General features: G+C 37.0%; 5 protein-coding genes and 1 long non-coding RNA gene across 14 annotated transcripts; 1 reads left to right on the top strand and 5 right to left on the bottom strand.

The window, feature by feature from the left end:
* Positions 1-6914: 6914 nt before the first annotated feature.
* Positions 6915-32058, bottom strand: LOC144295041 (tripartite motif-containing protein 43-like). Its single transcript, XM_077867387.1, has 7 exons — positions 31778-32058; positions 14009-14414; positions 13188-13283; positions 10029-10259; positions 9584-9606; positions 8611-8708; positions 6915-7604 (listed from the first exon to the last, which is right to left on the bottom strand). The coding sequence occupies exons 2-7, from the start codon at positions 14408-14410 to the stop codon at positions 7111-7113; spliced, it is 1344 nt and encodes a 447-aa protein (XP_077723513.1). The 5' UTR covers positions 14411-14414; positions 31778-32058; the 3' UTR covers positions 6915-7110.
* A 9194-nt stretch (positions 32059-41252) lies between these two features.
* On the bottom strand, positions 41253-49771 carry LOC144295495 (tripartite motif-containing protein 64-like). Its single transcript, XM_077867875.1, has 7 exons — positions 49418-49771; positions 47391-47805; positions 46533-46628; positions 45632-45862; positions 44803-44825; positions 43358-43455; positions 41253-41965 (listed from the first exon to the last, which is right to left on the bottom strand). Exons 2-7 carry the CDS (start codon positions 47799-47801, stop codon positions 41472-41474), a joined length of 1353 nt encoding a protein of 450 aa, XP_077724001.1. The 5' UTR covers positions 47802-47805; positions 49418-49771; the 3' UTR covers positions 41253-41471.
* A 10378-nt stretch (positions 49772-60149) lies between these two features.
* FOLH1 (folate hydrolase 1) lies at positions 60150-125783 on the bottom strand. Of its 3 annotated transcripts, XM_077867385.1 has the most exons (19): positions 125553-125782; positions 122919-123027; positions 117580-117766; positions 110204-110305; positions 102312-102437; positions 101312-101498; positions 97711-97804; positions 91014-91112; positions 90637-90722; positions 88979-89098; positions 86705-86787; positions 81125-81188; positions 77012-77079; positions 74450-74541; positions 72782-72872; positions 67724-67988; positions 67362-67443; positions 62791-62883; positions 60150-61051 (listed from the first exon to the last, which is right to left on the bottom strand). In XM_077867385.1, the coding sequence occupies exons 1-19, from the start codon at positions 125668-125670 to the stop codon at positions 60862-60864; spliced, it is 2256 nt and encodes a 751-aa protein (XP_077723511.1). In that variant the 5' UTR covers positions 125671-125782; the 3' UTR covers positions 60150-60861. The 3 variants fall into 3 exon arrangements, 2 of the variants coding, with proteins under 2 accessions (XP_077723511.1, XP_077723512.1); XR_013362384.1 differs by lacking the exon at positions 67362-67443 and having other exon boundaries at positions 60912-61051; positions 125553-125783; XM_077867386.1 differs by lacking the exons at positions 117580-117766; positions 125553-125782 and having other exon boundaries at positions 122919-123019.
* Positions 125784-264203: 138420 nt separating this feature from the next.
* Positions 264204-273117, bottom strand: LOC144295039 (uncharacterized). 2 transcript variants are annotated; one of them, XR_013362383.1, is made up of 3 exons: positions 272068-273117; positions 266937-267021; positions 264204-264426 (listed from the first exon to the last, which is right to left on the bottom strand). It is a non-coding gene; the product is annotated as an uncharacterized LOC144295039 (long non-coding RNA). The 2 variants fall into 2 exon arrangements; XR_013362382.1 differs by lacking the exon at positions 272068-273117 and adding an exon at positions 271093-271302.
* Positions 264271-452333, top strand: NOX4 (NADPH oxidase 4). Of its 6 annotated transcripts, none has more exons than XM_077867378.1 (18): positions 276680-276834; positions 277517-277612; positions 302602-302712; positions 304335-304419; positions 308378-308475; positions 312007-312034; positions 319238-319310; positions 323498-323578; positions 341941-342157; positions 344367-344531; positions 344845-344907; positions 370350-370410; positions 397518-397599; positions 421958-422077; positions 424024-424132; positions 432500-432568; positions 433994-434094; positions 444524-452333. In XM_077867378.1, exons 1-18 carry the CDS (start codon positions 276778-276780, stop codon positions 444642-444644), a joined length of 1737 nt encoding a protein of 578 aa, XP_077723504.1. In that variant the 5' UTR covers positions 276680-276777; the 3' UTR covers positions 444645-452333. The 6 variants fall into 6 exon arrangements, with proteins under 6 accessions (XP_077723509.1, XP_077723504.1, XP_077723507.1 ...); XM_077867382.1 differs by having other exon boundaries at positions 276791-276834; positions 302606-302712; XM_077867383.1 differs by lacking the exons at positions 276680-276834; positions 277517-277612 and adding an exon at positions 264271-264458.
* Positions 452334-468960: 16627 nt separating this feature from the next.
* Positions 468961-563278, bottom strand: TYR (tyrosinase). Its single transcript, XM_077867874.1, has 5 exons — positions 562460-563278; positions 552538-552754; positions 520341-520488; positions 478050-478231; positions 468961-469466 (listed from the first exon to the last, which is right to left on the bottom strand). The coding sequence occupies exons 1-5, from the start codon at positions 563276-563278 to the stop codon at positions 469240-469242; spliced, it is 1593 nt and encodes a 530-aa protein (XP_077724000.1). The 3' UTR covers positions 468961-469239.
* Between the last annotated feature and the right edge of the window lie 9284 nt (positions 563279-572562).

The following is a 572562-nucleotide window of genomic DNA, read 5'->3' as shown; positions in this document are numbered from 1 at the left end:
ACCTAGACAGTGTAGGCAGAGATCCAGAGCATCAGCTCCGGGTGGTGGGGGCAGACAGGAACAAACCCGGGCAGTTCCTTGAGGAGAAGCACCAACTGGAAGGTGAGCAGAGGGAGGTGTGTAAAACAAGATTACCTTGCTTCTGGTTCCTGCTTGTTTTGCTTTCCTTGGCATTTTCCTGCAGGCTTTAGTCAAAGCTCCGGTCTCGTCTCTGTCCCCGCTTTGGAGGTGGGACCAGCTTCACTAAGCAGATCCATTGGAACACGCACAGGCTGCCCCGTGGTCACCTCGGTGGGGACAGTGGTTGTCCAGAAAGCCTTCAAAGAAGTGGAACTGGAGAACCACCTTCTGCGCCTGGAGACGTGCCTCCAGAGCCCCCTGGCAGGTTCTGACTTTCCTTTGTGTCACTGAAAGAGGCTTCCTGCTGCTCGTGCAGAGGTCTGTGAATACCGGCTGCACAGCAGTCCACCTCTGCTCTCCTGACAGCTGCACACATGTGTGTCTGTTACTTGTAAGATGCAACAGAATGAAAGAAGTACCTGAAATCACTGTAGCCCTTAATACAGACATAGTTTTTCTTAGTAATCTTGTCTATATCTGTTAATATTTTTGGTTACTTTTTTTCACTTTTGTGATCCATGGAAAGGAAATGTTCTTCATGAAATTAGTCAAAATATTGGGTTTGACTGGTAAGTTAGTTTTTATACATATAGGGAGAGGGATTGAGGTGAACAGAGGGGGTTGAGAGGAAGGTCCCCATGCTGTGAAATGAGTTGCACTTTGATATCCTTCTTGGCAAAATGCAGGATTAGCAAAACTTCTTGAGAATAGCTAATATTTTGAAATCCTGTTCTCTAATACCTAATCACGGCAATGTCTGTATCCTTTGAAGTCTGAGTGTGTGTGATTGTACATGCACATATGAGAAGGGGAGAGAAGAAAGGCAGATATTTCCATCCCTCCCTCCCAAAAGCTTTGTAATTTTGAGGAGCTCTGTGTGTGGAGAAAAATATCAAGAAGAAAAGATCTGCTTTTTCCAGCCTGAATGAGATCTAGGATTGATCCTTCCTTCCTTCCTTCCTTCCTTCCTTCCTTCCTTCCTTCCTTCCTTCCTTTTCTGTCCTTCGTTATTATGAAAAGCTAATTTGAAGTAAGGCCTGGGCTAAACAGAGGTGAATGTTGAAGAAAGGTTTCACTTAGTGGCTTTGGGATGAAAAGTATAGGTGGTTATTTCAACTGTTATCTTTCATGGTTTTGATTTATATCAATCAGTTGCTATGAAGGAGGCACTTCATCCCATTTTTTTTTTTTCTGTTCCTTCTGCATTCTGAGAGACTATTATTTCTGTCTGAGGAACAGTGGAGAAACACGCCCGACCTAGAACCTCTGACCCCAAATGGTACTTAAAAGCCTGTTTTCAGGAAAACTAGGGTGGTGCCTGGGGGTATGTGATTAGTGCCCCACCTCCCCACAAAATTAGGAATATTGTACTCATACTGCAGAAGCCCCATCTCCCAGAGAATGAGGAATGTTGGAAAGCTATGAGGAGCTCTGTCCTCTGTGTCACTTGGGGTGCTTGCTCTCAATCCTAGAATGGAGACTAGTCTGGATTTATACCTCCCTCATCTAAGGGAGCTGTATTTGAGGACACCTGATAGGCTTTGGCACCATTAAATACATGGAAAGTTGATTTCCAGATGTGTGCTTTGCTGGGTGTATGGTGAAAAAGAGGTCTCCAGGACTCATGAACTTACTTCTCATGCTTTACCATGCCTATAGAGTCCTCGGACAGCATCATTTATTCTCCCATCCTTTTGTGACTCCACTATGATTCTGAAGGGGTTCCTGATCTTTTGACTAAAGGCAGCTGAGACCCTCTGTGGCTTTGAGAAACTGTTACTAAAAGTTATAGAAAGGCTCAAGAGCATGAGGGACCAATCTATGGATTCATTCTGGGGATTGTGGAAGCCCACAGGTAGCATCATGCTCCACCCTACAAATTGAGAGCTAAAGGAAAGAAGATCAAACTGTGTAAAGCTCAACTTTCGATCGTGAATTCCTTAGTTGAAAACTTTGACCATTCTCTGCTGTGACTTTTAGCTGGGTTGGGGAGCTACAGGAAGTGATACTTGAGATCTGTTCTGTTTGAGACATGACCATGGGGGGCGGTGGTGTCTTTGCACCCTGATTGTGAGAAACAGATGAGATCTCTATCCTGAGTTATATCTAATGTGTCTATTTTCCTACATAATTCATTTCTTACCAATTTTAAGGGTTTTAAAAATTTTTTTAAGATTATATTTATTTATTCATGACAGAGAGAGAGAGAGAGAGAGGCAGAGACACAGGCAGAGGGAGAAGCAGGCTCCATGCAGGGAGTCTGACATGGGACTTGATCCTGGGTCTCCAGGATCCCACCCCGGGCTGAAGGTGGCACTAAACCATGAGCCACTAGGACTGCCCAATTTTAAGGTTTTAAAAACCTTTTGATGCTTTCCTTGTCTCTTTCACTTATTACTATTGGTTTTTTCTTTGTTGTCATTTTGTTCATATACTTAACAACAGTAATAGTGAACACTTGTGCAAGGCCCCCTATCCAGTTTCCCTGGTGAGGTGTGTAGTACCTACATATATTATTGAAATATTCTATAAGGAAGATTTGGCCTCTTCTCTCATATATATTTGCATATGTGCATGTATTCAATGACTTAATTTCTATCAGTATGAACTCATGTGTATTTATCTCATACTTTGGATTATAATCCTGTATTATATTATATATTTTCTTGCCAAAATTATTCCAGCCTTGGCCACTGGGGACTTTACAGGTTGTTGGCTCCTTTATGCTTTTGGAATGCTTTCCACTTTTGTTTTTTCTTTGAGACATACCTTACCTGCTGGCACTATGAGGAGTTGAAGCTTCCTTACATATTTTCCTTCATTGAGCCTTAGAATCAGCCATTTCTCCAAATTGCTCTGGTCTCTTTTATTGGAGAATGATATTTAACCCAACCAAGATCTGGGTCATATGTGTGTGTTGTTATTGGTATGTTACTGCTTCAAGCCTCTCGGCAAATAGAACTAGGAAGTATATGTCTATATATGAATCCATTTATATCTAGATGTATGTATAATATAATAATTTATCCATTTGCATATTTATTAAACTAAACATGAAATCATAGTATATTACAGAGTCTTACTGAAAAACCATGGTGGCTACTCCAGCCTTCTACCATCCTTTATTTGTTATTTATTCCCTGATGTGGAAGCTGGGCTTTTATTATCTAACTTTTGTTTATTTATGTGTTTAATCCTGACACAGTTATAAAGTTCCTTCAAACATGGGCTAAATGGGTGATGGGTTTTAAGGAGGGCACGTTTTGGAATCAACACTGGATGTTATATGTGATGAATCACTAAATTCTATTCCTGAAACTAATATTACATGGTATATTAACTAACTAGAATTTTAAATAAAAACATCAACAACAAAAAGAAATGTTAAATGTAGCCTTATGAGAAACAAATTTACAAACTAGAGTCAAGTGTTTACGTACAATTATTTTTTGTCTTCAGTTTACAATTCCCAATCAAAATATTGTTTTCCAAAATTACTTAGATTTACTTTCCCCCACTCCCTCAAAGAGGTTATGCCATTCATTTGTAATACAGTGATATCATTTGTGACACTTGGCACTACATCCTGGGTTCCTCATATATCCTATTTGGTTTTGTTAATTTGTATATAACAGAGATCACTCTTGGTGATGTAGCATTCTATGACTTTGGAGAAATGCAGAAAAGCATGAATCCATTGCCCAGTCTTATCCAAAAGAGCAGAACAGTTCCATTGTTTTAAGATTTCCCCTGTGTGTTCCCCTTGCTGTCAACCAGTCCCTGCTTCTGTAACCCCAAGACACCAATATTCTATTTCTCATCCCTACAGTTTAGCTTTTTTGAGAATTTCATCTGAGTGGCATCATAAAATATGAATCCCTTTGGTTCTGGTTCCTTTCACTCAGCAAAATGCATTTAATATTCAGACATGATGTTATGTACATGAGTAGCTCATTCCTTGTTATGACTTAATAGCATTTTGTTTTATGATATACCACATATTGTTTATCCATTTACCTGCTGAAGGACATTTTATTTCCTTCCAGGCTTTTTGGTTGTGAGTAAATCTTTGTAAACATCCACAAACTGGTTTTGTGTGTAAACATAAGTTTTTGGTTCCTTTGGGTAAATACCTATGAGTGAAATTGAGCTATATGGTAAGTCTATGTTTAAGTTTATTTTTAAAAAGGAAAAGGAGGGGATCCCTGGGTGGCTCAGCGGTTTGGCGCCTGCCTTTGGCCCAGGGCACGATCCTGGAGTCCCGGGATCGAGTCCCACGTCAGGCTTCTGGCATGGAGCCTGCTTCTCCCTCCTCCTGTGTCTCTGACTTTCTCTCTCTCTCTCTCTCTCTATCATAAATAAATAAATAAATAAATAAATAAATAAATAAATAAATAAATCTATCTTTAAAAAAAAAATAAAAATAAAAAGGAAAAGGAAAAGAAAACAAAAAGCTGCCAAATTGTCTTCCCAGATAAATTGGGTACTGTTCATTCCCAGCAACACTAAATGAGAATTTCTGCTGTTCTGCATCCTCAGCTCTTTAAAGAATTTCAAATACAAATTTTGAAGTTTTAAAGGTGAGATTTTTTATAAATTTCAAATACAAGTTTTTCATTGCAAATATGTAGGAATCAATATGACTTTTTAAAAAATATTTTATTTAAATTCCATTTGCCAACATATAGTATAACACCCAGTGCTGATCCCCATCAAGTACCCTCCTTAGTGCCCATTACCCAGTTACCCCATCCCCCCACCTACCTCCCCATCAGCGACCCTTTGCTTGTTTCTCAGAGTTAGGAGTCTCTCATGGTCTGTCTTCCTTTCTAATTTTTCCCCACTCAATTTCCCTGCTTTCCCTTACAGTCCCTTTCACTATTTCAAGATGACTTTAATATATATATATTGACCTTTCAATATTGACCTTTTCCCCTGGGACCTTGCTAAACTCACTTAATAGTTCCAGGATATTTTTAGTAAAGTCTTTGGAATTTTCTACACTCACAATCATGTCACCTGTGGAAACATACATTTTTACCTCTTCCCTCCCAATGTTTGTCTCTTTTTTCCCCCTCCCACAAGATTTATTGAACATAACAAAACTCTATACAAAGTTATCTGGACCTGCTATTTCAAAACATGATCCTTTTCTATTTCTTTTTAGTGAGAGGGATGGGGAAGGGAAAAGGGAGAGGAAAATCTTAAGCAGGGTCCATACCCAGCATGAGCCCAACATGGGCTGAGATCATGATCTGATCCGAAATTAAGAATTTTGAATGACAACTCAGGCACCTCGTTTTCTCTTTCTATTCTGCTTATAATTATTCTGAGGGCTGAAAGAGGTAATTTAATTCTTGTCAGTTATTGCCTACACTTGGCATGCTTTCTATGATTTTAGCTGTTTTTATGATGTAATGTCATTAATTTTTTCATGAGTTATTGCTAAATATTAAGAATTACTGTCTATCCTTTTTCGAGGTGCTGTCATAAAGTAATTTATACTTGAGAACACATTCTAAGTAAGATCTTGATTATTCTCCCAGTGAAAGGAAATGAAACACAAATGATTTAAACATCAATTTAGCTGATTACTTATCCTTCTCTAATATATTTGTATTGTATTTGTTCATCTTAATCTTTTTATTGTAATATACAATTAAGCAAAATAAAAAAAAAGGTGATGAACAGGATGATGCTAATAAAAAAATAGTACTGCAGAATTGTAAGTTCATGTTACTTTTGCCAAAATACCTATCATACAATTCATCTTTCATAAGACCCCTGGGTGAGAATTATCCCACAGGCAGGTTCAGCCATTCTCAGACTTTTCCTAGATATCTTCCACTAACAAAGACATTACCACACTTTTAAATAAATGCTGATTCAAAGATATGAAACTCTGGTTGTATTTATAGTATGCCATACCTTCCAGTAGGTGAATTAAATACGACAATATTCAGCATTATGTATATGATTCTGGATAAAAAAATAAATGTAATAAACATGTGTTTTTGTTGTAACAGTTTAATATACCATTCCATTCAAACTTTTAAGATTTGATTGACTTTAGAACCAATTTAAATGCAGATCGTCTTTTTTCTATAGCAAAAACTTTCACTGTCCAGCCTGGTAGATTAAGCTGTTACTATAGGTTATATGCATTAAAATTACTGAAAATTCCCAGACACAGTATGATTATCTATATTGATGTCGTTCTGTTTAGATAAGTATCTCCTTTGTGTCTCTGTTATAATTTGCTGAGCTTATATATTTTAAAGGCAGGCTAATTCACATTTTCATTAAACAATACTCCTCCTAGTATTCCCATTTAATTTTGGTTACATATAGTACACTTTTTGACAGTGGTAGAGCACGGCCTTATTTGTTATCTTGTAACACCTATGCATTTACTCAAACAACCAAATGCTATTATATCCTAACCTGGAAGCTACCTACTTGAAATAAATCTATGCATAAGGCTGACATATACCTTCCTCTCCTGTAATAGATAAACCTGAAGAAAAGGACAATATTAGCTTGTGGACTTCACAAACACTATAACGCCTTCTGAGTCCACACAATCAGGAGACCTCAACTTATCCAAAAGCTTTAAAAATCGTTCAACAAAGACGAGAAATTTTAAAACCGAGTCCTGGTGGAGAAACATTCCTGAGCAGATGGAGAGCAGAGGGAAGAGAATTCCACGTCTGTCAGTGAGAAGAAAACTGTCCTCTTGCTTTAGCCCATGCAGCTGAGTAAACTCACTCAGATATTCTTCACTTCCACCATCTTAGAAATCAAGTGAAAGGACAAGACACAGAATACAGATCATTGTTTCTAAGAGATTGTTTTTATTTAAAGAAAATGGAAACAAATGTAGACACAATTATCAAGTCTTTGAAAGAAGTCAATGTATTTGATAAATCCCCAAGCTACCTTGGGTAAGACGTTCCTGACACTTGCAGTCAGGTTCAAACATAACCCTCATTACGAGGAAGCAGAGCATAGAAAAGGTCGGAGAGGACAAGAGAAGGAACAGGAGAGGAAACTGCAAATGAGAGAGCTACTAGCCACATGCACAAAGCTCACTACACCACGCTCATAATCCAGGAACACCCCTACTTGACCCAGAGGCCTTTGCACATATTGAGGGGACGGTGGGGAGGAGGTAAAGAGACTGCACTGATTGTCCTCTTTGATACAAAAGAGTAGAAAAATTCCTTCTGAGTCAAGCACCATGTCATTCGTCATTGTCCAAGAATCATCACAAAATCCAAGGACCCAGTTTTGACAGTTCCCCACATCCACTTCCCAGTAATGTTGACCACAAGTAAATGTCTGGGCTCCCCATGCCAGAAAATAGTTAGATCTTTTTGTATTAGTGACAACATCAGGATGATTGGGACTGACGTGCAAATGTCTCAGATCTTCAAAGAGTGGGACATGACGGGTGGTTACTTCATTTTCAAAAAAAATGGGCACTGCAGGAGGAAAGAAACACTCACGTTAGCATATGATGTTGATTCGTGATGGACATGGCCTTTATATAGTGTCTGGGTTTCTAGCTTATCCCTGGAAATGAGGGCCAGGGCAGTGAGGAAGATCTAGAAATCTACTGTAGGTCAATGTCTACTGGACTGTCTTTAAAACAAGCAAATCTCTAAGCAGAAAAAAATGGAAGAAATATATGAACTTTCTTAATATATATCAAAAAGACAGATATGCTAAGCTGTTTTTTTTTCTCTGAAATATTTGCAGTTGAGAGATCTTTAGTAATACAATATAGCCAGGCCATCTTCTCATAAAATAATAATAGCTCCTAATAACAATAACTCCTACGGAGTGATCACTTTGTCTCCTATTTAACTATTTTTCACCAAAATACGACAAGGCAAGATAAACTGAAAGAAAAATTCCTATTTTTTCATAAATAGAAGGTTTGTGAGCTAGTGCAACTTTTGAAAGAAAAGAGATAAATCTAGTGAAATAAGTGGTCAGCTGACTGTGGTGTTGTAAGTATTCACTTTATGTGTTTAATACTATTGATTCTATACAAAGTACTTTTGGATTATGTGAATAAAGATTGTGCCATGTAAAGTGATTTGTTATGAAACATTTTTGAAAACAAAAGGAGAGGAAAACTCATCATCTAACTACCAGAATAAACCACAAACCTAAACTTGGAATATACTGAGGGTGCATGAAGATTTATGTTTCATACAACAGTTAACATGGTATCCCGGCACACTGCAGCCTCTCTAGTATCTTTCCTATTGTCTACTTCCAGGTAGCTTGTTACAATCTATTCTATTGGGCTTTTCTTCAGATATTAATTGTTTTGCCACATGCATCATCTTTGTATCAAGGCAAAATAGGCTATTACCTTCCCAGATATGAAATCATAAACTCTGCTTTGGGGAAACATTACCCGCTAGGACACTAGCTGAGGAGACTGTATAACTATACCACCAAAGGATGGTCTCTTACCAAGAAATTGGCTGAGCCTCTCTATCAGCCCAGTGATGGGCCATGAGCTGAGCTGTGCGTCCACGGGTTGAGGCAGGTGCTGCTGTACTGCTTCACTCCTGCAAACAAGAGCAGTTCATTATTGTTTCTGAGCTCAACGTTTTCATGACAGTGATGGCATGTAATCGACATCCTAGGGAAGATGCTTCATTAAAATCCTCATGTCTGGGATCAGAGGTGATGAATGTAACTGCACAAATGAAGGAATGTAGCAAATATCCATTCATTTTCTAAAGAGCAAATGAAACCCAATTCTACTTCCTGACACTTCAACCCTAGCATATAATTTCAGGATCTGGTTCTATCAGCCAAGCATGGGATGATGCAAAATGGCCTGAAACTGAGGACATGGAGAGGACACTTTGATTTTTAATCCACACTAGTCACCTCCGAGATGCTCCGTGTTCACATATCACAGCAAGGGGGTGAGGAGCTCAGGTTGGGCAGAGATTCTGCTTCGGAGGACCCAGCTTCAGGAAGTGCCACATCCAGCCCTTCCTGGTGAAGTTGGGAGTCTGCCGCCTGCTAACTGTGGGAGCCCCAAGCCCTAGATGGTCCTCCCCCATGCCTCTTCTCTTTCTCCCCCACTTTAGGCTTCTTGAAAATACCTATTTCTCCCACAGAAGACTAGCGTGGCTTCGGGCCATATCCTTAATGTATTCTTACACTTACTGGCAAGAATTAAAATCAGGACTAGCAGTTGTCTTCATGCCACTGGTGCACAGAACCCTGGCAACTGCATGGGCTTCCACAGACCCCTGTCCAACCCCACCTTACACAAAACAGCAAACGCTTTTCTTCTTTGTGAGATTGGGAAAAATAAATGTATTATGAAACAGGTTTTGTTATCATAATAAATTATGCTCCTATTTCAGCATCAACGTCTGATCACTAATAAATAATTCTTAAATCTTTTATGTAGAGGCAAACTCACCTTTTTAATGCACTTTCAAAATGCTGTAAAGAGAAGAGGGAGAAAAGAAAGAGTCTTAGTATTCATGACAAGATTCACAGTAGAGATTTCATTAACCTAATCCAAGGGTGAGTAAGCCCGTATTCATGGAAACAGAAAGGGAAAATGAACTTTATAGATGCCCAAATTTCTCAGTTTGGCCAAGTGTTCAGACAAATCCATATGTCTTCAGCTAGCTTCTTGGTTGCTGTGGTCAGTAATTGAATGTATATTACAACTTGAGGAGTGTTTGTAGTTTGCTTTTCCACAGAATTTCACAGACTTTAGCCTGGTCACCAGAAACACTGTCACAGGGAAAACCCTTACCACAGTTTCAGAAAGTACCATTGCACAGTTGTGAGAGAGGGCAAAGAGGTTATGGATGTTATCTAGGCAGCACGGTGACTCTTCTTTCCTCAGTCCTTACCTGGAGCAGCTCCGTGTCTGGTTTTTGGCACATTTTCTTGAGGTCCTCATACATTCCTCTTAGCAGTTTCCCTTTTAGGTCCATGCTGTCCTCACTTTCTTTGAGTTGTTGAAAAATGTCTTTGCTTTCCCGTTCTATTCCCTCTAAATAACGTCTCTCTTCCTCATAAAGCAAGTGGCACACCTTCTGATACTCAGCACGGATCATCTCCCTCCGCAGACTCACATAACCCTGAAGGGAGAGGCTTAGTTAGATCATAGAGTGGGGCTGATTCTATCTCTGTCATACCATCTACTATTTGTCTCTGGCATTTAGCCAACTTGGTACATCCCTTGAAAACAGAAACTGGGACATCTTTCTGCCCCCACCCTTTTTCTACTCATTTGTACTTTTATTGCACAAGAGGTCAAAACCTTGACTTTGAACTTCTTCCCCAAATTCCTACATTTTCCTAATAATAAGCACTTGTGATATAATAATTGGCTTGAATAATATACTAAGAACCTTCATTACTAAATCCATTTAGTCTCTTCTATGCCCAGATGCTTTAGCTGTAGACTCACTCTTTGCTTTAAGAAAATAATAGCAAATATTACTTCCTAGAACAAGAGAAGACCTTCCTAAATGTTTCCTTCCACATCCACAAACTGCATGCATGCAGACCAGAACCTGGTGTGTATGAGTGCAGCTCAACTCTTCCTGGCCAAGACGGTACACTCCCTTTCTTAGCTGACTCTCACACTATCCTCAGAGACAATAGTCAACGTACAAAAACCTTTTCCCATTAATTCCCCCTTTTCACTTTTTTAAACTTTATCTTTCCCTATTTTCCTCCCAACTGGTTAACATGCTTTATTCACCCACATGGTTTTGGCATTAAAACGAAACATACTCGGTTGACCTGATATCTTGGCTTTTGTGCTGTCATTTTTACCACCAACAAAATATATTTCTTGATCATAGGTAAACTGTCACTAGATTCGTTTATGTAATTCTCAGGCTTTCATCAAGTGAGCGAATTTTAACCAAGGAGCTTCTTTACTGAATCCACATGACTTTTTATACCTTAGTTTCTAAGTTTTCTCAGGGTAATTCCCAGGAACTTAAAGGGCCACATTTATCAGACTAACATTACCTTACCCCAAACCATCTATACCACCACCATTTCTAACCTAGATGACGTTCCAATGCCAATCAACAACTGTCTCTTTCTTTTTAATCCCTTTAACATGCCACACTCACACAAATCACATTTTCTGACATTTCAGAAATGGAATCTTTCCACTTATCATTACTTATTGTCAGTTTGTTCCGGACCTTTCCTCTTAGGGCTCCTCAACTCTCTCCTACTTGCTTCCTTGAATTTCATTTTGAAGCCTTCCAGTCAGTATTCTCTCTAAACTGCAATCTGAATGAACTTACCAAAAGAGAAATATGATAATATCTCTTCCTTGCTTAAACAACTTCAGAAGATTTTAGTTATATTCAATTTGGTTCAACTTAGTATATATCAGATGAAGCTTCAGTAAAAGGACACTTAATTATCTTTGAGCCTTTGTGCTCCACTTAAATCCTTCTTATTACACTGGTCATATTAAATGTCAGTATTTTCAACAAGTTTTTGGTTCACCTTACATGATGTCCACCACTTAGCATGCTTACTTCAACTGTACTTCTTTTTTTTTTAATTTTTATTTATTTATGATAGTCACAGAGAGAGAGAGAGAGGCAGAGACTCAGGCAGAGGGAGAAGCAGGCTCCATGCACCGGGAGCCCGAAGTGGGATTCGATCCCGGGTCTCCAGGATCGCGCCCTGGGCCAAAGGCAGGCGCCAAACCGCTGCGCCACCCAGGGATCCCTTCAACTGTACTTCTAATACATAGTTCACACTCGATTTTTAGATCTGACTTCAAATGTCTGTACTTTCATTCATTTACCTTTATTGACTTCACAATGGAAAAACAAAGGCAGGTGTGGGAGAAATAATCAGTTTAGTTTGAGATGTGCTTAACTATTCTTCCTAAAATGTTATTTTCCCAAACAGCCTTGTGCCTTAATTTCTGACCTCCTACAGGTGTCTGTCCAAAATGTGCTCTTCCATAGAGTAAGTTTTTCTGATCACCATACTGAATGCTCAATTTTGTCAAATTACTTTCCTTATTTGCTTTCATATTGTATTTTTCTCAACAGCACTTATCATGATGATTGATACTCTAAATTTTATATTTTGACTGGTTAAGTACCCTTCCAAGTACCCCTTTTGCTCCTTGAGTCGGAGGTAATCTATTGCCTTTGTCTATTTTATATTGGCTTAGAACAGTTACTGAGACAAAATAGGCACTGGATATTTCAAGGAAAATATATTGTAAGTTATCTACTTCAGGATATTACCTTTAAATAACAAAAACAATTTTGTTATATCACCTTGTCATTCCCACAGCCCCATTTGGATTCCTTTATTAGTGGTGACAAGATTCTTTGATACTGTTTGTTTGTATGTTTCCATCAGGAAATCTTGACTTCTTCTAAAATATTACTAAATTTTTGTTTCACCTCTCATTAGTGGTGTTCAATCCATATTTTTGAATCCACCAATGATATATCCACATTTTCAGTCATTCTATTTAGGTCACATTTTAAGCCAGTGCTACATTACTAGTCATGTCTCTCAACATTTCATCTCTTATAATACACATGTGAACCAATATGAACTTTATAGGATCTCTACTTCAGGATTGCCCTACTTACTAGGCTTCAACTCTCACGTATTTGCCTGGTTGAAATCCTCATGAGTTTGCAATTTCAAATTGTCTAATCACTAAAATAATCAGATAATATCCTCTGCACATTTAAAGATTTCTTCATTCTAAGAAACTCTATGTTTATCTAATCTATTAGCTATTGTTTACCTTGATTACAGTGAATTTTCTATACCTATTGGATTGGTATGATCTTATCCAGGAATAACTTCCATGAGCTTGTTGTTTTGATTTTAGGAAGAAATCCTAACAAATTTACATACTTCCCTGATATACTTCCCTAATTAGAACTGATTTGCTATTGGTTACTCATAGAAGACTATGAACATTATGATTTAGCTGAAGTATAATCAGTGAGTATTGGAAGCTGGTGCTGAAGAAAACAGAATCCCTTGCTTACCTCCCATGTTCTGACTTTGCTGGTCTCTCTTTTTTGATTTCTCCGATTTTCTTTTGTCTGTTCCCACAGAGATCTCATTTGTTTCAGGAGATTTTGCTACAAAAGAATCATGAATATGAACATTAGAAAAAGTGTTATTGAAAATGTCATAACTTTAGAGATGAAGAGGGCAGGGAATGCAAGATAAATGCATTTGCCATCTCTAGTAATCTAGATACTAGACAGGGCAAAGTGCCAGGGCATGTCATTGTTAAGCCCAATGTCAAATTGGAGGACTTTTATAACCACAAAGTAAACCTACAGTTGGAAAGGGTGTCTCACTATGTAGGCAACTGGCCCTCAAACTTTATGTCACCAAACCAATTTTCACTAAATGGAAGCTGTCTAACTTTTTGTTGTCTTGTGGTCAGTTTTTGTCTCCTAGTAACCTATTATTTTAACCAAGAGCCAGCGTTTCTAAGTAGACTCCATTAGATTAGGCTTTTTGCAACTGTGGGTATAATGGACAACAACCATGCCTGAAACTAACAGATTAGTCCATCTTGGTGTTGCAAGGAATTGTTGCAGTTCCTACTGTAATCAACATCATCACCACCACCAACTTGAGTTGTAAGACTATAACCATGAAAATGTAAGTGCTGTGGGGGGGAGGGGGGCGGACAACATCTTTTTACAATAGCTTACCCAAGTTTCTAGCACATAATGCCAATTATTATCTGCTCTGTATGACGCATAGATAAATAGAAATTATCTTCACTTTCTTTTCTAATCTTTCACATATCAGATCTCCCAGATTGAAACTTCTCTCAGCCATTGCTTACCCGGTATCCCTCAGCAGTCCAACCAATGGAACAATGTTTATGGGCCACATGCTCCTTAGACTTACAACAGAGCAAACAGAGCAGGTCCTTTATAACCTCACAGAAGAAATTCTTTGTTTTCATGTGTATCTCACACATCTGTTCTGCAGAGCTCGGTAAGCGGTAAGGTCTTGCCCGTCTGGCAAGGAACAGTCGTGTCTTCAAAACAATGTTGGTTTTAAACTTCATTTGATGAGATGTTTCCCTGCACACAGGGCAGTAAGGAGGATAAGGGGCTTCCTCCCAGAAGATACAAAGACAAGGCCTACAAAAGCTGTCCCCACAGCCTATTGTGACTGGGTCTATGAAATAATTCACACATATGGAGCAAAATAATTCATCCTGGTTGATGTTGGAATCCATGACTCTGAGGAAAGAAAAATGTAGAGAAAATTAGTTTGTCAATGGTCTTGAAAAAAGTACATATTCAAAATCATTAAAAATACTGAGAGGTGTGAGCATCATTTTCTTCCTGTGTGTATGAATATCCTAGTATACACAGCAAGACATGCTATGTGTTTTCGTATAACAGAAAGACATTGCTGAAGAACAGAGCACTCAAGTTCTTCAGCAAGCATAGTGATTTGTTGAACATGGCCTTTCTATTACAGTTCCAGCTCCTTTTTTACAATTCCAATTTTTTTTTACATTGTCTCTTCTAAATGGACCTGAGAATGTAGTACAGATCCAATTGCCAGTCATGGAGTGTGGGTCATATTTCACCAAATGCAATCATCCTTACCCCTTTGCCAGTAATTGATTATAGGCTACTTGACCTTATCTAGCCAATGAGATTTGAAAGAAATACTATTAAAATGATTTTGTGAAATGTTTAGTGGATCCTGAAAAGAAACATTGGGAAGAGTCAGCTGCTTAATACTCCTCTGGAATATTTGAGGAACATGTGTTGAATGTGATACATGGGACTTTCATTTTGTTGCCACAATGTGCACTTGTCTAGAGACCAAAAAATAGACCCTGAGGATGACAGAGAAATGGAAGAGCTGGGTGTTTAACAATGTCACCATGGCATTAAATTAAGCAACTCTGGTACTGACCATCAATACACATAAGAGAAATTGAGAAAATATACAAATCCTTTTACAATTATCATAATTAAATATATTTTCTGGCAAGAATCATCAATGAATATGAAAGTCATTGCTAATACAGACTCTTTGTTAATAAGCTCCTCACTTTATTACCAATTAATATATTAAATTATACTTAAATTTTTAAAGAATACATTATTTTAGTTACTATGAGTTGTGACTACATGTTTTATTTAATTAAATGGTTGCTGTTATCTCTCCCATCTTTGAGAACTTGAATGGGAGAGGCTGCTTGTTTGAAATGCATAAAGTTTATCTTGGATCCAAAGCAGACATGAAGTAAACAATTGCCTTCTGAACAGTTATAAAATCAGCATTAAGATAACTCTTTGAAAATTGGGTAACAATGAGGTGATGATGCCTACAGATATTTTATGAATAACAGTTTGTGAGAGGGGATTTATGTAGGTCTGTTTAATGAACACACCATTTTCAGTGACATGGAACATAAGGTCTTCTACTCAAAACTTCCCATCATGAGGAGATCCTTTAAGGGACAGGGGTAAAGATTAGATTATCCCTGTGTAGGGATGCCCGGGTGGCTCAGTGGTTGAGCATCTTCTTTCAGCTCAGGGTGTGATCCCGGAGTCTCGGGATCAAGTCCTGCATTAGGCTCCCTGTATGGAGCCTGCTTCTCCCTCTGTGTATCTCTCTGCCTCTTTCTCTCTCTCTGTCTCTCGTGAATAAATAAATAAATAAATCTCTAAAAATATATGTATTAGCCCTGTGTAGAATGGGCCAGAAACTAGCCAAGAACTTACTTTGAATATAATAATTTTTAGATTGAAAACATTAATGAAAATCATAATATGTAAATGATAATAGTAGGGATGCCTGGGTGGCTCAGTCACTTAAGCAACTGCCTTTAGCTCAGGTCATGATCTCAGGGTCCTGGGACGGAGCCCTACATCGAGACCCTAGGGGCTCAGTGGGGAGTCTGATTCTCCTTCTCTCTCTGCTGCCCCCCTCCACTTGGGCTCTCTCACTCTTTCTCTCTGTCAAAAAAATAAATAAAATATCTTTTTAAAAATGATAGTAGAGGAAGCTATACTATTTTCTAATTCTAAGTATGAACAGACTCCTCTTATCTATATTTCCTGTTTTAGTCTCATCAACAATGGTAGTGATATATGTTCTATTTTTACCAACACTTTATAATGAGGAAACTTAACATAGCGTGAATGAAATAAGTTACTTGTCTAAAAGTCACACGTTGAATAAATGACTGATCCTGTGTACAAATACAGATCTTACTAACAAAAAAAAAATAATGAAAGGAAAGAAAACAAAACAAAACCACAAAACTAAAATTACTGTCCATGATTAACATTAAATCAAGCAACATGTACTGATCTCTGAACTGCACTGACACTAATCTATTATAAGATATCATGGTATAAAAAAGACCATATTCTGGTACTCAGTAGATCAGAGTTTGAAGGATGATATAAAATGAGGTGTTTTTCAAAGGTAATTGTTGTCATGAGAAATATATAAAATGCCATGAAAATGGCAAGTGAGAATCATCTGAAAATTAGTATATCATTTTAAAATTTCAAGGCAATTCAATTTATCTCCTCTCAGCCCTGAAACATTCAAAATTTAATGATTTAAAAGAGACTAGTAATATACTCATCATTCAAACAGACTCATTTCTAGAATTCCAGTTCTCTATGAAATGATATATACTTCAAGTCAAAACGGTTGTCAACAATAAAAGACAACTTGTTTTAATATATGTATTTTTCTTGACTTACAATGGGGTTACATCTGAATAAATCCATTGTAGTTTGAAAATATCATAGGTTGAAATCACATTCAATACTACCAACCTACTGAACATCATAGCTTAGCCTAGCCTACCTTAAAATTGCTCAGAACACTTAACTCCTACAATATGGCAAACTCCTCTAACCCAAAGTTCATTGTATAACAAAGTGTTGAATATCTCATGTAATGTATTGAGAACACTGTAATGAAGGTGAGAAACAAAATGGTTGCATGGGTAGAGATGGTTGTAAGTGCATCAGTGGTAGACTGTCATGGTCAGTGACTGACTGGGAAGTGAGGCTGCTTCTCCTGCTGCCCAGCATCACCAGAGTGTCTTAGGACATATTTCTGGCCCAGGAAAAACCAAAACACACAACTGAAGTTCAGTTCCTACTGAATGTGAATCCTTTCCTCATCACTATAAAGTCAAAAATCAATACGTCCCACCATCTTAAAGTGGGGACTATCCACAAATTGATTTCACTGCACTAAAAAGGCCCTTATATTCATGTTCCCTGGATGCAGAGAGCCTTCTCCTATCTAAACTTCCTCATATGGAAAAGTATCAGTTTTCCATATCTTTCTAGCTCCTAAACACTTGACACTCTACCTCTGAAAACTGAAATCCAGGTCTGAAACGGAAAACTGAAGAGACATTTTAAATAGTCAACCTAACAAAGAGTTTCTGGAATAGTTGAGCATATTGAACAGAACTAGCATTCTATATAGACCCGTTATACAAACATGTACTTAAATATGTACATACAGTTGGCACAACATGAATAGAGTGGTAGGCATGGATAGATGAATTACTATCTATGGAAAACTAATACAACTAGCATATGTTTGTTGCATTGCCCACAGCACTTCATGCTATCTCGTGGCAAATGCTTTCTGCACCTCACGATTCTATATGAACATCAAAGTACACAAAAATGACAGAGGAAAAAGAGACAATCCTAATAACTCATTTAATAAATGCAAAGAGAAGAGATTGCATCTACCTATGGGGGTAAAATTTAAATTTAGAACTAATGAAATCATTCCCACTCAAATTCTTTGGGAGCAACCTAAACAGACAGACATATGGATTACATTTCCTATTTTCAAGAGAAAATAGCAGGAGTTACTTTCATGAGTATGGAGTACTCATCTGTGGAAACTGTTAATGGAGTTTCCCGTTCTTTATCAGTAAGTGATTCTGTTGAAGTCAGTTGAAGGAGTAGGTACTCACCTTTCAACAGCAGCAAATTTCTAAAGTCTTCCCAGCCCAGCCAACTCCAAACACAAGGATTCTGGAGAGGAATGAACTTGGCTCTTTGCCTGATGCTTTATAGTCCCTGAAGACCACATCCATTTTCCCAAAGTGATTAAGTTATCAATCCTTGGGAAAGGTGTTGGGCACATGATTGGATTTTTGCAGAGTGGAAGACACACCCTATTGTGGATGACTCATTGGAAGCCATTTTAAACCTACTTAATCAACCTGCCACATCCGGGCACTACTGAGAAGCCATGTCTTGAGTTAACCTATGTGATCCATGGATCTGTTGTTTTTGAAATAAATATAAAATGTAAACTTCTTATATGTTTTTAAAAAATCATATTATAATCCTAATTGCATCAACCAATTACTATGCACTATATTTGGTTATCTGTCTGAATCTGCATACATTCCTTTCTCTAGGTCAACATGCCTAATTTAATTTTTTAAAATTTTTTTCATGCCTTTCTAGATATTTCTTCAGGCTGAAAGCTCTCCACAGTTCATTTATCAGCCCAGTGTAGCCAAGCCCCTGCCTGATAATACCGCCTCCTGCTCTGGCAGAAGTATCCTACTGTTTCTATGGATCTTGTCCACCTCAACTGAACTAAAATTCTCTGAAATTTTATATTTTTCAGTGAGTCCTCCACACAATTCTTCCCCTTTAGTTTTTCTGTTCTTTTCTTTTTGAAAACATACAACACTTTTCTCCTTTGGTCTAAAGCTTAACACACAATAGCTTTTGCTGGTCTTTCTTTAAGACTCTGTTCCTTTTCTCATTATCCCGTATCCCCTCTCATACCCTCTCCTTTTATTCTTCAATACATACACATAATCGAAAGATTTGTGATATTTTGTGGATTTAGTGATCACACGGTTGATGTATACTGCATGGATAACTCCTAGAAAGCATTATAAACATTTTTGTAAAAGAAATATCATATTTTCTGTTAAGTTTAAGGCAACTAACTCTTAAAGTATTCCTCATCGTGGTGAGGCTAGCATTCTGCTCCATCTCTTCAAAAACATTTTCAAATTTAGTCAACAATGGATCATGGTGCTTCACCCAAGGAAGTATCCTAGAGAGGAAAACTTAAAACACTCTGTTTCCAGTACGTCAAATGATTGCTCCCCATAACTCTGCTATTCCAATGTAAAACCATGGCTAAAAAACTGAACTACATTCCTCATATTCCAAAATTTTAATCTTTAATATTATCTTCTCTTGGAAATTTTAGATGGGAAAAAAACTCCAACTAGTTTACCCACGACACTGCTCCTTTCTCTTGTCTATTGCACATATAGCAATATAGTGAATGGTTTTTACTTAGATGTAAGTTATTTGAGAAAAATACATTAACTGTACAATCTTTGCAGCAGTATTAGCCAACATATCACCAGGTCCACAGGGAGACGTCAAACTCTTTTTATTGCCACAGCTCCACGGCCTGTGAATGTGGAGGGAGGTTAACTTGGGAGAAATCCTGCTTTCAAGGTTTGCCTTTAAACAACATAACGTAGGGGACACTGGGATTCACAGAGGGTTAAGCTTCTGACACTTAGTTTCAACTCAGGTCATGATCTCAGGGTGTGAGATGCAGCCTCACATCAGGCCCTGCACTGAGCAGCATATGTCTCTCTCCATCTCCCTCTTCCCCTCCCCCCTGCACTCCGGTTCTCTCTTTCTCTCTCTCTTATTTTTTTATTTTATTTTATTTTTTTTGGTTCTCTCTTAAATAAGTAAATCTTTAAAATTAAAAAAACAAAAAATAGTGTAAAGAGGGACCAGAGAAGTTTTAAATCTGGCCAGGATTCCCTCTCTACTCCCCATCAGAACAATACCCTTCTGACTACTCTATCCCATAGTTTGTTTATTGTAAGGATCTTCCACTGTGGCTGAGCAGATCATCAACTACTCCCAGCCCTGTGTGAGTTGCACAGATTGTTTCATGGGTTTTGTAGACCTTTTCTTGATCAGGATTTTCCTCATATGCCTTCATGCTCTCTCCTCAACTACAGCCTCTAGCTGTGACACCCTCTACAGATGTGTCCTCTTTATCTCCCTCTCACTCTCTCTTTCTCTCTGTTTGTGTAGCTCTACCCTCCACCAATACTCAGTGCTGGAACTCTGACACCCTTGAACTCCCTGACTCACAACTCTACTCAGGATTTCCTGTCCCAGTGTTGTAGCCTAGCAATCTTTAGGCAGTAGCTGGTGCTACATTTGTTTCTTTTCTCTCAGCATTTACTATCTGGTGCTGCCTATTGTCTAAGGTCTGAAAGCTATAGCTTTTTATATCTATACCATTCTAATATCTTTTATTGGTTCTTAATTGGTATAGAATAAGTAGGCAAGGCCCCCACTACTTTCATTTGCTCAAAAATAAGTCTGTAGGAAGGCTTATATACTAAAATTTCCATTTCATTAATGGATATTAAAGATTTATTTTTATGAAAAATTATGAAAATGTATCAAATTTTATCTTTAGTAATCTCTGCATTATGTCTCTTTCAATAGATTGATCCATTTCACTTAATCTCTTGAATTAGTTAGCACAAATGTGCTTCTAAAATTATCTTCTTTTTATTAAAATATCTGTTGCTGTCTTCCTCTTTTGATATAGCTATTTAGTGTCCTCCCTCTCTCCTTTCCCTCTCTCTTTCTCTCCCTCCATGTGTGCATTACTGTGTGTGTGTGTGCTCAGAGCAGTGAGTTTGAGAAAAAATAACTCCCTTTGATTTTTATTGTGTATTTATTTTCCTGAGTGAATTATGTAAGCCAGACTTTGGCAGTCAGTGGTGGTGGAGTGGGGCTACGGTTTTGGCTGTGTTACTGGAGACCAGCTTCTAGGCACATGTAGTGTTGTGAGCAGTTGGTCCCACTACAAGGTGTGTGTGTGTGTGTGTGTGTGTGTGTGTGTGTGTGTGATCAGTACGTTCGATATATCCTTTCATTAGGAAGTACTTGGTGGAAAGAGAAGCCCCTTATGGGTCATCATTGAACACCAGATCCTACACAGGGGAGGAAGAAGCATAGAGTTGTGGCCTTTTTAGAGTAAAAGGGTCAAATGTCAGGCCTTTCAAGAAGAGGTCAGGAAGCTCCAAGATCATCACACAAAGGTCCATCACTATCTTGTCTCATCTAGTATCCTCACGTGTGAGATCCTCCAACGCAGGGACTGCTGAACCCTTGTGCAAAGTCAGCCTCCCTTTCCCTTGTCCAGGGCATGAGGAGCTTCCAAATCAGACCCGTCAAGAGGTACTGCCCAGTACCTTTGGGTAAGAGGTCTCTGATTTCTTTGAGTGCTGTCCAATCCTAAGGATTCCTGGGTGCTGTCCAATGTGGGGGAATCCTGCTCTGTACCCCAAGTGCCTGGACCAGATCCCCTAATGTGAGTTCATTTTGGAAACAAGTGCAACCTATGCTTTCAAAACTGTCAAAGGGCTAGCCATCTTGTGTCTCCACTGTCACTGCCAGACACGTGGCAGGGTAGGGACACTGGATTTGACACAGAACCAAGCACAGCGCTTGGCTAAAATGGATGGCCTGGGCTTCAGAAACGGAGCTTACATGGTCTCGTGTGATTAGAGGATGCAGAATTTAGAGCTGCTGAGGACAGAACAGGAGGAAAAATGCACTTTTAAAATATGCAATAGCAAGATATGGTGGAAACTGCAAGAGACTCCTAGTCTTCCTGCTGTAGCTTCCAGAATTGTCGGAGAGCCACAGTTGAGTTGCCAAGAGCTCTGCACCTGTCCTGCACATCTGCAGTGCCTTTGATGCCCTGGGGGGGGGGTGGCTCCCTATAACGCAAGCACTGGCACAACAGGCATCCCTGGTCTACAGGCTCTGGCACTGTCACCCTCTGGTCTCCTACTCACCCCGTTACCTTCAGGTGACCTTGTGGGAAGATTGGACCCAGCATACCCAAACCTGCCTAGATACACCTCCAGACCCCCCTCCTGCCCCAACAGTCTCCCATAACATTCCCCCCTCCTCCTGCCAGTTTCTCTTTGCTCAGCCAGGAGAGTTGCCCTGTCTCATTACTGTAATTTAATATATTAGTATTTTCAATGCTCATCCGATGCCAGTGATTGTCATTTTAATTTTCTGTCTCTATGAGTGAGGTTGAGAATATCTTCCCATTTATTACCTTCTTCTCTTTCTGTGAAGTAACAGTTTCAGATGATTTTCATAGTGGGAAGGCCATCTCTAGTTTTCTTCCAGGTGGAAGCCTTCTTTCACATCTTAGATACTCATCCTTTACTAGTTTTATCCCTCACTTCCATTAGGGTGTCTTTTGAGAACAATACCCTTAAATTTTTTGCAGTTCAATTGATCAGTAGTTAACCTTATTTAAAATGTGTTTTTTCTTTCTTCACCAGGAAATCCATCTCTAACATAGAATCAAAGAGGTATTTTCCTATATTCACTTCTTTTAAAATGATGAATTTGCTTTTTCATCTTGAACATACCTGGAATTAATTTTTGTGAACTCTCACAGCATATTCCCTGGAAAGTTTCTCTTTGGTAATCCAATGGCAATGCCTGCCCATTCAGTCAACAATCAGGTAATCCGTATATCAAGTGAGTCTTAAGCTGTCTGGTTCCTGTGGATATTTTGTCCTTCCCTGTACCAATGTCCCACCTCTTATTTGTTAGGGTCATGAGACCATAACCTCTGACACTGATACTTTAGAATGCCTATTGATGTCTTGATCCGAAAAAGAACACTGCTCTAATATTGCCAATATCCAAATTTGATATAAAATTCATATGTATGTAAAATTTATATGCATAAATATCCACCACATATTTGCATGTAATACATTGCAATCTTCTCATCACATACTTCCAGAATTTGAAGTACACCTAAAAACATCATACCTGGGACACCTGGGTGGCTCAGCAGTTGAGCATCTGCTTTTGGCTCAGGGAATGATCCCGGAGTCCTGGGATTGAGTCCTGCATCAGGCTTCCTGCATGGAGCCTGCTTCTCCCTCTGCCTATTTCTCTTCCTCCCTCTCTCTCTCTCTCTCTCTCTGTGTCTCTCATGAACAAATAAATAAAATATTTAAAAAATACCTAAAAATTTGATTGCAATATCTTTTCTGAAATATCTTCAAAAAAGTAAATTAAATTCGCTACTTTTTCAACTACCTACATTAGGGTTTTTTTTTGGTTTTTACTATTACATGGTCTGAATTTTCTGAGAAAAAAGAGGGTTTTTTTTCTCTGAGTAATCAAGAATTCAAGAAAAATGACTATCCAAATTTTATTTTTGAAGTTCTCAACACTGTCTCTAAGATCTCAATTCCCACTCTTACACTTTCTTTCATTAAAGACTATTTAATAAATACTACTGAATCAAATTGTGCCTATGACACTCTAGCTCTCAGGTGAAGGACAGTTATGTAGACTTTGTATCTGTAAACCAACTTCATTCAGCATTTCTCAAAGCTGAACATTCATCTGAATGGCATGGGATAATTGACAAACCATGGATTTCAACTCCAACCCCCATGCAATATTTTTGTTTCTACAGGTCATGGGTTTGGGCTAAGAACTGGACTTGAAATAAGGAACTGGATTTGAAATAAGGCTCAGGTGATTATGATGCTGGAGGAGCTGAATGAAACTTTGAGAATAATGTGCATATTCTTCATTCCGTATGATCCTCAACATTTTCTCTCCCCATTGCTTTATCTGTGCCATTTTCAATAGCTGATAGAATTTCTGCTACTTGCTATTCTCAATTATTAATGAGGAATATGTGGAACCATATATACTTTAAAACTATCTTCCTTTCAGAAATGGAATTTGGGAAAGAGCGTAGATAATTTATTAAACTATAGCAAAGATTCTTGGGTGGCATACTGTAATCAAACCCTATTGCCAATAAGACAATCATCTCACCTTTTATTAATTGATTCATGCATCAATTATTTGTTCAGGGCACATTCTCTCCTAGACACTCTGTTATCTGCTGGTGATATGTCAGTGAACATTTTATCTCTTGCAATTTACACTATTGTAAAAGAAATGACCACATATTTGGAGTTCATGTAACGATAGGCCTAGCTTGGTCCTGAGGTCAGTGGAGATTTCCCTGAAAAACAGGATATGTAGGATACCCTAAATGAAAAGGTGGGAGAAGAAAGTTTCAGATTGACATGGGCATTGTAGATAATGAAGTCTGTCTGTCTGTGATGGGCAAACTCTGTGTTCCTACACTAGACCATTAAGTTTAAATCACACACTTGTGTATTTCTGTAACTCCAGCATACTCCAACCAGGCGAGCAACCACAGCACGTATTCTAGATAAATGGGCCATAAGAGATAATTTAATTTTAGAAGATGGAACAAAAGAAGATGGAACATACTGACTGACCCAGAGATTTCTTTACAGACAAACACTGAGAAAGTGGATAAGGGATCGTAACAGTCACCCTCCTCGACACTCAGAAGAAACATATCCTTAGATTCCATCAGTGGGCCATTCTTCCTTATTTAAGAATCTTTACTCCTAAAGATCACTCCCAAGAGTTACCCACATTGACTCCCAATACTGTTTCCTAGAGGTGAAGTCATCTTCACCTCGAGATCAACCAGTCATGTGTTTTGATCTTCCTCACACAGCAAAATAATCTTTCTGAATTCAAAGATGCATCTAGACAGTCATGTCTACATCTCAAACTTCTTACACTGTCAGTTTGATACTGTGATTGGTTATTTCTTTATTGAAGGAATTCTCCACTGTGGAAAGAAAAAGAATATTCCAGTCAAAACCAGTTTTAAAATTCCTGGACAATTTCTGAGTTGACCTAGTATCTGAAATGAAACAAACTGTGACTTAAAAATTGAAAAAAGAAGGGATGCATGGGTAGCTCGGCGGTTGAGCATCTGCCTTTGGCTCAGGGCATGATCCCAGGTCCGGGGATCGAGTCCTGTATTGGGCTTTCTGTGGGGAGTCTGCTTCTCCCTCTATCTCTCTGTATACCTCTCTCTCTGTGTGTCTCTCATGATTAAATAAATAAATAAAAATATTTTTTTAAAAAATGACAAAATTGAAAAAAGGAAATATTCAAGGCTTTGTTCTTCTGAAATATTTCTTCTGTTAGCACAAAATATTAGTTTCTAAGTGCTTTTGCTTCCAAGAATGCCCAGACTCAAAGACTCCACTTTATAGCTAGAAGACAAATTCTAAGAGCAATTCTTGAAGGAGTCAGAGGAAAATACTAAGCAATTTCCTGTGTTTGTCAAAGGTATAAATATGTGTCTATTACTAAAATGCACCCCCGTGAATTTAAACAAAGACATTTTTCCCTTTGCATGTTCTTCTACAAATAAATCTAAATGATTGACAACAGAAGATTGTTAATCTTGCTTGATGGTGAAGTTATAAGTTATTTTGATGTATAAAGTGCATCATGTTTTGGAATCGAGTAAACTGGGTCTGTTACTACTGAGATAGGTCTCAATTATTTTAAGATTTAATTATTTATCTTAGGGAGAGTGCTGGGGGAGTAGAGGTAGAAGAGGAGAGGAAGAGTCTCAAGCAGAATCTGAACTGAGCACGGAGCCCCACACAGGGATGAGTCTCACAACCCTGTGATCACTATCTGAGCAGAAGGCAAGAGTCAGATACTTTTATTATTTTTATTTTTTATTTTTTTTAAAGAGTCAGATACTTAACCAATTTCACCACTCATGTGGCCCAAGATAGGTCTTGATTTTGATTACCTGTATCCCTAACTTTAACATTCCCAAATTTTACTTGTAAATTTACATTTTTTACGCTGTAAAGGTGCTAATAAGTGCATCAACTCTAATGAAGTTGGTGTCAGTTTTGTTTAAAACCAGTTGATATTTGGGAGAGATGGGTGGCTCAATCCATTAAGAATCTGCCTTTGGCTCAGGTCATGATCCTAGATCTTGTGATCAAGTCCCACTTGGGGTTCCCTGCTCAGTGGAGAGCCTGCTTCTCCCTCTCCTCTCTGCTCATGCTCTTCTCACTATCTCTGGTGCTATCTCTGTCTCTTTCCCTCAAATAGTAAAAATCATTGAAAAATAAAAAATAAATAAAATAAGTTGTTATTAAAAAGAATAAAATGGATAAAGAGGACTAAGATATAGGACCAAAAATATAAGCTGCTATAGATGGCAGGCATGAATGTATATTTACATACACATTTAAGTTTTTTGTGCATGTTTTGGTCTTAATGTTTGGAGACTATTTATGTCCCTTCATAAACAGTAGATCTTTGAGATAAGGCAGGAATATTTTAAAAGAACGTATTCATTTCCCAAGAAGGAGTGAGTTTTTGCCATGTAGATCAGCAATTCATTCCAAAATCCTGTTCAAGAAAGATTTCTGCAATGTGCAAACTAGACATCTACATAAAAAGAGACTATCTCCTCTACTTTGAAAGTTAGTCCAGTAACAAGATGCCTCAGCCACAGAGGCAGAGACTATAAGAATTCCATAATCTTAAGCATGTTGATAAAAATATTTTATTTTAATATGATTAAAGTTTTTGCAGGCAAGTTTGAAAGCAATTCTCATAACCAAATATATATCAGGCAACTAAAACCTAACCACCACAGTGGCTGGTCATACATATGATCCAATAGTGATCACCACATTAATTACCTTCTAGTTAAATCCATGCTCGCTTGGGATATGCATAGGTTCCAGTTGCTAAATATATTTCATTTTTTCTTTTTTGCATTTTACTTACAAAAGTAAGTAAAAATTTCTATAAGATAACTTTGTTGGTTGCCTAGCCAACAGGCATACGCCTTTCTGACCCACTTCTTGTACAAAACAACCTTAATTTTTTTGGGGTGTTAATTTCCTCCAAAAAGCTTGGACTTCAGGAGTTTGATTCAGTGTGTGGCTGCATAGGTAAGTCATGATTGGTCTGAAGAATCAATTAGTAATGTGACTAGCCAGTGATTGCTTTAACAAAGGGCAGTTCACTAAGCATCTCTACTTTTATTATTTAAGTGTCAAAACCATCCCATTATGATTTCTTGTCCAAAATCACTCTGGTACTAAATGCTGGAGGCAGAACTCCCACCTCTGACTCAATTAAAATCAGCAAGCTATTACTCTCCAAGATACTACAAGAGGGAAAAAAAATAACCTTTTGACTTCTAGGCAACTATCATAATTCAATCAACAAGCATTTTCTGGTAAGTTCACAGTTGCAGGAAGAATTTGTCCCCTTGGGGATATAATGGTTATAAAACAACATTCTGGGGAGCCTGGGTGGCTCAGTGGTTTAGCGCTGCCTTCAGCCCAAGGTGTGATCCTGCTGACATGGGATCAAGTCCCATGTCACGCTCCCTGCATGGAGCCTGCTTCTCCCTCTGCCTGTGTCTCTGCCTCTCTCTCTCTCTCTTTCTCTCAAATAAATAAATAAACTCTTTTTTAAAAAGATAATTTTTTATAAAAATTGTTAAAATGAAGACATTAATACCGTGCTACAGATCTGTGCCTGTCCCTCATCCATGATCCTGAAAAATGCCTTTATTGTAATATGTTGATTAAAATGCACAAAATGTGCACACATAAGCCATAGTCATGAAACTAAAATTACTCCTTTGATGTTCTGTATTTCAAACAGAATTCATCACTGAAATTAATTTCTGAATATATGAGAGTTAATGGGATTAAATTTATGTAAAATTGGACCAGATTTCAACAAGAATCCTCTCACGTGACTATACTAAGCTTTTTAATTTGCCCTTCTATCTTTATTACAGACACACCTACATTTAAAAATAATCATTAAGGAAAGGAGAGTAGCAGTATGTTCTCAGCCCTTGGAAACTATTATCATCATTCTTCTCCGTGGTGAAAAGATTTAACGATCATGGAATAACAATCAGCACCAGAAAACATATGTTTTTGGAATTTTGTTTTATGAGAAACAACTCACTTCTAGACTAATGAAAGCACTGTCCATCTAATTTCTGCCTTTTCTGCATGGTTAACAGTGTCATTTTCTGCAAACCCATTTACTATTGTTATCTCTGACTTTTTGTCAGGAAACTGAGGTTTCTGACATCATTCACCAATAATCAAATACAAGGACTTTTCCAAATCATTCAATGCATAACCTACTTAGAAAAAGTGAAATATTTCTTTTTGCATACTCACATCATGCCACTTGTAGAATAGAATGTAGTATATTCATACAAAAAATAAGATACTCCTAACCAATTTTTACACAAAGTAAAAATTGTGACACACCTGGAAACTACTTTCTGAGTCCCTTTAGTCTATTAGAAACAGCCAAGAATGTGAAAAAACAACAGACACAACTTCATCATCAAATTATTCCAAAAATATAGAGTAAACCAGATAACAAAGTAGCTTAAATCATGAAAAGGTGGAAGTAGGGGAGTTATCTTTAATTTTGGCAAATGAAATGATTTCATAGAAATAACCTTGGTTTGCTGATATATAAATTTATGCCACTCTGTTTCCATTTGGAAAAGTAGCAGGAATTTCTCTAATGTAAACAGTGTGTTCACCAAAGATTTCAGAGCTATGATGTCACTAGTGCTTGCTGTAGAAGTAATAAGAAAGTCATAAGTACAATCTTGGCTGTGTCAATGTATACACATAAGTTAAATGATCCAAAGCTAATCATATTTTACATATTGTATTATAGATCTAAATGCTGAAGTAATTCATTAATTTAGGGTTTGTTAATAGTAACCCATTGTTGGATATATCAGATAGTAAATTACTCATTGGAAAATTACTTAGAAATAAGAGTTTTAAGTAGAAGTGGAGAGCAGATTCAAAAAAATTTCTGAGAAGCCTGATATTGTCAAAAATGTAGTCATCATTGCAATCATGCTATCCTGGTAGCTGGTTTGACTTTGATCCAATTGCTTTCACCGAATCATCTGGGTTGTTTGCTTGTTTGTTTGTTTTATAGATCCCATCTCCCTTACAGAATTGTATAGAATCATTCAGGGTTTCTTAAAGATTTTATTTGCTTGACAGGGAGAGAGAGAGCAGGCAAGAGCACAAGCAGGGAAGAGGAGAGGGAGAGGAAGAAGCAGACTCCCAATGAGCAGAGAGCCCATCTTGGGCTAGATCCCAGAACCCTGAGATCATTACCTGAGCCTAAGGCAGAAGCTTAGTGACTGGGACACCCAGGCACCCCAATCATTTACATTTTGATCTCAAATGTCACCCTAAACTCTGAAGACTAAGGAGAAATTGAGCGGAATTGAATGGATATAGATGGCCATGCTGAAGATGAGAAAATATCAATGGTGCAGCACAGAAAAGCACTGAAATTAACACCAAAGGGAAGGACCTACATTCAAACGCCATATTGAAATATAGTCAGATGTGCAAGCGGGAATGGGAAAAGAATATGGGGACCCAGAAACCCAGACAAAAATTTTCCATATGCATGTTGTTTAAAAATAATGCCAAGGATGAAGGAAAAGATGATTTCATTAGATTGTGTCTGGAGAATGAGAAAGGGGTTATTCTAATCAAAGACAGAAAGGTACATCCTCCCCTGGTCCTGCCTACTCCAGACCTAATCTGGGTGGAGCTTCAGGATCCAGTGTAAAGGCTTTGCAAAGGCAAAATAAGTTTGTTTAGCGGAGGCTTTTGAATTGGCTGGACTGTGGGAACTCAGAAAGCCTCAGCTGCCTTCTAGTACAGAGAGTCCAGAGCACACAGAACTGACCCAACTGGTTGGGTTTTCCTATAGGCATTGAGGAGACCAATTACACATTCACCAGGTGAGCATACACTTTTAAGTAAATAATTCTGACTTTTTTCTTGGCAAAATTAATTAACTGTCAGCAGGCTTAAGACTTTCCCAAGCAAATGTATTATACCAAGGTACCAAAAATCCTGTAAGTTCCTCCAGTTTACTCTATTGAATTTTCATCTGTCCTTGTTTTGACATTTATAAATTTATATATTTGTGTCCTTTATATTATGTTCCTTGTGTATGAAAATTGGGATATCTAGAGGGAATGTAGATGTCATGTAGTTTTAGATTTGGTTTGGTCCTAAAACTGAAGGAAAGCCTCGTGTGGTTTTGGTCAAAGGCACTGAGGCTTCAAGATGAGGATCAGTTACCCAGAGGAAATCATAAATGTCCTCATATTCTCACTTGATCTTTGACATTTGAAGAGAGAAGTAGTTTAGTTCATCAGAAGGCATTCGTCCCATTGCACTGGGTCCCAGTGAATGCAAACAAATCAGGAACTTACCACAGGCTCGGGTCTCACTCATAAACAGACCACAGTGTGGCATAGACCTGGAGAAGCTCCCAGGCTTGTCTCACTATTTCCACCCTCAGCCGTGGACCTCTGACCTGCACTTGGAAGGTAGCCACAAGCAAGGCACCAGAGAGCAATGGGCCTTTCCCTTCCATTCATTTTGAATTTATTTTCTTTTTCCATTCTCCTGCCCTAGAACTTCTTCTTTTTTTTTTTAAGATTTTATTTTATTATTTGACAGAGACAGAGAGAGAGAGCACAAGCAGGGCAGTGGTGGGCAAAGGAAAAGGGAGAAACAGGCTTCCCGCTGAGCCAGTAATCTGACTCAGGGCTAGATCCCAGGAACCAGGGATCATGACCTGAGCCAAAGGCACACACAGACTCAACTGAGCCAAGCACGCCCCCCACCTAGGACTTATATCTTAACTTGAGCCTCTTGAAACAGTGGCCACTTGTTGGTCTTGCTCAGTGCCAGGCTCTGGTGAGAAGGCAGGCTCGGGTTAGGAAGACAATTTTGAAAAACGCGAAGGGAGTATATGAAACGTAGACATGGGGGGATGCCTGGGTGGCTCAGTCAGTTCGGCGTCCCCACTCTTCGTTTTAGCCCAGGTCATGATCTCAGGATCTCAGGATCCTGAGCCCTATCTCAGTCTCCTCACTCAGCAGGGAGCCTGCTTGAAAGATTCTCTACCTCTGCCCCTCCCCCCCCTCTCTCTCTCTCTCTCCTCTCAAGTAAATAAATAAGTCTTTAAAAATGTAAACATAAATTTCAACTCAGAAGTAGCCAATTTTCTATCTGCATTAAGGGCGGTTAAATTATTCAAGTGGGTTGTGATTTTCTCATTCATTTCTTTTTTCTCCTCAGAAAGCAGAGCTCTGCACAACTTCCCAAAACAACTCACGTGCGGAGTCTGAAGAGTGACGAAGTCTGACTCCTGCTGAGGTGTCTCAACTGCTAGAACTGTAAGGGGCCAAAGGCCTAGAAATCCTAGAAATGCCATCGCCTGGAGGCCAGATCACTGGTGCAAAGCAGATATTGTGAAGTTGCTGGAACGCGTGGAGACCAACCTTCCGTCCAACCACAGCCACACATTCAAAGCAACCCAGTCACAGGTGGACTGGGGAAAAGTGGCTTTTGAAGATTATTCTGGAGAAACGTGCAAACTCAAATGGTTACACATTTCTTAGCACATGAGAAAATTTCGCACATTGACCGAGTTAGTGCCGGAAGCTGGGAAGGTGCTGAAAGACCTGCAGAAGCACAAGCCACAAGAAACCCCCAGACTTGCCCAGACGCCCTGGGGCTCACCTTGGCTTCCTCAGGGAGGCGCGGCCCAGGAGCCCCAACAGTATCCAAGCTGAGGAACCAGGAGCTGACCAGGCGCCTGTCTGAGCAATACAGGGAGCTCCCGGAGCAGATAAGGCTCAAATAAGTGCAAGATTTTCCGAAGGAGAAAGGGCAGTTTGAGGAGAACCTGGCTCGGCTCCAGGCAGAGCACCCGCCCTCTTCCGGGCTCTAAGCAATTGGACGTAACCGGGAGGAGCCCACACAAAGCGGGAAGGAAGTTTCAGAGGCGTGTGCAGGACGTGAAGTCTCCCCCGGAAAACTCTTCTTCCCGGAGGGTGGGATTCCACGGGGGGCCCAAGAGGCCCCCATGAAGGGATATGAGAAGCCCCCGGGACTCGCGGGGGGCGGGGAGAGCAGGTGCGGCCTGCGGAGCGCTCGGGGGAGCCCGGCGGCCGCAGCCGGTCCCCAGCCCCGGGAGGAGCTGCACGAGCAGCGCCGGGAGCTGCAGCCCCAGGGCACGCCGGATCCGGGTCCTGCTCAAGAGGCCGGCGGGCTCCTGAAGAACGTGCTGCCCACAGAGACCTGCCCTGTGCTAGGCGGAAACACGGGCATGAAGGGGGGCCCACCCCCAAGATCAGACCCACAGACCTGCAGTCCCTGTCCGCAGGGAGTCTGCAAGGGGGCTTGGACGGGAGTCCAGGCTCCAGGCTCCAGGCTCCAGGCTCCAGAGACAGAATCCTCAGCGGCCACTGGGGGCAATTCTCATGCCTCAGGGGCATCAGGAGAAAATGAAGCAGCCAAGGAAGGCAGGAGGTCCTCGGACCCCAGCAGTGGGGATGCTGATGACTATTGTCGGTCTGAGCACAGTGGCCCCAGCTCATCTTCCTCAGGCGACTCCTCTGATTCAGACTCAGACTCCAGCTGACTTTGGTGGGACAGACCCATTCCCAGCAAGAGTCCAGGGCATCCACGCCAAAGGCAAGGGCTCTTCTCCCTCACCCTGTCCATTTCCTTCCGTTTTGTGCATATTGAACTCTTAGATCTCCGTGAGTCTTACTCCTATCAAAAAATGACAAGAGGGATCTCTGGGTGGCGCAGTGGTTTAGCGCCTGCCTTTGGCCCAGGGCGCGATCCTGGAAACCCGGGATCGAATCCCACATCGGGCTCCCGGTGCATGGAGCCTGCTTCTCCCTCTGCCTGTGTCTCTGCCTCTCTCTCTCTCTCTCTGTGACTATCATAAATAAATAAAAATTAAAAAAAAATTTAAAAAAAAAATGACAAGAGTGAAGTGAAGATAGAAACATTCCTTGAAATAATTGTTTTTAGTAAGGGGAGCATGTTGCTGGCTGTGATGGATATGGACACTCTGTTTCCAGAGTATGGCAAAGAGCCCAAAACCCTTAATATCATCAATGCTTGTGACTTTTTTTTTTTTATTTTAGCGACTAATATAACTTCATGATTTTGCTGCTCTAATTTTGCTCTTAAAACTTCGTTGACTAAGTGGAAAAATGTATTTTCTAAGAGTAGCCATGAGTTGATCATTGTCATTATATGACCAGTTTTCATTTTTCTATTTTTTCTACTTTTGTAAATGGTTCCTTTTTTCTGTGAATAAAATATTGAAAACAGAAAAGAACAATTTTTGTTTAAGTTTTGAAATGCCGCCATAGAATCAAGAGATGATGATTTGGAGCGCTGCTGCTCCTGGTGGTGTCTGCATTTATTCCTGGCAGAAGCCTGAACCCCTTTCTGCTGCTCCGGGTACAAGTGAGTCTCGGCTTTGACTTCCAGGATAGATGGATAAATGGTTGAATGGATGGATACGTAGATAGCTAGAAGGTTGATAGATGATAGATTAGACAGACAGCTAGATAGATGATATACATATATATATATATACACATAGCTATATAGAAAGACACGGGCATAGAGGCGTACACTATTCTCTTCAGTTGGCCTTTCTGTGAATTCTTGTTTCAGTATCACATTGTTTTCATTATTTATTTTATTGGATGTTTGAAAATGTATTTAAGGCTAGTGTCTTCTGATTATACTCTTTTTTTCCTTGTGGATTCTTGGCTATTTCCATATTGTATTCTCATGAATATTTACATCATAGAAGTAGTTACATAGTTTTTATATGAAAACAATTAAATTTTTAGATAACTAGATCTACCTTAGTGAATTATTATGAAGAGTTTTTTAGGTACATAATGTTTCAAAAATAAAGGCAATATTTTTCATTTTTACACCTTTAATTCCTTTCTCTTTCTGAATGTGTTGGGAATATCCAGAACAATGTTAAGCCATAGAGATATGTGCCTGTCTTGTTTCTATCATTCAAGCTAATAGGATTTGCAATGATTACAATTATGCTGACTATATACATTTGAAATAAACTATAACCTAATCAGATAATGCCTATTTACTTTTATTATTGTTCTTTCTAATCCATAATGTCTGGCGCTGTTTAAAAAAAAATCACTTTTCTTCTGTATCAGGGTAATTTTTCTTTGGCTATATTAACACTGGTAACTGGGTTACCGAGTTAATGAATATTAAGCCCACATCATATTCTGGAAAGAAACCCACTTTTTAAAAAATACTTTATTTAAATTCAATTTAGTTAACATATACTGTATTATTAGTTAGCAGCGTTGAATTTAGTGATTCATGTGTTGCATATAACACCCAGTGCTCATCACTCAAGCGCCCTCCTTAATGCCCATTATTTCAATATCCTATCACCCCCCCACCTCCCTCCTAGCAACCCTGGGTTTGTTCCTAGAGTTCAGTGTCTCTTAACAGTTTGCTCCTTCTCTATTTTCATTTTATTTTAAAGAAACCCACTTTTTTGTTTTTAAGATTTTGTTTTATTTACTCATGAGAGATAAAGAGCGAGAGAGAGAGAGGCAGAGACATAGCAGAGGGAGAAGCAGGCTCCATGTGGGGAACCTGACGTGGGACTCGACCCCGGGGATCCAGGATCACGCTGTGGGCTGCAGGGGGCGCTAAACCGCTGCGCCACCAGGGCTGCCCAACCCACTTCATGATACTGTATAAAAGATGACCCCAAAAAACAAAAACTAATAAACAAAAGGTGTCTAAAGTTTAGGCATACTTTCAGCCTTTTTTTTTCTTTTTTAAGATTTTATTTATTCACGAGAGACACTGAGAGAGAGAGAGAGGCAGAGACACAGGCAGAGGGAGAAGCAGGCTCCATGCAGGGAGCCTGATGTGGGACGCGATCCCGTGTCTCCAGGATGATGCCCTGGGCTGAAGGCGGCGCTAAACCCCTGAGCCACCTGGGCTGCCCTCTTTCAGCCTTTCTTATGAGATCTACACAAGCTTCTGGATATTTATTAACCTCGTTAACTCTTTTTCATGATTTAGAATGAATTCACTGTTTTTCTAGAGTAGTAATATCTGAGTGATGCCAGCAGGGTGAAGAAACAGCACTATTTTTTTAAATTTGAATTCAATTAATCAACATATAATGTATTATTAGTTTCAGAAGTAGAGGTCAGTGCTCAATACATCATGTGCCCTCCTTAATGCCCATCATCCAGGTACCCCATCCCCTCATCACCCTCCCCTCCAGCAACCTTCAGTTTGTTTCATATTATTAAGAGTCTCTTATGGTTTGTGTCCCTCTCTGATTTCATCTTGTTTTATTTTTCCGTTCCTTCCTCTATGCTTCTCTGTTTTGTTTCTTAAATTCCTTCCTCTATGCTTCTCTGTTTTGTTTCTTAAATTCCACATATGAGTAAATCATATGAAATTGTCTTTCTCTGACTTATTTTGCTTAGTATGATAACTTCTAGTCCCATCCATGTCATTGCAAAATGTAAGATTTCATTTTTTGATAGCTGAGTAATTTTCCAGAAAATTGAGTAAGCAGGAAGTGCTACAGTAGGTGATATTTTGTGTTTAAGAAGAGGATATATTTCATAGGTTATTAAAAAATAACACATATTTTGATGCATCTATTCTCCAAGACCTTACAACCTAGCAGAGTAAATAGAACATATGGCAAGCAGTAAGTGAACAATATGAACATCAATGCTAAGAATTAGTAAAACACACAAGAAATAGAGTTTAAAATGTGATTTAAAAAAAAAAGATTTTGTTTATTTATTAGAGAGAGAGCATGAGCAGGGGAGGAGGGAAGGACAGGACTAGAGGGAGAGATAGAGCATAGGGGAGAGGGAGAAGCAGACCCCTGATGAGCAGGGAGCCTGATGTGGGGCTCAGTCCCAGGACCCTGGAACCATGACCTGAGCCGAAAGCAGACATTTCACTAACTGAGCCACCCAGGTGTCCCTAAAATACAATCTTAATAAAACCAGGGATATACAGTAAACTAATACCTTTAAGAATTGCAGCAGATATTGATGCTCACTGACAGAAATGTTTAAAGTAGCGGCATGTAGTGATCTTTTTAATTGAAATTTGGTACTCCTCAGATGAGTTCTGAAAACAAGACTTGCTTTAGAAGACCACTGTTGACGCTAAGGCCATGTCTCTCAGAACTTGGCCAGTACTTTCTGAACTATAATAGCTTACTGTGCTTCACACTGATCTCCTGAAAAAATCTTCAAAGGATAATAAAAAAAGAAAAAAATGTAGTCTAAGAATGATCTATTTATATACTTTCCAATGACTAAAGTCTTTTTTTCCCTAAAGTTACTACTCACTTTTCTTCAGAAAGCATTAAAACTATTCATTGGTTTTGATTCCATGAGAAGTCTGCTCCCATCGATTAGATTGAAGAAGCATCAAGCAATTCTTGAAAATATCACTAAACACCTTCTGAATTAATACTACTTTTGAATGTTTGTACAATGCATGCTTAAAGCAGTGTTGTTCAAATTGTGGTTCCTAGCCTAGCAACATCAGCACCAAATAGGGATATAATAGAAAGGCTAAATTCTGGAGCTTCATTTCAAAATTCCTGAATCAGAACCCTTAGAATGAGACCCATGAATATCTGTTTAACAATTCCTTTAGAACAGATATTCTGACACTTGCTGCAGTTTGAGGATCATTAACCTAAAGCTTGGCTTCTCCTTAGATTACACACACACACACACACACGGTCTTAATATACACACATACATTTATATAATGTCCCATCCAAAGGCCTCTGCTTTTCTCTGTTAATAATACTGAGAAAATAATCTCCTCTCAAACATGAGGATTTTATCATCTTGGAAATACTTTCTGGCTGAGTCATTCTGATGGAAATTCTTTGGTGGAAAGTCTGTCTTATATTTCTTAGAAATATATTTTCCTTCTGTCACTACCTCTACTTCTTGGGGAAAAATATCTCTTCCTTTGTGCATTGGTCTTTTCCTTGTAGACTAAAGGTCCATTGTTAGCTACGAAGACCACAGAGGCAAAATGCCTGACTCATCACATCAAGCCAAGTATTTATGCGGCATCAGTAGTGATACTGAATTTGATTGCTTAGTTAAGGTACTCTTTGCCAGATTTCTTCCTGTTGTTACTAATTCTCCCCTTCCCTAATTTGTTCTTTACAATTAAGTTACTAAATCCAGACCAGACTTTCATAGGATTTCCAATAACTGAAATTATTAAAAAATGCTTTAGTGAATATCACGTGCTTCCTTGTGCTCTTTAGTGTTTAATAAAAGTAGTTGAAAAGGAATGGAGAGTTACTTCACAGGATAGATACTAAATTGTCTACTAAAATAGCATACCAGTTTGTGGAAATTCTCTTTATTTTATAATGTAGTTAACCCTAAATATTATCAGCATTTTTATTATTTAAATTTAATACCTAAACATTTTATTTATCAAACTAATGGGAAAATGGAAATACCATAAGTGCCTAATAACGCATTCTCCTCCCATTACTTGTGTGGTATGGATTCACTTGGGATTCTTCATTTATGAATTCTCATCATATTTGCCTATTTTTTCTAATAGGTAATTAGTCTTTATCTATTGATTTGCATTATGTTATTTTCTATGTACTTTTATTTGCCCACTGTTTTGCAAATATTTTTCTTTGACTATGAAGGCTTGTATATTACAAAACATACAGAAAATTGAAAATTGTTGACATACTCATAAAAATAATTCCTGACAAGGAAGGAATTTCGGTAAAAGGGTTATGAGATGGAGCCCCATGTCGAACTCTGCACTCAGAGGGGAGTCTGCTTGAAGATTCTTTCCCTCTGCCCCTCCTCCTTCTCTCTCTCTCTTTCAAATAAATAAATCTTTTAAAAAAAATTTCTTAGAGTCTGCTTGTAATTGTCTCTCTCTTTTCTAGAATTATAGGAATAAGACAACAAGCTCTGCCTGATATAGCAGGTCTGGGCATGAGTAGCAGCACCAACTCATCTGTTAATTGTGAAGATACAATTACAGTTATAAAGAAAAAAGGCTAACTTCCAGTTATGGAATGAATAAGTCATGGAGATAAAAAGTACAGCACAGGGAATACAGCCAGTGATACCGTACAAAGGTCATATAGGTACTGATGGTACCTATATGGTACCAAGCTACCCTTGTGGTAAGCACAGCCTAATGCAGGGAGTTTTTGAATCACTATGTTGCACATCTGAAACTAATATAACGTATGTGTTAACTACATTAAAAAAGAGAGAAAAGGCTTCATCTCACTTTTTTTTTTTTAAGATTTTATTTATTTATTCATGAGAGGCACAGGGAGCGAGAGAGAGGCAGAGACATAGGCAGAGGGAGAAGCAGGCTCCATGCAGGGAGCCCGATGCGGGACTCCATCCCAGGTCTCCAGGATCAGGCTCTGGGCCAAAGGCGGCACTAAACCACTGGGCCACCGGGGCTGCTCTACATCTCACTTTTTAAGAAAGCCTCCCAAATAAGATGTTTTGTTAGGATTCTCTTAAATCAGCAAAAACAATCTGATCTCTGTCCCAATCCTCGCTGGTTTTTGTCTAGAATGCAAGAACAAAATTACCTTTCTACAGGTCTCCTAAATCCAGCACAGAAATAAAGAAAGTGGTAGTCAAGGCTATGTGTCTCAACTTCATAAGATCATTTTCTTTCCACATTCTCTTCCATGTCAATTTTTACTTTTTGTTTTATGAAATAATAAAAATTCTAGCTATATAAAAATGTGGCCACGTAAAGAAATAAATATCTTATTTTTGCAGATGAGAAACCAAGGAAGTCCCAGATTTTAAGTATAATAATTGCAATGTTTTGTAGTGGCTTCACCTTGATTTCATTTCAATTATAAGTTCTAGGTTATATTGATTCTAATATAAGTATTCAAACCTGAAAGGTGGAGGGAGTGAATGTGATAAATATGTCAGGAGTACCAAGTATAAGATACTTGTGATGTGGTGGCTGAGAAAATTTCCAAATAGAAACACAAACTCTCCCTGTCTTCAAAAATGATACGCAAATGCTGAATGTCTTTAAAGTAGCCAATTCTCAGCCTGGGTGGCTCAGCGGTTTAGTGCCGCCTTCAGCGCAGGGCCTGATCCTGGAGACCTGGGATCGAGTCTCACATCAGGCTCCCTGCTTCTCCCTCTGCCTCTGCCTCGCTCTCTCTCTCTCATGAATAAATAAATACAATATTTTTAAAAAATAAAAGTAAAGTAGCCAATTCTGCCTGTATGTACAAGGAAATCTAAGGTAAGTAAGAAGAATGCTAAGTTTCTTTGAAAAGGAAGAAAAATTAAGATTACCAAACTTAGGATACATTTGCTGTTACTCAGTAAAACTTTAGCATTTGATTAAAAAAACTCAGGAACCACAGGGAAGAATAGAAGAGGAGGCTAGACTCAAGCTCCAGCAGGTAACATTATACAATTTGAGATCACTTGGAAAGAGGCATCGAGTCAGAAAGCAGCTAGCAATAACGGTTCTCTCTACTCATCAATGCAGTGCTACATGAAATACAGAAGAGAGAAAGCTAACTTAGAGAATCAGTGTGCTAGACTGAAAGAACAATGGAACATTTCTGATAACTATTTTCAAAATTTGGAGAATCACTTCTGTCTTAGTCATCCATTTAGGGGTGTAAAGATAAGTAAGATGCTCCGGCTACATAGCTCTCAGTTAGCCAGGCTTAGAATAGATAAACGCTTGGCACTTTGACAATGGTGAAAAGCAGAGTATTCCTCTTGAACACTGAGACCTGGTCTAACCTTGAACAACACCCTCTTTTGTTGAGGCTCCTTGTTTCTTTTTTCTTTTTTTTTTTATTAAAAATTTCTATTTATTTATGATAGTCACACACAGAGAGAGAGAGAGAGAGAGAGAGGCAGAGACGCAGGCAGAGGGAGAAGCAGGCTCCATGCACCGGGAGCCCGACGTGGGACTCGATCCTGGGTCTCCAGGATCGCGCCCTGGGCCAAAGGCAGGCGCCAAACCGCTGTGCCACCCAGGGATCCCGAGGCTCCCTGTTTCTCACTGATCACAACCTCTTGGGATTTCTTCTACTGTGCCAGTCATTTCATTTTTCTCTTTTGAAACAATGAAAATAAATCTCCTTTGTGCTCTGTATTCAGAATTCTCGGATATTTTTTGTAGCTTAATGTGCTATATGGCTAATTGTGAATCAATAGGAAGGGAACAGAAGTGCTGTGGAAAACACCAGCTCATTTCCTTAAAGTCAGATCACTTTGCCCCAGATATTTTTTGCAGCTTTCCTGCTGGATGGGACATGGCAGCAAATTGGAATTTTACAGACACATAGATAATAGATAGTTGTTGAATGAGTATGTCAGTTTTCCTCTTGACCTCCTCTCATATTTGGGCAGCCATGCAAGAGGAACACATCTGTGAACTCATTGAAATTTGAAGGTTCTTGTTAGATCAGATTACCCCATCCCCTAACTGGTCCTAAGTGAGGCTTTCACTTGCACTCCTGGTCTGTGGAGTCAGAAGGACTTCCTTAAAAAGCTCTTGTTTCAGCCCAGATGTGATGAGTGACTAGGGGTTAGAGAAATGATAATTGCAGATACTTGAATCTATTCAACTAGGTCAGACTTAAAGAGAAAACTAATAAGCACCACTTCTTTTGCTTACTAAACTGAGATGCATACCACTGCATTTCTTCTACTCCAATCTGGTTCAAATATACAAATAAAACACATTGCTCACAATGCAGAGGAGCCTTGGAAACACTATGCTAAGTGAGAGAAACCAAATACAAAGAGTCACACATTCTGTGATTCAATTTGCATGAAGTATATATAATAGACAAAAATCCATAAAAACTCTAAAGAGAGTTGAGGGTTGAGGAAGAATGAGGGAGTGTGATCAGGGAGTAAGTATTAATGGGTTCTTGTTTCTTTTGGAAGTGATGGAAATGTCCTGGGAGTAAAATAGTTATGATAGTTGCACAATTCTTTAGACATTACCAAAAACCACTAAATTATGTACTTTAAAGGAATGACTTTAATGGTATGCAGATTTCATCTCACTAAAACTGTTAATAAAGAAGAAAAGGCATTGACTCTATTCCAGAAAATGCTCCAAAAAATATAAACAACTTTATTAAAAGAAAATTTAATAAACAAATGTATACATTCAACATGGTTATGCCATTTTACAAACATATAACAGTTCTGTCTCTTAAGTCACAGCATGCTCCAAGATGGTATTCTCTTGTTACCCCCTGTGAAAAAGTTTCAGGACAGGAAGTCCCTCAGACATGGGAATTCATCAAATGCTCATGAAACTTGATTTTTCAGGGGGCACCAAAGCAAAGGAAAGGCTTCAGAGGGAAAGAGAAGGGGGAAGGAGGGAAACTATATATGAGGGAACCTTTGGAAACATCATAGAAGCTCACAGTTCCATTGTCGTAATCCAGAAACACTCCAATCCGACCCAGAGGCCTTTTCACAAACTGGATTAGGGTTGGGGAGTTGGTGGAAAGACTATAACGATTGTTTATCTTCAGAGAAAACAGAAGAAATGCTTCTTCAGGGTGAAAAACAGCATCAGCATCGCTGGTAGAGGAATCTTTACAGACTCCCAGGATCCAGCTTGGTGAGTATGTGAGGTCCACCTCCCAGTAATGCCTACCACAGGTGAAGACCTGAGGTCCTGGGGCTGCACAGCTCTCAGTACCCTGGGGCTCTCCAGATATGTCTCGTTGGGTGACTCCAGGCAATGTACTTCCAGGCTCCTTAGAAAAGCGCATGTACTGATTGGTGGCTTCCTGAATCAGAACATTATCCACTGCGGAGAGGCAAAACTGAGGTCAGCAAATGGGATTTCCATGTCCTGAGGGCCAGGGGCTCCCTACCCACCAGCTACACCCTTCATTACCCCTCCTCCAGGGAAACACAAAACAGAGTAAAGAGAGTTCAGACTCTGAACTGTCTATGAAGAACAAGAGTTGTTACTACCTCTCTATCTCTAGCACACAGAAACCCTTCAATCATACAGAAAAAGGAAAGCATCCAGACATATTGTGAACTGGGAAGCAGTCAATGACTGTCAATCTGGATAATTTATTTCAGGACACACCTAGGTTTCTTTCTTTTACTTTACTTTTTTCTTTATTTTAGAAAAACTCTTCTTGTGTTTTTTGTCTTTAATACTATTTAATAAATAGCACTTAGCTATTATGTGGGTCTTCCCTGGGATATAACTAGTACCTGTTACATTTTTCAAATGTCAAAAATTTGATAGAAATCCACATATGCAAAATTTAGAACTTCTGAAAAGAATGTTCTGGTTTTACATTATCTGTTCACACCCCAGATTCAGTGGAATCCCAGTATCAGTTCTCTGCTGTCTAGACTTGCTCTCTACTGTAGGCCTACTATGGTTGAGCCCTGTTCACATATCCCTTGCCTTTTCAGTGGTTTTGAGATTGATCTAATAACATTAAAATTATTCTGCCAATGGCAATTTTGGTCTTTCTCCATCAAAACTTTCTGAGTTTATAAGTAATAACTGTTCTTTGAACAATGCATGATAAATGCACTCAAATATGAAACAATTTAACAACCACCAATGCCACACCCAAAACTTTCAAGAGTAGAATAAACCAAATAAATATACAAATATTGTTTGCTACTCTGAGAACTAAATATTCTATCTCTTCCTAACCACATGACCAACCTGATTGCTTTTCTCTTGCCCTATTTCTGTCAGGTGTAACTAAAAATATATGTCATGCTTTGCATTTTTGGCAAAGTATAAGTTGGAAAATTTAGTCTTGGTCATTGTTTTTTTTTTTAAGATTTTATTTACTTATATATGACTGACACAGAAAGAGAGAGAGGCAGAGACAAAGGCAGAGGGAGAAGCAGGCTCCATGCAGGGAGCCTGACTTGGGACTTGATCCTGGGACTCCAGGATCACACCCTGGGCTGAAGGTGGCGCTAAACTGCTGGGCCACTGGGGCTGCCCTAGTCTTGGTCATTGTAATATGACTATTTTTTTTTATATTGTAATATGACTATTAAGAGAAAAGAGATAATAATTTTGGAAAGTCATATATTACCTTCATATCAGGAAAAAATAATTTATTTTTAGGAAAAAATAAAATTAAAAGGGAAGTAGGCTCATTTCCAAGAACCAAGGATATGGAGGCCTGATTGCCAAAGCGCTGTCTCTTACCTCTGAAGTTGTTCAGTATATCTAGGATTCCCGTGATGCTCTGTGGAGTGAGCTCTGGGTTCACTGGCTGAGGCTTTTGTACCTCCACCAATTCAGTCCTGTATAGAATGACATCAGTTATATTTCCGAGCCAAAGGTCAATCACACAACCATTAAAAAAATTCAGTTTTTATTCAAGGAGTTTTCTTTTTTATTATTATTATTTTAATTTTTATTTATTTATGATAGTCACAGAGAGAGAGAGAGAGGCAGAGACATAGGCAGAGGGAGAAGCAGGCTCCATGCACCGGGAGCCCGACGTGGGATTCGACCCCGGGTCTCCAGGATCCCGCCCTGGGCCAAAGGCAGGCGCTAAACCACTGCGCCACCCAGGGATCCCTATTCAAGGAGTTTTCATCAGAATTCTCTCATTTTAGTTAATTGGGTATACATTATATTCTACACCCTTGGGGATATAAGAAATGTGACTGTTTTTCTAAATTTCAATTCTATTGAATTCTTCCAACTTCCCCCTTCTTCTCAGATATTATTCCATTTCTAAAATCACTGAGAATCATCCCTTCCCTTCCCTTTGCTCCAACCTCAGGTAAAGCAAAGATCCTTGGGGTCTTACAGAGAGCAGCATGTTCAGCTCAAGCCTTTGGGATTGCAGTGTGCAAGTAGTCGCCAATGATATATTCAGGAAAGCCCACTGAATCATGCAGCTTTACTCTTTTCTATCCAGCAAGAGATTCTAATTCCAGCCTGACAGCCTGGTCCTGAGGGCCTGAACCCCCAGTGAGCACCAGGAAGCCATCCCCTCTGAGGCCTTGCCTATCTCATAGATGTCCTGTTTCTACTGCTGGGAACAAAATCATGACCCTTTCCCTATTCTTAGGGAATCTCCCTCTTTCCTGTCTTTTTCACATCCAAGTCTCTAGGGTAGGGACCTCTTCTGTGACATCTTAGAAAGATTCCTTCAGCAAGATTTCTTGTGATGAGGCTGGAGAGGATGGGGGAAAGGGGAGTGGATGGAACAAACCCCAGAATATCATGTGGTTTTTAAGTATATTTGAATCCAGCCACGTAAGAAGAAAACTTCTGAGACCAAGGTCTTCGGGCTTCTTTTAAAACACATAGAAAGTAGGAGTGCCTGGGGTAGCATAGTTGGTTAAGTGTCTGACTCCTGATTTCCACTCAGGTCATGATCTCAGGGTCCCAGTTTCCAGCCCCAAGGCAGGCTCCATGCTCAGCAGGAAGTCTACTTAAGATTCTCTCTCCTTCTGCCCCATCCCCTGCTCTCTCTCTCTCTCTCTCTCTCTCTAAAATAAATAAATCTTTCTAAAAAACTACAACAACAAACAGAAAGTAGCCACAAAGAATGATGTTAAGAGGTCAAAACATGTACATCCACTTTATCAACAAAAGACTTCATCAGCAATCAGAATTTATTAGGGCAAACTCACCTTTGCAATACATTTCCCAAGTCCTGCAAGGAAAAAAAAAAAAAGTAACATTAATCATGAGGGTTTTATTCTTTTGTATCTTCTCTAGTATTCTTGTTCGTTTAAATAATGTATATTTCCCTTATTCTCCTCTAAAGAACAATCAGAAACTACCTTCATAATAGAACCTACACTAGAGCATGACAGGCTTCCTCAGGATGTATTAAGGAAGGAGGGAGGTTAGGAAGGTAGGTTTGGAGGTTAGGGATGTGTAGTGATGCATTATGATTTAGGTTTTCACTTCACTCATTGCCCATCGTATTCCTAAGAAGAAATCTGACATTTATGATAACAATGAAAGCAAAACAGAGAACTTAGATATAAAAAAAAATTGTAGAGTACATTGAAATTGATTACCAAATTCTACAATTCTTGCTTAAGCAAAAGATAAAATCTCAGTATCTTCGGCAAGTTACTTCTGGGGCGGAGGGCGGGGGTAGAACAGAGAGTGACACTGGATTAGGAAACATAAATGGAGGATTACTGCAACAAAGCTGACCTTCCTTTGCTTACAGGTTTTTTTTCTGATTTTGGATAGTTTATCTGCGTGGTTAGTACTCCTGATTACACAGCGATAATTTTATCCTAGGCGTTACTAAAAGATGAGCAAAAAATCTCCCGAAGATTACCAGGATATGAGGAAATAAATGGTTGGAGAAACAATGATGCAAGTCAATGAGCATTATCACTTAGCTGAGAGTAACGGTATATGTGGGCAACATTTTCAATGTCAAGGCAACATTGCCCAAAAAAGCATTCCTGCCTCTGAGGATGGACTCTCCCTTCTCACCTGGAGTAGCTCCATGTCAGGCTTGTGGCACATGTCAGTCAGCTCTCTGTACATCTCTTTCAGGCTCTCTTTCTGTTGGGTCATTCTGAATTCACTTTCCTTGAGTTGTCGGAAAATCTCCTTTGCTTCTTTCGCCACTGTCTCCAGATGGAGTTGTTCTTCCTCATGGAGAAATAGATGAATCTTCTGATATTCTGCTTTGATCATCACCTTCCTTAAGGCCACATAGTCCTGAAGAGATAGTAGATGTAAAGGGTTACATATCCTCACTCTCAACAGAGAGTACTATTTCCTTAGTGTCATCAAGAAAGTGCTTGACAAACTTTGTGCCTCACATCTCCAAGTGTCTTGGATATTTGCTGGTCCTTTCTGACCACCCTGTCTCTATGTTCTTAGACTCCTTTCCTGTTTGAATCAAGCCCTCTAAGGAGTCCCAGTATCTGTCTCTCTGTGATGCTCTGTTAATTATTTCCTTTCTTCCTGGAACCTCTTTTTTTCTTTTGTTCTTTTGCCTGATTTTTCTAAAAATTTAAAAATATTTTTGTATATACCATATTTTATAGATTTTTAAATGATTCTCTACCTTTCCTCTAGGTACTATCCTATTGCTCTCCTCTGTTTCACATCAAATGTATGATGATGTTTTCTTAAACTCAGTGTCTGAAAAGGTCCATCCAAACTTTCAAGGTTGGACCTATCATAGCCTAGTTAACTCATATGCTAGCATTCTTGGCACCAGCTTTTATTGGCCTGTATATTTGTGATTACTGATATATCATTTGAAACTACTACTTTTTCCTGGAAAAAAAAACATTATCTTTATTTTGTAACTTAAATTAAGCTAAAAGTCTCAACTAGCATTATATCAATCTGCATAAGAACAGAACATTTTCATTCTTACCTCAAATGACTCTATTTTGCTAACTTCTTGATTCAGATTGTTTTGCATTTCCTGAGTCATATTCCATAAAGAGCCCATTCTCTTCAGAAGTTTCTCCTGCAAGATAACCGTGAGCTTTAACAACACAGAAAATGATATTATAGATCTCATTTCCTTACCTATGGGAAAAGGTAGTGGCTGAGAAAACTGTAATCTTGAGTTACCATGGAGTGGTCAGATTTCTTTCCATTAATCTAATTTGATTCCAACATTTGGGAAATCAGAGATGACAAACATAGTAGAGATTTGCGGGCACTCTGTAGATAATATAATCCATTTCCTGATAAATTAGTGCTCAGAATTTTATATAACCTGACTATGAAGGAATCAAGCTTGCATCAGAAGCCACTGTTCCTGGTACTGGCCACCTGCTCCACAATGGCATCATCTGCACATATTTGGACAATGTTTCTAAGGACATGCTTGAGGCTACTTGCTAGAGGCTCAACATAGCTATGATTATAACATCAAAATTGGTCAACAGCAGGGTGTCTGGGTGGCTCAGTCTGTTAAGCTTCTGCCTTCAGCTCAGGTTGTGATTCCAGGAACTTGAGATCGAGCCCCATGTTGGGCTTTCTGCTCAGGGGGAGCCTGCTTTTCCCTTTCCTCCTCACTTATACTCTTTCTCAAATAAATAAATAAAATATTTTAAAAATTGGTCAACAGCATTGAAAGGACGCATGTACATCTTGGTGTTTCTATTGAAAAATCACCTTCTCTGCCATTACCACTCACATCAACTTCCTCATCACTTTCTTCATCTTTCTCTCAGATTTAGAAGCCTAGAAGATTCCAAATTGCTTTAGAGGCTTCACTTACCCTGTGTTCCTCAGCAGCCCACTGTACTGAACAGTGGCTATGAGCCACGTGTTCTGGTGATTCAGAGCAGGACACGCAGAGCAGGCGCTTGTCAGCCTCACAGAAGAGCCCCTTTGATTCTTTGTGCACCACACAGATCTGCTCCACGAAGCTGTTGACATGGTAAGCTCTGGCATGTCTGGCAAGGGAAGCCAGCTTCTTGAGTGTAATATTCGTTTTGAAATCTGACTTCTGTGAAATTCCCCTGCATTCAGGGCAATACATTGGGGTTTGGGCTTCCTCCCAGCAGAGGCGCAGGCAGGGACTGCAAAAGCTGTGCCCACAGTCAATGGTGACAGGATCCAAGTAGTAGTTCATACAGATGGAGCAGATGAGTTCATTCTGAAAGGCTTGCAAGGTGTCCAAATCCATGTTTCTGTAAATTAAAAAAAAAAAAACAGAAGAAAAAGAGAAAGTCATTCTTCTGCCCCAATAAGGAAAAGAAAAAAGCCTATTTAGACTAAAGCTTGTCTGCTTGAACTCTATCTAATTACCTACCAATTTAACCCCAATACAAATGAGGCATGGTAAGTATAGAAGCTTAGGCTGATGCTGTGAAACAAATGAGAAAATGGGACAAGAGCATCTTCACCATCCTTTTTGTTTCAAATAGACCATGTTCTCAATCAGATTTAAACTACATGGACAAACTTAAAGATTGGGGAGAGAGTCAAAGTTAGGATGATTTCAGAATTACATTTCTTAGCTGATCAGTCCAGAAGCACATATAAAATCTCAAGCTCTCCCTCTAGCTCCATAAGGCCACAACTTCAACACACACACACACACACACACACACACACACACACACACACGGACTTTATCTTTATGTTAATAGCCTCTATGCATCCTGTCTCCAAACTGACAAGTGCTCTCTTCTAAAGATAAATAAAATTTATTAATTTAAATTTGTTTAACTTGATCAGTGTTAACTTCACCTTTGACTTCTGAAACTATAGTCAGTTGAATTTATGCTTCTAACTTTAATAACAAAACTCTTCCTTTCAGGAAATAAAGTATAAAAATTGTCTTTTGTCTCTAGTTCGGGAAATAATTTTTCCTAGAGTCAATTCAGATCCTCGGAGCATCTTCATATCTTGAACTGGTGAATGTTCAAGCTACAGTGCTAATTAGCAACAACTAATCTTTTTTTTTTTTTTTCAAACAAAAAAGAGAATAAGCACTGGGATTTCCTTACTGCACTGAATACAGAGATGCAGTTAAATGGAGCATGATCAATTCATCTTTTTCATATTTCCCTGTGGTGACCAACGCCACTTCTTGGGAGTCCTTACCGGTTTGTTGGCTCTATTTTGAACACTTTTCAAATAGTTTGCAAACTGAAGGGGGAGGGATAGTAAATAGACTTTTACAACAAGTTTTCTAATTCATTCAGCACACTAAACTTAGGTTGATGGGTGTAGAGACTATTACATGCATACATTATGTTGAATATTTCAGGCACTTTATGGGTTTCATAACTGCATAAAAACTGCAGAAATCTCATGGTGCCAAGGTGGCTCAGTCAGTTAAGCCTCCACAACTATTGATTTTGGCTCAAGTCATGGTCTCAGAATCTTAGGATCAAGCCCCCATCAAGCTACACACTCAGCATGGGGTTTGCTCATCCATCTCACTCTGCTTCTCCTCCTGCTTTCTCTCATTCTTTCTCTCTTTCAAATAACTAACTAACTAAATAAATAAATAAATAAAATCTTTTTTAAAAATCTGCAGAAATGTCTAGGACCTAAAAAAATTTTTTAGCAACACAAAAGGTAATAGAATAAAAAACAATCAACTCAATATAACAAATATTAGTATATTAAAAATGCTCTAATTACAGATATTTTAAATATTGACGCCATTTTAAATAACTAGGAAAACTATTTCTTTGCTGGGGCAAGACCCAAGCAAGACACAGCTAAATTGAAAGTATTTGTATAAGAGAAAGTAGGTATGAAGATATTCACTGTAAATTCCATACTCACTGGCCTGTGTGGAAGGTTTGGAAGGTTTGGAAGGTCTGTCGATCTCAGGGGTCAGTAGGGACTCTGCTCTCCAAAGCCTGGCAGCTGCAAGTTCAGTCTATCCCAGGGAAGAAGTCCTCCCTGGATGAATGCGCTTTTTATATGATGAGGCTTCCCTAAGGTCACACCTACTTCTTGAGATTGGCTGTTGTCTTCAAAAAGAAGCGGAAGTGGCTGATTAGGTTAAGTGGGAAGGTATTAAAATGGCTACTTAGAGTTTATAGAGAACAACACGTGAGCGCTAATGCCCTCACGATCTGGACTTGCTTTGGGAGATGATGGAAGAAGTTGACTTCACACAGGTCATTCAAAAAGACACTTTAACTGAAGCAATTGCTTCATTAAGTGATTTTTTACTCAACAAGCTTTAAACTCACAATTTTTAAAATTTGTTTTCTTACTCTTTATTTATATTTTAAAATATTTTATTTATCTAAGAGAGAGAGAGAGAGCAAGAGTCGAGGGAGGGGGAGGGGGGGAGGGAGAAGCAGACTCCCTACTGAGCAGGGACCCCCCCCTCCCCCATTTATGAAGTGGGGCTTGATTCCAGGACCCAGGATCATGGCCTGAGCCTCAGGCAGACATTTAACCGATTGAACCACCCAGGTTCCCTGTTACTCTCCTTTTTAAATTTATAATTGCTAGTTAAGCTCTAACTATTGTTTATCTGAGTATGTCAAGACAATAAACATTAAATAGAAAAACCCACATATCTATATTGTGCGACTTTCTCATAAAAAATAAAAAGCTCAGTTGGTTAAGTGTCTGACTCTCATATCAGCTCAGGTCATGATCTCAGGGTCATAGGATCAAGCCCTGCAGGACTCTACACTAAGTACCGAGTTGGCTTGGGATTCCTTCTCTCTCTCTCTTCCTCTTCCCCCACTCATGCATGCACCCTTGTCTCTCTAAAATAAATAAAATCTTTAAAAAAGTAAAATAAGAGATAAGAATGAAAAAGTGCATCTAGGCACTTAATTGGGTTTTAAATAATTGTATATATAACTCTGCTAGTTTTATATAGTTGTATATATACATTAGCTAGTTTTTCTTACCGTCAATATTTGATGACTATTTTGAAATGACTGGTTCATGTAAAAATAAAATCTATTGGGGATCCTGGGTGGCTCAGCGGTATTGCGCCTGCCTCCTGCCCAGGGTGTGATTCTGGAGTCCTGGGATTGGGTCCCACATCGGGCTTCCCGCATGGAGCCTGTTTCTCCCTCTGCCTCTCTCTCTCTCCCTCTCTTTCTCTCTCTCTCTCTCTCTCTGTGTGTGTCTCATGAATAAATAAATAAAATCTTAAAAAATAAAATAAAATCTATTTTGCAGATTCTTGTATCTTGGCAAATAATTTTAAACCAGATTCTTTATATATATGAGATATATGTCCATGTATGTGCTTGTATTATATTATATGTGATAATACTTATCTACACAAAAATTATGTGCACAATTATCTTTAATGAAATGCGCACAGAAAATTATTTTTAATCAAAGTATAATTGACATATAACATTATATTAGTTCCAAGTGTTACCATATGATTTGATGTTTATATATATTACAAAATGAATAGTTAACATCCAGCAACATACATAGTTACAAAATTTTTTCTCATAGTGAGAACTTTTTTTGTTTCAAATTTTTATTTAAATTCTAATTGGTTAACATATAGTGTAATACTGACTTCAGAAGAATTTAGTGATTCATCACCTACATATAATGACCAGTGCTCATCACACATGACTTCCTTAATCCCCATCACCATAACCTATCCCCTCCCCTATCTCCCTCCAGCAACCCTCAATTTGTTGTTCACAGTTAAGAATCTCTGGTGGTTTGCTTCCCTGTATCTCTTTTTTTTTCCTTCCCATATGTTCATCTGTTTTGTTTCTTAAATTCCACATGAGTGAGATCATATGATATTTGTCTTTCTCTGACAGACCTATTTTGCTTAACATAATACATTCTAGCTCCATCCACATTGTTGCAAATGGCAAGATTTCATTCTCTTTGATGACAGAGTAATATCCCATATATATTTATACAATATCTTCTTTATCCATTTCATGGTGAGAACTTTTTAAAAAAGATTTATTTATTTTTTTATTCATGGACAATACAGAAAAAGAGGCAGAGACATTGGCAGAGGGATAGGCAGCCTCCCTTTGGGGAGCCCACCCAGGACTCGATCCCAGGACCCTGGGATCACCACCTGAGCCAAAGACAGATGCTCAACCACTGAGCCATCCAGGTGCCCCTCATGACAAGAACTTTTAAGATCTCTTTTATCAACTTTCAAATTTGCAACACAGTATTATTAACTATAGTCACCATGCTGTGCATGCTGTAGAAAATTATTTTTAACAGAACTGCCATACTACCTATATTTTGATACCTATCACAGTTCAACAAGTCATCACTGCTTATGTACCAAAGTTGTCTCACTAAATGACCTAATGCTTAGGGATTTAGGGTCTATTTTTATAAACATTTGAAAATAATCTAACCTTACTAGAAATTTAAAAAGTGAAAATTTAGATAAAAATCACCTTTTAAAAGTTATCAAGTTGAAAAATTAAAGATAAAAGCCATAAAAGCTAGATATCCTAGGAAGCGGTAAAATATTTGGCCTCTTCCTGAATGCATTGGTTTATAAATTAATAAAAGTTTCAGAAGCATCATTTGACCAGCAATTATGCTTCAAAATGTATTTTAAGGAAATTAAGTATTACTTAGTATATACTATTATATACCATTAGGGTATATGTTAGTAACATATATATATAGATATATATATAGATATGTATATGAGGACTTTTCCAGAAATTTTAATTCTGGGTAAATTGCCTCAAACATTTCTTAACAGGTTGCATGTCATCTACATAAGTATAGAGAGGAAGGAGATTCTAGTATTCTCATTTTTTCAGTAAAAATTAAATAGTTATGTGTACAGGATACCCTCTATAATGCTGTTAAATGGTGCTCTTCTATATAGGGATTTGTCAACCATTTGCTTGCACCATCATTTCCAGAATTTGAGATTTCTTTATATAAAAGTTCTCTAAACTAGGCTCTGTGATCTCATCCCTATCTCAAGTAATAAATATAGTAATTAAACAGTTGCTATTCTTCGTAAGTTTTACTGAGCACCATAGCAACTTCTCAATTCCCTTTCCGCAAATCTAATTTTCAAAAGTAAATTAGGCAAAACCCCTAGAATCTGGAGACTCTAAGTTAGTAGAAAGGTGAAGGCATGTATATAGAGAGAAATAAAGAAAGTCCTAGCATCTCGAGTACAAGGGAAATCTGCTGTGCACAACTGGGGAAGAAAACAAAGAGCAGCTGACTGAACCTGACATCCCTCACCTTTCTGTGGGAAGAGCCCCCTGAAAAACATTGATTAAGAAAGCTTGAGTTCCCTGCTGTAGCCAACACTGAGCCTGCCAAAAAGTAGAATATATCTCCTACTTGCCATGAACTAATTTTTGAACATTTGCCAGATGTGGATTCACCAAGCTTTATGGGTTTAGCTTGATAAAAACCCAATAGGAATATAAGTCTAAAAATAGATTGTTGAGAGCCAGTATCTTTTGTTATGCTAAGGAAATGCTAATATCACAAATATCAGGCCCTTTGGAAATAAAAAACAGACCAAATAATAATTTCAAAAGAACATTAATAATTTATTATGTTTAGAGATTCCCACAAAGAATAGTTTGCACTGGGAAGGTTAAAAAGGACATTCAGCTCATTCACGTCACATGGCAGGGCCAGGATAGGGGGTGGATACTGTGAGAAGCCAAGGCCCAGGCAATAACACATCCATCTGGACTGTAACATGGATTGTAACATGACTGGTGTCAGGTTCACCAGATTCTGGCACCTGAAAATCATGGGTGGTACAGCCCAACTTTGCTACTAACAAACACTAATAAATTCCAATGTTGACATCGGTGTGGTTGGTGGGAAGAGTTGGTGAGTCTTTTCACCAGAAGGTGATCAAGAAGTTATAAAACTGTGGTCAGTATTACATGGGCAATTAGAAATAGATGTGAACATTTATATGGGAAAAACAGCCTAAATTAGGCCAACTTGGTCATCTGCTTTTCAACCAATAGGGACAACTTTTGGCCGGAATATTTAGGATCAACTCAGCCTGTAAAGCCAGGTATCAGCTTGCCGTTAACAGTAATGCTGTATAGCAAGAACCCAAATGCAGCAGCTACAAGCATTGTTAGAACTGGATCTCAAATGAACGTTTGAAAGTATTTTATAGCATAGGTCCCTTCAGAACATAGTGTATTATAGTACATTTTCTGATATATCTGGGATGCAAGTACTGCTAACTAGGACTGCTAACTGATTTAAAAATAAATCAGGTTGGTTTGGAGGTTGGTTAGGTTGGTTGAGCAGCCAACTCTTGGTTGCAGCTCAGGTCATGATCTCAGGGTCTTGAGATTGAGCCCCGAGTCGGACTCCATGCGGAGTTTGGAGCCTGCTTGAGATTCTCTCCCTCGAGCCCTCCCCACGTCCCACGTGTTACACTTTTACTAGAAGATTAGGTTATTGTAGCTGTAAACACAAGTTCAGGCTATTCTGGTTGGATTTACATAATCACCTAATCTCTTAGGGAAACATCAACAAATCTACCTGATGGTGGTAGATAATTAGATCAGTGTGTTTGATGTCATTTGATTTTACATTTTCAAGCCCACATAGGATGACTTCACATATGCTTTTCAGAGACGATTCTAAAGTCAAAATACGTTAACTACAACAGGACTCTTGCATGAATTTTTTTTAAAAAGAAACTAGTTTTTAGAGCAATTTTAGGTTCACAGCAAAACTAAGGGGACAGTGTGGAGATTTTCCATGTACTCTTTGCCCCTACACATGCACTATCGCTCCCATTATCAACATCTCTCAGCAGAATGGTGCATTTGTTACAATTGATGAACCTACATATGACATATCGTTGTCACCCAGAGTCCACAGTCCAACCCTTACCTATGGGTTCACTCAGTACTGTACATTCTGTGTGTTTGGGTCATTTATAATAAAATGACTCATCATTATAGCATCACACAGAGTAGTCTCCTTGCCCTAAACATCCTCTGTGCTCTACCAAAATTCTCTATGCTGATCATGAATTTTTTTTTTAGGTGGAGGATATTTTTCTGAAAAGGCAATTAAAAATAAATATTTTCTGATATAAATTAAAAGCTGTGAGTTCTATTAGAAATCTGTCCTTTCGGGATCCCTGGGTGGCGCAGCGGTTTGGCGCCTGCCTTTGGCCGAGGGCGCGATCCTGGAGACCTGGGATCGAGTCCCACATCGGGCTCCCGGTGCATGGAGCCTGCTTCTCCCTCTGCCTGTGTCTCTGCCTCTCTCTCTCTCTCTCTGTGACTATCATAAATTTAAAAAAAAAAAAAAAAAAACTTAAAAGAAATCTGTCCTTTCGGGGTGCCTGGATGGCTCAGCCAGTTAAGCATCTGCCTTCTGTTCAGATCATGATCCAGCATTGGATCAAGCCCTGTCAGCAGGCTCCCTGCTCAGTGAGGAGCTTGCTTTTCCCTCTCCTTCTGCTCCACCCCCTACTTATGCTCTCTCCACACTCTCTCTCTGCCAAATAAATAAATAAAATCTTAAAAAAAAAAAAAAAAAAAAGAAATGTGTCCTTTAGCCTGAGGAAGTTTATAAGCATTTGGTATATATGTTTTCTTATAAAGAACTACTTTTTGTTTGTGAGCTTTTTTAAAGTTAAAAGTTTTACAAACCAAAGAACAGTTTGAATGACTTTTAAGATAAATTTACCACTCAAGAGCAGAACTATCTATGGGGACTGAGTTATATAGGTATGAAGCTGTAAAAAAAGGCTATAAATCACTGGGTCAGTATTCCAAAGTATAAATTAGTTGTAGCGACTTAGATAAATTCCCAAATCACTGAGCAAAATGAATTTATAGATCAAAAGTTGGTAGTAGGCTAATGAACTTCTCTGGAGCATTATCTACAACTCGCATTACTATGAAAAACGAGAAAGACTCGAAGCATTCTTGAAGAAATAGGTCCATTGAGAAGTATGTCTACTGGTTTAGGGGCTCTTTCAACTCTGGTGCAATACATTATACAGATTAACTTTTTCTGTACCTCCTCGTCACGTTCTCTTAATTTATTCTTCTTGAGTAATCCTCTTGGCACTGCATTTCAGCTTGCCATTTTGTCGCCCAGTTCACTTCTCCTGAGCAACAGATTTATGTTTATCTTAAGGTCGTGGCTGACCTTCAAAAGAGGTAGAGGTGAAGACCCCTGCTGTTTAGGTATGCATACTCATACTACTTTGTGCCTTGGTTTTATGTTCTAATCCTTATTCTTTTATTTTCTTTCTCCTAACCTGAGTATGCACATACACACAGCCCTCAGGGAGAAAAGTGGAGATTAGTTATTAATAATGAAATTATTGATTTCAAAGAGCCTATAAGTTAAGTATGGTAACATTTTGTTATAGTCATTGCAGATATTTTTCCAATATGGTGTTTCCATTTTGTTTACAGATCATTTGATTCCATCCCCCCCACTTTTTAAGTATAGTTGATCCTATCCATTTAGACATTAAAACATACTCTCATTTCATTCTGATTTTATGGTTGTATTCCCCATATTTAATTGCTTATTTCATCTGATTTTATTTTGGCATTTGAATATATTCTGGGATGAATATAAGTTGAACTGAATTTAAATTCTTTGATTAAAATATAAATTTGTTTTGATTGAATACAAAGTGAATTTAAATTATTTGAAAATTTCACTATTTGGCATTGAATTTGATTTTTTTATTAAAATCCCCAACTTATGTATTGAAATATTTGATTTACTCAAGTAAATGTAGTGGAGAGTGTATGAATTGAAATATGAGAAATCATAATAATAAGCCCTAATAATCAGATGAAATTCCATCTCTATTGGACTTTATAATCTTTTCAGTTTCCCAAAGCAATGTATGTTTTATAAATTTTCCTATCAGATGAACATATAAGTCATTAAATCTGTGGATCAATGTAGCCCATAGAGTAAGACAGAAATATAGAGTACTATCCCTGAGACTAGAAAAGTACCTTTAGGGGTGCCTGGGTGGCTCAGTTGGTTAAGTGTCTGCCTTCAGCTTGGGTCATGGTCCCAGGGTCCTGGTATACAGCCCTGGATCAAGCCCTGCCAATGAGCTCCTTCCTCAGTGGGGAGTTTACTTCTCCTTCTCCCTCTGTCCCCCACCTTGTTCATACTGTCTCTCTTACTCTCTCTTCCTCTCAAATAAATAAAATCTTTTTTTAAAAAGTAACTTTAGTATACATATTGACTTATTTTTCTATTTATTATTCTAATTTGATATTCTTTTTTGAGCTATAAAACCACTTACCCATACATCTTTCTCATCTAACTACAAAGCAGACAGCCTGTAGCCATCCTTCCTGCCTTTGGTTGATATGGAACCCATTATGGTTCTGAAGTTGTCCCAAGAGATTAATAAGAAACAAAGATTTGAGGAAGTCCATGGAACTCAGTTCATCTTTAAAGTTCATGCATTGTCTTTCCAATTTCATAAAACAGCTAAATTTGGCCTTAGTATAATTATGAAATTGCTGTCCAAAATATAAACAGCATCTTTATCATTTTCATGCCATTACAGCTATGTAAATGATTTTACTTAATCGTTATTAAATATCTAGATGGATGTAAAATTTATTTGGTGTATTTCCTGTGCACAAAACTAGTTAATTCACCTCATTTTTAAACTACAGCCAACAACAAATATGTAACTGCAATCTGGAGAGACACATCTTACAACCTTCTAGATAGAAAAAAAAAAAGCAAATGAAAATATGCATATAAAAGAACAAACAATAATTTAAAATTTTAGGTCTGGGGATCCCTGGGTGGCGCAGCGGTTTGGCGCCTGCCTTTGGCCCAGGACGCGATCCAGGAGACCCTGGATCGAATCCCACGTCGGGCTCCCGGTGCATGGAGCCTGCTTCTCCCTCTGCCTGTGTCTCTGCCTCTCTCTCTCTCCCTGTGTGACTATCATAAATAAAAATTTAAAAAAAATTAAAAAATAAATAAAATAAAATAAAATTTTAGGTCTGGAAGCTATAATAGGTATCTAATTCAACTATATCATCATGCAGAAAAGAAAAAAAAATGATACTCGTTACCATATTAAGAAATGCCCTATCACTCAAATGACAATATTAAACATGTATTGATTAGTAATTATATGCTGGACACTCTTCTAAGTGCTTTGTGTGTATTAGCTCTTTTAGGACTTACAGAAACCTTATCAAATACTGTTTAATATCCATTCTATAGATTAAGAAGCTAAAGAGAGCCTTAATAATTTGCCCATAGTCATCCAAGTGAAAGGAGCAGGGTTTGAACCTGGCAGTCTGTCTCCCATAGCTGTGTTTCAGACTATCACTGCATGACCTCTTGCACACACTTTTTTTTAAAAAGATTTTATTTATTTGAAGAGAGAGAGTGATAGAGCATGAGTGGGGGAGGGGCAGAGGGAGAGGAAGCAGCAGACTCCCTGCTGAGCAGGGAGCCTGATGTGTGGCTCCATCCCAGGACTCTGGGATCATGACCTGAGCCTAAGGCAGATGCTTAACCCTCTAAGCCACCCAGGTGTCCCGTTACTGTATGATCTCTTGTGAATGACAATTACATCAAATGTATTGCCAAAATATGTTATTAAGTCATGCAATTAAACAAAATGTTTTTGGGGGAATGCTTAATGCGTATTTATAATTAGACTGAAAGTTCACAAAACTTTCCAGTATGGAGTGGGGTTTTATCCACTTTTTTAAATGAGAATGTTCGCCTTGTCCCAAGTCCCATGAATCACCTACAGTGTTGTCCAACTATCTCTGTCATCAGTTAAAGCCTGTTAGTATGCTCGATCAAGTCCCATTACAAGGCATTGCTGAAATACTAGTGCTGAGCACATCACTGCCCAGACATTCCACTTGCCAAACACATCATCTCCCAGACACAGTTCCATACGCATGCTACTGGCTCTTCACAAATGAGTGGTTGCTGCAGACTCCGGATCCTAGGAGAGAGACGCTGGAGCCACAATAATGATCAAGACTTTTCACAAGTATTGGTAGAGGTTAAGATAAGGGAATGGGCAAACATCCCAGAAAGACTTTGCAGAAGCAACGAAATGTGAAAGATAAGAGGAAAGTCTTGTCATTTCTGAGGGTAAAGGCCTGCATGACACAGGTGTTATGAGAAAAAATTCAGGTTGCGATTTCTTGTCGGGTTAATACCCTTCCGATCATCTATGCCTAGGCCAGACTGCTTCCATAAAATGTAAATCTTACCATATGTCTAAGCTGCTTGACTTTACTACATGGCTTTTTATACAGGAAGAGTCACACTCCTTAGTGTCATCTTCCCAAACCTTACATGATCTGATGCTAAACATATAGATTGTCCTCCCACACATTCCTTGGATTCTGGCAACACTAAATTCTTTGCATTTCTCTAATCTGCCAATTTTCTTCTTATCCCTGTTCTTTTGTATAACATGATTTCTTTGCATTGGGAATATAAGTGAATAAAACCACTTTGTAACAGTTTTGCTCAGGAAAATTGAAGATGTACACACTTTACAACCCAGACATTTCATTTTTAGGAAGATGCCACCAGAAAAGAGAATAACCTGAATATTTGCAGTGAGAGAGACATGTTGATAGGAGCAAAAGACAGAAAACACGCCAAACTCCCACCAGCAGAAAAAAGGAATAAATGCATTGTGTTGTGCCAGCTGTCCAATTCATTGCTTTTCTGCTCCAAATTTACTCTTCGTTGCTGTGCTTTGTATATATATCTGGACTGTTTGAAAATTTCTTTGCCAAGAGGCATGATGTTAAACTTTGTGAGTAGAAGGCATTGCAGACACATTGCAAGAAGGGGTTATCCTTCCTGGTTCATGCAGTGCTCCCATCCCGCAGTGCTCTCATCCTGCAGGGCTCTAATGCTGCAGTGTCCCCATCCTGTAGTGCTCTCATCCCGCAGTGCCCCCATACCGGAGTGCTCCCCTCCTGCAGTGCAGGCTACTGTTGGAGCAGTTGGCTTCTTGCAGTTCATGGTAGTCAGAAGTCCGTAACCGAGAGATTCTTTGAACATGGCCCTTGGTTGGTGGGATGACAGAGTGCCTCTGGCAAGGCAGTTTCCCCTAATCAGCTTCCCACAGTGGCCTAGAGTACAGGGCTCTGGGGAGTTTTGCAAGTTCTGCTAGCGCAGCACTGCAGTGCCTTCTCTGTTGTTCTGTAAGTCCCATAGTGTGGGGGAGATTCTTCACTGGCTGCTGAAATTCTTCTCAGCCCTACCTATAGTGACTGCTCCTTGTATCTGCTATACTTCCATACTTACATGCTCTAGAGTTCTCTTTACCTTTTACTAGGCAGTATCTCATTATTGCAATGCTATTATATCTAATCATTCTTTATATTAACTTTCCCTGTTTATGCTGCTGTGTGGTTTCCCTGTCTTAACTGGACCCTGACCAATAAATGTTATATTCATGCAAGTGAATTGCTCAAAATCAGTGAACTCTAGTGAACCACAGCCATAATGACACATGGATGCACCTTCAAAGGTGAGTGAAAAAAAATCAATTCTTAGAAAATATATACAGTGTGATTTTATTTATAAATAGTTAAAAAACACACAAAGCCAAAAACACGTAAGAAATATAGCCATGTGTAGAACAACTATAAGAGAAAAGATTCACAAGAGATTCAAAAAAGTACCTCTGGCTGAAGGTGGAGGCACACTGGTCAGTGGTACATGGGGGATTTAAAGATACCGGTAATGTTCCTTTTCTTAATCTGGTTATTTGTGGGGGGCAGTTCTACAAATGTTCATTTCTTTATTCTTTTTTACTGTACATATGTTACATATACCTTTGATATAAATAGGGTATTTGCTAATTTAATAAAAGTAAAAATCCTTTATGGTACAGAGTGACTATGTTTACCAGCAGGGTGATTAGACCAGAGTAGCTCAACTAGTACACTAAGATAGTGATCTCTTAGCCCTGGGTGGCCAGGAGGGCTGACATGAGTGCTGAGTTAGACTTGATTCCCTATAATGTCACATAGGATTTTTAATATAGTAGATGTTTGTCTTACTTTTAACTTAGTTCAAATTCAGAATAACCTTCTATAATTATAGAATAAAAAATTGTCCATCTTTCTTTTTTGATTCATAGGGAGAAGACAGAATGTGAAGATGTGTGTATATTAGCTTTATTTTTTAGTTTATTTTTTAGAATACAGCTTTCATGATTCTGAGTGACAGACCATCCCTATTTAATATGAGTTCTCAGAAGAACCACCTTAGGCTACTTCCCTCAGAGTCCCGGCTGCAGCCTGCACAGTAAAGGCTGCAATTGAGATCTGTCTCTTCACTTCTCCCCAGGCCTTGGAAGGATCCACTTTGCTTTCAATATCAAACAGAGCATCGTAAATTCCTGGGAATGACTCCCCTGCATACTTGTTGTGGCTGCTTGGAGCATAGATGATGTGCCTGTTGATAAAAACAGTTCACTGTCCATGGGTTGTCCACATGATACATACAAGAGAAAAACAGGAGCACTCTGCATATCCTGGAGTGCATAATTCTATTTTTATGATTTGAATAAGCCACTTGTCAGCTAAACTTTCAAGTTTAATCACCTCCAAAGACCAATCTATGAAGTATACATTAATCAATTATGTTTTGACTTAAGTGGTTCAGTGCAACAAGAATAACAATGGGAGCCCCAATCACTTGTATCTACTATGGATCATGCTTACAATTAAATGATTTGCCTAGAATTTTTCTAATTCTTAAAAATGAACTCTACAGGGGAGCTTAGATGGCTGAGCCGGTTAAGCCTCTGACTCGACTCTTAGCTTCAGCTCAGGTCATGATCTCAGGGTCTTGGGATCCAGTCTTGGTTCCATGCTCAGTGAGGAGTTTGCTTCTATTGCCTCTCTCTCCCTATCCTTCTGCCCCTCCTCCCACTTGCCCGTGCTTGCCCACTCTCTCTCTCTAAAATAAATAAATATTAAAAAACCCCAACTCTACAAAGTTGATACTAGCATTTCAAAAAGGAAGAAATTGAGATCTATGAGATTAAGTGATCAGTCCTAAGCTACATTGCAAATAAGTACTGTCTTTTCACTATTCCTGAAATGTAGCACAGTTGTGATTATTAAAGTCCCATTTCTGATCTGCCAACCTACTATTATGATTTTCTCTTTAAAAAAGAAGACACAGGGAACCCTGGGTGGCGCAGCGGTTTAGCGCCTGCCTTTGGCCCAGGGCGGGATCCTGGAGACCCTGGATCGAGTCCCACGTCGGGCTCCTGGTGCATGGAGCCTGCTTCTCCCTCTGCCTATGTCTCTGCCTCTGTGTGTGTGTGGGTGTGACTATCATAAATCAATAAAAATTAAAAAAAATAAATAAAAATAAAAAATAAAAAAGAAGACACTCTAGCATGTTAGAATGCCTAGCATAAAGCATGAATAATCATTAAAAGCAACTTTGAAAGTGTAACATGGCCTAGGTGGTGATGTTTTATTGAAAGACCTAAGTCAATTCATGTCATAGCCCATAAAGGGAAGGATATGCTCCCAAGCAAAGAGATAAAGAAGGAAGGAAGCACAATCATGCTGCCATTGGGAAACCAGTCACCATGTTTGAATGATGTCCTTACTCCTAATTCTGATCCTTTGATAATCCATAGACAGAAAGACGGGGCCATTTCTTGCTAGTCACTGATCTAATTCGTCCTGCAATTCTTAGTAAGATCAATCTAATGTTCATCACTGATATTTATCAAAAATATTTACAGTTGTCAAAAATTAGAAAAAATGTGAATATTGAGTACATAAATACATATTTCATACATTTTAAATACATGTATTATGTCTTACGTGTATATATATAAACACAGACATATTTAAAATGAGGGAGGAGCTAAAATTATATGAACCAAATATAAGCATGATTTTATAATTAACTGAGGGAATCGGGTAATTTTTATTTTCTACTTGTGACTTTGGATCTTCTAAATTTCCTACAATGAACATATATTGTTTTATAATCAGGAGTAAAAAAAGACATTAAAAAGAAAATATGTAAAAATAATATATCATTTGCTACATATATTGAAATTTCCATTTGCTTATAAGAAATCAGCTATTTTTTCCACAGTGTTAAAAAAATAAGAAAAAAAAAAAGATATAATCAAGAGTCAAGAGTCATATTTGTATCCTTACCTATAGAAAGGCCGGTCTGGTAATCCTAAAGGATCAATAAATGCTCGTTCCAAAAACATCAGTTGATCATTCATAATTCTTAATAATATTGGGCTAAACAAGAAAACAAATACCGCTGTCACTACATGAGACTATGTGCAGTATACAGCAAACTAAAAATTCACAACAAAGCTAAAGATAACTAATATATCTTAAATCCCTCTGATATGCAAATTAAGAATAGTGTACATGGCTATTTTTTAAATCCTATAAAATACTCTTCTGCTGAGGCTTATAAAACCACATAAACTTTTATGTGCCAGTTGAAAAAGACAGCAGTAATTTTTATTTACTTTGAAATAATAATAATTGACAAACCCAGGTATTTAAATACAGGCAAGATGTTTTCCATCTTAGGTATCCTAACAATCTACTCAAAGAAGTCATTTCAACATTGAATGGGATAGTCTATTAATGGTTAGTAGGATTCCTGGAAAATTATACATATTTACCAAATGATAGCCAATGTTTTATTATTATTAAAGATAAACTATCATGAATACAAGAAATGGTGTTTACTTTATCCTTTTTTTAAATTTATTTTTTATTGGTGTTCAATTTACTAACATACAGAATAACCCCCAGTGCCCGTCACCCATTCATTCCCACCCCCCGCCCTCCTCCCCTTCCACCACCCCTAGTTCGTTTCCCAGAGTTAGCAGTCTTTACGTTCTGTCTCCCTTTCTGATATTTATCCTTTTAATAAGATTTGAATGCCTGCTTTTATCAATTATCAGATACCTCCTGCTTTCACAAAGTTCACATTCCAAAGGGGGGGAATATATTATTGTAATAAGAATGATTTTATATCATTGAACATTTATCATCTTGAATAATTCAACAATGAGTTATTTTTTTAACAATGAGTTATTAAATTCAACATATTGATTCTGTTATAACTTAACTAATGAGAACTGTTAAACAATAAGGAACAACAAATCGCTATATTTAATAATTCAATTATCTCTTAATTTTGTTATATTTTAGTCTATATTTAGCAACTGATTGACTGCTAGTTGCCAATTATTATACTGAGGATTATATAATTTTTAAAAAGATTTTATTTATTTATTTATTTATTTATTTATTTATTTATTTATTTATTTATAGGTAGCATATGCACTGGAGTCAGGGTAGAGGCAGACAGAGAGGAAGAGAGAGAATCTTAAGCAGACTCTGTGCAGAGCCCAACTCACTTGAGATCATGCCCTGAGCCAGAAATCAAATCAGACACTCAAGTGACTGAGCCACCCAGACACTCCAAATGGTTATGTAACATTTTCTCTAATCTTCAGAGCAATCCTGCAAGTTGGGCAGGACAAGAACCCCACTCCATAGGTAAGATAGCTAAGACTCAGCAGTTAAACAACTTGCCCAGGTTCACAGCTGGAAACTTTTAGAATGAAATAGAAGCTCAATACTATTCTTTCAACTACACTATGTTGACAAAAGGAAAAAAAAATAACTAAAAGCCCTATAATTTGAATTTAAGCTATCTTCAACATTCATTTATTCAATATCAAGAACTCAAGTTTTGTGGGACAACTGGGTGGCTCAGCGGCTGAGAACCTGCCTTCCGCTCAGGGAGTGATCCCGCAGTCCTGGGATCAAGTCCCATATCAGACTCCCTGTGTGGAGCCTGATTCTTTCTCTGCCTTGTCTCTGCCTCTTTCTCTCTGTGTCTTTCATGAATAAATAAATAAAATCTTTAAAAAAAAAAAAAGAACTCAGGTTTTGTGATGAGTAGCAAGGTAAATAAACTCCATGTAGATTTTACCTGTGAGCAGTTCATATAAACTGACAGAAGAGACAGTTGCATAAAACATAATTTCAGTAATTTCTGAACCAAATTCATGACATATTACATCAACAAAATTCATGTGGACATACACATACACATCTCTCCATCTGTGGATTTCTGCTTTTGTGGTTACTAATAAAAAACATAATGTTTCTTGTAGAAAGCACAGCTTAATTTGAAGTAGCCCTGGGAGGTAAATGCTCAGAACATCAGAGTTAAGGGGATCTTTTTATTCCAGAAGCCTCCCTAGAGCGAGTGAAAGACATTGAAGTCTTCATGTATTCAAATACTTGAAGGTACCAAGGAGACAACACTTTTTACCCTTTGAAAGATCTAGAGATTGATTCAACAGAGTAGAAGCACAGAAATGTCTCTTCTTCAGATTTATTTTTTTTAAGATTTTTTTATTTATTCATGATAGACATAGAGAGAGAGAGGCAGAGACACAGGCAGAGGGAGAAGCAGGCTCCATGCAGGGAGCCCGATGTGGGACTGGATCCCAGGTCTCCAGGATCACACCCTGGGCCAAAGGCAGGCGCTAAACCTCTGAGCCACCCAGGGATCCCCTCTTCCTCAGATTTAAAAGTTTGAGTTGAGACATGCAGTTTACAATTAAACATCCAGTTTAATTTACTTAATTTACTTTAGCCAGCATTTACTATTATCATTATCACTATTTACTATTATCATATGCAATGCATTGCTGCAGGTGTTTCAGAGTTTATAAATGGTGTAGAGACACAAACTATACTTCAACTATTATTTAGAGAGGATAAGACAAATACAGAAATACTCAAGGAAGGAAAGGGAGAGAGAGAGTTTTAAGCAGGCTTCATGGAGTCTGATGTGGGGCTCAATCTCACAACACTGAGATCATGACCTGATCCAAAATCAAGAGTCAAATGTTTAACCAACTGTGTCCCCAAGAGCCCCTTGAATTGTTTGGTATTATAATTTGTATCTTTCTATGAGAAGCTCTTTTTTTCTTTCCAAACTTGAAACTCTTTCCTGAAGAAAAAGTTCAAGAAATGTAAATACTATGGCAAAGCCTAAGAACTCTGTAAATTACTCTTGAAACTTTACCAGTATGTATTTATACTTCTCAAAAGGGGTTTTATTTTTTATTTTTATTTACTTAATATTTTCAAAAAGGTTTTTACAACAATACACAATGCTATCAGAAAAGTGTGAGAGCATCTGCTCCACTGCACCATCTGGCAGAATGTGTACAACCAAGTTTTACCAGTTTTTTTTAATTTCTATTTATTTATGATAGTCACACAGAGAGAGAGAGAGAGAGAGAGAGAGAAAGAGAGAGGCAGAGTCACAGGCAGAGGGAGAAGCAGGCTCCATGCACCAGGAGCCCGACATGGAATTTGATCCCGGGTCTCCAGGATCGCGCCCTGGGCCAAAGGCAGGTGCTAAACCGCTGCGCCACACAGGGATTCCCCCCCAAGTTTTAAATCATTACTAAGTTGATATGAAAATAGTATAATGTTATTTTTAAATTAGTGAATTTGAATATTTTTCATACTTATTTCTGTACAGATAGAGTCTTCTTTTTGAATTGTCTTGCCTATTGCCAACATTTTCAGCTTTGCTCTTCTGGATTTTCTTACCAATTTTCAAATATTATTTTTATGATGTTTATGTTACTCCTTTTCCATATTTGCTGGAAAAGAGGTTTCCTAGACTTCTATCTTTGCTTTTGATGATCAACAATCATATTAGTAATCATTTCTGTGTTCTCAAACTTGCCTGCTTTCTCATTTCCCTGTTGCTTCCAAACTGGGAATTTCACTTCTAAGAAATTTCAACTTTTAGTAATGAATTCTATACCCATTGCTTACATTGCATGCAATTTGATGTGAGGTTCTAAACTCACTTTCTTATCAGTTGCTACAAGAGCTTATACAACATTATTGTTGAATATGTCTTTCTTCCCCCATTTATTATTATTATTTTAATTTATTTTTATATACCCTTCATTACAAATACACTTTTTTACACAAAAACATTCTTATATGACACTCATCTATTTTTGGACTGTCTGCTCTTATCTTTCTATGTATTTTTGCACCAGTCCCCATAAATTTGATATTTGTAATATAATAATAGTCTTAATATAGAGTAGATGTTCACTCTTAAACTTCTATTTTTAAAAAAGTCCTTAATATCCTCACATTATTTTTCTCCCATCTTAAAATTTTATTCCAATTATGTTCACTTCTGTGATTTCACATAGAATTAATCCTAAGTGCTTAATATTTGAAGAAAAATGGCTTCTCAATACTTGTTCTGGAGAAAGAATTTTACCAGGTGGAAGTGGAAATGAACTCTGGAGGTAATGACATTAGAAGAGGAAGAAAAGAAGGTGTGTTCTGGAAGTAGGAGAATTTGGTTGAGGTTGATGGAGAGACACTGAAAGAATACGAGACAAGGCTAGAAAAAGCTGGGGTCACTCAGCAGAGGACTTTCAATGCTAAGGTGGGAATTTTGTAACTAGGCAGCTGTAGTAAAGGAGGCGCTGGCATTTCTCAGCACACAGCTGCCACTCAGAATATAAGAGGTGGTCTGGGAGAAATATGATGGCCCTGAACAGGATGCCTGACGGTGGGGAGACAGAAAGGAGCAAAAGACTTTCCAAAGATATTTCAGCAATAAAGAAGTCAAGTAGTATCTCTTTTTCATTGTATCTGGGATAAGCATAACTTAAAAATATGGAACATACTTCTTTTTGTCCAAGTCTTCAAGTCTCTCATTGAACTTAGAAGCAATTTCCGTAAAATTCTTCACAGCAGAGAAAAGTGAATCTGAAATAGAAATCGGGGCCTAATGACGCTGTCCCATGGCTTATGCAAAGGGAACAATATAGGAAGTTGTTTGTTCTCTTCTGCATTTTACAAGGCATTTGTATTTTATATATTATAAGATGAGCATCAGTGAAATGAAAAATACATTTATAGATGTAAACCAAGTATCTGATCACAGGGACTGGCAATAAATAATAAGTGGATAAATGTAAGTCATTACATATTAGAGGTTGACTGAAACACACAGATAATCAATTTTGAAAGAGGAAGTGTAGCATACCAAATGACACGCTGTATGTTTTCATTTCTTGTGGATGTTTCATTGAAATATTGTAGATTTTGTCAGCATACTTTCTTAAAACTACGGCATAATCTCGACAGTCAAATGGGAGCACAATGGAATTGGCTAGTTCAAATACCATCCCTCCTCGGACTTGGGCCACGGTGAGGTGATACTTAAAAGTTGGATCATAAAACTTTTCCACCAATTCATATGTTTCATAGACACTGTGATACAATGGATAACTCCTGAATTTGCTTGTTTCCTACAAAAAAAAACACAGAAAAAACATACACACAAACATATATCTCTTGTAAGACAGCTTATAATAAAATGCATCATACCATATTCACCGTAAATATTAGTAATAACTGTTTTGGTCAGTGATGAAATGAAGGGAAGTATTTAAGTACCTCAATAAGCCACTTACTAAGGGGTTAATATTATAATATTAAAACACACCCCTGGTGTGTAATTTAAAAATATGTGTATGTAACATAAATTATAGTGAAAAATTATCTGGAAAGACCTAACAGTCCTGCCTTCAAGGATACAGGAGATGTGAAAACGTTTCTGAAACAAAGACAAGATGATGTTGCATTTCAGTACAAATAATTTAAGAAGACAGAGAATTGTTAGGGGCCATGGTAAATGAGCATTACACAATATTATATAGGGTAATGCTGCAAATTGTCAGTGATCACCCATGAATGGATGATTCTCTGACAAGCAGTGTGCAGAAGCATGAAGAATCTGCTTGAGGTGAGGGGTTTAGTAGTGGATTCAAAATCTTACCAAAGAGAAAGAATGCTCAGACTTAAAGAAGACACAAAGAAACTACACAAATGACAAGAGGTGAGGACTTTTCAAACCTTGAGTTGCTGATTTATGCCTTCTGCCTGCTTCATTGAGTTGTTTATTTTTTTATTGACATAAAAGAACACTTTATATACCAGTGTGTTAAAGAGGCTGAGATTCTAAAATGAGACACCTAAGTTTGAATCCGGGCTTTAGAACTTGTTACCAAATAACTTTGAGTGGTTATTAACCTATAGAGTATTAGCTTTTTTTTTTTTCTATAGTATTCTCATGACTAAAACATAGATAATATTAACTTCTACCCTCACTCCACCCTCATCTAATCCTGACTAACTTCCAACCCCAATGGTAGATTAAAGATTTTCTGTGTAGGGAGAATAACTAGAGATTTTAGATCTAAAGACCTACAGATTTTCAGTTGCTGCCTCCACATGGAACAACTAGAAGAGGCATTCTAGATCACTCTTCTCTGAGGCTTCCCATTGGACAAATGCCATCCTTGCATACAAGGCTTCGGTCAGCTATTTATGGACTCACTCCTAAATAAGACAGGTTGCCAAAGATGATCAGGTATTTGATAACAGCCTTTGACTTGAAAGATACAGACCAAACACACAAACTAAAATAAAATCAACTCAAGAGTAAGGAGGTGGGATGCTTTGGTGGTTCAGTCAGCTAAGCATCTGCCTTTGGCTTGGGTCATCATCCCAGGGTCCTGGGATCCAGCTCTGCATTGAGCTCCCTGCTCAGTGTAAAACCTGCTTCTCACTCTCCCTCTGCTGCTCCCACTGCTTGAGCTCTCTGTCAAATAAATAAATAAAATCTTAAAAAAAAAGAGTAAGGAGATACTGCATGGAATGGAGGGAAACTTAACAATAATAACTCAATAAAAAATGAATGACAGAGTTGAGAGAAATATTCCTGATAGAAAAAAAAACACAGAAACAAAAGATAAAAAAAAAATACATCAGAAAATAAACCCAGATGTTAAACTACTAATTGTTCAAAAAAGATGAAAGAGGGAAGAAGTGATCAAAGGAAAAAGCATTCTCTCCAACTGTAAGACATGGGTTTCCAGACCAAAGGGCTCACTCTGTGCCCAGCCCACTGGAAGGAAAAATGGTTGTAACCAAGGCACACGTATACACCAAGGACCACATGGAAGATACTAAAACCTTCCTTCAAAAAAAATCATGGTACTACTGGTGTGAAAACAGACATGTAGATCACTGAATGAAACAGAAAACAAATCCATACATACATGGTCATTTAATCTATGACAAAGGTAGCAAGAATGACATAGTGGAGAAAAGACAGTCTATTCAATAAACAGTGCTGGGAAAACTGGACAGCTATATGCAAAAGAATGAAAGTGGACCACTTTCTTACCCCATACACAAAAAATAAATTAAAAATGGAAGAAAGACTTGAACTGAAGACCTGAAACATTAAGTCTTAGAAGAAAACATGGGCAGTAAGTTCTTTGACATGGTCTTAGTAATAGTTTTTTGGACCAGTTTCCTCTACAAAGGCAGCAAAAGCTAAAATATACACACGGCACTACATCAAAATAAAATCTTCTAAGCAGCAAAGAAAACAATCAACAAAAGGAAAAGGCAACCTACTGATCACAATATGTTTTCAAATTATCCTTTAAGGGTTTACTACCCAAAATATCTAAATAACTTGCACAACTCAGCAGCAAAAACACAAACAACTTGATTAAAAGCTGGGCAGAGAAAAAAAGTTGGGCAGAGGACCTGAATAAACATTTTTACAAAGAAGACATAGATAGCAAACAGTTACATAAAAAAATGTTCAACATCACTCATCATCAGAGAAAGCAAATGAAAATCACAATGAGATATTACCTCACACTTGTCAGATTGGCTATTTTCCAAAAGGCAAAATATAACAAGTGTTGGTGATGTTGTGGAGAATAGGAACCCTCATGCATTGTTGGTGGAAATGCAAAATAGTGCAGCCACTGTGGAAAACAGTAAGGAGATTCCTCAAAAATTTAAAAATATAAATACCATACAATCCAACAGTTCCACTGCTAGGTATTTATCTGAAAACAACGAAAATATCAATTTAAAGAGATACATGCACCCCTATGTTCACTGCATCATTATTTACAATAGTCAAGATATGGAAGAATCCTAACTGTCCATCAATAGATGAATACATGCACACACACACACACACACATGCATACAAACACACACACACAGAGCGCACAGAGGAATATTACTCAGCCATAAAAAAGAATGAAGTCTTCCATTTGCAACATGGATGGACCTAGAAGGTATTATGCTAAGTGAAATAAGTCAGAAAAAGATGAATACCACTGATTCCTTATATGTGGACTCTAAAAAACAAAACAAATGAACACATAAAACATAAAACAGGAACAGACAGATATATAAAATAAACTGCTGCTAGTTATCAGAGAGGGGAGGGATTAGAGGGCAGGCAAAATAGGTGAAGGGGATTAAGAGTACAAACTTTCAGTTATAAAATGACTAAGTCATAGAGATGTAATGTACAGCACAGAGAATATAGTCAATGATATTGTAATAACTTTGTGTCTTGATAGATGGTAACTAGAAATTGTAGAGATCAGTTTGTGATTTATAAAAATCCCGAGTCACTATGTATGATGCATACCTGAAATCAACAAGATACTGAATATCAATTATACTTAAAAAAAAAATCAGAGCCAAGGGAATCCTAAAGGCTGGAAGACACTGAATGATAAGTTCAAAATTGTGAGGATACAAGACTCTCAACCAAAAGTTTTGTGCCCAGGCAAACAATCAAAGAATTGTGTGTTGTACAAATATATCTCAGACAAGCAAAGGCTTTCCCTTTTGTATGGCCTTTCCAAGAAGCTCCTGAAGGATGTGCTCCAAAAACAGTAAAGTAAACAAGAAAGGGGAGGATACAAAATCCAGGGAAGACAAGATGCAAAACAGGTAAGAAATAAAGGTACTCTCAGACTTCTCAGTGCAAGAAAATTTCACAGCCAAGAGCTGTGCCACAGGAAAAGAGAACCACCAGAGGATCCGGATGAGCAGGAGAAGAGTCCAAGGGGGAAAGAAATCTGCCATATCACCTGATATGTTTGTTTGCTTTGTTTTTGAAGATTTTATTTACTTATTTGACTGAAAGAGAAAGAGAGCACAGGCAGGGGGAGCAGCAGGCAGAGAGAGAAGCAGACTCCCCACTGAGCAGGGAGCCCAATGCAAGGTTCAATTCCAGGACCCTGAGATCATGACCTAAATGGAAGGCAGATACTTAGCCGACTGAGCCGCCCAGGCTCCCTATGTTTGAATATTACTAAAAATTTGTGGTGAACTAGTTATGAATACATGCAGGGGGAAAAAAAGATATTCTAATCAATAAGTATAGTACAACTACATACTGAGAAAAAGCAACGAGGGAACATATTCAGGAGTTGGGAGAAAAAGTAATATAAAAGAGCTAAATGCCTATATTCCCTAATGACAAGTAAGTGGATAATACATCAAACTGAAAAACAAATAAATAGCAGCATGAACATATTATGCATAAGCATGCAGTGCAATATCAGAAGAAACCAATGAAAAAGCTGAAAACATTTTAATCTGTTGAACAGAATCAGAGGTGACAGGAGCATGCACGAGGAATAAGGGACCACTGTTTTTCATTATACACCTTTACAGAACTGCATGACATTTTATGAACTATTTTCCTATGTTACTTTGGTAAAAATAAAAACTATAAAATTGTCATTATCATCAGGAGTCATGAGAGTAGGGAAAAAATCATGACTTATATACGTGTTCATTCATCCTTGTGCCACATATCGTAACTTCCCTGTTTAATGAGTGGAGACAGAATGAGATAAAAATCCAAATATTTGCTGGTCTGGACACTAATTAATTTGGAATGATAACAAGTAGGGAGGAGTCAAAGACAATTTCTACATTTCTAGTGTAAGTAAGTGGGTGAAAGCAATGCCACCTAACGAAACAGAAGATATATTTAAGGGAGCACGTGAAAGTTCAAGTCATAAGGCTCAGGATACCAGATGCAGGCACCAGCCCAAGTAGTAGTACCACCACCTCAACCACTTTTGCTTTAAATTCCTCAACTTCTTTAGTGCTTAAGTCACCTTTTTTTTTAAATCCAGAATTATTTGTATAGCTAAAATATATTCATAAGTAATCTTGAAAAACTTACTGACAGACTTACCCAATTTTTAGTGTATCGTGCTCTGCCTGAAGAAATGCCAAGTCTTTGGAAGAACACCTCAAAATCGTTACCAGATCCCAACTTACTAATTCTTTTAGGGATAAAATACAAGAATATTTTAGTAGCTTCTTCAGTTAGTACAAATTAAATATTAATTAAACTCCACTCTTGCTCTTATAGATAAATTTTAGTTTATAAAAATCACCTTAGACTAGCAACAATAACTAGAAATAATGGAGAGGTCTATCAATTCTGAACACAGAGTATCTACTTCCATAAGACTTGTGGGTAGTAGTAACCATTGTTCTTTTCAGTTCCTAGACCCAATTCTAACATGTGGAAGGGGATGTGTGGTGTTTCCACATACCAGGGACAAGCAATTCTCTGGGACACCAGCTGGGTGTCCTCCAATTCAACTCAATTCTGAACCTGAAGACAGTAGCAGATTCACAGGTGAAGGAAGGGCTTGGTGCCACAAGACTGTCCCTCCACGGATTTCAGAAGCCAATCACAAACCCAGGTTGTTATCTGTGGTTTTGACAAACAGGCTACAGATTGGAGATTCCCAAGTTCCTTTCCTTGGGTTTGATTAATTTGCTAGATCTGTTCCCAGAACCCAGAGAAACATTTTACTTACTAGATTATAAAAGGATATAACTCATACATAACAGCCAGATGAAGGAGGTACAGATAGCAAGGTGTGAGGAAAGGCTGCAGAGTTTTCCACGCCCCACTCAGGTGTGCCACTCTGCTCTAAGTGCCGCATATCCACCAACATGGAAGCTCTCTGCACCCTGTCTTTCTAGGTTGGTATGGAGGCTTCATTACAAAGGCATGATTGATTAAATCATTGGCCACTTCAGACTAATTCAACCTCTGCATATGTCCTACCCTTCTAGTTATATGATTGGTTCTCTGGGCCCTCAGCCCCCATCCTGAGGTGGGGTCCAAAGGTACCTGTTAATATAACAAGAGACATCCATGTCTCTTTCATCACTTAGGAAACTCTAAAGATTTTAGGAGGTTTCTGTGCCACAAAAGGGGCCAAAGATTGAATATATACTTCTTATTATAAATCATGATATCATACTTGCATAAGTTACTTTTTATAAAAAGAGTCATTAAGTTGGAAAATATTTCCCCTCATTAATTTAATCATCTGTATTTGTTGTTCATGATAAAGTTAAAAGAAGCAGATATTTTTAGATAATTCAGATGTAAATCATACCTTAAGAATTTTTAATTATTCATACTCTTAATAGCCATAATCTCATCTATAATCTATCTGTATCTCTGAGATATTTATTCCTTGAACCTCGCTTATGAAGGACATGACCAATACTGAAATGAGTCTATATTTTTCTTAGAGTAACCAAAATATTTTTTAACTGTATGATATTCAGAAAAAAGAAAATGTATCAAGTAACTAGTGGACAGAAATGTGAGGGGAACTACTTGTCACCTATAACTTTTGACTTATGAACCACATGTATATATAATGCCCACTCAAAAAAGAACCATTTTTTGATGGCCTACAAATTTAACTTCCAAACACATAGCAATACTTTGGAACCAAAGCATTGCCTTCCCTCTACCATTGAAAGAAAATACACTTTTATTTTCAACCCAATCCCATAGTATATCTAGTAGAGAGTCTTGTTTGTTTACCTGGGCATGCCACTGAACTCTGGTGAAGGACTTTTTTCATTCCAACTCTCATAAAGAGATTTGCCTTCAAAGCCTTCATCGGGGCTTTGGAGCTGCACAAATTAAAAGGGGAAAAAAAGAGAATACTTATAAATCAGATATTTTAAAATTTAAATGTCCATTAACCAGGGAAAGAATAGCTAAACTATATTCAGCAAAACAAGTGATACAATTCACACATTAGCAGTCACTAAGAATTACAGTAATGAGTTTCTGATAATAAAGGAAAATGCTCATACAATTATATATAAGGGTGACTATTATAAAAAATACATTAAGTGTATGGAAAAGAAGGCCATAATATTACCAAGCTGCCATATTCAAATGAATGGTCATATTGTGAGATGTCTTTTTTCTATTTTTTTCTGAATTGATGCCAGCTTCTTTCAAAGAGACATATTTCCCGCCTCTTATAAAAAGGAAAATGAGAGGAAGCAAGATCATTAAGTGTGGTATTTCTTTTAATATTGCTTCTTGCCAGTAAGATTGCTAAAGTCATTAAATATTACATAATAAAGACAAATGCATTAATATTTTATTTAATTGAGTATTTATTGTAATTGTGTTAATACTAGGATTTAAATACATTTCTGGTTTTATAGATGAGAAAAGTAAGGGGAAAAGATATGACCTATTATTGAGTTCTAGACCTATTCTTGAAATCTAGCTCATTAGATGTTATGCTTAAAACATTTAGCAAACTAAAGTTTAATTAATGTTCATCACTATTCACAAGTTATTTATTATACATTATATGGTATCCAATGTTTTTATTTTAAATTTAATGAAAGTCCTATGTTCTATTTTTCAACAAATTTTTGAATTTTTATAGAAATTAAAAAAAATTATAGAGTATTTATGCAGTTTAAAACTTTTTGTAAATGCCAGGGATACAACAAGACACATTACAAACTCTGCTAAGGCAAACTCCAAGTAAAAATGTGGAATTCAATGTACTGGGGGCTGTACTACAGGTATATGCAAAGGTCTATGGGAATACAAATAAATTTGCATAAGCATGAGGAAAGAATCAGAAATTATGTTCATAGAAATTACATTATTAACATCCTAATTTGCAAAATATGAATAAATAAGCAACAAAATAATTTCAGTCAAGCTTATAGGTTTATACAAAATTTTGATATAAGGGACAGTACTGCTTGCTCCATTTATCCTAAGAAATGCAAATTTAGAATAGTGTAGAAATATATCACTAAATTCTCAGTTTTTCACTAAAATGTAAAATGCTACGAATCATTCTCCCCAAACAAACAAGACAGAATAAAGCAAACCCCCAAAACTGTCAAGCATCACATAATTTCAAAACTGACCTAGAGCGCTGTGTTTTTGCAATTGCCCCTGGGTGCCACCAAACCATCCAGTAAACAAATAAAACTGCCAAGCTTCTTTAGCCTTTACCTTAAATTACATGAATGGTGAAAACTCTCTTAAATTCCCTGTTTCAGATAACTTAAATTTTTAGACATTTCATGGAAATTGTTAAGACTGCAGGCAAATGATGCAGCTCTTCAGTAAGGACATGAATAGATTTTTTTCAAATTAATTTTTTTCTATTCCTAGAGAAGAAACTAAATTATAAGATTACATTCCATGCTTTTGAAACCAAAGGTTAGTGACAACTGATCTTACTGAAAATCCCTATCTGAAGGTAAATAATTGTATTTTTCTTGGTAATTATACTTCAATTGGTAATTCTGTCAAATAGGCAAGTCTTTTTTTTTTTCCCCCTTTCCAGTTCAAATAAGGTAATTAGCAGTAACAACAAAAATCTGCCATGCAACTTCTTCATTATGATGAACATTAGGCCCAGGGGGCAGGACAAGAGAAGTAATGAGTTGCCTGTCAGTCCTGAAGGAATTCAGACACTCTCTCTCCAGAAGGTTCAAGATTTTGTGCTGTTGTCAGAATTATTAAGAGACTTCAGTGGTCAGCCCATTTTAGTGGGGCTCAGTGGATTACAGCTCAAGGCCGGAAGTCAGGAAGGGGGGTACATGGTCTCACCTAGTCTCTGCCCCAAATCAGTTTGACCCTGGAGTCAGCAGTTGGTGGTGTTACACAAACTCCTCAATCACTTAGAAACGAACTCTTCCTGCATCCTGGGCTAACCGGTATCATTATATGAAGGAGGATAAACCAGTTTTAAAATTAAGGAGTTAAACCACAGGACCAAGTCCTGGTTTGGCTACCGCACGAGTTGTGTGATTCAGGTGGCTAATGCTTTTTGATCTCAGTTTTCTTGATTTCCAGTGGGGATAGTAAATACAATGTTATCCCAAGGCTGCTCCAGTATAGTTGGGAGAAATGAGGTCATATGTGTAAACAGTTTATTAGATGTAATGGTCTCTGGCATCTATTAGATGGAATAATTGCCATATGATAAAAGGACAAGTTATAGAACAATGCATGCTTAACATGATAAAGGTACCTCAATAATGGTACGTCAGTGGTACTACATCATTTGTAGAACTCAAATTTTCTAAAATTATATGTGATTATTTTTACCTCCTTTGTTAGGTTGTATACCAAGCTGTACATCAGTGGGGTGCAATCGACTCTCAAAGTATAGTTTCCTAAAAGATAAAGAGGGAACGGCTTTTTATTTTATTTACTTTACTCTTTCATTAAAGATGAATGCTAATTCTTTATCCAGAAGGATCCCTTTAAATTTCAAGTTCAGTCAAAGCTCTCCAACTCATTACTCAATAAAAGGTATATGCTCACCATGGTCCCCAGTTCCATGAAAGAAACAACCCATCACCACTCCAAATCTTCACCTCTCACTCTGCCCAAGCAGACTCCTCCTGCTCAGAAAAGTTTTCTGTTTTCTGCTCAGAGGCTTTGCACCTACAGTTCCCTCATCCTGGAACAGTAGTTCTGCATTATATCTGCATGACTTAAAACTCTTCTAGTCAAATGTCATGTATTCTGAGAGGTTTCCCCGAACACCCTACCTAGAAGAGCACCCAATCTTCACTTTATCCTAGCCACTCTCTTTTGTCATTGGTTATCTACCAAACATGTTAAATATTTGCTTTGTTTTCCATCCTCCTACCAGACTAGAAGTTCCATGGGAACAGATGTTCTCTTTTATTTGCTGCCCTATCTCCAGGGCTTAACACAGTCCTGACCGTTAGCATTTACCCAATAAATATTTGTTGTAAAAATGCATTTGTGGGAGCAACTGGGTGGCTCAGTCAGTTAAGTCTCTGACTCTTGATTTTGGCTCAGTTCATGATCTCAGGGTCCTAGAATCAAGCCCCACACTGGGCTCCATGTTCAGTTTGGAGTTGGCATGAGATGCTCTCTTTCTCTCTCCCCCACTGCCCCTCTCCCTGCCTGTGTGCAAGCTCTCTCTCACATAAAATAAAATCTTTTTAAAAATGCATTTACAAGGCAGATGCTGTCCAGCTAGTCTGAATAGAGAGCAGAGATGGTATTCCCATTCGTCAGGAATTCTGTCTAATGAGTTTGAGAGTCATGCGGCATGAGCCAGGAGAGCTGCCCTCAGGAAGTTGTAGGAGCACAGGGAGAAGGGGCTGCAACACGATAGGGACCTGGGGAAGGGGAAGTCAAGACAACTTCATCAAGGAATAGCTTGTACAAATGCCCAGAAATATGAAAGTACATTATGTACCCAAAGAATTGCCAGCAACTCTTATCTCAAAGTTTAAGATCCATGTCTGAGAACAGAAAAGTTGAGGCTTTAAAAATAAGTAAAACACCCCAGCAGAACTGTTCATGGAATTTGACAGGCTGGTTCTAAAATTCAACTGGAAGAATAAATATGCACAAATTTAGCCACTGCAGTTTTTAAAACAGATAAAGAGCTAGGAGTACAAACCAGAGAGTCAGAGGGGTAGTCTGGCTGCATGTATTACGGGGTAATGCACATGTACCATGACCAAACAATGGTATTGTAGGTCTCCACTTGTATAGAAAAGGCAAGGCAGGCAACACAAAAGATACTTACTGCAACAAATTGAAGCAATATGACGATCAGCTGGAAATTTGAGACCTAAATTGCTCTGCTGAACACTGTAAAAGTTTTATTTTCAAGTGAAATAGATCTATATATATACTGACATGGAAAGTTTTCTGTAATACGCTGTTGAATGGAAAAGGGGAGATGCAGAACCACATAGCATGTAATATGTAATGAAAACTCGTATAAGGTAGTGAGAGGCAACAGAATACTGTGGTTAGAAGGATAAAGGATAAAACTAGATTTGAGTCTCAGCTCAATCCTTTGCTAGCTGTGTGACCTCGGGAAAGTTACTTAATCTCTCTGAGTTGGCAGTTTCCTCTTCTACACAAGGGAGATGATAAAGTACCTCCTTCACAGGATTACTGTATTAAATAAATTTTTACACGTGAAGCATTTAAGATAGTGCCTTCAACACCATTGATTGTCTGTGTGAGCTAAATTCTTTATATAAATGTCAGTGTGATGGAGACATTCCAAACCGAGGGCAGTAGTGCCTTTTTAGAGAAAGCGGAGTTTGAGAGTTACATTAGTGAAGGTTTTTGCTTGTTTTATAAATTTTGCCTTTAGCATGAGAAAGGCAATATACAACTTATTGTGTTATTTTGAAGATGAATATTTAACAAAATTTTAAATATAAAACAAAGTAAGGTAAGGGGTGTCCTAGCTATCGAATAACATAGGGTCAGGTGCTCTTGATCCTGAAAATGATGAAGAAACAAAGCAGCATTTTAAGGCAGGGAGTGACATAATCAGCAAATTCCAATGATTTAAAAACATATATTAAAAGTCAAATCTTACAAACAACACTAGCTATAAAGACAACATTATTCTACTTTTGAAAAATACATGGTTAAGTATTTACTCTGTGTAGCAAAGGTGTTTCATCCTTTTATGTGTTTCTAAGTAAGGGTAATAGTTCAAAGCTAGTAGTTTTGAACTTTTACTCTGTGCAAGACACAAGTTTGGGAGTTTTGCAAATATTAACTTCTTTTGCCCAAAAAGAGGTTTAGAGATACATGTGCTCTTGGTAACTCTACATAGAGGCGAGAAAACTGAGACACAGGAGGGAAGTAAGTGACAACCTGAGGTCACACAACTAGGAAGCGGCAATGCCATGAGGAAGGACAGGCCCTTCATCATGAATGTAAGAAGAGGACGTAGGGCAGGAAGGTTGAAACACACTGTGTGAGCTACCTTCAGGGACAATGTAACTGAGACGTGTGGTCGAAGAAGAAATGTACACACCAACATGCCTCCATCAAAATGCAAGGCCTCAATTATTGCTGATACAGAAAGTTTATGAATATGCTAACAGGAAGATTCTAAAGGTCCACCCTGTGTTCATGGACTCATTCATTTGCTGCATTTGTGCAACCCCTGTTTCTTTAACAAGCCATTAGGAAGCCACCAGTTATGAAGATCCTGCTCCCGGCTGAAGAATACAGCCTAGTAACAGACATAGTGTGTGAAGCAAATAGTTGTTTAGTCGTGGTGGTGAGGGGTGCTACAGACAGGGCTTCCCAAGAATAGTAACATTTCAGGGAAGGCTGTCAGGATAAGAATTAAACAGGTAGCATGTGTGTTGAACACCCATCTGAAGACCGAGAACAGCAGCTGCCCTGGCAGGGAATTGCACACGATTGAGAACAGAAAGACAAGTGGGTGCAGACAGTAGGACAATGGACTGCTTGATCTTGCAAACATGATGTCCTTTTGTTCAAATCTCTGCTTATCAAAAGCAAATCCATTGTTAAAGGCCAGTCTCAAGTGTCTATAACATTTCTCAAGTCTTTCCCAAACTTCCTACTATTCTCTCCTTTGAACTCCCAGACCAGTCTGATTATAGCCTTTCACAGTCCTCGCATATTATTAGAATCCTACGCTGATTTATCACTGGGACTGAGCCACAAACTCCTGAGTGCAAGACCCTAACCTCTAATTCCTTTGTTTTTTTTTGTTTTTTTTTTAATATTTTATTTATTTATTTGACAGAGAGAGAGAGAACACATGTGGGAGAGGGAGGTTGAGGGAGAAGTAGGCTCCCTGCTAGCAGGGACCCTGGGATCATGACCTGAACTGAAGGCAAATGCTTAATCGACTGAGCCACTCAGATGCCCCCATCCTGATTCCTTTGAAATACTGGAAAGTACGCTGCATAGAGAAGTGTTCAGTAACTATTCATTGAATTTGGGAAAAAGACTTAAGGAAAAGAAACACATGGACATCAGTATTTTTTCCAAAATCAATATGCATATGATATGCATGGTGTGATGAAACCAGGATTATATTTAAACTATACTTTTTTGCTACCCTATTCTAAAACCATAGAAATCTTTAGTTCTGTGATTCACTTATTCATTTAACTAGACATCTTTAGTTCTAGGATTTCCTTATCCATTTAACAGGTATTTATGATCCCTAGCACAGACAAGGTAATCTGCCAGACAAAGTAAATCCAAGACAGCTACTTTCCCAAATTTGCACTCAGGCTCACAGCCACTGGAAGGCAAGGGCAGCAGCCAGACCCACAGTAGCTGAGGATTTGCCTCCCTTGCTAGTGCATTCTTTATGAATTAAGGGGCTGCTACTAACATGATCACATATTTTCCCATGAGACCGATATTATTTACCTTCTATAGAAGAATCAGCATTAATATAGGCCACACCACGCTCTTGAAGGACTCTGGAATTCTCCTATAATAAAAAAAGAAAGAAAATCATAAACATATACCATAACCTTCCCCTAAAACAATGTACATTTGCTGTGTGCAGATTTCTGAATTAAGCTGACCACAAAATCGATATATAAGATTCTCAGAACAGAGCTTGTTTGAAAGAATTTCAATAAATATTATTCTATGAAATAATAATAATATTTTAAGACTAAAATTTAAGATGACTCTGCCCATATTCTTAATATGGTAAATAGAAAAGGAATTGATTCCTTAGCCATGCCATGGTTTATCCTTTAAGAAATTCTCTTAGCAAACATGAATGACCTAAGAAAGAAACCCTTTTAGTGGAAATCTTCCTATGAATATCTCTCTCTTAAGTAGGCTCCAAGCCCAATGAAGCCCAACATGGGGCTTGAACTCATGAACTCATGCTAAAGACCTGAAGCTGAGCTCAAGAGTGGTACATTTAACCAACTGAGCTACCCAGGTGCTCCCCCCACCCATGAGCATCTCTTTATTTAAGCAGAGAATCTTGCCTGATTCTCAGGGAATGAACAATTTCAAATTTATGGGTTAAAAATATGTGAAGCATGAAGTTCTTCTATAGGATGGCACCACCTACTGGTCATGGCTGATCATTGCACAATTTTAAAATACAAAAAGTGTAGCCAGTTTTTTTTGAGCTATCAAGTGGATTTTGAATCTCCAAAACATGTAATTTCCTAAGTGTCCTGACAGTAAGAAAGAAAGTGGAAAAAACCTGCAACTCTCAGTGGTTAAAATAATTTGAAAGAGACAAATCTCAAAATATTTAGGCTCTTTCTGATGCCACCATAAATCTTTCCTATCTTCAGGAACATTACCTTACCGACCCACCCCACCACCACCCACCACCCACCAAAGAAAATTGAAGTTTACACAGCTTCTTATACTTCCTGGAGTATGCAATAGAAGCCAAATAAGTTTTACAGCATGATTGGAAGTTAATGAGATAAACATTAACTTTGCATACATTTATAGCTAATGCTTCTGTTCCACAAAGCCAATATATGCAAGTTTAAATATATGCACTATAAATTTTAAATCCAGTATAGCTAACAGAGTGTTATATTAGTTTCAGGTGTATAATATAGTGATTCAACAATTCTATACATTACCTAAATACTCATCATGATAAGCGTACTCTTAATCCTCTTCACCTATTTCACTCATCCCCCACCCACCTGCCCTCTAGTGACCATTGTTTGTTCTCTATAGTTAACAGCCTATTTCTTGGTTTGCCTCTTTCTTCCCCCTTTGGTTGTTTCTTAAATTCTACACACAAGTGAAATTATATGGGTATTTGTCATTCTCTGACCGACTTATTTCGCTTAGCATTATACTCTCTAGATCTATCCACGTTGTTGCAAATGGCAAGATTATGGTTGAAATATATATATATATATATATATATATATATATATATCACATAGTCACATCTTTTTTATCCATTCATCTACTGATGGACACTCAGGCTGCTTCCATAATTTGGCTATTGTAAATAATGCTGCTATAAACATAGAGGAGAATATATCTTTTGGAATTAATATTTTTCATATTTTTTCAGTAACTGCCCAGTAGTGCAATGACTGGATCATGTAGTAATTCTATTTTTAATTTTTTGAGGTATTTTCATACTGTCTTCCACAGTGGCTGCAGCAGTTTGCATTCCCACCAATAGCAGAAAGGTTCCTTTTTTCCACATATCGCCAACACTCTTGTTTTTTATTTTAGCCATTCTGACAGGTGTGAGGTGATACCTCATTGTGGTTCTGATTTCCATTTCCCTGATGATGGGTGATGTTGAGCATTTTTTCATGTGTCCATTGGTCATCCATATACCTTCTTGGGGAAATGTCTGTTCATGTCTTCTGGTCATTTTTTAAACAGATTATTTTTTGTGTTGAGTTGTATCAATTCTTTATATATTTTGGATACTAACCCTTCATCAGATAAGTCATTTGCAAATATCTTCTCCCACTCAGTACGCTTTCAGTACTGTTCTTTGTTTCCTTTGTTGTTCAGAAGGTTTTTATTTTGATGTAATCTCAATATTTTTGCTTCTGTTTCCCTTGCCTCAGAAGGTATATCTAGAGAAATGCTGCTATGGCAAAGTCAGAGAAAGTACTGCCTATGCTCTCTTTTAGGATTTTTATGATTTCAGGTCTCACATTTAGGCCCTGATACCTCCAGCTTTGTTTTTCTTTTTAATTGTTTTGGCTATCTGGGGCCTTTTGAGGTCCCACACAAATTTTAGGATTGTTTGTTTTAGTTCTATGAAAAATGCTGTTGATATTTGGGTAGGATTTGCATTAACTCTATAGATTGCTTTGGGTAGTATGGACATTTTAACAATATTTTCTCTCTGAATCCATGAGCATAGAATGTCTTTCCATTTGTTTGCATCATCTTCAATTTTTTTAATCAATATTTTAAAGTTTCCAGAATACAAGTCTTTCATCTCTATGGTTAAGTTGATTCCTAGAATTTTGTTATCTGTGGAAAAATTGTAAATGGGATTGTTTTGTTCATTTCTCTTTCTGCTCCTTCACTATTAGTGTACAGAAATGCAACAGATTTCTGCATACTGATTTTGTATCCCACAACCTTACTGATTGTGTATCCCGCAACTTATAAGTTCTAGTAGTTTTTGGTGGAATTTAGGGTTTCCTATATATATAGTATCATGCCATCTGCAAATAGGGAAAGCTTTGCTTCTTCCTTACCGATTTGGATGCCTTTTATTCCTTTCTTTTGGCTGATTGCTGTGGCTAGGACTTCCAGTACTATGTTGAATAAAAGTGGTGAAAGTGGACATCCCTGTCTTGTCCTGACCTTAAGGGGAAAAGCTCTCAGATTTTCTCTATAGCATATGATGTCAGCTGTGGGTTTTCATATATGGCCTTTATTATGTGGAGGTATGTTCCCTCTAAAGCTACGTTGTTGAAGGTTTTCATCATGAATGGACATAGTACTTTGTCAAAAGCTTTTTCTGCATCTATTGAAAAGATTATATGGTTTTTATGCTTTCTCTTGCTGATGTGATGTATCATATCGATTGATTTGCAAATATTGAACCACGCAAGGATTAAATCACACTTAATTGTAGTGAATGATTCTTTAAGGTATGTTGGATTCAGTTGAGGATTTTTGCATCTATGTTCATCAGAGATATTGGCTTGTAGTCCTCTTTTTGTGTCGTGTCTTTATCTGATCTTGGTATCAGGGTACTGTTGGTATCATGGGATGAATTTGGAAGCTTTCTTTCCTCCTCTATTTTTTTTTCCTCTTCTGTTTTTTTTTTTAATTAGTTTGAAAAGAATACGTATTAATTCTTTAACTTTTTTATAGAACTCACCTGTGAAACCATCCAGTCCTGGACTTTTGTTTGTCAGGAATTTTTTTGATTACTGGTTCAATTTCATTGCTGGTAATTGGTCTATTCAAATTTCCTGTTTCTTCCTGATTCAGTTTTGGTAAATTACATGTTTCTAAGAATGTATCCATTTCTTCTAGGTTGTCCAGTTTGTTGGCACATACAACTTTTCATTATAATCCTTTGTGTTTCTGTGGTGGTGTTATTTTTCTTTCATTTCTGATTTTATGTAAGTCCTTTTTTTTATGAGTTTAGCTAAACTTTTATCAGCTTTATAAACTTTTTAGCTTTATAAAGCTAAAACTTTATCGATTTTGTTATCTTTTCAAAGAAGCAGCTCCTGGTTTCATTGATCTGTTGTATTATTTTTCTATTTTGTATTTTGTTTATTTATGCTCTAATCTTTATTATTCCCTTCCTTCTACTAACTTGGGGTTTTGTTTGTTCTTTTTTCTTGCTTCTTTAGATGTAAAGTTAAGTTGTTTATTTGAAATTTTTCTTGTTTCTTGAGATAGGCCTGTATTGCTATAGTCTTCCCTCTTAGGACTACTTTTGCTGCATCTCAAAGATTTTGGACCATATTGTTTTCATTTTCATTTGTCTCCATGTATTTTTCAATTTCTTCTTTCATTTCTTGATTGACCCATTTACTGTTTAGTAGTTTAGTATTATGTTATTTAATCTGTGTATCTGTGGTCTTTCCATTTGTTTTTGTTTTTGTTTTTTATGGTTGACTTTTAGTTTCCTAGTGTTGTGGTCAGTAAAGAAGCATGGTATGACTTCAATCTTTTTTAATTTGTTGAGGCTTATTTTGTGGCCTCATATATGATCTTTTCTGGAGAATGTTCCATGTACCCTTGAAAAGAATGTGTATTCTACTGTTTTAGGATGGAATGTTCTGAATATATCTATTAGATCCATCTAGTCCAAAGTGTCATTCAAAGGCACTATTTCCTTTTCGATCTTCTGTTTGGATAATATAGCCATTGACATAAATGGGGTGTCAAAGTCTCCTACTAGTTATTGTATTTCTATCAGTTCCTTTATATTTGTTATTAACTGCTTTATATATCTGGGTGCTCCCATGTTGGTTTCATATATTTAGAATCATTATATCTTCTTGTTGGATTATTTCTTTTATGATTATGCAGTGTCCTTCTTTGCCTCTTGTTACAGTCTTTGTTTTAAAGTTTGCTTTGTCCAATATAAGTATTGCTACACCAGGTTTCTTTTCATATTCATTTGCATAAGTGCTTCTTCATACCCTCACTTTCAGTCTGCATGGGTCTCTAAGTCTAAAATGAGTCTCCTGTAGGCAGCATGTAGATGGGTCTTGTTTTTTTGTCCACTCCATCACTCTTTGTCTTTTGATTGGAAGACTTAGTCCACTTACATTCCAAGTGATTATTAACAAATGTGTACTTATTGCCATTTTGTCACTTGTCTCGTGGTTGTTTTTGTTGTTCCTCTGTTCTTTTCTTCCTTGGCTCTCTTCTTTCATGGTTAGTTGGCTTTCTCTAGTGACATACTTAGATTCCTTTCTCTTTATTTTTTGCATGTCTACTACTGGTTTCTGATTTGTGGTTACCATTTGATTTGTGTATCATGTCTTCTGTGTAGAGGTAAAATTACTTTTAAAGGGGCCTATCAAATATTATGCAGTGAGACTTTCTTCCTCATTTTTACCACGATCTAATTTAGAGTCAATCATAGAGGAAACATAAATGTGAAAGGTATACCTTACTATAAAGGCTCAAGGGGGTATTTTAATGTGTTTAGCTTTGGAGCTAATTTGGAAAGGGCAATAGAAACGTGTTATTTAATTTTGATGTTCGGTTTCTAGTGAAATTACTTATTTACTATCACACTCCCAGAAAGTGAAGATAAATTATTTTGACAATTGACATTAGACATTAAGTGGCTTCAAAGGTTCGAACAAAACAGTTCTCTAATACAAAGAGATTGTCATTTTTGAACAACGGGTGTTGTTTCAGATTTTGGAAAAAAAAAGTCTGAATATGTTCTCTCTGAAATCACTTGTTATTTTTACATCCTTGAGAATTAAGTCCTAACTGCCTTGTTATTATGAAAATTTATATTGTAGCAAATTATCAACTAACCTCTGCCCACTCAGTAGAACCAAGAAGCCCAAATTCTTCTGCATCCCAGCTTGCAAACAAAATTGTTCTTCTAGGTCTCCATCCTAAAATATATGTGTATACACATAAATGCTGGAAAAATGTATAATATATCTAAGACATTGTAAAACTCAACAGAAAAACAACACTAAAACTTCACTGGTTGTTTAGGAAAGGTGAACTGTGGTGAGCATTTTTACTTATATAATTTCCTTTCATGAGATTTTAAAGCTGATCGGTCAATACAAAGGAGCACATTTGCACTGAAAAGGGGGAAAATGTAGACATTGCAAAAATTCTGTGAGGTCATAATATTCTAATTGGTGTATAATGATTGGATACACACAGGCACCCATCTGGGCTCAGCAGCTGTCCGGAGTGAAAGAAGAAAGTGCTAGATGTGTTCTGTGTTCTGAGAGCAGATAGGACTGAGAGAAAATTCCTTACAGCTCTTCCACGTTCTGGCATTGCACAAACAATTGTTCAATGTCAGCTGGTTGTGTGATTTCACTCCATTCTCTGACAGAATTCATCAACAGAAGCTCAGTTAGCAGTACCAATATCTGTGGCTGCTACAATAATTCAGCATCATTCAACAAGGAGATGATATGGCTGTGAGTTATAAACACTGATCTTGGAGTTAAAGAAAGATCAAATTGAAATTCCCAGTTCTTTCACTTACTAGCAGTATGACCAAGAGGAAGTGATCTTTCCTTCATCTGTATGCCAGGAGTAGCAAAGTAAAGATGAAAATACTACTGATTTTTGGGAAGATTGCATGGAGTCATGTTTACAAATGCAGCACTTCGTATGTGCTCCAAAAACTTGTCATTATTTCAGTAAATAGCTCATTTGTGCTCAGTAAAAATGTTTATCCCTACAGCTGAGTCCAGTATTTTATTTTTGCCAAGTTTGTTCATGGTATTATTCAAACTTCCTATAAGCTGTTATTCCTTATCACTGCATTCTTTTGGCATGCTATCATTGTCACTGTGATGTTTTGTACCCATCAGAGGGAGTCTTATTACAAAATCGTGACAGTTTTTGGACTAATATTAAACACTAGCGAATTCATGAGCTATGTAGACTCAAGTCTTCATAATTCTGTGTTCTTAAAATATAAGAGAGCTGTGGGGAAAAAAGAATAGAGTCCCTTTACATTTTGCTTTAAAGAGAGACACGGTTTCATGGACTGGTAGCCAGAAATTTGAGTTTAAAACCTGGTTCTCTGACTCTGCCACACCCTAGCTACACGACACACTAGCTACACAACACACTAGCTACACAACATATTAGCTACACAACTGGATTCTATAAACCTTGATTAGTTTATTTGTGAAATGAGAACAGAAATAGCTAAGTAAAGTTCTCCCTAGTTGCTAGGAGTTCAAAATAGATAACATATGAAAACACTGGTTCTCTGAGAAAACAACTACCATGTCAAACTTAACATATTTTTGCCACTGTTTTTATTGTTGCTAAAAAAACATGGATCACATTTCCAGCCCCAAACCCTCATTTGCAGGTCAGTAAACAGAGTGGCTTTTCCTCTTTCAATGTGTATTTATGTTTAAAAAGCAGCCATTTGAACTAAATTTTATCTTTGTTTTCATAGGAAGATTCTAAAATGATTGGAGCAATGGTGCTAGGAGTATAAACCTAAATCTTGGTAGAGCAAACCATGGCTGAGGGTGTGGGAATGCAAATGTCAAGCTTTTGAGAATCCTGCTAGCCAGCGAGACCAGTACTCTTCTGAGAAACCGTCCATCTCCTCACTTACGTGGTACACTTGACCTTATGTGTGAGGCAAGAAGGGCCCAGGGAACCTCTACTCACAGTTCCCTGATCAGGACACTTTAGCCTATGACATAATTTTGGCTTGTCCTCTCCTGTGAAGAAACCCATCCCCACCTTCTTTGTTGTTAAGAGTGACCCCTAACAACAGAATTCCTTTATTTCAGATTATGATTTTATGAATATCAATAATGTAAACATTACTCTATGAATAATCAAAAATAAAGAAACAGTATAGTTAACTAACCCACTTGAGTAAGATAGCCACTAGTTATTGAAAGCTGTTCTATGCTAGTATGTGTTACTAAGTAATTGATGCTACGCAGATGGTATACTTTGCACATACCCTCTCAGGTGACCCTGCACACAATCTTGTGAGAAGGTGGTAATTCTACACACTTTACAGAGGACTATAGCCTGAGATTCAGAGAAGTTGATATTTTTACTTTCTCTTTATATTACCTTCTTTTTTCAGTGTTCCAAAACTCCTCACAATTTCATGAACAACAGCTGCTCCGCTCTGAGGGTCAATGCCACCAAACACCCATGAGTCACGGTGACCTCCAAGAATGACATATCTGTCTAGAAAGCATCATTGCAAAATTACTTGTCATTCCAGGTCAATAACAGAGCAAACTGCAAATGACTCAAGAGTATCTAAACACAGAGCACTCACGACTCAAAGAAAGATACCAAGGCTCCTGAAGATTTGTGTAAATATACTATTTTGTTCTGATACTGATGTATGAAGAAAACATGAATGTGATAAGCAAGGGTATACTTCAGTTTATGATAGTAATCGTAAGTATGTAAGTAACGATAAGTATAGAAGGACAGAAATTATTCTACCACCTCTTTATAATTCTCTGTTACTCCTCTCTTACCTACATATCACTTTGCTTCCAGTATTTTCAGAGTGGGAGAGCATAGTAGTCACAGAGTAAGTTCTCCACTTCTACTCCTTCTAGTCAATTTTCAAGGTACTGCTCAACAGTTTCCCCGCTCTGTAACTCTTTAGTAGCTTCTATCGGGGACAGAATTGCTTCAAATATCCAGCTCTCAGAGCAATACTATTATATCTTGCAAAGCAGTTACCACACTTGAACATATGGCTTTTTGTCCATATCTCTATGTCTTCATTTTATCCCTCTATCCCTCATGACTAATACAGAGCCAGCAAAAAAAGGTACTTGGAAAGATTCAATGAATTGCCTTTTATATGTTATTTCGTACTCACTGAAAGTATACCAATATTCTTTGTTCCTGAAAGAAAGCAATGACTGCTTCTAAGAAAACTATGTGATTTAACCATATGCCTGTTGGTAACATTTATAACCATAATTTCTAAGGGATCAAAACATAATGAAGTAAGGCTATTTATAAAATGTATGAACCTGTAGGTCATCTGAAATTCTGTGGAAATCATGTGTCTATATATCTCATTAACTTCAATGTAAAAGAAAATTCTGCAAAGGATCCATTAATTCAAGGTTAACTTAATTTTCTTTTTTTTTCTTCTTTTTTCTTTTTTTCTTTTTTTTAGTTTTTTAGAGAATGAGCACACATGAGTGGGGTTTGGAGGGCAGGGGCAGAGGGAGAGAGAAAGTCTTAAGTTGGCCCTGGAGCCCAATTTGGGGCTTGATCTCATGACCCTGAGATCAAGACGTGAGCCGAAATAAGAGTGGGATGCTTAACTGACTGAGCCACCCAGGAACCCCAAGTTTACCTTAATTTTCTGAGTGTTATCTTTTATATAGATGCTTGTAGCTATCATGAAGATATTTCCTCAAGCAAAATATGTGGTAAACAAATCCAGAAAGCTCAGAGAAAATACCTAAGAATGATCTCTCCCTGACCTTCCTCCCCCTTGATCCTTTCATTGAAGCATGCACAGCTCAACATTAACTAATCCTGGGCATCTAACCAACCCAGCCCTACATTTACTTTTCTTACATTTATCACAATACAAAATCACCTCATATTCATGTATCTTGTGTTTATGTAAATTCCATCAAGGAAGAATTGCTGTGCTTCATTACCCTACATTCTCAGAGCTCAGAGCAGTACCTGGCTCAGAAGAACTGCTCAATCAATATTTGCTGAACAAATGATTAATTTACCTGGTTCTACTGCTCCTCGGAGAGTTCCAATCACATTGTATATTCTTGTCACTTTGTTGTTAGAATGGATGTGCATCTTGACTTTTCTAATTCAGAAATAGAGGACACATTCTGAAAACACTGGTTAACACTGCCGCTCACAATTTTGTTTAACCTTAAGTTTCTAAATGTACACAATGCAAGAATTCCATTGTCCAGCAGCTGTGCAATACTAATGACGTAACTGTATTCCCTTCTAAAACCTATGGTTTTGTTTCCTGCTGGTACTAGATATATAGTACTTTTCCAGTTATCGCCTATAATTGTTTTTTCTTTTCTTTTTTTTGAGAAAGCTTTTCTCCCCTGAAAGGAAGTTGCAATAAAAATAGTCTCTTAACTGTGTAGAAGAGTTTCCAGTGAAGCCAGGTCCGACATTGTAGGGCACTTGGAGACCTCCTCTCCAGCTGCTATCTGGTGGTGCTGCCCCGCCCATTTTCCTATTGAACACAAAGGATTATTAGCTGGAGGAAAACTCTGGAGCTAACAGTTAAAATGTCAAAGAGCTCGCTTTCTTGAGTGCCAGCTCATAACAGCTTCCATGAGTCAGGGAAATGCCATTTACCCCTTACTGCGACTCTTATGAGGTGGGAGCTACTATTACTCTCACTTCAAAGATACGAGGCATGAGGCTTAGAGAGATAGGTAACAGGCCTTAAGTTGTGCTGCTGGTATGTGGTATAGCTGAGGGTCAAATATTTACTAAGAATCCAGACTCTGCGTTCCCAGCTTCTAACAGAAAGCCAGTTTAAAAGTTCTTTCCAGGGCACTCTCTGAGGAAGAGCTCTGATGTCAAAGCCTGGGATTTTCTATTTTGTCATTTCCCCACTGATCAATATATCCCCATATTGTCATCTATTACAAAGTGCTTTCACAGGTATCTATTAGGGAGCAAAGAAGAGCAAAGGAAAGGATTTCACTTCAATCAACAGGTCCTAAAAGTTTCATATTTTTTTCTTTTGTAATTTAAAAAGGTAAAAGGATTCAGGCAGACCATCCAGTCTATGCCACTAACCCCAGTTACTTCTCAGCAGGTGACTGGGGAATATAATATGATAATGTTTATGGAACAAAGGGGTTCTTGTGGTATACTACAACGTATCTGCCTTTACTCTGTTAAGAGCACTGATGGACTTTTTCGTGATTTGGGCACGGAAACCAAATGTACCCTTGCAAAATTGCAGCAAATAAAGGTATGTGGTTCAAGGGGAAATTAAGAGTATGGGAAGATCAATCTATCTTTTATGACCTTATCTGTCATCATAAAGATAAGATGACGCACCCTAGGCTTTACAGTGGAGCACGCTCTGCACCTCCTCCTTTGTTCTGTGCCTACACACAACTACTGCTCCCTGCCTGCCTATTTGAGGAAATGTGATTAGTTCTACTTGACCTAGAATCTACTGCACACATAATGTTAAAACAATCGATTAGGTTATCTTCTCATAGAAAACTAATTATAAGTAATATTCTGTTTTAAAATGCTCTATCAGAGAGTAAATGCTTACTTTTTTCCCTCTCTCACTAAGGAGCTTGGCTAACAATATTTTCAAGTAACATACTATATAAAATTTGTTTTAATAAAATTTCACATAAACTTATAATAAATTTATAATAAAATTTCACATAAAGAGCATCAAGTAACACCAAGAGGCATTTTACACTGGTAGAAAACATAATCAGTCAAAACAGCAAACTATTAAATATGCAAAAATATTGCAGAACACAAGTGAAGAAAAATATACCTATCCTTGACTATACATAAAATATTACTATAATGGTATATTGTAGGTTAACAATGCTAACGGCTTTTGGTGTGAATGGGTAAATACAAAAACCTTTTACTGTATACTCTTCTGAATTTTGAACGTGTAAATGTATTTTCTTTTCAAAATAAAAATATGAAAAACAAAAGAAGGTAAATTCATCATGAATTAAAGTCAATTGTGTATTATAACATAAGGAAGGTAATAGTCCAGAGTCCCACAAAATAATAAAATAAAGAGATGAAATTATAGTGCCCCACAAGGAGAAGTAAGCAGATGACTAGAACAGAATATAATAGCTGTATGTAAGAATCTAATGTATCAATTTAAGAAATATCACACATCTATGGAGAATAGACGTATTAGTCAAAAGATGTTGTGGAGATAATAGAGATACAAACTTCTTTAGATACTTACTCGCTCTATAAATAAAACATAGATTTTAAGAAAATTAAAAAGTTGAATATTAAACTTTCAAATCACAAAAATTTCAGGAAATATAAGTAAATTTTGAAAATGTCAAAAAAAAAAAGAAAATGTCTCTGAAAAGATTTGATAGTAGATGCTCAATAAATATGTATAAACATTATTGCATTTAAAATCTATATCTTGGGGATCCTTGGGTGGCTCAGCAGTTTAGTGCCTGCCTTCAGCCCAAGGTGTGATCCTGGGGTCCCAGGATCGAGTCCCACATCAGGCTCCCTGCATGGAGCCTGCTTCTCCCTCTGCCTGTGTCTCTGCCTCTCTTTCGCTCTCTCTCTCTGTGTCTCTCATGAATAAATAAATAAAAATCTTTAAAAATAAATAAAATAAAATCTATATCTTTATAGCAAATTTATTTTTATTGTTCCATTTGCAAAGATTTATTGTCTACAATGCTCAAGATAATGTGTTATACCCACTAAGGAACACAAATATGTATGTGACATGGTGGTTCTACCAAGAAGTTTAGTCAGAAGTTAATCAGAAGATACATATAAAACCAACTATGATATAAAACGAAGCAAGACAAATGATAGAGATAGTTCTAAGGAATATAGAAAAAAGAAGCTAGATTTAGCTTGTGGGATCATAAACAACTTTCTAGAAGTTTTATTTGTTTGAATTTTAAAGGATGTGCTAAGATCTGGGCATGGAAGATGATGTGACAAGCATTCCAGATATAAAGTATGATTTAAAGAGGTACAGATGCAGAAAAGTATAGAGCAAGTGTCAGGCATGGTGATTGTTTTGGCTGAGGTATAATATGATTAGGGTACCATGACAGGAGCTTGAGAAGGAAAAGACTGCTTCTGGAAAGATGGATATATGCTTTACCCTATTCTTCCTGCTAAGTACAACTAAATTCTCTGGACCATATGGACATAGAAGACAAACATTAGGTTCTGAAGGGTGGAGAGAATAGAACAAAACTAGCTTGAGACCTCAGGATACAAAAAAAGACAGTGGTGGGTTCCCTCAGTTTCCTTTTTGGCTTATCTACCCCAGATTTGGAGCTAAAGAAGCTGGCAAGCCAGAAATGTCATGTGGTACATATGGAACACTCTGTCAATAACTGAATACATGTTTTTCTCAAATGCACATGGAACATTCTGTCAGAATAGACTATATATTAAGCTGTGAAATGAGTAAATAAATTTTTTTTTATGAGTAAATAAATTTAAATGGCTGAGATCATGTAACCTTTTTATTAATTATATAATCTGTTTATTAATCCAGCCCCAAAATAATTGGCAATCAGTAACAAATGGAATTGTGGAAATATGCAAATATATGTAAATCAAACAGCTGTCTCTTAAATACCCAACAGGTGAAAGAAAAAAATCACAAGACTAATTAGAAAATACTTGGTGATGAATGAAAATGAAGACATAACATATCAAAACTTAGGGGATGCAGCTAAAGCAGTGCTTAGAGAGAAATGTATAGCTGTAAACATCCGTATTTAAGAAGTAGAAAGACATTAAATCAATAAACAAGTCTTCTACCTTAAAAAACTGGACAATAAAGGCAGACCAAACTTGTATCCAGCATAAGAAAGAAAATAATAAAGACTGTAACAAAAATAATTAAATACAGAATAGAGGAACAAATAGAGAAAATCCATGACACCAAAAGTTGATTCTTTGACCAGATTAACAAAATTGAAAAATAATAGTCTGACAGATGCTATTATTATTGTCATTATTGTTGGTGTTGCTATCATAATCCTAGTAGTTACCTAGGGAGGCAAATAAAAACCATATAATCACATTCCCTTCTATATAGATAGGAATCCCTCTCCCCCCAAGTAAATGTGGTTTTACTTTACTAAAACTCACATCTCATCAACTTTTTATTGAAATTCTCAGCATTCTTGGGCCATTATATGACTTACATCTCTCTTCATCTTCTCACGCATTTATTAAGAAACTTCCATTTTGGGATGCCTGAGTGGCTCAGTGGTTCAGCATCTGCCTTCGGCTCAGGGCCTGATCTCGAGTCCAGAGATCAAGTCCCACATCAGGCTTCCTGCGAGAAGCCTGCTTCTCCCTCTGCCTATGTCTCTGCCTCTTTCTGTGTATCTCTCATGAATAAATAAATAAAATCTTAAAAAAAAAAAAAGAAACTTCCATTTTATGATGTATCCAACTTGTAGAACACCATCTTTTCTAATTAATACCTACTGCGAAATGGCTAATCATTTGTCGGCATCTGGGAATTGACTGTCAAGGACAAGGAGCATGCTCCTCACTTAAGTGCGTAAATGTGTAAAGGAAGTAAATCTGCACAGTGAAATTCATAAACAAATTATATGTTCTTTGAAAAAAAATTTATAAGACTAAATTCCAGTCGTATAGAATATTTCACAATATCTTAGAAAGTATGGAAGATGAAATAGAAGGGGCTCCCAGCTGGCTCAGTTGGTGGAGCATGCAACTCTCCACCTCCATCTCCATAAACTCTCCATGAGTTTGAGCCCCATGGTGGGTATAGAAATTACATAAAAATAAAAAAAATTTTTTTAAAAAGAAATAGAAGTTGTTTTCCTGCTTTTAACATATAAAGATCATCTCCTACTTCCAAGTAAATTGTGCTTCTAAAGTTCATTTTTAATTATGGTGTTTTCAATGCACAATACACTTTTCCATAGAAGTTATGTTACTAATAGTGATTACATTTACAAGACAGCTTAAAGAAGCTGACTTAAATACATTAGAGGTAAACTGCATTTGTGATTTTTTTCCAATCAAGTAATTCTAGCACACATTTAGGACATAGCCGACACTGACCTAGTTAATCAGAGCAGTCAAATGGTAGACATAATTAAATATACCTCAAGTCGATTCCATATGATCTTTCCTTCTCTCCCTCCATGCATTCTTTTTCTAATTACAAAGATATTACAGGTTCGTTTTTAAAGAAAACTTTTGCATAATTGAGATTACTCTCTAAAAACTTAATATCTATCTTTAGACATATCTGTATGTATCTAGATATATAGATAAATCTGCCATTTTCACTTAGTAGCATAAATGTGTTTCCACATCTCTAAACATTCTCATACAACATATATTTTAATGGCTCCATGCACTATCACAGCCAGTGATGTATTTGGCTACTTACCAATTATTGAAGATTTGTGTTATTTATAGTTTTTCACTACTATAAATAATGTTACAATCACTTTATCTTTTAAATATCATGAATATTTAGACTTTATTTATAAAGATGCTTAGACATACACGTAGTCCATGACACCCTCAAATATTGTGCCTGGATCCTGAATTCTAACCCATGTGGTAATGCTAAGAGCCCAAAAATAAGAGACCAAGGTGCTATTCCTTAATCTGCCATTAAATGGGACAGATCCCTCCACTCTCTGAATGTCAGCCTCCTAAACTGTAAAAGGAGGGCATTGAATTAGCTCATAAAAAGTCTTAAAAAATAAAAATAAAATATAAAAAGTCTTCTTATGGAGGGGGCACCTGGGTGGCTCAGTGGTTGAGCGTCTGCCTTCCGCTCAGGTCATGATTCCACGTCCTGGGATCAAGTCCCACATTGGACTCCCCATGGGGAGCCCGCTTCTCATTCTGCCTTTGTCTCTGCCTCTCACTCGCTGTCTCTCATGAATAAATAAAGAAAATCTTTATAAATTTTTTTTTAATTTTATTTATTTATGATAGTCACAGAGAGAGAGAGAGAGAGAGAGGCAGAGACACAGGCAGAGGGAGAAGCAGGCTCCATGCACTGGGAGCCTGACGTGGGATTCGATCCCGGGTCTCCAGGATCGCGCCCTGGGCCAAAGGCAGGCGCCAAACCGCTGCGCCACCCAGGGATCCCTAAATAAAGAAAATCTTAAAAAAAAAAAAAAAAGGCTTCTTATGGAGCCTGGAATAAAATTATTAAGAATATTTTAAACTCAAATAAGAAAAGTTACTAACAAGCCAGACGCTTCTCTCACAATTCTACTGACAGAGAAGAAGACATCCTCTCTCCTTCCCAAAGGAGACTGGACAAGAAGGGACATGCAGATGGGAGAACGCAGGGCAGGAGAGGGGGAGGGTTCAAATGTCAGGAAATCAGAGGGGGGAGAGGAATAGAGGTGGAAATAAAATGGGATAGCTTTCACAGTGTATTATCTGAGGTTACCCAAGTCGTAGCCAACATGAGGATTAGATGAGTAAGAGATTTCTTAGGGGAAAAGCCTGTGAGAGAAATAGCGAGGGTTTAGGGGGAGTGAGGAGGCAAGGCTGATAAAGCTAACAGACTGCAATACAGGTCTCATATAGGGTAAAGGAGAAAGGGAAGGAAGAAAAGGGTGGTGGGTGGTGGCATCGAGCTGGGCAAGCCTGCTGTGGAATCCTGAGCCAAAGTCTCCCATGAGAGGAGCCCTGTGCCTTCCAGTAATGGGCCTGTTTTAACGTTCCCGCTGCAACCAGTCATTGACTGGGAACACCTTTGGGAAGCATGGCCTTTACACAAACAGGGTGGTGGATTTCAAAGCAGAGTAGCTCGAGCCACAGATCACTCATGCCCTGGGCAATTGGAGAAGTGAAAGTCTCATTTTCATGACACACACTGGATACCACTAGGTAATACAAATTCCAGAACAGAACCACTATTCTTTAAAATGGTGATAAAATTATAGGTTCTACCATCTAAGGGAATTTCAGCATTTCTGAATATACTGACAAAATATTCAGATGTTGAATATTGCCAATAGTTGAAGACTGCCAGTAAAGGAAAATACTCAAACAGCCAGCCATCTGTTTGCTTCTTACAAACTTACTCCAGGAGTTTCTGTGCATCATTGTATCCAATCGGATGAACAGGAATACTCGGAAGACCAACAGCCTCTGTGACTTCACGTCTATAAGCATACTCTGAAAAAGAGGTGAATGTATGTTAGTAAAAATTTAGTCCCTTTCAAAAGTTTTTCTGTACATCACCTTAAACACATCCTTATATCTCACTTTTATTTTTAAAATAAAAAGTTTCAAATGTTAGTGAGTATGTGGGGCAACTGAAACTCTCCTACATTCCTTGCAAAAGTATAAAACTATTCAGTCACTTTGGATAATTCTTTCAAAAACTAAGGTTAAACAGAATTGTGCACTCAGACACAGCAAGTACTTCCCTAGGTATTTCCCCAAGGAAGAGAAAAATATATGTCCACAAAAAGACGTGTACAAGTTGTTCATAGCAGCTGAATTTGGGCAGCCAAACACAGGACATAGTGCAAATGTCTGCCAACAAGAGCAGGAATAAACAATCTGGTGCAGCACATATACTAAATTTGGAACAATACGGAGATTAGCCTGGACGTTGTGCAAAGATAACACACAAATTAATGCAGCATTCCATTTAAAAACAAACCAACAATCTGTAGTATATGCACAGAGTAGAATTCTACTTAGCAATAAAGAGAAACAAACTACTAGTACACACAATAATACAGATAAATCTCAAACCATTATACTGAATAAAAGCAGCAAAGTACAAAAGTATATACACTAGGGGTACCTGGGTTGCTCAGTTAAGTATCTGCCTTAGGCTCAGGTCATGATCTCAGGGTCCTGGGATGGAGCCCTGCACGGGCTGGCTCTGTGCTCCACAGAGTCTGCTTCTCCCCCTCTCTCTGCCCCCACCCTGCTCATGCTCTAATAAATAAAAACTTAAAGAAAAAAAAAAGAATACACATTGATTCTATGTATATGAAGTTCAAAAGCAAAATTAATGGTGAGAGATATCAGAATGGTTCATCAGAAAAAGGAGCAAAGGGAACTTTCTGGAGTCATGAAAATGTCCAGTATTATTTTGAGTGATACAGATATATGCAATTTAAAATTTTATTGAACTGAATTCTTAAGATCTGTGCACTTTATTATATGTAAACTATTTCAAAATAAAAACATATTGTCATTTCTTCAGATTTAAAAAATATGAGTGATTTTTCCTTTTTTTCTCCAAATTTTAAATTATTTAATAAGAACTTTAGGTGATTGCAAAAGTATATTTTTTATGAGTAAAAAATCCCATATAATGATATGTGATGTGGAATTTATTTAAAAATTTTCCTAAGTGACAACAAAAAACGGAAGAAAAGAGATGAAACAAGATTGATAAAATGTTGGTAATTGTCTATTTTTTGTATGTCAGAACTATTCCATAATAAAAAGTAAAGCTAAAAGAAAAAGGAAAGGAAAAAAAGAATAGGACACAAAAGAGAATTCAATAAACGTAAGCCTCCTAGGGATACCATTTCCCCCCCCCCAAAATACTATGGTTTAAATTTAAGGATAATCAACAGAAATATCCCAGTTAAGTTCATTTTACATTCATAATTTTAGCTTTGTAAAACTGAGATTAAGACAAGTTGTATTTTTTTTTTTTAACTTGGGAATAAAGAAGTAAGTGAAGTTCAGGTATATTTATGTGATTTTATTATAGGATAATATGAATTGTTTAAAAAATCTATGACAGTATACTATAGAGAGTGTACAAAAAGATTTATAAAGCCAAAATACATAAGCTTTAAAGGAGTCTACAACTTGACAGAAAAACCAGATGAGAATAAATAGGAATCTGCCACAGATACTTTGACGGCCTATTTTATACTAGTTCTACACCTTAACTAGTTTTAAACCACAAAAACTCAGGAGTGCCTGTGTGGCTCAGTTGGTTAAGCATCTGCCTTTGGCTCAGGGTCCTGGGATTGAGCCCCATATCAGGCTCCTCGCCCCTGTCCCTGCTCGTGCTATTTCTCGCTATCTCTCTTTCAAATAAATAGATTAAAATCCTTAAAACACACACACACACACACACACACATACACACAACTCAACGATTACAGATTTTTGTACATATTATCAAGTAGCTGAAAACATTCAAAATAAATGGGTTCCCTTTGTTAGTGATCAAACTATAGTTCTACAGGGGAGCATTCGGCCTTACACAAGCATGTGCTTTGGGAGCCAGGCTGCCTAAAGTGGAATTCTAAGCCCTCATCTAGTGGTGTGGCGATCTGGGCAGATCATCTTCTTGTCTCCCTTGCCTCCTTTGTCAAGCAGAGGGGCAGTAATACTACAAAGCCAGTAGCTCTTAATACATGTAAGAGCAGTCATTCAGGAAACACCCTTAGAAAGCTATCACTATTGGGTTTATACAGCAAAGATGCAATAAGCATTTTTTGGACTCGGTATTTTATTTCTTTATTTTTCTCAAAAGATTTTATTTGTTTACGGTGGGGGGCAGGGAGAGGGGCAAAGGGAGATGGAGACAGAGAATCTCAGTCAGACTCCGTGCTGAGTGCACAGCCAGATATAGGGCGTGATCTCACAGTCATGAGATCACGATATGAGCTGAAATCAAGAGTCAGACACATAACTGACTGAGCCACCCAGGCACCCCTGGACTCTATATTTTAAGTGTGCCATTTCAGGGGTTTATAAACTTCTTTCATGCTATCCCTTATTGCTATTTTCAACTAGGAAATCCAAAACCTATAAAAACCATAGATTTGGAGGGAATTTACTTGGCATCAAAACCTGATCTAGGAATGCCTGATCTGATGCGGTTGAGCATCTGCATTCGACTCAGGGTGTGGTCCTGGAGTCCCGGGATTGAGTCCCACATCCGGCTTCCTGCATGGAACCTGCTTCTCCCTCTGTCTGTGTCTCTGCCTCTCTCTCTCTCAGTCTGTGTCTCTCATGAATAAATAAATAAAATCTTTAAAAACAAAAACAAAAACAAAAACCTGATATAATGCAAACTCATTAGACAGCAAAATCTAACTTGAGCAGATATGTGGTTATTCATACTGTTTATCATTTATTACTTACCTCCATTAGTAAGATTATTCATAAATTTTATAGCAAAAATATTTATATACCTTCTTCCTGTATTATATCCCAGCCTCCAGGGTGTTAGGCAATATATGGTATATGCACCATGTTACTTTTTTTAATATTAATTTTTTAAAGGGATTTTATTTATTTGACAGAGAAGGAGAGAGAGAACAAGCAGGGGGAGCGGCAGACAGAGGGAGAAGAAAAAGTAGCCACCCCACCGAGCAGGAAGCCCAAAGTGGGGCTTGATCCCAGGACCCTGGGATCATGACCTGAGCGGAAAGCAGACACTTAACTGACTGAGCCACCAGCTGCCAGCACCATGTTACTTTTAAATATCTGAATTCTAAAACCTATCAGGCACAAGGGTCCCAAATAAGAGATAAGGGACCTAATCCAATAATTTTCAGGGTTTGAAACTCTAACTTACTTCTTAGAGGCAAAGAGAATTTTAAAAAGATATACTTCATTTGGAAATCCCTTAATAAAATCACTTCAAAATGTTTTTAAGTTTCTTGTGATGATTAAGGCCTGACCATTTACCATTTGCTGGGTATCCAGGTGTGAGAGGGTCCCCTGCACCATTAAGATTTAAGATATTCCCACGCTGGACTCCGCCACCAGGAAGATTCCAACCATCTGGATAGGACTTCACCCCAGGAGCAAAGTAATCAGCAGGATCTGAATACAGAATGACTCCTTTGGCCCCTGCCAGCTGGGCGTTTTTAACCTGGAAGCACAATGTGTTTATTTCAGATTGGTTGTTCCAGATTTGATAATATCAATTTTTTTTGAAATTACACTTAAATGAATAGCCAAACTTTATTCCAATCTTTAATCATTAGACCTACAACAAAGGATATCTCACAGAGAACTGGCTTTGCTTTTTCCTACTTCAAATTCTAAAAATGGGTTTCTAGAAAAAAAAAATTAATGAAAAGAAAAGAAAAGAAAAGAGTTTCTGGGGATGGATCATCCCTCAGAGCATGAGATTTGGAAAATGTCCATAATACTGATAGCAAGTACTTGCTGTTTCTTCCACTAGTCTCGAAGCACAAGAAGCAAGTAAACTCCACAGGCCAGACTGAAATTTAACTTCTCACAAAAGAGAAAAAAATTAACAGATCAAGTGAGAGTAATTTTTAAAAACTGCTATGTATAATTTGGTTTATCTGATTACCTATAATAACAATTCACATTAAAATTTAATTTAGTACATATTTTTAAAGACAATATTGAAAACAAAGATACTGATAGCAACAACAAATCAAATGAATGCTTCTATGTAGACTACACACATGATTTGTAGGTGTGGAGAAATCTGTTCTGTTCTTCCTGAATTTCTACATTCATCCAAACACCACTGACCCAATTTAAAACCCCTGTCTATACACTAGTAAATGTGTCCTTCCCATAACGTGGGCATGTCAAGAATAAGAGAGGATCATGGTTCTCAGAAAGTTTTATGGGTGTGTTTCTACACATGTAAAGATATCAAATGATTTTTTATATTTAGAAAAATGGAAAAAGAAATGATTTTTACCTTATTTCCTCTAAAAATCTTCCCATATCTCGCAATCACAATCTTCCCAGAGCAATTGATCTTCAGGTCCCTCTCTAGTTTAAAGAAGTCTTCAGTCTGTGCATAGTTAACATACACTAGATCACCCTGTTGAGATCAGGAATGATTTAGTATAAGTAAGATGTAATACAAGGAGGTTTCTCTGCTGGAGGATTGTTTCACATCTTTGAATGAGGGAAGAGGCAAGAAGGTGCAAGAGGGTCAGAAAAACATGAGCTTCACAGAATAGATTCAAGGGAGAAATGAACTTGAATTCAGGCAATGGCCTGAGTTAGAGATGTTATGAATTTAATAGTAAGCTTTGTTTATATGCCTCTACTAGAGTGGCTCTAATGCCATGGAAGTGTTTCCCCCCCAAATTTATATGTATATACAGTGCGGCATGCAGTTTGAAGGGGTCCAGGCACTCTAGGTTAAGAAACCCTTGACAAGAACTTTATTCTCTTAGAAGTATTCACAAATGGGTCTCCATAACTACCAGGTAAGGAAGAAAGGTCAGGTAATATAATGGCTTTACGGGTCTGGTTTCATATTATTATTAGTATGACCATGTGCAAGTCTCATAACATCTCTGAGTCTCAATACTCTCATTTGCAAATGACCTGATGGATTAGACCAGTGTTCTCCAGTTTTTTCTTACCTACTTCCTTAAATTAATTTTGAAAAGCAACATCCTCCTTCATATACTTACTTAATATCTAAAATTGCTTATCATACCCTTAAGTTGCTACAACAAATGCAATTGCCAGCATATTATAAGTACAGATATTTTGAAAACAATTGTACATTACGTTTGTATGTATCCAAAGGAATACACACTCTATACTGATTTATTCTTCAACATCATCCATTTAAAAAATACAGGAAGACACTCTTCAGTCAGAATTGTATCATCCTTTTTCTCTTTGAGCTTCTATTTTGTCCACCTTTCCCCCAGAGAATTGTACTCTACAGTAAAATATATTTATCCTGGACATTGGGATGTGCTGCCCAGATTCGCCTTGAGTGAAGACATTCTCACTCCCGCTGCAAGGAAGGCTCTCTGCAGACAGCCTTCAGTTCCCAAGCCTCTTCAGGAATTGCTTCAGCTACGGACAACCACCCTGCTCAAAGTCATGCCTCTTTCTAGGATGACACACAGTCCATGATTGATGTATGTGGGAGTATAAAGCCTTCGACATTTTAGTCCAGCCCAAGGCAGTTCTGAAGGGCTCTACTGACTCCAGAGCTGCCCTTCAGGTCAGCTGAGGCGGTCTCTAAACTGGCAGTGAGAGTCAACTGTTCCCTCTGCTCAATCCAGCTGCCCTTCCCTCCTCTGACACAAACTACTGATCCCAAGAGAACATTTCTTAATTAACTTCTAGCATGCTACATTTCATTTCAATTTCTGTCACCTAGAAACTGGGAATGTTTGGAAGTCTTTTCTTGATCACTGCCAAACTTCCCTTGATTAAGAATATATATAAATTCACACACATACACACTCACACACATATATGTGTGTGTATATATGTGTATGTGTATATGTATGTGTGTAAATATTTGTGTGTGTATATATATACGTGTGTATATATTTGTGCGTGTGTGTATATATATACACATTTATAATTTTGAATGTTCTGCGATGTCTTGTGACCGGATGTATGCACTAAGAAAATGCTTTAGGAGTAAGCTAATTATTAGTAGTATCAAACTGAGTCTGACAATGTTACAAATGTGTGTAAATAATACCAAAGCATAAAATTTTACTTGAACTATATCTCTTAATGTTATCAGATATTAAAACATTAGGTCATTGCATGAATAAATTATAGCTAGAATGAGACACGACTCCACATTAGTTCTATTCACATTTCTTGCTTTTAGACATAATTTCTGAGAAACTGAGATGGGAACCAAAGAAGTTTTGTTATGGAATTTTCACTAAATAACTTAATCTCCTTCCAAGTTACAACACCCAAATCACACACTGATCTATTATCCAAGTTAATTCTAATGATGTCAGCTAGACACTCAATTAGGCTCATCTGATTTTGTCTAATTGCAAACCATCTGACTTGCCAAATCACTTGTTGCCCAGCTGTTAGAATCTTTCACTATTGTCTCTTTTTCCAGAACTTCAGAGATTTTTATGACTCAGAGATATGCTTTCTATTGTTTTAGGATGGATGAGAGATGTCTTTCATTTGAGGATAATGATTATAAATAAGGAAGTGGGGACAAAGTACCAGCAGGACCTGACCATGGGCTAGTTCTCAATCCAATGTAACTGTAAACTGAGAAACTGGCGGAGGAAACTGATTTCTTTAAAATGATCTCATGTCTCCCTTTGGAAACTCTTCACCCCTCCTAGTTTGAAGTCCCTATGCTGGACAACTTTTTGTATCCTATAATTTTATTTTATTTTTATTGTTTCCCTATGTGGCTAATTTCTCATAGCATGTTCACAACAAATTTATGACAGATACCAAAATAAAGTTGTTTCTAAGCTACTTCTGGGATTCTTTTGACAAACTTGTTGAAAATGTATCCTTATGGACTCCACAGTCCACAGTGTTCTACAAACTAGGGATTCAGCAAATCCCCGTCCTTGGAGGAACTTACATTCATGTGAAATGCAGAAAGATAAGATAATAATAAAAGTAATAACTAAGTAAATTATACAGTATATTAAAAAGCGATAAGTACTGTAGAAAATTTTTTCAAGGTTGAAGAGGCAAAGAGTAAATTAGTACATGGGTGCATGCAATTTTAAATGAAAAGAGGAAAAGTCTCCTGAGAAGGTGGCATTTGAATCTTTGCTTCAGTAAAGGGATTACTTTTTGCTCTTATATTCTTCCTCAAGCAATGCAATATTTAGTTCTTCTATTTCTTCCTCAAGGAATCCAATATTAATGCAATATTAATGACAGCACTGTATGTCCAATTTATAATTGTCAGGCCTCTCTGGGGCTCACTATCATTCTGTGACTAGAGAGTTATTAACCAATCTGATTTCAGCAAATTTCGTTTTAGTATCAAATTTCAAATTTCAAATTTTAGTATCGAAATTTCAAATTTCGCTTGAAATTTATCCCTAATTCAATATCACTAACTTTGGGGTGACCACATCCTTAAATACACGTAAATTGTGGCTATATGTTGATTAAGCTGCAATCCTCACAAAACAAATTATGATGGAGAAGGGATTGGAGAAGACATTAGTTGAAACATGACAGTATACTTTGAAAATGAAAACAAGCGTGACTGATACTCCTCTGGGCACTTCACAAACACAAGTTGTCACTGTCACTTAGAAAAAAGCTTTGTGGGCAGCCCGGGTGGCTCAGTGGTTTAGCGCCACCTTCGGCCCAGGGCGTGGTCCTGGAGACCTGGGACGGAGTCCCATGTCGGGTTCCCTGCATGGAGCCTGCTTCTCCCTCTGCCTGTGTCTCTGCACCCCCCCTCCCCCCTCTGTGTGTGTGTGTCTCTCATGAATAAATAAATAAAATCTTAAAAAAAAAGAAAAAAAGAAAAAAGCTTTGTTCTCAGACAATGACCTTCTTGTAAAGTTTACACTGTACCATTGTTCTATGACTGGGAATAAATACAATCTTGCACTGCCAGCTTAGAATTTTCCATTTCTTGCAAGCTTCCATCTTCCTGCTCTTGTTAATTGAAACCAAACTGGGAGGCCAGGCCAGTGGCTCCCAAAGTATGGTTCTTAAAACCTCAGAATCCGTGTCATCTAGGGTCTTGTTAGACTTGAACTATCAAGACCTACCAAAACTCAAGGGAGTGGGAACTAGAACTGGTGTTTACATGTCTTATGGGTAATTGTGGTACACAATGAAATTTGAGAACCACTAGATTAGAATAGATTTTTATAAGACCTTGTCAAATTGTTCATTTCAAATAGCCTAAAGCAGAGTCCAGTATTTCACACTCCAGAAAATTCAGATGTAGATCCAAAGCTTATTTACAGTGAATTATCTTAAGCATACAGACAGACATACATAACTTTAAAAAGAATTAATGTTGCACTGGCTGAGTAACAGGTGATCCAGGGAAGAACATCCACCAACAAACTCATCCAATATTCGACACAAACAATAATCTTATGCAGAATCACAGGCTCTATTTTCCCATTAATCTAGAAGAGTTTAAGTGTACTTGAAAGAAATGAGTTAATAATCTCTATGATTCTTATGAGTAGAATAATTCTGTTAAGGTCCACAAATTATTTGGGGATTTCAATTGATTATATATTAAAGCCACAAACTAATGTGGGTAAAATTTTCTCCTTATAGCATTGTGTCTTCTCATCTAGAAATGTAATCTGTTTCTTTATACATAACATTTTCGCTGCTCAATAAATTTCACAGTGTTCTTCAACAACTTCACATTCATTGAAGACGTCTAAAGCATACTTTAAATTTTATGACTATTTTTTTAAAGATTTTATTTATTTATTTATTCATGAGAGACACCAAGAGAGGCAGAACACAAGCAGAGGGAGAAGTAGGCTCCCTGCGGGGAGCCTGATGTGGGACTCGATCCCAGAACCCCAGGTTCATGCCCTGAGGCAGACGCTTGACCACTAAGCCACCTAGATGTCCCTTTTAGAACTATTATAAATTATATTGTTTTGTTATATATCATGTTATTATACACTATTTGCCCATATATACTTAAATCCAATCTGATAATATTAATGCTATTTTTAAATAATGAAGTATTAATATTTTTTGTATGTTTTGGTTTTTCAGATATATCACCATAAATAACAAAAAGGATTAATAAAGAAGACCCAAAATACAAAAGCATAAGGAGAATAATTGGGCAATATTAAAATTAAAGATATCTTTTTAATAAAGGGGAGCTTGGAGCACCTGGGTGGCTCAGTCAGTTAACCATCTGCTTTAGGCTCAGGTTGTGACACCAGGGTCCTGGGATCAAGTCCCACATCGGCCTTCCTGTCCTCTTCCTTTCCCTCTGCCTCTCCCCCTGTTTGTGTTCTAAATAAATAAATAAACAAATAAATAAAGAGAAGCTTAGATAACATGAACAAATGGGTGAAAATTAGAAGAAGGTATTTGTAATATTTAAACAATATGAAATAAATAAGTAAAACATTTAAGAAACCCTTAAATTTAATAAGAAAAGGGCTAAAAATTCAACAGGAAAATTAGAAGATTATACTTAGACATTGCACAGAATAAACCCCAGAATGGCTAATAAATAAATTTGTTTAGAGATGAGCAACCTCACTTGTAATCAGAGAAATGTGAATTAAAATAAAATAAGGGCAAAAATTCATAGTTACATAACTTCAAGAGTTGACGAAAATATGAGGAAAAAGGATCCTCATTTAGTGTCAGTGGAAGCAATAAACTGCTAGAGTTTGGACATTGTGAAATTAAATCCCACACCTGAAACAGAATCCCACACCTGATTTACTGTAAACAGAGAAACCCCTACAAGCCCAGATGGGGATGTGTATGAGGATGTTCGCTGCAACACTGTGGTGATGAGGATTTAGGAGTAAAGCAGCGTACACCACTAAGGCAATGGGCAAGTTACATGTGGTGTGCACATAACCTGGAATGAGAGGCAACAATAAAAAGTAAACTACCCTGACATAAAGCAACATGGGTGGATTTTTTTAAACACCATTAATTGAAAAGAGTAAGAGACCAATTAGGACCTAAAGCCTAATGCTATTTACATAAATTTAAAACACGTCAAACACAAAATAAAGCCATGTGTTTTCAAGAATATATACGTTGTTGGGGGCACCTGGGTGGCTCAGTTGGTTAAGTGTCCAACTCTTGATTTCAGCTCAAGTCATGACCTCACGGTTGTGAGATCGAGCCCCGCTGGGTATGGCGCCTGCCTCCCTCTTCCTCTACCCCTCCCCTGCTCTTTCATTCTCTCTAAAAAAAGAAAACAACAAAAAGGAATATATGCATTGCTAGGGACATAAATATGTTGGGCAGGGAGAGAGGAATGAGATTGAGAATAAGGATGAGAGATGAAAGGAAGAGAAAATAAAGTAAGGATCATACATGGGCCCATGAAGGTAAGGAACCTTAATCTGCAAAATAAGTCTAAGTGACCACAGTATGCCTGAGATCTAAAATATACTATCTCAGGGCACTTGGGTGGCTCAGTCAGTTGAGTGTCTGCTTTCAGCTCAGGTCATGAACCCAGGGTCCTGGGATCGAGCCCTGTGTTGGGCTTCCCAGTCAGTGGGAAGTCTGCTTCTCCCGCTCCCTCTGCCTGCTGCTCCTTCTGCTTATGCGCTCTCTCTCTCTCACTCACTCTCTCTCGCTGTCAAATAAATACATAAAATCTTTAAAAAAATAAAATAAACTATCTCATTTCCATTTTTATATGTCTCATTCCTATCCCATGTTATAATTATGAGATAGTTATGATTGCAAGCATTCTATTCATGTGCTAAATTTCAGAAAGAATTTTTCTAATATATCATTAAGATGTAAAACCATTCATTTGAAGTAAATATCATACAACTAACAGAAGATACTCCTTCATTCTAAGTTTGTGAGTTTTTAAATTATAAATAAGTTAATAAATCCAATACATTTGAAAATAAAAATGGTATTTTTTCTCTTATTTATTAGAGATATGGCACTGCCTGATATTAAATCATCCTTATGTTGTTGCAATAAATCCTAATTGGTGAAGACAGATTTTAAGATACTCATTCTAAAAACACATTTTTTACTTTGAATGTTTCCAATAAGAGTCTTCTATTGAGGGGACAACTGGGTGGCTCAGCGGTTGGGCATCTGCCTTTAGCTCAGGGCGTGATCCCAGGATCCAGGATCGAGTCCTATATCGGGCTCCTTGCAGGGGCCCTGCTTCTCCCTGTGCCTGTGTCTCTGCCCCTCTCTTTCTCTCTCTCTCTCTCTCTCTCTGTGTGTGTGTCTCTCATGAATATATAAAGAGACTTCTATTGAGTGATGCTTCAATATACCTGTGGATTAACAATTTCTTTTAAATATATCCCAGGCACTTCAACCCAATACATCCAAAATTGAATTTACTTAACAACTTTTAAAAAGATACTAATACATTATATCCAACTCTTTCAAATGTAGCTTTCTTACAAAAAAACAAAGTACTGGGCAAAAATCTGGGGACTAACCACAGAATTTCAGATGATAATTATGCTTTATGATAACACTGCTTTATAGACTAGACCACACAAGATTTTCTAGAATGGATATTCATACTCTTCATTTGAAAATGGTGACAATACTCTGATGCAAATTCTTTGAAAACTAATCAGTGCTATGCAACAGTAATAATGCAGCATTCTCATACAATGGAAATTATTTCTTTGGCAATAAAAAAGCAAAATAAAAGTTAAAACGTGAATCTCACAGATTCTATGCTTAGTGAAAGAAACTAGACACAAATGATTACATGCTGTACAATTCTATCAATATGAATTTTTTTAATAGGCAAAACTAATCAATGGTGAAAAAAAAAACTAAAAGGATTGCCCAGCAGGGGGCAGGAGGTGTGGTACCGACTGAGAAAGGGCATAAAGGTACTTTCTGAAGTGATAATATTCTGTGTGTTAAGAGATTTGGATCACACGGGTATATACATCTATCAGAAGTCAATAAATGTACATTTTGGATTTCTGCATGTTATTGTAGTAAATTTTATCTTTAAAAACTGTTGATAAAACTAATAAATAGTCTTTTCCTCATTAAGAACTGTGTAAAACTGTGTAAATTTGGATTATATCAAAAATTTCATTATAACTGATTAATTATTGCCTGACTGTATGAGGGGGTTCTGTTTGTGATTTTTATTTTATTGTATTGCACTTTTACCTCTGGCATTCCTTGTGGAGAGAAGGCATTAAAAGGTGGCACAACATCTGAAACATTTTCATATCCTGGAGGAGGTGGTTCAAATAACGATGAGTTGAAAATCTAGAAAAACAAAATATTATAGTTAAAACTAAGTCAGGTAAAGTTTAATTACTACCATCAAACAAGGAAAAATGTGCATTATCATTTTTGTCAGTAGAAGGTTTTGTGTTTTGTATTTTGAAAGTACATATCAAATACTCAGCACTGTGCTAGAAGCTTGTGATGATTTCATGAGAAGACTAAGCCACAGACCCAGAGAGGATCTACAAAGCAGCAGGTTTTGATGTAGGATGAAAAAAAAATCTTTTTTGTAGGACGAAAATTTTAACACCCAAATAAAAAGTAGTATTGTATTGTAATCTTAGTCTTTTTTAATACTGTTAATTATTTAGCAACAAATTAAACACTAAATTCACTTCCATAAAAAAAATTACATTTTGGAGTGATCCATACCAAATAGTATCTAGACACACAGAACAACATTCACCCTGAAAAGAACTAAAAATGCTGAACTAAATATAATTTTTTAAAAATGTATCGTCAAATGGGGGGGGGGGGAGTAAGGAATACTCAAAAGCCAAAAGAATGACATGAAAACAGGAAGACTGAGAAAACTGAGAGACTGCTCTAAAGTCTGCCTTTGCCTTAGTTGGACCCATTAGAGCCAAAGGAGAGGCACAGAAGTTTAAAGACTAGACTGACCAGTCCAAATAATGGAGTCTAATAAGACACCCTTGCATAAAGCTGGGTCTCTGAAGAACAACTCCTTCAGGGTTAAGAATACTCTAGAGACAAACCCATTGGATGTCTATGTGAGGACCTGTAAAAGGAGAGAACAGAGGGGCGCCTGGGTAGTTGAGTGGACATCTGACTCTTGGTTTTAGCTCAGGTCCTGGCCTTGGGGTTGTGGGATTGGGCCCCACGTCAGGCTCCACCCTCAGCATGGAGTCTGCTTGAGACTCTCCCTCTCTCTCTCTGCCCTCTCCTCCCTCACATGCAGGCATATGCACTCTCTCTTTCAAAAAGAAAAAAAGAAAGAAAAGAAAGAAAAGAAAAAAGAAAAGAAAAGAAAAGAAAAGAAAAGAAAAGAAAAGAAAAGAAAAGAAAAAAGAAAAGAAAAGAAAAGAAAAGGAAAAGAAAAGAAAAGAAAAATGAACAACACATTTTCTACCTAAAATCACCAGTTTGGAGCCAACAGATATTCACTTAAAACAAAGAATATCTCTAAAGGATATCATTCAACAAAACAAAGCCTCTAAAGGAAGCTCTAAGCTGATTCAAGGGCTGGTAAGCAAGGTATCATGTGGAAAAAACAAATATACTGTAAAAAGCAAGTATTATTCAAATTGAAAAGAACAAGATTGAATTAGATTTATGGGCATAAATTGGTGGGGTATGACCAAAGTGAAAGTATTCTAAGATGTTTTTATTGCAGAAATCTTGATTGAATTATGACATTGTTAAGTAGGGATCAGATTTTTTAGATTCTGAACTACTAAAAAATAAAACTAATAAGGCTAACCACTCCCTTCACCCCGCCTCCCAAAAAAGGGAAGGGGGAGAAAGAGTGAGAAATCATCATGACAAAGAACATTCTGGAAAGTTACAGACTTTATCTTATTTTTTTCATGTGCAAGTCTGCATGATTTTAATCTTATGGGAACTAGGGAGGTTTCTTTCTTTTTCTTATCCTTATGTTTGGAAAGCTTCTCTTTGTTTTTAGGCTGTTTTTTATTTTTATTTTTTAATGAAGTAGAGGTAAAATATGTGCTGGGGGCAGAAATAGAGCCCATACTTTAAAGTTTTGCCAAGTCATTTTGATCTTGGTAAATGTTCAAGTATAGCTTCTCTGCGAGCCCAGGAGTAGGGACACGAAAAGTTGAAAACTTCCTTTATTTTACTACAACCAGGAGTTGCTTTTGTAGCTAATTACCTCTATTTCTTAAAAAAAAAAAAAAATGCTGTGTTTCAGATTCAGGAGTTATCTATCAACATTGCAACAATTCAACTGTTTTCATCCCTCTGTCCCACCTGCAAATGTACTATCACCCTTTGTACTATCACCATCTCCCAGTGTACTTTAATTATCATGACTATTCAGAGCTGAGCTCTGTGGTGAACTGTAAACTTTTACTCTCCAGCACAACATACACAAGTTCCTTCTTCCACAGTCAATTAATACCACTAGTGGTCTGTGGATTCTACCAGAAATATTTTAAATACATACAGACACAGTATCTTTGTTTATATAGAGATAACATGATATAGATTGAACTCTATACTGCCTTTTTTTTATGTCACAAAAGGTAAAAATAGAAATAAAAACTTGTTAACCAAAGTTATTGTAGTTATACTCTGAATACATAATTTGAGGTTATTTTGGTGAATTTTGGAAAGTTGAGCAATGCTCTCTGGTATATAGTCTACCTTTGATAAAGTCACCCAAAAAAGTTGTTTCCTTGATCTTATAAATTTCTCCCACTTATTAAAATAACTCATAAACTTGCTCTAAAATCCACTTGTCCAGAGGCTGTAAAATTGCAAATTGGTAATTGGGGCAAATTGAGACCAACTTGAATGCTCCCTTGGCTGAAAGACTTGCTGATGCAGTGACTTTGTTTCTATATGGATTTCTATTGTACTTTACTACCGTTTCTTTTATAAACTTTCTCAATGATTCAGACAAGTTTTGCACCCTCTGTGGATCACAGAAAAATTATGGGCCATATGGACTATGTGGGGAATTTTGGAAGGTGGTGGTTGACATGGTTTCATTTTAGGTTCTGTCTGCCTCAGAAAAGGAAAATATTTGATGCTCTAGTTAATATAATGTCAGCTGAGGGTTACTCCTGGTCTCCCATCACTCTTTGTACCACTGCACTGGCCAGGACCATGTAAAATGTTGAAAAGTAGGGATATCCAAACTTGAAGGAAATGTTTTTAATGTTTCCCCATTAATTTTGATACTTGCAGGATGCCTGGAGTGGCTCAGCGGTTGAGCATCTGCCTTTGTCTCAGGGCATGATCCTGGGGACCTGGGAATGGAGTCCCACACTGGGTTCCCCACAGGGAGCCTGCTTCTTCTTCTGCCTGTCTCTGCCTCACTCTCTCTGTCTCTCATGAATAAATAAATAAAATCTTTAAAAAAAATTTTTTTTTGATACTTGCTGTGACCTTTATTAGGTGATGTTAATTAACTTCCTTTAAAAAAAAAAAAAAAAAAAACTTCCTTTCCAAGTTTACTAAGAGTTCTTGTCACGAAATTTACGTTTCATTTGTTCAACTTTTTTTTTGGGGCGGGGGTGGATATTTTTTGAGATAAATATGTAATTTTTCCTTTTCCTAATGATAATGATATTATCCATATATATTCACTACACATTTCACCTGTTTTTTTGCAATTTGCTTGTTGAGTTATAATTTCTAGATCATATCTTGCCTTAAAAAATGAGTTGAACTTTCAATATTCTCTGAAATAGGTTGTATTATATTTAAATGATCTTTACACTTTAATCTTTGAAACTTAAAGGAAAACCAGTTAGTCTTGGTGCTCTGTGTTGTGGGAGTCCTTGAAGTATCGATTTAATTTCTTTAATGTTATAGAACTCTTTGAGTTTTTAAAAATGCATTCTTATGTCAATTTTCATGTTTTTTCCATCTTTTGATTTCATCCCAGCTATGAATTATTGGCATACCTCTTCCTAGTATTTTCCTATCTTTTTTGAATCTGTGCATCTATAGATACGCCTCTTTTTTTCACTCCTTATATTATTTATTTATGCTTTTCCTGTATTTTTCCTTATTGATCTTTGTCCTTTACAGGACAGAAGGGGTCATGTGGGTGGATTACCTCATCAGTGCTGACCAGGTCATTCCAGACTGACTAGTTAAGGGTTACATTCTTGCGAGAGGCTGAAACTGCATAAGGTTAGGTATTAAGTCTTGGTTGCTGAAGTGGGGCTCAGTATAAGTAAATCCATTTTGGGCCTGTTGTATCTTTTCCTTTAACAGATAAAAACAAATTTAGAGTTGTTGGTAAATTCAAACAGTTAGATAGTGACCTTCTTTATCTTTTAATAAGGTTTTTGACTTTGCCCTAAAATTTACTTTATAAGATAAAATCATTTTTAAGTCAATATTTGCTTAGTATTTCTTTTTCAGTTTTGCTACTTTGAGCTAGTTGTGATGTTATGTTCAAGTCAATCTTTATAAAATAGTACATAGCTAATTTTACTCAGTCTGACATACTATGTTTTTAATCGGACCGTTTTTTCCATTAATTTTTTTCTAATTACTGATACACAGCATTTAAGTCACTTCCACTTTCCTATTACATGATTCTTTTCTCTTCCTTTACCCCCCCTAATGCTCCTTTTTCTTTTGTGAAGATTGTGTATCCTGGGCAGCTGTCTTAACTTGGGCTCAAATAAAACTTTTTTCTTTTTCCTTGAAAAATTTGTAAAAGGTTTGTTCATTTTGTGTCAACACTTGAATAGTGCTTGCTTCAGGAAAGGCAGAAATAGGGAGGAAACAAGGACTTTGGAGAAGTATGAAGCTCTAATGGTGTACTTCAGATGAAAACGAGAAGGAAAATGAACTAATACAGCTTTTAAAAAATGAGGAAGCTTTAGGCAGCGTGATACTGTGATTTACAGTAAACCTCTATTTATTTGACCTTTATTCCATTTCTGGCACTGAGCTTCTAAAACCCTCTAAAAGGAATTTCCTGATGAGAGCAACAAAGATGTCTATTGTTATGCTAACGAGGTAACTTTTTGACTCCACTTAAGGATAGGAGCTTGGAGAACCAACTTTGTGATTAGAGGCCTGGAACCAGCCTCTGGTTTCACAGCCAGCCTCCCACCCAGGAGGAAAGAAAGGCTGGAAGTTGAATCAACCACCAACAGCCAAGATTTAATCATCACAGCAACGTAATGAAGCTTCCATAAAAACCCGAAGGACAGGGTTTGGAGAGCTTCTGGGTTGGTGAACACATGGAGATGTGGGGAGACTGGCGCTCCTAGAGAGGCCATGGAAGCTCTCTGCTCTTTCCCACATCGCTTGCCTCATGCATCTCTTCATCTGGCTATTGCTTCCTATCATCTATCATCCTTTGTAATAAATCAGTAATCTAGGATGTAAAATGTTTTTTGTAAATGTTAATTAGCTCTAGCAAATTAATCAAACCTGAGGAGGGGATCATAGGAACCTTGGACTTCTGCCAGTCTGTCAGAAGTAGAATTAACAACCTGTCTCCTGAGTTGAAGGGGGTCATTGGAACCTCCAGTCTACAGCTGGTAGGTCAGAAACACAGGTTAACAACCTGGTCTTACAACTGGCATCTGAATGGGTTGGGGGGAGGACAGTCTTATGATACTTAACTCTTACCTATGGAATCTGCCAGTATCTCCAGGTAGGTCGTGTCAGAATTGATCTGAATTGTAGGACACCCAACTGGTGTCTGAGAATTACTTGTTGGATGTGTGGGGGAAACATTCCCCATCTCAATAAAAATTGGTCTAGGAACCCAAAAGAGAGCTAACACCTTTCCAGAAAATCTCCAAAATGACATTTCTACATGATACCTTTTATTATGTGACAGGCCTGAAGAATTTAATAAATGCTTATAATGGCAAAACAAACAATGAAAGGGAATAATAAAAGCGAACTCACAGTCAAAACTGGGAGATGAAAGAATAAGGAAAAAAGAAGTGCATGAATGCTATTTTCCTCATTTGTATATAGATCATCCCCAAATTTGACAAACCAAGACAGAGGTTTAAGTACATGTACATATTCTTTAACATAATCAATATTTTATTTCATCATTAAATAATTTTCCAAAACATTCTTTTATAGACTGTTTAGTACTTAATTATATAGGCATGTCCCCATTTATTTAACAAATGTTATGGGACCATATATTGTATATAGATATTCCACATACCTTTTTTAAAAATAATTTTTAAATTTTGAGATAGTTTAATATTTTGATAAACTATTAACTACTATAATTTAAAATAGTGTGGGAAGTTTCAAATCATATTAGGAAATTTAGCAAGGGATTACAACACTGACAGCAAAACATAACAGCATATTAGCCATTAAAAGACTGATACATTAGTCGACAGAAGGTTATCAACATATTAGAAAAAATTTTTAAATGTAAATATATTTAAATCACACATTTTCAGTTCACAGTATTTGAAGCTTATACACAATTGAGAAGGCCCAACTAACAAGAGGACTGAAGGAAAATACCCAGATTGAAAGGAGCTATTTTAGGTAAGATACAACTCTAAAACTAAGGTATGCGAAATAGGGTTAAACGTATAAGTTTTATTTTACCAGCTTTCCTATTGATTATATATAATGATAAGAAATATCTCAATGGGGTAATTGGGTGATGGGCATTAAGGAGGGCATGTGATGATGAGCTCTGGGTGTTACATACAACTGATGAACTACTGAAAACTACGTCAGAAACTAAGTATGTACTATATGTGGGCTAATGGAATTTAAATTTTAAAAAATACCTCAATTACTTGTATTATCTTTTCTTCCTCAAGTACGTACCCTAACTTGCAAACAAGATTGTAAATTCTTTCGATATCATCTATAGACATTCTCTCCAAACTCTCTTCCCTTTCAAATGCCCACAGTCAAATTCTGGGTACAGAGCTCAACACATGATCACCTGAGTCATATCAATAAGTACCAATAAAAACCTGCTGACTGGGCAGCCGGGATGGCTCAGCAGTTTAGCGCCACCTTCAGCCCCCAGATACTGGAGTCCTGGGATCGAGTGTCCTATCGGGCTCCCTGAATGGAGCCTGCTTCTCCCTCTGCCTGTGTCTCTGCCTCTCTCTCTCTCTGTCTCTCATGAATGAATAAATAAAATCTTAAAAAAAAAAAAAAAAAAAAAAAAAACCCTGCTGACTCATACTGCATAGAGTGGGGTCTTGAGTTTCCTCACAGCCCCAAACTTATACAGTATCTTTTATAGTCTGAACCTATCAAAAATGTGTCTATTTTACTTGCTTCAAAGTACTAATATATTGTATTTTATTGCATGAAGTACTATAAAACAGAAAATAGAAATGTCATCAAGCATTAATTTCTCAGACTTTTTCCAACATCACACTAAATTCAAACATCATAAGAAAGGAGTAATAACACTGGTAATGAGATGTTAAAGATATCACTCACAAGTTTCAATGATACTGATTTCTATCAATAATTAGAGATGGTATAGGGCATTCTTTCATAAAAGGTATTTGAAAAGAATAGAGATGTAAGTAGTTTTTTTTATCTTTTATCTTTTTTTTTTTTACCTCATTTCCGTCTTCATCAATTATTGAGATGTAGTTGGGATGAGTCTTATTTGGATAGGACAACAGGACATCATAATGGGCTAACTCTACAGAATCCAAGCCAAATTCCTTCCACTGGGATTGAATTTGCTTTGCAAGCTGGAAGTTTCGTTCTGTTCCTGCTAAATGTGGCAGCCGTGTAAAATTACTGGTGAACAAAAATTGAAAGTGGTTAGAAATTAATGTTTAGTCAGCTTTTATCCCAAGTGAACAAACAAGTATGGCACATTGACATTTAAAAGTGCTTTGAAATGTGATACGATAAAAAAGCAAAGTGGCACTATTATTGCATGAAATAGATTTTTCAAAGCATATTTTAAAGTTTTCATGCTCTAATTTGTACTTATTCAAGAGAAAAATTGGAAGAACTGATCTTTGTAGAGAATTGTTATGTGATCCTATGGTTGTGTCCCCATATAGATGAGGAAAATATCATATTCTTTCCTTAAGACTCATGCATCTTAGAACTTTCATAGAATTACTTGTTTATTTCACTGTGTAAAATATAATTAGAAGGTAAAAAATGTTTTCATACAAAATATCAGGCTGTAACATGCCAAGAATAAAGGATAATTAAATTTATTTTTAAATACTTAGAGTTACGGCCAAGTGAGAAACCTTTTGATTAGCAACCTTATAAACTATCTTCATTAAGGAATAATCTAAACATATTTACAGAAGCTCAGACCGAAGCTCTTGTACTCCATTCATCATGCACAGTAATACACTTAAAAATCAATGATGATAATTAGCCTGACCAGAAATATCTCTAACAAATAAGCTGTGAGGGCAAAATTTTAGCTACCAAAAACATTTTCGCGAGTTTACTACCTTCTCATTTAATATGGCTGGATGTCTGTGCTTTTGTTTGTTTAAATTTATCTCTCTCCTGGAAATGTGTTGTTTCTCTGAAGTTTGGGCTTATTGATATTTTCATCTTAAACCACTTAAAGAAAAAAAATCCACATGCATCATGTATCATAAAAAGACATTTATTTCTAGATCATGAACTTTGAGCTTCACAACTTCTGGTTCTGAATATGTAGGTTTTTCTAAAATCAACACATGTCTATCCTTATAGGGATTTTTTAAAAATCTATGACTATGATTCCACTTTCAAATGTTTGATTTTACTGTGTATCTTAATTTTTTTTTAAGATTTTATTTATTCAAGAGAGAGAGCATGAGCAGAGGGAGCCTGATGTGGGACTCCATCCCAGGGCTCCAAGATCATGACCCAAGCGGAAGGCAGAGGCTTAACTAACTAAGCCACTCAGGCACCCTGTGTATCTTAATTTTTGACTAAGAAGGTTAACTGCTAAGAAAATAACTCTCGATTTTTTAAAACTGGAGTTCTCATGATTTTTTTTGTAGTTCTATTAAAATAATTTAAATTGTGTGTATAAAGATAGTATCAAAATCCTTATTCAAAAAATGCTAAAGGACTTAACACTTCGAGGGTCCAAAAGTAGACTGCCCCAAGATGGGCCATTTTGGCAAGAACATTATTCTGAGATCAATGCAATCAAAGCCCTATGGGCTCAAAAGAAACTTGCAGCTTCCTTTACAACACAGAAGAATCTAAATTGGGGGTCTTTCTCAAAATAAGGGTTATTAGCAGAGATCAATTTTATCTGAGTGGTTCATCTGTATGGCAGGTGATTATCTCATTACTAAACATCTGCTCTTCTTATCACCTGTGAAATGCATTCCTTTCTTCTGAAGTCCCAAACCCCTGACCACTTCTACTTATTTCAGGATGACATATACCTCATTTTGCCTATCTTTGGAATTCCCACGTCCATATGGATTCCCCACACATACACTATTAAGTCTGATTTTCTCCTGTGAATCTCTCTTGGGTCAATTTAATTCTTAGGCCTGCTAGAAGAACCTTGAAAGGGATATAGGACATTCTTGTTCCCTTACAACGACTCACACAAAATTTCTAACGTATTTGCAAAATGTAGTAACAAAAATAACACAATTTTAAGAGGCAGCTGTCTTTTATCTCTTCAATGTATACCGGCACAGAAAACAGAAAAAGAGCCAACATGTTGGGTTTTTTTTTCCTATAGTACACAGATCACAAACTGTAACATAACTAAGGTGGATGCAGATTATGCATATTTCCTTTAAGTCCGTGATAACTCTGTCCCTACATGTGAGAAACAGGGCACCTGGCTGGCTCAGTTGGTAGAGCACAAGTCTCCTGATCTTGGGATCAGGAGTTGGAGTCCCGTGTTAGGGGGTAGAGTTTCTTAAAGGAAAAAAATAATTTAAAAAAAGAAAAAGGAAAAGAACAGTTGTCAATAAGGAGTCCTGAACCTGCTCTCCTCACCACCAAAAATGAAAGGAAAGAGAGGAGGGAAGGAGAGATAGAAGGAAGGATGGGAGGGAGTGAGGAAGAGATGGCAGGAGGGATTGATTATTATCAGACCTGGCTATTAGAAGTCAAATTCCTTGTAACAGTGTTGTCATTACTAACTAGGATACAAAATGTGCTACAATCAGGGCTGGAATCCACTCCTTTGGAGCAAAGCTGAGCCTAATAAGAGGATAAAAAAATCCATTTCCAATAATAAATAAATAAACTGGCATAAAATCTTCTATTTGCCTCTAATCTGTGTGATCCTGGAGCTTTAGTTTCTCATCTGTATATGGGGAGAATATTGCTAACTCACTACTTCTCAAAGATCTGTGGCTCAATTGGGTAACTGATTAAACTGCAGCTCTTACTTTTTCTTGTTTTAATCAAGTTAGAAGTGTGTTGCAAGTAATTCGTTGGTCCTACTAAAATCTCAAGTTTTCTTTAAAAATAATAATTTACAAATCATCCCAAATAGCCAACAACTTGTACTTAAAATCCTCCATCTGGTTAAGAAGTTCCACGTATCATTTCATTATCTCATTTAATAAAAAGAGCTGTTAGCATTCCTGTTTTAATACACTATCCAGGTTACAAATGCTAGAACACTGCTCCCAGGAGCTAGATGCCTCGAAGGCAACTAGTAAAAGGCAGAAGTGATGCTCAGAGGCTTATCAGTGAAATTCTGAACCCAAAGGTCTAAAAAGAGTTTTCTAAAATAATCTTGTCTTTCAGAACCTGGAAGAGAAGGAATGTTTCTCTAAAGAGATGCAAAATGGTCAACAGAGCTAAGAATTCAACTAGGTGTTTACAAAACAGAAGGGAAACAGGACAACCCAGCATCCCAAGGGAAGCTGAATGAACAGCTTTGATCCTCTCAGCCACTATGGAGAGGCAGACAGCTTGGAAGTAGGGAGGATCTTTAGCAGCCAAGCAAAGGGGGATAAAATGGAAGACTGGAGGCGTTACCGACCCCTGGTTTAAGGGTGTAATTAGATTGAAAACTCTCTGATGGCCAAATGGCAAATAGGAAATCTGGAGAGTCCAGGAGGTTTCGAGTAATTTCATGGTCGTTGGAGGGATGAGCTGGGGTTCTTTTACTCTCTATCTTTTGTGCTAACAGTGAAAATCCTTGAGTTCTGAACAGTCAGAAAAGCTTGGTCGGGGTCATGGAGAATAAGCAAGAAACTGCCAGCTTCTATTTTATTCAGGGTCCAGAAAGAGAAATGAGGGCATTCACTTCTCTTCTTTGCTGCTCAGTCCATGTTACAGGCTAGGAAAGGAAGAAGGAAGCAGGGACAGCAGCTCTGTCTAGGAGTGAATACTCTATCTTGCCAGACTTCCACTTTTATTGTACCTATTATATATAATTATAGTGAAATAAATCCAAGAGGTAGAGGAGGCATTTCCAAAAAATTTAAGCCACGCTCAGGGCGTGATCCCAGAGTCCAGGATCGAGTCCCACATCCGGCTCCCTGCATGGAGCCTGCGTCTCCGTCTGCCTGTGTCTCTGCCTCTCTCTCTCTCTCTCTCTGTGTGTGTGTCTCTCATGAGTAAATAAAAAATAAATAAAAAATAAATAAAAATTTAAGCTTCAGGTTCTCTCACCTTAAATGGCCCTTCCAAATATTTGGAAGGTGCCCTAACACATTTTTATTTGTAGTTTTAATTCTATTGTAATTAAAATAGACATATGTGTTTTTATGATTAGATGTGTGCACATCTATACATATATGTGTGCTTGTATACGTGTGTGTGTAAATATATAAATATACACACATAAAACTATCTTTTATATAAACGTATAGCTTGTATTCACTAAGGAATCCTGCAGTCACTATCAGAAACATCAAGTATTTTGCTTTGAAAAACAAAGTATTCTAATCAGTTACATATAATCATTCTACCCAAGTGTTTTATTTTTAGTTGCTATGCAAATACTCTTTAAATTTACTCATTTACATCTTTTGCTCTACACTAGAGACAGCTATTTCAGGAAACTGGGAATAAGTTTTCAAACCATGACTTATAAACGCTCTCTAATTCATCTTGGTCACAGCAACAATATCATGGTCCCCATTTTATAGATGTGGAAATGAGAGCTCAGGAAGGTTAAGTACTCACTCTGAGTGATTTTACTCTCAATGGGTAAAGATGGAAGTTAAACTCAAGTATGTCTGACTCCAAAGTCCAAGTTTATTCTTTTTTGACTAAAATATAATGTTGTCCTCTAAAATAGGAGTCAGTAAACTCTGTTCCACTGACCAGATCCAGCTCACTTCCTTGTTTTTGTACAGTCCACAAGCTGAAAATTTAATAATTTAAAATTATTACATTTTAAATAGATAAAAAAAAGGAAGAGTATTTTGTGACATATATGACATACAAATTTCAGTGCCCATAAATAAAGTTCTATTGAAACTGCCACTCTTATATGTTTATGTTTTTTTTTTAAGATTTAATTTATTTATTCAAGAGAGACACACACAGAGAGGCAGAGACACAAGGCAGAGGGAGAAGCAGGCTCCATGCAGGGAGCCCAATGTGGGACTCGATCCCAGGACCCTGGTATCAGGCCCTGAGCCAAAGGCAGATGCTCAACTGCTAAGCCACCCAGGCGTCCCTGTTTATGTATTTTCTATGGCATCTTCTGTGCTACAATAGCAGGGCTGAGTAGTTGTGACACAAATCAGCTGGTCTACGAGGGGCTGGTCCTTTACAGACAAGGTTTGCTGACTCCTGCTCAAAACTGTCTCTAAATGATACAATTTAATTTAAAGAAGTATAATCCTGTCCAGATGAAATATGATACAAGGTCTTCAACAAATAAAACTAAAAAGCCAGTTCCTGTACGTAAAATATTGAATCAAAACTTTCTAAACTTATTAACTTCCAACAAATTACTCATATAAACCATCAAGTATGTGCTTACTATAAGAACCTCTTGATGTTCTCAGCTTTCAATTCATCCAAAAATGCCTTCTTCATATCATGCTGTGGAACAATGTTAGTAGGTTCACTGGGGGATTTTATAAACCATCCTGTAAAAATATAAAATATAAAAATGAGACATGAGTTTATAGACAGGACCTATTTTTCCTATCTATCATACGTGAAATGGGAATTATCAATGGCCTCTCGTATTAACTGAGATTTTCTTAAATTTAATTTCTCTTGCCCACTTCCACTGGAAAAAAAAAACAATGTAATACTTTTCAAATATGGATCAGTCACAACATAGTTTTTTAATTCAATTTCAATGACAGGTGTTGCTGCTATTCTAAAAAAAAATGTTTTTAAGAAAATGACCACTAAAATTAAATTAAATTAAATTTCAACAAATGGCGATAAACAAGATTTTTTAAAGTTTAAGGCAAAAAGCTCTACCGATTTTCTCCTGAAAATTTCTATCCCCAGTGACTGCTCTTCTGCTGACTCAGAATGAGCATTTAGTAAATGTTTATAATGAATTAATGATGAATCTATTTCAAGTACATAAATTACTTCAGAGTTGAAGAAAACTCAGACTTGTAATTTGTTCTATTTCAGAAAACTAAAACAAATGTGTTGAACTTTAGAAAGCTACAAGGAAACTACAATTTACCCAATGGCTCTGTAGGATGTCCACTGCACACAGAGGCCACAGGGAATGGGTGGCCAAACCACGTAGAGCAATTAGCCCTTGTAGGTCTGCGTTTCAACCTGGGGCAAATGAGTCATCTTTACAGGGCTTATTTAGAGAAATGGTATGATCTGGGCATAAAATGATTACTGAGATCACCCATCTAGCTTTCACAGAACTTTCCAAGTATTAATCATATACATGCACATTTACATGCATATTGAAATAAATGGTTGGCAGCACATGGAAATCTATTTCTACCACTACATAGGACAGAAGGACTTGGATCAGCCTGGAAGGAGGGAAAGACACACTGAGGATGAAATGCTTGAATTGAGAGCTGAAAAATGAACAAAATGAAGTGGGAAAACCACGGGAGAGAGGAAAGTAGAGAATCCCAGGAGAAAAGTAACCTCATAAATCCTAATAAAGATCTTATCCGGTGTCATCCACTGGGCAGTGAATACAAGGATGAGGCTGAGGGCAAGAATAAGAATGCTTTCTGAGAAGCAGATTTTAATCCCTGCACCAGCCTTGCCAAGTCTAGTTCCCATTTTTACAACTGAGACAATTGAAACTCAATTTGAACCGTGTCCTTAATGAGCACTCACCTCCCCTCAACCCCACAGCCACCCTCGGTGATTACTAACATCCACGTGTTAGTTACAAGCAGAGAGAAGCTCAAAAGTCCATTAGTGACCCCAAAGATCGCACAGCTAGCCAAAGAGCGCTAACTTAAGTCAGCATAGCTGGCCTCTGCCCTGGTCTTCTTAATCCCAGAAGAGGAATCCAGAATTCAGAGCAGAGGTGAACTATCTTACACTAGCCGCGTGCACCAAAGTCCAATTGAAAGCATCTCCTCCTCCTCAAGCAGAAATAAAGAAAAGTGCCAACACCCCAGTACTGCGCTAGGAGCTCTAGGCGCTATTTCACTGCCCATTCCGAATAAATTACGGCTATTCTCCTCCTCATAAAGATTGAGAAACTGAAGCCAGGGGAGACTCGATAAATTGTTCAAAGCCACAGAGGCGTAGCAGAGTCAAGATTGAAATCTGAGAGTCAGAGCTTGTCCCTGCAGCCCCTGGGTCTTAGGAAGTTGGGTTAAGTCTGCGAATCCGGACACGGAGGACGCCAACGACCCGGCGGCAGAGACGCGTGCAGGGCGGGACAGTAACAGCCGGTGTCCGAGTGTTCCTCTAACTGTGCGAGCCTCAAGGACCAAAGAAGGAGGAGCGGGAAGAGCCTCGGCGCCCCGGGGCCCGACGTCTACCGACCCTACACGGGAAGCGGCCCAGGCCGCGACCCAAGACCCCAACAGGCCAGGGTCCTTCCGGGACGGTCCGGTCCCCCTGCCCCGCGCCCTAACGCGGCAGCTTCTCCACGGGCCGGAGCGGGCGGCACCTGCTGACGGCCAGTCTCGGGGTCCCCGCGTCCCGCTGCAGCCCCGGGGCACCGTCCCACGGCAGCCGGGACCCCGACTGCGCCCCCGCGGCCCCCACTCCCGCAACCCAAACCCCAGCCCCCGGGGAGCAGGCGTCCAGAGAGTCCCGGCGACGCCCCACGGCTGCGGGGGTGGGGGGGCTGCGGGGGGGCTGCGGGGGGGGCTGCGGGGGAGCTGCGGGGGGGCCGGCGGGGGGGCGGCGTGGGGGGGCTGCGGGGGGGCTGCGGGGGGGGCTGCGGGGGAGCTGCGGGGGGGCCTGCGGGGGGGCGGCGTGGGGGGGCTGCGGGGGGGCTGCGGGGGGGGCTGCGGGGGAGCTGCGGGGGGGCCTGCGGGGGGGCGGCGTGGGGGGGCTGCGGGGGGGCTGCGGGGGCCTGCGGGGGGGAGCTGCGGGGGGAGCTGCGGGGGGCTGCGGGGGGGGCTGCGGGGGCTTGCGGGGGAGCTGCGGGGGAGCTGCGGGGGGCTGCGGGAGGGGGCTGCGGGGGGGCTGCGGGGAGCGCCCCTACCTAAGAGGAAGCCGAGGACGAGGAGGCCGGCGGCCAGCACCGACGCCCCAAAGCACAGCCAGCGCGGGCGGCGCCAGGCGGCGAAGGTCGAGTCGCCCTCGCGAAGGGGGTTCCACATCTCTGCGCGGCCGGCGGGCTCCCCGGGGCCTGCGCCTGGGCTGTGACCCCGCGGCAACGGGGCAGCGGGACCGAGGGACCGAGGCTCCCTCCCGCCGCGCCGGGCCAGTCAGCTCCCGCCGCCCGCCCGCCCCCTCCGCCCGCCCCCTCCGCCCGCTCCGCCCTAAAGCAGTTGGAGCGCCCTGGGGACCAATCAGCCTCGGGAGCTCTTACAAAGTGCGGGCGCCCGGAGCTCGCCTCCTGAGACTGGCCGACTGTGACTTGTGTGCTTACCTGTATGTCAGTAGTCGAAATCTTTTTTTCCCTTTCTTTAAGGTTTTATTCATTTATTCATGAGACATAGGGAGGAGAGACACAGGCAGAGGGAGCAGCAGGCTCCCTGCGGGGAGCTCCGTGAGGGACTTGATCCCAGGACCCCAGGATCGCCCTCTGGGCCGAAGGCAGATGCTCAACCTCTGAGCCACCCAGGTGCCCTAAAATCTTGAAAGAAAGAGAAAGAAAGAAAGAAAGAAAGAAAGAAAGAAAGAAAGAAAGGGAGGGAGGGAAGAGAAAGAGAAAGGGAAAGAAAGGAAGGAGGGAAGGAAGGAAGGAAGGAAGGAAGGAAGGAAGGAAGGAAGGAAGGAAGGGAAAGAAAGAAAGAAAGAAAGAAAGAAAGAAAGAAAGAAAGAAAGCAATAGCATGCTCTCATTTTCTATTTCTCATTTTGCCTGTGTGCATAGAAAAATGTCCCAGTAGTGTTAGTAGCAAAATGTTTACAGTACTTACCCCTGGAGGGTGATATGGTAAGGGAAAGGAAAGAAGGGTGTAAAAGATCTCCTTGAGCATCTTACTTCCCGTCCACTTCTTAGTAAGCAACTTTTATTGAGTAATAAAAATTAACAGAAAAGGCTGCATTTTACTAAAGATTACAAATGTGGTTTTTCTTAAAAAGTAAGAAGCTATTTTCCACTGAGTATTCGGCTTTTCTAAGTTTTTTTCATACATATACATACCTATAATTTTTAAAATTTGTTTTACTCAATAATGAAATTTTTCATATCAATACATAAATGATCTCCTTTATTTTTTTATAGTAGCTTTATAATATAATTTTTCTTTTTCTATAGAGAGAGACAGAACAAGAGCAGGAGGGGCAGAGGGAGAATCCTGAGCAGGCTCCACAGCAGGAGCCCTACATAGGGCTAGAGCTAATGACCCTGAGATCATGACCTGAACAGAAATCAAAAGTCCTCATCTCAACCAGCAGAGCCACCCAAGTGCCCCACATTATAATATTTTAAAGAACAATTTTTTTCTAAGCATACCAAAAATTACTATGTGTATCTGATTCATATAAGAATTTAATATATTGAATTAAAGCTGAAATCTGTTCTGAAAAGTAGCACCACAAATATCATCATGAATAAACATTTTAAAAAAGAAGTGGCCTTAAACAACTTGAAAAAGAAGAGGGCATTCTCCAGACAGATGAAGTAGAAAAGGCTTTTTTTTATTCCATACACAGCAGAATAATCAGAGAACGTTAATGATTTTCGTTTGGTAAGAAGCAAGCTGAGGGGGATTTGTACAGAGCAAAGTGAAAACTTAATTGAGATTTGTTTGAAATATAAAAGTAAGAACTCCCAGAAGCTGATTGGGAATAAATATTGGCAAAGGTCACAGATACTCTTTTTTTTAAGATTTATTTATTTATTCTAGAGTAAGAGAATGTGTGAGCAAGGCAGAGGGGTGGGGGCAGAGACAGAGGGAGAGAGAGAATTCTCGAGCAGACTCCCAACTGAGCACAGAGCCTGACCAGGGGCTTGATCTCATGACCCTCGAGATCATTACCTGAGCCAAAATAAGAGTCAGACAAAATCAACTGAGTCCCCCCTAGAGTCCCTAAAGGTCACAGTTGTGTGTGTGTGTGTGTGTGTGTTTTAAGATTTTAATTATTTATTCATGACAGACACAGAGAGAGAGAGGCAGAGACGCAGGCAGAGGGAGAAGCAGGCTCCATGCAGGGACCTCGACGTGAGACTTGATTCCGGGTCTCCAGGATCATACCCAGGGCCAAAGGCGGCGCCAAACCGCTGAGCCATCGGGGCTGCCCTAAAGGTCACAGCTTTGAAGGTCTATAATGGGAATTCTGAAAAAAAAAATATATTAAGACATAAACTGAAGGGAATCGAGTTAGCATATGGCTAAAGAAAGATCTTTGTCAAAGCTCTTGACAGAATAAGGGGAGAGGAAACTGAAGATTCAATTAAAATGCAATTTTATTCAGAAATGGGAGGAATATGGAATAGAGGGATAACTACATTGTTTATATCAAACTAGAAACTAAAAGCCAGAATCTCTGGGTTTTGTTGTTGTTATTGTTGTTGTTTTGTTTTGTTTTCATTAGAATTCTTGGAATTGTGCACAATTGGAGGGAATGTAAAATGGTGCAGCCACTATGAAAAACAGTATGGAGTCTCCTCAAAAAGTTAAAAATAGAACTACCATATAATCCAGCAGTCCCATGTCTAGGTATTTATCCAGAAGAATTTAAAGCAGGATCTCAAAGAGATATTAGCACTGCCATGTTTATTACAGCTCTATTCACAATAGCTGGGATGTGAAAACAACCTAAATGCCCACCAATCAATGAATGGGTTAAAAAAAATGTGATGTATGCATACAAGTTGGTATTATTCAGCCTCGAAAAAGAAGAGACCCCTGCGGTGTGCAACAACATCAATGACCTTGAGGACATTCTGCTAAGTGAAATAGCCTGTCACAGAAGGGAAAATACTGCATGCTTCTGGGGATCCCTGGGTGGCTCAGAGGTTTAGCGCCTGCCTTCAGCCTAGGGTGTGATCCTGGAGTCCCAGGATCGAGTCCCACATCAGGCGCGCTGCATAGAGCCTGCTTCTCCCTCTGCCTGTATCTCTCTGCCTCTCTCTCTTTCTGTGTCTCTCATGAATAAATAAAATCTTTTTTAAAAAAAGAAGAAATTACTGCATGCTTCCACTTATATATCTAAAATAGTCAAACTCAATGAAGCAAGGAATAGAATAGTGGTTGCCAGGGAGTTGCTAATCAAGGGCTATAAAATTTCAGTTGTGCAAGATGAAAAAGATCTGGAGATATGGTGCATAACATTGTATCTATAGACAACATTGTACAGAATAAATAACAATACCATTTTTCAGAAAACACCTAGAAATCTGATAGAAGAGGGCCAAGATATGGGAGCAACCCAAGTGTTCATCGATAGATGACCGGATAAAGAATAGGCAAGGACAGCCCCGGTGGCCCAGTGCTTTAGCGCCGCCTTCAGCCCTGGGTGTGATCCTGGAGACCAGGGATTGAGTCCCACGTGGGGCTCCCTGCATGAAGCCTGCTTCTCCCTCTGCCTGTGTCTCTGCCTCTCTCTCTCTCTTTCTCTCTCTGTCATGAATAAATAAATAAAATCTTGAAAAAAAGAAGAAGAAGAAGAGGCGGTATATGTATACAATGGAATACTACTCAACCATAAAAAGAATGAAATCTGCAATTTGCAACAACATGGATGGATCTACAGGGTATAATGCTAAGTTAAATGAGTCAGAGAAAAACAAATACTGTACAATCACACTCATATAAGGAATTTAAGGAACAAAACAAATGAACACAGAAACAAATTTTAAAAACCCAGACTCTTAACTATAGAGAACAAACTGGTGGTTACCAGAGGGGAGATGGGTAGGAGGAATGGTTGAAGTAGGTGAAGGAGATTAAGTGTACTGGGTGATGTATGGAAGTGCTGAATCAGATATTGTACACCTGAAACTAATATAACTCTGTATGTTAATTACATTGGAATTTAAAAAAATAAAAAATAGGAACAAAAAGCAAAATACATAAATAATCTGTTAAAAGAGTAGATATTATGTTAAATGTTCTCACCACCATTTTAAAAACAAACTACATGGCAATACTAAAAACTAAAGGAGGTTGAAAGGCCCAAATTATAACCAAAACAACAAATTAATAAAGATCCAGCTTCCCAAATGCTGAATCTTGGATTCATTAAGTGTATTCACCTAAAAAAAAAAATACACAACAACAATAAATATTATTGAAAAGACACAAATATCCCCATATACAAATATGCCAAGTACATCTTCTCAAAATCATGGCTTTAAAATCATACATACTTGATTTGATTTTTTTAAGATTATTTATTTATTTAAGAGAGAGAGAGAGAGACAGAGAGAGAACACAAACAGGGTTAGGGCAGAGGGAGAAGTGGACTTCCCTCTGAGCAGGGAGCCTGATGTGGGGCTTGATCCTAGGACCCCTAGATCATGACCCGAGCTGAAGGCAGATGCTTAACCAACTGAGCTACCCAGGCACCCCCATACACACTTGATTTTAAATCTATCTCAATTACTCACATACACAATTATAGGTAAGTTGTTCAGTTCTCAAAATTACCAAGACTGTAGTCAATTCTCTCTCTGTCCACCCTGCCTCAGTCTCTCTCTTCCTCCCTCTCTCCCCATTCCCACCCCACCTCTCTCTGCCATTGGGACGTCTAAACCTTGAGGCTGTATAGCTATGAGAGTAATCTAGACCAACAAAAGCATCTGTTCCAACCAAATAGAAAAAACATGACTAACATACAGGTTTCTATCAAGATCACAGGTATTTAGATTTACAGAAGAAGGCATTTTAAATAACATAAGAATCAAGGAAAATTAGTTCCAGTGATATAATCACCGTATGGGGCTGTAGAGTCTTACGAAAAAGAATTAGATTAAATCCAGATCCAAGCATGTAATTTTGAAATCCATGTGACCATTTAGTGGGTTGATATAGGGACTACAATAGGGTATACAAGCACAGATGTGAGTATCCCTGGTCAGTATCTCAGATAATTGTGCAAATCCCAAATATCTGAGAGAGTATCCTTGAAGACCCTTTGTGATAACACCAGTGTTTCCTTTTGGAAAAAGCATGTTTTTACCTCCAGAATATTTAGATTTGTTTTTTTTTTTTTTAAAGATTTAATTTATTTATTCATGAGAGACACACACACACACACACACACAGAGAGAGAGGCAGAGATACAGACAGAGGGAGAAACAGGCTCCATGCAGGGAGCCTGACATGGGACTTGATCCCGTGTCTCCAGGATCAGGCCCTGGGCGGAAGGCAGCGCTAAACCACTGAGCCACCCGGGCTGCCCCAGAATATTTAGATTTAAACATAGAAATGTATGAGTAATTGGACTCATTAACTATAAGAAATTTAGGCATATTTAGGATTTCAAAAATGTAATATGTGATATTTGAGAGAATTTGGACTATTCAATTAGATTTTATTCTAAATTTAAGCTGTATAATCAAGTAATTGAGTTCACCTTTTGGATTTTAAATTGAAATTACTTAGTATATTTATATGCAGTTTTACTAGAATATGTAGAAGAGATTAAGATTCTCCATAATTATAAATTAAATTTATTAGACTTATAAGAATTACTTTCAAGTACTTGAAAATTTTTGTTAAGTGATTGAAGTGCCTAAAAATTAATAGAATCCATTAAATGCTATTTAAAATGTTAACAGTGTAACATAAGACTAAAATGAAAAAATGTCCCATAGTTATTGTTAAAATTTATTAGATTTATAAATAGAATGAGATACATACACTGAAATTAAAGCCAATAAGGAAGAACAAGGCTTTTTAAAATTTCTAACTCGAATCAACCAAATACTAATTATAAAAATCAAAGTCAAACTCTGAATATTTTTTCCATATAAAACCTGCCCTCAAGAACATTTTTAAAAAAAGTGTCACAGTGTCTATCTAGCAAAGTTAATTACTAGTTCCCCAATTAATATTTTCTCTTTTAGATTAGATGACACTCTCAAACTTACTGACATTCCTTAGTTTCCTTTGCCAGGTCCTCCTTTGCCAGTCCTTTAAATGTTTGAGTGTCTCACATGTCTGCCTTTGGCCCTGTGTTCTCATCTTTCTATGGTATCCCTTGAGGTGATTTCACACTCTAAGTACCATTTATACTCTAGCAGAAACTGGCTAGAGGTTCACCAAACATTGGCCTGTTTCCTAGGCACACAGCTAGACTACACGTTTTAGTATCTCTTAAAATTAGGTAGTCCACTTTACTGCATAAGGTCTACTAAAATACAGGAGAAAGTACTGTCTGTCACTGCCAAGCCTGGCCCATAAAAGCCTCAATACAATCTTCCACTCTCCCTCTTCACATCAATCTTTTGGCTGAATGCACACAATCTTAAGAGAGGAATCAAGGCCCTTGGGGATGGTATAACCTCAAGATGGAAAGAACATTGATTTCTAAATAATTTCTTAGAAGAGTGACCAGTAGTCAAGACTGTCCAATTAGACTTCAAAGAATTGAAAAATAAACTTCTATATTTTTTAAGCCAATGGATTTCTTTGTTGCAATAACTGGTCACTGAATATTATTGATCTTGATGAAATCTGCCATTTTTTTCATGTTTATTGCTAGCCTAGACTTCACCCTTGAGATACAGAATTAAATATCTAATTGCTTACTTGAGATCTCTACCTAGAAGTCGATTAGGCCATTCAAACTTCACATGATCAAGAAGTTGGTCTATTACCCAGCTGTATTTAGCCAAGGTTCAACAGAGAAACAGAACCAACAGGATACATGTGAGTATATATAAGAGAAGTTTATTTATAGGAATTGGCTCAGATGGCTATGGAGGCTGAAAAGTCCCTCAATCTACTGTCTACAAGCTGGAGAACCAGGAAAGCCAGTGGTATAATTCAGTCAAGTCCAAAGTCCTGAGAAGGGGTGTTGGGTGGGGAGGGATATCTCTGATTAAAGTCCCTAAGTCTGAATTCAGAGGGCAGGAAAAGATGTAAGCCTCAGTTTAAGAAGAAGGAAAAAGTATTTACATTTTTCAAATCTTTTTGTTTTATTAGGCCCCCAATCACATTGGTGAGGAAAGATCTCAGCCTACTGAATCAAACGCTAATCTCTTCAAGAGACACCCTCGCAGACACACTCAGAAATAGTGTTTACCAGCTAATTGGGTGTCCCTTAGCCTAGTCATGTTGAGGTAAAATCCATAACACCACATTCCAACACCACTCCCACCTCCTGCTAGCTTCCCTGTCTGCACTCTCTGAATAAATGACGCCACTCTCCATTGCTGCGGAAGATGAAATCTCAAGTCATTTTTTACCTATTCACTTATGAAATATTTATTTAGTGTCTCCTATGTTCCAGGAACTACGCCAGGTACAACAGACAATAATAAATGAAGTAGACTTGATTCCTGTTATCTCTTTTACTCATACCCAACTACCTACCATCAATGTCTCCTAAAAAATAAATACAATCATCTCAACCTTTTGTTTGAAAATCTTTGCCTTTACTTGTTTTCCCTCCTAAAAATAAAGTTTAAATTCTTCATCAAGATCTGTGTATTTTTCCAAAACTTTACTCAAATCCATTCTTGTAGTGGACATTGACCTTGAAAACCCCATGCCCCTAGACACAGTTAATTGAATGAAGAATAGACACTTGATTCAGCTTAGAGAAAAGTCTTTTTTGGTAAGGTGTTGAATTCAAGTTTGCCCAAGTGGCTAGAAGTGTTACATAGGTGGCCAGTCAGCTTCTGCCTACCACACAGATATGATAACAGAGAAAGTAGGACTAATTAGAAAGTAGAAGGAACCATGTATTCAGTAAGGAGCAGACATAGCGTCAGAAATGGAGTTTTCCCTGATTCCTGACCTTCAAGATCTTGGTTTCAGTGTTTCTGGAGAGCCAGTGCCATTCCTGCTCTTGGGTTCTGTGAGACAATCTCATGGCTTTATAATAAACCCCTGCTCCCTTAGTTTCCTTTTTGCATAACCTAACTAGAGTTGGTTTCTCCTCCTTATAATCCTGAATAATTAACCTCTTTCATCTCATTTCTCATTCAGCTCTAGTTCTGAATTCTCAGCTCTCATCACTTCCAGAGGCAGCTAGAGAGCAGTGCTCAAGAGACTCAACAGGTACCTTTGCCTGTTTGCTCATAGCTCCTGGAGGCCATTGGGCAGTGGGGGAAAGGTCTCCTTTGTTTCCCTCTTATCACAACTGAACTATTAAACAATAAACTGAGGCATGCTAACATTTTAAGAGTATTTTTAAAAAATCTATTCAAATTGGACTGCATCAAACTGGAAGTGGTTAAGAATGTTCCACTGACAGGAGCTTGCTGAGAGGCTTTTTACAGAGAAAGGGCAAAAGGGAAGTAAGGAAATTACTGATTGACTATAGCTTAAAGTTCAATTGGCTGATTCTGAATGATTGTCCTTAGCATTTTTAAAAAAGATTTTATTTATTTATTTGAAAGAGAGAGAGAGAGTTCACGAGTGCACACAGGACTGTGGGGGGGAGGGGCAGAGGGAGAAGCAGACTCCCCATTGAGCAGGAAGCCTGACTTGGGGCGTGCCTGTCATGATCTCAGGACCCCTGGATCATGATCTGAGCAGAAGACAGACACTTAACAGACTGAGCCACCCAGGTGCCCCTGTCCTTAGGATTTTGATTTCTTAACCTTGAGGCTTAGATTTGAGTTTGCTTACAAAGGCTTCCCTAGCATTGGAACCACGTCATTCTAATGGCCTCCTAGTTTAGTTAACTTAGCACGGCTCATTTATCAGTTTGGGATTTTGGATTCATCCGGGTCCAGGGGTTATATAGAAAAGGTCACTTGCCAAAGATATTCACTAATGCAAGTTGTTTACTTAGGTTTATAAGGACTTTTTGTTTTTGGAGTAGGAGTTTGTTAACCAACCATTTGAGGGCCTAGAATAGGTTGTGAGCTATTCCACACTTCCTGTGTTGGGGTACTTGATGCCCTTTTACACTACAATATTTTGTTGTTTTCTTCAGAAATGTATTTTCTATAATTGTGTACATTTCTAATATGTTCTCTACTTCAGTTAAGAAACCCCTAATGAATGTCCACCTTTTCTTCTGCCAAGAGTTGTGAACTTAAATAAGATATTTTTTGAGCTACTGGCTAATAATATGCAAATAAGCTCTTTGTGTGGTATAAGGTTACTGGCTAGAACATTTTTGTGGGAGAAAGACCTCTTTACACTTCAGAAGTGGCAGGAAATATATACTGATCTTCAAGATTGGCTTCTCGGCTTGTGATTCTGACGTGATCATATGATGATATACAATAATGAATGCTTGATGATTCATTTCATTGTCTCTTGCCCTTTCTGGTGAGGAATTTGATCTGTTCTTCTGTTCCAGATCTTCCCCTTCATAGCAGGAAAGTAAAAGGAGAGCAGAAAATTATGGGATAAAGGTGAAAGAGACCTGAGAGTGAGGGTTTCAAGGTGATATTTTCCAGAAAGACTGAAAAATTAGGTCCACCAGGCAAAACACATTTGGATTAGAATTTCTTCCTCTATGTCTTTTTGTTCTAGTTTTAAAAAATTTACTTTAAAAAAATTTTTTTGGTACAAATTAGAAAGAAAAACTCTAGCTTTGTCGTAGCTGAACTGACAGGACAAGGAATGTTTCCAGATCTCAGATCTAAATACATAAAGAAACAGCCTATTCCTAAGGAGGCAAATCAATGGGGGAGGATCCTTTCTGGAAAGCCCAGCAATAGGAAACTTGATATGAAGTAGGAAACAGGAGTTTCCCTGCAAAATAAACATTTACCCCCTGGACAAGGACAAAGAGAGAGTTGTAAAGTAGTTTCAGATGCCAGAAGAAAAGGCATTTCTGCCCTGAATAGTCAAGATATCCTTTTGTAGCTTAGCTTCTGCTTACAATGCTCATTCTCATCTCTCCTACATACTCCTCTTCCTGTTTCTTCGGAAGGCTGCTCAATTCCATCTGTGTTTCTACCTGGATATATGGAATTGTTTTCTTGTCATTAGCTTATAGTACTCATTTATTATTCTCTTTTTTTTTTTAAGTTTTATTTATTTATTCATGAGAGACAGAAAGAGGCAGAGAAAGAAGCAGGCTCCATGCAGGGAGCCTGATGTGGGACTTGATCCTGGGACTCTAGGATCACACCTTGAGCCAAAGGCAGATGCTTTAACTGCTGAGCCACCCAGACATTCCTTTAAGTCTCTCTCTCTTTTTTTTTTTTTTTTTTACCCCTTTGGAGAATTGAGGTCATAAACATTCCTTTCCTCTCCCCATTTTCACTACTGACTTTACCTAAAGACAGAGTAAGTTATTGACAGAAAGACTCCTTTTCAGACTTCATCATCCCAGATAAATTCTATTATTCAATTAAAACTCTGAACACAGGAGGAGTGTCTGGGTGGCTCAGTCGGTTGAGCATCTGACTCTTGGTTTCAGTTTAAGTCATGATCTCAGGGTCACCAGGTGGAGCCCTGCATCAAGCCTCACTTTGGACTCTGCATTCAGCGGGGAATCTGCTTTAAGATTCTCTCCCTCTGCCCCTCTCCTCACTTTTGTGCTCACATGCACGTTCTCTCTCTCTCTTTCTAAAATAAACAAACAAACAAACAAACAAACAAACTTACTTACTTTTATTTATTTATTTTTTTCAAACTTACTTTTAAAAAATATCTGCACATAGGAAAATAATTTTGATTAATAAGCAAATCGGGTAACTATTTATGCTACCTCAATGGGTATTATGCTATTTCAATAGGCAGGACACCTTTATTATTACTATTATCATTATTATTATAGCTTACTGTGGGTTTTTACATTCTGGGAGTGGAATTTGTCAGCAAGAGTAAGATGAAGTTATCACAGCCCAAAATATGGAGGAGTTGTGTAACTCAAGACTTCAAAACACAGTGACGCCTGGGTGGTTCAGCGGTTGGGCGTTTGCCTTCAGCTCACAGCATGATCATGGAGCAGGATCGAGTCCTGCATCAGGCTCTCTCCAGTGAGCCTGCTTCCCCCTCTGCCTGTGTCTCTGCCTCTCATTCTCTGTGTCTCTCATGAATAAATAAATAAAATCTTAAAAAAAAAGACTTCAAAAAGGAAAGATTTTTGAAAAGGCTAATTAAAAAAATTCCTTTCTTCTAAATAAAAGAATAAAAACTATGTACTTTTTTGCACTATTAATTTAAATTTCATTATGGGCTATATAACACCAATGATAAATGACGGGGTTCTATCAGAGCCAGGCATTGCACAGCTCTCATGGGGGTACTAATGGTACTCAATGTGGATTGTGCACCCTGAGGCACTGGTCAGTTATAAATATTTAATTCCAATTTAATAATCCCTTAACTTATACTGGCTATGACAGTCATCTTTATTCTAGTTTGGGGAATTCTTTGTTGCTTGACATAAATTTTGCAAATTTCTTTCTAAATGTCTTCACATTCTGTACTTGTACCATAACCTTCTGTGTTCAGATATTTCTTTGTCCTGAAATTAACCACATATATGTACATCCATAATTTTCAGAATTCACTGTAAATACTCAGAGGTATATGTGCAATGTACTTTTATTTTTTCTTTTCGTCTCTGTTCCTCCTAGTGTGGGTTGATCACTGATCTGCCTTTGGCATTAAAAATGTAGTTTTCTTCACAGGAAGAATATACTTATGGAGATCTCATGAAAAACTTCCTCTCGTTGGACAGAAATGCAGATGACCTGGCACCTTATATATAATAGCTTTTATTTTATCTTCCTTTGATTGAAATAGTTTAGAATTATTGGTTAGCCATTTTATATCCCACAAGATGTTAGGGAAGCATGCTAAATTAACACATCTTCCCTATATCCTTGTTTATTTTTTATTCTACTACACTTTATAAATCTTTTGTAAGCAACCTCAGATCTTACGAACTATGTCTAGAAATGAGTTACTTCTGTGCTCCAGTCAAATGTAGATGTGCCTATTATATCTTGAATGTTTCCCCTCAAATTTATATATATTGAAGTCCTTACCCCTAGTACCTCAGAATATGATCTTATTTGGAGACAAGACTTTTACAGAGGAAGTCAAGTTAAAATGAGGCCACTAAAGGAGGCCCTAATGCAATATGCCACATGACCAGTGTCCTTATGAAAAAGAAAAATTTAGACATAGACATTCATAGAGGGAGAATGCCTTGTGAAAACAAGACAGAGATTAGGGTGATGTTTTACATGCCAAGGAACACCAATGATTGCCAGCAAACAGTGGAAGTTAGAGTAGAAACATGAAACAGATCCTTCTCTCATTGTCCTTGGAAGGAAACAACCCTACCAACACCTTGATCTTGGACTTCTAGCCTCCAGAACTGTGAGATAATAAATTCCTCTTATTTAAGCCACTCGGTTGTGGCATTTTGTTGTAGCAGCCCTGGGGAATTAGTGTGATGCCTCTATTTATCTTATTAACTGCAGATTTTTTTCTTTGGCATTTTTTTCCACACTAGAGTGTGTGTTCATCAAGGGAAGTAACCTTGCCTGTCACATGCTTAACTCTGTGGTAGTTTTGTAATGGATATAAAATGTAGGATGTGATTCCTGCCTTAAGATCCAAAATTCATTCATCACATATTTATTGAGTGCTGGTGTAATTATGTAACTAGCACTCAGTCAGCTCAAGGGTCATATAGTGGTAAACACAAGAAATAATGATCCCTACTTTCATGAGGAAGTCTGGAAGACAATGCTGGGGTGGAACATTAAGAATACACACAAAGGGGGCACCTGGGTGGCTCAGTCAGTTGAGCTTGTGACTCTTGATTTCGGCTCAGGTTGTAATCTCCAGGTCCTGAGATTGAGCACCCCACTAAGCCCCACATCAGGCTCTGAGCTCAATGGAGAGTCTGCTTGAAGCTTCTCTCTTTCTCTCCCGCCTCTCCCCCTGCTCAGATGTATGCACTCTGTTAAATAAATAAATGAATCTTAAAGAAAAAAGAGTATACACTAAGATATATATATATATATATATATATATATATATATACACACACACACACACAGAGAGAGAGAGAGAGAAAACAATTGCGTGTTATGTAAATAGTTTGAAGGAAAAGAAGGCAAACCATGTCTTTATAACAACAATTTTAGTGCACACAAATATGTGATAATTGTCAAGGAGGGAAGAAATATCTGTGTATAAAGAACAGGGAACAGTGATCACCCTTGGCCACGGGAAGGTCTGGGAAGGCCTCTAAGGGAAGTCTTTTGAACTCAGTTTACAAAGAGCAGTTGATTTTGATAGAGGGTGGTGAAAGAGCCCATTTATACTTGTCAAGATGAGAATGAGCAAGAACCTTTGGGTAATTAGCAGTTCATTTGTCTGGAGCATAGCGAAGTAGAATAAGTAAAATGACATAGCAATGATAGTTATTATTACTTTTTTAAGGCTTACTAAGTGCCAGGAACTGGAATCAAGATTTACATTTTCTTAATTATCTTCACATTTTCTGAGGTAGCCTATAGCTGTCTCACTTTACAGATCAGGATTTTGAAGTCTGCTTTGAACTCATGTTACCACAGCATACCACACATCGCCCAGATTTACTCACTTATTCACCTGGACTTGTCAACTGTGGTTTGGAATGAAGATTCTATCTCCTCAAACTGTTTATTGCATGAAAAAGCCTGTCCTCCAAAACACAGAGTCAGAAGATAGATTGTGGGCAGATTTTAGAACACTTTGTATTCTTAAAAATCTGTGAATTTCACTTTCAAGTAAAACAAAAGGAGAAACAGAACTTCTGTGAAATAGTGACATGACCAGAAAACACTGAAGCAGGAGGAAATTGGGGAAGCAGGATCCCTTCAGGACGCATAAAGGGAAGATCCACATCAGAATTACAGGTATGTTATTAGGATCACTCCGTGTTCGCAAGAAGCATCTGAGGTGCTTGTTAATAATTCCCACTTCCAGGATCCCTGGGTGTCGCAGCGGTTTGGTGCCTGCCTTTGGCCCAGGGCGCGATCCTGGAGACCCTGGATCGAATCCCATGTCGGGCTCCTGGTGCATGGAGCCTGCTTCTCCCTCTGCCTGTGTCTCTGCCTCTCTCTCTCTCTCTCTCTCTCTCTCCTCTCTCTCTGTGTGTGTGACTATCATAAATAAATAAAAATTAAAAAAAAATAATAATTCCCACATCCAGGCACTACCCTAGGGGATTGCTAATGTGAGGAGGCGTAAAACAATAATCGTTCTCTCCTGGCCAAAGGATTAGGGAGGCAGCGGGAACCAAACTTCCTTCTTTGCCGCAGGCTCATGGCCCACAGGGACCAGAATTCATTCATCTTTTCATTCCCTTTCCCCTAGGAACTGAGATCTTGTTCATTATAAGCATGTGGATGAATTGAACTATCAGAGTGAAAGACTCTTGTCAAAGAAGAATCATTATGATTGTGTGAATTGAAAAAGAGAACAAATTTAAGAAAACACAATTTATAAGCCTGGGAGCAAGAACACATGGGGTATAGGGATGTGACATGTGACCAGCAAAAAAGGTTAAAATGAAACTTCTAGCCAATTATATTTGAGTGATCTCCTGCTTAGGGTACATGATTAAGTTCCTAGCAGCTCTGATATTTGTTGGGTACTTTTCCTCTGCAGACTCTGAAAGCACTTTGAAGAGACTGTGTCACCATCAGTCGACAGTATAAAACACCACTTGATTAGAGTCTCCCACTCTGGAAACATGCAGGCACTGTTCTCTCTGCTGAACTCCACAGAGAGGAAGCAGAGAATAGATTTTTCAATTGAAATAGCAGGAAGATACGTAGGAAAGCACAATATGGTTTTCTGAGTTGGAAATTGGCTGGAACACAAGGATACGAATGTCCATCTTCTTCTAAAAGATGCTGGATACGAATCTTTTAGATAGATACGAATGAAACCTATGAAAATGGCAGAATCAGATAATGCTGGAGTCTTTATATAAGAAGTTCTCATTCATGGGGCGCCTGGATGGCTCAGTCAGTTAAGCATCCAACTCTTCATTTTGGGTCAGGTCATGATCTCAGGGGTGTGAGATCAAGCCCCACCTGCAGTGCAGAGTCTGCTTGAAATTATCTCTCCCTCTCTCTCTGCCCCTCTCCCCGCTTGTGTGTTCACAAGTGCATGCTGTAAGATGAATAAATATGTAAATAAAATATATTTTTTAAAAGTCCTCATTTATTGACCTGAATATAGTTGGCATTCTAATAAATATCTGTTGAAAGAATAATAACAAGAACAAACTTAGAGAATATATACTCTCAAGGGTTTGCTGGTTTGTTTCTCAGACCTCTTGTCACTGGACCTAGATGTAGAGAGGTCCTTTCTCCTAGTTGACGCTTTCGGATTATTTTTTTCTCTGTCCTCCTTAAAAATCCCCCAGCACAATGCTCATATCATGAGATTATATAACTTATTCCTCCTTATTGCCGCAAGATTTTATCATGTGTGTATTAATGTCAGTCTTCATAACATGTCTGTTCTAAATCTTGGTAAATGTCCATGGATTAAAATTCCAAAATCCTGACCACTTTTTCAGAGAACTTCCACTCTTCTTCAGCCATCCAGATCCTTGGTTGTGCCCTAGAACAATCAGTAGTTAATTCTGTGCTGTCCCTCCCACACAGACTAATCGGTCCCATATGTCTGTGTATATTCTATCTTCCTCTGTATTACTATGGGTGAGCTGGCCATGATTCTATCTGGCAACATTTATGCACTTAGTCTCATTCTCTCTTACTTAAGCAATTAGACTCTCTTCCTTAAGTAATATTTTTTTTTTCAGCTCAACCAGATCATTCCCATAAACACGCAAGCATGCTGTAATATCTTTTTAAAAATAACCTTCTTTAACATAACCTCCATCAGCTGACTTCTTTACTTCCTTATACATCAAAATTCCTTGAAAGAGATTTCTTGTATTCATTCTTGTGTCCCCTTTCTTCCCGTTCTCACTTGAATCTACTCTCAAAGCAGCTCGTCTCAAGATTACTCATGACTTCTGTAGCTGTTAAATGCAATAGTAAACTCTGTCTTTGCCCTAACTAAACTCTCAGCAACAGTGATGCCATGGATGAATCTCTCCTAGAAATATTTTCTTCTCTTGGCTCCTGGGAGCTACTCTCTCAGTTCTCCTAATCCCTTTTGCTGTTTCTTGCAGCTCCCTTTACTGATTCTTCTCATCTCTCCCCTGGGGTTCCCTGGGATTCAGTCCTTACTTCCCTCCTCTTCTAAATCAACACTAATTCTCAAGGCTATATCACTCAATATTATGGTTTTAATTATTACCTGTATTTTGATGGTGCTCAAATGTTCTTCCTCTGAACTTGGAATTCTATTAAACTACTACTGAACGCCCTCACTTCTGCAGTTAATAGACATTTCCTGGATATCCAGCTCCTCCAAACCAGATCTTCCTGCACATTTAATGTCAACATCTCCTTCCATTTGCTTAAGCAACCTGGAGTCACCCCTCAGTGGATGTTTCTCTTTTTCTCATCATATTTGCTCCATCAATCAATTCTGCTAATTTTATCTTCAAAATGTATAAACAATCTAGTTATTCATCTCCTACTGCTAACTCTTCTCCAGGTGGCTATCATCTGTCTCCTAGATAAATACAGTACTCTACTTTTGATCTCTCTAATTCAGCAGGTACCTCCCTCCTATGGTCTCTTCTGAACATGGCAGCTGGATCGGACTGAGTAAGGTCACCCCTGTAACCTAGACTCTACAATGGTTTTTCGACATCCTCTTTACAATGTCCAACAGGCCCTGTGTAATTTGCCCCATTTTTTTTCAGATATAATTTCTTCTACTTTTTCTAGGCCTTCATTCATGAGTTTCACTGTCCTCCTTGGTATTCTTCACACTCTACACATGTACCCAACACAGAGTTTTTACTCTTACATTTCCCCCTCTCAGAGCTCTCTTCTGAAATGTTTACACTTCCCCTTCCACTGCTTCCTTCACATCTTTGCTAAAATGTCAATTTCTCGATGACGCTTTCCCTGACCACAATCTTTAAAATTACCCCCCCCCCCGTACTATCTATTCCCCATCTTTAATCAAATTTTTCTACTAATACTTATAACTATTTCACTACTATGTTTTTTTAATTAAAATTTTTTAAAGATTTATTTATTCATGAGAGACAGAGAGAGAGAGAGGCAGAAGGAGAAGCAGGCTCCACACAGGGAGCCTGACATGGGACTCCATCTCGGGTCTCTTGGATCAGGCCCTGGGCTGAAGGTGGTACTAAACCACTGAGCCACCCAGGCTGCCCTAAAAAGAATTTTTTAAAAGACTTTATTTATTTGAGAGAGAGAGAGAGAGCATGAAGGATTGAGAGGGCAGAGGGAGAGGGAGAAGCAGACTCCCCACCAAGGAGTTAGCCCAACATGGGGCTCAATCCTAGGACCCTGGGATCATGACCTGGGCCAAAGGCAGATAGATGCTTAATCGACTGACCCACCCAGGTGCTTCTTGACTACTGTGTTTTACTTATTTATTTTTGACTGTCTTCCCCTCTAGAATATAAGTACAATGAGGGTCTGGATTTTATTCACTGTCTTGTCTCCAACACCATGAAGAATATCCGACTCATTGTAGTCACTCAATAAGTAGCACAGGAATGCTTCAAAGTCAGACAACTCTGGGTTCTGTCCTCCAACTTCTTTACTCATCAGATACAGAAATAAAAATAGTGAAGATATTAGAAACATCTCTGTATTCTTGACCAGAAGTAATAGCATAGTCTTCTTCTCTACAAGGACCGAGTTGGTCAATACTGAAGAAATATAGAGTGACAGTCATACTCATGGAATGAAATTTAATTAAAAGTACATTTAAATATCAGATTCTTTGTTTTATATTTGAGAGAATGAATTGGGACCTTTTGCTTTCTAAGTCAGATGGACTCCCAAACCCTTTTAAAATTAAGTTAAGAAGGTTTCATTTTCTCTGAAGATTTCATGATTTCCCAGTCACTCCTTCCTCAGCATATTTTATACATATCTTCATTTTAGCCTTTCTCACATTGTATTATAGTTCCCTGTAATGACTATTTCCCCATCTAGGCAGTGAGGCTCCTAAAGAAAGGGATGATAAATATCTATCTTTGCATTCCCAATCACTAGAGCTGTTTCTGTCACATAGCAGGTTCTCATAAATCTTTGTTGAATAGATTAGGCAATTTAGACTTAGATGGCACAAGACTGGCAATAATTCACTTATTACAAATAAGAAAATTACTAGGAAACAAAGCCTTGTTTGTAGACATATTAATGAGGAAAGGAACCGTGAAAGATCATCTTCAAAAATTAGAACATATCTTCCAAATTTTAGATTTAATTACCCTAGGGAATGTTAACAAACAAAAGTACAAAGGTGCTTTATTTTTATTATTCCTATATTTTGTATTACCCTGATTCAGTCACCAGATGTCACTAGGAGACTGTGGTCCATGTCTCTCTTTCTGTAAGCAAGAAGGAAACAAAGACTTGACATTGAAATATGGAATAAATCTATTTCCTTATAAAAAGTCTTCTGAATGGTAAGCCTAGTAGCTATAGTATTTTATTTTTGGCCTGATTTTAATATAGCTCTAGTGTAGAAGGAAGAATACTGGACTGGGAATCAGAAATCTTGGGATTTACACCAAACTTTGACATTTTTTTAGTTCTTTGACTAGCTGGTACGTTTCTTACATTTCTGGGCTCTGAAAGGTTTTCTCATCTGAAAATAAGGCTAGCAAAAGATGATTCCCATAAACCTCCCAGCTCCAGCTTCCAATGATTCTATTCTATCCTCTTCCCAACTCTTTAAGAGGGTAGCAAGGGACTCTTCACCTATAGTGGGGACCAGAAAAAGCAGCTCACATGAGAATTCTGGGTACCCCTATTACTCGCTCAGTTGTTTATTCTAAACACAGCCCCCCCCCCCACCGTGGATTGTGACCTTTTGTGAAGCTGGAAAACCTTTATGTTATCTCTCACTTTCATACAATCAAACTCCAGATGTTGGTTGACTTGTGCGAAATCCCTTTTCCATTGGGAGAATGATCCATTTATTTTAAAAACATTACACAAAATTTGTTTAAGATGTCATGTAAATATGATATAATTTTAGCAACAGTCATGTTTAGGGTTCACTTTTACTGGGCAATGAATTCTTTACTTTAGATATTTCTGAATAGTCTCCCTCTTTGTTACTAGTTCTCTGTACTGCCCACTCATCCACCTACCTAAAACACATAAGGCTTAATCTTTTATTCATGATGTTCCACGGCCTGCAATTATCAACCACTTCTAGAAGACTCAGACACTGTTGTATGAATGCCTCATTCATCTATTTCATGCACATTTATGCATCAGTAAGATAGTTATGTTGCGTATAGTTCATTTCATGGTGAGGGTTCTCACATTCTTAAACCATGTCTTTTTAATTCTTTTACTCAGAATTAAGCTATAAAGTTTTTTTGAGAATAGTCTGAGTTAGATGGAGTCCTTAACACTTAGAGCCACCATTCTTGTACCCAAATTATATAGAACAAGTTCACAAATGATTTTAGAAAATGTATTAATTCCTGGAACATATATATTGGTTATTTTCTAAGCATTCCACGCTGCTGGCATTCTAGAATTGACACAACAAAAAACACGCAGCATGGTGTGGAGACAATGTGAATAGGTATCCTCACAGCACAGTGATGACAGCTACTGTGGGGTCTCATGCAACATGCAGTGGGGCTCAAGGACAGCAAGCCTAGCCTGTCTGTGGGAACCAGGGAAAGCTTCACAAAGGATTTACAGACTTACCCTTGAGCTGACTTTCACAGAAAGTCTGGAGGTTTGGATAAGAGGTTGGAAGACTATTCCAGACACAGGGGGCAGCAGAGACAAAGAAACAGAGATACAAGACTGCGTATTAAACCGGAAAACTGCACACACATAGTGTGTTGTTTTGTTAGCAGGCGAGGGGGTGATTTACTGTAAGAAGAGATTGAATTAATAGTATCCACTGTTTTCTCGTTGAAATTTATAAAATGTTCTCTTGCCTCTCCCTTCCTCTTTAGGCATTTTGGTACTATTCAAGGGTTATTTCTAGCATTTTATAGGGAACTGTTTTTCATGATCTTTGTTAACTTACAGAGAATCTACATTGTGTGTAGTCTGTGACACCTTGTTACTCTTTATATATAGTGTAGTTGTTCAATACATATATGGGCTAGGGCGGGGGGTGGGGGTGAATGGGTGACGGGCACTGAGGGGGGCACTTGACGGGATGAGCACTGGGTGTTATTCTGTATGTTGGCAAATTGAACACCAATAAAAAATAAATTTATTATTTAAAAAATACATATATGGGCTAGACCATGAGTTCCTCCGGGGTCATACTTGTACTTAATAGTCACTTTGAATTACTATTATTTGGAGGATGGAAGGAAGGAAAGAAGAAAAGAATGGGGAGAGGAAAGAAAGTAGGAAGGAAGGAAAAAGCAAGGAGGGACAGGATGAATGTTGGCAGTGGGAAGTGGAATTAATATTTTTCAAGAGTATGTTAGATTCTGGAAATACATACATATAAGTCATTAGTAAAATAGCTGAGCAATTGGGATTGCATGGAGGCTTTAGAATATTTACCATTGTCCAGGACATGCTCTTCTGAGCATGTGAAACAAGAGGAAGTCCCAGGGTAGACACACATATAACCATTTGCATGCATATTGACTATGTTTTAGGAGGTAGAAATTGGACGGAAGGAAACAGCCTTATAGAGAGCTCTACTTCAAAATGCTGGGCAGAGAATGAAACTCAGCATGCATGGATTACATAAAATAATATCACATTCTAGTATTAGATACTAAAAGAGACCCCTAAAATGCCAATAGTGTGGGTTCTTTCATCACCCTGCTTATTATTTTTAAGTCAAACTGCTTTTTGGTTCAAGGCAAACTCCTGTAATGGTAACAGCCAGAGGCACTAAAACTGCCTAGGGGAAGGGGAGGACAGGCTGAAGTCAGGCAGAAATGGGTGTGGGTGCTGGTTCCACCATTTGGTAGCTCAGTGACCTTGAACACGGTGTTCCTACTTCTCCCACAAGCTTTAGTTTCCTTGCCTATGAAATGCAGAAAATAATGCTTCCTTCTCTCTGGAGTTTTGGATTGATTAAACGAAATGGAATATTTAAAGAACTCAGCACAGTGCTTGACAGATAGTAAGTGCTTGGTAAATAATAGTTGTAATTATTATTGACAAGTGCAGAACTGTGAAAGCACGAAAGACTGGACTGTGGGTTAGAGAATATGAAGTATAGTTCTAGCTTCATTATTCACTTGTTTTGTGATCTGAGTCACATATATTTTTTGTTCCTCATCCATGGGTGTTCCTCATCTATACATCTCTACAGTTCTTCTACTTATGGTACCTCATCATCGTGCGAGACAGTGTATATAAATCACTGTACCACTTAAGGAATCATTCTTGTTACAGCCCTGGTTTTAAAAATACAGTGTTCCTGGCCTCCAAGATTGAGCACCTGTGCCTTGTTCTGCCTGACAGCCTAGGACTGATCTACTTGCAGAATTTTAGTGCTCTGGTTGCTAAAAACAGCATCACATGGCACTGTGCAAAGTACAGTGCCCATTTCATGGGTTGATGAAGGCACACATGCCAAAGTTGAGAGTCTAATTGGAAGCTTAATAGTCCTGTCTGGTGTCTTTACATTTCGAAAGAAAATCCTCTTAGGTTAGTGATACGGAGTTTGGTTATCATGATTATCATCAACTTTTAAGTCACACCTGCAATTATTTACTCAATTATTTTACACACTATTCTTTGTATCCAGTATGATTTAGAGATACTGTTCTCTTTGGCTCTTAAATCTGCAATTAAGCAAGATGTACTAGCAATATTTTCCTTTATTAATGCCAAGTCTCACTTGCAAATGTCAGCTTTCTTCTGAATCTTTTCCTTAAATCATACTTTAAAACTCTGGAGCTGTTTCCTCAGCTGTCAAGAATGGATATTGATTTGGGGACCTCCATATTTTCCTGGAGCCCTAGCGATTTACGCAAGCTCCCATGGTGTTAGTAGGAGAAAGTTAAGTCTTCTAGTTTATATGTCTTCTCAGATAGATCATTTTATCCTGGAAATATAGTCATTAAAAAATGTGGTTTATTTCTCATTTGCATAAAATATGAAGCTAATGCAGTATATATCACTTGTTTACTTATATTGTCATACTTTGTTTTGTTTTATCTATAATAATTCATTAAGGTATTATAAATGTAAATGCTTTATAAGATAATTCCACATTAATCATTTTATTGTATCTTATCCATACTCATTTGAAGAACATAAGGTAGACATAACTCTACTATTCCTTTCATATCCCAAATGATCACACATAGACTGTGTGATCTTGTTCCACATCACATCAGTAGCAAAAAGAGGTGGCCGAAGACACAGGTCTTCTGACTCCAAGCTTACTCCAACCCACAAGAAGTGGATTGTTTACTCCACAAAAAGTGTTGTTTAAATCAAAATGTTAGTTGCTCAGAGAAAGTAAACTTAAAGAAATAAGCTAGTCAATTTTAAGTGATTGCTTAGAAGTAGGGGCGATTATTCCCATTCTCTTCAAAGCACTGGTTGCATGGTGAAACTGGACACCCTGGGTTTCCTGAATGGGAATTTCATTATTTAATTTGAAGGATTGTTAATTTTTTTTTAAGATTTTTATTTATTTATTCACAAGAGACACAGAGAGAGAGAGAGGCAGAGACACAGGCAGAGGGAGAAGCAGCTCCATGCAGGGAGCCCGATGTGGGACTCAATCCCAGGACTCCAGGATCACGTCCTGGGCTGAAGGCAGGATCTAAACCGCTGAGCCACCCAGGGATCCCCGGATTGTTAATTCTTAAGGCATTAGACACAGTCATGTTTATGCATAATTTTGTAAGCTTACTTTAGAGTTAGACATAACATAATTGTGTGTAGATTCTCTACTAATGCTTACAGAGCTGATAAATGAGGTGTCTTTCTCTGTATATCATACATGCGGACTTCCTCACATTATCAACAGGCCGTGGAACTTGGCTTCCTTGCTTTGACAATCTCTTAGTTTTTTCATAATACTGCAGTATTAGAACTCCAGAGGAAATGTAATTTTGATCATTTTGTGTTTTTATGAAGAAATAATGGTTAATTATTGAATATTGATTCCATTTATGTTGAGTTACTATTAAAATGCTACAGAATGATTTTTAAAATACATGTCACTTCCTTTTAAAAATACTTAGAGAATTACATATGCGGATTAATAAAATATAAGTACATATGAAAAATTAATAGTAGTTGAAGAATGATGTATGATGCTTGGAAAAAAGAAAGAAGTTTTCCCCAAAGTTAGGCAGTATTCATTCTTTTACAATCATGTAATCCTAGACCAAGAGGATTCTTAGAGTTTATATTATTGAATAGCTTTGGTTTTAATGGCTGAAGAAACTACAGACATAAGTGTTTTGCTAAAAATCGCACAGTTAATTGGTAGCAGCAACAAAAACAGAACATAAGTTATTTTTCAGCTATGTACCCGAATCCCCTCTAACATCTGACTTCCTTAATAATGTATTACTTAATAATTAAGTAGCATCTAGTGGTTTGCTCATCCCATGTGCATTGTAGATAACTACCATAAATATTGTAAAGATTTGCAATAGAACTGATAAAAATTTCTTTTTCCTCATTCCAAACGAGGACATAAGTGGGGGAGCATCCTTGTTACTCCATGGCCGGATTGTTGGCTCTTACAGCTCTCCGCCCTTCTCTCCACTACCAATCGCTCCCAGACTCCATATTCTATGCTTCTCTAATCCAGTGGGCAAAACCATCTTTCTAAAGTCTTGTGAATTCTCAGAACAAAATCTTCAATAACTCATTTTAAAAAATGTTAAATCTAAACTTCTCTAACAAGGTTGTACAAAATCTAACCCTATCTACTAGTGTTATGATGGATAGGGAATGCACACATGGAACAATTTTTAAATTATAAACTGAAGAGAGGTAAGGGCCGCTTGTAGGTTGTGAATGAGGGTGTCCAAACCTAATATTGAAGGAAAGCATAATTCATAAGGACAAAGGAGAATGAGGAGCAATGGAAGCAAGATACAGTCTTTTCCTTAGAGAAGAAGCTTAAGCTGTCAAAACACTTTTCTTTTTTAAATTTAAATTTAATTTAATTTGATTTTTTTTTTTTTTTTGAGAGAGAGAGAGAGAGAGAGAAAGAGCACGTGCACAGGAAGGAAGGGGCAGAGGGAGAGGAAGAGAGAGAATCATGAGCAGAGTCCATGCCCAGCACAGAGCAGGATGCAGGGCTCGATCTCATGACCCTGAGGTCATGACCTGAACTGAAACCAAAAGTCAGACATGTAACCAATTGAGCCACTCATATGCTCCCAAAACATTCTTTTCAAGGAAAAAGGCACAGGTAAAGTTTCCTAAGGTCTCTTCTCCATGTGGGGAGGGCTGCGCCGTTCCTGGGGATTGGGACCCAGGCGCTTCAGTTAGATGACGTTGTCCCACGTAAAATTCACACTTTACCTTCCTTCTTAATCTCCAGCCTTTTCCTAAACAAGGGCCACTGAATTCTTGATCATAAGCAGCTTGGGCTGTTTGAAATTCTTTTGATCTGCATACTTTTTAGTGCATGATTCATCAGAAGGCACCCAGATCAATCTTTACCATGAGCCCAAACATACCCTCTTTAGGTACATGATGGAATAGTTTTTTGAACAAGTCAGAAAAGGAGGATGATAGCTGAGGCTATGAACACAGGGTACATGTTATCAAGCACCACGTATGCAAGCACCATGGCCTTCTGAGCTGAACAGAAGACCTCTGTTCCAAAGGCACTTTAGGAAATATGCAAGACAATCAATTGTGATGTAAGAGGAATATATGAACACTTCTGTTAATCATCATTTTAAATCTAAAGATTAAAAATTAAGATACAATTTAGGTTTATTAATATTTAATATAATGTACATATCTTAATATCATTTATATATGTTAATGTATGCTTCCAGTATATGAACAATGAATATATGTACATATATCAATATTCTTATATATACACACATATTCATTATTCTTACATATACATACATTCATTATTCATATATGTACATATATTCATTATTCATATATATTCATTGTTCACATATTAGAAGTACATTCTCCAAACTTTTCACTGATGGGTTGAGGCATCAAAAAAATTTGGAAACTACTGCTGTAGACCTTCTCCTCATTTGCTTATGAACCCTGTGGAGCTATTCACATCAGAATTTTGGAATGACACAAGTCAAATAGAGATGAATTTGTTAGCCTCTTCAATAGCTAGGAAATGTGGTTGTGAAGACAATGTGGGTTTGCCAAAACTAGTGAAACTGAGGGGGCAAAGAGAGGATACTAAAATGCTTTCCTTTTCTTCTAGAATGCAGACATTCAATAGATAACACACACACACATGAGAAACTCTAAGGGCCATAGTGGTTTATTATAGTGCTAAAGCAACGGACTTAATTATAAGCAAAGCAAAACTTTCAGGCCTATTTACCATCAAATTCTGCATCTTGCTACCAGAACTTGCTACACTTGTTCTCTTGCTTATATTACTCTCATGACATGATAGCCTTTTTTCCTATCCTTCCCTATATTCTAATTATTTCTATCCTACAAGACTTGGCGTCTTCTCTACATGAAGCCTTTACTGATGACTTCAGGGCTTCTTTGTCTCTTTTTTCGAACTTCTGGTGTGAGCTTCACTTATTGAGGGTTTACTCTATATATATAACCTGAGGGTTTACTCAGGTATCCAGGCACTTAGCATAATCTCACACAACATTGTGAGTTTTGATAGACACAACCTATGGATATGTTACATGACAAATGGAATTTTGCAAATTAAGGTGATGAACCATAAAATAGAGGGATTATTCTGGATTATTTGGATAGGCCCAGTCCAATCATGTGAGTCCTTAAAAGTACAGGAGGATGAGAGTTATGTCCCTCTGAGATATATCAGAAGATACAGGAAAGCTGCCAAGCATGAGAGAGACTTGATCCACTATTATTGGCATTGAAGTGTGAGCCACAAGCGAAGGAATATTCATGGCCTCGAGAAACTGGGGATGGTCCTGAACTGATGGCAAAGAAATGAAGACCCCAGTTCTGCAACAGCAAGAAACCGAATTCTGCCAATATCCTATATGAGCCATAAGATGGATTCTCCCTTAGAGCCTCCAAAAAGGGACACAATTCTGTTGACATTTTGATTTCCACCTTGTGGGATCCACAGAAGATGAAACTGGCTAAGCCCACTTGGGACTTTTGTCCTACAGAACAGTAAAATAATAAATCTCTGTTGTTTTATATTGCTAAGTTTGTAGTAATTTGTTACAGCAGCTATAAATAATCAATACAATTGCTGTCTATAATTTCCAAATAAAAATTTGAGTCATACACTAGTTAAGCTCATACTACTTGTAAGGGTCAGAACTGACTCTTTCAAATATGCTCTACCTCCTCTTGGTGCAGCCTCCATGGTCTCCTTTCCTTAAAGTAGAGCACCATACCTTAAATATTTTGTCTCTCTTCTCCATATAATCTCTGGTGTAGTCTTGACCACACAGGCATCCCAGGGGGTGGACATTTGCTGTGCTCTCTGAATCCCCCATCAGTGAAGAGCTCAGTGTTCTGGCAGTTATAACTTCAACCATCAGCCCCTTTAGAGACCATCCCAGTTACATAGCTACCCTCCCCAAACACACATTTTTCCCAGAGTGGCCCGCATAAAATGACTAATCCATATCAAGATATAAAGGTATGTTGATCCAAGTTGGGAGAAAGCTGAAGTTTCCTTGTAGCTACAGAGCACTCCATGGGGTCAGCTGAGACTATGGAGTTTCCCTTGCAGATCCACTGCTCCCTACTCTATCTTGTTCTATCTCTTTCCATCCATAGGCATACAGGGGTGGATCTCAGGGGCACTTCTTATCTTCTTAATTAAGGAAGCTAATCTGTTTTTCAGAATCTGCTCCCCAGGAACCCAACCTGTAACATCTTGTCCATACTTTTGGTTGGTTACCATATTTAGACATTGGATGAAGTTTATTTTACTATTCATATAGGTAAAATGTTAGCTTCTTGTCCAAAGTGTTCAAGGAGACTATTTGAATAGGGCTTGTAATTTGTATCTCTTATTTTATGAATTCGGTGGCCACAGATGGCAAATTTTATAAATAATCTCCACTTTGGTTAGCATTTTAATGGTGCGTGTGCAATAAATAAAATAAAGTGTAATATAATGAAGTAGGCTGTATTCTTACATGATACATCTATCAGGTACCACAGGAATAGATGTACACCAGCAGGCTCAAACAAAATCCACACATTTTATGATTAACTGAAAGGGTTACATAGAAAGTTGACTAATGCCTTCTCCCTACTTTCTTCCCTGCCTCCTCATTCTTTCTGCCATGTTCCTGACCTGCGAGTGAGCTAACTTACCTAGGGGCGCTAGGTCTAAGGGAGGTTCTTCTGCAGGTGTCTTTTTTTTTCTAATTCATGTTAAAATCACTGAAGCCAGCTTCTTGGTACCCATGATGAGCTCTCTCTACCCTTCTTCCTTCATGGTTCGTGTTCTGTGATCTCTGTACCCCCTGCTTGCCTTCCAGGAATTCATTGGCCACTGGATAGCCTTCTGCTATTTTCAATTACCTTACACACTCTCAAAACTTGTAGTGTAAAAGCAAAACTGTCTCAAATGTCACAGCTTGGGGGAAACATCTTTTATTCCATTGCTATAGTCTCCTTTCCTTTCTCCTTCTATCATTTTTGTTGTTGTTAATGAAGAGTCTCCTTCAATTCCCCTTGGAACATCTTCTCACAAATTCTTCAACAGCCCCTCTTTCCTAGAATACAACTTTATTAGATATTTCTATAGATATTTCTAAGTTTCTCCCAGATAATTGCAGTTAAGCATCAGGTTTTAATAACGTTCAGTTTCCCCTTGGCATTTGTGTTATCTACTTTTACCACTGTTTTATGCCACACAAAAAAGAAATATTTAGCACAGTAATACTTTTAACTTTCTGAACTCCAAACTGGCATCAGAATAGGCTTAGGGTCAGTGAAGAATAACTTTAAGAATATACACGCCTTCGATGCAATGGTGAGTACCTGTGCCTTTGAACAATCAAGAGGTAGAGCCCTCAGACATCAAGTCAAAGTCCACATTTAAATCCTCAACATTCAGTTTCCTACGATGCATGCAGACATCCTTGCCCTTTGAACACAGTACATCCCATAATAGTTGTTTTGCAGTGAATGCACATTTCCTGGGGAATTGAGGTTGCTTGTTCACCTACTGATATCCTGTGCTATACTTCTACAGCAAGTATGTCACCTTTGTGTTTCCAGTATCCGAGTACAGACAAGATCGTAAGTCATCAGGACAGTATCATAAAAGTACCTCTATTTCTTCCTATGACACTATATCTCACTAGACTAAATTTTGTCCATTATTTCATTTTATCTTTGGCAAGTCCATTCTGCAAAAGATATATCTCAACAGCAGCCAAACATAAGCAATCAAAGGCAGACTTATATTCTTATTCCCATTTCACCCTTCAATACTGTCATTTTAGCCAGATGTATGCTGTGTTTGAATGCTTAATTGTGTTCTATTTTTGTTTCTTTCTGTTATCTAGTTATCTACAATTTTAAGATTCTTCAGATTATCTTTTGCTCATCTCTCCTCCTCATCTGTATGAAGTCTATGTTTCATTCTCTCTTTCCTGCTCTTAGCTCATCTCTTAATGACATCCTTCTTCTACTTCAAAATGGCACAGATAAAATTGTGCCTCATTGCTTCTGTCAAATTTTCCCCCACCTCCACTCTTTATGCTCTAACTTCCTTTCCATGGATACATTGGATGCAATGGGCATTCTTTACTGAGTATAGGTGCTGCTGTAGGCTGGAGTCCTGGAGGCACCAATTTGGTGCTCACCATGATCTTCAAAGTCAATGACCATAAGTTGGGCTTCATTTCTTCATGGAGCAGTGAGGAGAGCAGATCTCCCCCAATTTTAGTATGGCTTTGTTCTACATGAATAAAAAATGTATTTGTATCTCAATAATTTACAAAGTTTGTAGTGAAACAGCTCTTTTAGTTTTTTATTCGCACAGCCCATTTTCTCTACCACTTCTTAGCAAAAATATGAGTCTATAGGACATTGTAAAGGGAGCCAATCTAGGAGTAAAATGAACCCAAGTATAGATACTAACACATAAAATATTTCTTGATGGGGGCAAATTCTGGATGATATCAAGTAACACCTATTTGTTTAGGTCTCTCCTTTATGGTAAGTCTCAGTCTAGCCCACTCCTGGGGGAAACTAGATGAAATTCATGAACTGAGATGTATAGGTAGAGCAGGGAGGAAATTTGGGTGGAAAGTGGCCTTGGAGGAAGTTACAGGGCTCTGATAAGAAGAACCAGTAGAGGGGTACTATGCAGGGAGTGGAGTGGAATTATCCTCAAGAGGTTGCTAAGTATCAGTTACTGGTGCTAGGAAACTGTGTGGATGCCAGACCCAGGCTTGTCACTTGTCTACAGACAGCACTACCAGAGAAGAGGGCACACGTTCTTTCCAGAAGGAGGTCTGGATGGTTCATATCTGTGTCCATAATGCCTATGCTAACATTGTCTTATAGGAGAGGCAATCAAGGTAGAGATTATACATTGACTCTGGCATTAAATTTAAAAACCTAGCTCTACTACTTACTGGGCAAGTTACTTAATTTTTCCATCTTTCTCTCTTATCTGGAAAATGGAGATGATAAAATCTATCTTATAGGCTGTTATGATAATAAATGAATATTTATTACCATACCTACACTTAACCTATTCAATAAATGTTAACTATATCAACATTATGCAGTTTTGCAAACCAAAATATTTCTAATAGTCTGTCCTATTTTCAAGCCACCTAAGAATACCCATCCCCAGGGGTGCCTGGGTAGCTCAGTTGGTTAAGTGTCTGCCTTCAGCTCAGGTTGTGATTTCTGCATCCTGGGATGGAGCCCCAAAGTGGGCTCTTTGCTCAGTGGGGAGCTTGCTTCTTTCTCTTCTTCTGCCACTCCCCCTGCTTCTGCTTTCTCTCTCTCTCTCTCTCTCTCTCAAATAAATGAATAAAATCTTTAAAAATATATATACTCATCCTGAGGATTGGGATGTACAGGCTTTCAGTTATGGAATGAGTAAGTCATGAGGATGAAAGGTACAGCCTAGGGAACATAGTCAATGGTATTGCAATAGCATCGTAGAATGACAGATGGTAGTTACACTTGTGGTCAGTATAACATAATGTATACAATTGTCAAATCACCTTGATGTATACTTGAAACTCATGTAACATTGTGTGTCAACTGTATTTCAATGAAAAAAAAATAGTAATCCCAATTTTCATAGAAAATGAAAGGCTACCATAATTTATCTATATTTACCTTATTATGTTTTATAATAGCCCACTTACTTTCTTACAATCATTTGGAAGCTCAACACCTCTTCCTTGGACAAAAATCTAATAGCTAGGGTACCTCATATGTACCCTTCAGCATGACATGTAAAATGTGAAAGCCCCACACTAAGCCAATATTTTGCATATTTTCCTATTGTACTTCCAAGAGACTTCCTAATTTCTTATCTGCAATATTTCATGTATATGTCATTAACTCAGGGATGGAGGAGGCTATGCATATTCAGCATTTCTCTTGAAATCCAGTCTTTTAGTTACTCAGCCATTGATTTTCTTGAATGTGTGTTATTCAGATGTCCACAAAAAACACTAGACCATCTCTCTGTTTTTCAGGAGACTTCAGATGTAGGCATGCCTTAACAAATTAACAGTTGTAGATCAACTTTTTCAGGAGCTAGGATGAGACAATAAGATCATGGTTTGGACTTTGTTTCAAAAAAGAAACTCTTTTTATTCATTTATTATGTCCAGGGAAGTTTCCTCTAGATTCATATCTTCAGATACTCTGAAGAGATAAAATCAATTAAGCAATTTTAATAAAGTAGAATCTGAGAAACATTGGAAGGAGACTAAGGAGACATATTCACTAAATATTGCATGACATTCTAGATAAGATCTTAGGATGGAAAATGAACAGTGGGTGAAATCTAAGGAAATCTGAGTAAAGCATGGTTTAGTTAATAATAATATAATTTTGGTAATAACTAATAAGTTGTGACAATTGTACCATATGAATATGGGATATTAACCACAGGGAAAACTGGATGTGGGTGTACAGGAACTCTGTGTACCACCTTTATAACTTTTCTGTAAATCTAAAACTATCATATGATAGAAAGTTTAATAAAAAATAAGTTGAAGTTCCCCAAGTATTTGTTGACAAGAGCACTCTCACATCTGTGTTTTTGTTCTTACTACTTCTTACAATCCCCTTGCCCATGCTCCTTGCTTATGGTAGGCGGGTACATTTCCTTCTCGTTGACTCTGGCCTTAGCCACATGACTTACCTTGGCAAATTGAATTTGAGCAGAACATGCAAGCATGATGTGGCTCAGAGCCTCTAGCTCTACCCCTTTACCATGAAAACATTACATCCCAGATAATGGTTACTCTTTTTCCTGAGAAATGAGAAAACAGGTAGAGCTGAACTGAGCTGAGCTCTCACATAATTTGAGTAAGATAAATGTTTGCTGTTGCAAATCACTAAGGTAATGGGAACCTTTGCTGTTACAAGAATAGTTAAATTAACACTGTTGTTGATATCTTTCAAACTAGATTCAGTTCTTGTACTGTCTCCTTCATGAAGCCTTCTCTAGGTATCTCCATGACTCATTTATGCTTTCAGATTTAACAAATAAAAATAGAAGACAATGCATTTTAAAAATCTGTATGGCCTAATTTGATTATAAGCTCTTTAAGGCAGGTCCCATTGTTATTCAAACACTCAGCAGAATATGTTGTGTCCTATTGTTCCTGGCACTTAATTAAACTTTGTAAATACAATGGAATATGAAGACAAACAGGAGCCCTGCACTCCTCAAGGTTTTAAATTACTGGAGAGGACAGATAAAATAAATAATGATAATAATAAATGTAAAACAATAGTTCTAATGTTCCAATGCTATTTAGAGATACCAGTGCATGGTCCTCTGAGGATATTTATATGGGACATTTGACCAAGTCTTAACTTTTTTTTTTTTAAAGATTTATTTATTTATTCATGAGAGACACAGACTGAGAGAGAGAGAGAGAGAGGCAGAGACACAGACAGAGGGAGAAGCAGGCTTCTCACAGGGAACCCAATGTGAGACTCAATCCTGGGACCAGGATCATGCCCCAAGCCAAAGGCAGACGCTCAACCACTGAGCCACCCAGGCGTCCCGACCCAGTCTTAACTTTAAGGCAAAGAAAGGATTCCCTGAATCCTTTGCCTTTTGCCAAGAGGCAAAAAGATTGGGAAAGCTAGTCCAGCCTCTGCACAACCCATGGATAGAAGTAGCCAATGTAGCTGGAGAAGACACAGAGAAGTTACTGTGAGATAAGATTGGAGAGGCAGATGGAAGACAAATATAGCATCTTTACCTCTAACACTGAACTTGGTGTCACACACTTAGTATGTGCTCAACAAATAGTGATGACAATATATGGCTTGACTCAGGTTAGCTAAACTTTCTAACAAACATGCTAGATGCCTGCAGCTGGGTGACGGAAGCACAGAAGCCCTTATCCTCAGGGAGCTTGTATACAAGAGGCTATAACAATCCATCAGCCATAGTTGAATACTATGCGACCAACACCCCCCCTTCCCAAAAATAATCACAAAAACACCCCTCTAACTTTGTAGGGGGAAAAATAAAAGGAAAATTGCTTTGTTGACTTATGGAATCTAAACACACGTTTAACCACCAAGTCACAGGGAGGAGATTATATAACTGGTCTTTGGAGAAATCTGGAGCTAGAGACTCCAATGCTGCCAGGATTCTTTCTGTGTTTTGTATATGTTCTTCCATTTTAGACTATCTTTCTTCACATAAGGATATATTGCTGTCTTCAGTTTGTGAGTTCTACATTTCTTGGCTTCAAGCATTAGGCAGATGATACTGAAACTCTTTTTATTGGACTGGCCCAATGACCCATCCTTGGAGCAGTTAATCAGGATTTGGGCCACAAAGTCAAGTCAAGGCCATTAGACCACATGAAAAGAAAGAATCCTAACACACACATAGCAACACAGAGGAGTCTCAGAAAAGATTATGGCAAGTGAAAGAAGTTAGGTGCACACACACAGAAACTATATATTATGTGATTTCCTTTAGATGAAATTTTGAAAAAGAAAAAACTATAGTGAGAAAAGGAGGACAAAGGGTTGCCAGAGATAGGAGGAAGAGACTGAATGTAAAGGAGTCTGAGAGAACTCTTTGGGGGTAATGGAAATGTTCAATATTATTATTTTGGTGGTGGTTACACAATGTTATAGATTTGTCAAAATCCTTTAAATCATTCTCTTAAAATTAGTAAATTTTACTGTATGTAAATTATATCCTAATGAAGCCAACTTTTTAAAAAGCAATAAAACCATGTGAATGGATGACAAACAGTTCTAATAGAAGATCCTGGACAGACTATACCAAGTATCCACCACAGATACAGTTTGGTAAGTGGTACACTCAAGAGAGTGTCCTGAAGTGAGGGGAAATGGGGGCATTGAGAGATGGTTGTGATTTACACATAAGTGAGGAAGTGTCAAATGTTTATCTGTGATTGAGAACAAAGTTCAAAAGGAGTTGTTCCCATGAAGATTCCTAGATATTTGTAAAATTCAGCAAAACAGGCATTTCAAAGAATGTAACTAGTTAAAAAAAAATGTGTATATGGAACATGTTGGAGAATTGGAAATGGGCTGAGAGAGCCAGAGGGGAAGAATGAACTGAATGAGAGATATTTCTATCCTGTGACTGAGCATTCTTAGGCAAAAAGGAACAAAGAATCCTGTTTCTTTCTATTAAAGAAGACCAGAAAATGGGAAGGCAGAGTTATAGTTTTTCTAGTTTATAGTAATTTTTTAGAGAAAAGGAAAGTTATGTCCTTCTAACTCTAACCAACCATACCCCTTCAACTTTATAACAATCAGCATACAACAGTTACTGTTGGATTCGACCTCATTCCCTTTGTTGTTAGGGGATTTATATGAGACACTCATGATCATCAAGAGTGTAGTAGGGCCATTGCAATCCAGGAACTGAATTCTATAGCAGGCTGAAATTGCTGAATTTTCCTACTTCTGGACTGCCTGTGGTAGTGCATTTATATTGACAGTTGTGTTTTCTAATTCTTTTACATTTCTCTGCACTTTGGTAAAATTGAATGATGTGATTTAATGAGTTCTGGTGGAGGAATAAAAAACCTGGCTTCTCATGACTATAGCCATGCTGATTTCTTGATAAGTATAGATGGAGCCCTTCCTATGTGCTAGGCACTGCTCACATGGAGCTTATGGTCTAACAACCAGATAGCCAAGGAATTATAAGCATATAGTATAAGAGCTATGTTTGTGCAGATAAAGGGAACTGCAAGAGCTAATGTTACTAGCAGCTAACAGTGTTAGAAGAAAGGCCTAGAAGACATCTTCTTGAAGTCAAAATCAAGAGATGAAAAGGAGTGCACCAAGGGGAAGAAGGTAGGAAGCCTGGAGATGAGAGAAATCATAGAGTCTTAAAAACTTGGAAAATGTTCATGTTAAGAGGTTGTATCTAAGAGAGTAAAGTATGTAACTTGGAGAGTTACATACATCTGGAGTTAAAAATCTGAAGAAATTTATAATTCAATTAAGATTATATTTTATGCTAAGGGTAGTCAGTCATTTGTCATTAGTACATTGTGCATTGGAGGTAGTATTGAACATACATTATCTGTTTACTCAGTATTTATTCCCTTGGAAAACCAATCCCTCCCCACCCAGCAGTGATGTTAATACCACCACACCAGTGCCACCCCCCCACCCCCGCTCCAGGCATACGCCCATGACAATCAGAATGCCTCACCTCTTTGTCTCTAGTGATTTGTTCAGAGATGAGGACTTGACCCTAGCAAGCCACCCAGAGACTTAACCATGAAATTTGGTATGTACATGTCAGAGAAAAGGGATTCTCTATGGTTTAATGGGAAGCTATAACATGGAAAAGGGCTACTGATGTGACAATCCATCTTATTACTCAATAGAGAGTGAATGTGAAGACAAAATGCAAAAGAAAGCACTGTAGAAGGGAAGGAGAGTTGTAGCTCTCTAAGTCCCTGGATCCAGCCATGGCTAAAGCAGCTATCACCTTTCAACTTTCTAGTTATATGAACCAATTATCTCCCTCTTTTTCTTAAAGTAGTTTGAATTGTATTTCTTGAAATTAAAATATTCTTCATTAACACAGCAGTGATTCTGACTGCCCACAGGGCTATTAATGAGGATCAACTTTTAAAACATATCTATAAGAATGAATAGTAAACTCTAAAGAGTACCTGAGTCATTATGAGACTTTTTTAACCCAAGTTCATTTGGCCATGGAGAAAAAAGTTTTTTAAACAATTATTCATACCAAATAGTGGTAGCTTATTCTGCTCATTAAGTAAACTACTGGAGTACATCTTTGCATATGCTATGATTTGGAATTGTAACTGATTTCAATCACCTCTGTGTTGGGCTAAGCTCTAAATGCTGTTCTTTGTTTTTATTAGTGTATGAAACCAGCAAGTATTGTTTGTTCAAATGTTATGGCCAAGTGTACTTAATTACTTAGACAAAAATTTTGTTTCTACCCAAACAATATTACTTTAATAGATTTGGGCATGATTTTTCTTTAATATGATTGGGATAATAAAACTTATTTCCACAGCACTGTTTCCTTGGAGATATTTATTTGTTAGAGAATTAAGGGATTCCCTGGTATTGCAGTGCATTTGCTATATCTATTTGCTATCTTATCTCCTCTCTCCAATATTTCAAGCTCTCCTTGCCAGTGCATCAGGACAAAAAAAAAAAATGTTTATTTTGCTATTCAAATGGTATATCATTGGTTCTGTCACATTCTGGGATGCTCACAATACCTTCCTCGGATTCAAAGACAAATGTGCCAGCATTTCCAGTCATTCTGACAACATTGTTAGGAAATGGGCTGATAAACTCTGTCTGGATCATTCACAATGCCAGATGTTCCTGGCAATATTTTGTACTGAACATCTAACTGATATATTCTAGAAATGGAAATTACCCTCAGGTTTGCAGTGTCTGATGTATTTTTTTCAAGTATTTCTTTAGTAAGCCACCTGGGTAGAATGAGTGCAGTAATAACGGCATTGGCTTTTCACTCAAAAGTTTGAAATCTTTTCTTCAAACACTATATTTTTTCCCTCATTCTTCCTTGTTAGAAGTCCACCTCTGTAGTGAGGCTGAACATCTCTTTTAAGAGCTTTTCACATACATTCTGAGAAGTAAAAATAGAAATGACAATTTACAAAACAAACTACAGTATGACTGGCATAACAGACTATACTAAGTTATGGCATGAAACACACACTACTGAAGCCCAAATTGCTTTAACATCATCCCATTTAGACTCATGTGTTCCAAAATAAGACCACAGATGAATTGGTCTATCCTAAGTCTGAACTCATGTTTTTCGAAGAAAAGACCAAAACTGTCTCATTGATTTGTGTTGTTTATAAATTCTGACCAACTTCTGCCCAGACCATGCTCCCTAACTTCACTCTAAAATCACTGTGCCTATTATCCTCCATCCTCAATTCCATAAGTACTTTTCCCTAAATTTTCCCTCTTGAGAACTGCGGATACCCTTGTTAGTTTTGTGCTGTCACTTGCTCAGCAAGCTTAATAAACTAGGCTTTGTGTGATCAACAGGTATCCCTGGGGATATTTACATGGGGGCTTGGACCAATCATGCACAGTGGCATTGCTTTCCTCATCATCCATCGTGGTAGCCACACTGTGATCTTTGCTCCTAGAATTGAAATCTTTGTACCTAGGGATATAATATATAGTCTACTAGTTAATGAAAAGGCATCTGAGAAGAGATGAAGACTAGGGACTAATTCTTGTTCATACACTGTTTTGTTTTGTTGTTTTGTTTTGTTTTGTTTTGTTTTTGTTTTTTACTGAAGTGAACCAAAACCCAGTAGTTGTCAATTCTTTTACTTTTGAGCAATGGCCCTGGGTCTAAAGAAACTGTATATCACAACCATGTAAGACAATGAAGTACTCACATGTTAACAATCAAGCACAAGGTCCTGGTTTGCTTTCTTACCCTATGGCTGCCAAGTTTGGAACCAAGGACAAATGTGCAGAGGCTACGTAAAACGAATCTGAATAGCTCTGCGAGCAACTGGCACCCCCCAACCAGAACATAGAATATTCCTGCTGTGAATAACTATTTTTTTCAATATAAATAACATGTCTCCTTCATCATGACCTGTATGGTTAGACTGCATGATTATTATCCTTTGCAAACTCAAATCTATTTGAGGTCATAAAAATTGTGAAGTAGGCAAACTTTGACTTTACTAGTTATTCAGCCCATCTTTCCTCCACTCTCCTCACACTGGTTTTGTTTTTGCTATTTACTCATGTTCATTGCTGTTTTTTAGTGCCTTCTTATTGTCTTCATTTGCCCAGAATCCTTATTTTCGGCCTGTCTCCAAGAGCTAAGCAACATTCTCATTCATGTGATTTTATTTCCTGTGCTGGACTAAAATAATCAGACAAGTTTTCAGTAGCTGAATGTTCCAAGTCCAGGGGATATTTGATTTTATTGGAATATTCCTGAAAGAAAATAAATGGACCAAAAAAATCGATGTTGGTATTTCATGTATCAACCATATATTAGTTACCCATTTTTCATATGCATCATATCAGCCTTAGACAACAGTATTCTCTAATTTACTTTATGAGCACATCAAGGACTCAGTCAAACATCATGGCTTTTCATCCAATGTCTAAGCATATTCAAAAACTGCACATAAAAATTAAATGGCTTATATTGAACATAATTATGTGCTAAACTATGCATTTTATGTGTTTATCTCATTAACCTGGAGAGAATGGATTTATAACCCCCATTTTCCAGGTTTTAAGAGATTGAGTAACTTGCTTGTTATCACCCCTTTGGGAAGTGTTAGACTTTGCTCTCAAGAAGCTTTCAATCTGGCTGAATAAATAAGGATATTCAGAGAACAGTTATGTAATAACACAAAAACAAAAGACATATTTCCAGACAGTACCTTATTCATTGTCCCACTCAATTTGTGGAATCTAAATTTTCTGAATTCAAAGAAAGAAGAGATTATGATGAAACAGACTCTATTTCATAAGCTTCCTAAAGTAGATGGGTGATTACACTGGATTTCAAAATATATACAATGGTAGACTGTTTTGTGAGAAGAGTAAGCAGAGGGACAACACGTTCTCGAAAGAAGAAACTGTCCAGAGCAATAATTTAGATTATCAAATTACCAAGGGCATTTTCAATCACCAGTGAATTCCTGAATGGGGCATGGAGGATGGAGGAAAATAAGGAAGCTGTGTTGAGGAAGATGAAAAAGTGTCATTTGCAGCCTCACTATCCCTTCTTCCCCAGAGCCATGTCATATTAGAACTAAAGACTGGCAACTTAGTTTATTCTTGTGGGATGTATTTGCACTAGGAGTTGCCACAATTTGAAAAAGAACTTGGAAGGACAGCCCAGGCAACTTCCAAAAACCAAGCAGAATCATTTGCTTATTAGCTTGGCTGTCAGTGTGTTTTTGATGTTTGCCTTTTTTCGATACTTTGAGCAGTAACAAGACAGGAATATCCACAGCTGAGAGTTAGCAAAGGAAAAATCAGTAAATATATGGCTGTAATATGGATGTGGAAAATGAGAAGAAGACTGATATTTATAAGTGCTTATGGCTGGATCATGGATCATGGATAATAAACAGAGATAAGATTTTGGGGGGGGCACATCATTTTACTTAATTGTTACAAGTATTAAGAAGTAATTGTTATTTACCCTCTTTTTTTGCAGAAAGGAAAGCTGAGGTTTAGGGAAATTTAATACCTGGCCCCAAATCATGCAATTACAGTAAGGAGTAAAGTCTTTATTTAAATCAGATCTCATTGATTTCTAAGTCCATGCTTTCTCAAATTTTAGCAAGCAAACATCTATAAGAATCTAATAAACAAGCTATGCAGATAATAATTCAGTTAGTGTTTCAGTTATGTATTGCTATGTTGCCCACTACCCAACACTTAGTAGCCTAAAATGACTTTTACTTGCTTTTCTTTATTCTGTGTTAGCTGGCCTTAGCTGTATGGTCCCCTGCCACATTAGACCAGATGTTGGCTGGTTCTGCAGTCATCAGGAGGTTCTGCTGAACTAGAATTTCCAGGACAGTTCACTCAAATGGCTGCAGTTGGTGCTACTGTTATCTCAGATCTCATGTGGAGATGGAAGCTGCTGACCAATGTCATAATTTCCTTCCACATAACCTCTCCACATGGTCTGGGCTTTTCATAGCATGGTAACTGGGTTCTAATAGGGAGTATCCAAGTGGTCAAAAGTGTAAGGTGCAGATCTCATAAGATTCAGTCTAAATTTTCACACTGAATTTCCATTGCCATATTCAGTTGGTCAAAACAAGTCATTGGACCAGCCCAAACTAAACAGGTAGAGAAAGAAATTCCACCTCTCAAAGAAAGTGTGGCAAAGGATTTGGGGCCATTTTAAATCAACTACAACTTACTTGTCCATGGTGAAAATGAAGGTGGAGGACACGAGGGAGGGAGAGGTGAGTATCAAAAACAAAGCTCTCCACAGAGACAGAATGCAGAAAGTATGGACTTGGATTTCAAGACTGAGACTCCAAATGGACATAGAAGCAGGAAATTTCCTAACAATTGGAAACAAAGCAGATTTGACATTTACACGTGGTTTCTCGTGGTTCCCACACTCAGGCTGCAGGAATAAATCTAGTTTAACATATTATCTGTTAATTACACGTATTTCTTAGCAATGTATCAGATGATTAGATATTACTAGAAGGTTGAGAGATGATGATATTCCTTTTTTTTGTTTGTTTTTGATGATATTCCTAATATTACTGGTTTGGGACCCCTCTGCAATGAAATGTTTTTAGTCAATTTCATGTGCATATATTCTGCCGTTGATATTATAATTCTTATTCCCCATGGGTAGGAATCCTGTCCCTGTTTCACAGCACTGTTTATTCTTTATGCTCAATAAATGTTGTGACTTGCCCACAGGTTCAATTTGTTCAGATTGTTGTAAAAATAAATGTGACTCCAGAGAGGTCTCCCTGTCACCCTCAGATAACCTCCTAAGCAAAAGGAGACAGAATAAAATCAGCCAACCATTTTATTTCACAAAGATCACTGTCTAGTCATTTCAAACAACAACCTTGTAGTTAGTATCCTCAGTGCAGAAACCTGCAGTCTCCACTGGGGTGAAAAGTTTTATTTTACATTGACCTTTTGAGGATGGGAAAACACTTGCTGAAGAAGCAAGTTCTCATTATTAATTAGTAATTCATTATTGCATGGTTGCAAAGAAACCTTATGACCTGTTGAGACTTAAAATGGGCACAATCATCAATGTTTATATCATTTCAGAATAAGAAACAATTTCAGTCCAAAGTGCATGATTTCTGGAACATATTTCTAGATGTTTCCGGGTTTTTTTACACCTTTTTTGAAAGCCAAGTTAAAAAAAATTAAAATTTTAGTTTGCTTTAGCCTAAAATGATTACTTTTCTCTAATATTAACAATTAAGTAGCATTTACTACTAGTTAACATTTCATTTTTTTTCTAAGAACATACATTTAATCAGAAAAGTCAAGGAACAAAGTTTAAACTCAGTTCTTTGGATTTTAACAAGACTTTTAAAGTGGGATATTTTTTGTTAAATGTGAAATATGTTTGGCAGAGTAAAGAAAGAGCAAATGAGTATTTAATCACTACTGAGAAAATAACTAATTATAAATCGTGTGAAATCATATGATAGGAATAGGAAGCATGAGAACAGATACAATAATAAGGAAAGCATTTGTTATGTTTTTTTCATAAACCAGGGGACAAGTGTTGCAATGAGAAAAATAAAGCTATTGATGATTGTGTTTTATTTATTTTATTACTTTTTATTGTTAGTACCAAAAATCATTGTTAGGGCTTATTGAAAATGTAGTTATCTATTTTTCAGGGTCTTCAAGTCTAAAAATAGTGCACACCCCCAAAAAATCCAAAAGGAGAGTCACTTACTTGTATTGATATATATGTATATATATACACATAGAGAGAGAGAGTGCTTTTGATACCAGTCAATATAAAAGTAATATTTGATGAATAAGTTGGAGACATAAAAAATAGTTTTAACTATTCAACTAAATTATTAAGGGATTTCTGTTTCTGAAATTCCAGTAAGGTCCAATTGCTCTGTTGACAAAAAAGAAAAAACCTTTTTTTCTCACCCTTTTAAAATGTTCTTCTCCCTTGACTTTGAGGACACCTCTGTGATCTGGTTGTTCCCCTCATCTGATCTTTACCTTTATGGTCTCATTTGCTAGATCCTTTCTCTCCCCAACTCATGTTCCAGTTGCCTGTCTTCCAAATTGCGTAGAAGTCATTCGGATTCTTGAGTGAGGATCTATTCCTACCTTGTCAATAGTTCCATCTCCTAGCACTCCCAACCCATTCACCTTTGTTCTCTTTGTGGAAGATCACACAAGCTGAGGTGCATCTCCATACCTTTGAATGTGGTCCTTCTCTTTTCTGGAATATTCTTTATATCTTTTTTACACCTAGTCAATTTTATATTGTGGTTCAAGATCCAGCTGAAGTGTTGCTTCATCTGCAAGGATTCCTTTTTAAAATTTAATCATCTTCTCCCATTTGCTACCATTTTACCTCACATGCTCCTTTCTTATCGCAATACATTGCAATGTATTTATTTGATTGGCTGCAGAGTTCCACCACTAAACTTCAGATACTTGAGGAAAAAAATCCAGTTCTTATTAATCATTGTATTCCCCGGGGCAAAAGCAAGGCCTGGTGCATAGTAAGTTCCAAATGAACTTACCAAGATATAGGCATAAATGAGTGTAGAGGAAATGAATTATAAGTAAAGATAATCAGAATTAAGAGAAACAAGGAATTAAATGTTGCAATACTAAAGTGTTATCTTTGGAAATTTGGACATTAAATGGCTGCCAGGGAAATTCTAGACACTAGAAAGGCCTTGAGTTAGGAGGAATAGTGAGAATTGCCAGATTCTTCAGAATAGGTTGGGGAGTGACCAAGAAATTGGTAGACAATAGTGATAAGACTGTGTTAAGGATGATTGACATGGAAGGGGAGAGCAACACAGTGGAAAACTAGAATATTCCTGACTCGATTGCTTGTTTTTGTGAAGCAAGGGGCGTGACAGTGGGACATCTAGGTGGCTCAGTGGTTGAGCGTCTGCCTTCGGCTCAGGTCATGATCCCAGAATCCAGGATCAATTCCCACATCGGGCTCCCTGTGAGAAGCTTGCTTCTCCCTCTGCCTATGTCTCTGCCTCTCTTTCTCTCTCTCTCTCCCTGTCTCTCTCATGAATCAATAAATGAATCTTAAAAAAGCGGGGCATGACAGAATGAGCACCCTCGGCACTAGAGCAGGGATTGGCATATGATACCCCCAAAATCTGGCCTGCTGCCTATTTTTGTAAATGAGGCTTCATCGAAACACAGTTACACTAATTCACATTTGAATTGTCTATGGCTGTCTTTGTTACAGTGGCAGAGTTAAGTACTTACAACAAAAACTGTATGGGTCACCAAATCTAAAATATTTAGTGTATGGCCCTTTACAAAAGAATTCTGTTGTTTTCTGCTCTAGAAAGATTCAGGCAAAGCAGTATCTTCTAATCTGTGTTAAGATTCAATTTATCTCAAGAATTAGAGAACTGTTGGGTGTGTAGTTGAGAATATGGACTGAAGAATGCTTACTGCAGATAGTGGGTTTCAGAAGACATGATGACTATTTTGACAGGGAAGTAGAGAAGCAGGAGAGATGGGGTGGGTCAGAGAATGAGCTCTGAACAATATGGGAATGAAGATCCACCAGAAGGTGGTCTAACTGAGAGGCTTATTTTTGGGAAAATTATCCAGGATTTCTGAGCATGGCTACGGAGACCTAATGGGATTTTATTGCCTCAAGTTTCCAAAAGGGATTCTTGGTTTCAGTTTCTATCAGAAGACAGTATAGGCTGAAGCCTCAGGTCAAGCATACTGGGAACATGACAGTAAAATTCCACTGGTCAATACAGTGAAGGTCTGGTTGAGATCACAAGCCTGGGGATGTGAGAAGATAGATAGAGGCAATTCTACCAAAAAGAACTTAATCCTTAGGTCACAAAGCCTTGCCTGTCCCATGGATTTCTAGACCACAAACCAAAAAAACCTCATTGGATATGAATAAGCTCCCAGTTTATCATGGTATAGTATTCTAGAGATAGACAAGAGAATCGTATATCTCTATACATACAACATCTGTGTATCTATGTATATATCCGTGTATCTATCTTTAGTCATGTATTTTTAGGTAGAGAAATTTGTTTTGGACATTTCAGCTGATGAATCTGTTGAGCTACACGTTAGTTCAAATGACACGGCAAACAAATGAAATAAGAGTATACTATCTAAAATATAAAATACCCATGACTTCCCTGTAAGTTGCCATTTCAGTGAGCTTGGGACTGTCCGTTATTAATTGACATTCAAACCACTGGACCTTGTGTGAATTAAATTATCAAAACTCAGCAGTGTATTCATTACCTGTGCTATACACTTGTAAGTATATTTATTGACCACAGGTCTCAGACTTCTTTTACTACATTGTAGTACTATTTGTTCATATTGGTAGAGTGAAAAGTAACAGAAGTCATTTAGAAGATTACCTATGGTGTGAAACTGATGATAAAAAAAAATGTATTATACATCAAATATATCTAGGAGCATGGACAAGGCATCAAAGGCAGAGGGGCACCTTTGGCTCAGGTCATGATCTCGGATTATGAGCTCGAGCCCCATATCAGTCTCCATGCTTAATGGGGAGTCTGCTGGAGACTCTCTCTCTCTCTCTCTCTCTCTCTCCCCCTCTGCTCCTCCCTCACTCCTCCATTCTCTCTTTCTCTCTCTCTCTAATAAATGAATAAATGCTTAAAAAAAGTGTCAAAGGCAGAAAATTGAATGCAAAGTTATAAAAGCACAGTGAATAACCTTGGAATGATGCAAAAAGATTTATATTTAATTTTCATGTAGGTTTTAGATAATGCTAAAGGAGGAAGTGACAATACAATGTGATAAGTCATAACAGGAATAGGAATAAAATGTTGCCTGGGGGAGTGACAAAAAAAAGGTTTCAAAAAACTGTTACATTTTTGTCCTAAGAAGAATGAGTAGGAATTCACTACCCATGAAGAGAGGCAGTGCTTGGCTCATATTACTTCTACCACAGAAATACCAGAAGGAAAGAAAGAATATGAAAGTCAGGTTATTTTTCAAACAGTTTGAAACATTTCTCAATTTCAGATGCACATTGAGTGTGTGTTAATACAAATCATTGTTTATTCATCTTTTCTTCACTCTTTTATCCAATTTTTAAAAAACATTTTTATTGGGATGCCGATGTATGCTAATCACAGTAGTAGATTCTGGGTAAACAAAGAAGCAACACTCAGAATGCTTACTCATTTGGGGAGACAGACAATAGGAGACCAAGCAATTTCTGGGGTAATGCCACAGCAGAGATGGGGACATAGATAGTAGTGGTTTAGATGATGCTGTCAGCATGTCTCAGGAGAAAGTCTCCACTACAAAGAAAAGAACTTACTATAACAAATTCATTACAATATTATTTTTTATTGGGAAATACTTGATGTTCTTTTTAGGATAAAGCTTTGGTAGGAAAAAGGCTACCAGAAAATTATTCCAAGAAAAACTTTCTGCTTGCTGCAACAGGAATAGAAATAGTAAAAGTTTTCAAATACATTGCATGGTATCTCAATGAGAAGGAATTAGTTTAGCTAATCAGTTTTATTTTTTAAAGGTTATGGAGTTTCTGCACTAATCCCCATTCAAAAAGGAAATTACTGCTGACCTCTAAAGTCTCTTCTAACACTGACATTCTGCTAGTTAATAACCATTGGGAATGTTAAAAATAAACAATATTAAGTTTCACCTGAGTTTATGCAGTGCTGAGGATAGCTGAGGATAACTTTTCTCTGATATCAGAATGTGTCATCTTAGAAATATTTCGAATTTCTTTAAGATCTCTTATCATATTTTAAAAAGTCACTAGCATCAAGTACACATTTGCTGAACATTTGCAAACAAATTGACTAGCAATTTAAAAAGATAAAACATATTGCAATGCTAGTTTGATAAAAACAAATAAAAGAGAAATAGTGTTATTTTGCCAGAGTATTTTTAAACTTAAAAATATAGATTATTTTAATTTATATTTAGTCATGTTTTGGGAGCTGCTTATGTATGGCTCAGCTATTTATAACAATCTGGGACCAGACATGGGACAAAATCTTCCTATATAGGAGGTACAGTTCCTGAGGATAGAAACTGAGTGACAGGTGCTGAAGGGAAGGGCAGTTCAGAGCCCAGCAAGCAGTTTGAGTGCCCTCTGATAATGGGGGTGGGGAGAGCACAGGGATGAAATCTTTAACTAGCAATTTTTAGATGTCCGAGAGAACCACCTGAGGAAAGCCTACAGCAGGTTTGCTTGCCGGATTCCAGACACTGGCCTGAGTTTTAAGGTTGAATTCTAATTTTCAGCAGGGACTCTGGAAGAGTAAGACAGGCCATCTTCTCAGAGGAACTAGGGTCTAAGAATGTGACAAAGACTTTTCAGGTCCAAGGAATGATTCAAGTGTCAGGGTTACTGGGTACAGAACATTGGAAGGATTCTGAGTTCAATGAGAAGCAAGCAGTTAAGTTATTAGGGGATTGGTCTCTCATTGAACCATAACCTTTTCATCCCTTCTACTGTCCCTTCCATATCAACTCAGGCTATTGATATGGAAAGGACAAATCAATAGTTATAAAGATCAATTCAGATTTGAGTATTTTAAACCAATACTTCTAGGGTTCTTAAAATTATTTTTAAACTGTCTAAGAAAAAGTACTTCAATTGCTCATTAGAAAGCATTTATATCTGATATGTCATTTGCAAAACTAAAAGACAACCAACAGAATGGGAGAAGATATTTGCAAATGGCATATCAGATAAAGGGCTAGTATCCAAGATCTATAAAGAACTTATTAAACTCAACACCAAAGAAACAAACAATCCAATCATGAAAGACATGAACAGAAATCTCACAGAGGAAGACATAGACAAGGCCAACAAGCGCATGAGAAAATGCTCCGCATCACTTGCCATCAGGGAAATACAAATCAAAACCACAATGAGATACCACCTACACCAGTGAGAATGAAGAAAATTAACAAGACAGGAAACAGCAAGTGTTGGAGAGGATGTGGAGAAAGGGGAACCCTCTTGCACTGTTGGTGGGAATCCAAACTGGTGCAGCCTCTCTGGAAAAACAGTGTGGAGGTTCCTCAAAGAGTAAAAAATAGAGCTACCCTATGACCCAGCAATTGCACTGCTGGGGATTTACCCCAAAGATACAGATGCAGTGAAATGCCAGGACACCTGCACCCCAATGTTCATAGCAGCAATGTCCACAATAGCCAAACTGTGGAAGGAGCCTCAATGTCCTTCAACAGATGAGTGGATAAAGAAGATGTGGTCTATGTATACAATGGAATAGTACTCAGCCATTAGAAAGGATGAATACCACCATTTGCTTCAACGTGGATGGAACTGGAGGATATTATGTTGAGTGAAGTAAGTCAATCAGAGAAGGACAATCATTATATGGTTCACTCATACACATATAAGAAATAGTGAAAGGGATTAAGGGGGAAAGGAGAGAAAATGAGTGGGAAAAATCAGAGAGGGTAACAAAACATGAGAGATTCCTAACTCTGGGAAATGAACAAGGGGTAGTAGAAGGGGAGGTGGGCAGGGGGATGGGGTGACTGGGTGACAGGCACTGAGGCGGGGCACTTGATGGGATGAGCACGGGTGTTATATTATATGTTGGCAAATCAAACACCAATAAAAAAATATACCAAAAAAAGAAAGCATTTATAGAGTTTACACTGTGTACCAGTTATGTATTAAGTGCTAAAAATAACAAGATGAATAAGATATTACATTTGCCCTTGAGGATCTCATGGTCTAGAAGGCAAATAGACATGAAGCGGTATGATGCAAGAAGATAGATTCCATTATCACAAAACAGATGAATTGCATTAATTTTGCTAGAATATAATATTTTGCTCAGAAATTCTCAATATCTTCAATATCTCCCCCATTAGTTTCTAACTGAATGAAGAGCTACTTTTATTCATCTTGCTTTGTCAGTGTACCACATGATTAACTCTTATCTGCCATCTCCGTAAAAATCCTCCTCTTCTGACACCTGGGTGGCTCAGTGGTTGAGTGTCTACCTTTGGCTCAGGTCGTGATCCCCGGCTCCGGGGTCAATTCCTGTATCAGGCTCCCTAAAAGGGAACCTGCTTCTCCCTCTGCCCGTGTCTCTGTGTCTTTCTCTGTGTCTCTCATTAATAAATAAATAAAATCTTTTTAAAAAATCCTCCTCTTCACTCTGTATTCAGATTCTTGTGATCTAACCAAATTGAATCAACCGTCAACCCTGAGACATGATTTTTCTGTACCTTCATCTGTGTGGAAATTCTTTCCATCTGAATTTTCCCCTTTTTTCTTCTCCATCTATTGAATCCATTCAAGCGCATTAAAAATACTGTCTTCTCCATAAAGACTTTTCTGAATTCTCCAGACAGACGCAATTTGTCCTTCATTTAGACTAGCATAATAAATTCCATGTTTCACACTTGCTGCTTATAAACATTGAACACTGACTAGATATTACTTTAATTATCTCCATTCAACCCTTATCATTGGACCGTATTTAGAGATTCAAAGCAGAAACCATATCTTGGTGTCTTGACTATTTTGTATATAACTTACAGCGCCTAATCCACAGCCCAATGTAAGGTAAGCAAAAATAGCATACATTTCTGAATATAATGTAGTCTTCCAAACTGAATAAACCTTCAAATTCCCAAAGAAAATTTTACAACTTAAGTTATTTTGCCCAAGAAGAATCTACATGTACTTGTCAGTTAAATGTATCTGGGGTAGTTTAATAACTAGATGTTTTGCTTGATTTATTAAATTAGTTATACTTCAATATTTAAACCATATATTTTAAACAAATAATGAAGAAATTATGCATTTCTCCCTCTCATATTGCATGCAAAAATTTACTCAAACTCTTACATGAAACCCCCAAAATGGAAATTTTTAACACTTAATAATTATCATTTTCACTGCAATCTAAGAACTTTATTTAATGTGTGATTCTTATAGTGTCTGGGAATTTTATTTCAAAGAGCAGAATCCATTTGTGTAACTTCCAAACAGTCTTTTTTAAAATTCCATTTGTTCTGTGGGTGTAAATTCATAATTTCCACAACATAAGCAGCTTCTGTATTTTAAAAAGTTAATAGACTATTTTTTAGTAATCTTAGTTTTATAGAAAAGTTGAGTGGAAAGTACAGAATTCCTCACTCCCTCTAGTTTGCCCTGTTATTGACATCTGGCACATTTGTTAAATATGAGTATATCATTATTAGCTGAAATCCATAGTTTACATTTGGGTTCACTCTTGTGTTGTGCATTCTATACATTTTTGACAAATGTGTAATGAGGTGTATCCATAATTACAGAATCATTCAGAAATATTTCACTGCCCTAAAAATTCTCTGTTAGTGTCACTAAATCTGTAGGTACAACATTGACTGAAATGGTTTGAAACTGCAGTCTTCACCTTATAATCAGCTTTGGACTTGTTAGTTAATTGTAACATTTACAAGCTTTATGAACTCATGTAAGATAACCTTTCTGTATGTTAATTTAGTATATATAACATGACAATAACTGTTCCTGTATTTCAGGGTTGATGAGAGTATTAGTGTAGTGAATGGTAAATATATTTATTAACAATAATTTAAGTAATAACTTAGCATATAAGGCACATATGAAAATTTCTAGTATATTTTTCAAAAAAGGCAGACGTAGGACTTTCAACTCTGATAATCAATGGGGGGCCACAAAAACTCATCTTCCAGGGCTCCAAGAAACCCTATGGCATTGTGTAATTAGGACATCCAAACCTCACTAAGCAAATTCCCACAAAATTGACAGATGTGCATTAACATATAATTTCAAACTAGTTTCCATCAGAAATTTATAATTTACAGATTATAAAATCATAGCCTTCAGAATATTGTATAATCCTTGGGAAAGTATATTTTCCTGGATTCACTTTTTAAATATATTAATATATTAATTTAATTCATATATATGTTTATATATTAATTATTTTGTTTCTATGTTTCCAGGAAGATTATAAACTAATTGCAGAAGAGAGGGCATACATTGACATCCTGAGAGGTAGTTCTGTGCTGCAAAATAGAAAAAGTTGGGGCTCTGTAGTCATAATAAAACAAGCTGAATCCCAGCTCAGTGATTTACAAGCTGTATAAATTTGGCAATTGATTTAATCTTTCCGAATTTCAATTTCCTTCTGAGTAAAACTGAGGTGATAATTCTTATCTTTATCTTTATGAGTTATTTCATGAATTGTAAGTAATATTTGTAAAATTCATAATAATAAATGATTTTCAAACAGTAACTCTGGCTTAGATCCCTTTATTTAAATCCTTCATCTGAGCCCTTTCCAGAATTCTATTTTTCAGCAAGATATGTAAGTGGCTTAAGAAAATTGGCTCATACAGTAGATTTTTTAAAAATCAATTTATCTGCATACCCTGTGACTTAATCTCCTAAATCTAAGTATATCTTATATAGCATCACTGAGAACGAGGTAAATAAGAATAAATGGTTAAAAACTACAGAACTGTTTTTATACTATTTAAATGTAAATTAGTTAAATTTCTCTTTCTCTGCAGTCAAACTTTCTTCCTTTGGCTGCAAAGCTGATTACAAGTAGTTGCTAAGCTTTACTCCTTACAATTTGACCCCTGGGAAAAGTTACTAACTGCTCTAAGTCTGGTTCTAAGCCCACACATTTCAGAGTAGGGAATCACTTATTCAGCTTGGGTCATGTGCCCAGAACTAGACCAACAATTGTGGTGAGAGAGATAGAGTAGTATAGGAACAGGGAGAGATCATAGAGAAGTCATAGACTTACTTGTCCATTGGAAATACAAGACATATTAGTTATTATCTTTCTAATAACTTTATTTTATAAATTAGACAACTGTGACTCTGAATGTTCAGAGACTTGCCCAAGTGGCAAAACCAGAGTGGAATAAGGATCCAGTGGCTTTATGATAGATGTTAAAGAAAAACAAAAATAGATGAAGAGGAAGGAAAGAGGAAAGAAGGAGGACAGGAGAGGGGGAGGAGGAAGAGGTGAGAAGGAAGGAAGGAAAGGAGAAAGACTGAAAAGGGAAAAGGAAGGGAAAGAGCAGCTGTCATTGTAATCATATTAGTGGAATGAGTAGAAGAGGTTACAAGTGGCTAGGTGTTGGGAAGAAAGAACATATTTGCTCTTTATACCCACTCTCATCTGTAGACATGGATAATGCCTTATGTGGTGTGTATAGTAAGAAAAAATAAATATTTCCATTTGATTTAAATTGTCATTTTTAAGTCAACTTTTCTCAATATTGTAATAGATATGCTTATCCATTTTAACTTTCACTGATTTTTCACTCATCTTCCTTTATTTCTTAGTACAATTCTGCAGGCTGCTGCACACAAAACTGGTTCTCAGGTGGACTGACTCTTGGTACTACCACAAAAAGGAAAAAAATTATTTAGTTCTGCCTAATTCAGAATGTCAGTGTAAAATTTAAAACTTAGGACAATGTACCTCAATTCCTTAACAGGAACTACTTCATCAGAAATGTAAATTTTGGAGGCACCTGGGTGGCTCAGTCAGTTAAGTGTATGCCCTTGGCTCATGTCATGGTCCTGAGATTAGGCCCCTTGTTGGGCTCTCTACTCAGTGGGGAGCCTGCTTCTCCCTCTCTTTCAACCTACTGCTCTGCCTGCTTGTGCCCTCTCTCTCTGTCAAATAAATAAATAAATAAATAAATAAATAAATAAATAAATAAAATCTTAAAAAAAAAACAAAATGTAAATTTCAACTCTTACTGATAATATCTTCAGTGACTACATATTGGTATACCAGATAATCACTTGAAACTATTATACATTGTACTTGTGTCATAGATCTAAGGCAGTACCTATGGACAATTTTATAGCTTGAGTGAATATTTTAGAAAACAGAAAAGATTGATAAATCAATAAGCTAATCATTCCTCCTCGGTAAGTTAAAAAAAAAAAAAAAGGAACTAAAAAGAGGTGCTTAGATGGTGTAGTTTGTTAAGTATCTGACTCTTGGTTTCAGCTCAGATGGTGATTTCAGGCTCCTGAGATCAGGCCTGCAATGGGCTTGGTGCTCAGTGTGGAGTCTGCTTGAGATTCTCTTCCCATCTCTGTCTGCACCACACCCCCTGGCTTGTGCTCATGTTCTCTCTCTTTGTCAGATGAATAAATAAATCTTTAAAAAGGAACTAAAAAATAAAAAATAAAAGAGTAGATAATAATAAAGAGTAGAAATTAATGACATGAAAGAAAAATTTATAATTGAGAAAATAAAACTAAATGAGAGTTCTTTACAAAGACTAATTAAATTGATAAACCCTAAGAAAAACTAATGAAAGAAAAAAGTAAAAGCACAAATAACCCAAATCAGGAATGAGAAGTGGACATTAATATTATTCTACAGACCTAAAAAAATAAGGGAAGGTTTTTGAACAACTTCATGCCAATACATTTCAAAATGTAGATGAAATGGACACAATCTTTTAAAAGATAATGCATTCTAAATTGACACAAGAAAAAAAGAGAGAAAATCCTCATGGTTTTATATTTATTAAATCAATCCAATCCAAAATTAAATAACCTACCCACATTTTAGTGCAAGGACAAACTGAAAATGGAACAGAAGAGACAGCCCATAAATATAACATCACCTGATTTTTGAAAAAAGCAACACTGCATTGTAGTGGAAAAAGACAATCTTTGAAATAAATGGTGCTGGATCAATTGCATAGCCATTTAGATAAAATATATTTATTTTGGGCCTATCTCACACCATAAACACAAATTATTACCAGGTAGATCAAAGCTCTAAATGTGAAGGTAAATCATATATAATTTAAGGAAAACAGAAGAACATATTTTTGACTTCAGAGTAGGCAGACATTTTTAGGTGTTAATCACAAGAGAAAAAATAAATTGAACTATATTAAAACTTAGAACTTCTTTTTATTAGAAATATATCCGGGGTGTGAAAAGCAGCCCATAAAGTGGGAGAATATATAGCTACTTGAATCAAGAATATATAAGGAACTCCTACAAGAAAAAGACAGTCACAGAAAAATAGACAAAAGACTGAAATAATCATTTTACAAAAAGGGAGATCACTGGGGTCTGCGTGTTTATATCCTCACCAAATTCGTGTTGGGGTGATTTGCTCTGTATCCCACCATTCCTTATGGATCTATGAATAAAGGAAGTCTCATCTAGAATGATTTCAGGAGGCCATAAGGGGGAATTCTCACACCCTACCCTCATTGCAGACCTTTTGAGACCCAACAGGAGGATAACTATACTTCACTACCTCAGCGGGAGAAAGGATGATTTTCTCCTTGTCCGGCAACAGCCCAGCCAATAAGAGACTGTCACAGTCAGCCAATGAAAAACCACTACACTCCAACATCAGTTTACTCCGATGGAGTTCATGTTTATAACAGCCCTTCTCAATTTCCCTCTTTCCCTTCTGTCCTCTGGATTTGTTGATGGCTTTTGCTATAGCTTATCCGTCCCTAACTGCAATTCCTCTGTTATTGCCAGCAAATCCATTGTGGTGGTAACAAATTGGCTGCTTTGTTTTAAGCTTGACAGATACAAGAAGAATTGTTGACTTTTCAGTCCTTTCAGCTTTCTTACCTGGCAGGATGGAGTGGTGATTTCTAAGCTCCTTACTGAGTATACATGTATTTTTTAACGTGTGTATCTTCACACAGAGAAAGCAACAAATTCAGATGCTTTCACTGATTAATTTTACCAAATATTCAAGTAAGAAATAAAACTTATGTAAAATTTTCTAGGGAATAGAAAAGTTGGAAATACCTTCCTATTTTTTTTTTTGAGGCCAGCATAAACTTAATGCAAAAACCAAACAAGAACATTAGGTGGAAGGAAAGTAATAGACAACTTTATTCATACACAGAAAACCATCTTAAGTTATTAATACATGAATCCAGCATATAACATATAAGAGGCACAGTATATATCACAACCATATTGGGTCTATCCTAGGAATGGAGGCTTAACAATAGAAAACAATTAATGTAATTTTCTTCCTCATCAGAATAAAGTAGGAAAATCATATACAGTGAAAGCCACTGATAAAATTCAGCAATCACTTATGATAAAGTACTCTTTGTTAAATAGGAAGAGTTGAAACATTTCTTACCCTAATAGACATTTTTAGCAAAAAGCTTATAGCAAATGTTGTTATGAAATGTTGAAATATTTTTCTTTTTTTCCCTAAAGATTTTATTTATTTATTCATCAGAGACACACAGAGACAGAGAGAGACAGAGAGACACAGAGAGAGAGAGAGAGGGAGCCAGAGACACAGGGAGAGGGAGAAGCAGGCTCCATGCAGGGAGCCTGCCTGATGTGGGACTCCATTCCGGATCTCCAAGATCACATCCTGGGCTGAAGGCAGTGCTAAACCGCTGAGCCACCCAGGCTGCCCTGTTGAAATATTTTTCATTGAGATAAGAAACATATATCAAATGCCTATTATTATTTATTTCTCTTCCAAGTTGCACTATGCATCTAGCAAAACAGTAAGGCAAGGAGAAAAATGTTTTAAGAATTGAAAAAGAAGAAATAAAATCCTCAGTTGTGGACATTATGAGTACATGTGTAGAATATCCAATGAACCTATAGATTATCAGGATTATGAAAGATATTGGTACAAGGTAGCACAGCAAAATTGGCTTTATTTCTATAAATCAGCAATCACAATTAAGGATTTGAAAAAATACAATTCATAATAACACTGATATGTCATACACCAAAAAAAGTCTCACAATACCGTTTAAGAATCTCAGTGTAAAAAAACTATAAAACATCGTTGAGATGTATTCTATATGAGATTATAAAAAACAAATTGCAGGTATTTTCATAAATAGGAAGATTCAATATCAATCTATATGTTCTCTGGATAAATCCCACTGAAACTCCCAGCATGCATGTGTCTCTCTCTGTGTGTGTGTGTGTGTGCATGCACAAATGCAAACTGATAAACTGATTCTTAAATTATACTGCTTTTGGTCTAAAAATGGTCAAGAAATATGGGTATGAAAATATTCTCATTATCTGCAAGTGAGACTGTTGCTGGTTGTCCTCATGACTAGACCTACCATAGTTCCCTTATTCCTTAAGATAGTAATACTGACCTGTACTAGGAAGGGGCTCTGGATGGATGTGATACTGTGATTTATAATAACATACATTTGGTTTGTATCCTCATTCCTGGCCCAGAGCTCCTGAAACCTTTGGAATGGCCTAAGTGAAGAGAGTGACAAAGATGTCTTTTATTACTTTAACAAGATGACTTTTGGACCCCAGTTCAGGATGGGGACTGGTTGCCAGGAGAACCGACCTTATAATTAGAGGGTTGGGACTTTCAGTTTCATCCCACAAGCCCTTCCTCTTCTCCAGAGGTTGAATCAACTGGCAGCGGCCAAAGATTTAATCAATCATGCCTTGGAGAAAAAACCAAAAGGAAGGAGTTTGAACAGCTTCCAGGCTGGCAAACCATGGAGAAGTGGTGGAGTGGAGAAAGTGGCCACCTGGAGAGGGGATGCAAGCTCTGGGCCTTTTCCCCTTTCCTTGTCCAAGGCATCTCTTCCACCTGGCTCTTCCTGAATTACATCTTTCATAATAAACTGGTGATCTGGTAAATAAAAATGTTTCTGAGTCCTGTGAACTGTTTGCAAATTAATTGAACGCAAGGAAGGGGTGGTGGGAACCTCTGATCTATAGCCAGTCAGTCAGAAGTACACATAACAGTCTGTGGGTGAGACAGGCATCTGATTTGGGGGATGGGGATGGAAGTATTAGGGCCTGAACCCTTAATGTGTGGAATCTGATGCTGTCTCTGGGTATCAGAATTGAGTTGAATTCTCCAACACTCTGCTGGTGTCCAAGAATTGCTTGTTGGTGTGGAAACCCTCTCCCTGCTCCCACCAGTGGACTTGATGACCAGAATCTTTTAGTTGGTGTCATTGAAGTGGGATTACTAAAATAGCCCTGGCTCACAGAAAATGTGGTTTGGGGGGAACCTTGGATTCCTGGGTGGCCTCATGGTCATCCATGGCAGCAGCTGTGCTGAAAGCAGCCAAAGTTATCAATGAAATTTAGAGATGTATACAATTCCTGGGCAGCTAGTTCACTTGATGCATAAGGAAATGCAGACTAATAGGAAAAAGGCAAAACAGTCTATCCCTTGGTTATTGGTTATGGTTACTTGTAATAGCTGAACTAAAAGAGGATGCTGCTTCAGACCTTGATGCTGGACCCAACTCAGATTTAAGTGATGCTGAGTTTAGGCCACTAGTCTCAAAGTTGCCCCCAAGGGAAAAATTATGCAGGGACAACAGAAAATACCTCTAAGATCTCCTGTCACCAAGAAGTTAGTGAACGTAGGGGAAGGGCAAAACCACAAAACTATGAAAGAAAAGGGTATGGTGTGATGGAGTTGTTTCATTTTGTGGATCAGTATCATCAGCTTCCTGAGGAACCTTTACTGAAATGGATTATGAGAGTAACAAATTTGGGGACTGTTTTCTTTGGTTTTGAATGTTACAGAGTGAAAGGTCATGTTTGGCTTAATGTAAGACCCAGAGTTCAATGAGGAAAAATCACAGATGACTGTATGTGATCTCGATGCACAGGACGTTATTCCTGAAGGAATAGCCAGTCTAGTGAACTACATAAAAGCCACTTATGGTCAGTTTACCCTGAGAAAGGGGACTATCTCCCCAGAAGAATGCCAGGTGGAGCACCCTAGATGAAGCAGCTTTGTATGCAACCACAAGGGGCTGGCATTATGATGACCATGATTGTCTGTTCCCCTATTGAACAGACCAGTAACTCAGGTCATGGTGACTAAAAGGGCCCTTTATTATTGCAAAACCAAAACAGAGTTCTGGAAGCCTTGTCAAATTTGCTGTGTCAGCTTCCCCTCTTGAGTCTTACAGATGCTAATAAAAACATTCAGTTAAACAAGAGAATGAGGAGAAGTGGAACAGAGAGTCAAGAAAATCTTCCCAACAATGTAGAAATTTTTAAACAGTTATTAAGATACAAGGCGAAAAGGTAAATTTTGACAGATATTAAATGAAGAGGAAACAGAAAGGGCTAAGTCATGAACTTTGTCCCCACAGGGTGCAAATCTCTAGGTGGTTATTAAGAAAACAGATGAATAAAATGGACATCGATGGGGTTAAAACAAATTGTCATAATATAGCACTACCAAAGCTTTGGGGAGGCCACAGGAACCCCCCTGTAGGTCCCTCAATTTTGAAAGGATCCAAACAGATCTGCTCTATTTATGCCAGTTTGGAGAAACTTGAAAAGCCAAGAGGCAGAGATCACGATGAGAAACCTGACAGACAATCACTTGGGGCAACAATTAGGCCAATTAATCAAGGTAAAGAGTCGCCAAAGGGCCAGGGTCCCCTGGCTCAACCCTTGCTGAAGATCCAGAGACTTCTGCAAAGAGTAGGTAAAATCATCAAGGGGTAGAAAAGAAAAGTTTCTAGAACTTTGATATAGAAGCCCCATAAACTGTGGTCCCAAAATCTACTGGTGAAGCTGTTGGATGAGATCATTGAGAGGATGTGATCATGGACTGACACATGAGCTGGCACCAGGCAATTGAGGCTCCTCGCCCCCATCATAGTCTTTGTAATATTCGTTCCACCCACCGTTCCCACGGCTGGAGCTGTTTTCTAGGACACAGCCTTGAGAGAGCAATGTGTCGTTGAGACCATCTGGAAAGTCCCTGTGACTCAACCCTGTTAATGCCTCAATATAAACTTGTAAGATTCTGGCCAGCAGGTATGGAGATCCACTCATCTCGCAACCACCCAAACTAGCCTTGTGAGCAACTGCCATCCACCAATCTGGAGTATCCTGTCTCTTTCTTTTGTCTCTCATTGCCCTCCTTTTATGGGGGCCAGTGTGCAAACCAACGAAAGTCCTGACTGGGGTTACAACTAAAGTTTCTTAAGATGTTAAGAAACCAAATTTAACTGAGTAAATTTGAAGATCCAATTGGCTTTATTAAATGACTCATGAGTCAGGTAGCACCCATCCAGTGAGTAGAGGGGGTCTCTGAAGAGCTGTACAAAATGGAGGATTTTTAGAGGAAGGAGGGTGAGGCAAAAGCTGTTACGAGTGGAAGACAAGGATTATTCTGGCAAGGTCACTTTCCCTTAGGGGAGAGCAAGGAGGCTTATGCAGATTATCTCATCTCCCTTTAGGGGATGGAGGAGGCCCTTGTGACAGATCACTTCATTGGCACATATCACAGAATTCCTGAAGGACCGGTGAAGACATTTTTCTTGGGGAAATTGAAATTGCAGTTATATTAGTTATGAAGGCCCGGTTTGGGACTTGGCTCAAGTGATGTCATTTCGAGCCTCTGGTGTTCTTTTTAACAGAAAACTTCAAAGTGTAAGGGTTGATGAACATAGGAATTTTTGCACAGGCTTTATGAAAAGAATTTGTGTCTCCTCTACCCACATATTTTATGAGAATGGATATTATGTCTGGCTAGGGACTATCTCCCCTACCTTGTTTTATAAAACTGTTAATGAAGTCCTAATAGCGGCTAGAGGTAGGAATGTAAGTGTTGGAATTAAAGTAAACATTCTTAACTCCCTCCAATTTTGATCTCAGTCTGTACTGTTGTGTCTTTGACTGTATGGGGGTCCCCAAATGTCCTGCAGTGGGTAGGAGAGCAAAGCAGAGACCATCTGCAAAGAGGCTATGGGTGGGGGCTTATATTTAAAGGGGGAAAGTGAGGAGGTAAGACCATGTATAGAATTTCCCCTTTTTCATTATGCTATGTTGAGCTCAAAGAAAGATGCTCACTGAATGGCTCTCTGAAATTTTTCTCCTCCTGTTCAGTTGCCCCCAAACAAGGGGTTTTGGTTTGGCTCTCTCAAGTTGCCTAGGAAGCCATTTGGTTCACTTGGGGAAGCCCCCAACTTTTGGGGAGGAAAAATTGTTAATAGGCATTCTGGATTTCATTTAGTTATAGTTTCATTTCTTCTGTGTTCTTTATGAACTTAGTCTAGAAATATGGAGAATACTTCTGGTCCCAAAGAAAGTCCATTAAGGACCTATTTTGAATGAATGGAGCAGAGGGCTGAAAATCAACCAGAAGAAAAGCCTGTTTTGCAGGCAAGAAAGACAGGGGGTGGAGATAAAGGAATGTTTGTCCAAACTCTAAATCTGCCTCCAGCCTTACCTGTGGCACCCCTTGCACCTCTGCTTACCTCCCCCTTCTTCTCTTCCCATACCACCACTACTGCAGCTCATATAGCGACTTCTAGACTCTCCTTGGTGCCTCCAAAAGCATCAGCTCCTATTCCCCTCATAATTGAGGAGCCAAATCACCCCAAACTGTTGGGTCACCTCCTTATGAGGTTCAAACTGAAGCACCTCCAAAATCAACATGAAGAAGCCCAGGGGCTTCCTGGACTTAAACTACCTTCTTCAGGTTTTCTTATAGGAGTCCCAGGTAAAATTGTCATTGGGGAGGAAATGGACGTTTTTACTGGAGAGAGGTGCAACATATTAGGTATTAAAGCTAATTCAGGGTTATTGGCTTAATTAAAATAGACATGTCTTTTGGAGTTATCCATATATTATATCCAATATAATACAGATAATCAACTTTTATTCTGCCTGAATTCATTCGTTTAATTTGTGTTTTATCTATTGCAATTTGGCAGCAAAAAGATGACTTAAAATGATGGTTCATTTTGTCTGTCTCATAAAGTTTTCCTGGGTAATTACTAAGAGCAAGTAAGTATAGGGTACCTGGGATGCTTAACCAGTTGGTTAAGCATCCAACTCTTGTTTTCAGCTCATGTCATGATCTCAGGGTTGCCAGATGGAGCCCTGCATTGGGCTCCACATCAAGCTCTGATGTCCACACGGTGTGGAGTTTGCTTAAGATTCTCTCCCTCCTTTTTTTTCTGTCCCTGACCCCCATCTCTCTAAAGAGAGAGAGAGAGAGAGAGAGAGAGAGAGAGAGAGAGAGAACAAGAAGGTTAAATAAAAAAGTTAATAGCATCCCAAATCTTTGGTAACCTAAAACTTTGTAGTTTTGCTAAACTAAATGATAAATTGGGTTGAATTTATTGGATATCTAAATCTCTTTCAAATAAGACAAAATATCAAAACATTACTCGCTAAACATAGGTTTATCCACTTTTTTCTTATTTCAGAGAAACTGAAGATACTTGGATCTGTTAGCAAACATGTTTCATACTTTATTGAAAGTTGTACTATGGAAAAACACATTTTTAGAAATGATGAAGTATATTTATAAATTTGCCAATCTAAAGAATTCTGTTATAACATAACAGGCAATTAACAATTGATTACTGCTTAGTTTTCACTAGAGACTAAGGTTTCTAAAAGTTAAAATTCTGATCAGTGTAATTAAGACTGCTGGAAAATGGGGCACCTGGGTGGCTCAGTCAGTTAAGCATCTGACTTCATTTCAGGTCATGATCTTAGTGTCCTGGGATCAAGTCCCATGTTAAGCCCCATGTTGAGCCCAACATCAGGCTCTGTACTCACAGGAAGTCTGCTTCTCCCTCTCCCTCAACCCCTTCCTTGCTCATGCTTTCTCTCTTTCAAATGAATAAATAGAATGTTTTCCAAAAAAGACTGCTGTAAAATGATAAGGAAAGCAAATCTATGTAGGCAAAGTAAGATGTGTGTTTGGTAAGATGGGTATAAGGAATGGGAATACATTTTTGTTAAGTTTTACCTGAATTAGGGAATAATTTTGTCCTAAAATGAGACTGGTTATTTAGAGAAAGAATATTTAGAATAAAATCTGTGTGTGGAAAGAAAGTTGCAGCAAGTTTGTGAGAGGGGATTCTTTGTAAAAGAATATTATGCATCATCAGGGCTAAGATTGGAATGAATGAATTTTAAAAGTACACCTATATAAGATTGGAATTTAGGGGTTTTTTTCCTTTCTGTTGAAAAGACAAAGTTTTCTTAGATTATTGGTCTTCTTTTGATAAGAAATGGTAAACAAAACTTTGGTTTTTTTAAAAATATGCCCAGAAATCCAAAGTCTCTAAGTTTTGTCTTTATCAGGTCTTTGATTACTTAAGAAAGTTAAAACTTCTCAATATTAAAGGAGCTAAATTTTGTTAACAACTATATAACTTTCTGTAGAATCACCTATTACCATCTTTGTTAAATGCTTAATTAAATATTAAATTTTATAGTGGCCTATAGTCCTATTTTTTGGCATGTGCTTTAAAATCTTCAGAAAGTTTTAACAAAACTTCCCCCAAATTCAAATTCTAAATAAAGTTATTTTCACCAATTAGGCTTATTTATTTGGTATGTCAGATTACACATGAAGCATTGTCAAATAAGTGATGGCAAAACTTTTTAGGTTATATCATATGGATAAATGCTATAAATGTTCTAGAAATTATATGAAGTCCCTAAAAGTTTTAATACATCTTGTTATAAGGTCAATACTTGACATCCTAATTATTGAAATGTGTGTGTCACAAAAATAACTGGATTTCCTTGTCAACTGCATTATAGTGAATTCCCATCAGATCTTTAACCATGCCCATTTTTTAGTCTTTTGTCATTTATAGTTACTGTTCTGATGCTCTTGCAAAATGTGTTTCATTCATGAAAAGGGCTTCTGACAAATATAGGATTCTAATATCTTTAAGATCATGAAACTAAACTGAATAAGAATTTTCAGAACCAATGGAAAAGCTACATTCAAATAGAACAAGAATTAGTAACCTGAGACTGGATGAATTGAGGAAGATAATCTTTAGGTTTAAGACTTTTGTTTGAACATTGCTGGATCACTAATATTTATTCTTCTAGATTAAGAGAATTTTCTTTCTTAAGGTATCTATGAATTGCAGAAATATGAGAAAATATTCCTTTGTAAACAAATTGAAACATTTATCTTTACTTCCTACTTGAATCTACCAGAACTCAGGAACTCCCCGTGAGTATTCTTTCTCTCATGGCTATTATAATTATTTGTGTTATTTCAATAAGAATCTGTTCTCATAAAAGATCACTATTGAAAACATTGGTCATTTATCAAGGTTTTATTAAAGGGTCATATTTTGAGAAAGACACACACACTCAGATATGACCAGCCTTATGAAACTCAGGTTGACATTATGGAACCAATAGAGCCCCCTAGAAATGTTGGCCTGATACTTTCTGAACAGAGTTCCCTGCAGCTGTACCAGGTGAGTAAAGAAATGTCACTTCTAGGGCATCTGGGTGGCTCAGTCGGTTAAGCATCTGACCCTTGATTTTGGCTCAGGTCATGGTCTCATGGGTTGTGAGATCAAACCCCACGTTGTGCTTCACACTCATTGGGGAGGCTGCTTGAGATTCTCTTCATCTCCCTTTGCCCCCCACCCTGTTTGTACATGCTCACTCGCTTTCTCTATATAAATAAATAAATCTTAAAAAAAAAAAAAGAAATGTCACTTTCTGGCAGGTGCAGGAACATCAAAATATTTTGGGGACATCACGACAAGGAATTCACTCAAGTCTACAAGTATTGCAGACAAATCTGACAGTGAGTATTTGGCCTGGCTTCTGGCCTTGAGAGGCTGTTAAAAGTTAAATCTGAAGTTTCTTTTTTTCAAAGGTTTTATTTATTTATTTGAGACAGAGAGAAAGAATGTGTGAGAGAGAGCAACAGACTCCCCGCTGAGCAGGGAGCCCAATGTGGGGGCTCCATCCCAGTACCCTGGGATCATGACCTGAGCTGAAGGCAGACACTTAACTGACTGAGCCATCCAAGTGTCCCAAATCTTAAATTTCCAATAAGAGATTCCAGCAAAGCAGATTTTAGAAGACCTATATGATCAATCAGTATTCTTGCCATGCTTATGTAAATAATTAAGCCAAATTTGTTAAAACTGAACTTATTTTACAAACAGATTAATCTTAATTTGGCTACCTTTGCTGGAAATGAGGGTAATTTTAGAGAGATAAATTACATTTTAATAACACATTTTTATGGATGATAGATTCCAGGTTAATTGTCTGATTAATTGTCTTTTGAATGCTTATTGCTGACCTATGCTAGACAACTGGAGGTTAACTTTAGAGAAATTGCCAAAAGAGCTCATATATAGACAGTCTTCATGTCTGTTACTCTGCAGGGATAAAAGAAGAATCCCATGAGCATATGATTATTTGAACAGCTGGACAAATGTGGGGCATTTGCTTGTTAGACTTTCTTATGACTTCCTCTCAGTCCATACTAAGTCTGAAGGGTCCATTGGACTAGATCTCTTATTCAACTGGGTCATGTGGGAACCCCCCTGAGGAAATACCAGATAGAGTGAATTATTTCTTTGAGTATACTCTGCTCTCCTGATGGGAAATTGCAGCTTATCAATATGGGTTTGCCTTAGTAAAAGAACAAAACCCACCTCAGACATTGGATATGCAGTACACTGTGGGTGGCTAACTGCCAAAAGAGTCCAAGTGAATGAAGTGTCCCCCATTAAAAAAAGATTTTATTTATTTATTCACGAGAGACACACAGAGAGGTAGAGACATAGGCAGAGGGAGAAGCAAACTCCATCCAGGAAGCCTAATGCAGGATTCAACCCCAGGACTCCACCCCAGGACTCCAGGATCATTCCCTGAGCCAAAGACAGACAGTTAACCACTGAGCATCCAGGCATCCCTATATGAAAAATTTAAATAGTATTCAGGAATCCTCCCAGGCAATGGAATGGACTTCCCAAAAATTGAGTGACTCAACTATTACCCTGACTGATTCTATGTGACTGAGATGACAAAATTGCTCCTTAAAAGGCAGAGCATACCCCACTCCACAGAGTTAGCTATGGACTTATGGAAATAATGGATGACCTTGTAACTGGATTAGATGGTGCACTTGGGAATGTCCCTATCTCCTGGGAAGAGTCATCTCCAACTTGCCAATAATTTGTCCTAATTGAGATACCATAAAAGCCAGGTGCTGAATAAAGAGAGTTTCCTGTGATTCTATAGCTATATTTGTCACAGAAGCTACGTCTACTGGCATAGAACTACCAGTAGAGGCCCTGGCCAAACATACAGCAGCCACCTTTAACCAAACCTGGCATGCAGTCACTCTCCTAAATGACAAAGCCACATAAGTATGAAAAGCAGTCCTCCCAAACCAATGGCCCTTGATATCTAGACTGCAGTTCAAGGTTGTATATGTATCCTTAATTACTCAAAAAATGTGTCTGAAGCTGTGAAACATTTAAATAAACACATCACTGCTATAGATGCCTTAGCTTTGGACACTTTCAAGCAATTGGCTAAATCCAATACTTTTCAAATAGAAATATGCCCTGCTAAGCATTGCTAGACTTCTTGTCCATTTTCTTTTCAGTTGTTGTTTGGCTTTTTATATTTATCAAATTGGAGCCTGTACTATTTGCACTAGCTTAGAGAGAGCCTTGCTGTTTTCTTCAGCAGGAATGCAAGACCTCAAATTTTTCCACCCTGTCAAAGTCTTCCATTCCAAAATTCCCATGTTGCCCCCAGCCGGCAGGAAGTACTTGCAGAAGAAATGAACATCACCCCTTTTCCCTTCTACAGAAATGGAAAGGCGATTTGACAGTGGGGATTTGAAAGAAGACCCCCTTGCCTTAACTACCTCCAATTTTGACCTCAGTCTGTGTTTACCAACTGATTAAGTTCTACTATCCAGCTACTCTTTTAACTTAGGTGAAAGACCCAGCAGCAAAGCATCCCATGACGGGAAGTGAAACTACCCCTCGAGCAGTAACCACTTCCCTGATGCCAGCAAGACCCTGTCGAATAACCCTGGGACAATACTCTACTTGATCTTTATTGCCCAGCTGCACATACCCACTGACTTTTGTCCGGCATTTTCTTTATATAAACCTAGAAGTATTTTTAGCACTTGGGAGACCATGTTTGAGACATTAATTCACTCACTGTCTTCCTGGTTTTGACATCACTAAAATAAATTCCTTTCTTGTTTCACCACCACTTGTCTCTCTGCCTTTGGATTTTATCACCTGATTTGTTTGGAACCCCTGGGCCAGGTGCTCTGGCACCATGAATGTTAGAGAAGGTTTATGTGACACGGTTGCATCTCTTTTACACATTTGTATTATGGGGATGAATATCTTATCTGACTGGGAAATGTTTCCCCCTCCTACTAATAGAAAACAGAAGGCATATAAATCTGTCTTTCAAGCAATATTAATTGGGCACACTAAGTGGGAACCAGGAAGACTGCCTGAACCCAGACCGTGTGGAACAGAGGCTGGACTGCCAGAGGGACAAATTCTCTGTGTGATGGCCCTATGTGGGACATAGATTGGGTCTATGGCAAGAGCCTGTCAGCACCACCCAATGATGACTACTGGTCCTTTGGACTAGAGGATTGCCATTTGAGGGCATTTACTACCTTGCTATATGACATTATCCATTGAAGCTACAGGATCATGCTGCCTGGGGATTGCAAAAAGGACATGCGAGCAAGAATCCTCTTTTCCCCTAGGACTGACTCTAGAACTGTGTGAGGAACTGCTCATTTGGAGGAAGTAAACACAAATCAGCTTGGCTGACTGAACTGCTTGCTGTTTTCCTAGCAGTGATGGAAGCATTGAAGAATGTGAAAAGCCCCTGTGTTTGGCTTTTTACTGTCTCACAGGCAATGGCCAGTGGTCTGCCCATACAGTCAGGCAGGAAGGCAATGGAAAGCAGGCCTATAAATGGGATGCCTATGCAGAGCATAGCATATGGAAACTTGAGGGATGCATTAAAACAGAACATGTAGATCCCCATCAAGAGAAATCCCTTCCAGGTTCAGAGAGTGACTGGAATCGACAAATGGATATCCCCCATGTGTCCCTTTGAGACGGCCACCTGGCTCTGTGATGTGGGGAGGGGGGGGATGCTACAACAGTGCAGCCTCCAAGGCATGAAATGCCAATAAGAACTGTTCTGTCTGGAGCGCCTAGGTGGCTCAGTTGGTTAAGCATCTGCCTTTGGCTCAGGTCATGATCTCAGGATCCAGGATCCTGATGCCCATGTTGGCTCTCTGCTCAACGGGGAGCCTGCTTCTCCCTCTCCCTCTGCTACTATTATGTCTGCTGTGCTCTCTCTCTCTCTTTCAAATAAATAAAAAAAAAATCTAAAAAACAAACAAACAAACAAACAAAGCAAACAAAAACAACTGTTCCATCTTCCAGCTAAGGACAGAGACTGCAGATGGCCATGTGGTGGGTTCCTTGGTAGGAAAGCTTCACAGCTGGCAAGTGAGACTCATGCTGCTAGCCCTGGGGCAGAGAGAATGGAGGGCTAAAAATGGGACCTAGGCAGAATAGGCACTGACTCTGAACTGGGCTTTACTTATCTGGTGGTACATAAAAAGGCTTAGAGTTCCATGAAAGAACCAGAACAGAAGATATTGCACCAATTTGGAAAGCCAACTCTCATTTCTTCAGACAAGGAACACAATTTACAGTCCATTGTGTCCAACATTGGGATGAGAAATATCTTTCTTAGAGGACTAGTCTGATGGAGAATTGAAATGGGCAACTAAAACATTGGTTGTTTAAAAAGGGGAGAAATGAAAACATGAAGAGTTGGCTTACATGCCTTCACCAGTATGCGCTCATACTCAACATGAACATGAGTGGGGCTTTGTCCCCACTGAATAGATTCTCTATTTTTCTGGTGAATCTGGGGAAGAAGGGTGTGGAAGGTGCTGGTATTCTTTCTTCCTCACATCATCTCAACTTCTTTTGTTTGTTTCCTGCTTGATGGAGAGATCACAGCACTAAGGTTGCAACTACAAGGGCCAGAAACAGGATGAATCCTAAACAGGAAACCATACCTATGTTTTAACCTTTATGTCAGAATTCCTCAGGGTCTAATGGGGCAGAGTGTGCCTTCACTCCATCTGGCAAATTTGGGGCTTACAGTGAATGCAGCTATATCACCTGGTGGTCAAGATAGTCTGCTTGTTCTCCACATGTGTAACCTGAATAGAAGTGGACAGAAGGGAGAACTTGATGAAATCTACCCACAATCTAGACCAGCAAAGTGGCTGAACCTAATGTACCTTCCAAAGGTGGGAAGAGTTTGGGTACAAATGGAGAGAAGAAAAACAGTATTTATGGCTAGAACCTGACAAGATTGAATGAAAATCTGCAAACTTGAGTGAAGTGCCCTAGGAAATATTTTCATGTGATGTGATGATGGACTAGATAGTTATTAATGACTGGATGGAATTCTAGTAATGTGCCAGCATCTTCTGACCTTCATAGTTGTTTTGCTGTAAGAGATTGTGTTTGAAGATCAAGGGGTGGACTGTGATATTGTGATTTATAATGTAAAAATGTATATTCGATCATCATCCCTGTTTCTGGCATTAGATTTTTAAAACTCATGGAATTTCTTAAGTGAGAAGAGGTGCAAAGTTTTCTTTTGTTATGTTAACGAGGTGACCATTAGACTGAAACCAAGGGTAGGGGCCACTTGCTGGGACAACCAATCATATGGGTAGAGGGTGGGAAATTTCCCTCCAGGAAGAGGGCCTTGAGGTTGAATCAATCAGCAATGGCCATTTAATCAATCATGCCTATTTAATGAAGCCTCCATAAAAATCCAAAGGAGAGGTTCTGGGTTGGTGGACATATATGGAGATATGGGGAGAGTGGCACATCTGAAGAGGGCATAGAAAATCTGTGCTCCTTCCCCACACCTGGCCTTGTGCATCTCTTCTGTCTTGCTGTCCCTGAGCTATAGCTGGAATCATTCAGTAAATAATCTTTTCAGATTTCTGCTTTGATTTAGTAATATATATTTAAGTTTCCTTTGTGTCTTTTCATGCCTTGATAGCTCATTTGTTTTTTGGCACTAAATAACATTCTATTGTCTGGCTGTACCATATAAATTAATGATAATTCCTTTGCTTTATAACACTTGGGCTTACAAAAGGTTTTATAGGAATGTTTTCCTTTAGGATGGCAGGGAAATATGTAATATTCCCAAAGCCACATAGTGTTCAATCTAAGATTGGCCAGCATTCTTTCCATTAAAATAAACTTTCATTTTTCAATTGGGTTTACTCAGAAATGAGTTAAATACAGGTTTCCTATACTTTTTTTTTCATGGAAGGCAATGGACTGGAAGGCATTATTCTGATGTGTAAATCTGTGTTGAGGGGATCCCTGGGTGGCTCAGCAGTTTGGCGCCTGCCTTTGGCCCAGGGCACGATCCTGGAGTCCTGGGATCAAGTCCCATGTCGGGCTTCCGGTATGGAGCCTGCTTCTCTCTCCTCCTGTGTCTCTGCCCCTCTCTCTCTCTCTCTCTCTCATAAATAAATAAAAATAAATAAATATTTAAAAAAAATCCGTGCTGATTATTAGAGGGTGTAGATGAGAAGCCCAGCATAGGAGCATTGTCAGCTTCTGTCCAGACAAACACACTGGCTTCTAGCTTAGAAGTTATCCCTGTGACAATGTTTACGGCCACATGAATGTGAACTAAAGTGTGTAAACCCGGGAACTACTATGCTGAGGTCTCTGTCAGACATGCACAACCTCCTGCATTCATAAGTATGTTACAGGTAAAGACAGATATAATGAGACAGTAGCCAAAAGGTCAGTTTGTTTACCAGTTCTTTTAAATCAGATCAAAGGAATGAATAACCAACTCACTACAACACTTTTGCCACCAGTAAGATCATTGTCTTTTCAGGAGTTAATTTCTCTTTAGGGTTACCTTTTTGGGTCAGGAGTTTCAGCTCCTGTGTTCAAGGATGTGCTAATATCTGCTGAATTTATCTCATGTCTCTAACTTACAGAATGGAAATGTAGCACATAGGCGCACCACACTAAATTTAAAATTATCTTTTTTTGTTTCTTCACAACGATCTCTATTACAAACCAGCTCCTACTTATCTTTCTATTATAATTATTCTTCAGTCTCTGGCTCTTTCACTTCATTTCAATTTAATATATTTCACTTCATTTCTTCTCTACTTCTAAGATTATCCTTCTGTTGGTTCTTCTCAAAGTTACTGCCAGTGATGTATTCATTACTCATTTCCTTGACTAGGATTCATTAGTGCCTTCCCACCTGTACTTGACTGATTCAAGACCACCACTTTTCCTTGAGGTCTTACTTATATTGCTCTGAACTAATTACTTTATTCACTGATTTGTTTAAAAAGTATGTATTAAGGTTCAATATTATCCCAGGAACCACGCTAGTTGACAATGGAGTATTGAAAAACAGAAATGAAAACATGGGAACTCTTCTGAGAAGACAATGATCTCATGGTAGGATTGCAAATAAATAAAATATAGGTGATAAATTTCATAATATTACCAATGTCATAAGATTATATTTTAAGGAGTGGTCCATTTTACAGGAGATACCAGGAAGGGCTTCATAAATGAATTCGTCTTTGCACTGGGCCTTGGCAGATGACAACCAAACAAGTGGTTAGCTCCTAGACCTCATAAGGGTAAAAAACAGGATAAAAAATTGATACCAAGTTTTGATGAATCTTATTAGCTATATTAAATATGTTAGATTGGAAGTAATGGGAATAAATGAACAGGTTTTTTAAACAGGGGAAAGAAATATAGGCAGATTATTCATTGGCATTGATGGATGGGATGAATTACAGGAGACCCAGACTATAGTTAAGGAGATTGGTTAGCTGTAAAGGAAAGCAGTTCAGAATCTCTGCAGTTCAGAACTAGACAGAAAATCAGCTTTGGCTCAGATTCCTTGAGAATCATCCACTTGGAGCTGTCTTACTTGAGTTACTGCTGCTACCACCACCACACTGGCTTTTCTGTTCTTAACTTTTTGGCCCAGATAAAAATCCTTTCCTTTAATTTCCTTCACAACAGCTGAGATAATCTGGAACTTTCAAAAAGTCTTTACCAAATAGTAAGAAATAGTCTACCAAAGCCAGCATACTGTTCTATTTTACTTGCTGTCTTGAGATATCTTTATTAGCCCCAAAGGATTAAAACAAAATGAAGATTTCTTACATGAAATTTTTTTTTTCTTACCTACTCTTTTCTAGGTAATGGAATTCACTGAGAAATGGCACATGCAAGCAGATACGGAGCATGTCTGTGGAAGAGAAAGAACCAATACTCATCTCATTGAGGGGTTTCTTTAACCAAAATGCCGCTACCATTGTCTCTTGACACCTATGATACAGAAGCTCCAGGAGCTCCATGCTTCCCTAGAAGAACACTGCCCTCCACCACAGCTCTTGTCAAGAGACTAAATATCCTGCATTCTACCACTTTACATTACTCATTTCTACAAATGATGAAGTCCGAGGACAGTGTAGATAGTGTGGAATCAGGAAGAGAGGTTGGAGAGAGGGAAACTATTTTCTTTCTTTTTTTTTTTTTCTAAAGAGTACAAGCTGGGTTTTCTAAAGATTTTATTTATTTATTTATTTATTTATTTATTTATTTATTTGAGAGAGAGCGAGAAGACAAGCAATGGGAAGGAGCAGAGAGAGAGAGAGGCAGAAGCAGACTCTCCACTGAGCAGGGAGCCAGATCATGAGATCATGACCTGAGCCACCCAGGTGCTTCAAGAGGGAAATGATTAATGAAGCTATTTTAATGATTTAGGTATGAGGTCAGTAAAGTCAAAAGCTCCTGAACTTGACTAGTGATAATGAAAAAAGAAGAGGGAAGGGGATGGGAAGGAAGGCAAAAAAGGACAGATGAGTGAATATAAGCATTTCATGAGGATGTATTGGTTGATATTGGTGAGTACTTGAGTGAGTAGAGAAAAACACTGGGGAAGAGGAGTAGACTACCCCCAACAGCTTTTCATTGTTCCAGGATCTTTTCTGTACTGTTCTTTGGGATAACTTCCCAAGTTCTCTGCCTCACCCAATGGAATTTTGCATCCTACTTCCTACATAAGAGCTTCTGTGAAATTTAGGCATGAGAAAGTTCTTCCTTGAGTTCCATTATACTCCCCTTTGACTATTTCTCACTTCCCTCAAGCCACATATCTGTTTTCTTATTTTCAGTTATTTGTCTCAAATGCACTCACATGTGCATTGCTCCTATTTTCAATACTTTATAAAGAAGAATATTTGTAATTAGTCAAACAGTGAGCATCAAGTTAATATGGGTGCTTATCATGCCTTGGATAAGGGTTTCCTAATGCCTGGAGATTTTTGGAAGTAACTCTTACCTGAAACCACACTCACCATGGTAATCTTTCTCTAACAAAACAGGTGTTGTCTCAGTTTAGAGCATCTGTATGTTTCCCCTCTGCCTGGAATGTTCTTCCCTCAAACATCTATATTGCTCATTCCCTCAAGTCTTTCCTATTGGAATGTAAGCTCCACAAGGACAGGGATTTTTTATTGTTCACTATTATATGTCTCTAGCATCAAAGCATCAAAGATGGTGTCTGGTATAGTGGAAATAGATATTCACTGAGTGAATGAGTAAAGAATAGTCCTACAAAGTATAGAAGAAAAAAGTTCCATTTGAAGAAACTGAAGCCCAGGGAAGTTCATTAACTCAATGAATACAACATAACTAACGTTAGCAATTGTTATTTTATTGTCACTATCATTCTTTTAGTTCCATTTTTAAGAACCTATGTTTTGATATCTACATCAGCTCCAATCATCACACAAAGCTACAAGATGGATACCCTGGAAAGTTATTTAGTTTGCTTAAGGTCAACTATCTAATGGGTGGAAGAATAGCTTTCTGGCAAAATAGTGATTTGTTATATTTGGACAGAATCTATGCTTCTGAGCTACTTACCTGCTGGTTTGCATTCTGCCTACATGTATCCCTTTGCTTTCATCCACCTTATGCTTGCATACTGAGCAAGTGCAAAATATCATTATTAAATCTTTGCCTATCATTTTTAAAACTATTTATTTAGAGTGTGAGTGGGGGAAGGGCAAAGGGAGAAGGAGAAAGAATCTCAAGCAGCCTCCACACTGAGCACAGAGCCCATCACAGGGCTCCATCTCATGACCCTGAGATAATGACCTGAGCTGAAAGCAAGAGTTGGTCGCTTAACTGACTGAGCCACCTTCTTGCCCCATATACCTTTGCCCTCCATTTAAATGTACTTTAATCCTTTATGAAATGGTCATAGGTGTTAAAGTGTAGGCTTGGACAAACTTTGAGATATAAGCAGTTGATTAGTTTCTTAGGGTGACTATAACAAAGTGCCACAAACTGGGTAGCTTTAAAAAACAGAAATGTATTGCTTCTCAGTTCTGGAGGATACAAATCAAATGTGTCAAGATCAAAGATATTGGGACGGCCATACTCCTTCCAAAACTATAGAAGAGAATCCTCCATTTTTCTTTCTAGCTATGATATTGGCCATCTGTCCTTGGGGTTCCCTAGCTTATAGAGTTGCATCATCCCAATCTTTCAATTTATCTGCTCTGCCACATTGCATTATCCTGGTGCATTTTTGTCTTCATGTGGCCATCATCTCCAGGTGTGACTGTATCCAAGTTTCCCTTATCTTACAAAGCCAGCATTTATATCGAATCAGGGGCCCACTCTGACCTTTTCTTAATTTGATTATATGCAAAGACCTTCTTACCAAATAATGTTATATTTACAGATATGGGAGATTGGGACTTCAACATACCTCTGGAAGGGACACAATTTGATCTATAACAGGTGGGGAGCATCAGCATGGCAGGATTGCTTTTTCTGGGTTTAATACATTTAGCTCTTACTCAATTCAGAGACTTCCCATGGGTTTTTTCCTTTGCACTACTTTTGTGCCCACTGTGGGCTTATGTTCCAGTGATATACTGGATGGCTCTCACCCCAGCTAATGAGAGCCACTTGTTAAATTTTCAGAAGCCAGTTCCCTAAAACAGCAATTATTAAAAATTAAATCATAAGTGTACAATTAAACTTAAAACAGAGGTAATACATTCTCAAAGTGGTGATTGCCTCTTTTGCTACATTTGACAATTATCTATGTCCTTTAAGTCATTTACTTCTATTATATCTACCTAGATATGACATTGTTCATATCTCTTCCTATGTCTACATTCGGTGACATCAACCTGGTAGCTTGAAACCAGTTACAGAGGGTGTACTTATAACATAAAAAGGCGTTAACACTACAAATCAGGGCTTGTTACTCCATGGATAACTAGCTGGTAAACATTCACCAACTATCCCTGGTTAAATCCTATACTTCTTCTGGGCCTCATCTTCCTTTCCTCAAACTGGCCCTCCACAGCACTCACTTAAACTCTTTCTTTGAATTATTCTCTCTTAGTTTTTGTTCTATTCCTCACAGGACTGACACTTTGCAATTGTGTGTATGATACACACCTAGTGAGAAGTTCCTAGAATGTAGTAAATAAATTCTAATGATAGAATCTGGAAACCTAATAAAGGAATGAAAACTTGCCTATGACATCAAAACCTCCTTGCCACATGTCCCACAGGGTTCGTGGGTGACCTCAGGAACTGCATCAGATGAAGATGGGCTGACCATAGACATTAGAACAGTAAATGCTGCCTCTGAAAAGATAGATCAACAGAGCTGAACTGCTCTGGAGTACTTGAACCTAGCGATGACCTAGGCACAGTAGGGGAGGCAAGCGTTATCACTCACCACCAGACTGCAACTATGTACCAATAGGTTGACAGTAACATCTTTAGTTAGGGAGAAATTCATTCCAGCACCAGGATTACTTAACAAACGGCCAGACTTAGAAAGCTTGGCAAAATGGAAAGAGAAGGGGCTTCTGGGTGGCTCAGTTGTTTAAGTGTCTGACTCGGTTTCAATTCAGGTCGTGATCTCAGAGTCATGGGATTGAGTCCCATGTCAGGCTCCACGTTCAGCACAGAGTCTGCTTGTCCCTCTCCTTCTGCTCCTCTCCTTCCTCTCTAAAAAATAAATAAATAAAATCTTTAAAACAAAAAGAATGGAAAGAGAAGCGCTAAGGTATTAAAATCAACTCTCCATTTACTAAGTGGTCTTCAGCAATCTACTTAACCTCTCTGCACTTCGATTTCCTTATTCCCTAAAGGGGGTAACAAGAAAAACTTCATGGGGTGCCAGAGCTACTGCTAACCTTTAAGGAGGTTTTGTGTGAATTAGTAAAGGGCACCTGCTCTGAGCTGATGCAGTTCCTCTAGCTAGTGGTTTGGCAAAGAAGTGGCACTTCTGTGTAAAAAAAAAAAAAAAAAAAGGTTTCTCTTCCCTGTAGTGGTCCTAGTCAGTTACAAGACTACTTGTTCTCAAGTACAGGAAGCAAACTGCACATCCATTTATTTCAGTCCAGGTGTTGAGGTCAAGGTTGAATGAACTCATAGATTAAAATCCAAGCTCTGAAACAGAAAGCTGTCATGAATATCAGTTCCCACCTCTGAAAGTCTTTCCCCTCTTTCGTCCCTCTTTGACTTTTCCTAGGCCATTATTAAGTAGGATGTCCTCACCTTTAAAGACAGAAAGAAGGACCCATTTGGCCTCTCCAAGAGTCTCTGTTTCAGAACCAGAGCTGGGCAACTAAGAGTCATATATCCTACTCTCATGTAGGAATGCGCCCACCCACCCCACCCTGTGCAATTACTCCTGAAGTGTTCTTTCCTTTTAGGGGTATTCTGGGTAGATACTGAAGGAGACTAAGTTCGAGGAGCATGAAATACAGCTACCTTTGTGCATGTGCCGATGAACCTGGTCAGTCCTAGCTGTAAAAAACAAACGAGTAAAACCTGTTTTCTCTTGTTCCTTAAATTATGTCAGTACCTGGCAGTTGTTTATGTTTAAAGATCAACAGAAGGCAGGCAAGGGACCAAGGAACATGATAAGTGTTTAAGGGATGTGATTTACTACTCAGCGATGTGCCAGTGATGTGGCATGAATTAAAAACAAGTTTTCCAGGAGAAAAGATCTCTTTAGAGATGTAATTAATTGACCTGGCTTGAGTCTCTACTTTCCAAGAGAAGTAGTTGTCAGTGAAGTGCTTTCAACGCTGCCCTGGCTGTAATTGTTATTCAAGTTCATGCTGCAAAGTCATCTTCGCTTAGAATTCTAGTGTTCACCAGGAAAAATTCATAGGTTAGGCTTTCGTATTGCTACATACCTTGGGATTTATCCTCAGAATTAGAAAGCAAATGTAGCCAGCAATTAGTTTAAACATTTGTTTTCAGAAATGAATTTTTCCCCTATCTGTCAGATTTGGCTCAGGGTTCCTTTTCAATTTAATCTTTGTTAGCAGCATGAAAAACTGTTAAATGTTCAGGCATAAGCGAGTCATTACTCTATATCTGAACTCTAGAGAGCTGCTGGTTGTCATGGTAATGTGACTGCACGTGTGAAGTTAGCATTGGCAACCTCACATTTTCATTAAAATATCATGCATATTTGCATGAACTCCTGCCCAGAGCATTGTTAGTGGGTTTCATTCTCCCCCATTCCCATTGTCCCATAATAGTGCCAAGGGATTTCATATTTCAGAGCCAAGCTTGCTAGAGTTCATTGCATTTATTATTGATCTGTCTCAGATGGAAGTTGAGCTGTATTCAAAGCTCAACATGTATGAATGGAGGTATCTCTTACTCTTCCTCATAATCCCATTTTCTCTACTGAATGATTTTAATTAGTTTCTTTGTTTTGCCTCCCCCCATACTAGAATGTTTTCCTTCAAATATCGCCCTCTGGACTTGTAACATTTCCATTACTCTTGAAGATATAGGTTTCTGTTCTGTTTATCATCCCGCCTTCCCCTCCCTTCTTTCTGGGACCTCCATTAGGTTGGCTTAGGGCCGTCTATAATCATATTAATTCATCTTGGCCATCTATAATCATATTAATTCATCCATTTGATTTACTCAAGCGATAAATGTTTATTTCATGTTTATTGTATGATAGGCTAGGTACTGGATCCCAGATACACAAGGGCAGTAATTCATTAATAAGAGAAATAGCTATCCTTTGTGCTTGATTAAATGGTTTGTATATTTTAGGAATGGCAACCACTTTCCATCAAAAGTTCCATCAAACCCACCTGCAAAGGTTCGCAGCACACAAACTATTTGTTGTGTCCCACAGATTATCAAACAGTATGAGTTTATTTTTTGTTCCCATGACATTATTTAAACATTTTTTGGTTGAGCTAAAGGCTTGAATAAATACACTAGGAAGTGCCAGAGCAATGGCAGTGGATAATATGCAGATTATAATGGCTGTTGAATATGATAGAATACATATCAACACCCCCTCTCCACCTACACACGCACACAGACACAGACAGCCTCACTCATAAACTCACACACATCAGAGCCAAGAAACAAGAGTTCTGATCAATAATTGAAGAGCTGCATTTTTGAGAATTTCGTAGAAGCTCCATATGATGCTTCACTGTACTTCCATACATGCTTCTGCTCATCTTGATCCTTATACTACTTGGGATGTCTTTCCCATTCCAAATTTCCACTGGACACCTTTCAAAATTCTATGCAAATATCACTTCTTATTTGAAGTGTTTCATAACAATAACTGGGAATAAAGGATAAGAAATAATAGTGGAAGCATTTTGTTTGTTTGTTTGTTTGTTTTTAGAATTCTGGCGGTAAATTCCAGCACACAAGTGTGTGTGCATGTGAGTGTATATAGAACAGATGTATTGAATGCAAAGTTCATTTATTTTCATGGATTGTGTTATAAACAAACTTGAAAATGTGGCATTATATAATACCTGTAAAGCATTTCACATGATATTAACACAAAGGAAGATAAAAGGTTTTGCCACAAAAGTCAAGATAGGAGAGTTTCAAAGATGCGCTGATTAATGGTGTGCAATTACAGCAGGGAACAAAGAATGAAATCTGGGAGTAGATTTTTCCATGTTGGAAATAATTAACTTGTAGAAAATCAAAGGCGGCTTGATCGCTAAACATGATTTAGTCTGCAAATATTTATTTTTAACAGCATGTACAGTAACATTGCTTTATAATGCTAAATAATAGTAAAGTATATAAAGGAAAGGTATACACGGAAAGAAATAAACAAGATGATATTTACACAGAAAATATAATAATTAATGCATTGTAATATAGACACAGATATATAGTTTTCTTGTTATCGAAAAATCTCCAGTTAAAAAAACAGGTTTGGGATTTGGGACACCAGAAAACGTTATGAGACTCTTTTTTTCCTGTCTGATAGGGCATGATACTTGGTTGTATTCCCAGTCTGGAGTAGGTGAGTCTGGAGTTAAGCTTTATGGTTTGTCCAGATAGGTCTGCGGACTACAAATACAGCTTCCAGTTCATGGTGTAAAAGAAAGAAGCACTCTTCTCTGGTGCAGATAGCCTTTCACTCACTTTCTCATAAAAATACTAGATTTGGGCTAAGGAACCTTAGGCAAATAATTCTCCCCAAGCATCTGGAAGGTGTGGCATGGAGGGAAAAAGCAGGAGAATTGGAGTAGGTGGGCAGAGAGGAAGTCCAATACCTCACTCCTTTTTCTGTCCTTAGGGGGAAGGCATCACTGTCTATGCCTCACTGGGAAGGTCCCAGTGCACTGCTCTCACACTCCAAGTTCCCTGGTCTCTTCTCCCCACCCTCTAGACTTTAGCTCCTTTTTTCTACCAAATTCCACTTTTTTCCATTTTTTTCTAGAATCAGTCACCCTTTCCTACAAAAATTGTATATACTTAGTCTCCCTCTCTCTTCGAGTGTCTTGTAAAATTATCAAGTTCAGAGGTTACATTTACAAGGTTTTTTTTTTTTCTGTTCAGTTGCTTTGTAGAAGTATATCCACCTCTCTTTGTCCATCACCTCCTTGAAGAAAGGCTCATAGGTTCTTGGTCCCACACATAAAGGGGTGCAGAGAAATACTGGGGGTCTTTTGCTGCCTCCTGCAGTTGTACTCTCCCAGCTGTGATTCTCAACCATGTCTGTATCTGGAATTACTTGGCAACCTTTAAACAAGGCTCATACCTACACCCATCTTAAACCAGTTAAGCTAGAGCCCCTATGCATGGTTCTGGAATATCACTTGTTTGTCTGTTTATTTTGTTTTCAAGCTGCTCAGGTAATTCCAACACATGCCTAATTTTAATGGCCTCTGCCTAGACAGTACTTCTCAATCTCCAAATGCATGTAAATCATCTATAGATTCTGTGAAAATGCAGATCCTGATTCAGTAGGTCTGGAGTGGAACTTGAGACTGTGTGTTTATAACAAGCACCAAAAAGATATGAATGCTGATGGTTCTACAGCACTACACTTTGAATAGCAAGGTTCTAGAATATTTAAAGTTAATCATATCTCACCATTTAATTGTCTTCTGAAGTGTCTCTTCCTACTCAAGCTCCAAGTAGGGGAAGTTATTATCCCATGAGCAAGCCCTGGTTTTAGATACTGAAAAATAACTGCCGGAAAATAAAGAGCATCTTGCCATGTAAGAAAATTTACCTCATCTCACCACCCCTGCTTATTACAGTTCACCCAAATCGTTAAGGCCAGTTAACTAAATTAGCAGTATTTATTGTTCTCTGTGGCTCTGTGGAAACATATAGGGCAGTGGGAACTCTTTGTGTGTCCTACAGAGACAGGGACAGATCTAGTACAGTCACAGACTAAGACTTTGGAAACTGGATTCTAGCCTCAGCTCTACTGAGCTATCCTAATGAGGTATTTGGTCTTTCTAAGCTTTTAATATTTTCTTCATTTCTCATGACAACATCTCTGACAGCACAGAGTAGGATCAAATTCACCCATGTAGGTCAAAGAAGCCCCTTAAAGGAGATGATTCCTTAAAGGGAATGAATCCATAAAAATGAGTAAGAGTTAGTCACTCTTCTAGAGAAGCCAGAGGGCAGAATGTAAGAACATACACAAAAGTAAGAGGAGAAGACAGAGGAGACATTGCAAATTCTACAAGTAGTTTGGTATGGCCAGACTGGAGGGAGCATTTAGGGAAAGGATGAGACAGACATGAGACTGAAGAGAGGACCATTTCATTAAATGATGATAATGTTGAACATCTGTTACACATCTACTCTGTCAAACAGTTTGCTATATGTTTTATATACATTACTTCATTTAATTCTCACACAAACTCCTCAAGAGGCGGGCACTGAAAAAATCTGTGAAATGGCTTAGAAACCATAAGAAACTGAAAAGATTATGTAACTTGACTTCGATCCTGTAGCTAATGCATGGTAGAGCCAAGCCTTCATCTCTCTTGAGTCTATGCTCAAATCCATGCTACCAACTTGAATGGGGAGTCAAAGCAAGTTTTAGACACAGGAAGAAGAAAAATAATTTTTTCATTTCAGAGATATTGTCCCATCCACATGAAGGACTGATTGGACAGGGCAAAATGGAGCCCTGGAGACAATTAGGATTCCTCCTCTGAGTTACTATAACCTCATGGGTTTATCAATATCATTTGAGAACTGAGAATGTCACTTATTTTTATTTTGTTTACCAGAACCTAACACAGTTTTGGGAATATAGTAGATACTTATTGAAATAATAAATATTGCTATTATAATTATATAAAAGAGAAATTATGAATGCCTAAACTAAGACAGTGATAGTGGGGTTTAGAGATGGAATGGATTAGATAGAATGGAATGGATTAGAACACTAGATGAATAAATTTCTTCCAGGCAAATAAATCAGTTCTTTTTAATAGCCAAACTTTGAAATTCAGAGGACTTCCTAATATTGGTAATTCAAAGGATTCACTCTAATAGTGGATAAAATACATACCATTGGAAGACAGAAAAAGGAAGTAATGAGCCATGGGTGCTCTTAAAATTATTCCATAACAAGTAGCCTCATCCTGCAGGTGGGATTCCTGCAGATTAAAGAATGTGACATAAAGCTCTGATTTCAAGTCAAAATATTGTTTTTAGGTGGCTCCTAGGTGGCTCGGTTAAGCTTCTAGCTCTTGATTTCAGCTCAAGTCATGATCTCAGGGTCCTAGGATAGAGCCCAGCATCAGGCTCCAGCACTCAGAAGCATAGAGTCAAGGAGTCTGCTTGAGATTCTCTCTCTCCCTCTCTGTCTGCCCCTCCTCCCACATCTCCCTCTTTCTCTCAAATAAGTAAATCTTTTTAAAAATATTGTTTTCAGGACTCTCTTTTACAAGAGTAGGTATAAAACATTGGTTAAATCAGAGCCTCTGATTTTTCATAATGACAACAGAGTAAATGGTGCAGGGAAGAAACGAAATGATCATGAGAATAGCCCTTTTAAAACAGTATTTTTGCTCTCCAAATTTTGGAATTGACTAGATTATTTTTAGTGCAAGCCTACAATGCCTCAACCATATTTATAATTGAGTTATAATATGTAAATCTGGTGACTTATCATAATCTGTAAATTTCCCTATTATGACAATATTAATACTGATATTGGATATTAACACTTAATGTTATATTATATTATGAAATATATAATATTAGAAAAGCCATTGGAAGATTATTTACACATTTGTATATTTTAAATTTTCTGTAATGAATATATATAGTTTTTATAATCTGCAAAGGGCTGAAATTGTTATTTTTCAAGACTCAGAAATTATATTTGCTGATGATTTTTATTTAGGAGTTATGACAGAGAAGAGGTTCATAAATTTAGAATGAGAAAAGTAATTTTTAGTGCTTTAATAGATTGCCAAATTTAGACTCTGAACACAATTTTTCAAAGGTTTCTACTGGACAGAAGCGGCCTCACTTCTGCAAAAGTAGTCCAAGCAAGAAGATATATACAGAACTAAATATCCAGCACCTGATATGGATGACCTTTTTCTGAACAATTATTTGGAACAGCATTTGTTCTGCAATAACTGTCCTGTATGGACAAAAACAAGACAAAATGAAAATTGCTTTAGATTTCTTCTATTCAACTTGAAGACTACAATAGCAAGAGCACAGATTATAGCTAATCTAAATGCATAATAAGTTCATGAGACTGCTAGATAAATATCTTGTTTGTTACTCAGAATACACCAAGCATTTGGACAGGGTGATGCTATTATCAAGTCCAGGTATTTCAGGAAATTCAGTAATTGGGTGGGATCACAGGATGTGCATATATATATATATATATATATATATATATATATATGCAGATTTCAGAGCATCATAATATGCTATGAGCTAAGAAAGAGTTTGAGGATAACGTGGCTTTGAAAAAAAGTAGGTATGAATTCAAAATCAAGTTCTACCTCTTTCTAGCCGTTTGACTGAAGGAAAGTTACAGAACCACTCTCAGCCCTGTTGCCTTTACTGCAAAATTGGGGTAGTTTTACATAGCTAACAGCATTGTGGTAAGGATTATGACTGTGTAAGTAGAGAATCATCTCTCCCTAAACATCTCAGGTGTTCAATAATATACATTTCTTCAATGCAGGAATCCTAGACAGATGGCTGACTAGGCTCTGATTATGGTGAGTATAGTACTTTGCAAAACTACCTATTCCACTGTTGAACACTTCTTTACTTTTGACTTCTCTTTGGTCATTTTGCCGGAGTGCTCTGACACTCTGACCCACCTATCAGTTTTTAGTTCTGCATTTGCCTGATTTTGCATTTAAGAAACTGCTTTATTTTCACAGTGGATGAGGAAAATACTAAAAAGTGTTAGTCCTTGCCCTCACAGTTTATAGTCTAGGTGACAGGCCAGCCAATAAATAAATATATAAAATGGGAACAGAGACCAGGAAGATGTAAACTAAGCTAGTGACAAATATTTGTTGCAATGCTTTGAGATAAATTCAATCAAATAATTGCCTATGACTGGGCCTGAAATTCTAGGAACATAGTCCTTAATATTATGTGAGGCTTCAGTGTTAACAAAATGGCCCTTTTTAGATTTTAAGATTTTATTTATTTATTCTTTTTATTTATTTATTTTTTATTTATTTATTTTTTATTGGAGTTCAATTTGCCAACATATAGCATAACACCCAGTGCTCATCCCACCAAGTGCCCATCACCCAGTCACCCCAACCCCCTGCCCACTTCCCCTTCCACTACCCCTTGTTCATTTGCCAGAGTTAGGTGTCTCTCGTGTTTTGTCACCCTCACTGATATTTTCACTCATTTTCTCTCCTTTCCCTTTATTCCCTTTCACTAATTTTTATATTCCCCAAATGAATGAGACCATATAATATTTGTCCTTTTCCAATTGACTTATTTCACTCAGCACAATACCCTCCAGGTCCCTCCATGTTGAAGCAAGTAGTGTGTATTTGTCGTTTCTAATGGCTGAGTAATATTCCATTGTATACATAAACCACATCTTCTTTATCCATTCATCTTTCGATGGACACCGAGGCTCCTTCCACAGTTTGGCTATTGTGGACATTGCTGTTATAACATTGGGGTGCAGGTGTCCTGGTGTTTCACTGCATCTGTATCTTTGGGGTAAATCCCCAGCAGTGCAATTGCTGGGTCGTAGGGCAGGTCTATTTTTAACTCTTTGAGGAACCTCCACACAGTTTTCCAGAGTGGCTGCACCAGTTCACATTCCCACCAACAGTGCAGGGGGAGGGGGATGCCCCATTCTCCACATCCTCTCCAACATTTGCTTTTTCCTGTCTTGTTAATTTTCACCATTCTCACTGGTGCGAGGTGGTTTTGATTTGTATTTCCCTGATGGCCAGTGATGTGGAGCATTTTCTCATGTGCTTGTTGGCCATGTCTATGTCTTCCTCTGTAAAATTTCTGTTCATGTCTTTTTCCCATTTCATGATTGGATTGTTTGTTTCTTTGCTGTTGAGTTTCATAAGTTCTTTATAGATCTTGAATTATTTATTTATTCTTGATTTATTCTTGAGAGACACAGAGAGAGAGGCAGAGACACAGGCAGAGGGAGAAGCAGGCTCCATGCAGGGAGCCCGAAGTGGGACTCCATCCCGGGTCTCCTGGATAACACACCTAGGCCGCAGGCGGCGCTAAACCGCGGAGCCCAGGGGCTGCCCCCTTTTTAGATTTCTATTTTATTTTCAAAACAATACATTTATATATTTAGAAAATGAGAGCACAGAATTACAAAGTGAAAAGGAATAGGTTCCCCTTCTTTCCTCTCCAGCCTCACTCTTTGAAGGCAATTACTTTGTTGTTTTGTTTTAGTTTTTAAAATTTGAATTCAATTAATTAACATATAATGTATTATTAATTTTAGAAGTAGAGGTCAATGATTCATGAGTCTTATATAATACCCAGTGCTCATTAAATCATGTTCCCTCCTTAAAGCACATCACCTAGTTACCCCATCCTCCCATCCCCCTCTTCTAGCAACCCTCAGTTTTTATTTTTTCCTCTCTTCCCCAATGATCTTCTGTTTCCTTTCTTAAATTCCACGTATTAGTGGGATCATATGATAATTGTCTTTCTATGATTGACTTATTTTGCTTAGCATAATACCCTCTAATTCCATCCACGTCCTTGCAAATGGCAAGATTTCATTTTTTGATGGCTGAGTAGCATTCCATTACATATATATATATACATAATATACCACATCTTTACCCATTCACCTGTCAATGGACATCTAGGCTCTTTCCATAGTTTGGCTATTGTGGGCATTACTGCTATAAACATTGGGGTGCACATGCCTCTTTGGATCACTACATTTGTACCTTTGGGGTAAATCCCTAGTAGTGCAATTAATGGGACAAAGGGTAGTTCTACTTTCAACTTTTTAAGGAACTTCCATCCTGTTTTCCAGAGTAGCTGCTGCACCAGCTTGCTTTCCCACCAACAATGTAACAGGGCTCCCCTTTCTTTGTTTCCTCACCAATGTCTGACTTGTTAATTTTAGCCATTTTAATTGGTGTGAGGTGGTATCTCATTGTGGTTTTGATTTGTATTTCCCTGATGCCAAATGATGCCGAGCATTTTTTTATGTGTCTATTGGCCATTTGTATGTCTTCCCACCACTTCGTGATTGGATTATTTGTTCTTAGGGTGTTGAGTTTGATAAGTTCTTTATAGATGTTGGATACTAGTCCTTTATCTGATTTGCAAATATCTTCTTCCATTCTGTCAGTTGTCTTTTGGTTTTATGGACTGTTCCTTTTGCTATGCAAAAGCTTTTTTATCTTGATGAAGTCCCTATAGTCCATATTTGCCTTTGTTTCCCTTGCCTTTGGAGATGTGTCTAGCAAGAATTTGCTGTACCCGAGGTCATAGAGGTTGCTGTCTGTGTTCTTCTCTAGGATTCTGATGGATTCCTATCTCACATTTAGATCTTTCATTCATTTTGAGTATTTTTGCATATGGTGTAATGAAATGGTCCAGTTTCATTCTTCTGCATGTGGCTCTCAGATTTTCCCAACACCATTTGTTGAAGAGACTGTCTTTCTTCCATTGGATATTCTTTCCTGCTTTGTTGAAGATTAGTTGACCATAGAGTTGAGGGTTCTACATTTCTGGGTTCTCTATTCTGTTCCATTGATTTATGTGTCTGTTTTTGTGCCAGTACCACACTGTCTTGATGACCACAGCTTTGTAATAGGCTTCATTTGCTCTTCTTTCTCCAGCTCCTTTAGGTATAAGGTTAGGCTGTGTATTTGATACCTTTCTTGTTTTTTGAGAAAGGCTTGTATTGTTATATACTTTCCTCTTAGTACTGCCCTTGCTGCATGCCAAAGGCTTTGAACAATTGTGTTTTCATTTTCATTTTTTTCCATGAATTTTTAAAATTCTTCTTTAATTCCCTGGTTGACCCATTCGTTCTTTAGTAGGATGATTTTTAGCCTCTATGTATTTGAGTTCTTTCCAAATTTCCTCATGATTGAGTCCCAGTTTCAAAGCATTGTGGTCTGAAAATATGCAGGGAATGATCTCAATCTTTTGGTTCAGGTTGAGCCCTGATTTGTGACACAGTATGTGACCTATTCTGGAGAATGTTCCATGTGCACTTGAGAAGAATGTATATTCTGTTGCTTTAGGTTAGAATGCTCTGAATTTATCTGTAAAGTCCATCTGGTTCAGTGTGTCATTCAAAGTCCTTGTTTCCTTGTTGATCTTCTGCTTAGATTATCTGTCCATTCCAGTTAGTGGGGTGTTAAAGTTCCTACTATTACTGTATTTTTATCAATGTGTTTCTTTAATTTTGTTATTAATTGGTTTATATAATTGGCTGCTCCCATGTTAGGAGCATAGATATTTCCAATTGTTAGATCTTCTTGTTGGATAAGCCCTTCAATTATGAGATAGTGTTCTTCCTCATCTCTTCTTACAGTCTTAGGTTTAAAATCTAATTTGTCTAATATAAGGATCACCACTTCAGCTTTCTTTTGATGTCCATTAGCATGATCAATAGTTTTCCACTCCCTCACTTTAAACCTGGGGGTGTCTTTGGGTCTAGAATAAGTCTCTTGCAGACAGCATATGGATGAGTCTTGCTTTTTTATCCAATCTGATACCCTGTGTCTTTTGTTTGGGGTATTTAACCCATTTACATTCAGAGTAATTATTGAAAGATATGAAGTTAGTGCCATTGTATTACTTGTAAAGTCACTGTTTCTGTATATTGTCTCTGTCCCTTTCTGGTCTTTGTTACTTTTGGGCTCTCTCTTCATTATGAGTCCCTTTTAATATCTCTTTCAGGACTGGTTTAGTGATCACAAATTCTTTTAGTTTCTATTTGTCTTGGAAGCTTTTTATTTCTCCTTCTATTTTGAATAATACCCTAGCTAGATAAAGTATTCTTGGCTGCATATTTTTCTCACTTAGCACCCTGAATATATCATGCCTGCTCTTTCTGGCCTTCCAGGTCTCTGTAGATAGGTCTGCAGCCAGTCTAATATCTCTACACTTGTAGGTTATGGACCACTTGTCCCATGCTGCTTTCAGCATTTTCTTTTTGTCTCTGAGATTTTCAAGTTTCACTATTATATGTCAGGGTGTTGATTATTTTTATTGATTTTGAGGAGGGTTCTCTATGCCTCCTGGATTTCAATGCCTGCTTCTTTCCCCAGATTAGGGACATTTTCCACTATAATTTGTTCCAATATACCTTTTGCCCCTCTCTTTCTTTCCTCTTCTTCTGGAATCCCAATTTATTCTAATATTGTTTGACTTTATGGTATCACTTATCTCTTGAATTCTCCCTTCATGATCCAGTAGTTGTTTATCTTTCTTTTTCTTAGCTTCTTTATTCTCCATCATTTTGTCTTGCATATCACTAATTCTCTCTTCTGCCTCATTTATCCTAGCAATTAGAGCCTGCATTTGTGATCGCATCTTATTAATAGTTTTTTTTATTTTGACTTGATTAAATTTTAGTTCTTTTATTTCTTCAGAAAGAGATTCTCTAATGTCTTCTATGTTTTTTCAAGCCTAGCTAGTATCTTTATAATTGTTATTCTGAACTCTAGTTCTGACATCTTACTTATATACATACCGATTTGGTCCCTAACTGTCAATACTGCCTCTTTTTCTCTTTTTCCGTGTTGTCATTCTATCCAGAAAGGAATAGATGAACAAGACAACAAAATACTAACATGGCAATAATGACCCCAGGGAAATATACACTAAACAAATCAGAAGAGAGCCAAAACAAACAAACAAAAAATTAAATAAAAAAAAGAGAATATAATCAGACAAGTGAACAGAAAAGAGTCATATACTGGATTCTGTATGTATTTTGGTCTGTTAGAAAACTAGATCCCAAAATTGTAAAGAAAAAAAATTATATATGTATATAAATAAAATTAAATACAATGAAAGGATAGAATGTAACTATAAATGAAAATTAAAAGATAAAAAAAGGAATATAAATAGACAAGTGAACAGAACAGAGAAATACACCATATGCTGAGTGTATTTTGGTCAGTTTGTTAGAAGAAATTACATCTCAAAATTGTAAAGAAAGAAAATATTGTGTATGTACAAAAATGAAATTAAATACATCAAAAAGAACATAACTGTAAAGATAAAAATTTAAAAAGACTTTAACAAAGAAAGAGAGAAAATATGATCAGACAGGAGAAGAGGACAGAGCCATACACTAGATCCCAAGTATATTTTGCCTGTTTGTTACGGAGGCAATTACTTTGAATCCTTTCTACTTTTATTTCTCCTGGAAGCCACCTCCATTATTATTAGCAAAATATTTATAATTTATTCTTTGATCAATTAAGTTCAGATAATACCTATTCATTTAGCAAAATGAAGAATTAGGTATTAACTGATTTACTATTTACTACCCTACATTTGCCAGTTTTCTATTACTACATATGATTTCTGAAATCCTTATATACATTTATAAAATGTACTAAATTCTACCTTTCTTTTCAGTTTTTTCCCGACTTCATTGAGGTAAGATTGACAAACTAAAATTGTACATATTTAAGATGAATAGTTTAATGTTTTGATATATACATACAAAGTGAAGTAATCACTATAATCAAGTTAATTAACATATCCATCACCTCACATCTCTATCATTTTCTTATCTTTTCGTCTGTTTTTTTTTTTTTTTCTTTTTGTGGTAGGAACACTTAAGATTTGCCCTCTTAACAAATTTCAAATATGCAATACAGCTGAAGGAGTGCTAACAACGCTGACTCCATCTTTGGCTGTCCATCTTGTTCATGTATGCACGACGACCTCCCTCAGGGCTGCATGTTCTAGGTTCTATTGAAATTAATGTATGCTCTGACAGGAATGTGGAAAGGCTTGCTCTGGTCTTCCCTACAGTGGCACACAGAAGGCTCCACTTTAGGTAACTAGTAGAGATCCTCTGGTACACAGATGGTGCCACTTTAGATAACTTCCCTGTGGCCTCACCACCTTGTTCCTCAGTCTGGAAGAGCTGAGGATTAAGGTCAGAACTGAGTGGAGAATGGAGGCGAAGAAAGGTTGCAGGGAATGGCCGCTTACAGCCTGGATCACCACTCTGCCCACCTGATCCTTCCTGTTGGTAAGTTACTCTGAATAAAATTCTGTATAAATGGAGTGGCTTGCTTTGTTTTTTGGTCTTAAAGTATCTTCTCAGTTTGGAGGATACATTACTGACCCTCCTGCAACCTCTAAGCAGTATTGTTAAGTGTAGTCACATTGCTGTGTATTAGGTCTTTAATCTCTAGATCACTTTGGGCAACATGAACATTTTAATGATATCAATTCTTCCAATTCATGAATAGAGAATGTCTTTTTAATTACCTATGTCTTCTTTAATTTGCTTTATCAGTGTTTTATAATTTTCAAATTATACAAATATACAAGTCTTTCACCTTTGGTTTATTCCTAAGTATTCTTTTTGTTGCCACTGTGAATGAGATTGTTTTGTTAACTTCTTTTTTTTAGGTAGTTTGTGCTTAGAAACACCACAGATTTTGCAGCTTAACTGAATTTGTTTCTATTTCTAAGGGTTTTTTGTTGAGGGATTTTTTTTTTTTTTTTTTTGCTTAAGTTTTATAATTTTTTACTTCATACTGATCTGGTTTCCTTTTCTTTCTTTCTTTCTTTCTTTCTTTCTTTCTTTCTTTCTTTCTTTCTTTCTTCTTTCTTTCTTTCTTTCTCTTTCTTTCTTTCTTTCCTTTCTTTCTTCTTCTTTTTTTTTTTTTTCTAATTGCTCTGGTTAGGACTTCCAGAACTGAGTATCTTTGCCTTACACCAGATCTTAGAAGGAAAGCTTTCAATTTTTCACTGTCGAGTATGATGTTAGCTTTGAGCTTTTCATATATGGCCTGTATTGTGGTGAGGTAATTTCCTTCTATGGCTACCTCGTTAAGAGTTTTTATACTGAAAAGATGTTAAATTTTGTCAAATGTTTTTCATGCACTTATAATCATGTGGGGTATTTTTCTTCCATTGTGTTAATGTGGTGTATCAATGTGATTTACACATAAACATGTGATTTACACATGTAAAATGCATATGTGATTTATGTATGTTGAACCATTCTTGCTTCCCAGGGATAAAGTATACTTGGTCATTGTTGTGGTTAACATTATGTGTCAAATTAACTGGTCTCAAAGATGTCCAGATAGTTGGTAAAACATTATTTTTGGATTTATCTATGAGGGCATTCCTGGAATAGATTAGCATTTAAATTGGTATGCTGAATAAAGATCTCCCTCACCAATGTGTATGGGCATCATTTAATCTATTTAGGGCCTTAGTAGAACAAAAAAGGTGGAGAAAGGGTGAATTCACTTACTTGAGCTAGGACACCCATTTTTATCCTGCTATTGGACTTTGGCCCTCCTAGTTTGGGGGCCTTTGGACTTGATCTACGACTTGTACTATCAGCTTTCCTGGTTCTCAGGCCTTTGGACTTGGACTGAATTACATAACCACCTTTCCTGATTCTCCAGATTGCAAATGGCAGATTGTGGGTCCTCTTGGTCTCTATAATTACATGTGCCAATTCCTAAAATTTCCTCTCATACAAATATATTCCCTTTTGGCTTCTTTTTCTGAAGAATTCTGATTAAGGGGTGCCTGGGTGGCTCAGTTGATTAAGAATCTGCCTTTGTCTCAGGTCATGATCCTGGGATCCTGGGACTGAGCCCCACATTGGGCTCGCAGTTCAGGGGTGAGCCTGCTTCTCCCTCTCCTTCTCCCCCTCCCCCACTGCTTGTGTGTGCTTTCTCTCTTTCTCTCTCTCATGCTCTCTAATAAGTAAATAAAATCTTTTTTTTTAAAGAACTCTGATTAATAGTCACAGTATATGATCATTTTAATGTGCTGTTGAATTTGGTTAATGTATATTAAATCTTCTTCTCCTACCAATTTTAGACAGTATTTCTCAACTTCCTATTGCATAAGATGAAGACGTTAGCATGTTTATAATTCTGTCATTTTTTTGTTCTCCCTTCCTTCTCAAAGCTTCTGTTAGAAACACACATTGCTGGAGTATCTGGGTGGCTCAGCCAGTTAAGCATCTGCCTTTGGCTCAGGTCATGATCCCAGGTCTGGGCATCAGCCCCACATTGGGAGGCTTAGCAAGGAGCCTACTTCTACTTCTCTCTCTTCCTTTGCCACAGCCACTGCTTGTATTCACTTTCTCTCTCTCTCTCCCAAATAAATAAAGTTCTTTAAAAAAAAAAAGAAAGAGAAATACATATCGCTTTTCCATTTTTGGGGGGAGTGTTAAAATATCCATAAAGTAGTTGGTCCAAGGAAGCTCCATAGGATGAAGACTGAATAGAGATTTGGGTCAGAGCTAAGGATGAAAATCATACATGCAACTGGCCTCTTCTATGTCACATGTGCTTGGGTACAAACTCAGCTTCCAGGATAAAAATTGATCTTAGAATGTAAGAATCATTTTGTGTGGCAGATTTTTTAAATTTCAATTTTGATAGTAAATGTAGACATCTATAAGTAACATTACTGAGTCTAAAAATGGGAAGTTTGGTCTCCAGGGGACTCTGCTTACAATTCAAAGTTAAACTTGCTTATGATAAACTGGAAGAAAAAACAGGAAATATACATGTTTTTAATACAATTCCTTATATAGAATATAAGAGTGTTTATAAGCATTGTACAATAATAATTAAGGTAGTATTTTTCCCTGCAAATATGAGTATGCTTTTTAAATTAAACATCTTATTATACATTTTAATGCCCTATATGAAAAAATCAAATAATATATTCAGTAGGTCATAATGTTTGCATAACGTCTTTAGAACATTATGAAAATAAGGCAATTCCCAGTTTTGACTAAGGACATTGGCTGACATTTTACTTCCAACATGTTACATTCTGTTTTTATATTTTTAAACAATGGCAAAAATTCAGAATAGGAGAAGCCAAGCTGCTCTTGTTGGCTGTGGATATGCCTTGCTTTCTTGAGTTTCAGTCAAATATTTGACACCAGTTCAACTTAATTTTTGATTGTTAATTTCAGAAATGGGCATCATCCCACTTATGTTGTTCAGATGTATTTCTCTAAGTTCTCCAAGAACTATGTCATTGTTTTCAAAATGAAGATTCAATAATTGCATTCAATAATGCTATCTTCTCATTGGAAAGGATTATGGTATGAAAGAGGAAGCAAGGTCATAAGTCAGACAGTCTAGATTTGAGTTCTGGCTTCATAACTTTTAAATCTTAGGCAATTAACTTGAACTCTCCCAGTCTTCCTTCCTTGAGTGAAAAACTGGATGGCAGTATTCATCCTATATTAACCATAGGGTATAGCAAACACAGTCATAACCATAATTGGCCATAATCATAATTAGGAGGAGGAGGAAAAGCAGTGGCAGTTGTGGAAGGAGTGGTAATAGTAGTAATAGTGCTGATAGAAGCTAGAAATAATGTGAATAGTGTTTATAGTAACATTTATTGAATTGCTTTTGATGTACCAGCTAGTATTTGAAGTATTAGAATGTCTAAATTGATTTAATCCTTGCAGTAACCTTATAGCCCTAGATCTTTAGATCTGAGTAGAGTAGACAAAGAAGGCAAGAGAGAGAGATTATTATTATGAAATAGACCAGGTAGAAAACAGCCAGATCAAGAAAGACTGCTGAGAACTTTGGATGTTAGTGAATGAGGTGACAGGGTTCTATCAAAGGTGCTCAAATAGGAGAGTTAAGATGCCTAGAAAGAGCCCCAGGAGCAGCTTAAAGGCAGGATTTGGTAGTTTTTTAGAAGAGAAAGTTCAGGTCTGACCTGAGAGACTGTGGTCTTGTCTTTGGAAATTTTTGTCTTCCTCCATTGCTGGAATAAATATGATTCTTTTTTATATTGATTTTTTAATGATGTCTTTAGAAAAAAATTCATTTGTAATATATTATGATATAGTATCGTCATGATTAAATTTCTATGGTTGTCATCTAGTTTCTCAAACATTTTCTTTAAAAATTTTTAGTTTAGATTCTCTTTAAATATAATGCTATTTAGTTAAAACTTTTAAGTTCTATCTTATTCACTTCTGTGTCCTCAGATATTGGCACAGTGCCTACTGCTGGAAGAGGAGAGAAAAAAAAGAGAAAGGAAAGGAGGAAAGGGTGACCATGACAATGAATTCCATTAAGCATCTGATGAAGGTTTGTGTGATAGCATCTGGTGGTTTGTTGTTTTTCAGGTCCTTTTTGAGAGAGAAAGAAATATTACCTCTCACATCTTTGGTGATAAACTGATGGTATTTATTGGACAATTACTTGTTCTTGGATGCTACTGAAATCAGCAAGAAAAGTTACTCAGAAAAGTCACTTATGTATTTCTTGACTCAAACATTTAAGCAGAAGGCAGTTGAAGAGCAAATAGTCAAATAATTAAAACCCCAATGGGATAGGATAATTAGTTACTAACTAATTTAAGAAAAATACTATGATCATAATTCTGTTTGTAACATCTGTATTCATAAAAAAATGGCTGGAAAAAGAAAACAGTAGGAAAATGCTAATATTTCTTGCAGAGTGCTGAGATTGAATATTTTTTCATTTGCTTCTTCCCTGAAGTGTTATTTATATTACTTTGATAAAGAAAACATGTAGCAAAATCAAAATAAGTTTCTAAGACTGCAAAGATAGATCAAACCCTTGTAAAGAGGCTCTGTTTTTTAAATCCTTTTCAGTTTTATAAAATTGGATTCCAAATTCAAAGCATTCAAGTTAGGGAAGGAATTAAAATCCAAGAACTTACATAGCTTCTCTTTCAGAATTGATAATTATCATCTATTCCTGCACACAATGTCATAATGTAAACAGCCCTATGCTCAGAATATACTGAGATTAGATGGTAAAACCAAAAAGGATGGAAGCATAGTGTAAAGAAAATCTGGTAAGGACAGCCAACCTTGCCAAAGCACCATGTCCCAAATGTTCATCTAGCTCAAGCAGGTTTTCAGAGAGGATTCCTGGGCATCCAATCAAATGGGTAAAAATACTCAGACAAACAGGATGCCTGGTTGACTCAGTTGGTAGAGCATGAGCCTCTTAATCTCAAGGTCTTGAGTTCAAGCCACACATTGGGTGTGGAGTCTACTTAAAACAAACAAACAAAAATACTCAGAGGAGCAGAATCTGAGAGAACTCTGAGACTATTGTTAAGATGATTCTCTTCTCTGACAGAACTCCATAGAGTTGGATCTAGCCCCAGAGAGAAGGCTCTGGAAAAAGCTTATAGAGAAACCTGAACCAAGTCCTATAGTTTAGGATATAGGACACAACAAGCTTCCATTATGAGGATGAACCATATGGACTGTGGTGTGTGTGTGTGTGTGTGTGTGTGTGTGTGTGTGTGTGTGTGTTGCAGAGGAGAGAAGGTGAAGAGAGAAGATGGGGAGAGTAGAGAAAGGATCAAAATTAGAGATGGCACCAATACAAATTGAGAGGAATTAGGAAACACTGAATCAGAACAATAAGGTTTGTGCTTGCTCAAAACAAAAGCCATTTTTCCCATTCAGTCCAATCACAAAGCAGTGTCATTGAAAGTAAGCATTCTTACAGAATTAGGAAAAGGTTAAACATAGAACTTGAGACCTGGAGTATGTGGGAATGTGGAATTAAAACTGCCCTTTATGCGATAAGGATTTTGTTGTATCTGTCCTCCCGGTATAAATTGGGCAGCTGGAGACAGGACAGGCACTGTGAGGTGGGTTAGATGATACCATCAGATGTCACCATGGGGGCTTGCATTTGTGGGGAAGGTGTGGTTAGTGGTGACTAAAAGCAACTTGGGTTGGACCAAAAGGAAGCTGTAAGACAAGCTGTGAGGAATCAACAAGCTTTGTAGCAAACAATAGAAATCTGTGCAGGAAAGTGGTTCCTGAGTTTATGTGCAAGTATCCCTAACCTGGGGGCTTATGTTCAGAGATGAGGCTCTGGTTCTCAGGAACTAAGATAGTCGATATAATTAACATTAGTTGTTATAACAAAGAATTCCTAAACTTTAACCACTTAATGGAGCAGAATTTTATTTCTCACCCACAGTGGGACTGGAAGCAGACCTAACAGCTCTCCTGAGAAGATTTTTTCTATACAGTGACTCAAGGAACTGAGGCATCAGATAATTTCTTCTGAACTTCCAGTCTAAGTTAGATGTTCCCATGTTGTGTCACCTTAACACGGGGGCCTCCCTGTATTGCTACAACCCAGCCCAAGCTGTTTGGCTGTGACTGTCAACCCTTTGAGGCAGCAATTCTATCTTTAGTTTGTGTGTCAGGTAGTCAAATATGTTTGCGGCAGGAAAAAGGAAGGAAGAAGGAGAGGGAAAAAAAAAAGGAAAAGAGGAGGGACAATTCTGTTCTAAAGAAAGATTATATAGAAAACGAATGTAGGGAATTCACACACCTGACAATGTTACCGATCACCAATAGGATAATGTCAGAATTGCAGCAGCCTAAAAATAGTGTTTAATTGAGTGCCTACTGTATGCCAGCCATTGTGTTAGGCAATTTACATAGTTTGTTTCTGATACATACAACCTTAAATTGAGATACAAAGTATTATTCCCATTTTGAAAAAATCTGAGATTTAGTGAGACTAAGAGATTTTACCAAGATCACTCAGGAAACTAGCATCTGGGATTTGTGTTCAGGTCTGTTTGAGCCAAAGTTTGTGTGGGTCCTAATGGTAACTCATTTGCATGACTGGTCTAGGTGTTTTAAAATCCCTATTGCCTTGAAAGAGATCTGGTGCTCAGCATGAGGATGAAAGCCAAATGCATGGCCTAAGAAGTCTCACAGAGAGAACTACAGAGTTAGAGTTCTACCCAGATCTTTATAAGAAAGACATAGCCCCTAGAGTCAACTTGATCTTTGAGGCCAGTGAAATCTTATCTGTTTATCCTTCTGATGAAAATCAACTCTGGCATATTGGTGTTAGAACTCTTGAACTGCAAGTAAAGAAAGCCATCTGGACCTAACTGAAGCAAAACAGGACAACAAATCATAATGGAACAAGGGAACATTGTGGAACTCAACAGGAAGAATGTGACTGGGCCACAGGAAGAACTGGAATTGAGTTCTGGGAATAGAAACTATTAAGAACCCAGGCAGAAATCTCTCTTTCTCACCTCTATTTTTCTCTGTACATGTTTCTTCTCTTTCTATACAGTTTTGTGTCCTCTGCTCCCCAGTTTACAAAGCCATACATGTTGCTCTTAATTCTACTTATTTGTCGTTAATTTTTTTTTTTTTTGTCGTTAATTTTTAAAAGCCAGAGAAGGACTATAATTAGCTCAGCTTATATCAGGTTCCTACCCCTGGACCAATAAACCCTGGCCAGAAGGAGAGCCTGTAGTGAGCATGAAGTAGTGAAATGAGTCACAGTCTAAAAAGACAGACTTCTAGAAGAATCATTATAAACCAACTAAGATGGAAGGAGAAGGCAGTTGGGGGTTGATGTGAGCTAGACCCTTTCAAAGGAGAGTCCAGTACGTTGACCAGCTGGTAGGTGAGAAGAACATGGGATTTGGAGACAAGCAGAGCTTGTGGCACCCAGGAAATTTAACAAAAATCCCTACCCCTGGACAAGCAGAGCAGGACTAACTCCATTTTGTGCTGCACCCGCCACCTCCTGTGTGACCCCCACATGACCTGCTTATTGCTTAAGGCGCTCCCCACCCTAGTCAAGCCGCTGTGCACACCCTTATGGGAAACCGGCTCATAAGAATGTAACCCCACCTTGTGCCCGCCAAAACTGCGTGCTGATTCTGACCAGAGTGATAGGCCAGCTCAAATGGTCACTATAGGGTAAGATGTAATTCAATTGGCCACCTGCGTGTGGACCGACTTGACTGTGCAACTTTCTGTGTGTGTTACAATCTCATTGGCCACGGGCCCCTATAAGACTGCTATGTCTCTTAGCCTCGGGGTCCAAGTCCCTGCTCCGCTGTGTGGGTACACTTGGACCCAAGCTCGAGCTTGTAAATAAACCCTCGTGTGTTTGCATCGGTGTCGGCTCCTTGCTGGTTTCTTGGATTCGCAATCTTGGGCACAACAAGCTAGATTTGAATAGTGTTTCATCTAAGACTATAAACTGGGGCAGCTGGGTGGCTCAGTGGTTGAGCATCTGCCTTTGGTTCAGGTCCTGATCCTGGGGTCCTGGCATCGAGCCTGCATCAGGTTCCCTGCAGGAAACCTGCTTCTCCCTTGGCCTATGTCTTTGTGTGTCTCCTGAACAAATAAATAAAATCTTAAAAAAAAAAAAAAAAAAAGCCTATAAACGTGTATAGATCATGTTAGCTCTATTTAAACTCAGTTTCTTTTATATGTAACATTGGCATTATAATTCCTAGTCATCATGATTACCATGATGCTTGACAATAGCATATGTAAAATAAATAACCCCAGTGGGTGCTAAAAGTTGATATTTGCCATTATTAATTCTTCTTGCATTTTCATTCTTTTGTATGTGCCATCCATATGAAAGTGAGTGTCATTCTCAAAAACAAAAATATCTGTTTTATAAGAACTTCAACATCCAGTAAAATGAGAACCAATGTGCTATGACTCTCATCCACACAGGTTTCCTCATCACATCCAATCTTTGCACGTTGTGTCTAATTTGGTAAACAACTCTGATTTATTTTCCAGTCTTGGATAGATTTACCAGTGAAAGCCTTCCAGTGTGTCACTGAAAAAAATTAAAGCATGAAACTGTCTGGAGACAGAACTTTGGAGTTTGTAAATTCCCTCTGGTCACAGTTTCTTTTTCCAAGTAATTGGTGGCTAGTCTTTTTGTCTTCTGTTCTTTTGATAGCTTCTTCAAGAATCTTGAGTTTCTAAACATCTCAGGAGACACCCTGGAATTAAAAGGAAGTAAAGTATCCAAACATCATATTTGTGGTTTTGTAACAAATAACCCTTGGCTTCAGGACTGTCTAGGATCTGTTCCAAGAGTTTTTTACCTGCTTAAGTATTTTCTAATATTATTGCTTATTTGACTCATTGAAGGTCCGTGTATCCAGGCCACTTTTCCCTGATTTCTCCAATGCTTTCTTTGCTTCTGCCTTGTACTGACACTTCTGCTTTAGTGAAATTGATTATGGCTGCAAATTGACTACATTTGTATTTTCCAGTTCCTGCCTTAAGGCCAGGCTCATCACAAAGTCACACTAAAAATAAACAGACTTTCAGGAGGAGTATAAATCTTTATTGAGGGTCTTTTGAAGACATCGAGAAAGAGATAAGATGGTACATAAAACATAAAAGTTTCTAAGAATCCTACTTGTTCATTATCATTATCCCTTAAAAGTCAGGCTCCTTACAGGTACACAGATTTCTTCCTCTTCCTTTTTACTCTTTCTCTGAGTTTACACTTTCTGGGATTTGGCTTCCTCAATCTATATCCTCTTCTACCAGTTCACAAAACATAGGTTATCTTTATCAGAAACCACACTTTATAGAAAAAAAGGAAGAAGGAGATTGTGTTAATTATACTTTAATACTTTGTCCTGCCACATAACAATAGCCAGCATAATTCAAAGCACAGTGATAAATGCCATATATATATTTTCCAATAGCATAGAGATAAAAATATCAATCTCTGAAATTTATATATAACTTATTTATATGTAAATTATATACTAAATATAACTTATTTATATATAACATACATATAAACTTGAGAGATTGGTATTTTATCTTCATTTTATAAAGAAGATCAAAGTTCATGTTCATGGGAGCATGCTTAATGTTACATAATTAGGAAGTAGCAACATATAGTGTGTTAAATATTTCTATTGGGAAAGATTTTTAAATTTTTTAAAAAAAATTATTATTCAATTTGTGAGGGAAAGTGTGCATGAGCAAGGGCAGGTAAGATTTCTTTTTTTTTTTTACTTACAAATTTTCAGCTACATAAATTTCAAAACTTTTCCCTTTCTTATGCATATTTCTAGAAAAGTAAGAACAAGATCACATTATAATAGACACTTCAGCCAGGTCACAAAGTTTAATTTATTGGCACAGTGAACAGGGGAATAGCCCTGCATCAGGAGAGCTTACACAATAAAGCAATTATAAATGAACGTGAACTACAAAAGTATTTACCATTAAACTCCAACCAAATGAATCTTTAACAAATTGTTACCTTAGTCACATCTAAAAACATCTGATACCACATCTATATCACAGGGGAGAACGTAATAAGCTGTCTCAAGTGAGTATGTATATAATTTAATGTTGCATGTTTTTTAAAGCATATGAAACCTTAGCAATATTATCAAATTGAATAAAATAATATATAAAAATAAACAAGTGGAATAAGGTAAACAACAACAACAAAGGCATATAAAATGGACAAGAAACAAAACTGTTTAGTTTGCAGAGGGCATGATCATCTATGTAGAAGTTTCTAAGGCATATGCAAAAAAGCAGCTAAAACTAATAAGTTAATATAGTAAAGTCAGGTTATAAGGTCAGTATATAAAATCAATAGCATTTCTATAAAATAACAGAAAATTGGAATATTAAAGAAAAAATATAATTTGCTTTCAAGAGCATCAAAACCATGAAATCTTATGATAAATTTGATGTGTGTAAGACCTATGCAATGAAAACTATAAAATATTGCTGAAAGGAATTTAATAAGACCAAGGGGTGCATGGGTGGCTCAGATGATTAAGCATCTGTCTTCAGCTCAGGTCATGATCTCCAGGTCCTGGGATAAAGTCCCACATCAGGCTCCTAGCTCAGGGCAGAGTCTGCTTCTCCCTCTCCCTGTGCCTCTTTCCCTGCTTGTGCTCTCTCTCTCTCTCTCTCTCATGAATAAATGAAAAAAAGTCTCAAAAAACACATTTAATAAGATCTGAGAAGATGGAAAGATAGGGCACATTTGCTAACTGGAAGGCTAAAGACTTGTTAAAATATGAATTTTCCCCAAATAGATCTAATGGTTCAATTAAATCACCATCAAAATTGAAGCAAGCTTATTTTGAAGTGAAATTGATGAGCAGATTCTAAAATCTATATGGAAATTCAAATGACCCCCATTAATCAAAGAAATTTTAAAAAGAAAGAATAAACTTACATAACTTGATTTAAAGACTTATTACAAAGCTTTATTAGCCAAGACAAATGATATTAGTATAATACAATATTGGTTTATCTATATCAGTAGAAAATAATAGAGACTATCCAAAATAGACTCACATGTATATGGTAAACTTTGGACAAAGATGCCAATATAATTCAATGGGGAAAATATTTTTTTAAATGGTGCTAGAATAACTGAACATGTGGGTCAAAAATGAACATGAATCTTCACCACATACCATGCAGAAAAGATGAAATTGAAATGGATGATAGGCATGAATGTAAAATCTAAAACACAAAATTTATAGAAGAAAATATAAGACAAATCTTTGAAAACTTGAGAGGGCAAATATTCCTTATTCAATGCACAAAAATTGTAATTCCTTAAAATTGATCAAACATTAGCAAAACTTAAAACTTTTGCTCTTCAAAAGATACAAGAAAATGAAGAGATAATGTGAGAAAATATTTATAAAACATATATCTGGCAAAGGACTTTTATCCACAATAGATAAGGAACTCTCACAACACAAGAAGAAGAAAAATAAGCCCGTACCAAAATGGGCAAAAAAGAAGATAAACAAATGGCCAATAAGCACATAAGGAGTACTCAATTTGAGGGAAATGCAAACAAGGACCAAAATGACACCTTCATTAGAATGGCTACATTTTGTTATTTTTTTTTTTAAGATTTTATTTATTTATTTGAGAGAGAGATGAAGAGAAAGCACAAAGGGAGAGGGAGAGGAAGAAACAGGCTCCCCACTGAGCATAGAGTCCCACTTGGGACTCAATTCCAGGACACAGGACATGATTTCTGAGATTATGACCCAAACCTAAGGCAGATACTTAACTGGCTGAGCCACCCAGGCCACCTTGTTCTTGTTTTTTTTTTTAACGACAATACTAAAGATTTGCAGGATATAGAACAACTGGAGCTCCTATTTACTGTTGATGCAAATGTAAAATAATATAACCTGTTTGGACAACCACTTGGCAATGTCTTATAAAGTTAAACATACATTTCTAATGTTACCCAGCTATTGAGCTGCTAGGCATTTAACCAAGAGAATAAAAAACTATATACACATAAGGATTTATACTCGAATATTCGTAAGAGCTTTATTTGTTAATAGTCCTAAACTGGAAATCAGAACCAATCTAAATATCAATCAAAAAGTGACTAGATTAAAAATGCATATCTATATAATGGATTACTATTTAATAATTTAAAAGGACAAATTGCTTATTCATATAGTATTATATAATAATAATGAAATTATTACACTGAATTATGAAAACCAGACACAAAAGAATGACTCTACTCATATTCTTTTTGAATAAAAAAGCTTATATTCAATGTGGAAATATAAAAGTTTGCATATAAGAAATTGCAAACTATTCTATCTTGAGAGAAAGCAGGTCAGTGACTAGGACCAGGGATTGCAACAATGGCATAAAAGAAATGGTTGGTGTGATGAAAATATTTTGTATGTTGCTTGTGATAGTGATTCTATGAGTAGATACACTGATGAACTCTTACTGAAATGTGCGCTTAAATTGGGTACTTTTTACTGAATATTATGTCTACTGCAGTATGTTTAATAAGCACATCTTACATAGGAATATGAGGCAATGGTCTGAAATGATCTGAAAGCCAGAGGAAATTCAAGGAACTTTCTGAGCCTTGCTTTTTTTTCACTTACAAAATGGATTACATTCTATCTATTATACTGAAATAAATGACACAGCATAAGTAAAATGTTTATACCTATGAGGTGATTAATACTTGTCAATTTTTTTCTTCTTTAGATTTTTAAAAATTCTTACGTTTTGGACCTTACAAAGTCTTAAATTAAAAGAATCCTCTCAAATACTGTTCAGAAAAAAAAAAAACTACTTAACATGTGTCATAGGCATCAAACAGTGCTCTGCGTTAAATGTTTTTAAAATTTTCACAAACTTTGTTTTTTTAGTGATTTTATTGAGGTAGAATTTATGTAGAATAATCAGCGTCTATTTGAAGTATACAATGAAATGAACTTCTGGTGGGTGTATACAGTTGTAAATCACCCTGACATCAAATACAGGATATTTATATCACCCGGAAAGCTTCATCGGACTCTCTGCAGTTCATGTTTCCTCCATCTCTGTTCCCAGACAACTACTAGACTATTTTTTATTACTCTAGATTAACTTACATTTTTAACTTGCATCAGAATGTTTATGTTAATATATCACACTGTATATATCCCTTTGTGTCAAATTTCTTTTGCCCAGTAAAACAATCTTGAGATCCAAGTTTTTGGGTCTTTCGGTAGTTTGTTCCTTCTAATTGATGAGTAGGTTCCTTTTATTTCATGAGTAGGTATTGATAGATCGTATTTTGGTCATCACTCCTTGGTGATAGGGTTGGTGATTGGGGTTGCTTCTAATTTGAGGCTATAGTGAATAAAGCTACTATAGTATTCATGTGTCAGCCTTTGACAGAGGTTTTCATTTCTCTCAGTTGAATAAGTAGGAGTGGAATATCTGATGGGAAGCTCCTTGATGTTGACCTCTATGGAGGGAAGTTAACAGAGATGGTTAAATAATTTACAGTCAAATAACTGAGCCTGGGTCTGCCTCTTCCAACAGACCAATATTGTGATTTAGAGAGCATCTCTTACCCTTCTGTTTGGTGTGATCCTCTCACCCTCCAACTACTTTGCTCTTTTCATTTCTCCTGTGTCTCCTCACTCATTGTTGGGTTTTCTTTTGTCCTTCCTCGTGGTTATCATTATGTCTGCTGCCTGGGAGTTCTCTGCTTTCTTGTCTATTGGACCTGATCTATTATTTGGAGGGATACAGCTAGCTGACTTAGTTGAGCTTGTTGTAAGTGGCGCTAATAGAAGGACCTGAAACTCTAAGTGAGGCCTTCCTGTTACCCAAGAGCATGAGCTCTGGGATTACCTAGTTTAATTTCTTGAGGGACTTTGTTTTCTTTCTCTTTTCCGGATAACTATGTGTGCTGACAAATATCCTATGACAAACTACTGCGGACTGAGTCTACTTGCCTTAGTAGATACCACTGCTGTTTTCAAGAAAATTAAGAGTTTAGTTTTACTTCATGAAAAGCCTTTTAAAAATCCTTGAATCAAAAAAATAAAGAATAAATAAATACAATAAAATAAATAAAAATCCTTGAATCAGGTTCCTAAGCATTTTCAATAGTCTTCATTCAAAAGCTCTAATAATTTTCTTATCATTTTTTTAACATCATCTCTCCTTTTATTTATAACCATTCCTTTACTTCTGGAATGCATGTTTGTATTGCTGATGGGGTGAGGGCTATATGTTTGGGGATATAATTCCTAAATATTTTGTTTTGGTAGGGTTTCATACAGAAATGTTATTAAACACTGGACACTTAAGGCAACCATTAGTATGTTTCTTTTAAAAACAGTAAATATTTATGCAGCACTGACATGACAGTTGCTAAGTTTTAAAGATGTTAGCTTAGGAATGTCTATAGCAAAAAAAGAATCAGGTCACCATTCACAGAAGATCAGAGATACTGAGAGTAAAGGGATATGGAGTGAGAGAGACTTGTCTCTGAATATGAATGCATCTGTTATTTAAAGGATACACTTGAACCTCCCCTATATGTAAGCCTTGGTAGTTCTATTCCCTACTTCCTTAGGATTTGGTAAGTGGCATTGTTGACCACTCCTTAGCTCTGGAAATTTTGGCTTAATAAATCTATCCTTTCTGGAATGCTTCCCTTTGTCTTTTTAATACCAACTGATAGGTAATAGTTTCCTTGAAGAAGTCATTAATTTCTTTAGTCGGAGGAGATTTCCACTTTAAAATGATGGAAATTTGTATAGGTAGTTTTTTATGTCACTTGTTACTTTTTATCCAATACCTCATTTACCTACATTTTATCTTCTGTTCAAAACCACAATCACTTTGAAACTAGGGGTTGTTTCATGGCCTCTGTAAATTTCTGTACAGTACATAGCACAATTTCATATATAAGATATCATCTACCTTGAAAAACTTTCCCGACTTCCTAAAAAACAAGTGATTTTCTTTTGTGCTTTCAGAATACTTTGCACGTGTTCAAATCATAGCACTTCCCACACGGTTCAGAATTTTTCTGTTGGCCTGTCTCCCTTATTTCTTTATAATTTAATTGAGGACTTGAAATGTGTTGATCACCATTTTATATCCACAGCCTAACATAGTATCTAGGAACATAACGATATTTAGTATTTATTGAATTAATGAATAAATGCACTGGAAGGTAATTCTACATAAGGTCTGCAAGATACTATTTACCACCTGATAATTTGTAAAATTAACTTCAATACTTTCTTTTCAGTAAAGTTTTAGGTCATAATGACAGGTGAATCTTGAAGTAGAAAACTATTTGAATGACAAATTAGGAAATTATAAAAAGTAGAATATATGCCACCTTTTTTGGTCTCCTTGCTTAGCTAATGAGAGCACTGACACCTTGCAGTTTAGTGAAATACTCCATGTCATACAGTTCATTAAGGACAGATCTCATTTCCTTTCCCATTGCTCCCTCTATTATACCATACAGCTTTTCATTTAGTATTGGATTATCCAATTTGGCAAAAGTACAGAGCAGTGACTTCAGATTTTTTTTTCTCAGTGAAGTGGGAGGGGGTGGTGGGTGGCTGCTGTGGACTTATGTCTCTTACTAGAGTGTCAAAGGAACAGAGTTAACCCAGAAAAAAATGCCTTTGACATACTTTTTTGTAAAGAATACCAAGATTACTGCTGTAGACAAATAAGATAGAATCTTATTTTAAGATAAGATAGAATCTCAAAATAATCCTATCATTTTAGTTTGGGTAGTTTCTAGTTCTGATTATGTTTTCCTCTGGTTTTAGTGTTCATCATAAGCAAGTAGCATTTTTGCCCTCTGTGCCTATCCCACCTATTTTCCGTAGTCATTATAAGAACACTGATAATTGAATTCTTGTGATCATTTTCTATATCTGTCCAGAAACATTTCCAAATTTTACTGGTACAAATTATGGTCTGTTTCTGTTAAAGCACAAGAGGTTTGTTCTTATTAAATGTTTGTCTCTTCCAAAAAAGTTAAATTTAATTTTATCTTCTTATTTCGATTTTCTACTTATTCCTAACTGCAAATTCCTAAGTATGCTTCAAATCCTGTGTTGATCTTTTTTTTCAAAGTTTAAAAAAGATCCTGACTTTATTTAGCCAGTTAATTTAATCCTTATTCTTTGGGGATTTTGGTGTGTTTATTTTCCAATAAAAATTTGGTGTGTTTATTTTCCAGAAGCTTTCATACCATCAATATTTGTTGGAATTGCTTCAATGAGACTAGAGATAATTTTAACTTTGAGTTTTATAAATAGTTCACCAGAGATTTAATTCTATTCACTCAGTCAACATGCATAATGCAACCATGATGTTCCAAGCACTGTGCTGGGTGCTGGCCATACATATAATGCTGCACAAAACAAACATAATGCTTATTCCTTGGTGCTTATATCCTCATGGGAGCAATACATATTGAAGTAATATCAAAGGTGATAAGCATTAAGGAGGGGCACAGGTGCTTTTGAAGCACATAAAGAAGTCATGGAAAGATTACTTCAGCAAGTAAAGTTTAACCAGGCATCAGTGTATTGATAATGTTCAACCAGATAATGAAAACTTGATGAATACCTGGAGTTATACTTAGCAACTTATATAAACTTGTGTGAAGTTTATGAGCTGGACCAAATATTAAAGATGATTGTTTAAATTTCCAGAAGACATTACAAAAACAGAAGCCAGTAGAGTTGACTTTAAAAAAACAAACAAGCAAACAAACAACAACAACAACAAAAAACAACCCTGCAGCTGAAAGGACAAGAGTTGCAATTTTCTGGCAGAAGGCACTCCCCAACACTCCCTGTGGGATCAGACAAGGGCAGCAGAAAATTGCAGGTTTACTAGCTCAAGGTACCAGACAATAGTGCATATAACTAGGATAACAAGTGGAGATAACCTGATAGTGGGAGAATTTCAGGAGTAAAACCCTAAATTTTGACTATAAATACCAATTTTGCCCAAATACCACATTGATAGCTATACCTCACCTGCAAGGAAGATCTTAGGGGGACTGGCAAAAATACAGCCAGAAATCAGGGAATAATCTACATTTAAAAGATTTGGCTAAAGATTATGTAAGACCTGTGCTTGTTGCTTTTTAAGCAGACTGCATTCTCAACTCTATGTAGATCAGAAATCTGGAGTTTTATTTTTTGAGGTATTAGCAGGAAAGTCTAAGATTGGCAGAACAACTGAAAATCAGAGAGGAGTCTAGAAGCAAGGAAACTACAGTTTGACTATGGTATAGCCAGGCATGTTTTCTCTGCATTCGCTCTGTTTAGTTTGTTGAGCATCTTGCATCTGCAATTCCTTATGATCTATATTCAATTTTACTGATTTTTTCCTCTCTTAATTTGTTTAAATGACTATGGTTATTTAAAGCTAAAACTGTAGCATCATATTCCAAAGTCCATAATGTATATAGATGTAATACATAAAACAACACAGTACTAAGGATGAGGGATGAGTGGAAATGTACTGTTAAAAGGTCCTAATATTTTTTTTTAGGCTGAAGAGAAATGACAACATATGGCAACTCAGATCTAAAGTAATTAATAAAGAGCATCAGAGATGCTAAATATGAAGTAAATATATAGCAAACAGAAAGAAGTTGTCTTTGGAAGAATGAAAACAAAACAAAAAAGCTAATGTAAATAATTGAGATAAAAGTGTAAGTTTACTATGTGAGCTTAACAGTGAAATAGAGATAACAGAGGGCATAGTCAGTGTAAGAAATGTTTTTCTTTGGGATATTTGGGATATTTTCAGCTAACTTTTCTGCAATAGAATAGTAAGTCTAGGAAATGTCACATGCATACGCAGTCAATTGACTTTCAACAAATAATGTCTTTTAAGCAAGTGATGCTAGAACAAATTCCATGTGTAACAAAATGAACATCTACCATTATCTCCTGCCATACACAAAATTAATTAGCATAGATAATAAACCTGAATGCAAATGCTAATATTATAGTATTTCCAAAGCAAAACACAGAAGAAAAATTTTGAAGGTCTGGAATAGGGAAAGGTTTCTTAAACAGAATTATAAAAATAATAAACTTTAAGTATATTCATTGAGTTTTATAAAAATTTAAGCATTTGGTTTATGAAGACAGCATTAGAAAAATGAATCTGCAAAAGGGACAGAATGGGAAAAAAATATTTATTGTGCATATATGTGAAAAATGGCTTGAATCCAAATAAACAAAAGAGAAAACACAACTTGAACACATTAGAAAATAAGTTATTAAAGGTAATAAACACATGGAAAGGTGCTTAGAATGTAAATGTCCATTAGGACTGCAAAAAAGAAAAGACTGACAATAAAAGTGTTGGAAAAATTGTAGAACAACTTCAGTTGTTCTTCATACACTGCTGGTGAAGATTTAAAATGGGTGACTACACTGGAATAAAATTTATCAGTTTCTTGTCGAGATAAACTTCCATATACCATATGACCGAGAAATTGCACTCCTAGATACTTACTCAAGGTACATGAAGACAAGTATTTATAGAGACTTGTACACAAATATTTATAGCTGTTTTATTCATTCTAGCCAAAACTTAAAAGCAAACCAAATGTCCATTAATAGGTAATGGGTGAAAAATGTCATATTCTACTTGTACCACAGAATACTACTAGTGGTAAAAACAAATGAACTACTGATACATGAAAGAGCATTGATGAACCTTAAGAATATTATGCTGGGAGGAAGGGGCAAGACGGCAGAAGAGTAGGGTCCCCAAATCACCTGTCTCCACCAAATTACCTAGAAAACCTTCAAATTATCCTGAAAATCTATGAATTCGGCCTGAGAATTAGAGAGAACACCTGGAATGCTACAGTGAGAAGAGTTCGCGCTTCAATCAAGGTAGGAAGACGGGGAAAAAGAAGTAAAGAAACAAAAGTAAAGAAACAAAAAGGGGGAGGGGCCCCGCGAGGAGCCGGGCTGGGGCCGGGGCGAGTGTCCCCAGGACGGGAGAGCCCCGTCCCGGAGGAGCAGGAGCTGCACCGACCTTCCCGGGGGAAAGGGGCTCGCAGGGGAAGTGGAGCAGGACCCAGGAGGGCGGGGATGCCCTCGGGCTCCCGGGGACACTAACAGGCACCTGCGCCCCGGGAGAGCGCCCCGAGCTCCCTAAGGGCTGCAGCGCGCACGGCGGGACCCGGAGCAGCTCGGGGGGGCTCGGGGGCGGCTCCGCGGAGGGGGCTGCGGGGCGGGAGCGCGAATCCAACAGCGCAGGCTCCGGAGCACAGGGCGCCGGGACACAGCTCGGGATCCGGCCTCCCCCGGGACAGGCAGAGGCCGGGAGGGCCCAGGACAGCAAGGACGCTCCTGCCCCAGCTGAGCAGATCAGCGGCCCCGCCCGGAGCCTCCAGGCCCTGCAGACGGAGAGCTCCGGAGTTCCTGCCGGAGCTGAATCCAGGTTTCCAGAGCTGCCCCGCCACTGGGGCTGTTGCTCCTGGGGCCTCACGGGGTAAACAACCCCCACTGAGCCCTGCACCAGGCAGGGGCACAGCAGCTCCCCCAACTGCAAACACCTGAAAATCAGCACAACAGGCCCCTCCCCCAGACACCAGCTAGACGGACAAGTTCCAGGAGAAGCCAAGGGACTTAAAGTACACAGAATCAGAAGATACTCCCCGGTGGTTCTTTTTTTTTGTTTTTTGTTGTTGTTTTGTTTTGTTTTGCTTTTTGATTTGTTTCCTTCCCCCACCCCCCTTTTTTTTCCTTTCTTTCCTTTTCTTTCTCTTTTTCTTCTTTTTTTTTTCGTTTTTTTCTTCCTTTTTTTTTTCCTCTTTCTCTTTTCTTTCCTTCTTTCTCTCCTCTCTTTTTCTCCTTTTCCCAATACAACTTGCTTTTGGCCGCTCTGCACTGAGCAAAATGACTAGAAGGAAAACCTCACCTCAAAAGAAAGAATCAGAAACAGTCCTCTCTCCCACAGAGTTACAAAATCTGGATTACAATTCAATGTCAGAAAGCCAATTCAGAAGCACTATTATACAGCTACTGGTGGCTCTAGAAAAAAGTATAAAGGACTCAAGAGACTTCATGACTGCAGAATTTAGATCTAATCAGGCAGAAATTAAAAATCAATTGAATGAGATGCAATCCAAACTAGAAGTCCTAACGACAAGGGTTAACGAGGTAGAAGAACGAGTGAGTGACATAGAAGACAAGTTGATGGCAAAGAGGGAAACTGAGGAAAAAAAGACAAACAATTAAAAGACCATGAAGATAGATTAAGGGAAATAAACGACAGCCTGAGGAAGAAAAACTTACGTTTAATTGGTGTTCCCGAGGGCGCCGAAAGGGCCAGAGGGCCAGAATATGTATTTGAACAAATTCTAGCTGAAAACTTTCCTAATCTGGGAAGGGAAACAGGCATTCCAATCCAGGAAATAGAGAGATCCCCCCCTAAAATCAATAAAAACTGTTCAACACCTCGACATTTAATAGTGAAGCTTGCAAATTCCAAAGATAAAGAGAAGATCCTTAAAGCAGCAAGAGACAAGAAATCCCTGACTTTTATGGGGAGGAGTATTAGGGTAACAGCAGACCTCTCCACAGAGACCTGGCAGGCCAGAAAGGGCTGGCAGGATATATTCAGGGTCCTAAATGAGAAGAACATGCAACCAAGAATACTTTATCCAGCAAGGCTCTCATTCAAAATGGAAGGAGAGATAAAGAGCTTCCAAGACAGGCAGCAACTGAAAGAATATGTGACCTCCAAACCAGCTCTGCAAGAAATTTTAAGGGGGTCTCTTAAAATTCCCCTTTAAGAAGAAGTTCAGTGGAACAATCCACAAAAACAAAGACTGAATAGATATCATGATGACACTAAACTCATATCTCTCAATAGTAACTCTGAATGTGAACGGGCTTAATGACCCATCAAAAGGCGCAGGGTTTCAGACTGGATAAAAAAGCGGGACCCATCTATTTGCTGTCTACAAGAGACTCATTTTAGACAGAAGGACACCTACAGCCTGAAAATAAAAGGTTAGAGAACCATTTACCATTCGAATGGTCCTCAAAAGAAAGCAGGGGTAGCCATCCTTATATCAGATAAACTAAAATTTACCCTGAAGACTGTAGTGAGAGATGAAGAGGGACACTATATCATACTTAAAGGATCTATTCAACAAGAGGACTTAACAATCCTCAATATATATGCCCCGAATGTGGGAGCTGCCAAATATATAAATCAATTATTAACCAAAGTGAAGAAATACTTAGATAATAATACACTTATACTTGGTGACTTCAATCTAGCTCTTTCTATACTCGATAGGTCTTCTAAGCACAACATCTCCAAAGAAACGAGAGCTTTAAATGATACACTGGACCAGATGGATTTCACAGATATCTACAGAACTTTACATCCAAACTCAACTGAATACACATTCTTCTCAAGCGCACATGGAACTTTCTCCAGAATAGACCACATATTGGGTCACAAATCGGGTCTGAACCGATACCAAAAGATTGGGATCGTCCCCTGCATATTCTCAGACCATAATGCCTTGAAATTAGAACTAAATCACAATAAGAAGTTTGGAAGGACCTCAAACACGTGGAGGTTAAGGACCATCCTGCTAAAAGATGAAAGGGTCAACCAGGAAATTAAGGAAGAATTAAAAAGATTCATGGAAACTAATGAGAATGAAGATACAACTGTTCAAAATCTTTGGGATGCAGCAAAAGCAGTCCTAAGGGGGAAATACATCACAATACAAGCATCCATTCAAAAACTGGAAAGAACTCAAATACAAAAGCTAACCTTACACATAAAGGAGCTAGAGAAAAAACAGCAAATAGATCCTACACCCAGCAGAAGAAGGGAGTTAATAAAGATTCGAGCAGAACTCAACGAAATCGAGACCAGAAGAACTGTGGAACAGATCAACAGAACCAGGAGTTGGTTCTTTGAAAGAATTAATAAGATAGATAAACCATTAGCCAGCCTTATTAAAAAGAAGAGAGAGAAGACTCAAATTAATAAAATCATGAATGAGAAAGGAGAGGTCACTACCAACACCAAGGAAATACAAACGATTTTAAAAACATATTATGAACAGCTATACGCCAATAAATGAGGCAATCTAGAAGAAATGGACGCATTCCTGGAAAGCCACAAACTACCAAAACTGGAACAGGAAGAAATAGAAAACCTGAACAGGCCAATAACCAGGGAGGAAATTGAAGCAGTCATCAAAAACCTCCCAGGACACAAGAGTCCAGGGCCAGATGGCTTCCCAGGGGAATTTTATCAAACGTTTAAAGAAGAAACCATACCTATTCTCCTAAAGCTGTTTGGAAAGATAGAAAGAGATGGAGTACTTCCAAATTTGTTCTATGAGGCCAGCATCACCTTAATTCCAAAACCAGACAAAGACCCCACCAAAAAGGATAATTACAGACCAATATCCCTAATGAACATGGATGCAAAAATTCTCAACAAGATACTAGCCAATAGGATACAACAGTACATTAAGAAAATTATTCATCATGACCAACTAAGATTTATCCCCGGGACACAAGGCTGGTTCAACACCCGTAAAACAATCAATGTGATTCATCATATCAGCAAGAGAAAAACCAAGAACCATATGATCCTCTCATTAGATGCAGAGAAAGCATTTGACAAAATACAGCATCCATTCCTGATCAAAACTCTTCAGAGTGTAGGGATAGAGGGAACATTCCTCAACATCTTAAAGGCCATCTATGAAAAGCCCACAGCAAATATCATTCTCAATGGGGAAGCACTGGGAGCCTTTCCCCTAAGATCAGGAACAAGACAGGGATGTCCACTCTCACCACTGCTATTCAACATAGTACTGGAAGTCCTAGCCTCAGCAATCAGACAACAAAAAGACATTAAAGGCATTCAAATTGGCAAAGAAGAAGTCAAACTCTCCTTCTTTGCAGATGACATGATACTCTACATAGAAAACCTAAGAGACTCCACCCCAAGATTGCTAGAACTCATACAGCAATTTGGCAGCATGGCAGGATACAAAATAAGTGCCCAGAAATCAGTGGCATTTCTATACACTAACAATGAGACTGAAGAAAGAGAAATTAAGGAGTCAATCCCATTTACAATTGCACCCAAAAGCATAAGATACCTAAGAATAAACCTAACCAAAGAGGTAAAGGATCTATACCCTAAAAACTACAGAACCCTTCTGAAAGAAATTGAGGAAGACACAAAGAGATGGAAAAATATTCCATGCTCATGGATTGGCAGAATTAATATTGTGAAAATGTCAATGTTACCCAGGGCAATTTACATGTTTAATGCAATCCCTATCAAAATACCACGGACTTTCTTCAGAGAGTGGAACAAATCATCTTAAGATTTGTGTGGAATCAGAAAAGACCCCGAATTGCCAGGGGAATATTAAAAAAGAAAACCATAGCTGGAGGCATCACAATGCCAGATTTCAGGTTGTACTACAAAGCTGTGGTCATCAAAACAGTGTGGTACTGGCACAAAAACAGACACATAGATCAGTGGAACGGAATAGAGAATCCAGAAATGGACCCTCAACTCTATGGTTGACTAATATTCGATAAAGTAGGAAAGACTATCCACTGGAAGAAAGACAGTCTCTTGAATAAATGGTGCTGGGAAAATTGGACATCCACATGCAGAAGAATGAAACTAGACCACTCTCTTGCACCATACACAAAGATAAACTCAAAATGGATGAAAGATCTAAATGTGAGACAAGATTCCATCAAAATCCTACAGGAGAACACAGGCAACACCCTTTTTGAACTCGGCCACAGTAACTTCTTGCAAGATACATCCACGAAGGCAAAAGAAACAAAAGCAAAAATGAACTATTGGGACTTTATCAAGATAAAAGCTTTTGCACAGCTAAAGATACAGTCAACAAAACTAAAAGACAACCTACAGAATGGAAGAAGATATTTGCAAATGGCCTATCAGATAAAGAGCTAGTTTCCAAGATCTATAAAGAACTTATGAAGCTCAACACCAAAGAAACAAACAATCCAATCATGAAATGGGCAAAAGACATGAACGGAAATCTCACAGAGGAAGACATAGACATGGCCAACATGCACATGAGAAAATGCTCTGCATCATGTGCCATCAGGGAAATACAAATCAAAACCACAATGAGATCCCACCTCACACCAGTGAGAATGGGGCAAATTAACAAGGCAGGAAACCACAAATGTTGGAGAGGATGCGGAGAAAAGGGAACCCTCTTACACTGTTGGTGGGAATGTGAACTGGTGCAGCCACTCTGGAAAACTGTGTGGAGGTTCCTCAAAGAGTTAAAAATAGACCTGCCCTATGACCCAGCAATTGCACTGTTGGGGATTTACCCCAAAGATTCAGATGCAATGAAATGCCAGGACACCTGCACCCTGATGTTTCTAGCAGCAATGTCCACAATAGCCAAACTATTAGAAGGAGCCTCAGTGTCCATCGAAAGATGAATGGATAAAGAAGATGTGGTTTATGTATACAATGGAATATTACTCAGCCATTAGAAACGACAAATACCCACCATTTGCTTCAACATGGAAGGAACTGGAGGGTATTATGCTGAGTGAAATAAGTCAGTCGGAGAAGGACAAACATTATATGTTCTCATTCATGTGGGGAATATAAATAATAGTGAAAGGGAATATAAGGGAAGGGAGAAGAAATGTGTGGGAAATATCAGAAAGGGAGACATAACGTAAGACTGCTGACTCTGGGAAACGAACTAGGGGTGGTAGAAGGGGAGGAGGGCGGGGGGTGGGAGTGATTGGGTGACGGGCGCTGGGGGTTATTCTGTATGTTGGTAAATTGAACACCAATAAAAAAAAAAAAAGCTATATCCAGCCATTACAAACCAACTTTACCAAATATGTATTACTCTAGAGACTGAAGAGATGACTTAGTATTGGGAAATAAATTAATAAATATATGTTAATTAGTTAAAACAGAAAACATGTGTAACAGATGAATAAAAATATTCAAAAAAAAGAATATTATGCTGGTCTGAAGAATAACAACAACAACAACAAAACATACTAAATGTTTAAATATATATGAAACCCTAAAATAGGCAAATATAGATTTATCCCAAGAAAGGAAAATTTGGTTTATCATACAAAAATCAGTCAATGTGTTACATCATATTAACAGGATAAATATCAAAAGCTACATGTCAGATCATAATAGACACAAAAAGCATTTGACAAAATCTAGTACTTCATCGTGATAAAACATAGCACAAAACAAAACAAAAGTATCCATCAACAGTTTTGGAATAAAGAGAACTATCTTAACCCAATTAAAGGCATATACAACAAATTCACAACTAACATCATATGACAGACAGAATGTCCTCTTCCTAAGATCAGAACCATGATAAAGTTGTCTTGACCTGCCACTTTTTTTTTTTTTTTTTAAGAGAGAGAGGATGAGGGAAGGGTGGAGAGAGAGGGAAAGAGAGAATTGTAAGCAGGCCCCATGCCCAGCACAGAGCCCAAAGTGGGGCTCACAACCTGAACCAAAGTCAAGAGTCAGATACTCAACCAACTGAGCCACCCAGGGACCCCTGTCCTCCTACTTTCAATTAACAATATGCTAGCGTTTCTAGTCAGGGAAAATAATCAAGACAATGAAATAAAAGTCATACAAATTATAAAGGAAGAAGGAAATTATCACTTTTTGCATATATGTGATTAGGTAAATAGAAAATCCTAAGGAATCCACCTAGCAACTATTAGAGCCAATAAATGAGTTCAGGAAATTTGTAGGATAAGATATCACTGAAAAATATCACTGAACAAAATATTGTTTTTGATCAATATCAAAAAATTCCATCACTAATAATGAATAATCTGAAAATTAAAGTAAGAAAAAATTTCATTTAAAATAGCATCACAAAAATAAAATACTTAGAAATAAATTTTACAAGGAAGTGTTATACTTTTATGCACTGGAAATTATAAATTGTTGAAAGAAATGAAAGGAAATCTAAATAAATGAAAGACAGCCCATGCTCATGCATCAAAAGACAATATTATCAAGAGGACAGTACTTCCTAAATTGATTTACTTTTTTTTTTTTTTTTTTTTTTTTTTTTTTTTATTATTTTTTTTATTGGTGTTCAATTTACTAACATACAGAATAACACCCAGTGCCCGTCACCCATTCACTCCCACCCCCCGCCCTCCTCCCCTTCTATCACCCCTAGTTCGTTTCCCAGAGTTAGCAGTCTTTACGTTCTGTCTCCCTTTCTGATATTTCCCACACATTTCTTCTCCCTTCCCTTATTTTCCCTTTCACTATTATTTATATTCCCCAAATGAATGAGAACATATAATGTTTGTCCTTCTCCGACTGACTTACTTCACTCAGCATAATACCCTCCAGTTCCATCCACGTTGAAGCAAATGGTGGGTATTTGTCATTTCTAATAGCTGAGTAATATTCCATTGTATACATAAACCACATCTTCTTGATCCATTCATCTTTCGTTGGACACCGAGGCTCCTTCCACAGTTTGGCTATCGTGGCCATTGCTGCTAGAAACATCGGGGTGCAGGTGTCCCAGCGTTTCATTGCATTTGTATCTTTGGGGTAAATCCCCAACAGTGCAATTGCTGGGTCGTAGGGCAGGTATATTTTTAACTGTTTGAGGAACCTCCACACAGTTTTCCACAGTGGCTGCACCAGTTCACATTCCCACCAACAGTGCAAGAGGGTTCCCTTTTCTCCACATCCTCTCCAACATTTGTTGTTTCCTGCCTTGTTAATTTTTCCCATTCTCACTGGTGTGAGGTGGTATCTCATTGTGGTTTTGATTTGTATTTCCCTGATGGCAAGTGATGCAGAGCATTTTCTCATGTGCATGTTGGCCATGTCTATGTCTTCTTCTGTGAGATTTCTGTTCATGTCTTTTGCCCATTTCATGATTGGATTGTTTGTTTCTTTGGTGTTGAGTTTAATAAGTTCTTTATAGATCTTGGAAACTAGCCCTTTATCTGATATGTCATTTGCAAATATCTTCTCCCATTCTGTAGGTTGTCTTTGAGTTTTGTTGACTGTATCCTTTGCTGTGCAAAAGCTTCTTATCTTGATGAAGTCCCAATAGTTCATTTTTGCTTTTGTTTCTTTTGCCTTCGTGGATGTATCTTGCAAGAAGTTACTATGGCCGAGTTCAAAAAGGGTGTTGCCTGTGTTCTTCTCTAGGATTTTGATGGAAACTTGTCTCACATTTAGATCTTTCATCCATTTTGAGTTTATCTTTGTGTATGGTGAAAGAGAGTGGTCTAGTTTCATTCTTCTGCATGTGGATGTCCAATTTTCCCAGCACCATTTATTGAAGAGACTGTCTTTCTTCCAATGGATAGTCTTTCCTCCTTTATCGAATATTAGTTGCCCATAAAGTTCAGGGTCCACTTCTGGATTCTCTATTCTGTTCCACTGATCTATGTGTCTGTTTTTGTGCCAGTACCACACTGTCTTGATGACCACAGCTTTGTAGTACAACCTGAAATCTGGCATTGTGATGCCCCCAGATATGGTTTTCTTTTTTAAAATTCCCCTGGCTATTCGGGGTCTTTTCTGATTCCACACAAATCTTAAAATAATTTGTTCTAACTCTCTGAAGAAAGTCCATGGTATTTTGATAGGGATTGCATTAAACGTGTATATTGCCCTGGGTAACATTGACATTTTCACAATATTAATTCTGCCAATCCATGAGCATGGAATATTTTTCCATCTCTTTGTGTCTTCCTCAATTTCTTTCAGAAGTGTTCTATAGTTTTGAGGGTATAGATCCTTTACATCTTTGGTTAGGTTTATTCCTAGGTATCTTATGCTTTTGGGTGCAATTGTAAATGGGATTGACTCCTTAATTTCTCTTTCTTCAGTCTCATTGTTAGTGTATAGAAATGCCGCTGACTTCTGGGCATTGATTTTGTATCCTGCCACGCTACCGAATTGCTGTATGAGTTCTAGCAATCTTGGGGTGGAGACTTTTGGGTTTTCTATGTAGAGTATCATGTCATCGGCGAAGAGGGAGAGTTTGACTTCTTCTTTGCCAATTTGAATGCCTTTAATGTCTTTTTGTTGTCTGATTGCTGAGGCTAGGACTTCCAGTACTATGTTGAATAGCAGTGGTGAGAGTGGACATCCCTGTCTTGTTCCTGATCTTAGGGGAAAGGCTCCCAGTGCTTCCCCATTGAGAATGATATTTGCTGTGGGCTTTTCATAGATGGCTTTTAAGATGTCGAGGAATGTTCCCTCTATCCCTACACTCTGAAGAGTTTTGATCAGGAATGGATGCTGTATTTTGTCAAATGCTTTCTCTGCATCCAATGAGAGGATCATATGGTTCTTGGTTTTTCTCTTGCTGATATGATGAATCACATCTAAATTGATTTACAAATTTAATGTGATCTCTATCAAAATCCCAGCTTTTTATTTTTTAAACAAAAAGCTGATTATAGAATTCATATAGCAATTTAATGGATATAGAGTAGGCCAGAAATTTTATAAAATAACAAAACTGGGATAATCACATTTTCTGAATTCAAATCAAGATGGTGTGGGCTGTCATAAGGATAGACACATAGATAAATGGACTAGAACTGATAGTCCAAAAATAAATTTATGGGCAACTGATTTTCAACAAGAGTGTCAAGAAAAATTAATAGGAAGAGAATGTTTTTTTTCAATTAATGGTGTGGAGACAACTGAGTATTTGCATGCAAAAGAATGAAGTTGGTCCTCTTGCTTACACCATTTACAAAATTTAACTTGAATGGACCACAGACATAATTCTAATAGTCAAGGTTATAAAACTTAGAAAACAAGAGTAAGCCTCTGTGACTTTGAATTAGACAATAGCTTCATTGGCATGGCACCAAAAGTACAAGTGGCAAAAATATGTAAGTATATACATATACATATATACATAAATTGGACTACAGTAGATTTTTTAAAATATGCTAAAAATAATCTCATCAAGAACATAAAAAGACAGTCCACAGAAAATATTAGTAAGTCATATATCTGATATCATATATCTGATAGGGGATTGATAACCAGAAAATATGAAGACATTTTATAACTTAATAATAAGAAGACAACTAACCCAATTAAAAATTGGCAAAGAATTTGAATAGATATTTTTCCAAAGAAGATATATAAATGACCAAGAATCACATGGGAAGACACGGTACATTATCATGCATTAGAGAAAAGCGAACGAGATATCACTTCACATTCAGTATGATGACTATAATAAAAAAGACAATGTGTTGGCAAGCATGTAGAGAAATTGCAGCCTTCATACCTTGCTGGTGGAAATGCAGAGTGGTGCAGTCACTTTGGAAAACAGTTTAACAGTTGCTCAAATGTTAAATATACAGTTAATATAGGACTCTGCAAATCCACTATGGATATCTGCCATTAGTTTTGGGAAATCCACAACCATGAATGCTTCAAATATTTCTTCTTTTCTTTTTACTCCTTCTAGTATTCCCATTATGTGTATGTTAATACATTTGTAATTGTCCCACAGGTCGTGGATATGCTGTTATTTTATCTTTTTTTTTTTCCTCTTTGCATTTCAGTTTTGTATTGTATTGACAATACAAAAGTCTGAAGTCTGTATTGACATTTCTTCAAACTCATTGATTCTCTCTTTGACCACATCCAGTGTATGAATCAGTTCACCAAAGGCATTCTTGATTTTTATTACAGTGTTTTTTCTATTTCTAGCATTTCTTCTTGATTCTTAGATTTTTTTTTCATTTCTCTCCTTACATTGCCCATCTTTTCTTGCATGCTGTCTACTGTATCCATTACAGCACTCAGCATTTAACCACAGTTGTTTTAAGTTCCCAATCTGATCATTCCAATATCCCTTCCCGCCTTATCCTGCTTCTGTTGCTTGCTCTGTCTTTTCACACTGTGTTTTTCATCTGTTAGAATACTTTGTAAGTTTTTGTTGAAAGCTAGACATGATATTCCTAGGTAAAAGGAACTGAGCTAAATAACCTTTCCTGTGAGGGCTTGTGCATATCTAAGCCAAGCTGAGGATCGGACTGTTTACTGTTTGCTCTAGCTGTATATGTCAGAGGCTAAAATTTTCACATTACTGTCTCCATATTATCTTTGGGTTTCCCTAGCAACTTCTTAAATACAAGCTGAGGCATGTATTTCTTTCAGCTGAATCCCTCCCTTGTTGTTACACTGCAGCCCTATTGATCCTGTGGAAAGGTATAGGGTGAGGCTAAGCATTCCACAGCGTGTCATTAGATCTGTCTTTCAGTGAGCTTGGGCCCCCGGCTATGACTTTCACAAGTGCTTCTCAGCTACCCTATACACTTAGTTGAGGCTAGAAGGCTACCAGAGCTGGATATTTGCCTTCCTCTTACTGAATGGTGGAGCAGGTTGTAGTTGATTATTTCCCTTCCCCATCCCTCCCTAGGTTTGTGGCTCTGGTAAAATCCCAATTGGTTAGGCTCCAGTGAAATAGTTTCTTTTCAGAACAAAATTCTCTGGAGTGTTTAGAAAAGGCTACTTTCCCCCTCCCGCTCCTGGAAGTGTGATAATAGTTTTTCCATGGTCTTCATTGTGAGAATCTGGCAGGATTCTAGAAGTAGAATTCACAAAAGTACAGGGGCCTTCCTTTTAGACTAGGCCCTCCTGCAGTTTTCAACGTGCAAACTTGCCTACACTGAGGCCCTAGCCACTCATCAATTACAGTTGGGGGTTACCCACCCTGGTACCAGTTCCCAGAGATTTCAGTTCGAGGGTTTCTGATTCACTAAACTGTGATTATCTGTATCTGCCTGTCTGTCTCTCCAATTGGAAGAACTGTGACCTCAGTTCTGCGATGCAGCCAAGTGGAGTTGTTGATTTTCTTTGTTGTGTGGATGGAAGTGATGACTTCCAAACTCCTTACATGCTGGGCAGGAAACAGGAAGTCCCACTCCAGGTATATACCCTAAGAGAAACAAAAACAAAATGTATACAAAACAAAGACAAAAATATATACACAAATGTGTGTAGCAGCATTATTATTCATAAGAATCAAAAAGTGCACTCCTTAATCCCCATGCTATATGTCAATAATATCTCAATAAAAAATCAGAGGCTTTAACTTATAATGAACTGCTTTAATGACAGAAAATATGGAATTTCCCTACCTACCATCATAAACCCTGCATTCTTCAGAAAATATGTAACTGGGTCATTGATGTTTTTTTTTAAATATTTTATTTATTTGTTCATGAGAGACACAGACACACACAGAGGCAGAGACACAAGCAGAGGAGGAGCAGGCTCCATGCAGGGAGCCCAATGTGGGACCCGATCCCAGGACTCCAGGATCAGGCTCTGGGCGGAAGGCAGGCACCAAACCGCTGAGCCACCCACGGATCCCGGGTCATTGAAGTCTTTTTTTTTTTTTTTTTTTAAGATTTATTTATTTATTTATTCATAGACAGAGAGAGAGAGAGACAGGCAGAGGGAGAAGCAGGCTCCATGCAGGGAGCCGGATGTGGGACTCGATCCCGGGTCTCCAGGATCAGGCCCTGGGCTGAAGGCGGCGCTAAACCGCTGAGCCACCCGGGCTGCCCGTCATTGAAGTCTTAAACATGATTCCACAGTGATATTCTTACCAAGAAGTTTTTCTATTTCCCTACATGCAGTGACTAATGAATTTCCTTTTTAAAAAGATTTGTTTATTTATTTTAGTACAGAGAGAGTGTATGTGTGCATGCATGGGGAGAGGGACAGAGGGAGAAAGAGAGAGAGAGAGAGAGAGAGAGATTGGCAGACTCCCTGCTGTGTGCAGAGTCTGATGGGAGGCTCATCACAGGACCTGAAATCAAGAGGCAGGCATTCAACCAATTGGCTATGCAGGCACCCTGACTAATGAATTTCTTAATGAAAACAATCATACTGGAACTTTACAGCCAAGTTTGAATAGCACTAATATGAATCATTATGTTGAGTGATTTTTAAAACCTTCAGCTTCTTGGATAATGAGAAATGCCCTATCTGCTATCTTTACTGGTGATAAATATGTGGTACCATCTATACCTTATATATCACCAAAATGCCAGCCTATATTTTGCAGTCAGTCATTTATATCCGCTTGCAGGGAATACTGTAAGGCCTCAGGACTCTTGAACTAACCCTTCTGAATGTTACAGTTTCTGAGATCCATATGACCTCTGAATAATCAGTATCACCTAAATACTACTACTTACTATTAGGATTCAGAGACTTTACTGAAGTAGTTCTCAACTTTTTTGAGTTCAATGCTAAGATAAGGAAGCTATAGGCTCTCTCCCTAGTAAAAGGTGCCCGACATACTTGAAATATTTGCTCACAATTTCAGGAAGTTTATGGATTTTATGAAGCTAATTCATGCCCCACCAGGTTAAAAAAGCCTCTTATAAAGCAATTTGAGTGTTATTTTCTCCAAAGATAGCCCTTATTTGGACAAAACTTTTACTCCACAGTCTTAAATCTATTGGCACATTAATATGTTATAATCCAGAACCTAAACAGATTTTTTTTGCCCATTCTCCTTTATATTCCAAGTACTTAGAACTATGATTTAGTAATATCCCCCAGAAGTTTTGTCTTGGATTTCTACTAAATGAATAGACTGATAATTCAAAGAATACACTCTTTATGTATATGGTAATCATAGTTTTCCCTTCTCTAATCTTTTACCATGTCTTTCATTCTCCAAGATTCCTTAAGGACAATTGACATTTACTTAACAAATTCATCCGCTGGTTGCTTCCGTTTCCTCCAATAAAATTTGTCCAGGTTGGGAGACCTGAATTTATTTAGAGCAGAATTTATTTATTATTATTTAGAATTTATTTAAATTCTTCTTATTTGTGCTTAAATCTACAAGGAAGTAAGTTTATAGACTATCAGGAGGATATTTTCCCTAAGCCGGGGCTTTTAGTGTCTAAAAGAATATATATCTGCAAATCTTTTGAAGGCTAATTTTTAAAATTATTCTGACTGCATTGCAAAAGTTATTTTGCTAATATTTGAAAAATTGTCTTATAAACAGATCCCTTAATGTCTGTGGCATGTCATTATACAGTGTCACTGGCTAGGGAATTTCTCATTGTTTCGAATTTTTGTTCCGTGTTTGCTTTTCAATGAGATTTAAAGTCAAGGTTTTCATGGGACCCAGTGAGTTAAGACTCAGCTCTGTTGGAATTCTTTCTATAAGTGTAGTAATGTCAGAACAAAGAGTTTTAGAAAGTTTCACAAATATTCCTCCAAAGATTTCCATTAAGCAATTCATTTATTCAACATGTTTTCAGTGTCAAGTATGTTCCAAGCCCTCTGCAAGATATTGGTCATGCAGTAGTGAAAACGAAAGAACCATACTCTGTTGATACTTTCATATACCATCAAGTGTGGTAGAGTATGGTGCTATATGCAGACCAATAACTGCAAGTGATGAATGACAAGGAATCAGGATAATTTAGAAGCACATGACAGGTTAGGGAAGGACTCACTGATCAAGAGGTGTTTAACCTGAGAGTAAGATGAACTATTGGGGGACGTGTAGGTGGCTCAGCAGTTGAACGTCTGCCTTCATCTCAGGGCATGAACCTGGGTCCTGGGATAGAGTCCTGCATCAGGGTCCCTGTGAGGAGCCTACTCCTTCCTCTCTCTGCCTATGTCACTGCCTCTCTCTGTGTCTCTCATGAATAAATAAATAAAATTTTTTTAAAAAGATGAATATATTGGTTTAAACAATAGGAAACAATGAAACATTTAAGGCAAGTCTTATATAAAGTAAAACATTTCTTGAAAAGTACTCTGTTGAACTCAGATCAAGCTTAGCAATACAAACACCTGTTGATTACATTTATGATCTCCAGACAGAGATTAGTGATCCTTATTGGAAGGTGTTCCTTTAATATGATATTTGTAAGTTCAGTAAATTGTGATGATCTTTAAGAGTAGGGTCTGTTTGAAAAGAAGTCTGGGGTATTACGGGTCCCAAGGAAAATCTGAAGAGTGGTTCTTCTCTTTAGAAACCTTTACTTTGCCCAGATAAATACAAGCCTTGGCAAACATGAATCCTGGAAAATAGTTCAAGTGGTTCTAAATTCTTAAATATGTTCCAAAGAATCCATTTTTAGGAGGGTTCCACTCCAGCTTTAGAAGTTGGCCAAATTCAGTATTATTTGAAAGAAGACAGGCTGTTTTCTGGTACACAGGTGTTTGTATACAGGATCCTATCTTTGTCCATCAGAGTATCTGTTTGCAATTAGCCTGAAAAGGACTAGTCTTAACTTATGAAATTTATACCAGAAAAATCTTCTCTAATACTCTACATTAAGAAACCATAGGGACTCTAAAAGAACAATGGTAATATCACTGCCTACTAACGTAACACAAATAAGCATTTCTAGAAAAAAAATGTTTAATAGTCTGAAAATGTTTATCTGGGACTATTGAAGTAGCAGTAGCAGGATTATGTTAAAATTAGGAGAGACTTCATCTTAGATATTAAAGAAAGTGGGCTACAAACTCCAAGGGAGGCGATAACCTTTAGATATGTTTTGGGCATGAACAAAGTTTAAATCCTGGAGTAGAATTTTTACAAATTAAGCATTTCCTGGATTCAAGCCCGTGTTTCTCAAGTGATACACATACAGAGCATGTAAGCTAGATGCATTTTACTACTAAGATGGAAAAATGATCCCATTTCAGAAAAAAATATCAAACATATTAAGTTAACAGAAAGTTCTTTTTTCATTATCTCTGAATTTTTCTTAAGCCATTGATATCTGCTCTTATGCATCAACACTATATTCAAGTATAAAATGACATCTGACTACTACAAAAATACATGGCTTGCCAGTAATTACTAATAAAATCTTTTACGTTCTTGAATAAGAAGTATTGTCACTTTGGGACACTTCCCCATTGGCATAATTTTGAAAAAACATTGGTCTGTAGCTGTAGTAGTCTTACTCTATCTTACTCGCTGAAGCAAAATGTGATCTCCAGAATATGGAAAAGTATTTTGAGGACTTTCTATTTTTGCCTAGAGTGAGTTTGCCTATCTTCAGCTTAGGGAAAGAGAAGCTATGCCATGGGACAGTTTTTTTAAAAAAAGATTTTATTTGATAGAGAAAGAGAGAGAGAGTACAAGCAGGGGAAAAGGTAGGCAGAGGGAGAGGGAGAAGCAGGCTCCCCTGCTGAGCAGGGAGCCCAATATGGGGCTCCATGTGGAGCTCAATTCCAGGACCCTGGGATCATGACCTGAGCCAAAGGCAGACACTTAACAACTGAGCCACCCAGGCGCCCCCCGGGACAGTTTTTATTTATTTATTTTTTAAGATTTTATTTATTTATTCATGAGAGACACACAGAGAGGCAGAGACACAGGCAGAGGAAGAAGTAGGCTCCATGAAGGGAACCTGATGGGGAACTCGATCCTGGGACCCCAGGATCACACCCTGAGCCAAAGGGGGATAGTCAAATGCAGAGCTACCCAGGCATCCCCAGTTTTTATTTCTAAATAGCAAGCATAGACTTCCTTGTTCTGTATGATTCATGAGGAATTTACTTTCATCCAAGTAGCTCAAATTGTTACTCTGTGTAAAATCTGAATGAGGATACCTCCTCATTCGGGGGTAAGCCTGAGGGTGTGATCACTTTGGCAAGCCTGGCCATCTCTGTCTTGACTAGAGACCCAACAGGTGCATTGCATACTACTCTTTCCACAACTTCTGATTAAACCAAGATCTAGTTTCTTCAAAAGAATCCACTGGCTCCTAGGAGGAAAGCAGGGATCCGTCTCTATATGTACTACTCCGTGGGCTCCAATTATCTTTATTACAGGAGGTTGTGCCTATTTCTACTACTAACCACCCTCAGGTAATCTCATTGACTTGTGAAGCCTAGCAGTGCCCGGCTTCAAGGAGGTAGAGAAGTGTGAGTTGATGTTGTACATCTTAATACAGAGGTGGTTAAAATCAGGAGACACAGACACACTAGTGCTTTAGTTCTCCCTCCCACCCCTCAATGACAGCATGCCCTTGCGCAGGTTACTGAACTTTGCGAAATCCAACATGATTTGCTTCCTGTCCCGGTGGTTCCTTTCCATACGCTTTCAAGGCTGACTCTGATTGATAGCTTGTTTCTTCAGATACCTTTTAAAATTGTTGAAATTCAGCAACAAAATTCTAGAGGTCATGATGACTCCTTCTGGGGGTTTTGCACACTTCAGTCCTGAATCATTATGCATTTGTTTTACAATTGCTATTCATTTGCCTAATGTGTACTTCTCCGTGGCTCCCCACTTTTATTTCCATCTAATGCAAGTTGGGTCTCCTAGATAGGCAGAGCCAGCACTAGACAGAAGCATTTGTCTGCTTTGTAATTCCAGACAATTGCTGCCCCTTACAAGTACCATGACAAATGGCAGTTGGGGCAGGGCAAAGCAGGCAGTGCAGAATGGTCCCTGACAGCATATGACATTGCCCTTTTGTTTCTATGAAGTCCATTTTTATTCCAGATTGAGACTATTTTCAATTAATTCTGCTAGTTAATGTCTAAGAGACACTATCTGTTATATTAGTAATCAAGATATATTGTGTCTTTTGTACTTCCATTATCTTTTGGCCATGTAATTCTGTTGGAAGAAAGAAAGTAATTAGGTTTGCTCTGAGTGATTTATTCCTTATAAATATATTCTACTTATTGTTTCTGATTGTATTTTTTGAGGAACAGAATCATAGCACTCATAATTTAAAAAAATAAAAGCAGTATAAGACATTTTCATAAAATCCTCAGTGACATGATCTGAATTTGGATCTGAATTATACTTCCTGAATAAAATGAAACAGTATTTCCCCTTTGCTGGATCTTTCCGCCTGGGAGCCTGTGTAGTGCACCAGAAACCCTATGCAATCATTCAACCCTGGGTTTAAACAATAACTGTTTTTTTGTTGCTTTGTGAATTTGGAAAGTGGCTTAACATGTCACAGCCTTAGTTTTTCAGTCTGTGAAATGGGGTTCCTAATAGCTACCTTACAGAATATTGCAAGGATTATATAATATAACACCTTTAAGAGTGCCTGGTAGACTGTTGATACCAGTTTCCAGAACTATCTCTGTGACTTCACCCTCATAAAGAAATGTCTCCACATGGGCAATCTCTGGTCAATTTCTAGAATATGGGAATCTATGTCATTTGTCAAATACTTGTATCTTATTTCGTTGATTAGAACCTGGCACAGTCCTGGAAATATTACAAACATGATAATATAGGGTTTGGTTTTTCAAAATATACTACCTCTATTTTCTCAACATGAGTAATCTTAGACTACACTAAAAATGGTTCAGAGTTGATGATGATGATTACAGTTACTATTGGGTGTACTGGCAAACTCTAAACAAAGAGTATATTTGTGACCTGGGCTATCTGCCCACAGGCCAGCCAAAGAGCAACACTTTTTAGCTAACACTCATTTATAGAGCACATCACATCCATACAGACTTACTAACTGTGGGACTTTGGGTAAAGTCCTCAGAGCTTCAATTTGTCCCAAAGAATGATTTGAATCGGTGGCTTCTATAAATCTATGGTATTAAGATTTTTATGTCTTAGAAGAAGGTTAATTAGTATACCAATACAATAACTATTGGTATACTAATTATACCAACATTTTTAAAAGCATGTTTATTTGGTCTTCATGGTTGTATATATTCTAAATGAATGTGTGCTTGGTATAAAAATAAATTTCCTTCCATGTAAACTGTGAAGGCAGATACAAGGTTTGAATTGGTTTAAGCAAGAGAGAATGCTTAACTATTTTGATTTTGTTTCCAAATTGTTTAGATTCTTTGACTTTTGAATTAACCTGTGATTTCTATAAGAAATCCTTTTTTGTTTGTTTGTTTGTTTGTAAGATCCCATCATTGATATCCTTGGGGGGGAAAGAATTCCTTCTAGAGGCTTGCTTCTACTGAACTCAACTATGAATTAGCTATTATTTGTCATCTGGAAAGTACTGAGCTGGGCACTGCAGAAAACAAAACAGGAGTAAATGAAAGTAAGTACCATAAAACAGAATATTACACAAGTGACATTTTAAAGTAAGGTAATCCCATACATCTAGGATACCAAATTACAGCAAAGGATAGGTTTGAGGGTGACTGTCAACAGAATGTTACTTAAATGCCTAGACACACACTCACAATCTTCTTGATATATATATATATATACATATATATACACATATATATGTATATATATACACACACACATATACACATATACGTATATATGCACCTTTTAATCATATGTATTATTGTATATTATACACAATATTATTTTGCATTATTATATATTTCATATGTATTATATACAGGTTTCCCCTGCTATCTGAAAGTAGAAAATTTCTATGAAATTTTTGTAAACCAAAATGATGTATGGCAAACAAGCAGTTATCATTCATTTATATGGAAAATTTTTTGAGCATTCCTAGATCCATAAATAACATTAGGCTTTTCTGATACCTTAGGACACATGAATGCACAGACTAAATTGAGATAAGGCACAGATGCTCACAGACACATCTTGATGCTGAGATGCTGAGCATAGCTCTCTGGGAAGGAGCTTGATGGTGCCACTCTTGCTGCTGGGGTCAGGCACTGCGTCCATCATGTCTCACTGCAAAATAAATGCTGAACGCTATTTTAACTATTCTCCTTTTTTCATAAAAGTAAAAGTTCTCTTCAGATTACTTCCAGTTATCAGAAACAGGTACTAACGTAGGTCTTCTGTAAATGTGAAGTGGCATAACATGAACTTTAGAAAAGTGGGGGATACCTGTATATACCTACATGTGCACAGATGTATAGCACTTTATTGAGGTATAGCCGACATAAATTAAACTGCACAAAACAGTTATTTAAAGGATACAATCTGATAGATTTTGACATATGAACACATCCAAAGCACCATCACCACAATTAGGATAATGAATATATCCATCGCTGCTGGAGGATCCCTTCATGTCCTCCATTCTAGATGCAATCCTTGATGTAATTCCTCCTAGGCAACCCCCTCTCCCCATTCCATCCTATCCCATCCATGGGAAATCACTGACCTGCTGCTTTCTATCAATATAGAATACAGTTTGTATTTTCTAGATGTTTGTCAAAATCAAATCATGCATTGCATTCTCTTTCATATCTTGCTTTCACTCAGAGTTATTTTGAGATTCATACATGTCGTAGTATATATCAAGAGTTCATTCCCTTTTATTGGTGAATAGGACTGTGTTGTACGGCTATTTCGGTTTCCCCAAAAGTATTTATTGAATCCTTAGTATCATTGATAGTTTTTTTTATTCTTAGACATCCTGATGGATATATAGTAGTATTTCATTATAGTTTTAATTTGCTTTTTCTTAATGACTAATGATGTTTGGTATTTTTTCCTATGCGTATTTGCTGACCATATAACTTCTTTGGTTAGGCATCTGTATTTTTCATTGAAATATTTTTCCCCATTCATTAAGTTTTGAATGTTTTTTGTATATTCTACATACAAGTCCTTTTCAGATATACGTTCCAGATACAAGTCCTTGACAGATATATTTTCTCCAAGTCTGTGGCTTATGGTTTCATTCTCTTGACAGTGTCTTTTGAGGAGCATATTTGTTTTTCTTTTGATGGTGTCTAATTTATCACTTTTTCCTTTTACAGATTATGCTTTTAGTGTCATGCTTAAGAAATTTTTGCCTAACCCAAGGTTACACAATCTTTTCCTCTGTGTTTACTTCTAGCAGTTTTGAAAACTGCTAGTAACTGTAGGTTTTACATGTAGGTCTATAATATATTTTGAATTAATATTTGCATAATGGTGGAAAATATAGATGGAAATCTCCTTTCCTCATCTTTCCTTTTTCCCTTTCTTTCTTTCTCCCCTCCTTCCTTCCCTTTTTCCCTCCTTCTTTCCTTCCTTCCTGATTTATGGATTGTATGGTAAGAGTATCTTCTGTTTTATAAGAAATCACTTAATTGTCTTCCAAAGTGGCTATACCATTTTGTATTCTCACCAACAATGAATGAATTTTTGTGGCTCTGCATCCTCACCAACATTTGGTGTTGTCAGTGTTCTGCATTTGGCCATTCTAAGAGGTATGTATGATATCTCATTTTAATTTACCTTTTATTGGGGTGCCTGGGTGGCTCAGTCAGTTAAGCCACCAGTCAGTTGACCTACCTTTGGCTCAGGTCATGATCTCAGGGTCCTGGGATCGAGCCCTGTGTTGGGCTCCCTGCTCAGTGGGGAGCCTGCTTCTCCCCCTTTCTCTCTAACCCTCCCTCCACTCATGCTCTCTTTCTCTCTCCAATAAATACAATCTTTAAAGAAATTATTTTCCTTTTTCTTGATGACATAAAGTATGGAGCATTTGTTCGTATGCTTATTTATCATCTACATATCTTTTTTGATGAGGTGCCAGTTAAAGGTTTTTGACTCATGTTTTAAGTTGTTTGTTTTCTTATTGTTGAGGTTTGGGAGTTCTTTGTGTATTTTAGATAATAATCCTTTATTGGATGCATCTTTTACAAATGTTTTCTCCCTGTGAGAGATCTGTCTTCTCATTCTCTTGTTACTGTCTTTTGCAGGTCAGCAGTTTTTAATTTTAATGAATTCCAGCTGTCAGTTATTTCTTTCACTGATTATGTCTTTGGTGTTGTATTTATAATACCCTAGGTCATCTAGGTTTTCTTCTAAGATTTTTATAATTTGTGTTTTATTTTTAAGCCTTGTGATCCATTTTGAATTAATTTTTGTGAAGGGTGTAAGGTCTGTGTGTAGATTCATTCTTTTGCATATGGAATACAGTTGTTCCAACACTATTTGTTGAAAAGACTATCTTTGCTTGATTGTATTGCCTTTGCTCCTTCATCAAAAATCAATTGACTATATAGTACATGGGTCCATTTCTGGGTTCTCCATTTTGTTTCACTGATGTAGATGTCTATTCTTTCACCAATAGGACACTGTTCTGATTACTTTAGCTTTATTGTAAGTCTTGAAGTTAGATAGTATTAGTTCTCCAACTTTGTTCTTGCCCTTCAATACTGTGTCAGCTATTCTGGATCTTCTGCCTCTCCATATAGATTTTAGAAGAAGTTTGTACTATTCACAAAATAACTTGCTGTTTTTTTTTTTTTTTTTTTTTTTTTAAGATTTTATTTATTTGTTCATGAGAGAGAGGCAGAGGCAGAGGGAGAAGCAGGCTCCATGCAGGGAGCCCGACGTGGGACTCGATCCCAGGTCTCCAGGATCAGGCCCTGGGCTGAAGGTGGCGCTAAACCGCTGAGTCACTGGGGCTGCCCCTTGCTGGGGTTTTGATTGGGATTGCATTGAATCCATATATCAAGTTGAGAAAAAATGGATTTTTAACAATGTTGAGTCTTCCTATCTGTGAACTTGCAATATCTCTCCATTTATTTAGCTATTTGATTTCTTTAATCAGGTTTAAACTTTTCCTCCTTTATGTTTTATAGTTTCCAATGAGCACATTTGGACAGATTTATCATTAAGTATTTTATTTTTTATTGATATTATTGTAGATTCTAATTTCAATATTTGATTGTCTGTTGCTAACACATAACAGTACAATTGATTTGTTTTTCCTTGATCTTTCCTCTTTCAACTTTGCCTGATTTCCTTATTAATTATAGAAGTTTTTTCTCATAGATGTCGTTGGCCTTTCAACTCAGATGAACATATCCTCCATGAATTAAGATTATTTTATTTCTTCCTTTCCAATCTGGTCACATTTTTTTCCTCTGTTCTGGCTTTTTATGATGGTCAATGTATTTATATTTATTTTGAAAAGTTAACAAACTTTGTATTACATGGATAAAGGAAGTCATTCAATAATGATAAAGAGGTTACTTTACCAAGAGGACATACAAATTCTATATATTTTATTCCATAATGGAGCTTTAAAATACATGAAAAGGGGCACCTGGGTGGCTCAGTCAGTTAAGAGTCTGACTCTTGATTTTTGGCTCAGGTCATGATCTCAGGGTTGTGAGACTGAGTCCCACATTGGGCTGCATGCTTAGCACAGAGTCTGCTTAAGATTCTCTCCTCCCTCTGTCCCCTTCCCACCCACCCAAGAAAATGAAAAATATAAAATAAAATAAATAAAATACATGAAAAATAACTAACACAACTACAAGAACAGAAAGATAAATCCACACTTAGAGTTGGAGATTTCCATACCTTTTTCTTGATAACAGAACATGTAGACAAAATTGAAATCTGAAGATGTGGAATATTTAACCAACACTATCAGTAAACTTGAGCTGACTGACATTCACTGAAGATTGCACCAAACAACAGAATATTCATTCTTTTCAATTTAATAAAATGTATCATATTTATAGCCAGAAAACGATTAACGATAAATTTAAAAGGATTGAATCATATACATTTTTTTTTCTCTAACCACAAATGAAATAAATTGGAAATTAAAGAGAGAAAACTCCTGAGAAAAATCACCAAATATTAGAAACTAAATGATGTGCTTCAAAATAAATATGTGTGTACATATTTGTACAAATACAAATATTTGATGTACTTCAAAATAACCCTGGCAATATACTTTGTTATGAAATCTATTTTGTCTGATTTGAAAGAGCCACATCAGCTTTCTATTTTTAGATGTTAGGATAATATATCTTTGTATATGTTTTTCAAAAAAGAATCTTACTTTCAGCTTACTTATGTCTTGTATATAAAGCATATGTGTTTTAGGGCACCTGGGTGGTTCAGTAGTTGAATGTTTGACTCTTGGTTTTGGCTCATGATATCAAGGTCATGATCTCAGGGTCATGAGGTTGAGCCCCGTGTCAAAGCCCACGATGGGCTTCATGCTTAGAGCAGAGTCAGCTTGAGATTCTTTCCCCTCCTTTCCCCTTCCCTTCTCTTCTTCCTCCTCCTCACACTCATGGTCTCTTTCTCTAAAAATAAATAAATAAAATCTTAAGAACTAACTAACTAACTAACTAAATAAATAAATAAAGCATTTGTGTTTTTAAGTGGTTTGCATAGTTGGTTCTTGCTTTTTGGGGTAGGATTGTCTTATAGAGTCAATTTCAGATTATTAATTAGTATAGTTAGATCATCTTAATTTAATGTGATTAATTTTGTTTTGTATCTGTCCTATCTGTTCTTTGTCCAATTTTTACCCCTTTTGTACATTATTTTGGATACACTGGTCACTTTTAATAATTTAATTTTATCCCCTTTGTTAATCTGTTAGCTAACAACTACTTGTTTTGTTATTTCAGCAGTTACTTAGGGTTTACAATACACATCTCCCACTTTTCACAGTCTAGGTTCAAGAGATTTTATACCACCAACATATTGTATAAGAATCCTACAATGGATAGTTCTTTTTCTCCTCATCTCCAACTTTCAGCTACTGTTGTCATACATTTCACTTTTACATATGTTATAAATTCCACTTGCATTTTTGATATTTTTGTTGTAGTTATCTATTCATCTTTAAGATTTAAATAATATGAAAAAAATCTTATATACTTACCCATCTTAGTCCTTATTTGCAATGGTTGTTATTTTTTTGTATAGATTTATATTTCCATATGGTATCATTTTTCTTTTGCCTGAAGGACTCCTTTATCATTTATTGTAGTATGTGTGTCTGCTAGTGATAAATCCTTCCAGCTTTTGTGTATATGAGAAAATATTTATTTCATCTTCACTTCTGAAAGATGTATTTACAAGATATCAGCTAACAATCCTGAGTATTCTACTTTAGATAACAGACATTGTATTTTACCTTATTTGATGTTGGATAGGTCTGTATTCCTGTAAATATTCTTCATGATTTCTTCTGGGTTATAGTTAAGTTACATAAAATAGTGATTCCTTTACAAATTGATTTTAAGTTTTGTTTTGTGGACCAAGACAACATCTTGGTTAGCTTTTTTCCACAACTTGTGATTTAAGATCCCCTGGTACACTTCTTAATAGCCTATGAATTGCATATTTTCCAGGCTGAATGGTGGGAAGAGGCATTATTTCCAGCCCTGTTTGCCCACTTTGTGTTACTTCCTCTTAACTTTTGGTTAGTTCTTTCTCCATTTTTAGGTAGTTTCTTCACCTGCATAGATTGATGAATACTCAAGGAAAACCTCTGAAGATCTCTGTGATTCTCTTCTTGTGTATTTTTTTCTTCTGTGTGAAACCCCTTGGTCTCCCAGACTCTTGGCTCCATCCTACCAATTCAGGAAGGCCATGGGGCTCCAGTTGTGTCCCCCTTCCCCACACCTCAAGCTAGAAACTCTCAGAAGAGAGTACCTGCAACAATTGTAGGACTCACCGTATTTTGTTTCCCATTTCTAGAGTTCATTATGCCATCACCTCCTGTCCAATGTCTTGAAAGCTATTGTTTCATACCTTTTGTCTGTTTCTTTTAGTTGATTTTTTAAAAAGATTTTATTTATTTATTCATGAGAGACAGAGAGAGAGAGAGAGAGAGAGAGAGAGGGGCAGAGACACAAGTAGGCTCCATGCAGGGAGCCGGATGTGGGACTCGATCCCGGGACTCCAGGATCATGCCCTGGGCCGAAGACAGGCGCTAAACCATTGTGCCACCCAGGGATCCCCCTCTTTCAGTTGATTTAAAAGGAAGACTAACTCTACTCCCTGTTTTACCATTTTGGCTGGAAGCAAAAATCCAATTATTGTATTTTAATATTTTTATGTGGATTATAAATAGTATCCCTATTTTGTAGACATGAAATCAATCATGTTTTGTTGCACCAGTAAAGTTTGAAGATGTCTCTGTTTCCCTAACATTACAGTTCCATCAAATAATACAGCATGCTTGTCTGTTCAGTAAGTCTGCTCCCCCAACCATCCCCAGTTATCTCCTCACTAGGTCTACTCTACTTGTATTAGCATGCGAAGACTCAGAGACTTCTCCCACTCTGATATTCTCTCTGTAATACCTTGAACCCCGGATTTGCACCTAACTAAATTCTACTCCTCTAAGTTTCGCCTTAAATATCAGCTTCTCAGAACAGCTTTTCTAACCCTGGCTTTTCTGTTATTCCCAGATTATTCTCTATCCAGTGCTTTTTTCTTTTTTTTTTTTTTTTAAGATTTATGCTATTTCTAATTTTATATTGTTTACTCATTTAACAATTATCTGTCTCCTTCAAATTTAATCTCTCTATAGTGATTTTGTTTCTTTCCCCCTTGTGGGCCCAATTCTCTTAATGTACTTTGTGTTTAGCAGGTAAGACAAACAATAATGATGTCTAATTCAAAGAATACCAAGAAGAAAAAAAATTAAGGTGATACAGGAGTTTATAATGAGGAGACCTAATCTTCCTGTGTTAGGCTTTTCTGAGATTAAGTAGTAGTTACTCTGAGACCTATCAAATGAATAACAGCTAATAAAGGGAGATGGGTAAAGAAAGAAGAAATTCCTGAACTTAGCCTGGAGAAAAGAAGCTTGGTGTGGAAGCTAGGTGAGGGTAGAAGGAAAGGTGATAAGTGGTATGTTACCTTGACATATTTGAACTGTGCCTTGTCAAAGAGGAATTAATCATAATCTCTACTGTTTCAGTGTTCAGAAGTGAGACAGGAGAATTAAGGTGGTAATTAGAGTCAGGAAATTTTGACACGGTATCAGGAAGATCTTTCTAGCACCTGGAACTGTCCAAAAACCAATTATCTTTAAAATGCAACAAATTCTCTGAAATTAGAGGTGCTCAAAGACTGTATGACCATTGTTTAAAGGAATAAATATATGTATTTCCTCATTAGTTCAAAATGTAATATTTTATTCACAAATACTCTGAAATATAATTTATACTGGGACTTAGGCTAGCCATTGAATTTATTCATTCATTTGTTCAATCATGTAATGAATATCTACTATTCATCAAATTATTATTATAGGTACTAAGTGAATAGAAGTATTCAAAATCTCTAGTTCTTATTCTTAAACTTGGAATCTTATAAGTATCAGCCCAGATAAAGCATTGAGGCTTTACATTCAATATTCCTCATTTGAGAACTTTTCTGAAACATCTTTGTGTCTTCAAGGTGGATAGTGCAGAGCTTTCCTTGATGAAACAATTTATGAATAAATTGATTTAAATCTCTCTCACAATAGGTGCCTGGGTGGCTCTGTAGGTTAAGTGTCTGCCTTCAGCTGAGGTCATGATCCTAGGGTCCTGAACCGAGTCCCACGTGGGGCTCTCTCTCTCCCTCTGCCTCTGCCTCTCCCCTCTGCTTATGCTCTCTCTCTCAAATACATAAATAAAATCTTTTAAAAAATAAAATAAAAAAAGTACTCTCAAATGCTTGTTTTTGTTTTTGTTTTTGTTTTTAATCTGGAACCTTTCCTTACACCTCTCTTTTATCCTGCTAACTAGTATGTATCATGTAAGACTCAGCTCAGGTGTCACCTCCTCAGAAAGTATTCCCTGAACAACTGTCAGTCCTCCTAGCAGATGGTTTCCTGTTCCCTCCAGCTCAGGCAGTGCTGACCCTAGACAAATGGTCCTTCAGGGATGATTTGGCATCACTTCAAAATAAGCTCTTCAAATTCTGTTAAACTTTTATTTAAAGACAGGAGAGACTGAGGCAAGGGTAGAGACAGAAGACTCTTCTCACATCCAGAGACATTCTACTCTCCTTCGTTGCCACTGACCCTTACTTTGGCCACATACTGGGTATTTATACTACTCAGGATTGCTCCACTTAAAAAAGCTCGAATTTTATAATCTTCTGACCACAACCTCCTTTTTTTTAGAGATCCGCTTTCAAATGATTTACATTAAACCTCTTCTGCCATTCAGAATTCTATGGCATCCAGTTAATTGTCCCATCTCTTTACCCATCAGCCTCCTCTTCCTCACTTCTTGTACATCTAGCACACGTTTGGTAGTCTGCTGCTGCAGAATTTTGAAACTGTCCATGTTCTTGTCCTTTTGTCCAGCCAAGTATCCACAGTTGACTACATACAAGCTTCTCTCTGGGGTTCTGGCTCCATGTTCGTGGAATTAACTTAAACACGATGGCACAACGAAGCAGAGTTGTTCTATGATTCATGACTGCTTGTTTTAACTGTCTCAGCAGGGCCTGGCAGTATTCCTGTGTTTCTCCTGGCTATCTTTCCTACTTTCTAAAACTGCTACTTTAAACCTTCTCCAGTCTCTTCAAACTTCTGATCTTTTGCCACACATCTAGCAGTTTCAAAAGATAAAACTTCTAATTTGCAGAAAAAAATGGAAGCCATCATAGGGGGACCACTTCAACTTCTTGCTCCAAATTTATAAATCTTCCTGTGGCTTTACTATTATTTTTTTCTCCTTCCTTTCTGTTAAAGGATATGTCCTCCCTCCAACTAAATCTGCCTGTGTTACAGATCTCATTCTCTTCTACCTTTTTAAGAACATTTCCTATCAACTAGTCCCATTATTATTATTTTTATTTTCTTCTTCTTCTCCTCCTCCTCCTGCTCCTCCTCCTCCTCCTCCTCCTCCTCCTCCTCTTCTTCTTCTTCTTCTTCTTCTTCTTATTATTATTATTATTATCTACTTCTTTATTGGATCTTTTACATCAACATTTTTTTTTTAAGATTTTATTTATTTATTCACGAGAGACACAGAAAAAGGCAGAGACATAGGCAGAGAGAGAAGCAGGCTCCATGCAGGAAGCCTGATGTGGGACTTGATCCCGGGACTCCAGGATCATGCCCTGAGCTGAAGGCAGACGTTCAACCGCTAAGACACCCAGGCGTCCCTACATCAACAAACACATTCTCTCATCATTAAAAAAACAAACAAACAAACAAACAAACAAAAAAAAAAAACACTGCTGGATTTTTCTCACCTTTTTCAGCTAAGGTCTATTTTTTTCTTCCATTCATAGCCAAACAGCTGGAAAAGTACCAATCTCCATTTCTCATGTCCTATTAATTTCTCAGGCCACTCACCTTTGGTCAATCAAAACCACTTCTACTAAGGTCTCCATTGACTCCTGTGTCAATTATATTAGTAGCTACTTTAAGTCCTCACTTTATTTGACTTCTCAGCAGCTTTCTATGTAGTCAATCATAGTCTATTGCTAAAAGTCCCATCTTATCTTCATTTATTTTTTTTTGTATATTTTTTTATTGGAGTTCAATTTGCCAACATATAGCATAACAACCAGTGCTCATCCTGTCAAGTGCCCCATGCTAAGTGTTCTGTTGACCTGCATCCCCAACAACCTCAGCTGCTTCTCTGATCTCTTATCAGTTTTCTTGGCTTTTCTTCCTCTTTGATGTGAGTGTTAGATGTTGAATGTCCTCAGTGCTTTGTTCTGGACCTTTTCCCATTTCTTTTCTCTCTCTTTTCTCTCTCTTCTCTCCTTTTCTGCTCTTCCTTCTCAACTCAATCCACCCTCATCATTTAAAATACCATATACATGTTAACAGTTCCTGTCCTAATAATATATATAAAATAATATACATTGTATATCCCAAATATCTCTATGAAAATTTAGACCTTTGGAAACACAGGTCTACTCAATATTTTCCTTGGGTGTTTTCATGGGCAACTCAACTCATTATTTCAAGTTGAAATCTTTGCCCCCTTCTCCAAAGACGGATGTAATACAGCTTGGTATGTATGTGTTATCCATATCTACTAGCAGTTGAAACCTGAGCGTATAGAATGACCTTTGAAATTTCAGACTTCTTCAACACTAAGGTCCAAATTAACCACAATTTTGGTAGATCCTAGCTTCTAATATATCAAAACCACTTATTTCCATCTTAACTATAAGAACCCTATTAAAATCACTGTCATCTTTCATGTATCTGCTACAATAGCCTCTGATCTGGTTTCCTCATATCTATAATTGCTACCTATGGTATTTCTCTGGGGAGAGTAATGTTTTAAAGGCAAAATCATGTTGCATCCTCACTAAAAACCCTCCTATCTCTTCCCATATATCTTCATACAAAATCCAAAATGTTTGTGTTTAAGATTCCAAAAGAACTGGCCTTGCCTACCTGTCCTGTCTGATTTTGTACGACTGTCTCCCTCACTCTGTGTTCTCCAGCAACATTAGCTTGGTTTCAGCAACTTTATTGGGCCAGAAACTCTCTTCCACCACAGGAAGATATCTCATCCCTTTTCCCCTATCTGGACTTCTCCTCTGCTTCAAGTCTTAGCTTAAACATTTCTTAATCAAAGAAGATGCCCAAGCACCCTAGACTAGCAGAGCTTTGTTTGTTTTATATCTTGTATCGTCTACCTTTCTGGTGGCACTTCTCATAAATACAATTAATTGTTTAGTGTTATTATGCTGTCTTTCCACTTGACTGTAAACTCCAGAGGGACAAAGATTATGCCTATCTCGGTCATTTATCTTCAACTTGGATATAATATGGTGCCTAACACAAAGTGCAGTACTCAACAACCATATTTTAGATGAGTTTTAGTGTTATGGGATGGATTGGGAAATTTACAGAATCATAAAACTCTACAACCAGAAAATACCTTAGTAATCATCTAATCCATCCTACTAATCTCATAAATTGAGAATTTGAAGCTTAGAAAGGTTAGATTACTTGTCCAAAGTAAAAGAAAAATATTTAATGGTAGAGCCAAGATTCAGTGGCCCTCAGGACTTCTAACTCCAAATTCATTGCTCTGTCCAGTATATAAGAATTCCTCCCTAGCATAGTATTTTCAATTTCACAGTCTGACTTTTCACTTAAGAGGAAAACAATACCATACCCAGTACTAATGAGATTGAAGGAGGAAATGAAATTTGATACTCAACAGGAAAATGACTAGCAGTTTTTCCTTCCATTGTGTTGAAAAGTGTGTGGGCCAGTTATATTATTCCTGTGTTCACCACATACATTTTTTATTTATTCTTTTAGAGACCATATTAATGAGTACTGCTACTCAGATAATTATCACAAATAGAACTGGATGCTTTTCTTATTTAACTTGTTTGTGTAGAAGAGGTTATCTGAGGACTTATTTCTGTGTGACCTCATAATATTTTGGAATACCGTAGTATGGAACTTGCCACTGAATATTTGGCTGTGGGACTATCAAAATACGAAAAGGAAGTCTTAAATCTTCTGCTAACAAGTACATCTCCACACTTAATAAATATTTCATCTTCTGTTGTTCTAAATTTGCTGTTAAAATAAATGATTAGAATTTTCTAGGACAAATAAATGGGGATCAAGGGCATTTTTCATTCAGATAGGACAGATATGATGAGTAGTAATTCAATTCAATCCTTGGTGAGAAGGCACAAGGCTAGACATTAGGGAAACAATTGCAATTAATAGATAAAAGAGACAGATTAATGTTCATTTAAAAGGCTATTTGAATCACACAGCCATTCTTACTTTGCTAGGGTCATGTGAATTATTTGATTAATTAGTGAAAGAAATACGCATTGATGACCATGTCAGACAATAGGATAAATGCTAGGAATATGAAGATTAAGATACAGTCCCTTACTTATCAATAATTTAAGATATAGTGAAATATTTAGAATGTTATACTTCTGTTTCTAAATATCAGAAATATTCCTTCATGATCAATCTATATTTTTATAATCTAATTATAATACATAGGGTATAGACTAAGCTACTGTAAGATTAAAAACTCCAAAGAATCAGTAAATTCATCAAAATGATAAGTTTTTCTCTCTCTAATGCAGGAATTTGTTCAATCTTGGCTAGCAGGGATTTTGCTCCAAGGGATCATTCAGGGACACAATTTCTCCTATTGTGTTGCTCAACCATCTCCTAGAGTGTGGTCCTCATGGTGAAAAACAGTTCCTTGGCCCATCTTTGTTCCAGTTCTATAAAAGGGGAAAGGGAGAGGAAGTGAAATGTAAGTAATTTCCTATGCAATGGACATGACTAGAAGGTTTAACACATTACTTCTATTAACATCTAGTTGTCCAGAACTTAGTCATCTCTCTCTTACCTTAAAGGTAGGTTAGGAAATGCAATTTCTTGCTGGGAGGTTCTATGCTTGGATAAGGTCTAAGGGTTCTATTATCAGTAGGTTAGGGCAGAACGAATATAGGACACTTAGCAGTCTCTGGCACAGTTTTCCCTTCTAGCCACCTAGGTATCTACACATCCTCTTCTTTCCTCATAAATATACTCAAACTTTTCATAAGGGAGCTGTCTAAAATCCAATCCAGTAATCCTATTCAATGCAGCTGAAAATCCAGGACCAGCAAAGAATAGTTCTCTTTATTAGGTCTGAAAGTAGCTCTTCTGATCTGGTAACCCATCAACTAAACACGAGTTGTAAGTCTTTCCCTATTCCAATACACAATGGTAGAGTAGGAAAAGGGCATTACACCAGTTGTGGTATCCTGAGAAGGACGCATTGCCTCTGGGAATTTCCAGTTAAGAATATATACAATGGAATATTATTCAGCCATAAAAAAGATACAAAATTCTGGGGGCACCCGGGTGGCTCAGTCAGGTAAGTGTCTCAGGTCCTGATCCTGTTGTCCTGGGATTGGGCCCCACATTGACCTTACTGCTCAGCAGGGAGTCCGCTTCACCCTCTTCCTCTGATCCTCACCCCCTAGTCATGCTCTCTCTCCCTCTCTCAATAAATAAATCTTTTAAAAAAAGAAACAAAATTCTGACATCATACAACATGGATGAACACTGAAGACATTATATTGAATGAAATAAGCCAGTCACACAAAAAGAACTAATATTGTATGATTCTACTTACATGAAATATCTAGAATAGTCAAATTCATAAAGAAAGTAAGAAAGCAGGATGGTAGAAGGGGAATGGGGAGTAATTGTTTAATTGGTTCAGAATTTAGGTTTGGGAAGGTGAAAAAGTTCTGGAGGTGGATGGATGGGGATGCTTGTACAATAATGTGAATGTAATTAATGCCACTCAACTGCATACTTAAAAGGGTTAATTTTATATTTCACCAGAAAATTATTTTTTAATTCAAAAAAGAAAGAAAGATAAAACACCCCTTCAGAAATGTAAAGAATGGAAAGCTCACAGTGGTTTTCAGACCATGGTGAATATTAAATTCTTCCGGGCATGAATTGTGAAAGCTTCCTACTGGTGGGGTAAATTTCTTGGTTCACCTTGACCTGAAGTATCTCCCTTGTTCATTATTCCCTGTGGCTTTTGTTACCCATGTTCAGAAGGTTTTTCCCTGTCCTCAAGAATTGTGTGTTCTACTCCATGCAGCTTCCGGGGACTGAATATTGCGTTAGACATTTAACAATCAGAGGCTCTGGTACACCAGACTTGTGATTTATTTGGTAACAAATTCCCTCAAAATCTTAGGATTCTTGTCTATTTGCTTATAATAAGTCAGTTCCATGTGGAATAGCCACATTCGAAGATCTCTTTTGGATACATTTCCATAAAGCCTATATTCATTCATCTTTAATTTATTCTCTTTTCTACACTGTTCATCTCTCTTCTCCTTAACTTAATATCAGCTACCTTAATGTCATCTGAAACTGAAGTCTTAGGAAGTTGGCTGGGAAGCCTGTAATCTTAAATTGATCTTTGCCCCTGGGCTGACTCTGAGTGTTATATCATGTTCTTTGGGGAATAGAAGCACCTGACTTTTCCAGTCCTCTAGGCCCTCAATTAATGGCATTTTAATCCATTCAATTGCATTTACAGACAGGCTCTACATTAGTAGAGCTACATTCCCTTCTATCTCTTTATGCAAATGGATCATTTTTGTCTAACTTTATCTCATGTCTCTTGCAGCACTTTGCTAAAAACTCCAAGTAGCAGCCAACATACACCAAAAATATGAAATTGTTGTTTTTTTTTTTACTTGATTCCCCAAAGCTATAAAGTTGGTAGCAATGTGGTCTGTTTCTAACTTAGCATGTATTTCCAAACAGCATAACTAGGGGCACCTCTCTTTAACCTGAGCATGGTTTTCTCTACCTGCTATACAATTTGCTAAACGAATGTCATATATTTTAATTTTTACAATGATGGTATTCCATTTCCAGGGGCCAGTTTCTAAAATAATAGAGTACAAGCTAAGCAGGTATAAGCTAAAATATAGAACCTGAAATCAAACATAATTTTTATTTCTTTCTCTCTTTTTTTAAAGCTTTTATTTTATTTATTCATAAGAGACAGAGAAAGAGAAGCAGACATATGCATAAGGAGAAGCAGGCTCCTCACAGGGAGCCCGACATGGGACTCGATCCTGGACCCTGGGGATCACGCTCTGAGTCAAAGGCAGATGCTTAACCACTGAGCCACCCAGGTGTCCCTATATTTCTTTCTCTTACAACAATCAAGAAGTGAGTTCAATGAGGGAGAGTAGCTATAACTCACCCATGGGGTTATCCAGATTCTTAATATCTTATTTCTTGATTACCATTTATTGTCTTTACCTTCATGTTCGAAGCATATTTCCAGCCTGTGTGAAAGGATAGAAAAGAAAGTGGAGTGCAAGCAACTTCCTTTGTAATAGGGATGTACACATCCCTTCTGCTCACATGGCATTTGTAGAAACATAGTGCCTACTCCTGACTGCAAGAGAGGTGAGCGTATGTAATAGCTAGCTGGGCAGCTATGATTCAGCTGAAACTTAGGGTGATTGATTACTAAAATGAAGAAGAGGGTGATAGTGGAAGATTCCCAAACTCTGCCACTTCAATGAAACCCCACTGATATGGACAATTGGGTAGCAAATAGTTACATCACAGTATAATGTCTTACCATATGTAAATTTGAACTAAGAATGTGAAAGACTGGGGGAGGCATGGTGCTGCCACCAGTGGTCAGAATCGGATTCTAAAGTCTCCAAATAAAGACTTGATGGATTTGAAGAAAATGAAAAGAGGAAGAAAGAATGCAAAACTTTCCTCTTCACCAAAAGTTTCGATTGTACAATATGAAGCAGGAACTCAAAGTTGTAAGATCGTTCTGTTTTTGTCAAAACATTTGATCCCATACAATATTTTTTCAAGATCACCTACGCTACACATAATTGCATAAGTACATACAGACATTTAAGTTGCTATGTCAGTATAGGTCAGTCGGTATGTGAGAATGAAAATAAAAACAATACTTGGAAATTTTCAGTCTCAAATTTTGGGAGAGTAGGACAAAAAATTTGCCTGAAGGTTAAATACCGTGAAAAACTGTTGAGGAGGAGGTAGACAAGGAAAAGTCTATTTCCTTTCTTTTATGTTCCTGAACTTATTTTCCATGAATTCTAACTTTAGCCTTTGCTACACTTTGGAAAATTAGAATAGGATTGATGAGTTCTGATTTTTCATTTTGAAAATAAGCTCAACTGTCATTGCATGCTAGGTTCTCATTCAATTCATTCATTCAATATTTTTTGAGCAATTACTATGTTCCAGGCTTTAAATAATGAAGAAAACTTTTCTGTCTTCAATGTGCTCACGGTCTAGTTGAAGGACCAATCTAGGAAATGCACCAACAAATGCAGTTTGCAAACTGCTCAGAGAAAATAGACATAGTAGACGGTAGACACAGACTCACATAGAAGAGGTTTCTGATCCAGCTGGGAAGAATCCATTTGGGCCGTAAGAGGAAAGAACACTTGTTACGAGTTTGGAGACTAAGTGAGTACCATAGTACCACTAGTACCACTATGTGCCCAGAAGTAAGAATAGCGAGCACACATGGATAAAGATGGGAGAAAACAAAATCTATTTGGGGAAGAGAACTAAAGAAGTATAGAAGACCATGTCAGTGGAAAAATCAGTGTGTAAATATTATTGTAGAAGTTGGGAAATCATCTGGCATTCACTTCTTTAACTCAAAATAATTACTGAGCACTTATTCACATTCTAAGCCCTGTACTTGGCTCTGGGAGATAAGAATGAACAAAAACAGACATGAACTTACCTTTGGGGAGTTCACATTTTAGAACAGACATGGAAATGAATCAAGTAAGCTCATTAATTAATATATAAATATAGGATTTCAGGTTGTACAAAGGCTCAGTGATATTGAAGCATGTTCGTGAACTCACATGGCTGAGGAAGGGTTTTAGCTTCTTCTTTATAAGTGGAAGTGATGATGCTCTCCAAAGCCTTTCCCTATTCTGATGTTGTTGTTGTTGTTTTTTTTTTTTAAGGTTTTATTTATTTATTCATGAGAGACACAGAGAGAGAGGCAGAGACATAGGCAGAGGGAGAAGCAGGCTCCCTATGAGGAGCCCGATGCAGGACTCGATTCCGGGACCCCGGGATCATGCCCTGAGCCGAAGGCAGATGTTCAACCACTGAGCTACTCAGGCGTTCCCCTATTCTGATGTTTTTATGACTCTGACATGCATATCATTTAACATAGATTCTAATAGTTATGACTTAAGATTTTTATGATATGTTCAGAAAGTGACATGAGACAAGGAAAGAAATCCAATCTTGTTTCCTCTTATTTCAAAGCTGTTTGAGGATGTAACCAGAAACATGGAAGCAGGTGTTAAGGATATCTTTTGGCCCCCTGGGACACTTCTATTTAAAACTTTAAGAACAATAAAATAACACAAACATCCAGGAATTATTTCGTTAATGGCTGTATTTAGGAAATCCCATAAATTTGTCCTGGATAAAAAGGACAAATAGTATCATAACCAATAGACTATACAGTCTTTTGAGAAAGTGTACCATCTTGGGAGTATAAAAGCCCACTGGTAAATCCCTCTATACCTCAGATGATGGGGGTGGGGTGGGGAGGTTGCCAGCCATAGCTCCATTTGGAGTCTGAAGAATTAACTCAAAACTCATGGAAGCCCTAGTTGAGAAATGCCAACATGGTGTTGAGGAAGGAGCAGGGGTATTGGCTTCTGGGAATCTACTGCTTTATGCCTTGGTGATTGTGCTATTGTGATTTATGACAAGAAATATATGTTTTGTCTTTGTTCTCATTTCTGGCACAGAGCTTCTAAAACCCTCTCCTAAGAGAGGGAGGGGTGAGATAAAGGTGTCCTTTGTTATATTGATGAGGAGACTTTTGGAAATACCTAAGGATGAGGGCTGCTTGTCTGAGGAACCAACCACGTGGTTGGAAGGTTGGCACTTTTCAGTCTGATCTCCTCTTAGTCCCCCAGCCCCCGCCCCCAGAGGAGGGGAGAGGTGCTACAGGTTGAAAGGATCACCAGTGGCCAGTCATGGTGATTGGGTTAATCCATCATGTGTATGTAATGAGGATGGCATAAAAACCCAAAAGGACAGAGTTCAGAGTTTCTGGATTGGTGAATATGTGGGGGGTGCTAGGAAAGTGGTGTGCCTACAGGGGGCATGGGAGCCCATCCTTTCCCCACACTGTTCCCTATGCATTGCTTCCATTTGACTGTCCCTGAGTTATTTCATTTTATTATAAACTGGTGATCTAGTAAGTTCTCTGAGTTCTGTCAGCTGCTTTAGCTAACTAATTGAACCTGAGGAAAGAAGGTGGTGGGAGCCTCTGATTTATAGCCAGTTAGTCAGAAGTACAGGTAACAACCTGGGGGTGAGACTGGCATCTGACATAGGGGACAGGGTGGAGCAATCTTGTAGGCCTGAGTCCTTAAGCTGTGGAATCTGATGCTCTCTGGATAGGAAGTGTCAGAATTGAGTTGAATTGCAGGACATGCAGCTGGAGAATTGCTTGTTGATGTGGTGGGTGGGTGGGGGAATTCCCCTCCTTCCCATTCTCCACACACATTGGAATTGAGTCCAGAAACCTAAGAGTGACTTTGGGCAAGTTAGTTACTGTTCCTGTGCCTCCATACCCTCATGGATAAAATGAGGGTGATGATAAGAATGTCTCCACCCATCTCATAGAAGAAATTTGAGACTCAAATAATGAAAAATAATCAGGAGAGAGAGGGGAAGAGAGAAAGAGAGAGAGAATATAACAAATTTCTGTGGAAGCTAAAGGTATTCAAAATTTCTTACAATTATTATTTCTTTTAGAAAGAAATGAAGTTTTTTAAATGAAAATGGAAGTGTATGGTATTTTTGCTCATTTTTCATTTTAGAAGTTATCCTTCTTTGCAGGAAAATTTAGATAGTCTGTGTTGGTTTCACTTTTTTTTTTTTTTTTTTTCTGTTTGAAATTTTGTTGGTCTGTGAAATCCAGAAGTTTGGAAAAGTGTTGTATGTAGGGCAATTCTAAACAAAAACTTACTATTATTCAGTTTTATTCAATGAAAACTATGTCCCTGAGACCCTTGGCAAGGAAGAGCCCCTCAGGAAACCAGTGAGAAATTCACAAGTCTGGGGACAAGTTCCAGACAGTGACTCATTGTCATTTCTATACAAAAACAAGTGTAGACCATCATCTGATTCAGTTATTTTGGAATGTCTACTCTGCACTCACACAGCTAGGTCAGTTCCTTGAGAAATAGTGAAGAAGCTGGAGGGGTTCTTATGCCCTCAAAGATGCTTTTTTTTTTTTTTTTTTTTTTTTTTTTTGGAAAATAAGGCTTACAATGTGGTTTGCTTTCTCTTTAATGTCAGTTACTCACATCTCTAGGATTCTCTGTCCACTCTGCCAGTAACACCCCATCCTAGGACAGTTTTCTTATTTTCCTCTTTTGTTCATAAAAAAACACCATATGGTCTCTTTTAATCTTGAGTTTAACAATTATCAGTCCTGATAATCAGATACAAGATAACACAAATAGTAAATCCAATCAAGTCACAAAGGTGCATGGTTCCTGACTTCTTGATTTCTTGCTAAGCAGGAGTCTCAACTTTCATTTCTTAAGGTGAATTTCCTCAAAAATCCTACTCTAAGGCTGGCATAGCCAACCAGGGAAATAAAATTAATACCAATTAAGTTAATTTTGTTATGGTAGCAGGGCAAAAGATGACCACCCAAATATATCAGGTTCTAATTCCAGGAATCTGTAAATGTTCCTTTGGGGCGGGGGGGAGATATACAGATGTGATTAAGTTAAGGATCTTGACATGGGGAGAATATTTTGGATGGGGATGGGCACCCCCTAAATACCATCAGAGGTATCCTTAGAAGACAGAGGCAAAGAGTGAGTTGACATATACACAGACAGAAGAGGAGAAGTGACCCTGGAGGCAGAAAATGGAATGACCAGAATGGGGAAGAGGCAAGGAACAACTTTTCTCTTATAATCTCAGGAGGGAGTGCGGCCCTGTCAACACCTTGATTCTGAACTAATGGTCTGATTTCAGACTTCTGGCTCCCAGAACCGCGGGAAAATAAGTTTCTATTGTTTTAAGCCACTAAATTTGCGATAACTTGTTACTGCAGCCCCAGGAAACTAATTTAGGTGCCCACTTGTCTCAACTGCATATCCTATGATCTGTGGTGTAGGTGGCACCTAGATCAAAGAGTTCTTGACCTATTTGTCCTTACTGGTAGTTAATTATCAAGCTGAGCAGAAACTTCTCTTATATTACCAAAGTTACACTTGAGAAACTGGAGTTTGAGACAGGTACAGAAACAAGGATAATATACTTACCTACTATTCACTCTGTAAATTCCTCGTATGTTTTAATCTTTGTCCTGAGTCGTGGAATAAAAATTAATAAGACAGGATCCTTGTCCTTGAGGAGGTTGATGAGGAGAGTTAGACACACACACAAATTAATATGGAAAATGCAGTAATGATCTTATGTACAGAGTATTATGAACATGATGAAGAGTACATAGACTACAGGGTGAGTCTGTATGAGCCCACAGGAGAGGGGAGCTAGAAAAAATTTCATGTCAAAGGCATGCCTCTGAGCTGACACACAAAGGAGAGAGTAATAAAGTAGGCCAAAGGGGTAAACTTCGATGAACTTTTTCCCAATGGATTTCATATTCTGAAGGACACTGTCTACCTTAGACAGTGTTTATTAAGTCACAAATAAAGATCAAAAACATCGCCAGATGCCAAACAAGTTATAATCAGCATAGCATGGTCACTACTATTTAACTATTATTTAAGCCAAGAGCAAAGGTATTTGTCATTTGATTTTTTTTTTCCTGTGAAGTCTTTTCTTGGCAAAACTGTGATTTGTTTTTTCATTATGATTTTTGGAATACTGATGTATCTACAGAACTCTCTCCTCATTCCTTTCAAGTACAGTCTTTCCTATCTTGATAAAAAGAGTAACTATTGCATTAAACAATCTGGCTTAGAGAAAATAATGTTGAAAAGAACCTCATTAATGAGAGTTCCTGCATAACAGTGCAATAGCTCTGGCCCCTGAGGATAGATAGTTTGCGGTATTATTTCCCTATAAGGCAACATACACAGTTAGATAGGCCTCTTTTACAGAACTCCCACAAGATCAATGTAACAATCAACATTTGTATAGCATTCTATCATTCTACAAAAGGACTTTACAGAAGTACCTGATTATGGGTTGTTGGAACTGAAAGCAAATCCTGTTTTGCTATCTCAAGCAAGTTTCTCTTCTTTTTTGGATTTTTAAAATGTTTATTGTAACGTTCTTATTCTTCCAGCTAACATAATATTTTCCAGCTTTATTGAGATATAATTGACATATAACACTGTGTAAGCTTAAAGTGTTGATTATATTGATTTGGTGAATATGTTAATTTGATACTTAGCTATTGTGAAATGACCACCATTGTGGCTTAGCTAATACCTCCATCACCTCATGTAGTTATCCTTTTTGCTTTTTGTTTTTTTTTTTTTTTGTGTGTGTGTGTGGTGAGAACGTTTAAGATCTATTCTCTTTGACAGTCACAAGTATATATTACAATATTGCTAACTATAATCATTGTGCTGTGTATTCCATCTCCAGAACTCATTCATCATATAAGTGAAAGTTTGTACCCTTTAACTAACATCTACCCATCTCCCCCTCCCTCTCAGGTGAGTTTAATCTCTTTCAGTTTCAGATTCTCTACCTTAAAGTAGGGGCGCTGACTTTCACCAGAAGAGCTATAAAATGCATTAAGTGAGACTTTGTATATGAAGTACCAAGGACGATGGCTGACAAGTAGTAGGTATATAGTAAGAGCTTGGTCCATTATTTTTGTCTTTTTTTTCCCCTAGAGGTAGCTGAACTTAAAAACAACAACAACAACAAACTTTGACCATCAACAAAGTGAAAAGACAACTTATAGAGTAGGAACAAATATTTGCAAGCCATACATCAGATAAAGGGTTAATATAAAAAATATATAAAGAACTCATACAACTCAATAGCAAAAACTAAAAACAGGACCAAAACAAAAAACCCAAAAAATTAAAACATGGGCAAAGGACTTGAATAGATCTTTCTCCAAAGAAGATATATGAGAGACCAACAGGTATATGAAAAGATGCTCAACATCACTGGTCATTAGGGAAATGCAAATTAAAATCACAATGAAACATCGATCCCATGCCTATTAGAATGGCCATCAACAAAAGACAAGACAAGGCATGGATGTGGAGAAAAGGGAAACTTTGTGCACTGTTGGTGGGATTGTAAATGGGTATAGCAATTATGGAAAATGTATAGAGGAGTCTCAAAAAAAATTAGAGATAGGACTTTAAGTGTATGATCCATCAATTTCACTTTTGGAAATATGTCCAAAGAAAATGAAAATGAAAATGAAAATTAAAACACTGGGGATCCTGGGTGGCTCAGCGATTTAGCGCCGCCTTTGGCCCAGGTCATGATCCCAGGGTCCTGGGATCGAGTCCCACGTCGGGCTCCCTGCATGGAGCCTGCTTCTCCCTCTGCCTGTGTCTCTGCCTCTCTCTCTCTCTCTCTCTCTCTCATAAATAAATAAATAAAATCTTAAAAAAAATTAAAACACTAGCTGGAAAAAATATCTGCACCCCCATGCTCAGAGCAACATTATTTACACTAACCAAGACATGGATATAACCTAAGTGTGCATCGATGGATGAATGGACAAGAAGTTGTGGTGTATATCTATATACAATGGAATATTAGTCAGCCATAAAAAATGAGGGAATACTACCATTTGTGACAATGCGGATGGAACCTGAAGGTATTATGCTACATGAAATAAGTCAGACAAAGAAAGACAAATACTGTTATTACTTATAAGAGAAATAAAAATTCTCACAAAAACAAACAAACAAAAAACAACTCCCAGAAAAAGAGCACAGACTTATGGTTATCGGAGGTAGAGGATACTGGGGAGGGAGTATTGAAGGAAGGTGGTCAAAGGCACAAACTTCAGTGATAAGATAAATACTAGAGATATAGTACAATATGATGACCATAGCTAAAACTGCTCTATTATATATAGGAGTTAAGAGAATAAATCCTAAGAGTTCTCATCCCAATATTTTTTCCCCCTTTCTACTTTATCTATATAAGAAGATAGATGTTAGCTGATCCTGTTGTGGTAATCATTTCACAATACGTGTAAATCAAACCATCATATTGCGTGCCTTGAACTTATACGATGTGTGTCAACAAATTCTTTTTTTTTTTTTTTTTTGTCAACAAATTCTTAATAAAACTGGGGGTAAAAAGAGAACTAGATCAATTAGGTCAAGAAAAAAAAGTGTCTTTTATTTTACTCTTCATCCATTGCTTCGTTCCTGTCAAATCGTGGCAAAAACCAAACCATTTTGCTGGATCCTTTTTACCTCCCACCTATTGAACTCAGAGCTCTCAGATGGTTACTTAAAGGTGTAATTTGAGAGAAGTATCAGTGTGTCCCAGAATTTGACCTTTCCTAGCAGTGACCCTCCTTGGGTTCTCTGTGTGGTCTTTTTTTGTGTCCTCTAGGTATCTTACGGGCAATATGAAAAACAGGGTGTTATTTATAAGTAGTATCCTTTTTAACCCCGGAAAGATTTAAAGCAGTTTTCAGGGTTTGATCATGCATGAAACAGGAAAGTCCTTTATCTCAGAGAAATGACAGACTGCTAGAAAGTGGACTGCATGAAATGTACCCTACACCTGATGTGGATTAATTTAAGTTTTGAACTGAGGGTTACTGTCATTAATCATTTCATGAAATTAATTGCAGTAAGTACCTTGCTGTAGTAAGAGAAGATTTTATGACATTTTAGTTTCAATTACATGTTATGACACGTGTTGTAAAATGGAATTGTTTTTTTTTTTTGTTAAAAAAAAGCTTGAAAGCCACGAGATTAGGCTACCCTTTTCTGCCACTTGTTTGTTGTTAGAGTTTGGAGAATTCCTGACTTCATAAACTTTTGCTGCACACTTACTTTTTGCATCAGACATTCTTCTTTATGAATGATCCCCCCCCCCCCCTTTCCTAATACTGATAATTTCTGGTGTAGGATAGGTAGCCTGTGTCAATCCCAGGCTCTTCTCACCGTCCACCAGGCCTCTGGTGCAAGTTTGAGAGGATTCCCATTACTAAACAGACTCTGATGCTAGGTAATAAGACGCACATTTCTAAACAGAGGGAATCTGAGCTTCCCTATAAAGCCCCCTGAGAATTACGTCAGCCTTAACCATCATGCCGCTGGGCTCTTTTTAATGCAAGTTTTCTCCAATCGCTCTGCTGGAACACGTTGGGTGAGGGCAGGGGCCGCGGGGAGGCAGGTAGAGGGAAGCGGTAGGTAGGGGTGCGGGGAGGCGTCCGCTGGGGGAGGGATGAGGGGCCGAGGAGGCGCGGGAGAAGCGGACGCTCCTACACAAAAGGCTATTTCCGGCTCCGATTTCCTTACGGAGCCTCTGTTGAGTTGAACGTTTTGGGGGCAAACGACCGGTGCCCGAGAGCCAGGTGTGCGCGAGCGGACGCGGGCGCGGCGCGGGGGGCGGGGGGGGGGGAGGGGGTCCTGCTGCAGCCACGTCCCGCTCGGCCCCTGCGAGCCGCGCCCCCGCTCCCGGCCGCGACCTCGAGCCGCTCAGCCTCCGCGACCCGCTCGCCCGCAGACAAAGGGGCGCGCGCCGAGGGCGGACTCGCGGGCGGGGCGGGGCGGGGCGGGGCGGGGCGGGAGGCGGGGCGGGGCGGGCGGGGAGCGCGCTCGGAGCGCCGGGCGGGGGCCGCCGGGGCCGCGGCGCAGACCCCCGCGCGCGCCGCACACCCCGCCCGGCTGGCTCGGCGCCCGCCCCCGCGCTCGCACTCGGGCTTGGCCCCTCCGCCCCCTCCCCCGCCCCCCGCCCCTCCCCCGCCCCCCGCAGGCCGCACCACTGCAACCGCCGCCCCGGCCGCCGCCGCTCCTTGTCGTGCCGGCGGGCGGAGAGCGCAGCGCGGGGGCCGCGGCATGGCTGTGTCCTGGAGGAGCTGGCTGGCCAACGAAGGGGTTAAACACCTCTGCCTGGTAGGATGGCGGGCGAGGCTCTGCCTGCGTTTGTCTCTGTGCAGCCACCCTGATTCATTCTCTGAGCGTGCGCGGGCGGGAAGCTGGAAGCAGCTTTGCCTCGAAATCGGACATTCTCAAACTAACAAAATCTTTCGCTGCTCCTACCTGGAGACGATAACGATGCCTCCCCCCCCCCCCCCCCCCCCGCCCGCCCCATCCCCGCTCCAAACGCCTGGGAACTCTCCTGCACTGCCCTGGGAGAGCGGATGTGGAGGAAGGGAGAGGTGATCGCTTTTAGTGAACACAACTTTTTCTTAACCCTTTAAACATCCCTCCCCACCCCCCACCCCACCCCTTTGCTCTTTTTCCGAATTGCTTCTGTTTTGGTTTTGCGTTGTAACGACACGCGATGCCCGGACTCCTTCCTTAGTCTCATTATGCACTGCAGGGGACACCTGCAGATCCCTTAGGAGACCTCTTTGCCCCCCAGACGCTAGATCTCAGGTGCAGGGACTGAGTAAGGTCAGATTTGTTTTCCTCTGAGTGGCTTTTCAGCTTGCTGGTTAATTGAAAATGCTTTCTGCGAGTCCTAATCCAGCTTCCGCTGCAAGTACTGTGTCTAACGAATGTACTTGAGGTTTCCATTCATCAGATAATGTTTATTTTTAATTTTTGTTTTCTCTCTCTCTGTATGATTTAGTTTATCTGGCTCTCCCTGAATGTTTTGCTTTTCTGGAAAGCCTTCCTGCTGTATAACCAAGGGCCAGAGTATCACTACCTCCACCAGATGTTAGGGGTAAGTGGGACTTGAGTAACCTCTTAGAATGGGTTTAAGGTGGGCAGGCATTGCTACAAGGCTTGCTCAGTTCTTCCATTCGTTAAACTGTGTTCACTTCAGAAAGGTTTGCCATTCCCTAGTGGTCAGGTTTTCTTGTCTATCATTTACACTGGTCTGGGTTAACATGATTGACGCTTCTAAAGAACCAGAGATACTATCTGCCAAAGTCAAAGGGATGAACCTGCCAGACCAGGCCGGTGGTGCTGAGAGAAGTTGCTACATCTCGCCAGCTGCCAAGAGTCTTGAAGGATCTGCTTCAGGAGCAGGACCAGCCAATGACAGGCTGTTAGTTTTCACTGATCAAGACTTCAGCCTGCTCATAAGCTTATTCAGAGGATTTCTGCACTGTTTCCTTTAACTGACAGTCCTTGCAAAGTATGTGTCTAATGCAGTTATTCATTTCTAGGCATTTCTCAGCTTCTTACCCTAGGTTCCTGGTTGATCTAATAATTGGTTCCAGTGTTCTGATCTAATATGAGAATGATATTGTGCAGAACTTTGCTCCAGTTTATCTCGTGTTGATATTTTTTCTCTTCTCTATCTATTCCATGACATTTCTTTTTTTTTTTTTTTTTTATTCCATGACATTTCTGATCTCATTCTTTCCATTCCCTTCCTACTGGACTCTTTAACAAAAGACAGAGGCACTGAGGACATCTTACTTTGCATTAGGAGGTAGCATTTTCTAAGCAACAAGCAAAAAGTGTAAAACATTGAAAAATTTCAAGGCATCTGAAAAAGTAGATTTTGTCATTCGTTTTCATTGGGGAAGAGATCACATTCTGAGTAAGAAATGCATTATTCCGTGGATTTTCTTTTCCATGGTTTAATCATTATTTAAAATCATGATTCGTTCACATGAATTCAGCGGTACCAGCCCTCCATTTCCTACTTTACATTTACAGATCTTATTTATCTTTAAACCTCAGCTCTGAAAGTAGTGCTTGGCACATTGCTAAGACTGCAATAAGTTGAGGCTGAATTAATTAAACAATATTTTATTTTATACAATAAAGTACATTATTAGTCATACATTGATATTTTTAAAGTTTAACACCTATTTTTTAAAAACTTATTTTTTTAGAGCTGTTTAAGGTTCACAGTAAAATTGAGAGTAAGGTACAGAGATTTCCCCTACCCCCACATGTGCATAGCCTCCCCCATTACCAACATCTCCTAACAGTATAATGCATATGCTAAAATCGATGACTCTACGTTGACACATCATCACCTAACACAGGTATTTTTAACTAAAGGGTTGAAAAATGGTCTCAAAAATTAAACTCATTTTATTGGTAACTTTTTAAAAAAATATTATTTTAGAGAGAGAGAGAGAGAGAGAGAGCACTGCGGGGAGGGGGCAGAGGCAGAGGCAGAGAGAGAGAATCACAAGCATACTCTGTGCTGACTGCTAGTCTGGTGTTGGGCTCTATCCCATAACCCTGAGATCCTGGCCTGAGCTGGAATCAAGAGTCAGGTGCTCAACTGACCGAGCCACCCGGGTACTTCTCATTTTATTGGTAAATCTTAAATCCCAATATTTATTTCTCTTTTTTCATCCAACCAACCTTCCATTTAGTCGTCTAGCAAACTGTCGTGAAACCCATGCTTTTCAGATGGGCACGTAGAAAGTGAGCCCTTACCCCTACCTTCAGATTGCTTACAATCTAATGGAGAATTGTACAAGTAACTATTTATAATTTAATAAACAAGAGAAATTTTCTCTAATAAACATATGAAAGTCTTTGACCTGTCTTTTTAATTTTTTCTCCTAGAAAGTCCCCCTTAGGTGTGAATTAGTAAACACGAGATTTTTCAGTAGGAGATCTCTGACCTATTATGTAACTATCTGAATACTTTGGAGAAAACCCAAAAGAATTATGATAGTAAATTTTGCCATCAAAAATGGTAAATTTTGCCATCAATGGTAAATTTTGATCAGGAGATATTAGTATTAATATACAATCTAAGAATAGACTATTTGAAACCACAAATGAACTTTGAATTTCAGCTCTATGATATAAGCTAAAATAATAACTTACTTAAAATTATGTTAGAAACCAACAAGTTAATTTTTATGAACTTGGATGCTGTGTGATAACTTCAAATTTATTTTGGTGACAAGTCAGACATAATGAAGAGTATACACACACACATGCACATATATTACCCAACTAATGAAAAAAAATATGTTTTGCCTCTCTCTATCTCCATCTCGCATTAGTGGTTTTGTTTGAGTAATATGACAGCCTAGTAAGTTTCAATGGTGAGGCCTGGAGACCAGCTGGCACATAGTAAGGGCTCAATAAATATTCATCAGATGAATGAAGAAAAACAATGATAAAAGGACTAAATGGAAAACCATGAGTAAAAAGTGCAAGAAACAGAAGAGAGAGGTATTGTAAATTAGTTTTTATAGAAACATAAGAATGATCATAAGAATGAGTTGACCCTTAAGCCTTCCTGTTAGGAGTCAGCATTGTAGGAAAAGTCACTGTGGGGAAGTCTTGAGTTTTCTCCTTGCCATCCTGCTGAAAGATGAAAGATGATTTCCAGACACTACACTTTTCAGTAATTACTTATATGATGATTTTCTAGGCATTGATTTATCTAAATCATTTTGAAATTTTTTCAGCCTATATTGCTCTCCTTTGGGGTGAAAAAGGCTCTATCTATGGTTTTACTGTTTGCTTTGTGAAGGAGGACTTAATTTTATTTGTCATAGGCTTATCTTTCCTAATCTTTTGAGGACTATGGTATTACCTCATAAGAATTTGCAGGCATTTTCCAAATCACAAAGAATATAGAATATAACAATAGATATAATTAATTTTAAAATAAATATTGCTGGCTCCCATGTTTTACATGTTTAATAATGATGCTTCATTATTATTAACTTAATGTCTTACATAGAGCATCTTAGAGCCTACCAAATACTCAAGAGAACAAGGTCTTGCTCTGATGAGTTTTAGGAAGCCTGAAAAGGACTTAATAAGTATTCTGATATTACAAGTCTCTCTCTCTCTCTTCTTTTATTAAAGATTTTAAAATTTATTTTAGAGAGAAGGAGAGAAAGAGAGCATGAGCAAGAGGGATAGAAGGAGAGGGAGAGAATTTCAAGCAGACTCTGCGCTCAGCCCAGAGCCATCTCGTGACCCTGAGATCCTGACCTGTGCCAAAACCAAGGGGCAGATGCTAAATCGACTGCACTCCCTAGGTGCCCCTATAAGTCTCTTTAAGGTGAATTTTAGTTTCAAAAAAATCATGATGGTATTCTCAGAAATGAATTTACTACCACATTAAAACACAAATGGAAGCAGTACCTCCAGTTGTTGAATATTTTGATGATAATGTTGAGTATAAAGGTTGCTGTTATTCATCTTTAAAAGGAAGGTAATAACAGAGTCGTGGGAGTATTAGAGGAAGAAAGGGTCCAGAGATTATAGCCCATTTACAAGAAGGCATAAACACTGAGAAGCAGTTAATTCTTAGTAGTTTGAAATCTCTGCTTTCTACTTTCAACTGTTTATTCCTGTGATGTGCCAGAAACTTTACAAATATTTTATTTGAGCTAGGAAACCATTCTTCCCATTTTACACATGGGGAAGGGTAGGCTGAGGAAGCTGATGACTTGTTCAGAGTCAGAACTAGGGTGTGATTGCAGTCCTGTCTGGCCTCTCTGCTTTTTCCTCATGCTACACAGATTTTTCTAAACCACTTCACCGGCCCATCTCTGATACTCAAGCCACTGGTTACTCATCATCAATGCTGCCCAACAGAAATGTAATAGGAGTCATGCAATTCAAATTTTTTCTGTAGCACATTAAAAAAAGTAAAAGCCAGTGACATTAAATTTAATAATATATTTTATTTAAAATAGTATATCTAAAATATTGTAATAGATTGAAGCACTCAATACATAGTCAATATTTTTAAAAATAGTAATGAGATAGTCTATGCTGTTGCCTATTCTTTGAAATACAGTATATATTTTACACTTGTGCACATCACAATTCAGTCATGAGATTTTCATCTGAAATACTTATGTTTGGCTTTATAAAATTTTATAAATAAAAAAATGAATTCACATACCTAAGCTGTTCTAAACATATTTAAAATTTTTCTAATAACACTAAGGACTATCAGTTTTAAGAGTAAATTAAAAAAAAAAACCTAATAAACCTAAAAATTCAATTTCTTGGTGGGCCTAGGCACATTTCAAATGCATAATACCTGTGTGCAACTAGTGGCTACCCGTTTTGGACAGTATAAATGTAGACGGTGGGGGAAGATATTTCCACTTCCATGGTCATATGCACTTATCATTTTGTTTTAAGCAAACAACTGGCCAACCAGCCCAATTAAAAGACATCAGGATATGGGCAGTCCTTTTCCTCTCCCTCTCCAAAACAGGAGTTGATATTGGATGGGAAGTCTTGGGCTCTAGTTATTGGTGTGTAACCCTAAAAAATACCTTTGACTTCTCCCTAATCGTCTGAGCTTTTTGGTGGTGGGAACCTTTGAGAATGAAGGTGAAATTATTTGATTTTCAGAACTAGTGGATCCATTTTTTATTTATATTTATTTATATTTATAGGATGCTAGTTGATTGTTCTCAGACCAGAATTAATGATTTAAAAAATTGCATAAGAATTGACAGGGAAAAGGAGATCTCCACTGATGGAAGATAAAACAATGTTGAGGTTAGTATGTCTTAGTAGGAGTTTTCTCATCATGACTGTTCTTTGCCAGACTGGTCTGATCCAGACCTGGAGGCAGCATGGTCACGGCTGGTTTATGCCTGAGTTAATGTGCTAATCAGACTGTGCACTTCCTAGGAGATGTTTAATTATGACATGCTGTGAGTTTTGGAATCTTAAAATTAAGCTAAGAATAATAAAAAAGTCTTTTGAGGGAAGCCAACACACACACACACACACACACACACACACACACAAGCAAACCAAACAATTACCCCCTCCACCTCATAACAACCTTTTAAATAAGGGAGTATTTTGATTTTTTAAAGATGAAATCTATTTTTGATTTATTTATTTTCAAGGAACGGACAATGTAGTTGTTGCTCTTTACTAGAAAGTCCTAATGTGTTGTGACCGACCTTGAGAAATTTAGTTTCCTAGATTTTTTTGAAATGTTGGAGCAATTTAACACAAAATATTATCCATGGAAACCCCCATACTGAAGTTCATCTGTTTCTGAGTTTGTATTTCTGACATTTTAATAATTAACAGATATAATTTAATTGATAAGAACATCTTAATTTAAGAAGAGAGTGTGTTTTATGGTAACAGATTCAATGTGTCTTGGTTTTTTTATTTTTTTTTCCTCCCAAAACTAACATTTATATATGGACCATTCAGTTTCAACCTATTTATTTTCATGGTGCCATGTTAAGAAATTTATTTATTTATTTTTGTCTCACAATTATTTCATTTTTTAAAAGGTTTTATTTTTAAGTAATCTCTACACCCAACAGCTGGAATTTACAACCCTGAGATCCAGAGTCATATGTTCTACCAACTGAGCCCACCAAACGCCCCTCACAATTATTATTTTAGAGTGACCCCATGGTCATGAAAATCTTTTTTTTTTCTTTTTAAAACCCTTTTTTTGAGATATCTATGTTAATTGGAAGAAAGCTGTGAGAATTGACATATTTTCGAGTCTCACAGCGATGATCTTTCTTTGGTTAATCATCCTTTCAGTGATTAAGAAACATTAACTAATTCACCCTCTCAAAAGTCCTAGAAGTTATATCATAATTAACAATTTTCAGGGACAGAAATCTGATGTCATGTGAATTTGTTAAGGTCAGTGATTAGAGTGTCTGTACAAATGGACCTAGGATTTTAAGTCAGTATTGGTTTCATAGCTGGCCCAGGCAGTTTTATTTCTGCTGAGAAGGAATATATACCATCTATCAGCTTCAGGAAAGGCTTGATCATTAATTCTTTCCACTTATTGTATAAAGTGTTAAGAGTTACTACCTAGATTTGCCCAGATATGCATTGTGGTTTCAAAACAGGGCATATTTTTAACTGAATGGTGTTTTTGTTTTTTTGTTTATTTTTATTCTTAACATTCTGCTATTTGAAAATACTTTACTTACTGTTTACTGCCAGGTGAAATGACTTATATTACTGTGACACAATCATTATACTCTTAATCTGTTTATAGTAGAGAGAGACTCAGAATTTTAGAGTTGGAAGTAAGCTTTGGTATCTTTACTTAGACTTCTTCCTCATTTTCTCAAACAGAAAAATGAGATTGAAATGATTTGCTCACCATTACCTACTGAATGAGTGGCTTGGTAACTATTCTAGTCCATCGATCCTCAGTCCAGTAGTCTGTTATGATGAACAACTGTGTGTACATATGTATAAACAAATTAAACCCTACACTGTATAGATTGCTAGCTTTCCATCTTATGTGAAATTATATTTAAAGGTGTTTAGCAATTTTTAAGAAGTTAAGGAAAATTATTGATTTTGCCCTCAATATTTAACTGAATCCTTACTGTATACAGTAGAATGACAACTGTATAATTCTCTTTTATCAATACCAAACAAAACTGTATAGAATTGGAGGGTGGAATTAATTTCAGAGATTTTTCAGATCTACCTTCTTCATTTTGTTACTAGTATTAGTAACATCAATAGTAGGTTACATTCATTGAGGACTGTCTAGTGACCAGGCATTAGTCTAAGAGCTTTGTTTGGACTAATATATTTAATCTTTCCATCCATCCTTTGGAAAAAAAAAATATATATATATATATATATATATACACATACGTATGTGTATATGTGGAATATATATGGAATATATATATACGTATATGTATATGTGGAATATATATGGAATATATACACACATATATATATGTTTTAAGATTTTTTGTTTATTTAATAAGAGAGAGAGAGAGAGAGCATGAGTGGTATAGGGGATGGGGTCAGAGGGAAAGGGAGAAGCAGACTCCCCACTGAGCAGGGAGCCCATTGCAGGACTCGATCCCAGGACCCCAGGATCATGACCTGAAGCAAAGACAGATGTTTAACCGACTGAGTTCCCCAGGTGCCCCTGGAGTATATACTTTTAATTTTTAGCTGAGGAAATGAATTAGGGAAGTTCTGTAACTTGTTATTGAGTGACAGAAGTGGGGCTCCAGCCCAAACATCCTGATTCCAGAACTTGTATTGCTAACCATTGTGCTCCTTTGCCTCTATGTGACATTAAACTAGGCCTAACTATATGGAATTGCCATTTTGATAGATAAAAATGATCAAATATCAGCCATTTCCTATAGTTCAACCTGATAACAACTGTTACCATTTACTAATCACATAGCATGTGCCAGATATATTCTTTGCTCTTTCTTTTTATAATCTCATTTATTTCTTATATTTAAATTATCCTTGTGGATAACAACCCTGGAAGATAGGAGGTATCACTTTTTAGGGAATTGAGAAACTGAGATTCTGGGTGGTTAGGTAGCTTTCCTTAAGTCATCCAGCTAACACCTGAAGAAGCCCTATTTGAACCCATATTTGTCTCATACTGAAGGCCATGTTCTCAGTCATTGTGTTGCACCAGGGAGGTTCTGAGAGAGATGGGGTTAGAACCTGAAATTTCCTACACTTGCCTGAGGTTCTTATGCATCCCACCACAGTGGCTTTGCATCGGGCTGTCTATATGTATGTGTGTTTTTTTGTTTGTTTGTTTGTTTTTTGTGTATGTGTTTTTGTATCACTAAGTACTCGATCAGAAATGAAGATAAGAATATTGTTTATCGATTGTTCTTAGACCCAAGGCAGACTCATATACCTCATCCTCACTGATGTCTCCTGTGTTCATTTGTTCAGGCTTCTGTCACTATGTACCCCAGACTGGGTGGTCTAAACAACAGAAATGTGTTTCCTCACAATTTTGGAGGCCACATGATTTGTGCTGTCTCCTGGGGAATGCCCCACCTGAGGAGAAGGCCTGTAGAAGGACTGACTGTTATATAGGGACTTTATGGATTGATTTAGTTCATTTAGCTCATTTGGTAGATGAACTTAGTAGAGCTAAATGTCTTCTTTATCCACTCAGTCTTCTAATCTTGTTAATTTTTCTAGTTTATCATGTTAAGCATTGTGGTGATCCTAGAATTGATTTTAAAAGTGCCTCTGGAGGGGAAAACCAAATAAACAATCAAACAACAATCAAACAAAGATCATGGACCTTGGAATTCTATGGATATGAGTTTAAATCCTAGGTCAGGCATTTATCTCCCTTTATGATTTTGATTTTGGTAAATTACTCCCCTGAGCATAAGTTTAACTCATCTGTGAAGTTGGGCTTAACTTTTCCCCTTATTTGTGAACATTGCATGAGAACATGTGGGTGAAATGTGTAGCACTTGGTGCATAGGTACTCAGCAAATAAGAGTTATTACTGTAATGAAATAATATTAGTTAGCATTAATAGTATTAATAGCACTGAATAGTAATATTAGAAATTATTTGTTGATAAATAAAATTAATAAAAGGAATTCAGAAGTATATAAAGATGAAAGGAACCTGCTGAGCATTTAGCAGATGGCATTAGGACAGGGAGGCCTATCCTTTCCTTTGGTTGACCTCTGGCTGCCTCTTTGATCCTGCTGAACAAAACAAATATCTGTTGCTATTTGTAATTGATCCAAATTTGTAGCAACGTGGTTACCATGGCTGTGTGGAATTTCAGCTTGAAGTAAAAAGCATTTCATTCAAAAAAGCACTTGTTAATTTTCATTGAAACTTGGAGTCTTCAACAGGTAGATGGGCGAAATAATACCTATCTCACAAGGATGTTGTGAACCTTAAAGTTAAAAGAAATGATAATACTGAGAGCCAACATTCAGTGAAATGTTTTCATTGACACACATTGTATTAAGTTCTTTATACATTCTATAAAGAGTAAGTCTTAACTAGCCCACAGGGTAGGTTCTACTACATAAGAGGAAGCTAACACCCAGAAATTATAAATAACCTGCTTATGGAGTAAAGTGTTCCCTCAAATGCTAATTTTCCTCTTTCCTTCCCTCCTGTCTCCTTCATAGCCACAGACAGTCCTGTACCCCCAATGAAACATGATGAAACTGTTCTTATTTCAGATTGTTTTATTGAGGATTAGGTGATATAAAAGATAAGGAAGTACTTTGAAGAATTGAGAACATCATGGATGTGAAAAATGGTTATCATTTACTGTTGCTATGTTCAGTCATTCTTCCCAGCCTTTAAGGCTCCAGCCACTGCACCATGACAGAGCTCCTCTAGGAGCTGTCATAAAGGACAGTCAGGGAGAAAGGAATGAAGGAAGGTTTTGTCTTCATGACCAGAAATGTGGCAGACACACTTTAACCTCCAATATGTATTACATTTACAGTATTGACTCTTGAAATGGAATCTTGAAAGTCTGTGACATGTCGTAATTATTAATTGTGCTAAGGCATGAACTAAGATTGAGACCTTAGTGTAAGAGCAGATTACTTGGGTGGGAGTGAGTCTCATTTCTTAGTATCTGTATTTTAATACAACTTTGTGATGTGAAAAGTAGCTATTTTAGAATTTTGGCAATGGGACTGAAGAAAAAATAGATTAAGGAGAAGATGGACTTTGCAAGATCAATAGAGTGTTTACGTATTTAGAACTTGAAAACTTGAATTTGACAATGACTCTTATCTATGGATAAATGAATTGAACACAAGTTCTATGAGGAACTGGCTTTAAATTGCATGACTTAATGGTTTCCATGAATTTGTTAATTGTTAAAGGTCTTCAGACAATAAGACTATCAAAAGTCTTAAATAGTTTAAGGCAAGATTGATTTTTTTTAAAAGTGAACACTTATATACTAAGATAAATCTAAGAAATGATTTATGATGAATGCCTTTCTGACTATATTCCTTTTTCCGATAGTAGGATTATCAAAAGGTTGATTTCAAAGTGCCAGTAATTGCGTTTCATATGATCTTAGAAAGCTTAGATGCATTGGAAGAATTTGAAGTGGTAGGATCCAAACAAATTTCTTTTTTCCCCATTCTATACTTTGGATTCTCTTTGCTAACTTCCTCAGCAAATTCTCTTCTTATGTGCCTTCTAATTATCTGCATAGCTCACTGTCACCCTACCTTGAATTGATTTCCAGAATGCTTTAACAACTCTTACTGATTTCCTTTGGCCAAGTTGCTTCTGAGAAGTTAGTTTGGGCCTCTGAGCTTTGTTAATTCTCTCGGTTTGAAAACCATGCATCTAAAAGCACATTTGTAAAGTGCTTTGAGACATGCAAACAAAGGTAAAAAATATGTTTTTTCTTTATTTTCCCTCCCATAGCTCAGAATATCTAAAGGGAAAACTAAGCAAATATCATCAGTGGCCTATATTAATGGGTTCCAGTTGGAAAAAAATGACTCATATTAAGCCACAAGAATGCAGAGCTTCAATATGAATGTTCTTCCACTTGAGAAATGGCATTTGATGTTGGGCATTGTCTGTATTACATTTGTTACCTCCCGTGGAATTTTCTGTAGAATTGGGGCTTGGCGTGGACTATGCAGAACCCATCGCCGAAGTATTTATTTTGATCTTGTACATTTTGTAAAATGTAAGAGAGGGGAAGAATGACTCAAGTGAACATCTTAGAAGAGTTTACAGTCATAATGGATCTAGAAAGTTTACTTAGTTTTGGTTTGTCCAAAGAAAACTTCTACGGACTTTAAAGCTTGGACATGTTATTCTTAAAGATGAAATCATATTTTGTTCAACCTACAGATTTTAGACACATAAAATTTGTTCAAGTCTTATATGACATGCGTAATTGTTAAAACTAAGTGTTTTCACTTTTTTCTAAGCATGGAGTGACTATTACTTTAAATTTCAAATATAGGGGCACCTAGGTGGCTCAGTGGTTACACGTCTGCCTTTGACTCAGGTCCTCATCCTGGGGTCCTGGGATTGAGTCCTGCACTGGGCTCCCTGTGGGGAGCCTGCTTCTGCTTCTGCCTATGTCTCTGCCTCTCTCTCTCTCTCCTTCTCTCATGAATAAATAAATCTTTTAAAAAAATACGTTTCAAATATAGTAATACCTGTGAACATTCCAAAGTTCAGTGGAAACAATTTAATGTAATGAACAATGTAATTTATGAACATGGATTTTGTGGACAAACTTACTAAAGTGAAAATTGGGGACTCTACCTTCTAAGAAATATATTTTTAAGTAATTTATTGAAATCTTCAAGCCTTAAGTTTCCTCAATTATAAATGGGGAATTATATTATGAAATCAAACTCCATAAAAATTCCAGTATTAAAATATTCTGATTTAAAAAAATGATAGCTTTGCATAGTCTAACCTAATATTTCTTATAGCATTTTGTTTTATTTTGAGGAGAGGATTGAGTAAGATGAGGAAGAAATGAGCGTGAGACCTTCAAAAAGTATGACTTCCTTTCTTGCTAATGGCAAGTTGTAGTAGACAATGCTAGCTAGAGTCCTTTCTTTCAGGTGACATTTCTGAAGTTAGGAATCTATTTGTAAACGGCTGCTAATGACAACATTTCCAACAACTACGAGAGATTAACTCCTAATGTCATACAGTGTATACATACTGAATTATTTAAATAGCTATTTTGTAAGTGGCAGTAATGTTTTCTTAATTATAATTTCAAAACTATTGAAGCTCATAATTAATTGCTTTTTAACTGGTAATGGTTTTCAAATTTTATCTCCAATTTTTTGGGCCTTTTTAAAGCTTTCTGTCAAACCAGCCACAGATTGAGGTACACATGAAGAGAACGACTTTTAAAGGACATTAGCAGTGAATGCTCTCTGTAAAAACAAAAGATTTAAAAAGCTATGTTTGAATGTCAGGTATAGAGTGTTTAAACATGTTACCTTCGTTCATAACACACTGTCTTCGTGGGTCTTTTGCTTTCTTCATCATTCATTAACTTATTCATTGTTTAATCACTCTTCATTCTCCCAATTCTCCAGTTCCTTTTTCCTCCTGACAGTAGCAACCTTTTTAACATGCTGACGTGTATCCTTCTATTGATAGTTTATGTGCATTTTTCTTTGAATTCACCAAAATAGATTATGCATAGACTCATTCTGTTTCTTGCTTTTTTCCATCTGGTATTATGTTTTCAAAGTCTATCCTGTGACTGTGTAGTTCTTCGGGGTTTTACAGTATTCCCTAGTTTGCATCTGCCGGATTTTACTTATCTATCCATTGTCCCGGAAATGGACCCTTAAACTTTTATCTAATTTGCTACTACTTTGGATAACATCATGATGAACATAAAGCATTCTTGTAGAGTGTTAATATTATACAGTAGTTTCCTGGTTTTATGATTTAGAGCCTCTGCCCAATCACTGGGGGACAACTAATCAGTTCATATTGTAACCAAATTACATATTTTGGTAGGATGTTTCTATCTAGTTATAATGGTTTTTAGTGAAATTAAGATGAAGTTAGAGATGATATCAGGCATGGAACAATTCTAAAAATTCAGTTGTATTAACTGGTTTTCGGTGAGACTTCTCAAGGTTATTGGATAACTAAAGGGAAGAATGCAGCAAGTATTCTAAGTATTATTTGAATTCAGTATTTCCATGGCTTTTTTCTTATGTATTGTACATAGTATTAACCATTTAAACAAAGAACAGTCATATAAATGGTTACAGTAAAAACAACAATAATAACACATCTAACATCAGGCTTAGAAATATAGGAATTGGGGGCACCTGGGTGGTGCAGCCGGGTAAGTGTCGATTCTTGGTTTCTGTTCAGGTCGTGATATCAGAGTCATGAGATCAAGCCCTGCGTTGGGTTCCCTGCTCTGTGCAATGTCTGCTAAAGTTTCTCTCTCCATCTCCCTTTGTCCTCCTCCACCACGCGTGCATGCTCCCTCTTTCCCTCTCTCTAAAATAAATAAATAAACCTTAAAAAAAAGAAATATAGGAAATGGAATAAATATAAAACATTAAAAGGGTCAGTGAGTAGAGTGGAGTGGATTATAGAAAAGATAAAGAAGCATCACAGCAAGGAATCACCCTAACTTTATGAGCCACAAAGTATAATAGTTGTATGGACCCAGAGACCAAGCAAGGTGAGGAAGGCTGTGGGATGGAGTGTGACCGGAGGGTTATTTTTGTTTTGTTTTATTTTTTATTTTTGTACATGGTAGCGTATGAGCACTTTCTTTATCAATATTTTAATATATATAGAAATACTTTATTTTCTCCCAGGAACTGTTTGGTAAATATCTTAAAAGCACATATGTTAACAAAACTGGAAGAAATGTGTTATGGTATCTGTCACAAGGGACCCATGGTTTGGACGATATTTAAGGTTTGGGCAGCACGTAAGGTGTAGTAGTGTCAAATAATCGGTAACTGTCTTTCATGCCCTCCCATTACCCTGGTAGTTGTTCTGTACATTACCTGGAACCCCTTCTTCCTTGCCAGCTATAATGTCACTCATTATAATTTGCCCTCTTTCCTGTTCCTGTCCTGTTCTGTCCTTCCCGTCCTGTTCTATTCTGCGCTGTCCTATCCGGGTCTCTGTGCTGTCCTTTCCTGTCCTATTCTGTATTGTCCTGTCCTTTCCTATCCTGTCCTAGTCTCTCCCATCCTGCCCTGTCATGTCCCACCCTGTCCTGTTCTGTCCTTCCCATCCTGGTCTATTCTGTGCCATCCTGTACTGGTCCCCATGCTGTCCCACCCTGTCTCGTCCTGTCCTGTCCTATATTCTGTGTTGTCCTGTCCTTTCCTATCCTGTCCTAGTCTCTCCCATTCTGCACTGTCCTGTCCCACCCTGTCCTGTTCTGTCCTATTCTGTCCTTTACTGTCTTGTCCTGTCCTATCTTATCCTGTCCTATTGATCCTGAACTTTAAGTAAATATCTTCTTATTTAATCAAAGGCTGTAAAAAAAAAAAAAAAAGAGGCCAGTAGCTTAATGTCCTTCTTCTGGCATCCATCACTGTAAGCCATGAAAAATTTGCAAGATAATTTTTTGTCATGCATTTTTCAGTGTGAAGTAAATATAGCATACAATTAAGGGAAAAAATGGAAAATGTACAAAAGTTGAAATAAAAGGAAAATTGCCCTTCACATTATCACCATTTAAAGGGAATATTACTCCTCAAATTGTATTTTTAAGATTTTTTTCCACTCCATTTTCTTTAGAAAACAATCTTTCTTGTGACTTTCAAATTTATTACATCTTTTTCATATTTATTATAGAAAATGAGAGGAGATGCAAAAAAAAAAAATCATTTGTATCTTGGGACCCACTGGACATAACCACTGTTAACATTTTGGTGTATTTCTTAAATACAGGTTTTTTCTTTTTTAAAAAAAAAAGATCATTCAGAATAGATATTCTCTATTTAACACACAGCATTAAATATCATATTAGGTTTATTTCTATTATCACAAATTGTTAACCATGCATTATTAAACATACTTATTTAACACACCTATCTCAAACACTTCTAAAATTTTGGAAATCCGGTTGGCTTTTGTTAACCCAGAAAATGCAGTGAAAAAATGATTGTGTAGAATATTCCCTCTATTTTTATAATTATGTCTTTTGGATATGTTATTAGAATTTCAAAGTATATTAACTCAGTTTTGTTTATTGTGAATTTGTGTTGTGATCTATCAATTTAATTAAGTTCTTGGTTCTTAATTGTTAAGATACATTACATTTTAAAAGAAATACATGCTTCCATACATTGAATACTGTGTTCACAATGAAAAAATTAGAAACTTCCCTTTAATCCTATGTAATCTATGTTATATACAGATACACACTTTGCACCTGCATATTATTAATTCGTTTCCATTATACAAATTTAACTTATTTTCAATGGCTAAGTAAATCCCATAATGTGTAGATAATTTGTTTTACATTTCTCTACTGTTACCATTTTAGTTCTATTCTTTGTTTTTATATCACATGCCATACTGCAGTGAGTATCCTTGTAGAAATTTATATGTACACTTAGACAAGTATTTCTGTATGCTACTTTATTTTTTTAAGAAATTCCAAAGTGAGATATTTTGGGGCAATCAAGTGTTATTTTTTTTTGGAGAAAAGATTATTTCTGATTTATATTTCCTCTCTTATACCATTTATCCTCTTACATTTGATGTAATGTATTATTCTACCAGGAGATGAACTAGTGTGGGCCTCTGTGTGTTGACCAATTAAACTCTGAAGAATTTCCTAGAAGAGTCTAATGTTTAAATATGTATACATCAGGAAGTTTAGGTAAATAGTCTGTACGAAGTAATCCATTTATTCAGTCCATTTTACTAAATACCTACTCTCTCAGCCATTTTGGTCATTTTGATACACCCAGAGTTCGTTTTCTTAGAATTAATATCTTCTTGGAAACAGTTTTTTTTTTTTTTTTTTTCTGCAAAGAAATACTAGAAGAAATTCAGCTGGATTCAGGGTTGAAAATCATGTTTAAAAGACATGCTGAATTAGCTAAGATTGCTAATATTTTGAGGACAAAGAATTTAAAGACAGTTTTATAGATTCAGTTAAGAAGAGTTATTAACAAATAGGACTGAATTCAGGAGGAGTAAAATAGGTATGTTTAAGAAGGGTATACTAGACAGTCATGAAAGAAAAATCTTAATATTGAATATTCTGTATTATATGAATTTTAATATAGGCTATTATGGATAGTCTGATTAAGATTCTAACCAAGTAAGGGGGTACCATTGCTATAACTATTGTTTTCTTTCAAAAATTATTCCATGTGTTCAGGCCACTAGTAGATCTGTTTTGGCTTTTAAGTTTTAGGGAGGAATGTTGAGAAATTAAAAATGGTTTAAAGATGAGGAAGAATGATGCAAGGTTTTGGAATGATTGTTCCTGATGAAGAGTAGCTGAGACATGACTAAATAAATATTCAGTAATTGTGATCAGATGTGCTGGACCTGTGACGGAAGAGAAACAGGGCCTGTCTCAGCTTTCTAGCCAACCATGCTCTGCAGAATACATATCCTTGGTGCCTTTCCCTGTGCATGGCTAGTTTCTGTAGGAGGAGGAACTGTAACAATGACTTAAAAGCAAAAGCACTGCAATTCTTGAGACCCCCATTCTTGTGCTATAGCTAGGAGTAGATGAAAAGAGCACGAATATCTGCAGGAATGTTAGAGGGGAATTAAAAAAAAACCCATTTTGTCAGCTAAAGAGGTCAAGCCATTTTCATTTGATGTGTTTTTACCTTTTAGAACAGTTCCCTGAGAGAAAATGGAGCAAGATTTTACTATTGTTAAGTTCTCCAATTCTAGATTTTGGAGACAATGACCTTGGTAGAGGTCACAGATATTAACTGTGATAAAAATGCCATACCTTTTAATCTGGTGACCTGGTCAGTAGATAGCATTGCCTGTAGAAACTCACAAATGTGTTCAATGAAATTCTGGATCCCACTTATGTTGAACTTTGACTTTTGCAGACTGACTCATAGTCTAGAAGTGAATCCCTTCTCTCTGTGCTCTTCTGGTACAGGAAAGACAAGGTAGCAAAATCTGGACAGAAATAACCATGTTACAATCTTGCTTTCTTTTTCTCTAAGAGCTACATTTCTTTCTTTCCGACTTGTAGGAAAGACTACATTCCTATTGAAAATGGAAGAAAGTTTACTTCTTAGAAAGGGTAAAATGATGGATGATGACGTATAAAAGGAAAGATTTGAGTTAAGTAAAAGGCAATCTGGATATGAAATCTGGATGGATTCTATTCTCTCAGTGGTCCCTTTAATTATATGGAAACAAAATTCCCTCTCCCCTCTTTCTTTCAAATTGATAGCGTATTTAGAGACAGTGTTAAAAAAATAAAAAGAGGTTTATAGATTGGAAGAGAGGTCAATTTGAGTCAAAACTTACATCATAGTTAAAAGTCTCCAGGGCAGTTAGTTGACAGAAACCAGCTAGGATCATTTGGCAAGAGTTACATACCAGTTCATAATGGAATGAAGAGACATTCATGAGCTTTTGGACGTACCCCAAGACCACTGAATTGGTAGCTTATTTTGGAATTTTTTAAAGAAATAATTACTCCAGTTATTATTAAGTGCTTTCTGATAGCTCATGGCATGTTATTCATTATTGTTTTCATATGACACCTTATCAAAATAGTTAGGTAATCAACTTTTTGAAGCAACTTTTCATTGAAATGTCAATTTTTTAAAAATCATTAAGTGCAATCTTGCCTGTATGAAATGACTATCATATTCTAAGTTCATATCCCTATATAAAATATTAATGGTACACACTGAAATTTAAGTTAGGACCATGAGTTTGGTTTATAGGTATAGGAAAAATAAATTGTTCTGATTTTCTGCCATGGACCCTTTTGGTTATTATGAAGACAATTGAAAGTGCTTGCCATTGCTTTGGAAAATTGTATAGACTACTCTATGGGGTTGTCTCTTTTTGCATGTATTTGTCTCACGTCTACTTTTCTTTCGCTTTCAGTGCTAAAAGTATGTTTTTCACAAGGAGCATTTTTTTTTTCAAAAATAATTTCCATTATTAATGAGATACACTTTTGAGGTCCCCAACAATAAGAAGCAGTTTGGGCATTGCCACTTAATAGTGCTGCTACCTACTAGCTTTTGGGGGGAAACAAGGAGATGAAAAGGTAAAATATTACAATAAAATGTGTAAAGTACTATAAAGGTAATACAGAGGATGGGAGAGGTGGCATGACATCATGAATAGAAGGAATGGCACCACTGTGAGCTATGGATAGGGAATGGGGATATGTAGTAAAGACGTGGAAGAGCTAATCTGGGTAATGGATCAGAACCTGCATTAAATATAAAAGGATGGCTAAATTGGCCCTATGGCATCATCAATTTGGCTTATTTACAGGCTTTCAATATAAGTTGGTACAAAAAGAGGGTTGGACTAGATGCCCTTATACTATCTCATCAAAGAGGTACGGCAGCCCTGAAGATTTTCTTCAGATTGAGTGTTGTGCAATTCCATAGAGTAAATCCTAGTTTCAAGAACTGTGGAAGTTGGGGAAGTGGAGGCAGAGTTGCTATTCTTGGGCAGTATGGTGTGATGTAAAGAGCAGGTCTGTGTTCTAACCCTAGAGATAAGCTAGATTTCTTGGGTGATCACTTTTGGTCTTGATTCTTTTTTTCTTAATTGCCAAAATAAGGACATTGAAGGATCATCTCATAGGCTCATTCATTCATCCACCATATATTTATTGAACACCCACTAATTGCTTAGAACTTTCCTTGAAATCTTTAGATACAGTCAAGTGAAATAAGGCTCAGCTTCCATAGCAGCAACTAGAATCATTTATTCTTCAGAGCTGGGTTGGATAGACAAGCTAGGAAAAAGTTAGTTGCAGGAAGGCATGCCTTACGAACATTTACATTCTTAAACCAGAGCAGGTTGTGGATGGCCAGAGACCAAGATTGTAATAGCTTCTGCTGACTTCTTACTAGATTCTGGGCACAGCACTAAGTACTGTATTTAATACTTGCAATAATCTGTTGAGATTGATATATTTTTTTATTTTATAGATTAGGAAAATGAGACACGGTAAGAAAATACGTAAGGCCACACAGCTCATAAAGGTGCTTTAAACTCAGGTTTGTTTGACTTTGAAGTGCATCCAAGTCTGGATGTACCTCTTGGGGCCCTTCTCCAGATCTAAGGAATCAAAGTTTCAGGAAGTATAACAGAGATGTGTTTATTTTTAAATAGTCTTTCAAGTGATTTAATTGTGCAGTCAGAATAGGCACATTTTCTGTAAAGAGTTACACAAAATGGCAGGGAAACCTACTGGTGGGATAAAGGATAAACAATTGAAAGAGTAAGGACGTATTATGATTTGGAAAGTGCACTAGGCAAGATGTCTGGATTCATATCTCTGTTCTGGGGAGTGATGGATGTGTTTTAGGAAATGTCAGATAGGGCAGCCCGAGTGGCTCAGTGGTTTAGCACCGCCTTCAGCCCAGGGCCTGATCCTGGAGATCCGGGATCAAGTCCCATATCAGGCTCCCTGCATGGAGCCTGCTTCTCCCTCTGCCTGTCTCTGCCTCTCTCTCTCTCTCTCTCTCTCTCCCTGTGTCTCTCATGAATGAATAAATCAGTAAAAATCTTAAAAAAAAAAAAAAAAGGAAATGTCAGCCTGGAGGCGGGCCGGGGTTCTAGTCCGTGGTGTTACCCTTACAAAGCAGCAGTGTGAGTAGTAGCAAAAAAAAAAAAAAAAAAAAACCAAAAAACAAAACAACAACAACAAAAAAGTTGAACTGGATGATGTGTAAAACCCCCTGGAAGAGCTACAATTCAGTGATTATAAAGCATGTAAGAGGGCACCTGGGTGGCTCGGAGGTTGAGAGTCTGCCTTTGGCTCAGGTTGTGATCCCAGGGTCCTGGGATCAAGTCCTGCATTGGGCACCCCACGGGGAGTCTGCTTCTCCCTCTGTCTGTGTCTCTGTCTCTCTTTCTGTCTCTCATGAATAAATAAATAAAATCTTAAAAAAAGTGTAAGAATTAGGTCTTGTGTAGACTTCTTTTGGTTTGATTAAAAAGAATAAAACTGACCTTAATGAGTATAAATTTACATAATTTTAGACCAACACAAAATACCAAGTCAGAATATAAAATAATTTTCTATAAACTTCTATGGTAATTTGAATTTTTTTCCTGGAAGTAGTTGACTAACTGTCGATTCACTAGGAGGTAGCTACAAAAAAATGACCAGTTATTAAAACTTACTATTAGTACTTCTCTGGGTTTTTCAGATCCCTTTGAACAATAGCGTTGCATAAATATTTACATGTAGAATGTCATATTTCCTCAAAATCATTGAGAAAATTCCCATTTAAGAGCAAAATGTTCATTTGAAAGTTAATTTATGGGAAAAGGTAGTTTGCAAGTCAACTATTTCAATAGGATTTTGTTGCATTTTAATAACATTGTCAAAAACTGGTGAAGATGTGGACAACACGAATGTAAACTTTTAAGCTAAAGCAAAATTGAGAAGGAAAAATGTCAGAATATATGATTTATACCCAACATGATAGAATAGGCCCAAGCCAATTCATTCTTGCATTTATGTACCTGCTCTCTCTCACTTTCATTGTCTTTTTTCCACTGTAGGATAGGGGTCATTTCTTGGTAGCAGCTCATGTGAGAAAATCTCTGTTGTAAACTTAAGATAAGCCATGATGTAGCATAGTTGTCCTGTGAAATAGCACAGCCTTAGAATTAGTAGAGATCATGGACTTTGTTTTTTTTTTTTTGTTTTTTTTTGTTTTGTTTTGTTTTTTTTAAATTTTTTTTATTTATTTATGATAGGCACACAGAGAGAGAGAGAGAGAGAGAGAGAGAGGCAGAGACATAGGCAGAGAGAGAAGCAGGCTCCATGCACCGGGAGCCTGATGTGGGATTCGATCCCGGGTCTCCAGGATCGCGCCCTGGGCCAAAGGCAGGCGCCAAACTGCTGCGCCACCCAGGGATCCCCGATCATGGACTTTGTGAGGGAGATGATGCTCTTTAGTACTGCCTGCTACTGTTCATCCATTTTGAAGATGCACTGAATTCTGGTGAATTGGGAAGAGTCACAGAGATGAGAGGGAGCCTTAAAATTACAAGAATTTCAGGGGTGGGGCACCTGGGTGGCTCTGGGTTGAGCATCTGCCTTCAGCTTAGGTCATGAGCCCTGGGATCCAACCCCACGCTGAGCTTCCTGCTCAGCAGGGAGTCTGCTTCTCTCTCTCTCTGCCCTTCCCCACTGCTCTCTCTCTCTCTGTCTCAAATCAAGAAATAAAATCTTAAAGAAAAAAGAATTTCAGAGGCAACTGATTGTGTGTAGCATGAAGAAAACATAATTGGACTAGGAAATCCTTCCTCTTTTATCTTCAGTTTAGGAATATTATTATCTAGAACTGCCTGGTGGGTGGAAGTTACAAAGACACAGACTTTATGCAAGTATAAGAAAGCAAAATAGAAGTTTTCGACAATAGAACAGGCTGTTAACTCTGGAAAAAATCAACAGAAGATGGATCACCTTTGGTTAGGGCAGTCATAGAAGGGGTTAGACTGTGGGTGGATGGTGGGATGTGGGATAGACCATTTTAGTTCTCCAATCTTAGAGGTACATATTTTAGTAAATTATTTAGCTAAACAAATTTACTGATTAGTACAGTATTTCATCAAAACTGGATCCTTTATGTACGACTCAGTCCTAATTGCCATAAAATGCAATCCTAGTCTCAAACAACATTTTTGTGATGATTAACTACACAAAGTAATGTAGTGGTCCCAGTTACTTTCTTCCAATTTGTTCTCCATACTTGATTCAGAGTAATCATTAGCAAATACTAACTCTTTATACCACCTTCTTGCTTAAAACACATTTGTTCTGTGCTGATTTTAGGATGAAGACATGCATTCTTAATGTGACCTACACAATCTACCATATCTTCCCCTTTTCTCAGTTTTATTTTGTAATCACTCTCCATTTCCAATCCCACCACACTGACCTACTATTAAATTATTGTATATACACCATACTCCCATTTGCTGCCATCATTCCTCATGCTGTTTTTTTTCATGTGGTGGTGTGGTGTGGATGTCTTTTTCATTTTTTTGAATGACTTGTACTCTCACCCTGACAATCTCAGTTCACTTTTCACTTAAGCTGGGAAGCCTTCCTGACCTTCTCATTTAGCTCTCATTTCCTGTTACACATGCTCATTCTCTGTATTTCTCACATTGATCATTGTTAGAATTTACATTTGATTATATAGTTATTTGATTAGTATCTGTTTCCCCTACTAGAATATAAATATCCTAAGGAATAGGCATTCTCTGTTTCTAGTTCAAAATTGAACTCCCGCCATCTTGGGATATGTGCATATCACAATAAATAGGTATTGAATGAATAATGTACGTGGAGCACTTACTGTAGAAATGCAGAATAGAAAATTCAGAGAAGGGATGTGATACAGTGACCCCAAGCAATAAATTAATTTTATATTGTGTTTGCATATTTTAGACTGATTTTATTTTTCTCAAAAGTTCTAAAAACTAGGATTCTTGTATCATAACATATATTAATTTTATAGATAAGACCATTTCTACTTCTTAATTTTACAGACAAGGACAGTTAACTAGCTCAAGATGAATAGTTATTAAATAGCAGATTTAAGATAGGAAACCAGGTGCTTGAGATTTTAGGAAAATAACCATGCCCTTGGTATACCCAGGTGTTACATTCTTTTATAACTTGCTTCAAATGGCATGTGTCTTATGATTTTCTTTAGGATTGCATTTGTTCAGTCTGCTCTAATAAAATACTATAGACCAGGTGTCTTAGAGAACATTTATTTCAGTCTGGAGGCTGGGAGGTCTAAGATCAATGTGCCAGCAGATTTGGTGTCTGATGAGAGCCCTTGAGAGCCCTTTTCCTGGTTTGCAGAGGGCCCCTTTTTTGCTGTGTCCTGACATGGAGTCTATGGAGAGCTGTGGTCTCTTCCTCCTCTTACAAGAGCACTAATCCCACAATGGGAACCCTATCCTCCTGATCTTATCTGAACCTAATTACCTCCCCAAAGCTCCCAAATACTATGATATTAGACCCCTCCCTCCCCTCCCTCCCCTCCCTCCTTCCCTTCCTCCCTTCCTTCCTTTTTTTTTATATTAGATTTCATTATATGAATTTGGGGGGAACAGATATCCAGTCCATAAAAAGGAGTAGGCTATGTTTTATTTGTACATACTCATCTAAAATATACAGTTTTAAAATTACATGTGGAATTCTCAGTTAATTGCCTTCTAGAGACCTTGACAGGTATTATTTGAAACGTGAACGTAACACTGCCATCTAGTGACAAAAAACTTGATTGAAGTTAGAAAAGTAGAGTAGTGGTTAAGTTCTCTAGGAAAGGAAACAGGAGTCATTCACACAGAGTGGGCCTGGCCACATAACTTGGGGTGGTCATTTCTTTTTAGTGAACATTTGAGGTAGCTGATTCTTACAGTGGTCATGTATTGATAGGGACTAAAGAAAACAAATGCTCTTGGCTGTAGGATATCACCCACATGGTAAGTAGATCATATCCAGTGATTGTGCCCCTTGACTGGGACCTGTCTCCATGTTCCTCACTCTCTCCATTGCTTAGGAACCAGGGAGTTTTGTACTCTGATAACCCAATAAAAAGAAGTTTTCATCTCAGTTTAAAGAACAAAGTATATTCAGGAACAAACATACAGAAGGAAATGAGTCCTTGGTAAAATTTCCAGATAGATTTTACAGCATTGTTAAGGAAGAAGTAGAATGCCAAGATAAACTCCATCTATCCTAAGGGGACACTTAAAGCCACTTTGAGTTAAATTACTATGTGATTTAATGTAAGCACAACAATAAAACACTTCCAGACACGCAATAAATGGCTAGAAAATGAAGAATCTAAGAATTTTCTTTAAATCACTACACTACAAAGGAAACTTGGATCATTTATTTGTATCTCTGAAGTCCTATGCGTAAATGATAGATTTTAGCTGATAAATTTTAAATGAATTATTGTCCTGGTACATTAAAATTGCAGATAAAATTATCATCTAAAAGCCCTCGAGCTAAAATTTTATCATGTGCAGATGCCAGATCAAAGAGATAACAATTATTCTATTTCTCTGGAGGCCTAAATAACAAAACCCCATCACTATGAAATGATAATAACTTTGTTGAGTGAGGTGAGATATTTAAGATTTTTTAAAGATAGTCTAGAGGGAATTATTTCTATTTGTCTACTTACTGCTATATTTATTGCAATATATCCCTAAGGTGTTCTAACTCATGGTGTAGAAATGGCCTAACTGGAAATATTAATTACTTTTTATATAAGTCAATGGAAATTATTGCTTTCCTGACATGACTTATTATCCTGTCTCCCCTTCAGGAACAATATTTTATGTGCTGACGGCAAACATTTTGTAACAGAGTTGCTATTTTGCCAACCATTAAGTTGAAAATCACAGGAGCATGAATAATTTTAAGATAAGAAAAGCATCTGACTTACACATATTTGTTAGTCAATATCTTTAAAATAAAGTACTTTTATGTTTATTTTAGGACAAGAGTATATATATATATATAGCCCCATCTCTTGTTTTCACATGATACACTATATGAGGAATGTAGATAGTACTAGACAATAGCAGATGACAACTTAGCAGGAGTTTGATTTAAAATTAGTTGCCAGAAAGTATGACCTCAACACCAAAGGTACTGATTCTTTGAAAATAATTTTTTTTGCATAACGTGGTGATGATTGTCTTTGTATGGGGCACAGCTGATCTGGACCCCTCCTAATTTTGGGTCACAGAAGGACTCTAGAGGTGTAGTGCTTGAGGTAAAACCTGAAAGATGGTAGAAGCAGTAAGGTGAAGAGCTGAAAGGTGGGCAGACAGTGGGTTGGAAGGGGGTTGTAGGATCAGAATGTTCTAGAGAGAACACAAATGAAAAAACTTTGTTTGAAATTTTTGGTACCTTATCGTGAAAAAAGGGTTCAACTGCACCCGGGTGGAGGTGCATAATATACCAAGGCTCTGGAGGGATCTTCATAGTACAGTGGGTGCAGAACAAGAAATTGACTTCACCCCAGAAAAATGTTTATAACACTAGTAGAAATGAGGGGAGACTAAGTTTTATGGAGGTGCAGAGCAGAAAGAGACCAGTTTCTTTTCGGGGGTTTTTGGTGAGAGGAAAGTAGACGGTTGTTCAAGATTCTTGAAGGAGTTGGCATTTTGCCATGATCCTTAAAGGAGAAGCAGGGTGAGGTCTGTGGCAAGTTCATAGTCTGCTTTTGCCTTGACTGTGTTTTGACTCTTGCCTTATTTGTTCAGCTAGGATTGTGTCTAAGCAGAGCCTCCGCATCTGTTCTTAATCTCAACTGCAGCCTTATCCTTTTACCCATGTGCCGGACACTCCTGGCTTACCTTCGAGGATCCCAGAAGGTAAGAACAAAGAACCCAAGTCACAGATTCCAAGATAAAAATCAAGTCTAACAGTGGCAAGTTAGTACTACTTAGTTTTCATGGTCTGACCTTCTACCAGACTGATTTCTATCATCTGCTGCCATCTACCAGATGATAGTAAAGACCACGTCACCTGTCAAGATGATCAGTGAGCTATTCTGCAGTGCTAGATAAAGGATAATAGAAATGGTTATTAATAGTGACATCGGGCACTTTGCTAAACATTCTGCGGGTGTAACTGAATCCTCACAGTGATTCTGTAGATCTTACAGATGAAGGCCCTGAGGCACAGAAGTTAAGTAACTTGACCAGCATCATGAGACTAGTGAAATGGCAGAGCTAAGATCAGTCCTAGTCCTGAGATTTTTCCACTATACTACTACGCCTCATTGAGATTCTGTGTTTTCATTTAGTTAAGTCCAGGTGAGCAAACTGGAAGCTAGAGACCCGTGGACTTTGAACAATATATAGGGTGGCTGCTGGTATGGGTTGTGATTTACTTCTTTTCCAAACACATACATGTTTTAAGCTACATAAGAGTCTTGGAGGAGATGTCTTGATTAAGATGTGATGTTGTGTGACACGTTGTAAAATGAAGGTTGTAAGAAAACACAAAAGCACTTTGGAAATTAAAACTCAACTGAAATTGTGTTTTGTCTTTGGTTATCCTGCTGTGCATGTGTGTATGTGTGTTTCTTTTCTTTGTTGAAATAGTAAGGTGCTGCTGGATCAATACTGATATTTTAAAAGAAGTTGTTAATATGAGGTCACTTTAATGTTCTGTGAGGTTCATATGAGCAGATTTGCTGCAGTGAAACTTCTCAACCTTTTCACATAATTATATTTAGAAGCTCTTTACTTTTAATGCAGTAATTTGTGGAAATAACTCTTTCTCTAGGTTGCCTACCATTGTAAAATGCTAGGTTTTGATGCCTATGGCTAGATATTGGCTTGGTGTGAAGAAAGAGAAGATAAACGGCAGGAAATGAAAAGTGCCCACCTAAGTCGCAGTATTTAAATAAGTCTTAAAAAAACGGTCCCCTGATGTGAAACATAGGTATTCTAAGATGCTTGACATTTTATTTTTTTATAAGATCAAGAAGGCATTTAAAACCTTAGATGGAATTGCTTCATTTAAGAAATCTTCTTATTTTTTTACTACAAAGGGAAATCATATATATTGTACAGCTCAGAACATATGTAAAATATGAAATATTTAAAGTCATCAGTGAAATTTTCTCCTAATATTACTGTGCTATAACAGCCATGGATTACAGTTTGGGGTAAGTGCCTTCAGATTTGCATAGAATGCCATTAATTTTAAACATTATAGGATTATATAGTATAGTTTATATGTTCTAACTCTTTTACCTAGGCATATATCTGATGCGTCTTTCTATGTCAATAATAAACCTTCTCAAATTCTCTGTAATGGTTTGGGTGTTCCACTGACTATATATCATAATTCATCTCACCAACTATAATTTCTAGGCCTCTGCCATATTTTTAAAACTTTGATACCATAAACAGTGCTATAGTGAAAAACTTTGTACATATATCTTATTTGCTGCATCATTTTCACCATACTGAATTTTATTTAGGTTCCAAGCAGGAGAACCAGAAGATTGTTGGATAAAAGCAGAACATTCCACATAACCTGTGGTGTCACTATCTGTATTTTTTCAGGTGAGAAAACCAAAAGATAATAAAATATTATGTTAGAAGAACACATTTTATGAATAGTATTTTTGTTTTTCTGTAAGTTATTTACTATCACCAACTTGTGATTTTCTCATTACATACCTTAATTTTCTCCATGTGTTGAAAGAGAATTGCCTATTGGCGCTACAAAAAATAAGTGTGTCGGGATCCCTGGGTGGCGCAGCGGTTTAGCGCCTGCCTTTGGCCCAGGGTGCGATCCTGGAGACCTGGGATCGAATCCCACGTCGGGCTCCCGGTGCATGGAGCCTGCTTCTCCCTCTGCCTATGTCTCTGCCTCTCTCTCTCTCTCTCTCTCTCTCTCTCTGTGTGACTATCATAAATTAAAAAAAAAAAAAAAAGAAAAAAATCGTTTAAAAAAAAAAAAATAAGTGTGTCTTGCACATTATATATGTACTTTTCACATTATAATGTGGCCCTCAAGTTGTTAATAATTATTTCCTAAAAGTAAATAGTTTCATTTAGAAAGACTAAAAGAAATAGGATAAAAGTTTTGAAGGTTTAAAAGTACAGATATGATAGTTTAAATGCATATGTCAGAATGCAAAATGTCCATTCATAGAATGTGATTCCATTTAAAATTATATTTGATAAATGTTTCTTTGATATTAATACTTGGTATTAAATGTCAAATGTTGTGGAAATTTATCCTGTTCACTTCCAAGTTAAAATATCAAGTGATAATCTTTTGCTTTTTAAAAGTCTTTTTAAAGTAAATTTTTATCCTGAACATATATGTAATATTTTTCAAATTTTAGAGCAGAAAGTGATAAACATATTAATTAAGTACATGGACTTTGGAGATGGAGTTATGCTGGATCTATCTCCAACTGCCCTTCTACTTTATGTTACATAAGCTCTCTGGTTTTTGATTTGTTACATAAGCTCTCTGGTTTTTGATTTGTTGTTGTTTCTATTATAAGATGGATTGACAGTAGCACCTGCCTCATGATTTTAAGACTAAAATGAGACCTGAGTGATCACTCAGGTGAAGTTTTTAGGACAGAATTAGTTATTGTGATTTATGATCTCAGGGGTTAATTTTTTTTTTTTAATTTTTTTTTTTTAATTTTTATTTATTTATGATAGTCACAGAGAGAGAGAGAGAGAGGCAGAGACACAGGCAGAGGGAGAAGCAGGCTCCATGCACCAGGAGCCCGACGTGGGATTCGATCCTGGGTCTCCAGGATCGCGCCCTGGGCCAAAGGCAGGCGCCAAACCGCTGCGCCACCCAGGGATCCCGATCTCAGGGGTTAATTATCTCAGTGGCATAGCACCTAACATTGTCCCGCTGGACAGAGCTGTTTTGACACCAGGGACAATTGATCTGGATAGGTATGCATGGCTGTTTTGAATCAGACATGTTTTGATGCAGCTGCCTTCAAGAGGCCATTCAGCTTTTGACTTTTACAAAGTTGCCAAGTACTGTTGAAACAGGCATCTGCACTGTTTTATCCCTGGACATCTTATTCATGGTTCCCACCTCTGGAGGCAAGAGATGGGGAGAGGCTCAGGGGTGGGATTAGGACTCCATACAACTCAAGAGGCTGGGGATGGAGTAAAAGTCCAGGATGAGATGAGGATTAAGGGTGTAGCAAGGGTCAGGGCTGGGTTAGAACACAGGGAGTGAAAGATCAGAAAAGCAGGAGGGTCAGGGAATGTTGACACATTTATAACTCGATTTGTTCTAAACTGTAGCTGTGTTCAAATATTCTGGTTCAATTGGAGAACAACCAAAAGACTGAGATCCCGTAGTCTTGCCATGAATGAACACGTATTCCAGACGGTTTGCATTCTGTCTCTCACTAATTGCCTGACCTCAATTGGGTTGCCCTTTCTGGCTTTCGTTTTCTTACCTGTGAAATAGGGATGCTTCTACCCACCTCATTGTTCTGTTGTGAGAATTAAATGAGAACATCTATCCAAAATGCCTGGTCTGGCTTTCTCCCTGCTGCCTAAAATTAGAAGCCCCGATTTCTTTTGACCTAAAAGGTCTTTTAAAGGAGGTGAATAAAGGGAGCAGATATCCCTTAAGGGTATCTCATATAACTGTTACCTAGGGCTTTTTTTTTTTTTTCAGGAGAATTCAGAAAGAAAAGCCACAAAGCATGCTGTTAACGCATCAACCTTTAATTTAAAATGAAAGGATTTTTTTTAACTTACACATTTCAGACTTGATAAAGCTAAAGGACACAGCCAATTTTGCTTAAATAATGTCTTATGCCTGTGCCAGAGTGGAGTCTCACCTGGACAGCTTCTTGACAATTTCCCTGGAACTCTGTCCTTGCTTGTTAACTCATTTCTAACTTCCTGTCCACTTTTTAATGAGACCTTTGTCCTTCCTCTCATTTGATTCTGGCAAGAGCTTTAAAAATCCTTTAACTTTTAAGTTAGTTGGCATTCTATTTGTTTTCATGAGTCCTTCAGAACTCTTGGTATATCTACATCTCTTGTGCTAGGTTGGAGAGAACCATAGTTTTCCAGTTTCTACACACATTTTCTGTTGAATAGCCACACACCATCTATTGTTATAGGCTGTAGTGGTCACTCACCAGTTTCAGGTTACTTGTCTTAGTAAGTCTCCTACTTCCATCATTTTACAGAGAACTAACCTGAGGGGTTGGTAGGCAAACAGTGTGACCAAGAAAACCTGATTTCCTTTTATTTTTTTTAAAGATTTTATTTATTTATTCATGAGAGACACACAGAGAGGCAGAGACATAGGAAGAGGGATGAGAAGCAAGCTACCTGTAGAGAGCCTGATGCGGGACTCAATTCCTGGACATCACACCCTGAGCCAAAGGCAGATGCTCAACCGCTGAGCCACCCAGGGGTCCCAAGAAAACCTGATTTCCAATTAGTTACTTGTCGTTCCTTCCAGTACATTATGATGGACTGTTAATTTGAACCTCGTTTTACCTACAAGAAGAGACTGGGAAGAGAAGGCATTTCATCAACGCACAAGTTTGTTTGCGTTTTCCTTGTCCAGCCTCCTCGATATAATTCTTCTTCTCCCTAGCCGTGCCAAGATGAATTTGTCTTTAACTGTCTGATAATTTCCTAACACTTCCATCTTTTGTGTGGGCTCTGAATTGGTTGAGCTCTCTGTTTCCCTGTGCCACTGTAGGTAGATTATTAAATGGTAATCATTGTTTTCCTGGGTTTTTATCCCAATGAAACAATTACCAGCACTTTTGCCATGGGGTTTAGGATGTTATGATTTGAAGTTTTGGATTGTGAGAAATCTTAACTGGCTAGAAGCCATAAAGTGGGCCTATATTTTAGGTTGAGTGTCAGGGAAGTATACAAGATGTACAGCAGACTTGGAGCTAGAGGTTGGTGAAAAATGTAGAATAATTCAAATATCCAGGAGCTGCTTAAATAAATAAATACATGCCCATATTATCCATACATTGACACTTGATGTTTCCTAACTCTGACTTGCAGGTGTTGTTTTATTCTAGCTTTTGAAAATTCCATTTTGTTACGTGATTTCTTTTTTGTTTGTTTGTTTAAGATTTTATTTATTTATTCACGAGAGACTGAAAGAGAGGCAGAGACATAGGCAGAGGGAGAAGCGGGCTTTCCATGGGGAGTCCGATGTGGGGCTTGATCCCAGGACCCCAGGATCATGACCTGAGCGAAAGGCAGATGCTCAACCACTGAACTACCCAGCTGTCCGTCGTTTTGTGATTTCTTTTTTTTCTAATTTAATTTTTTTTTTCGTTTTGTGATTTCTAATGCTCAACTATACCTATAATGATTTTTGTGTGTGTGTCTTTATAATTTCCCTTCTCACTTTAATATTTTATCACTCACCTAGCTGTCAAATTTTACCCTGTGTTTACTTAGGAAGAGGAAAGAAGTCCTCTTTGTGGAACATATATTAAAATCCCCCTGACTTGTGCCTCATGTGCTTCCGTAGGTGTGCACGTGGCAGCCCATCTGGTGAATGCCCTCAACTTCTCCGTGAACTACAATGAGGATTTCACTGAACTGAATGCAGCAAGATACCGAGATGAGGTGGGTGGTCTCTGTCTTCTCGGTTGCCTTTCACTTCTCTTGAGCTGACTAGTGAAGGTCTGTGAATTTCACGGAAAATTTGCACCTTGCTGCTCCTTTTGAGTGCTTTTAAAATGCAGTTGTCAAGTTGAGTTTTGTTCCTTTTCAATAGAAAATATAGGTAATTACTATTTCACAGTGTCTCCTGCTGAAAATGGGAGTTCGACAGTGTCTACTTTTTATATTCTGCAGTGTTCAGAGGGCTGCCACTCAGGCCTGCCTTCTGCCTCCCAGCAGCGTCATCTGCTTCTCCTCCAGGGGACACTGCCGAGAGTGCCTTTACAGGGCACACATTTTTTAATAACTGAGATACTGCGCTTGGGGGAAAAAGGGCGGAAGGGCAGCTTGACTATTTGAAGATCCTGAATAACCTGTTTATTTGACTTAAAAAATATTATTGAGTTTTAGTGGTACTCTGTTTTGTTTTAATCTTTGAAACAGGTGACCTTGAGCTGAGTTCTGTTCCCGGGAATATCTGACTTAGGGCTGCTTTTCTCCATGGGAAGACACCCATGAAATGAAATTGTATGTGCGGGGTGCCGGGCCAGAGCCGAAGGCCCTGGTTAGCTATGGTTCTGTACTTCATCCTGTCCTCAGTCTGCCTTTGCTTCCTGCCAACACTGCATCAAAATCAAACCGCTGGCTGTGGAATTGGGTCACCCCACCCTGCTCTGCTAAATCTGGTGTGACTTTGTAAGGTTATCCCCCATCTTCCCAGGCTCCGACCTCTCATCCACGTATCACCCAAGTTACCGAGATTAATACTGCTGTGATTATGTGCTGCTTCATCTCCTTCCCAGAAGAAAACGAAGGGAAGACTAACAACAAACCAAGAAACAAGTCACAAAACCAAAATGGCAAGCAGCCTTTGAGAAGTTCTTTGACTAGACACGAGTTTTCTTAAAAATGCCAATATGATTTAACTGATCTAGGTTGGGATTAGGCATTGATACCTTTTTTAAAAGTTCACTTGCTAATTGGGGTGAGTGCCCAGCATTAAGAACCACTGACAAAGCCAGCTCCTTCACGAGCCACTGGAAGCTCTTCAAATGTAATGATTCCAGAACTGGAGATGTCTCCTTTTCTCTTTCCCATGACCTACCACCATTCCTCTATTCCTTTCTGCCCACAGCACATGGGCTTCTTTGTTTCCTACCTCTGCCATCGACTTTCCTTCTTTGCTTCTCTCTCTTGTTTATGTAAAAATCTAAGGTATTTACTAGCTATAATGGTTCTATCATTTTAATGGCATATACTTATGCTTCACAGTCTAGTAATTTTAGTCACTTTAGGTTTTTTAGTTATTAAGTTTCTTTCATTTTTATGAAGGGTATGTGCCCCCCCCCCCCCAAATATTTTAAAACAGATAAAGTTTAAAAGTGAAATCTCCTCCAAAAGTAGCCATAGTTAACAACTTTCTGTTCTCTTATATTTTGAGTGACATTTTATGAGACCTATTCCTCAGCAGTTTTCTTGTTTCCATAATTACATGTACTATTGCTTGCTGTATCTGATAGTGTAGATCTATCATTCTCTTCATATTAATGTGTGATAGTTTATTTTTAGCCTTTTCCTTATTCATAGATGTTTAAGTTGTTTTTGAGTTTCTGTTACAATCCACACTCCAATAAATTGTTTCTTTTTTAAATATGCTTTGGCTAGGCAGATTCCTAGAAGTAGTATCTGGTTTCAAAGGAATGTACATTTTTAGTTTTGTTGGACATTGCCAAATTGGCTTCTAAAAAGGCTTCATTGGTTGACACATTTCTACCAAGTTTGTCAGAATGCTTATATCTGTACGTTAATTGTTTTTGTTTTTCTTTAATTTTTGCCGATCTGACAGATGAAAAATGGTAACTCATTGTTTTAATTTCTATTTCCCCTTGCTTTTTTCCTTCCTTCCTTCTTTTTTTTCCTCCCTCTTTTCTTTATTTTAGTTAATATTTTTGAATCCTTGGTAGTCACCAGAGAGTACGTTAGATGAGGATAAAAATGCATACACACACACACACACACACACACACACATACACACTGCATGCAAAAACAGATACAATCTTCTGTGAGTTGTCTTTGAGAAAGGTGGGTTTGTGCCATATGTTCTATTGTCCTTTGCTTTGTGCTCTCTCTAGGTCTTCTGCAGATTTCTAGTGACCCACCCTGCAGCTGCTGAGTGGCACATTCTTGATGGCCTAGCTGAATCTGCCTCATCCTGTCATGTGTGAAACTATCTCTTACTCTCACATTCCATCCTCATTCCCTGGCGGTGATAATTTGTTGCATCTTCCGAGTTCTCACAGCTAAATGTTCATATTTCTGGTATTACCACTTTGTTCAGTTGGCCTTGTATTTTCAGGAGTTGTTTATATAGAAGGTTGCTCTAGGTTACTGTTGAGCTGTGTTCCTAATGTCAGAGGTAGAAGTCATCTGGCCCCAATGGGAAGAGAAAATATTCATGGGCAAGTGGCCTTTATTCAAGGCTTCTCAATTTTTTTCATATGAATGGCTTCCCTCTTTGTATATAGAGTGGCCTGACTCCAGATTCAATGGAGGCCTAGGAAAGAATTTCAAAAATTGTGCAATATTAAGCACCATTAGGATGAAAAACAAATCCACAAATCTACTGGGGATTGATCTCAGTTTTCCAGAAGATAGAAAGGGAGTTGCCTAAAGTCCATTGCGCCATGAAAGATGTAGTTTAAAGGACAGATTACACTAACAATATTAATTTTTATAATTCTGAGTTATAAGAACCTGTCCTCTTTGAGTATCATCACTCATAGTATTTGAAACATTCTAAGTATTCAATTAGTATTCTTTGCACTGAATTTACAGTGACAACCCTCCCTACATATTTTATCACCTTTGATTCTCACTGTCTTGACATGTTGTAGGTGCAGTATGGCAATTATGGTGGACAAAGTAATTATTAATATTTCCACATTATAGTCAAAGATATTGAATCTCAAAATAGTCAAAAGGTGGGCTTTGGGCCACTATTACAAGCTTTATAATTAGCCATTAAGATGAAAGTCTACATTTTATGACTCTTTATCCACGGCTCTTCCTTTTTCAGAAGGACAGTCTCTCCATGTTGGATGTTTTTTAAAGATTTTATTTATTTATTTGAAAGAGTGTGCATACATGAATAGGGAGAAGGGCAGAAGGGAGAAGGAGAAGCAGACTCCCTGCTGAGTATGGAACCCAAATGCAGGACTCAACATGGGGCTCAGTCCTAGGACCCTGAGATCTGAGTCAAAGTCAACTGCTTAACTGACTGAGTCACCTATGTGCCCCTCTAATGGGCTGGATTTTGTGCTTGTTAGAATCTCCTCTAGTGTCATGAAAACGTGAAACTTGATTGAATTTCTCATTTCCACTGGGAGACTAGTATCTTAAATGTCTAATGGATCACATACCCAGCAGACTCCTTGTAAAATTTTGCATTATCAATGTTTTATTTTTCAGTCCACTTTTTTTCCCTTTTTCTCAGGATCCTAGAAAACTTCTCTTCACAACGGGTAAGTTGTTATTGATTGCTCTTTCTGAAGATTCAGGGAAATCTTTGAGAATAAGCATAATTGAATTACATAGCAATTAAATGTATGTTAAAATAAAACATGAAAACTTTGTGATCAGAACAAATGTTACCAAACATAAATTGCATTGAAAACAGAGGGGCAAGGCAAATGGTGAGGTTCGAATGAATGAAGAGTAAAAGTTAAGTAAATGCATTTGCCTTTCATATGTTCTTCCAATGACAATGATGTGATGCCATATGGTTGTTGAGGACATGCTTTGTGCCACTGGTTGTGGCAAGTAGTATTAGAAATAATACATAGAATAGACTCCTACCCTCAAGGTGTTAGAAAGAAACACCAAGCACTCTGATTATTGATGCAGTTTTTAAAACTCAGTAATTTAGTAGAATATTTGATGATCTTAAAGCCTACATAAAAAGAGGGGAATAGTCATTTAAATCGGTTATTTTTCTTGAAGTGTATTTCCTTTTTCATCTGTAATTTACTTTTTCTTCTCTAGCATATTGTCTATGAAATCTCAGTCTAGACTATTTATTCGTTAAACCACATTTAAACATCTCAAAATTTTACCCTGATGTTAGTATAATTCTTACTAAAATTCTTCTCTTTCTCAGCCTTACATTAATAAGGATGAAAGAACAGAACTGCATTTGGGGCATTTTTAGCACATTATTTCAGAGATAAGGACAATTTGGTAGTTGAGATGGTGTGTGTCTTGGCTATCATAAACACCCTATTAAGGATCAAGATTGCATGTAAGACTGAGGCATGGCTTTGTCAAATACATTGTTTTTTTTTTTTTTTTTTTTTCCATCAGTTTTAGGAAAATAGCTATAATTCTGGTGTTTTCCCCTTCCCTGACAACAGTATATTTAGATTTATAAAACATGTTTTTTTTTTTTTTTTCTGTTTATATATGTATGATGTTTGCCACTTACAAAGTATTTCACAGTTTTCTCTTTAGGAGCACAATTTTAGTTTTGCTTATAACTTTGCTCATTGAAAGCATGTTTTTTATTTAAGCCTTAAGAATTGGATGAGAAATAGAAAGAAAAAAACAGAAAAACAAAACCTTATATATGAATCATTGTATGTTTTGATTCATAAGAATTATTTTTACAGAAATAATCAAGAACTTTGTTATAATATTATTTTTCACAGCAGCAAATATAGGTGAAACATTGGGATATTTAAAGTGTTTGAAAAAATTTAGTTTCCAAACATATAACATGATTTCTTGTATGATGAATAGAGTACATTAAGGAGCTTAGCATAATGAATACTTGTATAGAAGCAGGTGATCTCTTCATGTAGCATGAAACCCCATCATCCTGTGTTACTTCCCAGAAGTTCCCATGAGTGGTATTGGACTAACTAGAGATAATACTTCAAAACACAGATTTCCTGGCTCCATCCTAGAGAGTCTCTGTGGTGTGACCCAACAGTACATGTTATTAACCTTACCATGTATCTAAGGAGCTTCCATTTCACTCTTGCTGGACATCTCATCATACTCTTGTAATTACCTTCTCACAACACCTAACTTTTGTCTACTCTCTTACTCTGTTCTTTCTTTTTTTTAACCCTGTCTACATCTGCTCATCTTTGAGTCTCAGCTGACATGCCCCCATCATCCACAAATTCCTTCCTGATTCCAATAGGCAGAGCTGGTCTCCTTTTTAGTGTAGGTTCCTAAAGATGCATAGTTAAAGTACTATATTGTAGAATAATTTTTTTCCTTACATATATAATCTTTTCCACTGGAAGGTGAGCTGCTTCACTGTGAGGCAGGGCTTTCCTTAGGGCAGTCAGGATCCTCAAGTAAATGTTTTTTTTTTTTTTGGGGGGGGGATTTCTGTCAATACAGACAACAGGAATCACCCCAAATCAGCATGTCAACATTATTTTAGTGTCCCAATCTACATTATTTTATGAAAGAAATTCTGTGCTGGCCAGAGGAGCCATCCACTTCCCACATTGTTAGCTTGGAATATATTCTGGGACCCCTAAGTATGAGTCTAGGGCTTATAGGGCATCTGATTGACCCTACTGACTAGTAGATGAGGGAACAAAGCAGAATCAGAGGATGGCAGTGGGATAAGAGAGAATTTTCTACAAAAGACTTAATCTAGCTTTGTATTACTAATATGTCTATGACAAACTATTTCATGCTATCTTTGAACTTTGTTAGATACAGTGCCTAGGAAAAATCATGTTTCTGATGGAGGAATGCATGTGTGTTTTTAGATGTTCTAGTGATAATGACTATTTTTTATTGGTTAATATATTTCTTGGATTTTAGTTTGTTTAATATTACACAGAGTCTTCTCTCTCCTTGTCCTTAAATATTTTTCAATGTAGTCCACAACTGAGAAATTAAGATTGTTTTGTAGAAACTAAAGCCTTGGCAATTCAAGTAACATAAAATATAGTAGTTAGATCTCTCAATAAGAAATGTTAAAAACAGTCCAATTAAGAATTTATGTTTGAAAAACATAAAAAAAAGAATTTATAAAATAAAACAAGTTTGAAAGATTTAATTATTCAAATATGCATTTCCAAATGTTTACTACATTATTTCCAAATTTGGTAGTACCTTGTATGATGACAATAAAATGCACAGTATCCAATTTCAATTAGGAAAAACACTCATAAACAAATAGAACTGTGTTTCCAGTTATGTTTGAGAAAACAGGATAATGAGTACAAGATGGTATATTTCTGACCACATCTGGGTATGGACAAAAATGACCTCTCAGTTTCATCTAGAAATGGAAGTACAGTGCAATCATTCACTTTAAAGGCAACTAATTAACAAATCTAATATGCATAGATAAAAAGTAATAAGACTAAACATACAAGCATGTCTTTTCCTAAGAAAACAATTATAGTTTTTGCTTCATAATTTGAAGGATTCAGAATTCACAGGGTACTTCACTTTGGCAAGTAACTTTGCCTCGGAAGCTTTGATTAACTCAGTTACTTTCAACCTGTGCTTCCAGACTCCTGGAATGCATGTAGTAATAGAAGCTAATATGTTGGATCTTAACTTAGCTGTCATTGGAAGCTAGGTTAGGGCGCCCTTTTATGTACCTGGAAAACACTTAGCTCTCTTTGAGTACTTAATGTTTCACTTGTCTGCTTATCCTATTTCCTACATTGAACTGAGATTTCTTTTAGAGCAGGATTCTTTTTTTTTTTTTTTTCTCAATTAAGAGCATACTGCAGATGCCCAGAAAATACTCACTGAAGATAAAAGCCAATTGTTTAACTCTGCTGCTTGATACATAGCTATCCTTTACAGCATCCAGATGATCAGTTTAATTCCAGTGACAGAAAATCAGAGCTTCTTAAGGTACTCCTTTTTTTTTTTCTGGACTGTTATAATTGTAATATTTTTGTTGTTGTTAGAGATTATTTATTCGAGAGAAAGAGAGAGAGTATGAGCAGAGGAAAGAGTAGAGAGAGAGGGAGAGAAGCAGACTCCCTGCTGAGCATAGACCCCCATTGCGGGGCTCGATCTCATGACCCTTAGACCATGGCTTGAGCCGAAATCAAGAGTTGGACACTTAACCGACTGAGTCACCCGCCGCCCCTAATTTTTTCTTTTTATTGCTAATTATAAGTAACTTTTTCTTCATTGATCTTGTCTATTACTTTATAAACTACAAACTGATCTTTTTATACTTCCAGGAGCAAGAAAGGAAACATGAATCCTTTAGATGAAAAAGATAACTTCTTAAATCTGAAAGAATATTAAAAAGCATTGATTTGATTCTCCCAAATTTACAAATGAGATCCAGTGAGATTGGGGTTTGGCCCAAGGGACAGTACTTGGACCATTATCCCATAATGTGCATCCTATTGGCCAAGCTGTCTACCTCATCTTCAAGTGACTGATGTCAGCTCTTTTCCTATCCACCTCCTAAAATCATTCCAATACATTTTCTGTGTTCTGCTCTAAAAGGAATTCTCTAGTTAAATGTTTGAGGAAAGATCTGTTCAAATTTAAACTGGTTTCTTGATAATAGTACTTCCCAGACCTAATATACTAATGTGTCCTGTGACTCTTCAAGGAATAGTTATTATACTTTTGAGTAATAGAAATTAATATCTCAAGGAATTAATGTTCAAGTAATATACTTCGGGAATTATGCCTGTACACTAAACATACTCAGTTTTTTCAGGTGTCCTGATGAAGTGATTTATAGACATTTCATAACTAATCTTGGCATATTTAGAACCACATGGGAAACCTTGTGTGCAGGCACAGTAGACCTTAATGAAGCCCCAAGAAAATTATCAAAGAGGACTTTCCAGCCACACATTTCACATGATGGAGCCATCTGGGATTCTATCATTTATTTATTCATCTGGTCAAATAACCTTTTTTTTTTTCAATTACTTGAAGTGAGAGAGAAAGACCTTTTTTTTTTTCTTCAAATGTATTGTTACAATTGAAGTACGCTAAATTTTACGTATGTAAATTATGCTATTCTATTGGTTTTGACATATGTATATACTTGTAAAGCCAAGACCAAAATCAAGATGACAAATATATCTATCATTCCAAGAAGTTTTATGTCCTTTTATAATGCATCCTGCTCTTTACTCCTCTTAGCAGCTAATCTGCTTTCTGTCACTGGAGAATGGTTTGGATATTCTAGAATACTATATAAAAGGAATCACAGAGTTTATATCCTTGGGAATTTTTGAGGAGGAGAATGTCTGGCTTTTTTCATTCAGTCAAATAATTTGTGATTCATGTATGTCATTGCTTTTAGTTCATTTTTTTATTTTATTTTTATTTTATTTTATTTTATTTTAAATTTTTATTTATTTATGATAGTCACAGAGAGAGAGAGAGAGAGAGAGAGAGAGAGAGAGAGAGAGGCAGAGACACAGGCAGAGGGAGAAGCAGGCTCCATGCACCGGGAGCCCGACGTGGGACTCGATCCTGGGTCTCTAGGATTGCGCCCTGGGCCAAAGGCAGGTGCTAAACCGCTGCACCACCCAGGAATCCCTCATTTTTTTTTTAAACTGCTGATTAATTTTCCAGGTACAGATAATACCACAATTGTTTATCCATTCATTTGATTTTTTTAATTTGAGAAAGAGGAAGAGTGCATGCACAAGGAGAGAGAGAGGGAGAAACAGACTCCCCACTGAGCAGGGAGCCTGATGCAGGGCTCAATCCCAGGATCATGGGATCCCATGGGATCGTGGCCTGAGCCAAAGGTAGACGCTTAACCCACTGAGCCACCCAGGAGCCCCTTCATTCATTTGTTGATGGAGATATGAGTTGTCTACAGGCCTTGACTGTTAAAAATAAAGTGGCTATGAATACTTTTTGAACAAACCTTTATGTAGATATATGTTTATGTTTCTTTGGGGGAAAATTTGCAGTGGAAAGGCCAGGTTGTTTTATAGGCATGTTATTCTTTGTAAATAGCATTTTTTCTGTATAGTAGTTATTAGCCCTTTAGTGTGAACTGGTATAGTCATCATGTTCTTCTCTTACCCCTAGCAAGTTAGTACTCACCTGGGGCAATGGGAAAGATGAGGGCAACGGAGTGCCCTGGGAAAGAAGCATAGAGAAGAGATGATTTGGATTAAGCACACCAGGAAAGGCAAGTCTTGTCAGGCTTCCAAATCTATACATTGGGGAAACTGAGGAGGAAAGATTATCCAGGTATTAAGTATCCAAAGACTAACTCCTTAATTTCTCATGTGGCCCTTTACAAGTAGAAACTTGTTTCCACTCATCCAGTGATTCTAAGCTGTTGGGATCCTAATGATGCACACTTGTGTTGCTCTTCTGTTGTACCCAGCTTGTCTGTTTCTGCTAGTGGCTTATAGTCCATGATGGCCCTTCTGTCTTCTAGGTAGTTATTTGTCAAGGAGAGAAGTTGGGGGATGTCTATACTTTTTTTTTTTTTTTTGGATGTCTATACTTTTGAAGATACAATTGTTTCAGTAGCTCTCCAGAAAGACTTATGATGGAATCTCTCCACTGGGGCATTTGACACTTACTGTTGCTTGTATGATTATAAGAATAAATAATGGTAACTTATAGACAAGATATTTTATTTGGTAGGAATAAGATAATAAGAAATGATTCTATTGTGATTTTAGTTCTTTTTGATAAATCAACTATTCATTTTGGATATGCTATCTGGGCTTACTTTGGATATTTAGCCATTTATAATGTCAGTATTAAGTTTGAAAACCAACACATTTGGACATTTTTTTCTCTGTTAAAAATGATGATTATGTCATATCAGAAGCACTGATTTTCCATACAGCATATTTTCCATACTAAGGAAATATGCCAGCAAATTTTCTTAAAACATCAGCACTATAATTTTTTTCCTGAAGTCTACTATTTTGTTCTATACTTGAAGTGGTGATTTTTAGAAAGCTTTAAGGTTTTGTTTATTTTTCCTTTAAAATTACTCTAGATAGTGAAGTGCAAAAGAAATTAATTGCATTGAAATTGAAGCAGTTACTAGTTCCATAAAAGAGGGTTTGAGAGAGAAAGGGAGTTTTAGTACTGTGGTAGAAAAAAACAAAACAGTAAAAGGTGTTCCATGTCAACCCTGTTGTATATTTTTTTCTCCTTTAACACAACTTTTGATGTATAATTAAGATTTAATAAATTTCATATATTTAATACATACTATCAATAAATTTTGACCCTTGCATATATCCAATGGAACCATCATCTCTATCAATATAATGAACATATCTTAATGCTCACTCTTTAAAATTGCTCTGTACCTTTGGAAGTCTTCCCCTCCTACCTCTCTCTGCTTCTCCATTAAATATATGTTTAATTTCTGTCCATTATTTTCATTACTGACATTTGATATAGTATATACATTTGGTATAGCATGTCCCCATAGAAGTATGTACACATTCACCATTCTGAGTGGAATACTTGAAAATATTAAGGTGGACTCTTCTGTTAAGGGTAGAAACACTGGTTTGTCTTAAGTACCTTGAAACCATGCTAATTTTAAAAAGGCTTTTTTTGAGAGGGAGCATATAAGGAGATATGTGATTTGAATTGGGCTTCCCACAGAGCAGCATAGTACTTTGGATTTTAAGGTAATAATTTTTTGTACTTTTTTTCTCAGTATGGCTTAAGTTAAAATGTACTTATATACATTTTTTTAATAGTTCCTGGCCTGACGGGGGTCGGCATGGTGTTGGTGCTCTTTCTGATGATTACAGCTTCTACATATGCAATACGGTGAGTGTCAGAGTCATTATTTTAATGTTTTCTGGCCAGAGGATTTAGATTTTCCTTAGATTATCTTCACTTTCATATGTAGTAAAAGTCTTGGTTAACTGGAATGATTAGCCAGTGCAATCAAGATTCTGGTTAATGGACTATTTTGGATAATTAAGAGTGAAGTAGAGACATTTCTATATATCATTTCCTGTTTTTGAAAAAAATCTGCTTGTTTTTGTAATATATTCTGTGTTGATAAGAAGACATGGAGACTTTTTGATGACTAGGGAAATTTTAGTTCCTTAGAGTCATCCATCTGAAGGACAGTATATCTCTATGAGACATGAGAATGTAACATGTATGCAAAGGAATATATCACAGTTATTCTATAACTCATTTCCTGGTGTGAGTTTGTTTTGCTGCAATTTAATGTAGTATTCTAAATGAAGATTTGGAAACGTGGTTAGTTGACATCTGCTAAAATAATCAGAAATATCTGCATGCATATTTATTCTTCTAGTTGAGATTTTGAGCAACTGCAGGTATACATTTTCATGAGCACCTTCACACGTTCTTTCTGATGAATACATTCTGTATTTCATACCATTTTAACAGCCTCTTATGTTTCTGGCCAAACTTTTTGCTTAAGAAAGCAAAAAAGAGTAAATATATAATATTCAAAAATCTTCAGGCATTCTACTTGTTGAGATGTGAAGTTTAATGGAAACACACACACATACATGCTTTGAAAAGAATTGCCCAACAGATTATTTTTTTAAAGACTTTATTTATTTATTTTAGAGAAAGAGCTCACATGTGCAAGCAAGTGGAATGCGGAGGGGCAGAGGGAGAGGGAGAGACTCAAGCGGACTCTTCACTGAGCACAGAGCATAATATGGGGCTTGATCCCATGACCTGGAGATCATGACCTGAGCTGAAATCCACAGTTCATTCTTAACCAACTGAGCCACCCAGGTGCCCTTGCCCAACAGAATATTAAAATGAGTCTCCCCTTGCACTTCTGAACACATCTGTACACACATCCACATACACCAGTGTCACAAGTAAACTCACCACTCAGAGATTAGCTCTATAAATTTTCTGGTTTTGATGATTATAGGCTTAACCCTCCTTGCCCTTGCTCACTCATTTTCCATCTTCTCTTGCCACCATTATCACTCTCCTTTTCTTCCTTTCACACTCCTGATCTCTCTTCATATATCTATGTATTTTACCAATATAGCATCATATTATATATACCATTTTAAGTCTGCTTTTTATTTAAATCTATTAGGAACATTTTTCTACATTAATAAATATTTATCTATCATCCTTTTTACTAATGGAACAGCTATTACCATATATACATTATTTTCCCCATTCCCCTATTTTTGGATATTATAGGATATTATAGGTTGATTCCATTTTTTTATAGTATTTCAGTTCTGAAACACACTCCTATCCATATGTCTTTGCATAGTTTTTCAGGTATGTCTTAAGGAAAAAATATAGTTGTACAATGTCTGGGTCAAATAGTAAGTAACTTTTACGACTTTTCATAAGAATTAGAAATCACCCACACAAAAAAAAGAATTAGAAATCACCTTATAGAAAGGCAAATTAAATCTCTAACATTAGTGTGCATGAGCACCAATTTTGTGGGCAGAAATTTTCTTTTAGTTTGGTAAAGCATTCATTAAAAAACTTTCATTTTTCAGTTTTTGGTATTTTTGAAGGAAAATTAAGGCATCTGACATATTTATTTGCAAGATTGAAAATACATGAGTTCTACATCTAGAAAAAAATATCCTTAATTGAGAGATAGTCTTGTACAATGGAATATAAAGATCAGCTTCTATTTTCAACTAAGCCATTACATTTATGCTCATAATAATTCAGTAAATGTTTAGTAGTCTTTAGTTTTTCATTTCTTTATTTTTTAAAAAGATTTATTTATTCACCTTAGAGCATTTGTGTACATGTGTGAGTGGTGGAGAGGGATAGAGAAAGGAGAAGAGAAAAAATCTCAAGCAGACTCCACACTGAGTGCAGAGCCCAACTTGGGGCTCAGTTGCAGAACCCTGAGATCATGACCTGAGCTGAAATCAAGAGTCAGCCACTTAACTGACTGTGACACCCAGGCTCTCCCATTTTTCAATTCTTTAAAGGATATTATAAAACCAACTCTACTATTCTCCAAACTTTTTTGGGAGGAATCATGGAGTTTTTTTTAAGATTTATTTATTTATTTGAGAGAAGTTGAGGAGAGGGAGAGGCTGAGGGTGAGGGAGAGAAAATCCTCAAGTAGATTCTCTGCTGATGCAGAGCCCACTGTGAGGCTTGATCTCATGACCCTGAGATCATGACCCGAGCTGAAGTCAAGAGTTAGATGCTTTAAATAACTGAGCCACGCATGCACCCCTGAAGGAATCATGGAATTCCCAGGGAGTCCATGGATCATGGAGATAAGCTTTTTTTAACCTTTTCTCTTTACCAGTGAGGAAATAAAGTGAATAAATGAAATGAAATGAATAAATGGCTCCACATTTTGAGTAGTTGAATACAGTCTAGTACTTCACCAATGAGAAATGAAATGAATAAATGGCTCCACATTTTGAAATGAAATGAATAAATGGCTCCACATTTTGAGTAGTTGAATACAGTCTAGTAATTCACCAATGGTTCAATAGTGGTCAATCTATTAAAATAAGTAGTATATTTTAACAGCAGGTGACAGGAAAACAAACATTTTCATCTCAATAGATTTTTAAATGGTGATGATTAAATCTGAGCTCTAGTTTTGAATTAAAATAAGTAGAATAGACTAAGAATTAATTTCCTTTATAGAATTAAAAAATATAAAAATCCAGAACTAAGATCATATTTACCAAAGAAACTTAAGATGAATTCCTAAGAAAATTATGGAAAAACCAAGTGATATTTTTTAATTCTACCATTATTTGTATATGTTAAGAAATCAAACACTTATAATATTAGAAATAGAATTATTAGAAAGCATACAACAAGAAGTCATCATTATTTCCTGAAAGGTGCATGTAATTTTCTAGCCAGAGAATCTAAAGAAATTATGGGGAAAAAAAAAAAGTGTTATACCAAATTAAAGAGTTGAAATAGGTTAATGAACCCAAAACCAATATTAAAAATGGCTTTAATGTAACAGCTATTATCAGTTTGAAAATTGAATAAAATAAAAAGGTACCACTCACAATTGCAACAAAAACATAGACTATCTAGGAGTAAACTTAATAAGAAACTAATTGAAAGCTATACAGAAAAACATAGACCTTCACTGAGAGAAACAAGTAGAGATTTGAATAAAGACTGTGTACTATAAAGATGGAGTTCTTCCTCAATCAGTTTATAGGTTGTTGCAATTCCAGTCAAAACTCAAGATAGATTATTTTGTTTGTTTTTGAATTTAGTGAAGACAATCCTGGAGTTCATCTGAGGAACATCCAGGGTACATGTTTCAGAGAGGAGTAAAAGGGGAAATGTGGCTGACTAAACATTAACGTGGTTAAGCTTCAATAACTTAAAACAGAATAGGACTCAGGTGCAAAAATGACCAAGGAATTGAATATAATGATAGAGTTGATAGAAAGCCCTAGAAGGGCTTTGCTGAATAATAAAGATGCCATTACAAACTTATGAGGAAGATAAGGCTTAAGTGAATGAAATTCTTTTCAACTTGTGGTTCTCCTCCAGGGCAGTAATACCAAGGTGTTATTTTTAACATATATGCCGTTCAGAAAAGAATATAAAACTTTAATGAGCATTTATTTAATTTCTCTCAATTTAACTTTCCTTGGACTACTCTCCCAATATGTATTACGATAAGAGCATTATTTTTTTTAAATGTCTTTTGGAAAATTGAGAATATTGATCAAAAGGACAATAAAAGTACATGTTAGCAGCCTATTACCTACTTCTCAATCTTACATCATAGTAACTTTAAAATAAACATTTTAATTCTTTTCATGTATCTTTATTTGAAATACACAGAACCTTCAAAATTATAAAGTATTAGTTATAATTTTGTCAGTTCTCTCTGCATGATATGTTAATACTTTGATACCAATAGGTAATTCTGAGATGAACTCCTATTTTAACTTTCTCCAGTTATGACATGTGTTTGAAATAATGGAATGTAAAGTCACATTGAAATTAAGTTATTTTTTTTTCAGAGTTTCTAACTATGACATCTTCTGGTATACTCATAATCTCTTCTTTGTCTTCTACATGCTACTGATGTTGCATGTTTCAGGGTAAGTTTAAAAAATATATATATATTTTTTAATATTTTAAAATATTTTTTAAAACATGTATACTTAAAAATGGGATAATGAAAGATAAATCTATAGGAATTTTTATAGGAAGTGATAAAATTACTTGGTTACTAGAATCGAGGGTAAAAATAGTGTTCTATTTTTAGCATAGTATATTTTAATGAAAGTAGGATAAATGTGTATTAAAACTGAAAGATTTTAGTTTTAAGTCCCACAGTATTGTACTTTTTTAAAAAAAGATTTATTTATTTTGGAGAGAGAGAGTGTAAGCAGGGGAGAGGCAGAGAGAGATAGAATAACAGAGAGAGAGAGAGAGAGAGAAGTAGACTCCTTGCTGAGCATTGAGTCCAATGTGAGGCTTGATCCTATAACCCTGAGATTATGACCTGAGCTGAGATCAGGAGTCAGATGTTTAACTGACAGAGCCACCCAGACATCCCTCTATAGTGATATCCTGATCATCTCTAAAAGAAAGTTAGGAAGAAGTGAGGACTTCAAGAAGGTATTTTAGTGTTTGTATTTTTAGGAATTCCTTATGTCTTGCTGCTGCAGAATTTGTAACAATGGAGTTATCAATTTTTAGTTTAAAAAGGCCTACTAGCCCATAGCAACATTTTTCTAGATTTGTCTCCTGGGACAAGGGAAATAAACACAAAATAAAGTATTGGGGCTACATCAAAAGAGAAAGCTTCTGCATAGTGAAGGAAACAACAAAAATAAAAGACAGCCTACTCAATGGGAGAAGGTACTTGCAAATGATATATCTGATAAAGAATTAGTATCCATGATATATAAAGAACTGATCCAGAAAAGTGGGCAGAAGACATGAGTGTCTTCCTGAGTGGCTCAAGCAGGTAAGGGTCTGATTCTTGATTTTGGCTCAGGTCATGATATCAGGGTCATGAGATCAAGCCCCATGTTGGGCTCTTCATTCAGCAGGGAGTCTGCTTGAGATTCTCTCTCTGTCTCTCCTTCCTCCCTCCACCTCCGCTCATGTGCACTCTCTAAAAAATAAATAAATTTTTAAAAAATGGGCAGAAGACATCAACAGACATTTCTCTAAAGAAGATATCCAGATGGCCAACAGACACGTGAAAAGATGCACAACATCACTAATCAGGGAAATACAAATCAAAACTATAATGAGGGGGATCCCTGGGTGGCGCAGCGGTTTGGCGCCTGCCTTTGGCCCAGAGTGCGATCCTGGAGACCCGGGATCGAATCCCATATCAGGCTCCCGGTGCATGGAGCCTGCTTCTCCCTCTGCCTGTGTCTCTGCCTCTCTCTCTCTGTGACTATCATAAGTAAATAAATTAAAAAAAAAAAAACAAAAACAAAAACAAAAAAACTATAATGAGGTATCACCTCACACCTGCCAGGATGTCTAAAACAAGCAAGCAAGAATAAGTTTTGGCAGGGATATGGAGATAATAGAAACCCCTCTTGTACCGTTGATGGGAATGCAACAGTGCACAGTGCACCCACTATGGAAAACAGAATGGAGGTTTCTTGAAAGTAAAATAGAACTACCATATGATCGAGTAGTCAAACTACTGAGTGTTTACTCAAAGAATAAAAAAATACTAATCCAAAGCTATACATGCACCCCTATGTTAATAGCAACATTATTTACAATAACCAAACTATGGAAGCAGTTCAACTGTCCATCAATAGATTAATGGATAAAGAAAATGTATATATATCTCAACAATGAAATATTATTTGGCCATAAAAAAGAATGAAATCTTGCCATTTGCAACAGTATGGATGGACTTAGAGAATATAATGCTAAGTGAAGTAAGTCAGTCAGAGAAAGACAAATACCATATGATCTGGCTCATATGTAGAATTTAAGAAACAAAACAAATGAGCAAAGGAAAAAAAAGAGAGAGGCAGAAACCAGGAAACAGACTTTTAAAAAAATATATTTATTTATTCATGAGAGAGACAGAGAGCGAGAGAGAGAGACAGAGACACAGGCAGGGGAAGAACCAGGCTCCATGCAGGGAGCCTGATGTGGGACTCGATCCCCAGTCTCCAGGATTATGCCCTGGGCCAAAGGCAGACACTAAACCGCTGAGCCACCAAGGGATCCCCGGACTCTTAACTAGAGAACAAACTGATGGTCACCAGAGGGTAAGTGGTGGGAGATGGGTGAAATAGGTGATGGGGATTAAAGAGTACACGCATAATGATGAGCTCTTACTATTTTTTTATTTCAAGTTTTTATTTAAATTGTAGTTAACATATATGGTATAGAATACATACAGTGCTCATCACAGATGCCTTCCCTAATACCTCACCCATTCCCTGTGCATTCCCATCAGCAACCCTCAGTTTGTTTGCTGTAGTTATGAGTCTTATATGGTTTGTTTACCTCTCTCTCTCTTTTTTTACCTTCCCCTGTGTTCATGTTTTATTTCTTAAATTTGACTTAAGTGAAATCATATGATATTTGTCTTTTTCTGACTAAATTATTTCATTTAGCATAAGACGCTCTAGTTCTATCCACATTGTTGCAAAAGGAGATTTCATTTTTGATTGCTGAGTAAATATATATATTCCATATCTTCTTTATCCATTCATCAGTAATGGAAGTTCACCTCTTTCCATAGTTTGGCTGTTGTTGATAATGCTGCTATAAACATCAGGGTTTATGGAACATTGACTAATGTATGGAATTGTTGAATCACTATATTGTACACCTGAAACTAATATAACATTGTATGTTAACTCTACTGGAACTAAAATACAAAACTTAATAAATATATATAAATAAAAATAAAAACAAAGTAAAAAGGCCTAGCTATAATAATAGTTGTAGAGAAAGCCAGAGGTTTACAATGACCAAAGACAAGTTTCTGTCAAAAACAGCAGAAAATCAAAAGGAAAAAAAGAAAGTATCCTAAGCTTATTACAAGGAATATACCCCCAATATTCTGAAAAGTGTGTCAACCCAAGCAGTTTACTCAAAGATACAGTGCTTAAAATAACGCATTAGCTTACAGTAAGGAAATAATACATATGTATATGCATATAACTGCATGATCACTGGAGTGGACCATGCTTTTGTCTTGAGACTCACACTAATATGACACGATAGGCCATTATCTGGCATGAGGTTCACTTGATTGAATAGAATAACAGAGGACAGGAATCATAGAAGGTCAATAGGATAATGTCAGGTCCTTCTTCTGTGGGGATCCCTCTGGCTGGTTAGGGTTATTTCCCACCTCTTCTTCCTTCCCTCCAGTGTGGTAACTCAGTTTTAAGATGAATAAACCACATAGGTAGGCATGGACTACCTTGCCTTGCGTGAGGCTCATGCTCCACAGAACCAGTATCTCAGTAGCAGCCCTTATCTCCTCAAGGGATGCCCTCAGTTGTAAGAACACACTGCACACAGGAAACTGAGGTCTGTGAGTCCTGAATGATTTTATAGTTCACTCATAGCCCCCCTGGTTTAGATGCATTCCACCAAGAATAAACAATGTTGCCTGGAAACACAGCTGGCATTCCCTATTTATCATGGCCCAAAATGTTTCCAGGGAGACAGTGTTTGGAGAACTGTTCAGATCTGCTGTTAATCCTTTCCTCAGAGTATTTTTATAATGTACTTTGTTAGTACAGTAGGTTGTATACATAAATTACTTATTTCAGGGTACATGTTCAAAATGTTTTTTTTCCCCCCTCTGATTTTGAAGACCGCTGGCTTAGAGAGCAGTATTATATGGGTCTCTCTTGTATGTCTTGGCTCAATTTGTTCTGTACCAGGTTCCAGAACATACAGTTGTAGAGCATCTGAAACATGGCCACACATTATTATCTAGTTGTCATTCCTGCCACACAAAGATGGCCATGGTCTGAGGAAGCTCTGGGTTCTGTTCTTTTCCCTTTGTGGAGGGAAAATATGTAATCTGTTCTATGGAATATTAGGACATCAAGAAAGCTCTCAGTACAGAAAATTTGTTTACCTTCTGTTATTTAAATGACTTGTTTGCCTGTCAGGGCTATTACCATAAAATGAACCATGAGTAAGCAGATGCTACTAATGTTAACAGTAATTTAATAATGCTTACTGTGTGCCAGGGTTGAATTCAAAATGATTTAAGAAATTTTTATGTCTTCATAGGGAAGCTTTATGTCCTCAGGGAATCATAGTTTTACAAGGATAATAATATTAAACCCCCTTTACAGGTCAGAAAAAATGAAGTTTAGAGACAATAAGTAACTTGCTAAATAAAGTTTAACGGATGGATCCTGGATTCAAATACAACCACTCTGACTCCAAAACTCATATTATTTTACTACTAGGTTCAATTTTTTTTAGAAAGATCTGTGCCAAGAATTTGGTGTTAAGATGTTTTTTAAAGGTTAACATCTTGATTTATCTGGGATTGTGGTCTCTCTCATCTGTCTGTAACAGATGAGAGAAAAATGCAATCATTTGTTCGTGTAATTAATTATGCATTCTTCTGCCTTTATGTTGTACTAAGTTAAAACTTAAAATATCTGTTTCTTTGTAATTCAAAATAGTCAATTTTTTTTTAAAGGTTCAGGAGTTCAGACAGATTTCTTAAGTTTCAAGAGGCTTGTATTGAGAGTTCTTTCTTCATTTTTTGGACATAAAAGGAGGCATATTTAAATTTTGATTTTATTTTTGTAGAACAAGGGTCATAAACAGAAATTGAATTTAATTTATGCAAATAAATAACAAAAGGCATCTGCAGAGTGAATTTTATATAATTAATCTCATACCAATCTAATTGTTACAAACAAGTAAAAAACAATTATTCTAATACTGAAATCAGCATCATTAAACAAATATATAATCCCCTAAGCATTCCATAGTATACATTTTTTATGAAATTAAATTTTTATGAAGTAAAATTGACAAAATTATGTGTATATTATAAATTGCAAATCAATATATTTTAAGTATACAGTGTGATGATATGTATATATGTTGTGAAATGATTACCCCAACCAACTGAATTAACACATCCAGCACTTCAGTTATCTTTTTTTTTTCCCCTCTGGTGAGAACGTTTAAGATCTACTCCCTTAGGAAATCTCAAGTGCATAGTATGGTATTGTTAACTATAGTCATTATGCTGTGCATTAGATCTTCATAACTTATCCATCTTATAACTAAAGTTTGTAACCTTTTGAAGTTAAATTTTGAATGATGCCACATAGATTATGCGTCTGGTATGGGAAAACCTACTAGTGGTAAATCTTACAGCTTTTTCAAAAGGGAACATTTCTCAAAAAATTCTTTTATTGATAAAAGATCTAAGTAAATCTATTGTTATCATTTGTGCCAATGTTGAGAACTTAGACATCTTTGCTTATGAAATACCTTGATAATTTCATTCTCTAGCTTTTGGTTATATGAGTAAATAAAGTGCAGTTATTGAAAACAAATTACTTGGATTTGTATTGAAATTTCTATTAAAGAATGTGCTTTAGATAGGGAAAGGAAATCAGTATTTTCTGGGCATGTGCTATTTCCATCAGTGTGCTAAGTACTATAATAAGGTATAGAGGAACAATATAATGTATGATCTTTAGTATCCCAGATTGGTAATTAATTTGGCATTAAAACATCAGTTGGAAGAACTAGAGAGAATTTTAGACTGCCTATTTTCCAGGTATAAACACATTTTATTTTCAAGAATTCTAGTAGTTCAGAATTGAAGAATCTACGTAGGCCAGAAATATTAGACAATTTTAGGCTCTGGGGATGAAGCAATTAGAGATTGTTAACTGATTTCTCTGCCTAAGCAGACTTTTGTAATAGGACGAGCAGTTGCTTCCAATGATTTTTGAAGGTCAATTTTGTTTTCATAGAATCTCAAATTTTGAAGGAAGCTTAAAAGAAATCTCGAATAAGATGCCTTGAGTCTCCCATACAATCTAAGTAAATATCTAATTTTGAAAAGCCTACTTTGTCTTTGAGAAGCTCTAATTTTCAAAGTTCGTTTTCTTTTGAACCAGAATTTTACTTTAATTTAATTCACTGATTTCAGTGTCTGTGACTCTGTAGGGCCATGGACATTGAGCCTTCTCCTTCAAATTCTGTTCCATCTATTCCTTGCTTGTTGATATTTCAAGTCTCATCATTATTCTAAACTTAAAAATATATATATTAGTAGTTAATATTCACTGAGAACTAGCTTATACCTTACTAATGTTTGATGTCATTAAATTATCCCAACCCTGGTAAAATCTGCTGCTGCTGCTGTTGCTGCTGCTGCTGTTGTTGTTGTTGTTATTATTATTATCATTATTCTCATTGTCCAGGTGACAGAGCAGGAGCAGTGGTAGGCGAAGTAACTTGTTAAAAGTCATGGGTAATTAGTACACGAGTTTGGGTTTGAACCCAGGGACCAGATTCCTGAATCCACCTTTTTCACCACTAACTTAAGGGGGGCTGCAGTTTGAAATACTTCCCTTGTATCCCTTTTAAACCAAACTAAGTGTGGTGCTCTTGAGGTATATGATGTGACATTGGCAACGTGGAAAGTTTATATTTTTTGCTCCAAATATTATAGCCATTATTTAGGAACCAGTTGTCTTGTTCCATGATTACCCATGCCCTTAGCTTAACACAATTTTCATACTTGTTACCAGTACTTTAGATTTTTAAATTATTTATAAGCAAATCTATTGCATGGCACCCTAAAAAAAATTTCATATACACTAAACTCAGTCAGTGGTCAAATGTATCTTTAAAATATGCTAATTTTCCTTTCTAAGAGGTCAGAAAACACAGCAATTACGAGGTGTATCATTAGTAGCTGTACAATCTTGCCAGATAATTTGTCCTTTCTTTTTCCTTAACTATTAGATGGGATTAATAAAGTCACTTACATCATAGGGTTGTTTCAGGTTTAGATAAGTAAATATAGCAATGTAGGCATAATATTGACATATTCAAGTATTAGGAAAAATATACTTGTGCCAATACTAATAGATATGTTAGGAAGAAACTATATTTAACTGTTTGAAGAATCTTTTTTTTTTTATAAAGACACAGCATTTTTGAAGAGCCCATATTTCCCTATCTATAAAGTAATTTGATGAAAGTATAATGAAAACTGCTTAGCAGATCAAAGAATGTTCCTTAAAAGGGCAACAATTTTTATAACACTATGAGGTCTCAAAACTTCAGTTGATTTTAACAATAAAGGTTTACTTTGAGACTTATAAGACAAGCCTTCTCCTGAGGAATTTTTTTGTTTTAATTTTTAATACACCTTTCTAGGAGGTTGCTATTTGTATGCTATATTAAAGATATTTCAATTCAGAAGGCATTTAAGGAAAAATAGCCAAAACTGTTTCCCCTTTTCAGACATGAATGTAACTGGACATTTCTTTATTTTCATTTGAAAAACTCATCAGGAGGAGATATATACTGCCATTCTCACTTACTGATGAAAGGGATATTGGAGGGAAAAGTAATTATGAACGTCACAGAGCCTCAGCTGAGGACTAACCCTACTCCTTTGACAGGCATGTGGAGAGAATGCGTTGTAAATGAGATTTGGCACCCTGGCCGCTCAATCTTACCATAGTCAACACCCACTGGCTTTAGCTTGAAGTGTTAGGTGGGTAGTGATTGTATTTTAGTTTTTTATTTACATGAGAGAGGAATTATAATGTGACAATTCTGAAAAAGAGAGGGGGGAGGCCCTCCCTAAATGCATGTATGGCAATGAGAGCCAATTAATTGTGTAAATAATATTTTTGTGCTAGCTCTGCTGGACTTCTCAGACTTTATTTTATTATATAAATTGATATATATTATTTGTATATTACATAGTACATTATTCTTTCATACAGAGCTCTTTGCCATTTGGGACTACTTGCTGGCAAGACTTCATTGTAGAGCGTGATTTTATTGTTTGAATCATTTTTTTCTAGGAGGATTTAAAAGGAATGGATTTCTATGTGCATGTTTCTAAAATCATTTATTCTTTAAACTAGGCGAACACAGTGGGAAGCCTTTGTCAACAATGACATTAATGACCCAGAGGCACTGTCAGCTTCATAGAAGTTTAGGCTCAGGAAGTTAGCCAGTTAGTTCACAAATATTTATGAAGTAAGGCTTATTGTACTGGCTTATCCTCCCTCTACTATGCCCTTAGGAGGAGGAAAGTATGAACATTTTGTTGGGGGATAGAGGTGTTTATGCAATTTGGATAAGTGTTGAAAGTTGCTGATTCTCAAATATCTTCTCTTTTAGAAGCCATTTCCACTGAGGGCTCTCTTTACCCACTCTGGCTTGTGGGATCTTCCTTCTGGTCAGAGGCGTTTGCGCCTGTCAGTGGGAACTTGATGAAGCCCAGGGGAAAAAAGGCCCAGAGGTGTTATGTTAAGCCAATTCTATTCTAGCACTGAGGAAGAACTATATATTTCCCATACCTTCTTTTCCATTTTCCTTTCCTTGCCTCTAGATTTTAATTGGCTATATAATGTACTGCCCAAACTAGACACTTCTGAGAATGAAATGGGATCCTATTAATAGTTAAGCAGTGACTTGTGAATAAACCAGGACATAACGGTTATTCTTTTCTATTCCTAGACATTAGGGGAAAGCTCTAGGGAGACTGAATCACAAAACAAAACTTTACCTCAAATAGGGGCTCTACATGAGTATTTGGGAGCCTAGAACCTTCAAATAATAGACACAGTAGATTTTCCTAGCTTTGTCCCACAGTACAGATCACAACTGAATGTCCTCCACCATGTTAAGTGGAAGGTTGAGGACAGTCATGGCTAAATCTTTTGTATACTACCCATCACACATACAGGTAACCTGTTCTGAATAGTTTCTAGATGCTTAAATTCCTGTAGGTGTGCATAATTATTATAAGTGATGCCGTTTATTTCTACCTCAAAGTCCTACTTCTCTTTCAGTAGAGTAGGAGTTCTCTACTTGGATTCATAATCTCCAGGAATCATTGAATGGCTGCAAGGGGATCCATGAATTCCTGGAATGCACCCCCCCCCCCGCTCCATGCACAATGTGTGTGTGTGAATGTAAATATATATATTTATATTTAATACATTACACACACACACACACACACACACACACACACACACACTAGCTTTTATTAAATTCCCAAAGCCGTAATTGGCCCAAAGGAAGTTAAAAGTAACTGAACTAAATGAAGCCTCTTAAAGCTAGAGTTTTACTGGAGAGCTGTAATATTACATTTATACATTTTATGTCTCCACTTCCGTTTTATCCAGAGTTAAAAACAATAGATTGTGGGGAAAATGAGAAACACTGGGGCAATTTTCTTTTCACATGAGGGCTTCTGTAAGGAGAATTTACCTGATAAATATGGTTTTGGACCTGCCAATCAATCACATTATCATTTTAGAGGATAATAATGATAGTAGTTATAATTATTTCCAAGGTTTATATAATATTCAGTATGTGCTCTTAGCACTAACTTATGCACACATACATATATATATATATACATATCTATCCCCCAGATGCATACAGAGTTGTTTTTTTAAAATCTCATAACACTATGAGGTAAGTACTTTTATTATCCTCATTTTACAAATGGGAAAATGAGGCACAGAAGGTTAAATGAAATGATTATTTAAAGCTACTAGCTAGGGCCTGATAGGGCTGGGGATTCACCACCCACAGTCTGACCCCAGAATCTATGCATTTAATTTCTCATCTTTTTTTGAATTAATGAATTATTTATACACGGTTTGGAAGGTACCTTGCTTATGAATGCAATATATTCATGTCATGTGAATATCTGGGATAACTGTCTAATTTATCTGTAAAAGTTGGTGATTATATATGTGTATTTTGTGTTTTGAGCAAGAAATTCAATTTTATTATAAGTTACATAAATTCAAGGTTTTGAAGATGAAATGTCCTCCCATAAGACAGTATGAAGAAAATGAAACTTTCATATTGTTTTATCAATGTTTCTTAAAATGCTCAACCTTGTTATGGCAAATAATAAATATAACTATAATAAGTCTAATAATAAAATAATATCTATGTGATACTTTAACATCCAAAATTCTTGCAGGTAACTTGAAAATAGCAATGAAAAAATCTGAATTCTAGCCTAGGGTTAATAAAAATACAGTGGAAGAGACACTCTTACCAGTATTCTTGTTACACTGTGTCTTTGGTGCTTCATTCAGCCAACAGGTGGCCCACATCTTTTCAAACCTGTTATCAAGCCTTAGAGTAGTGCCTGTCATTCATTGCTAACAATAGAGAATAAGGAGAATGGGAATTGCACAGAAAGAAAAGAAAGAACCTACATATATACTCCTTGAAAATACCCGGGGGGAGGGGGAGAGAGAAATTCACATAAACACCGTATATCCAGAAGTACAGAATAGTATACATTATATAAGATCTTTTTTTTTTATTATATAAGATCTTATGTAAAAGATAGAACATCAGGCTTTAGCTGAAGTGGTTGAATGGTAGAAAAGTCCAGTGTTCTCTTTTCCCTACCCCATTATGTATCTGTGAGTTCCAATATGAAAGAGAAAAGACAATATGGCAGGGATATATCCTAAGTAAATTGCAGTGTTTTTGAGGATAGGAATGTTTCTTACCCATCTTTACCAATGGAATCCATTTCCCAAGTTATCATTGAGTATGTGCTGGATTAAGTGAAATCGTATTAATTGGCTCTTAGCTAGGAATTTGTTGTTCTTCTAGGTCTTTCCAGTGTTCCTCAATTATTAAAGCATTGCAGATAATAATAAAAAATAATCTGTGTATTTGTTTAAATGCCATTGGATTCCCATTTTTGGGACTGTTACTTATGTTTAGTGTTCTCTGGGTATAACTAGTATATCAATTCCTGTGCCAGAGGAATTAGTTTTTAAGTCTTGACTATTTTGGTTGTCTTACAGATTGGCACATTTTTGTTGGAGATTTTTTGTGTAATTCTGTGGCTAAAAATTCTTTGGATCACAGAAGAAAAAAATTCATCTCTTTGTTTTCTTTCACTTTTTGGCTTTTGAATTTTTCATCCATATATATAGAGAGAACACAATTCCTAAAGAAGGAAGACTAAAGATAAGTCTTTCTTATCTGGAACTCAAGTCTCTCTCACATAATATTTATATATTTCCATATGTTAATAATATAGTATTCTGTACAACTATGGTCTTTAAGATATGTTTTCCCCCCTACTTCTAATTTCCCATTCATATCATTGATTTTCATTTTTGTGTAAAAAATAATTTTTCTGTATAGCAATTCTGGACTAAGGTCTTATGATTAATTTACTTTTGCTGATATTTTATCCTGGAAGCAGGTAGTCATAGGTGTGAGGTCTTGTGACAGTTTCTCCCATGAGGATTCCATATGTATGAGTGGATTGATATAGTTTTACAGAGCATTTGCACATCTATAAATTCATTTGTGTTGGAAGCTATCTTTGTTTACAAATTTTGAATCTAAATTGTGAGTTTACTTTTTCCCCACTGTGAGGATAGGAATAGTGAGTTTCAGACCAAATACTTTCTCACATAATTTTAATCTCACTTTTCCTTCTGGGATCTTACTCATAATAACAAGTGGTCTTGGCTGGCACTACAGAGTAAAAAAGTTGGGGAGGAAGGAGAAGGAACAAGGGCTACATTTAAGAAATATTTTTAGTACCTTAGTGTTTTTCTGAAATGTGAAATAATTCTTTTATTCCCACTGCCATTTTAGTGAAGCCTGAAAGCAGAGCATATACTAACAAATACTGGATGCTTATACATGTTTTTCTTCCCAAGAGATTAAAGTCCTTTGCTTTTATATACCTGTGGAGTCGAGAGGAACATGTACTATCTCACTTTTTCAGCTGAGGAAAGTTTGTAAAATGACCTGTTAACTTTACATACTTAAGGAATGTTCCGGTCTTGATCCTGCATTCTTAGGCTCCAGGGATTAGTTTTGCCAGTTGCATAGTGTCTGTGGCAGGCTACTTAATTTTCAGGGCTCACTGCAAAATGAAAATGTGAGGCCCTTTGATAAAAAAATTTTAAGTATTTCAAGATAGCAACAGAACAGGGCCTTTCTAAGAGCATGGTTCCATGAGACTGCAAAGCTCACACACCCATAATGCTGGCTGTCTGTGCTGCCCAGTTTTGTACCTTGGACAACACCATCAGCACGAGCTAGTCTCAGTATGTGCTCCAGTCAAGCTGTAGGATGTGAATACTCTCAGGAATCCATAGCAAGCATCCAGGAAAGAATGAAGAGACAAGGACATGTCTAGACCAGACAAAGTGGGGATGGAAGTAAAAGCTTTGATCCAATATGTACTCAAATGCTAAGAGGTTCCCAGATGTATGCTGGATCCTTAGCTTAGGAAAGCACTTCACTTCAATATGATGCTAACAAGTAGGTGATAACTTGACTCCCTTGATAACTTGTGTGCTTGGATTAGAATTGGTCAGGGTCAGGGCAGGGCTGAGATCTCAGGTTCAACTTAGCAATAATCAAGGAAGAAGAGGAATAACATAAGTTGCAGATTGATTTAATGGTATTTCTTACAAACGTGAATGTGCTTACATGGGTTACTCTACTAAATACTATCTAACATCTAGACATCTTTTTTGAAGTTGGACTATGAGTTCAAACTCCCCTCTGTGTCATGTGGTTTAACAACAACCAAAACAAAAAGTTGTATGTATACTTCCAGTCATTCATGAATTCATTCAATGAATATATTATATTTTGAACACTTGCTGTAGATTACAGGCACTGTTCTAGGCACCAGCAATGCAGCTGAGGCACAGGACAAATCCATGACCTTAAGTAGTATGCATTATAGTGGATTCCACAGAAGTCAGTGAATTCCAATGGGTTTTGAAATAATAAATTTGGATGTGTTTTCCTAAGCTCTTTTTTTTTTTTTGTACTTTAAACAAAGTAAAAAGAACAGTCAGAAACAGGTTGTTCTATTTTTCTCTTTATAGAATATAGGAAAAAAGTAGGTTTCTCATAGGACAAGGATTTTTTTTTCTCTACTTTAAAAAAGGATTAAAATCACAAACATAAAGGTTACGTAAGTGACACTGCATTTGTTAGACATTTTTAACATGCAATTAAAGTAAATGATTTCGTGATTCTCCTTTTTAGCAGGCATGGCATTTTGTGATACTTAATTTTTGCCATAAAATATTTTTATGACTTCTATGTTGTAACCTAATGGGATTTATTCTGTGTACTGTATTATTTTCTCTGACTTTGCCACTTAAATGGTAGTATAACTGTAATGCCTCTTGAGGATAAAGGAAAAAAAGAAAGAAATCTATTTTCTGAAACGCTGTTGAGTTTTGAAAGCACATCTTGATATCCCTATGAGTACAAAAACAATAGCATTTACAACCATGTATTTTGATACACTGTAAAATCCTTGATTTCTCACGATAGAAGAACACTAGACATTCCAAAGATATTTCAGAATCTCTTCTTTGGAACATAATACAATTAAAAAATGAGTAATAAGCATGTCTATTCTTAAATTGTCTGTGTGCTTTCTTCCCCTATCCCTGCTATATCATCATCTTCAAGACCGTTGATCATTCATGGACATTTTTTCCCCTTCTCATTTTTCCTTTCAAATTATTTATCATTTAATTATGAAAGATAACAACAGCACATACAAGATTGTTCTCTTTATTTTAACTTCTATGCATTTGCTATATGCAAACAAATTATGTGACTATTTGCTTTTAAAATCAATGCACTAGAAATGCATTGAAGGTCTACTATATGCCAGAAACTTGCTAGAGGGCTGACAGGGTTTGGCAGTGAGTATGGACATACAGGGTTATATAAATGCATGAGACAAGCATGCACTCAGCTGGGAGCCTGCTCAAGATTCTCTTCCTCTTCCTGCCCTTACCTCTGCACATGCACACACGTTCTCTCTCTCTCTAAAATATTTTTGAAAAATCCCTTTTTAATTGAGAGCTCTGTTATCTTGAGCTACTCTCAAGCTAAGTCGCATAGGTTATCTTTGTCTTAAAACCCCATTAAAATGTTCTTTTCTTTTTCTCCTTCTGTAATTGTTGTCATCAAAGAAACATGGATAAGATAGAAAAGACCTATAGACAGACAATGATAACAAAAATATCACTCATCAAAAAAAAAAAAAACACAGAATCTCAGGTTACATTTGGCTAAATAAGATGGCAAAGATACTGATGGGTTCACATGGAAGGACACTGGCAGATTTTGAACTCCGTGTTGAAAGAATAAATAACGGGCATACCAGACCGATGCTTCATGCCTTTCTGCCTATTTCCATAAACTTTATAACAAATTTGTGTGGTAAAGACCAGTGGCCCCATCTTAGAATGAGTGAAAATGTTTGGAGCTGCTATCTGCCCAAGAGCACACTGTCAGCCCATGGCCATATCAGAGACCCCTGTACTAGGCTTCCCCCAACCCTCCATTCTTCATATATACCACACCCTGAAATTAAAGACCAATGTGTGCATTGAACAAACATGTACAGCTCTATCTGGTTATAGATTTGGAAAAGGAAGAAGTATACTTCTAACCAAACTAATAATTTTACTTATTTTTCAAGTCCAATTAAATGCAATAACTTACTCTTTCATTGTACTAGTAAAACATAGAATTCTAATTTTTTTTGTACTGGTGCAGAATTTCTTGAAATTTTTAGAATATGCATTCTTAGAATATGATGTGTCTTTAACATTATCTTTTGTGCCCATTAAAATAATTTCATTCTGAAAATTTTTTAATAGAAATGTAGACTAGATATATTTGGATATATTTGGATTGAAAGATAAATATTATATATCATCTCTTTAATCCATTTACTCCACTGTGACCACATTTGTTAAAATTGAGTTATGTATTATATGTGATTTTTATTGTTTTATGATTGTTTTGAATCTCTAGTATCTAATTTATTCCAGCAGACATAATATATATGTCTAGAGTTTAATGCAATCTTTCCAACTACAAAAGAGCTTTCAGGAACATGGAACTCTGTCTATATGCCAGACAATGCTGATCTTTCTTGTTGCCCACATCACTGAGACATACTAGGCACTCGCTCCTAAAAGGGATTTTGGAATCTTACATATCCCTTGAAATACCAAGAATAGCAACACTTTGTTGGACTGAGCTGGCCTGAAGATTTGTACTGCATGGTAATGTTTGTCATTCTAAGGATCATTAGCACATGGGGTCCTACCCACCTGAACACTTAAGACCATGCTTTTGCATAACGTTAAGCAGCCTTCTTCCAATACACACACACACACACACACACGCATGCGCATTATCTGACTGTATTTCCAGACTTTTGTTCATTCTGAACCTCCTTCTTTGATGTCTACTTCTTTAGCCAAGTGGTTTGGTTTGTATGATATAAGTTTTTAGAATGAGGTTTCTGAATCCCATGCTTAGACTACCATTTAGTTAATCTCTAACCTAAATAAAGCCTTAAGTCTCTCATCTGTGTAATGGGCATCAAAACATCCTGTATGATTATTTTGTTTTCAAGTTTAAGTGAGAAATAGATGTTTAAAAAACCCTGACATCCTTTCTTAAATATTAATCTTCCTCTTCCTTACCTTTTTCATAGATATGTTTTAAGGATCCAGTGAACTAACATGCTGTATGGTGACAGATGAAGGGCGTAGAATTTGAGTTAGAACTGAGTTTATTTTTCTTTTTTTACGATTTTTTTACTTATTTATTTATAGAGACACACACAGAGAGAGAAGAGGCAGAGACACAGGCAGAGGGAGAAGCAGGCTCCTTGCAGGGAGCCCAATGTGGGACTTGATCCCCGGTCTCCAGGATCATACCACAGGCTGCCGGCGGCACTAAACTGATTTTATTTATTTATTTATTTATTTTTTAATTTTTATTTATTTATGATAGTCACAGAGAGAGAGAGAGAGAGAGAGAGAGAGAGAGAGGCAGAGACACAGGCAGAGGGAGAAGCAGGCTCCATGCACAGGGAACCGGATGTGGGATTCGATCCAGGGTCTCCAGGATCGCACCCTGGGCCAAAGGCAGGCGCCAAACCGCTGCGCCACCCAGGGATCCCCTAAACTGAGTTTAAATCTTGGCTCTGCCACTTACCAGCTGTGTGACCCTGCAGTGTTATTTAATTTATTACATTAGTTTCTTAATTTATAAAATGGGAATAATAATTCCTGTTTCATGCAATTGTGTGTATAATGTGAAATGTATGTAAATTGCTGTTTGGAGCCTGATGTTTACCATACATTACTAAGGTCTTATTAAAATACTCTAGTCCAATTATCTGTGATCTGACTTCCATTCAGCTTCTCCCAAGATGTGTTCTAACCTAGATTTTAAGTGTTTAGAAGTTCAGCAACCAGATTTGACTCCTTATTGAGCTTTGTAGGAATCACCTAGAGTAGTGTCAAGTGCATTATGCGAATGCTTGTTCAGTTTCAGGCCAGTAAAATAAATGCTTGATATTTTAGCCTACCCACCTGTCAACCTTGGGATGGTCAGTAGGAGCAACAGGTTTGGGTAAATATTTGTAATAGAAGCTGAATCAAATTCATAGGTTTTCCAAGTATAATACCACAATGATTGTATTATATGACTAGAATTCTGTGAATGTACTTTGCTCACATTTCTATAATAACCATTAATTTATTCTGTACCTATGCCATATTTACTGCATTGTTTTAAAATATGAGTGTATGAAAAAATAAAAATAAAATAAAATAAAATAAAATAAAATAAAATAAAATAAAATAAAATAAAATATGAGTGTATGGACTGCCACTTATATAATGCTGTCTTGCTACTTAGATACATAGTATAACATATACTATATGCTCTCTAATGACTTCATTATGATTAGCTATACAAAAGAAAGTAATATAAAAAGAAGAGAGAAGGGCACCTCAGAGGCTCAGTTGGCTAAGCTTCTGCCTTCAGCTCAGGTCATGATTTCAGGGTCTTGGTATTGAGCCCTGCATTGGGCTCCCTGCTCAGTGGGGAGTCTGCTTCTCCCTTTCCCTCTGATCCTTCCCCCGCTTGTGTGTGTGCTTGCTCTCTCTCTCTTTTTCTCTCTCTCATATAAATAAATAAAAAAAAATATTTTTTAAAAAAAGAAGAGAGAAAAGGAACGAACATAAGCAAAAGTAGAATGATCATGTTGAATGGATAGTGAATTCCAGCAAAGACTGCCTTGGCCACTGCTTTTCTAATTTTCATATATTGGACCTCCTTAGTCTTATTATTCATGTTATATTTTTTGTTGCTTCAAAATATTATATTTGTAAAATAATAAAATCATTATAACTGTAATGTACTAAAAATATACTCTTTTTAATGCACTAAAGTTAATTATTTGGTAACCTGAAGAATAATTTAAAAATACATTCTTAGCTAACTAGGAAAAATAGTTTTGAATATCCAAATTTTAATTTCTTTAAAATAAAAACACACTGATGGATTTCCAATGCTTTTCAAAAATCTTTATTTTTTCTTCAAGATTTGCTTATACAGTAGGGATCTTTTCTGATGTTCTGCACAATCTATCACTTGGTGCAGTATCCTCTTGAGGTAGATCTTTTTATTTAAAACAACACAAACCACAGAAAATTGAATGGTTGGTCTTAGAAGGTCACAAAATATGAAACAATCAGAATGGTACTTTAGGGTTGTAGGCTCTCTTGCCTGATTATTTTAGTTTTTTTATGTGATTTTGTTTATGGAAGAATTGACAAATAAACATGTGTGGGGTCTAATTGCTATACATTAATTATTTTTGGACCAAAGGTGATGTAAGCTTCCAGTTCCTGTCCAGTTCCTGTTATTATGTTTGTTTTTTTTTTGTTTTACTATATCTCTATCAATCAACAAGGCCTGTTTTATCCAGTCTTAGCCAAATCAAATATGATCCCTATACTCTCCCATTTGTGTTTGAAGATACAGCAAAAGTACTCATCATATAGTATTTATTGAAGTGAAACTGGTGTTTTGGTTAGATGATCATATAATCATTCATATGATTATATGAATACCTAACAGAGTTGAAATAAAGGCTGTGCAATTCAAGAATTGTTGAGAAGCTTGATATATTCTTTCCTATTATATATTTGTGGTATTTGTTTAAGGACTAAAACTCTTGGTTTAGTCCCATAGTAAAGAATTTATTAAGTCTTAGGATTTCTCAATTACTTCTAATAATGTTGTGGAAAGTTAATAAGAAAAAAAGGCTATTTTCTTATACTGTATTCTCTGATTTCAATTTCGTTTTCATCTTCCTTTTTTTCCCTTAATATAACTTCAGAGGGCTGCTGAAGTATCAAGCTAATTTAGATACCCACCCTCCTGGCTGCATCAATATTAATGGAACCCGCTACCAGAATATCCACTTACCAAACTATCGCTCAGAACATTTTCATGAATCTTTCCCCGGAGGACTTTCGAAACCAGATGAACTTACCCAAAACAGATCTGTGAACATTTGTATGGAAGAGCCCAGGTTCCAAGCTAATTTTCCACAGGTCAGATTAATTTGATATCTTTGATGGTCTCCTTAAAGTCCATATTTCCATAATAATTCATCAGCATTTCATTTAAACATGCTTTTGAAGGTATATAAAGCAATTATTCTTATAGAACAATTCAGGATGTTTCAATTGCAAGATAGCATCTATTTTTCCATTAGAGGCATCTGGCAGTTCAAGGAGAAAGACCTATGATATTACAAGATATTGAAAATTCCTGCTTACCTGACTATATGATCTTTGCATACTGTGGCAATGGTACTTGCCAAAGGAGAGGTGACAAGGATAGTTTCCCTAGCCATTGAGAAAAATAGGTTGGATAATAAAAACAATAGCAAAAGGACTAATACAGTAATTATTATTATGGTATAGAATAATATTATGGTATGATATTATGTATAATATTTTAAATAAATTGTAAAATCAAGTTGTCAAATGTTTGATATTATCTGCTAAGTACTATGCTAAAAGGTACTGCAGGCATAATTTCTCTTAATATTCACAATAGCCCTTTGAAGCAATTACTATCATCCTTAATTTTCTGAAGATGAAATTATGGCTTACATACATATAATACCTCGAGCAAATTCTTCAATAATACATGGCAGAAGTAGAGTACAAAACCAGATGTTTGACTAAAATGCTTGCTCTTGGAAAACTTCTTGCACAAATTACCCGGCGAGTGGTTCCATAAGAGCCCTAATCTTCCTATGTGGGTATGGGAGCTGCCAATGTGGGAATTAACACCCTGTACTCTTTGCCTGTAGCAGGTGGTAGTATGGGACAGTGATGTTGAATGTCTTTTTTCAGAAGGGAAGAAAGAGGAGTCAAAAAGTAGAATGAATTTGTAGATGACTCTGGAGTGAGTGTGTTGCCTTGTGTTTACTTTTTAATAATAATCCTCAAGATTTCTAATAGATTTTGCAATTTTCAAAGTTTTCTGGGCTTCACACAATGCTGTTAGGTAGGGCAGGTACTGTGATACCTGTTTTACTTCTGTGAAACTTAATGCTCCAAAAGTAAGTGACTATCTCAAAGTTGAAAGCCTGCTGTATTGCAAGGCTTGTTGTGATGCCTGCTACTCACACAGCATCAAAGTAAATATCAGGAAGAGGCATAATCTGCATGGAAGGAAAAGGTCTGAAATAGCCATGTAAATAAGATCTTAAAAAGTAACCATTAAAATAAGTTTGGGTCAGAGGCCTCTCAGTGATGAGGTAAATATAATGTACATTTCTAAGAGGAGAATTGGCCACACAGGACAGGCATCTATAATTCTGAGAGTATGCAGTGAGTTACCCTGGGATCAGGGCTATCCATCCAGCACACATTCAAAATTGGTACACTTTCAAATTCTATAGAATACCTTCTGTTCATATTACTTTTATTATGTAAAAGTTGTAAGCAACATGATTAGTATATCTTCTATTTTAAAATATGTTCATATACATATTTTACACTGTATATACATTATGTATGTGTACATTATACATACATGTCATATGCATTAAAAATACCCAGGGTTGAGTAAAAGGCATAGCATAAGAAAAACAGTCAATGATACTATGATAGTGATGTAGTGGGACAGATAGTAGCTACACTTATAGTGAACGTGGGATAATGTATAAACTTGTCAAATCACTAAGGTGTGCACCTGAAACTAATATAACATTGTATATGAACTACACTCACATAAAAATAAATAAATAAAAGTAAAAAAATTCTAATAAGAACCTTACCTGACATTTTGAAGAATTCTAATTACTCTTAAAAAAATAAAGCATTTTAATATGTTAAAAATTCATACACATATCCAGGATTTTCTCTTTTTTTAAACAAACATTGGATTGGTACTTCTTTTTTCTAAAATCATCTTTAGATTTATTTGAAATTTAACTTCCCTTCTTTTTTAGATGAAGATATTGCATATACATGTATTATGTATTTACTGTGCATGCACAGAAGGAAATATGAAGCAAAGTGTGCATACCTGTTAGTGTGTCACTTCTTTTGTTTTATGTTTAATCTTGTTTGAGTAAGTTGTAGTGAGCATCTTTGTTTTTACTGACTTTTCTTTGCATTTTGTTATTTAAAATACAGATTACAATGCCATTACTATAATGTATGAAATAAACAATTGAACAGGATATAAATATTCCTACAACACAAATATTTCTTAAAGTATATTTTAAAAATTCTCCATTAGACCTGGCTTTGGATATCTGGACCTTTGTGCCTGTATTGTGCTGAAAGACTTTACAGGTGTATCCGGAGCAATAAACCGGTCACCATCATCTCGGTCATAAGTCATCCCTCAGATGTCATGGAAATCCGAATGATCAAAGAAAATTTTAAAGCAAGACCTGGTCAGGTGAGTCAGTGTTCAGCAACTATTATTTTTTAATGTATTTATTAATTTTAATTTTAGGAGGGGAGGGTCCGAGGGGGAGGGAGAGAGGGGAAATCTTAAGCAGCTTCCACGCCCAGCGCAGAGCTTGATCTCACAACCCTGAGATCATGACCTGTGCTGAAATCAAGAGTCAGATGCTTAACGGTCTGAGCCATCTAGGTGCCCCAAATTCCCTTTATCCTTAAATCATTTTTGAAAATTAGTATTCGTGCCATTATTAGAATACTTTAACTTCTTTCTTGGTCATTTAAAAATTATGTTTGTTGCTTTTTAGTATATTATTCTACATTGTCCCAGTGTGTCTGCCTTAGAAAACCATCCATTTACCCTCACAATGGTAAGAAACTTGTTTTTGATTTTTATAATTTCATAGTGACATCTTTTTCTTTTATGTGTGTGTATTTTACTTCACTCTAAAAATCATTCAAGGACATCATAATAACCTAAATGTTCAAGTAAGCCATTTAGAAAATAAAAGAAATATTATCTGTTCAGAAACTTTGTAGCTATTTATTATTTTCAAACACTTTACAATTCAGGAAGCAATACTTAAAATGTATTAAAGCTTGATGATTTGAAATATGGAAAATTTCCTGGATATTTACATTTTCCTTTTATGAAATATGTACCAAAATATTCTATGTATGGTTTTATTTGGAGAGATTGAATTTAGTGATGAAGAGGGTACTCTGAGTTGAGGTGGAAGCATACAAAAATCCAATCAGTGTTTAGAAAAGAAAAAGTTTGTAGTATTTGGTGTCCAAAGTGTGGGGGAGGGAAGGGAAAATAAAGTCGGAAAAATAAAATGGAATAAATAATGGGCAGGTGAAGATCTGGCTAAATAATGGCTTTACCAAATATTTTTAGCCCTATTCGACATTTTTTAACATTCTTTTTTTACATTATAAATATAGCATAAGCCTATTATCAGAAAGTATACAATTCATTTTTCCTCATTTTTCCCCACTTTTCAATCCTTTCTTTTTTTTTTTTAAGATTTTATTTATTCATTCATGAGAAACACAGAGAGAGAGAGAGAGAGAGAGAGAGGCAGAGACACAGGCAGAGGGAGATGCAGGCTCCATGCAGGGAGCCAGACATAGGACTTGATCCCAGGTCTCCAGGATCACACCCCAGGCTGCAGGCGGCACCAAACTGCTGCGCCACCGGGGCTGCCCTCAATCCTCTTTCTCAGAATTTGACATATATTCCTCCAGACCTTTTCCTATATACTTAGGCATAGATAGATGTTTGACATTTGTTTGCTGGATCATTTATTTTATAATTTGCTCTTTTCACTCAATAATATATAATGGACAGCTTTCCATGTTACTGTATTTGCATATGCCTCATTTTTTAAAAAAAGATTTTATTAATTTGAGAGAGAGCATGAGAGAGAGAGGGAGAGAGAATGAGCAGGGGGTAGGGTAGAGGGAGATTCAGATTCCCCACTGAGCGGGGAGCCTGATGTGCGACTTCATCCCAGGACCTGGGGACCATGACCTGAGCCAAAGGCACATGCCCTGTCTCATTTTTTTAAGGACTGCATAATTCACTATAATTTATTTAGTATTTCCCATTGATGATGGAAACTGAGATTTTTTTTTCCAATTTCTAGCAAAAGTAACTAAGAACAGGATCCAGGACCCACATGTTTAAATATATGCTTAAGTGCTTAAGTTACGCAAATCAAATTGAACAGATGGGGGACTGAAAAAAATCACTGGTTCCTAATGCTGGGATCTAAGGGTGGGGCTGTACTGGAAATGGCAACCACTTTTCTTTCTTTCTTTTCTTTCTAAAAATTTATTTATTTGAGAGTGGGGAGGGCAGTGGGGTAGACCCTGCCTCACCTTTCATCTGGTGCTGTGTGGGCAGTTGTCTAGAGTGAGAGGGGAAACGTGTTGTTATGAGGAATAGTGAAAACTTAGTTGCCCTAATAAGATTCAAAACTGGGACCTCAGAGTCCAGGACGCAGCCATCACCAGGAGCCAAGTAGCCGCATCATGCCCTTCACTGCTCTTGGATACGCACGTCATACGATATGCTTTAATATGGCCGTAGTTCCCTGAGACCATAGGATCCATGGCAAATAAATGTGATGAACAAACCTTCCTCTATGAAGTTTCAGCTGAATCATGAAGGCATTTTCACATGATTGCATCCACTACAGTCAGAAGCACCGTGTTTAGTTCTGCTACTTTTAAGATACATTTCCATTTCTCTAATTTCATGCATCCCATAAATCTGAAGTTGATAACATTAAAAAGAAGGGAAAAAATGGAATAGGGAGAAAGTGCACAGGTATGTTTATTTTAAGTAGTTAAAAAAAATTGGTCTATTCTGGGGGTCATAGGATATTTTACTTCCAAAGTTAATCCTTTTTTGTGTTCGACTCTGTGGTTTTTTTTTTTCCAGCTTTATCGAAGTGTAATTGAAAAATGAAAAATTGTAAGTGCCTGGGTGGCTCAGTGGTTGAGTGTTTGCCTTTGGCTCAAGTTGTGATCCCGGGGTCCTGGGATCGAGTTCCACATTGGGCTCCTGCAGGGAGCCTGCTTCTCCCTCTGCCTATGTGTTTCCTTTCATGAATAGATAAATAAAATCTTAAAAAAAAAAAAGAAAAAATGAAAAATTGTATATATTTAAGGTGTGCAACTTGAGACTTTATTTTGAAAATAATTTCTTCACCATAGCATTAAATAGAGTATATGGAATAAGAAAGAAAGGCAGCTGTGGAATGTTAAATACAGAGAAAAGGGGGTTGCTTTTCTTCTTTACAAAAGTATTTCGCAACGTATGCATAAATAGAGAAAATGGTATAATGGACCGCCATGTTCTCATCTGCCATGTTCTCATCACCCAGCTTTAGTAAAAATAGAGAAGATAGTTTACTTTTTAGCGTACATTGTATCACTGAAAATGTTTATGCTCCTCAAGAATTTCTGTCTTATGGTACATGCCAAGAAGAGGCTTCTAGATTTAGTCTCTTTCGGTCATCCTAGGATTCTTTCTTTCCCAGGGCAAAAGGAGAAATTCGGAAAAGAATGCCATGTAGGGCATAAGGGCTCCCAATTGGCCTGATCTGCTTCCCAAGCAGGTGATTGGGGTAAGCGCTGTAATAGCCCTGTGGCTGGCTGTAGGCTCTGTTGGGAAGCTGAGAAAAGCAGGGAAAGGGAACACAGAAGAGGAACTGGGAGTAGGAATCAGAGTTGAGAAAAGGAGAACAATTATGTGTGATGTAAAATGGTAGTATTTACACAGAGAACATGAACATGACAATTCAGCCCCAGCTCTGTCACTGATGAATTCTGTGCCTGGGAGGGTATCTCTGGTTGGTGGTCAGTACCTGGTAACAATGCTATTGTAATTTTTAATGATCTCAGAATATTTCCTTTTTTTTTTAGAATATTCCCTTTTAATTCAGATTTTTGCCTTCACTTCTGCAATTATTATTATTATTAATATTATTATTATAAGAAGCAGGGATAGGACATCAACATGTGGTTTTCCAACCTGAAAATAGGAAATTTTGGGGATATCACAGGGGTCTCAGCTTTTGAAGATCTGTCATGTAGATGAAGGGTTAGATATTTTTCCTTTGGGATCCCAAAGTATAGAATTAAGACTAATAGTAAAAAGTTTTAGAGAAATAAATTTTTATTCCATATGATGAAGACATTTCTATCAATGAGACCAATTCAGAAACTTAGAAAGCTGTCTCCCTGGAATGTTAGGAGGTTTGAGCTAGAAGGATTTCCACCTCGGCATTATTGACATTTTGGGTCAGATAGTTCTTTGATGTGGCATGTTGTCCAGTGCATTACAAGATGTTTACCAACACTGGTAGCTTCCACCTTCTAGCTGCCAATAGTACCCCTGACTTGTGATGATGAAAAATGTCTCCAGACATTGTTAAATAACCCCTGAAGGGTTATTGGAGGTCAGAATTGCTGGCAGTTGAGAGCCATTATGCTAGGTCAATACTTGCCCAACACAGCTTATAAGTGCTCTTAGGATGGTGCTAATGTGCGTCATTACGATGCTCTAGGATGAGAAGGGAAAAATTAGGAGGCAGAAGAAAAGGTGAGGGGTCACAGTGCCTAACTCATATTCTGGGGACTCTGAGCTTTTGGGACCTAGCTTCACGAATATCATCACCTAAAATATATATATATTTTTTTGCCTACTCAACTAAAATCCTTTTTGGGGTTCCGTAAGTTATTTTGGCTGCTATGAGTTCTTGAATACTGTTATGTGGTAGAAACCTTTGAAAGAGAATTTGATTCATTTTCAAATTCATAATTATTTTCCGTATTTGGAGTCATCTACTCCCAAATAATAGGGTTTGGATATGAATCAAAAGAAAAGGTAGGATAGCAGTATAAGGATAAAACAAGTTAAACAAGAGTGAAAATGATATAAGAATATTCTCAGATACTTGACATTTTTTGTCATGTGAATGAAAGATTATTATATATTTTTTTTTCCTGTGGGATCCTGAGGTGTGAGAATAGGAAGAACATTATTCTTTGAGAACAAATGATGGTTTAGTGCCTACTTTGGGAAATAGGATGTGTTTGCCTGGGTGGTGGGGAGGCAGTAAAGCTCCTCATCTCTTGGGTATGCTCAGCACTCCTGAGTCTCCTTAAGAGCAACCTGCTGTAGCAAAGGACCATCACCTACTGCCCTGACTCTGGTGGTGGCTTGGTGAGCCCTCAGCACTAAGCCTCTAAGCCAGGGCAGGCTCATTTCAGAAGATGCAAGTCCATGAGTGCATTGGATAGAGGCAAAGAGGTTGGATGCTTGGAATTCTGTATTCATCCCAGTTTTCTGTCTTTCTTACTTTTTTCAATTAAAAGATTCTTCTTTATTCCTTCTACTTCTTTCAGGCTACTTCTTTAGTTTTCTTAAAGGAATATGCTCCTTTGAAAATTCTCTGAGAAAAAAATGAGAAAGAAAATGCATTTTTCTTTGGACCTAAAATAGTTTGGAAAATACTGTTAGAGATACATCACTCTTAGAAATTCATAGTGCTGGGATCCCTGGGTGGCTCAGCAGTTTAGTGCCTGTCTTTGACCCAGGGTGTGATCCTGGAGTCCCGAGATTGAGTCCCACATCGGGCTCCTGGCATGGAGCCTGCTTCTCCCTCTGCCTGTGTCTCTGCCCCTCTCTCTCTCTGTCTATGTCTATCAAGAATAAATAAATAAATAAAATCTTTAAAAAAAATAAATTCATAGTGCCTCTTAACATATTACTAGTTCTGAGAAGTTGACCCATTTGCTTATTCAATTTTAATAAATTTTATTCAGCCATTTACTAACACTTTCTCACTTTCCTTCTTTTGGGTGTTGATGTAAACTAGTCTTTTCGCTTTGGGGACCAACCTCTTTCTGCTGCTTCTACTTATTTTCACTCCAAATGCCTGACATTGTCTTTGCCTGGGCAACTCTTCTCATCTTTCCCAACTCATCTCAATGTCACTTCTTGAGAAGCCTTCAGGGATTCTTCATATTAGGTTGTTTCTTGATCTTTTCCTCTTAGAAGCACCTGTGTACTGTCTTCAATGCTATTGTAGTTAGATTATTTGCTTAATGCCTACCTTACTCCTAATCAGAAGGTCCAGGAGCCCTTTCAAAGATGCATTCACAGCATAGTGTCTGGGACACAGAGTAACCCAATTCAAATCTGTTGAAATAGTGAAAAACACCTAATATATAACTAGTTTTTGGGACCTAGCTCCAGAAGTACTTTGTAGATAGATGATCTTTTCCTCTTTTTTTTTTTTTTTTTTTTTTTTTGCATACTCTGGAAGATCAAGCTGGAAAAAAGGAAGTTACAGGTTAAAAAGAAAAAGGAGAAATGCTTATGGCTGAAATGGCTTTCAATTAAAGGTTAGGTGGCCAATTCTGAGTCTAATCTGTAGGGTCATGGTGGTGATTTTTCTTAAGCTCAGAAGAGGCCAGGGGAATGTACTTATGAATTTGGTTGCAGGAGAAACACCAAAGGCAAAGGAAAACAATCCATGGGTAACATCTGGGCAGATACAATAGGTCCTTTTTCATCTCCTAAGCCTCATTCCCTGGGCTAGCAGTGGTACATCCCTTGTTCCTAATTTCCATGCTTACCTGACAAATGCTATCAATGTTTCTTAGGAAATAGGTCTTCTTTTTGCAAGTTTCGGTTTTATAGTCACATTTTATATGTTCTCATCCTATTTTAAATATCACTTTTTTTTTTTGTATCTGTAGCTCATAGTTTAAATTGTAACAATAGTTGGCTTCCGCAAAAAAAAAAAAAAAAAAAAAAAAAAAAAAAAAAAAAAAAAAAAAAAGTTAAGGCAAAGGAAGTTCTTTTCATCAGGCCATCTGTGTATCATGTACTTGTGTAGGCTTAGGAAATGGTCTGTAGCCTTCCCAGATTTTGGGGGGTTACTGGCTAGCTCGCTCCTACTATCCCTCAAGGGAGTTTCTATTTTCATAAGAGGGAAAAGAGGCAAATCTTGCTGCTGCCTAGGAATGAATTTGAGCAAAGCAAACATTTTTCAGCTAAATTTTACATCATGCTATTATGTAAATTATGTTAATTTATTGTCTTTTCCTGCCATTTCTTTCTTTTTGTCTCATTACTTCGATTTGGCACTTACATGTAAAATGCATGCTTCTCAAACATTTTCTCTGGGTATTTCCCTTAAGGGTTCCTGTGAAATAAAGCAGAACAAAACAATTTCCCATTTGCTGATTCCCACTAAAAAGTGTGTAAACACTTTATCTTTGTTAAGGATAATAATCCCTACTAATTAAGTGCCTAAGAAGTTCTTTCACAAAATTTGAAAATATTATAGTTAAAATTTTTATTGTATTCCTATGAGACATGTATTGTTCATCCTATATGATGCAGGAAATAATGTGCCTCAGGTTAAATTACATGTCCAAAGTCACACAGCTGATGATGGCACAGGTGAGATATAAACATGGACCACCCTGGCAGAAAGGCATGCTGCTAGCTAGCTGTTTTATACTCTCTCCCGCCTCACCATCCATCGATGTTTAGGGAATTCACATTTTTCTTTCTTTTTTTTTTTTCTTAAGATTTTATTGAGAGAGTGTACACACAAGCAAGGGAGGGACAGAGAAAGAATCTCAAGCAATCCCCACGCTGAGCACAGAGTCCGATGTGAGGATTGATCCCATGACCCTGAGATCATGCATGACCTGAGCTGAAATCAAGAGTTAGATGTTTATCTGACTGAGCCACTCAGGTGCCTCAAGGGCTTTTATGTTTCTGAAACTCCTATTGTTTCTGGAAAGCCATGTTGCTGGAGTCCAACAACAAAACAGGATTGCTATTTAGGAGAGAAATTTACTGAAACTATGAAAATGTTAAGAGAAGTACACAATTGAAAGTTTTGGATTGTCTGTACTATTAGCTTTTCTCTGTTGTGGAGAGTTAAAGGTTAACCTCTGCTGCTAGAAAAAAATCTAATGCTTATTTTCATATACTGTGCCAATGTACAGAAAAATCAAATTATAAATTCAGTAGTTTGACTTTTATTTCTAAAAATGGAGATAAAGCTTTTAAAGCTGAAAATACAAAAAATATTTACAAAATATAAGATACAGAAGTACTATCATATGTCTTACAATTTCAGTTAAAGTTAAACTAATTTTTGAATACTGATTTAATTAGGAATCCAGAAGTTGGAATTTTAATTACTTAAAGTGCTACAGTGTTTCTTATACTGACACTGACTTCTTACACAAGAAAGACATGCTACTCTGGTAGGTTTTCCTAGGAAGTTGTGATTGTTTTCTGCTAATGCACCTGGAATCTCTCCAGCAGAACCTCCAGGCAGGTGTTTGCTGACAGGACTGATGGTGATCAGAGGCCACTGTGCAGTGTTTAGATGGTGGATTTTGGAATCCAACAGCCTGGATTGGAGGCCTAGATCCCCCACTTAGTACTATAACCATTGACCTACTTCTTTATTAAATGTGGTCCATAATAGTAACTTCTCTTTGCAAAATTATTCTGAATCTTTTTTTTTTTTGTAGTAAGGAAACTATTTTTATTTTTTATTTTTTTTAATAATACATTTATTTTTTATTAGTGTTCAATCTGCCAACATACAGAATAACGCCCAGTGCTCATCCCGTCAAGTGCCCCCCTCAGTGCCCGTCACCCATTCACCCCCACCCTCCGCCCTCCTCCCCTTCCACCACCCCTAGTTCGTTTCCCAGAGTTAGGAGTCTTTATGTTCTGTCTCCCTTTCTGATATTTCCTACCCATTTCTTCTCCCTTCCCTTCTATTCCCTTTCACTATTATTTATATTCTTAATTAGAAAGACGTAATCAAGTGCTAAGCATGGTGCCTGGCATATAGTAAGTTCTCAGTAAGTTTGTAGCTGTTATGGTTCTTATTTCAGAGAATGACTGGAGAACCAAGACAGGATTGAACTGGGTTGTTTTGTTTTGTTTTGTTTGCCTCATTCTGCAGCATGGAGTAACTAAGTCCTGGCCACAGATTGGTTTAGAAACAGTCATTTGAGGGAACTGAAGATTTGCCTCCTGTGGTCGACTAGCCTGTAGGATGAGTGCCTTGGGTTGGGTTTCCTGGGAAACAGACTGAAAGGTAAAGATTTTCCTGAGGGAGGTTTTGGGAAGTGTGCTCGCTCGGGACAACATCTATTAAGGAGTAAGGGACTGAGAACACAAGGTAAAAGTTGAACTGTGCTAAAGTCTCAGCAGAGGCCTCAGCAGATCTGATAGGAGTTCTGCATAAAATGACAGTTCAGTGTTTTCATATGTTGCAGTCATGAGGCCAAAACTTTGTGCTCTCCAGCTGATCAGTCTTTGGAGGTGAGATATCTCCAGAGAGAGATACTAAGACAGAGGCATAGAAGCTTCCTTCTATGGCTAGCAGTTCCTTGGGGGGTGGGGAGGTGCTCAATAAATGAGCTCTGCTGGAAACACTTGAAACAGGTGGGAGATTGAGGAATTAGTGTTTTGATCCTGAAAATTGGGAGGCTGGTGGGGGTGGGGTGGGGGAAAGAAAGATCTGAGCAAGGCACCAGTTTCCACCACAAGTAACATTTATTTTTTTTTTTATTTTTTTTTAATTTTTTTTAATTTTTTATTTTTTTTTTTATTCGTGTTCAATTTACTAACATACAGAATAACACCCAGTGCCCGTCACCCATTCACTCCCACCCCCCGCCCTCCTCCCCTTCTACCACCCCTAGTTCGTTTCCCAGAGTTAGCAGTCTTTACGTTCTGTCTCCCTTTCTGATATTTCCCACACATTTCTTCTCCCTTCCCTTATTTTCCCTTTCACTATTATTTATATTCCCCAAATGAATGAGAACATATAATGTTTGTCCTTCTCCGACTGACTTACTTCACTCAGCATAATACCCTCCAGTTCCATCCACGTTGAAGCAAATAGTGGGTATTTGTCATTTCTAATAGCTGAGTAATATTCCATTGTATACATAAACCACATCTTCTTTATCCATTCATCTTTCGTTGGACACCGAGGCTCCTTCCACAGTTTGGCTATCGTGGCCATTGCTGCTAGAAACATCGGGGTGCAGAGTATAGGGATAGAGGGAACATTCCTCGACATCTTAAAAGCCATCTATGAAAAGCCCACAGCAAATATCATTCTCAATGGGGAAGCACTGGGAGCCTTTCCCCTAAGATCAGGAACAAGACAGGGATGTCCACTCTCACCACTGCTATTCAACATAGTACTGGAAGTCCTAGCCTCAGCAATCAGACAACAACAAGTAACATTTAAATGTATTTATTTATTAGACATATTTATATTCATTTATATATTTATAAATATATAAAAACTGTAGTAAATATATATTTTGTGAGAAAATTCTTTTTTAAAACTTGAAATTAAATATGAGACACATAAAAAATCCTAGCTTATCTAAACTCATTGAACTTTAAAAATTTATAGTCCAAGGGGATTAAGAGGCACAAACTTCCAGCTATAAAATAAATAAGTTACAGAGGTAAAAAGTGTAGCTTGGGGAATATTGCCAATAAGATTATAATAACTTGGGCAGCCCAGGTGGCTCAGTGGTTTAGCACTGCCTGCAGCCCAGGGTGTGATCCTGGAGACCTGGGATCGAGTCTCCTGTCAGGCTCCTTGCATGGAGCTTGCTTCTCCCTCTGCCTGTGTCTCTGCCCCTCCCCCCCCCCGCCCCCTCTCTCGCTCGCTCTCTCTGTGTCTCTCATGAATAAATAAATAAAATTTTTTTAAAAAAAGATTGTAATAACTTTGTATGGTGACACATGGTGATTATACTTATTGTGGTGAGCATTTTATAATGTATATAATTGTCAAGTCACCATGTTGTATCTCTGAAACTAATATAATATTGTATGTCAACTCTACATCAATTAAAAAAACAACTTCTAGCCCAAACACCAACTTTGGTTTTTTTGCTTATGGTTGGGGAGATGGGATATCTAAAGGGTAGATTCTTTAAGGGATCAAAGTAACCAAAGTAACACAATTGATGACAAAGTTAGATCCAGAATTCACATGTTCAGGTTCTTCTTCCTCTTTGGACCTTTATGGGCTTAAAGTCTGGGTTTTATATTTTGTTCTTCAACTCTAGTAATGGATCTTTAGCAGTGTTTTTCAGTCATGCTCTATAATTACCAACGTTTGGATTTTCTACCAAAACAAATCTTGTAGTAAGGTATGCTTTCACCTAATTTAGAGAAGCAAATCAGAGATGACTTTAAAAAATCCCAAACCTAAGAAAGCATGAAAATTACTGCTTCCTATGAAATGTTGCATCTCCTAGTAATTACCTGAGATGGACATTAATTATGGTTGTTGATATTTTTCATGGATTCTCAATTAAAGAAATAATGTAGAATCTGCTTTTTTTTGTGGAAGTAACTGATTGAAGCTTGCATGAATACTTCTATATCCTTTCATTGTTATTTGTATTCAGAAACACACATGTGCTTTCCTGACATCTGTATTCTAAGTTGTGTGATTCATTATTTTTAAGCTGGGATAACCTGATTTCACATATTTTTCCATGAGTCAGAGGCAAGTCTAGCTGTTAGTTTGTTATTGTCTGTACTTTTACATAGCAATCCTGCACTTGCCATCATTCTTCTGCTTTGTATTTTTAATCTCTTAACCAGTCACTTTGGGAATAGTCTTTCCAGTTTTCAATGAAAACCAGACGAGAATGGTCATGGATTCCGTAAAGATTAGTAAAGTTTTTGTTATTATTATTTATTTCATTTCATGGGTTTAAGTACAACCAGGAAGTCTGCATCAGTTGTTTTGATCTTGGGTTTTGCTTTCATTTGTGTAATTCTTTAAAAAAAATGTTTTTCTCTAGGGCTTCACAAATCTTTTGCTTGGGCAGCTTAGAAACTCAGCTGGGATAGATGATAGATTAGCAAGGCAACAATGTGTCTTAACCATAGACCAGACACAGTGGTGGAAATTACCCCAAAAAGGTCACAAATGTTCGTGAAACATAACAGGACATCTGAACTCTGTGAAAATTCAACATCATCTAACTGCTTTAGTTTGGCTTTTCTTCCAGGGGAAAAGAAAATAGTCCTTCAGTGCCTAATGAAAGCCTGCATGATAAATATGAACCTAAATAGGTCAATGTATTCAGAGAAAACCAACTTTTTAATATTAAACTTGATTTATCCTATTGGTATTTTTAGATGCCTCCTTTTACCTAAGTACAAAAGAGAACATGGTGAATAAAATCTCCTTTCCTGACTCACATCTCCTTCTGGCTACTGCCCCATTTCCCAATTCTTCGGTTCTGTGTCTCTCATTTTCTCTTAAATCCACCAACTTTTTACCCACAGCACCCTAGAAAAACATTTCCAAGGTCAGCAATGACCATGTTATTGCTGAGTCTGGTGGTCATTTTCCAGTCCTTAATGGACTTGACCTCTCAGCAGTGTTTAGCACAGCTGATCAATTACTTTATTGAAACATCCAACTCACCTGGTTTTTCTCCTCATTTTCTGGCTTCACTCAGGCTCTTTTTGCTGTTTCTTGTCACCCCCATGACCTCTAAATATCAGAACACTCCAGTGTCCATTCCTTGAATTCCCTTTCCTCTCTAGTTACACTCATTTCTCTGATGATCTCATGCAGTCTTATTGAGGCATCTGGTTGTTATCATCTCCCAAATGTATATTTCCAGCCTTGCCTCCAACTCTAAAATTCAAACTCATGTATCCAGTTGTCTGCCAGAAACTTCCACTCAATGTATCTAAAAGACATCTTAACAAATCTAAAACTGAACACCTAACCCTAAGCCTCCCAAATTCATTTCACCCACAGCCTTCCCCACCTCTGTTAAGACCAACCTCATTGTTCCAGGCTGCACAGGCTGGAAACCTGGATATTATTCTTGATTTTTGTTATTTTTTAAATATAGTTAGTAATCTATCCACACATTTTCTTGGCTCTGCCTTCAGAACATGTCCACCATTTCCACAGAGGCCCCCTGGTCCAGTATCTACCATCTGGATAGCCTGCTAACTGGTCTCCCTCTGTCTGCCATTGTTCACCTACCATTTAATCTTAACAAGCATCCTAGAATGATTATTTTAAAATGAAAATCAGATCATGCCATTTTTCTGTTCTAAATTGCCCAGTTTTCACCCTGAGTTCTACTTAATGCCTATTGACTTGCATCTGTATACATGTGTGTGAGTGTGTGTGTGTGTGTCTATGTGTGAGACATATACACACATAGTGGAAGGGGGGAAATCACTGGCTGGGATACACTAAGAAAAAGGAAGGATGGTAGGAGACAATGTCAGGAAAGTCATGAGGAGTCAGACTATATGGAGTTTATAGGACATTATAAAGACTTTGGATTTTACTTTGAGTGAGGAGGGGCCATTGGAGGCTTCTGAGTAGAGGGATGGCATGGTCTGACTTACTTTTTAGTAAAGTTACTCTTGCTGCTGTGTTAAGATTAGATGAAGGGAAATTAGCAGAAGTAGTAAGATCAGTTAGGAGACTGTTGTGGGCATCCAGTTGAGGTGTGGTAGTGGCTTACACCAGGGTGGTGACCGTGGGAGCTGGTGAGAAATGGTCAGATTCGGAGTATATTTTAAGTGAGTGCTAACAAGATTTCTTGATAGACTAGGTATGGAATGTGCAATAGAAAGTCAAGGTTATCCTCCAAGTGTTTGATCTGAGCAACTGGGACTTCATTGAGAAAGGGAAGGCCATGGGAGAGCAGGTCCTAATGAGCATTTGTAGAGCTCAGTTTTGAAATGTAAATTTGCAATGGCATTCAGTGTGCTTTCATTAAATATTTGCTGGGCTAGCCAACAAAGTCGCTAATCTCAGCAATCTCAACTCTACTTTCCACTGTGCTAGGGCTATTCCGGAATGTAAAGCCCTTCTGTCCCCACCTGTACTTGTCTTTGGGATTTTGAAGGAGTAGTTGCCTGGCTTGTAGTTAGAGTACTATGATCCTGAGGGTCAGATTATTCCATATACAGATGTGAACACACAATTCCTCTTTTTCTTTCTTTTTTCATCATAAGCTGAACCCTGGCTTCCTTCTGTTGCCTCTGAGGTCTATTGTGAGGGAAAGATGGGCTTGCTTCTCAAGGTGATCCATTTTATGAAGGCAGTGGGATTCAAGCTGCATGTTTCTTTCCATCAGTTTCCCATCAACCATCTCATCCACATTTCACGGTGCCAAATTCTGCTGACACCTCTCCATTGTTGTTATCATACCCTGTGTTATTTTTGCTGTTTTAGTTTGTGTTTTTAAAACCCTAAACTGTCATTTTAGTGTTTTGTTTTTTTGAGGGAGTTGAGATAAATACACACATTCCATCACAGTTCATAAACATCTCATTTACATATTCTGCTAGAATCTTTCTAAGATGGAGTCTATTTTTTTCATGCAAATATACAAGTAAACACTATTTTTTTTCTTCAAGTAAACAAGTAGACATTAAAATATTGTATTTGTCAAAATGTTTACAGTCATGATGTTACATTAATTGTGATGGGTTCTGTGCTCCTGGCTCGTTATCTCCTCTCTTACTTTTAGAACAGTCCTCATTTGTGAAATTGCATGAGCTCCTAGTATAGTCGCTGGAAAACTTTGGATTCATGTGTTGAATGTATGAATAAATTATAGAAGAAATACCCATTGTTGAAGTCCTTATTCACTCTCAGGTTAATTCTCCAAAATTTAACTGAACTGATATTTGAATGCATACCCACTATGGGTAAAATGCTATGGAATTTACAGTATGGACTTAGAAATACTTCTTGATCTAAAGACTTTGTAAATGTATATTAATACAGAGAAAAATTCCATAAAGTTAAATAAGTGGGCTGTAATAAAGGGCATAAAAGTCAAATATTTTAGGGGTTCAGGGAAGTGAGGAATTTTCATGGTGGGGAAAATCGATTTCTTCATGAGAGTGGTGGCATTTGAGATGTGTCTTAAAGAATTGCTAGAGTTCAATATGAGAATAGGAATGGAATCATTCTAAATAAGTAGACTAGTAAGTGGGAATGTGAGAGGCTAGGGAAATATATTAGCTGATCCATGTTGGCTTAGGAGATTAGAGGGGCCAAGGAGGAATATGGAATATAAAGTTGGAAAGGATTTGGAACAGATGTGATTGGCTATAGACTGTAGGAAAGAATGTGGGTGTTTTTCCTTAGGAGGACAAAAAAGGTTAATCAATAAGAGATTGCTGTAATCAGACATTTTCTTTGATAAGATTGTTTTAGAGGACTTGAAAATTGATTGAATGCTGGCAGGAACAGATATATATGATATTCCTCTGAGACTTAAGCCTCTGTTCTGATAAGGGCATAGGTTCTATGTTCAAACATAAGAGAATCAGAAAGAGAGGACAATTTGGGAAGATAATGAGAATTTTAAATATGGTACATTTAGAGTGAATTTCAGATGGAGACGTATAGCGGGCATAAAAACTAGAGCTTTGGAAGAAGGGGTTAAAAATAAGACCTGACAATAATGATTAAAGACTCTTAATATTCTGTGACATTTTCTCTGGCTTAACAAGTTTGTTACATTGAAAATATAGTTTTTTTTTTTTAAAGAAAATATAGTATTTAATATAGTAACATCTCCTTTAGAATCATTTTTATTTGTTATTGCAAGGCTCTTGATTTAAAAACAAACACATTGTGGCTTTTAAATTTCTTTTCCATGTTGAATAAATCATTGTGCAATGACATCATTTTTACATTTAGTTCTCAAATGTAAGATGATTATGTAATATCTGTTTATATTTTTGTGGGACTGTTATAAAATCATTAGTCATCTGAGCACTTTAAAAAGTCAATGCCATATTGAACAAATAATTTGAAGGAAAGCACTTTTACTCAAGGATATCAAAATAGAAATTCCCCCAGGTCTATTCTTACAAATTTCATCACTTCATTTTCTTACTCTTAAACTGGGTGATGTGTATTTTGGTACATATATTATCATAACATGAACCATACTCTTTCTCTACATCTAGGAAACTTAAGTGAGACTAAATTGAGACTCAGCAATGTCTTATTGTTTACATTATAAATTACGTTTTAAAAATATATAAAAATTATAAACATTACAAAGGCTAATAATAAATTTTTAAAAGGAGATGTATATGAGTTCTCATTTTCTGCCTTCAATTTTGCTTCCCAGAAGTTAATATTCCTAATGCTGTATTATGTGTTCTCTTCAACTTATTTCTCTATAAAAAAACCCACTCATAACTGTTTTTTAAATAATGTGAGCTTAACTACACATATTATCCTGAAAATTTTTATTTTTTTATTTTTTTATTTTTTTATTTTTTTTTATCCTGAAGATTTTTAAACTGAAAACTTGTTATAAGCATATTTCCTTATTAATGTTCTAGGAGAGGTAGAGAGCCATAGATATCTGTATTTTACTATCTCTTCCTTTTGAGAATTTTTTTTTTTTTTTTTAGCACTATTAGAAATATAGTGAGGAGACATATCTAGAAAGAAGGTGCTATGGTCTATGGCAAAAAGGTTACTGCCTAAGTTTTCCTCTAGGATTTTGATGGTTTCCTGTCTAACATTTAGATCTTGAATGCATTTTGAATTAATTTTTGTGCATGGTGTAAGAAAGTGGTCTTGGTCTGGTTTCATTCTTTTGCATACTGCTGTCCAGTTTGGGATGTGTGTGTATACACACACACACACAGGAATATTACTCAGCCATAAAAAGAATGAAATCTTGCCATTTGCTATGACATAGATGGAGCTAGAGTGTATCATGCTAAGCAAAATAAGCCGGAGAAAGACAAATACCATGTGATTTCACAAAACAAGGGAGCGAAGGGGAAAAGAGAGAGACAAACCAAGAAAGAGACTCAGAACAATAGAGAACAAACTGATGGTTACCAGTGAGGAGGTGAGTGAGGGGGATGAATGAGATAGGTGTTGGAATTTAAGGAGTGCACTATGTCATGATTAGTGCCAGGTGATGTATGGACGGCTTGATTCACTACATTGTATACCTGAAATGAATATAACACTATGGGGGGGGGGAGGAGCAAGACGGCGGAAGAGTAGGGTCTCCAAATCACCTGTCTCCACCAAACTACCTAGAAAACCTTCAAATTATCCTGAAAATCTATGAATTCGGCCTGAGATTTAAAGAGAGACCAGCTGGAATGCAACAGTGAGAAGAGTTCGCGCTTCTATCAAGGTAGGAAGACGGGGAAAAAGAAATAAAGGAACAAAGGCCTCCAAGGGGGAGGGGCCCCGCGAGGAGCCGGGCTGAGGCCGGGGCGAGTGTCCCCAGGACAGGAGAGCCCCGTCCCGGAGACGCAGGAGCTGCACCGACCTTCCCGGGCGGAAAGGGGCTCGCGGGGAGTTGGAGCAGGACCCAGGAGGGCGGGGATGCCCTCGGGCTCCCGGGACAGTAACAGCAACTGCGCGCCCAGGAGAGTGCGCCGAGCTCCCTAAGGGCTGCAGCGCGCACGGCGGGACCCGGAGCAGCTCGGGGGGGCTCGGGGGCGGCTCCGCGGAGGGGGCTGCGCGGCCCCGGGAGCAGCTCGGAGGGGCTCGGGCAGAGGAAGAGGCTCCGTGCGGAGGGCGCTGCGCGGTTCCAGGAGCAGCTCGGAGGGGCTCGGGCGGCAGCTCCGCGGAGGGGGTTGCGCGGCCCGGGAGCGCGAATCCACCAGCGCAGGCTCCGGAGCACAGGGCGCCGGGACACAGCCCAGGATCCCGCCTCCTCCGGGACAGGCAGAGGCCGGAGGGCCCAGGACAGCGAGGACGCTCCTGCCCCAGCTGAGCAGATCAGCGGCCCCGCCCCGGAGCCTCCAGGCCCTGCAGACGGAGTTCCTGCCGGAGCTGAATCCAGGTTTCCAGAGCTGCCCCGCCACTAGGGCTGTTGCTCCTGCGGCCTCACGGGGTAAACAACCCCCACTGAGCCCTGCACCAGGCAGGGGCACAGCAGCTCCCCCAACTGCTGACACCTGAAAATCAGCACAACAGGCCCCTCCCCCAGAACACCAGCTAGACGGACAACTTCCAGGAGAAGCCAAGGGACTTAAAGTACACAGAATCAGAAGATACTCCCCGGTGGTTCTTTTTTTGTTTGTTTGTTTTTGTTTTTGTTTTTGTTTTGTTTTGCTTTTTGATTTGTTTCCTTCCCCCACCCCCTTTTTTTCTCCTTTCTTTTTCTTTCTCTTTTTCTTCTTCTTTTTTTTTTTTTTTCGTTTTTGTTTTTTTCTTTTTCTTCCCTTTTTTTTTTTCTCTTTCTCTTTTCTTTCCTTCTTTCTCTCCTCTCTTTTTCTCTGTTTCCCAATACAACTTGCTTTTGGCCACTCCGCACTGAGCAAAATGACTAGAAGGAAAACCTCACCTCAAAAGAAAGAATCAGAAACAGTCCTCTCTCCCACAGAGTTACAAAATCTGGATTACAATTCAATGTCAGAAAGCCAATTCAGAAGCACTATTATACAGCTACTGGTGGCTCTAGAAAAAAGTATAAAGGACTCAAGAGACTTCATGACTGCAGAATTTAGAGCTAATCAGGCAGAAATTAAAAATCAATTGAATGAGATGCAATCCAAACTAGAAGTCCTAACGACGAGGGTTAACGAGGTGGAAGAACGAGTGAGTGACCTAGAAGACAAGTTGATAGCAAAGAGGGAAACTGAGGAAAAAAGAGACAAACAATTAAAAGACCATGAAGATAGATTAAGGGAAATAAACGACAGCCTGAGGAAGAAAAACCTACGTTTAATTGGGGTTCCCGAGGGCGCCGAAAGGGACAGAGGGCCAGAATATGTATTTGAACAAATTCTAGCTGAAAACTTTCCTAATCTGGGAAGGGAAACAGGCATTCAGATCCAGGAAATAGAGAGATCCCCCCCTAAAATCAATAAAAACCGTTCAACACCTCGACATTTAATTGTGAAGCTTGCAAATTCCAAAGATAAAGAGAAGATCCTTAAAGCAGCAAGAGACAAGAAATCCCTGACTTTTATGGGGAGGAGTATTAGGGTAACAGCAGACCTTTCCACAGAGACCTGGCAGGCCAGAAAGGGCTGGCAGGATATATTCAGGGTCCTAAATGAGAAGAACATGCAACCAAGAATACTTTATCCAGCAAGGCTCTCATTCAAAATGGAAGGAGAGATAAAGAGCTTCCAAGACAGGCAGCAACTAAAAGAATATGTGACCTCCAAACCAGCTCTGCAAGAAATTTTAAGGGGGCCTCTTAAAATTCCCCTTTAAGAAGAAGTTCAGTGGAACAGTCCACAAAAACAAAGACTGAATAGATATCATGATGACACTAAACTCATATCTCTCAATAGTAACTCTGAATGTGAACGGGCTTAATGACCCCATCAAAAGGCGCAGGGTTTCAGACTGGATAAAAAAGCAGGACCCATCTATTTGCTGTCTACAAGAGACTCATTTTAGACAGAAGGACACCTACAGCCTGAAAATAAAAGGTTGGAGAACCATTTACCATTCGAATGGTCCTCAAAAGAAAGCAGGGGTAGCCATCCTTATATCAGATAAACTAAAATTTACCCCAAAGACTGTAGTGAGAGATGAAGAGGGACACTATATCATACTTAAAGGATCTATTCAACAAGAAGACTTAACAATCCTCAATATATATGCTCCGAATGTGGGAGCTGCCAAATATATAAATCAATTATTAACCAAAGTGAAGAAATACTTAGATAATAATACACTTATACTTGGTGACTTCAATCTAGCTCTTTCTATACTCGATAGGTCTTCTAAGCAAAACATCTCCAAAGAAACGAGAGCTTTAAATGATACACTGGACCAGATGGATTTCACAGATATCTACAGAACTTTACATCCAAACTCAACTGAATACACATTCTTCTCAAGCGCACATGGAACTTTCTCCAGAATAGACCACATATTGGGTCACAAATCGGGTCTGAACCGATACCAAAAGATTGGGATTGTCCCCTGCATATTCTCGGACCATAATGCCTTGAAATTAGAACTAAATCACAACAAGAAGTTTGGAAGGACCTCAAACACATGGAGGTTAAGGACCATCCTGCTAAAAGATAAAAGGGTCAACCAGGAAATTAAGGAAGAATTAAAAAGATTCATGGAAACTAATGAGAATGAAGATACAACCGTTCAAAATCTTTGGGATGCAGCAAAAGCAGTCCTAAGGGGGAAATACATGGCAATACAAGCATCCATTCAAAAACTGGAAAGAACTCAAATACAAAAGCTAACCTTACACATAAAGGAGCTAGAGAAAAAACAGCAAATAGATCCTACACCCAAGAGAAGAAGGGAGTTAATAAAGATTCGAGCAGAACTCAACGAAATCGAGACCAGAAGAACTGTGGAACAGATCAACAGAACCAGGAGTTGGTTCTTTGAAAGAATTAATAAGATAGATAAACCATTAGCCAGCCTTATTAAAAAGAAGAGAGAGAAGACTCAAATTAATAAAATCATGAATGAGAAAGGAGAGATCACTACCAACACCAAGGAAATACAAACGATTTTAAAAACATATTATGAACAGCTATACGCCAATAAATTAGGCAATCTAGAAGAAATGGACGCATTCCTGGAAAGCCACAAACTACCAAAACTGGAACAGGAAGAAATAGAAAACCTGAACAGGCCAATAACCAGGGAGGAAATTGAAGCAGTCATCAAAAACCTCCCAAGACACAAGAGTCCAGGGCCAGATGGCTTCCCAGGAGAATTTTATCAAACGTTTAAAGAAGAAATCATACCTATTCTCCTAAAGCTGTTTGGAAAGATAGAAAGAGATGGAGTACTTCCAAATTCGTTCTATGAAGCCAGCATCACCTTAATTCCAAAGCCAGACAAAGACCCCGCCAAAAAGGAGAATTACAGACCAATATCCCTGATGAACATGGATGCAAAAATTCTCAACAAGATACTGGCCAATAGGATCCAACAATACATTAAGAAAATTATTCACCATGACCAAGTAGGATTTATCCCTGGGACACAAGGCTGGTTCAACACCCGTAAAACAATCAATGTGATTCATCATATCAGCAAGAGAAAAACCAAGAACCATATGATCCTCTCATTGGATGCAGAGAAAGCATTTGACAAAATACAGCATCCATTCCTGATCAAAACTCTTCAGAGTGTAGGGATAGAGGGAACATTCCTCGACATCTTAAAAGCCATCTATGAAAAGCCTACAGCAAATATCATTCTCAATGGGGAAGCACTGGGAGCCTTTCCCCTAAGATCAGGAACAAGACAGGGATGTCCACTCTCACCACTGCTATTCAACATAGTACTGGAAGTCCTAGCCTCAGCAATCAGACAACAAAAAGACATTAAAGGCATTCAAATTGGCAAAGAAGAAGTCAAACTCTCCCTCTTCGCCGATGACATGATACTCTACATAGAAAACCCAAAAGTCTCCACCCCAAGATTGCTAGAACTCATACAGCAATTCAGTAGCGTGGCAGGATACAAAATCAATGCCCAGAAGTCAGTGGCATTTCTATACACTAACAATGAGACTGAAGAAAGAGAAATTAAGGAGTCAATCCCATTTACAATTGCGCCCAAAAGCATAAGATACCTAGGAATAAACCTCACCAAAGATGTAAAGGATCTATACCCTCAAAACTATAGAACACTTCTGAAAGAAATTGAGGAAGACACAAAGAGATGGAAAAATATTCCATGCTCATGGATTGGCAGAATTAATATTGTGAAAATGTCAATGTTACCCAGGGCAATATACACGTTTAATGCAATCCCTATCAAAATACCATGGACTTTCTTCAGAGAGTTAGAACAAATTATTTTAAGATTTGTGTGGAATCAGAAAAGACCCCGAATAGCCAGGGGAATTTTAAAAAAGAAAACCATATCTGGGGGCATCACAATGCCAGATTTCAGGTTGTACTACAAAGCTGTGGTCATCAAGACAGTGTGGTACTGGCACAAAAACAGACACATAGATCAGTGGAACAGAATAGAGAATCCAGAAGTGGACCCTGAACTTTATGGGCAACTAATATTCGATAAAGGAGGAAAGACTATCCATTGGAAGAAAGACAGTCTCTTCAATAAATGGTGCTGGGAAAATTGGACATCCACATGCAGAAGAATGAAACTAGACCACTCTCTTTCACCATACACAAAGATAAACTCAAAATGGATGAAAGATCTAAATGTGAGACAAGATTCCATCAAAATCCTAGAGAAGAACACAGGCAACACCCTTTTTGAACTCGGCCATAGTAACTTCTTGCAAGATACATCCACAAAGGCAAAAGAAACAAAAGCAAAAATGAACTATTGGGACTTCATCAAGATAAGAAGCTTTTGCACAGCAAAGGATACAGTCAACAAAACTCAAAGACAACCTACAGAATGGGAGAAGATATTTGCAAATGACATATCAGATAAAGGGCTAGTTTCCAAGATCTATAAAGAACTTATTAAACTCAACAGCAAAGAAACAAACAATCCAATCATGAAATGGGCAAAAGACATGAACAGAAATCTCACAGAGGAAGACATAGACATGGCCAACATGCATATGAGAAAATGCTCTGCATCACTTGCCATCAGGGAAATACAAATCAAAACTACAATGAGATACCACCTCACACCAGTGAGAATGGGGAAAATTAACAAGGCAGGAAACAACAAATGTTGGAGAGGATGCGGAGAAAAGGGAACCCTCTTACACTGTTGGTGGGAATGTGAACTGGTGCAGCCACTCTGGAAAACTGTGTGGAGGTTCCTCAAACAGTTAAAAATATACCTGCCCTACGACCCAGCAATTGCACTGTTGGGGATTTACCCCAAAGATACAAATGCAATGAAACGCCGGGACACCTGCACCCCGATGTTTCTAGCAGCAATGGCCACTATAGCCAAACTGTGGAAGGAGCCTCGGTGTCCAACGAAAGATGAATGGATAAAGAAGATGTGGCTTATGTATACAATGGAATATTACTCAGCTATTAGAAATGACAAATACCCACCATTTGCTTCAACGTGGATGGAACTGGAGGGTATTATGCTGAGTGAAGTAAGTCAGTCGGAGAAGGACAAACATTATATGTTCTCATTCATTTGGGGAATATAAATAATAGTGAAAGGGAAAATAAGGGAAGGGAGAAGAAATGTGTGGGAAATATCAGAAAGGGAGACAGAACGTAAAGACTGCTAACTCTGGGAAATGAACTAGGGGTGGTAGAAGGGGAGGAGGGCGGGGGGTGGGAGTGAATGGGTGACGGGCACTGGGTGTTATTCTGTATGTTAGTAAATTGAACACCAATAAAAAAAAAAAAAAAAAAAAAATAATAATAAAAAAAAAAAAAGAATATAACACTATGATAACTAACTGGAATCTGAATAAAAACTTTTTTAAAAAATAAAGAAATTGAAAGATAGTGAGGAAGCATTAAAGAATCACTACACTGCTGTTTAAGCAACATTTTTGTGCAATGCTACTAGAATATGATTCTAAGATCTCCAGTCATTGTTTCAAACCACACATGCTGAAACCATTCTGTATGTACAGGCCTCCTTCAAATTTGAGGCAATATGACTGGGCAAAGACTATATTAAATTCTGTGTTCTTATTCCTAGCGAGTTTAAGAAAGTATCAGTAACTTATAAAGGTATTAATCCCAGAGTTTGAGAGAAACAATACTATGTTTTATCTGTTCAAAATCAGATCAACTTAAAAACTGTACTGATATATATGGCCAGCATCACAAGAGGGAGGTTTGTAAGCTTCTTCAGGACCTGTGGGGATGTTATCACATGCAAGTATCTTTTACAATGTTTGCGTTGAAAGAATGGACTAGAGAGATGAATATTTGGGAAGACACATGTTTTCCATTAGTTGAAAGAATGGACTAGAGAGATGAATATTTGGGAAGATATATGTTTTCCTTTAGAATATGAGATTATATCAAGCCAGATATGCACTCAGACGTATCAAGACTAACTTTTTTTCTCTCTATTCTGATGCCTTCTTGGCTTAGATCTTCTTTTTATGATCTAAGAGTTAGTTTACAATGAGGGAAACATCAAGTGTGACACATAGGCAAACAGATTGGTAGCCTGGAACTCTGTTGGGGTTCTTGCTTTCTGCTAGCTACAACTTTTACTGCATAGAGGCTCTGGCCAGCATTAAGTAGTATGAAGTAAAAAATGATGGGTGGCTTTTACAGATCACACCATCTTACTAATGGAATAATTATTAATATGTTCTCATTCGAAAACCTATTGATCTTGGAGTTATTAGAAACCAGAATGCAAATGAAATCAATATTAGAGTCACAATTATAATGAAATACCATTTTAATAGTACAAATAATATTTAAATAATATAATTTCATAATATTTTATCTTAATATTTTTATCATACTAGCAATAATTCCATATCACATCAGTTCCCAATCCTGAACGTATATTAGATCATGAACTATTAGTATGTTTGTGATTTCTTGTGAATACCTACATTTTTATTTTAGGGCTTTCACTGATTTCCAAGCTACCTTTCTTGTTTGACTGTGAATTCTTTACATTTCTCCACAGTGTCTTCACCTCCCTTTATTTCCTCTTATAGCATCCCAGTGTGACCTACATTAGTTGGTTGACACAGGGAGCTTGAGGATTTTAGATTTGCTTTATGCAACCCATTCTCTATCACAGGGCCCCCAGGACCATGTCTGTGCTTTGACTTCAGCTTATATTTCCCCTTCATTCTTATTGTTGTACATCTCTTCTAGTAATCTTCAACAAATAACTTCTTCCTCCTACTCCAGTTGATTTTTCATGTGACCCTTACCCATTTTCCATGTTTGCCTTAGAGGAGACCGTGACTTGCCATAGTTAAGAACTATGTAGTCAGACACACCTGGACTGAACTCTGTCTTCTCTTCTTACTAGTTGTGTGATCTTGGGAAAAGTTCATATTTTTAAGTCCCAGTTATTCAGTTTCTTTAACTATAAAAGACAGCTCTCCAGAGGTTATTGTAAGATTTTGGAAATAAAGCACTTAGCACTGCCTTTGGCACATGGTACTCAGTGAAAGCATGGCAACCCAAGTTTTGAGAAGTTAGCATTGGAAAAAGGGGACTCATTTCTCTAAAAATCAGGAAAGGATAAGATATTGTGTGATAAGAAATTAGGACAATTGAAAGAGCTTTTATCATACAGTTAAAAATAATAGTGTGTATAAAGTTCTTATCCATAACCCCTAAGTTAGATGTGTTTTCAGAATTTAGAATTTTGTAGATTTTAAAAGGTATGTATGTTTTATATATTATATAAGTTCTCTAGCAGGTTATGGGGTAAGATTCTTAAGCAAATAGATACTTCTGTAGGAAAACACTTCTGTATGAATTTTTGTACAGAGCTTTTAGTCTCCCACTATTACCCTCCCATAAATTCAAGTCAGATAGTGCCACCAAATGAGTTCTGAAGCTTACTTTTCACAACATTTGAACCTGAGGATTATGGATAAGAGATTGGGATTCTGAAAAATAAAAGGTGATTCTGCATTTTCTTATTGTGAACCAAAAATTATCCTCTCATTTCAGTGATGTGGGTGTTTTCTACATTTCCTAAACATGGGGCCATGTATACTTTTCTTCTATTACTACACCTCATTCCCCTTCCCAGGTGCCCTTGCCAGTTCACTCCAGTTTATTTCTTCTGAGAATTAAAGGAGGGAATGAAATAGAACTCTTTCAGTAGGAGTTCCTTGTTGGACATGGAAAATTCCAGTCACATTGGGAAATGTTTTGTTTCTTTATTCCTGGAATTTGTTAAAATGTGAAGTGTATAATAATATCTGGAGAGAAAAAGACATTAAAATCATTAGTCTCCATCTCTTCCTTTGTGGTTAAAAGCTCTGTCCTCTTAAATATCTTAATTCAAAAGGTATTTAGACAATATTTGTGATATGCTAACAATTTTAGATTATGTGTATTTTTATATATATATACTTATGGGTTTTTAGAGCAATGTATATTGTCTTATTGACTGATCAGTGTTGCTTTTTTCCTCCACTAATGAGGATCTATATTGATTTTTAGTTCATTACTTCCTATTTTCTATTGATTCTGGGGACTTGCTATGAGAATGAAAATTGTAATTGAATCATAGTTTGGTAATACATAATTATTACTCAGAATACTCAGAAATGATTCTAGTTTTTTTGTTTGTTTGCTTTTTAGTGTCCTACTGAAACCAAAGCAACATTTGGGGTCCACCTTAAAATAGTAGGAGATTGGACAGGTATGTAGAGCATAGAGTTTTAAGTTATACGCTTTGAAAATAATCAGTTATACAATAGTTCACATGTGTTTAAGTGGTAGGACTACTAGCACATATAGAAATGTATATATGTTCTCAAGCTGTTGTTTTGTTTTCTCTTTTCTTATACAGTTTTGATAGTCATATTTTCTTCTTGTCAGATACATTTTTGGAATTCAGATACTTTGGATACCCACAATTGTTTATAATGTTTTGATTGCTGTGCTTATAAATCATCGGTTTCTGCCTACTTGTCAGATGCATGGGCAATAGTGAGAAGAATGAAATGTGTTTTTTTTTTTTTTTTAAATATATGATTTTAAAATCAGTGATTGGTTTTACTCTAAAACTAATAAACACCTGGGATTAGGATTTATATTGAGATTTAAAACTTACAGTCTTGCATGATTGTTTTGTGATATTACCTATGTGTGTATAGCAACTGCACAGCATGTTTGGAAGAGTGGTCACTTTTAATAGCAAATCTATTAGTGATTTGTTACTCACTTATTTAGTAAAAACTTGTGTATTCCCTGAAAGGTGCTTTGTATTAAGAGTTCTGAGCGAATAAAAGAAACATTATTCATTCTTCTGTTCCTCTGGTCCAAAGAGTGATTGACAAGTGAGTGCTCAGTAAATGTTAACTTATTGGCTAGTTGCTTAGCTTGGATGCTCAAAAGGAAGGATGCAAGTATAAACATTAATGCAAGTATAAATAAAAATATTTCCTAATTGAGTGCTAAATTGGAGCAGGGAATCAGAAAAAGATAGATTTAGTGTAGTCTGGGGTTCTAGGAGGAGCTTTATAGAGAAGACAGAATTTGAGCTGAACCTTGAAAATCAGGCAAATGAAGAAGGAAGGAGGTCATTTTGGTAAAATTCACAGCGTTGTCAAAAACCAGGGATGGTAATGCATAAACCATATATGAGAAAAGTGAGTGAGTCAGCCTAGCAGAAGCAAAGATTTTATTCTGGGGAGTCCTAGGGAAAAAGCCATTTAACATCAACTCAGTGAAGATCTTGAATGCCTTGACAAAATATTAGAATAACTTAGAGATGCTAGAGAACTTTTGAAAGATTTGGAACACCATAACAACAATAGTATTAATAATTTGTTAGTTGGATGGATTACAGTGAAGGAAAGGACTTACTGGTACTGGAAGGCAGAGGAGAAGAGTCAGTGGAGGTGTGGGAATGGAAAGAGGACTAAAAGGAATGGATTTGCAAGCACAGGTCTGAGAAGCTAGCACTGGAAAGGGGACTAATTTCTGTACAAATTAGGACAAGATATTATGTAATAAAGAGATATTTTAGGAAGAAGGATAGTTGAAAGAATTTATATCATACAGTTAAAAATAATAGTGTGTATAAATTCTGTATCTATATAAAGGGCAGCCAGTTTGCCATTGGAGACTTGATAAAAATGGAGAAAATATGCTACATGGTATTTAATGGGCAAACAATGAAATTAATTGAAAGATCTTTGAGCAGTAATGACCTATTTGGAAATGTGAAAAATCAGGCCTCAATAGAAATAGTTTATTTGATTGCATTCAAGAGAGATAATGGTAGCCCCTTGTTTAAAAAACACTGGTATAGTATGAAAATAGTGATTCTCAGGATACACCCAGAGCTTGTTGATATAATCATAGCTGTTTTGCACTATTTGACAAATGAGGAAAGTTCTTCTTTGGTAAGAATCCCAATAAACTAAGAACTAACTTCAGTAATGAATGGTAATTGATAAAATTCTATATCTGAAGGGAAACAAGCACAATGAAGATATAATTTAATTCATCATGGTAAGGAGAAACTTCATGATGGATTATTACTAGCTATTGTTCACAAATTTCTTCATAAAGTTATTTTCTATTGTCAGTTGCTCATTAAAGAAATGGTTTCATCATTTATTTCAATCTTTTCTGTTAGGAACACTTTAGTTTTAATTTTATCCTCCTTTTTAATGTACTGTGCCATTGAGGGAGAAATAAGATCATTCTATTCAGAGTTCAGTTCCAGTCAGATGCTTTTCAATTAATAGACCTTCTTGGTTGTTGACTTTAAATATTTGTTGACTTGGAAAAAAAATGTCAAACATTCATGCATAAAACTCCTAAATAGCTCTGCCACTATCTGGCACTTTACTTCAAAAAAAGGTTTAGCTGTCTTAAAACAATGGAATTATAATTATGGAAGGAAAACTGGGAACATTACTCCTAAGATCAAGGATCATTAGTTGTTGGTGTTTTTTTTTCTTTTTTTTTAAGATTTTTTATTTATTTATTCATGACAGACACACACACACACAAAGAGGCAGAGACACAGGCAGAGGGAGAAGCAGGCTCCTGCAGGGAGCCTGACGTGGGACTGGATCCCGGGTCTGCAGGATCACACCCTGGGCTGAAGGCAGCGCTAAACCACTGTGCCACGGGGGCTGCCCTGTTTTGTTTTGTTTTGTTTTTTTTCTTCTGTGAAAATTAATTAAAACGTAGTATTAAGAGCAGTAGAGGTAGGAAATAACAAAGGGGTACTTAAAAGTTGAATATCAGAGGTCTGCTTTTCTAAACTGACAGATATTTTATAGTTAGATTTTCTTCCCAGAAATATGTTCTGCCCCGGGCAGGTCTAAAGAACAGGTTAAGATTACCCCATGGATGATCTTTCCAAGATTAAGCAATGATCCCCAGCAGCAAAGTGACCAAGAAGCAGTTTAAGCAGCTACATAGCACAGAACAAGGAGGCCTTAAAGTTTTAGATTTATTGTCTAGCTTTTTATTTTAATCAAGACTCTTGTTGCATCCCTTAAGTATGTGAAAAAGACTCATTAAGTTTGGAAGACTCTTCAAACCTCAAACACAGTTTAGGTTTTCCCATAAAATGATCATGATAGAGTGAGTAGAGTGACTTACTCAAGTGGATTTATCATTGAATTAATATTTTGTTGCTTTTCTAGAATCAGTCTTACTTTTCAGTTTTAAATACATGGTCACAGATTGCCTATTGGCTTCATTATCATTCTAACTATCCAAAATGTTTTGTTACTTTCTGTATTAGGTGTCATTACTATTGAATAATGTCTGCTGGTTTTTTTAGTGCTCTAAATAGCAGCTTACTCTAGAGAGGTTAAGTTTTACTACAAAAACATTATATGCATAATATCCACATTGAAATTAATCTAAAGATTTTATAATTTTTCCATTTGATAATTAATGGATTGACAACTGGATAAGTATGCTACAGAGGACTTATTTTATGAATCACATAATAGCTTTTCTTTGAATCTGTGGTATCAATTTCCATTAATTTATTATCTATTGAAAATCTTGCTACAATCAGAAGATATGGTTCACTTTGAGGGTCAAAAGTGAGAAAACAGGGCCAATATAACATCATGAATTTGCTTTAATTACCTAACACATTGATACTTATAGTACAAATAGCCTTAGATAGAACTTTAGTTAAAGACTAGACCAAAAAAGAGGTGATAATTCTTTCTCTGTTTATTTCTCTGTCACTGAATTAGCCAGGTACATTTTATGCTTCATCTAGCTGATTGTTTAGGAAAAGATTAAAACAAAATATGTGTAATGCACTTAGTGTTTTTTTTTAATTTGAGGAACTCTTTATAAAGCAGATTATGATGACACGAATTATAATAATGTTATTATTTTATAATGAGAACATGTTTTGGAACAATTGTGACTTTACCATATGTATCTGTGAATGGCTTTTGGTGGCTGTAAAAAAAGCAAAAAATTAAAGTATTCCTATTGAATACCAACCTTATTTTGGAGGACATGCCCAAAATCCAGATCCAAAATAAGTTTGAGCAAACTGACTTTTTTTGAACAACACAAATCATACTTGGATATATAAAATATCTGGGTTTTATATAATGCATGTTCATGCAGTGTGAGCTTTAGTTTAAACGCATAATGAATATAAATTATCAATTGCTACATCTACAAAAGAGTGACTAGAAATACTTTTTGTTGTTGATTTGATTAGCAAATTATAATGGTTAGTCATTTGTGGAAGATAACATTTAAACTATTTGTTATTTTGGCTAATAATTATTTACTAAACACCTACTGTATACTGGGCAGTGCATGTGTCTGGGGATATCCATTGGCCAAAACAGCCAAGCTCTCTGCTCTCCTAGAGACTATATTCTAGTCAGTAGAGATCTCCAATAAACAAACAAACTAAAACAAACCAAGGTATAATATATTAGATAGTGCTAGATGGTCTGAAGAAAAATAAAGTTAAGGGAGTACTAATGATGAAAGGTGGTAGTACTGTTTTAGATAGGGTGTTTAGGGGACACCTGAGTGGCTCAGCAGTTAAAGCATCTGCCTTTGGCTGAGGGTGTGATCCCGGGGTCCTGGGATCGAGTCTCACATTGGGCTCCCTGCATGAAGCCTGCTTCTCCCTCTGCCTTTGTCTCTGCCTCTCTATATCTCTGTGTCTCTCATGAATAAATAAATGAAATCATTTAAAAAATAGATAGGGTGTTTAGTTTCATACAAGGAGATGAGGGGATGTCAGTAGATTACAGGAAGAAGTGTATTTAGACTGAGGAAAGAGTAAGTGCAAAGTCCTTGAGGTGAGAATAAGTTTGGATATTCAAGGAATGGCAAGGAAACCAGTGGGGCTGGAATAGATACAGTGAGGGAGAGAGTAGTAGGAAATAAAACAGGGAGGTGAGTAGGGGATCAGACATTATAGGCTATAGGAGGACTTGCATTTTTATATGATTGAGAAAAATAGTCATGGTTTAGAAATCTGCATCTGAATGATATCCATTTTGTTTTAACACATATTACCTAGTGGTTGTCAGGCCAAGGTTATTTATTTATCTTAAATGAGTTTAAGGAGAAAGGGAAAAGGTGGAAATTTAGAACAGGGCAGAAAACAGGTCAAACTTTTTGCTGAGGTGGGGAATATATCATCATTTTAAAGATGCTTCAGTAGTGGTTTTATCTCTTGCCATGTGGGTCTGCTTTATGGGTTCTGGTAGCCTGGTTCCCCATCAGTCCCCATGGACAGTAGTATCTTCTTTCTATTCTCTACATTTGTTCACAATCTTTTAGCTTCAGTTCTTCCCTCACTTAACTCACTAGTTCCCTGTATTAAATTCCTTCCACTTAAATGACGTAGAGTCATTCCTGGTTTTAATTGGATTCGGACTATTACAGGACGTCAGTGAAGCCTCTTTGAACAGAGCTCTGAATCTGGAGCAGTAATAGTAGGGGAGGTAAGACGAAGTGTAAAAACCCTGAAGCAGTCAAATGTTTGTGTTCAAAGACCAGCTAGAAGTGCAGTGTTGCTGGAATTAAATGGGAAGGTTGTAGGAAATGAAATCTGAGAACACCCATGGACCAGATATGGTAGGCACTTAGAGACTTCAGTTTTATTTTAAGTGTTGTAGAAAATCATTGGAGGGTTTTGATTAGGGTCTGACTACATTTTAAAATGGTAACTCTGGCTGCTGTATAGAGAATATGATGGGGCTGGGCCAGAATGGGGAATTAGGAGATGAGTTTAGAGAGAAGCCTTTGCTGTTGTCTAGACAAGAGAAAGTACTAGTTACACATAGGGTTACAATGACTGGGTTGTGAAAAGTGGATCCTGAAGGTGTATCTGACAGTTGTTGTTGGTGGATTGGATGTGGCTCAGTTGGTTAAGGGACCAACTCTTGATTTCAGCTCAAGTCATGATCTTTAGGGTCGTGAGATCAAGCCCCATGTTGGACTCCACGCTTAAGGTGGAATCTGTTTAAGATTCTGTCTTCCTCTCTATGTCCCCCATCCCAATAAATAAACTCTTTAAAAAATTAAAAAATAATAAAAAAGGAGAGTTAAGAATTAGAGATCATCTAGGCATTTAGTGTAAATAAGTAAGTGGACGGGCAATGCTTCTGTGTATTGAGTTAAAGATCTTTGCAGCATATCAGGGCACACAAGAGTGGACATTTAAATTCAGTTTTATACAGTTTAAATTTGAGATGCCTCTGAGACTTTCAAAAAGTAAGGTTGAATAGTCCATTGCATATGTTAGTTTGGAGGTCAGGATAGAGATCCAAACTTGGGAATTATTACTATATTCATGGATCTAAAGATATGAAGTTAGATAAAAGCTAACATAGTAATTGCATCTATGTAAGATTTATATACATTAAAAAATATATTTATATATATTTTACATTGTATATATTATGTATTTATATTGTATATGTTTTCTCTCTATGTTATTACATTAATATACCTTCTATAGCAATTTATATTCATTTTATAACATTTTGTATGCCCACTTTACATTCTTAAAATGCAATTTGCAGATATTATGTACAGAAATGATTATATAAAACAGTGTCCTAACTTTAGCATGAAGGAGCTACTAAAATAATTTATAGTAAATGATTTATATTTCATATTTAAATTTTCAAGCATAACTATACTAGAAGTCATCATGAAATAGGTGACTTAATTCACATACAGATTGTTCACGAATAAGAAGGTTCCAAATATCAGATCTCAAAACAATTGAAACATTAGAAGCACTATTTTCTTTATGATGTAATTTTCCAAAATAGTGAGCTTCTCTTGGTGAAGTTCTAGACATAATAGTTTACAATATTACTTCAGTTTACAGGGTGATTGCAATCTTGGGATTTTTTTAGCATGTATTTACATCATGCAAAAACTTTGCATTTTTTATAAATGCATTTTTATAAGTGAGTTTTTCGTTTACATGAATGTCCAGGAAGTCATTTGAAAAACAGGTAGGAAGTAAGATAATTCCTTGTTGCATAGCATCCTCCACAATGTTACAGGATAACTAATGTCTCTGACCCCTACCTACCTTCTAAAGTTTGGTAACTGCTGATCATCATTGTGGGAACCAAATTGCCCCCCAAGTTCTCAAAACTGCCCCTCCAAAGTGGCACTGTCCAATCAAGAGTAGCTACTTTAAGGATATATATAGTTAGAGAAGAAATATAATAGAGCCCTGAGACTTTCAACATGTAGAGTGCAGCAAAGGTGACATAGGTGGAGTGGCCACTAAGGTAAGAAGGGAACCAGAGAGTTTGATTTCTGGACAGAACAAGACATTGTTTAAAAAAAAAAAAAAAAAAAAAAAAAGAGGCACTGATCAACTGAAACAAATACTGTCAAAAAGTGGAGTAAATTGAAGACTGAATTAATGACTTTGGGAGCTGTGTTTTTAATGTAGTATTGGGAATAGAAGCCTGCCAGAAGTAGGTCCAAGAGATAGTAGGAGAAGTAGAGATGGTCCATATGGACAAATCCAATGATATGTTGGGGCCAGCTCCTGTGAGTTCATTGGATCATTGGGTGCTTCTCTTCCAACTCTATGTTCAGTGAGGTCAAGTTCAATAGCTTTAAAAAATCACAGTGCATTTATTCCAAGAAATTGACAGGCATCATAAAAAAAGGATTTAAAAATATTTTTAAAGACCTAGCCGTTAAATATTTGCCAAAACACTACTGGGAAAATTCTAAGGAGTTTTGATATAAAATGAAATAAAGCAATAAATCAGTAGCTGAAGGAAGGAGGATATCGGGACAAGGCAGATACAAGCTAAGCGTACATATAATAAATACATGTATAGAAATATGAAACATATACACATATTTAATGCGAGCTATTATAATATGTTTTCATACTTCTGGGAACAATATGAGTAATGAGAATGAAGTAGAGAGGAAAAAGTTGACATTGCTGGAGTGATAGAGGTTATAATCACAGGAGCACAGTCCACAAGTGCCTCTTAATGAATTCCAGAAGAACTGGATTCGGTGTGCAAGTGGAGGAGTTGACCACAGATAAGGCAGCTGGGCAGTCATGCTTCATAACAGGTGGGGAGACAGAGAAGATGGTTACAGAGCATGGCTACAAATGGATTGGTGGGTTTGGAGTGGGAGGAATGGGATTTCTTTTCTGGTTCCTTCTGTTTCCATGGTGAAAAAATAGAAAGGTTATTACTGAGACTGAGGATGGAGGAAGGTATGCTGAATTTTGAGAAGGTGGAAGGTATAATGCATCACTTGACATAGTAAATTGATGAGTGAAGGATGGTAGCCCTTCTGAGATGTGCCAAGAGGCCTACTAAAGTATGTAATCCAAAATTTAAGGGAGACAACTCAGAATAATTGTTTTTTCCAGGCATAACCAGTTCTTTAGATTAGTTATTGAACAGGTAGAGGTGCTGGTGGTGTTGTATTCTACCAGTGTTGGTCCATTCCTGATTGAATTCACTATAGCTGTCACTTCCTTTTTTTTTTTTTTATAGCTGTCACTTCCAATCCATTCTCTGCACTGTAGCCAGAGAAGCTTCAAAGCCTGAATCAAATTAAATCACTTATCTTGCTTCAATCCCTTTAATAGCTTTCCATTGCTTCTAGGATAAAGATAGAAAATCCTCATGATGGCCTAGGAGGGCCTTCCTGCTCTGGTCTTGACCTACCTGTCATCTTGATTCAACTGTTTCTTCTCTACACTATAGCAACACTGGCCTTTTGGTTCAGTTATGTTTTCTTGCTTTCTTCGTGATCCATATGTTTATAGTACTCTCCACCACCCCATTCATCCTTACCCACACATGCACCTGGGATCTTTAAATCATAGCTCAGGAATCATTCCTTCTGAAAAGCCTTCTAGACACCTCAGTTTTAGGTGTTGTTCCAAATTAAAATATGTTTAATATCGCATATTAGGTATATGCGGCTGTATTTCTATTTTTGAGGTCACTTACCTCTTTTGGTAACTACATATTCTAAATGTTATCATTGGTGTAACAAGTTTCCTCCCATAGACTAAGCATAATTATGGTAGTAGTCTTTTTGCTCACCATTGTATTCAAAGGCCTAGTAAAATGGTTGTTCCAAGTAAATGTAATTATTTGTTAAGAGAAGGAAGGAAGGGAGGGAGAAGGGGATGGATGCCTATGCAAGAAGGCAGAGAGGCATATCCTCTGCTTCACAAACACTCACACGCTAGTGGGGGCAGGACTCAAATATAGAAACAAAATGTAATGCTGTGCTCTCCAAAATGGAGGATGTATATGCTTCTGGGACAGAGAATTACGAGGCTTTCTGGGGCAAACAGTGCAGGACTTGTCCAGTGTGGGAGATTATTCCAGAGAAAGAAATAGCATGAATAATTGCTCAGAGGTGTGAACTATCATGGAATGTGAGTAAAATGTCATGGTGTTGGGAGGCCAAGCTGGAGTGGTATCCAGAGGCCATGACATGGAGGAGCCTGGAATTGCTAAGAAGTTTGGCCTTTTTGTCTAAAGATGTTGGTGAAAAATTGAAGGACTTTAAAAAGTAACTGAAGTAAAATTTGCACTTTATATGAGTCACCTTGCTGATATTACATAGATTGGCAAGGAGAAAGACCAGATTGGAAGCAAAGACACCAATTTAATGTTGTAGTATCAAAGAAGTTGAAGAGGTGAAAAGTTGTGTGGAGAGAATGACCTATGATTCAACATAATAGGGCCAAACAATAACTATGGGGTTACTGCTAATGTTATAAACATTATCTCAGGGGAAAATGGAGGGGAGAAGCTTGGGGATGGTATGAATGTTAAGTATATTAGAGACCAGTAAATTGACAGTATACCAAAGTCCAGAGCAAATGGATATATTTCTAAATTCTTCCTGTTTTTAAATTTTTCCAGAACTCTGAGAGTGACTGAATTTATAGTACAGTCTGGCCTGTGGTTAGCAGTGGGAGATGAGTAGCAAATCCATATGCAAGTACTTGTGTATCCATCGAGGTGGGTCTGGATCAGGATGAGGACTAACATATTATGTATTAATGTTATGTATTACTTGTATAATGGAACGCTGTAATTCTGGTCTCATGTGAGTCTATGTGGAAATCATGGAGGACAATTAATTTGTTAATTTGATGGGATTTAACGTAACTCATTTGCTATCATAATATAATAAATCATTCAATAAATATGATCTGGGGTTAAATTTCATTTTCATAACCTCAGAAATTAAGGCAATTTTTCTTTTAGGGAAGTGAGTAATTTATATTATAATTTAAATGCCCATCTGCTCTCAGGAGAGAGGATGGATTGTTTTCCTCTTGGTTTCTCAGTTTATGAACATGAAATCTGTGCTGTCATTGTTTAGTAGATGACAGCTCACTTATAATGCCACAGAAGATGTAGAGACTGCTCAGTAGAAGATTGGAATTCACTACTCATTAAGTTTTATTCTAGTTTAGTCATTTTATAAAACCAAAGGTAGGGAAAATGAACAATTTTTTTCTAGCCAATAAAATGGTGACTTTTAATTCTTGAAAATAAACAAAATTCTATAATTTCTGGACCTGGACAAAGAGTTATTATAGCAAAGCGGTTTGTTTACATGGATTGTTGTTTTTATTATGAATTGTTTTGTCCCTAAGAGAAATTTGGACTCTTGATTATCTATTGTTTTCTGCTTGATTTTACCATATAAAGAAAATAAGAATAGTGAGGAATTTTCTTGCCATTAAAATTTCTTAAGAATGTCAAAAACGTGACTGTAATGTACTGGGTAGCCAAGAACGTGTATGTCATTTTGCCAAGTTAGTCTAGTGTTAAGGAACTAAGTTATTTCTAAGAAGCCAAAAAGTCAATGGTTGTGTGCCATTATCATGATCATGAGGAACATTTTTAAGTATTCATTTGTTTGATGCACTTGCTGAATACTTTATAAAGGAAGCTAAATGGATATAGTTCCTGTTCTTTAAATATAGTGTAATTTTAAAGCAAAATTATAACTTGATGGATTACAATGATGCGGATAGTGTTCGTAAATGTCACCCAAATGAACACACCTAAGACTTTAAGTACATTAATACCAAAGGAAGTTGCTTATCTTCTGTGGATTCTAAGGCAACCGAGTCAGGGAGTTTTGGGCATAGTTTCCAGTGAAAATGCTGCCACTCTTAGGATTTTCAACTTTAACAAAGGAGGAGGGTGGGATGTAACAAACAGATGTAAATAGAAGGTAAAACTAAACTCTTGCATGAAATGAGATTTTTAGACAACTTGGAGGTGACAAATGATGGACATGAAATGCCAGAGAACCCAAAAAAATGTACCAAACTGAGTAATACAATAGATAGTTGAATAAGTAGAGTTAAAATTGTCTACTGTAATGTGATGAAGAGCAAAAAATAGGAGGTGATTTTATCTTCTGTTGGCGCTGTATTGAAAATGTCTTAGGGTGCCACTATCAACATAATTAAGGAGGAAAGGAAAGAAGAGAAGATCTATATAAAAAATTTTTGCATATCCCCATGTTTTCATTGACAATACCTAGTAGAAAACTATGCTCCTTGATCCCGGAGTCCTGGGATCAAGGCCCACATTAGGCTCCCTGCATGGAGCCTGCTTCTCCCTCTGCCTGTGTCTCTGTCCCGCCCCACCCCCCTCTGTGTGTGTGTGTCTCTCATGAATAAATAAATAAAATCTTTAAAAAAAAAAAAAAAGAAAGAAAAAGAAAGAAAACTATGCTCCTAATTGGAACAAATAAAACGTGTTTGAAGTTAGACTGTCCTTCAAGGAATAGTCAAGTGACTTGTCATCCTTTCTTACTCCAACTCCTTCTCATTTATGACACAGTCCTCTGAGTTCCTACTTTCACAATAACTGAAAATCTTTTGTTGATGCTGGAATGGCGGACTGTTCAGTGGCAATTTGAATATTGTGTCCTCTCTAGTTAAGGAAGCGTACTCAACAGTACAGACTTTCAAGGCTGGCAGCAAACGTAACAGAAAAAACAACCAGGGCCAAGACCCAAACCAATATCAATGGGACTTCATTTTTTTCTTTTTCTTTCTTTTTCTCTTGCTTCCTTCCTTCCTTTCTTTCTTACTTTCTTTAGGTCAAGTTAGGAGTTTACATGAATAAATATTATTGTTACTTTTCTACAGAGTAGGAACAAAAGGCAGCATTTTCCAAATTATCTTTCAAAAGAGGTTTTCAATTGTATTGATTACATGTTATACTTGTTTGCTTATTTATTTCGCTAAAGGAGTTAGCCGTTACAGACAAATATCTAACAAAAAACTCCCTGAGCCTGTCAAAAACATTCATTTGGTATTTATTATTTTTACCATGTTAAAAAGAATTCACAGAAGGAGAAACAGCTGATTTAACTTCAATGAGAATTGAAAATCAAGCAATATCAAGAGATTGAAGGATTTTTTAAAGTATGGAACAGTGTAGAGGGACATGCTATGTTTCTAGACATAAAGTCTGAATATTTCAAACTGTTAATTCTCCCCAAGATAAATTATAGGCTTAATATAATTTTAATTAAAATCAAAATTCAAAATAATTATCAATGAAATTGATCTTTTTTTAAATCCTAAAGCAAATAACTTTATTTCTGTCATTCTTTTTCAAGAACCAAGGAAATATAGAAAATATAAAACAGGGGATCCCTGGGTAGCTCAGCGGTTTAGCGCCTTCCTTTGGCCCAGGGCACAATCCTGGAGTTCCGGGATCGAGTCCCACGTCAAGCTCCTGGCATGGAGCCTGCTTCTCCCTCCTCCGGTATCTCTGCCTCTCTCTCTCTCTCTCTCTCACTCTCCGTCTATCATAAATATATATATATATAAATAAATAAATAAATAAATAAATAAATAAATAAATAAAATAAAGAAATCTTTAAAAAAAAAAGAAAATATAAAACAATACAACAGCTGCAGTTTGGGGGTTGGGGGAGGCTGGTAGAGAAGGAATGGCACAGCCCTTCAAAGCAATCTCCAGGACTGCCTGAATTGCGTCAGGTGTGGAGTGGGCCTGAGAAGACAGGCTCCTATGTCCCAGTTTGGGCCCCAATACATCAGAATCCTCAGGGTGTGGAACCCTGGAATCTGCCTTTTAAAACAAGTTTTCCCACTCACATTCACTTAGCAAGGTCTCTCCCTAAAGCCCAAGGGAACTTTGGTAACATTTCCAAAATGGAGACTGAAAACCAACTAATCCTCAACTAAAACTCAAGAACAGCACAGCAGATGCACCTGTTGTTTTTCAGGGTCTCAAACTCTGGAGGAAATACATCCCTCCTGCCACGTCTTTTCCTGGCTAGGGCACCTGTCTGCATTTGGAACTGTGGCTCCATAGTGGCCACAGTGTTTCATCAGGCCCAGCCTTATTCCCCACTTGAAGTCCTGCTTTTCTCTGTATGACATTGGGCAGGGAGTAACTCCAAGAAGGTGGCAAGAGGATCCTATGCAACGAGGCATACTGGTTCCTGGCAGGTGTCTTCTGCAGGTCCCCAGAGGGCTGGCAATGCCGTGGTAGCACCAGGACAGAGGGATGCGTCAGTGGGTGCATTCAGGTGATGGCTGGCAAACAGCCCTTGACAGTGCTGCAACAGAGACAGCCAGTCCCTACACCCTTTGCTGAGCAAAGGAATTGATAATTTCTGTTGAAAAACAGAAGAAAATAATTAAAAGTAAATAACAAAAAATCTAGAAAATCTTGAGTGACAAGACTGGCCCTATTAAGACATGTTATAAAGTGAAATAAACTTTACAAACAAAGAATTTATAAGGCTGAAAGATGTACTTAGGATCATGAAGCTATTAAGTGAGTAATTTGATATTTGAACTCAGGCTCATTGTATGCTAAAACATGTGCTAATTTACTATGCGTCCTCCTATAATGTTGAAATAGTTTAAACAGTATGGTACTAGAATAAAAATGATAAGAAATCTATTAGCAAAAATAGATATCCTAGAAATAAACCCTTTACTGCATGAAAAAAACATCATATGATAAAGAAAGTTCCATAAATCAATATGAAGTATTAGTTTATATTTAGTTAAAACAATTGTCACTTAACTGTGTAAAAAAATTAAATTTTTATTTTAGATGTCTAAAAACTAATTCCAAATAGGTTAAATATTTTAACATAAAGAAGTTAATCTGTAAAGGAATCAGAAGAAAAGAGAAATTAATAGTAATCTCTGGTTATAAAAAACCATCTCTTCTAGAAGAATACATAGAGAAAACTAAGTAGATACAACCATGTAAAAATATAAAAATCTCATCAAAAAAGAATATAGAGTTGAACCAAAATATAGTTCTAGCAATTACTCACCTATACTGTCAATATATAAAGAGCCCTTTTAATTCAATAAGAAGCTGAAAAAGTAAATGGATAAATTACATGAACAGAGAAAATTGTAATTGTATTCAAATAAATGTTAATTAGAATAGCTATAATACTACATTTTGCCTATCATTTAACAAATATTTTTTTGGTTAATAATATTTATTGCTAGTGAGGATCCAAAATACTGACATTGGGAATGTATAATGCAAACAAAAACAAAAACAGAGGGATCTAGGAATACCCAAATCTGTCCACTGAAACAACCTGACAAAGGATTCATACATTTGCTTGTTGCTCTTCCCTAATCCATTTTATAGGCTTGTTCTTTGACCAGGGGTTCCTTTATTTAAGAAAAGCGAAGACTCTCACTATGTGGTTGGTTTTTTATAAGCTTGAAAGGACTGTATATTGCATGCCATTAATTTCGCTACCCCAGGTTTTCAGTTAGAACTTCATAAAAACATAAAAGAAAATGCCCAGTTTCTTTGGATCTTGGATAAAATTGCCTGTTCCTTATAGAATATGCACCCAGCAGGTATTCAGAATTTGTGCAGAAAGCAGGAACTGAATTAGTATCAAGCTGAGCCTTGATCACTTTGAGGTGTTTCTTTTGTTGAATGCCAACATTGTTAAAAAAAAAAAAAAAAAGTGCATTTGCTGTGACAAATGAAAATATAACATTTTCCTTAAAAGGTGGATTGTGGAAAGCTTAGTAGCAATAATGTGTTTATCCAAAAATGCCTCTCTTATTTGCTTTCACTTTTCTTTAACCTCTTTTCTTTTATTTTCCCCCTGTCAGTTTTTGTTGTAGTTTAGCCTCTGTGTCAATGGAAGAGAATTTATGTTTTATAAGAAAGCCAGTGATAGACATTGATTCATTGATGTATTTAGAGGCCAAAAAGTCTGTTCGCAATTCTTTCAAAAGCTGTTTTTGATTTTTTTAATAATAGGTTTAACAAGTAGGACCCAGAGTAATGAGTATTAAAGAAACAGACTTTTATCACTGTGCTTCCTCTGGAAATAAAAGGATCCATTAAGCAAATTTCCATTGTAGAATACTGCCTTGCCTACCTTCCAACCTTATGATGGTAAGGGTACAGGGTGTCCAGCAGGTGACCCTGCTGCCTTTTTTATTTATTTATTTATTTTTCCTCATTTTGTAATTCTTTTTTTTTTTTTTTTTTTTGATGTTTTTTATTTTTATTTTATTTTATTTTTTTTTACGATTTTTAAATATATTATCAGTTTTTAATCACAAGCAGCAATGATTCCAGCACTGGGACTGCCGTATAAATAGATACGACATAGTCCATAGCCTTTTGGATGGCCACCAAGTACAGGAGCATATTGGTGTTTGGCAGACCCAGTTGACCTTGGATCTCTCTTTTTCTTTTTCTTTTTTTTTTTTTTTTTTTTATTGGTGTTCAATTTACTAACATACAGAATAACACCCAGTGCCCGTCACCCATTCACTCCCACCCCCCGCCCTCCTCCCCTTCCACCACCCCTAGTTCGTTTCCCAGAGTTAGCAGTCTTTATGTTCTGTCTCCCTTTCTGATATTTCCCACACATTTCTTCTCCCTTCCCTTATTTTCCCTTTCACTATTATTTATATTCCCGAAATGAATGAGAACATATAATGTTTGTCCTTCTCCGACTGACTTACTTCACTCAGCATAATACCCTCCAGTTCCATCCACGTTGAAGCAAATGGTGGGTATTTGTCATTTCTAATAGCTGAGTAATATTCCATTGTATACATAAACCACATCTTCTTTATCCATTCATCTTTCGTTGGACACCGAGGCTCCTTCCACAGTTTGGCTATCGTGGCCATTGCTGCTAGAAACATCGGGGTGCAGGTGTCCCAGCGTTTCATTGCATTTGTATCTTTGGGGTAAATCCCCAACAGTGCAATTGCTGGGTCATAGGGCAGGTCTATTTTTAACTGCTATTCAACATAGTACTGGAAGTCCTAGCCTCAGCAATCAGACAACAAAAAGACATTAAAGGCATTCAAATTGGCAAAGAAGAAGTCAAACTCTCCCTCTTCGCCGATGACATGATACTCTACATAGAAAACCCAAAAGTCTCCACCCCAAGATTGCTAGAACTCATACAGCAATTCGGTAGCGTGGCAGGATACAAAATCAATGCCCAGAAGTCAGTGGCATTTCTATACACTAACAATGAGACTGAAGAAAGAGAAATTAAGGAGTCAATCCCATTTACAATTGCACCCAAAAGCATAAGATACCTAGGAATAAACCTCACCAAAGATGTAAAGGATCTATACCCTCAAAACTATAGAACACTTCTGAAAGAAATTGAGGAAGACACAAAGAGATGGAAAAATATTCCATGCTCATGGATTGGCAGAATTAATATTGTGAAAATGTCAATGTTACCCAGGGCAATATACACGTTTAATGCAATCCCTATCAAAATACCATGGACTTTCTTCAGAGAGTTAGAACAAATTATTTTAAGATTTGTGTGGAATCAGAAAAGACCCCGAATAGCCAGGGGAATTTTAAAAAAGAAAACCATATCTGGGGGCATCACAATGCCAGATTTCAGGTTGTACTACAAAGCTGTGGTCATCAAGACAGTGTGGTACTGGCACAAAAACAGACTCATTTTGTAATTCTTAGGCAAGAAGCAAGTAAGAGAGGGAAGAAGAGAGAAAAGGCAGGACAGCATTTTTTTTCTCCCAAGAATGAGGGAGAGAAAGAACAGTGAGGCAGTGGAAAGAACACTGGGCTGTGAGTCTGTGGATGGTGGGAGTGGGGGTTGCTTGGTTTTTAAAAATCTCTTTGCCTCTTGCTCACCATGTGACCTTGAGCTGATTAGTCCACCTAGTTTTTGGCTTCCTCACCTACAACATTCCGCCTTGTGGGAGTATTCTCGATTCTCAGCTCATTGCTTATATAAAGCTGTATAATTGTTTCAGAGAAATAAGGTCTAGAATGTGGATAATTTGATTCCACATAAAGTAGGAATGATAATAGATTAATTTTGGTATAGTTGAAAAAAATCTCAAGGGAATATTGTGGAAGGATAAATGCCAAGTACAGGATTTTTATGGTTTTTTCCCCAATCATTTATTAAGGATCTTAACCATTTATTAGCTCTAGTTGTGTATATATTGTGTTCTACATCCTCATCTTCTGATTTGCAAGTGTGGGCTTGTTTGTTTTTTTTTTGTTTGTTTGTTTTCATTTTTTCCCTTAGGCAAACAAGTGTGGAATAGTGTTTTTTATATTCCTTTGACATTGGCCTTAATATTTATGGAGAAGGTAGTTTAAATAACCAGAGCATGTAGCTGATTTATTTTTTCTTCTAGAATTGCAGAATTTCTATTTGAATTTTATCAAGATTTTTCTATACCTTTAGTAGCAAAATACTCTGGCTCTGCAACTAGATTTCCTGATTTGCCTAAAATAGTGTTAATTTGAATGTGTTTGATGTTGCTTTGAAAGCAATATTTTAAATAGCAACTATTGTTATTCAATACTGAGTTACCATGGTAATAAAGAACATTCACTTGATTTAAAACTTTTCAGAAAAGGAAAATTTATATTCAATATCTTTCTAGTTGATTTGAATGTACCACTCTAAGTCTGCCCTTTCACTCCCAGTTTTTAAAGTAATTTGTTTTCCGAAGATTAGTGTGCATATTTTTTTAAGGAAAGTAAAACATCAGATTTTTACAAACCATTAATTTCTTTAAATCCCTAGGAGAACAGCTCTTCTTTCCCTTTTTGAGTAATTTTGTAATTACATTCTAAATCCTTTTTCAAGTAGCTCTAATGGAATTGCAATTCTTTTGTTGTCTTGGCCTTTCCTTGTGGTAAACAGGGCTGCCCTTGAGAATAAGAATCTTTTTTTATTCATAATGTGTGACAAGTCATTGGTACTTAATAAAAGTTTATTGAGTTAGTGAGCAAATTAATAATGTATGATTTAATTGATATAAGTTCCTTCTGTCAAAATATTAGTCTTACTCCGAATCTTAAATTTTGTGTCATTAGAGATATTTGATATATAGCAGACAACAAAAATTGTAGCAAAATTATTTACTTCATCTAGCACCTTGGATCAGAAGGACTTCTTTGGTTTCTTTGTTTCATTTTTTAAATAAAACCTTCCTGATTCTTTTTCTTTTTATTACCAACAGATCCAGGCGATGTTAGTTGTTCTTTCTGGACTCTCAGAGCATACATTTAGCACTTATTTATTTGTAGTGTACATATCTTTTTATAACATCTGTGTTTATTACTAGACCTTCAGTTTTTTGAGGACCTAAATTGATGCCTGGTCAGTAGATATTTGCTGAAAAACATAATTTTTAGATGTGCGTATTTTGTTTATATATTTACCTAGTACTTCTTAAATGTTTTGTGGAAAATTAATTTGTACCTTCTCTTTTAAGCGGTATGTGTATGTGTATGTATGTGTGTGTATTTGTCCATGTGCGTGTTGTATTTCTTCATTGGTGTTGTGATTTCCTTAGGAGGTGGAGTGGACAGTGTTATAAAAACTATAACATAGGAAATGTGAATGACATATATCCTTGAAGACATGTTCATGTGTGTTATTGAGTGATAGTATACACATCTATCTTTTCAAAAATTACTTAGATAAGCACTATTGAAAATACAGGCTATAAAAAAAAGAAAATACAGGCTATAGATAAAATAAAAGTTAACTTCTTTTTTTCTTTCATCTCATATTCATAAGTGTATTCATTATTGATATACATGCTTAATGAGTTCTTAGATATATTGTAGATGAAGTTATCTACAGCATTCCAATCTGAATGCTGGAGAAGATTTATTATATATATATATTTAAAGATTTTATTTATTCATGAGAGATACAGAAAGAGAAAGACAGAGAGAGAGAGAGAGGCAGAGATACAGGCAGAGGGAGAAGCAGACTCCATGCAGGGAGCCTGATGTGGGACTCGATCCCAGGTCTCCAGGATCAGGCCCTGGACTGAAGGTGGCACTAAACTGCTGAGCCATCCAAACTGCCCAGATTTATTATATATTATAGATTATCAGCTTCTTAACTAAATTCCCATAAAGGATTTTTTCAATGTGGCTTTGAGAAATTCACTGGTGATAGGCATTCCAGAACCCTTTAAAAAGCTGTGATGACCATTTGTAGGCCAAGAATGACAAGTGAGAGAGGCTCTTGTTAGAGTGGGCTTCTTGAATTCAGGGGATATGATGAGGTCCCTGAGAGGCAAGGGCTGAGAGACCATGCATAACTGATAAAGTCAGGATGGCTGGAACAGTTTCCCATTAGACTGACCTATAGAGATCTTCAGTGTTGACTAACTGACCATGACATCCTTGGGATTTCAAATAGATGGACAACCTAAAGTCTTATTTGATTTACACTAAGGAGAAGAAAACTCTAGGATGGGCAAAACAGAGGCATAATCTGAATCATCTCAATACAGAGTGCAGCCCTTCTTCCAATTCCCAGACTTGTGTCAGCTAATTCTGAACTGATTCAGATTCTGAACTGTCTTTAATAAATGGATAGTCAGGTCCCTTTGAGAAAAAGGCCCTTCTACATGTCAAAATTAAATTGTACAATGATCCTCTTATGATTTGGCAGGGTGAGTGCATGGGTGAAAGGGAAATATTCAACTTTTGGGGAACTAAACTGACTTAAATGTGACATTATATACTGAGGTACCAAAATATTACTGTAGTAGGCCAGTAACAGTCTGGGCTTATGGGAAGTTAATGGAATTTCAGCTTATGTGTGTATTACCATAGGTCCACTGGGTACCTGAATCCACCCCAATTCCAGAATGCATGATTGGAATAAATTCTGAGCCACTGTCAGAATCCTTTATCTATATAATCTCCTTTTTCTCCTGCTTTCATGAGCTTTTTCTAGTTTACTCTTGATGCTTTGTACTTTTAGGTAGAAGGGAATATTTCCCATGTTTTATTGTTAGTCAGAAATTTATTTCATCATCTGTGCCTTTGTTTCCTTATTGAAGTCCAACAGTTAGACCTTGTTTTTCTGTGTTTGTATAAAAATTATTAAAGGTGTGTCTTTGAAAAACCTCACTAACCAGAATATGGTCTTTACCAGCTTATTTTCTTCCCTGCCATTCCCTTTCTAAAAGAGAAGACTGTCTTTTAGAACTATTATTGTATTTTTGTGATAGAGTCAAGGACACGGTGGGTGGAAATGGCTAAAAGAGAGGTGAGAAAGAATTTTCTTTGGAATGACTGATTTTCATTTAAAAATGAGAAAGAACAGGAAATTGAATACAGAGAGGAAAAACAGGAAAGAAAAAGAGAAATGAAATACTTGCCTATCTTTCCTAACTTCAGCTAGAGATCCTTGGGATATAAAAGCTGCCTTGCAGTAGAGAACATTGAGGTATACATCAATGGAAGGAGTGTAAGAGAGAGTGTAAGATGTTTGTGGACAGTTAGAACATGCTCTCTAATTTGTTTTTGAGCAGTAATATAAAATTAAAATTGCCTTATTATTATCTTTGGATGACTAGCCAATCTGTAACTTGGCATTGTGCATAGAAACAGGGCCACCCAGATGGATCCCAGTGACTGTCAAGCTCATTTTTTTTTTCATAACCTTGATCACCTATTGGACCTTCTACCTATTTATGTCTTAAATTATCATTGTTGTGCATAGTTTTCCTAAAATGATGAGTAACTTGTGAACTAGATGCTGATTCATCATCAATAGATTTGAGCATTTTCATGTGTTCAGTGAAATCATTATAGCCTTCAGGCCATATGACAAATATTGACAAATATTTTGTTCAAGGTACATGTTCAACTTTTTTTTGAAAAAGTAAAACAAATTTGCATTTACTTTTTATTAATCTTTATATTATCTAGTTTCTTACTGTTGAAATGATTTATTGTTCTCCATGAAAAGGACAAAATCAGAGTGGCTGCTCTGTACACTTGAGGTTGGAGTGTTTAGTTCCTATATAATTTTCATACCAACCTAAATTATAATTTTCTAATTTCTTGCTGACAATATCTCCCAAAGGCTTGATGGCTGTGTGCATCTCGTGGACGATAGCACAGGGCCCAGTGCCACTGGCTAGTATACCAGGTCGCCGGCAGGGTACTTCTTTCTTTCACCACCAGCCTAGATTGAATGGTGTTACTTGGCCCAAGATGTGTGTCTCTGGGAGTAATTCATTTTTACAATGGGCATTTGTCCTTAAAATGAAGGTGTTAGTTATGTTATTCCTGGAAGGGGCTGGAGAAGAAATTTCTTTATTCTGATTTAACTACACGTACATGCATCTCACCCTGTAGTAGCAGAACATGGCAGAAGCTCTGAGTGCAAAGTGGAGGTCTAGCAAGCCCATCTGTTGCAGGTTGAGTTCGCCAGAAACTGAGTCTGAGAAGCAATTTATGAATTTGTAATGCTTATTAGGTATTAACACCCCTGAAGGGAGAAGGGATGTGGGATTGGGTTGAGGAAGAAGTTGAACCACTGTGCAGACTCAACAAAGCCTTGGCAAAACTGATGGGAAGCTCTGGAGCAAATATTGCCTATCAGTATTGCCTCTGTAAAGCTAAAATATCCCTGCCTTGTCTAGCCACTGGCTTAGAGCTGTTCTGGGGAAGTCATTTATTTCCCTTGCATCTGAGGTAGAACCTGATGTAACAGCTGGAGGCTACCTGCTGATTGTACTCTCCACAACTGGATGACAAGTGACAAGTACCTTACTGGGGACTCCCTACATCAATTACAGCACTCTTGGCATGTTTTATTAGTAACATTTAATTTAAAAAGTAAGATTCTGAGATAAATACTGAATTGAGCAGAATGCTAACAAGCGTGAACTAGAATTGTCCCAGGCAAACCAAGATGTATGGCCACCTTCCATATCAGTGGCTTTGGTGAGATTCTTTTCTTGTCCTTAAGCATATGCACTTTAAACAATTCAAAGGTGAAAGGTGGCTTAAAGATCACTGAACTCATCTCACTCTCACTCATTTGTCAATTGACAAAAGGAATTAAGAACAGAGGCAGGAGTAGATGGGGGACCTTAGACTTTCTGACAACCAATTCAGTATCTTTCTTATTAAAAGTTGTTGCTTCTAAGTACTGCAAACTGTATAGTAAAGCAAGATTCATCCTTTGGTATACCCCATATCATGCATGCTTACTTATAATGTTGCCTGTATTATGAGATAATCTTCAGTTTTTCTTGTAAAATAATAGAAATATTATAGTGAAATCATTTACAGATTTTGTATGAAAACTAAGAGCAAAGTTTAAGTCTTTAATGAGTCTCCTTAATATCCCTTAAGGGCTTCGTTTTAATGCTTTTGAAGAAAAATTAAAACTGACATCAAGTGTAATATGAGCATTAAAAGAAAGAGGAGAAAATTTGTATCTTTTAATAAAAATCTCAGTAACTTCTTACCAGGTTTTTTAGAGCAACGTTATCACTCTTTAGAGATGTTTTATTTGGTTTTCTTTCCTTGCCCATGATAATATAATACTTAAAGTGGTTAAAATATTCATTTCCATAGTGGACTATGGAGAAGCAAAGGTAAGGACAGGGGATTACCTAGAAAGAAAGAGTAACTTGGAATTGGCAAAACCTTGACAGAGTTCTTCCAGCAAACAGCAGTTGTTTCTTGGGTTCTTACTGAAGACACCCACTAGGTGGCTATGATCACATCTTTAGATGCAAAGGACTTTTGGATTATAGAAGGATGGCATCATCTTTTTGTTTTCTTGACTGCCTTTAATTAATTTCTTTCTTCCTTTTTTTATACTGGTAGGGAGAAGATTTTATTTTCTTTTCATCTCAGAAATGTATTTGCATACTGGCCTTTAGTTATGCAAATTATTGCATTCGTTATATTCTGCATTTGTCTTTTTGTTTTTAAATCTATTTTTAAAAGATTTTATTTATTTAAGAGAGAGTAAGAGCGTACAAGTAGAGGGAGCAACAGAGGGAGAGGCAGAAGTAGACTCTTCATTGAGTGGGGAGCTCCATGCAGGGTTTGATCCCACCGTCCTGGGATCATGACCTGGGCCAAAGGCAGCCACTTAATCAACTGAGCCACCCAGAGGCCCCTCCATTCTGCATTTGGGGGAGGATTACAAAATGGACATTTTTCACAAAGAGGAAGGTAAAGAATTGAGTCACAATAAATGTACCAAAAAGTTTGAATTCAAATTGGAAAGGTTATTTTACTTTTCCCATCTTTGATTTTAAATAATTAAATGTATTGTCTCAAAATTGATTGTCCAGAGAGCCCAAATTAGTGTAATCATGTGTAATATGCCATCCAGTCTGATAGCCTCACAGTCTTTTGGTTGATTGAATGAGAGAAGGGAAGAGTGGGTGAAAGTCTACAAAAGCTTATTTTAATTAAGATCTATCCCCGACTGGTAGACAATCATGTTCAGACATTATCTCATCATTAGTCAACTCATCAAAATATCACTTTTCAGAAAATCCTCCAGTTCTTTTCAGTGGCTTTAATGAAATTATTCTAAGAGCCCAGGGAAAGGATTGTGATCTAGCGTTCAGATAACTGCCATTTTCTTAAGAAATAGACTTTGGGTCTCCTGAGAAAGCAAATCATCTGGTGTGACATTTGCTGCAACAGAAATATTATTTTAAAAATCCTACTACTTAAGAAACACCAGTTTATTTTGGTCTTTTTCCCAACATCAGATAAACAATAGGATGTTTATTAATTCGTTGATAGGCAGAAATCTGGGAGACTTAAAAGGACCAATGTAAGAATTATAAACAACTTTTCATTTACTTGGGTTTTTCTAAGGATAATTTTTATCATTTATTTTTATTCTCATAAAGTAAACAATCATCCTACCTTTATGGGATAGAGTTAATTGTGCATATTTAGAAACTTATGAAATTAATGATAAAAATAAACATTTTAAAAGGACATTTTCTGTTTGTGCTTTTTTTTTCTTGACACTCATGATAGCTACTGAAGGATTTTAATGTTTGTTTAGTGTTGCTTGCATTTATGATATTCAGATTAAAAGATGCATCAAGTGTAAGAATATTCATTATAGATTTCATAGTTGGGTAGCTTTGCAAATAATATCTTATATGCTACTTTTGCTCTGTGTGTGTGTGTGTGTGTGTGTGTGTGTGTGTGTGTGTGTGTGTTAAAGCCTATCAATATAATACTATCTCCAGAGATTATCTTTCAGATTTACAATCACATTTTTTATGATTATATAAACAGGGAAGAACCTCCATTTATGGTTGTTTGCATTAAGAATTCTGATTTTTCTTTGCATTTTAAATCAGTTTGAGAATTACTCCAATAAAACTTTAACTTGTATTTTTAGCACCCAGCAATATATTATATTCAATATAGTTGTTTGATTGAACAGTTCTTTCTTTACTTGATATATAAAGTTCATGTTTGCTGTTGGGTTTGGGCTCTATTTTTCAAGATTTGTTGGAAAGTCATAAGTGGAGGGGGGAAAAGGAAAAGGAGAAACACTACAAATCACTCCATTAATGAAATGCTACCTAAATTGAGAAATGGACTGAAAGACAAGGGTCATATTGGAAGAATTTACAAGTCATTTCATTGAAATAAGCATTCATTCTGCTCATTAAAAATAGCATAGTATATCAGTCAGTATAATTTAATTTTTAAAAATAGGAATTCAATGAGTAAGTGTACTTGAAGGAGAAAAATAAATTATGCTTTCTTAGATCTATGGGCTTAGAGTACAACCAGCTCTCTTAGGATTTTCTTAGCTACTTCCTGCGTGTACTATAAGAACGTCTGAGTGGTGGTAACAAGCAGCAGAGTCAGCTAAATATCTGATTCAGTACATTTTAATAAATATAAGGATAAATCCCCATCCTGCTTCTCAGCATACTTTGTAACAACTGTGTTCACAAATGTTTAACATCTGGCTGTTCAGTAACTGGGAAGTGGCAATTGTCATCAACTGCCGACAAGTATTTTGTGAAAATTATCCATCTTCAGTTCTTGATGAATCGATTTACTGCAGCTTGGAGTTTTGGCTTTGCTCCCTGTCTCTCAGCCTGACCATGTGACCCTCTCAAGGCTGGAGCTTCAGTACCCTTGCTTTTCATGGTTGATAGATGACCAGTTGGGCTTTTCTGGAAGGTGTTATGATTAACCTTTACAATTTTCTTTATGCAGTAAAAATGGAAATATCATTTCAACTAATATTTATCTAGCATTTTAATAGGTGTCAGATAATGTTCTATATCCTGGTGGTGCAATACCCATCTACTAGAAGGACAAGAATAGGTGGATACACAATCATATGTAACAATAAAAATGTAGTACCTAGTTCTGGAAATATGGGATCAGCATCAGAGTGATAGACCACTCTGTTATGCGATACAACTATTTCTAAAGTAGAACTGAGAATTCTTCCTTCCTCCACATTCTTATTCTCCCTTAGCCCCACATTTCCTTTCTCTCTCCCCTCTCTCCTTCCCTACCTTCTTCTCTCCCTTTTTCTCTTCCTCTTCCTTTCCGTCCTTCTTTCATTATGAATTTCATAAGCATGGAATTTTTATTAGTCAAAGCTTTGGTTTGTGGGCTGATGTCATCATTGAATGATCTCTGGTCCACATTCATTCATTTACTCCTTTATGATGCTATAGATATATTTTATATACATATCTATGTTTTATATAGATATGAAATAACAATTATGACCTACCTGTTGCTTTTCTCCTATTTCATCTTCTTACCTCTTTTAAAAGATAACCATTATCCTGGATTGTGTATAGTAATTCTTTTTTTCATTGGTTACCTTTGTTTTGTATGTAACATTTCTAAACAATACATTACTTAGTTGTTTTTAAACTAACAAATGCCATTTTTCTGTATGTAATCTACTAGTATTTTTTTCCACTCACCATTTTACTATATTTTTATTTGTAACTGAATTTAGTTTCTTTTTTTTTAAATTCAGTTTCACTTCAATTAATATTCCTTTGTGTGTATGTGTTGCAAATTGTCCATTCTCCTGTTGATGGGCAATTGTGATTTCTCTTTATGTTGTAACGGACAGTGCTGTTATGAATATTCTTTTACTGGCTGCTTCAGACATTATGTGAAAGTTTCTGCAGAGTGTATACCTGGGAATGGAAATATTGGCTCGTAGGTATACAGAGATTAAATTTAGAACATAATCGCAAATTGTTTTCTAAAACTATTGTACCAACTTGTATTGCCTATATGAGAGCTTACATTGATCCACATCCTCTTTAATACTTGATCCTATGGGATTCATTTCTGTCAATCAAATGCCACGTAATATGAATGCTAACGGTATGTGGCTTGGATTTGCACTTCTCAAGATACTAATGAGATTGTGCATCTTTTAGGTATATTTATTGGTCATAAGTATTTCCTCTAATCTTTCAATTATAAGATTTTACTAGTCTATACTAATGAATACTTTTTAAAAACATTTTATTTATTTATTCGTGAGAGACACAGAGGGAGAGAGAGAGAGAGAGAGAGAGAGAGAGGTAGAGACATAGGCAGAGGGAGAAGCAGGCTTCCTGCGGGGAGCCTAATGTGGGATCACGCATCAGGACCCAGGGATCATGCACGGAGCCAAAGGCAGACGCTCCATAGCTGAGCCACCCAGGCATCCCTAATAATACTTTTTATTTTTGCATTGGCAGTTGTTGCAATATCTTAATCTTAAAAAGATATAGTCATTAAAATGAAATAGACATATTTTAGTACTATACAAAATGATGGGCACATTTCTAATAACAGATGTACAATCAAAATAGTTGAAAAATTAAAACAATAGGTAATAATTTCATTTTGAAATTATTTTCATTACCTTTATTTTTTCATAACCTGATGTTTATTTTTCTTTTGACAGAAAGGTTTCGGGATTTACTACTTCCTCCATCTAATCAAGACTCTGAGATTCTGCCTGTTATTCAATCAAGAAAGTATCCCAAGTAAGAACTAGGAATTCTCTGGGTATTGAGAAGGGGATGGGTGTAGTAATGGGAGAGATTTGGGAAGGCAATACCAAAATATTTTCTTTGTAAAGTTTTGTGAAAAAGCTAGAATACCCTGACTTAATTAAGTAGGGCATCTACTGCACCATAATGTCTCCAGCTCCTCACAGCTGGGTCAGAGCAAAAAGACTTGCCTGCAGGACAGTCCAGCCATGACTAGGAATATTTGCAGAGTGCAGACTGTAACTTAATTGCATTGGTGTCTGATTGTGCTTCTTTTTGCTTGATTCTGTATCAACAGATACAGGTATGTTGTGGTTGATCCCTCACCTGGTTTCCTGTTTTTTAGACTTTGAATGCAAGGATTCATTCATATTGTAATAAATGGTTTTCAAATAACCATATGTTAGATATGATTTTAGTAATTTCTATATATTCCTCTTTACTATCTTTATAATTATGGGAAGTGAAATCTCTTGACCATTTCTTATACGGGTAGACCTTTTCTTCTCTTAGATGCCACAAGTATATTTATGGATTGAAGAAATAAATATACCTTCATCTTCCCAGAAAATAAGGAAGTAGTAGATTTTTATTAGGCATTCTTTTCCCTAAAAGCTGATGGATACTGAGAAGCTTGGATCGCTCACTACTTGAAGCAGTTTACTTCATGAATGTCTGACTCTATTTACTATCTAGTATACAACAAGCTGAAGAAGGAATCGATTGGTATGTGATATAGAAAAGGAAGGTCACCAACTTAAAGAACCAGAGCTTGGTTTATACATATTTCATCAAAACCAATCATTGTGTTAAATGACTCATTCTTTGACTGGCTTGGCAGTTTGTTCAAGTATCCACTGAACTTCACTTTCTAGAATAATTTTTTCCCTAATACTTAGCCTTGATGATATTTACTTAACTCTGATAAAGAAAATAAGTACAGAATCTGAATTATCTGCTCATTGTATTGATATTAATCCAGATTTAATCTCTAGAAACAATCTTCTAGTCCCTTCATGGGGACCCTCCTGAGGGACATACAAAGCCTGGACAGCATTCCATGCATATATTACTTTTTATGGCAGGGAGCATGGAGGAGCCTGAAGAGATTGACACACGTCTCTCAGTATTTTTTGCCCCCAGCTGCTGTTTGCAGAGGCCAGTGATGCCTGCTCTTCTGCCTCTTAGGCTTACTCTTCCCCCTGATAACTTTGCTTGAAGAGGGGAATCACAGCTTCTCAGATTACCCATTGGTAATATTTTTCCAACTATTTCTCTAGGTTTCCTTAGCTATGTGTTCTTACATGTATCCTTCTTGCTCATAGGCTACTTTTCTGATAGGGATGTGATTCATTCTGATACTTAACAGAGATACCGATACTGTGTGACAGTCCTTTGTCAGTGTTTAATCCTTAGGGTAATTTTTTTGTTTGTTTTGTTTTTTGGGGGCCATCTGTGGCCTAATAGAATAAAAGTCATCCATTGATGCCACATACACCATGTTGTGATAAAAGTACAGACTATGAAGCAGACTGCCTTACCAGCTGTACTTTGTGACTTGGGTCACCTAATCCTCTTTGCTTCAGTTTCTACCTATAAAGAAAAGGACAGATAATAAGAGCTACCACTCAGGGGTGTTATGAAGATTAAATAAACTAATAAACACAAAAATATTTAGAACTGCGCTTGACACATAACAATACTTCATTCTAGCTGCAAGTGTTATTATTCATTTAAAATTGCAAATAGCATTAACTAGACTTGCATGTTTTCAAACACCTTTAGGAAATGGCTTGTTCATTGTTCTTAGAAGATAACTCCTATCAGGATACTTTTGTCAACCTGCCCTTAATAATATTTGGGGAAGAACTATTTATTTAATATTTCTAAATTATTGCTAGATGCTGATGTGAAGCACTGCTTTGGTGACCACTTAACATCATTATGAATTGCAACTTTCCAAACTACCAAATGGAAGCATGCTAATGAAAGGTTTCTGGATCTGAATATATTTATATAAAAATTCTGTATGAAATATGATTGGTTTATTTAGGTTATAGAATATTAAGCATTTGCATCCTCCCATTGCCCATATAATGTCTAGTTTGGGAGTAGAATTTAGGAGGTGCTGATAGAACAGAGAAAGAATAATACAATTCTATTTGCATTGCCTAAAGGGTGTTAAATTGGTCTAGGGAAGAGCATGAGGATAGGAGCAACAACTCTGGGCATGTAAGTAATGCCCATGTAGAGAATACTATGATAGAAGAGACAGTTGTATAAAGAATCAGTCAATAATTATAAGTGGGCAGGTATTTGTGTCTGTCTAGACCTGATTTAAGCTATTTTTGGATTATTCATGGTTTTAAATATTCTCATTTAGTCTCTCATGAGAGACTCTTAAATATACTATCTTGTATTCATTGCTGAGGATAACTTTAGGTCAAAGAATATGTCATTTCATGACATGCAAAAATTTCTGGAAAGCTGAAAATTTAATCAGATCATTAGTATTTGTTGCTCTCATTCACAGTGTAATAACCTATTTATATTGAGATTTTTCCCTCATTTTTCTGCTTGTTTTACTGACTCGCTGAATACAGATTGTTAGTGAGAAATGTTTTAAGAATTAAAATATGGTTTAAGAAGAAACTTATTTACCCTGTATTATACAGTGATGTTTAAATAAGCATAGTATAGCTGACCTTCTTAAAGTGAGACTCACTCTACTCTGGTTAATATAAGCTGGTAAATGAATGGTGGTTATTGGATTGAGGGGGAGGATCTCTAGTCAACATATTGTCCCTATAATCTCAGGCATCTGGTTATCAAGAGACATTTACTGGATAATGAAACAGGGAAAAGAGTGTATGTTATTTAGGGGAAAAATATTCATGAAGAAGAGAACTGACCAGTTCTTGAAATGTGTGTGTTTTAATAGAGTGCCATTAAAAAAAAAAAGTTCCCTGCTGGGAAACATTGTTCTAAAATATAATAATGTTCATTAATCATATTCTCACATTTGTGATCTTGCATTTGACCTATTGCCAAAGCCAGGCACATCCATTCTCATCAAGATGTATTTGAAGATTGCATCATGAAAATTTTTGGAGCATGAATAGGTGTGATCATTGTCAGAAAGAGGTGATTGAAAAGAAGAAAATGAATGTATACTTAATGCAAAATAAATGTTTTTGATTCATAGGTTAGAGGAAATAAGTAGAGATAATGAAACTTAAGTTTTTTGCTCATTTATTAGCTGATGTTGCTGTTAATAACTTTGAAGCATTTAGGTTTATAATGTATTTAAACTAGAGAGTAGCTATAAATATTCTTATCCTTGTGAATACAGCTTGGAGATGAAAAGTGGTTGAAGACATTTGGCAAAATTTTGTTCGCAAATGACTTGCCACCATTTTAGCAATTAGCCCAGCAAAACATGATCTGGTGGCTCTGGAAGTTTAATCATAATATGTCTAAAAATATTGTGAAAATGTAGGAATAAAATGTTGCATATCTTTATTTGGTTTTCATGAAGATCAAGTTCCCTGGAATGCTTAATCTTAGAATTCTTTAGGGAAAAGAATATTATTTATGATAAAATTCATAATTATTCCTCTTTGACATGGTTTACCACCAAAGGATAATCTTAGTTATTTCGACAATAGAAGCAATGCCTCAACCCATTCTCAGTTCCAATGGTCTGCTTAAAAATGGCTTCAAACATTGATATCAGGTGATATACCTAAACTGCAAAGCCTCAGAAGACTTTTCCAGATTTCATCTATTCTCCAACTAGTCTTCCTTTCTCTTTCTAAAGAAAAATTTGGATTCCTCTTCTTCCAGAGGCCTCTCTCTCTTTCTCTCTCTAATAATTTTTGTTCAGTCCGTATGTGTGTAATATATTTGTCACTGGAACTAAGTTATTCCTATTCATAATAAAAACACTTAGCACTTAACACTTTCTACATTCCACAATTGTGTTATATATATATGTATTATTTCATTTAGTATTTGTCATTTCCCTATGAGTTAGGTAGTACAATTTCCCCAGTTGTACAGATTTTGCATATTACAGGATTTAAAAGGGTTAAGTGACTTATCCAAAGTCATATGGAAGAGCTGGGTCCCAAATATAAGGCCTGCTTTGCCCCCAAATTATACCTAACTGTGTTATCCTGCCTCTCATTCATCCATCTGTCCATTTCTCCATTGATCTATTCTTCAAATACTTATTGAACACTTACTGTGCACTAGAATCAGTCACAATTACTGAGAATATAAAAATAATTAGCGCATAGCTATGACTTTGAGGAACCTAGAGTCCAGAGGGGAAAAAGCAGAAGCAGACTTTAATGAAGAAATTAATCATAGCACTGTGGTAAGACTTATAGATAAATGCCCTGAATTCAGAGGGAAAAGAGAAGAGAAAGTGTCTTCCTGTGTAGGTAATTCATGTAAAGTTTAATTTTCCCTTGGGGTTTAATTTTGACAAGTGCTACTGGAACAGGTGAAGAGGCTTTTTAGCTAGAACAAAGAGCATAGCAGCATATTGAGCCATGGAAGCGGGTTGTTCATTGAGACATCACCTGCAAGTATTCTGGCTGAAAAATCTTTGTATGCATGTGTGTGTGTATGCACACATGTACAGGTACATGCATTGTGTACATGCATATGCTTCTACACATACACACACTAAAGAGCTGGGGCATAAGGAGAAATGAGGGCAGGGGCCACTCCATGAAGGACCTGGATTTGCCATTCAAAGGAGCTTGGCTTTTGTTGTGAAGACAGTGGAGCATCCTGAAAGAACTTTAAGCATAGAAGCAAAATCATTAGATTCTCATTTTCATAGTTTTATCATGGAGCCAGAGAGCAACATGAGGCACTGCATGGGGCCAGGACACTAGCTAGTTGGCAATTTAATATTCAAGAAGGTGATGAGAAAAGATCGATTCCATGGTAATAATAATAAGGAAAAGCAGGTAGAGATTTGAGGGTTTTAGGAGGCATGTGACAAGAATGCCATGACTACTGGGCAGAGGGCAGGAGGATGAAAAGGGAGGGTCAGGAGAAGAAGGAGTTCAAAGAAGGATTTCAAGTTTTTTCATTTGGGTCACATCCCACATTACAGGTCCCATGACTAGGGACAAGTAGCAGGTCTCTCTGAGCATCATCTTTTTTTTGGGGGGGTGGTCTACTTCAATATAGGTAATAATAGTGCTACAGGAAAACCTCCCTTTTGCTTTTACTCTCACATGCAATTCTTCTGACACCAGATGTGGGGTGTGGTTTTTCGCACACCAACAACTTCTTCAATACCAGCTGGATGTCTTACAATTCAGTTCAGTTCTAACACTAACCAGAGTTAGTGCAGACCCCATAGGTGAAGGGCTCGGTCTCAAAAGACTGTCCACCCCTGTTTCAAATGCCAATCGCAGGTCCTCAATTGACCCACAATTCCTGTCCAAATTGGCTACAAATAAAAAATTCCCGCAACTTCCTCCTTGGATTCAGTCATTTGCTCGAACAGCTTATGAAACTCAGAGATATTTTATGGATTTACTATGTAGTAAGGAATATGATAAAAGATATAGATCAACATGAACAGCCAGATGAAGAGATACACAGGACAAGATCTAGAAGGGTCTTGAGTGCAGGAGCTTCTGTCACCATGGAGTTGTGATGCATCACCCATCTGGCCTATAGATGTGTTCACTAACCTGGAAGTTCTCTGAACCCCATAACATTGGGGTTTTTATGGAAGTTTCATCACAAAGGCATGATTGATTATTAATTTCCTTTCCAGCTCCTCTTCCCTCTCCAGAAAATAGAGGATAGAGTTAAACGTCCCAAGCTTTTAGTAATAGCCTAGTCTGTCTGTATGTCTGTTTCTTTCTTTCTTTCTTTCTTTCTTTCTTTCTTTCTTTCTTTCTTTTCTTTCTTTCTTTCTCTTTCTTTCTTTCTTTTTTCTTTTTTCTTTCTTTCTTTCTTCCTTCCTTCCTTCCTTCCTTCCTTCCTTCCTTCCTTCCTTCCTTCCTTCCTTTCTTTCTTTCTTTCTTTCTTTCTTTCTTTCTTTCTTTCTTTCTTTCTTTCTTTTCTTTCAGATTTATTTATTTTGGAGAGAAAGAGCAAGAAAGCGAACGAGTGCACGGGGAGGGGGGGCTAGAAAATCTCAAGCAGACTCCCCATAGAGCACAATGAAGGACTCCATCCCACTACCCTGAGATCATGACCTGAGCCAAAGTGAAGAGTCAGATGCTTAACCGATTGAGCCACTCAGGCACCCCTGGCTTGGTGTTTCTGGTGAGCAGCCCCTATCCATGATCCTTCCAGGAGTTACCTCATTAGAACAAAAAAGTTCCCATCACCCAGGAAATTTCAAAGATTTTGGATCTGAATTCTGTGTCAGATGCATCTACCACTCAGAAAATTACAAAAGTCTTAGGAGCTGTGTGTCAGGAACCAGGGGCAGAGACCAATATAACTATTTCTTATTATTTTACAAGAAGCTTCCTTCTAATATTGCTTTGATGAATGCACGGTGCCTGGCGTAATTTTACCTTGTAAGACTTTGTGATCATTCAGTAAAATGATGTAAAGTGTCTGCCTCTTGGAAATGTGAATTTTTACCACCATCCTCATTCTCAGCTCTCTTTTGCCTTTTCTCAAAGCTAGGCCTTACCCTCAGGGCAGGGGCAAGTTTCTAGCACATGGTCTGCCTTGGTGTCTTTAGTCCAGTCTAGAGCCTACCAGAAGGGACACGTTGTTCTGCCTGACAAAGGTGGCTCTGTACAGTCTCTGTACAGTCATGGCTACACATCATGTTCTTCCAATATACCTAATATTTTAGTATTGCTTTTTATTAAAGCATTATTATTTCTCATCTTCTTATCCCTAAGCTTAGATTTTGTTTTGTATAATAGGTGATATTCCAGTACCTGTCTTGCCAGAGATCTAATAAGCTGATGTTCTGACTAGAGTATGGAATGCAGTAATGAGGATGCCCAGTTCTTTGGATATTTGCAAAGGTACACAAGCAAGAATTAAGCTGGTCTCTCAGTAGGTTGTAAGTCCCAACCTCTGGGCTGCCATTCACATGTAGAAACCCTGCCATCAGGACTGCAAAAGCTGAGTGGACCACCCAAACCCACAAATAAACCTACAAAAACTGAGGTAGTCCTGAAGTCATAAAGACTGGCTCAGCCACATAATATGTCAAGAAAATGTTAGTGCAAAGCTAGTAGGAAAACAATAAGGATGCTTCGGTGCTGAGTGAGAGAATAGCTTATCCTGAACTCAAGTAAAACCTGGTTCATGGATAGGGCCAAGAGGAACCTGTAGCTGGAAGACCAGGAAGCTGAAATCTCAAAACAAGCTGAGAAAGTGAGCACTTTCTAGGGAGTAAGGTAGGCATGCATGATTCTCTAGCCTTTGAGAGCTAACTGCTCTTTTTGTTCTGCCTACTTTCTCTAATATCACACATCTTCTCAAACAGCAGTTGTTCTATTTTGGAATTGTTATTTGTTTATTGGTTTGGTTTGACTCAGAGATTGTCAGGTGAGAGAAAGTGACCAGAAGTTCTTCCTTTGTTATGAATCTTAAAAATCCCTCCTTAACTTCCTTGGACTGGAACTGCCTCCTTTATGCATAGGTGTATCAAGTCATAAATTTTAACAATATGGAATTCCATATCAAAGGGTTTTTTTCTTTGCAGACCCTAAATTAATTAGTGACTTCCATTTGTAAGGTCTCCACTGAATAATTCAGAATTTTAAGAAACAAATAGCAAAGTGATTTTTAAAGTAGTATTGCTTTTATTTATGCAGGAGATTGCATTAAGTTATAATCACACATTAATTAGAGATTTCTTAATCCTTTGCTAGTAAAGTTTCTTTCCTTAAGTTGTTCCTAAAGTCCAAACAAGGAGCAACTGGGTGGCTCAGTGGGTTCAGCATCTGCCTTCGGCTCAGTTCATGGTCTTGGGGTCTTGGGTCCTGTGTCAGGCTCCCTACTCTTGGGAATCTTCTTTTCTCTCTCCCTCTGCTCTGCACTCATATGCTGTCTCTCTTTCTCTCTTACTCGTGCTCTCTCTCTCTCTCTCTCAAACACATAAATAAATCTTCTTAAAAAATTCTTTAAAAAAAGTCTAAACAAGGACATCTGGGTGGCCCAGCAGTTTACCATCTGCCTCTGGCTCAGGGCATGATCCCGGGATCTGGAATTGAGTCCCACATTGGGCTCCCTACGGGAAGCCTGCTTCTCCCTCTGACTGTGTCTCTGTCTCTCTCTCTATGTCTCTCATGAATAAATACATAAATCTAAAAAAAAAAAAAAAAAAAAGTCCAAACAATGTGGACCACCACCTACAACTTCCACGAAGTCTTAACTTAAATGTTAAGGGGTTACCCTGATCAACATATTCAAAATCACCACCTGTACTGGCTCACTCCCCACCCTTCTTTTCTTCTTTACCAGCAACATAAATACAACATGGGATGTTGTTAGAAACACAAATTCTCAGACCTCAGCCCAGACTTACTGACTCAGAAAAATCTGGGAGTGAGGCCCAGCACTCTGTGTTTAACAAACTTTCTAGAAAATTATCTTGCCCACTAACATTTGAGGACCATTAGAGCAAGATGGAAAGATTTTGAAGACCATCTCAGGCTTTTTAACTCCCTCCACACTTCTTGGTATTTTTACTGATATGATTGTCTCCTGGGAGTGAAATGGTCTAAAACTGAGACACCATCCTCTCCAGAGAAACAGTTCATGACATTCATCCTTGTCTCAGATGAAAGTAGAATTGTTATATGAAGGATGGCCCTGAACTCTTTTAGCCTGGAAAGGAAGGTTTTCCAGGAGTTCTTTGACACAGTGTGCCTTTTTCATACTTTATTTGCCTCTCTGAATTATACCTAACCAAAATAACTTACAATGACTGTAATGGTTATGTTTTATTCTTCTAGGGTTTTATTGTTTCCAAAGCACTTCCATGTGTGATATTTTGTCTTTTATATCCATTTCTTCTGTCAGTTTTACTTATTAATTATATAATTTTCCTCTTTTTTATTGGGAACCTCTAATCAACTGATTAGTAAGCATTGAATCTAGAAGACAGAAACTTCTAGCAAGAGAGTGATTATTTCATTCTATCTGAAAAATGTTGCAATTGGGTAAATGTTGCCACAACTGAAATCAGCATTTTGGGGTTCACCTAGGGAAGGAGAAAAGGATGGCAGGGAAGGTAAGGCAGAGTATTGAAACCCATATACTTACAAAATATACTAATATTTAATTCCCAAAGCCTATTCAACTTAATAGATTGAGATTTTGTTGATGGTATTGCTGGTTTGGTTTTGTTTTTAGAGACTACAGTTGTATATAATTTGGACATTAGTTGCCTGTCTTCCATTTCAACCACTTTTTTTTCTATTGGTATTTAGTGATATATTTTTTTTCTACAACAGATAGTGCCTGTCTCCTAGTAATACTGAAGGCATGGATCATGTGTGATTTTGTTTGTATTCCTTGATGATCATACAATTTGGGGGGAGTATTCATATTCAGGTAGTAGACATTATTCTCCAGATCTTGAAATCACTAACTAAAAACTCTCAAAGAATACAATGGTCACAGAATACCAGAGGAAAAGAAAAGGAAAATCCCACTTCACTATTGACATTATGGAGTTCTCTGGAAAGATGCACTAGAGCAGTGCTTTTCAGACTTTAATGGGCATATGAATCACCCAGAAGTCTCAGTAAAAAATAAAAAACAGATTCTGATTCACTAAGACTGAAGTTAGGCCTCAGATTCTGTTTGTAAAGTTCTCAGGTAAAATTGATGCTATTGGTCTGAGAACCACGCTTTAAATAGAAACAAACCACATCATCTTAGTCACAGCCTAGTGAAGGGCTTTTCATTCTCTTCAAAGTCACATTTTGCCACATGTGTTGCCAGGGAAGAGAGACGTGCTCAGCATGCTAAGCAGGAGAGAAGAAAGTAGAATAGAGTCTCTCTCCTCATAGTCATCTGTCTTTGATTACAAAGGAAAATCTGAAAGCACAGCCAGCTGGGTTATAAGTAATTAGTAACAGTATGTCTATAGTAATGTTTTTTCTTAAAGTCTGTTTCATCTGAAATCAATATAACTACAACTATTTTGTTTTTGCAGAATATCCCTTCTGTATCTTTACTCCTCAACTTTTAAATTCCTTCTATCCTTATATAAGACACAGTATCTTTTGAATCTCTTGAAAAGACCTATTACATTATTTTCTTATTCTGGCCTGCCAGCCTTTTCCATTGAAAGCAAAGATTTTGGTCTATTTACACTGAATTACATTCTACAATATTATTTTGCTTATTTGTCCCACTTTTTCTGTTTTTTCCCCTACCCCTTCTCTCTCTCTTTTTTTATTGGCTGTGAAGACAAGAAGATGCATAATATGGAAGAAGCCATGGTCTATTTCTTAATTGAATTGAGCTCTCTAAACTAATGGAAAAGAAGTAGAAAAACCAAAATATAGTGAAAGTTTAGAGAAGCTAAAATTAGCCAGGATTTAAAATAAAAGCCTCCTCTACACCTGGCTTTCAGCAGGTAAATAAACAACAGTTTAAATTAAATACAATTCATAAAATAGCATTCCGTTGGAAAGGCTGATTGTAGTAAGAGTCTAAACTAAAGATCTAAATTCAATTTTAAAGAGTGTTTGACTATATTACTCTAAAAGCTTTCAGAGGTAATTTTATTTCAATAAGGGTTATAGCTCTGTTTAACTATATGTTGGAGTGGGGTGTAAAATATGGCTAGATATTATCCTTGAAAATTCAGTAATGGTTTGGTCAGCTTAAGTTCATGTTTCCAGTTAAGAACCATTGTTTGAACAGTTGAACTGTTTGGTAGGTTTTCTTTGATATTATTTGAACTGTTTTTTTGCAAATGAATAAAAGTTTCAAGTTGCATATTGCTGGATCAAGCTGACATTAGCCAACACATAAAATAAAAAGGCAAAAAACTCCTTAATTTTCTATAGGAACTAAGTTTAATATAGTGAGGACTCATCTACATGTGTGTGTATGTCTGTGTACTTAAGAGTGAAAAATATATATAACATACTAGATAATAATGTTACTATGATACAAAATGCAAAATGGTACAAAAAAAAATCTAAAAATGTTCCCTAACACACACACACACACACACACACACACACACAGAGTTGTTAATGCATGTTTGAGATGTTAGAACATGAATAAATGATGTTGCTTTGTGTCATAAACCATAAGAAGTTTCTATCCAAGCTAGTAAGTGAAGGGAGTGTTCAAGTTCATAATTGCTCTTACCAACAAATGTCTATCCCCAAAGGTTTAGAGCTGGTTTCAATGGGCTGTATGCATGGTGGACAAGATATAAGGCCTGGACCCTGAGGGGGGATCAGAGCCCCCTGGAAATGGCCTAAACTCCTCATGTGCACCATCCTCAGCGGATCAAATAAAGATTAAATATCCTCCTATGCAGGAAAAGATAGTAGGGACAATTACCTTATTTTGTCCTTGGCTCTGAGAAGAATTACAACAAGAATTCTCCCCTGACATCTAGTAACCACTTGGATTGGAACAGTGAAATCATTTTTTTTTTTTTTTTGGAACAGTGAAATCCTAATATGTATATGGCCCAATAAGCCCAGAGACAAAAATTTAGTTTAGAGTGATTCCAGATTCATGGCATCCTCCTGTTGTCTGGAAGAGGAAAGTGAAAATCCTCTCTTGGGGGATATATTTTAATCCCCAAAGGATTCCTCTCTATAAGACACCAAGGAATATGAACTCAGTTTTAAAAAATGAGGAAATAAAACACCATAAGTACATGTTAGTAGAAATAATATATTCAAAACGTATAAAACAATTTTTTCTTGTATATAAAGGAATAAAACAGAGCATTAGAATAATGATTAAGAGACAAAGGACAATCAAACTTCTCAAGGCACTGTGGTAAATGGGCCCATAGAGGTTCTCCAAATAAACAGTGTCATAACCTCGCAGGTTAGCACAGCCATAAAGAGAATCAGTTAGTGGTCACATTGAACTGAAATAATTATCCAGAATGTGGTAAAGAAGACAAAGATATGGAAAAAAAGAAAGGTTGAAGAAATACAGTGGATATAGGGAAAGTTCCTGCTTTTCTTTATATTAGCCCTCCATAGGAAAGGAAAGAAAGAGTATAGTATAGCTGTATCATATTTGAAGAAAAATAGCTCAAATTCAGAGATACCAATAAATTCCAAGCAATATAATAAAAATAAATTCACAATGTGAAACATCATAATTTACTTACAGAAAACTAAAAGCAGAGACTAACATTTAATTAAAAAGTAGGGAAAGAAAGGGGAAGCAAAGAAACAAGGACAGATAAACAGGACAAGGTGAAGTTGTGGTAAGTAACCTCACCATAACTGAACTTGGTTCTTCAGTTCAAAGGAAAAGGCTATCAGCCTGGAATAAGAAAATAAAGCAGAGCGATAGGCAGTTTTCAAGAGACTCACTCAAAACAGAGAGGTAAAGAAAGGCTGAAAGTAAAGAAAGTAAGGAACATGGCAGAGAAATTCTAACCAAAGCAAAATTATTTCAGACTTTAAATATTTCTAGGCATAAAAGGAGTTACTAATCATTCATAAAAAGTTCAATTATTTTTCTGATTGGAAAAATTAAATCACTGTTTTGAGAAGCTTTAGGTTGTTTGTTTTTTAAACAGTAATGGCGTTCTTTCTGGTAGTAGACACAAACCATTTATTATATGTTTGGCCTTGAGCAAATATTTAAACTTTCAGAACCTCACTTTCCTAATCAATGAAGCCAAATAATACCCTCTAACTCTCATTTAATAATGATAAATAATTCATCTGGAACACTTAACTCTCTGCCAACTACATAGCTCTATGTCAGGATATGCAAGGAAAAGACTGGTAGTTTCTTTCCATAAACAAAAAGATGAGGCCTATGAACTTACTTTGGTCAAAAAAATAATCCTTGGACTGTCTAGTTTAATTCAAGGATAGTCATTCCCTATAGAAACCTCACTGCCCCCTCAAGGCTTGTTATCCTCTGAAACTTTATTAAAAGTATCATCTCCTTACACATCAACCTAGATAGAATATGTGGGAAATGTCCATTTGTGCCATATTTTGCTGACACAGGATTGGTCTGAGATCAAATCAGAAATTCATGCCAGTATGTTTTTTAATCTTTAAAACACCATAAAATTATTCAGAGTTGTTATCCACCTAATGACTATTAAGGACAAATATTTACTTCATTTTATCTTTGTATACTGGCCTTTCATAGCCTCCTCTCCGTGGATATAGCTAATAATCCCAAGATCTTTTAAGTCTTAAGCTAGAACATCATGTCCCTTGTTTATTCTTTTATGATTTATTTATTGAGTAAGGTCTGTTCTTTTATGACATGAAATTTTTGATTCCTAAGAAACTGGTATTTATCAAAATGTAATTAAACAGTAGTTTTATGGTAACAAAGCAGTCAGGGATGGAGAATTTCAGCCACAAAGCTGTTCATTCTCCCCAGCCTTGCTGGAATCTCCATAATGAGTGTTTTTAAAAAAAGTTATGAGTGCATGGCTCTAAAACCTAAATACCACTGAACAGATCCAACATTTAAGTCCGTCTAGCTTTTGCTGAGGACAATGGCTTCCTCTTCCTTCACTGCAAAGACTGTCATTGGCAAAGTGTCTATATACATTATTTTCACTTTTATCACCTGTAGGATGAGCAGCACATGGCTGCTCAGACAAAGCAGCTGTGGAGCAGTGCTCCTGCTCTTCCTTTCCTGCACACAGGTTAGTTCTCACATTTGACCAATGGCAATCTCGAAAGCATGTCTTAGTTCTGAGTGGAGGGACACAGTGCCTGAGATGCACAACCTATGAGGTTCTCTTTACAGACTGAACCCTGGTCTGTCTCTCCTCACCTTTTATTCTCCCTCATCCTCTCTCTCATCGATTTGGACATGTGAAACTTCATACCTGTCCGGCACTTCTCGTAGTCTTCATTTATTAAATGGGGACAATTATACTGTAACCACCTCATAAAGTGTTAAGATTATGACATAATATGTGAGAAGTACAAAGCACTGTGTATACGTAGCATGGTTATACAGCACATGTAAGTAACTTCTCAAATTCTGCCTCATTTTATACTGTAGGCATTGTCCCTGCCACTTCCTACCTTGTAACCCCCTTGTGAGCAGACATTGCAATTAATCATCTGCTTTCTTTTTTATTATCATTCTTTTTTGGCTGCAGCAGATAGTAGTAGCCTTTACTACAGTAAGCCTTCCATTATTACATGTTAAATAAAAGTGCATTAATTCGCCACCCACGTAATCTTTAAAATAATTTTTACAGTGTCGTTAATAGCTAGTTATCATTTGTGAAACCTAGCAGAAGAAATGGTCTGGTAAAGAGGAATACTTTTTCTTTTTTTTGATTCTCTATTTCCTAAATTGTTCCCTATTCTCTAGAATCTTGGCAGATATTCTATGGAAAAAGAATTTGTGGTGAAATATGTTTACAAAGTATTGTGTATCCCCTGCTTGGAGATTCATAAGGCACTTTTGGTATGTGAAAGGCCTAGAGAAATTTTGAATGAAAGAAATTTTTTAAAATTATTTTGACTTTTTAAAGAAATTTTTATGGGCATCTGGGTGGCTCAGTTAAGCATCTGACTTTTGATTTTGTCTCAGGTCGTGATCTCAGGGTTGGGAGATCTGGGTCCACATTGGGCTCTGCACTGTGTGTGGAGCCTGCTTAAGATTCTCGATCCTTCTAACCGCCCCCCCCCCAATTTTTTAAATAAACAAAAAAACTTTCTTAACACATTTCCCAAATTAATTTGACTACAAAATACTTTTTTCCTTCTTATATTATTGTTCTTTGAAATACTGATATAATTAGTACCTATTTTCTTAAGTTAATAAACATATCCTTCTTAAGATAATTTTACCAATTATCAGATTATCTAAATAAGTTCTACTTTAATGTATTATGATGTCAGTGCATTTTGGAGGAAGTGATAGGAAGCATTGGGGAATAAGATTTCAAGAACTATTGATTGTACTTTTACTTTTTAATATAGTTGAATTAATTTGCAGCCCATGGATTTTTCCATTGAGAGGAAGATTTGTGATATAACTGATCTATCACCTGATCGATGTTACACATTGAAAAATCAAATCAATTTTAAATATGTTAGTGTATTCTACTTTCGAGGGAAACACTTACTGAATTTTCTAAAAAAAGTTTATATATTTTTTAATGGTCCAGGAAAGAACATCCCTCCTTTTCTTAGAATTCTCTTATAACCACACTCCTTCATAATGAAACTTTTTAATAGTGATCAACTGAAGTTTAAAAGTTTATCAGGTTGATCTCACTGCCATTATGTTGTTGCAAGACTTTGGAGAGTTGCCTCCCTCAAAAACCCAGGTGTTGCCAAATTACCAGTTATTTCATTCCTCATCTTTCCTTCCAAAGAAGCAAAATTTTGTTTCTCTATGTGCAAAAAGTATTTCCAACAAAAAAACAGAGAAGATACAGGCTGGGAAATGGCAGAGTAGGAGGACCTTAAACTTAACTTGTCCCACAGATAGAACTAGATAACACTCATTCACATCAGCATAAATAACCAAGAAAACAATTTAAAAAATTGGCAGAATAAATCCCATGACTAAAGGTAGAGAAAAGGACACATCACAGAAGGTAGGAATAGTAAAGGTGTGGTTTGGGAATAAAACAGCCCTGATGCTACTCACCAATGCCAGTGGTGAAACAGACAGAATAGACTGCAAATGACCCCAGGACAACGAACCAGCCATGACCAACAGTCTCCTTTCCCTATTTCTTCCAAACTTAGCTTCTCATGGCAAAGGTGGCTTTCCCTCCTGCCCCACCCTGGCAGTTGGGGCTGCAACTTCCCATGGGCTTCCAAGGAGTCCAGATACAGGCTGCTTGACTGTCCACAGTGGGGAGGAAGCCGGTGATGTGGAAAGGGTGTAAAACAAACTTTCACACTGGGGAACTCAGGAACAGAGAGGATGAATCTCCATAACTTTTGGCTTTGAAAGTGACAGAGACTGAATTTCATGAGTTCTTATATCCAGTGGGACTTAAAGCCTAGAATCAGTGAGCTCAGCTCTGAGAGAGCCCAGAAAGCTTTAGGAAGCTGAGGTCCTACCCTTAAAGAGAAAGCACCACAAATAGTCATCAGAGATACAGCATAAAAGCAGCCGTTTGAAAGTGCTGAAGGGAGAAGAAGGAGAGTGATTTCCTCATTTCAGAGTATAGCCCAAAGATAAGGGATCATAGGAAGACTCCTCCATGAACATAGGAGCCGGCAGGTGCCACTTCCCTCTTCTGCCCTCCACAAAAACAGCAGCCACCTGTAGGAACCAGAGCTCTGCTACCTAATTTACTTGCACCAAGCTCCACACCCTCACGCTTCAGCAGATCCACCCTTCCCAATGACACAGGCACTGTGTCAGTCCTGGCACTGCAGGCCCCCACCCTCTAGAACACATATACAAACCTCTCCAGCACCATGTCTCCCAAACCAGCATGTTTTGTAGAACCTCATCACACAGCAGTGGCAGGTCTCACTTCACAAGCATACCACTGCTCACTTTGTTAAAATGTGCCCCACCCATCTAGGAACCAAGCACTGCCCAAAACAGGCAGAGTCACTGTAGACAACTAGATTGAAGAAGAGGCCAAGACTCGACAGTAGAGCACACACAATACATATAGGAGACAGTTCCTGAAGTGCCAGGTCCCGAGGAACAGTGGACACTCCACTGGTGGTCATTTTAGGACCCTTTCTTCATAATGACATTACCATCAAGAACAAGAAGCATAGCTGACTTTTCTAACATACAGAAAACAGACACAGAGAGTTAGACAAAATGAGAAGACAGAAAAATATGTCCTAAATGAAAGAATAGTACCAAACTATAGCAAGAGACCTAAGGGAAGAAATGGATTAATTCCTAGAAACGTTTAACCTACCAAAACTAAAGCAGGAAGAAATAGAAAATTTGGACAAACTGATAACCAACAAAGAAATTGAATCAGTAATCAAAATGCTCCTAACAACTAAAGTCCGGAACCAGACAGCTTCACAGGTGAATTCTACCAAACATTTAAAGAATAGTTAATACCTATTCTTCTCAAACTGTTCCAAAAAATAGAAAAGGAAGGAAAACTTCCAAATTCATTCTATGAGGCCAGCGTTACCCTGATCTCAGATAAAAAGAAAACTACAGACCAATATCTCTGGTGAACATAAACATAAAAATCCTCAACAAAATAACTAGCAAATGGAATCCAACAATACATTAAAAAAAATCAGGGGATCCCTGGGTGGCGCAGCGGTTTGGCGCCTGCCTTTGGCCCAGGGCACGATCCTGGAGACTCGGGATTGAATCCCACATCAGGCTCCCGGTGCATGGAGCCTGCTTCTCCCTCTGCCTGTGTCTCTGCCTCTCTCTCTCTCTCTCTCTGTGACTATCATAAATAAATAAAAATTAAAAGAAAAAAAAATCATTCAACATGATCAAGTGGGATTTATTCATGGATACAAGAGTGGTTCAGTATGTGTAAATCAATCAACATGATATATCATGTCAATAAGAGAAAGATAAAAACCACATAATTTGAATAGATGCAGAAAAAGCATTCGACAAAGTACATCATACATTCATGATAAAAACTGTCAACAAAGTAGATCTGGAGGGAGCATACCTCAATAAAATAAAGGCCTTATACAAAAAACTCAGAGCACACATCATACTCAATTGGAAAACTGAGAGCTTTTCCCCTAAGATCAGGAACAAGACAAGAATGTCCAGTTTCATCACTTTTGTTCAATTTAGTACTGGAAGACCTAACCATAGCAATCAGACAACAAAAAGAAATAAAAGGCATTGAAATTAGTAAAGAAGAAGTAAAACTTTCACTATTTGCAGATGAGATGATACTATAAATAGAAAAATCCTAATGACTCTACCAAAAAACTACGAGAATTGGTAAACGAACTCAATAAAGTTGAGTTCAGAAGTCTTTTGCATTTCTGTACACTAATAATGAAGCAGCATAAGGTGACAGTAAGAAACTAATCCCATTTGTAGTTGCACAAAAACAATAAAATACCTGGGCATAAAATCTAAAAACTATAAAACATTGATGAAAAAAAATCAACACAAAGAATTGAGAAGAGATTCCATGCTCAAGAGTTGAAAGAGCGAGTATTTTTAAAATGTCCTTTTCACCCAAAGCGACCTACACATTTAATGTGATCTCTATCAAAAACCAACAGCATTTTTCGCAGAACTAGGACAAACAGTGCTAAAATTTGTATAGAACCACAAAAGACCCTGAATAGCCAAAGCAATGTGGAAAATTCACAAAATTGGAGGTATCACAATTCCAGACTTTAAGGTATATTACAAACTGTAGTAATCAAAACAGTATGGTACTGGCATAAAATAGACACATTGATCAATAGAACAGAATAGAAAACCCAGAAATAAACCCATGATCATGTGGTCAATTAGTCTTTGAGAAAGCAAGAAAGAAGATGCAACCAGAAAAAAAAAAAAAAACTCTTCAACAAAAGGTGTTGGGAAAACTGGACAGCTAGATGCAAAAGAGTGAAACTGGACTACTTTCTTACAAAATACACAAATAAATTTAAAATGGATGAAAGACCTAAATATTATACCATATAAATCCTAGAAGAGAGTACAGGCAGTAATTTCTTTGACATCAGCTATAACAACAGTTTTCTAGATATGTCTCCTGTGGCCAGGGAAACTAAGGCAAAATAAAGTATTGAGACTACATCAAAATAAAAGCTTTTGCACAGTATAGGAAACAACAACAGTAAAAGGCAACCTATGGAAGGGGAGAAGATATTTGTAAATGACATATCTGATAAAGGGTTAGTATCCAAAATATATAAAGAACTGATACAACTCAATACCCCAAATCAAATAATCCAATTAAAAAATGGTCAGAGCACATGAATAGACATTTTTCCAAAGGAGACATACAGAAAGCCAACAGACATAAAAAGATGCTGAACATCACTTATCATCATGGAAATGTAAATTAAAAGTACAGTGAGACATCAACTCATACCTGTCAGAATGGCTAAAATCAAAAACACAAGAAACAGGTGTTGGCTATGATGTTGAAAAAAAGGAACTCTCATGCACTGTTGGTGAGAATACAAACTGTTATAGCCACTCTGGAAAGCAGAATGGAGGTTCCTGAAAAAGCTGAAAATAGAACTACTGGTATTTATCCAAAGAATATGAGAAAACACTAGTTCAAAGGGATACATGCATCCCTATGCTTGTTACAACATTATTTACAATAGCCAACCTATAGCAGCAGCCCAAGTTTCCATCGATAGATGAATGGTTAAAGAAGTGGTATATATATACATACACACACTGTAATATTATTTAACCATAAAAAAGGAATGAAATCTTGCCACTTGCAAAGACATGGAAGGAGCTAGAGAATATAATGTTAAGTGAAATAGGTCAGAGAAAGACAAATACCATATGATTTCACTCATGTGGAATTTATGAAACAAAGCAAAGAAAAAAGAGACAAACCAAAACCAGATTCTTGTAGAGAACAAACTGATGGTTTCCAGAAGGGAGGTGGGTTGGGGGATGGGTGAAATGGGTGACAGAATTAGGAGTACACTTATCAGACTGAGCACTGAGTAATGTATAGAAATGTTGAATCATTCATTATATTGTACACTTGAAACTGATATAACTGTATATCAGCTATACTGGAATTAAAATTAAAAACTTTAAAAGAAAAAACAACTGATTCTTTAGGTCCTTCGTACCACACTCCCATCTACTTCTCTTCTCACACCGGACCTCTCAGTTGACCTGACAGTGCACTGTAGGTGCTTTTTGATCCCATTAACAAAGAGTATTTCTGGTATTTATGGCTTTCTACAATTCTTAAGCAGGCTTTTTTTGTGTCACCATATCTGATTGGTCCATTTTGAAGTGAAGGAAATCGGATTTGGTGAGGGCAAGTATCTGGCCTGTGTTCTCAACTCTAGTAAATGTATAGAACCCTGAATCTTGTCTTCTTACTGAAAGTTATTCTGGAAAACCAAACATGGAGGGAGGGTGTGCATTCGGGCCTGTTGGTCGTAAAGCAGACAGGTAAGAAAGAGCTGTTTTTCATAACTGCTCCTGTCCTTTGCTGGTCAAATAAAATGTCCTTGTGTCTGTTTTTTCTTACAGAAGGCAGACACAGGAGAGGAAATGGGCAGCATCATAATTGCTAAGGACAGGAGATATACTTTTCTATCTCTAAAACTTTGTACATATAAGATAACTCAATAAGTGTATGTGAATGAAAGATGTGTTAGATAATCACACTGGAAAGAAGCTCTCTCCAAAGACAGGGGTATTTGTCTCTTGTTCATTGCCATAATCTCTAGAGCCTACAAAAGTGCCTTTTGTAGGTTAGATGCTAAAAAATGTGTTAATGAACAAATGCCAGGGATTCGTCCAAACAGTATCAGTCCTGACAAAGAAACATTAATAAATACAATTAGCAATTTATTAATAAACATTAATAAATACAATCATTGAATGAAGAAACTGAGCTGAAAATTTCTGGGAAGGGTTTAGCTGGTGTGAATATACCCTTAAGGCAAAATGCTTTGTTTTTTTACACATCCTGTTCATCCTGATGGAAAGATTCTTCTTCCAGATGTTTTTATATCTTGCCTCTTCACTTCTTTTGGGTCTCTGTTCCATTGCCACATGCACAGAGAGGCCTTCTCTGACTATCCCTTGAAACCACCTATGCAAAATTTCAAGCATGTATAAAAGTGAACAGAATAGTATAATGAATTTTTATGTATCAGTCACCTGTTTTACCTGTTTTTAAAAGCACTTATCAAAAAAATAAAATAAAATAAAATAAAAGCACTTATCATTATATGACATTATATATCTTTTTATATCTTTCCTTATAGGCTAGATCCTCTTCCACTAGAGTCAAGGAACCAAGAGGCCAGGGGCTTTTTCTATCTTGTTCATTTTTCTTTCCGTGACACTTTGAACACTGTCCAACACATGGCAGGTGCATAAAAGCATCGGTTCACTGAATGAATGACTAGTTAAGAGAAGATTGCACTGGGTGTAGTGGATTCTAAAATAGTTGTAGAGATTTGCAGTGATCTGTTTTTGCAGTTGGCAGTATTTATTTTTAAGCCCAATTTTCTTACTTAATGTTTATATTCTAGATTTGCTTACACAGTGAGAGATGATAGAATCAATTCACATATATTGTTTTTGAGCCACTAATATTTTGAGATTTCTATCAAGAGTCTAATGAACTGAGCGCTAATTTTCAAATATCTTCTAGTAGCTTTTCTTTGAGGTTGTTCTTTTTCTGTTCAATTAAAAATATCTTTATAAAAGCATTGTACATAAGACATTTATAAAGAATTGTATCTTAAATTCTGCTCTTTAAATACATGTTAAAATTATCCACGCATTTTGTCACTGATGTTTTTAAGCAAGATGTTATCTTTAAAAAGATCAAGGTAGTGTTGTCATTCTTTAATCCTCCATTCCATGTAATATGATATTGATAGAAAGATGCAAAAGGTTGGAGTGCCTCGGTGGCTCAGTCAGTTAAACGTCTGCCTTTGGCTCAAGTCATGATCTTGGGGTCTTAGGATTGAGGCCCACATTGGGCTCTCTGCTCATTGAGGAGTCTACTTCTCCCTCTCTCTCTGCCACCCCACCCCAACTTGTGTGTGCATTCTCTCTCTCCTTCTCTCTGTGTCAAATATATAAATTTTTAAAAATCTTAAAAAGAGATATGCAAAAACAATAAGGCCATTTTTGATGTCATGGTGTCAATTTTATCTTTGAGTCCAAAATAGTATCACTGAAATATTTGGCACACTGCATGTTTGTTGAGTGAATAATCTGTAAAATGTGAATGAGATGGATGTATTAAGATTGAAGCATATTGTGGATATATGATCTATCAGTATTTCTGAATTTCTTTTTTTAAAAAGATTTTATTTATTCATGAGAGACACAGAGAGAGAGACAGGACAGAGACACAGCAGAGCGAGAAGTAGTCTTCCCACAAGTAGCCCGATATGGGACTCGATCCTGGATTCTGGGATCACGCCCTGGGCCAAAAGCAGACACTCAAATGCTGAGCCACCCAGGCATCCCTGTATTTCTGAATTTCTGCTGTGTTTAGAATACTACTGTAAACATTCAAACTTTGGTTATTGTTCCTTGAGGCCCAGTAAGAAGCTTTTTTATTAAATACAGTATTTTTAAAAGCAGTACTCCTGCAAATTCCTTTGAAGATTTAAATATAAACTGTACATATGGTAGTACATGCTGGTCTAAGTTCTGCTGCCATAACTAGTTAACCTTGAAATATCCAGAAAATGCGATAAGACACAAAACAAATTTATTTCTTACTTATAAAGTGACTTCTACAGGCCTGGTAGATCCAGAACAGCTTTCTTTACATAAGTCAAGGATTCAGTTGGCTTTTGTCTTCTGTTCAACTCAGGCCTTTTAGTTCTCATGAAAGGGACGGAGCTTTTCCCTGCCTTATTCTGGAAGTATTAAGTCTTGCCTCTACTCACAACCCAGTAGTCAGAATTAGACATATGGATCAATATAACCACAAAAATTCTGGGAAGTATAGTCTATAAGTACCCAGGAGGAAAGGAAACCAAATATTGGCAATGACTGGTGGTATACAGATTAGACTACATGCCACAGAGCTCAGAGGCCAAAAGACAGTCCATTCATTAATTCATTTAACATTTAACTAGTTAGTTAAGAGATGCCTAATATTAAGTGACCTACTGTTGCAGTCACTCCTCACAATGAAAGACACGTATATAGTAAGGCTGACAACATAAATGTACTTTGGGGGACAGTTGCCATGTTTTCGCAAAGTTATTTTTTTATAATAGAAAAAAGAACATTAAAATGGCAGTGCCTTTAAGATATCTTTCACATTAAGATAGCTGGATCAAGGTAGTCTATAGATTCTATAGACTAGAGATTCTAGAGATTCTATAGGCTATAATTCCACAGCCATCAAAGATAAGTATTAAGTCCATCAAGTCAACATTTTAGATACTAGGAAGAAGGAAACAAAAGGAGGGATTAAAAAGGTACAACTTTCAACTGACATAGTTTTCTGCAGAGAGCCTTCCAGTTTTTTTTCAATTGTACTTCTGTTTATATTACATTAACCAGAACATAGTCACACAGTGAAAATAAATGCAATGGGGTTTGGGAAATGTAGTGTTTTGAGCACTTTGCTTCCCTGAATATAAATTAATGTTTTGTTATTAAGAAAGAATGGAAGGGAGCCGGGGTGGCCCAGCGGTTTAGCGCCGCCTTCAGCCCAGGGACTGATCCTGGAGAACCAGGTTCAAGTCCCACGTCAGGCTCCCTGCATGGAGCCTGCTTCTCCCTTTGCCTGTGTCTCTGCTTCTCTCTCTCTCTCTCTCTCTCTCTCTTTTTCTCTCTCTGGGTATCTTTCGTGAAGAAACAAAATCTTTAAAAAACATATCTCAAGAAAGAATAGAAGGGAAATATTGAATGAACAATTAGCAGGTTCTGTTGTAGTTAAGAATTTTTCACACACACACGCACACACACATACACGCACACAGTTAAATATACAATCCCAAGGAAGTAGAGACTTCTTTGATATTGTTCTCCAGTTATTTCTATACTAACAAACCTTACTAGGGCAAGAGGGAAACAGTTTCTTTCTTTCTTTCTTTTTTTCTATTACTTTTCTGTTCACAGAGTAAATGTTTCAGTACATATTTCTGCTACTGACTTTGCCATTGAAGAAAACCTTATTTATTGAATTTAGACTTAATAAAGCAATTGGTTTTAATTTAGTCAAATGCAGTAATATGAGACAATCAGAGCTTTACCTTCTCCTTAGTTATCTGTCATGGTCCTATATACACTTCTCTATACTTTTAATTAATGTTTGCCTCAAAAAGGGAAGACTGAGAAATAGATGTACTTGTTTTAATTTTGAGAGTTCATACACAGCATTTTGTATTCATTTAGGTTTATCAGTATGAGAACAATGAAATAAGGCCTGAGCCATAGAAAGCCTAGAAATTAGAATCAACATGTTTGCTGTAGATCACAGAGAATTAATTTAACTTCTTTTAACTTTCCCCACCTTTATCTGCCTTCTTCACAGGCTATACATTGATGGTCCATTTGGGAGTCCATTTGAGGAATCATTGAACTACGAGGTTAGCCTCTGTGTGGCTGGAGGCATTGGAGTAACTCCATTTGCATCAATACTCAACACCCTGCTGTATGTCATTTTGATCCATTTTATTAGTTGAAATAGAGAACTGTCACTATTTCAAACATCCCTCTTTTAGTATGAGGTCATTCCTCATAACATTAATCTACAGTAACCCTCCGTCTTATGCATAGGGAGTATGTTCCAAGATCCCCAGTGAATGCCTGAAACTGCAGATAGCACTGAACCCTACATACATTATATTTTTTCCTATACATACATGTCTGTGGTAAAGTTTTACTAATAAGTTAGGCACAGTAAAAAATTAACAACAATAACTAATAAAACAGAGCAATTATAACAATATACTATGAGGAAAGCTATGTGAGTGTGGTGTCTCTCTTCCTCAAAATATCATATTGTACTGTACTCACCCTTCTTCTTGTGATGAGGTAAGATTATAAAATGCCTGTGTGATGATATGAAGTGAGGAGAATCATCTGCTTCCCAGCCATGGATGACCATGGGTAACTAAAACTACAGAAAGTGAAACCACAGATAAGGAGGGACTACTATACTTGTTGTTCATGGGATTCCATTTACTGATAGATGAGGGTAATAATTCAAGGATTCTCATTGTGTGGTCGATGGCTTTCAGCATGGTGTCTTGTAAAGTATCATAAGCAGGCATTCCTCTGCCCTCTTAAAGCCATTACACCAGCCTTCATTCCTATTCTTCCTCATAAATGGTAAGGGGCACTCCTTATCCATTCTGTCAGCAAATATTGTTAAGCACCTGTATGCCAATCCATCCTATAGGGACAGCTATGAATAAAACAGAGTCCCTGCCCTTAAAAAGCTTATATTCAGATAATAAACCAGTAAGAAATTCATAATTAACAGTATTTCAGAAAGTATTAGAACTCTGATAAAAAGAAGAGAGAGATTAATGGGATATTGGAATAAAGGGCCAGGGTCATTGTAGCCATATGGTCAGGAAAAGCTTTGCTGGGGAGATGACGAATGAGCACATGATTACTTGGTCTGTTACTCAGCAAATTTATAACAGACTGGAGAATAGAACTTTCAAATGTAAGCTTGCTTACGTAGGAAATACTTTTGCAGTTATTTTAGTTCTAGGATTATAAGCAAAACTTAATGGATTAATATTGTCATGAAATCACAAGCAAAACAACAGTAGGAAATTATTCTCAAATCTATTCTGTTCATCTTTCGAGAAGGCACAATTTGCATTAAAAGTCTTTTATAGAGTGCTAAAAAAGGAAATAATAAAATTGAAATGATGTGTTTGAATGATATTTTATTTCAATTTTAAATACTTGTTACAAATTTGGGACTTTTTGGAGGTTCTTAGAAAAATAACCATATTTCAAGCCAAAAATCATTTGTTTCTGAAAACATACTGTGAGTTATTCAGACATATTTAAAGTTGAGAAAAAGAGAAAATATTTTCTTAACCTCAGGCTGACTTCATAATTATAAATAGGAATCCAGACTTGGAATTACGAGTCACTGGAATGCATTACATAGTAGGTGACTGTTACATCTCTTTAATGTTTATTAAGAAGGGGATAAACAACCAGCTTTCTGTAATGGTTTTGGCTCATTTTGCCTGGAGGCAGGGGCATGAACTAATGATCACTGGAGCCCGGCTGAGTGATAGAATTTACTGAAAATACAGAACTTTCTGAGACACAGGGCTCATAGTCTCATCCAGGAGTTTAGTTTCTTGCGTTCAACTGAAAATAGGTGATATGCATGTAATAGCCACAAATATAAACACTTTAACTCATGGAGTATATCGTGCTCTTGAATCAGTACATTACATTTTAAATTCATTTGGGACTTATGGTAAGTGCAATGACAAATGATAAAAATGATAAAAATAAATGACTGGTTTTTCATTAGTAAATAAAAAGCAAATTTTCAAAGATACAGGGATTCTTAACTTTTTTTGCCATCCTCATCACCATAGTGTTCTTTTAATTTTAAAGGGATGACTGGAAACCATACAAGCTTAGAAGACTGTATTTTATTTGGGTGTGCAGAGACATCCAGTCCTTCCGCTGGTTTGCAGACTTACTCTGTGTCTTACATAACAAGGTAAAATTGGGTTTGTTTTGACTTTTGCAATTTTTTAAATTAAATTTTTTAAATTATTTAAACTTTAAATTATTTTTTTTCTAATTACAAAAGCAATCAATGCTTGCTGTAGAATAAACCAGAAAATAATGGAGATAAGTTGAAAGAAGGGGAAAAAAGTCTCTTAAACTTAAAAGTAGAGACAGAGCATATTAATAATTTAGTACACATATTTTCAGTTATCAACTGAATGTGTGTATATCTATGATATGTTTTACATAAAAATGCTAATATTTGTTAGCATAGAGTATTTTAACATAGAACTACAGGCATATGGCTGATGATGTCTGCATATGGGGTGGTGACGGAAGACAAAACGGGGCAATCAGCAGATATTGGCTACTATACTTTTCATACTTTTTTCTGTCAGCACTAATCTCTTATTTCCACCTTTCGTATTACAAATGGACCATCACCAGACTTTTGGCACTCTGGCAGAATTTCAAAAATCATAAATTCTAAATTTTATTTCTTACAGAGATAAAAACAGGCATTCTTCATCTATCTTACACGTAACCCTTTGTTTATTGATATATGTATCTTTATTTTTTCAAATTATACAAGCAATACATAGGCATATTTGCTGCATTTTTTTCCTTTTTCTTGTAAATCATAGTATACTTGACATACAGAAGTATATTAGTTTGAGGTGTACTACATAATGAATCAACCATTACACATTACAGACCACTCACCACATGTAGTTATAATCTGTCACCATATGAAGTTATCATAATATTATTGACTATATACCCTATGCTGTAATTTTCATCCTTGTGACTTATTCATTTCATAATTGGAAGTTTGTTCCTCTCAGTCCCTTTCACCTGGTTCATCCATCCCCCTGCCCGCCTTCCTTTGGAGAACCGGTTTGTTCTCTGTATTTATGACCCTATTTCTGTATGTGTGTTTGTTTTGTTTTTTAGACTCTACATATAAGTGAAATAATACAGTATTTGTCTTTCTCTGACGTATTTCACTTAGCATAATACCCTCTAGGTCAATCCATATTATTGCAAATGACAAGATTTATTTCTTTTGTGTGTGTGTATACATATATATTCTTTATCCATTCATGTATCAGTAAACACGTAGGTTGTTTCCTTATCTTGCTTGTTGTAGATAATGCTGCAATAAACATAGGTGTGCATATATCTTTTCAAAGTAGTGTTTTCATTTTCTGTGGGTCAATATCCAGTAGTGGAATTACTGGACCATACGGTATTTCCATTCTTAATTTTTTAATGCACCTCTATACTGTTTTCCACAGTGATTGCATTTCCACCAATAGTACATGAGGATTCTCTTTTCTCCACATTCTTACCAACACTTTTAATTCTTTTTGTTACTAGCCATTTTGACAGATGTGAAGTGATACCTCATTGTGATTTTGATTTTCATTTCCACAACGATTAGTAATATTGAGCAGTTTTTCCTGTGTCTCTTGGCCATTTGTATGCCTTCTTTGGAAAACTGTCAAATAATTCAGATAAACCAAATTCTCCCATACTACTTTCCCCACCCAATCAAGAGGAAACTCACAAGTGTTCTATAAATTCTACCATACTATTTGTATTGCTCTATGAATTGCTTATTTATCGATTTATATTTTTTGATTTTTAAAGATTTTATTTACTCATGAGAGACACACAGAGAGAGGCAGAGACACAGGCAGAAGGAGAAGCAGGCTTCCTGCAGGGATCCTAATGCAGGACTCGATCCCAGGACCCTGGGATCACAATCTGAGCCAAAGGCAGATGCTCAACCACTGAGCCACCCAGGTGCCCCTGAATTGCTTATTTTAAACTTATCACTATGTCTTGAACATTTTTAATAATAGTATGTATAAAGTTACCTCATTCTTTTTATTGCTATATTTTGTATTATGGAAGCACTTAGTAATTTAACCATTCCTCAGTGATGGATATTTACTTTTTTATTATAAAGAACACTGCAATTATGGGGTCCCTCAGTGGCTCAGTCAGGAGTCCGACTCTTGTTTCCAGCTCAGGTCATGATCTGAAGGTTATGGGATCGAGCCCCAAGTTGGGCTCCATGCTGAGTATGGAGTCTAATTGTGATTCTCTCTCTCCCTCTCCCTCTGCCCCACCCCCTGCTCGTGCAGTATCTAAATAAATAAATAAATAAATAAATAAATAAATAAATATATATATATATATATATATATATATTTAAAATCTAAAAAAAAAAGACTACAATGAATATCCTATGTGTCTGTTTGTTTGTTTGTTTGTCTTAAGATTTTATTTATTCATTCATGAGAGACACCAAGAAAGAGAAGACATAGGCAGAAGGAGAAGCAGGCTCCCTCCAGGGAGCCTTTTGCAGGACTTGATCCCAGGACCTTGGGATCATGCCCTGAGCCAAAGCCAGATGCTCAACCACTGAGCCACCTAGGTGCCCCTCATATGTGTCTTTCTATGCAGATACTCATTTATTCAGTCATTCTGTCACTCATCAAAAATTCACTCATTGCCTGCTATGAATCACAAACTCTTGTAGGACATGGAGCAACATTGGAGAACAACAAAATGAAAAACAATTTTTTGATCTCATGTGATTTACATCCTAAGTGGGGAAGATAGACAACAAACTAATAAATAAATAGGATGTCTGATTCTTTTTTTTTTAAGATTTTATTTATTTATGCATGAGAGACATAGAGAGAGGCAGAGACACGGGTAGAGGGAGAAGCAGGCTCCACTCCATGCAGGGAGCGTGACATGGGACTCAATCCTGGGTCTCCAGGATCCTACCCTGGGCTGAAGGCGGCGCTAAACCGCTGAGCTACCAGGGCTGCCCAGGATGTCTGATTCTGATTAGGGCAAGGAAGAAAAGTGGATAAAGCAACAGAAAGTAAACCATCAAGGACATGCTAATTTATATTGTATAATTGGGAATGCATTCCTCCCCAAATAATATTTGAGCAGAGACCTGAGTGAGGTATTGAATGAGCAGACTAGGTGGAAATCTTGTGGAGAAAGGGACCCAACTCACAGGCTGGGGCTCTGATACAGTAGTATGCTAGGAGGAAGATGAAAGAAATCTGTGTGGGCAAACCAGAGTAAGCAAGGGGACAAGTAGTAAGAGAAGCAATCAGGTGATATGTATGCTTTCCTGGGGGAGGAAGTGGATTACAAAAGGTCTTTGGATTTTATGCAAAAAAAAAAAAAAAAAAAAAAAAAAGGTTCTAGAGATATACCCAAAAGAACTGAAAGCAGAGATTTGAACAGATTTTTGTATACTGATATTCATAGCAGCATTATTCACAATAGCCAAACAACCCAAACGCCTGGTGATGGATAAAGAAAATGTGGCATATACGTATAATGGAATAATATTTCAACCTTAAAGAGAATGAAATTCTGAGACATAGAATATGTATGAACCTCGAAAACGTTATACTAAGTGAATTAAATCAGACATAAAAGGACAAATATTGTATGATTCTATTTATACAAGATATGGAGAGTTCTAGTTCATAGATACAGTCAGTCCCTGGTGGGTGCCAGGGACTCAGGGGACGTGAATAGTGCATTATTATTTGATGGGTATGGAGTTTCAGTTTAAAAAAATGACGAGATTCTGGAGATGGATGGTAGTGATGGCTACACAACAATTTGTATTTAATGCCACTGAACTGCATACTTAAAAAAACAGTTAAAGTTTGTTATGTATATTTGACCACAATTTTTTTTAAAAAAGTACAGATTCCTGGGACTGATCTGGGACCTGCTGAATCAGGAGGGGAAAATAAAGGGAGGGATGAGAAGCCATTGAAAGGATTTGAGCAAGATTGATCTAAGTGTAGATCTTAGAAGTGTGTGTGAAAACACCAAGCTCTGGCATGCTGCAATTTCTGAAGGCTCAAAGATGAGTAAGAGTCAACAAAGATCAGTCAGACTGGCCAGGAAGGTGGGAGGAAAACCATGAGGGAGTTCTGTCTTTGAGGCTAACAGAGAAAAAACTTTCAAGTAGAGCAAAATCACTACTCTCAAATTTGTATTTTTTCCTGGGTTGATCCTCAAGACTACTTTCTAAGTCAGAGGTCATGAGGAGGTTGTGAATGAATTTAAATTTTTAATGTGTACTGACAAAACACTCTCCAGAGAGAATAAAACAGCTTCCATACCAAAGAGTATGAGAGACATTTATTCTAAAATCTTTTATTACCGATATCTTAAATTTCTGCCAGTCTCAAACAGTGAGATCTCATTCTGTTTTCTCCTCAATGCTAGTGGGGTTAAACCTCTCTTCCTGTGATTATTGACCAGTTATATTATTTCTGGGATTTCCTAATTCTACCTTTGTTTTTCTAATTTTTAATCTTTCTTGAACTGATATACAGAGCCTGTACTTTTTTTTTTAATGAAAGGATCCAAGATGTGGACAGGCACATTTGAATAACAGATGCTTTCTAAGGGAAGTAGTAGGGAAGGAAAGGAATAAAGAGAAGAAAAGAATGTTAAGTGGCTGGACCTTCACAGGAGTTGAATCTTTAAGATTTATGTATTCTTTCCATTTCAAGTTTTTTTGATGGATGTGGTTTACCTTTAGAATTCCATGGAGTAAATAATATAAAACCCTAAAACTAGTATAAATAATACAGTGATGATTATCTTCTACTCACACCTCTGCATCTGTTTTGATTTTTGGCATCAGCAGGATGAACACTGGTCTTTCAGTTGTGCCTCTGAGGATGATGTGTTTGTAACTGTGTTACCAAGCTCAGTGTGTGTGTGTGTGTGTGTGTGTGAGAGAGAGAGAGAGAGAGAGAGAGAGAGAGAGAGAATGAGTGAGGGGAAAGAGAGAAAGAAAGAGATCAACAGCAATAAAGCATAGTGATGTTGCCTACAGTCTGTGTAAAGGCAGGTAAAACTGTTTTTGAAAATCAAATGAAAATATAGTCTTTCAATCTTGTTCTAGCTGTGAGGTCTTTCACATCATTCTAGAATGCCTAGGACAAAGCTATCTTAGTTGCCCTAGTCGCTCTGTCTTGGTGTCAGACTATCTGCAATGATGAAAAAATTGAGTCTTAGGTAGATCTTGCTTGGCCAGATTGTCCAACCTGGTGATTGAAGAGTGCAGGGCCAGGTGTCAGGTGATCCTGTACCAGCTCTGCCACTATCTAACGATGTGACTTGCTTCAAGTCACTTCACCTCTGTAGGTCATGTTGGGAAAATCAAAATAAGGGATCAGGGCTGCATCAGGCATTTGGAATCTGTCATTTACAATGGAACAGTGATTCTACTTCCTATGAACTGCGAGTCCTTGGATAAATCACTTAGCCTCTATAAACCTGATTTATGCTTCCAATTTGTGAAGGAGGCTAATAGCACTTGAAACCCAATGTGAGACTTAGCCTTAACATATATCTAAAGTATCTATCATTTTGAAAGCATTTAATAAATAATTGCTGTGATTCCTAGTAATCTGTAAAATTCCTCCCAGGACTCACATCCTGTTATTTTTTATTTGTGAGAAAAATAAGTAGAAGTATAGGCAGGAGAAATGAAAATGAAAAACATAATATTTGTGCATGATCCTACAAGCCTTGTCTATTTGCAAGATTGTGTTGATCCACATACCTATTTTTTCACTGTTCTTTTATTTGGAGAAAATCGTGCCTTTCATAGATATCATTGTCTTCAGTGAGTGGTAAGTTAAAGTGGAGACATTGAAATCATTAAAAAACACTATCCAAATTTTTTTGGTAAAGATTTTATTTATTTATTCATGAGAGACACAGAGAGAGAAAGACAGAGAGGGAGAGAGAGACAGACATAACATAGGCAGAGAGAGAAGGAGGCTCTATGCAGGGAGCCTGATGTGGGACTCGATCCTGGGACTTGAGGATCATACCCTGGGTTGAAGGCAGGCGCTCAACCGCTGAGCAAACCAGTGTCCCACATTATCCAAATTTGCATAGCTCTTGGGGCCGTGGACACCAAACAGTTGCAGGAGTCGTAGGACTGATTTCAGAACAGCATCCTGTTCATTTAAGACAAGAATCAATGCAAGCCATGTGTTTTGTGAGGTGCTATTATTCATTACTGGCATCTAGAAATTCCTATTTCTTCACAATTAAAATTCATAAACCCTGATTCAATTCAGAAAGGACCTAAGAATGAATTTAGCATTTGGATTTAACTTGAGGCAGCATTTGGATATAACTTAGTATTTTAAGAATATTATGGGAGCTGAGAATCATCACATCACCCTTAAAAGTAAACTATGTCTTTATTGGGATTTTATAGAGTTTACACCTGTCAGAAATTGTATCATTTTAGATCTGAAAAGAGATCTGGGGGATGATAGCATTCAACCCCATCATCATTGTCCTAATGAAAAAAATGGAGGCCTAGATGAGTCAGTAACTCATTAGAAGTCTCAGGACCAGATAGTGGTGGCAACAGAATAAGTCAGCTACCTGCAGGGGGCTCAGAGGTGCCAGAGGGCTGATGAAACCCTGCTTAGTCACCACCCCCCCCCATTTACAATGTGACTTTTTTGCATTCCTGAAACTTCTACTTTGAGTCACAATATGTCATTTTTAAAATTTCATTTTACTTTATTTATTTACTTTTGTTTTTTATTTAAATTCCAGTTAGCTACATACAGCTAACATACAACATACAGTTTCAGGAATACGCCTTAGTGACTCAACACTTCCATATATCACCCAGTGCTCATCACAACAAGTGCGCTCCTTAATCTCCATCACCTATTTCACCCTTCCCTGTGTCCACCTCCCCTCTGGTAACCATCAGTTTATTCTCTATAGATAAAAGTCTGTTTCATGTTTGGTCTCTCCCTTTTTTCCCCTTTACTCATTTGTTTTGTTTCTTAAGTGATTGAAATCATATGGTATTTGTTTTTATCTAACTTCCCTCATTTAACATAAGACTCTAGCTCTAACCACATCATTAAAAATGGCAATATTTCATTCTTTTTGGTGGCTGAGTAATATTCAATTGTACATATATACACCGTGTCTTTATTCATCAATCGATGGACACTTGGGCTGTTTCCATAATTTGGCTTTGTAGATAATGCTGCTAAGAACATCATTACACTATACAGAAACAGTACTTTAAATCAGTTGATCTTGCTGCAATAAAGTCCAGCAAAACCTTACCATCTCAAGCAAGCCCAGTATGCCAATTTATGCTCAAGAAATGGTTAGGCTTTTGAAAAAGTCCTGTCACCTCAGACACTCAGATCCATACCTCGCACCTCCTCTCTGTTCTCTAAGGAGCCCACCATGCTGCTGTGTTCCTCTCCTCTTCTTCCACTTTTGATGCTTGGTCCTTGTCTTTCAGCTTCTCTTTATGTCAGGGTGGTGAAAGGAAGCCCTAAGAAAAATACTTATAAAAATTAAAAAATATATAAATTTTTAACTATTTCAAATAATATTTATGTAATATTTTTTTAATATTTTAAAATTTAAAAAAAAAATTTAAGTTTTTGTTTAAATTCCAGTTAATTAACATATAGTGTAACATTAGTTTTGGGTGCAAAAATATTTTTAAAAGAATAGATTTGAGAAGTCAGGAGCCAGTCAGAATCAGGTCAATTATTAGTAGGTTGATTTTTGAATGAAAAGAAAAAGGAAAAAAAGAAGCATATAGGGATGACAACAACTCTTTTACCACCTTTGTTGAGTTTATTTTCCTCCAGATAATATTTTTCTTATTTTACTTTTCAAGGTATTGAAATGTTTGAGAATTTTTCCAGACTATTTTTTCTTTGACAGGTGGTATTTCCTGCCCCATACATTTTTGTACAAGGAAAACCAGTGCTGAGAAGTAGCAAGGCAGAAACAGGAACTGAGCCTTTTGTCTTTGATTTTATTTGTTTTGGTTTTTTTTGTGATTCCTAGCATACATATTATATACTATTGTGGTTTCCTTTTTTTTTTTTTAAATCATATTCTTTATGAGTGAGCTCTTGGCCATAATTTAGAGACTCTTGGAGAATAAATTAAGATGTATATGGAAGGATTTCAGGGAATATCAATGTTGTATTTAGTATGCTTGATTTTGTATCGATAAAGATAACAGAATTATTCTCTTATACTACTACCATCTACTCTTCCCTTATCGCTCCTCCTCCTACTGCTTACACTAATTCTGTCAGGAGGCACAGGTTATTAATATTAGCATCTGGTATGTATATTGCTTGTAAATGTTGACTGTGATTAGACAAGATACATCTTAAACTGTAGAATCACATATGTTAGAATAGGAGACAGTCTGAGCATACAGAGAAAATTCTCATGTCTATTTACTTTTATGTCCTCTCAGTTTTGGCAAGAGAACAGACCTGACTATGTCAACATCCAGCTGTACCTCAGTCAAACAGATGGGATACAGGTATGTAGTTAGATGTTTTTATAAATTAAACAGGCCTCTTGATAATAGAAGATTTACAGTAGGGGCTGTGCTGGAAGAAAATTTCTGCAGGTGGTTCAAAGAGAAGTTTCCCAGAGGAAGGCCTCTTTTGGAGTATGTCCAAAAAACCCATGGCTTGTCCTTGAAGCCAACTGTGTTCTGCCTTTCATTTGTCCTCCTCACAGGGAGCTAGTACAGACCTTTGCATTCATCTCTCCTTTTCACTGTTGTTTCAAATTCTTTACCTCTAGAGATAGGACCATAAGTGAAGAGTCTCATGATTATGTTCATCGAGGGGAATTTTTATGTGCAGAGACAAGATAAGGTCATATGTAGTTAAGCTTATTTTTCTTTAAGGGAAACTAAAAATGTAGTAGTATCCATCACGTGTTATTTTCTTACTGTGCAACACACTGTGCTAAGCATTTCATATTCATTATCTTGTGTAATTCCAACAGATCCAAGAGGTAGATAGTGCCAAGATGATAGTGCTATACTCATGTTATAGATGAAGAAACTGATGTTTACAGATGACACTGAAGTGCTACGTAGGTGTGTAAATCTGGGCATGAATGCTTTCGCAAGTTTTATTTTAGTATTTTCCATTATACATTTTCCATAATATTTTGGATACAAAACATGAATGCTTGTCAGTTACTTCAAAACTAATCTAACCCTATTTTTGGAGTCATATTTCTACCTTACTTGGAATGTAAAAAATTATTTCATTTTACTATTCTCGTGAAGCAAGTCAATATCATTATTCTTCATGGTATGGTTATAATTAAGGTATGGAGCATAAATCGCATTGGTTCTCAGTTTGTCAGCCTGGGACTCAGACACTTGTCCCCTCTTCTCACTGACCCTTCATTGTTGATCCAGATCTAATATTCTGTTCATTGCAAACGCCAGCCCATTAGAAGCTATTTGTTTATAGACCCAAGATTTGGAGCTCTTCTGTCTTAGACTGTCTTGTCTGGGATCATTTCCCCAAATTTATGATGACAATTTGTAGTATTTTACTCATATAATGAACCAAATAAGACAACTGTATTTGCAGTGTAAAAACACTTCAATAAAGTTACTGTGCTGCACCCATTTTGAGAGTAGGCAGTTAAAATGCATTCTTTAACATTGCAGTTGTTAAAAATGAAGCAACTAACTGAAGTCTAGGAAAATCAGCCATTTGTAATAATGGCATTCAAGAAGATAATGAATTTTAAAGGAAAAGAGGAAGGAAATGATGCTTCAAAATGACTGTACTTAATTGCTTGCCATTTAATACTTATAGTCTTGATATCACAGCAATTTGGTAGGAAACCACAGCACCAGTAGAAATGATGTTAGAGAAATGGGTTATTCATCCAATTCTGGGTCATATAAAATATAGTGCTTTCTTTTTGGCAGAAGATAATTGGAGAAAAATATCAAGCACTGAATTCAAGACTTTTTATTGGACGTCCTCGGTGGAAACTTCTGTTTGATGAAATAGCAAAATGTAACAGAGGGTAAGTACTAGTGCTCAGGAAATTTGCCATATGGCTAAGGATCAAATTAAAATATTCTCAAGTTATCACATGTAGTTTTTAAAGACAAATTTGGGAATGGGTTTACAAATTACAAAGTCACTTAAACACTCAATTATCACTAGCAAAGGAGTAGGCAACGCAGGGACCACCTCACATATCTTTAACATCAATAATTAAAAATTGGCTTTAAAAAAGTCTATTAAAGTATTTATGAGTAATACTCTCCAACCTACTTTCAAATTTGCATGGACCCATATTAAAATGGATATTCATTCTGATATCATGTATCAGATGATCATTGGAAAAACTTTTCAAAATCATGTTAGCAAACAAAGGAGCTCTACCAGCAGTTCTAACAATGAATGCACTTAAAATCAGATTTTTGAACTTTTTTACAAGAATTAATAAATTCTTAAAAGCCCTTAGTTTGTCATATATAGTCTCTAAAACAGGAGTATTTCCAAACATAATTTTTTTTCTTGGAAGCTATAATTATATGAAGAGGCTTAGCACTATGGGATATATGTCTATGATTTGAAGCAAATACTGTTGAAGGAGAGCATTCACTTTAGGGCATAGACTAGCCAACCCTCTTGTCTTCTGTAAACTTGTAGTTCAGGGCAATGGCCTACAAGAATTGTAGAAGTGCTTTGAAAACCATATATACACTCATACATTTTAAATTTGGCATTGAAATAGTTTCATCAAAAGTTCAAATAGTTGGGAAGCTCTAATGTCTAACATATTGCACATGTTGACATCTTGAAATTAATATAACTCTCTAAGCATGTCTACTGGAATAAAAATATCAGGTTTTTTATACCAACCTCATATATTTGGAAAGATATACAAATGAGCTTTCATTAGCAGGTGGAAATTTTACATTATTTTTTCTACTTAAGCTTGTATTTCTGTCTTATTTATCCTGTAGAATTTATCAAAATTAAATATGTTTTTACATTGGAATGAACCATCTTTTTGTTGCTTAAGTAAATATACTTCTGCAGTAAGAATGTACATAAATTGAAGATTGAATTTTTTTAAATTTCCTTTGACCCTATGGCTCTTCTAGTTGGTCAGTTCATAATTTAAAACCTACATTTTTATAAATATAAAAAGGATATTTATAAATAGATGAGGAAGCTTATTGGATGAAGAGTTCTAAATAAGCTTCAAGTCATGAACTCATGAATGAATATGATTTATTGAAAGATCCACTGATTCATCAAGGCCCTTGGCCATCTTCAGAGATTTTGTTTTAGGAATTATGGTGTGGAGCCCCAGGAGTGAAATTTTATTTTATTTTATGCTACTTTTTTAAAGATTTTATTTATTTATCCATGAGAGACACAGAGAGAGAGGCAGAGACATAGGCAGAGGGAGAGGTAGGCTCCCTACAGGGAGTCCGATGTGGAACTTGTTCCTGGGATCACGGATCACTCCGTGAGCTGAAGGCAGATGCTCAACCACTGAGCCACCCATGTGCCCCCCCCAGGAGTGAAATTTTAAAAAGAATATAGCTATTGCTGAAAGTAAGATTGCAGCTTTGTTTGAGACCACTTCTGGATTTCCCTTCTCATGATGAAGTAGTTTTGAGTTAAAGAGGGAAGGATTATTTTGAAACAGAGGTCCTTTGTCATAAGTAGGGCCCTCGTTAAAGGTGAATTTATAGAATTAAAAAACTGTCACTGTAACTTTGGTTATATTCTTTTCCCATCTTTCTCCAGTATCATCCACCTAGACGTGATAATAGGGTCGTACTAAGCTGGGTCTCGTTATGCACCACAGACTCCTTTAATGATATTCAGCTGACTTCTGACAAGCATTCTGTTAGTAGTTTTTATGGTATAGTGATGAAAATTTTGGAATTTTGTTGTTACCATTGTTTTTACTCAATTCTGCAACCAAACTCTGCAACGGTAGAAGATCACTTATAAGAAATTAGATTGGGATTATTGATTTATTTCATTATTTCTTAAGAATTCTCATTTGTTAAACTGTTCATGATTTAGATGGGTTTTGTATGTTTATTTGGTTGTTGTTCATTTTCTTCAAACAGCAAAGCTGGTTTAAGAAGAGCAAGTGTGTACCATCTACTGTTGACATTTTGTACAACACTTTCATTTTGTGTATTTGCTCTATACAGGCACCTAAAATGCATTATTTTTAAAGAATTTTTACGTGGCATATTTAGGAAAAGAATTAGGTCAACATCTTAAGAGTTCATTAACTAGAAAAAAAGGTGCTATTTATTATTTTTATTATTTTTTAAAAGGTGCTATTTAAAGAGAAGTCCTCATTATAGGTGTAAAATTTTTGTTGTACATTAACCATGTGTACATAAATTACTGAAAGAATATGTAGAGATACACATGTATACTTATAAAAGTATATATTCACATATATGTGCATGTAGATATTTACTTATATATATTTAAAACCTATATACTGAAAATATGAACTTTGATTTTTTAACAAAAGTTGAATGAATCTCTAATATAGAATTTTTCAATGTAGTCTTTTTCAGATACACACATATTGCTCATGGTTAATTTCCATGCAATTCTGCATCACAGTATTCTAGAATATGGATAACATGATCATTGCTACCCTATTTATGGATATATATGTTACCTCCAGTCCTTCATTGTTGCAAACAGTGCTATGGCCATTATCTTTGCACATACTTTCTCATGCTCTTGTGGGAGTATTGCAGTAGGTTAGGCCCCTTGAAATGGAATTGCTGGCTCAAAGAGTATGTACATTTAGATAGTGTCCTATCAAATCCAAAAGGCTGAGTCAATTTATACTCAATTTATTTTACATACCTGTATGAGGTGGTTCCTTCCTCATGTGGCTCTTTTAAATTCAGAAAATGAATTGTGTAATGGTATGATCAAGGAAAGTGAAGGAGCTTTTGAAGTCACCCTGCTTTCATCATTATTTTACAAGTGAAGAAGCTAGGAGCCAAAAGATAATGATTTATCTCAAGCTCTGGTTAATGAGTCCAATTCAGAATGAACCCTCTCTTCTGACTATAAAGTTCAATGTGCTTTATTTACAGCAGAGCATGGTCGCAAGTAGAAAGAATAGCAATTTTATTTTACCATGTCCCTCTTGAGGACAGTGAAATGTTCCAAGCAACCATCATGTTCACCATGTATATTACAGCAGAATGTTAACTCCCATATACTAAAAGTGTATACTAATTTTTCAAAAACATAAAAAGATTTTGTAAATATTATTTTGTAAGTCACTCAGTATTTACTAAGATAACAGGACATTTTTTATTATACTAAACCAAAGCCTATTTTCCTATTATTTATAATAAAAATGTATATCAGATCATAAATTAATCAAATTTATGCATTGTACAAAGGAGAAATAAAGGATTAAGTTTATGTGGTCTGTGGAGTAGAGAACTATTATGCTGGGATTGGATGAAATATCTGAGACCATGTCTATGTTCTCCTTCCTTATGGTGTTTTAAAATAATATGGATTAAGAATACATAGGTTTGCTGTCTAACATTTATTTGATCTGTGTCCCTCAGGCAAGTCGTTCAAACTTTCTGGTCTGTATTACAAGAATTACAAGCTGTCATAATTATAAGATCCCAAACTTACAAATCTGCATGAAAAAAAATTGGCATAATAGGAAAACATGCACAAATATATTGAGCATTTATCGGACTAGTTCCCAACATCTGACCCCAAACAATATTCTCTGTATAGCATCTATTTCTTCCCATATCAGCAAAGTTTTTGTAAATAAATCTCTAGATGATTGTTGGATTGCAGCAACCTAATGCAAATTTAATGCAAATGGGTTGCAGGGATTAAGTGTAGATCTTGAAAAAGTTACAAGATCTCATTGTTAGTAAAAAGAACATTGTAGAACTCCTCAAATTACATAGAAATCTGCTGGAGTTAAATTAGTTAACAACTAAAATACAAAATGTAAAAAAAAAAAAATTATATAGATATCTGGGTACTTTTAAAGTGATAATTTTGTTGTGAAATATTTAAGAGAAGCCTTTAGGAAGTCTGTAAAAATTGAAAAACAAACTTTATAATTGCCCTGTGAAGAACGTAATGGTATCTTATTGTAATGCAGTATTGACAGAAATGTATACAAACAGGCAAAATGACTCAGTGCTTTCTCATTTTCATGAAAAGCACATTATGTTTTTTGTTTGTCTTTGGGTTTTGGTGGGATAAGCTGAATGATTCAATTTTTTTTCTTTTTGAAGATTTAAAATTTTATTTTATTTTTTTATTTAATTTTATTTTTTTAATAATAAATTTATTTTTTATTGGTGTTCAATTTTCCAACATACAGAATAACACCCAGTGCTCATCCCGTCAAGTGCCCCCTTCAGTGCCCATCACCCATTCACCCCCACCCCCCGCCCTCCTTCCTTTCCACCACCCCTAGTTCGTTTCCCAGAGTTAGGAGTCTTTATGTTCTGTCTCCCTTTCTGATATTTCCTACCCATTTCTTCTCCCTTCCCTTCTATTCCCTTTCACTATTATTTATATTCCCCAAATGAATGAGACCATATAATGTTTGTCCTTCTCCAATTGACTTACTTCACTCAGCATAATACCCTCCAGTTCCATCCACGTTGAAGCAAATGGTGAGTATTTGTCGCCTAATGGCTGAGTAATATTCCATTGTATACATAGACCACAGCTTCTTTATCCATTCATCTTTCGATGGACACCGAGGCTCCTTCCACAGTTTGGCTATTGTGGACATTGCTGCTAGAAACATCGGGCTGCAGGTGTCCCAGCGTTTCATTGCATCTGTATCTTTGGGGTAAATCCCCAGCAGTGCAATTGCTGGGTCGTAGGGCAGGTCTATTTTTAAGTCTTTGAGAAACCTCCACACAGTTTTCCAGAGTGGCTGCACCAGTTCACATTCCCACCAACAGTGTAAGAGGGTTCCCTTTTCTCCGCATCCTCTCCAACATTTGTGGTTTCCTGTCTTGTTAATTTTCCCCATTCTCTCTGGTGTGAGGTGGTATCTCATTGTGGTTTTGATTTGTATTTCCCTGATGGCAAGAGATGCAGAGCATTGATTTAAGTAACCTAGTGTGTCTAGATCTGGTTTTAATAGTAATCTAAATTTTATAAAGCAAAATTTATTTTTGCACTACTTTATTTTCTTCCTTCTCACTTTGGGTTTAATTGGGTTTTATTTTGGTAGTTTCTTAATATAGAACCTTGTATCATTGATTTCAGTCCCTTGTTCTTTTCTAATAAAAGTGTTCAATTCTATAAATTCCCCTCCCAACACTTTAGCTACATTATACAAATGTTGATCTGTTTTAATTTTTATACACTTCAAAGTATTTTTAATCTTCAGTGTGATTTCTTCTCTGACCCATTGGTTGTTTTAGAAGTGTGTTGTTTAATTTCCAAACATGTGGGGATTTTACAGATATCTTTTTGGTTTTGATTTCTAGTTCAATTGGGTTCTTTTGAGAAAATATACTCTGTGATTTCAATCCTTTATAATTTATTGAGACTGTTTTACTGCCCAGAATATGGTCTGTCTTCATGAATGTTCCACATGCACTTGAAAAGAATTTGTATTCCTTTGTTTGGGAATAGAGCACACTATAAATAACAATTAGTTCCAATTGCTTGATAGTGGCATTCGGGTCTTTAGTACGCTTATGATTTTTCTCTTTGTTCTGTCAATTACAGATAGAAGAGCATTGGAATAGTCAACTGTAATTCTTGATTTATCTGTCTTTACAGTCCTATTAGTTTTTGTTTCATGTATATTGGAGTATTTTAGTTGGAGGATTTAGTTGTGTTTAAACTATTTCATTACATATTATTATCATTGCACTTTATTATATTTATCCATTACAAAATATACTACATTTTATTATTTCATGGAGCAAAAAATATTGGATTTTTTTCTAGCTTCATTGAGATACAACTAACATAAAATTGCATAAGTTTAATATGTACGATGTAATGATTTGATATATGAATATATATATTGTGAAAGGACTACCCAGTCATCACCTCACATAATTACAATTTCTGTGTGTGTCTGTGTGTGTGAAGAGAACTTTTAAGATCTACTCTCTTAGCACCTTTACACCTTATACAACACAGTATTGTTAACTATAGTCAACATGCTGTGCATTACATTCCCAGAACTTACTCTTCTTATAATTAGAAGTTTATAATTCTTTTCAACCTTCACTCATTTCCCACCTCTCCCACCTGGCCCTGGCAACCATCAGTCTGCTCTCTGTTTTTATGAGTTTGGGTTTTTGGGGGGATTTTTCTGATTCTACATATAGATGAGAGTATACAATATTTATCTTTGTCTGATTTTATCACTTAGCACAAAATCCAGCCCCTTATCAGATACATAGTTTGCAAATATTTTTCCCATTCCATAGACTATCTTTTCATTTTGTTGATCATTTCTTGTGCTGTACAGAAGCTTTTTAATTTGATAGAGTCCCACATGTTTATTGCTGCTGTTATTGCTTATGCTTTTGGTGACATATCCATTACATTAATGCCAAGCCTAATGTCAAGGAGCTTTTTCCCTATGTTCTTTTCTAGGAGTTTGATGGTTTCAGATCTTACATTTAGGTCTTTAATTCTTCCCAAGTGAATTTTTGTGAGTGGTGTTCAGTTTCATTTTATGCATGAAAATATCCAGTTTTCCCAGCACCATTTATTGAAGAGATTATATTTTTCTCATTGAGTATTCTTGGCTTCCTTTGGTTGGGTTTAAATCTGGCAGTTTACTATTGCTTTTTCTTTTTCTTTCTTTCTTTCTTTCTTTCTTTCTTTCTTTCTTTCTTTCTTTCTTCTTCTTTCTTTCTTTCCCTTCTTTTAGATTGAGTACATTTATGATTCTTTTTTTTTTTCTCTTTTATTGGCATATTAGCCATACTTCTCTGTCTGCTTGCTTTTAGTGATTTCTTTAAGGCATTGGTTCCCAAACTGCATTCCTTGGACAAGCATCACCAGGAGCTTGTTAGAAAAGCAAATTCTTGAGCCCTATCCAAGATTTCTAGTATCAGAAGCTCTAGGGATGGTCTGTGAACCAGATGGTCTATGGTCTGTGAAGTCCCTCAAGTAATTCTGAGGAAGCTAAAATCAGAGAAACATTGTTCTCAGTTTAGAGTGTACATCATTAGCTTATCACATGTACTCCAAATAATGTTATACCACTTTCTGTACTTCCATTCCCCCTGCATCTCCTTGGCCATTATTCTTATTGTTCTTTCTTTTCCATATGCTCTATACTTCATGATGCACTGTGATTCCATTTGTTTTAGGCACCAGTAATAATTCGAAGACATTAAAAGTTAGACAAAATACAGATTATATTTATTCACAGATTTACCATTTTTGCACTCTTCATTTTTCTGGGTAAACTCAAATTTACATCTGATTTCATTCTCCTTCCTGAAGAATTTCCTTTAATATACTTTATAGTACTGGCTTGCTGGTGATGAATTCTCTCCTCTTTTGTTTGCTAAGCTTATATTCCATCCTCAGTTTTGAAAGTGATTTTTGTTTAGTGTAGAATTTGTTTGGTACAGCATAGTTGAATTTTCTCTTGTCTTTCAGCACTTTGAAGATGTTACTTCATTGCCTCCTGACATGCATAGTTTTTTACTAGAACTCCGTCTTTCATCTTCTGTTTATTATTTGTAAAGTGTCTTTTTTCTGCCCTCCTCTGGCTGTTTTTATGTTTTTCTCTTTGTCACTGGTTTTCAGTTTTATTGTAAGTTGACTTACATGGTTTTCTTTGTGTGTATTCTCCTTGGGATTCATTAGACCCTTGGATCTATGTATTTGTTTTCATCAGATTTTCGCAAAAACTGGCAACTATTTATTAAGTGTTTTTTTCTCTTTTCCTTTATCTTCTCACATGTTGGGACTAGAATCGCATCTATCTTTGACTAGTTGATTTAGTGTTGATTAGATAGACTAATTGATTTAGCCTCTGTTCATTTTTTTTTCCCTGATTTTTGTTGTCTGTGTGATCCATTTGGATAGATTGTAGTGCCAGGTCTTTAAGTTTAATTTTCTTTTCTTTTCTTCTGCAGTGCCTATTTTTCTGTTAACCTATCAGTATACTTATAATTTTAAAGGTTGCATTGATCACTAGAATTTCCACTTAGGCCTCGAAAAAATCTTCTGTTTCTCTTCTCACCATGTTGATGCTTGCTTTTGAACATAATGAAGTATGTTTCTCATCACTGTTTCAAGAAAATGTTTGATAATGGGTTAAACAAATTTATTTTCTCAAAACTCAAGAGGCTGGAAGTCTAATATCAAGAGGCTAGCAGGGTTGATTTCTTCTGAGACCTTCCTCCTTGGCTTGCAAATGACTACTTTCTTGCTGTCTCTTCATATGATCTTTTTGAGCATGTGCATTCTCTCATGTTTCTTCATATATCCAGTTTCTTCTCATAAAGATATTATTCAGATTGGAATAGGATCCACTCTAAAGCTTTAACTTAATTACATCATTAAAGCTTTTCTCTCCAAATATTCTGAAGTACTGGGGGTTTGATTTTCAACATAACGAATTTAGAGGGGACATAGTTCAGCCCATAACATTCCCAGTTATGGTTTATAAAATTCTTGGCAATTTCTTATTGAATACTGTAAATTTTGAAGTTAGATGTTACATGCCAAATTTTGATCTTCTCTTTTCAATATTGTTGGACTTGTTTCTAGCATGCAGTTTGTGACTTAGGTTCAGTTTGATCTTTCTTAAGTATAGATCCAGAGCACCTTCACTCTAAGGCTAATTTTACCAACATCCACCCCCCTCTTGCAAGTAAGGTGATAACTTTCTAGAACACTACCCATTGCCCACATATGATATATAGATCTTTCCGTTCTGGCTTGTGGGAATATGAATTATTCACAACCTTGTGTCAACTCAGAATTGTTTGCCTTACTGCTCCCTGCTAGTTCCTTATCCAGATTCATGTAGTTTCCTCTCACACATGAGCAAATCAGTACTCAGCCAAAGACTTGAGGATACAGCCCTACAGATTTCCAAAGCTTCCGTCAGTGGGTCTCTCTTACCTTCCACAAATTCTGGAATTTGTCGCCTGATGTCCTCCATGAATTCCATTCTTTGTCTCTTCAACTCAGTGATACCCTCAATCTTGGCTTGAGTTTCTCTGTGCTGCATCCTGTAGATTGCCTCCAGGCCATAAGCAGAGACAGTTGCTGAACTCACCTCGGTTTTTTCTCTTTTTCTGAGGAATCTAGTCCCCACTACTCCATCATGGCTGCAAGTGAAAATTCTATTTTTGTAGTTCTTTGTTTCATTTTCTTTTTTTTTAAGATTGTATTTATTTATTCATAAGAGACATAGAAAGAGGCAGAGACATGGGCAGAAGGAGAAGCAGGCTCTGCGCAGGGAACCCGAGGTGGGACTTGATCCCAGGACCCTGGGATCACAACCTGAGCCAAAGACAGCCGCTCAACCACTAAGCCACCGAGGTGTCCCTCTTTGTTTCATTTTTTAAGGTGAAAAGTTTTAGTAAAATCATTTTTTAGGTATTTATTATAAAATCTTAGTACCCATTTAAATGGATTTACTGGATTTTTTTTCTGTACCACTTATTCTCAGATAAGATAATGAGGATAAACTATACTTTATCCAAGATACGATATGAATTGTTAATCATTTTGGTATTCTAGAAGAATTCAATGCAAATAACAAACTTAGGTGGAAGATTGATGTGAAATACTAGTCATTTTCTGGTATTTATTTAGTCTATTTGTTAGGGATATGTATAATTTATATACTAAAATTTTATGTTAGCAAACAATAAAACATGCTTGGCATTTGGTGCAGTTTTTACAGTGCATAAATAAAAAAGAAAATGCATACAGATTAATATGCTTTTGTTTCAACATGGGTATAAATTAGTTACTTAAAATTATCCTTTCAAATTGGTAGTAGCTTTTCTTTCTCTTATTCATCACTGCCCATGCCAATTCAAGGGATCTTTAGAAAAATGCATAAACAACATCTAGTAAGAGAAGACTAACATGATCCAGTATGGATGGACATCTATCCACTGCTGCAATTGATTTGATTTCTGTATGTAATGGAAAGGCTAAGGGCAGACTGCTCACTTTCTGTCTGATGATAAGCAAATCTGTGCTCCTAGTTACATTCCTTGAATTATCCTGAATTCTTGCAGGGAAAGCATGAAGTACTTCATGGTGATCACTTCTATTTGGAAATAATTGGGAAATTAATTCAGCATGCAAAGCAGCAAGAAATGAACTTTGTTAATACCTGAACCATGCTCCTGACACATCTTGTTATGTTCTGTCTAATTTTCCACCTGATTTTCCATTTTCTCCCTCTCTCTCACCAGGAAAACTGTTGGTGTTTTCTGCTGTGGACCCAATTCAATTTCTAAGACTCTTCACAAACTGAGTAACCGAAACAACTCATATGGGACAAGATTTGAATACAATAAAGAATCTTTCAGCTGAAAGCCTTTGAGAAGAATCAGGACTCTAAACCAAGAATGAGTGCAATTTCTAAGACTTTGAAGCTCAGCTGAATCAAGTAGCTGTGTCATGCCAAAGAGTAGCAAGGTTTTCTTATTTATGATTATTTAAAAATGGAAATGCAGAGGATATGGCAGGATGACAGGTCACATTACATGTTTAATCTGGAAACCAAAGAGGCCCTGAAGAGTGGTTGCTGTGATGATTCACTTTTCAGTGCTCAAATGAAAAAACTATTTGATGCACACTGTTGATTTTTATGGACGATTCAAGAACTCCCTAGTGAGGCACTGCACTTGCTCACTGTGAGGCTGATAGCCTTGGTCCTCTTTAAATTGTTTTTGGTTGAACAAATACAAGATTGAATGAAATTAAAAATGCATTGAAACTCAGATTACATTTTCTACATGAGTATAAACAGAATAGCTTTGATTTAGAAAAAGCTCCAGGCAAATATAGTAGATGTTTGAAGATATAGCACAGGACTCTCTATTAATACGGGTACTTTGTGTCTCCTCTTCCTCACTACTGATGCTAATACCTCTATTTGATGTCTGTGGACTTCATGCTGAATGAACTTTTGTAGATGTTGATAGAGTATTTTTATATTTATCTTTCTTCCTTTTTCCTCTCTCTATGGAAATCTGCCCTCCTTTGCATGCATCAGACACAATGATTTAATCGATCCTTTTCATCTGCAGTTTACTTAATCTATTACTGTTGGATAGTAATGAAGAAAATATCATTACTGTAAATCATAAAGGAATGTATAGACTAAATAACTTTTTTCCTTTGTCAGCATTTTGGCCTCTGTTATTTTTATCTACTTTTTTCCCCCAGCATAGATTCTTATTTTTAGACCCTTAAGGTACTTTGTTTAATTTGCACTTTGAGACAGAAGAACATTGTGTCTCTCAGTGGTCACTGAGTCATAAGATGTCTTTCTTTTGTCACACATTGGTTTCTACTGGAGCCCATTGAAAGTGCAATCACATTCCTGAATAGTAACAACCAAAAAACCCGCCCATACTTTGCTTTCTACACAAGAGGAAATATTTCATTAATTATTTGAATTTAAGTTCAGAATCAAGAATAGTATTTGTTGCAGCATTTGGTATTCTGGGTCTTGATGGGAAATTATTGAGTTTAAAGTCACTCTTCGGACTATACTGCATGATCCTATCAGTTTATGCTCATTAGCCATTATATTCTTGGCTCAGGGGATGACTCTACTTCCCTACTTACGAATTAAGTTATTTTTGCAGTATAGTGATTTTGTTTTGTAGACATCTCTCATTTGCTATCAATTATAGCACATTGCTGAAATAAGCAAAATGACATACCTTGCCTTTGTTAAAATTTTGTGTGGTTTAACAGAACGTGATAGATGCTACTGTCATTTTTTTCTCTGATTCACCAGTAACAACCAAACAGGGAAACCGTCTAGCATTGAATAGCTATTAATATATTACTTACAGATATTTCTTCCTTCCCTTGGAATTCTTTCTTATTCTTTCTGTGGAAGGAAGGCAAGTCAGAAAAAGATATGGGAAATGTGCAATGTTCCTACAGATTTAGCTCTAAAGGCATATTTGATAACCAGTACATCTTGGCAACACTATCTAAATTAAAAAGAATTATCATAAAAACATATAACAGAAAGAACTAGTAAAAAGAAGGTAATACAGGCTTGATGTACAATACTCTTTACTGATCATAGTTTATGTATGTGATTGTATGAATACACCTAATTTCAGTAAAAGAGGTGGAAGGTTTTTCAAAAAAAGAAACATCCTTATGGGTAGGTCTGCTATTCTTGATGAACATCCTGTTCCTTTAAAATTCTAGTTGATGTTCAAACATGAAGTGTTAAATATAGAAAAGTTTTGCTTCTGCAGGTAGTAATAAAATTAGATTTTCATCATGCATGTAGAAGAGAGTTTTGTTTTGTTTTGAGGGATTTTTTTTTCTCCTCTGGGGCTACGTCTTGTCATACAGGTCTTAAAACAGTTATGTCAGTGGTGATAAATATTAAAATTGAAATGATATCTTTGAGATCTCTATAAGCACACTTTACCTTTGCAACAAATAAAGCAGGCAGTGTTTTTTCACAAGATGATCCAAGTTGAAGAAACATAATTTGTTTGCATGTACACTAGCATGAGCAACCTCAGGGGTTTGAATTATGCAGCTCTGGATGGCCAATGGTATGACTGTGGCAAGTTGTCCCCACTCTGGGATTAAGATTTCTCATTTGGACTAGATTAGTAGTTATTAATCTTTTCTGGGTAATGTATCTTTTTGAGAACCTGATTAAAAGTGAAGATAAATGACATTGATACAAAATATTACAGTTTTGGGAAGCCCACAAATAATCTCCAAAAGCAAGGACCCCAATTTAAGAACCTCTAAACAAAATAATCCATCACTACAGGTCTTTCTACCTATACTTTTTTGTGTGATTTTTTTTTTTTTTTTTTTTTTGCAAGAAACTATTTTTGTAAGATTATAGTAGGAAATTAGCTGTCTGGACAAAGGAAAGGAAATTCTCTTTATATGCCCTCAAACAGAATCCAACAGAATATTCCCTGGGTTTTTAATCTTTTCAGGTGTCCTGCTTTATGCAAGGGAAGGCTGTGATTTTACATATCCATAATAATAAAAGACTCAGATTCATATACATACATACACACACACACATACATACCACGTGTATATTCAGGGCTTACTTTTTTTTTTTTAAGTCAGGTTAAAAATGAAATGGTAGTTTTTTGTTTTTTGTTTTTTTCATTTAGTGATTTAAAATGCCAGCTGGGTGATTGTGATAATAGAAGCACTTAAAACAAAAAATAAAAGCAATATAGACAAAGCATAGGCTGAAATGATTTAATTTCTATATCCAAGTTACTTATGACTCCCCAAATCAGCGTTTATTTGGAGCACTCACAGCAGGTAATAGACTTAAATCAAAGAAGGCATTGTTAAAGAGGCTGGCTGGAAGCCAATGGGCCATTGTCATCAACAGATAATGTTAGTGCTAAAGAATGTCTATGATGTTAAAGAGAAAAAAAACTTAAAAAAATATTTTTCCTTAAGGTTAGCTCAGCTAATCTGTGGTGTTGTTTTTAAACAAACTGGTGAGACATTTTTAAGTGCTGCTTATGATAAACATTTCCTTTTTGTGTGCTGTCCAGGATATTTTCATTCCCAGTAATGTTATAGAAACATAAAAGTCTGAAGTTAGGAGTAGTATTTTATTTTGTGGTCTACAAAACCAAGGTGTAAAGGGAAATGGTATCTTGCTCCATCATCTGCTGGGTGAAATGTACGGCACAGGGAATGCATAGTAATATTGTAGTAACGTGTGGTGACAGGTAGTGACTGCACTCATTGTGGTGGGGGATAAAAAGTCTTCCTTTGAGTTTGTCACAGAGCTGAAACTGGGGTTCAGCCTTCCTCACCTCTGCTACTGAAAGATGCTTTCCCCCTCCTCATGACATACATATCTTTTTTTTTTTTAATTTTTATTTATTTATGATAGTCACACACACACAGAGAGAGAGAGAGAGAGGCAGAGACACAGGGAGAGGGAGAAGCAGGCTCCATGCACCAGGAGCCCGACGTGGGACTCGATCCCGGGTCTCCAGGATCACGCCCTGGGCCAAAGGCAGGCGCCAAACCGCTGCGCCACCCAGGGATCCATGACATACATATCTAATAAGATGTATCTGGTCCTGTTAGTTTGAGTCTCCCTGTAAACTCTATTTAGTGCAAGGTGGAAAATAAGATAGTATGTCTTACCTCCAGATTCAGGTGCAGAAAATCCACACTCTTCTTCCCTATGTATCTTCTGATTCTAAATGTAAGTCTTCTATATTTTGCCAATTAGTACCTATTTCCAGAAATCAGTTTTAAAATATGGCGATCATGCTAAAGGGATTATGTTCTCCAGAACTTTGAAGAAATATGTCATAGTATGGTTTCTAGGAAAAACTAATATTTAATTTTAAATTTAGATTTATAAACAGAAGTTGTAACTTCCCAGCTTTCTAACCATCCAGGGAAATGTTGATATTAACACAGATGATTATTATTCTCTACTCATATGACCATTATGTTCAGGAGAAAAGAATCAGCTTTTTGTTAACTAGAGAGACAGGAAATAAATGAAACCAAGCATAATGAGCATTTACTTCAACCAGCGCAGAACAATGAGAACTCTCTGTCTCCTTCTGTCTAAATCTCCACTCCATTACCCCAGCTTCTTTATCCCATACTGTGGTATTCTCAAAGGACAAAGTTGCGAAAGCTAGCTGGATGAAGTTTTCCAAACCAAAGAAGCAGAAGACTTCAAATACTTAGCAAAGAAGGGTCCATTAAAAGAGAAAGAGAAAAATGGCCATGCCAGTCACTTAAAATTAGCAAAAAGTTAAGTAATGTTGTTTTAGAACAGAGACCAGAAATTTTTTTTTGAAGTGAATATGCAGAATGTTTAGTTTCTCTTATAAAAAAAATTTTATGTCCCTGTTGATAAAATCTAAAAGTGGATTTCTTATTTTACGTTGTAAAATAAGAAAAAAAACACACCAATAATCTTACGGCAGTGTTAAGCAGCATTTTAATTGGTAAGGGCAAGAAATGCTTCAGAAGAGCAAAACTACGAAGGAAAAAAAAAAGGAGTCAAGGAAAGAAAAATTATTGAACACATCAGGACGTGATGATGCTTTTCTTTTCAGAACTTGATAGATGTTCAAGTGTGGCAGAGCTGGCTATTACTGCGGTTTGGGAAAATGTAAAAAGATGTAATGTTTGGTTTGTTTCTAGGGGTCCTTTCACATTTTCATTGCGATTAGAATTTTAGCAGAAGCGTTACCTTTGATCAGAATTATATCTGGCTTCTAGGAGAATTAGAGCTTTCATGAGCTGCTGGTTGACCTGGAGACAACCCCGCCATTTAGATGAGAACCAGCATTATGTAAATGTGCTAATATATGTTGCAATAAAAAAAAAAAACGGAGTCTGCCATGCATTTTTTCAGCTGCATACACTGCACATTAAAATTCTGTCACTGCAAGGTCATATTTCTCCGCTCTTATCCTTCCACCCATTGAATGAACCCTTCTTCATAAATGCAGACACTGAGCAACAGAAGTTCTCTCTTGTATTGTAACAGTGTATCTGTTCACCTGCACATTCATTTAAAACTAGTTATCAATTAGGATGATTATATAATTCATTTTAGTGGTGAGAAATCTACACAGTGTACAAAATGGGGGCCTTGCTTATCTGCTAAAAAATACATGGCAACCAACACATTAGGGAGAAAACACTTCCATCTTCTAGGTGTTCCCCTCCAACCGACTCTTAAAAGAATGTAAAATACCTTACCACATATATGTCAGAATGTGACCTGGGTTGTACTCCACATTCTGTGACTTGATGTACTTACTGCACAGTTTATTCTTGATTCCCAGGGACTGTCTAGTTTAGGAAAATTCTAGCTCTCAAGTCAGCTTAGCATCTTTAACCACATAGCTAGGTGCTCACCAGGTGCAATTATGTCCTTGTTTTAAAGATGGCCGCCATTTGCTTACCAAATGGCATTGACAGGGACCTTTCTTTCATTTTTTTCTCTTCACATTAAAATTTGATTCATGTTCAGAGTTGGGAAAAGTAGAAATTGCTTTCAAAAGTAATGATTGATTGAAGTTCTGTTTACCCTGAGAGTGCCAGGGTCATCATTTTGTCCAGCTACCTTTAGTGTGTAGAGTAGACAGGCCCTAGGTTAGAAATCCAAAGATGTGTAGCCTTTGCCCCTGAAGAGTGTAAGGCTATGAACATAAAAATGTGTGTAATTTCTACCTCTGCTTGCATGCCTTTTATTGGGATGTAGTGGAGCAAGCATGTGGGGAAGAAGAGGGGAAAACTTGCTGAGGTAAGAGAAATTCCCTGGGTAAATCATCCTTAGTAAGTTTTTTGATAACATAGCAAAAACCAAACACTGCTCTGAGGAAGTATAAGCATAGGCTTTTATGAGTCACAGTCCATTGTACCTGAAAGGTTTAGAATTTAATTATGTTTTCTGGGCAAGTAGAGAAATACCCACAAGCAAATAAGCATCACTATCTATCTTTGTTTTTCTGAGATTCCCATAAACATCTGCCTGTTATATTCAATATAGCTGCCTTCTGGATTCCTCTTCACTAATTTTGATCAGGCCCAATGTGGCTAGAGATGGTTGTATTGATCTATGACAGTCAAGCTAGGAATTGCCAGACGGTGATATAAGTTATCCTATTTTCTTAAGGTTTGATGGAGGAAAAAGCAGGTATTTATGAGACATCCTACTGAATTAAAACCAAGGCCTATATCTTAAAACTAGAAATAATTCTATAGAGAGAAAAACAGCACTTCACTGTAGCTATTTAATTCCTAGATGGAATAAAATTAATCTTTTAAAAACTGTTACCAAAGATACTTCACACTATGTATCATCATCAAAGCTGTGTTATTTTGTAGAAATTTGTATTTAAATTGTGTGTGTGTGTGTGTGTGTGTGAGAGAGAGAGAGAGAGAGAGAGAGAGAGGAGAGAGAGAAAGTAAATTGCCTGAATGAAAATGACATTCTGCAATAATGTGTAATGACACTTTCTAGCTTTCATAATAAGCATTCAGTGGTGGCAGGTATGCAATTGGAGGAAGAAGCATAGTTCTATCAAAATAGAGATGCTCAGCAATCCAAGTGTGGCATTTGATTCTTGTCTGGCTAAATGGAGGTGTGAGTTTATACCTTGCTAGAGAGGAAGCACTAACCCGGAGTCAGTACTTGGCAAAAATTTGGAAAAAATATATAGAGAGTTATTTTTTAATGTAATTTTATTATTGTAAAGACATGGTATGTTTGTAGAAAACCTTTATTGTTTTAGAACATGGCACAGTGTTCAAAAGCTAAACAAAGAAAGATTGGACAAATATACTTAAAATCCCTCTCATTATAAACTAATTGTGGGGATACCTGGGTGGCTCAGCGGTTGAGCATCTGCCTTTAGTTCAGGGTGTGGTCCTGGGATCCTGGGATCGAGTCCCACATCAGGCTCCCCACATGGAGCCTGCTTCTCTCTCTGCCTGTATCTGCCTCTCTCTGTGTCTCTCATGAATAAATAAATAAAATCTTAAAATTTTTTAAAAAAATAAACGAGTTGTGTATCTTTGGCAGTAATAAGAATTTTCTCCAGGATTTTTACAACAGGTTAGTGTTATTTTCTCCAGGATTTTTAGAACAGATTAGTGTTCTTTTCATCCTAATGAAAGAACCAATGATCACACTAGTCTTACTTGTGAAGATATTAAACAAGCAATATTTAAGAAATGTTCCTTTGAAGCATTAAAAGTGGTCTAATTCCAAACTTCTCAACTTTTGTAACTTTCATTTTGTCTGATGTATAATTGGGAAATATAGAATGCTAATATCTAAATTTAATATGCTGGGTTTGGGATTTTGGTTTTACTTGGGGGTTGGTGTTTTTTATTTTGCTATTATTCTTATGTACATCTCCTAATCGTGCCTGTTAAAACATTGAAATATTTATACAATTTAAAGATGTCAAAATCATATATTTTTTTCTGCATAGAAAATTAATAAAATATAGTATGTTCATCATGAAGTCTAAATGTTGAACTTTTATACTTTATCACTGAGGATTTCAGTTTTACCCAACCATTGCGTTTGCTTTAAATATTTACAACCATATAGTCACTCCTCAAAGAACTTTGTTTGCAGTGTTCCCCTTTATCTGTGGTTTTGCTTTCTGTGGTTTTAGCTTCAGTTCCACGCAGTCAACTGTGCTCTGGAAGCAGATGATCCTCCTCCTGAAGTATCAGGAGGTCAATACATAGTAGCGGTGTGACGCTAAGTCAAGATGCCTGCATTATTCCCCTTACTTCTTTTCCTCATGTGAACATGAGTACAGTACAATAAGATATTTTGAGAGAGGGCCACCCAGGTGGCTCAGCGGTTTAGCGCCACCTTCAGCCCAGGGCCTGATCCTGGGGTCCCAGAATTGAGTCCCATGTCAGGCTTTCTGCATGGAGCCTGCTCCTCCCCCTGCCTGTGTCTCTGCCTCTCTCTCAATCTCTCTCTCTCTCTCTCTCTCTCTGTCTCTCATGAATAAATAAAATCTTTAAAAAAAAAGATATTTTGAGAGAGAGAGAAAGACCACATTGTTGTTATGGTATATCGTTATAATTGTTCTATTTTATTATCAATTATTGTTTTTAATCTCTTACTGTGCCTAATTTATAAAATATACATTACCATAGATATGTATATATACGGAAAAAATGCAGTATACCTAGGGTTCAGTACTGTCTGTAGTACTATAGTACTATCTCAGGCATCCACTGAGGAACTTGAAATATATCCCCTGTGGATAAGGGGGTATTTTCTCCAACATATCACCATCTCCCTCTTTAGAAATCTGTGAATTACACAAAATAAAGAACACTAAGAGAATAACTCACATCTGACATTTACATAGGTGGGATATGTGCCATTTGCCATAAGCTCTTAGAGACAAACCTGTGTTCCAGCACCATCTGAAAGCTAGTTTTCATTGTGTGATTTCCCCCATCAGAATAATGCAGAATAAGATTCATTCCATGTTGTGTTTCTGTGATGGCTATGAACCTGTAATTTGATAGTGGACAGGATGAGTGAAAATGCTTCAGTATAGACGATTGTGGTCACGTTTAGGTCCTTAGATATGCCTCACAAGGTATACAAAATTGGAAAGCCCTTTTGCATCAGCACAGTGAAAAGGTATTTGCTTCAGAGTAAAACATGTTACACTATCCATGTTTATAAATATATGTTCTTTGTATTATTATTGTTGTTTTCTCTAATCTAAAAGTTATTCCTGAGTCAATTCAGATGCTACCGTGCTCTAATCTTAGAGCTTTTATAGGTGGTGCCTTGTTTGTAGAGTTTAAGCAGGTTACTTCACTATGTGATACTGCATTATTCTCAATTCCTACCACATTGCAGTCCTTCAAGTGATTCATTTTCAAAGAATCTTCTTTCCTAGGATCGTGTCTTGCCTCCTGTATTTTACCAGGTTGTCATGCATTCTGTCATGGGCATTTCAATAGGTCAAGTTCAAATGCATTTAAAGGCAAGATTAGCAGTTACGTGCTTGCATTCCCTATGTGCATTATTTGCTTTGTGTCACAATGGGGTCATGAGTGCATGCTTTAATAGCATTAGTGTTGTAAAATTACTCAGCAGCAGCAACCAGTGAGAAAAAACCACAAAAGATAATTGGGAGAAAAAATGTTTTGGGGGTATGCAAATGAAGGAGACTTTGATGTCAATCTCAATCCTGAAGATTAGAAGTTCCTCCCTTTATTCATATTGATTAGCCTGCTGTCAGGAATGTGTTTGCCAGAGCTCAAAAAATATGAAAATGTGTGACAGTAAAAGTTCCTCATCAGACTTTTTATTAGGCAATGAAATCTATAAGAAATCTTTTTAAGGGGCTTGTGTTACAGACGCCCTGTTTTCATCTTGCTGATAAATGTGTCATCAACTTGCTTACATTTAGATGTAAGCAAACATCTAAAACTTGGTTTTGCATTTCAGATAGAGACCCAAGGTAGTGTGCAAAAAAAATAAATAAATAATAAATAATAAAAAATACTCCTTTGACTTAGAGTGACTGTTAATTGTCAGATTTCAAAGTCACCTTGCATGCATTTTGACAAGGTGAGTTCTGAAATTAAATTTCCAGTTTGTTCTGACAAAAGACTTTGGTGGGAGGTTTTGATTACTAAACAAATTCAGACTTCAAGTTTTTGTAATAGCTGTCTGTTTGCCTGAGGTTTCTTTTATGGTGGTGGTGAGAAGTAGTTAATTATTTATTTTTAAATCCTGGATGGCATGCTTGGGTGGTGGGGGTGGCTGGGGGGAACATTTGGTCTTTCAAAGCAGATGGAAACAATATGTCTAGTAACGTGTTACAACTGTGTGGGCTCTGTGAAGCTTGCCTTTTGGAGCTGTTGGCCTCTACCCTTTAACATCTACCTGTCAGTAACAGGAAGGGTGCTCCAAAGTCCATCAGTGGGCAGACAGCCCTGGGAGCCACAGCCGTGATCTGAAACTGTTCCATGACCCAGCTTCTCTTTTCCATTGCCTAATATAGACTCCAGTCTTTACCTGTTTCCTTGAAACCAGCTTTTTTTTTTTTTAAAGATTTTATTTATTTAATCATGAAAGACACAGAGAGAGAGAGAGAGAGAGGCAGAGGCACAGGCAGAGGGAGAAGCAGGCCCCATGCAGGGAGCCCGACGCGGGACTCGATCCCAGGACTCCAGGATCACGCCCTGGGCCGAAGGCAGGCGCTAAACTGCCGAGCCACCGGAGCTGCCCTTTTTTTTTTTTTTTTTTTAGATTTTATTTATTCATGAGAGACACAGAGAGAAGCAGGGACACAGAGAGAGAGAAGAGATTCCATGCAGGGAGCCCAATGTGGGACTCAGTCCCAGGACCCTGGGATCAGGACCTAAGCGGAAGGCAGACGCTCAACCACTGAGCCACCCTGGTGCCCCCCTTGAAACCAGCTTTGACCTGGAACCTTTACCAGGAACTCTCAAGCATGTCCTTTTAATTTTTTTTTTCCTGTTGTTTCCAAACCCAGCTAGAGATCTTAGAACTGCCCCACCCCACCCAGTCCTACAGCCTATTTGTTTATGTCTTTGGGTTAACCTAGGCTCTGCTTCTGTTTTCTATTCAACTCCTGAATTAACCTACTGTCCGTGGTTCTGAGTTTCTTTTGTCTCAGGGCTCAGAGTAGTCACTCCCTCTCTGCGCCCATGGTCACTGTCGCTGCCATTCACACACGGTATATTATAGAACTAGGTGACATTATGGTAACCTGATAGGTAGGGTTTATTTCTCTGTAAAGTGATGCTCTAGTTACAGTTGAGTCTTGTTTCTTTCGGTAGTTTTGTTTTGTGAAGATGCCACGGCACACACCAAATTAGTGAATACTAAACCATTGCTCCCATTTTAGGTTCTGTGAGCCTCTGATCACAATACTTTTATCAACGAATCAATACATAACCTTATGTGTGTTTCTTGTTTAATGCATATTGTTGATTCATCAACATTGGACACATGGCCAACAGCACTTGTAATTTATGCTTAAATGAAGCTTGTCTAACCTAGTATGTTTTCCTAGTAAGGCACATCATAGCCATCTTGCACTTAGGAACACTGGACAGGACTTCATTACATTTGAGGGCCATTGTAAGAAGCAAAATCACCAACAGAAAGCAGAAGCATGCAAAAAAATGTGGCACTAAATGAACCAAGGAAAGGACAGCAGTACAGGAGCTGAAGCAAGGAGGCAGAGAGATGGCACATTTTATATCAACTGGGAACATGAGCCTCAAGTGACAAATTTTTCATTGTTCTGTGTAGGTGTGCAAATGACCAGGAAAATACAGCAAGTAGGGATTTGGGGGTTCCAGAAAAATTTAGCAAGTAGGTGACTGGCACATTAGGAATCCATGAATAACAAGGTTATTAAGGTTAATGATTTGTGTCTATTTCTCCTGGATATGGCAACTGGGAAGGAAGATTCTTTGCCTTTTCATAGCTTTCATCTTTATTCTTCCCACTTATTACTGATTTTGAGCTAACTTGGAGTATCTTTTCTATAGGTGAGAAAAATACTTCTCCATCTTGTTCTGTTTCTCTTTTAATCCTTTTCCTTCTTCCACCTCGAAAATCAGGAGATATTAATTTGATTGGACAGATTATGGAATTTCGATTGGCTCACATTTATTAGTAAGTGTGGTTATTGTGTGTAAAACATTGTGCATACTTGGGTTCAGAAAAAAATTAACATCCAGACCTGTGACTGCTATGCTTCTTAGAAGGGCCCGCTCGCAAGGTTGGCCATTTGCTGGCATCTGGGAACTTCAATTTCGGGAGTGTTCCCATCACACTGACTGATAAGAGTAGCTCAATATGACTAAACTGTTGTGTAAGCAATAAGGTTTATAATGAACACCTGCTTTTCTTCTGGGAGTCAGGGATTTTGATGGATGGTAGGCACAGGGTGCCTGTGCGATCAATCCCCAGTGAAAATTTTGAGTCTCTAATGAGCTTCCCTTGTAGACAACACTTGACAAAGGTCAACGCAACTTGTTACTGGAGGGATTCTGTGCAGGCTGTATGACTCCATGAGGAGGAACTCTTGGAAGCTTGTGCGTCATTTCCTCTGGACTTTTTTTTTTCCGTTTACTGATTTTTCTTTGTGTCCTTTTTTGTAATAGACCTTAACTGTGAGTACAACTACACCCCAAGTCCGTCGAGTCCACCTGTGTCATGCTGGGCACCCTGGCACAACCTGTGCGCCTCTCAGTACCTTGTCTTTCACTAGTCCTCTGTGGGCCGTGAGGCAGGTGGACTCGGGACCCTATCCCATCCTCTCAGCTCACTTCTCCACTTTCTTCTGTTCCATGCTGACCCTTAAAGCAGCCTGTCTGAGAGTCGCTGTGCTCTTTGTTGCGCGTCTTTTCTCTCACCGACAGACTAATGGCAGTGAATGCCCTGGATCTGGAGTCATCCTTTACTAACAGGTGAGGGCACCATTTGGAACTATTGCTTCTATCACGTCCTAGGCATCAGCCTAGCTTTGCCAGAGAGCTCCATATTGGGGTTAGACACTGGCCGTTGCCTACACCACTTCTTCTCTTCTTTGCATATTGTTTATCTCGTATACAATATCTGACACACACAACGTAAGAGTACCTGACACAAAACAGAAATGATTGGCAGAGCAGGATTCAAACATCCTTTGACCACTTTTGTTAAATATTATTAATATACTATCCACTATGCTGATACTCCTCGTCTGTTTCCATTTTCTACCCATCCTCTTCTCCAACCTGTCTGTTCCCATTTTCCTTAGTGAGCTCTGCTGTGAGGATTAACTGTTCTAAGATATGCCTTTTTCTCTTTTTTCTCTGACCTGCACTCTCCAACCTCTCTTTTTATCAAATCTCATAATTCCAACCATAACTTACAGAACAGCTTATATTTCCAGGAAAAACAAACTTGCCTACATCAGCCATTTTTATTACACCTTTAAAAAGTACCAGAGACCAGTTTTCCCACCATTCTTTGGTTTATTTCATACAGAAAATCACTCCACCCGAGAGAGCATTTATATATATGGTCAACATATGACACGGTGATACTAATTTGATTGCTTATCAGATATCATATTTTTTAGTGTTACACTTTGTCAAGATGGAGGCTGATGACTTGTTTCAGTTAACCTTACAGTTTGGTGTCTTTCTGGACATACAGAATTCCAGAACTGACAATATAACACAATGGTTAAAATTCCTTTTGGGACAGACTCCCTGAATTTTAGAGCCATAGTGTTTAAGTTAAAATCCTGCCTAATGCTAGTTCTGTTAGTTTGGGCAATTTTTTTTCATTAACTCACCTCAGCGTTAGTTTTTTTACCTATAGAGTAAGAATTATGAATGAATAGAATAGATACAAAGTATTTACACAGAATAAGTGCTCAGTGCTGTTAATAACAATAATAATTTTATTAAATAGAGAAAGATAAGTATGGGAGTTTGGAAGCAGTAGGGTAGAGCAGACAAGTATGAATCCAAAGTCCAGTTTTGCAACTTTTGGGCAGGTCTCTGTTCCTTGGGTTTCTACTTTATTAAAATTAAGATAATATATCCACTTCAGGGTTTATATGAAAAGTAGCAATTATATAGTAATAGTGCTTAGGATTATGTCTAACATAACAGATAAAAGGTAACTGTTATGAGTATTATGGAAGAAATTAGGCCAGCCTGAAGAAATCTGGTAGTAGATTATGGATAATTAGTTACTTATTCTGTATAATGATCTTATTTATGAAAATGTGTTTTAAGATACTGCTCTGAGGTGATATTTCCATTACAATTTCATAATTATTTGCTTGCCTGACACCATTAATTGTTCATTTCTTTAATGAAGTGCACAGCCTTAGGACCTTAATCATCTTTATATTCTGGTTCCTCACAAAATATCTGATTCTCAGTAGGTTCTCAGTACCGTGCTAAATTAAATCTAGTTCTCATGCTGTTGTTATGACTAAGGAGCATACAAATAGGAAATATTGGGTATTGTTAGAGGTACTTCTAAGCATAGAAAGAATCTTAAAATAGTCCTCAGGAAACAGAAAAATGTTATTAAAAAAAAACGAAAGGAATTAGTTAATCATTTATATTATCAAAGTTTTTTTTAGCACCCACACATTCATTATTTGACTAGTTAGGGGAAAGATAGACTTCAAAATTTGAATATTAATTTTGGTTTCTCCTCTCAGTTGCTTATGAAATCAAGTCCTCTTAATTCTTTTCTTTTTGAAGTTCCTTGCATCTGTCCTTTTCTCTTCCCTTGGCCACCATTCTAGTAGATACAACTTCAATACCAGTTCATTAATTCATCGGCCAAAATATAGAGTAGCATTATAGACTACTCACATAATAGAAATGATATTTCCATGTATACTTGAGAACATTTTTCACAAAAAAATATTCAATATCCACAGCTCTTGGTCTTCTTTTCTATTTAATATCAATGGCTACAGTCAAAACTCTTGTTGGCATCAGCTAAGGATGCATCTCAGCGAAAAGTTTCAGAGAATAACCACCCCAGTGACCTCTAGTCATCTGAGATGCAGGAGAGCAAGGTTTTCTTTTGCTTTGCTAGAAAAGCTACATTATTATCAAAGGAAACAAACTGAAAATCCTTGCATACTTTTTTCTGTCTTGCATTCAAACCTTGATGCAAGATATACCAGTCATCTGAATAACCATCAGGATTAACTTAAATGCCGTTACTTCCTTGAACTTTTCTTGATGTTACCAACAGATGTATACACAAACACACACAACATAAGATCACATACATGTGACATATATTCAAAAATCCATGAACTTTGGAATTAGATGTAAGTTTGAATCTCAGCTTCACATTAGCAGTGTGACTTTAGGCATGCTACTTAGTCCTTTAGTAGTATTTTAGCTTTTCTTTCAAATGAGGATAATACTAAACTCACAGAATTTTAGTGACAATGGAATGAGATTAAATGCATAATATGCATTTGACATGACATATGATAAAGTCTCCTGTAAATGTTAAGTCCATTAAGTTTTTCAACTTCTGTAATTCTTCTCTAATGACCCCAAGCCAGATATGATTTATAATTTGTGCATGTAAATATCTCTTACATTTCTTCCTGGGCTGCAAACATCATAAGGGCAGCAATTCTATTCACTTTGGTATGTCCACAAATCCAAGCCCGAGTATGCCTAATTCTAGCCCATGATTTTATCGATTGCTTTCTACAAAGAATTGGTCTGAACTAAATTATTTTTATAAATTATTCCAGTATTGTCTATCATTAATGGTCTTTTCATCATGATTTATCATGCTATGGAAGCTCTAATGGGAATGTTCACCATCTGCATCTAAGAACATTGTCTTCTAGAGCCATTAGCAGATTTATCATTTCATTGTGCTTTCAATTCCTGCTGCGGATCTTTCCATGAGCACTTTTCTCTTCTTAGGGTCACACTTTCACACTTTTCACCAGCTTCTCTATTTTCTTTCTTTCTTTCTTTCTTTCTTCCTTTCTTTCTTTCAGATTTTATTTATTCATGAGAGACACAGAAAGAGGCAGAGACATAGGCAGAGAGAGAAGCAGGCTCCCTATGAGGAGCCCAATGCGGTTCTGACTAGATCCCTGGACATCCGGGATCACGCCCTGAGCCAAAGGCAGATGCTCAACCACTGAACCACCCAGGTGCCCCTCCATTTTCTTTTATTAGGAGTATTACCTCATTTAATACAAGCTTGACCTTTTGCAGAACTATCAGCATCCCTAAGTGTTTGGAAGTCCTTTAAATTTTGAGGTGGGGGCTGCTGTGGTTTTCTATGTACACACTGTGTTTATTCTGTTTTTGGTTTTCTGTTTGCTGAGATCTAACTTTTGTAGATTTCATTTTCATTCTTCTGTGTAATATCCATCACATGCTTACTAGAGGCCAGGCACTGAGACTATGTCTGGCAATCAGTGCCAGCCTTGTCTTCGTTGAGCTATTGCTTTAATGGAAGAAAATACACTAAGCTATATATGTACACAAATTGTAATGTAATGAAAAGCCATGGTAAATGCTATGAAAGAAAAATAAGTGACGAGAAGTTATGAAAAAATATCTATTTTGTGAAAGGGGCATTTGAGATCTAAAATATGAGTAGGAATTTGGGGAAGAGGGAAGTGATATCTGGGGTGCTATAATGGCAGAAAGAATCATACATTTAATGAGCTGAAAACCAAACAAAAGCAAACAAACCACTATATGGCAGGAACACTGCAGGTAAGAAGCAGAATGGGATGAGACAGGCCTGGAAGACAGGCAGGCCCCAAACAAGGACACCTTTGTTGAGAGGACCTGGAATTTAACCGGGAAGGAATATCAACCCTCTAAAGTGGTAGAAGCACGCTTAAACACAGCCACTTCAGTTGTTATGGGGATTAGAAAAAGGCAAGTGAAGATGGTAGACTCTAGCCAATGGGTTATTGCAGTAGTTTGAGCAACAGATGATGATGGCTTAGGCCAGACCTGAAATAGCTTACCTACAGAGGGCAGGTGAGAATGAAGTGGACACCTTCCACATGCACAGTATATTGCAGGTACAACCAAGAGTACCACTCACAGATGGAGGGTAAAGGGGATGACATATTAGAAGGCACTTCAATGGCTAGGGTCTAGGTGTCATTTATTCATGTGTGGCAGCTTGGGGGAGGAACTAATTTTTGAAAAGATATTAAGAGTTCATTTTTAAATATAAGTTTGAATTCTTGCAGGATATTGAAGTAAATTTAAAAATAAGCAGTTGGATGTATCCATCAGGAAATCTGAAAAGAAACTTGAGCTAGAGATAAAGCTTTAGAATCAGCAATAATTGTGAAAATTTGGGAAAAGAAATTAACAAAGAAAGTAGAATGGGAAGATAAGAGAATCTTAGGGATCCTGTTTTGTATGGAACAGATTGCTCCTTCAGGACTGAGACACTCATTTTCCTAGCTCCTGGCAGTGTTAGCTGCAGATCGTGCACAGCTGAGCCCTTGCCAGAAACTAGAAGGGAATCTCTTGCTCAAATTTACACCTCCTCCCCTGGGACAGCTCATACACAATGAGTAGACAAGGTGGAGAAACAAAAGTTAAAGATCTTTGTCTTGATGTGGGACCATTCCAAAGGGCTATTCCAGCTTCAAATAGCTCTAGGATCAGCTGAGACTTTGGAGAAGCCTCATGGAGACATCTGGTGTCAGATGCAGTCTTGGGAAGCCGGTTCTGAAATAGGATCTTGCTGTTGGAAAACCTACCAGTTAAATGGCAATGAAGACTGTCACCAGTTATCCTTGGAGAGTGGGTAATTCCTAGCTTGTTTAGTGAGCAGTTGTTACACACTTCACCTGGAATAGGCTAATAGTTGAATGGAATACACTCAAGCATAATTTAGGGATTTGAGAAGTTCAAGGCGAATGGCTCTTGTTTCGTGCTATGGATACATTGAAAAAGAAACAATGAAACAATGAAAGACTGGGAGTAATTATCTGAAGGTAGATTGTGAAAGCCAGTGAACCTACAATTTAAGCTGATACATGAAAGCGAGAGAGCCTCCTTGGCAGGATCTAAATAAAGAGGATTTCATCCCCTGCCACCAGAGGATGGAAACACCAGATGATCAGTCTAGGACTTAATAACATGGGAAACTGAGTTGCTACAAAGTTTGAATTTTTTAACCTTATCAATTCTGATACCTAAAAATCAGGTACACAATTGATGAATCACCGATCTCTATGTCTGAAACTAATGATGAATTTAAATTTAAGAAAGAAGGATGCTTTCTACACACACACGCGCGCGCGCAGATTTCTGAGAAGGGCACCAGTATTTTTGAGAAGCTCACTAGTGTCTGTGCCCTGTAAATCAGAACTAAAAGTAGGAGAAGTAGCTTTAGAACTGATTCTAGTGGGGATCATAGTATATTAACATATAGCAAAGAAGATGTGGCAGTGAGCACATGCCCATGGGATCCAATGGGTCTGTCACATATCACACTACCCAAAAGCTGTTAGCTTGTGTGTTTGAAGCTGCGGCCCAAGAATGGCTCAGAATAAGGAGGATCTGATCTCCTAACCATGTGTGACAGCTTTTGCTGTGTCAACTTGGCTATACTAAACTCCTGTATCAGAATTTCTTTTCTACTATGTTTCTAAAATGAACCACAAGGAATATTCTCTCACAGAGCTGGAAGAAACATTTTGTAGCATACACACATCTTTAGTTATTTGGTCAAACACTAATGGAGGTGCTGTTAGGAAGGGGATTTGTAGGTATCATTGAAGGGCCCCACTCAGCTGGTTTTAAGTTAGCCAAAAGGGAGATTATTCTGAGCCTGACTCAATCAGTTAGAAGCCCTTTCAACAGGGTTTGGCGTTTCCTGAGTAAAGAGATTTGTACCTGTGGTCACATTTCAGCTCAGGCTCTTGGGATTTCAGTTTCCTTGGGTGTCTTCCCTTCTGAACTGCTTGCCCTAAGAAGCTCAGATATATTTCATAATTTATTTCATAATTACCCATTATTGCATAAGATAGTTCCTCATAATAAATTTATATATTATAAATCTATGAAAATAATATATATTATTTTCATATAATAATATAAATTTCTCTGTACATATTATTCATATCTGTTCTAGCTGTAGAACTCCTTGTAGGACTGGTGGGGCTTCCACTGTATTTCATTTTTTCTTACTGCCATACCCTGCTTCTGTTATTCTCTTAGCAGTGTGAGTCCTGCAAGTACTTCCTAACAAATCTGAATGTAAACTTCTGCCTTGGTCTGTTTCTCAGAGAAGCCCAACAAAGAAACTCTCAGTATGCTCAGATAGAAGAGTTGAGCATGGAAAGAATGCTTCAGTAAATATTTTCAGTAATGGGCCTGGCTTTGGGGGGCAATATGGTTTTCATTGGAACTTCTCAGCTCTATCATTGTAGTGTGAAAACAGCCATTGGCAGTATAAATGAATGGATGTGGCTGTGTTCCAACAAAATTTCATTTATAAAAACAGGTGGCAGGCAGGATTTTGGCCATGGGCCACAGTTTGCCATGATTTTGTTGCGACTACCTAACCACCTCATCTAATGGGTGAATTTGATGAGTTAAACTCAATTATCAGTTTCTTTTTGAAATGAGATATATGACTACAGAAGAAAGATCAGAGTTATACAATGTATCTGGCTTTAAAGATGGAGGGAGGAGTGTAGTGGAAATGGCCTTGAGAAGCTAAAAAACAGAGGGACATGAAATCTTGTCCAGAGCCTCCACGAAGAACAGAGCCTTACTGCCACCTTGGTTTTAGCTCAGTGAGACCCATATTGGACTTCTAATCTACTAAATTACAAAATAACAAATTTATATTGTTTATGCCATCTCTTGTGGTAATTTACTACAATAGCAATAAAAATGAATACAATCAACAACAGAGTTCTCTTCAATATTAAAGAGAGGTGAGAAAATTTGTCTTTCCGTATTTTCTCTCTTTTTCTCTCTGTATATGCATGTATACACACACGCACACACACACTGATATAAACACATCTGTGCTTTACATTTATTCTATAAGAGTGTTTAAAACTGACGGTCTACTAAAGAAGACTGACCAAATTCCAGACAGGGTACTTGCTTGAAAAGCACTAAAAATAAAGCATTCAAACTTGTCCCAGGGCTTGGTTTCCAGAGTCTTCCCAGCCTTCCCTCTCCCTGTTCTATGGGGATCTTATCTATCCCCATAGCGGACTCTAACTCTCTGTTGATTGAGACTCTTTTGAGGCTTTGTGCTTATTCTTCCAAGGATAGATTCTAGTGTTGCTGGTTTTTTGTTTTTGTTTTGCCCTGCAAGGTTCTGATAGTTTGAGGCACACACACCTCTCTACCTAGCCAAGATGTACATCTTAGAGCCCAATTTACATGCATGCTATCTATTTATCTCTCTAAAATTGAGTGTGAATTTTCTTCTAATTTTTGTGAGAGAAAAATGCCCATTAAATTAGTGTTCTAATTCTAAAAAGATTTATGAAAAGAAGTAATACTCCAAGTGGCAATTAGGGTCTTCAGTCCGTTCAAAGAGGATCACAACTCTTATTCCTTCTTTAGAGTTCTTCACCTCTTCATTTTCTTCTTCATTCCTTTTGATCTCCTATTTTTAGACTCCATCTCTTTGCATTTTTAAATCCATGAAACCCTTTTCAAAAGCACTGTGGCAATTCATTAGGAAAGCCATAAAATTATTCATATGCTTTGATCCAGAGATTGAACTCCTGGAAGATAATTTAAGAGAAATTAGATGCCAAATGTGCCCAGATATTCCATATGGCATTAAACATAATTTAAAAACTAGATAAAACATATAGAATTGTTGAATCACTATATTGTGCACCTGAAACCAATGTAATGCTGTGCATTCACACTGGAATTAAAATTTTTTAGTTAAAAAAAAACTAGATAAAACCTAAACATCCTATAGCAAGTAATTGGCAAGTTATAGCACATCTACATAATTGAATAACAAACAACAATGACATATATAGTTATGAATAGGAACTGGATTCAGATCCTAGCTAAATTACCTAAGCTACTGAACTGACATGTAGACTTAGGCAAAGTATGTCTCCTGTTTAAGCAGTCGTCTCCTCATCTGAAAAAAACAACTAATACTTCTTCCCATATTGACATGAGGAGTAAATGAGTTCGCATAGTATGAAGTACTCAGCACAGTTCTTGGGACATCAGAACTGCTCACTGGATTGTAACATCTTTGTTATTTATTTTTAAATAAGAAATTAGAAATCACTATGATCATGATTATAAAGCACACAGGAATTGGTGCATTAACGTGAAGTTATAAGAATAATTTCTTACCTTGCTATTAAGAACTTATGAAACAATTAGATAAACACAGGCTATCTAGAGTTTTAATAAGGCTTATATTTTAAAGAAATATTCAAATAATTCCCTTTTGGTCTTAAATAGCTGGATGATTTGGAAGCCCTTAAAACCTCTAGTAGTTGCCATGGGCAATTTTATATTCATGATATTGTACAAACTAGCAAGCACTTTTGAAGATAATAAGCAGCACAAATTTAAAAAAAACAAAACACCTCTTTTTACTTACATTTCAGCAGCTTTCAGGAGAGTGGAACTTTGTTCTACCAACCAACATGCTCTCCAAAATAGCACTGGCTAACAATAGGAGGCCCCAATGAGGCCCTTTTAATGATGACAAAGAAAAGCTCTCCTGCAAATCAAAGTCCATATAAACAAGGAAAAGCCTATTTAAAAACATCCACAATCAATGCCATTGTCAGCCTGCTAGAAACACTGGTTAAAATGACTGGTACCCATCACATATTTATTTCTACAGATGGAGAATTATATATTTGACTTGTTGGAAAGGTTGGTTACTAAAAATACTTGATTTTAAAATAAAACACAGGAGGAACAAAAAGAGTGGCAGCTGCTTATTTCTTTCTCTGTAACAAAATGTGACTTGTAATGTAGCAGTGGAAAAAGAGCAGAGCCAAAAATGAGTCAATTTATAAAAGCCCCACTCTAAAACAATGCCATGGAATATAATGCTGGTTTTAATTAAAATGCCAGGTATCTTCATATATCATATAATTTGGATACCTTATTGAGAAAAATTGTTGAGAATCAATGTGGTGGTGGTCTTATTACAGATGTTGCTGCTATACAAGCAAATACTTTGAGCCTCTAGAGAACACAATATTCTATGTTGAAATGCAGTGATAAAGGAGGGAATTGTCTTGTGATAAGGAAAAGAATGACTTTCTACAGATCACTGTCAGGAACGGTGAAAACTCCTGGGATGGATTTCTATTCAAGGTGCTTTGTAAAAGTGATTAAAAAATATCTCCTGAACTAAAATTTTGCCTCCACATCAAACCTAGCCAAGTAACTGTTGTGTGTGTTGAGTTTAGACTAAGGGCAAACCATATTCACGGCTACTGCTTCTTCAGAATCTTCTCTAGACCATTATCCAAATGTCTTTCCCTACTTTTTCTTCTCAGTTTTACTGGTTCCAATTTCCAGCTAAATTGAATCCAGTCCTCAGATGCCATTGTTAATTTATTTTAAATCTTTTTTTTTTCTGGTTATGCATCAAGTTGAGTATAGAATCCCTTGTCTTTGCCTTCCAGTCCCACAGACCCTCACTGTCTAAATAAGTATGCTGTTCCTCATCCCTTGCCTGACTTCCCTACTAAGCATCTGCAATTAGACAAGCTAGTAAATAAGTTTGACTACTAATGAGAGTTAGAAGATCATATTACTCTATATAACTGAGTTTATTAACTGTTAGTAATTTCTGAGAGTCAAAGACATTACTTCAGCAATAATTGTGAATTTCTATTTATTCTAGATGAGTTTTAGCTAAGAACATTTGACTAATATGTATAATAGGCTAATTCTTGCTCTTCTTTGAAATCTAAACGGGGACTAAGTGAAATGTAATCATTTAAAGTTATGTGGTCTTGACCCTAGTCAGTCTTTTCTAGATAAATGCATTTTTAAGAGCTCAAATTTTTCAGTACACTCATTTTTAAATGCATTCATAAACAATCTGAACACAGTGGCTCAACGTTTAACAGGAATTGTAGAATATTTTAGTTGAAAGTTACCATACAGGTCAGTAGGTCTCCTTTTAAATACTTTTCCCAGAGATGTAGAGGTTCAGTGCCAGACCCACACAGTTTTCTGGGAGCCCAGATGAGACAAGCCTACTTTTAAAGCTTGGCATCAAAAGACTGTGGAAAGACAGTGCTCAGAGATAAGGTGGGAAAGGCAAATCAAGTAGTAAATCTAAATTCACATTGAAAATGCTGGGCAGACAAATGCAAAGTAGGAATAAGAGAAATGAAGGGATGGAGGATACCAGGACAGTACAAATGAGTTTGGGTATCCAGTGAGAGTGGAAATTGGAATCTGGTGAAATATCCTGGAATACTGTGGAATAATCACAGGGACTTTCTGTAGGACCTGCTTGGCCTTGTTTCTAAATGGGGAGTTGTTAAAAGTCCTAAGGAGATTTAAATATCTCTATAGACTTAATAAATTATCTTTGCAGAATTCAACTTGAATTAGCCATCCAACCTATGTGTGAAGAATTATAGTGGCAACCACTTATGGTTTTCTAAGGATTCCCCTTTTGATTTTAGAAAGCTCTAAGTATTGACCAAGTTTTCCTTTTATTGGACCAAAATGGTCCACTGTAACTTCCAATAACTGGTCCTTGTCTTTCATGGTATACATAGCTATAGAAATGTAATATCAATTGTGCTACTTTTAGAATTTCAGTGGGAACCAGAAATTCAAGGAGAAGGATTATCTGCATATCCCAACATAAGGTCTTAATAGCCAAGAGAAACAGAAATGTGATTTTGCTAGAACTGCAAGCAGGCAATTCACATAATTATTCCAAATGTCAAATATTTTGTAGCATTTTAAGCATTCTCTAATAAAATTCATTTTAGAAGACTGAAAAAAGAGCTTTTAATAGGATTATTACCATTATCAACATATTTAATGAGTGCATCTTGAGACAAGTACTTAGCTAGATTTAATGTAGGGCTGGGGCCTTTATTTTCAGTGACCTTCAAACACATAGTCAGGACTCTGGGGACACCTGGGTGGCTCGGTGGTTGAGTGTCTGCCTTTGGCTCGGGGTGTGATCCCAGGAAACGGGATGGAGTCTCGCATCGGGCTCCCTGCATGGAGCCTGCTTCTCCCTCTGCCTGTGTCTCTGCCTGTCTCTGTGTGTCTCTCATAAATAAATAATACCTGTAACTTAAAAAGTTAAAAAAAAAGAACTCTGGCAGGAAAGGACTGATGGTTGTTGTCTGTTTGAAGTCCCTAACACATTTTGTAGCAAGGATGAAAAATATATGGGAAAGTCATGTTTTCTGAGGAGAATAAAAATGTACATCTCAAGCTCAAAGGAGTCAGTGTAAATTTGTTATTATTTTATTGAAATAAAAGAACGGGGACAATAAAAAAGAAACATTTCATTAAACAATCAGGAGAAAAGACCAAAATTACTCCCACATTTTATAAGAGCACTTTCATTGAGATAAAAGTTGCAGTTACTCATTACTAAATGGCATCCTTTTCTTAGAAATAGGGGTTTGAGGAAAGCTATCAAAGGAATGATCAAATGGCAGTGAGGCAAGCACAGGTGTAGTCTACCTGCATTAGAAGAGGGGTACCTTTTGTACTAGCTGACGATCCTGATAATAGTCTTCATAAACAAAAATGCCAGGAATGGCTCTTGGGGACATCTGAGGACTTAAACATCATTTGAGTTAAAATGAGGTCAACCTTGTTGGCTCTACTTTATCACCCAAGCCTTTTATAGATGGGTCTGATACAACAAGCTGTGGTAATCCTCCTTTTCCATGAGGAGTGGCTGCTTTTCTTCATGGAGCTGCTTTCTATTGCGCCGACACAATAGGCTGGTGAGCCCTCCTAGCACAGCAGTGACGACACAGCCTACCACAGCAGCCCCAATGAGCCATGGCCAGATCCGACTTGCTTGTTCTAAGTAGGGCTTAATGTAATCTTGAAAAATGTCCCGTTCTGAAACAGAGAGATGTCCCAATGTTTTTAGTATTGTCATCATTAGCATCATCATCATCATCAACATTATTAACATCATCATCATTATCCTTGCATAGTAGCATGGAGTCAGAGTCCTGGGTTTGAATGCCAGCTCTGCTACTTACTAGCTGTTAGAGCTCAGAAAAGTCACACCTAATACTCCTATGCCTTAGTTTCTTCATCAGGAAAAGAGGAACATACTACCACCTCATTGGAATGTTTTAAAATTGATTAATAACACCTGATCTGTAAAATATGCAGCGCCTTAAACCAGGTCAACTATTGTAACTTTTAGCTTTTTAATATTTGCTCCCACATTTCTAAATAATAGACAAATATTGCCATCTTTTAATTCATCAAGTTTATATCTGGAGTTCTTCATATAGAAATAATAATTTTTGTTCTCTGACAACTCCCATTTTATTTCCTCAGTCATTTTGGTATAATGACATCACGATTTGGGGTCAAATCCATATCTAGGATTTTCATTAGTTTTAGTATATAAATACAGCAGAAACAAATATTGTTATGATTATATTTCCTTATATTATTTTTCCTTGGGAATTAACTTATATCTTTTTGTTTGATTTAAAAATACTCATCACTACTTAAAAGATACTCCAAGATATTCCATATTTATTTTGTTATCAAAGAAAACAAAAGAGTGCATCTTGGACTTCTGCAGAAAATTATGTCTATGTAACTCAAGTCTTGAGCAAAAGTGATATATGTAACTTTGGGACAATTTCCTTAAAAATAAGAATTTATGTCTCTCCTTTTTCCATTTTTCTTTTTTGCTTAGCAGGAATGCAGATAGCGTGTTGAGGAGCCATCATGGACCATGTAGTCCAGATTAAACCCTAGATCTTGTGGAACCACAAGAAAGAAGCAGCTCTGAAATTATGGAGCTGAAATTCAACAATATACCAAGACTTCTACTTGAGCAACAAATCAAGTAATTTATTTAAGCCATAGGTACTTGAATCTGTATCTGTTCTCTATCCCTACCTTCCTGCCTTTGCTGATGCAGGAACTGTAACGTTCTTTTATAAACTCTTTCCTTGGCTATAGTTAATCAGTACATGCTAGACCACTGACTCAAGACGGGCCAATCAGAATCATTACTCAGAATTCACTGTGCTAGAGCTGTCAGGTGGCTTGGGAGCTGACGACAGCCTTACTTCTCAACCTGTGGAAAACAGGATGAATGTATTCCAAGAAATAGAGATGAGAGCTAGAGAATGAGAGAGAGACAGAGAGAGGAACAGAGAGAGAGAGTGTGTGTGTGTCCTTAGGGCTTTAATTCCCTGGTTCCTGCTATTCCTCAGTCTCAGCTGCGTTTCTGCCTTTCCCAGAGTTTGAGTGTTCATCCCTTCCTTGGATTTTTTTAAACCAATAAATTCTCTTTTTTATATAATCTCATTCCCATAGAATTTCTGGCATTTGCATTTTCAAAAGTCCTAATTATATTAAAAAGTTAATTATGTGCTCACCACAATAAAGGAGAAATTACCTTAGGAAATTCTGGAATTGCAATATATATAAACTCTATATATAATAAAAATGAGATCCACAAATCAATGAGAGAAGGAATATTTATTTAATAACATATCTTGGAAAGCATGAGTAGCAACATGAAATAAAACTTAAAAGGAAAATCTCACTGTTGATCTCATAAATTCAATAACATTCAGAACAATTAAAGCAGAAATGTTCTTTTTTAAATTTTTTTAAAATTTATTTATGATAGGCACACAGTGAGAGAGAGAGAGGCAGAGACACAGGCAGAGGGAGATGCAGGCTCCATGCACCGGGAGCCTGACGTGGGATTCGATCCCGGATCTCCAGGATCGCGCCCTGGGCCAAAGGCAGGCGCTAAACCGCTGCGCCACCCAGGGATCCCCAGAAATGTTCTTTTTTAAATCAGAATTTGTTACAAACTGATTTCATAGTACTAAAGCCTGATATTCATTCAGAGGAGATAAAAGTGGAGCTTCCGTGGCTTACATGGGCCTATAGGGCTGAAACCTGGTCCATTTTTCCTGTTCCATTTTCTTCTTTTGTGCTTGATACGATCTTTTTGCCAGCTGCCACTAAGTTACCTCTAAAATTCCTAGAGCTCATTAAGCATAATTTGAACAGTATTACAATTTAGAGTTCCTCTTCATCAGGAAGGGATACAAGTTGCAAAGGATAAACATTACCAAATAAATTATAAAAATGATTTATAACTTTGATATTTAAATCTAAACAATGAAAGCCAAAATGCTAAAATTAAAAAGAAATACCAAAAAGTTATGGTTTTCAACATATTTAAAATTACTTTGAAAAAGGGACTACAAATGCCTGCCTTATTTTGCCAGTAGTCACCTCAATATATAAAGTACGTTTAAAATGTCTAGTAGAGGGGATCCCTGGGTGGCCAGCGGTTTAGCGCCTGCCTTTGGCCCAGGGCGCGATCCTGGAGACCCAGGATCGAATTCCACGTCGGGCTCCCGGTGCATGGAGCCTGCATCTCCCTCTGCCTATGTCTCTGCCTCTCTCTCTCTCTCTCTCTCTCTCTCTCTGTGACTATCATAAATAAATAAAAAAACTAAAAAAAAAATAAAATGTCTAGCAAAGCATAGAGAGATTTCATAAAAAATATGATTCCCTCTATTTCTGGCTCAGCTTAAACCCAAGTCACAATTTCAAAATGCTATTTCTTTGTCCAGCTGTCCAGCTTCTCTTATAATTTCTCTACTTCAGTTCACTCCAAATGGTCTCAGTTTTTACTGTCATCAATAGTTTTCTTTGAAACACTTTGTATCTCTCATTGACTCCAAACTAAATAAGACTTCCATTCTCAGCTCTCTGCTTTTCCAAACAGCGCACCTTTAAATTATTTCTTAATGTCATAATTTTTCTATTTTTACCTATTTAAAGTTCCATATTTCATGTCCCCTTTTCTCTTCAGAATAGTAATATAGTCTTCTATTTATTTTGCACTCTATATATTCAAATCACATGCTCATTTGCTCACACAACAAATGTATGATTTAGTTGGGGACCATTATCCAAATTTAATGAATTAGGAATCTGTAACTTAGATTGTTTGCCTGTAGTATTTAAATGAGATAATCCATATATAGCCATTGGTACAATGTCTAGAACATAGAAAGCAATTTATAACTGTTATTGATTCTTGTTATTCCATAATAATTTCAACAATATTTCAATTGAACCAATTTCCAATAAGAGTTTTCTCTCTTGAACTTGCTTTGATTGTTGATTCAGGTCAGCTTTCTTGTGTATTCTCAGACTCTTTCTTTCTTTGCTCCCTTATGACACTTGACACAATTGTCTATGTGTTAATAATTATTCATATGTATGTATTTTCAGGCTTGATCATAAATTCTTGACAGCAAGTATTATATCTTAATTGTTTTATCTTTCATTCTTCTATTCATTCATTCATGCATTCATTCATACAGCAAATGTTCCCTGAGACACATTACATGCCAGGTGGTGGTCCTGGCACTGTAAGTAAAAAAATAAATAAGCAGAGGCCCTGGTGAAGGCAACAATAATTGGAAAATAAATAAGCAGAGGCCCTGGCCTGAAGGCAACAATAATTGGAAATAATTACATTCAAGAGTAATGCTATAGTGATGAAAGTATGCAAAAGATACAATGGAATCATGGTGGAATGACCTCTTATATCTGTTTGGGGAATCAAGGAAAGCCTCCCAGAAGACTATGGAGTATGAATTAGAATTGAGAATATGATGTTGATGACAAGCCATCCCAGGCAAAAGGCACAGCATGCACCTATGGATACAAGTAGGAAAGCATAACTATTGAACAAATCTGTGAAGGACAGAAGCCCATCATCAAATCCCATCTGCAGAATGAGACACTCTAGTTACCATGATCATGTCTCCTCCTCTCATTTTTAACATCAAAAGTCAAGGTCTTTTAAAATATATTGGGTTTAGGAGGCTCTCAACAGAGCAGTAAAATACAGAAAGAAGGGTCACATTTACCAAAAGCATTGAGGGCACAACCTTTCATTGCTAAAGATTTTTGGTCTCACCTTTTCATCAGCTATGCATGCAACAAAATCACCTGCTGCTCAATTTTTAAAAGCATCACTAAATTCGATTATAAGGGAAATTGTTTGACAAATGCCAGGCATCAGCTGCCTTTTACAGAAAACACTTAAGTAATTATAAACATGAGTACCTGAATGATGAATAATAAACTGCTTGAGGACTAAATTATATCAAGAAGTTTTTAAGGATTTATTTTAGTAGGCCTAAAGTTTAGCAGTAAATAGGAATACATTTTAAATTCCTTGAATGTGCATCAGAAGCAGTAGAATAATTCATAAAAGGAAAATAGGTGATTACTATTGTTGATTTTAAAGTCAACTGTCTCTAAAATTAATGGTATAGATTCACAGCTCTTGTCTTTCTAGGCTATGAAAAATACTTTAAATAAAGCATTTCAAATCAATTTTATTTTTTTTAATATTTAACTAGAAATAAGTAATAAATACCTAAAGTCCCTAATGGGCTTCTTTGAGCCTCCAGTCCCACCTATCCTCTGATGGTTTTTGTTGCCTTTTCAGTAAAAAGTACCCATTTGATTGTGGTACTTTTGGAACATAGTGGACAAGACATATAGTGACTAAAGAGAGCCCTCTCTACTGTGGAGTAAACGGGGAGAAAATTAGTTTGGAATCACTATTGGCAACTTAGTAGCTCTGTGACTTAGAATGAGTCACTTTACCTTTATGATTTCAATTTACCTATAAAACAAAATAAAAACCACTACCACATAAAATTGTGAAGATTAGTGGAGGTAACAATGTATATGCTGAGGTCTATAATTTATATCTCGTTAGTATCTGCAGGCCAGAATGTCTTCCCAGTTTCAAGGCCATCCACCTGCCCCAGAGATGTATTTGCCCTGATATCTCCTAGCCCCCCATTTCACTGCATAGCCAGTACAAGCATGAGATTCTCTCCATGTCTGAGAGACATGCTCCTTGCTCCTACTTGTCACTATCTCGGTGAGAGTGTCACCATTCATCATTTTCACAGGCATCCCCAATATCTCCTTCACTCTTATCTTGTATATGAATAATTTTCCAAGTTCTGTACATTTTATATAAATTAAAGATACTATCAAATTATTTCATGCCTCTGCCCTCTCCAGACCACCACTACTGCAATCCACACTGCCTTCATCTCTCTCCTGGACATCTGTAATAGCATCTTTACCACCTTCCCCGAAGGTGCTTTACAACGGCTATAGAATTTGCAACATGCTGCAGCAGTAGGAAGGTTTCAAAAACTCAAAACAAACCACTTAAAATTTATCAATAGCTTCTATTATTTTAACAATATGGCCCAAATCCATAACTAAGGCCCCCTTCAACTAATCACTTCTTCCTGTCATACTGCTATCCTTTGAAATATCACTTCACTGACCCTAGAGGTAGGTAGGTCTCTAAATGAATAAGTCCTTAGGTAAGTAGTTGTTTAAGATCTTTATCTTCCATTACAATGTAAACTCTATGAAGATAAACTATGTTGTTTACTGCTGCATGCGTTGTATCCAAGACAATGCTGTATTCAAAGTAGTTATTAAATACATATATATAGAAAGAATAAATAAATCAATAAAACCACCTAGAAAATAAAATACCTAGTGTGATACAAAACTTGAAATATGTTAAAAAACACATATCTGAAAATGACTTAGCTATTAAATGGGGTGACATTTTTCTAGCAAGCTTTACTTATATATCGTGATTCTTCACGATCAATATCACTTGTACTCAAATTGATTCATTGGTATCACCACAATGATACTGGATGTCATCTGATACTTTAACTAGAGAATCTTGCAAAATGTCAATTCTAATCTTGTCAGACTCATAGTCAAGATGGACAGGAGAAAGATTCATACGTAAAAAATTACCACATAACTCTAATAAAAGAGTGATTAAATATGACTACACACACACACACACACACACACACACACACATATATATATATATATATATATATATATATGCATAAAGTGATTTACTATCTATGAGTTTGACAAATGGATAAACAGGATCAGAATTTAGCCAGAGGGAACAGCATGTTTAAAAGCATGAGCCCATGAAAGTGTCTAACATGTTTTGGAAGTGGAAACCATGAAGTCTTAAGTGGTGAATCTTTGAAAAGCCACTACCAATATGTTCCTTCACTCCCTTTCAGAAGGGAAAACATTTTACCTGAGACTGCCACTTTTTAGACTCCCCTTACCACATCTCTGCCCTTTGCAAAATTTCCTGTTCTCAGTGATCTCAGGGTTTAAAAAAAATGATTTCCAGTCATTTTAATATTCCTTCCACTGGTTATGATTCTCAGATAAACAAAACAGGTTAATCAAGCCCATATTTTTTAGCTAATAGTCCCCCAAAGGAAGGTAAAAGTTGATGAAATATGGCTTCTCCTATTGGCCCTAAACTGTGGTTCTGCTGTGCCACATACTAGATAGATGGCCTGGGACAAATTATGTATTTCTTTAAGCCTCTGTTTTCTCACCTAAAAAAAGGATAAAGGAAACAATAGTACCTCATTCATATAATAGTTATGAAAATTAAAGGACATAATGCACACAGCGCACCTAGAAGAATTCTAGTTACATTTAAAAAATGCTCAATATGTGTTAATCATGAAGAGACTTCATTTCTCTGAGGGAAATTTTCCATTGTTCATACTACTCAAATAGGAAAATTTAGCATTGAATTTCCACCTCTATTTTTCTTGTTACTGTCTTCATTTAGAATATTCTCTGCCCTTCTCTCTCTGTGCTACCTGCCTGCTCATCCTTCAAGGTCTTGTCTTTCTAGGCTGAATTATTCAGAAGTCATCACTTTCTCCCCCGTTCTCCTGTTGGATTTTGTTTATGACTCTTTTGCTGCCTTTAAATGGCCTGATGTCTTGTACTTTCTTGTATAATTGTCTGACTTTCACACTGAACTTGGAACTACTTGAGGTTTGGAACTATGTCAGTCATTTATATCGTTAAAATCTAACACACAAAGGGTAGGAAGTTGGTAAGTGTCATTAATTTGTTGATGAATCATAATTTTTATGAATTATCAATGAATATAATTAAACATCAATGCTTATTGAATACCACTTACCTACAAGCCATACGGTGTTCTACTGTTTTTGGTTGTTGACCCTCTTTTTAAACCTTTTTCTTTTAAATTATTTATTTACCATAGTCACAGAGAGAGAGAGAAAGAGAGGCAGAGACAGAAGCAGGCTCCATGCACCGGGAGTCCGACGTGGGACTCGATCCCGGGTCTCCAGGATCGCGCCCTGGGCCAAAGGCAGGCACCAAACCGCTGCGCCCCCCGGGGATCCCCAGTTGTTGACCCTCTTGAGTTACAGTAGTAGCTGTAGTGAAATGAAGAGAGGGCCTTATAGTATTGAAATCTGGCTCCTCTATGTATTGGTGTCTGATATTGGGAAAGTCACTTAAATTCTCATGGTATCAATGTCCTCACCTATTTCTAGAGATAATAATCCTTACCTAATATACACTTGATTAATAACACAGGTACAAGATCTGCATATAGCAGGCTCTTGGGTGGAGGATGATATTGCTAACTCTTTCTCACTTATTAAGAAGATATTGACACATTTCTATTCAGGAAGATTATTTACATTTTTTTAAATTTATTTATGATAGTCACAGAGAGAGAGAGAGAGAGGCAGAGAGAGAAGCAGGCTCCATGCACCGGGAGCCCGATGTGGGATTCGATCCCGGGTCTCCAGGATCGCGCCCTGGGCCAAAGGCAGGCGCTAAGCCGCTGCGCCACCCAGGGATCCCTATTCAGGAAGATTATTTAAAGTCCAGATATAATTATAATCTTAGAGTTTTATATTATTACCTTAAATATCATTAATTATAATTATAATAGTTCATTCTTTCTTCCTCTACCTCTTCTTCTTATTTATTATTATTATTAATTGGGCTTAAAATAAAAATATCCGCGAATTATCTTGGTAACCCTACGAGAAAGTTCCCAAAGATTACTCTAAACCTGCTGGATGTTTATCTTGTACCACACCACACTGAACTCTTCAATACATCATAGTAATTTGATTTTCACAATATTTTTTGTGGTATTTCAATAAGAATATTTCAGGTTAAAAAAATGAGATTCATGGGACTAAACAAAATTTCCATGATCTCTTCACAGTCACCTGAAAGAGTCATATCTTAAGCCCATTTTTTCTTTCTGATTTTAATTCTAGTGTTCTTTCCACAGTTGCTGTACACAAAATACCCTATGTTAAGCAGAATGAATGTGAATTTAAAGATCTTTGCAACTTAATTCATGTAATAAAAAATAAGTGATAAATTATAGGTTGTAATGTGCTTTCCCAATTTAAAGGCTTTGGGGATAACATTATAAATAATGTAAGGTTAGGAACTCTCTCAAAAAAAAAATTGGTCACACTAGATTCACTAATTCATATGAAAGAAATTAAACTTTACCTGATTCTTGTAGGTTGCTATAGTCATAGCCCAGATCTCTGGATGAAATAAAGAAATCACCATTTCTGTACAGAGGTATAAAAGGAACCATGTAGGATTCCCGGTTGTGTCCAATAGGAGCATTGGCTTCTGGATAAACTTCTTGAAGAGGATGGTGCCTTCGGAGCCACTGCTCAAAAATACTGCGGAGGGAAGGATTATTCAGGCTTAGGAACATTTTGCTTATAAAAACTTAGAATTCTTAAAGTAAAATAAGAAGGCATATCTAAAATCCCAATGGATGGAAAGATGCCAAATATATTTTTCATGCTTTGAAAATATTTTGTAAAGCACAAGTTCATACTGTCAGGCCTTGATAAAGCTCACTCATTTGAAAGAAATATGAGAGGATTACTTTGGAAAGAGAATTTCTTAGGTAAGTGAACCTTACGTGACAAGTTCAGACCTTTCAGAAAGCTGCAGAGGAAGGGTAATTATTGGTTGAGTGACAACTGGGTCAGAGTTGTAAATTAAATATGTTTCTTGTCTCAAAGAAAGTTAGCCCAAAGAAAGAACACATAAAACTAGGTTGGAATCAGTACTGGCATTTGGTCATTTTTTTGGGTCATAGTAGGAGACTTTCAATTATTTCAACCATCTTGCTATGTTTAGTGAAGTGTATGCTTAATGAAACTTGGGGAGAGAAAGAGTTCACCTCCCATAACAGAGACTAAAAATACTTGGACTGGTTTCCCAACTTTCCCTGAAGCTAGAGTATTACCATATGATTAATACTCAGACAATCGGATAGACCTGTGAAGACTCTGAAACAGAAGATAGTGACACACACAAGCAAGGATGACAGAAAACTATTTTGGTTGTGGGCAAAGACAGTTGTGATAACAATATCCAATTTTTAGAGATTGCAATACCAGGAGTACCACCAGCAAGGGAATATCTGGTGTTCTATAGCATGGTTTTAGCAGATCTCATGGTTGCTATCCCCCCTCCTCCCTTGTTCCCACCTATTTCTAAACCTGCTTCTCTATTATTTCCTGAGCTATCCAATATCTTCTTGGTAAATTCTTTTTCTGTAAATTAGCCAGAATTAGTCTCTGTTGCATGCAATTAAAAATTCTGACTGGAACAAAAGCTAAACAGTTAAGGGATCAAAAAAATTGAATAAAAATACTAAGTTATAGAAGAATTTATAGTGTGTCACCAAAATGTGGAGAAGAATGTGACTGTATCATCAATCCATATAACAGAGGAAAGAACATAAGATCTGAGATCACAGAACTCCCCTGAGGCCTAGCTCTGTGCTTTAAAAGCTGTATGACTCTACACAAATCACTGAAATTCTTGGAGACCTAGCCTCCTATCCTTAAATGAAAGCAATAATATCTGCCCTATTTCCAAAAGGTTTATGATAATATTTGTGAAAGTGCTATCTAAGTAAGCTCTTGTTACTTAGCTATAACATTTATTCCAGGAAATAAAGGTAAGTGCATGATCTCAGGAATATTGCCTACAAAGGAAAGTGATAATGCTTCAAACAAACAAACAAACAAAAAAATTGAAAAAACATTTTGAAGTACAATCAAGAAGAGATCAGTGGTGCTGGTGGGAGAATGGTGATCATTCTTTCCATGATGAAAAACAGTTCTATTTGCTTAGAGAATCTGGACTTCAAATACTATTTGAACCAAATATTGTGGCTAAAGTTGACTTTTAACTGTGAATTAATTGAGGGATCAGTAGACCACTGATAAATACTGAAAATCTGGTCCATAAATACCAAATCCTCTCTAAATAGCTCAATTATTCAACCTGTTACTGAGTATTTATTATATGTCAAGTTTTGGAGAAACATGAGCCTGCATAAAAACCTGAGTTCCATGACTTGTGACAAGGGAAATTTGTAAAATTTCTTAACTGGTTTGATTTACCTTTTCTTACCTGTGAAATGGGAATAATATTTATGGATTAATTAGTATAACATAAGTAAGATGTATATTTAAGTGCTTGACAAATGGTAATGGAAATAATCATTATTCCCATCCCCTTCTTCCTCTTTTCCCTCCTCCTCACTATTAATGTTATTCTGGAAGAATGTTATAATTGGTGAGAGAGATGAGACATAGTGTTTTAGAAATGCCAAAGTCATGTATACATAAGTTATTGAGCTAAATCTTTTTTTTAATTAGAAAAACATTTTATTTTTTTAGAGGGAGAGCACATGTGGTAGGTGGGGGGTGGGTGGAGGAACAGAGGTAGAGAGAGAGAGAGAGAGAGAGAAAATCTTAAGCAAACTCCACACCCAGTGGAGAAGCCAGAGTGGGGTTCAATCTCACAACTCTGAGATCATGACCTGAGCTGAAGTCAGGAGTCATATGCTTAACCAACTGAGCCACCCAGCTGCTCTTTGAGCTGGATCTTTTTAAGAAGGATTATGATTCTGACCAGTGGGAATGAGAAAGAAGATTCAAAAAGATTGTTTTTTCTGTGTGTGCCTTCTCAACTACAGAAATTAGGAACTGGCCTAACAAGCCCCAAGTTCTATTCAAGTCCTAACATTTTATTAATTAGCTTTTTTTCTGCAGTTTTCTTCTTTTCATAAAAGCAAAGCATTCCTTGTTCATTATGTGCAATTCAGAAAATATAAATGAGCAAAAATAAGAGAAGAAAAAATTCATATAATCGCTTCATATTTCCGTTATATCTAGTTTATAAAACATGCATAGTAACACTACATATATTTTAACAAAAAAGAGAATTGTATTATAGATAATGTTTTAAGCCTCCAGCTCCAGCATTTTATTTGTAGTATGCAATATTTAATGTTTAAACAATATTTAAACATGTTTAAACAATGTTTACCAGCTTTTAAACTGGCAACTCTATTTTTTTAATGAAAAGGAGGCTCTCTGACACAATTAATCTCTCCCTCACCCCTATTAAACTTTGATTTAGAAACAGCCCACTATACAATGAGCTACCAGATAAGGGCTTGAGGCAAAAATTGTGCTTTTTGTCAATTGAGAAAAATTACTACTGTAGTTCAGCTTATAAATAATCTCTCTGCCTGCCAAGAAACAAAAATTCTTTACCTAGGTAAGACAAGAACATCAATTCTTAGCACCAAAAGATTTAATGGATAAAACCATTAATGTGCTCACCTACCTTATCAACCTTTTAAAAGAAAGGTATTAATCTTGATTAAATTCTTCATTGGTGGTTCTCATATTTAATTTCATCAAACCATATCTAAAATGACTCACATTGAAATACCGATTCTTAACTTAGATAATCACACTGACATCTTGGGAAGAACTTATCTTCTTACCAAAGATTTATAGAAACTGTATCTAGGCAGTTTTCTGGAATTAGGAAAACATAACAATGATCACAGATGCAAATGGGAAGGAATGTGTTTTAAATATAAAAGTAACTCAAGTCACCTGGTTTCAAGTCTGATATGTAAGAACCCTGGACACTCCATCATTACAGCAAGAAAAGGCTAGACAAATGGAAAATCAACAACTTTTCTTGGGTCACAAAAGAATGAGGTCACAGGGCAAACAGTCACCCCTCAAACTGCAGAGATAAGTGTGTCCAGGGGAAGACAGCTCAGACATACTTGCCAAGCACAGAAGCAGCTGTATTTGTAAACTGGTAGGGAGACGTTAATATTTTGATGAATGATTGGGATATGGACTAACAGTGGTAAGTGAGAAACTCCTGGGAGCCACAGCATTAGGAGGACTCTGCACATTTGGGGGGTTTAATTCCAGGAGCTTGACCAGGTTTTCATGATGAAGACTGGAGAAAGAGCCTTTCCTGGCTCTGTGAGGGGGAGAGAGAGCAGTATCATTTTGAAATAAGTCCCCAGCCTTTTCCATGACAAACTTCTTTAATTCAGAGGAAATGACTTCCAGAGCCTCATCCCAGCTAGGGGGAGGGGATTCCAGCTTTTCCATCTCACTTAAAGGGAAAATAAAACATAGGACACATTGGTAAGGGCTTCAAGGAAAGAAGTAGGGAATGCTATAACCAAAAAAGTAGGGGGCAGAGGAAAATAAAATCTATACCATTGGAGAAATGCTCGTGAGGTTCACAGCCCCAAGCGTTGGCCAAATAAAAGACTGAAATTTAATTAGAATATTTTCTAATATCCCTCCACACCTTAATACTTTACCATGATATCCACAGAGTTCCAGTATGATGACAGGGATTATAGCTAAAAGAGCTATAAGACAGACAGTATCTGAGGACTAGTATACAGGATAGCCCAAAGCCAAGAGAGAAGACTAAAACAAAGACCGAGGGAGATTTGAAGCCTCCAGCACCTACAGCTACAAAAATCATTAAACGAGGTCCAGCTTCTTGCAAGATTAACATAAATCCTTATATTCAAGCCCTATCTGCCTTCATTTCTACCACTCAATAAAATATATCTGACTCAACAACAAATTACGAGGCATGCCAAAAAGCAAGAAAATGACAGCCTGAAGAGACAAAGCAATCAAAGTAAATCCCAACTCAGATATGAAATAGATATTGGGATTATCAGACAGAGAGTTTAAATAGTTATGAATAATGTGTTAAGGGCTCTCACAGAAAAAGTAAATGAAATGCAAGAACAGATGGGTAGTGAAGCAGATTGGTGGAAAGACTCTAAGAAAGACTCAAAGAAAATGCTGGAAATCAAAAACACCATAGCAGAAATGAAGAATGCCTTTGATGGGCTCATCAGTAGATGACATAGCTTAGAAAAGAATCAGTGACCTTGGAGATAGAAACATCCTAAACTAGAATGCAGAGCAAAAATAAAAATAAAAAATAAATAAAAGGGAAAATATCAAGAACTCTGAGATAATTTCAAAAGAGGTAACATATGTGTAATTGGAATAACAGACGGAGAAGAAAAAGCAAACAAAGCTGAAGAAATAGTCTCCAATAAAAGGAACCAGAGAAGCCCACTGAAACCACTCCCAAAGGCCAAAGCTGAAACAATCTGAGCCACAAAGTAAAGTAGTATTAGATTATAATCCAAAGTACAAAATAAATATAGAGGAGTCCACACTGAAATAAATTAATGAATAAATAAATAAATGAGGGAAATACATAAGTCTACCATGCAGAAGAGTTTCAAATAATTACATAGATACTCAAATACATAATGTAGGTGCTATATAACTGCACAAAGTGGCTTCCTTCCAAAGAGTACATTAGGGAAAGATGGTGGAGTCATTTAACAGTTTGAGAAACCTGACCAATAACACCTCTGCCAGGTGATCAAGATTGACATCGATAATGAAATGTCATGTTGATTACATGCAGCCTTGATATGATGTGAAGAGAATGGTGCTTACCCCTGTCATCTTCCTACCCAAAACATATAACTCCAGTCTAAACAGAGAAAAACACCGGGCAAATCCCAATAGAGAGGTATTCTACAAAAATCTGAACAGTTTTCCTCAAAACTGTCAAGGACGTCAGAAACAAGGGAAGTCTGAAAACTTGTCATAACCAAGAGTAGCCTAAAGGGTGTAATAGTTAAATGTAATGTGGTGTCCTGCATGGGATCTTGAAAAAGATATTAAATAACTACTAAGTAATCTTTAAAAGAGTATGGGTTTTGGCTAACAATGGATCAGTATTATTTTATTAATTGTGACAAATGTTCCATACTAATGGAAGATATTAATAATAGGGGGAAATAGATGTGAGGTATATGGGAACATTGTTCTGTCTTTGCAACATTTTTGTAACCAGAAAACTATTCTAAAATAAGACTTTATTTTTTAAAAAAGAACAACTAACAAAAAGCCTTAATGTCAATGGATATGTAGGAACTGATTTGCTTTAGTACATCCACCACCAGCACCAGCTACCTATGGTGAAGTTTCCTGTCCTTGTGGTACTTAGAGTCTAGGGATAGAGACAGATACTAAATAGTAATTTCAAAAATAAATCTGAATTTAGAGACTGGCAAATACTCTGCAAGAAAGAAACATGGTAAGAAGATGTAAGGGGGAGACTTCACTTAGTCGGCAGCCTCTGGGAAAGACTCTGATGGTGTGTTAAATCAAGAGTTGAAGAAAGCACATTTAGAGAGCTGGAGAAGGAATGTTTCTGAAGACTCAAAGAGAATTTGCAAAGGCCTTTTGATGAGAAGTACATAGCAAGTCCAAGGAACTAAGTGACTGATGTGTCTATAGGGAGCAGGGAAAAAATAGTTTGAGATCAAGCTAGAGAGGTAAAGAGGGCCCCAATCATGAAGTGCAGTGGAAAGCACATGAGAAATACTTATATTTTTTCCTAAGAGTAGCAGGAAGTCACTGTCTCTGGGGTTGTAGGTGATAACATGAGCAGATGATCATTTTTAAGTATTTTTTTAAATTTTTATTTATTTATGATAGTCACAGAGAGAGAGAGAGAGGCAGAGACACAGGCAGAGGGAGAAGCAGGCTCCATGCACCGGGAGCCAACGTGGGATTCGATCCCGGGTCTCCAGGATCGCGCACTGGCCCAAAGGCAGGCGCTAAACCGCTGCGCCACCCAGGGATCCCCAGATGATCATTTTTAAGTGATTGCACAGATTGCATTGTGGAGAGGGGCTGAAGGATGGTAAGGAATTCCTTACTATCCCTTAGAGGGAAGCAAGGAATGAAGGAATCACTGAGAAAACAAGGTCTGGGCAAAGAGATGGTGTGTGACTATCCAAGCAGCACAGCTGAAGGATGAGGGGCCATAGAAAACTCCAAGATTTCTGGCTTATACTGAAGGACAAAATATTCTTATTCCCAAAGATGTAGACAACTGGAGAAGGAGTGTGGCACGAGGAAGGGATGTTAATACTATGATTTTTTTATGTGCTGTGTGGCTTTTTTTTTTTTTTTGAGATTTTATTTATTATTTACAAGAAACACACACCGAGAAGCAGAGGGCTAGGCAGAGGGAGAAGGAACCTGATATGGGACTCAATCCCAGGAACCCAGGATCACGCCCTGGGCTGAAGGCAGGTGCTAAACTCCTAGGGATCCCATCATTTTTATTTTCTACTATATCTTTTGCTCCTTCAAGGCTTAGGTTAAATACCACTTCTATGAAAACATCAGAGTTAATGTTTTTCTCCTTTGATTATTGCATTTGTCATATTGTAATTATTTGATTATATGTCACTCTCCAACAGTGTGGGGAAACCCACCGAGAGCAATGATATTGTCTTATTGATCATTGTACACTAAATGTCCAACATACTGCCTACCCAACAAGTGGGCTGGGTTTAAAAAATATGAAATTTAGTGGGAACTGTATGGTTTTCTAGGGAGAGTCCCTAAATTTTTACCAAATTCTCCAAGAGAATATGAATTAAATACATTAAGAATCATTTACTTAGTGGCTAGTTATTAGAACTGAGAAAAGGAGGAATCCAAGAGATGCTGATGGTTTTGAGTTGGATAACTCTATAGATGGTGCTATTCACTGATCCACAATAGTTAGCACAGTGTCAGACATGTAATAACCATTGTGTTAGGTGCTGGGAATATAAAGTCAAACGGAGAACTGTCTCATCAAAGAGAGTTGCAATCCGATCAGTCACTCAGCATGCTATGATAGGAGTACCATGGGAAAAGCAGGACCATTAACATCTCGGGAGAACAAAGAAAGAGGAGATAGCATCTGATTCAGAAGGGGATTTGTGATGTATCAGAGCTCCCCAGAAAAACAGAACCAATGGGGTATGCATGTGCATGCATACACACACACACACACACACACACAGAAAGAAAGATACAAAGAAAAATAAAGAGAAAGAGTAACACAGAGAGAGAGCCAGAGAGACAGAGGGTCTCACATCATTATAGAAACTTGGCAAATCCAAAATCTGCAAGGTAGACAGGCAGGCTGGAGATTGAGGCAAGAGAAATGGTTAAAGCCCAAAGACAGCCTACTAGTATAATTCATTCTTGCCCAGGGAGGTCAGTTTTTCCCTATGAAGGCACTTAACTGATTGAATGAGATCTGCCCACATTATGGAGAGTAATCTGTTTTCCTCAAAGTCTACCCATTTAAATATTGATAACATCTTTAAAAACACCTTCACAGAAACATCTATAACAATGTTTGATCAAAAGCCTGGGTACCATGCGCTAGCCAAATTGACACATAAAATTAACTGTCACCATGGTGTTGGGTAAGGCACCCCATTTTAGGTGACACTCATGCCTAACTTTTGAAAAATGAATAGCACAAGTCTGGGCAAAGTACCAAACAGGAAAGGGCTGTTTAGGAAAGAATAAAGCACAAGCATGAAGAAATGGAGGTAAGATTTGGGGGCCTTGCAAGTAGTTCAAAAGGGCTGGGAAGAAGGATGTATGTGGGTACAAGTGGCTACACCAAAACTATAGAAGCCCTTTCTACACATTAAAAAGGTAAAAAGTTTGAAAATTATTTTGAAATCTATGAGAAGACTTTGGGGGATTTTAAGCAAGGAACTGACATAACCATGTTTAATTAATGCATAATTAAATGAATCAACAGCTGAATTTCAAGGCCCAAAGGAAGTAACCAGGTGACAGAGGCAAATTATTTATGCTGGGACCCCTGCAAAACCTGGAGCCTCTCTCTGTGTTTAAAATAACAGTATCCCAGAAGCTCCTTTTCTTCGTGCACCTGCCTAATGACAGAACTCATTTAAGGAGTATTTGGAAATTTTTCCTGGAAAGTAACACATTTAAAAGAAATGGACACTTATTAAGAGTATAAATTGAAAAAAAATAGCATAAATTGTTGGGGGTGAGTAGCTGCAAATGATAAGCCTGTTCCACAGCTAATAAATTCAACCAGGGCCAACCTCAATTGACTATAATTTTAAATATATGCTTGACAACTTCTTAGCTTGGTTGGGGAAAGGGCAGACAAGTCCTTGGGGAATAGGTAAGGGAGTGGAAACCAGATTAAAATCACTTAAGCTAATGATGAAACTTGAAGGAATTTTAGTGTAAGAACCAAAATATCAGTGATAATGAACCAGAAAGGCCCAAAAAACTAGAAGCCTACAAAGGCAGTTTCAGAGTTTTATTTTTATTTTTCCCATAGACACTTAGGAGGGTCATTAAGTAGCAAGGCACCCTGCTATGAGCTGTTTGGAGAGAGGATTAGAAGCAGGCTGCTGTGCTCCCCATGTGACTATAATGTGCATCCAGGACTGAGAGAACCACTGCCTTAGGCAGAAGTCGCCCTCAGCTAAAGGAGCCCAGTGGCACTCACAGGCCCCAGCTACTCAGAGTCATCTGAAAGAGCCAGCCCTCCCAGACAACATTCGGTTTTTCATTTGGCTTTCAGATATTACCTATGACCTCCTGACTCTCAGTGCTCCTCCCAGGGAAGTGGTGACAATACAGCTTTCCTTGCCCCCTTCACCAAATTGCCTATTTATTTACTCATTAAATATTCTGTCTTGTACCCTCTACATGTCAAGCTCCAGGGACAGGTGGGAATGATCCTTATCCTCATGGATCTTACTCCATGTTGTGATGAAGAGATACATAAAATTGCAAAGCAATGTCAATGATGCTCTTAGAAGCAAATGTATAAAACCTATGGGATTGCAACAGGAGCAACTAATTGTTGGGAGTCAGGGAAAGCTTTTCACAGCAGGCATGGTGTTTAAACTGGTTGAGGAGATTACCCTGGAGGTTTTGCATTCAAAGCAGCAACCCACAGGGAGCCTGGGCATTGATGTAATTGAAAACTGAAAATGGTTTTTTGGTGTGTGGGAGTAGAATGTAGAGTGGTACGGGATTAATAGGCAGTGAGACCAGAAAGGTGAGAAGGGTCAGATTGTGAAAGGTCTATACATAGCATACCAGGAGGGGAACTTAATTTGGATTAATGTTGAGAGTTAATTTGCCACCTAAACAAGTACTTTAGATAAGGAGTGACCATGATTGAATTTGAAGTATAGAAATATGATTACAGTGGGTATGTGTGTTATTGTATTAAATAATAAGTCAATACATATAATTTCTATCTACCGGAGACCATGATATATCAGTGGATCAGTAATGAATAAGACAACTTCTACATATGCAGACAACTATGACTTCTCTTAAGGTAGCTGTGATGCCCCTATTCCTTGCAAAATTTCTCTTTGTTTAGCATAAGCCTTTCCATTACTTCCTACTATTCTTCATTATAGCGATGCTTCTGAGGCTCGTAAAATGATGAAAAATAATCAATTCAGCAACCATTCCCAATTATTAAGCAGTTATACATGTGGTACAATACTGGGGATTTTGACATACATTATATTATTTCTCCAACAATACTGCAAGAGAGGTATTAGTAATAGTAGGAGTCCTGAGAGCTTATGCAACACTCTATGCCAGGTACTGCCGGAAGTACTTTTCATATAGGAGCTCACTTATTTTTTAAAGATTTTATTTATTTGAGAGAGAGAGAGACAGGAGAAGAGAGGGAGAGAGAACACATGAACGGGGGAGGAGCAAAGGGAGAAGGAGAAGCAGACTCCTCGCTGAGTGGGGAGTCTGATGGCCCAGGACCCTGAGGTCATGACCTGGGCTGAAGGCAGATGCTTAACCGAATGAGCCACCCAGACAACCATATAGGAACTCATTTAATTCACAAAGCAATCCTATGAGGAATGTTTGATCATTATCCCCATATTACAGGTGGAAAAACTGAAGCATGAAGAGGAAAAGCTCTAGGTTACACAGCTAGTAAGTGGCAGGTAGCAGAAAGGGATTCGAAACCAGGCAACCTCACTTGAGTACATGTTCTTAGCCTTGGCAAAGTATTGCCTCACCACAGTATTCCCATGAAAACACACACTAACTGAGCAAACAAACAAAAAGCAGGAGTTTAAATAACTTTCTTCAGTTCATTTAGTTAATAAATGGAGCAGCAGAAATCAAACTCAGGTTTACTGTGCTTGGCACTTTCCATGATAACAAGTGCTTCCAATTGGATGTTTTGCAAATAAACAGAGTGAACCTGCATGATTTGCCTGTTTTCTAATTTAGTCAGGAAAATAAAAATATTGGGAAAGAGCTTGTGAGTGGAAAAACCTGTGGCATTTTGTATTAGAAATGAAAGCTTAATCCACTCACTGCTATATCCATAAAATATAAAGTAGCACCTACAGGTGTACACAGTTGGCACCTAAGAAAAATATCTGATAAGTAACTGTTCCAGAAGGATTCTAGAATCTGTCCCATGGGAAAGAGAATATATTATATACATACATATTTTTAAAAACATATATTTAGCAAATAGTTATTGTATCTACCCACATAGACAAGTATAGGAACTGTATAGTAAAGTGCAAGATAAAACGTCTCATGTGGCATAGTCCTTCCCTTAAGTAACTTTTAGGGAGGAAAGCTACTTATACCATATATATAATAAATATATAAAATATACTTTATTTTAGCCAAGGCTCTAAGAACTACATCTGATGTGGAAAGGCTTCTTTAGGTATAATGGAGTAAAAGTCATCATTTATGGCAAGAACAGTAAAATAAGTTCAAAGATGGGCATAATTAGCATAAGCACCATTTCACAGACCTCGCATTGCTGTCATGAGCAACAGACAACACTGTGGTGTCTAACGTTCTCTCTAAATTGTACCTTTAATACCATGTCTCTAAGCCCTAGGCCCCAGGCATCAACTTTCGTTGAGATGTTAGCAGCCTTACTATATTCCCCCAATTATGATTGATTTTACCTGCTTCTGAGGCTTATAGCAGAGAGCTCACACATATCTATTACCTACACAGAAGGAGAACTCCTTTATTTGTACTGAAAGCTCTTTTCACCAGACAAAAGGATATTACCAACATTTTGGCATCTGGCCCTTCAGATGTACCTCTAATGTTTCAGCCTCACAAAGAATTGGTACCGTTCGATGGAAATTCAGAAAAGTTATGGAATTATTTCTTCACCTAAGAACCTACCTCACAGCCTAGAGATCCCTGCACTCTCAGCTGCACAAAGGCTCCATCCATTAATCAATTTTCACCAATCCTCAACTGGAATAGGATATATTTCATTTTCCTTGTAGGTTCTGCAAGTCCTTGTTAATAAAAATCACTAAAAATCTAATTTTTCACCTTGGATCACTAATAGGACAGGTGCCAAGTCATAAATATCCATACCTGGCCTGCATATCTCCTGGGTTTTTGTCTCTTTTCCAGAACATTTAATAAAAAAAAAAAGAGAATATGTTTATTTGGTACATATGGGTAGAAGGAATAGAGAGAAAAAATGGGCAGACAGGAACAAAATAGCAATAATCTCTGGGTGTCAGCAAAAGATATTTGAATTTATTCCATACATAATCAGAGTCACTGCTGCTATTTGAGAAGGTGAATGACATGAAAAAAAGTTGTGCATAAGAAGATGTATATGGAAGTGTTGCCCAAGAAGGATTTTTTTGTAGGAGAGATTAGAGGCAAGGTACCAACAACACATATGGAATAGCTAAGTAACTAGAGCCTATACTAACAATGTAAGAAAAACTAAAGGTAATGTCTGTAAATGAAACAAGAAAGCAAAGAAGGTCACAAATGTTTGAACACCAGGAATGCCATCTGGCAGAAGAAAAATTCAATATGAGCTCAAATGCTTCTTTCCAGTGAACAGCAAATATTCTATGCATGCCTCAGAATATTTATGATGGACAATTATAGAAACATGTGGAACACAAGTGCACAAATAATTTACGGAGCAGTAATAGTAAAATCATTGGAAATTTCGATAGGAAAAATTATACTTTGTTCAAGTCTAGCCTAATGAACAAAGGAGATAATGTAAAACATCCTTCAGAAAGCAAACTCAACTGGAGCTGACAACCCACCTTCTTCATCACAACAAATGATTCTGACTGCTAGAAGGAAGGAGCTCATGAAAAGATAGATCAAGGGCTGAAAGAAAATATTATTTTCTGTGTATGTTTCTTTAAAGTAGGAATTATATACTCACCGAACCCCTTTTATTTTTTTCTGTAGCCAAAATCTTTACCACTATTTCTAAGTCTCTTTTCTATTTCTCTACTCTTCTATTCCAATTGGGAGAAACTGACAAATGTATTTCTTACAAAAATCACTGATTCTGAGTGTCACTCAATCTGGTCAGAAATATAAATTGCCACCTTAGGTAAAGGAGAAATCTGTTTGTATTGGGTCTTTGTTATGGGAAGAGAATGAACATGAAAGAATCCCTGTTTTCTGTGCTAAGGAATGATCTATAGAGAGGAGAGACATTAAAGACCCCTTCTGAAAATAATGAATAACAGAGGGTAGAAGACGAAAGGAGCAAATAAAGACCATCTCAGGAAGAGTCAAGGTTGTAAACCAAAGAGTTTATGATAGTGAGAACTTTGGAATCTCTACAAATGTCCCAATTTGTTACCACTTACTATCTGTTCTCGTCAAGTGATTTGGAGTAAAACCCATGAGATAAGAAGGATGCTACTAAGGAACTTCAAGGGAAACAGGAGCCAGGAAGATCATTCCAATCCATAACCATGTGGCAGAGAGGCATTCTGAAGGACAGGGTGGACATGGAAACCATATTCACAAACTCTTCCTTGGGCCCAGCTGACAATCCGTCTCTTCTTTTCAAATCAGAGGAATGAATTTCATGTTTGAAGCCTTTCCTTCAAATGCATATACAGTCCTAGATAGGGAGGATCAGTAATTCCATTTATCTCTTGTGTCCTGAGTTCTTAGGGTTTCCTTGTTTCCTTTTGAAAATTGAGCTTATTTGTCAGTGAGGCTTAATCAGTTTCTCTTTGTGTCCAAAACATGTGAGAATCTCCAGCTACTAAAAAAAGATTAGTAGATATAATCATTCAAAAAATATAAGAGTTCTCAGAGATTTGATTACTTTATTAGTGGGTTTGCACTCAGACTGACATAGGGATCAATGAAGCTTGAAAAAAATTAACATGCAGTAAACACATAAATATCTTACTGGGGACTTAGATGAGGGAGATGGGAGGTAAAATGTATTTGGCTGTTTTCTTGAAGTAGCAGAAAGAAAATGACACTTTTGGAAAGTGATTTTCCTGATAAAGGAGAGGGAAGTCTTCTTAGATGCAGAAATCACATATTATACACGTATTAATGTGACACACAGTATGACTTGAAAGAATGCTGTCATCTAACCCCAGAATTGGTAAACAAGTGGCCTAGAATCATGGCAGTGTTCAAGGCCTTGCCATCCAGATGGGCTCAGTCACAGTTGGAGCAGTTCTGTTCATATCTGTTTTGCATATTGAAATACCATTGTTTAATTAAAACAATAAAAGGGTGCTGGATTTCCACTTCTTGAGGGGCAGTGGGAGAAGCTCTGTGGACCTGGTTCACAAATCAAATGTAACTGGTGAAAATTATGAAAAACAATCTCAACAATTTAAAGTTTCTGGAAAGGGGCACCTGGGTGGCTCAGTCGATTAAATGTCTACTTTCAGTTTAGATCGTGATTTCAGGGTCTTGGGATCGAGCCCTGAATTGGGCTCCCTGCTCAGTGAGGAGTCTGCTCCTCCCTCTCTCTTTACATTTCCCCTCTGCTTTTGCACTCTCTGTCTTTCTCTCAAATAAATAAAAAATAAAAATTGTTTAAAAAAAGTTTCTGGAAGTTTTTATAAGGTCATACCACAAATGAAGAAACATTTATTCAAGAAATTCTTCTATTTTATACCTGGAAGTTTTGACCTCCTAAGCCCCTTTACCTATTTACCCCCTAGGCCCCTCTGCTCTGGCAACCTCCAGTTCTGTCTCTGTATTAGGAGTCTGTTTCTGGTTTTTGGTTTGTTTGTTGGGTCATTTGTTTTGTTTTATAGATTCCCCATATAAGTGAAATTATATGGCATTTTTCTTTCTCCATCTGACTTATTTAACTAAACATTTGTATTATGACCCTTTCACTTCTCACTTGACAGAGATTGCTTTGAATCTATAGATTAGTTTGGAGAGTGTTGAAATTTTAACAAGTCTTCCAGTTCATGAACAGGGGTGTCTTTCCATTTATATAGCTTTTCTTTAATTTCACTCAAGTTTTGTAGCTTTCTGTGGACAAGTCTTGTGCTTCTTTGTTTAAATTTATTCCTAAATGTTATATTTTTTCTGATGCTACTGCAAATGGAATTAGTTTCTTACTGTCATTTTCAGATTGTTTATTGTGTACAGAAATACAATCTTTTAAAGATTTATTTATATTTTTAGAGAGAGAGAGAATGCAGGGGGAGGTGCAAAGACAGAGGAAGAAGGAGAGAAGTAGACTCCCTGCTGCGCACAGAGCCTGATGTGATGCATCCCACTTAGCCAAGGTCTAAACCTTATTATATAGCGTTAGACTCTATTTTCCAGTATTTTTTTGATGAGTTCTTCATTTATATAAAGGATATAATTCTACAGTTTTCTCTTTTGTAATTGCTTTGTCTGGCTTCACTGTCAGGGTATACTGGCCTCATGGAATAAGTTAGGAAACGTTTCTTCATATTTTATTTTTTGAAACACTTCAGTGTTAGTTCTTCTTTAAATACTTGGTAAAATTCATGAGTTAAGTCACTTGATCCTGGGATTTTCTTTGTTGGATTTTTTTAAAATTACTATCTTAATATCTTTGTTATAGGTCTTTTCACATTTTATATCTCTTCTTGGGTTAGTTTTGGTAATTAATGTGTCTCTAGGAATTTGTTCATTTCATGTAGGTTGCTGATTTGCTGTTCTGCAAATTGTTCACAATGTTTCCTCATAATCTATTTTTCCCACTGTAAAGTCAGTAGTAATATTCTCTCATTCCTGATTTTAGTGATTTGAGTTTTCTTTATTCTTTTCTTTTTTCTTTCCTTTTTTTTTTTTTTTCCAATTTGACTAAAGGATTATCATTTTTGTTGATCTTTCCAAAGAATCAGTTTTTGGTTTTATTTATTTTTCTCCATTATTTTCCTATTCTCTTTTTTAAAATAAAGATTTTATTTATTTATTCATGAGAAACACAGAGGAGAGAGAGAGGTAGAGACACAGGCAGAGGGAGAAGCAGGCTCCATGCAGGGAGCCCGATGTGGGACTCGATCCCGGGTCTCCAGAATCATGCCCTGGGCTGAAGGCAGGCACTAAACCACTGAGCCACCTAAGCTGCCCATTTACCTATTCTCCTATTCTCTATAGTAAAAATGCTGATTCCCATTTCCAGTCTAATTTTTATTATTTCTTCCTCCTTATTTGAGTTTAATTTGCTCTTCCTTTTCTAATTTCTAATGTTGGTGGCTTGGTTATTAATTTGAGATATTTCTTGTTTTTTTTTTAATAGCAATTTACAACTATAAATGTTCCTCTGCATACCACTTCTGCTGCATCTAATATGTTTTTTTTTATGTTTTATTTTAACTTAACTTGAAGGACTTTCTAATTTCTCTTGTGATTTCTATTTTTTTGTATATATATTTTTTATTGGAGTTCAATATGCCAACATATAGCATAACACCCAGTGCTCATCCCATCAAGTGTCCCCCTCAGTGCCCGTCACCCAGTCACTCCAACCCTCCACCCACCTCCCTTTCCACCCCCCTTGTTCGATTCCCAGAGTTAGGAGTCTTCTTGTTTTGTCTCCCTTTCTGATATTTCCTACCCATTTCTTCTCCCTTCCCTTCTAGTCCCTCTCACTATTTTCTATATTCCCCAAAAGAATGAGACCATATAATGTTTGTCTTTCTCTGATTGATTTACTTCACTCAGCATAATACCCTCCAGTTCCATCAATGTTGAAGCAAATGGTGAGTCTTTGTCGTCTAATGGCTGAGGAATATTCCACTGTATACATAGACCACAGCTTCTTTATCCATTCATCTTTCGATGGACACCGAGGCTCCTTCCACAGTTTGGCTATTGTGGACATTGCTGCTAGAAACATCGGGGTGCAGGTGTCCCGGCGTTTCATTGCATCTGTATCTTTGGGGTAAATCCCCAGCAGTGCAATTGCTGGGTCGTAGGGCAGGTCTATTTTTAACTCTTTGAGGAACCTTCACACAGTTTTCCAGAGTGACTGCACCAGTTCACATTCCCACCAACAGTGCAAGAGGGTTCCCCTTTCTCCACATCCTCTCCAACATTTGTGGTTTCCTGTTTTGTTAATTTCCTCATTCTCACTGGTGTGAGGTGGTATCTCATTGTGGTTTTGATTTGTATTTCCCTGATAGCGAGTGATGCAGAGCATTTTCTCATGCGCTTGTTGACCATGTCTATGTCTTCCTCTGTGAGATTTCTGTTCATGTCTTTTGCCCATTGCATGATTGGATTGTTTGTTTCTTTGCTGTTGAGTTTCATAAGTTCTTTATAGATCTTGGATACTAGCCCTTTATCTGATACGTCATTTGCAAATATCTTCTCCCATTCTGTAGGTTGTCTTTAGTTTTGTTAACTGTTTCTTTTGCTGTGCAAAGCTTTTTATCTTGATGAAGTCCCAATAGTTCATTTTTGCTTTTGTTTCTCTTGCCTTCATAGATGTATCTTACAAGAAGTTGCTGTGGCCAAGTACAAAAAGGGTGTTGCCAAAAAAAAAAAAAAAAGGGGGGGGTGTTGCCTGTGTTCTCCTCTAGGATTTTGATGGATTCTTGTTCCACATTTAGATCTTTCATCCATTTTGAGTTTATCTTTGTGTATGGTGTAAGAGAATGGTCTAGTTTAATTCTTCTGCATGTGGTTGTTCAATTTTCCCAGCACCATTTATTGAAGAGACTGTCCTTTTTCCAGTGGATAGTCTTTCTTGCTTTGTTGAATATTAGTGACCATAGAGTTGAGGGGCCATTTCTGGATTCTCTATTCTGTTCCATTGATCTATGTGTCTGTTTTTGTGCCAGTACCACACTGTCTTAATGATCACAGCTTTGTAATACAGCTTGAAATTTGGCATTGCAATGCCCCCAGCATAGGTTTTCTTTTTCTTTATTCCTATGGCTATTCGGGGTCTTCTCTGATTCCACACAAATCTTAAGATTATTTGTTCTAACTCTCAGAAGAAAGTCCATGGTATTTTGATAGGGATTGCCCTGAACGTGTAAATTGCCCTGGGTAACATTGACATTTTCACAATATTAATTCTTCCAATCCATGAGCATGGACTATTTTTCCATCTCTTTGTGTCTTCCTCAGTTTCTTTCAGAAGTGTTCTGTAGTTTTTAGGGTATAGATCCTTTACCTCTTTGGTTAGGTTTATTCCTAGGTATCTTATGCTTTTGGGTGCAATTGTAAATGGCATTGACTCCTTAATTTCTCTTTCTTCAGTTTCATTGTTAGTGTATAGAAACACCACTGATTTCTGTGCATTGATTTTGTATCCTGCCACACTGCCGAATCACTGTATGAGTTCTAGCAATCTTGGGGTGGAGTCTTTTGGGTTTTCTATATATAGTGTCATGTCATCTGCGAAGAGGGAGAGTTGGACTTCTTTGTCAATCTTTGATTGACAATGATTTCTTTTTCTTGCCTGATTGCTGGGGCTAGGACTTCTATTCAACTATGTTGAATAACAGTGGTGAGAGTGGACATCCCTGTCGTGTTCCTGATCTTGGGGGAAAGGGTCCCAGTGTTTCCCCATAGAGAATGATATTTGCTGTGGGTCCCTACACTTTGAGGAATTTTGATCAGGAATGGATGGTGTATTTTGTCAAATGCGTTCTCTGCATCTATTGAGAGGATCATATGGTTCTTGTTTTTTCTTTTGTGATGTGATCTATCATATTGATTGTTTTACGAGTGTTGAACCACCCTTGCATAACGGGATAAATCCCACTTGGTCATGGTGAATAATCTTCTTAATGTACTATTGGATCCTATTGGATAGGATTTTGGTGAGAATCTTTGCATCTGTGTTCATCAGGGATATTGGTCTATAATTATCCTTTTTGGTGAATATTTTTCTGCTTTTGGTATCAAGGTAATGCTGGCCTCATAAAATGAGTTTGAACGTGTCCCTCCCTTTCTATCCTTCAAAACAGCTTTAGTAGAATCGGTATTATTTCTTCTTTAAACATTTGATAGAATTCCCCTGGGAAGCCATCTGGCCCTGGACTTCTGTGTCTAGGCAGTTTTTGATGACTGCTTCAATTTCCTCACTCGCTATTGGCCTGTTCAGGTTTTCTATTTCTTCCTGTTCCAGTTTGGGTAATTTATGGTTTTCCAGAAGTGCATCCATTTCTTCTAGATTGCCTAATTTATTGGCATATAGCTGCTCATAATATGTTTTTAAAATCATTTGTATTTCCTTGGTATTGGTTGTGATCTCTCCTCTTTCATTCATGATTTTATTAATTTGAGTCTTTTTTCTTTTTAATAAGGCTGGCTAGGGGTTTATCTATTTATTAATTCTTTAAAAGAACCAACTCCTGGTTTTGTTGATCTGTTCTACATTTCTTCTGGTCTCTATTTCATTGAGTTCTGCTTGAATATTTATTATTTCTCTTTTTCTGCTTGGTGTAGGTTTTATTTGCTGTTCTTTCTCCAATTCCTTTAGGCATGATTAGCTTGTGTATTTTAGTTTTTTCCAGTTTTTTTGAGGGAGGCTTGTATTGCGATTATTTCCCTCTTAGGACCGCTTTTGCTGTATCCCAAAGATTTTGAACATTTGTATCTTCATTTTTATTAGTTTCCATGAATATTTTTAATTCTTCTCTAATTTCCCAGTTGACACATTCATCTTTTAGTAGGATGCTCTTTAACCTCCATATGTTTGAGTTTCTTCCAAATTTCTTCTTGTGATTGAGTTCTAGTTGCAAAGCACTGTGGTCTGAAAATATGCAGGGAACAATCCCAATCTTTTGGTATCAGTTGAGACCTGATTTGTGACCCAGTATGTGGTCTATTCTGGAGAAAGTTCCATGTGCACTTGAGAAGGATGTGTTTTCAGTTGTGTTTGGATGCAAAGTTCTGTATATATCTGTGAAATCTATTTTTTCCAGTGTATCATTTAAGGACCTTTTTTCTTTGGTGATGTTGTGCTTAGAAGATCTGTCGTTTGCAGAAAGTGCCGTGTTGAAGTCTCCTACTATTAGTGTATTATTATCTAAGTATCTCTTTACTTTGGTCATTAATTGATTGATATACTTGGCAGCTCCCACATCAGGGGCATAAATATTCATGGTTGTTAGGTCTTCTTGTTGGATATACCTTTTAAGTATGATATAGTGTCCTTCCTCATCTCTAACTACAGTCTTCGGTATAAACTTCAATTTATCTGATATGAGGATTGCTACCCCAGCTTTCTTTTGAGGACCATTTGAAATCTAAATGGTTCTCCACCTCTTCATTTTCAGGCTGGAGGTGTCCTTAGGTCTAAAACGAGTCTCTTGTAGACAGCATAAAGTTGGGTCTTGCTTTGTTATCCAGTCCGATTGCTTTGTTATCCAGTCCGATATCCCATTTTGATGGGATCATTTAGCCCATTCACGTTCAGAGTAACTATTGAAAGATATCAATTTAGTATCGCCATATTACCTATTCAGTCCCTATTTTTGTGGATTGTTTCTTTGAGCTCCCTCTTTCTTTTACAGGGTTCCCCTTAATATTTCTTGCAGAGCTGGTTTGGTGGTCACATATTCTTTCTGTTTCTGCCTATCTTGGAAGCTCTTTATCTCTCCTATTCTGAATGACAGCTTTGCTGGATAAAGTATTCTTGGCTGCATATTCTTCTCATTTAGGATCCTGAATATATCCTGCCAGCTCTTTCTGGCCTGCCAGGTCTCTATGGAGAGGTCTGCTGTTAATCTCATATTTCTCCATATAAGTTAAGCATCTCTTGTCTCATCCTGCTTTAAGAATTTTCTCTTTATCTTTGAAATTTGCAAGTTTCAGTTTTAAATGTCAAGGTGTTGAACGATTTTTATTGATTTTGGGGGAGATCCTCTCTATTTCTTGGGTCTGAAAGCCTGTTTCCATCCCCAGATTTGGGAAGTTCTTAGCTATGATTTGTTCAAATATACTTTGTGGTTTTCTCTTTCTCTCAGCCTCTTCTGGAATCCCAATTAGATATATATTCTTCTTCTCACCCTATTATTTATTTCCCTAAGCTTTTCCTTGTGGGCTTTCAATTTTTTTTCCTCAGCTTCCTTCCTTACCATCAACTTGTCTTCTATGTCACGCACTCTCTCTTCCACCTCATTAACCCAGCAGTTAGAACATCTAGTTTGGAGTTCATCTCATTTAATCTGTTTTTACTTTCGGCCTTATTAGATCGCAATTCTGCAGTAACAAAGTCTCTAGAGTCCTTTATGTTTTTTTTCCAGAGCCACCTGTGGCTTTATAATTGTACTTCTGAATTGAATTTCCTGCATTGTATTGAAATCCAAATTGTGTAACTCTGTGGCTGAGAGTAGTTTCAAGTTTTCTTTTGTGGTGAATTCTTCCTTCTACTCATTTTGTCCAATGTAGAGTGGCTATATGAGCAGTCTGAGTTAAAATATCAACAACGACCTAAGTAAAATGCATCCTAGATGATTCCAAAGTGGTCAGAGACCAGAAAATTAAAGAAAAAGAAGAACAGAACAAAATAAGACAAAAGGAACAGTAAAGTGAAAAATAAATTTTAAAACAAAGTAGTAAAAATAAAAAGCCAAAAGCCAAAAACCAGAAACAAAGAAGAAAAAAGGAAATGAAAAGAGGAAAGAGAAAAAGAAAAAGAAAAAGAAAAAGAAAAAGAAAAAGAAAAAGAAAGAAAAAGAAAAAAAAAGAAAAAGAGAAGGGGATTGATGGTGGTGAGAAGTGGTAGTGGAGAGAGGATGTAGTCTACCTGAGGGATCTTAGAGGGTGATCCTCTTGGTTCTGAGTGTATTTTGTTTTATGTGTTAGAAGATGCTCAATCCCAAATTTATATAAACCAGCAATACTTATATAAAGCCCCAACATTGACCACCAAAACATAAACAAGATAAAAGAGGGGGGCAGAATGGGAAGGAAGAGAGACTATAATCTCACAAAATGAACCAACAGAAAAAAAAAAAAAATGAACCAACAGGGTGTTCCACTTGGTTCTGGGTATATGTTGGTCATGCTTTAGAAGGCAGTAACTTCCACCATTGTAAAAGAAAACGAGGCAGAAAAAACAAAAAACAAAACCCCATATCTTTTATATCTACCAAAATTAAGTTGAATACATTGAAGGGAATCCAGAAGTGAAAAATATATCTAAGATATGTAATTATAGAAATATGAAATTCAAAAAGAAAATACCTTAAAAACGAAGAGCTGGTAAAATATTGTAGTTAAGGTGAGATAAGAAAAATATTGGAAATATTTAATCTGATATAAAAACGAGTCATAATGGGAAAAAGAAAAAAGGAAAGAAAAGGACCCTCTAGTTCGTTATACTATTTTCCCTTAGTCCTGGAGCTTTCCAGTGCTGCTTGGTCAGTAAACTTGCTCTTCCCATGTCCTTCAGGCTGGTTTTCTGTGGGAGGGTCTGCTGTACTGATTCTCAGGTGTGTATACCTGGGGGAGCTGCCTCACCCCCTGCTGGGTGCCGGACTCACTGGGAGCTGTTTATCCTGTGAGGCCTCTGTTCCCTAGAACCCCCTCCCCCTGGCACGATGTGAAACAAAGAAGAAAATCAACAATGGTGGCAGCCAGCTCTCCAGCTCTGAAGTCAGCTACCCGGGAGTAACTAACCGTAGTCTCCCAGTCCTCACTGGCCTAAATGCTCCCAGGGGCAGGCACAAGTGGACTGACCTGCACAGCTTGCAGAGCACCCAGTGGCAGGAGAGTCCTCACTGTCCTATGCCCTCTCCCCCACTTGATTCTTAAAAAAAAAAAATTTTTTTTTTTTGCCTTCCTACTTTGTTAGGAGCAAAAAGTTTTTTTCTCTATAGCGTTCCAGCTGTTCTCTCTTTAAATCTCAGGTTGAAATCATAGGTGTTCCGGATGTTTTGAAGGTTATCTAGGTTATCTAGGTAAGTTTGTGGGGCCAGGTGCATCGAGGACTGCTACTCTTCTGCCATTTTGTCCCTCTAAGCTACTATCTTATTAAACTATTTGTGAAGTCCTTCTAGAATTGAGTCTTTATCTACCAAAATAAAACTTTGATTGTTGGGTGTCTTATCCAGAAGTAAACCTGTTTGAGTGGGCAGTTCTAGTTTCCAAACAGACTATTCCTTTCAGCTGAAGCAAATAGTATGGTATCTGGCCATCCTCTGCATGGAATCTAAGCCTTATAGTTAGCACATTCTATCTGAAGTCAAGTGACATTATTCATTAATCCCCAAAACTCTAAGTGCCCATTCAAAATTCAGCAAATATTTTGGAGTGGCTACACTGATTCTTGCATATAAAGATCTCAGAAAGACTGGTTCCTGCCTTTAAAAGTGCCTACAGTCAGGAAGGGTAGACAAATACAGGAACGTGCAATTTTAATAGACACCGGGGCAGAGATAAGTAAAAGAAAGTAAGAAGGAGGAAGGGATCAATTCTGAAGGGAAGGAAAATGAGAAGAAGTAATTTGAGCTGAAGTATAAAGAGTTGCTAGAAGCTTGGTTAGTGGATGGGGAGGGAAGGAAAAGTTGATGAAGCATTTTTTTTTAAATTTTTTTTTAAATTTTTATTTATTTATGATAGGCACACAGTGAGAGAGAGAGAGGCAGAGACACAGGCAGAGGGAGAAGCAGGCTCCATGCACCGGGAGCCTGATGTGGGATTTGATCCCGGGTCTCCAGGATCGCGCCCTGGGCCAAAGGCAGGCGCTAAAACGCTGCGCCACACAGGGATCCCATTGATGAAACATTTTAAAAAGAAGATAACAGTGCCCCCTGGAGGGGGGGCACATTCCTAACGAGAATGGAGAACTAGGATGGAGAACTCAATTATTCTCAATGATTCTACTCAGTTGTGGAGAACATAGTTCAGAAATAGATGAATGTACTTTGTCTTCAACTCTCAGGGCCTTGAGTTAAAATTTCTTTTTATTCTCTCCTCAAAGGATGCACGTACACTGCCCTTCTTTGGAATGAGAAGCCTTCTTTGTAATTAGTATGCAAATAGGAAGGAGCTTCCTGATTAGCCTGTCCATCTGAGAGGAAGTAAAATATATTTTTGCAAATAATTTACTTGCCTTTCTCCATAGAAAGAGAGGGAGTCTTTGAGGGAACTTATATTTGGGGAAAATACATGCTATTAAAATAATACAATTTTATATTTAGAACGTATAATTATTAAGCTACTGTCTCACAGACCCAAACGCAGATCCAAATGTCTCACAGACCCTTCCATTATTGGTAATAACCTGGTCAAGTTGATACATTCTGTTGATGGCATTCAACCTCCCCCCAAGTTGCAGCAGTGTTTGCTTAAAAAACCCATGTGCAAAGTAGCCATAGTGACAAAGGTGGAGGCTAGGCATGGATTCAATAATACAGCTTTCCTTCTCACAAAGGCTGACTTAGCTATCACCACTAGGGAATGCCAAATCTGTTAATACCCTGGAGTATTAGAACCAACTATGAGATTCGCCTCTGGAGCAGGGAACAGTTCACTCACCTGGTACATTGATTGCATTGGACTTCTACCATCATAAAGCATACAGCAACTGCTTTCACCAAAGCATATGGATTTGCTTTCTCTGTGGCTAATGCTTCTGCCAGCACCACCACCCAGGGAACCAGAGGATGTTTATCATCACATTATTCCACTCAACACTGCTTCTGACTATAGCAAAAGCAATGCAATATTGTACTATTTCTGGTGGAATTCACTAACTTTACTATGCACCCCATTACCTAAAAGCTACTGGCTTAATGAAATAGAGGACTGACCACTGAAGATTCAGTTGCAGTACCAGTTGGGAGAAAACATCCTGAAGACTTGATGTCCTGTCCTACAAAGGCAATACATGTTTTTAATTACTGAGTGCTATTTCTCCCGTGTGCATCCTTTACAGGTACTGGAAGTAAGAGTGGAAATGGAAATGTTTCCTTTCACGTCCGCATTTTATAACCCACTTACATAATTTTCCCCCTATAACCATAAGTTAGAGATCGTTTGGTTTTTAGGTATGACTTTTTAAAGTAGAAAAACTGCTTCCTCATATGTACATAAAAATATACATTGGATTGAAGTTTAATTGAAGGACATTTTAGGTGCTTTATTCCACTGAGCATGCGTATAAGAAAGAGGGATATGATGCAATTAATCCTGATTATCAAGGTATGTTTGGGTTGTTGCTACACAATAGTCCAAGAAAGACTATGAAAATCAGGGAATTCTCTGGGAAGTTTTTAGCCTTTCTATATTCAATGGTAAAATTTAATGGAAGACTATAGAAACAAAAGAAAGATAAAGTAATTTAGCATTCACGTGCACTAGGGAAAGAGCTTTGGCTAGCTGAGCTATGGGCTGAAGGCAAACAGAACATGTTATAAGTAGTGGAAAAAATTATAAATAACAACCAAGGCATTATAACCTGTTAGGGAAATGAGGTCAACAGTAGCTCTACATGTTTTCTTCCCGGTCTATTCTAGGTTTATTTTTACATATTCCCTAATTTTTTGTGTTATCTATGTCCATGTATTTTTGATGTATTAACTAACATTTTTAGCATCTTTTTCTTTTCATTCCATACAAGGACTATCAATAATATTTAAATTTACACTTTAGTTTTTAGTGTACAGAATATGCAATACAAACTATTACAGAATTTGGGAATCATATAACATCTCCCAGAAGGGGAGACTATAAATCAAAAATGAATATAATGGCTTTCAGGGTTTTAGTTATTTCTTTTGTGGGATAGGATGAGTGAATCTTCATTTGTAAGCAACAACAACAAAAACATAAACATGGTACAGCTTAAATGTCAAATTTAACCATGAGTGGGAAGGTGTATCTGTGTTGGCTCTCAAAAGCCAAACAGTGGACTCTGCTGATTATTCGCTAGTGTCTTTCAACCCTAGAGATATCCTCCTATACCCCATTTGTGATACTGAGGCTGAGCCTCTGTAAGCTGCTTATTTCCTTTACAAGCTGGATCTCTCCTAGATGCTGACATAGACTGGAAGAAGAACAAGGGCTAGCTCTCTCCTGTTTATTTCTTTTTCTTTGAGGTTTTACTTATTTATTTGAGAGAGAAAGACAGAGTTAGCAAAAGAGAGCACAACTAGGGAGGAGAGGGAGAAGCAGGCTCCCTGCTATGCAAGAGGACCCAAGATCATGACCTGAGCTGAAGGCAGATGCTTAACCAACTGACCCACCCAGGCACCCAGGCAACCCTATCCTGTTTATTTTAAATGATTGCCCTTGATCTGAGAAGGCAGTAGATCCAGCACTTCCAGGAAGAGTATCATCATTTCCCTTAAAAATTTTCAACATAAGTTGGGCCATTTACCCCCCACCCCCAGAAGCCTGATATCTAGTTCTGTAAAATGCTGCTAAACTGAGGTATCAGTACCGATCAACTAGAACCCCCTGCTCAGAGGTTTTAGTTCCTGCTTCATGAGACATGCCCTCCCTCCCCCACCTTTGAATATCAACTATTAGTATGAAGTGCCCATACTAACTAAACAGTATCCTCTTGTCAGAAGTCGGAGGCCAAGTCTGTGAAGGCTTTCCAAAAGCCACTAGTATCTAATATGTCTAATCACCTCCTTGTCTTTTCCCAGCCCTAGGGGTTTCCTCTAGTTCCTATCTTTTTATTCTTTTAGTTTCCTTTTTAATTCTCAAATCTATTTAATCTATAACTACTATTTGTATTAAGTACTCTGTTAAAATAACTGGCATCATTTCTTTGAATGCTGGCCCACATACAACATGCATACACTCACAAGCACACATGCATGTACACACACATCCCTGTCAATCTTTGATAATAAACTATAGAAAACAAACTTTTTCTTGGCTAAATAGTCATGGGTTAATTTTCTTTTTCTTAGACAAAGTTAAGAAAAACCTAGACTGTAACTACAGAGTATACTTTGAAGACATAAGATATAGGAGAGTATCAGAAATACTCCTTGTGTATTTATATTTTCTACATTTTACCGAAGAAAACATATTCAGATACTCAAATTTCTCATATATATATATATATATATATATATATATATATATATATATATGTTTTCTGAGCACACATACATTTTTAAATGCAAATTGAAAATTGCATACCTGAGTTGTACTAGCAAAATTTCAAGTGCTCAGTAGCCACATTTGCAGACCTAGATCATTGGCTCCTTGCCCACATTGCATCCTGATGCAATAGATACAACAATCTATGGATGTAATTTTTGAATGACATACGGCAGTTGCATGATGCCAAAGTAAATCCAAGTAAAATACTACTATTACCACTAATACCACTATTAAGCAGGATTTCCATTTTTCTTCTGTGTTCTGCCTCTCCTAATACCCCCAAGACTGAGAAGGGAAGCTCAGCTTTTCCAAGTCAATCACACAGTAGTAATAGTGAAGCACAGGAGTTATTCTGGATAGAAAAATGGGACCATAGAGGCTCTAAAGCCTTTCTTTATTTCTTAATTCTGAGCTCTGGCACTTACTCATGAACTCTGATTCTTAGGTTTACACACTCCTAGTTAGCAGTTCCTCTGACATCAATTCTGTATCAGCATCTGAACACAATTTTATGTCTTAGCTATTATTTTGTTCTCTCTCTGGATCCGTTCCTCACTCCCTCTGTTTACCCCAAGGTTTGTGCTTGATTACTTCCATCTTGACACTTACCACTAACACTAGGATTGCCTTCCCTTTGTGACTGAGAAGAGAGGAGAAAATTAATACTTGTCATTAATCAGCTCTGCTTCCGCCTAAGAGCTAAAAACATCACAAGAGTACATCATTCCCGATTTAACAATAAAAAGAAGTCATAATTTAAAAATCACATTTTTGCCTCATCAGAGAGCTAGCGTCACAGTGAAACCTGGCAAACTGATTACAAGGGGTGGCGAGACATGCTGAGGAGAGACAGGAAGTCTGAACTGGCTCAACTCACCAGAATATGAGAGGAAGGGGTAAAAGCCATACAACTAGGTAAGGAGAAAACCATGGACATTTTAACACATTGATTAAGCTGCATGTGAGCTATGGAGCAGTTTCTAATTCCTGAGAATGCAAGACACAAGGGGAATACAGGACCACTTACCAGGTCTTTTCCACAGGCCTCTACTAGGTGCCTGAGGGCAAGATTGTGAGGCCTGCTTAGGTCTGAGGTGCTGGACAGGTCCCTGGAGGACCCATCAGGGCTCGAGGCTGCAGGAGCACAGGGTGTCAACTGGCTGCTGGGGAGGGGTAGGCAGGAAACCTGCTCAGGTCCCAGATCCTTCTTTGATTTGAGGAAGAGACATTGGCTTCAGGGACTGGGAGGAAGCACTTGCACCTCTACCCAGGCCTCCGCCCTGTTGCCAGGAAAGGATTAGCCCCTTTGGGAGAGGACTAAGAATTCTGCTACCAAACGCCATGCTGTACTGACACCAGATGAAACCCCTAAGATGAACCTTGAAGCTTGTATGGCTTGTCTTCATTCTTGCTGAGATTAAAGGGGCTTTGCTGCTTCTTTTCTTGAGGGAAAAGCACTTTTCCCAAAAACGTTTTCTCTCTTTTGATAAATATATGTAACTTTCTCCTGCCCGATGGCTTTGTAAAAGGATCCAGCTACAGAAAACCCCTTTTGTTATTAGTGCTGGAAATAGTAATATTTCCCTTGAAAATATTATTTGGAGATTTTCCTTTGGGAAAAAAATGTGGGATACTTTTCCCTAGAGATTTATTTTGTGGAATCAAAGCCATCTATCTTTTTTCATAGTTTGCTTTTTAAAGCATTTCAATGTACTTCACATTTAATCCTTCCCCCCTTTCATTTCCTTAGCAAATTTCTCTGAAGTTATAATTCAGCCATTGATCTCTTATTGTTGAAGAAAAAAGAAGCCATTCCCAAATAATCTTTCTCTGAGTTCTTCTTTTCAAACAATTTGCTGTCCTATTTTATTTTGTCATCACATTATTAAGAGCTTGGTATCATTTGACATTTTCAATTTCTATCCTGTTTTCATTCTACTACAGTTTGACTCTCATCCTCACCATATGTTATGAGCTGAATTTTGGAACCCCAGGCTCCTTTTATATATTGAAGTCCTACCCTGAGCATCTCAGGATGTTACTGCACTTGGAGATAAGGTCTTTAAAGAGGTTATTACGTTAAAATCAGATCATCAGAGTCCTTATTTGATATGACTGGTGTCCTTTCCATAAGAAGAGGAAATGATGACATGTAGAGGGGGAAGGCCATATGAAGATATCGGGAGAAGACAGATATGTACAAGCCAAGGAAAGAGGAGCCAACCTTGCCAATATCTTGATCTCAGGCTTTTACTCTCCAGAATTGTGAGAAAATAAGTTTCTGTTGTGCTATGGTACATGGCAGCCATAGAAACTAATCTATCACCCTACAGATCATGTTTCTGATGTGATTATAGTGACCTCCTTGTTGGTATGATGACAACTGAAATACAGAGACTTTCAAGTCAGATGAATTAAAAAATTAATTTTTTAATTTGAAGTCATTTCCGTTAATTAGTAGCTCTGAAACTTTGGCTGAATATTCAGTCTTTCTGAGCCTCAATTTTCAAGCTTTTAAAAGGGTGATGATAAATATTTACTTTAAGTGTTAAGAAAGATAGTGTACATGGAAATGGCTTGCAGAGTATTGAGCAGAGATTAATGAAACTTATATTTTAATTCTTTCCTATTGTCCAACCAGCAGGTTTCTTTAATTCAGGAGACAACTGCTATAATGAATGACATAAATTAAAGATAATTTAATATTTTTTCTCAAACCTTCCACAAACTCTTCCTTTCCCATCCTTATCTGTCTAGTCAGCTCTATCCCAGTTAGAGCTGATGACCTCCCCTCATATTTCAGTAAGAAAATGGAAATGATTGAATCAGAAGACCCTACCTTTTCCAACACCAAGTTTACAAATACACATGCATCCACATCCTATTTTCTGTGTCTTTTCAGGCAAAAAGGAAGACCCATCCCCAGTAATTGCGAGGCCCACCTCCCCAATGGGCTTTGGGCCTCAAATCTCAAGAAACTTTCTCTGGCAGGTTTTCCCTCTCACTAAACATGTCTCTTTTTCCATAGTTTTTCATTCTCAGTACCATACAAACATTCTTTAATATTCTCTCTCTTTTAAAAGAAATGAGAAGTTTCAATTTCTCCTTTTATCCTATATCCCCTTTCCTGCTTCCTGTCTCTCTGCTCCTTTTCTTGTCAAAACCTTTCAAGAGCTGTTTAGAACCCACTTAATCTGGCTCCTGATGGTCCCATTCTACTTAACTGTTACTGTCAGAGACACAACTACTCCCATATTTTCAGACCTGATAGGTTTTCTTTCCCCACTGTATGAATCTCTTAAGAGGACTTTATACATTTTTTCACTTCTTCATTTTCTGCCTGCATGGCTTTTGTGACTTATTATCCTTGTTTTTTCTCCTCCCCCATTGGCCAGTGATTCTCATCTTTCCTTGCTGACTCAGCTGTATCCACTCATCTTTTCAATAGGATTTGCCAGACTGTGGCTTTTCTTCTTTGTTTATTCTAAGAGCCTGGGTGACCTCCTCCACTCCTATGATGTGAAATTATGTCTCTAGGCTAAAGATGACCGAACATGTGCCTCCGACCCTTTTCTTTCTTTTGAGTTCCATACTCCAAGATCCAACAGACTACTTGGCAGCCTCTCTTCAATATCTCATCATCATATCCAAAAAGGACCCTAACTTACAGAGAGAGAACTCTTGATTCGGTTTTCGGTTTTCTTTACTAAATTTATTACGTGCTTAGACTTTTCTACTTCAGTAATGGCCCATTTGTCTTCTCTAATGCTCCTAATCCTAAGAATCATCCTTGATTTCACTTTTTTTTCTTCTTTTTGGCATTAGCAATATTTATAATATCACCCAGTCTAGCGACACATCCTGTTGGTTTTACCTCTGAAATACATGTGGGCTCTATCTCATTCACAAAAGCTCTGCCATCACCGTTCTAGTTGAAATCACTATTGTCTCTCGTTTGCATTAGTGCAATAGGGTAATTCATGTCCCTTTGTCACAGTAGTCAGATAACTTTTGAAAATGTCAATCATCTTAAAATTATTTCAGTACCCTGATAAAATCATTTAAAATATTTTCACTGTTCTTAGGACTTTGCTGATCTCTTTAACCTCATCTTGCACCATGTTCCATATGGATGCAAGATGGTAAACACCATCTTTTGCTTTGCTGGTTTCCCTGAGACAAACAAAGCTCTTTCCTGCCATGGGCACTTTGCATTTGTTCTTCTCACTTCCTTAAACATTTTCCGGAAAGAATTTTCTGGCTGATTCCTCACAAGCCCAGTGTCAAGTTACAGCTCATTTCCTCAGAGAAGCCAGCCTACCTAAATTGAAATTTTCCGAGTAATTATTTATAAAATTCATATTTTATATCATATTACAGTGCTTAATTGAATTTTGTGTTACTTCTCTATTTCTTGGTTTACTTGTGGTTTCCCATTCTAGAATGCAAGCATTTTAATGGCCAGGACCTTGTCCGTCTTGCAATTGTGCTCTAAGAACTTTCATATGCATTTTTAAAATATCATATTTAATTATCAAAGCTACAACTTTAGTTAACTACTAATATTAGCAGAATTTTATGACTGAAGAAGGGAAAGCTTAGGAGAGAATAAGCAGCTTGCCAGGAATCATGGAGCTAGATGCAGCAGTGTTGGGATTTGGCATGTCCATGCTAAAATCTGTGATCTTCATCACATGATTTATTGCCTCCTTGTCTCTTGATTTCTGGCCTTTTGACTTATTTTATAGCCCTGCTCATCCCTTGGACCTAATATTTGGTGCTATTTCAGCCATTCTGACCTTTGGCTCTCTAAATAATTATGGTGAGGACCTTCCTATAGTCACGAGGCTTCTGCCTTCCCTGGTTAAATATCCCCCTGTCATGTTAAAAAATTCTCTTCTCAACTTTGCAGAAAACTGTGTCCTTGAGCAGGGTACCATCTCTGGTCTCCGGTTTCCTTATTTGTAAAACAAGGGGTTTGGAATGATCTTGGCATTCTCTTTCAGATTTAAAAATTCATCAAAAATGATGACAACTCATATTTCTTTATCCTCTTTCATTTGGGATTTTTCAGTTGCCAATACTTTAAGCAATTTAATTCCCCTAGTACTAAAACAAATTAATTCTACAAAGAGTTGTGAGATGTCCCAAATTGTAGGAGGAATATTCTTTAGGTTATTATAGTATGTGGCTTCTTCATCAGCTAATAGGTACAATTCAGTTCCCTTAGATTAATATTTTACTCCACCACAAAATGTTACTGATAGCACAGCAGATGGCTGCCTGACTTAGAATTATCATACAACACCTTTGTCAAATAAGTATTTAATGAATGTGTCCTACGTGCCAGGGTCTATGTTGGCACAGACCAACACATGGTTGGACATGATGGACTCTGTGCTGGATGCTGGAGATGATTAATACATAGACCCTGTCTTCAAGAAACTCAAGATTTATTGGGAGACATAGCCAAGCCTACAATTGGTCTAACCAAAACTGACTGATTGAACAATAACACAACAAAATCAGCCATGGGAATATGAGTAAGTATAACTATGGTGTTATAATCGCTCCTTGTTCTAGGGAATGAACTCTTCTGCTTTAGAAAACAAACAGGGAACATGTTTAAAGCTGGTTACAATCCAACAATATGAAAAAATACCAAGAAACAGCCAGGTCCTCCTCTGTCATCCCATCTGATTCCTAGAGCAGACTTTAAGACATTTCTCTGGCTTCTGAACTCACCTCCTTCTATAGCCCTGGGATTTCTGCCTTTCTGAGCAAGCTTCAGCCTTGCAATCACCAGCAGGCAAGCAATCTGCTGTTCATTCCTAAAGCTCCAGGGACCTGCCTTCTGCCTGGACTATTTCTAGGCTGCCAAGTTGGCAAGGCACTTGCTTATGGGCATGTGGATGAGGGCAGCCTTCGTTGCAGGATGGCCCAGGGGATGCTTGGGGAGTAGAGTAGAGGGGAAGCCTCAGCAGCAAATACAGCCAACAAGTCTCTCCAAAAGATGTAATTAATCTGTAGCTGCGTTGTGAGACAGCCTTGCCATCCCTGGAATGTTCTGCTTCACGTTTGTACCTGGCTGGTATTCCCATGCACTCAAGAGACAGGCTACAGGAGAACTGAAGAGGCGTTATCAATACTGAGGAATCCATGGAAAATAGTGAATAAAAAAAACAAAATAAATAACAAAATAGTGAATAAAATAAAAACCTTTTAAATAGCAAAAGCTTATATGCTTTTTAAAAGTCCCTTATACTCTATTCCCTCTACAACAACTAGTTGTTGTATAATGTGTTATAGTTTTGAAAGTATAAATTGATACTCCTGTGAGAAAGGTAGTATTATTACTGCCATTTTATAAGAGGAAAATAAGGCTGGGAGAGGTTTAGCAACCTTCCCAAGGTCACACAAATATCACAAAGCAGGGCCAGGACATGCTCATAGGCCTCTGACTGCAGGTATCATGGTTCTGCCACTAGAGCACTTCTCTTTCACACTTAGAATCTAGGAACTAGACTATGAGCTCCTAGAGGGTGGGTGCGGGACCTGCCTTCTCCATCTCCACCTTCCCCACTTCCATAGCTCCTGAATCGGGGCCTGCCAGGTCAGGGTGATTGAGAGGAGCCCCACCCACATCAGAGGACGGTTTAAGAATGAGTGAAAATTGCTGGCTTAAGCTGCCGAGTACTCTAAATGGCAAACCTCCCCACTCCATTTTTGGCCCTGTCTCGTTCTCCCTCACACCCCCTGCACCCCTCTGCTCCCCAATCTCCTTCAGTTTGAGCTTGCTTTTTTTTTTTTCACTGACTTGTTTCTTGGAATCCTCTCCTGCTGCACTAACCATGTTGCTCTGCTAGTACTCAAAATAGCCACCTCTTCTGGCAGTTCCTGATCCTCTCTTGAGGGAAGAGTATATTCTTTCTCTATATATACATTTCTTCTGCTAACTCTAAATTCTTTATCAAGAAGCATATAGTACAGGTTAAGAACATGGGTTCATATCCTGACAGATGACTTTACCTCTCTGTGCTTCAGTCTAGTCATCCCCAAACTAAGGATAATAGCATTAACTGGTAGGATTGCCCAAAACATTAAACAAGTCAAGCCATGGGATGCACTTAGTATTTGGTACACAGTGAGCACAGTGTGTTTTTAGCATCTTGCTGTGTCTTAACTTCTATTTCCTAGGATTTTTTTAACCTCATGCTTCTGTGCTTTTCTTGTTTTGATCCCTATGAACTGAATGTTTTTACTACAAAATTCACAAGTCGAAATCCTACTCATTCTTCATTAAGCCGCCAGTCATAAGAGTATTCTGAACAAGAGACTCTAACAACTGTTCATTGAATAGCCACTCTGTGTCGGGCATGGTTCAGGTGCTACAGATCTAGGCGTTGAAGGGAACAGCTCTTGCGGTCGTTACCTTCTGGTGCTCTTCTCTCTGCTCTTTCACATACCCTAGCCTTTTAAACCACTATTACTAAAGAAGTTAAATTTTTTTTGTGTGTTACTTACTTATTTACACATCCGGAACTGAGAGGCATTAGACGGAGAGGAACAGTATTTAGTGACTGCTCCATCTCCATTGCCTCATATAGCACACAAAACAAAGAAGGTATTTATTATTGAATTAACAGATGAATGAGTGCATGTTTGCAGAGCTGTGCTGGTTTTGTCCATGTGAGTCCTTGAGTGATTAGGTGTCAAGGAAAGGGAAGTATTTCTAAAGCTCCTTTTCTATTGCCCTGACATTTATCCTTAGCACACCATACAGCATCAATGCTTGTCTTCCTTCCTGAAGAAACTATAAACATAAAAATTATTAATTCCATTATTTAAACATAGGCTTTGCTTGATGGGTGTTGTAGTGTTAGATTGGTTTAAAGTTTCAAATCCCTCTATTTTTAGCATGCCCAAAATCTGGTCTTCTTAGAGAAAAAGAATAAATAACACCTAACCAAGTCTTTCTTTTAGGGTAATCACTCCTCAGCCCTCTCTTTTAGCCAGAAAGTTTTGTTGTTGTTGTTGTTGTTGTTGTTGTTTTTTTTCTTTACAAACCTGAGAATAGCTAGGATCCCTGGTCAGACCTTATTCTAAATGTCAGAGGAAAAAAAAAAAAAACCCTACAGATTGGACTTGTCAGTTACCTATTAATCATATCTAAAAAGCATGATTAAACTGTCATTAAGAAAACCGTGTAAGTCCTGTAATAGTTCTAATGCATCCTATTGTCAGTTCTAAAAAAGAATTTCCAGAATATTGTAAAGTCCAAAAAGGACCTTGGAGCTTTTTTACGGCAATCCATTCTTTTTACAGATAAGAATACTGAGGAACAAGAAGGTAAAAACATTGATGCCACAAACAAAAGATTGCATAAAAAAGGACATATAAAAACAATTAACTTCTGAAGTGAGAAACATACTATTAAAACTTAAAATATAATTTTAAAATGCAGAAAATATTTGTAATGTTTATGACAAAAGGGCCAACTTTTAACAATATTATGAAAAACCTATACAATTTAGTATTAAAAGGTAAAACAAAAAAACCCCAAAAACCCCAACATAAAATAGCAATAAATGTCAATAGATTTCAGGGGGAAAAATCTATAATATGTATAGGAAATAGAGACATTCAAATGGATATTTTTCTACTTTTCAGAGTAGCAAAGTTAATAAGGCTAATGACATCTTGTGCAGGTGAGGGTGCAGAGTGGAGGAAATACTTTCATTCTCTACTTCTGGGAATATGGTTGGCACAATCATTTTTGAAAGGCAATTTAGAAATGCCTACAAATTTTAAATGTATTTAACCTCTTCCCTTTCACTTCTAATGTTGAGAATTTGTTCTTTAGATATATTCACCAACGTTCAAAATTATATATATGATACACATATATATATGCATATATATATATATATATATATACACATTGTTTAGCAAAGGAGAGAGAGAGGGAAACAATCAAAATGCCTGTTAATAAGTGATTGATTACTAAATTAAAGTGCATCCATACAATGGAATTTTTTGTACACATGGATTCATTTAAAGATAGCAACTATGAACACATTGCACATTAACGACATCTTTAATATCATAAAGAAGTTAGTGCTGACCTGTGGAGCCCTTAAACTCTGTCTTAAAGTGTCAGTTTGTTCCATAATATGAAGGAGCTAATGAAAGGCAAATTTGGAAAGTAAATTTTATTTGACCTGATTTAGAATACCTAAGTTTGAAAATTTGTTAAAAATCTTAGCAAATGTTTCAATTTTGATGGCTTTACTTCTTAAGTTTATTGCTTATTGCCTTTGCCTACAATATAAAGGATTACTCTTTACTTTCTGGATAGAAGAAATTTTGTGTCTAACTAGAATAATTTCCTCTACTTTATGTTGACTTTATTATGTTCCTTAGTATTTAAGAAAGAAAATAAGAACAAAATTTCTCTTTTCTCACTTGTAAAGGAACAAAGATACTTTATAATCATGTTACCTTCTTTTACTTATTTTAAAATGTCTTATTGACACTTTGATTAAATACATAACCAAATATTGTTTCTCGGGCACCTATAATTCTATCTTAAGCAAATGTTCAATTCTCCTCTGATAATTTCTTTAATTCCTGTCTTGCCCACATCAGGTCCTAAGTATAGAAAAAGTTAAATCAATCTTTTAGAATATCTTTTGCACTTAAAACTCTCTTTGTGGTATCTTAGAGGGCTCCTGGAAAAGCCACAAAGCTTTGTTCTTTCATCTTATGAAAAAAGAGACAGAAACAAATAGGTTTATTTATTAGTTAGTGTTGATGAGTTACATAAGAAGAATTCTCAAAGAAGAAGAGATACTCAGCCTTCTTTGGTTAAATTTGTATAAGTAAATGACATTAATATTAGTCTTTTAGAAATTGTATGCTCTACGGGAAGTTCCTAGAGATTCATCAATGCCCTCACTGTCCATGATACCTTTCAATTTATGAGTCCTAATGGTGCTTTACCTGATATTAGGCAGCAAGAGTTCAGTGTTATAATTTCAGTTATTTAAAATCTTAACTAACCCATAGTCTTATCATTTTCTTCAGAGAAGTTTTAGGTTCACACAAAATTGAAAGGAAGATACAGAGATTTCCCATCTACCATCTGCCCTGACACATGCCATCCTCCGCCGGAATGATACATTTGGTACAACTGATGACCCTACACTGGCACATCATTACCTCCCAGAGTCCAAAGCTTACCTACTGGTTTACTCTTGGTAGTATACATCCTCTGGGTTTAGAAAAATGTATCATGACCTATATTCATCATTATAATATCGTAGAGAGTTTTTTCACTGCCATAAAAATCCTCTGCGCTTTGCTTATCCATCTGACCCTGTTCTCATCTCTGGCAACCACTAATCGTTCCACAGTCTTCATAGTTGTGCCTTTTCCAGAACGTCATATAGTTGGAATTCTATAACACGTAACCTCTTCAGATTGGTTTATTTTACTTAATAGTATATGTTTAAGTGTCCTCCATGTCTTTTTATGGTTTGATAGCTCATTTCTTTTTTATCTCTGAATTCCATTGTCTGGATGCAGCACAGTTTATTTATCCATTCACCTACTGAAGGACATTTTGATTAGCTCCATGTTTTGGCAATGATGAATAAGGTTGATATAAGCTTCCACGTGCAGATATTTGCATGGACATATGTTTTCAGCGCCTCTGGGTAAATAACAAGGAACATAATTGCTGGATCATATGGTAAGAGTAGGTTTAGTTTCAGAAAAAGCTGCCAAATTATTTTCTAAAGTAGTCATATCATTTTGCATTTCCACAAGCAAAGATTGAGAGCTCTTGTCCTTCTCCATCCTTATCAGTGTTCACTGGTGTCAGTGTTCCAGATTTCGGTCATCCTAATAGGTATATATCTCGTTGTTTTAATTTGCATTTCCCTGATGATATATGATTTGGAGAATCTTTTCATATGCTTTCTTGCCATTGTATACCTTTTCTGGTGAGGTATCTATTAAGGACTTTGATCCACTTTTTAATTGGATTATTTTCTTATTGTTGAATATTAAGAGTTCTTTTTATATTTTAGATTGAGTCCTTTATCAGGTATGTGTTTTGCAATTATATTCTCCTAGTCTGTGACTTATATTCTCATTCTCTTGATACACAATGAAATTCTATAAAGCTTCCAAAAGGAAAGGAATAGTTCTACATGTTCAGATGTGGAAATATATCTGAGATTATTAAGTAGGAAAAAAAGTACAGAATTATGTGCAAATACAATTCTTTAGTGTATATTGGAATGGTGGAGTGAGGATTCTCTTGTTAATTTGTTCCTTTCTTTACTTTTCTGAATTTTCTAAATTGCAGGATGGATTTTAGGTAATTTCCCTTAATCTACTTATATTGCTTTTTAAAAAATATTTATAAGAAAACAAAAATAAAAGCTAAAACATTTTAATATAGTCTTTAAAGGAAGTCTTTCAAAGAAGCCAAGAACATGTCAGGGCCCTCAAATCTGATGTAAATCTTGCTACTACTTATGGAAACCTATTCTCTTGGCTGGCAAAATAAAATTTCTTCAACATGATTTCCTCTATCTTATGATTTACCAATTTTGTTCCCTAAGCATGACATATACTTCCTTACTTTCCTTATCATATCTCTAATTTTTCTCATCTTTATGAATAAATTGAAGGATAGGTTTTTCTAGAAAGCACTTAATTTTCAAGGCAGAGTTAACCTTTTCTTCTCTGGATTCATATACCCCTATACTTCTTTTATAGGCTGTACCACATTGTTACGATTTTTTTTTTTCTTTTTTGAAAGACTGTAAGCACCTGAGGTCAGGGCTTTGTATTCATCTCAACAAATAAAATAGGTATGTTACTGGCATGGTATATGGAATATAGTAAAAATTTAAAGAATATAGTAAAAATTTTAAATATATTTGAATGAATTAATTTTTTGAATGAATTAATTTTTAATGGAAATGTTTTTTCTTCAATATAAGAGCAATCAGAAAGACTCTTATATTTCAAATCCCCAGGGAATTGCCCATAGAGGTTAAGAACCTAGTTCTGTAGTAAAATTACATTGTTTAACTCTCAACTCTGTCCTTTAAAAGCTATATAATCTCCAACTCTTTTTTTAAAACTAAAAGTAGAATAATCCTAGAACCTACATTATAGACCTGGCGTGAACTGAATGAAATAGAACTTGTGAACAGTTTTGAAAGTTGCCTCAAACCTAGTAAAAATTAAATGTATATTGTCTTTTAAAATTGTTATATTAAATCCATTCTATGATTTTTTTTTTAAGTGATAGAATTGGAATTAGCTTACGTCTTTCTTTTCCTAACATTGGCACATTTTGATGACAGACTGCGTGGCTGCTGGAATCTCTTGAGCTTATCTTCCTATCAGCCTTGGGACTTATTTTCTTGTTTTGAATGCCAAACTTGCATTTCCTTCTTCAGTTCATACTCCTCATTTGTGACTGGTCTCAAGGAGACAGGAGTTGTGCTCCTGATCCTTGAACATTCATTCTTGTCTTGTAGGCCTGCTGTGCCTCAGGACTCGGCTCTTACATCATCATTTTTTATGTAGCTTTCTAAGAATGTCTTCCATGATTGTGCATAAGCCCTAATGTATTATCATTGTTTACTTGTTTATATTTCCCACTAGACTATGCTTTTTCAGGCCCACCATGGCTAATTTCAAACTACAGTTTCAGGTCACTAAGGCAAAGTTGAGAAAAGATGTCCATATTAGATCTTGCTAGCCAATGTGGGTTGGCTCCAGCACACTTCTGGATGGAAGAGATGGTTACAGACAGGCATGGTCTGGATAGACTTCATGGAGGAGGTAAAAGTTGAAATGAGTCCTATAGACTGCATAAAAATTAGATAAGTAAAGGAAAATATGTTCCAGGTTTGGAGAATGGAATAAGCCATGCATGGAGGCGGGAGGGAATGTGGAATATTTAGGCAAATATACTCAGCACGCAGTGGGTACTCAATAAATATATTTGTGAATACTTGAGTGGCAGCGAATCTGATTGAGAAGATACTTGAGAGGAAAGAGATCAAAGGGTCTCTATCCTTCATAATGGTTCTTTTTCCTTCCTCTCCATCCGCAGAATCTTCATCAGCTTGGCTCTGTGGGCTGAGTGAGAAACTACCTTGCCATTTGCTTATTATTTTTAAGTTATTTTAATGATCATACAGATATCTAATAGTAAGATAGGATTAGCAGAGAATTCTAAGAGGGCAGAAAATTTTAATTTTCAAGAGTGGCCTAAAAGACATACATCTACATAATGGTTTTTATCTCTGCTAAACAAACATGCCTCCAGACACTGAATTCAATTATAGTATTCTCTGTAAATACAGATATAGGCAAGCTAGCTTGAGATCAACTTTTTTTTTTTTCTTTTCTGGTATATAAATACGGAATTCTGCTTTGGCAGGGGTCAGCAAACTTCTATAAAGAGCCAGAAACTAAATATTTTCCACTTTGTGGGCCAAATGGCTTCAGTCATAACTCTGCCTTTGTAAAGCGTGCAAAAGCAATTCATAGACAATATATAAATGAATGACTGTGGCTATGTTCTAACTAATCCTGTTTAAGAATAAGGCAGGACACAGATTGGGCCTATAGCCATAGTTTGCTGATTTCTTGCCTAGGGCATCAAGGTGTCTAGGAAATCTGGACTTCTTTAAGGTTCCTGGGGCACTAAATGCCAAAAAATCACAAGGACAATATGATGTAAAAATGACTTCATAAAAAGAATTCAATCTATTTTTTCTGGTAAGATGTTCTTCTAAGCCTCCTGCTCCCTCCTTTATATACAGGTACAGGTAGTTAAGATGTCATATTAATATTATAATTTTGGTGCTTATACACTTTTTAAAAAACTGAATTCTGAATGAAACTAACTTGGGCTGTCACTTAATTCCTATAATATTAGAGTTGCCCTGCAGACAATAACAACCTGCCTAATAACCTTCCAGGCTCATGGTCGCTTTTTTTATCTGATGTTATATCCATGTTCCTGGGGAAAATGAGTGAGTTAGAAATGGTGATACTATGAGTAAACCAACTAATTTTCAGGGTCAGTTTCTTTATCTTTAAGACAGGAAAAATAGAACTTGTTATATTTACCACAGAGAAGGAAACTATTATCTTAATGGCAGGTATGAATCTATGTCCTTTTTTCATTGGAAAAAATTACCTGAGAGGGGATCAAAAAAAGTCCTACGTTCATCTGTTATGATTCAGTGCTTTACTTCTTCCTCTCTTCTTGAAGAATTCCAGAAACAGACAGCTGACCTTCTTCCAGGTACTTTCTTTTTTTGCTATCATCATCTATTATTAAGTCTAAATTCTTTATGGATAAGGCATTACACATGTAGCATTAATAAGGGTGAAAAAGGCTCCAGGAGAACTAAATCACATTAAACAAGATAGCTGGGCCATAGTGCATCATGTCTGGAGACCTAATCATATAATGCTTAGGCAAGTGGTTGAGATCAAAGACTATATCTGCTTCTATGTGAGAGTCTGAGATTGGAAAAGAAGAAATAATAATAACATTGCCAAAGAGAAAGAAAATACTTCGAAGAGAGATGTAGGAGATTTGTGTCCTGCCCAGATGGCCTTAGATTCCCTGTGCCTGTTCTGTGTGCCCACCACTCTGATTCTACAAGCTAAATTTACTCCCAGCCACATGGTCCTGCAGCCTTTAGAAAACTGCCCTTAGGCACGGGAGCCTCGAAGCCTGTCTGGAATGGGCTAGCGGGAGCTTTACAGCTCAGGGCAACCTATAGCCAATGACTATTTGATATGGTAATGAAAAAACTTAGCTCCCTTGTCTTAAGGCAAGACAAACCTAGGTGTAATTCACTCTACCAAAATCTGACTGAAACTGCACTCTTATTTGGCTTTTTTCCCCTTCTTATCCTGCCTTCCCCCATTTTCTTACTGGTTTCTCGATAATAAAACACTTAAATAAAACAATTGCTTTCAAATCCTTAATTTCGGGTCTGTTTCTGGGAGAACTTGATCAGAGACAATAGAAAAAGCTAATTTCTTAGTTTTTCTGTAATAAAGTCCCACTACATTTAACACAAGTAAGCACGTAATTTTTGGAAAAGTGTCAACCAACCTGTCAACGAATGCATGGTGAAGAAGAAAAATGGGATCATTGGCAGATCCCGGTACCTGAGACATTGTTCCATTCATATAGATATGCAAGGCATTGTGCATACTGCTTTGAGAGGCATCTGCTATCCCAGTAAGTGGACTAGCAAATCCTGTTGGTAGAAAGAAAATTGAAAAGAAAAAATCAGTTTGCACTAATAATTGAAAATCTCAGTGATTATCTCATTTGGTTTGCAACTACACTTGAGTGCTTAATTCAAAGTAATAAAAATCTATAATATAATAAAATTCATTCTGTATTGAGATTCCTTATATTTTGTATGCCCACTGAGCATTTGATAAATCTTGGTGGAATTGAAGGATGTTAATCTGGGTACAGTGGACTGATTAAGCAGATGGAATAGGTGGAGCCAATCATATTCCCTCCTGTTGCTTCTGCCTATTATTTCTCCTTTAGATGCTGAAAAGTAATAAGACCTTTTTATAATAATCAGCATGGTCACTCTTACTTCAGTCTTTAATAGCACTTAGAGCAGATCTTTCCAGCCTGTATGTGTCTCCTTGCTTTCCAGTTCTGGTCGTTACTTTTAATTTTGGTTTTTGGTTCCAAAGAAAACATATAATTTGTGACCTCCCATATCAAAGTCTGGCAGACATCAGATCAGAATGTGATTTTGCCAACTATTCATTTCAAAATTAATCAGAACTCCATTAAATGGTTCCTTTTATTGCATCAGGAATACTAATAGTGGGAGAATAATGATACTATGAGCCATTATTTTCTGAATATTAATTGTGCCTAATGCTTTTGGTGACATATGTCCTCCAACCTTTTCAGCAATTAGAAATTAGAAATTATTATCTCTCCTGGGAAGAAGAGAAAACTGAGGCCGAGAGAAGTTAAGTTTCCCTAAGTGACAGAGCATTGTAGAGTTGGGATTTTAACTTTGATCAATTAAGCTTCAAAACCTGAGCTCTTATTATTTTGCATTCTCTTTCACACAGTCCCTGGGAAGAGGAAGATGAAGAGGAAGATATCAGTTCAGTCCATTGAGGCAAAACATAAAACAGGTAGAATTCAGATTCAGAACCAGACAAAGAAGTCCATTTATCAAAATTAAATTATAAGTAGCAACCTAGTTGGGGGAATATGGCCAAGGGCATATTATGAAATTTTAGAATTTAGAAATATCAAACAGAAACTGGAAGATGATAATAATATTAAAGGTAGGATACACACAGTGAAGGCACTATGATTTGGGCAGGGGGGTGTCTAGCTAATTTTATGCAACTAGGATTATTTTGTTGTCAATCTGTTTGTTTTTAAAGATGCAGTTCTTGACTGCTACATTTGATGATTTGTGTCCCTTCACCATTGTGACTCACTAGATTTCTACCCTTCAGCTAGTGATTTTTTTCCCCTCCTTTTGAGCTTTTTCCACTCATTCTTGGAGACTAGGCTAAGTTTGCTCCCACTGGGTGCATAGCCTAAGAACATTCACTTCCCTCCCCTTTTGTCTATGAAACTTGTATGATTGTATATACTTGGCCTTTACTGTGTGCAGATATTTTTCTATGAGCTTGACATGATTAATTTTATATACCCTTTAGAGTGATCCAACAAACTAAGTACCTTTATCATCTCCATTTCACCAATTTGAAAAAAAAAGAGGTTCAGGAAAGTCAAGTAACTTGTGTTAGATTTAAAAATAAATAAGAGAAATTAAGGTGGGGACACAGCTTGTTTTATTCTAGAGTTCAGGCTCTTGAATGCATTGGTTTACTGCCTTTTCTATATGGCAATAAATCCCATAGTCTGTCATGGAGACAGACTTCTGTACAGCAATGGTCTTTAAGCTTTTATCCTTGATGGCACCAAATGAAAGTTTTAAAATCACATTGTTTATATATTCTCATATGTTTTTAAGTAGATCCAGATTATTTTAATCATAATTGTAAATATTTTCAGAGGCTATAACTTCAAGGATATTGAAAATAGTATACATGTAAAACTAAACATTTAATACAATGTTTAAAAATGTATCCACCTTATTCACTGTCATCTCTAATATTGTATGAAATTTTGTGAGATTACCTTTTTTGACTTCATCTCATATTTTTATTCTACTTTCCCACAGAAACATAATTAAGTATTATACAAGTTTGCTTGATAAAAAAAGCTTTTATGCAATGAAAATATATACAAAAATTAAAATTACTTTTTAAAAATTCCATGTAAGCATTAATCTGGGTTAATTTATCACTAAACATCTTAGCCATAAGCAACTTATAAAATCACACAAATATATTAAAATGTTTTACAAAATAGTAAATATAAAAGAGTAAAATTTTATTGAAAGTTTGTCTCTTAATAATATTGGTGAAAGATCATTAATTAAAAATTAGTTATCCATAGATTAATATTATTTATTGCTGCAAAGGATAAAGTTTCAGATAAATTCTTTTCTAAATTTCAAAAACTAAATCTGAGTCCTGAGAAAACTTTGTTCTTAAAAATAACTACATGGGAATAAAAGATTTTTTATAGCAATTTCACTTAATTATTTGAACTCTCTTTTAGTTACGTGCAAAAAAATGACTCACTGATCCAGAAACAAAATAATGTGATTTGTCAGCTGACAACTCAGTCAAGAATTCTTTAATGAAAGCCATCTTATAAATTATGGATTTATTTACAAACCACATGACTCAAGATATTTGCCACCTAGTCATTAAAGTCATGCCCTATAGTGACACTGGCACAATATTTTGGATGCTCTACTTGTTTGGCACCTGTGAGGTTTTACCCCCCTCTGAGAATGTGCTGTTGACAATGGATTTAGGGTATACGAGAGAAAGGCTTTTCTCCTGAAAAGTAGAAAATATTGGGTAAGATGCAGAGGAAAAGGAGAACCTTCAGGAACCTTCCCATTCAAGATTCATTTTAGAAAAATATACTTGGGAGGAGGACCTGGAAATAAATTTCCTTAACATGTTCTGTACCATGTATCCTGTAGAAAGTCTTAGTGAATCTGCAGTAGTGTGGCTATCTCAGTTTGAAGACACTGCTATGGAGAAAAGATTTTTTAGAGCTCTGCAAACTGGGTTTTCAATTCTGTTACCAAATGTATGGCTTTTGTAGAGATAGCTCTCTTTTTTGAGTTTTGGCTTCTTCCTTGGTAAGAGAGGAGATAATCAATGCCCATCTGGATTCTGATGAGGAATAATTTTGATAGCACGTGTGAAGCAAGTAGCACAGAATCTGACACAAAACGGATGCTTCCTGAGTAGTACCTATCATTTCTATCGGCTTTTTGCATTTGATCAATGGGTACTTATCATGAGAGATACTAGCCAAGAATATGAAGCACTCCCATGGTAGAAATGTCTCTTTTGCCACAATTACCCACCATCAGGACCCATTTCAACACCAGACGCCTCACCTCTTCCTAACTCCATTGCTCTACAGAACCTGCCTGCTGCTTGCCCTCATCCATTGTTAGGCTGATCTTAGAAAGTAGGATTGCATTTCTAACAGTGTTCTCAGCGAGGCTTAGTATTTCTTTACTCACTTCTTTGGCTAATTTGCCAGATGCTGCATCTGGGAAAGCCTCCAAAGTTATTAAGAAGGGATATCTGAATAAGAAGCACATAAGAGTTTGTCAGACTATTGTGATACATGCTCAGAAATAGTTCAAAGATACAGGTTGAACAAATATCCAACCTCTTTGTGATAGGTACTAGATTATTAATATAGATAATCTTATTATATTAACTCTTTAAAATAAACTGTGCATATCTTGTTTCTTCCGACTAGAAATGCCTTAGAAGTAGGGACCAAATCTTTTGCTTTGATTTCTCATAGAGACAGAGACTCTCACATCTTTGTATTTAAAAGAAAATCAAATGTAAAATATGCCTCAGCCTTTCACTTAGACCATTCTATAGAGACTGGGAATAGAAAAGATACATTTCTCTCCATAAAATCTGAAGGGATCTTCAAAGAGCTCTACTTGGCTGCTTGTTGAGAGACAAAAAGAGAAAATGCCATGGATGTGATTAGTATGAAAATTTGAATAAATTATTTTCTATTTTACTTCTTCACACAATTCTTTTTTTTTTTTTTTTGGCCAGTAAATCACCTTGGAAAAATAAGAAACGTTTACACCGTTATCAGTAAATTCTCTTGCTGAGACTCTAATTCTCTTTTGAAAGAGCAAGTCAAAGAGGAAATTCTAGGCACCAAATAACAGTTTATACATCAGGCTTTTGAAATATCTCTTGTGTACCTGATCTCATGTGAATCCCAGGGCTACCTAGATATAAATATTATCATTGTCCCAATTCACAGACAAGAAAACTCAAGTTTACAGAAGTTACACATCTATGAGTTAACACATCTAAATTCAAGCTAGTAACGGAGGGAATCAAGGAATTGAAGATAGCTCTGATTGATTTCAAACCTGTGCCTTTTCCTGTAAACTACAGTTGGGTTGTATCTGTGCTGACTTGCTGATTCACCTTGGAAGTAATAGGGACCACCAAATGAATTTATGAGCTTACATCTATTAACAGATGTAACAGGTGCTTCAGTCTTGTCTGAAGATTCCCCATGATGGGAAGTCCAGCAAGCCAGCAGGGACCTTGTTAGCAGTCACAGATGCCGAAATAGCTCAAAGTTCTTTGTGAAGGGCAGGGATGGTTGCCCGAAGTACTCTGTTAGGCTGTAAAGTCTGTGTGCTGTGTTCCTATGGGAAATGAATAATCACAGTTTCTGGCTAATCATAACAATAGAAAACTTCAGCTTCTCAATCCATGTCTTTTCTCTTTTGTTTCCTCCCCAATAGTTCTCTGGAGAGATTTTCTGTTTGTTTGTTTGTTTGTTTTTAATATTGAAGCTTATCTCCAACCCCTGAAGATACACATTTAATTGGTATAGAGTGGGGCTCAGGCACTTGGAATTTTAAAAACACCCAAACGATTCTAATGTGCAACCAGGGTTGAGATTCACTGATTTAGTCTAAATTGCTTTCCATCCTCTAAACTTGAGATCACAATTTAAAAACTTTACTTCTGAAGGTATTATTCCCTTCACTTGAAATTTTTTTTTCTTATATTCTGAAAGTCCGAAAATGCTTTTGCCTTTAAAATCTCACACCACAGATTTCTGCCTTAAAATATTTTCACGTGGTGGGGGCACCTGGGTGGCTCAGTGGTTGAGCATCTGCATTTGGCTCAGGTGGTGATCCCAGGGTCCTGAGATCGAGTCCCACATCAGGCTCCCTGCACGGAGCCTGCTTCTCCCTCTGCCTGTGTCTCTGCCTCTCTCTGTGTGTCTCTCATGAATAAATAAATAAAATCTTTAAAAAATATATTTTCACATTGCGGTGCCTGGGTAGCTTAGTTGGTTAAGCCTTTGACTCTTGATTTCAGGTCATGATCTCAGGGTCATAAAATCCAGTTCCGTTCAGTGTGGAGCCTGTTTAAGATTCTCTCTCTACTTTTCCTTCTACTCCCTTCCTGCCTATGTACTCTCTCTCTTTCTCAATAAATAAATACACAAACAAGTAAATAAATAAATAAAATAAAAACAAAATATTGTAATGCTGATAACTCCTTCAATGCGTACACTTGAAAATGATGCTTAAAAAAATGTAGCAACTACTATGCGGTAGGCACTGAATGGGCATTTTTACCCATATCATCTTATTTCATTCTGCATCCTTCTTTCTAAGAAACTAGGTTTAGATGTTACACTTTATCATGCCTAGTAGATTCTGAAATGTGAAAAGGTACATCGTTAAATCTTCAGAACGGAATACATTTATTTGATTTAATTTTACTTTCAGGGCATTTCAGGCCTCTTTCAATATTTCTTAGAGTTTCAGTGGTATAAATAGAGAAAAGAAATCAAAAAGAAAGACAACTGTATGTTAATGCATCTGAAGATTGAAGCAAAGTGACTGTTCAGGCCCCTGGCTCTCTTCCCTGTAATTAGTCTCCTAATGTGCAACTTCATTCAGGAACTATGGAATGCATAGCCTCATAAGGTTATACACAATGATTTTAAGGGATTGTATTTGATGGCTGAGTACTTTAAAAAGCTTATAGTTGAAACTATTTGCAGCAGAAATACAATATTGCAGATCAAAAAAAGATCTTGGCTCTAAGCAGGTCCCTAGGTATAATGGAAGCATTAGCTTTCAATCCAATTTCAAGCTTTCTCAAATAAAGTACTAGCTCTACAGCCATAAATGTAATTAATTAGCATTTATGTTTATTAGGAAATACTTTTAATTTGACTCAGGAAATTCCTTCAATAACAGGGAATGGAGAAATGAAACAAATGTAGCAGTGGGTGATTGCTTCTTACCATATAATATTAGATGACAGTTAAGGCCACAAATGACCGATAAATTCCACGGTTCTCAAAAATGTGGTCCCAGAGCCAGCAGCATTCATCTATAAATTTGTCAGAAATGTAAATATTCTAGCCCTCCAGAGAACTATTGAATCAGAAAGTCAGTGGGATTCACCATTTGCATCAACAAGTCTTCCAGGCAATTCCAATGCACACCAAAGTTTGAAAATCACTGCTTTAATTATTTTCATTGTTTGCACAAAGACGATGGTGCATAATTAGTCATAGTCATCTCCATAAACTCAATAAAAGAGAGCAACAGAATTATTTCATGTGTCATCACTTTAAATTGTTTATTATTTTAACTATCAGACTAATTTCTCCTGTTAGTAATCTCAGTGTGTGTGTGCTGTGTAGGTACATGCACATAAAGTAATCATTTCCTTTACACACATATTATAAATACGCAGCATATATATAATTTACATCATCCAGTGATTTTTTCAATATTTCTTAGATCTTATCTCCAGTTTATGGACACATCTATAATATGATCTTACACATCAAGGATAATTGTCCATTTCTTCATTTAAAATTTGTCTGAAACCTGTTTTAAGGTAAAATTTTCTAATGGCTTTCTTTATTCTAAGGTTTGTGTGTTTGGAATGACAGGAATATTGAACTGCACAGTAGAGTCATTTAGTTCACTGAATTGTACAGGCTGAAATAAGCAAAAATCCTTATAGACAAAGTGTTATTCAAGCTATATTCTCTTCCCTTTTTTCACTTTAAGACTGAATTGATAGTAATTGGTACATTTGGTATATTTCACTAGATATGCTAAAACTCTGATAACATATTAATCGCTAAGGCCATTTTTGAAGCAAACGTACAATATCCTAGTCCCTGCTTGCCCCAGGCTATTCTGGCTTTAGCACTGAAAATCCTGTATCATAGGTTGGATCAGATTCACAAGCATGCAACGGAGTGCTCTCCACATAAGAACTGCCCATACTTGGTTTCATGCTCTGCTGTTGCTATCTTGAAATTCTTAATATTTTTCGAACAAAGTGTTCTATATTTTCATTTTGCATTGAGCCTTGCAAATTATATAGCTAATCCTTGTCCTTGGAAACTACATAATCCTAGACCAACAGAGATTGTTAGTTACCTTGCAAAGGTTCTACATAACATTCTGTCATTGGCTTGATTTGATAGGGAAGTTCTATAAAATACAAGTCCAATGTCTTAAATGTGTCCCACTATCTCATTTATTCTTTGCTTTTTTTTAAAAGATTTTATTTATTTATTCATGAGAGAGAGCGAGAGAGGCAGAGACACAGGCAGAGGGAGAAGCAGGCTCCATGTAGGGAGACCAATGTGGGACTCGATCCGGGGACTCCAGGACACCCCGGGGCCAAAGGAAGACGCCAAACTGCTGAGCCACCCAGGGATCCCTATTATTTGCTTTTTAATGAGGCAAGATCATTTAATTATATTTTCATATGCAAGTCACAGGTTCCCTATATATCCATAATTTTCTATAATGAGTATTTTAACATGTTTGCATTATACTTTATAGTGTGCAAAATATGTTCAGGCACATTTTCTCACTTGACATTCCCAGCAGTGTGTTAGCAAAGGATTAGTAACCAAATCTTAGAGGGGAAATGCAGGGCAGCAGCAGAATATGTTGTTTTGTAGCATTTCTCAATTTTCATGGTGTAAATATTTCCATGATTGTTAATTTCAAGGTACCAACTTGATGTCTTTGAGTAAAGAGTGGAGAAAAGATGCTGTCAGCTCTCATGGCAGATATGAGTCCGTTCTAACATGTCACTGGATGCTCTTCACATAAGGGAGATAGAATAGCCATCATCATGCTTATGGTGCAAATGAAGAGGTTATAGAATCTCAGTGATGTTAAAGGTCATATGTCTTTTGAGTGGTTAATGTCAAAACTATATCTTCAATTTTCTCATTTTAAATCCTGTGTTCTTCCTCTTCTACGATTCTTTCTTTCTTATCACTCATATCTATCAATTTGTGTATAGGAATTATTGCTATTAATGTATGAGAACACACATATGCCATGGATGAAAAAAATTAGCATCAAATAAAGTTAGTTGTAGGCAAGCAAAATTAATAAAGATTCTACTTATGTTAAATTAAGGGTAAATTTTTTTGTGGTTGAAGTATAGTTGACATACCATGTTACATCAGTTCCAGGTGTTCAACATAGTGATTCCACAACTCTATGTTATGCTATGCTCAGCATAAGTGTTATTACTGTCTATCACTGTACAACACTATTATAGTACTTTTCACTATATTCCCTATGCTGTACCAGGGTAATTATTTTTAAGATGCCTTTGATTAAAATCACTTGAAAATATGTTTGACTCTTCCACAAGTGTGTTTGCCTTTTAAACCTTCAATTTCAGCTAGAGACTTGTGCTTGCATATTGCAAAGCTTCCTCTTCACAATTTAATTATAAATGGAAATATGATTCATATATTTTACTTGCCTCTGTTACTACTTAGTTACCACTTGGCAACAAAGATTTTTGCTGCTATGATACTTCTAACTTCTGTGTGGTAGGCACTAGGCTAAGTGTTTCCTTATGTTCTTGTGGAACTTAATCCTGTAAAGAAGATATCATCAAGTCAGCTATCAGGTGGTAAAACTAAGGTACAAAAAAGTGCTGTGGTTTATTCAAAGTCAATCAACTGGTAAGTGGCAGAGGCATGATTCGGGCTAATTATGTACCAGATTCCAAAATTCTGCTCTTAGTCATTCTATGTTGCACTCATAGAGCTAGCAGTTGTACTAAAATATAAAATCACTGAGATCACAATACATATTTTCTAGTTCTAGTAGTACTTTCCTTTCATTCTTTTTGATGAAAATACTTAGGCATCTGATCCAGTTTTCCACAATATTGTCTTTCAGAATCGAGAAGGTCCTATTATGGTGGTTCCCACTCTCCTCTTATTTTGGATGAGTACCTTACAAGCTTCCTATCACAGGACTTCAAAGGGTTTATAGTCAGCTGAATCAATCAGATTCCTGTCATAACACACAGAAAAGGCTGGAATTCTTTGGTAGTGCCACCAATAGATAAGCCAGATGTTCACCTTGTTAAGCCCCATGTTTGTTTCTGTCAATCTGAATTACCTTACTGAATTTCAAAAGTTTGTAGAGGAGTTTAATTGCATTTCAAAGGTTGATTTTAAAGGTCATTTTAAGGGGGTACCAGTGTGGCTCAGTGTTTGAGCATCTGCCTTCAGTGCAGGCTGTGTTCCCAGGACCCCAGGATCCAGTCCCTCATCAGGCTCCCCCGGGGGAGCCTGCTTCTCCCTCTGCCTATGTCTCTGCCTCTCTCTGTGTCTTTCATTAATAAATAGATAAAATCTTTAGGGATGCCTGGGTGGCTCAGCGGTTGAGCGTCTGCCTTCAGCTCATGGCATGATCCCGGGGTATGGGATCGAGTCTCATATTGGGCTCCTTGTGGGGAGCCTACTTCGACCCCTACCTGTGTCTCTGGCTCTCTCTCACTGTATCTCTCATGAATAAATAAATTAAATCTTTTAAAAATAAATAAATAAAATATTTAAAAAAGAAAAGATCTCTCTTATAAAAAAATAAAAGTCATTTTAAGTAGAAAGTACTATCATGCTGTTACACTTTGGATGTCAACTCAGTTTAGGTCTGATACTTTTCTGGAATAAGTTTTGTCAATTGGCAATCTAAAATACTAGTCTACTCCATTGTTTAAATTTTGGTTTGTACGTGGAGCTAGAAAATAAGACCATGCATCAGCATGCAAATCAATGACTTTTTAATTTAATAAAAATTTTCCGATTACAAAGAGTGTTCTAAGTTATTTATAATTATCATGTAACCTTTATAACAACACAGGAGATAAGTATTGTGATTATCCTCACTTTGCAAATGAAGGACTTCAAGTAAAGACAGGTTAAATTTAACAAGAATCATCCTGCTAGTAAGTGACAATATCAGGATTTTAATGCAGGCAGTCTGACTCTTAACCTCTACTCTCTGTTTCCTCTAAAACTTGGTCTATCTTTTTGAAAGACTTGGGGACATGACCTCCCCTGTTGATGATCCAGTTTTGCTACCTAATATCTATGTGATCTTGTCAAGTTATTCTGAATCTCAGTTCTCTCATATCCAAAATAAGTGTAATGATAAAGATGGTATAAAGCTTTTGAGAGGAGAAATTAAGATAATGGATCTGAAAAGTTTTTAGGAACTGATAAAGTAGGACTATATTGATACCATCCGTTGTTATTAATTATAAGGACACTATGGGAATTTATAAGACTATTTTGTTAGGATTTTAAAAATAATTTGTGATTTTTCCCTTCTCATTCTTTGTATTTTACCTGACTTACTCCAGCTCATCCTTAAGAATATCAGATCCTCAATCAGAGTTTCTCTAACAATAAACGCTTGGTTAGGTCCTTCTATTTAATAACACTTCCCTCTTCTTATTTTCTTTGGATTATATTTACTTATTCGTGGTCCAATTCTTTTTTTTTAAAGATTTTTTTTTATTTGACACACACACACACACAGAGAACAAGCACAAGCAAGGGAAATGGCAGGCAGAGGGAGAATTAGGCTCCCTGTAGAGCAGTGAGCCCAACGTGGGGCTCCATCACAGGACCCTGGGATCATGACCTGAGGCAAAGATAGACTCTGAACTGACAGAGCCACCCAGGTACCTCCTCATGGTCCAATTCTTAATTAGACTGTAAATTCCAAAAGAGCAGGTTCTGTACCACATTCCCTATTTCCTCATGTACTGAAAAGTGCCTACATGCAGCAGATGCTTTGTTTGTTGAATAAATAAATATGGGATACTTATTTCTCATTTTAAAACATGTAGCCCCAATTACTAGCATAATTTTAAAATCAAGTAAGCTAAATTTTTTTGGAACATGCCCATAATGTTCCTAGGTTTATGACTGCATGAGATGGATCATGGCTCTGAATCAGGCTTTCATGATTTTATTCAACAGGCCCTTCTTTCAATATTCTTCTGATGGAATAATTAATTGTATATAAAGATCCAAGCAGTTTGTATGAAAAACAATTATGGTGTTGCTCTACATGGAGGAGATATTAGTAGATGTTAGGAAAGAAGAGATAGATGATTCTTCATTTGAAAAAAAATGTTAATAGGAATACTTATTCACCTATAAATCATAGGATACATTTTGGAAGATGCTATTGGGAAAGAAGAGTATATAATGGGGGAAAACAGAATTTCATGACCTTTTTCTGCTTGGTGGAAAATGGGACAAAATGGGAAAATATTGTAGAAAGGTGGGGTGGGAGGAAGAAAGCAATGGCAAATAGAACAGATAAATTAAGAATTGAGGCTTCATTGAAAGATTTGTATTTAGTGTCATTGTAATACCTATTCAACCCCTGTTTTCGTGGATTATTTCTTTGGGCTTCCTCTTTCTTTTACAGTCTCCCTTAATATTTCTTGCAGAGCTGGCTTGGTGGTCACATATTCTTTCAGTTTCTGCCATCTTGGAAACTCTTTATCTCTCCTATTCTGAATGAAAGCCTTGCTGGATAAAGTATTCTTGCAGCAATATCCACAATAGCCAAACAGTGGGAGGAGCCTCGGTGTCCATCAAAAAAATGAATGGATAAAGAAGATGTGGTTTATGTATACAATGGAATATTACTCAGCCATTAGACACGACATACATACCCATCATTTGCTCAATGCGGATAGAACTGGAGGGTATTATGCTGAGGGAAGTAAGTCAATCGGAGAAGGACAAACATTATATGGTTTCATTCATTTGGGGAATATAAAAAATAGTGAAAGGGATTATAGGGGAAAGGAGAGAAAATGAGTGGGAAATATCAGAGAGGGTGACAGAACATGAGAGACTCCTAACTCTGGGAAATGACCAAAGGGTAGTGGAAGGGGAGGTGGGTGGGAGGTTGAGGTGACTGGGTGACGGGCACTGAGGGGGGCACTCGACGGGATAAGCACTGGAAGTTATGCTATATGTTGGCAAATCAAATTCCTATAAAAATATATATACAAAAAAAAAAAAAAAAGAATTGAGGCTTCAATGTGGACCCAAAACTAAAACTCCCAAGCAATTACTAAATCCTAGAGAGGAAAAAATTAAAAAGGCTCAAACAGAAAGATGCAAAACATATCTATTCAGTGTCTTCAGAAAACCTATTTCTTTGAACCCTAGATGCACACCAACCTCCTATTTAGGTGTGGCCCTATGAATGAATCGTAGCTAATAGAAATATGGTCAGAAGGTAGGTAGACTTCTTCTAGGCTTGACCCATATATTCTTCAAGCCCAAACATCCTCTTCTCTTGTCTCCCAGGAACATGCAGAAAATCCATCAGAGATCTGAGGCATAGTCACTGAAACAGCCACATGAAGGGCCACTCATCAACTATTAACATCCAAACTGGACTTAATGTGAGCAAGTGATCAATTTTTATTAAGTTAGACCACTAAGATTTTGGGGTCTGTTATGCTCTTATGTCTTAGTGTGGGCTACTATAGCAAACTATCATAGACTGGGTAGCTCATAAACAACAGAAATTTATTTTGAATGGATCTGGAGGCTGTAATTTGAGATGAGGGTGCCACCAAGTTCTGGTGAAAGCCCTCTTCCAGTTTGCAAACTACTGGCTTCTGATTATATTCTCACATGGCAGAGAGGAGAGAGGGGAAGCAAGCTCTGTTGTGACACTTATAAGGACACTAATCCTATTCATGAGGGCTCCATTCTCATGACCTCATCTAATCTTCATTAAATTCCAAAGGCTCACCTTCTAATATATTACATTGAGGGGTAAGATTTCAACATATTAGTTTGGAGGGGACACAAATATTCAGCCCATACATACTAGCATGTCACTCTGATTTCCTAAATTTATAATAAATTCTCCAAGTTTAGGATGCCTGGGTGGCTCAGTAGTTGAGCACCTGCCTTTGGCTCAGGGCATGCTCCTGCGGTCCCAGGATTGAGTTCTTCATCAGGCTCCTTGCATGGAACCTGCTTCTCCTTCTGCCTATGTCTCTGCCTCTCTCTCTGTGTCTTTCATGAATAAATAAAATAAAATCTTTAGAAAATAAAAAATTCTCCAAGTTTAATAACTCAAATGGTCTGGAGAAAAAGAATATTTTGCTACTTAACTTACCACTACAGATTTACTGTTGTCTTATGTGAAACGTAGTAGACAGAACACTGTAGGAGACATACTTCATGTTAATTCTAAAACAAACACTAGGAAATTATTTCAACAAACTATAGGGAAAGTGTTTGTAACAGAAACTGATCATTTTTCACCTGTACTAGTTCTCTTCCTTTTCCTAATAATAAATATCCTAAAAATAATGAGGAACATGGCCACCAGCGGGAGATTACATTTTTTGGTTTCTCTTTAGTGTGGATATGTCTATTTGACCATAGAGATAAAGCAGATTTGATGAGAAACACTTCTAACTTATGCCTTTAAAGGGAAATGGACATGCTTTCCTCTTCCCACTTTGTGCTCTTCCCACCGGTTAAGGTAAAGACATTAGAATGAAGATTCAGAGACAGAAGGGAGTTGAGGATGGTAGAGTTGCACTACCAGTCCCAGATTATGAACCTCTGTTATCGTTTCACAATAGCAAAAACAAAAAACAAAAAAAAACAGAAACAAAAACAAAAACAAAAAAACCCCCTGTCTTTTTAAAGTCACATTATTTGTGTTTTCTTTCTTACAATATTTTAAAGTGAGTCCTAACAAACAGAAATAGACCAATTCAGCAATATTTTATAGAACTAATGATTTGTGGAATCTTGGAAGAAATACTTACAGCCATAGTTGCTTTTGGTGTACATATACATGATGCTTCTTATCCTTAGTAATTACCACATATCAAGTTTTTCTGCCTATGAAACTAATCCTTTTTGTCAGTATATTCTCTTCTACTTAATTAAGCACTAAAGTGATAATTCCAAGTTAATTAGCTTTCAAAGCTTCTATTGATAAATCACCTACTATAAGGTCACTGTCACAAGATTCTGAATGTACTATAGGATGAAAAAGAAAATGTAAATATAGTTTGGGTTAAACTCATTGACAAGATAACAGAATTCTAATATTATAAATAAACCTTTAAAAAGATTTTCTTCATACTAGTATAGCAGAGGCTTTCCACATTTAACAAATGTTTCTTATTTGATACTCACATGAACACTTAGATATAGATAGTACAGAAATATTATTTCCATTTTGTAGATGAAACAATTGTGCTATGTGAATGTAAATAGCTTACAAGGTCTCATGTCTTGAGCTCCAGGGATTCCTCTTCAAGGATGGTGGTATACTTATCAAATGTCTAAACATTTCCCATTGAGATTAGGAGCTCAGAATGGAGTACTGAGTTTGGATTCCGGCTCTGTCACTTATGATCTATATTGTTATAAGCAGATGACTTTGCTTTTCTGACATACAATTTTTTAATCCATGAAATGAGGATAATAAATAAAACCTACCACTCAGAATAAGGTTGATAAAAGGTAGAGAAATTGTTCACTAAAGTACTTAATATTTAGTAATCTCTCAATAAATGTTAGCTATTAGTTTTTTAAGTTTTCATTTTTTAAGGAAGGATAGGTTTATAGCATAATAAAAAGGTACAACCCTAGGAAGTACCATTTATTTATTTGTTTGTTTAGATTTTATGTATTTTAGAGAAAGAGAGAGCATGAGCGGCGAGAAAGGCAAAAGGGGAGGGAAAAGGAGAGAATCTGAAGCAGATGCTGAGCTGAGCACAGAGCCTGAGATGGGGCTCAATCCCACAGCTGAGCTGAAATCAAGAGTCAGATGAAGGGGAGGTGGGTGGGGAGATGGGGTGACTGGGTGATGGGCACTGAGGAGGGCACTTGACAGGATGAGCACTGGGTGTTATACTGTATGTTGGCAAATCAAACTCCCCCCGCAAAAAATTAAAGAAGAAAAAAAGAGTCAGATGCCTGACTGACTGAGCCAGCCAGGTGTCCCGGGAGTACAATGTAGATTATATTTTATAATTTCCTTCTGTGGAGCACAATACAATAAAAATTGGATGGTGTCCCAAAAGTTGTACAAACAGTAACCTTAATGAATTTTTTTACAGACCTTGATAGTTTTTATCTCACACATACTTGGCATTGTAAACAATCTTCTATTTCGCATGTTTTCCCCTGGACCCAGCTAAAGCTCTACTAAAAACTAATCACTTTGGGATTTTTTCTCTCTCTTCTAAAAAAAAGTTTTTATTTAAATTCCAGATAGTTAACATGCAGCACAATATTAGTTTCAAGTGTACAATTCAGTGATTCAACATTTCCATACATCACCTGCTGCTCATCACAAGTGCACTCCTTAATTCCCATCACCTATTTAACCCATCCTCCACCCACCTTACCTCTGGTAATCATCCTGTTGGTCTCTATAGTTAAGAATCTATTTCTTGGTTTTCCTCTCTTTTTTTTTCACCCCATGCTCATTTGTTTTGTTTCTTAAATTCCACATATGAGTGAAATCATATAGTATTTATCTTTCTCTGACTGACTTATTTTTGTTTTGCATAGTACATGGTAGCTCTATCCACATTGTTGCCCATGATGAGAATTCATTCTTTTTTATGGCTGAGTAATACTCCAGTTTGTGTGTGTGTGCGTGTGTGTGTCTTCTTTATGCATTCATCAATTCATGGATGCTTGGGCTATTTCCATAGTTTGGCTATTGTACATACACTTCTATAAACATTGGGGTACATGTATCCCTTTGAATAGTATTTTTATATTCTTTGGGTAAATATCTATTAGTGCAATTGTTGGATCATAGGGTAGTTCTATTTTTAACTTTCTGAGGAAACTCTATACTGTTTTCCAGAGTGGCTGCACCAGTTAGCATTCCCTACAATGTAAGAGGGTTTCGTTTTCTCCACATCCTCATCAACATCTGTTTTTTCTTGTGTTTTGATTTTAGCCATTTCTGACAAGTGCGAAGTGATAGCTCATTGTAGTTTTGATCTGCATTTCCTGGATGATCAGTGATGTTGAGTACCTTTTCATATGTCTGTTGGCCATCCGTATGTCTTCTTTGAAAGATGTCTATCTGTGTCTTCTGCTCATTTCTTTTTTTTTTTTTTTTCTGCTCATTTCTTGATTGGATTTTTTATTTTGGGGACATGGAGTTTTATAAGTTCTTTATATATGTTGGATACTAGCCCTTAATCAGATATGTCATTTACAAATATCCCATTCAATAAGTTATCTTTTAGTTTTGTTAGTTTTTTTCCTTCTCTGTGTAGAAGCTTTTAATTTTTTAAATATTTTATTTATTTGCTCATGAGAGATGCAGAGGGAGAGGCTGAGACATAGGCAGAAGGAGAAGCAGGCTCCCTGCTGGGAGCCTGATGCGGGACTCAATCCCAAGACCCCGAGATCATGACTTGAGCTGAAGGCAGACACTCAACCACTGAGCCACCCCGATAGCCAAGAAAATTTTTATTTTTAATGAAATCCCAATAGTTTAGTTTTGCTTTAGTCTTCCTTGTCTTGGAGACATCTAGTAAGAAGTCCCTATAGCTGATATCAAAGAGGTTGTTGCCTGTGTTCTGCCCTAAGATTTTAATGTCTTCCTGTCTCACATTTAGGTCTTTAATCCATTTTGAATTTATTTTTATGAATGGTGTAAGAAAGTGGTCCAGTTTTACTCTTCTGCACTTTGCTGTCCAGTTTCCTCAGCACCATTTGTTGAAGAGTCTGTCTTTTTCCCTGGGTATTCTTTCCTGCTTCGTCAAAAATTAATTGACCACAGTTATGGGTTCTTTTCTGGGTTTTCCATTCTGTTCTGCTGATCTATGTGTCTATTTTTGTGCCATTACTCACTACAGGTTTGTAATGTAACTTGAAGTCCATAATTGTGATGCCTCCAGCTTTTCTTTTCTTTTTCAAGGTTGCTTTGGCTATTTGGGGCCTTTTGTGGTTCCATACAAATTTTAGGATTATTCATTCTAGCTCTATGAAAAATGCTGTTAGTATCTTGATAAGGATTGCATTAAATGTGTACATTGCTTAGAGTAGTATAGACATTTTAACAATAACAAAACAAATATTTTAACAATATTTGTTCTTCCAACCCATAAACATGGAATGTCTTACCATTTCTTTGCATTTTCTTGAATTTTTTTCATCAATGTCGTATAGTTTTTAGAGTACAGGTCTATCCCTTTGATTAGGTTTATTCCTAGGTATCTGTTGGTTTTTGATGCTGTTGTAAATGGGATTATTTTCTTAATTTCCCTTTCTGCTGTTTCATTATTGGTGTATAGAAATGCAATAGATTTCTGTATGTTGATTTCGTATTCTCTGACTTTACTGAATTTATGTATCAACTTTAGCAGTTTCTTTGGTGGAATTTTTCAGGTTTTCTAAATAGAATATCATATGAAAGTTTTGTTTCTTCCTTCCAGATGTAGATGCATTTTCTTTCTTTCTTTCTTTCTTTCTTTCTTTCTTTCTTTCTTTCTTTCTTTCTTTCTTTCTTTCTTCTTTCTTTCTTTTCTTTCTTTCTTTTTTTTTTTTTTTTTTTTTTTTTTTGTCTGATTGCTATGATTAGAACTTCCAGTACAATGTTAAATAACAATGGTAAGGGTAGATATCCCTATATTTTTCCTCACCTTAGTGGAAAAGCTCAGTTTTTTCCCATTGAGGAAGATATTGGGCTCCTGCAGGCGAGGGTTGTATATGGCATTTATTATGCTAAGATATGTTTCCTCTAAACCTATCTTGAAGGTTTTTATCATGAACAGATGTTGTATTTTGTCAAATGCTTTTTCTGCATCTATTGAAATCATCATATAGTTCTTATCCTTTCTTTAATTAATGTGGTATATAACATTGATTGATTTGTGAATATTGAACCACTCTGTCACCCAGGAATAAATCCCACTTGATTGTGGCGAATGATTCTTTTAATGTATTGTTGGATTCGATTTACTAGTATTTCACTGAGAATTTTTACACTCATGTTCATCAGCGATATTGGCCTGTCGTTGTCTTTTTCAGTGGAGTCTTCATCAGGTTTTGATATCAGAGTAATTCTGGCCTCATAGAATGAATTTGGAAGTTTTCCTTCCTTTTCTATTTTCTTGAAATAGTTTGAGGATAAATAATCACCTCAATCCTCTTAAAATTAACAGTAGAGAAGGAAAGGATAATTCATAGTGCTTGGCATGAAATTGATTTGTTCTAAAAAGATGGAGACCAGAGTTAAATCCCATTATTTGTAGATGTAACACTTTAAATTTAGACCAGATTTTTCCCATATAGGTGTTTGAAATTTATGAACCAAAATAGTTTAAAAGAATATTTGGAGAAATAAAAGACATAAGGTGATGGTAATGAATGGGTTTTGTGGTCAAATTAGTCACAAATTTTTCTAGTTAATCAAAACAGCTTTCTATATTGCAGAACTTCTCATTCTTTATTCTAAGGTATGTTAAAAAAGGGTATGTGCCATCTATATTTCTCAAATACTTTAGTATAGTGATCAACTTTTCTATTTATTCTACTGTATACAGATCTCTTTAAAGGAAAAACAGACTGCTTATTTCATAGATTATTTAGACTATAGTCAGATTCCCAAAGCTAATGACATATAACAAGTTACATTTTTCTTCAACCTGAGAATTTGACAACTGCAAGACTTAAAAATAGGAACAAGTTTCTTTCTTAACCAGTGAACTAGACTAGCCATCAACTTGGCCATTGCCTCTTAAAATGTTTTTGTTCTTATTTTACTATAACATAAACAGTAGCTATTATGAATTTATATGGAAGCTCATTCCTCCATAAAGTATGAGTAAAATAAAAAGCAAATGTTAATGCTGTTTGTATAAATGAAATAAAGCCAGGATATCTGAGAAGGATGGTTCTTAAGATTAATAAAGATGTTTTAGATGTATTCTCAAAATTAGAGATGCAGGTAGTTCTTGGTCTACTAGAACTATGATGTATATTTAGGGAAATTCTCTGTAAACAATCTATAGATTCAAGTGAATTGTATAGGAGTTATTGACAATTACTTTATTCTCTGGGGTGATATAATTCTATTAATCTCAAACTAGCAGGAAAGAAAGTGATAACAGCTATTTGTGGAATACGGCATTTAGAATAAAATCTACATTATGTTTACCCTAAGCCTACTTTCCCACATATCAAGAACTGTAATATTATATTGGATATTGCTACAAATTGCATCTCTTGATTAATGAATAAATGTCTGTACACAAAAGTATTGTCACTTGCTTGACGAATAAAGACTCAACATTAGAATCTTTCACCTCATCCATTTATTTAAAAGTAAATTTCAAATATTGACCTAAAATATGTTTGTTTGTATCCTGGTTTTGTTCTTTTTAAGTTAAAGTTTTAATTTTGAGATAACTGTAGATTCACATACAATAATAAAAAATAATAATGGGAGGGGATTCCTGGGTGGCTCAGTGGTTTAGCGCCTGCCTTTGGCCCAGAGCGCGATCCTGGAGTCCCAGGGACGAGTCCTGCCTCAGGCCCTGGCATGGAGCCTGCTTCTCCCTCTTGTGTCTCTGCCTCTCTCTCTCTCTCTCTCTCTCTCTCTCTCTGTCTCTCATGAATAAATAAATAATAAAATCTTTTAAAAAATTTAAAAAATAAATAAATAAGTAAATAAGTAAGTAAATCTTTAAAAAAATAATAATGAGAGATTTCATGTGCCTTTTATTCAATTCCTCCTAATGGTATCACCTTGAAAAACTATAATATAATATTATAGTCAAGATATTGCCTATGTAAAAGTCAAGGTATAAGACACATATTGAAGTAGCCTTGCATGAGGGATGTTGGATGTTTTCTTTCTATTCTTTTTTCTCTTTAATGATATTTTCCTGTTAACTTTATGTTATTGATTTCTAGTTTGGTTCCATTTTGGTAAAAGAAAAGAATCTTTATTATTTCAATTCTCTTAAATTTGCTGAGGTTTGTTTTATGGTCTAGGATATGCTCTATCTGAGTATATGTTCTGTGGGCACTCAAAAAGAATGTTTATTCTTTTGTTGTTGGGCGAAGTGTTCTATAAATGTCCATCAGATCTTTGGTTGATGATGTTGTAAGATCTTCTATATCCTTGTAGATATTCTGACAAGTTTTATCAGTTCTTGAGAAAGGGATATTAAATTCTCTAACTATAATTGTGGACTTGTCTGTTTTTCCTTTCAGTTTTAGCAGCTTTTGCTTCATACATTTTGGAGTTCCATTGTTTGGTACACACATATTTTGGATATGTATTCTTAGTAGGATAACTCATTTATGATGACCCTCTGGGTCATCTCAGTGTTGCTGTCTACTGATGGCCGTCTTCACTCAAGCATGAGATTTTCTTGTTGTGATGATTTTTGTTTGAAAACTAAACATTTTGGGTCTTATGTTTTGAGACTCTGGATCTTATTAAAATTTGTTTTAACTGGCTTTCTCTAACTCAACCCCAGCAAGGGAAGGGGAAACAAAACATTTCCTCATAACTGTTAGGTGGGGATAGAAGTCCAGGTTCTGCACTTGACCTGTTCTCCAGGAGGCCTTAATACTTCCTGGCTATGAGAGGTAGGAATGCCTCATTACTGCTTCCCACTTGGGCTCCCCTAACACCACAGATTGGATGGCCTCAATATCACTGGGTGGGTGGTAGAGGTCCTGCCTCTCCATAAGTCTCCTTTGACACCAATCAAGCAGAGAAGGAGAGTCACCTTTTTACTTCCAGGTAGGTGTGGAAGTCCAGGTCCCCTGTGTGGTCTCCATGTGAGGTAACAGGAATGGTTCCTTATGCCTGGTTGGGATGGAAGTCTCTGCTTCTTACTTAGACTTCTCTGACACCGTGAAGGTGGGAGATTGGGACACATTGTTAGTCTGATAAGAATGGAGGTCTAGTCACCCAACTAACATTTACTGGCATGGCTGGGGATTCTACAACAAAATTTCCTTTTCCTTTCCTCTTTCCTTTCCTTTCCTTTCCTTTCCTTTCCTTTCCTTTCCTTTCCTTTCCTTTCCTTTCCTTTCCTTTCCTTTCCTTTCCTTTCTTTCCTTTCCTTTCCTCTTTCCTTTCCTTTCCTTCTTTTCCTTCTATTTCCTTTTCTTTCCTTTCTTTTTCCTTTTTCTTTCTCTTTTCTTTTGTATTTTCGGTGTTTGAATGGAATATAGTGGTTATTGCCTAAAAGTGTTCTTCTCTATTCTTTTTGGCTTAAAGAGAGCAAATTTTTGTTTCTTATTTTTTTTTTAAATATACCTCTATTTCCAGGATTCTTCAGCTCTAGATGTTAGATATATGAGGCAAAAAGAAAGCACAAGTGACTCCCTGCCATGTCAAGAGGTCCCAGGATCTCTAGCTAGTCTGCCTTATTTCCACCATTCATATTATTATGTTCTATATGCAATATACAGAGATTTTAGTTGTACATAGAGAGGGGAATAGGGAAATGTATATCTATTCCACTTCCAAGAAGTGAAAGTCTATGTACTTTTATTACTATATTGACTGTCATTCTTCCACATATTGATCTTCTAAAAAGTCCATTATTTTTACACAAAGATTTCTTCTAGGATCCTCACACAGAGTGGAGGGATTAGTGCTAGGCCATATAACAGAAGCAGGATTGAGAGTGTATCAGAGACCAAAGTTCTGCTCTGGCTTTGGTCAGAGAAGCCAGAATGGGACCTACATATGTGATAATTCTGCTGTCTTCTGAAATATGATGGCTATCTAGAAGAAGCACTGCTATTTGCATTGAGAACTGAAATAACCAGGCTTTTTATGGAATCCATTTATACCTGAATGCACAACTGAGAAATAAATTATAGTTATTCAGACTTAGGCATTTGACAGATATTTTCTTGATATTAAAAAAGCATGTCACTTAAAACAACTCATGGGGTCACTTAGGTGGCTCAGTTGGTTAAGCCTCTGACTCTTGGTTTCAACTTAGGTCATAATCGATCTCAGGATCCTGGATTGAGCCTCATGTCGAGCCCATGTCAAGCTCAGTGCTCAGAGTGGAGTCTGTTTGAGATTTTCTCTCTCTCCGTCTGCCCCTCCCCCTGCACACTCTATCTCAAATAAATAAATAAATCTTTAAAAAAGCCTGATGATAATTTTTTGCCCATGATAAAATTTGTTTTCAAGGAAAAATTAGAATTTTGAAAAAATTTGATTCCATCACTATAAGCTCAAGAGATTCTCAGTACTTTAAGACATTTCTGATGAGATTATTGGTGATATTAATGAATATGACTCTTTGATATTAAATAATGAGATAACTTCAAAATTTGAAAGATCTACAAGTCACAGTGAACCAATATTTTGCAAATGACCTGTACTTGATATTACAAAATAAATATGGGGGAAAATCTACTCATAATGTAAGATAGATATAAAAGATTTTAATATAACAATACAAAAACTTCATTTATATGGCTTCAGATTTGACAGTGCAACTCAACTTTTAAATTACTACTTGTTGAGTTTTGGCATACAGAAAAGATAAGACCCACAATTATTAGAAAATATTTTTTAAAACACTTCTCCTTAATCTGATTTTATATCTGTGTGAGGCTGGGTTTTCTTCAAGTTTTTCAAACAAACACCATATCATAATACTATTGAGTATAGAGGTAGACATAGAATCCCCATGTCTTGGGATGCCTAGGTGGCTTGGCGGTTGAGCATCTGCCTTTGGCTCAGAGCATGATCCCGGGGTCCCGAGATCGAGTCCTACATTGGGCTCCCTGCATGGAGCCTGCTTCTCCCTCTGCCTGTGTCTCTGCCTCTCTCTCTCTCTCTCTCTCTGTCTCTCATGAATAAATAAATAAAATCTTAAAAAAAAAAGAATTCAGATGTCTTCTTTTTTTTTTTTTGCAAAAATATAAAGCAGTGCCATGTTGCTTTCTATTTTTTTTGAAAATGTTTAATTATGTTATTTATATGCATGTAAGGAATAATTTTTGTTATTTTAATGAATCAAATAGTTTCAATTATTTTTAGTTTTACTTTTAAAAACAGCAAGTAGCTATAGATATAACCCACATAAACAAAATCTTATTGGATTTCGCCATATTTTGTAAGAGTTGTAAATAGATATTGAAACCAAAATACTTCAGATTAACCACTGTAAAAGATCACATAGCAGTCTTGCATGGGACATGGTTACTTTGTATTTAGTATCTGAAGTCCCTCAACTCATATTTGTTAAATAAACAAATGTATAGAAATAGAATTCTGCTTTTTCTTTGCAGTGTTTATTACCAATGCATACTGACATTTTCAAGATTTGTCCCAAGGAAGTGAAATTTCCATGTCTAATGCCTGACTCTATACTTAGAACAGATGCATTATTATTTTCCTCCTTATAGGTTTTCATTGACCTTAACTGGAAAATAAGAAAACAGCCATTTTGACGGTAGTGAATTCAAATCATGAAATAATAAACAAATTATGAAGAAATGATTTATTTCTTATGAAGAAATACATATCATGAGGACTAATAACCTGATTAAATTATAAGGGAAGTTGGGATGACTATTGAAAATTACAAGGAGGGAAGTAGGGAAAAGGAAACACTTCCTGTGTATATAGTAGGGGAAAGGTATGTGTATATTCTTGCAATACCCAGAACAGGTCATTATTAAATAAATTTTTAAAATGAAGCATGCTCATAATGTTAAAACCAATATTCAAATATATTTCTATATGTCTTCAAAATCAGTGTTTCAATCCACTTTATAGAAATCTGGAAATTTCTTCTCTTTCTCCAGCTTAACTTTCCATGATAGTGCAGCTTACCAAGATGGTACATAATACCAGCACCTCTTAATTCATAGCAAAGATGACACATGCCTTAAATAAATTTCTTTACTTTCCCAATATTCACATTTGGCAAGGGCAATTTACACAGCATTACAACTAATTGTAGAGGGTAGAAACAGAAGAATCATTTAAAATGTATAAATATATGAGGACCCAGATGCCAATTTTGTTTTTTTTTCCAATTTTGTTTTTGATTTTTTTTTTTTACAGAGAGATCTCAAGCTATATCATTATCACATTGTTGCTAAAAAGTTTATATATCAAGTAATGATATCCCCCAAATTTAAACTATTCTGTTTTTAAGGTGCTTTTTTCCTGAAAAAATAAAATAAAACCACGAATTTCTACTATCCAAATGTCTGAACAATATCACTGAGTCTAAAGAAATCTGTTTCCACAAAAATCAAAATGCCCTGTAATGTTCAAATAGTCATAGTTCTATCAGGTAATCACTTCATCCTGGCTAGAGAGTTTCTAACGGCCAGATAAAAATGTATTCTGATCTTGCTACCTTTCTGCTTTGGGAAATAAGGCACTGATTAAGAATTAACATGCATTTCACATATAAAAATTATGCTTGATGTGTATTTTGTGAACCTAGTTCGTAAGTATTGACTCTACCTCGAGCGCATCTTCTGCCCTAGATCTCTTAAACATACGTATATATCCTTAAAGCCTTCTCCATATTAGAGCAGTCCTTATTTTATTTCAGACTTTTAAAAAGATAATGTTATATCTTGATTAAAGAAGCACATTCAAAGCAAGCTCACTTGGAAAGAAATACATAGGATACCTGTTTGAATTCCCTACATGTTATAAGAAGGGTTCTCATTTCACTGAGAACTTGGAGTGGAGAGAAAGTAGGTTATCCTTTGAGTCAAGTGAGTTGAACCATCTCATTCAACTGGAAGAAGAAACATTGTTTTCTAAACTGAAATAACTACTTAAGATGGTGCTTTAGTTTGATCAGTAAATATTAAATATCATAGGAGCGTTGTCAGGATTAAATAATGCAACATGTGAGAAGTGAGAACGTCTGGCACACAGAGATTTTTATTGTTATTATTATGATCAGGAACATTGCCTGATCTGAATACCAACAAGGTTGGCGAGGTGGGAATTCTGAGGAGTTAAGTAATCCAGGTTTGGAAAAGTTTTCTTGTTCTGAGCTTCTCAAAACATTTCATCTCTGTTCTGACTCAGTAGGCACCAATCTATACCAAGCTGTTCAGCTTTCTCATTCCCTCAGAATGGGTAAAGATGTGCAGGAGAGGACTGGAGACTTCCCATCACTAGAATGTCCTACACCGCTGAAATAATCTTTTTAGTATTAAGAGTTACACAGTTAGCCTCCATGGAATTTAGTTATTGAGTTTGTATGATCATTTCGGGATATCCTAATGAAGTCCCTTTCTCAAGCACAAAGACTGAAAACTCGTTCATTCTTTGAGACTTCAACGTTGACTGGCTGCTGGCTTTTTTCTTCAAATATGCACACTGCTATCAAAATTTCAAAACTTCCATTTTCTTTCATTAAATCCCAGAACTTTTTTTTTTTCTTGAACTGCTCCTCAAGAAATCCTAGCAAATGGAGAAGTGAGCTACTTCCTAGTGACATGTTTAGCAGTCGCAATAAAATGGAAAGTGTTGAAGAGCTGCTGGAAAGAAAAGTTCTGGAGAATTATAATAGCAGTTGTTTTAGAAGAGCCATCATATGAAGATAAACTAGATTTAGATTTTTAATGGTGTATAGCTTAAGAGGACCAAGCAAAGACCAATCATGAGAAATCTGTGGGAGACGTTTTAGAACCATCCTCAGTGTATTGCTCACCTGTCTGTCTCACATTTGGTTACCAAAAGCCCCTGATCTTCTATACCCTCGAAAATACAAAAGTTGCTGTACTCCAATCAACTCATCTGCATCTCAGTCTCCCTACCTGGAAATAAGCCCTCACCATCTATTGCCCCTCAATTGCACCCTAATTAATCTTTCCACATTCTGCTAAGGCTGTAAGCTTCATACCTTGATAGCATATAGAGAGGATCATATCAACTCCCTTCTAGCCTCTCCTGACTCACACTGTTTATAGTAATGTTTCATAAAACAAAGTATGTAGACATATTCTTGATGATAAAAACATTGTATCATTGTTTTGAAATACTGGATTTTCAAATATCTCTCTTTTACAGGGAATCTATGAAAGACAATTACATAGAACAAACTTTAGTTTCTTAATTCCCTAGACAACAGTGGGCATATTTTTAGGGGCCCATAATTTTTTCTTCCCCTCTAGAGCAGTTTGAGATACAGGGGTATACATGATGTATTTTAAACTCTTTATTCCTCTTCTTATCTCCCACTGCAAACTTAGTATCCTAGCCATTCACATCCTTTTATCTTTTTGGTAACTAATTTCACACCTCTGTTCCACTGTGTATGTTGTTCCCTCTGCTGGAAATGCCTTTCCTCTTTCCTTCTTAGTGAGAAATTACTGACATTTCAAGATCCAGTTCTATTTTCACCTTCTTGGGAAATATCTGGTTTATCTTTGGGTCCTATCTCATCTTATATCGCCTATCATATTATATTTTCCCCGTGTGCCTGTGTGACATTTCCTCATTGGATGGTCAGAAACTGTAACTCTCATCTTAACACATCTTTGGACATCCATAATTTCCTGTAGTACCAGAATCATAGAGGACTCTTTAAACTGAATAGAACTAAGCTTTTTTTTTTTTTTTCTCAACTTGGAGCTTTTTGTTCTCCCTTGTGAGGTAGGTTAGTCCCTGTCCTTGAATGGCCACAGAGATATTGTCACATGGCATCTCAGCACAGTCCAAGAGGCTGCAGTGAACACATGGAGAAGTGTCCGTCAGCTGTAAGGTCCACGATCCTAATTTGCACCATGCTTGGGGTCATGAATACAACTTTAAATTAGAATTGTTCCTTGTTCTTGCACCTTTTTCCCTTTTGGGGTAACAGGAGCTGCCTTTTCTCTTGTCTCCTTGTTTTTGGGAACTCCCTCTAAAAAGCTAGTTATGTCCAGAAATGCTATCTACCTCTGAGTCTATCTTAATATTTTTTTCCATCCTTCCCCCCTCTCTATTTTTCAACTATACCTAGCCCATCATGACCTATTTTGGCAGGAGTCAGTCTACACTTGTTTCTAAGCTAATTGTCAGAAAAATTTATGAGTGATAACTTAGTGGTCAACAACTAATCCCAGTTTAACATAATTATAGCCACCATTTATTGAAGAATTGTTGTAAGTTCCTTACATGTATTATACCCTTTAATCTTTACACAATCACCATAAGTTACTATTCTTATCCATACTTTAAAGATTAGGAAACTAAGGCCCAGAAATGCACTAACTTATTCAATGTGATATATCTAGGAAGTGGTGGAATTTGGATCAACTTCTAGTCAGTTTGATTGCTTTCAATCACTTCACTAAACTGGCAGTCCTCCCTCAGCCCCCAACGCACATGCCACTGCTAATTTTGCATTAACACTATGATAAACAGTGAAGTACAAGACACTGTGGACAGTCAGAGATTTGGACCTGACAAGATTCTTCTTTGAATCCAGTAGCCCACACTGCATGAGGACCAACTATTTAGCCAAATCAGAACTACATTTTATATTGCATACATATTTTTCTTTTCTTTATCTAAGAACATAAGTCTGTTTTATACAATTCACAAGTGGCACATTTTCAATATTTATTTCAGCATTTGAATCTAAGAGGAAAGCTAAGGTTACATAAATAACTTCAGCAGACAAAAACACAGCCCCTCATCCATCCCAAGATTGGCTGTGAGAATTTGTTCAATGGGACATATATTACATATCTCTCACAAGGCTGGGAAGAATCAAAGGGCAGAAATAACTGTGAGATTCAATTAAAACTGACCATTCCATTCTACCTGTGTTTATTGAGAGAGCAGAATGCAGTAGTTGCCTTTGCTCCTGCTTCTCCCATCCTGCACTCCCTACAGCTATACTCTTTTGAACACTCCTTGTAGGCCAACACATCCCACATCCCAACATATTCTGGTTTGGAAATGTGTCCAGGGAGCAAGACTTGCTCCCAGATCTTTGCTTCTACTATCCTTTGCCACAGAAAGGAGTCATTGTTTCTGGAGAAATATGACTGATTCTAGGTCTGAACCACTGCAGGTACAAGGTGACTATAGAATATTTTGTTACACCAGAAAGAGAGTAAATGCCAAAATAATAATATTAATACTGGGAATGTGAAACAGAGATAGGAGAGCCAGCTTGAAGGGGTGCCCATCGATGAAATCTGAGACTATCTAAGCACTAAGGTAATCACACACCTTAAAGAATTATATACATTGAAAGAACTGAAAGTCTTTAATTGATACTATAAATAGTAAAAGAAAGAAGAAGGAAGGAAGGAAGGAAGGAAGGAAGGAAGGAAGGAAGGAAGGAAGGAAGGAAGGAAGGAAGAAAGAAAGAAAGAAAGGTTCTTCTAATAGTAGAATCTTGTGTATTGGCAAATAAATGTAAAGGGAGTGCTGACGTTGGAAATTCATGATTTTTGACCACCAATGAATGGCCACAGCAGGATAAAGTAGGATATTCACATAGTATTTTTAAAAGTTTCTATGTAGTCAATTTATTATTTTGAAAGAGAGAAAATAAGTAATTACGGAGTGAGGAAATTGGACCATACCTGGAGCAGATGATGAAATTAACATCATCAATGTGAGACAGATGGTTGTTCTGTGCCTCCCAAAGGCATACCCTCTGAGAAAGACCCAAAGTCACCTATGTAGAATTCTGGCTAAGAAGACATTACCTGGATCCAATACTGAGGAAATATCAGACAAACTCAAAAAAAAGAAAATTTTATTTAAAAATGGTGGGAGAGGCTGTATATCCCCCAAAATGTCAATCTCAATAAAGAAGAAAAAAGAGGGTCTGTAAAAATATTTCAGATGAAAGAAAGCTAACAAGACATGGCAACTAAATGTTATCTGCCCCTAGACTTGACCCTGTCATGGAGGGAAAAAATGCTATAAAATATATTATTAGGTATATTGAAAAAATAAAATAGAAATATTACATTAAAATAAAGCTTTAGGGCAGCCCCGGTGGTGCAGCAGTTTAGCGCTGCCTTCAGCCCGGGGTGTGATCCTGGAGTCCTGAGATCGAGTCCCACATTGGGCTCCCTGCATGGGGCCTGCTTCTCCCTCTGCCTGTGTCTCTGCCTCTCTCTCTCTCTCGCTCTGTGTCTCTCATGAATAAATAAAAAATAAAATCTTAAAAAAAATAAAAAAAATAAAGCTTTATATCAATATAGAATTTACTGAAGTTAATAACTGGTCTCTGGTTATGTATGAGAATATGCATACTTTAAGAAAAAGTACACCAACATACCAGGGCTTAAAGGGTTCTAATCCATACAACTCAACCTCATATGGTTCAATTTGGAAGAGAGAGATAGCAAACCAGATATAATGTAAATGAATCTGAGTGTATGTTTGTCTTTTGCATTGTTTTATTGTTTTAATTTTTCTGTAGGCTTAAAATTATTTCTAAAAAAAAGGTTAAAGAGTAAAAAAAAATGTGCCCCCGATCAGGGAAAGTCCTATTTGACAGCTCAGATCAATGTTTGCTAAGATTTTCCCACCAGTATGTTGGCAACATACAACAGGGATAAATCAGCTAAGTGGTAGGTTAGGTATAATTTGAAGTATATTAGGTTTTATTTTTGTATTCAATTATCAAGAACTTATTGAACCCTATCATGTACTGATAATGTGCTAGGATCTGCTTTTTTTCTTATCCTCAAGAAAGCATACTAGACTATGTGTGAATGAGAATAATAAGAAAATAATAATCCACAACCATAATTTATTGGTAGCAGCTAATTATTTGTGATAATTCTAATATACTCCATTCATCTCTGTGCATTAGAAACTCATTTGGAAACCACTGGCTGAGTTGACACAGCTCAAGCCACTTTCTTTTTTCAACTTGAGGCCCAGAAAAGTGTGGCTCCCTTACCTTATTTCTGTGACCAGCCCATGTTCCTTCATAACAAAATTCATGCTTTCTCATGGCTAGGAAATCTGCCTTAAAAACCTATAAAACACTTCCGTTTCCTTAAGGATGAGACCCAACTTTGCAGTTTCATTAAGTCAGAATTTGGAGTCCTGCTGTTAACTTCTGCAGAGTCCAATGGAACACTCAATCCTCCCAGATGTTGACTGCCAATTTGTGCGTGCGCCTTTGGCTCAGCATACAGGCTCTGAGACTCCTGGCACCATGCATTGTCTTCTTATATTATATTATTGAAGGTCCAGTTTGATATATTTATTGTTTACCCTCAGGAAATTCAACTCACTCCGGGTCATCAGAACACAATGGAAAGGACTCTTGGGTTTTGGCACTTGACAATTCTCAGAACAGGTTTAGTTCTGTCACTTGCTGAATGAATGATTATAGCCAAACTATATAATATCTCTAGTCCTGTTTTCTCTCTTTAAACTCAAAATAATGGTGCTATCTTTCTCAGAGGATGGTTGTAAGAATTAAGTGAGATAGTGTCTGACATAGTGATTAGCTGGAAAATGTTAATCATTAATGTTACTTTCAGAAGACAAACATAAATTTAAATGGCTAGAAGCAGAATTACTCTTTAGGGTAATATAGGTAATATAATCCTTGTTTAAATTGCTTCTCAAGGAGAGCAGCCCAAAGGCTAGGGATGTGAAAGAGACAGTAAAACTACTCTGTATAGTTAAGCAACAGAAGTTAGATGATAAAACAACAACCACAATGACAAGAAAACAAAACAAAAAAGAAGAAAGAAATGAGAGAAAGCTTTGTCTACACGGTAGGGTATCAGAGAGATTTGCAGGAGGCAGTTTAGCATTAAATGTTGAGTTGTTGGCATTGCAGCAAGTTAGTCCTCTGTCTTCCCAAACTTCCTATCAAATCTGTGACTTTAGTGAATGTTCTTGGCTGGTTTGTTTGTAGTGTGTTTCCATAATGCACATTGAAGTGAGAAAAGCAGGTTTAATGACTAAGACAGCATTGAGCAGAGAAGTCACAAGTACTGAAGGAAAGAGCAAGTAGGACTGGAGCTTTGGGGATTCTTGGGTGGCTTAGCGGTTGAGCCCCTGCCTTTGGCTCAGGGTGTGATCCTGGGGTCCCAGGATCAAGTCCCACATCAGGCTCTCTGCTCTCTCTGCTTATGTCTCTGCCTCTCCTTCTCTCTCTCTCATGAATAAATAAATAAAATCTTTTTTTTTTTTTTTAAAAAGGACTGGAACTTTGTAGGAAAAGTAGGACCTAGAAGAGCTTCTGAGAAGGAATCTCTGACAACTTACAGAAATCTTGAGGGATAATGATATGGCGACCTAACCTGACACAGAGCCTCTCTTAGCCTAGGTAAGAGAATGGACTTACCTGAAAGAGGCTAGTGCTCAGAGTATTTTAAACTGGGTAAAATACTAAAAGTTGAAAAGTATGATAGATCCACAGTCTTTTATCTGTAATTCCAAAATACAAAACAGTTTGAAAATGTTTTGTTTGGGACCAATATTCTATTAGTGGAAAAAGCTGACCTTACCATTAGGCTGCCATTTATTTGTCTTTATTGCGACAGTGGGTCTCATACCTTCTGCTGAACTCTTCTGAAGAGTTGTATGTGTTGGATTATGGGGTGCTGCTCAGACTCTGTGAGGATTACTGGCCCTAGAGACATATAGGTCACTTGTCCTTACTCAGAAAATTTTGAATTCTTAAACATATCTGGGATTTTTAAATAAGAGATTATAAACAGGAGTTCAGAAAAACAGAAGAAATTTTAAATGAGTATAAAGGTCGGGGGGGGTTACCTTCCAGTGTATTTCTAAAGCTGAAATTGGCAGCTTTATCCATGGAATCCGATTCATACTGGGTCAGACTCAGGCAGAATTCCACATCAGCAGAGGAGGGGAGTCTTGGGGTCCTGGCTTTGTCATGGTTCCCAGGATTGCGCAGTAACGGTCCCTCTGGAGTTCCATCGCATAAAGCCTGTCGGCTGTTGTACTCCTCCAGTCGGGTGCAGACGATCTACACAAAAACCTTTATGTTAAAGGAGTTGTGGCCACCTCCACGTCAAAGGGGGGAAAGCGAAGCAATCACTAATAGGTTCATATTTTAAAGGAAATTGAAGGAAGCATCCATCTGAGGGTTGCAGAATAAGCAGTGAAAGATTAAAATCTAGAACAGAATTCTTGTCTTGCATCTACTGAAGATTAAATTTCCTAGGCCTTACGGTTCAAAGGATCAAATAACCACTCTATATAATTGTGTCAAATGTTTATTTGATGAGAAAATTAATCTGACAAACATCTGTTAAACATCCATAGTATGACTTCACTGGCTGTATGCCCATGAAGCTAGCCCTGATCCCAAGTTTATGTCTGTGTCATCTCTTTTTTCCCTCTGTATCTTCTCTTTTGGCTCTCACAAGTTTCATGGTTTGCATGCCAACTACGTGGTGAGAACTCCCTAATTCCTATCTCTAGTTCAAAACTACTTCTCCGAACTCTAAACCTGTATATCCATCTCTGACTTCCTATTTCAATCTTATCTCACATGCATCCCAAATGTCATGTTTAAAACCCCCAAATCTGTTCACCTCCATATATTTCCTATCATACCAACTGTCCTGCAGCTCAAACCCACGAATCACCATTTTTTTAAGCCAGAAACTGGTGAGTTTTCATTTGTATTTTACTCTTTTATGTCTTTTGCATTGAAATCAGTAGCCAATCTTGTCAATTGTATTTCCAGAATATAGCTTGAGTCTGGGAATCATTCAGTTTGTTCAGAAATTATGAGATCTGACTGCTAAGGTTAGATTGGCTACCATTCTCTGAGCATGACTTGTGCTTCTCCACTCCATGATTTTGTTCATGCCTAGGCATATTCACTCCTGGCCATGGATCTGACATCTGACCTCATCTTCAAGGCCAAGGCAATATTTTAGAAAAAACAGACACTGTCAACTCTGACTTTGAGAGTAATTCAAAAGGATCTGACTCTAAATATGAAGAATTTTTAGGAATTCTTCACTGGATTATTTTGCTTATAGTTTCATTTATATGTAGGCAGAAGAATAAACTATGATAAAAACTTTCACTAACTAAGTCAAAAGGAGTTCTTTCAATAAATATAAAATAAAAATATCACACCATAATTTAATAGGCACATTTTTAATTTGTCTCAGTGCTATATAAATTAATTCATCTTAAAATCATCAATGCCTTAGATTCAGTCAGAGCAATGAACAAGGAGTAAAATATCAATCCTGATTCAAAAACAAAAAGTGCAGAACCACCCTGCCATAACTAACTGTTCATAACAGGCACATACTTCCATAGGAGGCCTGAGCCCCTGAGTAGATAAGATTATTCTTGCCAAATGCAGACTTCATTTACTTTAGACTCCCTTCTTAAACAATCAATATCAGAAAATATGATCTCCCTTAGAAAATGTGATCTCCATGAGGACAACTTTCATTATTATTGTTGTTGTTGTTGTTCACAGATCTAGAATAGAGGCTCAATAAATAATTAATGGCTGAATAAACAAATCAGTGGTTGAACCAATGAATCTTCAACTACAAACGTGTTAAATACCCTTTTTAACTCATCCTGTTATATTGGTACCAACCTCTGCCCTAGAAGATATATTTTTAAATATATCATTGTTAATAAACAGATATTGAAGCCCTAATCTATTTCAGACCATGAGGAAGGCATCTCTGTATACATTTTTAAGATTTCACATAACCACCTTGTAGGTTTCCATGACTTTATTCCTATTTTAATGAGGAAGACACACAGTTTGAGTAGGGGAGAATACAAAAGGTTAGTAGCATCTAAAACCTGGTATTATGATTAATATTTTTATGGACAACAGGCAAGGCACATGGAACAATATTTTAAAAGTGAAAAGCTTTCCTGGTCACTTGTTTGCACCACAGTTAAAAAAAATCAAGACAATCTTATCAGTCTCCTCTCTATTGAGTTTGCACTCTAGAGAAATGTAAAAGCAAATCAAATTATCATGAGATGGGACTGAATGAACCGTGCAACCCAGGAATGGCTGCTACTGTGTTCAATGAGAGACACTTAGAGAACCTTTTAATTTGGGGTCACCAAGATATCACTTATGAATTGAAGCAATGTGTGTTGGAAAAGAGTTGGACACCAAATTCAGGTAGGTGCAGGCATCAGTTCTGGCTCTGCTACTTACTAGCAATATGTCAATGAGCATGTCATTTAGACTTGCTAAGTCTCAATTTTCTCAACTGTAATATGAAATCATATTAAATATAATAGGATATAATAAAAATATAATATATAACATAGTAATGTATAATTCACATCTATTATATTAATAAAAAATAGTAATAGGAAGTAGCATAGTGTTTCATCCAGCAAATGTCAGTTTCCAGATTTCTTCATACTCCATGACATTCCTCAATCCTTTTATCCTCACATATATGAGAAGTAGATCTGTTGGGTAACTCGTCTAAGGTCATATGGTGCTGAGAGCCAGAGCTAGAACGTTAATATATAATCCAGATTCCAAATGTATATATCCACTACATTTATTACTGCCTATAAATGGCTTAGCAATGGTTGAATAAAGCTAACCTAGCTTTTGCATTGAATATAATATATTGGATTCCTTTATCATTATGATTAACTAGATGTCACAGCAGGTACATAAACAAAAATCACTTTCATTCCTGTTGGAATAATAAACCATCTCAGGATATTTTCAAAAGATTCTATTGCCTCAAAAACTCCTACCGCAGACTCGTTTAAATTAGAGAGGTTTGAATGGAACTATTTTTGCTGAAATGCCAACTGCCAAGTGACTAACTGTTCAGATGACTGGACATATTAGTAACAAGGAGGAAATCTACGTGGTTCCAGAAATCACTTGAAAAACTTAGTCCCAAGTCATCATATTTATATTTGATACAGAAGGGGAGTCAGGGAGGAGAAATTGTTAGCACTATGCTTAGGATCATGGAGATTACAGTCAGATGTGATTTCTGGTGTTGACTATTATTAGCTACATGACCTTAGGCAAATTACTGAAGTATTAAGGTTTTCATCTGTACATAGAGATTATAACAACTTTTTATGAAGGATCAAATAATTTAACATATGCAAAGCACTTATATATAGTTTCAGGTATAGAGTGTTTAATAATGACAGCTATTTGAGGTACCTGGGTGAGTCAGTGGATTGAGTGTCTGACTCTTGATTTTGGCTCAGGTCAAGATCTCAGTGTAGTGGAACTGAGCTCCATGCCCAGTGGGGAGTCTGTTTGGGATTCTCTCTCTCCTTCCCTGCCTCCATCCTGCTGACACTCTCTCTCTTTAAATAAATCTTTAAAAAATAATAATGACAGTTCTTATACTATTATTTAATACAGGTCACCAAATTGTTTTTAACTCTGACTCTATAACACTGGTTGAATATCCATTGTTGTACTAATGAACATTTATATATCATAAAAGATATAATAATAATTTTCACACATGGAACTCAAATAATATATCAGATACTAAACCAATCATTTTATATTAACAGATTCCATTGACTCCTTCTGCAATAATGCTTTAGGATATATAATTCTAATTTTAAGGCAAAAAGTTTCCAAAATAATTAAGTAACTTGTCCAGTATCATGTAGCTAAGTAAGTACAAAAGTCCACTGAAACTTATGTTTCTGTAACTCAAACGACTGATACCCGTCCACCACATTATTCTGCTTTCCATTGCATTTAGTGCCTTCATTAACAAAGAAAACAAGCATATATAATAATTGCACCCCATTTTTTTTCTGTTGAGAGAAACCAAAGGCCAAAGACTCTAAATAACCTGTTTGATATCAGCTGGTAAGTGGCAGAGGTCCTCTGAAGAAGAGGAAGTTCTTCTTTTTCTATTTTAATACAGGTGATTTATAACATATGATGCAGGGGAAAAATCAAATGTCCCAAGTCAAATGAAAAAAAGAAAGAAGAAACAGATGTATTAATGGAGGTGAGCCTAGATACTATTTTCTTAAACTTAAGTAAATAGCAACAAACTACCAGATATTAAAAGCTGTCAGGAGCAAAGTTTCTATTAGGGCATTAGAGATTTATCTGGGGGAAAAAAAAAAACCTAACCATATGACATTCCGCAGAATCTTTTCCATAAAGAAAAAAAAGAGAAACTGTTATTTCACGGAGTTGTTGCCATGGTTACCTAAAACCCATGACTCTCTGCTGAAATGTGACTTTTTTCTTTTTTCTTCCCACTGTTTGCTTCTATGTGATATGCTTTTCACCTGATGAGTGAATTAGCTGGCCACATTTCACTCATGTCTATCATCTAGGAGATATTTATTTCTCTTTATTTTGATACATCAGAACAGCTACCCTGATCTACCTTTCTTTTTTATGGTTGGTCAATCAGCTGCTTGCGTAACATTGGATCTAATCGTATCGAGCACGGGTATTGTACTTTAATGTTATTAAGGTCCCTCATCTCCAAAAGTATTGGACTGTTTTAATTGACAACAAACATGCTTCTACATTAAAAGCTCTTGGCATTAAAGAAATAAATGAAAAAAAATACACAAAAAAAGATATGAATTCTGCATATGAGAAAAATAGTTTTCTAAACATACTAACAATGATTTATATATTACTTTATTTCATTGAAAACCCTATCAGTAAATATTATTCATTTCACTTAAATTATACTCAGATGTGTTGTAACGTACTTGATCTTCTCTGTTGTATATTCTTTTTTTTTTTTTTTTGCATGCATGCATACACACACAGATACAGAAGCCCAGAGAGAACTACATAAAATGTTGTATTCTACACATTGAGTGAGTCACTGCTTTATTTTGCATTGTTGTGTCCTTGGCCTTGGGGATCCAGTGGTATAGAGAAGTACGATCTAAGGTTCTAGAAAGGCAGGCATGCGGTCTAATTTTTAGTGTATGTTATTATTGAAGCTAATATTTCCATGATTTTTAATTTTGCTCAATTCAGTATACATTTATAAAGCCCATTCTATGCATATATCATGGTTCGGGCTCTGCTGATACAAAAATAAATTAGAAATGGTCTTTTCCTTGGAGCAGCTGACAGACAAAGACAGGTTTGAAAACAATTACATGTACTAAACAGTTTTAGGTGCTATTATATAAATTTGTACAAAGTGTAATGATAGCTCAAAGGAGTGTGGACCAAATCTACCTGAGTAAGGGATGTGGACCAGTATAAGTCTAATGGAATATTTTTATTATGACATAAATGAAAAAGACTGCATCAGGATATCTGTCCCAGTTAGTCTGTGTGACTGAATTTTAAGGTAGTCCAAATGATTACAAGTCAAATATTATATCCATAAATGAGCGGCTTAATTGATCTCTTCTGAACCTAAATGACTCCTTATTAATAACAGAGAAGCCGCACTGGAGTCAGAGGCACCCAATTTTAGTCCTCAGCTGTGTGTCCTTAGATAAATCAAACCTTTTGGGGGCATCTCTCTATCTTCTTTTATAAAATAAAGGCAGGGGCACGTGGGTGGCTCAGTGACTGAGCATCTGCCTTTGGCTCAGGTCGTGATCCTGGGGTCCGGGGTCCCACATCGGGCTCCCCATGGGGAGCCTGCTTCTCCCTCTGCCTATGTCCCTGACTCTCCCTCTGTGTCTCTCATAAGTAAATAAAAAATTTAAAGATTTTTAAAAAATCTTTAAAAAGTAAATTAAGAAAAATAAAACAAGGGCACTACATCACTCACCATTGAGTGTCTCTTAGCTCACAGTCAATAAATACCATGAATTTCTAAAATCTCTGTTTTTGTGTTGTAAACATATCTGAAAGTGAGGAAGAAATGAAGGCTTGAAATGAAAGGGACTAGCAGTCTAGCTAATTTTGAAGGTCTCCATGAGTTCCCTGAGTCAGGAAGGTATTTGATTCTCACACAGAGCAGGTCACTTCTTGATTTGAGCATATGATTCAGGCAAAAACATTTAAACTAGTGGAGTGTTTATTACAAAACTTGAGTTTGTTTGTTTGTTTTTTTTTAATTTTTTATTTATTTATGATACTCACAGAGAGAGAGAGAGAGGCAGAGACAGGCAGAGGGAGAAGCAGGCCCCATGCACCAGGAGCCTGATGTGGGATTCGATTCCGGGTCTTCAGGATCGCGCCCTGGGCCAAAGGCAGGCGCCAAACTGCTGCGCCACCCAGGGATCCCCAAAACTTGAGTTTGTAAGGTGAACTAGATACCGAAACAATTTCTAGTAAATTAATAATTCTCAATGCTGACTGCACATTAGAGTCACAAGAAGTTTTATTTATTTACTGATTTATTCTTAAAAATGTATTTATTTTAAAGAGACAGAGAGAGGGAGAATGAGCAGGAGGGTGAGAGGAAGAGAGTATCTCAAGTAGTATCTCCATGCTCAGCATGGAGGCAGATGGGCTGGATCTCATGCCCTGAGTCAAACCAAGAGTCAGACACTTAACTGACCATACTACCCAAGTGCCCCACAAGAGAAGGTTTTAAGAATGTAGATACCTGAGGGTGCCTGGGAGGCTCAGTCGGTTGGGTGTTGGACTCTTGGTTTTGGATAGGGTCATGATCTCGGGGTTGTAGGATCAAGCTCCATGTGGGGCTTCTGCTCAGTGGGGAAATCTGCTTTAAGGATTCCCTTGCTCTATCTCTCTCTGCCCCTCCCCATACTCCTTCCCCTCTCATTCTCTCTGTCTAAAATAAAGACATTTTTTTTAAAAGATTTTATTTACTTATTCATGAGAGAAACACAGAAAGAGGCAGAGACATAGGTAGAGAGAGAAGCAGGTTCCCTGCAGGAAGCCCAATGCGGGACTCAATCCCAGGATCTCGGGATCACGACCTTAGCCAAAGACAAACGCTCAACCACTGAGTCACCCAGGTATCCCAAGAAATAAATCTTTAAAAAAAAAAGTCTAAAAACGCAGATTCCTTGACTTCCCAGTGGACCACCTGAAGAGTATTTTCCAGCAGGAATTAGGTGGGTGGATCCATGAAATTTTCTTTAAGCTCCCTAAGTGATTTAGATACCGAGAACTACTAAATTAAATGCATATAAACAACTGATCTTCATTTTTAAAGGACGGTTACCAGAAATGGAAACAGCGACTGTCACTTCACACAGTGACACCACTCATAGCAGATGGACATAAATGCTTTTTCATTTCCTTCTTTTTATTTAAGCTATCATTTGCTTGTTTTCCTTCAACGGTCTTTGTTCACTCTGTTTCTGAATATGATTTTTTAACACCAGTTACTACACAGCAGTTTAATCATTGAATAATATGGAACCTAATGTCATAAGTTCAGACCAGTGTCTACCCACGAGACTCAAAAAGATTTATTAAGAAATAAAATTGGCCATAATTGTAAAGAAAAAAAGGAGAGGGCAAGAAACTTTCCACTCAACAATAACTAGAAAGTGATACCTGGGTGGCTCAGTGTTTGAGCATCTGCCTTCAGCTCAGGGAGTGATCCTGGGGTCCTGGGATCAAGTCCCCACATCAGGCTCCCTGGAGGGACCCTACTTCTCCCTCTGCCTGTGTCTCTGCTTCTCTCTGTTTGTCTCTCATGAATAAATGAATAAAATCTTAAAAAACATTATAAGAAAAAATGCACATATAATTCTAGTAACACCAACTAACATATATCTCATGTAATTAAATATCAATTAGTATCTTTCTATTAAGCTTCTGTGTGGGTGTTGTAACGTTTTTGGATATTTAGCTAAGCCGCCATACTTTCTGGGTCAAGGAAGCTGTACAGTTAAGGAAAGCATTATAATAGCCTGAAAAATCCCTATCCTAGCTTAGCAATATTTTAAGCAATAACAGAGGATGAGAAAACTAGATGAGAGTTTTTCACTGTATAGATTAAGGTAGGAGGTCTGAGGCTTATTGAAATAGATTTCTTTTTCAAGCTCATCTTTTCCAGCCTTTCCTGCATAAATACACTCATTCCTCTAGGTAAATAGCTGGCATTAGTGATCCAAGATATTACACCATGACCATTTTTCAATGAGCTTCAGTAGGGTCCATTTGAAAGGTGTGTGAACTTAGTAGGGAGGATAGGAAGCCATTCACACTTCAAACATGCAGAGTTCAAGGTGCAAATGCCAGATTCTTCCCATCTCATTTAAACATTGAGCTTATTTCCATAAAGTACTGCTAGTAAAAAGTGCTGCCTTAGAAATGTTTGGAATCCAGACAGAAAAGCATTTCTTCCTCCTTATGGTTTAAAAATGATAAATAATTAAAAGCGTATTTTTTGGGTCACATTTTCCCCTAATCCAGGGTGGAAAATTCAGAATAGGAAAAATAGAAATTAAATTTCAAAATTGCAATTCCTTATCTTGTACCTCTAAAGTTTGCACATATTTAGGAAAAAAGCTAATTTCTTCTGCAGCCTAATGAGAAAAGATGAAATGGAGTAAGCCAGATCCTTTGGCTAAGGCCATCAGAGCAGTCATATCCTTAAGAATAGTATAGGTGGTCAGGCACCCAAGCCTGACCTGTCTGCTAGTTTTTAGCTCTGTGATTTTGCACAAGTTACTTTTATACCTCAGTGTTTTAGTCCTTAGCATAGGGAAGGGATAGTAAAAGTATTAACAGAGTTACTATACAGAAACACTTTCAAAAGGGCTTCACAAACATGCTAAATGCTCAGCGTAAATTAGCTATTTTTTATTATTTACCTATTTGGGTCCCAAGGTCCTCATATACTTTTTAAAAATATTTAATTTAAATGATATTCCCCCAATTTTCCTATGATAATAATCACCATACATGATTAGTACATGTCTTCCCAAGGACCCCGTGCTGAAGTTTTGATCACTAGGTCCAAGGCTTAGGACCAGGGATTTGTAACTCATACACTGTATGAATTTTATTGTGAAGAAAATCTCAGGGCAGCCCGGGTGGCTCAGCGGTTTAGCACCACCTTCAGCCCAGGGCCTGATCCTAGAGACCCGGGATCGAGTCCCACATCAGGCTCCCTGCATGGAGCCTGCTTCTCCCTCTGCCTGTGTCTCTGCCTCTCTCTCTCTCTCCCTGTGTTTCTCATGAATGAATAAATAAAAAGTTTAAAAAAAAGGAAAAAGAAAATTTCAGAAACATTGACCTAGATTTTTTTTTAAATAATTTATTTATTTATTCATGAGAGACAGAGCGAAGCAGAGACATAGGCAGAGGGAGAAGCAGGGTCCCTGTGGGGAGCCTGAACTCGATCCCAGGACCCCAGGATCATGACCTGAGCCAAAGGCAGATGCTTAACAACTGAGCCACCCAAATGTCCCACCGACCTACATTATTAACTTAATCACCTAAATATTTATTTACCCATTCATTCAACAAATACTTAATGAGCCCTTACCACTTCCCAGACACCATCTTAGCTGCTGAGAGATACAGTAATGAACCAAATACTTTTTATTTATTAGAATTTAGGAACCTGGCAGAGGATATTAGACAAACAAACACACAAATATCTATACAATTATAATTGTGAAGTACGCTATAAAGAAAAAATACAGGTACGTTGAGAACTTTTAATAAGGGGTCTTTTCTACTCTTGACAGGAGAAATGGGGAAGGAGACATATGAAGACCTGTCTGAAGAAGCAACTGCTAAGGTTCTTTTATGCTCTGATAGTGGATGTCCAGAATGCCTTACCTGCCAAGAGGAGAAGAAGGATGCTGGGCTGAGTAAGTTAGGGTTTGCTGGGTTGCGCCCTCCCATGTACTCATCTGTGCAAATGTCACAGCTTTTAGCATCTCGCCAATCCCAATATGGAATAGTGAAGTTCTCATCCCCGGTCAGCTTCTGGATTTCTTGTTCCCACAGCAACAAGAAGAGTCTGTGCCAAGGCAGGAAACCTGGGCCTTCATGAGCAAAATCAATGTCTTTCCAGATTTCAGACCCTCCAAGCAGTGTGTCCCTTGACACATAATAATGCATCCAGACAAAGAGATCATAAATGTTGATGTCATTAAACATGGGTGTTGATCCATTATTCATTTGGCCATAGGTACCTGTGGGGATGACATAGTCTGGGCTGGTAGTATGCTTTGCTAAAGTAAGGTAGGCAAGAAATTTGTTCTTCTCTGGGACACTCAAATCAAAGATGTTTTTTCTCACCAAAAGTCGCTTCTCTGTGCAGTTTTGTCCCCAAAAGCCAAACTTGCAATTTCCACAGTTGAATCCCATGAAGTTACCAAAGCACTGGCAGGTCCGATTGTAAAAGACAGAAGGCCAAGATTCCCGGTCATCCACCCCCGTGAAGGGGAACTGAGGCCCGAATGGGGCATTGGATAGTACGATGTCCTGACAGGCACCCCTGCCTGAAAGCTGGCCACAGGGACTCCCGTCACCACTCCATGGTGGGCAGCATTCCTTCTCCATCAGGCTCTTGGAGGAGGCACAGGCTCGAGGGAAATGGCCAGTGGAGGTTCGGAAACTCCACAGCAGACAGCACAAAGCAGCCAGGAGCATTCTTCTTCCTCTAGTCCTCACAGATCTGCTTGAGCCAGTTAACTGAGCTATGCACTTCTCTTTCCAGGAACCCCTACAGTGACTATCACATGTTTTGGCTAAGACCTATATAATACCAGTCCCACCTCCAACATCACTCTCAGGCTTTATCTTAAGCTTTCATCTTCTGAAAACCACATGACTAACTTTTCTTCAGAGCTGGCACGTATCCCACCAGTGGGACAGGCCTATGTTAAAGTGAGAAAGACTATTCACCATTAATAGTCTAATTCACATGGTTATTATTATTATTAGTAGTAGTAGTAGTATACCTGATATAAGTAAACCCAGTTAGTTGACTAGGAGATTAATGATGATTTGAATTGGTAAATGAGAGGTGGCATCAGGAATAGGGCTTCTCTTATTAAGAAAGTTCAGGCAATTTTAGAGATTATGGGTGCAAGGTAGTTGTTTCTCCCATAAGTAGATCTCAGAATTTGCAGAACTCAGCTATGCAGAAAGAGTTGTTTTTCAGAGCCTAGAGATTAGATCTTATCTCTGGTTATATTGCAGCTTATTTATTTATTTCATACAAAGTATCTAAAGAAAAAAATCTTTCTGCTATGTCTCCCTGATTATCTTATCCAGTTGACTACTTGCTAGCAATCTAATCATTTATTTTCTGACAATTCCTAAGGATGGGAGAGGTGGTCTGCTTTACTGTGGAGACTTCTACCAGCTAATATTCCAAAATAAATTCTTTTTATTGAAATACTATTGCCACCCTGTTTCACCCATCAGCTCTAGAAATCAGAAATTGTTTTGAAATTTTGTCTACTATAGGGTTTTATAAAAGAATTCTCATTTTAGGGTGTGAATGAATAGTATTCATATATTTATTCAGCAAATAATCATTAGTCATATACATTCAGAAATCTTTCTCTGTGTATCGTGAGCTAGATTAATGGAAATGAATGTATAAAAAACGAATTCTACCATTTACACTAGTTCTCAAATAAGCAGTACAGATGTTAAGTACATCAGATTTTTAATGGAGAGGATATCTTTGTGAACTGAGGGTACTGGAAAGAACTGCATAGTTTTGGATAACAGTATTCAAATTTTACTAAAAGCATGCCCCTTGAATAAAACCTTAAAGGGGGGCATAAATTAGAAAGACAAACAGACTGGAGATAATCCTTCAGGCAGGGGGAAATTACAGAGTTGGGAAACAAGATTCAGGTAGGCTCCCCACACCAGTGGAAATTAAACCCTGGACCAGTCCACAAAGGGACCTAAAAACAAAGTGGTTTAAATGGAGATGAACTGAAAAATTAGAGGGTGAGAGTAGTCAAACCACAGTTGTCCTTGTGAGATTTCCTTTTTCATCCTGTCCCAGGCTCGAAGTTGGGTGGTCCCCTACACACACAGAACAATCCAGCCTAAGTGAAAGCAGCAGTGTCTAGTCCCTGAGCTGCAGGGTTCTGGGGAAGACCCTCACTTCCCAGGTGATGTCGCAGGGTCAGCCTCTGCTTTCTTCTCCTTTCTGCTGGACTTTTCTTATTTAGAAAAACATTAAAATGCCTCCATACCACTCTCTTGGGACTCAAAAGCAGCCTTTTTAGGTGGAAGGAGCACTGTGTGGGTGAAGAGGAAGAGAAGTTTCCATGGAAATGCTGCCTCTGGCTGGGATCAGGAAGTCGTCACATGATCTCCACAAGGAGACTTAATCTTTTTTCTTCCTCCTTTCAGAGCCACGGAGAGATTAACGCAGGGCTTCTTGCCCCTGGGGAGTTTTGGTTCTGTATTACATATAACTGCATGTGGCCTTTTGTAATTCTGTTCCATCTACTTGCAGACAGAATTCAACTTCTAATGTTCAATTTAATTAAGAATTTTGCTTTACACTTGCCCCCCTATCAGGCTTCTCAGTGAATAACTTATAAAGCCTTCATCACTCTGCTGGGCTTCTGGGTCTCTTCTCCCAGGTTTGTTTTTTATAGCCTTCCAAGCATGCTTAGACAAATAGCAAAAATGTACTTTGTCCTCTTAATTTCCTTCACAAAAGTGATTTCTTTAACTTGACAGACCTCTTTATTACTCCCAAATATAGAATACCATCTTTTCTGGCCCAGATGTATAACACTCTTATTGTCAATACAAACTTCTTACATATCAAACCACACTTAAACTGATTCTTTCCTCAACTCTAAACATACATTTTCTAGGTGTCTCTAGTTTACAGAATTTTAAAGTGTCCTATCCTATTCTAGGAGGTTATTGTATGAGTTAACACCTGAGCTAGTGCAATACTCTATTAGAATTAGAGCTCAGGAAATACCCTGCAAATAACTGTTAGAGATTATTGCAGTAACTCAGGCAAGAAATTTGGCTTGGAACTAGAGTGATGATCCCTGAGAGGGACAGAAGTGAATGGATTTGAGAGCTGTATAGGTGATGAATTCAAGAGGAGAGGTGAAGAGGAAAGAGATTTGGGGTTGACATCCAGGTTTCTAGCTTGTGCCACTAATTAAAATAAGGAAGATTGTGAATAAAATGTTTGTAGAAATTGAGTATGGGCTGAATTTTAGACCTGTTGAATTTGAGAGTTTAAGGTATAGTCTAGCCATAAGCAATTGTCCTCTGGTTTCTGGTGTTTGTATTGATCACTCACCCACTCATTGGTTTTGACCAGTCAACCTTGCTTTTTTCCCTTACTCTAATCATTTACCTTTGCTCATTTATTTCATGATAGTTTGAACCTTCTTCCCCAGCTTTGTTTTTTAGCCCTCTTTTCTCGCAGTTTTAACAGTTGCTACCATTTATTGAGTGTATGTAACATAATTAGCTCTTTAGCATTTTAAAATAAATGTCATGTAGCATATCTTTTCTGTAATGTCTAAGTATACATAGTTAACAATGCCAGTATAACATCTCGGACAGAAAGACAGAGTAATAATTCCTTAATATCATCTGTTTTTAAGTCTATGCTCAATCCACTTAAATTATCTTAAACATATTTTTTGAATATCCAAATAAGGTCTATATATTGCTTTTGGCTTACATATTTCTTGTTTTTAAAGATCTATGTTTCTCATCTTTTTTTATTTATTTATTTATTTTTCTCATCTTTTTTTAAAAAACGATTTTATTTACTTATTTGAGAGAGAGCATGAGAGAGCAGGGGAAAGTGTAGATGGAGAGGGACAAGCAGATTCTGTGCTGAGTACAGAGCCTGATGTGAGGCTCAATTTCATGATCCTGAGATCACAACCTGAGCTGAGATGAAGAGTCCCACGCTTAACCAACTGAGCCACCCAGGCGCCCTTTCATCTTTTTTTTTTTTTAATGCAACTTACTTATGGAAGAAATTGGATTTTGTTCAGTAAAACTCTCTTCAGTAAAACACCTTTTCAGAGATGACAAACTTTGTCTATGTAGTATCGTCTAACATGCTTCTTTATCCTGTATTTTTTGTCACTTCATGGATTTTCAATAATTAATTTCTTGCATTTTTTATAATTAGGGAATTTAATGTAGAGATTTGATTAGGTTCAGGGTCAATTTTGTTATTTGTTTTTGTTAAGAATTTCTTCACAGATGTTGTCATGTACTACTTTTTTAAAGACATCAGAGGAACATGTTGTCTGCTTTTTGTTCTATTAGTTTTTTAAAATGAACAGTAGTTTGAGGTGATGTCAGACTATTATGTCTATTATATAGTTCTCTGACAAACTTTTACCTCATACTTTTATCATTCATTAATAATAGTTTCCTATATCCATTATTTTGGTAAAGATTATAAGAATAGTGAATTTTGTAATTCTATTTGCACTTATTAACTGTAATTCTTTTGTAAAGAATAACTCTTCCTCAGCAGTTATTTGGTTACTCTGAAATACATCCTATACAAGATAGTAGGGTAAATGCTTGATTCTTGTCCTTTATCAATTTTTACAATAATGATTTAGTGCCTTAACAATCTATAAACTATATATTTGTTTCACTATTATAATGACTTCTAGAATTTTATGCATTTGATTCTTCTTGGTTTATGTATTGTGCTTCCTTTGGAGGTAAAAACTGATTCATCTTTATAACTACACTTCAATTAAAAAATTGATGCATCTTTGTCCCAATATTTAGTTAATTAGTAGACATTATGATATGTTGTCTAATGATTATTATCATTATGTTTACATGTATTTATGTGTAGGGTTGAAGGAAAAAATATGTAGCTGTATACAAAATACATACATATTTTCTACTGAGTCTCTACAGTTTTAGACTCATTAATTTATTCAATAAATATTCAGTATACACCATGTCCAAGAACCTATAGTAGATACTTGGGGGGAGCAAAGTTGCATAAATAACAGGCTTCAACTGTGTTTGATGCTCTAGAGTCACTGAATTTTTATCCAAGTTCTACCAGTTATTAGTCTTAGGCCCCAAGGTCATAGTCTTAGACCCCATGGCTTCAGTGGGTTCAGCCCCATCACATAGGTTGCTTTTGAGTTTTAAATAACATGATACATATTAAACACTCAATCCAAGTTCTGACATGTATTAATACTCAGTAAATGATAAATGTTACTATTAAAAACCACAAATTGGGTGCTTATGGTGTTCATCACTATAGGGTTCTCATTACTTCTGGGACTTTTCAGTGTTAAGAGCTAGGGAATAATTATTTTATTAGATATAATTAGATATAATTATCATATTATATATTGGCCCCTTCTTCTCTAACCAGTATCCTCATTTGCCTTTTTCCTCTAATTAAAACCTTATTCTCTAAGACACTCCGCTTCTGCCATTGCAACAAGATGCCTTGCTTTCCTTAGGATTCTGAATTTAGTACATGCCCTTTCCCCTACTAAGAATGCTTCTCTCGATTCACTTGCATAATCTAGTCACACTGTAAAGATTCAGCTCACATGACAAGCCTTTGCTTCCTATAGGACTCTTCCAAGGATGGGTGGGGAGACTTTCTTCTATTCTCTCATTGTAACCTTGATTCACCTTTGTCATTGCACTCACAGAATACCTTGTAATGGTCTATCAATTTATATCATGTTTCTTTCAGACCATGAATCCTTTGAAGGCAAAAATGTGGTTTCATGTCAAGTACCTGGTACTTTACATATATCATTATTAAAGAGAGAAGGGGTGGATTGATAAATGGAGAGATCTATTTCTTCTTTTACTGTTCTTATTTTGTGAAACGTATTTTAAAATTCTAAAATATTTCAAACATACAGAATAAGATAAATAATAAAGTGAGCACCAGTATCCAGTATACTGTGTTAATAAATCATTAACACTTTAAGCTAATGGATGAACTTTTAAGATCACATCATACCATCCTGGGCATAGGAAAGGCAGATTTTGAGAAGTATGGGAAGAAATATGAATGAGATTAACCCTCATTTTGAATGCAGTGTCAGGCACTAAGTCAGGAGAGCAGAACCCAGCAATATACTCATTATACACTGAAGAGGGTGAGAAGACCCACTATAAAGAGAGACTGACAGGGAGAGTTACGGACACATTTATCAGCATCCTGATAGAGGCCTACATGATAGACAAGAAAGGACTAGCATTTACCTAGGATTTTTCAATGGTCATTTTCATGCAACATTATTTACTGAATATCTACTTTGGACTAGGCTTTCTTTCTTTCTTTCTTTCTTTCTTTCTTTCTTTCTTTCTTTCTTTCTTTCTTTCTTTCTTTCTTTCTTTCTTTCTTTTCTTTCTTTCTTTCTTTCTTTCTTTCTTTCTTTCTTTCTTTCTTCTTTCTTTCTTTCTTCTTTCTTTCTTTCTTTCTTTCTTTCTTTCTTTCTTTCTTTCTTTCTTTCTTTCTTTCTTTCTTCTTTTTCATGAGAGACATAAAGAGAGAGGCAGAGGCATAGGAAGAGGGAGAAGCAGGCTCCCTGCAGGAGCCCAGTGCAGGACTCGATCACAGAACTCCAGGATCACAACCTGAGTGAAAAGCAGATGCTCATCCGCTGAGCTACCCAGGTGTCTCTGGGCTAGGCTTTCTATATATAAATTTTTTTAAGATTTAATCTTCACTTTTCACAACGATGGTGCCAAAAGCAAAGAAGGAAGCCCCTGGCCCTCCCAAAGCCATCACCACAGCCAAAGCAAAGGCTTTGAAGGTCAAGAAAGTGGTGCCAAAGCTGTCCAGAGCCACCAAGAAAAAAAAAAAAAAAGAAAAAAAAGATCTGCATGTCACCTACCTTCCCATGACCGAAGACACTGCATCTCCAAAGGCAGCCTAGATATCCTGGAAAGGGCACCCCCAAGAGACACAAGTTTGACCATTATTCCATCATCAAGATCCCACCTGACCACAGAATAAGCCATGAAGAAAATAGAAGACAACAACACACTTGTGTTCATTGTGGCTGTCAAGGCCAACAAACACCAGATCAAACTGGCTGTGAAGAAGCTCTATGACATTGATATGGCCAAGATCAACATTCTGATCAGCCCCTAAGGAACAAAAAAAAGCATATGTTTGATGTGTTTCTGATTGTGATGTTTTAGATGTTGTCAGCAAAAGTGGTGGGATCATCTAAACTGTCCAGTTGGCTAAATTAAATATAATTTTTTTTCACCCACCCAATTTAATCCTTATCACAAGCCTGCAAAAATACATATTATAACCCTTTCTACTTAAGAAAATTATGGTTAGCCCTTAAGGTGAAACTACTAGTGAATCTCAGAGGCTATATTTATCTGTATAATTCCAAATCTCACAGATATTGTGTTTTATTATCTTCTATGTCAAAAAAAAATTTACTTGCTGATTGCCCTTCATTATATTAATCCTGCTTTTATTTTCATCTTAACTTCATACTTTGCTTGTATCATATTCTCATAGCTATTGTGAGGATCATCCTTGGGTACTTGACGATATCCTTGATAAGCTTCTAGAGATGAGTTGTAGTCATCCTCTGCTCCATTTGAAGGTGCTCTTTTGTGATAGATTGCCTTAATCATAGACTAAATCTCCCATCAAAACTGTTTCTCATAAAACCACTGGGTGTTAGGTAAATCATGGTCACCACAATGCCAAATGACTCCTATTTTCTTTTCAGTTGAACTGTCTATAAATTGTGCTAAAGGCATAGGGTTTTAATCTTTGTGTGTCCATTTCCTGATTGTGCAAAATTGTACATGCAAAGCCAGTTCAGCTATTGCTTAATGCATATTTCACTTTCAAGTAAATCTTTATTGAAAATTATCTAAATATCATTTACAAAGAGCAAAATCTGCATTATAAGAACAGAAGGTATAATTTAAGACACATTAGGAAAATGGGTTAGTACAAAAACACAATTGCAGGGTGGCCACAGAAAGACAGCACAATCTCTGGTGCCATTAAAGAAGACCTAGTAGATGAACCAAAATGTAGAACTAAAATGCACAGCATTTTTGCAAGTGAAAAGAAACTGGTTTTCTTTTCAATAAATGGTAAATAAATGGTGCAGATCCTCAGAAAAAGTATATTGTCTTTCAGTATTTATTAAGCATAAATAATGACACAAACCTACTGGTTTAGTAATTCTCTCATATAAACTCATATTTTCTTTTTGTAGGTGAGTACATGCATTTGTAAAACATTTAGCATATATGTTTAAGTCACAGAAATTACTGTCTTCACAGAACATGGGGTGTTTTTGAACATGCAGCACCCCAAACATTACTAGCTTCCCTAAAGGTTCTGCAGTTAAGGGGCTGGAAATCACCAAAAAGCCAATGTCATCCAATGGTTAGGGTGTGCTTTTAAGACCAAGGATGGCTCTAGGAGGACATTGAAGCTTAAAGCAAAATGAGGGTTCACACGAGCAATTCCTGAGTGTTTTATCAGTAAAGATAAATCTTATTATCAAAAAGCATCTCATAAAAGTCCAAAAACAACATAAATAAATTACATTCATTATAATAAGAAATACATAGAACTCTTAGAAGAAAAGCTTTGGGAAAAAAGCCTACAATAAATGGGCCTACAGTAAAGTCTGGTAAACAATTGGTCAACTCTGGATAGGAAGAGTAATTCTGGTAAGGTGGAAAGCATTGGATCACAGATTAGTTCACATTAGCTCTGGAAGTGCCTATAAAATGGAAGTTATAAAATGGACGAGATAATGCCTGCATGGTGTACTGCCAAAGGTTGTTGGAATGATGCTGCTTTTTCATAGCTTTAGATAACAAAATACATCCACAAACTCAGTCTCCTTATCTCTTAAAGTTTAAACTATTTCATCCAGGTTCAGAGCCCCCCTCCCAACCCAGAATTTCTAATTGGCCATTTGAATTCCATTGCCTTTTCCTGAGTTCCTCCTATTGTTCTTGAGTACCCAATGATCCCTGTGATGAACAGAGTTAAAAGTGTAATTCCCATAATTATTCTTATCCTCACTACATTAACATAATTAGCATGTCTCTTATGGTGAAGAGAAAAAAAGAATTAACCTAGTGATTATGCTTCAAGTGGTATATTCCCAAATGGATACACCACAGTAATGTTCCATGCAAGACAATGGTTGAAAAAAATGTTTACTTAAATAATCTATAGAATGCTTCCCTTCCCAACTCACTTTTCTCCAAATGGCTACATAGATTTTTAAATTAAGTATGGATTTATGAAAATACTTACCCAAACTCAACTTTTGTGCTCTCTCCAGAGCTCAGTCAGTTCTGCATATCCTTTGAAGCAAATTTCATATGGCATGTAGCCTGAGTCTGTTGACTGTTCCCAAGAATAATTTGCCTTGAAACATTCCTTTTAATCATCTTAAGCTCTGATTTCTGGACAAATTCACATTTATTATAGCAGACATGTATTTATATCACTCATTTTGGAGCACTGTGCTCAGAAGAATAAAGGTCAGTGTCCTCTTAAGGAGTCAGAATAATATGCATCCCTTCTCTCATCTAATTAATCAACATTTATTGAGTGGTTATATTTTGTCGAGCACTGTATGTGACAACAGAAAATAACAGTGACAAATAAACCATGATGCTCTGAAGTAGTTCATGATCTGGCAAGGGATTCAGAGAAATCAAGAGACAATTACAGAACAGTTTGTTAAGTGCACATTGTTAATAAGATTGAATGCAATATTTGTCAGGGTCCTGGCAGAAAACAGCTGACACACTCAAGCTGGCTTTTTGAGGAGGGTTTAATAAAGGACCTATTTACAATTTGGGGAGAAGAGTTAAAGAAAATGAACAAGGGATAATGCAATATGCTGGACATGAAAGGCAAGGGGAGGGACAATTGTTGGAAC

This window comes from Canis aureus, chromosome 23, assembly GCF_053574225.1.
Source record: "Canis aureus isolate CA01 chromosome 23, VMU_Caureus_v.1.0, whole genome shotgun sequence".
Lineage (NCBI taxonomy): Eukaryota > Metazoa > Chordata > Mammalia > Carnivora > Canidae > Canis > Canis aureus.
This window is presented reverse-complemented; position numbering and strand designations above follow the sequence as displayed.

Bases quoted from the DNA above. Each gene is read 5' to 3' on its own strand.
- LOC144295495 (XM_077867875.1), bottom strand. From the start codon at position 47,801: ATGGATTTGGACACCTTGCAAGCCTTTCAGAATGAACTCATCTGCTCC. The intron at 44,826-45,631 runs GTGAGAAGGGAG...TTTTCCTTGCAG, and splicing joins CTGACATGGAGCTACTCCAG to GACTTGGGAAATGTATTGCA. The intron at 41,966-43,357 runs GTAAGAGACAGC...GCCTCTCCGCAG, and splicing joins TATACTGAACAACTTCAGAG to TGGATAATGTTCTGATTCAG.
- LOC144295041 (XM_077867387.1), bottom strand. From the start codon at position 14,410: ATGGATTCCAACATCAACCAGGATGAATTATTTTGCTCCATATGTGTG. The intron at 13,284-14,008 runs GTAAGCAATGGC...ATTCTTTTGTAG, and splicing joins GGACTGCTGAGGGATACCGG to CAAAATCTCCTGAAACAAAT. The intron at 7,605-8,610 runs GTAAGAGACCAT...TTCCTCCTGCAG, and splicing joins GAGGCTCAGCCAATTTCTTG to TGCCCATTTTTTTTGAAAAT.
- TYR (XM_077867874.1), bottom strand. From the start codon at position 563,278: ATGCTCCTGGCTGCTTTGTGCTGTCTGCTGTGGAGTTTCCGAACCTCC. The intron at 552,755-562,459 runs GTAAGGCATTCT...GTTTTTGTGTAG, and splicing joins CCTTCTTCTCCTCTTGGCAG to ATCGTCTGCACCCGACTGGA. The intron at 520,489-552,537 runs GTAACCCCCCCC...TTCTACCAACAG, and splicing joins CTTTAGAAATACACTGGAAG to GATTTGCTAGTCCACTTACT.
- FOLH1 (XM_077867385.1), bottom strand. From the start codon at position 125,670: ATGTGGAACCCCCTTCGCGAGGGCGACTCGACCTTCGCCGCCTGGCGC. The intron at 90,723-91,013 runs GTTAAGAGACTA...TTTCTGAATTAG, and splicing joins ACTGGAAACTCTTCTACACA to AAAAGTCAAGATGCACATCC. The intron at 67,444-67,723 runs GTATGCTACACT...TTTCTATTTCAG, and splicing joins AACATACAGCGTGTCATTTG to ATTCACTTTTCTCTGCTGTG.
- NOX4 (XM_077867378.1), top strand. From the start codon at position 276,778: ATGGCTGTGTCCTGGAGGAGCTGGCTGGCCAACGAAGGGGTTAAACAC. The intron at 424,133-432,499 runs GTAAAATTGGGT...ATGTCCTCTCAG, and splicing joins TCTGTGTCTTACATAACAAG to TTTTGGCAAGAGAACAGACC. The intron at 432,569-433,993 runs GTATGTAGTTAG...TCTTTTTGGCAG, and splicing joins GTCAAACAGATGGGATACAG to AAGATAATTGGAGAAAAATA.